The sequence below is a fragment of the Rana temporaria genome, chromosome 4 (genome assembly GCF_905171775.1).
Source record: "Rana temporaria chromosome 4, aRanTem1.1, whole genome shotgun sequence".
NCBI lineage: Eukaryota > Metazoa > Chordata > Amphibia > Anura > Ranidae > Rana > Rana temporaria.
In genome coordinates, this window is record NC_053492.1 from 171,139,601 (window position 1) to 171,716,316 (window position 576,716).

Here is a 576,716-nt window from a genome sequence, read left to right on the forward strand (position 1 = left end):
CGAGCCAAGTTTCCTCATTGACTAACGAGGAAATAGAGAACATGTTCTCTATTTGGCCCGACGAGATCCTCGTCGGTTTCCTCGGCCAAAAGTGTACACACGACCGGGTTTCTCGGCAGAATACGGCTCCGATCGAGTTTCTGTCTGAATTCTGCCGAGAAACTCGGTCGTGTGTACGGGACCTAAGATTCTTTAGGAAGGTTGATATTGCACATTTGCTCATCTAAATATTACATGAAGTATTCTCAGATATGGAATATGGTGGGAATGATGAAAATAACCTGGGGTACTTTATGGAAACCCAAGATAAATGAGCGAGTCCAGTGGATCTATTATGATGGATACATGGTCCATAAATGAGGATAATGAAAAAATGGGGTGCTAATTCAAGAAGCAGCCCAATAAACAAATATGCATGAATTACTATCCTTAATTTGATAAACATATAAGTGCAAAAGAAAACAGAAGAAGGAAGGGAGACGGGAGAGCCAAGCAGACCATAGTGTAGGTTTATTCAGAACAGTGAATAAAAACAAGTATAAGTTGCACTCACAAGCATAAAGAAGTATGAGCGTGTCTTTGAGGAAGGAAGCAGGTCTTAGCCTCCCAAACGCATTTCCCAACAGCCCTAGCGAGTTGACAGGTGTCTCAGCAGTGTTAGCGAGGTCCCTTTGTAGTTGTCTCCAGTCATCTTCACAGTGGCTCCAGCAATCCTCATGGGGCCTTTCCATGGTGGCGCCAGAGGGAAAGTGATCGAGGCTTCTGTGATCCAGCCATCCATCTACACCGGTCCTTGTTGCTGATAACACAGAGACACACGCATTCGTCTTTACACTTGTGAGTGCAACTTCTACTTGGGTTTATTCACGGTTCCCAATAAACCTGGTCACTACACTATGGTCTGCTTGGCACCCTCCTCTCTTTTTTTCTTCTGTTTGCAGCTACTAGGGGCCAGATTCACGTAGAATCGCGGCGGCGTAACTTATCCTAGATAAGTTACACCGCCGCAATTTTTCATCGCAAGTGCCTGATTCACCAAGCACTTGCGATGAAAACTACGTCCGCGGCCTCCATTGTAAGGCGGGCCAATTTAAATGGCCGTGTGCCATTTTGAACCTCAATTCTAGTTTTCATACACTGTTTAAGCTTTATTTTCTGGTAAAATCACACCAGCCAATCATGGGCGTGTGCCATTAAAATTAGGCGCGCGCCCGCCCCGGACCTACCGCGCATACTCCGTGTCTGAACTCCCGCCGTGCTTTGCGCGCTGTGACGTCATTTATTGGAACGGCGACGCACGTAGCGTACTTCCGTATTCCCTGACGGCTTACGCAAACGACGTTGATTTTTAAATTTCGACGCGGGAACGACGGCCATACTTTAGACAGCAATACACAAAAAAAAAGTGTAACTTTGCGACGGGAAACTTGACTAGCGGCGACGTAGCGAACGCGACAAACCGTTGTGGATCCGCTGTAACTCCTAATTTGCATACCCGACGCTGGTTTACGACGCAAACTCCCCCCAGCGCCGGCCGCGGTACTGCATCCTAAGATCCGACAGTGTAAAACAATTACACATGTCGGATCTTAGGGATATCTATGCGTAACTGATTCTATGAATCAGTCGCATAGATAGAAACAGGGATACGACAGCGTATCAGCAGATACGCCTGCGTATCCCTTTTGTGAATCTGGCCCTAGGTTCCCAGCCTGATGAAGGAGGCAGCCAGGCCTGTACAGTAGTTAGTCACTCATTAATTAGTAGTTTCCCACAGCCTCCAGATTATAGTTTTTGAGAGACTGTCATTTGTTTCATTGTTTGATTATATTACCCACACTGGATAGACAATTTGTTTATGGTTGACCAATATAAGCTAACTTTTTAGAAGTTACATTTGTATCTATCCAAGTGTCATTTTGTTTCTGTCTATGGTCTTGCTACTTTCCCTGCTGGATATAATTTATATTTTGCTCCTTCTTTAAAGGGGTTGTAAAGGTTTTTTGTTTTTTTTTCTAAATAGGTTCCTTTAAGCTAGTGCATTGTTGGTTCATTTACCTTTTCCTTTGATTTCCCTTCTAAATGTTTTTTTTCTTTGTCTGAATTTTTCACTTCCTGTTCCTCCTCAGTAAGCTTTCGAAAAAACCTCAAGGAATGGGATTATATGGGCAACACACAAAGAACTTCAAAATATATAAAAAATATATCGATTTATTACAAAAAATATAAATGTTACACAATACAAAAATATCAAAATATCATATAGATACACAATATACAAATCATAAATGATGTAAATACTGTCCAGCATACGGTACCATCACCAAGATTTGGGAGGTAAGTTGTAGCAGAAAGCCAACGCGTTTCGAATGCTAAGCATTCTTCATCAAGGCATGTGCAAGTATTACATCTAAAGTAGATCAAGATATGATATAAATATTAAACATACATATAATACAATAATATACTATCTACATTAAGTAGAAAAACAGCATATATTGGTGAAAGAACTCATACATTGCTGAAAACCCTTTAGCAAGATGGCCGCGGCGGAACTTCTGGTTGCGGAAATGACATCAGCAGATAGCGGGTCAATGATAGTCGTGCGACACGTCGCATTTGGATGACATAGCCAAACACGAGGACTAGGTATACTGCGCATCAATGTGTTTGAAAGTCGCCGCAATCAACACGGCGACCGAGGGGAGGAACTCACCAGCTGGAACGAGGAGAGGTAAGTACTTAAGGAACACCAAGGGGGATGTTTGGCGGTATTCCCTCTCCACATATTGGAGAGTCTGGAGACAATTTACTCCCAAGGAGAATTTATCTGGGGGCTAGCCAGGAATCGCTTCCATCAACTGTCTTGGAGACATGAGACTTAGTCTCAAAACATTTGTGGTAAGTTTTCAAAATCTGCTTTGAATTTCTTTCCTAGCGGATTGATGCTTTACAATAGTTTTTATTTGAGAGTTTTTTAGCTTTTTAGAAGTATATTACATGTGTTTTAGAAGCTTATTACAAGTGTTTTACAGCTTCAGGCATTTTTAATTGGCCAATAGAAGGCACTGGGGGGGGAGGAGGTGGAGGAGATTAAGGGTGGAGAGCTTCTGTTCAAGCAGGAAACGTGAGAGAAAACGCTCGTAAGATGCTCCAGTCACAGATTTTCAGGCGTTTCTATTGAAGTCTATGGGGCTAAAAATGCTTGTAACCTGCAAAAAGAAGCTCATGTACTTTTTTGAGCAACAGGTGTTTTAGTCCAGGTGGCAGAACGCTAAGATGTGAACAGGGGCCATTGCAATGAATGGGATTTGGTTTGTTGAGCATTTAAGAGCTACAAGCCTCAAGCAGAAAATCACTCAGGTGTGAACGGGCCTAAGAAAAACAAGCAAAGCAAAATACCTGTGTGAGAAGGTCCTAATAACAAAACACCCATTACTGGACACATACTGCACACTAGGGGGCTGGGGCAAGTGAATAGGTTTGGGTTTGTTGTCCTGGAATTACAGGGAGTGCAGAATTATTAGGCAAATGAGTATTTTGACCACATCATCCTCTTTATGCATGTTGTCTTACTCCAAGCTGTATAGGCTCGAAAGCCTACTACCAATTAAGCATATTAGGTGATGTGCATCTCTGTAATGAGAAGGAGTGTGGTCTAATGACATCAACACTCTATATCAGGTGTGCATAATTATTAGTCAACTTCCTTTCCTTTGTCAAAATGGGTCAAAAGAAGGACTTGACAGGCTCAGAAAAGTCAAAAATAGTGAGATATCTTGCAGAGGGATGCAGCACTCTTAAAATTGCAAAGCTTCTGAAGCGTGATCATCGAACAATCAAGCGTTTCATTCAAAATAGTCAACAGGGTCGCAAGAAGCGTGTGGAAAAACCAAGGCGCAAAATAACGGCCCATGAACTGAGAAAAGTCAAGCGTGCAGCTGCCAAGATGCCACTTGCCACCAGTTTGGCCATATTTCAGAGCTGCAACATCACTGGAGTGCCCAAAAGCACAAGGTGTGCAATACTCGAGACATGGCCAAGGTACGAAAGGCTGAAAGACGACCACCACTGAACAAGACACACAAGCTGAAACGTCAAGACTGGGCCAAGAAATATCTCAAGACTGATTTTTCTAAGGTTTTATGGACTGATGAAATGAGAGTGAGTCTTGATGGGCCAGATGGATGGGCCCGTGGCTGGATTGGTAAAGGGCAGAGAGCTTCAGTCCGACTCAGACGCCAGCAAGGTGAAGGTGGAGTACTGGTTTGGGCTGGTATCATCAAAGATGAGCTTGTGGGGCCTTTTCGGGTTGAGGATGGAGTCAAGCTCAACTCCCAGTCCTACTGCCAGTTTCTGGAAGACACCTTCTTCAAGCAGTGGTACAGGAAGAAGTCTGCATCCTTCAAGAAAAACATGATTTTCATGCAGGACAATGCTCCATCACACGCGTCCAAGTACTCCACAGTGTGGCTGGCAAGAAAGGGTATAAAAGAAGAAAAACTAATGACATGGCCTCCTTGTTCACCTGATCTGAACCCCATTGAGAACCTGTGGTCCATCATCAAATGTGAGATTTACAAGGAGGGAAAACAGTACACCACTCTGAACAGTGTCTGGGAGGCTGTGGTTGCTGCTGCACGCAATGTTGATGGTGAACAGATCAAAACACTGACAGAATCCATGGATGGCAGGCTTTTGAGTGTCCATGCAAAGAAAGGTGGCTATATTGGTCACTGATTTGTTTTTGTTTTGTTTTTGAATGTCAGAAATGTATATTTGTGAATGTTGAGATGTTATATTGGTTTCACTGGTAAAAATAAATAATTGAAATGGGAATATATTTTTTTTTTGTTAAGTTGCCTAATAATTATGCACAGTAATAGTCACCTGCACACACAGATATCCCCCTAAAATAGCTAAAACTAAAAACAAACTAAAAACTACTTCCAAAAATATTCAGCTTTGATATTAATGAGTTTTTTGGGTTCATTGAGAACATGGTTGTTGTTCAATAATAAAATGAATCCTCAAAAATACAACTTGCCTAATAATCCTGCACTCCCTGTATTGTACGAGTCAGAAAAAATTACTGTAACTATTTGTCCTTTCTCACATAGCTGTTTTGTTTTATAACAGTCTCCTTTCTCTATGCATTTTTTAAATCTCTGCTTACAGCACATATGCTTAATTCATGTAAAAAAAAAATTGTAATGTAAATAATCATATAACATACAACTGGGGGTCAGACCCACAATTAAAGGGGTTGTAAAGGAAAAATGTTTTTTTCATAATAAGCATCCTTTACCTGCAGACATTCCTCTTTTCACTTCCTCATTGGTAGTTTTTGCTCTGAAGTTGGTCTATTTCTTCTCTGTTCTGTTCACTTCCTGCTTGTCTGATTTTACTGACCACCGTGACGGGAGGGTTTACTGTGGTGGTCAGTAACGTGCTCACCCCCTCCTGGGAACTACATCTGTGTGGCAGGATGCTGTCTATGTGTTAGAGACTTCAAGGAGGTGTGAATTACTGGGCGTGCCGCAATTCATACTGGGAAATGTAGTTCTTACATGAACGAACAATGCAAACCAGAAAGTGAATGAGAGAACAGAAACTAGAACGCCGGAGGTGATATAGATGAAGGAATTTAATAGGGATTTACTCATTTTTTAACAGAATCATTACACTATTCTGTCTGTCTACCTTGCAGACATTAATTTTAGGCAAAAATTTTTTCCCTTTACAACTCCTTTAAGAAATTGGATAAGTGTAAACAATGAATGCAATTTATGGGAGTGTACAGTACTTATGTATGTATTTGTTGGGGGGGGGGGGTATTTTTAAATTGAAGCTCCCATTTGGAAATACTTTGCTAATTCCTTTTTTTTTTATGCTATGTGTGATTGGCCAAAACATTTAGCCAATTTGAACTAACCCTAAATTATGCCAATAATCCAAAACATAGAATTTTTGAAATACAGATATGCAAAAGGTTACGACAAGATTAATATATGTCAGTAGCATATCCTGTCTGCAAAACAAGTCTTAATAAATCTTCTTTATAAACTGATAAGCACTCTATTGTTTACAAAAGTTCTCACAGCAAATTACAAAAAAAAAAAAAGGAGAGAGAGATTTCCTAATCACTTGGAGCTGTATTACAACATGTACTTGACAGTGAAATGCAACTACTATTTTAAGAACATCTACTGTCAGGGCACTGTCTGCAACAGAGGTGCTCGAAGACCTGGCACCCTGCCAGTACTTTTCAGGCTGCAGGAATGGGCGCAGGGGCATAACGGGTGCACAAGGCCACGCACAGATGCGCATTCCTGCACACATGCGCACTGGCGCAAAGATACGTGCCGGAACGTACATGTGCACTGGCACACAGTTACGCATGCCCCCAGCCTACAGTAGTTTGGTGCCAAACTGTTTTTATAAGAAAACCAGTCAGTCTCTGTAGTTGCTGGTTGATCTTTGGCTCTCCAGTGTGTTTGTTCCTGTGTTTCATTGCCTCTGTGGATTCCTGTTACCGACTCGGCCTACCTCGGACCTGTCTTCTGCCTGCCTTCTGGCCTGACCCCACCTTGTCTAATGGATCATCGCTTTGCTCTCCTGTGTATGACCCCAGCTAACCCCCTGACTACACGTAGTTTGATCCCTACCTGGCACCTGACCTTGGCTACTAACTGACTTCTCTCCTGTTCTCTGCTCTACTGAAGACCTGCTGCTTCCATGGGCACCTCCTGCCTGCAGAACACCATTCCAGTGCATCAACTGTATACTGGGCATTCCTCTGACAAGCATCCTAGTCAGATTATCACTGCAAGCATTCCAGCAGGCAACCCATGCTACTTCGGGGCTGACTCCTTCTGTTTCACCTTCAGGGGAGTCTGGAACTTAGCCACACGGGAAGCCCTTTCTCCATTTGCCTCCAGTACCAGGGACGTGATACCTACGAAGGCTGGCCATAGGTGGTTCAAATCATGTTCGAACCATGAATGGGCAGGCTGAATGTACCCAATTTGATTGATCAATCAACTTGGGTACAACCAGCCTGTTGGATCTTACATGCGATTATTGCTAGTGGCTATTATAGCCACTAGCAATAATCACTGTGTTCTCTCGGCGAGGATGGCTTCCCCCTCCCCCCGCCGGAACAACACAATGGCTCTGCTGGAGGGATACCCCCATCAAAACTGGCTGTGTTGACGGTGGAATTTAACGATTTTCTTTCCTGCAACCACAGGTTAGAGGAAAAATCGCTCTGTCTATGGCCGGCTCAAGTCTACAAATACTTTCTAAACACAACAAACAAATTGACCTATGGTCATGGATTTTCACTGTAACTGTTAGGGCTCAAGCACATGGCTGTAGATTATTTACCTTTATCTAAGGAATATCTTGTTGGCAGAGGCTAGAAGCAAGATACTGGAGGTTGTGCTTCTGTTTAACAAAGCGTTTTAGTCCTTATTCAGGAAAACAGTTATAAAATATATTCTAGGTGGTACAGGACTCCGGTTATTACTCATAAATATATCCCTAATTCTACACCCTTATGCTGGCGATGTGAATCTGAACGTGGTACACTTTTGCATATATGGTGGGAATGTAATCTCATTCAACCTTTCTGGAAAGAAGTCCATAGTCTAATTTCCTATATTACGACTTTTACCCCTGAATTCACGGTGGCTCAATATTTATTACACCATAGTTCCTGGTCAAAATCTACTTACAAACGTTCTCTCTTGTCACATCTTATTAATGCCGCTAAACTCTGTATCCCCATTCTTTGGAAAAAGTGTACTCCTCCTTTGATATCTGATTGGTTGAAAAAAATTGGGCATATTGCTGACATGGAAAATCTAATCTATCAATCAAAAGATTCTCCCACTAGTTTTTATGATACTTGGGCCTGTTGGTTGAATCTTAAAGATAGTGAAAAATTTCTTTGATTATCTGGTGCTTCTCCATAAAAATTTTCTGACTTTTATTGTCTTACGAATTCTATTTTTATTGTCTCATACTGATGCTTGATTTCAATTAGTCTTTTCATCCATATCCCTATACTTCCCTCGCACCTCCTCCCCCTCCATGTTCTTTACTTTTTTCTCCCCTTTGCCTTCTCAGGCTGCATATCTATATGTTGAGTGATATTTTGGTTTATTGATTATATAATATCTATGAATCTTATTGCAATCGTTATCTTCTGTTATGCAATATGAATCTATTGTATCAAATTACATTTCTGTCTTTGATAATACAATAAAATATTTGAAACAACAAAGCGTTTAGATACAAAAACATACAGATCCATATATTTTTTCCACTTACTAGCTCAAGTCTACATTAGTACACGATACATAAGCATATGCATTTTCAAGTGTTTAAATGCGTATGCACATAAATTATTGACTGTGGATGCATTTTTATCTTCATGGATCTTTATGTAGTGCAATATTACTGATGTAAATGCAGCACAGGTTCATAGAATTACAATATGGCTTTATGTACAACACTGTATAAGGGCCATACAGTGTGCAGAATCTGTGTAACACAGACTAAATAAACTCAGGTTAGTTTCTGACTAAAAGGGTGTACAGCACTTGTGGTTTTTAGTGTTCTGTCAGAACTCTGCCTTTTCGCTATGCAGCAGGCTCCCACAGCAGATAAAGCAAGAGAGAGCTTTATATGTGATCTATTTTATATATCAGTCAGCTTACATATATCAAAGTCTGTGCACACCTTAGGCCCCGTACACACGATCGAGTTTCTCTGCAGAATTCAGCCAGAAACTCGATCGGAGCTGAATTCTGCCGAGAAACCCGGCCGTGTGTACACTTTTTGCCGAGGAAGCCGACGAGGATCTCGGCGAGGAAATAGAGAACATGTTCTCTATTTCCTCGTTGTTCAATGGGAAATTTCGGCTCGCCGAGATCCTCGGCGGCTTCACAAGGAACTCGACGAGCAAAACGATGTGTTTTGCCCGTTGAGTTCCTCGGACGTGTGTACGAGGCCTAAGACCAATAACAAGGTCTGACTACCAGGTAAGATGTAGACCTAGGAGTGGAGGCTCACTCGAAACTCCTACTACAGTACAAACCTGAAGACCCTCACCATTTGTAGGTGAGAAACCTGGATGACGTATATTTATTATCCTTGGACATACCAGGCAATGCTTTAAAATATTCATACTGTACACATATAGGGCAATAGTTATATTTTAATAATTTCCAGACAGCATTTGTATGACTCTCACATATTACATACGAGTTCCTGGAGGAAACTCATGAAAATACAAAGAGAAGATATAAACTACATGCAGTTACTGTCCCAAATACAATTTTAAAAACAACATCTAGAGTAGCAAGGCAAGAATGCTAACCACTTTGCCTCAATGCAAAACACAAGCCTGGCGAAAAAGGATTTTCATAAATGAAAACTCCCGGAAAACAATGCAATCTAGTTATGTAACATGAACTGAGTCTTTATCCATATCTGACCCGTATCTTTTTAATACGCTCTTTGGCAGAGTACTGCTTTTTAGTGTTTTTGGCCTATACCAGGAGATTGTGCCTCTCTCAGACACCAACATGCTTCCCCGTGCAATAAAAAACAATCTAGCCATTGCTCTCAATGTAATTCAATCCAACAATGCCTTTTAATCTAGTCTGTTCTTCTGTAGCTCACAAAAATTCCAGGTGCACATACCTTCATAATAAGTATAGTGGTGTTCTCTTTTATAGACCTGCTAGTTCCCACTCTAATAATGTTGCAGAAGGAAATGCATTTCCACCTCCTTAAGTAATTAAGTGGGAATGTGAAAAGCGCACAAACCATACATAGAAGTGTCATAATTTATGGCACCAGACTAGACCACAACCAGACAACACATTCTGGGAAGCAATTGCCATTCAAGAATGAAAAAAAGGAGAGAAATATTTTAAACCTAAAGATGCTAAGAACACAGACAACATATCCAGACCACCTCAAAGTAGAATATAAAAATCCCCATAGCATAATGGGTTATTTATATAAGGGCAAGAATTTTTTTGATTTAAACATATTACTTACATAAAACAATAACAGAAGATGGTACAACAGCTCACAATAATATGCAGATTAGATAATACAATTTTTAAGATCTTTTGCATGTAAAACGTGAAGCTTTTTCCATTTTTTGTTTTAGATAGAGTATGAGAAAATCGAATACTGTCCGTGATACTTTTTTTATTTGCACTAACATATAATTTTTCATGGACGAGCTTTTGGGGTGTGTCCCCCTTCTTCAAGGTCCAAGCAGTACTCAATGCACTAATACGACTACAATCACGTCAAGATAGAGTATGGAATGTATGGAATGATTAGTCTGTAGGCTCAATGGAGAGGATGGCCCGGATTCACGTAGCACTTACGCCGACGTATCTCGAGATACGCCACGTAAGTGTAAATGTGCACTGTCGTATCTGTGCGCCGTGCCCACAGAACTAGATACGCCTGAAAATAGGCTTCCTACGACCGACGTAAGTTTCCTATGCCGTCGTATCGTGGGCGCATATTTACGCTGGCCGCAAGGGGCGCTCCCATTGATTTACGATTCGAATATGCAAATGAGTGAGATACGCCGATTCACGAACGTACTTGCGCCCGGCGCATTAATATACGCGGTTTACGTAAGACTTATGTCCGGCGTATAGTTATTCCCCATCTATGAGGCGCAACTCATGCAAAGGTATGGACCAGGGAACAGCCGTCGTATTTTACGTCGTTTACGTAGTAGTACGTGAATATGGCTGGGCGTAGGTTACGTCACATCGTAGGCAGTGATTCAACGCATCTTAGGGAGTATTTTCGACGTGATTCTGAGCATGCGCACTGGGATGCGTTCACGGGACGGCGCATGCGCCGTTCGTTCGGCCCTTCATTTGCATGGGGTCACGCTTCATTTAAATGGATCACGCCCACTTCCACCTACTTTGAATTAGGCTGGCTTACGCCTACGAATTTACGTTACGCCGGCGCAACGTTGGGAGCATTTGCTTTGTGAATTCCATGCTTGCCTCTCTGCGTTGCGTCAGCGTAGCGTAAAAGAGATACGCTATGGCGGCATATATATGCGCCGATGTATGTGAATCCGGGCCAATGTCTCTCATTTTCTGTCCCAGCACTGGTGGTTACGGAGACAGTGGAGATAAAAAAAGTAATACAACATATTTTTAAAGCGGTTTTAAGCCCAAAAGCAAACATTTTTTATATTGCAGCTTATCAATTCTTAAGATGAGATGGCTGCAATTCATTTTCTCTTTGCTTTATTTCCCCCTGGTGATGTGGCCAGTAAGTCTGTTTTAAAACAGGACAAGCTCTCCTGCAAATGTAGCAGTTAGAGGGTTGAGTCAAACCATTTACCACTGACAGGGGTGCTTGCAATGGTCAGCTTTTATTCATTCATGTAAAACCTTTTTATCCCAAAAGGAAAGAAACTTTTTCTGTGACTGCTTATAAAGTGTGAGCTGGAATTTTGCTTCAATTTGTTGTTCTTTGCTTTTTAATACTAAAATAAATCAGTGAGACTGGTTATTGCTTCATATCTGATGGCATTTAAGTGGCAACGGTCTTGATGTTTGTAGTGTAGCCTTCTTTGTGGGAGTTGTGACAAATGACCCTAACCAAACAGGTTATTGCGCTAAACCTGTAGGTAAATAAGAGAATTGAACCACCAATTAATTTTGAGGGTAATGATGAACACTGTGTTCCAGATATAGGGAAAAACAAAGTAATAAACAAAAAGAGTGCACAAAATCTCTAACCATGAAAACAAAACAGTAAAGTGAGGCAAATAATATAAACATCAAAATATAAAACCACCAACATGGTGGAAAAATAAACCATATTCAGTATAAATCAAACAATGATATACTGAAATAGAAATTAAAGACCTCAGACATAGAGCTTCTTAAACACCATGGGGTAGATTCAGCTAGGGCAAGGAACTGCTACGGCGGCGCAGCGTACCGTTTTTACGCTACGCCACCGTAAATTACTGGAGCTACGCTTCATTCACGAAGCATTTGCTCCGTAATTTGCGGCGGCGTTTCGTAAAGGGGGCCGGCGTAAGCGCGCGTAATTTAAATGATCCCATAGGGGGCGTGGATCATTTAAATTAGGCGCATTCCCGCGCCGAACGTACTGCGCATGCTCCGTCGGGAAAATTTCCCGACGTGCATTGCGGTAAATGACGTCGCAACGACGTCATTTGCTTCGACGTGAACGTAAATGGCGTCCAGCGCCATTCACGATCCACTTACGCAAATGACTTACCATTGGCTGCGCCTCCTAATAGCAGGAGCAGCCTTACGACGAAAGCGAATGCAGCCTAAGATACGACGGCATAAGAGCCTTATGCCAGTCGTATCTTAGGATACAGTCGGCATATCGAGCTTTCTGAATACAGAAAGTTGATACGCCGGCGCTACTGCTCACAACATTCCATTAAAACTGCCCTACTAAAACTCACCAACGACCTACTAACTGCTAAAGCCAGAAACCAGTACTCTATACTCATACTCTTGGACCTTTCTGCTGCCTTCGACACAGTTGACCACCCACTCCTCCTCAACAAACTCCACTCCTTTGGATTCTGCTCTTTCCTGGTTTTCCTCCTACCTATCTCAGCGCACATTCAGTGTCACTTACAACTCGCTCTCCTCTGCTCTGTTTCCTCTTTCTATTGGAGTACCTCTTGCCTGGGCCAGTTGATGACCTCTCATGGCTTCCAATATCACCTCTAAGCTGACGACACCCAGATCTATCTCTCCACTCCCCAACTCACCCCCTCAATCTCTTCATGTATCACAAACTTAATGAGCGACATATCAGTTTCTAAAACTGAACTTGTATCATTTCCTTTTCCCTGATCCCCTCCCCATGACTTTACCGTTGAGATCAATGGCACAACCATTGGTTCCTCCACACATGCCTGGGTGTTAAGTGTTGGGTGGAATCCTAGACTCTGACCTCTCCTATAGCCCCCACATCCAATTACTAGTCACATCTTTCCACTTTAATCTCCGCAACATTTACAAAATGTGCCCCTCCCTGACTAATGACATCACAAAACAACTTATTCTCTCCTTGGTTATTTCCCACCTTGACTACTGCAACTCTCTCCTCACTGGCCTACCTTTACACAGTCTATCCCCCCTTCAGTCTGTTATAAATGCTGCTGCTAGATCAATACACCTTACTAACCGATCTGTGACTGCTGCTCTTCTCTGCCAATCACTTTACTGGCTTCCCCTACCCGATCGTAAAAAAAAAATTCATAGTACTGACCACAACATACAAGGCCATTCACAACATCGCTTCCAGCTACATCACCAACTTGCAGATATCGTCCAAATTGTCCTCTCTTCTCTTTCCAAGACCTCCTGCTCTCTAGCTCCCTTGTTAACTCCTTTCCCGCTCACCTCCAAGACTTCTCCAGAGCCTCTCCCATCATCTGAAACTCCCTGCCTCAGTATGTCTGGTCAGCCCCTACCCTGTCAGCCATTAGGCAATCCCTGAAGACTTACCGTATTTTCCGGCGTATAAGACGACCCCCTAATTTTCCAGGAAAAATTTTGGTTTTGGGATATACTCTCCATATAAGACTACCCCCTTCCTACTAGTCTTTCTGGAAGCTGAGGGGTAGCCGGAACCACTGACAGAAACAGGCTTTTTCAAATCTCACTGTGCCATTACATTACATGCCTCACTGTGCCATTACATTACATGCCCCCACTGTGCCATCACTTGCCCTCACTGTGCCTGAACTTGCCCCTCACTGTGCCATCACTTGCCCTCACTGTGCCTGAACTTGCCCCTCACTGTGCCTGAACTTGCCCCTCACTGTGCCTGAACTTGCCCCTCACTGTGCCTATACTTGCCCCCCCACTGTGCCTGAACTTGCCCCCCACTGTGCAAACAGTGCAATCACTCACATTTTTTTTTAAACGACTACCAGGCCGTGACAGTCTCCGTGCTGCGAGCGTCAATGATTTGAAAGCCGCGCCTTCTCCTCAGACTGTTCTGTGATAGGCGGAACACAAATTTTCCCAGCAGCGCCTCTGTTCTGTGTTCCGCCTATCACGGACGTCTTCTCAACTCGTTCGAGGATGAGAAGGCATCTGTGATAGGAGGAACACAGAACAGAGGCGCTGCTGGGAAGATTTGTGTTCCGCCTATCACAGGACACTCTGAGAAGAAGGAGCGTCTTTTAAATCACTGACGCTCGCAGCACGGAGACCGTCCCCGGCGTATAAGACGACCCCCGACTTTGGATGCATTTTTTTTGCATCCAGAAAGTCGTCTTATACACCGGAAAATACGTTACTTATTCAGAGAAGCTTACCCCACCTCCACCTAAGACCTGTACCATAGTCACCTCCATCATGTCATCCCCCACAGCTAATGCCTTTTGTACTACCTCACTTTAGAATGTAAGCTCCATGAGCAGGGCCCTCTTATTCCTTCTGTATTGTAATTGTACTACTCCCCTCTACATTGTTGGTGCTATATAAATCTTGTATAATAATAATTTGAATTCCTTTACCAGATAACCAGGATCTTCAGATTATAAAAGACCAATAGCGCAAGATACAGAAAATTTGAAGTACTTCCAGGGTATGGTAACAACCTCTTCACCCACCAAGTCCTCTGCTGGCTGCTTGGAAAGTGCAATTCTCTGCAGTAAGATTCAGAGGAAAATACAAAGGACCATAGCATAATATTGCCATCAGCTGTAATGACTGTCAGCCGGCTCTCTGCTCTGTTGTCCCCCATAATTATTCTGTATAAAATGTAAAAGTACTACAGCGCTACTATATTAAATACAAACGGAAAAAAACAACAAAAATAACCAAATGATATAGCTGCATACATATAAGGTGTACTAAACCAATAAAGAAGTGAATAAAAAAGTAATAATGTGCTAAATATCAACCCTTGCTGCTATACAGTGACCAACGTGTAAAGAGATGCAATGGTACCAAATATCACCCAAATATCAAAGAGGTACCAAAAGATTAAAGCAGTGAAAAATGTATTTGTCACTGCTTTAATCTTTTGGTACCTCTTTGATATTTGGGTGATATTTGGTACCTTTGCATCTCTTTACACGTTGGTCACTGTATAGCAGCAAGGGTTGATATTTAGCGCATTATTACTTTTTTATTCACAGCTTTTATTCTGTAACATTGTTTTGAATGAAGTCACTGCAAAGTATCTACTGTGCCAATTGGAAAATGTTCAAATGATGTCTGTTGCCATAATAATTGTGTATAGAATGTTTGCATTCCTATCAAAAGTCCCAAGGATATTAGAGCAGCCAATACTGACTCAGAAAACATTAATAATCCGGCTCCCTTCACACATGTGCAGTGTAGTACCACATGCATTTTATAATAATATGCATTACCACAATGTACAGATGTGGAGTTGACTTTAAATGAATGCCAACTGTTGAAGGTTCAATATTTTATCCTGCTTTTTTGATAGCCAGGAATTTTCAGCGTATTATTCACAGTGCCATGCAGTGATGCAGTGGTGTAAAGTGACCTGATTAGACTCAAGTCAAATTGCTTTGTCTTTGAATTATACAAATGGCCTCACGAAAGCGAGGTAAGTAGGTATTTCAGGCTTTCAATCTTTTTTTTTTTACAGTGTTCTTACAGTGTTCTCACAGGCCCAGATTCTCGTAGATGGGCGTAATACAGCGGCGGCATAACATAACTCATTTACGTTACGCCGCTGCAAGTTTTACGGGCAAGTGCTTGATTCACAAAGCACTTGCCTGTAAAGTTGCGGCGGCGTATCGTAAATCCTCCGGCGCAAGCCCGCCTAATTCAAATGATCCAGGTAGGGGGCGTGGATCATTTAAATTAGGCGCGTACCCGCACCGATCGTACTGCGCATGCGCCATCCCTAAAATTTCCCGACGTGCATTGCGCTAAATGACGTCGCAAGGACGTCATTGGTTTCGACGTTAACGTAAATGGCGTCCAGCGCCATTCACGGATGACTTACGCAAACAACGTAAATTTTTAAATTTCGACGCGGGAACGACGGCCATACTTAACATTGACTGCGCCTCATATACCCAGGGGCAACTTTACGCGTCGCAAATCTAACGTAAACGTCGTAACTTCACTGCGTCGACCATGCGTACGTTCGGGAATTCGCGTATTTTGCTAATTTGCATACTCGACCGGGAAAACGACGAGCGGCGAAAAAAAAATAGCATTTAAGATCTGACAGCGTAAGAGCCTTACGCCTGTCAGATATAATGGATATCTATGCGTAACTGATTCTAAGAATCAGTCGCATAGATATGACGGCCCAGATTAGGACTTACGACGGCGCAAATGGCGTTGCGCCGTCGTAAGCTCTTTGAGAATCTGGGCCACAGTGTTTAAGCAATAATATGCGCTTCTACCTAATAGGATAGGAAACCTGAATTGATGTCTACATAAAGGAAACGTTTCCTAAGAAAAATATGTTGGCTGCTATTGCTGACCCCCTTGTGAAAATGCGGACTGGTTGGTTGCCAAATCAGAGGGCCAGATTACAACCAGTCACTGGCAGTTTCTGAAGGAAAAGTCAGCAATGAGGGGTTGATTTACTAAAACTGGAGTGTACAAAGCTGACGCAGCTGTGCATGGTAGCCAATCAGCTTCTAACATCAGCTTATTAAATTAAGCTTTGAAGTCATCAAATGCAAATACCTGTTTGACAACAAAGGACCCCCGACACATATCTTGCTGGTGGTAGTGTAAGTATTTTCATATTCAAGGAGCTTGAATAAGGGACAGCAGATGATGAGTCTTTAAATGCAGATCACCAAATTGGCAAAGAAGCTTAAAGGGGTTGTATAGTGAGAAGGTTTTGTATCACTTGGTGCTAGGCAGTGGCAGCTGGTGGTATATTTTTTATATGGTTGGGTGACAGGCACCTCCCAGGCACCCCCCCCCCCCCCCACAATGAGTCGAGTCGGTCCTCAGCCCCGCACATACCCGATCTAGGTCACAGGCAGCGCTTCCTTTTTCTGGTTCTTCACAGCAGCTTCCCCTGTGTCTCCTCCCTCTTCCTCCTCGGCGGCCAATAGGATCGCTTTTCCTCTCAGCCAATTAGGTAACGGGTCTCATGACCTGCTTTCTGATTGACCAGGAGGAGAATCAGGAAGACAATAGAGAATATTCCTGTGCATTCTATGCATTAATATAAAAAGCCTTATGTGTGCAACAGACCCCCTCAGCCCCCCTAATACTTACCTCATTGGCTGAGAGACAGCAGCAGTGCCATTGGCTCCCGCTGCTGTCAATAAAAGTCAGTTAGTCAATCAGGAGAGCAAGGGGGCAGGGCCGAGTCATGGCTGTCTGAATGGACACAGGGAGCTGTGACTTGGTTTGGGTGCCCCATAGCAAGCTGCTTGTTGTGGGGGCACTCGGCAGGAGGGAGAGGCCAGGATCACAGAAGAGGAGGATCCGGGCTGCTCTGTGCAAATCCTCTGCACAGAGCAGGTACGTATAACATGTTTGATATTTTAAAAGAAAACAAAAACAAGACTTTACTATCACTTTAAGCTCACTGTGCAGTTATTGTGCCAAAGCAGAAGTTGCAAGAAAGTTTTGATAACATAAGTTCCCCATCTTACCACCTCCAGGCTTTAACAGCTGTCATTTCTAACAGCCCATCTTAAATTTAGGTCCTATAGCTTGTACTACTCAGGCATTTCTTAGGACCCTCTGTTATGAATATGTAGATCTGCCCACCATGCCCAGTGGTATCCCTCTAGTTATGTTGATGATCCCTTTATTCAGATCAGCATTGGTAGGCTAAGACCCCTTTCACATTGAGGCGTTTTTCATGCAGTACAGCGCTAAACATAGCGCTGCTATACCGCATGAAAAAATCATGCCCTGCAGGCTTTAATGTGAAAGCCCGAAGGCTTTCACACTGAAGCGGTGCGGTAGCAGGACCGCTCCAAAAGTCCTGCTAGCCGCATCTTTGGAGCGGTATAGGAGCGGGGTGTTTACCGCTCCTATACCGTGCCTTCCCATTGAAATCAATGGGAAGCCGCGGTAATATTAACCCTTTTCCGGCCGCTAGCGGGGGTTAAAACCTCACCGCTAGCGCCCGAATATCGCAGTAAATACGACGGTATAGCGGCGCTAAAAATAGCGCGGCTATACCGTCACCGCACCTCCGTTGCCCAATGTGAAAGCAGCCTTAGAGAGAGCACAGCATAGGGTTGGTGGGAAAAGTATTGTTCGCTTGGCCAATGTCATATGGTACATACTTGGCTTTTCCTAATAGAACAGAATAGTGTACAAAACTCATTGAACTGAATGAGGATCGTTGAGTCTGGATCATACCAGCATGGGCTATGGCAGACCTTTTCACAGATTTCTATGCACATTTGAGCAGAAACAAAAATGCAAAAACAAAAATGGTTACAAAATGATACGTTCTTCCTGTTATGCCAACACCAAAATTATGTTTTGGTCGATTAGGTTGAATCTGTACACAAATTGAATAAAGAATATTATTTGCAAAATATTAAAGCCTGTACTGTTAAATTGCCCATTTGTAAATACTAGAGCACAGGGTACTTGTTTGAATGCTTGTTTTATTTGCTTATTACTGGAATCGGAGTGAAATAGGAACATGTAATAGGATAGTGCGTTTTTACACTTTGTTGTTACAGACATCTCATATCACAGGGACCACCGCTATACCACAGCTCAAAGTATATTAGGACATCTGCTATGCATAGTTGTATAAAAGGGGCACTTACCACCATTTCTATGTTTGTTTCATCTCTTTGCTTAGAGCTTTGCCTCTAAATATTTCTCATGTGACACAATACACACCCGATATTAAGGGGGTCCATATGTGCCTTGCTTTATTGAAGCAGGGCCTCTAGATACAAGGAAGCATTGAACCTCTCCCATGTGACAATGAGCGCTCATGTATTAGGGGTATCATACACCTGAGTAAGCTTCAACATTATCAAACAAGTGAGCTTTCTCAGGGTGGACTTCTGCCGTGGGAAAATGGCAGGGGAGCACAGATCATTAACTATATCTTGCTCGCATAGGATGGCTTTTAACCACTTAAGGACCGGACCAATATGCTGCTAAATGACCCAAGAGGTTTTACAATTCGGCACTGCGTCGCTTTAACAGACAATTGCGCGGTCGTGCGACGTGGCTCCCAAACAAAATTGGCGTCCTTTTTTCCCCACAAATAGAGCTTTCTTTTGGTGGTATTTGATCACCTCTGCGTTTTTTTATTTTTTTATTTTTTGCGCTATAAACAAAAATAGAGCAAAAATTTTGAAAAAAATTCAATATTTTTTACTTTTTGCTATAATAAATATCCCCCAAAAACATATATAAAAATTTTGTTTTCCTCAGTTTAGGCCGATACGTATTCTTCTACCTATTTTTGGTAAAAAAAATCGCAATAAGCGTTTATCGATTGGTTTGCGCAAAATTTATAGCGTTTACAAAATAGGGGATAGTTTTATTTATTTTATTTTTTTTACTACTAATGGCGGCGATCAGCGATTTTTTTCGTGACTGCGACATTATGGCGGACACATCGGACAATTTTGACACATTTTTGGGACAATTGTCATTTTCACAGCAAAAAATGCATTTAAATTGCATTGTTTATTGTGAAAATGACAGTTGCAGTTTGGGAGTTAACCACAGGGGGGCGCCGTAGGAGTTATGCTTCACCTAGTGTGTGTTTACAACTGTAGGGGGGTGTGGCTGTAGGTCTGACGTCATCGATCGAGTCTCCCTATAAAAGGGATCACTCGATCAATGCAGCCGCCACAGTGAAGCACGGGGAAGCCGTGTTTACATACGGCTCTCCCCGTTCTTCAGCTCCGTTGATCGATCGCGAGGGAGCGACTAGAAACAAATAGCCGCGCCCTCGTCCCGGTTTGCTCCTGAAGCCACGGGAAACGCTGCATGTACGGGGGGGGGGGGTCCCGATCGGACCCCCGACCCACGTCTAGGCAGGGACGTACAGGTACCCCAATGTGCCTGTCCGTGCCATTCTGCCGACGTATATGTACATGCGGCGGTCCGGAAGTGGTTAATGTGACTATTGCTGTGTGCAGGCAGCCTATATTATGGGGGCACAGCAGCTGTATGAACACAGCCACAGGTCTTAATATTACAGGCATATGGGTGCAGGTGTACGGCCCCCCAAATACAGACAGTGTGCATTCAGAGCCACTCGCCCACACCTGCACACTTATCAAATGAAGTAATGTGGCTGTGTTCATACATCCACTACATCCCTATACAGGTGGGAGACGGATGGGGAGAAACCCTCCCCTCCTCCGGTGTCACATTTGACACCTTTCAGGGGGAGGGGGGTGCAGATACCTGTATAATACAGGTATTTGCACCACTTCCGGGTATTGACTCCTGTGGGAGTCACGCCCCTTCACGTCCCCCCCCCCCCCCCCGCTGTCTTCTGGGAAACACACACACTGGGCCAGATCCAGAGAGCAAGTACGCCGGCGTATCTACTGATACGCCGGCGTACTTTCAAATTTACCGTGTCGTATCTTTAGTTTGAATCCTCAAACCAAGATACGACGACATTTGGGTAAGATCCGACAGGCGTACGGCTTCATACGCCTTTCGGATCTTAGATGCAATACTTCGGCGCCCGCCGGGTGGAGTTGGCGTAGCTTTCCGCGTCGGGTATGCAAATTTGCGATTTACGACGATCCACGAACGTACGCGCGGCCGTCGCATTTTCTAACGTCATCTGTAGTCGGCTTTTTCCGGCGTATAGTTAAAGCTGGTATTTTGCGGCGTATAGATAGACTTGCCATGTTAAGTATGGCCGTCGTTCCTGCGTCGAAATTTGAAATTTTTTTTTTTGCGTAAGTCGTCCGTGAATAGGGATGGACGTAACTCACGTCTAAGTTCAAAAAATGACGTTGTTGCGACGTCATTTTGCGCAAATCACGGCAGGAAATTTCTGGACGACGCATGCGCAGTTTAATCGGCGCGGGGATGCGCTTCATTTAAATGAAACCCGCCCAATTTGAAATCCGCCGCCAGAAATACACTACGCCGCTGTAACATACGGCACGAACTCGCTGAGGATTCGAATATACGCCAGGTAAGGTACGGCGGCGTAGTGTATCTCTGATACGCTGTGCCGATCGAAATGTATGTGGATCTGGCCCACTGTTCCCAGGAGAGACCAGTGACAGCGCACCGCGCTACTCGCGCATGCGCAGTAGGGAACTGGGCAGTGAAGCTGCAAGGCCTCACTTCCTGATTCCCTCACCGAGGCTAGAGGCGGCAGCAGCATCCAAGAGATGAGCGATTGCTCGTCCTCATCTGCCGGTATCGCGGGCGCGCTGGACAGGTAAGAGTCCATGTTTTAAAAGTCAGCAGCTGCAGTACTTTTAGGTGGACCTCCGCTTTTAATTGAACGATCTGAAGGTGGCTGATTGGCTACCATGCAAAGCTGCACCAGATTTTGCACTCTCCAGCTGTCAGAGAAAGCTCAGTCATTGTGCTGGGAGCGCAATTTCAGCACACAACCTCGGACCGCCATGGATGCATACTGTATGTGTGGTCGCTGACTGTTAATCAGTTCTCACCTGGCCTGGCACTAGGATTGCCACCTCATCCCTTTAAAGCCCAAACACATATGAATTACACAGGTTTTGAGGCTAATGTAAAGCACATAAGGCACCAAGCTAGTTTAAAGCGGTAGTAAACCCACACAATAAAAAAAAGGAAAATAAAATCCTTGAAAGGCAAAGGCATAATGAGCTAGTATGCAGCACATACTAGCTCATTATGAAATACTTACCTCAGAAAGATGCCCCTGTATCGGAGCCTGGTCCACGCCGAGGGAGCTGATATCTTGCCCTTGGCGTATCTTCCTATCTGTGAGTGTCCGGAGGCGCGATGACTTCACTCCTGCAAAAAAAAAGAAACTGTCACCAGTCAGTGTCGCTGATAGCCGCCATACCTGTTATTTGACGACGCTGTACTGCACTGGTGACAGTATGTAAAAAAACAAAAACAAAACAAATCATTTTTTTTTACATTTCTTCATTTTGCAAAAACATATGAAAAAAAAAAATTACAACTTCAAAAAACTCTTGATGCTTTTACTAAATACCTTGGACTGTCTGCTTTCCAAAAAGGGATCATTTGGGGAATATCTGTACTGTCCTGACATTTTAGGGCCTCAAGAAAGGAGAGGCTCTCAGGACATCAGAACTGATAACATTTCAGACATATACCATCGTTTGTAGACTCTATAACTTTAAGGCCGGGTACACACGGACAAACATGTATGGTGAAAGCGGTCCGTCGGACCGTTTTCACCATACATGTCTGCCAGAGGGCTTCTGTACGATGGTTGTACACACCATCGTACAGAAGTCCGCGCGTAAACAATACGCGGGGCGTGTCCGCGGTGTCGCCGCGTCGATGACGCGGTGTCGCCGCGACAATGACGCGGCGACGTGCGCGGCCCGCCTTTAAAATGCTTCCACGCATGCGTCGAAGTCATTCGACGCATGCGAGGGACGGCGGGCGCCTGGACATGTACGGTAGGTCTGTACTGACGACCGTACATGTCCGAGCGGGCTGAATTCCAGCGGACTGTTTTAAAACAAGTCCAGGAATATTTGTCTGCTGGGAAAAGGCCCGGCGGGCAAATGTTTGCTGGAATTCGGCCCGCTCGCGCCCACACACGACCAAACATGTCTGCTGAAACTGGCCTGCGGGCCAGTTTCAGCAGACATGTTTGCTCGTGAGTATGGGGCCTAAAACATCCTATTTGGGTTATTCTCACCAAAGAAAGATAGCAGAATAAACAATCACAGAAGACTGCAGGACCATTCACAAGGCACAGCGCGGCTCATGCATGCGCAGCAGGTAGCCAGTTTCCCTTAGTTCAGATGCTGGCGCCTGGACCTAAAACCCAGTGAAGAATCAGCTCAGGTGAGAACGGAACTTTGGCTCTTATGTATCATCTCTTGTCCACAGGGGGTGGAGCTTTGGCTCTCCTGTATCATCTCTTGTCCACAGGGGGCGGAGCTTTTATTTTTCCTGTATCATCTCTACTTCACAGGGGGCGGAGCTTTGGCTCTCCTGTATCATCTCTTGTCCACAGGGGGTGGAGCTTTGGCTCTCCTGTATCATCTCTTGTCCACAGGGGGCGGAGCTTTTATTTTTCCTGTATCATCTCTACTTCACAGGGGGCGGAGCTTTGGCTCTCCTGTATCATCTCTTGTCCACAGGGGGCGGAGCTTTGGCTCTCCTGTATCATCTCTTGGCCACAGGGGGCAGAGCTTTGGCTCTCCTGTACCATCTCTTGTCCACAGGGGGCAGAGCTTTAGATCTCCTGTAACATCTCTTGTCCACAGGGGGCAGAGCTTTAGATCTCCTGTAACATCTCTTGTCCACAGGGGGTGGAGCTTTAGATCTACTGTAACATCTCTGTCCACAGGGGGCAGAGCTTTGGTTCTCCTGTATCATCTCTTGTCCACAGGGGCGGAGCTTTGGCTTTCCTGTATCATCTCTTATCCAGAGGGGGCGGAGCTTTGGCTCTCCTGTATCATCTCTTCTCCATAGGGGGCGGAGCTTTAGATCTCCTGTATTATCTCTTGTCCACAGGGGGCAGAGCTTTGGCTCTCCTGTATCATCTCTTGTCCACAGGGGGCGGAGCTTTAGATCTCCTGTAACATCTCTTGTCCACAGGAGGCAGAGCTTTGGTTCTCCTGTAACATCTCTGTCCACATGGGCAGAGCTTTTATTTTTCCTGTATAATCTCTTGTCCACAGGGGGCAGAGCTTTGGCTCTCCTGTATCATCTCTCCTCCACAGGGGGCAGAGCTTTGGCTCTCCTGTACCATCTCTTGTCCACGGGGGGCGGAGCTTTAGATCTCCTGTAACATCTCTTGTCCACAGGGGGCAGAGCTTTGGCTCTCCTTTATCATCTCTTGTCCACAGGTGCAGAACTTTTATCTTTCCTGTATCATCTCTCCTTCACAGGGGGTGGAGCTTTTATCTTTCCTGTATCATCTATCCTTCACAGGGGGAGGAGCTTTGGTTCTTCTGTATCATCTCTTGTCCACTGGGGCGGAGCTTTTATTTTCCTGTATCATTTCTCCTTCACAGGGGGCGAAGCTTTGGCGCTCATTCATCATCTCTCCTTCACAGGGGGCGGAACTTTGGTTCTCCTGTATCATCTCTTGTCCACAGGCGGTGGAGCTTTGGCTCTCTAGTATTATCTCTTGTCCACAGGGGTGAAGCCTTTATTTTTCCTGTATCATCTCTCCTTCACAGGGGGCGGAGTTTTGGTTCTCCTGTATCATCTCTTGTCCACAGGGGGCGGAGCTTTGGCTTTCCTGTATCATCTCTTGTGCACAGGGGGCGGAGCTTTGGTTCTCCTGTATCATCTCTTGTCCACAGGGGGCGGAGCTTTGGCTTTCCTGTATCATCTCTTGTGCACAGGGAGCAGAGCTTTGGTTCTCCTGTATCATCTCTTGTCCACAGGGGGCGGAGCTTTTATTTTTTCTGTATCATCTCCCCCCTCACAGGGGCGGAAATTTGGCTCTCCTGTATCATCTCTTGTCTACAGGGGGCGGAGCTTTGGCTCTCCTGTATCATCTTTTGTCCACAGGGGGTGGAGCTTTGGCTATCCTGTATCATCTCTTGTCCACAAGGGGTGGAGCTTTGGCTCTCCTGTATCATCTCTTGTCCACAGGGGGCGGAGTTTTGGCTCTCCTGTATCATCTCTCCTTCACAGGGGGCGGAGCTTTGGTTCTTCTGTATCATCTCTTGTCCACTGGGGCGAAGCTTTTATTTTCCTGTATCATTTCTCCTTAACAGGGGGCGGAGCTTTGGCGCTCCTTCATCATCTCTCCTTCACAGGGGGCGGAGTTTTGGTTCTCCTGTATCATCTCTTGTCCACATGGGGTGGAGCTTTGGCTCTCCTGTATCATCTTTTGTCCACAGGGGGTGGAGCTTTGGCTCTCCTGTATCATCGCTTGTCCACAGGGGGTGGAGCTTTGGCTCTCCTGTATCATCTTTTGTCCACAGGGGGCGGAGCTTTGGCTCTCCTGTATCATCTCTCCTTCACAGGGAGCGGAGTTTTGGTTCTCCTGTACCATCTCTTGTCCAAAGGGGTGGAGCTTTGGCTCTCCTGTATCATCTCTTGTCCACAGGGGGCGGAGCTTTGGTTATCCTGTATCATCTCTTGTCCACATGGGCGGAGCTTTTATTTTTTCTGTATCATCTCCCCCCTCACAGGGGCGGAAATTTGGCTCTCCTGTATCATCTCTTGTCCACAGGGGGCGGAGCTTTGGCTCTCCTGTGTCATCTTTTGTCCACAGGGGGCGGAGCTTTGGCTCTCCTGTGTCATCTCTTGTCCACAAGGGGTGGAGCTTTGGCTCTCCTGTATCATCTCTCCTTCACAGGGGGCGGAGCTTTGGCTTTCCTGTATCATCTCTCCTTCACAGGGGGCAGAGCTTTGGCTCGCCTGTATCATCTCTCCTTCACAGGGGGCGGAGCTTTGGTTCTTCTGTATCATCTCTTGTCCACTGGGGCGGAGCTTTTATTTTCCTGTATCATTTCTCCTTCACAGGGGGCGGGGCTTTGGCGCTCCTTCACCATCTCTCCTTCACAGGGGACGGAGTTTTGTTTCTCCTGTATCATCTCTTGTCCACAGGGGGTGGAGCTTTGGCTCTCTAGTATTATCTCTTGTCCACAGGGGGCGGAGCTTTTATTTTTCCTGTATCATCTCTCCTTCACAGGGGGCGGAGTTTTGGTTCTCCTGTATCATCTCTTGTCCACAGGGGCGGAGCTTTTGCTTTCCTGTGTTATCTCTCGTTCACGGGGGCGGAGCTTTGGCTCTCCTTCATCGCCTCTCCTTTACAGGGGGCGGAGCTTTGGTTCTCCTTTTCCATCGCTCCTCCACAGGGGGCGGAGATTTGGTTCTCCTTTTCCATCGCTCCTCCACAGGGGGCGGAGATTTGGTTCTCCTGTATGATCTCTCGTTTACGGGGGCGGAACTTCGGCTCCCTGTATCGCCTCTCGTACAGAAGAGCCCTGGCTCTCCTGAAGTAGCTCTTATTCACGAGGGCGGGGCCTCTGCTCTCCTGTATTATCGCTCCTCCACTGGGGCGGGGCCTCGGCTCTCCTGTATTATCGCTCCTCCAGTAGAGCTCTCCGGTATCATCGCTCGTCTAAAAGGGGCGTGTACTCGGCTGTCCTGTATCCTCTCTCGCCCACACTGGGCGGGGCCTTCGGCTGCAGCAGCTTGTGTTATTTGGCCCAGCCGCTGATCCAATGGCGTGCCGGGGGCGTGTCATCGCCTTGAGCAGGCAGAGCTCGGGAGGCCCGTTGCATTGCCTCTGATAGGTTTCATGCTGGCAGGGATTTACTGGAGTAGCTGCACACGTCGAGCGACCTGCTGTCCATAACCCCCCATTTCAGCGATACATAAGGTAACAGAAGCCGTCCTGTGTCCCCGGAGTGCTGCGTGCTAGTCCTGTGTTTTGCTGGTCTGGGTGATGAGGAGGAGAGAGGAGGGCATCAATAAAAGAAAAGTTCCAGCTGAGCAGTGCTCCTCTCCTGGCACAGCCTGGCACCCCGCTCCTCAGGATGGGATGGGGGGGGGTGGGGAGGGGGTGTCCTGTGTGGGAAACTTTGAGTGAATGTATGGGCTCTCCTTCTTCTGTGCTCTGCCTCAGTGACACCCCCTCCCCATCCTCCCAGGGTACAGGGGACATTCCTGGTGGGGTTGTCACCTCTCTGTGTCCCAGAGCTTGGATATGTCTGCTGGGTGCCATGGTGCTGGGTGCCAGGGTGCTGGGAGCTGCCTGTGTGCTGTACTAGGAGGCTGCCTCCATCATACCCTAGCATTCCAGGAAGGCTCTCCTCCATCTGCTATATCCGTACATCTTTCTCCAGCCTGGATCACCGATTGTGTGTATGTGTGATCCCTACCAAATCATACTGGCATGGGGATTTCACTGCCCTGGGAAGTCCCATCACTGCCCAGCAGGGTGATCTGATCACAGCTGGACCCCCTGGGGACAACGTGTCAGGTCATCATTAGTCCTGATTGTTTGTAAACAGTGGGTGGTAAGTGTCTGCCAAGGGTCCCCTTTATCCAGGACATGGTGTAGGTAGTAGTGTTTAGTTACATTTAACCAGATGTGTTGAAGATGTTTTACCACTCATCCAAGCTGCTTCCTGAGCTCCACTTGGATGAGTGCGAGATGTCTTCAACTTTATGGAAAAAGCCCAGATGAATGTTACTACTGTTTATACCAAGACTGAACCCTTTAATGTTAAAGATGCTTTGCCACTTATCCAAGTAGCTTCCTCAGATCGGTTTGGATGATTTTGAAACGTTATCAGTTTGTAGAAAAAGACCAGTTGAATGTGACTACTATACCAAGACTTGGATGAGTGCGAGATGTCTTCAACTTTATGGAAAAAGCCCAGATAATTGTTACTACTGTTTATACCAAGACTTGAACCTTTTAATGTTAAAGATGCTTTGCCGCTTATCCAAGTATCTTCCTCGGGTTGGCTTGGATGAGTTTGAAACTTTATCAGTTTGCAGAAAAAGCCCAGTTTAATATTCATACTGTTTATACCAAGACTTGAACCTTCAATATTTCAGATGCTGCTTATCTAAGTAGCTTCCTCAGGTCAGCTTGGATGAGTGTGAAACGTCTTGGGTTTACAGAAAAAGCCCAGTTGAATGTTACGAAATATTAAAAGACAATGTTAAAGATGGTTTGCCACTTATCCAAGTAGCTTCCTCAGGTCGGTTTGGATGATTTTGAAACGTTATCAGTTTGTAGAAAAAGACAAGTTGAATGTGACTACTATACCAAGACTTGGATGAATGAGAACCTTCAGAGATAATGTTGAAGATGTTTAGCAGCCCACCCAAGTTCTAATGAGTATCATGAACCTTCTTTAACATTTATAGCCACCTGATACCCTAACCACCCTAATATAGGAGTTTGTCAACACAGATGGATGGGGTATGCTCTAGTCTAGGCACTTATTTGAACTGACCAGTTGAAACTTTTAAGGTTCTCATTTATCCCAAGACATGGCATACCAACTACTGGATAAATGAAAACCTTTAAAGATATTGTTGAAGATGTTTAGCAACTCATCCAAGTAGCTTCCTACGTTCTAACAAATATCAGGAACTTTCGCCAACATTTATAGCCACCTAGTGCTCTAGCCACATTAATCTAATCACCATGGAATTTGTCATGTTGAGGTATGTTCTAGGCACTTATTTGAACTGACCAGTTAAAACTTTGAAGGTTCTACTTTTATCCATAGACTTGGCATACCAACTATTGGATAAAGGAGAACCTTCAAAGATCATGTTCAATATGTTTTGCAGCTTATCTAAGCATCTTCCTAAGTTCTAACAAGTATCAGGAACCTTCGCCAACATTTAAAGCCACCTAGTACTCTAGCCACATTAATCTAATCACCATGGAATTTGTCGTGTTGGGGTATGTTCTAGGCACTCACTTGAACTGACCAGTTAAAACTTTGGAGGTTCTCCTTTAGCCATAGACTTGGCATACCAACTATTGTATAAAGATGAACCTTCAAACACAAGATTGAAGACATTTCACTCATCATTCAAGTAGCTGTCTCAGCTCCACTGAACGAAACGTCTATAACTTTACGGAAAAAGCTCAGTTGCATGTGACTACTATACCAAGACTTGGATGAATAAGAACCATTAAAAATAATATTGAAGCTATTTAGCAGCTAATCCAAGTAACTTCCAAAGTTCTAATGAGTATTAGGAACTTTTTAAAACATTTATAGGTACCTGGTAACCTAGCCATCTTAATCTAATCACCATTGAATTTGTCAAGACAGATGTTGGGGTAGGTTCTAGGCACGTCAAATAATAATAATTTGAAGTGACCAGTTGAAACTTTGAAGGTTCTCATTTATCCCAAGACTTGGCATAGCAACAAATGGATAAAGGAGAACCTGCAAAGACAACATTGAAGACATTTCACCACTCATCCAAGTAGCTGTCTCAGCTCTTCTTGGATGAGCAGAACGTCTTCAACTTAAGGAAAAAGCCCAGTTGTATGTGACCACTGTTTATACCAAGACTTGGATAGGTGAGAACCTTCAAAGACAATGTTGAAGATTGAGTGACTAATGCTGGCCATACACTGTACGAAAAATCGTACGAACGAACTTTTGAAAAACGAAAGTTCGGTCGTGAGCGCAAACGATAGTGCCATCATGTAATGACCGATAAATCGTTCAGTGGACATTAATAAAAAAAAAGTGCAGAAAGTTCGGACGGGAAACACATTAACCTTCCGATTTGTCGTTCGTTCGGCAGAAAATTTCCAAACTTGTCCTTCGTTTTTTCGGCTCAAAAACGTCCAGACGATTATCGATTTTGTGCCCATTAACTGGTCGAAAAACGAACGAACTGTCTGAACGACCGATCTTTCATATAGTGTATGGCCAGCATAAGTTCTGAGTGCTGCACAAACTGTTGGCGCTATATAAATCCTGTATAATAATAATATCAGTAACCATTCCCAACATTTACACATCTACATGGGTAACCTAGCCATCCTAATCCAATCACTGTGGAATTTGCCAGGACAGATGCCTGGATAAATTCCTAAATCTCATTTGAACTCAGGGATCTACTTGGAAGAGTGGTGAACTTCTTCAACATCACAGAACAAGTCCAGATAAATGGGACTAAACATTACTAGTTCTAGAGGGTGCTAAGCTGTCACATCACATTGTCCATTGCAATTTGCTAGCTATTGTATCTGCTTGCAATGCTATACATTAGATAACACAGTAGCCAGAGTGACGTTTGTAGCCATTTCCCTGTCAATAGTTGCAATTAACCTCTGAAGGGATGTGTGGGAAAACAAACAGAGAAGTTTTCCTTTGCGATGAGCAGAAATGTGTTCCCTGAGGCAGACCCAGGGAAGAGAGTGAAGGAAGCCTCTTGTGCATGCAGCACGTAGTGTCTGGCACACAGCTCTCGCAGATGTCACTCAGGTGAAGCCATAGCTCCTCCTAGAACAAAACCCCAAAGAATCCGAAGCCTCCAGCTATCTGGAAAGACTGCAAATGTCTGGATCCAGGGGGCACGTTGGAGAAATTCAGGCATGCTGCTGCCATTTCACTCTGAATCATCCCAAGCTGCTTTTTTTTTTTCCCCAGAAAAGTTTTGCAAAACTTTATCATCACAAGTCTTTTAATGATAGAAAGAAACATTCTGTAAAAAAAAGTTACTATTTTACTGTAAGATCTGCATGCAGTCAGCTGTAGAAGCACTATTGTCTGGGATTGCTCACCAACCTCACTGCCGATTGTCCCTTCCAAAACTGAAATGCCTGGTCAATCCATGGATAAAATACTTTTAAATGTCTGCACAGAGATTTATTATTATTATTATTGACACGCCATTGTTATTTGGATTGCTGATTTTGCAAGCTGTGACCTGTAGTTCCACAACAGCTGGAATACTAAGGCTGCATTCACACCTGAGCGTTTTGTCGCCTGAAGCATGAACGCTAGAGGGGAAAAAATACATTATTCTCAATGGAGATGGTTCACATCTCCACTCCAAAACGCCTGAAGACGAACGCCTGAAGCTCAAACAAGTTTGCGCGAATTGGACGGATTTGGGCGTTTTAGAACGTTTGTATTCCCATAGAAAGTAATGGAAACGCTCGATTCAAGCGTCTAGCGCGACAACAAGCGTTTCTACGGGCGTTTTGTCGCTTTAATCTGTTCTGTGAAATAGAACATTTCACCCAGGCAGAAGATAAAAAAATCTACAAACATAGCAACAAGTGATGAAAGAGATGATCATTTTTCCTATTGGCTAAAATAAAAAACGTCGAAGTTCAAAAACGTCGGACAACGCTGTATGCAAACGCGCGAATACGTGTGAATACGCGCGACAAAACGTCGGGAAAAAACGTCCAAAAACGCTACGCTCAGGTGCAGGGGCGGACTGACAGCTCATGGGGCCCCCGGGCAAAAGGAGATCATGGGGCCCCCTGTGTCTCTGCCCATGTGTCCCTGCCCACGTTCAAGCTGCATCCACACAAATCCTACCTACATATTGCACTGCCCATATTGCATGCATTCAAAGAATTTCTGGATGCTATGTTCCAAATAAATGTTTATTATAGGAATTAAAGAAAAATAAAATGTACATTAAAGTGCAACAATGGTACATTTTCGAAATGAAGGTTTTCATAAATTAGCACAATATTCCCGCATAGCTTTCCAATCGGCTCTTCATTGGTTAGATTGATAGCAGCGCAGCCATTGGCTCTCACTGCTGTCAATCAAATTAATGTTGTTGCACGCCAGGGGGTGGGGCTGAGTCATACACTTATCGGGTATGGCCGCCAAGTGCATCACACAGGAGTGCGCCTGCAAGGTAACCCACTCGGGAGAGAGCTTCCCAGAGGGGGTTAGCTCTTGCGGGGAGAAACCGTAAGAGCCTCCGTGGGACCCCAGAAGATGCAGATCGGGGCCACATTGTGCAAAACAAACTGCACAGTGGAGGTAAGTATAACATGTTTGTTATTAAAAAAAAACTGAACCCATACAACCCCTTTAACTATGAATTATGGCCCTAGAATTGCTCTCACTCTGATGTTCTGGTGGATACTATACATGTATCCATTATTGTTTACATACATATGCTCATCCTACATAACCCTTTTTATATAGAGTGTGTGAAGGGATTATGGGTGTGTTTTACATTTTTTTTAAATAATTGTATTTACTTTAAATCATTTTCACTGACTACCAATGTAAAGAACATTCTTCCCACTGATCACCAATGTAAGGAGCATTCTTCTCACTGATCACAAATGTAAGGGACATTCTTCCCACTGATCACCAATGTAAGGAACATTCTTCCCACTGATCACCAATGTGAGGAGCATTCTTCTCACTGATCACAAATGTAAGGGACATTCTTCCCACTGATCACCAATGTAAGGAACATTCTTCCCACTGATCACCAATGTAAGGAACATTCTTCCCACTCATCACCAATGTAAGGGACATTCTTCCCACTGATCACCAATGTAAGGGACATTCTTCCTACTCATCACCAATGTAAGGGACATTCTTCCCACTGATCACCAATGTAAGGGACATTCTTCCTACTGATCACCAATGTAAGGGACATTCTTCCCACTGATCACCAATGTAAGGAACATTCTTCCCACTCATCACCAATGTAAGGAGCATTCTTCCCACTGATCACCAATGTAAGGAGCATTCTTCTCACTGATCACCAATATAAGGAGTATTCTTCCCACTGATCACCAATGTAAGGAACATTCTTCCCACTGATCACCAATGTAAAGAACATTCTTCCCACTGATCACCAATGTAAGGGACATTCTTCCCACTGATCACCAATGTAAGGAACATTCTTCCCACTGATCACCAATGTAAGGAACATTCTTCCCACTCATCACCAATGTAAGGGACATTCTTCCCACTCATCACCAATGTAAGGGACATTCTTCCCACTGATCACCAATGTAAAGAACATTCTTCCCACTGATCACCAATGTAAGGAACATTCTTCCCACTGATCACCAATGTAAGGGACATTCTTTCCACTGATCACCAATGTAAGGGACATTCTTCCCACTGATCACCAATGTAAGGGACATTCTTCCCACTGATCACCAATGTAAGGGACATTCTTCTCACTGATCACCAATGTAAGGGACATTCTTCTCACTGATCACCAATGTAAGGGACATTATTCTCACTGATCACCAATGTAAGGGACATTATTCTCACTGATCACCAATGTAAGGGACATTATTCTCACTGATCACCAATGTAAGGGACATTCTTCTCACTGATCACCAATGTAAGGGACATTCTTCCCACTGATCACCAATGTGAGGAACATTCTTCTCACTGATCAACAATGTAAGGAACATTCTTCTCACTGATCACCAATGTAAGGAATATATATAGGGAATAACACTCACTTAGGCTGGATTCACACCTACAGTATGCATTTTTAGTGCTTTTTGCATTTTGCAGATTTGCACTACAGAACGTGTTCCATAGGAAACCATGTTAAATGGACTGTTGTGCAAATCTACAAAATGCAAAAAGCACAAAAAATGCCATAGATGTGAATCAGGCCTTAGTGCAGGTTCACACTGACAGCGGGAATGAAATTGTGTGAGACAGTTCAGCTAAACTCGCACGATTTCATACCCGCATGTCAGTGTGAATTTGGCGGGTGATTTCAGAGACGTCTGTGCGGATTCCATACACAGATGTCTATGGAAATTGCACCAAGAAGTCGCCAAAGGTTATACAGAAACTACTTTTGGGAATCGGTGCTGCGCCAGAAATGGGGCATCGCACCGATTCGGGTAGTGCTATTACCATGCGATTTGACATGTCAAATCGCATGGTATATTGCTTCAATGTAAATCAGGTCTAAGTGCTATTCCCTATATATATAACACTGATATCTATACACTGAGTGGCATTCAGTGTACCAGATATCAGTGTGCAGGGGCGGACTGACCATTCGGTCAGTTGGGCACTGCCTGAGGGCCCCGTGGTGGGAGGGCCCGGGCCGGCTCAGTCCGAAACCTGGAGGTGCCCGGAGCAGTGGCAGCTTATCATACACAATAAAAAAAAAAAACGAGTCTGTACCCCTGAGAAAGCAGTGTCTTGAACCATTAAATCCTGCTAGCTAGGATGATGTGGCTGTTGTATGAGAGGCTCGGGAGGGATGAGCTGGCCGGGATGGATGGCTCATCATGTGCACTAGTGAATAGCACCCGACCTGCTACCTGGTAAATAAGCACAGACACAGCACAGGGAAAGAAGGTAAAGTAACAATCAGCATGGCTCTTATAACACAGATGAGACACAGACAGTGCTTTCATTATGACACTGACCTGCTTCTGCACAGGCAGGTCTGTGTGGATGCCATGCCTGTGTCTGTGCAATTCACTGATTTCACTCTGCCTCCGAGTCCAGCAGCTCCTTCACAGACAGTCCTCCGCGGCAGTGACTTACGGCCCCGCCCCCTCAGCTGAATTCCACAGGGGGAGAGGTGGCCGGAGCGCCTGTCACAGTGACTGTAAATCCCTGCACGGCTCCATCCATCTCCAGCTCACACCTCACATACAACAGCGCAGCCACATCAACCTAGCTAGAGGGATCCAAGGCACTGCTTTCTCTGGGTTTTTTTCATTGTGTACTGTAGAAGCTGACGCTGCTGCAGGCACCTCCATGGGCGGACTGAGCCAGCCCGGGCCCCCCCCACCACGGGCCCTCGGGCAGTGCCCGACGGACCGAATGGTCAGTCCGCCCCTGCTCAGGTGTGAATGCAGCCTAAGAACCATCCTGGATTAGGGTTTTATTAGGATACATAGAAGCAGTATGTTTGTATGTGATACCTTGTGCTTATAAACAAAGTATTATGTAAGTAAACATAAATTACTTTATATATTAAACAAAAACACTTTCTCAGACTGTTGTCCATAGCAGATTTTCCCTTGCTTTCTTCCAGTCTAGTATTAAGAATAAATCGAAAAATTAGTTGGGCAACACAGACATAGGGGTTGATTTACTAAAGGCAATTATGCGCTTTACAAAGTGCAGTTTGCAACTGCAATTGCTCCAGAGCATTGTAAATGAGGTAAAGCTTCATTTGGCAAAGAATTGCCAATCACATGCAAGGAAAAAAAATGCATTTTGCGTGCATGTGATTGGATGATGGAAGTCAGTAGAGCGTCTGCTCGTTTACTAACCTCTGGAGCAACTACCCTTGCAGTGTGCAACTTGCCAAGTGCACATTCTATTTGCCTTTCCTGAACCAACCCCATAGTTTTAGCATAAGAAGCCCTTTCACACTGAGGTGCTGTAAAAACGCCTTTAGCGCTATTACCGCGTTTCTTAGGGCGCTAGCGGTAAAATTAACGCATCGCTGCAGGCGTTTTAACAGAGTTTTTTTAAGCGTTATTGAAGCATGGGCAATTTCAGTCCTGCTGTTGTAGATGCTCTTTTTTTTGCTTTCATGTTTCCATTTTTGGGAGATCATGTGACTTTTCTACAGCTCAGAGCAGATTATAGGCTCTATTCAGGCGTTTTTACAGCGCTTTCAATTCATTTCAATGGAGAGGTGTGTTTTTGGAGCGTTTTTTTTTTTAGCGCCCAAAAGCTGCTCCAAAGATGCTGCTTGCAGGACTTTTCTTAATGCCCCGCCAGCCCAACACCTCAGTGTGAAAGGGTCCATTGAGAGCGTTTTAATAGCGCTATTTTTAACGCTAAAACGATGTAAAAACGTTCCAGTGTTAAAGGGGTCTTAGAAACGTTGACACATGGACTACTGTGATTACTTTTAAGTTGGCTGATTCAAAGGGGAAGTACAATACTATGTTTTTTATTGGTGTATATAAAATCCAATATTGGGGTTCATTTACTAAAACTGGAGAGTGGAACATCTGGTGCAGCTGTGCATGGCAGCCAATCAGCTTCTAACCTCAGCTTGTTCATTTAGGGCCTATAGGTGCTCAACCTGTGGCCCTCCAGCTGTTGCAGAACCACAAGTCCCATGAGGCATTACAAGGCTAAGGCCTCGTTCACATGACCGAGTTACTCGTTGGGCGAAACACATCGTTTTGCTCGTCGAGTTCCTTGTTAGGCTGTCGAGGAACTCGACAAGCCAATTTTCTCCACTCCCGTAGAGGAAATAGAGAACTTGCTCTCTTTTTGGCTCATCGAGTTTCTCGACAGTTTCCTCGACGAAAATGTACAGACGACCGGTTTCCTCGGCAAAAAATATCTCCCAGCAAGTTTCTTGCTGGTTTTTGCAGAGAGACTCGGTCGTGTGTACGAGGCCTGACAGTTACAAGCCTGAATCCCAACTAGAGAGGCATGATGGGACTTGTAGTTCTGCAACAGCTGGAGGGCCACAGGTTGAGCACCCATGATTGAGGCCATGACAAAATAAACTGAAAGCTGATTGGTGTCTATGTAGAGCTGCGATCGATGTTGCACTCTACAGTTTTAGTAAATCAGCCCCAGTGTATGTTATCCATAAATAAAATGTGTATACATACATTATATGACATAATACTCTACTAAACAGTAAGTTTGTAAATCAGGCCTCCTTATTGTGTATGTGTAAGTTATCTTTGTGCAGATTCACACTTTTAGCATATTAATAACTGGTGGTAAATGCATTGCGGGATCTTCCTCTAGAGACAGGAGTTATGTGAGCAGAGAACGTAGTTAAAGAGGTGGAAATAGGAGACGATAGGTACACAACGGTGGTCCGCCACCTAGAGGCTGGAATGTAGGGAAAATGGCGTATTTGTATGCTACCTTTTGATGTGTCTGACAAACAGGCTCACAGTTACTTGAAATTACAGAGTCACTAATAATCAAATGGTGTAGAGCAAGCCTATAAGTGTTTGCTTTTTCCATCTCATGCGGCTTAAGGCACTTCCGATAGTAGCAAAACATCCTGTTTGTATGTCATTTGTCACTATGATTTTGTTTTATTATATACTGTACACATTTTTATATCGCTTTAGGCAAATATTTTCAGTTGCACGCTTTTGAAGTGTGTTTTGTCTATAGTAAGCTCATTTGTGCCTTAGCTCAATTCATTTGTTTGCAGCTGTATAATGCCTTGTCTGTACAGTGTCATGCAATCGTTGTACATTTTGTTACCTGTTTTTAGAGAATCTGTTTATTTGGTTTGAGCGGTTCGTTCATAGTTTATAAATTATTGTAGCTGGTAGGTGTTCGGAAACCTGCCATCTTACAGACAGTATTTGTTACAGTATTTGTTACAGTATTTAGAGCTATGTTTATGTTGGTATGCTGGAGTCTATGCCAATAGTCATAATTAGGGTTGTCCCGATACCAGTATCGGTATCGGGACTGATACAGAGTATTTGCGGGAGTACTTGTACTCCCGCAAATACCCCCGATGCCTAAATAGAATACTTGCCCCCGCTGCCGCCGACGTCGTATATCGCAAAGCCTTATATATAATATATTGCGCTGAATATTAACTAAGATAATGTGAAAACCCCAAAATATACGTGATTCAATATATACACAGATCCACAAACAAATATATTGAATCACGTATATTTTGGGGTTTTCACATTATCTTAGTTAATATTCAGCGCAATATATTATATATAATTTTTTGCACCATTTGTTTGACTTACATCACTTTATTGCTGCGTTTATTATTTGGTTATTTTGTTAATGACATTTTTTTAAATATTTAATTAGCGCTGTAGTATCAATTTTACAGTATATCGCAAAGCCGCCGCCGCGTTGATCACCGCGCTGGGAACATTAGAGTCAGCTTTCGTTTGAATAGCTGTTTTCCCCGCCGCGCATAGACACTCCCCCTTGCTCGGGATTGGACGGATCTGTCCAATCGCGAGAAAGGGGGAGTGTCTCTATACACAGTGCGGCAGGGAAAACAGCTTATTCAAACGAAAGCTGACTGTAATGTTCCCCGCGCGGTGATTAACGCAGCGGCGGCATTATTTAGGTACGGGGGACATGGCTGCATGTGGGGGGACATGGCTGGATATGTGGGGGACATGGCTGCGTATATGGGGGACATGGCTGCAATATGTTTGGGGACATGACTGCATATGTTTGGGGACATGGCTGCATATGTTTGGGACATGGCTGCATATGTTTGGGGACATGGCTGCATATGTGGGGGACATGGCTGCATATGTTTGGGGACATGGCTGCATATGTTTGGGGACATGGCTGCATATGTTTGGGGACATGGCTGCATATGTTTGGGGACATGACTGCATATGTTTGGGGACATGGCTGCATATGTTTGGGGACATGGCTGCATATGTTTGGGCACATGGCTGCATATGTGGGGGGACATGGCTGCATATGTGGGGGGACATGGCTGCATATGTTTGGGGACATGGCTGCATATGTTTGGGGACATGGCTGCATATGTTTGGGGACATGACTGCATATGTTTGGGGACATGGCTGCATATGTTTGGGGACATGGCTGCATATGTTTGGGGACATGGCTGCATATGTTTGGGGACATGGCTGCATATGTTTGGGGACATGACTGCATATGTTTGGGGACATGGCTGCATATGTTTGGGGACATGGCTGCATATGTTTGGGCACATGGCTGCATATGTTTGGGGACATGGCTGCATATGTGGGGGGACATGTCTGCATATGTGGGGGGACATGGCTGCATATGTGGGGGGACATTTAAAAAAAAAGTATCGGTATTCGGTATCGGCAAGTACATAAAAAAAAGTATCGGTACTTGTACTCGGTCCTAAAAAAGTGGTATCGGGACAACCCCAGTCATAATTCATATTTAGACAACCTGGTATGAACAAACCAAAAAAGATGACATTTTTTTAATTGGTTACCTTTAGCACATTGCTTGCCATCTTAGTACTATTCAGGATAAACTTATGTGCAACTGCTATAGAAATGTGGCAATCATGCGTTTTGTATAAACTGTGAGTAGCAGTGAAGTGATGAAGAGCTGCATGCTGAACCCATTTACACTGTTGTGGTTTAATGCATGCGTTGTAATGTGCTAAAACATCAAACTTTCCTATAATAAAAATAGTGTATGTTCCCATCTCAGTGCTGCATGTTCGTTTTGTATGCAGTTTAGTGAAGTAGAAGGCTCAAAGAAGTCAATGTGCGCACATCACAATGCATTTTAATGCATCACAACAACATATATTAACAAGCTTTGGTCAACAGCTGTTAACCCTGCCCCCTCTAAGTTCTAAATTAAAATAAAAAAACAAAAATTGAAAAAGCATGTACAAAGAAAATGCACTTGCCTAACGCTACAAAAAAGTTGCATCTCTATGCACATGCATAAATCTAAATAGGCCCACAAAGTGCAATTTCACTAAGCAGTATTTACAGTATATTGGTTCTGATAGCCTCATACAACCCACTCTGAGTGATTACCAATTATCTTAAATCGGGCAAATACACTTAATGAACTTGCTGTATAATTTAGGAGATCAAGCAACATGCATATTAAAGCGAAATTCCACCCAAAAATTGAATTTCCGCTCTTTGGAACCCTCCCCCCTCCCGTGTCACATTTGGCACCTTTCAGGGGGGAGCAAATACCTGTGTAATACAGGTATTTTACTCCCACTTTCGTGCATAGATACATCTTTGCCACTTCCGGTGCCTTCTCTGTCCCCCTGCTGTCTTCTGGGAGACACACAAGTCCCAAAAGACAGCAGGGACCAGTAGGGAACCAGGAAGTGAAGCTGCAAGGCTTCACTTCCTGATTCCCTTACCGAAGATGGCGGTGGCAGCACCTGAGATCTGAGCGAGAGATCGGGTGAGGACATTGCAGGTGCCCAGGACTGGTAAGTGTCCTTATTTTAAAAGTCAGCAGCTGCAGTATTTGTAGCTGCTGACTTAAAAAAAAAAAAAAAATAGGCGGAACTCCGCTTTAACAAGGAACTGCAGTCTGCTCACATAATTTGGACTTAAAACAGCTTTGCCATTATGAAGCTTCCCGCCAACCACTTTGCATATTATTTTATATATATTGTTATTCGGTATTTGCCAAATATGCTGCAGAAAGCTCCCTCCACCAAGTTTGGCTGCAGCCATTTTAACTGTGGGCAGCTGAAGCAGCTGCCTGTTCACTTCTTGGATTTGCCTTCCTGGCAAACTCTCAGGAGATATAGAGAGAGAGAGCCGTGCATGATGTCATAAGCCTGGGCTAATGACCAGACAAACAGGAAGTGGGCTGTATAAGGTACTTACTGGCAGAAAATTTTTTTTTTTACTATCCAACGTTAAAACAAAGGCAGAGGATTTAATAGATGGAAAGTTGAAAAAAATACTGAAGCTTTGCTTTAATGTGGGCCTTTTAGTAACTTTACAAGTGTGCATGGATAAATTCCAGACATGTCTCAATATACACCAATTCATTGAAAGTCTGTCTTTGAGCTCAAATCCTGTGACCTTCCCTAGGTTGAGTTGTCATTGGTCTGCTGAAGACAGAAGGAAGCATTTCCTTAGTCTCCTCTCCCCCGGTGATCAGACTGCAACACTTTAAAGCCTCGTACACACGACCGAGTTTCTCGGCAAAAACCAGCAAGAAACTTGCTGGGAGATATTTTTGTGCCGAGGAAACCGGTCGTGTGTACATTTTCATTGAGGAAACTGTCGAGAAACTCGACGAGCCAAAAAGAGAGCAAGTTCTCTATTTCCTCGACGGGAATGGAGAAACGTGCCTTGTCGAGTTCCTCGACAGCCTGACAAGGAACTCGACGAGGAAAACGATGTGTTTCGCCCGTCGAGTTCCTCGGTCGTGTGTACGAGGCTTTACGTGACAGTTCACACTTGTGCAATGCGAGACATCGCATGAGATTCGCACTGCATTGCTGTGCAGATCACAGGCAATGTCTGTGTGTTACAAATTCAGCCATACAAACTGTATGGCTGAAATCGCATCGCTTGTGCACCAAAATGGGGCAGGACCCTTTTTTTGGTCCGCACTGGAATCGAATCGACTGGGTGTTCACATCTATGCGATCCAATTCCTGCACCATTTTACAATTCGCACTGCAATCTGCGAACCGATCTGGGGGTGGTTCACCCTAAAAAACAAGTTTCTACCATGAAATTCAGCATACTAGCGCAAGCTACAGTATGCCTTTATTTTTATTTTTTTGGGCTGTACTCACAGTTTAATCCCGTAGTTAAGTTTTAGACTCCTCGCGGGGAATGGGCGTTCCTATGCAGAGGGAACATGATTGACGGCCAGCTATGGCGCGTCACGCTTCCCGAAAATAGCCGGAGTAGGACTCGGCTCTTCACGGCGCTATACGGCGCCTGCGCACAGACTAGGAGCTGACTGCGCAGGCGCCGTGAAGAGCCAAGTCCTATTTCGGCTATTTTCGGGAAGCGTGACGCGCCATAGCCGGCCGTCAATCATGTTCCCCTCTGCCTAGGAGTCTGAAACATAACTAAGGGATTAAACTGTGAGTACGGCGCAAAAAAAAAAAGGCATACTGTAGCTCGCGCTAGTATGCTGGATGGCATGGAATTTTTTTTTTTTTTTTTTTTTTTTAGGGTGAACCCCCGCTTTAACTTTGTATTGACACCCGCAGCAGTTTTCAGAGGGCAGTGTGAACCACCGGCGATTCAGGTGCGATGCAGGAACCTGCGCTGGTTCCCGCATTACACAAGTGTGAGCCCAACTTTGTAGCAAGTAAAAAGGTGAAATTCTGCAGATTTGTGTCACACATCTGTGAACACAGCCATGGGTCAGGGTTTACATACCTGTGTCATTTCTTTGGCAGCATCTTATCTCAGTCTGTATTATACCTGAGAGAAAATAACTTGGTTCATGAAAGCATTTTTTTTTGGGGGGGGACAGTGACTGTGATCTTTGGGGGAAGCAATTAATACCTGGAAGCGTTACACGTGCACAATACTTCACATGAAGATTTATGTGATGCTACATCAACATTCCTTCCAGTTTGTTAGGCCCCTTTCAGACGGACGGCTGTTTTGCCGCAGTTAAAAGCACTACAAATGTTTTGTGAAATTCAAGGCTCCAGGCACTGCGATTAGCTGCATTTGCACATTGCGATTACATGCGTTTACGTGCGTTTAAACGCGGCTGCGTTTAGCTGCGGTATTCATTTCCATAGCAACCATTTGTTTCTTTTTTTTTGTTTGGGTCCCTTGAATTCTAAAACGCTGCTATCCGCAGTTGACAAAAAAGACTGCGATTACCTGCGGTTATGTGCATATAGCTGCGCTACATCGCACCTGGACGCATTCAATTCTATTTTTTCTATTCGCACCAAACCGCATGTAGCGTAATCGCACACAAACGCTGTGTGTGAATGGGGCCATAGGAAAACATTGTGTGCTTTTAGCTGCGGTAGAAAAATAGAAAATCCGCAGCTAAAAGCACCGTTCTATCCGTCCGTCTGAAAGGGGCCTTAAACTACCATAAAATTCGTAGCTGTGGAAAAGTTTGATTTTAAAGAACAGAGAAGTGTGCAAACGCATTACCAAGTTGCCTTGTTCGGACCAACCAAATTGAAGGGATATCGATGAAATTGATGGTTTCTGTTGGTTTTCCTATAATTGCTGCTGGCATTGTGTAGTAATGAGTTTATGTGTAGATTATGTTATCAATATATGTAGTTTATTTTTACCATCTTTGATTAAATTTATATCTGAAAATCCAGCAATGCTCATTTGAGTTTGTTTTTGGGACTGATGCTGTTAATCGTATGTATTCCTTCTTCACGTGCTTAGTTTACAAAATAATTCTCAATTTTTTGGTCCTGACAGCAGTTTATTGAATGGCTTTTTATTTTGCTTTGGGTTTGTTGTTTTCAGGACAATGAATGACTTCCTCTGTTATTATTGGATGTGTATGACTGTTGTTTAGACTGGTAGTGCTCAACACTGGTCATCAAGTTCAGTTCATGGCTATATTTATGCCGATATGGGGTAGGGACATGGCTTTTTTAACCGCTTGAGCTCCGGAAAGGTTTTACCCCCGCCCTGACCAGGCCATTTTTTGCAATATGGCAATGCGTTACTTTAACTAACAATTGTGACCGTGCGACATTATATCCAAATGAAATTGATGTCCTTTTTTCCCCACACATTATTATTATTATTATTTCAGCTTTCCTTATAAAGCATCATCAATTTACACAGCGCTTTACATATACATTGTACATTCACATCAGTCCCTGCCCTCAAGGAGCTTACAATCTAAGGTTCCCAACTCACAAATAAAGCTTTCTTTTGGTGGTATTTGTTCACCTCTCTGGTTTTTATTTTTTGGGCTATAAACAAAAAAAGACCGACAATTTTGAAAAGAAAACAATATTTTTTACTTTCTGCTATAAATCATACCCAATAAAAAAATTTAAAAAATCTAATTTCTCCATCAGTTTTTTTTTTTTAAATCCAACAAAAGTTTTATTTAGCTTGCAGAGGTACAAGGCATACAAAATCCCCTCGACATATCGGGGACATAAACAAATAGAAATAAAAAACAGAGAGAAAATAACATGTACAGACATAGCAACCCCATTCTGGAGGTAAATCCCCCCCCCCCACCAACACTCCGGACAGCGCTCTCGTGGCGTCCAATCCCATTCCATGTCTCACCCAACATTAATACCCAGCAACCTATCCATCACCAAGTCCACCGGGGCTAGACCCAGTACATCCAGCCACTTTGCCCATAACTTCTCAAACTTGTGGGCGTTACCCCTCTGTTGATAGACCAGTTTCTCCATCCTCATCGTTGTTCCGATATTGGCAATCCATTCAGCATGGGTCGGGGGAGCATCAGCTCTCCAATGAACCATGATGAGCTTCCTCGCCTGGAACAGCACCCTGTGTATCGCTTGCCTGTCCGCCTCTTCCCATTCGTACTCCTCCAGAGCCCCCAAGAGACATGCCCTCGGGTCCTGTGGAAGAGTCACGCCAAATGCTGAGTTGACGGTACTCACAACTCCTGCCCAATAAGTGTGGAGTTTGGGACATCTCCATAGCATATGAATCAAATCTCCATGGTCTCTTTTCTCCATCAGTTTAGGCCAATATGTATTTTGCCTTTGGTAAAAAATACCAATAAACGTATAATGATTGGTTTGTACAAAAGTTATAGCGTCTACAAACTATGGGATATGATTAGGGATTTTTTTTTAATATATGTTTTTTACTGGTAATCGCGACGATTGGTAATGTTTAGCGGAACTGTGACATTGCGGCAGACAAATCTAACACTAAGTGACTCTTTTTGGGGAGCAGTAAAACCAATACAGTAATCAGTGCTGTAAAAAAGTGGACTGTCACTGTACTAATGACACTGGTAGGGAAGGGGTTAACATCAGGGGCAATAAAAGGGTTAAATGTGTCCCTAGGGGATGCTTGCAACCTGTGTGGGATGTGCTTTGACTAAAGAAAAACAGAAATCTGTGTTTTCCCCTCTGGCAGAACAACGGTCAATGACTGTGAGCGCTGACCAGTGTGTTCTGGTGGGGGAGGGGGGGGCAGACCCCCTGTCAGAACACAATAGCTCAGCATTGCGTAGTTAGTACAGCAAGTTCCTTGTTTTTTTTTTTTTTTTCATTCAACCCAATGGGTTGAACGACAAAAAATTGCCTGTGTGTACCAGCTTTACATAGTGCACAGCCTATTTCTCTTTAGTAAATCGACCCCAAGGTGTCATTGGGACAAAAAGAAGGGGGAATCTCCCCAGTTGGGACACAGACCGTGCAACGAAAAAATCATCTACAGGTATAATCAAATGCTAATCTTTCACTGCCTAAAAATTCGATATTTTTATTGCTGTTTTGTTACTGTTGGATAGATTTCCCCTCGTTCTGTTCCAGTGACAAGAATTCGAAGAATAAGTGAAATTATAATAGAGACACAAGCAGAAGTAGAAACCTAAAGGTGGATTTAACCCTCCTCCATTGTATCCCAAACTAAAATATAAACTGTAAAAAGTATTGAAGTTGGGCATTAAAAGAAACTGCATATGAAGGCTGGCATTGCTGATCATTACTTCTGAAAATGCTAGTTGCCTAACTGTCAAAATTGGCCTTTCTCAACTAGGGCTCCTCCAGAAGATGGTAGGGGTTTCTTGAGAATTAGCTATTTATTATGTAAAATCAGTAACCACTGGTGATCTTCTTAGCCATCTATAAAGGGGTATTCTTCCTGATGACCCCCAATGTAAGAAGCATTCTTCCCTCTGACCACCAATGTAAAGGGACCCCCCTTCCAATGATCAATAATGAATGGTGGTCCTTATCCTACTGCCAACCAATGTAAGGGGACACCTCTCCCAATGATCACCAATGAAAAGTGGTTCTTCTCCCACAGACTACACTAATGAAAATTGATCTTTCTTTCAAAGACTACTAATGTAAGGGGAAACCTCTCCCAATGACCACCAATGAAAAGTGGTTCTTCTCCCACAGACCCCACCAATGAAAAGTAATCTTTCTCTCAAAGACTTCTAATGTAAGGGGACACCTCTCCCAATGATCACCAATGAAAAGTGGTTCTTCTCCCACAGACCACTCCAATGAAAAGTGGTCTTTCTCTCAAAGACTACTAATGTAAGGGGGCACCTCTACCAATGATCACCAATGAAAAGTGGTTCTTCTCCCACAGACCCCACCAATGAAAAGTGGTCATTCGATCAAAGACTACTAATGTAAGGGGACACCTCTCCCAATTATCACCAATGAAAAGTGGTTCTTCTCCCACAGACCACACCAATGAAAAGTGGTCTTTCTTTCAAAGACTTCTAATGTAAGGGGACACCTCTCCCAATGATCACCAATGAAAAGGTGTTCTTCTCCCACAGACCACACCAATAAAAAGTGGTCTTTCTCTCAAAGACTACTAATGTAAGGGTCACCTCCACCAATGATCACCAATGGCAAGCGATCCTTCTCCCACTGGCCATCAATGAAAGGCCGACCCCTCTGCTAGTGATTACCAATGAAAAATGGTTCTTTTCTCAAAGACTTCCAATGTAAGGGGAGCACTTGCCCCAATGATTACCAATGAAAAGTGTTCCTTTTCCCACTGAACACTAATGCAAATGGGGCATTTTTCCACACACCACCAATGCAAGGGAACACTACAATTTTTACTATCGGCATTTCCTTTCTGGCTATTATTAATATTATTTGTTTTGTGATATTTTACTTGAAATTAATTGAGTTGATTTGCCACATTCTTTATTGTTTTATTTATTTTTATATCCCAACTTGCTGTTCATGTGGTATTATGGTAATTAGCAGCAGGGGAAAGTTTTTTTCATCGGTTCCTCCATGTCTCAAAAGGTTGAGAAAGGCTGTGTTAATCAGTGGTTTTAGTATTTTTGCTGACCTAAGACAAGAACACAGATATGGATTTTGAACCTCACACTGATTCATGATCTACATATTTGTGTGTTTTTGACTCAGAGTATTGAAACCACTGGATAAGTATGGAAGCCAGGCAAACAGAAGGATAATGGCAATATAAAATCAGGAATCTGCCATTCTTATAAGGCCAGCTCCATTGCTGTGTCCTTTTTTTGATGACAGCTGTCAAATGTGGGATTGCCCCCCATTATCGGGGGATATCCTTTAATATTCTGCCACGTCTTGTGGACAGGAAGTGAAGGAAAATGTCATTGATGGGAGTTTTATTAAGGCATTTATTCATTCAGGCTCAGAATATATAGTGTTTTTAGATCTCAGTGTTCACCAACTAACGTCAGAACAATGCATGATTTGTTTTCTGGCTCTTATATGCTATTGTATAGCCAAGAATGTCTAAATCATTAATATTATTTAGAATCCATCTCTCTGCATTTGTTTTTCTGCATTTTCTCCCATGATGTCCTCATTTGACTTTGACTCTCTGATTAGAGCTCATCTGTGTATTATCAGAATGTTAACGTTTCCATAAAGAGACACATTGCGATACACCCAAACACTACAAACAAAAAAACAGTTCATTTTGTTGCCATTTGTCATGTACCCTGTGGATACTTGCTGCTTTGTTTGCAGGGGGATACATTGTAAGGACAACACATGTATCCTCCAATTTAAAGTGGAAGTCCATGCTAAAACTAAAATCCCTACATCTATAGACACCCACGATCTAACACTAACCTCTCTAGCCCTGTAAAGAAAAAATTTGAAAACATACCTTTTCTGAAGCCGATCCAACCTGATCTCCAGCCGCGGAAGCTCTGCAGAGGACACAGCTGACAACGGCTGTGAAATGAATGGAAAGTGATGTCACCCACAGAGTTACTATGGACCTTCTGCTTTCGGATGTGTCCTCTGCACAGATGAAAGCTTAGCGTGGGATGGAGTCGGATCAGCTTCAGAAAAGGTATGTATACTGATTTCTTCTTTACAGGGCTAGATAGGTTAGTGTTTGATCGTGGGTGTCTATAGATTAGTTTTAGCATTGACTTCCACTTTAAGGCAAGGAGGCTAATAGATTAGCAGTTCTGGGGTCTTGACCAAGGATGCTAAAGCTAGCCATACACCAGTAGAGTTTAGCAAATTTTGTTTTGGGAATGTTTGTTTGACTTCCTACTGTTTAATGGGGTGAAGCCAAATGATGTTTTCATTCCCAAAAACATCATACACATGCAATATTGTAATAAAACCAGTTTGATGCGTCTGGGATTCCATTCAAATAGCAGGTCTGGACAAAATTTTAGGGCTTTCGAATGAAATTAGTTGACTCAATGACAAGAAAGAACGTTATGATAAATACAGGTACGTGAAATAATAGATTTTATTGTTCATGTACCTGTATTGACTTTAGGGATGTGACATCATAAGAAAGGGTGCAGGTACTCATTGCCTGACATATGTTTGTTAATGTTCCAAAAAAAAGATTTTTCATATTTTCTGCATGAACGTTTGAAGTAAAAACCTAACCATTGGAGTTTGCATCTTCTGTTAAATTAACATTTTGTTTTATCTGTTCATTAAGTGGGAAAAAGCTACTTGTTGATCCTGATAATTGAATTTGTGTTGCCTTGTGAACTCTAGATCTACAGAACATCTCCCACTATTTTATCGTGGAGAGGGAAGGTTCCCTGTAGTACTATCCTAGGGTAAGGTTGCCACCTGTCCAGGATTCACTGGGACAGTTCGGGTTTTGAATCATGTATCCGGGTTTCAGCCTGCCTGAAACCTGGACACATTATTCAGACTGGGCTGTGGGCTAGTCACACACAAATCTGTTGCTGCCCGGGAGCTGCAGCATCTGTCTGGGGGCAGGTTTGCATACCTCTCAACTTTTTGATACCTATTAGCAAAAGTATGCAGGCATAGGACACGCCCCATGCCATGCCGTGTCGCACCCCCTTAAAGGAGAATTACACAGAAAAATGATTGGTTAAATCCACACATGCTTTTTTTTTACCACTACTATTTAGTTATATTGGTTATTCAAATTTACAAATGCAGCAATTTACAAATTGTATGAAAGGTTTAGCACTTGGAAACACTTTTTGAAAGATAAAAAGTGCATTTTATATACAACTATATGGATCAGACCAAAATGAGGGACAGAGGGACTTTTTCCAAGTTCAGGGACAGTCCTTCAAAATCAGGGACAGTTGGGAGCTATGAGTTCGGCATCACTGGGGGGCGGGACAAGGATATCAGCAAGAGTAGTTTGGCACACCCACTGTTTGCCGTGGCGCACTACTTCTCTCATTGGGGCACCTAAAAGTGTCCTGGGTCTTTTATAATCCTGTATTGCATACTACAGAAAAAAAATGTTCCCGGTGCCGCTAAAGTGTTCGGGTTTGGCTTGGAGAAAAGGTGGCAACCCTATCCTAGGGTGACAATGCTGCTCCTCCATAAATATAGTATGATGAGTCAGCATTGTCATGCTAGGACAGAAAGTGTGTTACTGCTTGGGTTGTCACATGGATTAGTAAGCCACAATATATTCAATTTTTGCTCTTTTGTTATTCTAATATATGGCAATCAATTTTATGAAGAAATAAGCATATGTGTTATACCCACAGCAAATAATCAGAAATCCTCTTATAGCTCTTTTTGTTTCATGTACTCTGAGCTTTTTATCACTTGGTCAATGCAGCTCAAATAGTACTACCTACAAAATAGTCTGTATTACCTAGTATAACTATACTGCCCTAGGCACACCTGACTGATCATACTGGATTTGATTTACTACAACTGGAGAGTGCAAAATCTGATGCAGCTCTGCATACAAACCAATCAGCTTCCATTTTTTCCCCAAAGCTTAAAGCAGAGTTCCACCCTAAAAATTTACTTTTTATTAACAGCTTGCCTTTAATGTAAAAAAAAAAAAAATGTTTACTCACTTCTAGCTGGCTGTTACTAGGCAAATTTTGTAATCTGCCTAGTTCCTGGTCCCAGGTGGTTCAACTTCCTGTCCTAAGACCCCATTGCCTCCTGGGAAATGATGACATTCTGGGCATTACTGTGCCTAAAAATCGCCCAGCATGCACCTCTCCCTGAAAACCAGGAAGAAAAAGGAACTGGGCTTCACATGCCCACACATATGATGCATACGGCCACAGCATAAGCTGGAGGATATAAGGCAAGTGTTTGCAATGATTTCTGGAACGATTGGGGAGCTATTAATATGTTTTAGGGACTATTTAACGTGATTAATTTTAGCTTGCAAAAAAAAAAAAAATTATGCCCGTAACCCCGCTTTAATTGAACAAGCTGAAGTTAGAGGCTGATTGGCTACCATGCAGAGCTGCACCATATTTCACACTCTCCAGTTTTGGTAAATAAACCCCACTCTTTTCTTCATTCTCCACCTCTTGCATTGTGCAGTAAATGCAGTGAAGATTAATGTTAGAATATGCAATTGTAAGCAAACTAGGCTCATATTTATCGATGTCCGCCTTTTCCCTGTTTTTTAGTATGTTTTTTTTAACGTCAGTTGTAGCATGTTGACACCTTTGCATTATGCATTGCAGTGAAATTTTGATACTATAATACACATTTTTCATCTGCGATGCGCTTTTGTTTTCACCAATGAGAATTGACGTCCTCAGTGACATCATTGTTGTGAACTTTAAAAGGATGTACAGTATGTGCTTTTCCAGGTGCGGCCTTAGGCTTCATGTACACACATCATACTTTGCTCATCTGCCACGGGAAAGAGCAAAACGCAGCAAAAAGTTTTGCTGTGGTTTGCATTTTCTGGCAGCCGGCGGTCAAAACGTTCCTATCCTGAACACGATTCTTCCACATTCTGGAGAGGGAGGTTGAGGGAGATCGCAGCTTCCCTAACTGCAGTAGCTCCTAAAACTCTGCTAAAAGCCTATGTGTACATTGACACATACTCTTTTATGGAGTTGATTTTAGGAGCTTTGGCAAAAAAATGCCAAAGGATCCTAAACTTAAAGTGGAGGTTCACGCTAAAACAATTATATAACATTACATCAAGCATACTTGCGACATGGTATTTTTTTTTTTTCGCCGTACGTACCGTTATATTCTTATTTTCCCCCCGGGTTCTGATTCCCGAAGGACTGGGCGTTCCTATTCAGGAGGTAGATGATTGACGTCTGGTGAAAAACTTCCCAAGGCCCATAAGGCGCGTCACCAGTTTTCCGTAAATATCCGTCCTGCGAGTCGGCTCTATATTGCGCCTGCGCAGTTAGCTCTACACGGCGCAGGTGCCGTATAGAGTCGACTCGCAGGTCGTCTATTTACGGAAAACTGGTGACGTGCCTTGGGAAGTTTTTCGCCAGACGTCAATCATCTACCTGTTGTGAAGGAACGCCCAGTCCCATGGGAATCAGGACCCGGAAGACGGGGGGGAAATAACAATATGACCGTATGTACGGCGAAAAAAAAAAAAATACCAGTTCATGTCGCAAGTATGCTGGATGTAATGTTATATAATTGTTTTAGGCTGAACCTAAATTTAGCAGCTGTAAAGTTCATGGAACCTTAGACCTCTATGGGCCACACAGCGCATGTAAATGCTCAGAACAATGGACACACCTCATTTTTCAAAATGCAATCCAACACATTGTATAGATGTGAATGGTCTCTTTGGATAACACGTGTTCATATGACACATCCATTTTGCGCTCTGATGATAAAACGTGAAGGTGTGAACAAGGCATTCTGTCTACTTTCTACTGTATCTCATCTAACTGTATATATTGTCATCAATTTACTTGTATTATATTTTCATTTATTTTGCACATGAAATACAAGTTGAGTTTTCTCATTGTATTTACACTTCATCTTTGTGTATTTTTTCTTACAGAAATAGTTAACACTCACAGTTTTCTTTTTCTTATATCTACCATATCTACTGTTCAATGAACTGGCACTATTTTTCTAGCAGTTATATTATTTAATATAATATGTTGCTTAGTGTAAATCAGCTGTAATGTGGAGATTATCAGGCAGAAGTTCCCCTCTGAACTTGACAGAAATACCCTACAGGTACACATTCCATACTAGGAAAAATATTTTAAGCTGAGTTTATACTTTTTAATTCCCTTGAATGTACAGACAGTACATTACACTAAGTACAAAATGTTAAATTTATACTGCAGTCAAAATTGAAATATAACGCTTGGGGTGCCTACAGGGGAACAGCCTGTCTGTGTAACGCGTGAGTTTTTCAAGTTGCTCCAGGAGGCCATAAGAAAGTTGAGCAGGGATTTTACTCATTCCCTGACCTCCCAGTTGAAGCCTACAATACCGCTGGAGGGGCCAGTTCACACGCCATGGAAAATGTCACACTGCATGTTAAGTTGACAGGTGGCACGGCCTGTCAGACTTCCCATTAAAGCCAATAGGCTGGGCTGCAACTGGGAGCCAATGGCTTGGCTTGCGGTTGCAGTTCATTAGTCCAATGGTAAATTGGCAGCAAAAAAACAAATAATAAAAATGGCCTTATCAATAGTCTAGTGATTCTGCAATATATACTCTAAAGCCCTGTACACTGTCTGATGGACCGTTTTCGAAGCTGACTGATGGTCAGTCGTGCCTACACATCATCGGTTAAAAAACGATCGTGTCAGAACGCGGTGACGTAAAACACAACGACGTGCTGAAAAAAACGAAGTTCAATGCTTCCAAGCATGTGTCGACTTGATTCTGAGCATGCGTGGATTTTTAACCGATGGACGTGCCTACAAACAGTAGGTTATGCCGCGTACACACCATCACTTTATGTGATGAAAGAAAACAAATTTTTTTGTGAAGTAAAAAAAACGACGTTTTTGAAACTTCATTTTCAAAAACGAAGTTGCCTTCACATCATCGTTTTTTCAAAATGCTCTAGCAAAGCAAGGTTACGTTCAGCACTCTTTTTCCCCACACACGGTCAATTTAAACGTCGTTTTTTTTTCATCACATTTTCCAAATGCTACAAGGATGACAAAACATATACTTGCATTACAGAGGTGCCCCAAAGAAATTGAAAAATACTTTATGTAATGAAATTATAAGGACCATAATGAAAGTGAGAGTAGCTTTTCCCCCCAGAGTTCTCATTCCAGAAAGAATCTTTCTGCTGCTTCTAGGTTATCACAAAGTGTTTCTTCAACAGCAGCATCTTCGAGTACCAGAGCCTCCCAAATATATACAATCCCTTGATTGTGTATTCGACACATGAAAATCAGAACATTCATCAAGCTCTTCATAGAGCAATATATGCTTCTGGATCAGCATTGTCTATTTCAGAAAATGCATATTGGTAGGAGGATTTTTTACATTATTATACGGGAAAGGGGGTGGTTACCTTTTCTCACGTATAGTTGAAATGTTGTTAACATATACAGTCCATGTTATTCTATTTGTAATAAAAAAATGTTATTAAGCAAGTTTAGTTTGATTACTGAATTAAGCTGTACTTTTATTTTAACCATGATGCTTTTATATATACTCTATTTCACATTCTATTGCAACAAAATGACTTTCAATTTGTAAAACTGCTCCACACTGATTTTTTATTTAATTTTTTTTTTCCAAAATTAAAATTTTGTCTGCAAAAAGCAGGGAGAAATGTTTTTTGTTTTTTTTCACCAGTGCTTCACAATTTTCAGACATTTTAAATCTTTAGCCTTTTTCACAGAGGCAGTCTGCACAAAAGGGGTCTAAATGGAAACCATAGTAAAGATCAGAAATGTTTTCAAGAGGAACTGATTAGAGGCTCCATGTAATTCAGGCAGATGGAAACGAATGCCTGTCTGTTTAAAACTGCTCACCCCTGAGTTTGTCTAGGGCCAAAAAACAAAAAAATAGTCTGTGTCTTAAATGTGACATATCTAAGGTTGTCTTATGTAAACAGGTGCAAGTCTCCGTTTGCATCCAGCTGCCCATAGATCTAATATGGGCCCAGAATGCTCCAATTTAAAAAAAAGGCTAAACACTGAATGGACAAGAATGTCACAAAAGTGACATATGCCCCATTCAGCTCTGATTCAGCAGGGGATTTTTTCATGGATTAATATATAAAACATTTATATTATTATTACATCACTATTTATTTATATAACAGCAATATAAATAGTAACATTCAAAATGCCTTTTATAGGAAACTGATACAGTTATTAAAAGACAATCCAGACTTGAACAGTTATTGTGGGCTGTTCTCCAGAGAGCTTACAATATCAATATAAAGAATATTATGCTAGAGAGCTATTTATATAGTAGAATAAGGACAGACACATCTCACTGTTCTCTACCCAAGGGAGCACTTGTCAACTTTATGGCTAAATGTGGAAACACACATGAGGGTCTGAAATAAATGTTTGCACATACATGTCATTATTACCTGGGTCGTTCATTAAATTACCTTATAATGTTTATTTGGCAATTACTTACTAAGCCAATTAGAGTTCTTTAAAGTGATTGTAAAGTCTCATTTTTTTTTCTATAAAAATAATAAACATATTATACTTACTTCCTCTGTGTAGTGGTTTTGCACAGAGCAGCCTGAATCCTCCTCTTCGCAGGCCCCTCTTCAGCTCTCCTGGCCCTCCCTCCTGTTGAGTGCCCCCACAGCAAGCAGCTTGCTCTAAGGGCGCACCTGAGCCAAGCTGCAGCTCCGTGTGTCCATTCAGACACGGAGCCTCGGTTCGGCGCCACCTCCTCTCTCCTGACTGGCTAACTAACTTTGATTGACAGCAGCGGGAGCCAATGGTGCCGCTACTGTGTCTCAGCCAATCAGGAGGGAGAGTATTGAATGGCCGAGGCACACATGGACATCGCTGGATAGAGATAGGGCTCAGGTAAGTATTAAGCCCCATACACACTATCAGTTTTCCTGCAGGTTTTCTCTTCAGGTTTACCAAAACCATGTAGTGCAAGGGCCTGCCTGATTGCATACAAATTGAAACTCTTGAGGTTTGACCTCATATTAGATGGTTTTGGTAAATCTGAAAAGAAAACCTGCAGGAAAACTGATGTGTGTGTATGGGGCTTAAGAGGGTTTCTGGGGCTGCAAACAGAAGGCGTTTTATCTTAATGCATTAAGATAAAAAACAAATGCCTTTAAAACTACTTTAACTTAGGATAGATTCCTATTTAAATGTGAGCTGGCTTAAAAATATAAAAAATTCAAATGCCTGGTCGAAGTACAAGGCGTAGTGGTTGTGGAAAATGCAGTAATTTAATACAACCATATTTTACGTTTCATCTATCTAAACAATAGATGATGAATTCTGATTGGTTGCTCTTATTGATAAGTATAATTATGTTGGAAAATACATACCTGTTTTTTCCCCCCCCAAGTGTCACAATGCATGTGATACTTTACTACATGATGTTAGTTACATGCCTTCAAAAAAAAGTTGTGAAGAGATAAATACAGGGTTGGCTTTGATGATCAAAATGCTTGTAGCCTGGCTGCCATGCTGATCCAATAGCTTTCATACTTTTAGTATAGAATCAGGGGTTTTGACTTTTGTCTGCGTTTCTGCTTTGTGCTCAATGACTAAGTGTGGACATAGACGGGTATTTTTTTTTTTTTGGCTGAATAAAAAACATATAAACCAGGTGTATGGAGGATTCCCCCCTGCTGCGACATTGTATTCTGACAGAGGACCTTGATACCTTGACCCGCTGTATGAACATTTTATGAATTTGTCTGACTGCATATTGAGAAGTATATAATTCCGGTCTCTTGTTATCAGTCACGCAGGAGGCTTTGACATTTCTACATTCATTTGAATAATCATGCCATCTCAGCTTCATTATTTCTGAAAAATATTATTCAACTGCATATAAGGTCATTGGTCTGTGTGTTCTCCAAAAACACCAGATGACGTGTAGTGTGGGAGCTCAGTCAGCAAGATCAACAATAAGATAATGAACACGTGTGGGCTGCTTCACTCCGTTTTAAGTGAAGGCCGCAGTCATTGTTTTAATGTCTAGTACTGTATTTCTATTTTTGCTGGTGCTGTTATTTTCTGCTTGGATGACTGTGGGTTTTGGTCTTGTGATTTCTAAATTTGCCCAAAAAAAAATGCTAGTTTTATCTGCTTTTGCTGTGAATTATGTTGCATTTTACATGAATATATAGAGAAAATTGAGTACTGTCCGTGATACTTTTTTTATTTGCACTAACATACAATTTTTAGCACAAGCTTTCGGGGGGTTTCCCCTTCTTCAAGGTCCAAGCAGTACTGATCTTCAATTTGATTTTCTTTGTCACAATTGTACTAATACAGCTTCAATCACATCAGACATGAATATATAAGAAGACAACTGGTTACTGGTTATAACATTTAATGCCCCCATCAATTGTATTTCCTTTTTAAATGGCACCATATTTTTACATTACTGCAAAAGTTATGGCTTTCCACAATACAGTGGACCTGGGTTTAAGAGTAACTTGGTTTAAGAGCGTTTTGATTTGCGAGCAACTTTTAAAAAAAAAAATCTGACTTGGTTTGCGAGTGTTGACTCGCAAGACGAGCAGAATTCAAGCTAAATAGGCCTGCAGTACCTAATTTGGCCTGAGGTACGGGGGCGCAGAAGCCGAGCAGAGCCAAAAATAGGCCTGCAGTACCTCATTTGGCCTGAGGTATGGGGGTGCAGGAGCCGAGAAAAGCCGAACATTGGCCTGCAATACCTAATTTGGCCTGAGGTATGGGGGTGCAGGAAACGAGCTGAAAGTATCCTTGGCCCCCCATCTCTGGCCGCATTCGGTATTGCATTCCATTGAAGTCAATGCGGAACAAATTATTTTCGTTTCCATTGACTTCAATGGGAAAACTCACTTTGATATGTGAGTACTTTGGATTACGAGCATACTCCTGGAACAGATTATGCTCGTAATCCGAGGTTCAACTGTAAGTGTTTACATAGATAAATATATTTCCCATTTTCTTAAATATCAAATGTTAGACAAAAGAGTAGTTTGATTGTGCAACAACACTGCAGAAAATCATAAAAAATGTGCAAGGCCATCTGATGAAATTGCAGTTCGAGTGCAGAAAGTGATCTGAAAGCTTTAAAAAAAAAAGTTACATATAGGCCCAGTCCCAAATATTATTATGGAGGGGGGGGTGACATCAACCCTGTGTAAGCTCCAACACAGAGCTTACACAGAATTAGAAATGCAAAGCAACAGAATGACAATGGAGTATGGGGAACGTAGGTATAAGTGGTTTGGGCTTTCAAACGACTTTGTCATTTTTGCCTTAAAAATGGACACATGAAAGAGCCTCTACTAAAGAAGATTTAAAAAAAAGAGATTCTTTTTTTTAAAACCCCTCTTTTATAGTGTCTTCAGGGGTGAGAACATGGCGAAGGGACAATTGTGAGTGTTCTATGTCAGACAGTACCATAGGGAGCAGTGGTGGCTGGTGTGTTTTTTTTTGTGGGGGGGGGGGGGCAAACAACAACCACCCACCCTCAAGTGTCACCCACCCTGACGCTGTTTGCCAGGTGGTCCAGGACTTACCCCATCGTGGCGGGCAGACAGCATGGTGCAGCCGCTTGGCTCCGAGTCCTCTCCTCCATGGCGGCTTCCAGCTCCTTGCCTCCTCCTCCTAGGCGTCCAATAGGATCAGGGCCATTAATAAAGCAAGGGCACTCCTGGGCACCGCCCAGGGCCCCCAGGTACATGGGGGGCCCCACAATAATCTTGCATTACATCATACTTGACAACTGTCCCGGATTTGCTGTGACAGTCATGCTTTTTACAAAACTGTCCCGATAGGGTCGTGTCCCAGGAAACATCCCAGAACCTATACTGTGCCCTCCTGATCCCAGTATTGTGCCCTCCTAACCCCCCCTGTACTGTTCCCCTTGTGTTGACTAGTCTTTGATTTGTAGAATGTTTTCCTTTTGTAAAATCGATTTTATTGAAAGTACTAATGAATATGTTTAATTCGGGGCAAGCTGGTAGGGGCCCCAGTGCATTACTTTGCCCATGATGCTATAAAGACGGCCCTGAATAGGATCGCCTGTCCTTTCAGTCAATCGGGTGACCGGTGTCGAAACCCACTTCCTGATTGTCTGGGAGGAGGATCAGTGTTACAACAGCGAATATTTTTTCGCTGTTGCAACACACCTGGCTGGGCTGAGAGCGCACTTTCTGAGACCTGAGCCCACCCTATATTGAAGCCTATTAGAGCCTCTGGCTCTAATCGATGCTTCAAAGAAACAGCCCCTCCCCAATGGAATTCATGCGCTGATGTTCTTTTCTTTAATCTGTATGTAGCTTTAGACCCCATTCACACCTGAGCGACAGCCGCGTTCGGCGGTAGCGGCGTATTTTGCCGCGGGTGTGAAACTTTCACATTTTTTTTTCTCAAAGTCTTCCCATTGCTGTCAATGGGAAAACGCCACTGTCGCCTGAAAAAAAGGGTCCGGGACTTTTTTTCAGGCGACAGGCGTTCGCCGTCTATGAGATGTGAACCATCTCCATAGACAGCAATGGGAATTCTCCCCTCTAGCGGCAGAAGCGTCCGGCGTCGGGCGTTTTGTCGCTCAGGTGTGAATGCAGCCTTAGTGTCTGTAGATGTACAAGCCACTATATTAATAAAAAACACTTTGTTTCCAGTACTCTGGTGTTCTAGAACCACTGGCTATTAGAACATGTGAGTATTCAGACCAAAATTCTCTCTGTAAGCTTCATGCTGTCTTTCATGTACAGAGAAAAATGCCGTTACATGGAATCATGTAACATTAGATTCGAGACCCACCCAGAAGCAAATGTGGGACTTTGGGAATATTGTGCATTTGTTGCTCACAGCTCAGGCTAGGATACATTTTGTGATTTTTTTTAAAACTATAACATTTGATTTTCTTGGATAGCATAAGAAGTTGGTTTGTAATTCAAGCTACAACTATAAGTTTATCCAATGCCACTCTTGTGTCCTGTAGTGACAAAGGGGATGGTGGGAGAAGCCACTAAATACATTGGAAAACCAGGACACTCACAGACATGTTAGTTTCTGAGAGGCCATAATGTGGCAATTTCTCTTCGTTAGAATGGTGTTTGGTGGTGCGGGCAGCGGAAACATTCAAATCAAGCTTTAAATAAAATGTTATAACTTTGCAAACAAGCAGGCTTTTTATTGCACAAGAGACATACTATATATCTTCCAAAATAAAGGATTCTTACCTGCCTGTTTCCAATCTTCTTGACCATGTACACTGAGCTGCACTTTTGTAGCTCAGTGTACATTTTCAGCAAATGTCAGGATGAATTCCTGAAAGTTGTATCATTCTGGCATGGACAATCAAGATGCCTGAAGGTCCCAAACTCAAGGGAAGACCGGCCAAAGATGTGACGCCAGTAAGGGAGTTGTCACACCAGTGGAGAGGAGGTAAGCAGAGTTCAGATTTATAAAAGTTTAGAGTCAAAAGAGCAGTATGAACTTCGAAAAAACACTTATACTCTCCTAGTTGGATACAGCATCAATCCGAAGCTGCATCTGTCCATCACTGGCTCTGCAGTGAGAACTTAGCGATCAAACATTGTTGATCAATCAGTTCTCCGTCTCCACTCTGAGTAGAGAGCCGTGACTGTCGGTCACTGGCTCTCTGCTCTGCTCCTCCAGTGCTCACTTTAACGCTGGGCTGTGGAGGGGGTGGGAGGGGTTGGCTCAGGTTCCCAGGGGATTGCTGAGAGGCTGAGCCAGGTGCCAGTCCAGGCATCTGGGTGGATCTTTCTCAAGCCTGGACTGGCTGAGTGACATCAGCTGACAGTGGACTTTAGCTCGCAGTCGACAGAAAACAGGACACAGGAGTGCAGAACAAACTTCACTTCTGTGACCTACAGCAGTGTTTCCCAACTCCAGTCATCAATGCACACCAACAGGTCATGTTTTCAGGATTTCTCTCAGATGAAACGGCTGTGGTAATTACTAAGGCAGTGAAACTGATCAAATCACCTGTGCAAAATAACGGAAAGCCTGAAAACATGACCTGTTGGTGTGCCTTGAGGACTGGAGTTGGGAAACACTGGCCTAAAGGAGAAGTATAGCCCAAAAAACTTTGGCTATACATCTCCTATGAAGCGGTAGTAAACCGCCATGTTTTTTTTAAACCTGCAAGGTAAAGTTCTAATGTGCTAGTATGCATTGCACACTAGCAGATTATCTGAAACTTATCTTAAAACGAAGCCCTCCAGCGACGATCTGTCACCACTGACAGGGCTTTCATCTTCACTCGGTCTTCCTTCCGGGTTGTTGTCCTCTGGCTGTCTGATTGACCTTGCCGGGATGACGTCACTCCCGCACATGTGCACAAGAACCGCTATTCATTGCTTAGGACTCTGAAGGAACGGCACAGGCAATGCTGTTCCTTCATAGCGCATTTGCCGATGAAGTCACCGCCCCACTCGCAAGTAAATATCTCCTAAACAGTGCAAGTTTAGGAGATATTTACTGTACCTATGGGTAAGACTTATTATAGGCTTACCTATAGGTAGATAGCAACAATGGAAGTTTACTCCCACTTTAAGTATTTACTCAATTGTTAGCAGGGAGACCTTTTATTCAGAGATTGCTTTCAGTAACAGAGTCGCTTATTTAAGAGAGTGAGCTTTTACTTAAATGTGTTATGGAAGTCACACTAACACATTTAAGTGTGCCAAAAAGCTGATAGTTCAAAAACCCTAGAAGAATACGAAAGAAAAATTTATATCTTCCTGTCTATAATATCATTGTGAATAAATATCCCTAGGGATTATATATCAGCAATATTTTTGCAGCTGTATCCTAAGTGAATGAATAACACTACTTACACATAGAAGTTAGTGATCATGGTGATTCCATTTAGAAATAAAAAGAAGACAAATGTTTACAGATCGCATGCACTAACATTCCTGGACCAACATCTGTATACAACAATGGCTGAGCTCCTACACATCCAAACTCCACCCTGGTTTTGGCTTAAAGTAAAGCTGCAGACATATTTTGGTACATAAGCTTTAAAAAATAAGCTCACACTGACTTCTTTAGTTGCAGCCGCTGTTGAGCAATTCAATGTCAAATTTTAAAGTAGAAGCAGAACGTGTTTCTTCATCCCCTCCTCCTGTGCACTAGTTCTTTGTTTCCATTAGAAAATAGAAGGATGGCAGGGGGGACCTGATAGTCAGAGAGAAACTAAACATAAACCTTACTAATTTGAGGTTAAATTACACCATAGTGCCTACAGCTACAGAGGTCAGGGTTGTATTTTTTAAAAGCTCATTTACTACTTGTTAACAATGTGTAAATATTAGAATGTCCACAGACTTGCCAGAGTTATACTCCAAATAGAAATAAGTAAATGAAATAAACGCTAACTTAATACAATTTAGTTTGATAAACTCCCTGCATTATAAACAATTACCAAAGTTTTTTTAAATATAATGTTTACCCCTTTTTATTTAATCTTTTGGATCCCAGTGCTGCAGATCTCCTGCGGCCACTTCCTGTTTAGATGCATGTACACCCAACGATGGATGTATGGCATTTCTCAGGGAGGGGTTCCAACTATAGCAACAAGGGGGTCCGGCCTCTGCGTTGTGTCTATTCAAGGTTAATGTGACAGGTTGACAAAGCAGGAAGATTTTCACCCTATAAAAGAAAGTGCTTGAAAAAATGGGCTTTCATGGTAGGATCACCAGATGTTCATTTAATTGACAAGGCAGGAAGATTTTCACCCTATAAAAGAAAGTGCTTGAAAAATGGGCTTTCATGGTAGGATCTTCAGATTTGAACAGATCAAAAATATTATTTGAAATTACATTAACATGTTAAAGCTGTGATATTTTAGATTTAACATAAGTGGGTGGTTTTTCCCAATGACCCCTACATAACTGTTGTGTTTTGTACTGATGTAGGGGTTGACAGGAGGAACCAATCAGGGTAGCAGGAGACACAGGACATTGGTAGTCCTGAAGAAACTCCAACTGGAGATTCCTTTTCAGCAGCATAGGTGTAGATAATGGGCTAGATTCAGCATTGATTTACGCTGGCGTATCTATATCTATAGATAAGCCACGTAAATTCAAAGCTGCTGCCGGCGTATCTTCTTTCTGTATTCAGAAAGCAAGATACGCCGAAATTAGCCTAAGATCCGACTGGCGTAAGTCTCTTACACCGTCGTATCTCAGGGTGCATATTTACGCTGGCCGATAGGTGTCGCTTCCGTCGTTTTCGGCGTAGAATATGCAAATGACCTAGATACGCCGATTCACAAACGTACGTGCGCCCGGCGGAATTTTTTTACGTCATTTGCATAAGGCTTTTCCGGCGTAACGTTGCTCCTGCTTCTATGAGGCGTACACAATGTTAAGTATGGACGTCGTTCCCGCGTTGAATTTTTAATTTTTTACGTCGTTTGCGTAAGTCGTTCGCGAAAAGGGCTGGACGTAATTTACGTTCACGTCGAAACCAATACGTCCTTGCGGCGTACTTTGGAGCAATGCACACTGATTTATGTACACGGACGTTCGTAAAAAACGTCAAATCACGTCGGGTCACCACCCATTTACATAAAACACGCCCCCCTCATACTCATTGGAATTAGGCGCGCTTACGCCGGCCCCATTTACGCTACGCCGCCGTAACTTAGGAGGCAAGTGCTTTGTGAATACAGCACTTGCCTCTCTGATTTACGGCGGCGTAGCGTAAATACGATACGCTACGCCGCCGTAACAATGCGCCCGGCTACCTGAATCTAGCCCAAAATAAGCATCTTTACAGGGGCAGCATTTATAGGCAGTTTAATTTAGACGACATTACCTTCACCTTTGCCTATTACAACATGCATTTTTAACCAGAACCTTGCTTACAAGAAACCATTTTTTGTTTTGTTAGTATAAATTCTGTAAAGATCAATAAACGTGATATATGGACTTTTATCCACAACAGTGGTCTCCGAACTGCGGCCCAGGGGCCAGATGCGGCCCTTTGCTTGCTTTTATCTGGCTCTTGGGGCACTATCTCGTCCACTGATATCAACAATGGGGCACAAGTCTTCCCAATGAGACCAACAATGGGGCACAATTCCTCCCAATAACACTGACGGAAGTCACTTTGGATGGGGGCTTTGTGTAACCCAGCTCAACAATGGAGCACAAATAAGGCCAATGACACAGAAGATGGGCACACTTATGCCAACTGAAACAAATGATGGGGCGTTATTTTTCCCACCAACGTCAGGACCTTTTCTATTGCCAATGGACACAGTCCGGCCCCCCTAAAGTCTAAAGGACAGTAAACTGGCCCTTTGTTTGGAGACCCCTGATTTAAAGGTTTGGAGACCCCTGATCTAGAAAATAAAATGTAATTGACTGTTACTTTAGAACTGAACAAGTTTAGTAGCTTATGTGAATCAACTATATCTGGCTTGAAATATTTTTCCAGCACAACTCATTCTTTTCATTTATTCAGTTTGAAGCCTAACTACAGCCAAAACACCCTTTTTCATTTTGGATAGAGAAAGGGAGATAAAACCTCTGTCTGATTTTTTTTTTATTGCTGTCTGTATCCATATTGAGGAGATCTGTCGGTCAGATTTTAAATCCCGTCTGTCTCATAGAGGCGATTTCTCTTCTTTTTTTGTTTTTATTTGACACCTGTACACCTTTGACATCCTGGAAAGGATGTGAGTGGAAATCTTTCTCTTGGGGACACAGACAACAATAAAATTCTGAGGAATTAAATAAAAGCACACAACCGGTTCTGGAGTTCCAAAACATTTATTTCATCATAGAGATCCAAAGTACACAAGTCAATGTGTTTCTTCTGAAAAAGTACTAGCGGCTGAAATCCTTTCACAAACAGACTTTTTACTTCAGCAAACGCATTATTTATTATGTCACCCCAGTCCATTTTTATCAGTGCAAAAATTGTAAGCCTTTATGAATATGGTGTGCTTATAGCCCCCAAAGCACATTGAATTTGGTACTTTCGATCTCTGTGTTGGAATATACGTTTTTAAATTATAGAACCATTGCAGGGGGCTTTTATTCAGCCACTTCATCTGGTCTCTATCTGAGGTGCCCCGATAAACCATCCTGTGCTTGAAAGCTGCTTAACCTGAGCTGTTGCATTCCTAAAATGAAAAAATCTCCATTCTGTATCCTGAGCTACACGTAATCCTGAATTCAGTATCCTATTCACATTTCAGCAATAAAATTATTTAAGAGGTTCTAACCTTACCTTTTTCGATCAAAAAAAGTGTGGGCTAGAGTTAACTCATGAAAGACACTACAACTTATTTCTCTTCAAGAGTTCCCAAACCAAAATGAGTTATGAAATTAAATTAGGTTGCATTAAACAAGTTGGGCCTTTGAAGACACTGCAGCTGATTTCTCTTCAGTTAGTAATCCAAAATGGCTATTGACAGTAAAATAGCATTTTGCTAAACTATACAATAAATGTTAAAAATGGGTAACTTTGAACAGAGGCATAAAAAACAGCTTATGCATTTCTGAGAAACTTAGCGAGATACAATACTGTTATACCTGAAGAGTTCCACATGTACTGGCACTTTAAGGCTGGCTCCACCCAGCAGTGATGACAAGGGTCAAGGGGCATAGTAGCCATCTTAGAGAGAGCACATGTAGGAAGCAGAGATATCTATTGTCCTGAGATGCATGTTCCAGTGTACAGCCTGTACTGAATAAACATCCATTGTTCCAGACCAGAGTCTTGTGTCCCTCACAACACAGAGGATATAACAAATACTTTGCCCTTTTTTATGGTGTTGATTTACTAAAACTGGAGAGTGCAAAATCTAGTGTACCACTGTAAAGAAACCAATCCGTTTCTAAGTTTTTTCTGCCAAAGCTTAATTGAACAAGCTAAAGTTAGAAGCTGATTGGCTACCATGCACAGCTGCACCAGATTTTGCACTCTCCAGTTTGAGGCCGGGTTCACACTGGTACGACACGACAGTCGTACTACTTTGGATCTGACTTTGCCCTGCGACATGAAGTCTGACATGCGTCCGACTTCAATGAACAGGGATCCGAGTTTGATCCCCGACAACACCAGGCTCTGTATCTGGTATGAATCTTTAGGGGGAACTCCACGCCAAATAAAAAAACAAAAAACGACATGAGTTCCCCCTCCAAGAGCATACCAGGCCCTTTCGGTTTGGTGTGGATTTTAAGGGGAACCCCCTATGCCAAAAAACGGCATGGGGTCCCCCCAAAATCCATACCAGACCCTTATCCGAGCACGCAGCCCGGCTGGTCAGGAAAAGGGGTGGGGATGAGCAAGCGCCCCCCCTTTCTGAACCATACCAGGCCTCATGCTCTCAACATGGGGGGTGGGTGCTTTGGGGCAGGGGGCGCCCACCACCCCAAAGCACCTTGTCCCCATGTTGATCCGACTTCAGTGATATTCAATGTGCTGAAGTAGGATCAAAGTCGGACCAAAGTAGTACAGGGAGCATTTTCAGTCTGACCGACTTGTGTCAGACCAGTTAGGATGGCTTTCACACGTCATGCGACATGAGCGCCCAATGTCGGAGCGTTTGTCGTACCAGTGTGAACCCAGCCTCAGTAAATCAAGCCCATTGTGTTAATTATGGTGAACCTGTGCTTTGCCCATGTCTTATACTTGTAGAATTTTCTTAGAAAGTTGTCATTTTCAGAATTTTTCGAGTTAAAATGGACAATTCAACAATTTATTTCAACCAGAGTGAACAAAAAAATCAAAGGACAAAGACGGAAATTTATTGTATTATCTAATGAGAATGAACACATTTCTAACCACTGAATTTGCTTCTGGCCATGAAAAATCTAGTTGTATACATATGCACTTGTCATAGCTAATATGGAATTAGAATGATCATTCTTTGAAAATCAAGACATTGACATGGTACTCAAATGGAAGCATGCTTGAAATTGATTGAATCCATGAAGGCACCATCCAATGGTTTGACAACCAAGATTTTACAGGTGTAAGGCCAGCATTATTTACCTCTCCTTTGCTCTCCTGATTGGTTTCCTGCAGAAAATAATGAAAAGAAGCTTTGTCTAAGCACCAATTCAGTCCTATTCATTGCTTATGTGCTGGGGCGATGACTCTCCACTTTCCTTTGATCTTTATTTGTTTGGAAAAGTGACTTTTTGAGTATGGCAAAGGCTGATGTGAGCAGATTCTATACTGTATCCACATATGAATTTTCGGTTTCATCTGTCGTTCATTTGTGAAGGACTTCAGAGTTAACAAAAATGTGTGGTTTGAGAGGGGGCTGGCAGCAAGCCCTTAGCGTTTATAGAACTGTTTACCATTGTGTGCTGATAACACATTGTAAACTTAATAACTTCCCACAAGGGTTACGGCGGCATCTGAGTCTGTTAAATGTCTTTATATGGTAGGCAGGAAATGGCTTAGTAGTTCAAACTATGTGACCAGCTGATGAGGACCAGTGTAGTTCAGCCAACGATCTGTGAGCTCTTTCACAGCAGTAAGTTCAAGCCAACCTTGTAAAACTTTGTTACCTTGTAGTTAGCAAAACGCTGTCATTATTTGTTTAAAGTTACCTGTAAAGACCCAGTTTGCGCTTTTATGTTCATATCAGCTGTTTAGGATAATAATTAGGTTTACTCATGAACATTGCAGGTTATAAAGACATCATTTAAAAAGTATTTAGAATATTATTTTAAGGCATCAGTGTGCATGTAAATGTATTTTTTTTAAAGATGTTTTGCGAAGAAAAAAATTGTTAATGTATGTATTTGAGATGAATGTGTATTTAAGAAGTAATTAACTATTATCAATATCCATTTTTAGTTATCTTTTGATTTTACCTTTCTTTTTATTAAAAGTTGGTTTATAGGAAAACAGCTAAATGTAAAGTTTAACCACTCCAGCTCTCGTACTCTCGTTTCTCCATTTCTAATGACATTGTTTTTTTTTGGGGGGGGGGGGGAAGACCTAGGCTTTCTTTTGTCAATATTGTTTTGCAAAAATAGTTTCATTTACATTTTTGGAGTTTATACATTATATTTTATGGAATTTATTAAAAAGAAATGTAAAAATGTCTTATTTGTGTAGTTTTACTGTAAATATAAATATAAATTGTATTCTATAATTTGTCCCATTTAAGATCAAAATTATGTTTCTGGTACAACGTATGGCAGTATTATTTGCAAATGAAAAAACAAATTTTTCCAATTTTGAACACTTTTTTGCTATTCTCCGCTGGAAAAAGTAAAAAAATGCATATTTTTTTTAAAAAAATAGTGTAAAAAAAAAACAAGACAAATAAAAGCTAGGAGGAAAAGAGGAGGAAGGAGTTAATTAGTTCAGACAGTAAGTTATTAAATAGGAATACATTTTATTTAAAAAAAATTAACAGTTTTTTTAAGCAATATAATATACAGATTTGATACATGTGAAACAATGCATTATTATGTTGTTGTTTTTTTCAAGTACATTTAATAATAAATGGTCAATGAAGGAGCAGCACATTGATTGGGTCATCACTCTGCTCTCTACAGTCAGTACCCTCCTACTTATAGTATCTTGTAGTGCAATGGCTTACTGGGAGTTTATAAAAAGATAGAATCGGCTAATTTTAGCTAAAATATATTTAATGATTTAAAAAAAATGAAAAATAACTGGTCTCTGTTTCTTAATGTATATTTTCCTACAGTTTTGTTTAAATTGCAGTGTTTATATAGCTTTTAAAAGTGTACAGTACTGTCATTTATCCTATGAAAGTCCATTTTAAAGATTGGATTTTTTAAAGATTGGATTTTTTTACTTACACAATTTAGCCTTACTGTGATCTTTTCTTCTTCTAATGTACATAACCTTTCACACTTTATTGCGTAAGCATGCATGTTTATTTGCTGTGTAGATACCCCCACTGCCACAGTAATCTCAGGTGAACTAAGGTGAATAACTGAGAAATGTCAGCTCTCCTGATTACTTTGCTGGAGATGTTCATTTATATCTGAAGGGGACCATCACCTCCCAGTCTGGCCAAAATCCTCAGCATTTACTGACTAACGCACACACAGTACATGCATGTAGATTTAGGTAGACTCTTTGGAACCTAAAATGGCAGTTGGCAGGTATTATTCATTAAGTTAAAAAAGGTCTGGCACCAGTAACAAAATAAAACTATAACTAAAGGTCTCAGCCTGAAACTCTTATGTGGCCAGCTTTCATATCACAGGCTCCCTCGTCAGTGGTGGTGAGTAAACTGGATTAAACAATGCAGTGAATAGGCAGAGCATAGAGGTTATGCACATACATGCTGTAACATGGTGCTATTGTTTCCTTTTCGAAGACTAATGCCGCTTACACACGATCAGACATTCCGACATCAAAACCGTGGATTTTTTTTCCGACAGATTGTTTGCTCAAACTTGTCTTGCGAACACACGGTAACACAAATGTTGTCAGAAATTCCGAACGTCAAGAATGCGGTCACGTACAACACTATGACGAGCTGAGAAAAATTAAGTTCAGTGATTCCAAGCATGCGTCAAATTAATTCTAAACATGCGTAAGGATTTTTGTGGGTCAGAATTGGCTACAGACGATTGGAATTTCCGACAAGAACTTTTGTTGTCGGAAAAATTGAGAACCAGCTCTCAAACATTTGTTGTCGGAAATTCAGCAAATGTCCGATGGAGCATACACACGGTCGGATTTTCTGACAACAAGCTCACATCGAACATTTATTGTCGGAAATTCTGACCATGTGTACGCGGCATAAGTGTTGTCACTGTAGGACAGGAAGTGCCTTGGTGGCCTGATACTGGCAGTATCTCCAGGTGCAAAAAAAAAAATTGAAGGCGAAATATTATGTTACTTACACAACCCCCTCCCAAGGAGCATGCCTATGGAAGCCTGGGCTTACAGGAAGTAAGGTTGATGCAGAATGATATTCAACCTGGAGTACCCAAATTGAATCATAGAGAGGTTAGTCTGCGATAGTCCGCACAGGAGAGTTAATGCTCCTGCTGCTGGACTCCTGACTTTTTCTTAGCTAATTCAGAAAAGTTGGGTTGGGTAATAAATCATGGGAGATTACTGGGGGATAAAATAGAAATCAGGGGGTTGGAAGTTTTTGACTACTTATCCATATATTGCTAATGTGTATACAGAGCTAAGTTAGTGCCTTCATTAACAGTTTGCTTTGTCTATGTTGAGATTATTGTTAAAGATTTTTTCTACTTAATAGTCTTGGAAAGCAAAATTTCCACAGCCTAGACCCGCATCACGTGTATGACTTTTGGTAGTTGGATCTGGATATATTTTTCAGCATTGATAGTGCATTGATTTGCACTGATAACAAGCCGGAAGGTCTCTCTCCTTGATCGTCTAGAGTATGCAGGGCCCATGGTTGCCAAAAATAATATTTTGATTCGTCTAACCACAGAACAGTTTTCCACTTTGCAACAGACCATTTTAAATGAGCTTTGGCCCAGAGAAGATGGTGTAATTTTTGGATCATGTTCCGACTTTGCAAGACAGAGCTTTACCCTGCATTTTTGGGTGGTATGGTGAACTGTGTTCAGATAGTGATTTTTGGAAACATTCCTGTGCCTATGCAATGATGTCAATCACAGAATCATGCCTGTTCTCATTGCAGTGTTATTTGAGGGCCAGAAGATCATGGGCATCCAGTATTGCATTTTGCCCTTGTCCCTTGCACACACAGCTTTTTTCTAGATTCTCAAAATCCTTTGATAGTAATATGTAGTGTAGATGATGATGATGATATACTTAAGTTATTGACAGATTATTGACAGATTGGTGAACAGATTGTTATTGATAGATTGGTGAACCACTGCCTATCTTTTCTTCTATGACACTCTGGCTCTCTAAGATGCTCTTTTCATACCCAATCATGGTACTGATTTGGTGCCAATTAAACTAATTAGCTCTAACTTTTTTAGAATTGGGATTGTAGATATGCATTCATTTGTTGTTGCCCACGTAACACACATGTGCAGCGGCAAAAGAGCTTAAATGCATATGCATCCCTGGGCGCACTCTCAACACAGAGACCAAGCTGTCCAAGACAGTTCTTGATCTAATGATCTGGCAGGACCAGCTTGTGATCATGTGCCCATTGTGACAGCCACATCATCGCCAGCCAGAACTTTTTAAAGGGTTGCTGGGGTGGGTGTGAAGGGGTTAATGACTGGCTGGGAAGTTTTTACCTATAGACAGTTATGTCCAGATACTTAGGGCAATTGGTAAATATAATCTGCATCAAACAGATGTGTATTTTCAGAATTTTAGGTAAATAAATATTGATTCCTATAACTGTTTTTGTACAGAGGAAGGTGAAGCCAAGGCCACTTGAAGAATGGACAGTTGTGGCCTGAATTCCTATTAGAGATATTTCCCTTCACTTTCTGCCAGGAAATCTCTCCAGGGGGAAAAAGATTGCAACAATGGATGCTGAGGTTGGTACACCATGAACCGGCTGTTTCTTTGTGTTTCTACAGCCGCCAGGTGATGTGTACAGGCAGCCCATTCATGTCTTCGAGGACGCAGCTGATGCACGGATACAGACACTAAAGTGACAGGTGCGCTGGTGTGGGTGAACAGCCCTAGCGCAGGGAGAGTCTGTGTAGCCAGTGCATACTCAGGCCGGGTTCACATATATGCAAATTGGGCGCGGGTTGCCCCGCATTCAATTCGCATGACAAGCGAGTGTGACTGGCTCTCAATAAAGCCAGTTCACACAGGTCCAGGGTGGCTGCGGTTCAGATTACAGAAGCATCATGTGCATCTTTGGGTGCGGTTCAGGTGCGAATTTAGGCAAAACTGAATCGCACCTAAACTGGTGAACAGGCAAGCACCGGACCCCAGGCACGAACCTGCGCACACACATATGTGAATTCAGCCTAATAACTTTAAGGCTGGGTTCACACTGATACTACACAACATTCATATGACTTTCATCCTTCTTTGCTCTGCGACATCTGTCCTACATTGGTCCTACATCCATCCGACTTGAATGAACAGGATACTACTTTGGTCCGACTTTGTGATAGTCTGACTTGTCCTTTGACCAATCAAAACAATCCCAGTGTGAGATTAATTCTCTTTACTGCTGCTATAATCACATGTCGGATGTCCAAATTCGGATGGTAAGGACAAGGATCCAACTTTGATCCGACTTCAATGATATTCAGTGGTCTGAAGTAGAATCAAAGTCGGACCAAAGTAGTACAGGGAGCATTTTCAAAGTCGGACCGACTTGTGTCAGACCAGTTAAGATGGCTCTCATAGGGAAACATTGATTTTCACACGTCATGCGACATGAGATCCTAATGTCGGAGCAATTGTAGGACAAGTGTGAACCCAGCCTCATAGGCTGCCTGCATGCAGCACCTGCCAGCTAAATGTGCATTAAAAAAATGGCCTGCTTATGGTGTGTGGACCTCAGCACCTATGTGAACAAGGCTTAAGGACGTGTTGGTTTTATTTGTTTACACAATGTATACAATTGCACATCTCCCAACATTAAAGTAATGAAGATGTTAATATATTATTGGGCCAGCTGGTCAAATGAAATCACCAAACAAAATGCAGGAAGTTCACTCATCTCTATTTCCTAATTGTCTTAATTATTAACACATTTGGCTGGAATGTGTTAGATTGGCACCATACAGTCTGTTTAGCATAGTCTTCCTGTATGTGTGATGCAGTCTTTACATGTAAATGTCCACACTCCACATTTTATTGCAATGGCTAAATTTCTGCCACGTTGATTGTGTGTATAGTTAATAAAGTTTCTGTAAATCTTCCCAGCACGATGATATGCTGCCTCCTGACTTTTCATTAGCTACGTGGAAGTTATGAATCTGTCGTTTAGTTGAGAGAGAAAAAAAATTGCAACATGTTGGAGTCCTGCCATGACTAGCTCCAGATGGTCAGATGATTTTTGGTATACTTTAAAGGCTTCAAATAATAAAAAAAAATGCTTATCATTTTATTGCACATTTTTTTTCAGAACTTTAACATAAAAAAACATTTCTTTAGTAACTTGGTGTCATTTTCAATTGTCATGAGGCAGGTCATAAAATGTAACCCTAAAGTGTTTCTAAAGGAAGAAGGTTTATTATCTTAATGCATTCTATTCTATTAAAAAAACCTATGTGCAGCAGCCCCCCTCAGCCCCCTAATACTTACCAAAGCCCCATCTCTATGCAGCGATGTTGCACAAGAGACTCGGCTGTCCGGGACTCTCCCTCCTGATTGGCACAGCAGGTGCCACTGGCTCCCATTGCTGTCAATAAAAGTCAGTGAGCCAACGAGGAGATTGATGGGGCGGGTAGCCTTGGCTCCGTGTCTGAATGAACACACAGAGCAATTGCTTGGCTCGGGTGCCCCCATAGCAAGCTGCTATGGGGGCACCCGAGTGGGGGCGAGGAGTAGGGGCGAGGGACCCGAGAAGAGAAGGATCTGAGCTGTTTGATATTTTTTTTCCAATGATTTATTTAGATAAACGGAAATACAGAAACCTCAACATCCGTGTACATACAGTGGCCACCAAGTCCTCCATTGCATAATTTAGATGTTTGTTAATTTTAAACAAAAAAAATTAAATAAACAAGATTTTTATTATCACTTTAAAGTTTTCGCTAGACCCATCTTATAAAAAAAACTATTAATAAATGTTGTATTACATGCTGTTCATACTCATTCAGTCACTATGAGTTTTGTTTCCTGTATTCTGCAAACAAAAAAAAAAAGGTTGATCCTGCTGCTCTCTATCTCTAACTTCTGTTCATTTCCCCAATTTAGCTAGGGATTTTGCAGCTGTAGTGGCATCTGTGCATATGCCCAGTATGTCTGAAACCAACATGCTTCTGATGTGAAAATCCAGAGATTTTAGCTGCCCCACCTCTGCACTGCCTCCTGGCGTGGTGGCCATCTGTAAGCCCAGGGGCCCCATAGTCTTCTATTGCCCGAGGGCCCCATGAGTTGTCAGCCCACCCCTGTATAGAGTCACACATGTGGGTGTATACACAATGGTAAATGACAGCCCACCCCCTCCCTCCTCCTCCATGCTCACTAACCAGCTAAACACAATGAGGGAGGAATATAACCTGTAGATTAATGAAGGTGTCACCTGTCTCTTATTCTAAGATACAGGCTGGAGGGGAATGACACAGCATGTGACTGGCAGAAATTCACCCACACTATATTATTGCCAAAAAGTAATACAGATTTGATTTCAAATATATATTTGTATGACAATTTAAAACAGTTTATTGATATTATTTTTTATTTTTACTCTGTATTCCAATGGGTGTTTTTTTTTTTTTTAGTTTTGAACATGTGACCAGCAGCAGAGGACTAGAAGCTCCTCTTGCTTATGTTTTAATTAAAATAATTACAGTGCCATCATCCGCATACAGAAACAGAAGGGACAATGTAAATTAAACAGTGTGTGTTTAGTATCACTTGACAGGTGAGTAATTGCAGTGGGTGGCTAAAACATTTTTTTAAAATCAGACCTTTTTGTGTGATGTAAACATCTCCATCTCAATTAATACCAATATCATATTTTTTATTTTATGACATACCCCATCGATAGAATTGGCTTATGAAAATGACTGGTAATGCAGCTCAGCTCAACTACAGAGAACAGATAAAGCTGATCAATAGCCTTTTTTTTCTTTTAGGCCTCGTACACACGACCGAGAATCTCGTCGTAAAAGAAACGTTGTTTTCCTCGACGAGATTCTTGTCAAGCTTTCTTTGCATACATACACACTGTCAAGACAAAATCTCATCAGTTCTCAAACGTGGTGACGACACGTACGACGGCACTATAAAGGGAAATAAAGGGCTGCTTTTACTTATCTCATGTTACTGCGTGTTAAGTAAAAGTTTGGTGAGAGACGATTCGCGCTTTTCAGTCTGTTACAGCGTGACGAATGTGCTATCTCCATTACGAACGCTACTTTTACCGAAGGTGCGCTCCCGTCTCATACTTTATTCTGAGCATGCGCGCATTTCTAAGCATACACACGAACGTGTTTCTTGTCGTAAACCAGCCCGACGAGAAACACGATGAGGAAATTGGCCTTAGGCCTCGTACACACGACCGAGTTAGTCGTCGGGCGTAACACATAATTTTCCTCATCGAGTTCCATGTTAGGCTTGTCGAGGAACTCGACAAGCTTGCTTTGCGTACACACAGTCAAGACAAAATCTCCTCGTTCTCAAACGAGGTGACTACAACACATAGGACGGCAGGGGAAGTTTGATTCCACTTGCACAACTCTTGGGGCTGCTTTTGCTAATCTCATGTGTTTGCGTGTTAAGTAAAAGTTTGGTAAGAGACTATTTGCACTTTTCAGTCTGTTACAGCTTTAAAAATGTGTTCTCTCCATTACAAATGCTACTTTTACTCCCGTCTCATACTTTATTATGAGCAAGCGCGGGTTCCTTAGCATACACACACTCGAGTTTCTCGTCGGAAACCAGCCCGACGAGGAACTCGACGAGCCAATTTAAATCCCGTCGAGGAAAAAGAGAACTTGCTTTTTTTTTGGCTCGACGAGTTCCTTGACAGTTTCCTTGATGAAAAATGTACACACGACCAGTTTCCTTCGGCAAAAAAACTCTCCCACCAAGTTTCTTGATGGATTCTGCCGAGGAAACTGGTCATGTGTACGAGGCCTCAGTCTTGGATAGATAGAATGTGGAATTAAATCAATCTTTTGGCTATGTGTCCTTTTTGAAGATTTTTCTTCACTTCCTGCCCTAGAAAGCAAAAAAAATTCAGAGGGAATCCCCTCCGTGACAGTTGCTGTTGGGGCAGATGCTTCTATTGAAAGATTTCCCCTCATCTTCTGTTCTAGTGACAATAAAAAAAAATTGGTATTTCAATCGTTTTCTGTCTCAATGGAAATGGCCAACTAGACAAATAGAGTACAAGTCCATGGGGCATATATAGCAAATTAAACTTGACAGGCATGCTAACTTTTACACACTTATCCAAAAACTTTTTGGCTATAGATATACTTAAACATTGATTGGCACATTCTTCATATATACATTCCTCTACAAAATAAGATTTTTGTTTTCTTTTTATCTGACAGTTCTGGGCTGTTGCAAGGCCTCTACTTTTGTGAAGATCTAACCCCTGTCTAATATATTCCAGAATACTTGGGTGGATATCCTGACATATCATACATGTGGGGAGAATTAAGGAATGTAATTCATACCTTATGCCACTGAAGTCAATATGAAGCCAATTTCACATGGTCTATACAAGGCACTATTGGTAGTTAAAGTTACTTCACAATTTAGGCATGTCGGCAACTTGTACCTTGCAATGTAATATCACTCCTTTATACCCTTAGTACTGATATAGGGCCCAGATTGCTCTGATCATAAAAGAGATCTGCTCATGACAAGTAAGGTAAACTTTAGATTTTAGGTCTTTAAAGATAATATAGACATAATAACATACTGCCACATTTACAATTTTCTGATAACAGTTGGGACAGCTATGGGGTACCTACAACCACTGTAAATCATCTTAAAACTGCCGTTGGTTAAACAATGAACATTTCATGTTATATATTTTTAGAGAATTCTCCATTGTCCTCCTTGGTCAGATGTAAGTTGGATTTTACAGTTTTCTTCCAGTCTGAAGATTGTTTGGTTGTGGCAAAGTTACAATGATCCTGTAGTGATCTGATTTTTGCGGTTGCAATCTAAAGGCCAGCATAAGGCAGAAAACCAAAACTTGCCTACTTGCCTCATATTGCATATTTATCTCAAGTTTTTTACAACTGATAATAGTTAAGTATTTTTTTTCTTTAACCTCCCTGGCGGTATGATTATTTCAGATTTTAGGTGCTACAAGCGGTACCATTATTTTTCATGGAAATTTGGTGTTCTATATTGTAGGCCTGCAATTCTTAGGAATAACTCACTTAAATCTGTCCAAACAAGAGTCTAGTAGACATCCCGGGTATAATAAAATTTGAAACACAAAATCATAAATTATAATATAATAAATATATATAAATAATTATAACAAATAATGTAATAATAATAATAATAAAAAAAAGTTTTACTTCTAATTTTTTGATGAAGAATTTCCCCACAAATCGCTATCGCTCAATTCTGCAAGTGATTCTAATTTATTATCGCTGTTTTTTATCTGGTCTAAAACCACTTTTGACATAAAGGGACACTTTTTGGTTGCTATGGACAATCTCCAGGCAGAAAGAACAGTTTTTATTATATAAAAGTGCATGTAGGACACTGGTCAGACCACTAGGGACAAAGGGGGTGTGTTTTTTTATACAGTACTGTAATGTACTGTGTTAATTTACTTTTTTTAATTTGGGGCCGAACTCCGCCCCCGTGCGTCGTAACGTCGCAGGGAACAGAGCTCGGCGGCACTGTGATTCGAGCGAGGAGGACACAGCTCGATTCACACAGCGGGGAGGCATCGCAGGATCCAGGGACAAGGTAAGTAACTATGCCTGTGGACACTGGCTCGGGGTTACCGCTTTTGGTCCTGAAATTCCCCTCCGACCCAGATTCGGGAATACTGCGCAGGGGGTTAAAATGTACACTTCTGGTGTATCTAAATCAATTAGATTAGTAGTAAACTGTGTTTTTTTTTTTCAAACATAAGAGACCAGGGTTAGCTTTTATTGCAGAATTAAAATCAATAAGTGTGCTATGTTGCTTTTGGCTGTTCCCCTTTGCCCTGGTAAAAGGCTCAGTGCAATGTTGGTTAATGACTTTGGTTTGAACTTTATATAAAATGATCATCATTAATGTTGTCAGTAATAAATGGTATCGATTTTTGCTGTGCCATGTAATTAAGAATTATTGAGCACAGCGAGAAATTTTAGCATCCCATCTGCTTTATGAATGAGAAGCAATAATTTCTGATTTATACCAGAATATAGCTGACACATATCCTATTCCGATTTGGGTACATGATGTGAGAACAGCTGCTTACTAAATTTAATGAAAATAAAAATTTTAATTTATGAGTAGTAATGATAGCTGACCATTATATTACATTTTAGTACACCACAACCCTAAATAAATGTAATCAAAATGCTAAATCATTACCACCTAGAATCCTAAAAAAATCATTAATTTGTATTTACTTTTAATTTTTAAGAACGTCTGTATACACAATCACATTTCGAATGAAATGCAAAGTCTGTTAGGATTATACAGTATATGAGGCGTGACAATTTAATTCCCGGAATGGACTGTAAAAAAAAAAAAAAAGTTTGCTTACCTATAAACTAGCGGTTGTTGTCACCTTCAAAGTAGTCCCGGGGAAAGGGAATAGCCACTCCAGGTGGGAACCCAGACAAACATCCACCGCTGCAGGCAATGCACTTAGCAAAGCAGGAACAAAAATTGTCTCTGGACAGCCACACTCTGAACAAATTGTAGCCTTTATTGAAAAAAGGACAGCACTACAAGTCACAGCAAAGTAAAATAAAACCCAACTACTGACGCTTTTCGCACTGAAACTAGTGCTTAATCATAGCTATGACTAAGCACTAGTTTCAGTGCGAAACACGTCAGCAGTTGGGTTTTATTTCAATTTGCTGTGACTTGTGGTGCTGTTCTTCTTTCAATAAAGGCTACAATTTGTTCAGAGTGCGGCTGTCCAGAGACAATTTTTGTTCCTGCTTTTCAAAGTAGTCCCCTTGTGAAGCAATACTGCTTTTTTCTAGATGATTGTGCCACAGCCGGAAGAATTCCTGTTATTTTTTTTTCCAGAATGATGTGTGATATCTTTGTCACGGCGTCCTAGATGTCCAGAATGTCATCAAATCTGTGTCCTTTGTAAGGCATTTTTTATTTTTGGAAACTGCCATAAGTTGCAGGGTTCAAAGTCAGGGGAATAAGGTGGTTGGCCAAATTTCGAGATGGATTTCTGGGCCAGGAACTCGCAAACACTTAACGCATCTGGTGCAGATCACATTGTCATAATGGAGAATCCACTTGTCAGGGCAGATTTCCATTCTTTTCCTCTGAACAGATTCCCGTAATCCTTTCAGAATTTCAATTTTGGGCGAGGTAAATTCTTTGTTTTCTACTGCATGCTTTGGAGTTTTATTTACGGATCATACTGGAAATGCCATGTTTCATCAGCGATAAAAACCCTATCAAACACCTCTGCATTCTTCAAAAGAACGGATGAAATTTGAAGATGACATTCTTTCTGATCTTCTGTCAAGATTTGAGGCACCATTGTTGTGGAAATCTTTCTAACGCCCATATCCTCCAGTTATGCCATTCAAAAACACTTGATTTCTTCATTGAATGTTCCCTATAAGTCTGTCATAACAAAGCTAAAGATTCACTCACACTTTTGTCAATTTTTGTGCAAAATTTGATCTTAATATGTTGCTCCAGTCCTGTCACTCATTTTCCACCAACAGCGCAACACACACACGCGTGTTATTTTCTCTGCTACTTCATAAAGTCAACTGGTCTGCGACCCAGACGAGTGCAGGTTAGAACATGTCAGAACACGCTTGAGTGCGAATGGCTATGTGACTCCCTAGAATACTGTGCGGGCATTCAGGGAATTCAATTGTCTTACCTCGTATATAAACATTTATGACCAAAAAATTATTTAATCCTAAATTAGTAACAGAATTGTTTCACAAACAGTGAACTAGATGGACATTTTTTTTTTTTTTTTACTAGGAGTCTGTAAAGCATTGCACCCACGATCAGCAGGTCGAGTTGTAATGCAAGGCTCTTGCAGACTGTCAGTGTAAGCTGTCTGCTCGTATAAACAGGCAGTTACACACTGACAAGGAGCTCTAATTAATTACCTAAAGCGATAAACAGCGGCCCGTAGTTTGTTAAGAACTACAAGCCAACAGCCACAAAGGCTATATTTGCCCACCTATCCGTGTTTTTTTAAAATTGTGACAGAGAGTGGGAAAAGAAGATCCCCTGCTTGCTGTCACAGGGGATGGGGGGTGCGGGAGTGGCTGCATCTGTAACATGGTACATTTTGCACCTTGAATATGGGTATAATATGTAACATGTTATGAAAGGGGAACTTATCCTTTAAAGAACAAATCAACATAGCATTATAGTCAGACTTAAAAAAACATATATGTTAAGGTAGAATGCCTATGCTTGTAAGACTGTGAAACATTTTTTTTAATACCTATTGATCCTGTCTGTAGAACTATTAGATAATCTCTTCTTTTTATGGAGAGACAGTGCTTTTCCTTCTGCATGGAAATTACTGCAGTGTTTTCACCTTTGATGCTGTTGTAGCTACTAAGATGTTGGCCCATTGATATCCTTTTTAATGAATAGTCTTGTTTAGCTCTTTCGATAGACAAAGGTGATTGTAGCTGTATTAGTGCACTTGCGACAGAAACAGTTGAGTTGTGTGACAGCAAATTACAGTTCTGAAAGTCCTGCACAATCCCTGGCAACTCCTCTTTAGTGCTGACTAGCAGAGTACAAGAGAAATCCACCTTCCCAAAAAAATTACATACATTTTAAGACATTTACCTTGCCAGCTTGCATCAAAATGGCCTGTTTTTTACTTAAAAAAATAGCAATGTCCTAGAACAGTGATGGGAGTGCACATGCATCAATTCCAGGGCCTCTCACCTCAGAAATATTCCTAATATGTACTGCAGAGAGAGGAGCCTCGGAGAGCGAAGCACCAACTGTAGCATAGAGCCCTTCTCTGCCTGGGGCACTAGGGAGGAATGGCCAATCCTCTGCGGAGGTCTCTATACAAACTGTGGTGAAAGAGAGGCAAGAAAGGACCGCCGGGGGGAATTGGAGACAGAAAAGGTAAAGGGGGGGCTGGATGAGAGGAGTGCGGGAGACACCAACTGAACAGAACAAGGGCTGAAAAATGAACTGTCAGAGGTGAGCACAGGGACCAATGGGAAGTTCTGTAGCAGGAGGAGGAGGACAGGGAGACGTTGCCCGGGGAGTCAGACCATGACAACTGAAATATGTGCTGGGGAGAGCAAAATGGAGTTCTATTGAAGAGTGCAATATAGCAAGAGTGTGCTCAGAGACTGGAGAGTGCTTATTGACTGTCCTACCACAGAGTGCTCAGAGATTGGAGTGCAGTACAGAGTGCTCAGAGATTGCATAGCGCAGTACAGCGTGCATAGAGATTGGAGAGTGAAGTATAGAGTGCTCAGAGATTGGAGAATGCAGTATAGAGTGCTTAGAGATGAGAGAGTGCAATATAGAGTGTGCAAAGACTGGAGAGTGCTCAGACAATGGAGAGTGCAGTAAAGAGTGCTCAGAGATTGGAGAGTGCATTATAGAGTGCTCAGAGATTAGAGAGTGCAGTACAGAGTGCTCAGAGATTGGAGAGTGCATTATAGAGTGCTCAGAGATTGGAGAGTGCAGTACAGAGTGCTCAGAGATTGGAGAGTGCAGTATAGAGTGTTCAGAGACTGGAGAGTGCAGTACAGAGTGCTCAGAGACTGGAGAGTGCAGTATAGAGTGCTCAGAGACTGGATAGTGCAGTATAGAGTGCTCAAAAACTGGAGAGTGCAGTACAGAGTGCTCAGAGATTGAAGAGTGCAGAACTGAGTGCTCAGAGATTGGAAAGTGCAGTACAGAGTGCTCAGAGATTGGAGAGTGCAGTATAGAGTGCTCAAAAACTGGAGAGTGCAGTGCAGAGTGCTCAGAGTTTGAAGAGTGCAGTACTGAGTGCTCAGAGATTGGAAAGTGCAGTACAGAGTGCTGAGAGATTGGAGAGTGCATTATAGAGTGCTCAGAGATTGAAGAGTGCAGTATAGAGACTCAGAGACTGGAGAGTGCAGTACAGAGTGCACACTGCTGCCTCTGGAGGATGGGGATTACTGGGGGCTCAGAGCGAGGTGCACAGGTTAGAGGGGAGGGGGCGCTGCACCTGCCGGGGAGGGACTCCTAGAGGGACAATTACTGTAGCGGACCATGTGTGATCTCCTCGTGGGGATCGGACATATGGTGGGGTGAGCGGAGTTCTGTCCTCATCTCCTCCCCCTCATCTGGGTGCAGTCACATAACCTCTTACATGCCACTCTATACACCTGTTGGCACTTGAGTTTGTTTTTATCTACAGACACCCCTTAACTGTATAGGAAGTTTTTTTGGTAAAGGTGAGCTAACCCTTTAAAATCACAGCATGCAGCTCTGCACGATATGACATTTTTAGTTAAACATTTTTTTGTTTTTATCTTCAATGACTTATTTTCTATTTCCCAGTTAAGTGAGGAACTGGTACTGTAGCCCTGGCCTCACAGTGCATCCTGGGTACCGTAAACACCGGAAATATTACTGAATAATTAGAGAGTATTTTTCATGCTTACTATGTAATCTGTCATGTTCTTTTTGTCTATTTTTCTTTTAGTTTTTTTGTATGAGATGTTTTATATGATCATTTCAGGTTTGAATGATCAAATAAATTTATCTATAACAATAAATACAATTTTGATTCTATTTGTGTGATTGTTGCCTAAAAAGTCCCAATCAAGGGGGGTTCACTTTTTTCCCACAATGCATCCTAGGACCACTACATCACCATTCCCCTCCCTCTGATGATGTGCACAGTGACATATGCCAGGAGGCAGATTGATCTACCATTAGTTAAAATGGCTGTCATGAAAAGAATGTAGAGAAAAAAAAAATATGGTAGGAAATGAAAAATAAAGTATTTAAAGAATAAAACTCCTGCAGTTATATATAAGTAACTGTTTAAAGATATCCATTACTAAACATTCTAAAGGTGCTTTTGTTGTAATTTTATAATTGTGAGGTTCCTCTTCAAGCTGTCTGTAAAACTGGCCATACAGTAGTATAATTTTGTTTTAAAATGTTAATTTTAAGAATGCTTGTATGATTTTCTGATGGTTAATGGGCTCAAATTGATGTTCATTTTTGACCGCAGTGACAAATGACAAAATTCAAACAAGCAGGATAAATCCTGCTCGTTTACCAGTAAATGTGGTTTACGTTCAGGAAATTCTATTCACTCCAAAATCGCATGCTACAAAAAAAAGTACCTTTCAACAACATTTGTCAGGTCATTGAATGTACTGATGAAAAATTTCATACGAATGTTCGTACGGACAATTGAAAATCAACTAGTGTATGGCTAGCCAAAGGGTGGCATTCTGAGTAGCACTGTAATGCCACATCCACACGATCGGACATTCCGACAACAAAACCATGAATTTTCTCCTGACGGAATGTTGGCTCAAACTTGTGTTGCATACACACGGTCACACAAATGTTTTCGGAAATTCCAAAGGTCAATAACGTGGTCACGTACAACACTACGATGAGCCTAGAAAAATTAAGTTCATCGGAATTGCACACACGGACAGTCGGAATTTCCAACAAGAACTTTTGTTGTCGAAAAAATTGAGAACCAGCTCTCCGACAGCAAATGTCTGATGAAGCATACACACGGTCAGAATATCCGACCAAAAGCTCACATCGAACATTTTTTGTCGGAAATTCCAATCATGTGTACGCGGCATTAGAGAACTTCTTCTACTGACCCCTAATACATTTATTTTAGAAGGGGTTCACTGAGAACTGAAAATTATTTCAAGAGTTTCTTAGAAATGGCCACATTAGACAGCCATGTAGACAGCAGTCATATACAGGTGCTAACATAACAAACAATAAGGCAGATTTAGCTATATTTGCAAATTACTTTGTTTCACATAGAAAATTCGAATTTCCCTTAATTAATCAAAAAGCTTGCATTTATCAAAACTATGTAGAGCAACATTTTCTTTTTGATATTCCTAGTAATCTTATCCTGGGATTGTTCAATTTCCTGGCTGCTTAGTATGTTATTTGTTGCAAGGGAGATGCCTTTGTTGCTATGTTTAGTTGTAGCCAAGGCCAGATGTTCTAAATACACCAGACACAACTGCATATTTTAACTCCTATGGTGGTGGAGAGCTTAGCCTGCACTGCTGGGCAAACGCAACACAGGCCCCTCTGATGTCAAACTGAGTTAGATACAATAAAATAATTCTCGGAACAGAGGAAAGGGGACCAAAAATGTGTGTCTGGTGGAGGGGCAGAGTTCAGATGAAGTTTAAGTATTTACAGTAATTAGAAAAAATATGCAGGCTTGGTGGCCCAAACAGTTCAAATCCCCTGTTATGTTTCCAATGTCTCCCCTTTTCAAATTAATTAGAGTTATTTTAAAAGGTTAGAGCTAACGGCTTTCTTTTTTCTGATAAACAACATTACAGGTAAGGTTGGGAAGGAAACACCAAAGTTTGGAGAGGAATTTACTTTCACTGTTGGAGGCTCAGGGGAACTATGTGCAGTATAAAGTGGAAATCATTAGTCATGCCAAGCGATAGGCATCCATCCATATTTGTAGCACTAATTGTTTAAAAAAGGAGCCAGATTAGCGTGTTAAAGTAGGATTAAACCCTCCTATTCAAATGAATATTTTTTTTGTATATGCATGCTCTCATACAGTACATGGAGTCATTCATTATAAACCTACCTTCATTTTTCTCCTGCCTACTCTGTTTATGTGCACCTATATATATATATATATTGTCATGATAAGTGGCATTAAGGCTACAGTTCCTGGCTTTCACATGCATCTGGTAAAGTGCGCATGCATGCAGTGGAGGAGAATGATGACTGCGCTCCAACTCTTCCGGTGCCAGTGAGCCAAGTGGCACATTGGATTATAGTTTCTTGAGGGAACAAGCACCCTTGGGGACACCACAGCTCCTGTTAACAGACTAGTATAAGCCAGCTACTGGAAGAGGGAATAGGACTTCTGGAAGGGAAGAGAAAATATAGAGTTATGCCACGTACACAAGATCGGCTTTTGCCCGGCCAAATCACATCGGAATTCCAGCGGGGAAAAAATAGAACATGTTCTATATGTAAACTCCGATGGAATTCATCGGAATTTTCGATGAAAAAACTCAGATGGGGCTAGACATGATCAGAAAATCCGATGGAAAAAGTCTATCTGACTTTTTTCATTGGAAATTCCGATCGTGTGTACGGGGCATAACTTCTGAGAACCCCACTGAAAGTTTGCAGAATTTACCCTTCCATCTCCAATGTTTGTTGGCATTGTTTGCAGGCCCCTGGCTCCATGTCTGGGGTACTTGTCTGCGCATTGTCCCTTTTCGGGACAAAGTGCTACAATTATGTAATACCTTCGTGAGCAAAAGATACCCAAAGCAACCCCAAATCACAGTACTCTCTATGCTGCCGGGATCTTACAAACAAATTGATAAAAGTCTGACTAAACACTTCCTGTCAGCCAGAGCCTATATCTTTGGCTGCCTGGCTTGTGAAATGAACAGTATTGAATATCTGAAAAGCATGATTGAGGACAAAACTACATCTCATAACCTAACGTGGATGGTTGGGACCTATTTCTGTTATTCTTCCAATTTTGCTTCCTTTATTTCTACCACAGTTTAAAGACACAGTTACTTCTGGGATCCTTTTATAATGATCTGCCCCATTTTACTACTCTTTACTGGCCACCCCCCCCCCCTCCTTTTTTTTCTTCTCTCCTTCATATTTTGAGACTCTCCTCTCCTTGGGTTGTCCCATTTTGGGGTCCACCCTTTAGGGATATCATAACCCTTTTGCATCTCAATCTTTTGAATACGCTGTAAATGAGAGTAAACATAAATAGGTACGGTATTTGTATTTGAGGAGATGTAGACCAAGAATATTTTGTAAAAGTAACTGACACTATGCAGCTCCAAACTTTTAGGTGTTGGCCTTTCACCAATCTCTTGTACTGTCATTGTATTTAGTATAGTATACAAATTGATTTACAATAGGACACTGTTGAAGCACATATAAGTGTCAGAACCTCTGCAGTTCAGAAACTAGTTTATGTGTAGGCAAAAATATATTTGAAATTTAAATGACACTATGCCAATAGGCTGTAGTCAGGTTTGTTTTGTGTTAGAAATGTTAAACCACTGGCAGCTTTGTCATTGTCTTTATCATTCCAACAATGATGATGATTATTTGGAAGATTTTAGGCAGTATAGAAATAAATACGGTGAAATTTGTTTTTCTCTAAAATCAGCGCTGTTATTTTGTTTTTGTGTTTTCACAAAAGCTTATGCAGCAGGCAACAAGCTAAATTTGTGAGTCTACATTTGTAAGCATTATCATCAGTATTGTTATCTTCATATAGGTATAAATAGTTTCCCGCTCCACTTGGTTTTTGTCACAGTTCTATAGTTGCATATGTTTCTAAATATAAATATCAAATATAAATTGTGACATACTTATAATCCATGTCTCCCTTTGTTCACAGAAATAATAGTCATAAAAGGGTTGACATATTTTTCCAGCACTGACCACATAACTAATAGCCTAGGTAATTGGTCATATGATACAACTAAAACAGAAAAATGGGAAAAGCTATATCTATCACCTGCAACACAAAAGCCACTATTGCCTGTCTGCAATCCACATCTGCCTAACCACAAAATACAAGGCCATCCACAACATCGCCACCAGCTATATCACCAACCTCATCTGCAGATATTGCCAAAATTGTCCTCTCTGCTCCTCCCAAGATCTCTGGCACTCTAGCTCCTTTGTTACCTCCTGCCATGCTCGCTTTGAGGGCTTCAGTAGAGCCTCTCCCATGCTCTGGAACTCCCTGCCCCAGTATGTAGCATCAGCCCCTACCCTGTCCAACTTTAGGCAAGCCCTGAAAACTCACTTATTCAGGATAGCCTACCCCACCTCCATCAGATCATCTCCCACAGCTATCAAAGTAGCAAGGTCAGTGCAATTTCAGGTGCTACTTGAGAGACATCTGTGTGGCTTCATGCATAGATGTCTATTGAAGTTGCACCTGAAATCTGCAACAATAGTGCAGGAACTACTTTTGCAAATCGGTGCGGCACCGCAAAATCGGTGTCACACCGATTGGAGCAGTGCCATTGCCTCCAATAGCTTGCGACTTGTCATGCGATTTGAGCTCTTAAATCGCATGACAAATTGCTCCAATGTGAACCTAGGCTATATGACGTTTGGCTTTCATTTGTTATTGTATGGAAGGAAAGAAAATAGCATACTCCTATGGCCTGCCAAAACATCCTCTGCCGATCACTATATAGTACTGAACAGCATTGAACTGCCAATCACTATATAGTTACTGAATAGTATTGAACTTAGTTGCTATACCCATGTATAGAGCCTTATTAATATCAGCTAGTATATACGGATACACAATATGCCACTCCAACCGTACATGTTTGATGTAAGGGCAGCTGAAAGGATATTTATTGCCCTTTATTTAGAAGCCAAGTTGTAAATTAGGCTTACTAGCCATTTAAACCTGATTTCTTTGTTGGTGCCGGACTACAGTGTTAACACTTGTGTTATTAGATGATTCAGCTGAAGAATTAACAGAGGCCACTTGCAGGGTGATAAAACATAACCCTTAGGTCTTTGTCTGCTCTGTCACCCTACTGTGCCTTCATGTGGAACCAGTCAAGTGCAGAAGAACGGTGTCACATGAAAGCGCTAACATCAGTGTGTGTTAATTACATGACTCTTAGCCGTAAATCAACAAAAGAGGAAGGGAAATACTTGTGGAAATTAGCTGCTAGCAGTTCCATAGTCTGCTTAGTTTTCGAAGATTAATTGTGGAACAGATTCTTTAATTTTTGCATTGGGTTTCATCGGGAACATAAAGCTTTCCTCGAGCTTCAGAACTGCCAATAACTTGCTGCTATAATGTGTGTAGAGCCAGATGCTTCTGTGTCATCTTTATGTGCCTAAGTTATAGATTACTGCTAAGGTTTATTGTGATACTGGAATTTAGGGCTGCCAGGGGTAAAGCCTCTGAGAAGTTTATGATAACTGAACAAAGGGTTATTCATTCGTCTTTCCAATAAAAAGGATTTTCTCCAATTATATTAAATAACTGTTTGTTGTAGAAGGCATCCCAGTGCCACTTTTTTTTTTAACAGTAAATGTTTTTAATATCTGAGATTAAACCTATTAATCAAATAATGTGTAAATAGGAAAAACAGTAGCGCTAAATAGTGATACACAATATAACACCAACTGTAAGCGATGACAATATTGATGTATAACGTGAATATTAAAAATATCACCCAGTGACACGTGACAAGTTAATAGTCCATAAACAAAACAAATGTTGAAGTGAAGATATTGAATGCAAAAAATCCAAATTATGAATCTTCTTATATCTTAAATCTTCCATCACACCAACATGTATGTGACACCACTCCCTCTGAAACCGCACTCACCAGCTTATATTGTCTCCCACTTTCGTGTTTGGCTCAAGCCTCGTACACACGACCGAGTTACTCGTCGGGCAAAACACATCGTTTTCCTCGTCGAGTTCCTTGTTAGGCTTGTCAAGGAACTCGACAAGCTTTCTTTGCGTACACACTGTCAAGACAAAATCTCCTTGTTCTCAAACGCGGTGACATACAACACATACAACGGCAGGGGAAGTTCGATTCCACTGGCTAAACTTTTGGGGCTGGTTTTGCTAATCTCATGTGTTTGCGTGTTAAGTAAAAGTTTGTTAAGAGACGATTTGCACTTTTCAGTCTGTTACAGCTTGAAAAATGTGTTATCTCCATTACAAATGCTACTTTTACTCATACTTTATTCTGAGCAAGCGCGGGTTTCTTAGCATACACACGCTCGGGTTTCTCGTCGGAAACCAGCCCGACCAGGAACTCGACGAGCCAATTTGAGACTCCCGTTGAGGAAATAGAGAACTTGCTCTCTTTTTGGCTCGGCGAGTTTCTCAACAGTTTCCTCAACGAAAATGTACACACGACCGGTTTCCTCGGCAAAAAAATATCTCCCAGCAAGTTTCTTGATGGATTCTGCCGAGGAAACCGGTCGTGTGTACGAGGCCTCAGATGCTTTTCAAACCACACCTGGGTTAAAACGATCTTCCGCTATTCAACCGTGCTTCAAAATAGGATCTCTCCACATGTGAAATTAAAAAAGTTCTCCAATAGCGTGATATCGTTTCAACCACTTCAAACAGCCAGTAATTAAAAACCACAGCAAAGCTTATAATGTTGACTCAGCGGTGCACTGCAGTCACGGCGGACTTAAAGTGTGCGCTCGATGTAACCTCTCACCCACTCCAAAGCTCCGGATTGTGGTGTCAGTATCCTGCTCTCAGCTCAGGCGTCACATGTCAGTATAGATGATTGCCGTATAGCCACTCCCCGACATGTTTCGTCACATTGACTTCCTCATGGGATTGGCTATACGGTCAATCATTCCCTTTATACTCTCCCACAAAAGGATCACATGGGTCCCGAAATTGCGCCTGCGCACACCACATGTCCCCGTGCCTGCAAAGCCCCAGCCATCACAGACAGTCATATACAGTTCCAGGAGATATGATATTATGTAAAGGACCACAGGTTCATAGAATATTAATGTTTTTATGTAAAATCTTTAACACATTTTGCTGGCATAGATTTTGTATTCTGTCAGAAAGAAAACCCCTAATCTCTACAGAATATTGTATTTCAGTGTTAGCAGGCCCGTCGCGACAACACAAGCAAACCAAGCAATTGCTTGGGGCCCCTAGCTGGCCTTGGGCCCCTAGCTGGCTTGGGGCCCCAAGCAGAGACCTTGCCGCACTTCCTATAAATGCTGCATGAGCGCTCTATAGAGAGCCTCTGGTGGCTGCAGCACTGCTGCCTCTCTCGTCACTTCCCCTTCCTGTAGCGTAGCCAAGCTCCTCTTCCTTCCTCCTATCAGTCCGACTGGGTACTACGCGGTACAGAAGATTCAGTTTCCTGTTCCCGGTCGGACTGACAGGAAGTGCACACTGAGTGCTCACTTCCTGTGAGTCTGTCCGGGAACAGGAAACTGGATCTCCTGCCGCGCGGTACGGTAGGGAGGGGGGGGTTTAAAAAGAACATTGGGAGGGGGGTGTAAAAAGAACATGGGGGGGAGTAAAAAAAACATGGGGGGGAGTGAAAAGAACATAGGGAGAGGGGAGGGGAGTAAGAAGGACACAGGGAGGGGGAGGGGGGAGTAAGAAGGACACAGGGAGGGACGCTTTGGGTGCGGGGGGGGTTGGGGGGACCTCCATGTCCATTTTGCTTGAAGCCCCCAAATTCCTTCAAACAGACCTGAGTGTTAGTACATTATTACATATAATAAAAGGTCTCACTTACAGGGGTTGATTTACAAAAGGCAAATAGGCTATTCATTTTGCCAGTGAATTTACCCCAGAGCCTTAAACAGGGGCAGGGAGGAGGCCTTAAAAGAGAACTTCCCCTTTTTGGTGGTGCTCCGCTTTAATAAATATTATGAAATTCTCATGACTTCTATCTGTGAATTATGTGCAAGCAAAATGCTGTTTTTTTTATTCCACTTGCACCACAATGACTAAGCTTTAGGACAAATTCCCTTGCAAAGTGCAACTTGCCTTGTAAGGTGAACAGCCTATGCACCTTTATGAAATCAACCCCATAGTCTCTGGTGGCCTTGCCAAGCATAAAGAGAAAAAAAAAACTCCAGTGTTAGCACAGTATTACATGAATAACATTGGACCTCATGCGTAGGGTTTGATTTACTGAAGGCAAATAAACTGTTTACTTTGCAAGGGAAGTTGCACGTTGCAAGGGAATTTTCCACAGAGCTTAGTGAATGTGGTAAAGCTCCGATGACTTCCATCATCCAATCATGTGCAAGCAAAAATATATTTATTTTTATCGTCCTTGCACATAATTAGTTATTCTTTGCAAAGTGAAGCTTAAAGCGGGGGTTCACCCTGTTAAAAAAAAATAATGTTTTTTTTTATTAGACCATTACATTCGGCATCATAGCGCGAGCTACGGTATGCCGGTCTTACATTTTTTATCCCCGTACTCACTGTGCTATGGCTCATTGAAGATTCCGGGGAATGGGCGTTCCTATGGTGAGAGAAGGTGATTGACGGCCGGCCCTGGCACGTCACGCTTCTCCGGAAATAGCCGAAATAGGCTTGGCTATTCACGGCGCCTGCGCATAGCCTGTGCGCAGGCGCCGTGAAGAACCGAGACCTACTCCGGCTGTCTTCGGGGAGCGTGACGTGCCAGAGCCGGCCGTCAATCATCCTCCCTCTCCATAGGCACGCCCATTCCCCACGGGAGTCGGATTCTTCAATGAGCGATAGCACAGTGAGTACGGGGATTAAAAATTTAAGACCGGCATACCGTAGCTCGCGCTACGATGCTGAATGTAATGGTCTAATGATGTGAAGGAGGGTGAACCACCGCTTTAACCACATTCACTAATCTGTAAAAAAAAAAAATTCCTTGCAAAGTGAACAGTCTTTTTGCCTTTAGTAAATCAATCCCACAGTCTCTGGTGGTCTAAGCAGAATGTTCATGATTTTTTTTATTGAAGCATAACTGTTGGGTGTCAGGATACCTTAACCATTGCATTACCATAATCTGGGGTTCCAAGAACCATACCATACCTGGTGTTCTTAACCCCTCCCACACTAGGATCTTTGCTGTTATTTTTACAGAAACAGAGTCATGTGACTTGGGGCATCAGACCTACCTAGCTTGTATTACCGTCCAACTGGCCGCACTATAATTAGGCTTCTTGCACTAGTAAAACAAAAAAAAACTTTTTTTTTCTATTGTTTATGGGACAATGCATAAAACTGCATAAAGATCCATAATGCAGTGATGCATTCAGAGTCATAAAATAAAATGCAGTAGTTTACATACTGTACATACTTATATATACGCAAATACATATAGGCATATGCATGTAAATTGAGACGCTAGAAGCTAGGAGAGGATAAAGAAGAACGCTATGTATATATACATACATTTACACGCCTGTATGGGTGTATACGCAAGGTCTTTAGAGAACATAAGTCAGCCTCTTCCCGCCAGATCCTGCATATAAACATCAGTAAATTATTATGTCCTTGTGCAAGAGGCCTTTTACTGATCAGTGTCTGGAAGTGCTTGGCGTGTCTCTGTATCTCCTAAAAAACACTCCCTTTTGGCAACCAAGTACAAGAATATTTGGTTCTATTACCTTTTGTTTTTACTAAAGGTACCCATACAAGATAGCTGCAATTCTGGAGCTTTTAGGGCATGATTTGAGAATGTGTGGCACACAAGTGATTACGCTATACAAAATGTATAGAAACTGCACTGCATCTGAGTACCACAAACCAAAAATGCTATATAATAATTTTTTGGAAATTAAAAGGAAACTCCTCCATCCATTAATATCACCATGCTTTATTTTGCTGAGAAATCATTTTGAAAAACATCCCCTAGCATTTCTGGCAGTGCTCACCTTGAGTAAGGGCAGATGATTGCTGTAGAATTTACTTCCTGGAATCCTTCTGCCCTTGGTTCAGGCATGGGCTGAGCTGAGAACCCTCCCTCCCCTCCTGAAGACTCCTGGGATGTATGACATCATTTGCCTAAGCATGGAAGGGAAGCCACTGCGGGACTGGGTGTTCCTGTTTTGATTGACAGTCTTCCGAAAGGCTTCCGACGGTCGCATCCATCGCATCACGATTTTCCGAAAGTAGCCGAACGTCTGTGCCCAGGCGCAGTATAGAGCTGCACCGACGTTCGGCTTCTTTCGGCTACTCGTGACGCGATGGATGCGACCGTCGGAAGCCTGTCGGAAGACTGTCAATCAAAATAGGAACGCCCAGTCCCGAAGACCATACCCGGAAGCGGCGGAGAAGATCGCTCTCTAAAACGGTAAGTACAGCTTCGATTTTAAAACAACTAGCCGATTCCCCTAGACAAAATGAGCATCAAGGGTAAACATTTTTTTATGGGTGAACTCCCGCTTTAAAGTTAGGGTGCATGTTATACGCCTGTGCATGTTATACGCTGATAAATACGGTAACTATGAGATCGTTTGCTATCTATTTACAAATAATAGCAGCATAATGCTTAGAATTAGTCCATGTTGATTGCGAGAGTGAATTTCCACTTTAATGTACCATTCTGCAGGTTATTTATTAATAGCGCAGAGATAAATCAGCATGGTGGTTCACAGCCTATGCATGTCAGGTGAACAAACCTCCCAAAAAATATTTTAAGTGGCATTCACCTCTAAATGAATAAAAATCTTTGCACCAGCATTGTTTAGGGAAACATGAGTTATTAATGTATATTTTCTGTAGGTTTGGCCAAGTAAACACAAAACAAAAGTTTCTATTTAGCAATTTTGTAATTGGAAAAAGATGACAATATCAAATTTTTTAATTAAAAGGAGCAAACAATATTCGATGAGAGCAGCAGGGCCACTAAAATTCAAATTTGTGTCATAAGAGCATTGAGAGAATTCAGCTTTTAGGGAACAAGATGCTCCTTCATGGGGGGGGGGGGGGGGGGGGGTGAAAAAACATATAAAAGGGAAATCAAATAAAATAAATTAAAACAATTCAGACAGCTTAGGCCCTCTTGTCTGACATTTGTGCCCGTTCAGGATCTCCAGTAATATATCTGTTATCTATTAATGTAAAGACATAGGCCCGGATTCACAAAGCACTTACGCCGACGTATCTCGAGATACGCCGCGTAAGTGTAACTATGCGCTGTTGTATCTGTGCACCGTGCCCACAGAACTAGATACGCCTGAAAATAGGCTTCCTACGACCGACGTAACTTTCCTACGCCGGCGTATCGTAGGCGCATATTTACGCTGGGCGTATTTGCCGCTCCCATTGATTTTCTATGCACATATACAAATGAGGTAGATACGCCGATTCACGAACGTAGTTGCGGCAGGCGCATAATATACGCGGTTTGCGTAAGTCGTACGTCCGGCTAAAGTTAAGCCCCATATATGAGGCGCAAGCAGGGGTCAAGTCCTTGGGAAAAAAGTGTGGGAACTCCCACCCAAGATCCACTCCCCCACCAAAAAAAAAATGATATGCTCATATGCATAATTACTAAACCGCATGTTTTTTTTTCGATCCACTGTACCTTAGTAATCCTTTATGTTACTGTCCGGTTCCTGTATATGGATTCATCGGATAGTGTGCGGGTATTCCATCACTTCCTTGATGCCGCAATGTCTCCTGGGAGCTTTTGTCATTGTTCCCAGGAGACATTGCGGAGGTCTGCTGCGAGTTATCGCAGGATCTAGAAAGAAGCAAGTTCTTTCTAAATCTCGCAATAGCTCGCGGCAGACCTCGGACCTCAATAATTTGCTCAGGTGGCTCGGCTGCTCTAGTCCTGCAAAGGGAACTGAGTTCCTGCTGTGAAAAAAAGTGCAGGAACTCCGTTCCCACGCGTTCCCGCAGGACTTGAGCCCTGGGCGCAAGTCATGCTAAGGTATGGACTAGGGAACACAGCCGTCGTATTTTACGTTGTTTAGGTAGTACGTGAATAGGGCTGGGCGTAGGTTCTATTCACGTCGTAGGCAGTGATCCGTCGTATCTTAGGGAGTAATTTCCACGTGATTCTGAGCATGCGCACAGGGATACGTCCACGGGACAGCGCATGCGCCGTTCATTTTAAGTACTTCTATGACGCTTGGCCCATCATTTGCATGGGGTCATGCCTCATTAGCATGGCTCACGCCCACTTCCACCTACGCTGGTTTACGCCGCGGAAACCCAGCGTAGATTTGGGGGCGAGTGCTTTGTGAATACTGTGCTTGCCTCTGTGCGCTGCGTCGGCGTAGCGTATATTAGATACGCTACGCCGGCATAAATATGCGCCGAGGTCTGTGAATCCGGGCCAATATGCTTATTATTCTAGATCAACAGCTTCCATAATAGCACAACCTGCATATTTGAATGTACTGTATATCTATGGATCCCAAGCAAGCACGAGTGAAAGCTGAAGGCCATTTATTATCTAATATGGAATTTTTATATGATGTGGCATTATACTATGTGGTCATTGCCATCATTTAAAGTGGAAAAAAGTCTAACTATACCTATTCTTAAATCACTCATACCCATCCTGCCTCCCCTGTATAAAAGAGATCTGTGTACTCATTTTAGTCCACTCTGTTCATTGGCTCCTACAGCTCTAGATCCCCTGTGTAAGGGAGCACTCGACAATGGCTGTCACTCATAGGCTCCCATGGCCCTGCCGTTGTCGGTGCTCTCTCCTCTCCCCTGCAGCAGCTGCTCACTTTCCAATGGGAAACTGGAAATCAAGATCACATGACTGGAACAGAATAAAAATAGGTAGGTACACAAATCTTTTTCATATAGGTTTGGCAGAAGTGTGGAGTGGGGGTGGGGGGTATTCATAAATAGCTATAGCTGTTAGGCAATTCTTCCACTTAAAATTTTCTTCTACATTATTTGTATCGCTGTCTTTATCAATGTTGGGAATGAGGTTTAGAGGTAAAGAAGGTGATGGAAAATCTGCACAGTGGCAATAGAGTGTGCAGAATTGTTTTGAACTTTTTGAGGTTCTTTTAGGTGTATTCCTGTGCCAGTGCGGGATATTCCCCTTATTTCTCGTCCTGCTGTTACAAAGACATGAGTTTTCAGAAATCCCCAATGGGGTCATAGACACCGATAACAGCCTGGCAGGAATTTCCACTCTTTCAACTCTTTATAAAACAGATTAAAGCAGGGTTCCGGGCATTATTTTTTTTTATTTTATTTTTTGCAAGCTAAAATGAATCACATTAAATAGACCTTAAAGCGGTTCTCCACCCTAAAGTGGAGTCCCGCTGATCGGAACCCTCCCCCCTCCGGTGTCACATTTGACACCTTTCAGGGGGGAGGGGGGTGCAGATACCTGTCTAAAGACAGGTATTTGCACCCACTTCCGGCCCGGCATTCACGGGCAAAAGACGGGCATTCCGTCACATCCCGTCGCCCCCCCCGTTGTGTGCTGGGAACACTCGGCTCCCAGCACACAGCGGGAGCCAATCGGCGGGCGCGGCGCGACTCGCGCATGCGCCGTAGGGAACCGGGCAGTGAAGCCGCAGCGCTTCACTTCCTGGTTCCCTCAGCGTGGATGGCGGGGGGAGCAGCAGAGAGACGAGCGATCGCTCGTCCTCTGCTGCGATCGGTGCTGGATTCCAGGACAGGTAAGTGTCCTAATATTGAAAGTCAGCAGCTGCAGTATTTGTAGCTGCTGGCTTTTAATATTGTTTTCCCATGGCACATCCGCTTTAAACATCGTTCCAGAAATCATTGCAAACACTTGCCTTATATCCTCCAGCTGTGGCCGTATCCATCATATGTGTGGGCATGTGAGGCCCAGTTCCTTTTTCTTCCTGGATTTCAGGGAGAGGTGCATGCTGGGCGATTTTTAGGCACAGTAATGCCCAGAGACAATGGGGTTTTAGGACAGGAAGTTGAACCATCTAGGACCAGGAACTAGGCAGATTACAAAATGTGCCTTTTTTTTTACATTTAAAGGCAAGCTGTTAATAGAAAGTTCATTTTTAGGGTGGAACTCTGCTTTAAGTTTTGTCTGGAGTTTATTTTGTCTTTAGGGGTCTGTAGAACCCCTTTTTTGTTTGTTTTGTTTATTTTGACTATGTTACTTAAAGCACACCTTGCATGAAAAAAATGACATTATAACAATTTTATGTACATAGCCCCCTTTCTAGGGATATAGCCTTATCTTCTTAGCATCACTGTAGATATGAATGCTCTCACTTCCCATGCCCTGCACAGAGCAGGGTTTCCTCATACAATCAAAGTGAAGGGAGCCTGTCAGGATTTTCTACATACTGTTCAGCGGGGAGCCTCTGCTGTTTATAGGTAGTGCTGGGGGATATAAATCATCACTTTGCACGCTGCTAAGACTGATGAGTAACAAACATGTCCTCGTTTACACTTGTGTTTGGGGTCAAGTAAAAACACATGGCTGATCCTTGTTTTTACTACGCCCCAACCACTCCCTCAAGCTGCTCACATATGCTGCAGCCACGATGCTCTGCATCACAATGTGGCAAAAATGTATCCACACTGTTGTGCTTGGCAGCTGAATTGGTCTGCGTCAAAGCTGCATGCATTGCAGTGGTGCAGGTTTTTAGGGGTTAAAACAGGCAACGGGGAGACAACAAAAAGCCTCCTTCTGAGGGCACCACTAGTATAAACAAACCCTAACAATGGTAGGGAAAGTCTATTTGTAAAGGAAACCCATACTGAAAGAAATAAGAAAGCTGCCATCTCCTTCTTAAAATGTTAAGTTCCTGGCTGTCATGGTGACTGAATGGCTTTGATACTTTGAGTCACTCATGCAGAACAAGCAAGCATATCAAGACTTCCAACTTCACTTGCTAAATGCTAATTTTGACTGAAAGATCAGAATGACTACCAGACAGATAGGATTTTCAGAAGGAAGTTAGCACTGGCAGTGTCTATATTTCTCTAAGCTAAGGTCTCCTTTAAATCCACAGTTCACAAGTCAAGGCTATGTATAATTTCAGTTTAGGCATCCAGATGCTATAAAAATAAATGTGATTCCTATATGAGGAACAGGACATATTCAGACGGAAGCCACAAAGGCCTCAGGAATGCCTAGGCATTTCTCTGGACTCTGTGGCGCTAAACATTTTAGAAGCTCAGTAGTTGCTGCTCTCTTGCTGAAAACACTTGATAGTAGGGACCCGGGTAAGGCAGCCTCCTGTATAGTGGATGCCCAGGTAAGGCAGCCTCCTGTATAGTGGATGCCCAGGTAAGGCAGCCTCCTGTATAGTGGATGCCCAGGTAAGGCAGCCTCCTGTATAGTGGATGCCCAGGTAAGGCAGACTCCCGTATAGTGGATGCCCAGGTAAGGCAGCCTACTGTATAGTGGATGCTCAGGTAAGGCAGCCTCCTGTATAGTGGATGCCCAGGTAAGGCAGCCTCCTGTATAGTGGATGCCCAGGTAAGGCAGCCTCCTGTATAGTGGATGTCCAGGTAAGGAAGCCTCCTGTATAGTGGATGCCCAAGTAAGGCGGCCTCCTGTATAGTGGATGCTCAGGTAAGGCAGCCTCCTGTATAGTGGATGCTCAGGTAAGGCAGCCTCCTGTATAGTGGATGCCCAGGTAAGGCAGCCTCCTGTATAGTGGATGCTCAGGTAAGGCAGCCTCCTGTATAGTGGATGCCCAGGTAAGGCAGCCTCCTGTATAGTGGATGCTCAGGTAAGGCAGCCTCCTGTATAGTGGATACTCAGGTAAGGCAGCCTCCTGTATAGTGGATTCTCAGGTAAGGCAGCCTCCTGTATAGTGGATACTCAGGTAAGGCAGCCTCCTGTATAGTGGATGCTCAGGTAAGGCAGCCCTTGATTAGTGGGGTCCAGGTAAGGCAACTCCTGGTTAGTGGCGGCCCAAGTCAGGCAGCCCCTAATTAGTGGGGGTTCAAGTCAGGCAGCCCCTAATTAGTGGGGGGTTCAAATCAGGCAGCCCCTAATTAGTGGGGGGGTTCAAGTCAGGCAGTCCCTAATTAGTGGAGGCCCGTGTCAGGCAGCTTCTGATTAATGAAGGTCCAAGTCAGGCAGCCCCTAATTAGTGGAGGCCCGTGTCAGGCAGCTTCTGATTAATGAAGGTCCAAGTCAGGCAGCCCCTGATTAGTAGGGGCCCGGTTAAAGCAGCCCCTTGTTACTGGCCAATACTGACCTGCCAATTGGTCTACTGCCAGGCAGATGTGTGCTGCATCAGATAGGCAGCTTAACTGTTTATTTGTTAAAATGACCACTGCCGACCAATATCAGGCTGTAAACTGCATGCCTTGTATATAAAGATGGAAAGCCCTTTAAAACAAAATTGATATTCATGATGAGTTTTGATCTATGAGTTCAACTTTAAAGAAACCTGGGAAAGGTGGGGGAGGGTTGGGGGCTGTCATTACTGAGCTGTCTTTCTGAAAATGTCATGCTGACCCTCACAGTCCCAGAACAAATATATCTTGTTTTCTGATTTCCTGATCTGCATTCTTGTCCTGGGTCACTGACTCATAAATCATTATGGGATTCTGTATCTTTGCAGGGGCCCTTTTCAGAGACACTGTCACCTTGCACATGCAGGACAAGGTGACAGTATCACTGGCAAGGCTGGATCTAGCTTGTCTGATCTAAGGGTGCAGGAAAAAAAGGCAGGGGCATACAGTCAACACACTGTTGTTTTATCCTCTTCAGCTATCTATCCCTTTTTTTTCTGTATTTCCAGCTTCAATTACTGACATCGGCTGTCTGTAAAGGGTTTCCTATACACTTTTGGTGATTCTGTACCATGAGTAATGACCAGGAAATAATGCCTGGCATTACTACTGGGTAGTGCAGAGGCAGTGTGGGAGTGAACAAAGAATGTTAGTTCTCTATGGGTCTGCAACAAAATGTGCATGCATTAGGACAGCATTTCTCAACCCTTTTTTTAAGTCACAGCACCCTATAAAAATATGCAAAATCTCGAGATACCCCAGTTCTGGACTGTGTTTATTGGGTGTAAAGCAGATTCCACCCATCACTTCAGAGTTGTTCCCTTCACATCCATTACATCATAGACACCTCCTTCAAATCTGAGTTGCCCCTTCCCATTGGAGTCTCTGCCATCACAATGAAGTTCCCCCATTATAACAGACTCCCCCATCTCAACAAAGTGTCTCCTCCATCTCAGCAATGTGTCTTCCCATTACAACACAGTCTCCCCATCGTAACAGAACACCCTTTTTACAACAGAGCCCTCCCATCACAACCGATTGTCCCCTGGGGGGGCACCACTGAAATATGGGTGGGCAATGCCCATCATAGCACCCCCTTAGATCCAGCCCTGGTCCCTGAAAAGGGCCCCTCCAACCCTCATGTACTCACATATCTTTGCTAGCTCAAACTTCCTTACTCCTCTACAGCTGGTGAGAATACCTGGCAACTTCAGGCATGGAGGAGCACGCGACCTGTTCCCCTGTGATGGTTCCTAGGCCTAGAAGCCAGTTGCTAGCCCCAAGCACTACACAGGACAGGGGGAGTAATGTTACCACTGCCTTGGATGTAGAGTCAGTCTTTGTACCAGCTGCCGGGAGCAAGGAGCTGCGAGGGAATCCAGTTAAGGTAAAATTAAAAGGTTGGGGGTGTACTTTCTAGATACGTAGTCACCTCACACCCATGTGCAGATAAAATTTGTGAACAAGAGTTTGCTTTTGCACATGATTGGATTGCCAAGTAATTGACAAGTAACTGAGACTGTTTACACATTAAATGTGTGTGTGTGTGTATATATATATGCATTATCAGTACCAAGCATCAAATGGTTATTTAAAGTAGAAATATAACCTCACATACAAAAATAAATGCTACAGCACCTAATTTTAGGTGCATCTTAGTCTTCCAGCAAAGAATTGTTGATCCTGCCAGTGAAGTCCAGCTTCCCATGATGGTGTGGCAACGATGCACCACTGCTACTGAATTCAGAGCAGAGTAGCCACTCTAATGTACGCTGTGCCTGATTGCACTACAGTGGGATGAAAAAATGTTACATTGTCACTACTGATTCACAAGCCAGTAGCATGTCATTCAGCAGTTGGCCACACCTATTCCGGGCCACTGCTTTTTAGAATGACAGCACTGCTTCTGCTGCTGAAACCCTCCCACCGTGAGCTGCAGTGTCTGGGAGGGAGAGCATGTGAGACAGAAATGAAAGAAGATTTGGCTGACTCAAGTGGGATAAAGGTTGTTTTTTTACTAAATTATTTCTATGGTCACAACATTTTCACTTTAATTTTATGACATCAGCATTGTAATAATACAAACAGTTATATTTGACATTCTAATATAAGGTTACTTGAAAAATCTCCTTTCATATTGCGAGTGCTGCCTGCCTACAGGTAATCTCTTTCCACAATTTTCTGGATTCCCTGCATGCTTTACATGCTCTCCTCTGCCGTTTATTTCTAATTTTTAAAGGACTACATTTCCCATATTACCTTGCTACCTGCAAGCAGTGATTCCTGTGCTAACTCCTCATTTTAGCACCGCTGTAGTCCAGAAGGCAGGCTCTTACATGTGTGACACAGCAGTGAGTATGGTGAATTTGTGTCACAGAATTCCAGGAGGTATGTGTGTGGTGATTTTGTGTCACAGAATTCCAGGAAGTATGTGTGTGGTGATTTTGTGTCACAGAATTCCAGGAAGTATGTGTGTGGTGTTTTTTTACAAAGTAAGTTTACAAACTTCAAGATGGTTTAGAGTAATAGGAGTAAGTAATTGAAATACAATGTGGTCATAAATATATGATTTGACATTTCAACCATAGATTCACTTTAAAGTGGCACTAAACTGCAGAATTTTTATTTTTGGGATCCCCTGTCAGTCTAAGGCCCCATACTCACGACCAAACATGTTTGCTGAAACTGGCCCGCGGACCAGTTTCAGCATACATGTTTGGTCGTGTGTAGTTACGAGCGTACAGAATTTCACCGTACATTTGCCCGCCGGGCCGTTTTCCAGCAGACATTTATTTCCAAACTTGTTTTAAAACCGTCCGCTCAAATCCTGTCCGAACGTACATGTTTGGTGGTGAGTACACAAAACCAACGTACAAAAACCCCGCGCATGCTCAGACTAAATGAGGCCACGGGAGCGCTCGTTCAGGTAAAACTCACGTTTCTTTGGGATATGGCACATTCGTCAATAGAAAGATTAATTCTAGCAATAGAACACTGAAGCAAAACACACAATAACCAATGCTTGATGCCGTCGTTTTATTCATTCTTCTCTTGCTATAACTAATCAGTTATTTAGCTCATGTTATTTCAACTGAGTTGTTCCATACTGAAAAGTGACATTTGTTAGCTGTGATGTAGTAAGATTTTTGCAAACTTTTATTGGCCCGACGTATCATATTTTTAGTGGTCCTCCACATTTCAAATTTTTTGCTTTTAATGTTTAATGGTTATCTTTCCCACTTTCTTTAGGTGTTTATAGTTATGTCACCATTTAGAATATTTTAATAGGAAATATTTTTGATTTAGCTTTTGTTTGTATATTTAACATGATTTTGTTGAAGGTTGTTTAAATTGTCTACCATGTTGGCACACCAAATGACCCCCCCCCCCCCCCCCACATGAGTTAGTGAATATTTTAGATTAATCATTTTATTTGTTTGTAATGTTTGATGCCTAAAATAATACCCACAGTATTACAAACAATAGGCACGTTTTTCAAATCAACAAAAAGGCTTTTATTTGAGCAAATTATAAAAAGGATCAAAAACAGAATGGCAGCACTTGAACAGCTAGCAACATACATGCAAACTTGCATTTGAAACATGGTGAAGGATAAACTAGCCAACCTCAGGAAGCACACTAAATAAAATCTGAAGCAGCAGCACATAACCAAAGGAACCCAAGCTGTGGTAGTCCAAACAAGATGCCATTTGTGGGGGATCAAATGGAAGGCAGGGCATCAACGTCTCCTCTTCCTTGCAACCTTCCTTCCAGGCTGCCTTCCAGCGGGTCTTCCCTGGGCCCTTGCAGGTGGGGATGATGTGGCAGCAGGAGAATGGTGTTCAGCAAGCCGGGCCGGGTCACATAGCCCAGTGTCTGGGGTCAGCAGCTCCCTCTGCATCCACCAAAGGGCCTGGTTGATCACGCCCTTTGCCAGTTGCCTCTGCTCCTCCGTGCCTTGATTCAGGTCATGTGCCACGGAGGCACTGTAGGCCTCAGTGGGGTTGAGGGGGGCCCTCATGATGGCACTCGCCTCCCTAATCATTTGGAGGCTGGCTTCCTCCACTGCCCCCAATTTCTTCTTACGGCCTGGTGGCCTAATATAAAGGGGAGGAGCCTGGCTGGTGGTGCTTGTCCTGGGGAGCTGCTGAACGCCACTGGGCCCGGCCTCCTCCTGGCTGCCACTGACCCCTTCGGCCTGGCTGTCAGTGAGGAGAGGATCTGCCACCTCCTGGCTGGTCTCTTCTTCCTGTGTAAAAAAAAGGGACATGTTGTAATATATTTAGGAATATACTCACTCACATTTTCATGCTTGAATCTTATTTTTTGCCTTGAATTTAAACTTGAAAACAGACTCACCCTCTGACCCCTGCAGTTGTCATCCCTGACACCTATTTGTTTGCCCACGATTTTAGATTTTTACTTCCCAGCTTGTATTTTATTAACCAATATCAAGTCAAGAATCAAACAATAATTAATATTATTACATAAATAGTTATGAAACTACTATACCTCATCATCGTAGAGGCGCAGATCTGCCTCTCTGTCAGCCAGGCCCTCTTCATCTGACTCTGCAGGGCTGTGGTGATCTTGGGAAGTCCCGCTGGGAGGTAGCGTGGAGGAAAGGTTGGGATTCAGACTCGACATTGATGGCCTGCCTTCCAGTTGATCCCGCAAAAATGACATCTGGTTGTAATACCACAGCTTGGGTTCCTTTGGTGGTCTTGCTGCTGCTCCAGATCTTAGCTGTTTTTGGTGAGCTTTGTACGCTCTCCTATATGTGCCCCTGAGGTTGGCAAGTTTATCCTTCACCATGTTGGCACTGCATTCTGGCACCCATGTCCTCATGTATGCTGCTAGCTGTTCAAGTGCTGCCGCTCGTACGTCCTTATTGTGGTAATGGTCCTGCTTTGAATCCCACAGGATGGGCATTTCCCGAAATTTATCCAGCAAATGCTGGATAATGTCTTGGCTCTGCAGGAGATCCATTGTGAAATAAATTTTTTTTTTTTTTTATTCTAGATTGAAAAAATGAAAAGAAACCAAAAACACAATTAAAAAAAGCCTCAGCATTTACATTGATAGAATATGTTGTTAAAAAAGTAGTACCTATATAGAAATACAAACACAGTGTCTCTTGTTTAGAAAATGCTGGCCAGCTCTGCCCCATTGGTTGGTTTTAGCTAACATTTTTTTTTAACATGCCGCCCCTTTGGTTACATTGCAGGAAATAATATAAATCTACAACCATACACAATTATTACAAATGACAGCATTCATCAAGGCACTATTGCATGTGTAGATATCCTGCCCCTCAGCATTGATTACATGAAAGAAACTTCCTAATGACCTCTGTCCAACCAACACAGAACAATACTTGGCCTGATCTGAATACACCCTACATAATTACTAATGAGTCACAGCATTTTTGATCTCTCTATTTTGTGATGTCTACAAAAGCATTTGGGTACGAAAATCACATTCTGGTATCCAAGAGACATAATAGCTTAATAAAACTGTGCAACCAACAGACCAAACCCCCATCCCATTGCTCTACATTTTAGAGCCCGCTGCTGATCCCATGTTTAAATTTCTTACCTGCCTCTCTCACAATCCTCGTTTCTTCCGCTCGCTGAATTAACACGTAACCTACGTAATCACGTCAAGCGCCTTTTATACACTCCGCGTATGTATGAAACGCCGCCCTCGTCACCTTTGCCATGCCCCTAATCAATTGAAAAAGTAAATATGGCGTTAACTGTGTAGGTTCTGGAATCGCGCGAATATTCTCCGCGTAACCTACGTCAATACGTTGTTGGCATTCGCGACACTCCGCATATGCAATAATCCCCGCCCTCATCTCCGCCCCTGACGGGACATTTCCTCGTTTCCACGCCCCTAATCTCTGTGGGAAGGAAAGATGGCGATGTCACACGAGCGGGCACGGAGCTCTCATGGCGCAAGTGAAGGGACAGAGGCTGGACCGTCCCGATCCAGGCCTAAAAGATATAAAGCCACTAATATGGCGTTCGAAGAAATGGTGGAGTTGGTTTACATCATGAGGAGGAAGGATTATGATGGTGAATGTGGGCCCTACAAAACACCGAACCGTAGGAAGTCACACATAATGGACAAGGTGGCAAGGAGAATGAGGAGAATGTTTGGTGTCACCAGGTCAAAGGAGCAACTACGGAAGCGTTGGTCCGATTTAAAATTGAGGGAGCCACATCACATGAAGAAGATCCTCAAAATTCTGCGTAAAAGTAAGTCCATATTATTTAAGGGGGGGGGGAATGTCTGCAATAATGTGTTGACATGTATTTTTTCACATCTGCCTCCTTGGCCTGCTTTTACTTTTGAACATGTGTAGATACTGTATTGTGTTTATGTCAAATAACAACCTTAAACAAATTTGGTGAAATAGTAAACACGCGTAATATGACATTGTTTCGCAAAAATGTGACGTTACTCCAGGAACAACACACCTGGACATGGCTGACTGGCCCCAAACTTGGTTTTCCAACATTGTTGACTAGCAAAATCACAGAAATTAAATTGAGTGAATGTGACAGGCAAACAAGATTCATTCTCCAAAATGCAAATAAAGCTGATGTTTTAACATCTTGAAATGCAAAGCACCTGTGTCTCAATAATCAAAGTATATTTATTTGGAGGGTCGACGAGAATTAATGTTTTGGGGGGACATCCATTTGTGTCACTTCTTTGCAAAAAAGGGGCAGCATCAGAGCTTGGCCTAGAACTACGCCAAAAATGGAGGATTGCTGAAAGAAAAAACAACCAAAAATCATCATAAATGTATCGTCTATGCAATGTGTGCGATTTATGATATCCAATATCAGTGTGCTGATGAGTATACCTTTTGTTTTTTATTATTTCTTATAGGGGAAAGAAGACGCCAGCAATTGGAGGAGGCAGAGAGGGCCAGACACCCGGAAAATCAAACACCTCCACATGTTGAGCAGGAGGAGGCTGGGGAAGGAAGAGAGGAGGATGTGGAAGGAGAAGAGGATGTGGAAGGAGAAGAGGATGTGGAAGGAGAAGAGGATGTGGAAGGAGAAGAGGATGTGGAAGGAGAAGAGGATGTGGAAGGAGAAGAGGAAGGAAGAAAGGAGGAAGGAAGAGAGGAGGAAGAAGTTATTTTGGACTTAGAATTTATATCAGATGAAGGGCAAGTGGCGGAAGAACAATTTGGCGAATTGCAAGAAGGTGGATTGATGGATGAAGGAGGAGTCGAAGATGATGGGGAGGTGGTGGAAGAAGGAGGAGTGATAGAAGATGATGGGGAGGTGGTGGAAGAAGGAGGAGTGATAGAAGATGAAGAAATTGGGGATGTGGAAATTATCAGGCCATCAGGTCAGTGTCACCCCTATATTAATAGGGCCAAACATATGCAGATAGGCTGGAAATTATTTACATATTTTGAATGCCAATTTGTTTCTTTTTAGGGGATCAAGATGGAGTAGCACATTTTTCACGTGCAAGTGCTTCTATCATTATACAGCAACTAATGGAGTGCAGCACGGAAATGGACATTATGCAGGAAAGGATGCTAGTCATGGAGCAGAATGTGCGAAATGTCATTTCAGAGTGTAGCACGGAAATGGAGAACATGCGACAAAGGATGCTAGTCATCAACCAAAATTACAAAAATATCATGGACATGATGGGCCGTGTCAAAGACTGAACCACAGAAGCCCATCCCCCGCCCATCCCCCGCCCACAAAACCCTTTTTAATTTTTGTACTTTATAATACGCCAAAATTTCTAAATGCACACACAGTGTGCCAATATGTGCTATCTGCCATCACAGACTATCTATTGTCTGTGCTTTGTGGGTACAAACCCCTCCTCGATCCTCAAGTAGTTGAGAGGAAGGGTTTGCTCCCACAAAACACAGACATTGATCACCCATGATGTCAGATAGCACATGTGGCCATTTGTCTGTTTAACCAATGACATTTGGCGAGTTTTCACTGAATGTGTGCATTTAGAAATTTTGGCGTGTTCCAGTGTGAAAGCACACCATCCATATGACTGACTGCTGTTCTTTTTTTAAATTTTTGTTTGGTGTTGATCTTTTTTGGTTTGTAAATGTTTCCAGTTTCAGATCACAAAACGAACAATAAATCTCACCTAAAGAAAGAAGTTAACTAATTTTAGAAAAAAACAAAAAAATTTTTGTGTTGTGTTAAAATCTTGTTTAAAAAATTAGACACAAACAAATGACAAGCCCAAAAATTCTTGCGTATAGTTTCAGTGAAATTATTGTTACATTGTGTTTCGATCATTATTATTGATAATCACTGTCAATAAAGACCAAAAAATAAATAATTAAAAGCCAATATTTTGTCTCAAGAATTTGCAGGAAATGTGTTCTGCCTAAAAATACACATTTCTTGTTAAAAAATGACTAAAATAAAAAAAAAAAATGAGACATCAAAAGCAGAAAAAAGAGTGGCTTCTTATTTATAGACTGAATACCCAGTTTGTAGATGAGTGAATAATGTGCAAATGTGGTTAGTTAATACATCTGAGTAAGTAAATCTGGCACTAGAAGTGCACTATTTTTGGAGATAACCTGGAAGACAGAAAAATAGAGAAAAAGCAGTAATGACAAACAACTGTATAAAGTCCAATGGTCTAATTATTTATTAGTTGTGAGAATATTCCTTTCTTTTGGGGGCCGAATTAGAAAGAAATATGATCTGGCATAGCAATGGCCCCCCGACCCATGAAGTACTCAACATATTTGTCGCGTACCTCACGAGCAGATTGGGGGGCCAAGCCAGCGCGACCAGTGTCCAGGCCAGGAATGTTCTCTGAGGGTAGTCCTGCCTCAGAGCCCATGGGGGCTAGGTACGTCTGGGAGTGCCTGCGTAGAAAATTGTGCAAAATGCAGCAGGCAAATATAACGGTGTTCAATTTATATTCCGCCAAATGTATCGATGTCAGGAACAGGCGGAACCGGTTGCTGAGGATCCCAAAGGCATTCTCGACTACCCTCCGAGCCCTGGACAACCGAAAATTAAACACACTCCTCTCTGAGGTGAGGGTCCTCTGGGGAAAAGGCCGCATTAGGTGAGGTCCAAGGCCAAAAGCCTCGTCCGCTAGGAACACAAACGGAAGTCCTTCCACATTATCTTCATCTGGTGGCAATGCCAGACCACCAGTTTGGAGACGATCATAGAAATCAGTCCGTGCGAACACTCCCCCATCTGACATCCGGCCGTTCTTCCCCACGTCCACATAGAGAAACTCATACTGTGCCGACACCACCGCCATCAACACTATACTATGATAACCCTTGTAATTATAATAGTAGGACCCCGAGTGGGGTGGGGGCACAATGCGGACGTGTTTCCCATCTATTGCTCCACCGCAGTTAGGAAAATCCCACCGCTCGGCAAATTGGGAAGCCACAGACTGCCATTCCTGTGGTGTGGAGGGTAGCTGTGGGGACAAACAAAAAAAGAGATTTAGTACTTTGGCACATAAACATTGCAAACATAATCCTACAAGCATCCTTGTGCAACTTTACAATTTTTAAATAGCATTTGCAAATTTTGAAGGGAGAATTTCGGGGCACAAATATATAGGGCCACTTAATTAATAACAGACTCCACAGCCCTCTGATGGGGACAAAAACACTTTGAAGGGGGGGTGGGGGGTGTTTAAACTGTTTTTAGAAAACCAAAAAAATTAAAATAAAGTGGCATGGTGGGGGTTGGCCCGAAGATAGCATGCTGGACAGGTTAATATTGGGTAAGATCAAAATATGCAGGTAGGCCAAAATAAAAAGAACATGTAAAAGCTGATATCAACATGCATAGTGAGAAAAGGGAACGTTAGTTAAACACACAGCATATCTGGGAAATAAAATAAAAAGTTAGTTTGCCACATTATTAAAGACACATTGTGAGGTTAAAATGAGGAAACTTACCTTCATATACTCCTCGTGCATAACTTTAATGATGGCAGCACACGTGTCCGGTATGATGACCCCAAGCGCCTGCGGAGAGATGCCTGTCGAGAACTTGAGGTCCTGCAGGCTCCTCCCAGTCGCCAGGTACCGCAACGTGGCAATAAGCCTCTGCTCGGCCGTGATGGCTTGGCGCATCACAGTGTCCTGCCTCGTGATATAGGGGGACAGAAGATCCAGCAGACTGTTGAATACGGGGTCCGTCATGCGGAGAAAATTCCTATAGTCATTAGGATTATTCTCCTGGATTTCCCTAAGCAGAGGCATATGTGAGAACTGGTCACGCTGGCGCAACCAATTCTTGGTCCAGAAACGCCTCCGCCCCCTGTTTCTGGCCAAAGTACTGGAATAATGAACATATCCAGCAGCCATCCCATAAACAGCACCAACTCGCGAAAATTGACGCTGCTGCTCCATCATGGCTTCAAACCGGCCGGCTGGTCAGTCAAGAACACACTCCAACAGAAAGCACAATCAAATCCAGCGGTACCTGCAAAGAACGCACGACACACAGATACGAACGCACAGTACGAATCTGCTAAGCAGAACGAACTGCACGCCTGTACCCGAATGCCAACTACGTACCCACAAGCACACGCACTGAACGAGAAAATACTACCTGCTAAAGCCTGGAGACCGAGAAGCGCGAATCAGCTCTAACCAAACCTTCACTAACACGAGCAAAGCCGTAACTAGCAAAAGCGGAACAGAGGGCGTCGCCATTGACTTTGGCCTTTCCCTTTATAGTGACGTCAAACGTGGATTACGTGCACGCGTTCAGGTCCGCAGGGAAATATCGTCCGCTGGTGTGTACAAGCCAGCGGGCCAAATGAAAAAACAGCCTTGTACGCCGGAAACAGCCCGTCGGACATTTCGAACGGACATGTTTGCTCGTGAGTACTCGGCCTAAGCCGCAATGTGCTAGTATGCACAGCATACTAGCACATTATGACACACTTACCTGCACATAGAGCCCTCCAATGCAGTGCTGTCGTGGCTCCCCTGGCGCTTCTATCTTCACCCGGTCTTCCTTCCATCTGAATGGCCTGGGCCGCAGTGACATTACTACCGCACATAGCTGCCAGAGCTCTGGCCTTGGCATGGTGCTCTGCATTCAACGGCATTCTATGTGCTCTGATTTTAGAGCGTCACTGCTCATGTGCGGGTGATGTCATCGGCTATTGTCAATGTGAATATCTCCTAAACAGTGCATGTTTAGGAGATATTCATTGTACCTACAGGTACTGTAAGCCTAATTATAAGTTCACCTGTAGGTACAAGTTAAAATAGGGACTTTACTCTGGGCCATCTTAATAGCATCATTGGCCCTTGGGCAAAGCCCTGGGGTCCCTATTAGCTTGCCCCAATTTACACACCTACTTTTAAGAAATAAAGATAAATACCATATTTTCCGGCGTATAAGACGACTTTTTGGATGCAAAAAAATGCATCCAAAGTCGGGGGTCGTCTTATACGCCGGTGACAGTCTCCGTCTGCTGCGGGCATCCATGATTTGAAAGCCGCGCCTTCTTCTCAGACTGTCCTGTGATAGGCGGATCACAAATTTTCCCAGCAGCACCTCTTTTCTGTGTTCCTCCTATCACGGATGCCTTCTCATCCTCGGACGAGAGGACGTCCGTGATAGGCGGAACACAGAACAGAGGCGCTGCTGGGAAAATTTGTGTTCCGCCTATCACAGGACAGTCTGAGGGGAAGGCGCAGCTTTCAAATCATGGACGCTTGCAGCAGACGGAGACTGTCATCGGCCTGGAAGCCAGAAGCTGCAAAACGTGAGTGATGGCACAGTGGGGGGGAAAGTGTTGGCACAGTGGGGGCAAGTGATGGCACTGTGGGGGCAAGTGATGGCATAGTGGGGGCATGTAATGTAATGGCACAGTGGGGCATGTTATGTAATGGCACAGTGGGGCATGTAATGTAATGGCACAGTGAGGCATGTAATGTAATGGCACAGTGAGATTTGAAAAAAGCCTGTTTCTGTCAGCGGTTGTTTCTGTCAGCGGTTGTTCTGGCTACCCCTCAGCTTCCAGAAAGACTAGAAGGAAGGGGGTAGTCTTATATGGCGAGTATATCCCAAAGCCAACATTTTTCCTGGAAAATTAAGGGGTCGTCTTATACGCCCAGTCGTCTTATACGCTGGCAAATACGGTAGTTGATAGAATTAAACATATATTCATTAGTACTTTCAATAAAATCATTTTTACAAAAGGAAAACAGTCCATAAATCAAAGACTAGTCAACACAAAGGGCACAGTACAGGAGGGAATGCAGAGGGGCACAGTACAGGGGGGTCAGGAGGGCACAATACTGGGATCAGGAGGGCACAGTATAGATTCTGGGATGCTTCCCGGGGACACGACCATATCGGGACAGTTTAGTAAAAAGGGTGACTGTCCCAGCAAATCCGAAACAGTTGGCAAGCAAGTTAATTGTGGGGCCCCTGGGCAATGCCCAGGAGTGCCCTTGCATTAAGATGGCCCTGACTTTACTACCACCGTAGTGAGGACTTAAATAGACTGTTGTATAAGATCCTTTAATTGTACTTTAATATTGCTCTGCCCTCCTATATGTTTTGTATGCATGCATCTATAATGCATGCATATAACTAGTGTTAGCATGTTGTATTATCTATGACATGTTTGTAGTAAATATTACAATCTGTGTGGATAAAGTCTAGTCTGTATAATAGTCAGTGGTTGTACAAATCCTGTCACGCATGTTACAGAAGTTATTCTGCACATTCCTTCATTCCATTTCACCTAAACTAACTTGTGTGTGCCTGGGGCAGGAGAAGAGTCCCACTTCTCCCTGGAATCCATTCCTTTCCTCCTCCCTCTGTCACATCACCACCATCTGTGGAAGAGACGCAATGAACTTTGCCATTATTTCCGAACTTAATGTTCCATATATCTTATTAAAATGAATTCTTAGTGGCCTGTGCTAGCCTCATAGGTCACCTATTTTTAAAAGGCTTACAAAAAACGAATTCATACTACAGCATCGAAAAACAAAGTGATGTGATCATGCATTTTATTTAGATACATACCATATTTTTACATGTCCCCAATGCTTTTATCACTTGAATTCCTTGCATGGTTCCCTATCTACAACTGTTTGATTCTGGTATTATATGAGCATGGCTAAACATGAGAAAAAGTCCCCCCCCCCCCTATATTTATGATGTGAGCTGCAATGTGCATATCGTGCAGCCTCAGTCAGTTGGGAACAAATTACTACACATTTAAAGTCGAGTTATCTTCACTGATCCTTGATTTTAATCAAGAATCTCAAATTTGTAAAATTGTGTATGTGGCACTGTAACTGGATATGTGGTGTTTTCTTTAACAATATGTGAGTTCTCTGTGTCATCCAGCTCTCTCTTGCTGTTTTTCAGACAAGTATGACATGCCAGAGATGAACATATTTGGCTGGTATAAATGGGGGAGTCATATAAGCAGATTTCAGGATATGCAGATTGTCAAATAAACAATATATTCTCTTTGAAAAGGCCTGTTTTGAGATCCAGAGAAAACAGCTGGCTTTGTAAAACATGGGGCCAAAGAATGGAACATGGGACTGTAAATCCCTCTTAAAATCTGCATGTGTTAAATATCTTATCGATTCCTTTTCACCTTTAAAGTGATTGTATATCCTATTATTTTTAAATAACAAACATGTCATACTTACCTGCTTGGTGCAATGCTTTTACACAGAGCAGCCCAGCATTTAACCCTTGGGTGGTTCAGTGGCTATGCAGTTGGCTAAAAGATAGATACCAGAGTGTGGTTGTAAACGGGATTCTTTCGGGAACAGAGACCAGTCACTAGTGGTGTACCACAGGGCTCTCTACTTTGTAAGTGACATAACTAAAGTTTTGTTGGGCAACTAAAGGTTTGTTGGGCAACGTAAAGTAATATACCTTGGATTACGAGCATAATTAATTCCAGAAGCATGCTTGTAATCCAAAGCACTCGTATATCAAAGCGAGTTTCCCCATAGGAAATAATGCACACTCAGATTATTATTATTATACAGGATTTATATAGCGCCAACAGTTTGCTCAGCGCTTTACAACAACGGGGAAATAATTTGTTTCACAGCCACTGCTGGTCTATGCAGTTCTGTATGTGGCCAGAGGTGCAGGGGTGGCGGTGTATGCAGTACTGCATGTGGCTATAGGTGCGGGCGAGCTGGTGATGCTTGGAGACACTCGGGAACAAAGTGTTTCCGAGTGTCTCCGAGTTCTCCATGAAGCACTGGGAGCCACCAGCACCCCCGCACCTATGGCCAAATACTGAAATGCACACACCAGCGGCTTGAATCCTGCTAGTCTTGCGAGACAACGCTTGCGAATCTAATCAGAACTTTAAAAAAATTGCTTGTATTGTGAAACAATTTTAAACAGCGTTACTCACAATCTGAGGTTCCACTGTCTTTTTGCTGATGACACAAAGGTGTGTAATAGGGTTGATATCCTGTCGGTAACACGGAACATGATTTGGCATTGCTGGAAGAGTGGCCAAAGCAGTGAAAACTGCAATGTAAAATAATGCACCTAGGGAAAAAGAATCCCTTGAGAGAGTACAACATTGGGGGTACGGTGTTAGCCATCACTACAGAGGAAAAATATTTGGGGGGGTGCTTATTTCAGATGATTGCACAATGAGCAAACACTGTGACCAGGCAGTGGGGAAAGTGAATAGGATTCTAGGTTGCATCACCAGAGGGATCAGCAGCAGAAGGAAGGAGGTCCCGATTCCCCTATATCAAGGATATGCAATTAGCAGACCTCAAGCTGTTGCAAAACTACAAGTCCCATCATGCCTCCACCTCTGGGTGTCATGCTTGTGGCTGTCAAGCCTCGTACACACGTCCGAGGAACTCGACGGGCGAAACACATAGTTTTGCTCGTCGAGTTCCTTGTGAAGCCGCCGAGGATCTCGGCGAGCCAAATTTTCCCATTCCCGTCGAGGAAAAAAAGACGTGCTTTCTTTTTGGCCCGACGAGATCCTTGACGGTTTCCTCGTCGAAAAGTGTACACACGACCGGTTTCCTCGGCAAAAAAAAAAACCCAGCAAGCTTCTTGCTGGTTTTTGCAGAGAAACTCGGTCGTGTGTACGAGGCCTCAGAGTCTTGCTATGCGTCATGGGACTTGTAGTTCTGCAACAGCTAGAGGTCCGCTAATTGCATATCCTTGCGCTCTATATGGATCTTTAGTGAGACCTCAAGTTATGACTTCAGACGAGCTCTGGTGTGTTGCGATGAAATGCAGCATGTCTGCAGTTTTACACAACACACTACAACGCACCTCAAGGCTGCATTGTAGTTTGCACGGGGCACATAGGAAACTGTTTCTGTGCAAATCAATGCAGCTCAACTCAACTTTTGTGAACAAAATCCTATAGCGTTGCTTGTTATGTGCGGGCCATTTTGTCTTTTTACGCATCGTTTTATGAGGGTGGTCCCTTCACCTGGCATGACTGTGTGTATATATATATATATATATATATATATATATATATATATACATTTGTTATATATCAAAAGTCAGCGAGCTCCTTGTGCGGTTTTGTTCTTGACTTACACCCACAGGATTTTCATGATGAAGCATAAATGGCAGAGACCTTGAGCCAAGTACTGTACCATTACAATGAGTGAACATCTGCAGCAAGTTCAAAGCTTTCTAGGGACATGTTTGTTTTCATAGACTTTTCTCCACCAGGATACATTCTCTATTTATGTATTGCTCAGCACTCCCGTGTAGCGCCATGTGAGATGCAACAATTCTACAGCAGAGTATATATGTTAGAAGGCATTGTTTATTTAGTCATTTGATAAAAATGGAGACATCATGACATCACGGCACTTATGTTTCTGAGGTCTAAATATAATACTGAGAATTGCACATCTGCAGTTTGTATTAGATGTATTATATATTTAACAGAACCTTTGTCTGCATGCGGTACAAAACATTCTGCTCCTCAGGTTACACAATCACAGACACCACTCCACCCCACAACCTCACATTATCACTCCCTTTAAGTTTTATTTGGCCCGACCAATATTAGGCCACGTATGAGGAGAAAGGAGCTCCTACAGTCAAACTATGTCTTAAACTGGACCTTCTAGCAGCATTAAAATTGTGCAGGAAGACATTCCTTACTTGTCAAAGTATACAGCAATGGTATCGTCTCTTAAAAAAAAAGCTGTGTATTTTATCATTGAAAAGTAGTCTACAAGGCAGATGCCGACCCTGAATGCTTGACCAAAGATGGCTCCGTGCTTCTGGAGAGAAAAGCAGATTAAGGCGTTGTCAAGTCGAGTATTCTAAGCTGGCCATACACACAGGCCTCATACACACGGCCGAGTTTCTCTGCAAAAACCAGCAAGAAACTTGCTGGGAGATATTTTTTTGCCGAGGAAACCGGTCATGTGTACATTTTCGTCGAGGAAACTGTCGAGAAACTCGACGAGCCAAAAAGAGAGCATGTTCTCTATTTCCTTGAGGGGAATGGAGAAACTTGGCTTGTCGAGTTTCTCGACGGCTTCACAAGGAACTCGACGAGGAAAACGATGTGTTTCGCCCATCGAGTTTCTCCGTCGTGTGTACGAGGCCTCAGTGGAGTAAGCGTTAGGCAGGGCATGCACTGACTGAAATTCGGCTGGTCGGGTTGCGACTGGCCAAATTGCGATCAGTGTGTGGACTCCCAATGCTTGAAAGAAGTCAGCTGTTTAATAGACTACCGTTGAAAAGACATGTTGGAACATTTACCTCACAGTAGATGTTGCTGTTAGAATACAGCGGTTGATTTACTAAAACTTACTAATTGGTTACTCTGCATAGTAACCAATCAGCTTCCAGTTTTTTTTTTTTTGTCAAAGTTTAATTCACCAAGCTGAAGTTAGAAGCTGATTGACTACCATGCAAAGCTGCACCAGATTTTGCACTCTCCAGTTTTTGTAATCAACCCCACAGCTTTAGAGCCGGTTCACACAGGGGCGGCACGACTTCGGGGGCGACTCGGCCAGGCGACCTGAAGACGACTTCTAAGGCGATTTGCAAAATGACTTCTGTATAGAAGTCAATGCAAATCGACCCGAGTCGCCCCTGAAGTAGTACAAGAACCTTTTTCTAAGTCGGGGGCGACTTGCATCGCTCCTATTAGAACGGTTCTATTCACTAGAATGGGACGCGACTTGTCAGGCGGCTGTGTCGCCTAACGAGTCGCCCCAGTGTGAACCGGCTCTTAGGGGATCCCTCTATTCACCTTGTTTGTGTGGATGGAGATGTGCGTCAACGGGCTAAACAAAAACAAAAAATAAATAAAAAGACTGTATGGACAGCTTTACACTTTACGTGTGCATTCCAGTGGAGAATTCTATTGCATGAAGACCTCAGCTACCCATGTTAGGTGGTCCTCCTATGACCATTTCTTTTATCTGTATACAATCAGAATTCTGGCACTGCAAATCCAGATCGTATAGATTTAGTCCTCTGTGTCATTGGCCAAATGTCTAGAACTGGTCATCTAAGTCTAAATTGGAGTCCTTTTCTGTCAGGAATGGATGGCTTTAGTTGCTCCTTAGGTCCCTTTTTATGCAATGAATGTCTCTAATTTTGAGGTGCCCATTATAAAATATACAGTATTTCTACAACAATAGGGACTTTAACAACATTGTATATGTGACATAATGTTTACAGTGAAGGTCAGCACTGTAGGACATCCTATACACTGCCGTGTATGTAGTCCTTGCAGTTCCCATATCAATATGCAGTTTATCTTTCTTACCTTTCTTATCTTACCAATCCTAAAGTATTCTTTGATTAGAATTTTAATGTAATCAGGGAAGTACACAAACTGCTTAGTTTGATGCTATTTCTGTTTAGTCCCCTGATTGCACTGAAGATGCATGTGTCTGTTTCATAAGTGCATACATCTCGTATGAGTATGAGCCCCCTGCCAATGTTCATAATATGGCAAATACCACTCACATGCAGTCAAAGCTTAAAATTGTCTTCCAGCCACTGACCATACACCTCGGTTATTTTGGTTTCCAGCCCAGACCAACATAACAGTGTGTGCTGTTGCAAATGCATCCTGCATGGCACATTGCCATTCTAAACAGAATGAGTCCAAGATATTTCCTTAAAAAATATGATCTACTATTCATGTGCTTTAAAGTATATCTGCCCAGAAAAATGTCTGGTGCTGTTCAGAATTGGGACAACAGTCATACTTATATGTGATTGTGCTGGATTTTTAAAATTTGCATACAGTCTTTGATTTGTTTACTGCTTTAAAAAAATGAACCAATGTGGGTTATTTACGAAAGGCAATTTCACTTTGCACTACAAGTGCACTGCAAGTACACTTGAAAATGCACTAAAAGTGCACTTTCAAGTTGCAGTTGCTGTAGATCCGAGGGGGACATGCAAGGAAAATAAAAAACAGCATTTTAGCTTGCATATGATTGGATGATAAAATCAGCAGAGCTTCCCCTCATTTCAGATCTTCCCCTCATTTCAGATCTTCCCCTCAGGTCTACAGCAACTGTACTTCCAAGTGCACTTGTAGTGCAAAGTGGATTTGCCTGTCGTAAATAACACCCAATGTGTCTTATTTATATAATCGTTCCATTCATTTTTTAACCATCTTAAGATTTTAAACTTAATAGGTAGGTTCTAAAAAACATATCTTGTACAAAAGTTTTTAGAATACATCTCTTATATCTTTCCGCTAGATATCCTCCAGCACAGAAATGAGGCAGGGGCTCTATCTGACTTTCTGCAGAGTCTGACATACACTGTGAGAAGCTTGCAGTGTGCAGTGAAATCAGAATACGCAGTTTTAATACAGGAGAGGGGCCTGTACATCTGTGCAAAACTGAAGGTAAGGCTTGTGTTCTTTTCTGCTTCACTGAATTTTTATTGTTATTTAAAGACATTAAGGCCCCTTTCACACTGACAAGTTTTTTAGGCGGTTTAGCACTAAAAATAGCGCCTGAAAAACACCTGCCCCAGCATTCTCAATGTGAAAGCCTGAGGGCTTTCACACTGAGGCGATGCGTTGGCAGGAGAGAAAAAAATCTCCTGCAAGCAGCACCTTTGGAGCGGTGAGAGGAGCGGTGTGTAGAACGCTCCTTCATCGCTCCTTCCCATTGAAACCAATGGGACACCGCGGTAATACCGCCGGCAATGCGCCTCTGAAGAGGCGCATTGCCGGCAGTATTGACCCTTTTTCAGGCACATGCGGGGGTTAATACCGCACTGCTTGCAGCCGAATTCCGACGGTATAGCGCCGATGTTTTTAGCGGCGCTATACCACCACCGCACGTTCTGCCCCAGTGTGAAAGGGGCCTTAGAAAACAAGAGAACAAAGATTTAACAAAACGTCCAATTCCACATACGCATGACATAGAATGTATGGAAGATTGCCAAAAAGAAAGTACAGTTTACCTACTGACAGTGCAACTGAAAAGGCCAAACATAAAACTGTTAATCAAGTGTACATGTATGTATATCAATCAATGTACTGAACCATATCTAACCATATCTGAACCATATCTAATGCCGCATACAGATGACCATTTTTCATGACAAGAAAAATGCAATTTTTTTAATTGACCGTGAAAAACGGCCATGTGTAGGCTCCAGAGCATTTTTCTCGACGAGAAAAATGGGCGTTAAAAATTTAGAACCTGCTCTATTTTTTCTCGTCGTTTTTCACGTTGTTCTACTTCACGTTGTGAAAAACGATCATGTGTAGGCTTTAACGAGGGGGAAAAATGCGCATGCTCAGAAGCAAGTTATGAGACGGGAGTGCGCGTTCTGGTAAAACTAGCGTTCGTAATGGAGATAACACATTCCTTACGCTGTAACAGACTGAAAAGCATGAAGACTGAAAAGCGCGAATCGTCTCTCACCAAACTTTTACTAACACCGGTAACACGAAATCAGCAAAAGCAGCCCAAAGGGTGGCGCCATTCGAATGGAACTTCCCCTTTATAGTGCCGTCGTACGTGTTGTCATATGTGTTGTACGTCACCGCGCTTTGCTTGAGCATTTTCTTTCACGATCCTGTGTATGCAAGGCAGGTTTGAGAGGAATCACGTCGAGAAAAACATATTTTTTTCCATGACATGAAAAATGGTCGTGTGTACGCGGCATAAGAGTTAGACCTATGTGAGATTTCCTTAGAAGCTGATTTGAGAATAAGCCATGAAGGTTTGTGCTTTTCTTCGGAATGGAAGGTTTGACCCATTGGTGGAAGTTGGCTGTGGAGAGAATTAATTTGTAGCACCTCATTGTTGGTCACCCTCCTGGCGTTATATAAGTGTGGCTCGCGGTTACATTTCAGTACCATTAGGGGTAACCACGAGCCACACTCGGGATTGCATTGCAGAATCCTGGTACAAGTTACTTACATTGTCACCAGGATCCTGCGTTGTCGCCCCCACTGTGTCCTCCGCCGGATCCTCCGCCTGATGCTCTGTGTGCTAAGCTTCGGTCCCTGCGAGCGTTGTAACACATGGGGGCGGAGCCCGACAGCAAATTCAAAAAGTAGAATATTACTGTATCAAATCATTTGACCTCCCCTTTGGCCCTAATGCTTTGTCTAGTGCCCTGCCTGCACTTTAATAGTATATATATATACTGTTCTTTCTGCCTGGATACTTGAGATTTCCCATGGCAACCAAAAAGTGTCCCTTAATGTCAAAAGTGGTTTTAGACAGCTAGGAAAAAGCGATAGTAAATTAGAACACTTGCAGAATTGAGTGATAGTGATTTGTGTGGAAATTCATTTTATTATTATTATATTATTTTTTCATAATTGTTTATTTATTATATTATAATTTATGATTTTGTGTTTCAAACTTTATCATACCCGGGATGTCTACTAGACTCTTGTTTGGACATATTTTAGTGTGTTATTACTAAGAATTACAGGCCTACAATTTAAAACGCCAAATTTTTATGCAAAACAATTGTCCCGCTTTGAAATTAAAAAATCTGACCTATTCATACCACCAGGGAGGCTACACTAGCAATCCAGGAACTAGCCAGCATTGGGACTGGCAGCTCAGGAATAAAGCCACTAAAGGTCAGAATCAGGTTATAAACATTGGTCCAGACAAGCAGCAGTTTCAGATTGTAGGTCACAAGCCAAAGGTCAAAACCAGAAAGCATATTTTAGTTACTGTCATGTCTGATGAATCAGTCTCAGTTGCGGCCCCTATGGAACTTGTTATCAGTAAGTATGGAGAAATGTTAAATATTGTGCTAAGAGCTGGTTCACACTGGGGCGACCTGGGACTTCAAGTCACCCCAAGTTGCCCCAAGTCGCGTGGTCGAGAAAATGAATGTAAGTGAATAAGAGTCGTCTTTATGTACACTACTGAAGTCGCTCCGACTTCAGAAAAGGTTCCTGTACTACTTCAATCTGACTTCTAGGCAACTTGTAGGCAACTTGTACCCATTGATTTCAATGGAATTCACCTCAAAAGTCGGATCACTGTCTTAACTGAAGCAAAAATACAGGAAGATAACATACATTTCTCAGGCAAACCCCTCCCTCCCAGAGAGCTGATTGTTGTTTGATTGGCCACTGGAAAGCCTCCTGTCCTGGAGGCGACTTGAAGTTGCCTTGTACTGTCCTGGAGGCAACTTGAAGTTGCCTTGTAAGTAGAGTTGAGCGGACACCTGGATGTTCGGGTTCGGACCTGAACCCGGACTTTGAAAAAAAAGTTCGGGTTAGGGACCGAACCCGAACCCGGACTTTGACCCGAACCCGAACCCCATTGAAGTCAATGGGGACCCTGACTTTTGACTACAAAAATGTCTCTAAAAAACTAAGGGAAAGGGCTGGAGGGCTAAAAATGGCAGCAAAATGTCGGGAAGAGCATGGCTCTGGAAATAAATGTGGATAGGGAAATAACTTAAAATAACATAAAAAAAATAAAATAAAAAATATAATGATTTTTGACCTTTGAGGACGAGGTCCATACAGTTTTGTTCAAAATTAAACACAGTATATCACAGGTGCACAGGTGGTGTGGCAGGTGTAGTGCTGTTGAAATACTCAGTCACCTATAGAGTGCTGACTGCCACCATAGAAAAAATATTTCAGCAAACTATCCCTGACTATGTACTTGACAGAAACACAGTATATCACAGGTGCACAGGTGGTGTGGCAGGTGTACTGCTGTTGAAATATTCAGAGTCACCTATAGCTTGCAAACTGCCCCTATAGTTGAACAAAATTCCTAAACTATATGAAGCACAGCAGATGTCACAGGAATAGAGTGCTTTTTGATATTTCTGGAGCAACATACACCTAAAACTGTCCCTATGATTCAGCAACCTTTCCCTCACATAAGTGAAGCAGTGACAACGAGCCAGATGCCATAAGATGATGCAGATATCAAAGAAATAAAGTGTGCTTCTTGATATTTCTGGAGCAGTATAACAGCATAGACCTAACACTTTCCCTGAGCAGATTCAGCAACCTTTCCCTCATATAAGTGAAATACAGTGAAAACGAGCCAGTTACACCTAAGACTTTCCCTATGCAGCAGATTCCAGCAGCCTTTCCCTATCTAGAGTGAAGCAGAGTGACGATCTGTGCTGTGTGCCTCTATCTAATATAGAGGCACGTCACATGATGGGTCACATGCTGCACTGGCCAATCACAGCCATGCCATAAGTAGGCATGACTGTGATCAGTTCCCAGTCACAGTAGTAACACGAATGGCGATTGGCTGCCGTGCAGCGCGCCAAAACATACCCGAACTCCGAACCCGAACCCGGACTTTTTCCAACTATTCGGGTTCGGGTCCGGGTTCGGGAAAAACCCAAAGTCCGTACCGAACCCGAACTTTACAGTTCGGGTTCGCTCAACCCTACTTGTAAGTTGTCTGATGATTCATACTCAAGTCGTGTCCAAGTTGCCTCTCAAAGTTGTACTAGAAGTCGTGTTGCCTCTGTGTGAACGAGCTCTAAGAGTAAAGAGTGTTTTCAATGAACACATATTATGAGGATATTATTGCAGTGTTTACCTGAAACATATGTTTGATGTGGTTTTCACAACCTTACATGTATGTTTCACTTTCCCATCCATATTTTTGTTATTGTATCAAATATAGAGAATTGTAAAATAACCATTAGATGAAGCTCTGTAACAAATTGCAATTGCTGTTTCTCTTTGTTCAACAACTGTTAGATATCAACTACATAGGGTGGGTGTTGTTTTCAGTAAGTTGGCAGACACATAGGGGTTGATTTGCTAAAGGCAAATAGGCTGCTCACTTTGTAAGAGAATTTTTTCTTAGCTTAGTGAATGAAGTGAAGTTCTGATAATTTCCATCATCCAATCATGTGCAAGCACTATTGCTGTTTTTTTTTAATTATTATTCCTTGAGCATGATTGGGTATTCTTTGCTTGTGAATTTGCACCACATTCATCAACCACTTGCTGACTGTACTATAGCTGAATGATGGCCCCAGTTCTGGGAAAGCGTCTATTGACGTCCTCCCATAACCGCGTCCGCTGCAATGCGCATACAGCACACTTCGGACACAGCTGATCACAGATCGAGGAAAAGGGCCAATCACGGTGGCCCCTTACCACGTGATCAGTTGTGTCCAATCACAGCAGATCACAATGTAAACACAATTGCCAGTTATCGGTATTCCCTTCCTCATGCTGTCACAGTGTGAGGAGATGAGAGGCGGTAACCGGCAAGTATGAAAGGGTGCATCTACACTGATAATCAGGCCACTGATTAACATTGTCCTGGTTATCAGTGCAGATCCAACAGTGCCCAAGAGTTCTGTCAATCAGTGCCCATCAGTGCTGCCACTCAGTGCCCATCAGTGCTGCCTATTAGTGCCTCTTATCAGTGCCCATTAGTGCCCTCTATCAGTGCCCATCAGCACTGCCTATCAGTGCACTTCAGTGATGCCTATTAATGCCCATCAGCTCCGCATATCAGTGCAGCCTCATCAGTGCCCACCAGTGCCGCCTCATCAGTGCTGCCTATCAGTGCTGCCTATCAGTGCCCGTCAGTGCTACTTTATCAGCGCACATCAGTGAAAGAGAAAAATTACCTGTTTGCAAAATTTTATAACAGAAATTTTTGGTCTTTTTTTGTTTGTTTATCAAAAAAATTTAAAACCCAGTGGTGATTAAATACCACAAAAAGAAAACTCTATTTATAATTATTTAAAATATTTCATATGGTTACAGTGTTGCATAACTGCATAATTGTCATTCAAAGTGTGACTGCGCTGAAAGCTGAAAATTGGCCTGGGCAGGAAGGGGGTAAACGTGGCATGTAGGCAAGTGGTTAAGCGAAATAAAAATTCTCTTGTTAAGGAAACAACCTATTTACCCTTAGTAAATCCACCCCATAGACTTACATTGTTAGAAGGAGCAGTAAAGCACAACCATCCTGTGGCCTTTTAGCATAGGATCGAGTCATTATAAATCATTCAGTCTAGCTTTGTCAACATGCATAATTTAATGTAGCCCTGGTCATTTTTGAAATTGGTGAGTGTACTGCTTTTTTACTTCTATATTCAGATATCTTATCTTTAATTATGTTTACTGAATAAAATCAATTCTTTCTTCCCCTTCCAAGTACTTTCTTAACCCTGATTCAGCCCAGACCTTCTTTTTAGTAGTGGGGAATGGTTAGTATTTATGTAAGGAATTTATTGTTGTCTTTGTTACCGTTGGGGAGATTTGCCCCCATTCCTATGTGGTCACGAAAAAAGGAAGTAAAAATAACCCCCCCCCCCCCATTGGTGACATATAGTAGAGTTGGTAAGGCCTCGTACACATGACCGAACATGTCTGCTGAAACTGGTCCGCAGACCAGTTTCAGCGGACATGTTCGGTCGTCTGTACGTCCGACCGGACAATTTTCCGGTGGATCGGTCAGGTTTCCAGCGGACAAATGTTTCTTAGCATGCTAAGAAACATGTCCGCTCGAAGCCTTTCCGTCGGACATGTTCGTTCGTCTGTACGACTTACCGGACATGTCCGCTCGGCCGAAAGCCCTCGCATGCGTCGAAGTGATTCGACGCATGCGTGGAAGCATTGACCTTCCAGGGTCGCGCACGTCGCCGCGTCATCGTTGCGGTGACGGCGCGGCCACGTCACCGCGCTGTCTGTCCGCGCGGATTTCGGTTTGATGGTGTGTACAACCATCAGACCGAAATCTCCGAGCGGACATGTCCGATGAAAACGGCGGACCGTTTTCATCGGACTGTCCGCTCGTCTGTACGGGGCCTAAGTGTTCTATTGCCTCTCTGTGAGCTTTTTTTAGGAGATTTTGTAGGAAATTCTCCTTGCTTTCACAGGAACAGGAAGACAGAGCGACAGAGCTCCATCGGACATTTGCTGTTTGAGAGCTGGTTCTCTCTTTTTCCGACAAAAGTTCTTGTTGGAAATTCTGATCGTGTGTATCCAATTCCAATGCACAAAAATCCACACATGCTCGAAATCAAGCAGAAGAACCACACTGCCTATTGAACTTAATTTTTCTCGGCTCGTCGTACGTGTTGTACGTCACTGCGTCACAAGTTTGAGCCAACATTCAGTCGGAAAAAAAATCCACGGTTTTGTTGTCGGAATTTCCGATTGTGTGCATGCAGCATTAGATGTAATTTTTAAATTCCTGGAGTTTGGCTTTAAAAATTATCTTAAAGTGGAGTTCCACCCAAAAGTGGAACCTCCGCTTATTTGCCCCCCCCCTCCGGTGCCACATTTGGCACCATTCAGGTGGGAACGGGGACCTGTATTTGACAGGTCCCCGCCCCCACTTCTGGGAGACGGCGCTGTCTTTCAGAAGTTCGGCCCCCTCCTCCTTCCTCTGCCCCTGGGCCAATTAGAAAGCGCAGCGCGCTTCTACCATGCGTAGAAGGGAACCGGCTGTGAAGCTGAAAGGCTTCACTGCCAGTTTCCCTTAGTAGAGATGGTGGCTGCAGCACCCGACGGCTGATCCGAAAATCGTCTGGGGTACCGATATTGCTAGACCCCTGGACAGGTAAGTGTCCATATATTAAAAGTCAGTGGCTACAGTATTTGTTTGTATTTGCTGACTTTTAATATTTTTTTCCCCCAGGTGAAACACCTCTTTAAACTGAAAATTAGTGAAAAGGGATTGCTGCGCTGAAACAAAACATACCTTGTTTAGTTAAAATCTGTGTCCTCATTCACCAAAACAGTTTCTTCTGCTCTCTATACTATAGGTCCACAGGAATCAATGTTGATGTGGTAATTGCAGCGACCTACATAGCATTCCCCTTAGTCAGGTGTCTGTGGTTCAGGAGTTGCATCATTTTCTGGCTTAATTTATTTTATGTAACAGTCTGAGGCATAAATAATTGCGGCATCATTCCAGAGATCTGAAAAAATATGTAAATTAATTGGCTTAATAAAATGATCATCATTGATATGTTTTGTGCTTTCTATATTGAACATTCATTTTATGAAAGTAGATTTGTATATATTAAGGATTGCTGCCAACATTTAACTGAACTGGCAAAACTCAGAACATTAAATACAATTTTACTTTAGGAAGATCACGGTGAAGCTTTTACATATCCATGAGGAGAACTGGCTTAGGGCTCATGCACACCGCATCTCAAATGAGCTCAAAGAAAGGGCTCCTACAGGCTTTTGAGCTTACTATGAGCTCTTATTTTTCTGCCTGGAAACTCCCCTCCATGTTAGCCAATGTGTCCATGCACACTATTAGGTAGATTCAGTAAGAGTTAGGCTGGCTTATCAGTAGATAAGCCGACCTAACTCAGAATCTACGCCGACTTATGTTTAAGCGTATGCTCAAACAGAGATACGCTTAAACATATCTAAGATACGATGGCTTGCGCCGTCCTATCTTAGATTGCAATATTTTGGATGGCCGCTAGGTGGCGCTTCCATTGCGGTCGGCGTAGAATATGTAAATGAGGAGATACGCCGATTCACGAACGTACGCCCGGCCGACGCAGTACTTTTACGCCGTTTACGTAAGAGATAGGTCGCGTAAAGTTAGAGCCAGGCCCTATTGGAATAGTAATGTTAAGTATGGCCGCCGTTCCCGCGTCAAAATTCAAATTTTTTACGTTGTTTGCATAAGTCGTCCTTGAATCGGGATTTACGTTGTTTACGTCCACGTCAAAATCAATAGGCCCGTGCGGCGTACTTAGCCGCAATGCACACTGGGAGATGTAGGCGCCCGGCGCATGCGCAGTTAATAGAAAACGTGAAAAACGTAAGGTCAAGCACAATTAGCATACAACACGCCCCCCTAACACACATTTGAATTAGGCGCCCTTACGCCCGCCGATTTAGGCTACGCCGCCGTAACTTAGCAGGTAAGTAAATTGTGAATCATGTAATTGCCTTAAGCTACGCCGCCGCAAAGTTGCGGCCATGTACTTGAATCTAGCTATCTGGCTTTTTCTGGAGTATACAGGCATATGCTCTTGCAGGCAGAATACAATCCCACCAAATGCTGAAAAGACGTCTAAAAGCCCAAAAACGTGCAAAAAATCGTGAAAAAGCTCAAAGATGCACAAAAAAAAAAAAGATAAAATAAGCTGAGGGGAGGGTTTGTAAAAAAAAAAAAGGCTTATGCTCAATTAAGCTCAAAGAAGCTCGATGAAGCTTGAAGAAGCTTAACCTCCCTGGCGGTATGATTCTTTCAGAAAAAACATGCTGAAAGCGGTACCATTATTTGCAAGGAAATTTGGCGTTTTATATTGTAGGCCTGTAATTTTTAGAAATAACTCACTTAAATCTGACCAAACAAGATTCTAATAGGCATCCCGGGTATGACATTTCGCTACACAAATCGCTATCACACAATTCTGCAAGTGATTATAATTTATTATCGCTGTTTTCTAGCTGATCTAAAACTATTTTTGACATAAAGGGACACTTTTGGTTGCTATGGACAATCTACAGTTTGCAGGCAGAAAGAACAGTTTTTATTATATAAAATGACACGTAGGGCACTGGGCAGACCACTAGGGACAAGGGGTGTGTGTTTTTTTTACATACAGTACTGTACAGTACTGTAATCTATAAGATTACAGTATACTGTATGTAATGTGTTTGTTTACTTTTTTGAATTTGGCGCCGTTCTCCGTCCCCGTGCGTTGTAACGTCGCAGGGAACGGAGATCGGCGGCACAGGAGGACGCTGTGTGAATCGAGCGAGGTCCCGCTCGCTCACACAGCGCGGTGGCATCGCTGGATCCAGGGACAAGGTAAGTAAACACTCCCTGTACATCCAGCGAGGCAAGCCCGAGTCTGACTCGGGGTTACCGATTTTAGCCCAGAAATCTCACCCCGAGTCAGACTCGGGAACACCGCCCAGGAGGTTAATAAAAGCACACAAAGGAGAACAAAAAAGTACAAGCTTCTTCAAGCTTTTAGCCACAGAAATAAAAGCTCAAATGCCTGTAAAAGCAGCTTTTTTAATTTCTTTTTTTTTGAGCTGCAGTGTGCATTAGAGCAGAGCATGGTGTTATATTTCTTGAATTAAGTTATGCTATGGTTAAAGGCCAACTCTGTGAATTAAGAAAAAAACTGTGACATACCCTATCCCCCACTCCAGTCAGTTCTTATGCTTCCCCATTCTCCCCAAAGTTCCAGTTTGTGGGTGGCCCCTCAACTTCCTCATTAACAATGCAGGGCCATTACCCCCTATTGTATGTGTTGGGGGCAAGCGTGCTGGAAGTGCCTTAGAGAGGAGGCTGTGGGGAACCGGTTGCACTGCTGGGTACAGCCCACTAGAGCCCGCTAGAGCGTAGAATAGGGTACATATTTTCTCCTTTTTCTCGGCACCCCTACACATGTAAGCATTTAACGCTTGCAGTGATGGGGGGGAAGGGGACAACTGCAAAGGTAGATATTGTTTTCTGATTCTTGGACTTGGGTTTTATAAATAAAAGGTAGTTTATGGCCAGTTTGATCAGTGCTAAGGGCCAGGGCCATTGCAAGGTCAGAGATATCATTGATAAAACCTTTAAACTTGGGCCTTTACCTGGACCTCTACTGTAGTACATTCCATGTAGGCAGCAGTGATGATGTCAACTAGTTGTGACTGAATCCACAAAGCTGAATGTGGCAGCCCTTCCAGATTTCACTGGAGTGCTTAGAAAATTAAAAGAAGCCTCTGCTTGTTTGTCCCTGGAAACGATTGGGTTTGCCATTATCCAATTATTGCATTTCTTTAATTTTGTGCGAAGATTCACAAGGTGCACACAGCTTAGGAAGCTTACGGACAGGTATGGCAATTTTTGTACTGACTTTCTGTGAATACATAAGCTGAGTATACAGGCTGGAGATTTCATTGAAGCTTCAAACAGCTGTCTTGTGCTATTGAGGTAGCATTTTTGCAGTGACATGTTAAAGCATAACCCGCACATTGCTAGGGCAAATAATATTTATGTAAAATATGCTGTGGAATTCTTGGCATTTATTATAAAGTACATTACATGTGTGCAGGGCAGGACTTAGGGTGGTGGGGGCCCCTGGGCTTGAGTCACTTTCGGGCCCTACCTTCTATACATTACTTTAAATAGAACAAAATGATACATGCACAAGCTATCTATGAGGCCTCGTACACACGACCGAGTTACTCATCAGGCAAAACACATAGTTTTCCTCGTCGAGTTCCTTGTTAGGCTTGTCGAGGAACTTGACAAGCTTGCTTTGCGTACACACGTAACAAACAAAATCTCCTTGTTCTCTAAAGAGGTGATGTACAACACATACAATGGCAGGTGAAGTTCGATTCCACTTGCACAACTCTTGGGGCTGCTTTTGCTAATCTTATGTGTTTGCGTGTTAAATAAAAATTTGGTAAGAGACGATTTGCACTTTTCAGTCTGTTACAGCTTTAAAAATGTGTTATCTCCATTACAAATGCTACTTTTACTCCCGTCTCATACTTTAATCTGAGCAAGCGCGGGTTTCTTAGCATACACACGCTCGAGTTTCTCGTCGTAAACCAGCCCGACGAGGAACTTGACGAGCCAATTTGAGACTCCCATCGAGGAAAAAGAGAACATGCTCTCTTTTTGGCTCGTCGAGTTCCTCGACAGTTTCCTCGATGAAAAACGTACACACGACCAGTTTCCTCAGCAAAAAAGCTCTCCCACCAAGTTTCTTGATGGATTCTGCCGAGGAAACTGGTCGTGTGTACGAGGCCTTAGAGCTACACAATTCTGGATAAACTGAGAATAAAAATAGAGATCACGATTCTGAACAAACAACTAAACAAAATTACATAATTTATGTTAATTGCTGAAGTCTATTAAAAATGTCACCACAAAGAGCCTGGCAAGGAAAGAGCTTCCGCTGTACCTGTCAGATGGAGAGGGATCATATAATTCCGCTGTACAAGCTTTCACGTCTGTCCATCGGTAGCCGTTGTCCCGAAGGACATGATGTATACTGCGCATGGGCACAGAAAAGCACTGACACAAGTCAGAGTGCAATGTATTCAAAGGGCAAAACCAGCAATTGGAGCCAAAGTAACATGCCACATCCAGCAAAAGGACAGACACCGGGCATAATATTGCAAAAATAGCTTCACAAGGGTAATAATAAAAGAAAGACTGTTTGTCTACTTGGACGGAGGACAAAAATTATGAATGTCCCTAGAACAGGTAAAAATGCTAGACCAATCAACACATTTTAAATGAAAAATTAAATGACTGGCATATTATTGAAAAAAATTAAAAGTAAACAGGCGGGGCTCCAAATAATCTAAAAAATAAATAAGTCATGTGAAGTAAAAATATATTAAATTAAACATAGTCACTATCAGACTATGACAGTGACCACTGTGACTAGGATGGGAAGGAGATCAGGTGTGACAAGGGTACATAGCATAGACCATATCCCCAAAAAAACAAGGAGTGACAGTGGTGAAGGAGACATTGCATTGAACCCACCATGCAAACTTCTGTGAATAAAACATAAGTGATACAGATCTGTAATACGTGTACATGTATGTAAATGGAGGTTAAGACAAGTAAATATAACATATCTTCCTATCTATTTACTAATACGAGCAGCAAAAGTTTTAAAAATAGTGTTGATTGATTGATTGAGAAAGTTACCGTATTTATCGGCTTATACCGCGCACTTTTTTCCCCTTAAAATCAGGGGAAAATCGTGGGTGCGCAATATTCGCCGATACCCGCTTCCCGCGCTGTGTTTGAACGTTGCCGCCGACATATAACGAGCGCAGTACACTCGGCCAGTCTCGGCTTCCCTCGCGGTCACGCCCTGTGCCGCCTCCTAGCCTTTATGCGAGAGGAGCCGAGCGTGCCGGAGTGTACTGCGCTCGATATATGTCAGCGGCGGCGTTCAAACACAGCACGGGAAGCGGGGATCGACTCAAAAACAGCGTGGGAGAAGCGGGGAGGACACCACCGAGGGCGCAGGCGGACGCCGGACCGGACAAGGCCGCTGAATGACGCCGGGCAAGACACGGACGAGGGGCATTCAAACTGTAAGTATTTTATTTTTTTCCTGAAATCTCCCTTCCAGGTTGGGGGTGCGCGCTATACTCCGGGGCGCGCTATACGAAGATAAATAGGTTTAGGTAAGCAAAAATAGGTTTTTGGAAAAAAATTTCATGTAAATATATTGGAGGGGAAAAGGTAGGCACAATTTTGGCCCAGAGATGGGCTTTAAACTGCAAAATAAAGGCCAAGAAATATTAGGGCTCTAGTTGCAAGAAAACTAAAACAATCATTCGAGTTTTTGATTTAATAGGAGAATTCAACATGTATTCTAAGTCATGTATTCTCTACAGCCATGTAAGAGTAATCAATTCTCATTCTTTGTTAGTTATTTGAATTTTTTAAATTTGTCTTTCACTGCTGTAACTCTCTTCAGGCCTTCCTTGTTGAATTATTGTGTGTCCATTTCATGGATGGTCTCTCCCAGACCAGTATTGTTTTACAACAGCTGTAATTGATAGTCGTGGGATTTATTAAGGAGGCGTAGACAACAATAAAAGTCACAAACGCACGGAAAGCCTAATTACTGGAAAACAAAAATGAATATACGAAACACTGTCAGAAGGATTTAATAAAAATGTCAAAGCTGGGAATCATCAGGGTTGCCAATATCACAATTCAATAAACATTGAAGATAAACATCATTATTCTGAGTTTCTAATGGAAAATATGGGGACATGTACTGAATATACACACAAATTGTGAATGTGGTTTACAAAATAACATTTTATTATGTTTGCTCTTAAAAACATAATGATCTCTTTAGCTACCAATTGTGGAAAACATTATACTACAAAGTGTCTTGCATAAGACAAAACACAGCTTGCATTGAACTGTCAATCTGCGGTATTGTGGTATGTATTATGAAACACAAATTCACCTTGTCTGCCCAATATTTAAATTCGTTTTCTGCTAAATGAGTTATGAAATAACTCTATTATAAATGTGTTGTACAGATGGAAAACAGATAAGTATTTCTTCATATGAGAAAAGAAAAAGGTTTATGCAGCTGACTTGTTCAACCCCAATTCCCAAAAAGTTTGGACACTGTGTAAAATCTACAGTGTATAAAAACAGAATGCAATGATTTGCCAATCTCATAAACCCACATTTATTCACAATAGAAAATAAGAAATATATCAAATGTTTAAACTCAGAAAATATAAAGTTTTAAGAAAATAATAAGGTCATTTTGAAATTGATGGCAACACATCTCAAAAAAGTTGGGACAGGGCAACAAAAAAACTGGCAAAGTAAGTGGTACATTAACCTCCCTGGCGGTATGATTCTTTCCGAAAAAACATGCTGAAAGCGGTACCATTATTTATTTGCAAGGAAATTTGGCGTTTTATATTGTAGGTCTGTAATTTTTAGAAATAACTCACTTAAATCTGACCAAACAAGATTCTAATAGGCATCCCGGGTATGACATTTTTTTAAAAACAAAATTATAAATTATAATATAATAAATAATATAAATAATTATAACAAATAATAATATAATTATAATAAAAATTATTCAATAATGTAATCAAATTAAAATCACTGAAATTTGCTCAGTTGCAGAATTGTCGCTGTCATTATTTTTTTTTTTTATGACGAATTTCCCCACAAATCGCTATCGCACAATTCTGCAAGTGATTATAATTTATTATCGCTGTTTTTTAGCTGATCTAAAACTATTTTTGACATAAAGGGACACTTTTGGTTGCTATGGACAATCTACAGTTTGCAGGGAGAAAGAAACGTTTTTATTATATAAAATGACATGCATGACACAGGACAGACCACTAGGGACAGGGGGGGGTGTGTTTTTTTTACATACAGTACTGTAATCTATAAGATTACAGTATACTGTATGTAAGGTGTTTGTTTACGTTTTTGAATTTGGCGCCGTTCTCCGTCCCCGTGCGTCGTAACGTCGCAGGGAACGGAGATCGGCGTCACACGGAGGCACTATGTGAATCGAGCGAGGTCCCGCTCGCTCACACAGCGCGGTGGCATCGCTGGATCCAGGGACAAGGTAAGTAAAAAGTGCCTGTGGATCTAGCGAGGCAAGCCCGAGACTGACTCGGGGTTACCGATCGTAGCAGGAAAATCTAACCCCGAGTCAGTCTCGGGAACACCGCCAGGAAGGTTAATTGGTAACAGATCAGTAACATCTTTTGGTATAACAAGAGCATCTTAGGCCCGGTTCACACTGCTGCAACATTGGATCCAACTTGTGAGACCCCAAGTGACATAACATGTCAAATTATTATTATTATTATTTAGGTACTTATATAGCGCCGTCAATTTATGCAGCGCTTTACATATACATTATACATTCACATCGGTCCCTACCCTCAAGAGCTTACAATCTAAGGTCCCTAACTCACATTCATATACTAGGGTCAATTTTAGACAGAAGCCAATTAACCTACCAGCATGTCTTTGGAGTCACTGTTTCCCTATGAGAACCGTCTGATTTTTACACAAGTCGCTCTGGCTGTAGAAAAGGTCCCGGTATTACTTTGGTCTGACTTGGGTGCGATTTCAGCCCTTGTACAGGCTCCTAAATAACATTCAAGTCGAATCAAGTTGGAAGGAAGTCGCAGGACAAAGTCCAACTTTTGTCTTTGCAGTAGTGTGAACTGAGCTTTAGAGAGTCAGCATAGCCGTGCGTACAGAGTGTGCCAGGTGTGACTGGGCACACCCTAATCACCCTGTGCTGGGCAGGTTCCCCCTGCTGCTTGGCTACAGAGAAAGGGACTGGGAAATCTCTCTCCTTAGTCCCTTTCTCTGTCTCAAAAGTGAAACATCAGGAGTCTGTTTAGACTGCTGATATTTCACCAAAGCCCCCCAATGGGGCTACTAATATATATATATATATTAGTAAAAACAAAAAACAATATTGTAAAAAAATTATTGTAAAAAAGTAATATAGAAAATATATAAAAAATAAACTACTGACACCAACCTCTGCCCTACTGACATCGTCCAGTGCTCTACCGACACTGTCCATTGCCCTATATATACAGTATATGCACACACACATGTGTGTTTGTGCATGGGGTGCACACCCTAATGCAATAGGTTGTGCACACCTATGAGAGCCAGTGTCTCAAAAGTGAAAATTGGCAGAGGTTCACCAATCTTTGAAGAGCTATGTCTAAAAATTGTCGAACAATTTCAGAATAATGTTTCTCAACATAAAATAGAAAATACTGTAAACATATCATCATCTATACAGTAGTACATAATATCACCAAAAGATTCAGAGAATCTGGATAAATCTTGAAAGGAACAAGGACAAAACACAATATTGGATGATCTTTGCACCATTGGGCAGCACTGCATTAAAAACAGGCATAATTGTGTGGTGGACATCACTGCATGGGCTCTGGGATATTTCCTAAAATCACTGTCTATGAACACAGTTCACTGTGCCATCCAAAAATACAAGATATAAAGCTCTATCATGCAAAGCTGCTGTCTTCTCTGGGCCAAAGCTCATTTAAAATGGCCTGTTGCAAAGTGGAAAACTGTTCTATGGTCAGATAAATCAAAGTGTTACCTTTTATTGGGCAACCATTGACACTGCATCCTCTGGACTAAAAAGGGGAGGGATCTTCTGGCTTGCTATCAGCGCTCAGTTCAAAAGCCTGTATCTCTGATGGTATGGGGGTGTATTAGTGCATATGGAATGGACAGCTTTCACATCTGGAAAAGGTACCATCAATGCCGAAAGATATATCCAGGTTTTAAAGCAGCATATGCTCCCATCCAGATGATGTCATTTTCAGGAAAGCTCTTGCATATTTTAGCAGGACAATGCTAAATTGCATACTGCATTTATGAAAATAGCATGGCTTTAGTCTGCCTGCAGTACAGACAATTCACCAATTGAAAATATTTGGCGCATGTTGAAATAAAAAAATAGAAGACCCAGGAATGCCCAGTGGTTAGAATCCTTTATCAGACAAGAATGGGACAACATTCCTCTCCCAAAACTCCAGCAACTCGTCTCCACAGTTCCCAGACATATACAGAGTGTTGGTAAAAAAAGGGGATGCTACATTGTGGTAAACATGTCCCTTTCCTAACTTTTTTGAGATGTGTTGCTACCATCAATTTCAAAATTACTTTTTCCTAAAATGGTACGTTTTCTCAGTTTAAACATTTGATATATTTTTTATTTTCTATTGTAAATAAATATGGGTTTGTGAGGTTAGCAAATCATTGCATTCTGTTTTTATGTAGATTTTACGCAGTGTGCCAACTCTTTAGGAATTTGGGTTGTACTATTGGTTGATCATTTAAGCTATGGCAAACCTTCTTAAAGAGGGGGTTCACCCTAATAAAACAATTTTTTTCTAGCATTAAATTAGGCATAGTAGCGCGAGCTACAGTATGCCTGTATTTATTTTTTTAGCCCCGTACTCACTGTGCAAGGCATACTGTAGCTTGCGCTACTATGCCTAATTTAATGCTAAAATGTTGGTAATGAGGGTGAACCACCGCTTTAAGGTACAGCTGTATGAGACCACCCCCACCCTAGACCCCCTCCTAGTCTTTGGCTGGGTACACACAGGCCGAATATCGTCCGATAATGACTGGTTCAACATAAACCAGCCGACATTAGATCAGTGTGTACAGTTGTCTTTCTGACAGTACGACCCACTTTTAGCAAAGAGAAACCAGCATCAGTGTGTTCTGGTGGGGGGCATTTTTAATGCATTTTTCAAAGTGTGTAAATGCACATTTTTCTTATACATGAACATGTGGTTTTATTGCATTTTCATGTGTCATATATTTGTTATGTTAACTAATAAAAAAACGATTTAGCCTTATTGCCAGAGGCTAAAAATGTATACAAAATACAACATAAGTGCATTTTCATGCATTACCATTGGCTTCTATGGGCCTCAAAACACATCTACAGTAAGCAAACAAAAAAATGAAACTCAGCTATTTAAAACAAATGCACTGTAGTGCACATATGCGAATAGGCTCTACCCATAACATGGCTTTTAATGATTTAAGTGTTTACCACAGCCCAACATGAGCATTAAAATGCAAATATGTGAAGAGAGCCTTGGCACTGGTACATCTGTTATATTCAGTAGTATCTCTGTCCTAGACTCTTTTTAGATTTTCTAGCCTGCACAGTACCATTTAAGACAGCTTATCTGCAGTTTTATTTTTTATTTTTTGCATCAATGCTTGTTTTTTTTTGCTACACATGTAGTTTACTTTTTTGTATTTAGGAGTTTGATGAAAGAGGCAACACAGTTATGACTTTCTCTATTCCTACAGAACCTTGTTCACGTTGCTTTTAGTTTAACATGTTGCATGATCAGGATTTTGCTTTTTAGCTGTCCGAATTTGTAGCGTACAAAAAACGTTTTTAAGAAAGGTCTGCAAAAATGTAACAATTTATCTAATCTAATAAAAATGTTTTTTTGTTGGTTCCACTGAGAGGTATTACTTACTGAAACCAATGTGTGTTGTTTGAGTTCAGAGCGATAATCAGCATTTTGTGGTGTAGTGAAAAGGCTGCATACTATATATTCACTGTGGAAATACTCCTTACAATTTGCATGTCTTATCACTCTATACCAAAAGAGGCAATCAGAACCGTCTCAGTGAATCTGAATGGGGATGGATAGATATGTCCCATACCGAGATGAAGATACTATCAAAATGAATGCAAAGCCCACTGTATAAGGAGGCAGACAATAGGGAGCTTGATATGCAGGTGCATAAGAGGTGATGGCATTTGTAACAATGGCTTGTGGGTAAGCTGAGGAGGAAGTAGATAACGTGATTTATTCAGAACTACAAAGGGCAGAGGAATGCATATCAAGTGCCCAGCTAAACCACTTTTCTTTATTGCCTGCCTGCGAAAACAGAGTGATTTGTGGCATATGGGTATAGCTGTCAGAGTTGCATCTTTCAAATCAGTGTCTTGACTACTTGAAAGCTCGGGTTTATGTATTAAGTGTATCTTTTTTTATTTACTTTTGGATTGAGTAGAGAATGGTCAAAACCACTGTGGTTATTTTTTTACCATCTGTGTCCAATCGAAGATTATTGTTCTTTCCCTTCCTGTCCTTGAGACGTAACAGGAAGTGAAAGAGAACATCTCTAAAGTGAGGGGAAATTCCCTTGTAGATAGGGCTTACTCATGCTTACCATGCAGTTGAACCTTGGTTATACAATTTTCTTGGAGTTGTACAAAATGTGACCACCTGTCTTGTTTTGGGCAGTACCACTGCCAAACATGACCCATTTAAGTAACCCGGCGGCTGCGCTGGACTGGTGCAGGATTTTAAGGGTAAAACGGCTGCTGAGGAGGCAACTCATCACCTCCCAGTTGCCTTTCAGTCACCCTCTGTAAAGCGATTTCCCACAAATCATTTTCAGAGAGGTAGCAAGGACTGCCCAAGGGGGAAGATTTACCCATACCTCCTGCTCTGGTGACAGCTATGACATTTTTGACTGCCCATTACACTAATTCCCAACAGGGACACAGATAGAAAGCAGATTCTGATAGGGGTTCCAACCCTCCCCTTTGCTTTTTAAAACAATGAAAAAAAAGTAATGACTTTAGACACTCTTTAAGAAATTTTAAGGATAACATGAGCTATAGATAGTGGTTATCTATAGGTGTGAACAGGGATGGACTGGCCATAGGGACTACAGGGAGTTTCCCGGTGGGCCGATGGCTCAGTGGGCCGTTTTTTTAAATGGAGACTCTCTTAGACCCCCTGTCTCTTAGTCCCCCCCTCTGTCTCTCAGTCCCCCCTCTGTCTCTCAGTCCCTGTGTCTCTCAGTCCCCCCCTCTTTTAGCCCCCTCCTCTGTCTCTCAGCCCCCTCTATCTCTCAGCTCCCCCTCTGTCTCTCAGCTCCCCCCCTCTGTCTCTCAGCTCCCTCTTCTGTATCATTCACTCCCTGACTCTAATGCCCCATACAGACGGTCGTTTTTTGTGATGAAAAAAAAATGACGTTTGAAGTGATGAAAAAAAACGACATTTTTGAAACTTCATTTTCAAAAACGATGGAGCATACACACCATCGTTTTGAAAAATGATGAACAAAGTGACGGCACTCTAAAGGGGAAGTTCTATTCGCCTTGAGGCTGCTTTTAGCTGGTTACTTGTTAGTAAAAGATGATTCGTGCTTTTTTGTCTGTTAAAGCGTGATGAATGTGCTTACTCCATTATGAATGGTAGTTTTACCTCCCGTCTCAAAACTTGCTTCTGGGCATGTGCGGGTTTAAAAACGTCGTTTTGCCCACACACTATCATTTTCATTGACACAAAAAATGACATTTTGAAAAACGACACAAAAAATTCGAGCATGTTCGAATTTTTTTTTGGTCATTTTTCTGAAGACATAAAACGACATTTTCCCCACACACTATCATTTTAAATGACGTTTTCAAAAACGTCATTTTTTTTCATCACAAAAAACGATCGTCTGTATGGGGCATTAGGCTGCTTTCTCACTGGGGCGGGCATTGTCGGTAAAACACTGCTAGTTTTAGCCGCACTATTCGGCGCCTAGCAGGCGCTTTTAACCACCACTAGCAGCCGAATTCAAGGTTAAATGCGCCCATGTAGCGCTGCTGTCAAAGTGCTTTGCAGGTGCTTCAGCTGCGGTGGCCATTAATTTCAATGGGCAGGAGCAGTTTGTACACCGCTCCTCCACCGCCCCAAAGATGCTGCTTGGAGGACTTTTTTTTAACACCCAGGCAGCGCCCCAGTGTGAAAGCACTCAGGCTTTCACACTGGGACTGCAGCGGAGGCGTTTTTCAGTCGCTTTACAGGCGCTATTTTTAGCCCAAAAGCTCCTAAAAAACGCTTCAGTGTGAAAGGGGTCCTACACTCACCCCTCTCTTTTACACTCACTCTCTTTTTCTTACACTTACCTCCCTCAACCCTCCCTCTCTCTCATCCTCTCATGATATACAATAATAGATGTAGGGGCCTTTTGGTGGGCGTGATTTTTGGGGGGGGTGGGGGACAGCATTTTATTGAATTAATGTGGGCCAGTCTGGATAAAGTCCAGGGCCAAATTTTTGTCCCAGTCCAGCCCTGGGTGTGAATGCAGCATTTCCAAAAACAGAAGTCTTCCTGAAGGGTGGCCGGACACAGCTAGTTTCTTGCAATGCTACCAAGTTGAGCAGACTTGAGCATTGCTCAGAAGCGCTGAGCTTAGGGGTCAACTCCTCTGTGATAATTAGCAGCTGCCGGCAGCAGAAATGCTGGTTATCACAGAGAAAATTTACAGTATGTATAAATATTTCTGATTGTTGAGCAATCATTCTCTTCTCATGGAAAACACTCGTGAAGCAATGTAGTTAGTGAAAACATTGTTGTGTTGGTATATTACAACAGTATATACTTAGATAATTCCTCAGTATGGCTCATGAATATAGAAAGTCATAAACTTTTTTTTATGTGGACAACGGCTATACTTTAATGTGATACTTTTCCCCAAATGAGTATAGTTCACAAAGTTGACGGAAGACATGGAGCAATGGAAAAAGGATATGCAGGGCTTTTGGACCTAATTATACTTGCATTTTTTAAATCTGGAAACATTATGATAGTTACATTAGCAGGAAGGCATGCAGCACATGAAAGATGCATTATCTACCTACACAAAGATTTTTTACAAGTTATTCCACCTTTCTAAATGTCAGTTTAAATAAATGACAATTCTAAATGAGATATGCTGGTTTATATAAAAGTCGGGGCTGCAGCAAAATGAGCTCTAGTTGGTCAGTGTATTTTAGATACCGAATTCAAGGTCATGGAAGTGGTTGACCTTGTGGGTTCTGGAAACAGTCCATTGGGTGGAGAGCATAGGAGGAAATAGGAGAGAGGAGACAAAGTCGCCAGAGGGATTTCTTCTGTGTGGCAGTCTGACTGTCATAAAGAGCTGCCAGAACTCCAACAAGAGTTGCCTTACACAAATGTATTTATAGGAATACTTAGTTATAAGGCCTTTTAACGCACATGTTGCACTTTTGCTTTTACTGTATACATCATCTATGAAGCTGAGTGCAACTCATTCTGGCCTTACACATATCAATTATCAGGCAGTTTTTAGTTGCAAAACAGAATGGACTAACAACGCTTTCTATTACTTCACAGTTTCAGTAGAAAATCGAGTTGTTAAGTTGTTTGGTCATGATTATTATATCCATTTTTATTGTTTATCTTTATTAACCACTTTATACACACCTCAATACCGGGCCTATTCTGGCACTTCTCTCCTCCATGTACAAATCATCATTCTTTTGCTAGAAAATTACGCGGAACCCCCTAACATTATATATGTTTTTTTAGCAGACACCCTAGGGAATAAAATGGCGGTCATTGCAACGTTTTATCTTGCACGGTATTTGCGCAATAATTTTTCAAACGCCTTTTTTGGGGAAAAAAATTGTTTCATGAATTAAAAAAATAACAAAACAGTAAAGTGAGCCCAATTTTTTTGTAAAATATGAAAGACTATGTTACACCGAGTAAATAAATACCTAACATGTCACGCTTTAAAATTGCACACACTCATGGAATGGCGCCAAACTTCGGTACTTAAAAATCTCCATAGGCAACGCTTTGAAATTTTTTACAGGCTACCAGTTTAGATTTACAGAGGAGATCTAGTGCAAGAATTGTTGCTGGCACTCTAACGCACGCGGCGATACCTCACATATGTGGTTTAAACAGCATTTACATATGTTGGCGGGACAAACGTGTGTGTTCGCTTCTGCGCGCGAGCTGCCGGGGACAGGGGCGTTTTAATTTTTTTTTTTACTTATTTTTTTACACTTTTTTTTTTTGTATCACTTTTATTCTTATTACAAGGAATGTAAACATCCCTTGTAATAGGACAAGTGTGTGACAGGTCCTCTCTATGGGGAAATGCAGGGTCAATAAGACCCCACATCTCTCCTCCAGGCTGGAAAGCATGAGATCGGTGAAAAAAAATTCACCGATCTCATGATAAGTGTTGCTCACTAGCCGCAATCGTGGCTTTGTTTACTTACGGGTACCCGGGCATGACATCATCACATCGCGCCCGGGCCTCTGACGGTCATAGAGATGACTGGTGACCCCTCCCGCCGCCTATAAGAACGATCAAGCGGCGGAATGAATGATGCCTCTAGCTGCAGGCATCATTCAGATATTCCCTCGCAAAGCCCAGGACGTCATATGACGTCCACCCAGGATGGGAGATCCCATCTGTGGACGTCATATGACGATGGGTCGGTATTGAAGTGGTTAACTATTATAAAAAAAATCAAATGACCGAAAAACCCTTGGTTTCTTCCAGCAAGTTTCCCTAGAGAATGTCTATACTTGTTTTTTTCCAATTACATGTAGGTATTTCTAGCACTTTGTACTGACAGGATCACTGACAGTTGTACTGACAGGGCTTTGTGTAAAGAGTCAAAGCAGCAAAAGCACATATGCAAAATGAAGGAAAAACATTCTGGACAGCCGCACTCCAAAAATAAATTGCTTTTATTTTAAAATCAAATAAAACACAAAAAGCATGCCACAGCAAGCGGGGTAAAAAGCTGACGTGTTTCACACCAAACTTTAGTGCTTATTCATAGCTATGTAAGCTAAGATGTTAAAATAAAAGCAATTTATTTTTGGAGTGCAGCTGTCCAGAAAGTTTTTCCTTCATTTTTCATCATTCCATGTATTGCCAGCACCCTTGGCTTTGGATCAGGTGAGGAGACTTTCTGATTAGTATCCTAGAGCGGTGATTTCTCTTTAGCAAAAACACATACCTGTAATAAGAAGTGGCACTATCCTTTACTTTTCTGGTGGCCCAAACCTTGAAACATAGCCACGATGCTGCTCCCTGGCTGTATTTGACAGGTAAACTGAAAGTTTTTTACCTTAATGCAAGCAATGCATTAAGGTAAAAAAAGGTTTTAGGTTTAATTACACTTTAAACCTTAAAGCTACAAGAATTCAGCTACTTTCTAAAATGTGACAGATTACTATGGGTTATCTCCAGCATGGTGCATGCCACCAGCTCGTGGTCTGATTTCTAGAATTTACAATTTACATTTGTACTGAGCAACGGGAGAATAGATAACGCTATACTTCCAGGGCTTTGACACGTCAACTTTCGGTCTCAGCTCCTGCGGCAGTTGTATGCAGCTACTCTGCCCACCCTTCCCCTATTCCTGCCCAATCACAGAGCGCTTTGTTCTATATGAACTACTTCCCATTCAGCATCTCTCCTGCCAGAGCGCTGGGAGTATAGTGAGAGCTGTACTCCTAGCTCCTTGTTGGGCTTAACTCATGGTTAGTCAGCACATTTTAGAAAGTGACTGAATTCCTGGAGTTCAGCTTAAAGGACATATTTTGTTTTTTTTACATGCATGATGTTCCATATTTAGTTGTATTAAAAGTAGAGATTTGTTAATTATTACTTCATTGACTCTACATAACTTTGTAACAACTGTTGAGGTAAGATATCAGACACATATATGTTACCCTGATGAGATTGTACCCACCAGGCTCTCTAATTTACTTTCACAATATTATCCATTTTGCTTCAGAGGTTGTGGCCAATGGTCGAATAATGAACCAAGGAATTTAAATCAGAATTTACAACATGATCTATTCAGTAACCCAGACCAATGCACTCAAATCCTTCGATAGTGTTGTATTTCTCAAAACTGATCTTGACCTATAAAAATTTACTAATTGATAAATCTCAAATAGCTGCCCTAGTAAACTGGATTTGGCCAATTACATTTTCCCACTTTGTGGAGTTTAGTACATCTTTAGACCTAAAATCATTTCTATAATTTGTAACTTTTTCATCTATAAAGCCAAAAATGTAAATAAACAGTTGAACATAAAGGATATCAGACACATAGCAAGTGCTTTTCTTTCAGAGAGTCAGCTGACTCATAGGCTTACAATGTGAGAAAGAGTAGTAAAGCACAACCATTGTAAAGCACTGTAAAGCAGGATGCAGAACTTGCATGGCGTGATGAACAATTATGGCAGGAGTATACATATGTATAGATAAAAACAAACAAGAATCCAATTTTCTGATGTTGAAATATCTCAACCATTCTAAAAAGTTTACCGTATCGTCTGTATTAGACGGCTACCTCCAGAGCAAAAGCAGTATACATATGTAATAATGAACTATACATAGAAACCTGATTTTTGAAACAGTAACACAGATTGGTAAGATTATTTACATGCAAGATATTCAGTGTCACATCTATATCAACTATATCAAAATCATTGAAAAGACTGTACCTTCCCTGTAAGGACATGAGTTTCAGGCTCCTTTTACACCTAAGCGTTCTGGATCGCAGGCGGAATCGCCACAATTCTGCTCATGATTCCAGAATCATGGCAAAACGCTGAATGTGTTTGCGATGCCATTATTTCTTAATGCCACCCCAAAGGCTGGATCGATTTTGCCGGTTGTCAAACGACAAATCACGCTACAGATGTGGCAAAAATTGTGACCTCAAATGCTCCTGGCTCTGTGCAAAGATTTGGTACATAAGCTTTTTTTGGAGCGGAGGGAGGCCCATTCAAATGAATGGCGCCGCTCCAAAAAAAAAAAAAATGGCCTAAAAACAAAAAAAAAAAGCTAAACAAAATGAGCGGCTGCAGCTTTCGCTGTGGATCGCTCAGGTGTAAATGGAGCCTTAATTGATCAACATAGACCAGGATGGTCTGGTTTCCAGGATAGTACAACATTTTGCTTATTTGGCAACACAATATAAATGTGTTTAAGTTGTTTGTTTGCATGTTACTAATGTAATGCATTAACCACAAAGACACCTGAGGATTCCTTTGAATCAAATACTTGCAATGTCATGATATCCTGGCTGTGAGGTAGGCAAAATAATCACCAGGCAGACAAACCCTGACATCAAGGTTAAGCAAAGCAAGTACAATACAGTATAGACAGCTATAATCATCCCTGGATACAATTTTCGAGGACATTTTGCTTTTGGTTAAACTACATCTAGATGTCATTGGACATAAATCATCATTGAAAGCCCAATTCCAGAAAACCTTAAAAACCTCCCTTGCAGTGGGGTCACGTCTGCATGGCAAGGGCTCATTTAGTCTAGGGGAAGAACTTTTACTTACCTGATCCTCCGCTCCTACAGCAGATCACACTCCCTCATACTCCAGTGGTGGACTGTCCCTCAATGTCTTCATGTCCAGTGCAGTTATGAAAACTGCATCAGTCATGACATCAGAGGACCTTAGACCGCTGGAATATAGCGGAGAAGGGGCTGTGGGGATCGGTCTAGCAGTGCAGAGGTTCCTGAAAGAGCAAGGGATTAGGTCAGTAAATCTGCTTTTCCAAATGCCCTAGATAGAAACAAGCAGTTAACTCTATAGTTCAGCTTTAAATAACCAGGATATGTTTTTACGGATCTAAATTATTATATGAATGTAATGTGGAGAACAATAGTAGCTTTCATTAATGTTTCCCAATGAGATACTTTATAGTGGAAAAAAAATGAAAACAAGTAGCCATAGAGCTTGTTTTCATTATCTAGCTATAGTTCATACACGGACAGGTCTTCTCCTATATTTTAAAAAAATTTCTATAACTGGCTAAATGTCTTCAAGTTTGTCCATTTATAATCATTATGGTTACTTCACTCCAAATGTTTAGTTATCTTCATATGAATAAGTTGCTTATCCCCAAATTATGCATTGAAGGTCACGTCAGTTCAGATCCATTGAACAGTCAGGCTTCATTCACACTTGAGCATTTTGTAGCTTGTAGCTTAAAAACGCTCAACAAGCAAAAACCTATTGTTTTCAATAGCCATTGTTCACATCTGAGCATCCTGTGCTTGTAGCAAAATGCCTGTTGCTCTAAAAAGTACACGAGCTAGTCAGAATCAAGCATTTTTTCCCCCACAGACTTCAATGGAAATGCCTGAAAAGCGTGACATGAGCTTTTTTGGAGCATTTTTTTCAAGCATTTTGTTGCATGTTTGTGGCACAAAACAGCAGCTCTTCTCCTCTTTTCAGGCACACTCCCTGTCTTTTAGTTGAAACATGCTGAAAAAAATACCTGTCAAAAGGTGAAAAAATGTGTAATTCTGCTCTAAAACATGCTCAAAACCGCTTGAAAAAACGCTAGACAATTTGACATTTAGGTGTGTGTGTATGTAGTCTGAATTTTCATAAACGCTGAATTTTATAGTACTCGTTTCTAAAATAACATTTATATTGGATACATTTAAGTACCTAACAAACTTAGGCCAGTATGCATGGTGTGGTATGACAAAGTACAATGGTCACCAGAAAAGTGAGAGGCTGTCATTATGACTTCTTATTAGAGAATGTGAAGACGGCTTTGTAGATGGTGTTCAGGGTTTCCCATCCTAGGTGAGTATGGCACTGTTGGCAGTGCCACCCCCTGGACGGGGGGCTTTCAAGTGTTTTCCTGCTAAGGACAAGGACGGAGATTCTGGTCCTCTGTGTGTAGGGAGTTGCCTAAACATAAATGGTCTTGTTCTTGCCACTTTTAATAGTAAAAGACTACTACTTAATTTGTAAATGTACTTCAAATTCATGTAATTGAAAAGCAGCATTCCAGTAAAAAGAAATTCTTCGGATTAACAAAAGGTAGTTGTGTGGGCTCAATAACCCCTTTTGCATATTGGGGATGACCTCTGCAAAGGGAATGACAAGGGGAAGGGTTTGACAAATGCTAATGACAAATCAAGGGTGCTGATTTGGCTGAGATCTGTGAAGAAGCAGAAGAAGAAGAGGAGGAGAACCTGGGTTTAGATCCAAAAAGGCCATCAGAAAGAGAAAGATAGATTGTCATTTGGGATCCAACCTGGAGAGACACTCGTGGAGCCTGTAGGCCAGTAGGGTCTTTTGAGAAACATGAACATTTAGCCCATTACAGGAATTATTCTTATTGAAGAGCCCTGAAATGTGTATATATAATGTTTCTTGTCCTGTATCTCAGAGCCAAAAAGAATCGCCAAATCTCACATCATTCAAGCTTTGACATTCCTAATTCACATTCAGAATACGTTTACAATGTATTTCATTGTTTCAGGGCAGGTAGGAATGCAAATGTTGACAGGTCCACAGCGTAGCAATTCCCATCACTGCAGGTTGCCCCAGTATTTAACATCATATGAATACAGGAACACGACCAGTCACACGACATTGAGCCCAAGTAACACTATGTTTCAGCCATTTGCATGTTCTTGTTTTTCTTTTTCTAAATCATGCAAATGCTAAGCACATAGCAGTTGTATCAGATAGCAATGAATTATGTGCTTACAATGGTCAATTGATTTGCTGCATGCTTCGAAATATTTTCATGCCAATGTTACTTCCGCTGTGAACAGATGTAGAACTGTGTAAAATCCACATGTGAGGAAAGCTTTTCCAAACACAAAGACACAATGTCTATGTTTAACCATTTCATCCCTAAGAATTCATATTGCACTACCAGGCTTCTACAGCATTCTCTCTACTTCTATAAAGATTTCTTTTACTGTTTGCTGTATTATTTCAGTTTCTAATTTCATTTAAAAAAAAAATCCACGTGCATCTATATTTTCACCATCATACAGTATACGTTTATTACAATCAACCTCATTATAAGTATAGCTACAATCAACCTCATTAATAAATGCCCTAAACATGCAAATTCTCTTGCTCACAGCAACCTATGAGAATATATTTTTTATGATTTCAGTGCAGTATGAGAAAAGCAAAGCGAGGCAGACTGTAACTGGTATCTTTCTGAATGGGAAAGGAAAGAACTTAGGGCCAGATTCACAGACATTTACCCTGGCGCAGCGCATCAGAGATACGCTACGCCGCCGTATCTTACCTGGCGTAATTTCGAATCCAGGAAGATTTCGCGCCGTAAGTTGCGGCGGCGTAGTGTACTTCTCGGCGCGTATTTCAAATTGGGCGGGTAGGGGGCGTGATTCATTTAAATGAAGCGCGTCCCTGCGCCGATTGAAATGCGCATTCTCCGTTTCTAAATTTCCCACCGTGCTTTGCGCGAAATGACGTCGCACCAACGCCATTTTTTGAATGTAGACATGAGTTACGTCCTTTCCTATTCACGGACGACTTACGAAAAAAAAAAAATCGAAATGTAATGCTTTAACATGGCAAGTCTATCCATACGCCACAAAATAGCAGCTTTAACTATACGCCGGGAAAAGCCGACTAGCGACGACGTAAGAGAATTCGACGGCCGCGCGTACCTTCGTGGATCGCCGGGAAAAGCTAATTAGCATACCCCACGCAGAAAATTACGCGAACTCCACCCAGCGGGCGCCAAAGTATTGCACCTACGATCCGAAGGCGTACGAAGCCGTACGCCTGTCGGATCGAAGCCAGAAGCCGTCATATCTTGGTTTGAGGATTCAAACTAAAGATACGACGCGGCAAATTTGAAAGTACGCCGGTGTATCAGTAAATACGCCGGCGTAGTTCTTCTGTGAATCTGGCCCTTAGTTCTGTTATAGCTCGTAGATGTCATATCCAAAATAAAATTGAGGACTGAATAGATAACTTTAGTATTACTATTACTATTTAATATTACTATTTAGTTACTGGCCATACACAGTTAGATTTTCATTCCAACATTGGTTGGAAATTCTAAAGAACATTTTTTCTTGCCATCATTAAGTCAACTCATTTCATTATTCATTTTATTTTTTTTGTAGGTTGATAACACATAGCTATAGATGTGTTTTGCAGTGTCTAGTTTTGTTTTACTCTTACATAAAGTTAGCAAATAATAATACTGTGGAGCTGACTTGTTTTTTTGGGGATACTAGTTCCAGTGATTTAGCAATATCAATGTATTCAGTACCAGAGTGTGGCCACCCACATCTTGACAGTCAGGATGTGGTTAGTTTTGTCTCAGCTGCTGCTTGGAAGCGGTCATCTATGCCAGACTCTGACTGTATTTAATATTCAGTTGGATTACCAAAATGGAAAGTATTTTGCTTTCTATGTATTTTTTTTCTTCTGTTGTATAACTCCTATGTAAGCTTCACTTTAATTCATCTAAGTATCTTAATTGGTCATACTTCTGCATAGGGATATATCATTTCATATAGCATTTTAACATGCTTTTTAATTGCTTCTAATAACCTTGATCATGGATCTGAAGGCTTTAGTAGATCTAGGGGTGTATATACTTTACCATGGTATAGGTTAGTGATGAAATTATGAAAACCCCAAAAAACTATTTTATATTAGCCTATGGGTCACAAATGGCATAAAAACCTGACGGGTTATATAACCTTCCCTTTACTCTATACAAAATGAACAAAAAGTTATAGTTCTACTTTAATAAATATCCCCCTAACCTTAGCCTGTGATAGGACTTTGAAAGAAGTCTTTCCTATCTCTGTCAGCAGGCTCCCTGTCACCACACAAGCATGCTGAACCTTCCAAAGGCTGAGTTCTACTGTACAGAAGATTACAAGACTGATAGCAAGACTCTGTAGATTTTGGGCCTACTCCCATTTTACTGGATGAAAATGTATTTAAAGCAGAACAGTCTTTCATTCTTATCTGGCTAGTTCACACCGATATGCTGCAGAACAATGCCGTTTTTACAATTTAAGACATGCTGTGCTTCTGCAAGTATATACATGTTAAGCAGGCCCCTTAAGATCAATGGCTATTAATATCAGTAAGTTATAGATATATAAATAAATAATAGAGGATAGAATATAGCACCTAGTAAGCGGGTTTATAGTTCCAGAAAATTTATGTTGAAATTTGCTAAATTTTATGGGACCCATATTGCCCTGCTTGACCTTTCAACTGTGAATAAGAATGCCCACTAATGGTAAGTTTGTGATGTGCCAGCCCCTCAACTATCAAAGGCTGGGTTCCCTGCAACCATTTGTCAGTTGGTTTAGTTAGAGCTGACAGTCTGTGTAGGGAGAGTAAACCTGGCCATACATATTCCGTAACGTTAAACAAAAAAGAAAATCCCCCGATTCCCCCATCTGCACATTTGAGGTGGAGGAGGGAATCATTCCCCTTTTGCTATTGTGTTCTGACGACAGGAGACTTCCCCACCATCAGAATATACTGATCAGTGCTGTAGCCATTAGCCAGCGGTGCTGGTCGTGCGGGGAAAATCCGACAGGGTGGTTATACAGAAGTCAATCAGTAGATAGACTACTGTACAACCTCCCTGCCCATACATGGATCGAAGTTCAGCCAATTCAATATGGCCGGCTTAATTAACAAACAAAAATTGGGATGTTGCTTAGGCTGAATGCATTCGGGCGTACTAAAAATAATCCCATTCATACTAAACCTTTCTGCCAGGAGCTTGCAGAAAAATCCAGCATAAAAAATGATTGTTCCTTGCTTTCTGCATCTCCCAACCCACAACATTCTCCTGCTGTATCCTCTGCAACATCTGTGGCCTCTAGTGAAAGGGAGAGAGATCTCATTAGGAGTTTCAGAGGCCCATGCCAGGAGGGGAAGAGGGATGTGGGGCCATGATGAGGTGGCTGCCATATGACAGCACGTGTGTGATTGACTACTTAAACTCACGTGTTCCCCCACATACACACGAATATTGAAGGTTTCAGTGGAACTGCAGAAACTGTTTGGGTTTTGTATTTTGTACAAACTAATAATATTATTAGCTATACATGTGAACGTTTGCATACTGTGACAAGCAATTGTATTAATTTGTTTTCAACCATTACAAGCTAGTTTAAAGTAATACTGCCATCTTGACCATGTAGGGCAAAATGCTGAAGTGTCTTTGCAAAATAACCCCTCTGACCCCCCCCCCCTTATATTTAGTTTGTCTGTACTCCTTTACTGCTATTTCCTTTATCACAGTTTGTATTAAATTCAGCAGTATCAGTGACCAGGTGGGTGGTGACATGATCCCCTTGATCATGTGACAGTGCTCAAGCCTAGCGAATCATTTGCTATTCTGAAGCTTTGTTACAGAGGAGCTGGTCACCTGCACCCAGTACTCCAGAGTGCTTAGTTGTGTCAAAGGCTGTAAAAGTGGAACCATCGTGAGGAAAAAAATAAATTCAGTATGGCCGGCCTAAGATTTGATTAGGCTGCATGCATTCAGTCGTAGTAAAATAATTCCATTTACGCTGAACCTTTCTGCCAGGAGCTTGCAGCATAACAAAATGATTTGTTTTATGCGTATTAGCACATATTAAAGCGTGTATTAACACCTGTTAATGTGTGTAAGGCGTGTGTGCATAACTTCATTCTATTGGCTACAATATTTACTCTGAAATTACGTGCGTATGCGCAAATATATGCACGTATATGCATAAGGTATGCCAGTACACTTGTCTGTGAATGTAGGGTGGGGGCATTTTTTTTTAATGCCTCTAAACACTGCTCTAATATATGAATCTAAATGCCACAATGTGCATGGACACTGGCTAATACAGAGCTGTATTCAGAGGTATGAAAACAAAACAAAGAAAGAGAAATACTTTGAAAAGTGTCATTTTTCTGTCCATTTGCATGAGGCCTAATTGTTGAAGGTTTTTAAAGAGGTATCTTCAAATATGGTTCCAGTAATCAAAAAAAAAAATGGATGCCTGCAATGAATATGGTCTATGGGTGGAAAGTAAGATGGTGATTTGGGCAATAGATCCCATCGACCTCCCCATTGTCCTTCAATGTAAAAATGTAGCTACAAGTACTTTTGAGTCACAGACCCGAAACAAGCATGCTGGAAATGAGTGTCAGAATTCCTTGTCTTAATATTTTTTCCAGGTCATTACATAACTCAATCAAGCAATAAAGCCAGCCAAAGAACTGGCATTTTTATTAGGAGGATCTTGTGTGAGCTGGCTGCAAGTCTATTGCCATAGCAAAGAACATGCTAAAACCAATGTTAAGGGGGCACCCTTATACATATTGTCGGGATCCTTTTAGAGCAGGGGTCTCAAACTGACGGCCCTCTATCTGTTGCGAAACTACAAGTCCCATCATGCCTGTGTGAGTCATACTTGTAACAGTCAGCCTTGCAATGCCTCATGGGACTTGTAGTTTTGCAATAGCTGGAGGACCACCAGTTTGAGACCCCTGTTCGAGAGCCTGAGGTGGCTTTGTAACATCAGCCAACAGTGGACTTTAGCCTGCTGTCGGCTGACTCTGAGTCACAGGAGAGCAAAAGTAAGTGCACTCCTGTGACCCACTAGAGAAGCATGGCCAAAAAAGCTATTGACCATACTTCTCTTTTAAGGCCACTGATAATGTATTGGATAGGAGGGCTTCTGTGTATAGGAAAGCACAGCCCAGGCATTTTTACCTAATTTAAATATCCTTAGGTTCTTATGTTCTTTGTATCATGTGTAAAATATGCAATAAAATAGGTAGAAAATGGACTGAAAACTGTCCATCCAAAGTAATCATTGTTGGGAGTTTGATGTGTGCGTAACTGGCTCTGTTTGCTACACGTTTCTCATTTGCTACAGCATCCAATTGCAGAGAATATGCTTTGAAAGCATGAGCATTTTCCATCTGTTCTTCTGTATTTGTTTTCCATTACTCTCGCTGCTCAGTAATTTTTCTCTTCCTATTGTTTGTGACACATTGTGATGGACATAAGGATACTGAACGATATCATTCTTCATAACACAATAGAATGTCATATTAGCTGAAATGCCACTGGACTTCATATAATTGGGTTAGATGTCTAATCCAAGTTTTACAAGCAGAATGGACCTCTTGTAATCATGGGTTATATTCTTGATGAAACACATATAAAAGCAGACCACTGAGAGATAATTTTTCCTTACCTCCCAACTTTCTGAGATAACAAAATTAACATGTAATAGCACAACGTATGTAGAAAAAGGACACACCCTTGCCACATCCCCTGTTATGCAAGGCATAAAAGAATGAATAAAACAAATACATTTATAAGATTTTTTTCCCCACTATAATTTAAAGTGGCCTTGAAAAATAAAATATGCAGTAATTAGGTGGTTGGAAGTTTAGTGTAGTATACAGTAACTCTTTTGGTAGTTAAGGATTACATTTTGTTGCAGTGGTTTATACATTGCATACACTCAAAAAAAAGAGGGACAACGCATGAGGAAAAATGGACAAAGGGATTTGGTCACGGAAGAGGGACAGCCCCTTTAAAGCAGGGAGAGTTGGAAACTATGATTTTCTGACATGCTGTCTTCTGTTCTAAACTGGGCTTTAAAACATATTCAAGAAAAGGCATTCAACCATAAAAAAAATTTTCTCCGACACAGAAATTATCAGATCTTCCAACATGTATAGACCTAAATTAGGGTATATGTTGACAGACTTTGGCTGTTGATGTCCAATGACATCAGTTTAAGATGCTTCAGAGATTATTCTGATTTTATTGACTGGTGTATTTGGCCTGTCGTTGGTCTCTTTCTGAGTTACATTTTACCTGCATTAAATGTGGGTTTTGCATTCCCATTGAATGGTATGGGAATGTAAAACCTATCTGGTACAAACAAAAGCCCGTCAACACAGGCCCTAAAAGCTTAGCTAATCTTGCACAGTGCTAGCTTCTTTTTTTGAATTCTCCATTCATTCTGACTGAGGTTTCCACCTTATGTAAGTGACTGTTTTTTACTGTATGCCCTGTCAAATTATTAAATAATACAATCACAATCAGTAAAATAAAAGCCAAAAAGGTAAATTAAAATATATCTTAAATCAAATATGTTGGAAAGAAAGTATATAAACGTGTCTCTTATGTGTTTGCACATTGGGACTTATTTTTCGGCAGCCCCAAAAAATTAAAAGCTCTGGCATAGATTTATTTTTGCCCCCTCTTTCACCTCTCCTGTTAGTAATAACACCAATGAAGAAAAGATGATCCAAGAGGCACTGGGCCTTTTAAGTGAGTTCACACAAAGAGGGCAAAAACATTTGAAGAACTCACTGGCTTAGATTAGGTTGCTTACAACAGGCAGGGTTACCCTCCAGTAGATACCCCAGCAGGTTATCTGAAAAAAGCATGCACGATTGGGAGAAGCGCCAGGCCAAAGGATAAAAGAGTCCAAATTCATTTATTCGTTTTTACTAAAAAAACATCCAATGGGTTTCGGTGGTCAGAGAATCTCCCTCTTCATCAGGACTTCCATTAAAATAAGACCCTTGGATGGACTTAAAATAGAGCTTTCCTGTGGAAATCTGTGCAGGGAAGCAAATTTCGAGATCCGAAGAGTTACTGGCCAACAGTATCTGCATGAGCATAGCCACTAAATCTCCTGATCCAGCAATTTTCTTCCCTGCACAGATTCACACAGGGAAGTTCTAATTTAAGCCCATTCAAGGGTCTCATTTAACTTAACCCTGACCCCCAAAATGCATTGGCCGTTTTTGTACATACAAACTAATACATTTATTTTGACTCTTTTACCCTTTGACCTGGCACTTATCCCATTAGTGCATGTTTATTTCTGTTAGTAATAACAAGACCACCTGATAAAGTGATTAGCCAGTAGAGAAATGGGAATGGGATAGGCAGAACTGGTGACTGCATGAATTGGTTAATTTTTTATTATATTAATCCTGGGTTTTCAGGTGAATTTGACAGAGAAGTAGACCAAGCTTCCAGGCACTACCCACACTACAGTTTCACTGGCACATCCATGTTTTACATTGCCATTGATTCATTTCAACGTGAACCTGAATTTTGCACACACAAGAAAAGTTTCAGACTTTAAGTGACCAGCCCTGTGCTCCCCACTGTTCCAATTCATTGCCATGCTGTCCAAGATGTGAAACCTACACAGGAATATGAAGGCCCCCACCAATATGACTAGTGATTTACCACATAGGTATCGAGTTCTGCATTGTATAAAGGCAGGGCAAGTCAAGTGTTCTTTCATACATATCTGGAAGTAGTTGGTATTTTAGTAGAAAAAATACTGATTCTGGCTGCTTAAATACTACTATATAGTGAATCTGTGACTTTGCCCAATAGGGGATACAAAGCATAATAAGGGTATTTGTTACAAACAACCATATTTTTTCTTACTGTATTCAAATCAGTACAAGGGTACATAGATCAAAAACATTGTTGACAGTGTATGGGTGGGATTAATCCCCTGTCAAGTTATATTTTGCTGTCTCTATCTGAATAGGGAGGTTGACCTTCACTTCCTCCCCCAGAGACACAATAAGAAAGTAGAGGAAATCTCTAAAAAAATGTATTTGCCTCTTAGATAGTTGTCCAGTTAAAACATTTCCTCTGTATTCCTGTTCTGGTGACAGCTGTAAAATTTTGGATTTTCTATTACTCTGTAACAGAGACAATGGTAATCAAGAAAAACAGAGAGGAAAAATCTACCTAGTGGGGGTACAGACACCAGCATACATTTTATGGAGGTTTCAAACATTTTCACTCTTTTCAAAACTAAAAAAAAAATTAATTTTGACTACACATACACATTATAGGTAGATTTAGACATACACCTAAATTTCCTTTTCTTCTGAAACCCAATCTGCATTCAGATCACACTCCAGAGGCTACTGACAGCTGGTGAGGTAGTGATGCAATGCCTCCTCATCGCCTGATTTAATCCCATTTTTTCCCTCCAATGTACATTGCATGTGGTTGAAGGACGTTTGCTACCCTTTCCCATTTACTTGAATGTGTAGTGTTCGTGGGCTTGCCGCCCACCAACCGATACATGTTGCGTAAACTTTGCCCCTGGAGCGAATCGAAGCATCACACCCATGGATTGTAGTCACCCCCGCCTTCTATCTATTGCTGCTTCAGAGGGGGGGGGTGAAGCCCCCCAACTGAATGTCTAAAGAAAGCCTAAGAAATTGTTATTTTTTTTATTTTTTAGAGTAAACACTACAATAAAGCAGGTATTACATTTCAGTTTTATTTTTCCTTCTTCCTTACAAGCTTGTTGGTACAGCAGATGTTTTTAATAACTGGTAAACAGTTATAAGCTGTATTTACTGCATTTTAAATTAAAGCCGTACTTTGTATAATCCTTCCATAACATCTACATTTTATTCTTGTCTAATTCAAGGATACATAAATTAATCAAGAATAAATAAATCCTAGTTCACCCTAATTAGATTTATAGATGGTCGATATGTTTCCTGTGCAGTTTTCCTAAATGATAAGTAATAAATATAATTTAATAATGAATGAGCACCATCAGATTACATACAGCGAGAATCTCCCATTTACACAGCGGCCTCTGTAATAGGAAGTCCCGTCTCCTGGGCCGGCATTGGACCAGTGTTCTGTCAATCATAAAAGCCGTTTCAGGAGGTGAGACTTTGTATTAAAAAGTCAGCCGAATGAACAGGAGATTCTCACTGTATGTAATCTGATGGCGCTCATCCCGCCCCCTCCCTGGGATGGACATTGATCAGGCTGCATTCATGGCAATGGGGAGGCTTCAGATGGGCATTAATCAAGCTGCTCTGGAGGGGCAATTGTAAGGCTACAGATGGGCATTAATTAAGATGCATTGATGGGCAATAGTGAGGGTACAGATGGGCATTGATCAAGCTGCATTGATGGGCAATTGTGAGGCTGTTGATGGGCATTGATCAAGCTGCATTGATGGGCAATGGTGAAGCTGTAGATGGGCATTGATCAATCTGCATGGATGGGCAATTTTGAGGCTGCAGATGGGCATTGATCTGGCTGCATTGATGGGCACTGACCCTTATTTTGCTTCAAAGTTCTTTATTCAAAATTTAAGTTTTTTACCTGAAACTTCCCTCTTAAAATGAAGGTGCGTGTTATACGCCTGTGCTTGTTATATGCCGATAAATAGTATATTTTAATTGTTTATTTTTATCAATGTACAACATGCCAAGTGAGCGAACAGAAGAAAAATCTAAATCAAATCAATACTGTATTTGGTGTGACTACCCTTTGGCTTCAAACCAGCATTACATTCTTACAATTGCTCACTTTGTACAAAGTCAGTGATTTTGTAGGATTAGAGTCAGGTGTATGATTAATCAATAGTACCAAGCACGTAGTAATGATAATCAAGTTGAAAAACCATAATTAACAAACATCTGTGTACAATAACGAGTCTCTGCAGGCAACTGTGAAGCATGGTTGATGTTCCTTGCAAGTTGGGGTTACATTTCGATAACAGAATCAATGGTATTCTCAATGCTGAGAAATACAGGCAGATATTTATCCATCATGCTTTAAGATCAGGGAGGTGTGTAATTGACCCCAGATGTATTCTGCAGCAGGACAGTGACCCCAAACATACAGCCAATGTCATTAAGAAATATCTTCAGCATAAAGAAGAACAAGGAGACCTGCAAGTGATGGTTTGGCCCCCCACAGAGCATTGATCTTAACATCATTGAATCTGTATAGAATTACATGAAGAGACAGAAGGATTTGAGGCAGCCTACATCCACAGAAGATTTTGGTTAGTTCTCCAAGATGCTGGCATGGAAATGTTCCCCAATGGGGTTTTTAGGCAGCAAGAATTTGGACAATTGCAAAGATATATATTAAAAGAGTTAGTGGAAACATTATTTGTGACTGGAGTTCCACCCAATTTGTTAAAAAGAGATCCCTGTAGTCTCCCGGCCACTGAGCCTCCCAGAACGCGGCGCCGCCAAGCCACATGTGGCTTGCAAGGAGTCATGCTGAGGAGAAAGGCATCCCAGGGGGCTTGCACGAAGTGATGATCGGCATCGAGGGCATTAGTATAGAATGCATTATCAATGCTTCCTTATAAAATTATACAAGAGTGTGCCCTAAAGTTTATATATATTGGTATATTATAGTATGGTGGTTATTACTAATTAATTAGTTATATTGATATCTCCAAGATGCTTGCAACAACCTACCTGCTGAGTTCCTTTAAAAACTGTGCACAAGTGTACCTAGAAGTATTGATGTTGTTTAGAAGTCAAAGGGTGGTCGCACCAAATTTTGATTTGATTTAGATTTCTCTTCTGTTCATTGAGGCTTCGTACACACGACCGAGAAACTCAACAGAATCCATCAAGAAACTTGGTGGCAGAGCTTTTTTGCCGAGGAAACCGGTCGTGTGTACATTTTTCATCGAGGAAACTGTCGAGGAACTCGACGAGGAAAAAAGAGAACAAGTTCTCTTTTTCCTCAACGGGAGTCTCAATTTCCTCGTCGTGTTCCTCGTCAGGCTGGTTTTCGATGAGAAACACGATGGTGTGTATGCTAAGAAACCCGCGCATGCTCAGAATAAAGTATGAGACGGGAGTAAAAGTAGCATTTGTAATGGAGATAACACATTTTTCACGCTGTAACAGACTGAAAAGTGCAAATCGTCTCTTAACAAACTTTTACTTAACACGCAGTAACATGAGATTAGCAAAAGCAGCCCCAAGGGTTGTGCCAGTGGAATCGAACTTCCCCTGCCATTGTATGTGTTGTACGTCACCGCGTTTGAGAACGAGGAGATTTTGTCTTGACAGTGTGTACGCAAAGAAAGCTTGTCAAGTTCCTCGACAAGCCTAACAAGGAACTTGTCGAGGAAAACGATGTGTCTTTTCCGACGAGTTTCTCGGTCGTGTGTACGAGGCCTAACAGTATCTCACAAAAGTGAGTACACCCCTCACATGTTTGTAAATATTTTATTATATCGTTTCATGTGACAACACTGAAGAAATTACACTTTGCTACAATGTAAAGTGAGGAGTGTACAGCTTGTATAACAGTGTAAATTTGCTGTCCCCTCAAAATAACTCAACACACAGCCATTAATGTCTAAACTGCTGGCAACAAAAGTGAGTACAAATGGAATAGAAAGGGGTAAATTCTGCGCTAATAGTACAAAAAAATATTGATAAAATATATGAAGTGAGAAAAGCTGCAACACAAAAAACATGTGGTAATCATGTAATAAAGTGGATAAAGATGTTATAGTTGCGCTAAATAAACCTGACTAAGTGTATGAATAAAAATATTGAGAATACCTATAAGTAAAGCAGAACACAATGTACCACTAGTGACAAATTACTCTGTTAATATAGGTAAAATTCACCATACATATGTGCAAAACTGCAGAGATAAATGTGAAATATATAAATACATCAAAAATAGCTGGGAAAAAATTGACTTATATCTCAAACAAGTTTGGAGAACCATAATAAGTGTCCGTGTTTAAAACAAACAGAAAGTGTCCAAAAGAAGAGGAAAATAAGTGACCAAAGGTAAAAGGACAAAATCTTCTATGTCCAAAGAGGAATAGTTCAATTCCACACGAATGGCAAATTAGGAGTGCAAGAACAGGAAGTGAGACTGCTGTACACCACCACCACACAGAATTCTTCCTCAGGTGTCACACAAAATAATAAGGGGGACCCTTACCAGATATGCTGGACCTCAGATGGCAAGGTCATATGCGCTTGTGCAGATATTAACCTCTTCAAGGGTTAGAATGGTGAACCGGAATGTCCAAACCACCGAGCTCCTAGGGGTCTCCTCCTCTGGAGTTAGCAATGGGGGTCCCGTAGTGTCGCTCTCTCCAAAAAGTTAAAAAGTACGAACGCCCGTGCTTCTGGGGTCATGTGGGAGCATGGTAACGTTGATACGCAGCACCGCCCTACGGCGTTTCGACGTTACCACGCTCCCACGTGACCCCGGAAGCACGGGCGTTCATACTTTTTAACTTTTTGCCAGCTTTTTTAAACTTTTACTGTTCACTGCTTTTTGCCTCACTGTAATGTTTTGTGAGCTGTAAAATAAACGACCTATATTTTAAAAGAGGTAACACACATTGCTGCTCTTTATTTCATTAACCTCTACGGTCTGTGGATTTGTAAATTTAGAGAGCGACACTACGGGACCCCCATTGTACTCACTTTTTTTTGCCAGCGGTTTAGACATTAATGGCTTTGTGTTGAGGGGACAGCCAATTTACACTGTTATACAAGCTGTACACTCACTACTTTACATTGTAGCAAAATGTAATTTCTTCAGTGTTGTCACATGAAAAGATATCATAAAATATTTGCAAAAACGTGAGGGGTGTACTCACTTTTGTGAGGTACTGTACTTTCCATTTTGTTAATTGATAAAATAAATTAAGAACATTTCTATTTCTGAAAGCATTCTTACTTAAAGCGGAGGTCCACCCGATTTTGTTTTTTAAATACTGCAGCTGCTGACTTTTAAAAAATGGACACTTACCTGTCCAGGGCGCCCGCGATGTCGGCAGCTGAGGCAGAGCAATCGCTTGTCTCTCGGCTGCCCTCGCCGCCATCCTCGGTGAGGGAATCAGGAAGTGAAGCGTTGCGGCTTCACTGCCCGGTTCCCTACTGCGCAATGCACGAGCGGAGCGCCCCGTCCTCACTGGTCCCCGCTCTCTCCTGGTAACAGTGTGTTTCCCAGAAGACAGCGAGGGGGGACAGAAAGTGGCGTGACTCCCATGGGAATCTATGCCAGGAAGTGGGTGCAAATACCGGTCTTAGACAAGTATCTGCACCCCCCTGAAAGGTGCCAAATGTGAGGGGGGAGGGTTCCGAAAAGCGGAAGTTCAATTTTTGAGTGGAACTCTGCATTAACAGCATGTTTTCACACCTGCCGAAAACTTTTGCACAGTAGTGTATGTCTTCATGTTTATGGCCAACCACAGATCAGATTGCTGGACATGTGAGGGAGTGACTGTTGATATTTATACAGATGCATGCTCTGTTCATAATAATGTAAACTACAGTGAATATTATACACAATATAAGGTAAAGGAAGTATATATTCTATTTTGCTAAATATTTGTAAAAGCAGATGATACATTATATATCCGAACTTTACTACTTCTCTAAAATTAGACTCATCAAAAGAATCAAAAGCAGCAAAAGCAGCATTTGCTTCTCCTTTGACTCCCACCCACATTGCAGCAAGAAGATCTGCCCGCAGCTACTAACAACATCCTAATACATATGTTTCAATACCTAAGTGTAATTTACAAACAGTTTATGCACAGTGTGTGCGCAATGTTTAGGAGACGCAGCTGTGGACAGGATGGATTAGTTCATCTGTAAATCGGAGAATCCATCCTGTTCAAGCCTTCACTGCTGTCCCCAAATGCATTGAACATACAGTATTTGATTTTCACTATGACAAAGCTGCAATCCATCCATCATTTTCCCTTGCAATGCCTAGAATGGAACGTGTCATTCACTCTGCTGCAGAGACAAAGCGACACTTTCCAGACTATTCCTTGCTAGATCAAGCAGCTGTGTACATTCTTCTTAGTTTGGGTCATGTCTCGGAATAGTTTCCTGCAAGAGCAGGCATTGCTACCTTGCTAGCCATGGCTCAGCCTTGTCTTTCATCCCAACAGGCCTGGCATTGAATTTTCATTTCATAAACATTTATTCTTATTGCTTTTAACAACTGTTCCTCCTCTGTGGTCAATGTATAACAGGCTGGGTTGATAGAATGGACTTGATGTACTTTAGTGCCATTAGCCATACCTATCTCATACCCTGACACATGATTAGAGGTACTCACTTTGCATTCAGTGTTTATGGAATGCAAGGGCACTCCTAGGCACTGCCCAGGGGCCCCATGTACATGGGGGCCCCACAATAATCTTGCATTACATCATAAGCAGTCATGCTTTTTACTAATCTGTCCCGATATGGTCGTGTCCCGTGAAGGGAACCTATACTGTGCCCTCCTGATCCCAGTATTGTGCCCTCCTGACCCTCCCCCTGTACTGTGCCCTTCTGTGTTGTGCCCTTTGTGTTGACTAGTCTTTGATTTATGGAATGTTTTCCTTTTGTAAAAACGATTTTATTGAAAGTACTAATGAATATATGTTTAATTCTATCAACTATTTATAATTTATTTCTTGAAAGTAGGTGTGTAAATTGGGGCAGGCTGGTGGGGCCCCAGTGCATTACTTTGCCCAGGGCCCCATAATACTATTAAGATGGCTCTGTTTATGGCCACAAAAATTTGAAAATACAGTGTTGACGAAGAATATTTATTGTATCATGTTATCAACCAGTATCCTGTATCAATCAACTGTTACCATTTTTTTTTAAAGAGACACTGAACAAAAAAAAAACAAATTGTAAAATACACCTACCAGCCACTTTATCGGGTACACCTTGCTAGTACCGGGTTGGTCCCCCTTTTGCCTTCAGAACTCTCTTAAATTGGATGTAAACCCACTCTCATCCTTTCTAAACTACTGCCATAGTGCTGATCTATAAGGATAGACATGCCTCCTGCATGTGTCCTTAACTGTCAAATGTCTCCCCTCTGTCTGTTATAAGAACTGAAAAACTGCAGATTCTGTGGGTGGATCTGTTGTCTGGAGCATGGTGGGTGGAGTCGTAATGTCAGTAAACTTCCTGCCCACCTCTACACTCCCCTTGTCAACATACATTTTCTCCTGTGTATTCCTTACACTAAATTCTGCTATCATCACTAACATCCAGTCAAAATCCAGAAAATTAACCACATGACTTCAGAAAAGGAGTAGGGGTGGGAATTAAAAAATAATGCCTGTCTCAGGCTAATGCATGAGATATGTAAATAACCTGTCACTCACAGCAAGGGGGAAGAACAGACTTTTTTAGTGAGGCTGTGCAAAATATATCCTCACTTTCCTGTTCTTAGCTGGCAGGAGTGACACCCGGTGTGGTCTTCCACTGCTGTAGCCCATCTGCATCAAGGTTTCATGTGTTGTGCATTCAGAGATGGTATTCTGCATACATTGGTTGTAATGAGAGGTTATTTGAGTTACTGTTGCCCTTCAATCATCGCAAACCAGTCTGCTCATTCTCCTCTGACCTCTGACATCAACAAGGGATTTTCCTCCACACAGCTGCCACTCACTGGATATTTTCTCTTTTTCGGACCATTCTCTGTAAAGTCCCGTAAATACACGGGCAGAATGTCAGGAGACATTTGCCAGTACAAAAAATACCAGCCGACATTCTGTCCGTGCGTATGTCGGTCGCTTCTGTCGGACGTGCATGCTGGAAAACCAGCAGCCGACCAACTCCTGATCAGTTCTCTCAGCCAAATGGGGGCGGGGGGGACAGTAGACTAACCTTGCATGGTTAGTACAGCAGCTTTTGGGTTGCAAGAAAAAAAAATAGGCCCAGATTCACATAGAACTGCGGCGGCGATACGTTACACCGCCGCAAGTTTTCATCGCAAGTGCCTGATTCACCAAGCACTTGCATGAAAACTTACGCCGGCGGCCTCCGGCGTAAGCCCGCGTAATTCAAAGGGGCGTGTGCCATTTAAAATAGGCGCGCTCCCGCGCCGGACCTACTGCGCATGCTCCGTTTTGAAATTCCTGTCGTGCTTTGCGCGAAGTGACGTCATTTTTTCGAACGCCGACATGCGTAGCGTACTTTCGTATTCCCGGACGTCTTACGCAAGAACAAAAAATTGTTAAATTTCGTCGCGGGAACGACGCCCTTACTTTATACAGCACATACGTGGGCTGTGTAAAGTTAGGGCAGCTAAAACGACGACTAACTTTGCGACGGGAAACTAGACTAGCAGCGACGTAACGAACGCGAAAAACCATTGTGGATTGCCGTAACTACTAATTTGCATACCCGACGCTGGTTTACGACGCAAACTCCCCCCAGCGGCGGCCGAGGTATTGCATCCTAAGATCCGACAGTGTAATTCAATTACACCTGTCGGATCTTAGGGCTAACTATGCGTAACTGATTCTATGAATCAGTCGCATAGTTAGGAAGACCCTAAAACAGAGATACAACGGCGTATCAGGAGATACGCCGTCATATCTCTTTTGTGAATCTGGCCCATAGTGTACATTAGCAGTTTTTAAAATACTCAGACCAGCCCGACTGGCACCAACAACCATGCCACGTTCAAAATCATGTAAATCCCCTTTCTTCCCCATTCTGATGCTCGGTTTGAACTTCAGCAAGTCATCTTCACCACATCGAGATGCATAAATGCATTGAGTTGCTGCCATGTAATTGGCTGATTAGCAATTTGTGTTACTAAGCAATTAAACAGTTGTAGCTAATAAAGTGGCCGTTGAGCGTACATTTAAGGTCTCTTTCACACCATCAGCTGGCAAAGATCAGCCTGTCTGTTTTTCAGGCAGATCTGAGCGGGCCACCCATCGACTTGTATGAGCAGGCGGATGTTAGTGGAGATGTGTCATCCGATCCGACAGCTGAAAACAGATGGATGGCGGTACGTTCGCTATCTGTCCCGCAGAACGGATCGGACATGCTCAGAAAGGCCCATCCCTGCATAGTGATGCCCTGCTGAGCTAGCGGAGTCCACTGAGCGCCCCGTGTGAAAGGAGCCTAAAGCAGAACTTCAAGAATCGCAGCCCTTTAAATATTTGCTGGTTTAGAAGGTGTTACGTCCAACCAGGTGTATGAAACCTTGTGGACTTCTCTCTTTTGTTTACTTTTTACATTTTCACCTGTCACTATACTCCCAGTGCTCTTCTACACACCCACTGATGTATGTAGGATGAATTTTACAGCCATTCTGTGCCATTCTTTGGTCCATTGTTTTTTTTCTCAGTGTCCCTTTAGGTCAGACAAGTGAAAGCTACGTTTCAGCTGAATGATTTGTGTCACTGCACACTGTTTTATTATATTTAGCTGTGTGAATTGCTGGTTCTTCACCAAAAAAAGTAGAACACCGGCCAAAACGTTATTCCTATTTTTGGACTGAGTGGGAGAGGACCTCTTTCAGATTTGTCCCCGTTCGGGGGGAGTCACCCTCACTCTTTTTTATCGCATGTCTTAAACACGGATATATGGGCAGATATATGGGAAACATTGCTGTTGCAAGGTACCATTGGAATTGTTTGGAGTACTCTGGTTTTGTAAACACAGCCGTTATTATAATGTAAGAAAAAGAATCTGTAACTGTTATATATTAGCGTGTATTTATTATTCTTCTCTTCTGATATTTTTAGGAAGGCAGCTGAGAGAAAGTTCTCCATGAATGTACGTCACAATGATGATGACCGACCAAATCCCAGTGGAACTGCCACCCTTACTGAATGGCGACGTAGCCATGATGCCACATATCGTAAATGGAGATGGGTCACAGCAGGTTAGTAAAGTTGGTTTCAGTTTACCTATATTCAACATTGCTTGAAGAGGGAAGTCAACATATGACAGCAAAAACAGTCATTTGTTCTATGTGCTCACCAAAAGGATTACAATATTAAAGTGCATGTCAGGGGAAAAAAACATATGTAGTACATTTGTGCAATACATAAATGTTTTCTCAAGTTTTATCCCTCTAAAGACCCTGCCACTACTGAAAAGTATCAATTAATCAGCCTGAAATGCACTCCTAATGGCCCGTACACACAACCCGGACGAAAAATACCGCTTTTGACGCAATTGTACGATAATCTGATCATTTATACAAAGCGTTCGAAAGCAGATCACGCCAATTCATTCGATATTATTTGATCGGACAAGCACAAAAATTTTCCTTGTTTGATACCAGATCGTACTATTTTTGTTTAGCCTGTACAGTTGTCGCCCGAAAATACAATACAAATACATTACAACACATGACATCACTTTCGATATTTTTTTCTGTCGTACGACAATTTTCGTGACTTTAGTAACCTTTTCAATTTCTACTTGCGACTATTAAGCGAAAAAAGTCAGACGATTTTTGGATTGCGTGTACAGGCCATAAGTCTTGTTGTGGGTTGTCCGCACAGCATTTTGGTAGACTTAGTAGTATCAGCCCTCACCGTTTTCTTTTGCTAAATTATCCTATCGCCACAAAATAAAGGCTAATCATTCTGTAGCCCAAAGATAAGAACTGAGAGGGTTATGTATGCTCCTTGGGATAACACAGGACTTAAAGTGATTGTAAAGGTTCGAATATATATTTTTTAAATAACAAACATGTCATACTTACCTCCACTGTGCAGCTCGTTTTGCACAGAGTGGCCCCGAACTGAATTTTCTGGGGTCCCTTGGCGGCTCCTCCCCTCTTCTGATAACCCCCTTTGGGTAGCGCTCTCCCAAGGGGGTTACCTTGCGGGTGCGCTCCTGAGTCCTGTATTTGGCTTCCATAGTGGCCGAGTACAGGACTTGGTGCCGCCCCCGGCCCTCGTATCATTGGAGTTGATTGACAGCACTGTGAGCCAATGGCTGCACTGCTATTAATCTATCCAATGAAGAACCAAGAAGACTGAGCAAAGGAAGAGCACATTCACAACGCAGAACTTTCATGCTCAGGCTCAGGTAAGTAAAACGGGACGGGTTTAGGGGCTGGCGTGCTGGTAATCGTAAGATGTTTTTTCACCTTAATGCATAGAATGCATTAAGGTGAAAAGACATGAACCTTTACAACCCCTTTAAGCACTTGGCACAGGACAGCTCTGAATTTCTGACTTTGTCAACAGATATTTTGTTGCACTTGTAGAACAGATATAAAAACACTTTCAATGGTATATATGAGGCCTCGTACATACGTCCGAGAAACTCGACGGGCGAAACACATCGAGTTCCTCGTCGAGTTCCTTGTTAGGCTTGTCGAGGAACTCGACAAGCTTGCTTTGCGTACACACAGTCAAGCCAAAATATCCTCGTTCTCAAACGCGGTGACATACAACACATACAACGGCAGGGGAAGTTCGATTCCACTGCCTAAACTCTTGAGGCTTCTTTTGCTAATTTCATGTGTTTGCGTGTTAAATTAAAAAGTTTGGTAAGAGACGATTTGCACTTTTCAGTCTGTTACAGCTTTAAAAATGTGTTATCTCCATTATAAATGCTACTTTTACTCCCGTCTCATACTTTAATCTGAGCAAGCGTGGGTTTCTTAGCATACAGACATCTGAGTTTCTTGTTGAAAACCAGCCCGTCGAGATCTTTGACGAGCCAAATCAGACTCCCGTCGAGAAAATAGAGAACTTGCTCTCTTTTTGGCTCGTCGAGTTTCTCAAGAATTTCCTCAACGAAAATGTACACACGACCGGTTTCCTCGGCAAAAAAATATCTCCCAGCAAGGTTCTTGCTGGTTTTTGCCGAGAAACTCGGTCGTGTGTACGAGGCCTGACAGACCAAACAGGAGCAAAAAAGAGAGTTTAATTTTTAGGGTTTACATTCACTTTAAGGGCTCATTCACATTGGCGCAGTGCCCCATACAGCCCATAGAGCTTTTTGGGGTAACGTGGATCTATGTGCAGGCAGTCTATATAGGTGAATGTGGACTCGCCCATACTGCCAAGTTTGACAATGACACAAGCAGGGGCGGACTGACAACTCATGGGGCCCCCGGGCAATAGAAGATTATGGGGCCCCCGGGCTTACAGATGGCCACCACGCCAGGAGACAGTGCAGAGGCAGGGCAGCTAAAATCTCGGGATTTTCACATCAAAAGCATGTCGGTTTCGGACATATCAGGGACAGATCTAAAAAAAACATAGATTTTTACATACTGTCCCTGGTTTTGCTGAGCCTGGCAACCCTGATGGGGCCCCCTAGTGGCATGGGGCCCTCGGGCAGTGCCCGAGTGACTCAATGGTCAGTCCGCCCCTGGACACAAGGATGGGTGCATGGCCCCAGACACACTCTGTGTTGGTGGTGTTGTTCCTGTCAAATTGGCTGAAGGAGGAGGCCATACAGCTGTCACATCTCCATTCTCTTATGTAGACTGTCTGAACCCAGTTCTATGCTACTCGAAAAAGATAAATGATTCTTCATGCTGTGCAGGACTTCGCACCTGTTTGAATGAACCCTAACTTTTTTGGATAAAAATACATTAAAAACAGCAAGTTTATTGGGGATCAATGCCAGCCAAAACTTTTGCAATGAGTGCAGAAAGCTCAGAATCTGCTGTGTGAGATTTTCTTTAACTTCATATGCAGATGACACCCTATCTTGGGAAAGGCGGGCAGGACCCCGCCAAAAATATCAACCACAATAAACCCTTTGTTTAATACATTTCCTGCTGTTCTGCATTTGTTTTGATTATTTCTGTGAAACTTTTTTTTTTTTTTTAATAAGCACATTGGATAAGAATATCCTGTGAGTGCACTTGATTTTTGCTCCTGGTGACACCTTGACACACAGGGACAAGAATGGGAAATCTCTCCCAAATGGTCTCAGATAGCAAGAAAACCTGACAGATGTTGTAAACCATCTCCCACTCTTTGACAAAAATATGTTTTTACTGTTGTTTGTATCACCATTAAGAAGATTACCCATTGTGAACTATGCTAGTGAGAGACAATATCCTCAACAGTTCCCCAACCAAGGTCCAAGAACTGGGCTTTACATTTCCAATTTATGATAAGTACAGCAACACCGAAAACACACACACACAACAAACTTCCCATTCCTTAGAAGGAGTTTTCAAAAAAGTGACTAAAAAAATTGTTATGTATAGAAAAACATCTCTGTATAACAGTCAGACTCCTAATGCCTTGTACACACGATCGGTCCATCCGATGAGAACGGTCTGATGAAGCTCACTGATGATCAGTCGTGCCTACACACCATAGGTTAAAAAAACGATCGTGTCAGAACACAGTGACGTAAGACACAACGACCTTCTGAAAAAAACGAAGTTCAATGCTTCCAAGCATGCGTCGACTTGATTCTGAGCATGCATGGATTTTTAACCGATGGTTGTGCCTACGAACGATCGTTTTTTTTCTATCGGTTAAATTTAAAACAAGATTGCTTTTTTTTTAACCTATGGATAAATAACCGATGGGGCCCACACACGATCGGTTTGGTCCGATGAAAGCGGTCCATCAGACCGTTCTCAATCGGTTTGACCGATCGCGTGTACGCGGCATAAGAGTGCTTGTCAATCTTTCAATAATCCTAGAATTAAAAATTCAGGCTTAGGCCAGCTTCAAACCTATATATTACAGTAAAATGCAAATGAACTGTAGAACACCATTCACATGTTAGTGCAATGCAGTACCATTTATAGTAAAAGGCACCCCAACACACAAAGGAACGCACTTCTGAAACACCTATGTTGAAGCGCACCACACAGATGTATGCTTCTGAAGCATTAAAGTGGAGCTCCACGCTAAAGTGGAACTCCCGCTGATCGGAACCCTCCGGTGTCACATTTGACACCTTTCAGGGGAGGGGGATGCAGATACCTGTCTAAAGACAGGTATTTGCACCCACTTCCGGCCACACAGTCTCGGGCAGACTGCGGGCAGGACGTCACCTCCCCCCCCCCCCCCCCCCCCGTTGTGTACTGGGAACACTCGGCTCCCAGAGCACAGCAGGAGCCAGTCAGCAGGCGAAGCGCGGCTCGCGCATGCGCCGTAGGGAACCGGGCAGTAATGCCGGAGCGATTCACTTCCTGGTTCCCTCTTCCTGGTTCCTCTGCTGCGGACGGCCCTGGGCTCCAGGACAGGTAAGTGTCCTAATATTAAAAATCAGCAGCTGTAGTATTTGTAGCTGCTGGCTTTTAATCGTTTTTTTTTTCAGCGGAGCTCCGCTTTAAGGAAAAAAAACTTCTATTGCTATGTTGTGTAGGCTGTATACGTATAGACCAGCTTTTGGTGCTGATATGCGATTGTTTATGAACAATTTTTTTTAGACTTCTTCTACCCTACTTATGTTAACAATTCAGTGCATCTTGCTGAATATTCATTTCTTTATTTATTCTGGATTCTGCAAAATTTTCCATTTAGGAAAATGTGGGATTTTTTTTTTCTTTTGTTAAATCGCTCTTTAGTTCATTTTTCTCCTAGCCACAATATTAAATCATAACTTTATGGTTGTTTGATCCCATACTGTTAATAATGTGAAGGTATTCATTTAAATGGTTTAAGTTGTAAACTACATCTTGCAATGGTCATCATTTTATAATGTGATCTTTCTTTTCCTCTTGGAGTTTCTCTCCCCTCATTTTGTACATGGGTTAAATACAGTATGAAATATAAAAGCCTTTCATAGGATCGTATAATTTATAACAGATGTCATAGAGGACTCTATCATTTAGAAAGAGCTATTGGAAGATGCTGCAGATCAGAGACTGAAGAGAGTACAGCGTTTAGCATGCGTGTGTTTACTTTGGCTCTCCAGCTTCAATGGAGATATATCACTTATATTTTACTTTTTATGTATTTTTCTTTCTGGAGTCCTTAGCAATTTTATGATTTAAATATGTCATTTTGGTATGCTTGTGGAAATGTATTTTTTTGTCTAGAAAAGTAGAACTTCTAAAGAAATGCAGGCTGATGTCTTAAAGGGGTTGTAAAGGTTTGTTTTTTATTTTCTAAATAGGTTCCTTTAAGCTAGTGCATTGTTGGTTCACTTACTTTTTCCTTCGATTTCCCTTCTAAAGCCCCATACACACCATCAGATTATCTGCAGATTTTTGTCTTCAGATTTACCAAAACCATGTAGTACAAGGGCCTGCCTGATTGCATACAAATTGAAACTCTTAAGGTTTGACCTCCTATTAGATGGTTTTGGTAAATCTGCAGAAAAAAATCTGCAGATAATCTGATGGTGTGTATGGGGCTTAAATGTTTCTGCATAGCTACAGCCTAGGGTGGCAGGAATGCCAGGGGCAGCTAATCACCATCCACACATCATGCTGTGGTCTGTCAATAGCACATTGCAGTGTGTAATAAAATATTTCAGTCTGCCACCCTGCCCACCAGCACAACCAGGCTGAGCCCTCATAGTTTCTGCCCCACGCGGTTTTTACTTGTTGTCGTACTATGTGTTACTACAATGTTTTCCCACTTTTCCCACCCTAGTTCCATACACCTAAAATCAAACTGCTAACAGAGTAGGGTAATATAGCAGGGCTATATTTCTGGTTAGCCTAAATAGGCAGTGGCCTGAGCTGGCAGTGTTGTCAGGGTGGTGCACAGCGTATTTTCCAGATTGCCACCCTACCTGCCTCAATATTCTGGCCGAGGTCTGTTGTTTTTGACCTTTTTTCCCAGCTTGAACATGTCCATATTTGTGATAGTGTACTGTGCACTTACAGTTCACTCACTCCAGTTCTGCTTTCTGAATAGGGTCACAATTTGCCCAACTCTCTGTAATGACACAGAATAGTCTCTTTTAGCCTCTCTGCCTCTAAAATCACCATGCCTTGCCTGGCTATGATGTCTAATCTTGCTAGTATGGCACTAGGTTAGGAAAACAGTAACACAAGACACTTTGCCCGGGGAGGCCTGGTCCTGACCTTATAGCCTAAGTGGACTTAAAGTAGAACTATAGGCAACACATTTATTTATTTTTTCTTTTTGTATAGAATAAGGTAGGGCTATAACCCCTGTAAGGTTTATTTTTGTCCTCTTTGTCCCATTGGAAAGATTTACCTTAACTTCCTGTGCCATAGCCAAAACAGAAAGTGAGAGGAAATCTCTGCAAATTAAGGAAATATCTTTTGGGCCCTCCAGGTCACCAGAACTACTGTCCCCTTTGGAAGATTTCCCCTCTATTTCTTTTCTGGAGACAACCCAAAATTTGTGATTTTCTTTGACTTTCAGTCATAATGGTAAACAGGAAAAATAGAGAGGGTGAATCTCCCTAACGGGGACACATACAGAAATAGAAAGACCGTTCTAACCCCTTTACCCTCTATCCAAAACTAAAGCTTAGTACATACTGCTAGTTATTTTTGTTCAATCCAAAAAAAACTCACAGCTCAGGTTGGAGCCGATGTACTAACAATCAGATTTTAGTACAACAATCTCTCTTGTTGTGCTATTGTTTTCTGACAGGGGGATAGCCCCTACGCCAGAATACTCCAGTCAGCACTGTCAGCCATTGGCTGAGAGCGCTGATCAGAAGCCGGTTGGCAAACCTTTTTCCGTCATGCCCCTTTGACAGAAGGCAGCTTCTGTCAGACTGGCTGCAGTACACACAGACCGAATGTCGGGCAGTTTCTATTGAGTTATCTGACATTCAGTCTGTGTATGAGGGCCTTTTTAAAAACAAAGCAAAAACATTTTGCCTTTTAGTTATACTTTAAATAAAAAAATCTGAAAATTAGCACAATGGATGATATCCTCCTTCAATGTGATGTGTTCCTTGTGCTGCTGGGTCCTGGTTTAGCAGAAATCATCCTTCTCTTAGGCCTTGTACACACGACCAGACATGTCCGATGAAAACGGTCCGCGGATCGTTTTCATCGGACATGTCTGCTGGGAGGTTTTGGTCTGATGTGTGTACACACCATCAGACCAAATTCCCCCGCAGACAGAAAACGCGGTGACGTGCCGGCGACGTGGCGGCGATGATGACGTGGCGACGTGCGCGAACCAGGAAGTTCAATGCTTCCACGCATTCGTCGAATCACTTCGACGCATGCAGGAGATTTCGGTCCGATGGTTAGGTGTACTAACCATCGGGCATGTCCGATGGACAGGTTTCCACCGGACAAGTTTCTTAGCATGCTAAGAAACTTTTGTCCGCTGGAAACCTGTCCGCTCAGCCTGAAAACTGTCCGCTAGGCCCTACACACGGTCAGACATGTCCGCGGAAACTGGTCCACGGACCAGTTTCAGCGGACATGTTCGGTCGTGTGTACGAGGCCTTATACTGCACGTCATAATCTTATACTGGTGTGAAGGGGGTTATTAGAGCTAAGGGAGCATTGACAGGCACTCATCAAGAGTACCCCGACTCTGCCCCCCTTTCCACCAAACTCTTCCATTCATAGAAGCCAATACAGCTTCTATGAATGAAACGTGATCTATGAACTGATGAAGGGCGGATGATTGAAAGGTATTTTGTTATGCATTTATTAAGCTCATATAACAAAATCCTGGTTTATTTAAAGCGGATGTGCCATGGGAACAAAATATTAAAAGTCAGCAGCTACAAATACTGCAGCTGCTGACTTTTAATATTAGGACACTTACCTGTCCTGGAGTCCAGCGCCGATCGCAGCAGAGCACGAGCGATCGCTCGTCACTCTGCTGCTCCCCCCGCCATCCACGCTGAGGGAACCAGGAAGTGAAGCGCTGCGGCTTCACTGCCCGGTTCCCTACGGCGCATGCGCGAGTCGCGCTGCGCCCGCCGATTGGCTCACACGCTGTGTGCTGGGAGCCGAGTGTTCCCAGCACACAACGGGCGACAGACGGGATGTGACGGAATGCCCGTCTTTCGCCCGTATCGTGTGGCCGGAAGTGGGTGCAAATACCTGTCTTTAGACAGGTGTCTGCACCCCCCTCCCCCCTGAAAGGTGTCAAATGTGACACCGGAGGGGGGGAGGGTTCCGATCAGCGGGACTCCACTTTAGGGTGGAGGACCGCTTTAACAGACTAAAAGAAAACAAGTTACAAAAGTTCATTGTTAGATTTAGATTAAAATTTTGATTGCCTACATTTATGATAGACTCATTTTTTTTGTTCTAGGCTATCAGTATTATGAAAATTTGGTAATGGTGCTACAATTTTAGAGCGTTGCTCCTAAAGCCGCGTACACACGACCGAGGAACTCGACGGGCGAAACACATCGTTTTGCTCGTCGAGTTCCTTGTTAGGCTGTCGAGGATCTCGGCGAGCCAAATTTCTCCATTGCCGTAGAGGAAAAAGAAGACATGCTCTCTTTTTGGCTCGACGAGATCCTTGACAGTTTCCTCATCGAAAAGTGTACACACGACCGGTTTCCTCAGCAAAAAAAAACAAAACAGCAAGTTTCTTGCTGGTTTTTGCCGAGAAACTCGGTCGTGTGTACGAGGCCTTAGGGTTATTTTACTGTTATTTTACTTTGGGGCACATAACAATTTTTGGACCTTATGTCATGGCTGATTTATAGTCCCAGTCAGCCTTTGCGAAACTGCATCTCCCATCGTGCCATCCTTATAACATAAAATTCCCAGCAGTGGTAACTTCCCAACCCAAGAAGTAGGATATCTTTATACTGCAACAACAATAAAAAAAAAAAAGGAAAAAAAAAAGAGTAAAATATGACTGGGGATCAATGCAATTGAAGACAGCGGCTGAAAAGGTCTGACAGCAGCTACTTGAAGAATTCACAATGTACACTATTTGGTATTAATTGCTAGAATGGAAAAAAGAATTGACTCAAGTGAAGTTTACATGAAATGAGATTTCGGAGGAAAATACATTTAAAGATAGAACCCCATAGATCACAGTACTAGGGAGTTGTGCTGGGCAGTCATCTAATCATTGAAGTGCTGGATGGTGACAGTCTGAGTGAGTTTGCTTTGATGAATGTTCAAATGTCTCACTGCGAGAGCTATTTCCTCCCGACCTAAGAAGTATTTATATTGGAAGTATAAAATGAAATTGTCTGTCTCTAAATCATCTGTTTCTTATCCAAGAAATAAAAAATACTCAATAGGTTGAGGAATGAGAATACGCACACACATATATATTTCATTGTAATAAGAAGTCTACATTATGTAATGCATAGGTCATTTTCATGCCAATAAATCATTCAATGACACATGAAGGTAAAGAAGAAACATCCATTAAGATTCAGGCATCTGGAGTTTCCACTTTTAAGGGAGATATTGAGAGTTTTTGTAAGCAGAAATATGCAGGCTATGAATTATAAAATAAATGCACTCCAGAGGGAGGCTCCCGTTCACACCTGAGCATTTTGTTGAAATCTCTAAAACAATAGACCTCCAAAATCGCATAGCTTTCAGTTGTGCATGTTCACGCCTCAGCGTAGTGTTGTTTGTAGCTTGTACCTCGAAAAAGAACATGAGCTTCTTCTGAGTTTCAAGCAATATTGGCCCCAATGGACTTTAATGGGGAAAGCAATGCAAAAACACATGTATCGCACATTTTGTTCCCTAGTAACTAACTGTCCATTGACTAAAAATAAAAATGCTCAAGCTAAAATGCTCAAAAAACCTGTACAAACAATAAAAGCCCCTGTAAACATGACCAATCTGCAATATACATTGTTGTTGGCCACAACAGTTGTCCATAGTATCCAGCCATATCTCTAGTTATATCAGATAGGTGTCAGTTGAGTGAACTGCTTTAAGGGGTTGTAAAGGTAAAACATTTTTTTCCTAAATAGCTTCCTTTACCTTAGTGCAGTCCTCCTTCATCATCCTTCCATTTCGCTTTTAAATGTCCTTATTTCTTCTGAGAAATCCTCACTTCCTGTTCTTCTGTCTGTAACTACACACAGTAATGCAAGGCTTTCTCCCTGGTGTGGAGTGTCGTGCTCACCCCTCCCTTGGGCTACAGGAGAGTCAAGACGCCCATTAACACACAGCTCCTTTCTCTATCTGCAACATACAGAGTGTCCTGGCTCTCCTTTATTCCAAGGGAGGGGACGAGCACGACACTCCACACCAGGCATTTTCGGCAACTGAGTGGTGTCAGCCCTCTCATTTGTCTATTGCTAAACTACCAAACCACTCACGCATTCAGATTATTACAACATAAATGCTAATCATTCTGTAGTCCAAGATGAGAACTAGGAGGGCTGCTTGAGATATCACATAGTGTGCAGAGGATGCAGGAAAGCTCTGACAAGATCAATTGTTTTTTTTTGCACTTATCAAACAGCTATAATACCAAAATGCTCATGGTTAGGCATAAACACTCATTGATGCTTTAGGCCGCGTACACATGGTCGGTCCAAACCGATGAGAATGGTCCACTGAAGTGGCCTGATGGTCTGATGTGCGTACACACCATCAGTTCAAAAACCGATCGGGTCAGAACGCGGTGACGTAAAACACAACGACGTGCTGAAAAAAATGAAGTTCAATGCTTCCAAGCATGCGTCGACTTGATTCTGAGCATGCGCGGGTTTTGAACCGATGCTTTTGTGTACTAACCATCAGTTTGGACCTATCGGGCAGTGGTCCATCGGTTCGATTTAAAAGCAAGTTCTAAAATTTTTGACCGAAGGACAACGGACCAATAGGCCGTACACACGGTCGGTTTGGACCGATGAAAATGGACTTCAGGCCGTTTTCATCGGTTTGGACCGACCGTGTGTACGCGGCCTAATACATTTTTTTAAATTAAGTGTTTTTTTTGTTTTTTTTTATTCATTAAAAAAAATGGTGATGAAACCACCAGCAAGACCATTCAAAGTGACTTTTATTCCACAAAGTGCAAGTAATTCTTTAGGTCGAATACTTTTATCAGGCTTCTTCAATGGCGTGTTTTTTAACGCAAAACTGTGCCTGGCTGTACCTGATAGCATAGGTCACTTGAAAAAGACTTGTTGTCCTTTATATCTGTTTTTACACTTCTATAAGCAGTTAGAGGCTGAGGCTTGACCTTACCAGCAATATAACCTTTGTGAAGAAGGAACTGTTCCTGGCTCTGGGCACCAACTACTAACGAGCACTGGGTTTGTTTTACAATTGCTGCTAATAACCTGTCTAGATTGACTACACAATAGTGCGATTTAGCATTTACAAGTGTCAAAAGAGCTGGAGAATTATTCATCAGTTTGTATAAAAGTTAATTTGTGGTGTGATGCAATATTGCTAATTGAAATTATTATTAAATGATTTTCTTACGGGATTTAATTTATGGAAAAAAGTGCAATATTAAAAAAAAAAAAAAAAAACTGACAGCGGTCACCTTGTGGATGTTATTTGAAGTGGCAGATGTGCTTTTTTGCCTGAGTTTGCAGAGCTCTGTTAACAGTCTTGCCAAGAAAGTTAAAGAGACGTGTACTGTCCCCCTCAGCGTATTATAGAGACAAAACTTCACCGCTGGTGCTGTTGACCTACAAAGTCTGATGCTTTCAGTGGAAATTATTTTATTTTATAAATGTACTAGTCCCAGTGCTCTCAGTAATCAGCACTCCATAACAGAACTGGTCTGATTTATTCCTCACCCTTTCTGCATGTTCAGTACATGGCTGTCAAATTTTGACACGTGGCTGTGTCCTTGCAGCAGCTGTGCATCTGCATTCACCTTCATAGGCTGTAAATAGGTCAGGTGCAAGTGTCCATCTGAACAAAGTTTAAAGCTGGGCATAGTTAGTTTTCTTCAACCTCTTTGCACCTCTTAGCGGGTGGTCCTCAATGCAGAGAGGCCGCATATATGCGCTCCTGGTGCGGTTACCGCCGGGCAACGGAAAGCTCCCGATCTCTACATGTGATCAGGAGCTTTACGATAATGTAACCACTGTCAGCCAATCACTGCAGTCCCATGATCAGAAACCCTGCCCTGCCTCCTGGCATCAGAAACTTCTTAAAGGGCCAGGAGGCACCCGTGCTCGGGGGACTAATTCAGCCAGCGGCTGAACAAAAAAAAAAAACGCCAGCATGTCAGTTTGACAGAAATTTGAAATTCAGTCGGTCCCTGCTGAATCAACCAAATTTTGATCTGTCTGTGCCCAGATTTAGTAGATTTGGATGTGCATCTAAATCTCCCATTCCTCTGAAGTATGATCCATGTTCAGATCACACTTCAGAGGCTACTGACAAGCAGTAAGGAAGCGATGTGACGGCTCCTCGTGGTCTGTTTTAACTTTATTTTTGCTGACAAACACACCACATGCGCATGTAGTGCACGCTTTTGCGGGCGTTTACAGTGCTTACACATTTGCCTGAGTGTGTCACGTTCAGTCGTTTTGCCACCCACCAATCGCTACATGTCAGGTAGACTGGAGGCTCAAAGCAAAGCACAATTGTCTGCTTAAGGGTGGAAAGCAGTTGGCGGGTGCAAAAAAGCAGCACATTATGAGTTCTTTGTAAACGTTATAAAGTTTTTTTATTGACATTCTTACACTAATTAAAGTAGAATTCCAGCTCCCCCTTCTAACACCTATACTAACTAACCTTTGTGAAAAAGATGTATATACTACTTATTTTCAGCCCGCTATGGTCTAATCATGTGACCACCATGTGTCAGCCAGCGGCGGCTGCAGGGCAAAGGAGAGAACGCCAGACAACGGCTGTGAAAGACAAGAATTAAGACGTTACCTATAGGCTTCCATGGTGCAGCGCAGTTTCTCCTCTTCTCTGCAGCCTCCGCTGGCTGACACAAGGGAGCCCAATGTCAGAAGCAGAGCAAGTTGAAAATAGTTAGTATTGGTCAGGGGTAGGCAACTTTTGAGAGATGGAGATCTACCTGGACAACATTGAAGAGATCAAAGATTACTGGGGTGCAGCACCCCCCCCTTTGTTTTAATACATTTTCAAGCAAGCCCCTCAATAAAAAGCAAACATGGCATGACCTCCTACAGAGGTCAGTAGGATGTAGGTAATGTACATGGGTCAGTAGGATGCAGGGCTGTGTACAGAGGTCAGTAGGGTGTAAGGCTGTGTGCAGAGGTCAGTAGTAGGTAGAGCAGTGTACAGAGGTCAGTAGGATGTTGGGCAGTGTACAGAGGTCAGTAGGATGTTGGGCAGTGTACAGAGGTCAGTAGTAAGTAGAGCAGTGTACAGAGGTCAGTAGGATGTAGGGCAGTGTACAGAGGTCAGTAGTAGGTAGGGCAGTGTACAGAGGTCAGTGGGCTGTAGGGCAGCATACCAGGGTCAGTACGATGTAAGTCAGTGTACAGAGGTTAGTGGCCCTATATGTCAGTGTACAGAGGGGATTAGTGTGTAGGACTGGAGTTAGGAGGGCAGTACTGGGAGGTCAGTAGGGCACTGTACAGGGGGAGATAGACAGCTAGGGTGCAAAGAGGGCATGGCACTGGGGGATCAGGAGGGTATGATATTGGGGTGATCAGGAGGGTATAGTATTGGGGAAAATCTGGAGGGCTGGGGTGTCAGGAGGGCATGGTGCTGGGGTTAGGAGTTCATGGTATTGGGGGGACAGAAGTAAATGGTACTGAGGAGTTATTAAGAAAGCATGGTGCTTGGGCATCAGGAGGGCATGGTGCTGGGGTATTAGGAGAAGTTTTTTAATGCCGAGTATCACAAAAAGGTACAGTGGCAAACCTACATGTTCTAGAGCTGATCCCTGCCGGCAATCCTCTCTCACCTTCCCACCTGGTATCACCCACAAGCCCCTTGGATCTGGGAGGAGGGCCGGTGGGGATAAGCACAGAAGAGCAACAGCTTAGGCATGTTCAGAGAAGAGCCTGAATTTGCCTGAGTGATTCCAGAGGCTTTCCCTGCCCTGCAGCTGTACGGGGCTGGGTTGCCTCTGTAGCATAGGATTAGATCTTGGGTGGGAGGAGGGTGCATTTTTAAGACTAGTTAAACGCCTGAATTCTACATTAAGGAAAGTAGTACAATGCAGTACATTATTGCTGTGTTCTTCCAAACAGAAGAAAGTATTTAGTAGTAGTTACTAGTTAGTCACATTATACTGGACATTATAAATGTTATTCCTTTGATTTAAAGCCTTTGTGACACCAAGGATGCAATTATAAAACTACTACAGGGGGGTTTGACAATTTTCACATTTTTCAAAATGTTCTTGGACAATAGCATCTGCCTTTCCATGGTAATTGGATAAAGGTGTCAGGGCAACCTGTTTGGCTATAAATGCTGGAGTATTTTCATGACACTAATGCCGCGTACACACGATCATTTTTCAGCATGAAAAAAAACATTGTTTTCAGCATGTCCAAAAAACTAAGTTTTCCCAACTGCATCATTAAAACGACGTTGCATACACACCATCGTTTTAAAAAAATGATCTAGCAAAGCGCGGTGACGTACAACAAGTACGACGGCACTATAAAGGGGAAGTTCCATTCGCCTTTGGGCTGCTTTAGCTGATTCCGTGTTAGTAAAAGACGATTCACGCTTTTCTGTCTGTTACAGCGTGATGGATGTGCTTACTCCATTACGAACGGTAGTTTTACCAGAACGAGCGCTCCCATCTCATAACTTGCTTCTGAGCATGGGCAGGTTTTTTTTACGTCGTTTTAGCCCACACACGATCATTTTTTACAACCCGAAAAACGACATTAAAAAATGCAGCATGTTCGAATTTTTTTTTTTGTCGTTTTTCAGAAACTGACAAATTATGTGTAGCCCACACAGATCATTTTAAATTACGTTTTTGAAAAACAACGTTTTTTTCATGCCGAAAAATGATCGTGTGTACGCGGCATTAAAACCGTAGAAGTAGCTTGGACAACCACTTCTTCAACATTGATTTTGACTAACTACTACTAGATATCATGATCTGATATATACCACACCATTGTCCACTTCAGCTTATTGCTAAAGCATATCTGTATTTTGTTTGACAGAAAAGTGATTCATGCTTTGTTAGAAAAGTACTAGGGCTATAACTCCAATGTTTCTTGTCATCGCATTATCAAATGAAACAATTACCTACAGTAATCTAGGTGCTAGAGATGAGATCAGCAATCTGGTTAATGCATCTCCAGAAGATATCAACAAGACTTTAACTTCCATGACTTGGGACGATGATATCAAGAATGTTTTTTCTTTTGACAAATGATTCATATGGCTTATTTTATACTTCTTTATTCTGCATTATAAAGACTGTTCTAGCAACTTCTAGCATATCATAACCAAGTAAAAGAGGTAGGACTCATTTTTTTAAAGCTGACATAGTATATCTACTGTATATCTGTTCAGCATTAAAACACTAATGCCCCGTACACACGATGGTTTTCCAGACAGGGAATCAGCCCAAGCTTGTCTTGCGTACACACGGTCACACTAAATTCCGACAGTAAAAAACGCGGTGACGTACAACACTACGACGAGCCGAGGAAAATTAAGTTCAATGCTTCTAAGCATGTGTCGAGTTGATTCTGAGCATGCACGTTTTTTTGCGCGTTGAAATTGCATACAGACGAACGGTTTTCCCGCTAGGATTTTTTCCTGATGGGAAAAAAGAGATCCTGCTCCCGATTTTTTCTGGCAGTTTTCCTGTGGGAAAAAGTCAGATGGAGTATACACACGGTTGGGATTCCAGACGAAAAGCTCTCACCTGAGTTTTTCCGACGGGAAAACCGGTCGTGTGTACGGGGCATTAGACTCAAAAATAAGATAAGAATGAAAAAAGTTAGTTCCCTACTATGCATCTTTGATGTCTTACTAAGACTCTGTAGAAAGCATTCATCACCTATACTTTGGCATCAGGATATAACTGTTACATCATTGCATCCTTTTAGTTACTAATATTATAGAAAACACTCTGGACAAAGTATTTTCTATTTACACATTTTTCAGATTGCTTGGATCACCCTGTCACTTCCAGTGGAAAATCTTGTCCCTAGATTTCTGTTTTTTTTACTGGGGTTAAGAAAAGTAATTTAGACAAGTACATCTTATAATGTCTATTATTTTTAATTTTAGTCCCAGTTTGTACAGATTGATCGTGTTTTTACAGTTTTGAATGTACAGTGCATTCATAAGATATTCAGACCCGCTTTAAATTTTTTATATTGCAGTCTGATACTATAGTTGTTTAAATATTTTTCTTTGTCATGTATCTACACATAGTACCCTATAATGACAAAGTGAAAACAGAATTTTAGAAATGTTTGCAAAAGTATGAAAAATTTTAAACTGAAATATCACATTGGCATAAGTATTCAGACCCTTTTGCGACAACACTTGAAATTTAGCTTGGGTGCTTCCCATTTCTCTTCGTTGCTGAGATGTCTCTACACCTGGTTTGGAGTCCACTTGTGGTAAATTACATAAATTGGTTAGACATTATTTGGAAAGGCACATGCCTCTTTATAAAAGTCTTCATAGCTGACAATGCATATTGTATCAGAGCAAAAGGCATGTAATCTAAGGAATTGTCTGCAGAGCTCAGAGAAAAGATTATTGCAAGGCACAGATCTGGAGAAGGTTACAAAAAATTTCTGCTGCGCTAAAATTTCTCAAGAGAACAGTGGCCTCCATAATCCTCAAATGCAAGAAGTTTGGCACACCCAGGACTCTTCCAAGAGCTGGTCGCCCAGCCAAACTGAGCAATTGGGGGAGAAGGAGCTTAGTAAACACATGAAAGCCTGCTTGGAGTTTGCAAAAAAGTACCCGAAGGACTCTCAGGCTGTGAGGAACACGATTCTCTGGTCTGATGAAACCAAGATTGAACTATTTGAACTCAATTCTAAATGTTATGTCTGCAAGAAACCAGACATCACCTGCCCCCTACCATCCCATCAGTGAAGCATGGTAGTGGCAGCAGCATGCTGTGGGGGTGTTTTTCAGAAGCAGAGGCTGGGAGACTGGTCAGCAATGGGGAAAGCTGAATTGAGCAAAGTGCAGAGATAACCTCAATGAAAACCTGTTCCACAGTCCTTAGGACCTCAGACTGGGCAGAAGGTTCAGCTTCCAACATGACAACGATCCTAAGCATACAGCCAAGAAAACACAAGAGTGGCTTGGAGACATGTCTGTGAATATCCTAGAGTGGCCCAGCCGGGAACCCTGACTTAAACCCTATTGAACATCTCTGGAGAGACCTGAAAATGACTGTCCACTGATGGCTTCCAATTAACTTGACTGATCTTGAGAGATTTTGCATAGAAGAATGGCAGAAAATCACCAATCCAGTATAAAGCTTGTCATGTCATACCTAAAAAGACTTGAGGCTGTAATTGCTGACAATGGTGCTTCAACAAAGTACTGAGTAAAGGTCTGAATACTTAAGTACATGTGATAGAAAACAAAGAAAAAAAACATTTAGAAGGTAAATCGAAGGAAAAGGTTAGTGAACTAACAATACACTAGCTTAAAGGAACCTATTTAGAAAATAAAAAACAAACCTTTACAACCCCTTTAACCTCTGTTTGGTCTGCAATTGCCATGGTGCTGCACATGTGTTCAGCTATGACGCCAGCCATTTGTTGACTTCACAGCTTGTTGAGAACCAATATGAGCACACTAGTATCACAGTTATTATTCACAGCATGCCATAACTTTAAATGTAACTGCTTTGAGAAACACTTAAAGCAGAGTTCCACTCAAAAGTGAAAGTTCTGCTTGTTTGCTTCCTCCCCCATTACGGTGGCACATTTGGCACCTTTTGGGGGGGGGAGTAGAGAACGAGTACCTGTTTTTGACAGGTTACTGTCCCCACTCCTGGGAGACCTGGCTGCAATGAGATGCGACGAGGTCCCCCGGAAGTTCGGCCTCCTTCCTCCGCCACTGGGCCAGTTAGAAAGCGCAGCACGCTTTGTGAATATGCAGTAAGGAACCAGCTGTGAAGTCGAAAGACTTTACTGCTGGTTTGCCTTACCACAAATGGCAGCGGCACCACCTGAGAGCCGATCGGAAAATCTGCTGGGGTGATGAAATTGCGGGATCCCTGGACAGGTAAGCGTCCTAATTTTAAAAGTCACAGCCACAGTATTTGTAGCTGCTGACTTAGATTTTTTTAATTTGGTGAGTCAATTTAAGTTATTCAAAGCAGAACTAAACCCATCGATTTAACGGTTTAAAAAAGCAGTTACATTCCATTCCCAGCATGCACACTAACTGTCACATTTGCTTGTGTTCTCAACTAAACTGCTTACCATCAAATGGCTGGTGTCATATCTGATCACATGTGTGGCATTATGGCAGTGTAAGATCAATCAGAGGCTAAGATGGCAGCCTGCCTATTCAAGTGACCCTGTTTATAGGAGTCATACCTTTGGCTATTTTAGAAAGAATACTGATCATTGTGAAAGATTGGTTTACTCTGCCTGTTACAGTGGTCTTTATTTGGACATATCAAAAGAATACAGGTAAAACTCTAGCATGAAGGGCAACAAAATAGCAGCAGTACACCCATGAGGTCAGTCTTGCTTTCCCTTCCTGTCAGCATGTTCAGAGGCCCCATTGCCATTTCCTCTCCCAATATAACTGATGCTTTGCTTAGCAGACTGGCAATAAAGCCATCATCAAATGCTTACACTTGATGCACTTAAAAGTACATCATATGATGTATTGAATATGTACAGTAATATGTCTTTTTTATATATATGCCTGGCTATATGTTTCTTGGTTTGGTGTTCAAGTATATTTGATATGCTTCACTTTTACAGCGTTAACGTGGATTGGAAATAGATGTTTCCTGACTTTCTGGCAATGTCTGAGTTTTTTTCCAGCTGGCTAATGTATTAAGGAGAACAGTTCAGTATAATGGAGACATGTATGATGTGACTAGGATCCATTGCTATGGTGATTGGGAATACTTTGCGGTGAACTAAAACAAGCATGATCATAACTTTGTCTTTCCCTGCAAGCATTTCTTGGATCTGCCACCAGTTATCTATATGAACTCTGTAAAAACTCACAACTATCCTTTAAACCATATATTTTCTGAATCTGAGGACCCTATACAATTAAAAGAGAATATCCGTAGTTTTGTATGCCCTATAAGGCCCCATACACACGGGAGGATTTATCCGCGGATACGGTCCAGCGGACCGTTTCCACGGATAAATCCTCTCGAGGATTTCCGCGGATTTCTATGCGATGGAGTGTACACACCATCGCATTGAAATCCGCGCCGAAATCTTCTGGCGATGACGTGTCGCGCCGTCGCCGCGATTATGACGCGGTGACGTGCGCGACGCTGTCATATAAGGAATTCCATGCATGCGTCGAATCATTACGATGCATGCGGGGGATCCCTTCGGACGGATGGATCCAGTGAGTCTATACAGACCAGCGGATCCATCCGTTGGGATGGATTCCAGCAGATACATTTGTTTGGCATGTCAGCAAATATTCGATCTGCTGGAATCCATCCCAGGGGATAAATATCCGCGGAAACAGATCCGCTGGAGTGTACACACCATAGGATCTATCCGCTGAAACCCATTTGCTGGGATTTTTTAGCGGATGGATTCTATCGTGTGTATGAGGCCTTATACTTTTTTCTATAACAATACAGTAAAATTCCTAGTGAATGAAAGATAGAACTACGCCAAGATGGTAAACATCTCACTACATGTAGACTTCAAATTTTGCACCATTGCAAAACCATAAAAATATAAAATATAAAAAATTTGATAGCGAGGCCTAAATTAAAAATTTTACTGGATCACCTATTTAGCTTAAATGAAAGTCTTTGTGCAAATAAACCAGCCTATACAAATGACCATGTGGTTGACATCATCCCTTGTAAATTTATAATGCGAAAACCTCTAGGTTTGGGATTATGTAGGCAACGAAAAAAATATATTCAAAAATTATAAAAAATATATTTTAATACATATAGGTAGAAAAAGTACAAAAATTACATCGCAATACAAAACAATATAGTGAAAAAAAACATTGATTGCAGACATATAAGTAACTACTTATATGTCTGCAATCAATGTTTTTTTCACTATATTGTTTTGTATTGCAATGTAATTTTTGTACTTTTTCTACCTATATGTATTAAAATATATTTTTTATAATTTTTGAATATATTTTTTTCGTTGCCTACATAATCCCAACCCTAGAGGTTTTCGCATTATGAAAGTCTTTGTGTAGACAAAACTATGTTTTAGATGGAGTAGGGAAGGCATAAAGATTTATCAAGTTATTTTTTGCTGTCTGTGGCCTGCTTGGAAATTTCCCTTTACTTCCTGTCCTCAAGATGCATCGAGAAATAAGAAGAAATGTCCCCAATATTAGGTGAATTCCCATCTTAGACAGTCGGCAGAACAAACTTATTGGATAATATACCCCAACCTCTTGTTCTGGTGACAACCCAAAGATTTTGAATTTCCAACCTTTTCTTTCGAGACTTTGGGCAAATAGAAAGGGGACAGATAGAGCAGAAAAAACATTCTCACAGTTTTGGATACTGTGAGAAAGGTTTACTTTTGCTCTATGTGTCCCCTGCTTTGTATAGTACAATGTTTTGATTTTTGGATTCAACATATATATTTAAAATTTCTGTACATACTGTAGATTTTAACAAAAATAAAATGATGCTTTTACATTTTTGTTAAAATCTACAGCATGTACTGAAATGTAAAATATATATGTGGAAGCCAAAAATCAAAACATTGTAATATACAAAGCAGCCAAATTGCAATTACTGTAGACACAAATCAGCAACAATCCTAACCAAAAAATCCCTATTAATTTACAACAATGCCATGAAAAACTCTTAAGTACTATCAATAAAATCATAGCTTTTTCAGTGGGGAAATAAAATTCCTTCTAAGGAATTAATGTAGGCAAATTACCTAAAGAGTCATATGCTGGGTACTAAAAAGACATGTATAAAAAAGTGTTAGAGATCCACAAAATGCAACAAAAAATCCATATGGTATAATAAAAATGCATAAAAACTGCTGCACACACAGGCTGAATTTCAATAGAAATAGATACTGCCTCTGTACTGCCCTTCAGTCTTCTTTCAAATTTCACTGGGCTGATAAACAACTGGATTACAGTATTTGCAAATCTATACTCAGCTAATTATTTGCTTACTATCAGTCAAAGTTAAAAACGCAACTAATGGCCTGGACTGTGCATTGGGGAGAATTTCATACTGCAGTAAGTTACTACCTGCTCATTGCTCACCTCCCTTTACTACCTCTGATGGGTAATCCATTTTTACAACCTGGACTTGATTCTCCAGCTACCTTTTTTTTTGGTGGCCTGCACATGGTTTCACTTCTGCCTTCTCACTAATTTAGATCAGGATATATGGCATACATTTTCATACAATGATCAGCCCCATGGAGACCCAAGAGGATCTGGCCATCAAAAAAGGAGAAATTAAATGACAATCTTATATGGATACCTATAGATAGGGTTGGCTGGACTTTGAAGAGGGAAGCCTGTCGTAAGGACATTTGTCCCATCTATAATGAGCTTGCACTGATGGCTTCCTCTCTATGTCCCTCTCTCCACCAGTCACATAGGAGCTCGGAAATTTAAGGAACACTCTGCAGACAAAGAATGCCTGAGTGTGGTTGGATTTTGTCTTTTTAAACAAGTCTTCCTAAGTCTTTGTAAGCTTCCCACTGACTGTTTATTACAGCTGTAGTATTGTTTTTGAGCATCTTACTTGGCACTAACAAATTGTTCCCAACATTCATCACTAGCTTCCAATTCATACCCATTTTGGCAGTTCCATGTAGCATGTTACAAAGAACTGAGGACAGTAAGAACATTGCAGCCGATAATTCCTGGGAATGGTTTGAATGACAGTAATGATACACCGATTATTTGTTATTGGGAACGCCCATCACATAAATCTTACTTTCTGAGAAAATACATATTAATTTTTCCGCCAACAAGAAAAGAGAACTCGGTCGTGCAGCAGTTCACTAATGAGAATGTAATTGGGGTTTGTGCCTGTTTTCTTTTACTCTTTTACTATTTCCTTACCCTTCCTTTTGCATTTTGTAGTGTTTTGTGCGGACAACTGGACTAAATAGGGGAAGTTAGTGTATGAAGTCATGAGTTCCCCAGTAGAGACACCAGATGTTATATTGTTCTGAACCGCTTTTATCTTATTTTGACAGGTCATTCTAGTTCAGGTTAACCCAGGAGAAACCTTCACAATACGAGCGGAAGACGGAACACTGCAGTGCATTCAAGGTAAGGAAAACTGACGTCTGTGTTAGGCTGGAGCTGCAAAGCTTTTCTCACACTAGCCCGTTCATATGTGACACTGAAACCTCTAAATCCCTCACTGTGGTTTCTGGGGCCTGGGAGCTCAGCCTTTCAAAGTGAAACATTCAGTTGGTTTATGTTTCTTCCACTTACAATGAATAAATAAATGGGTTTATTTAGGTACAAAATTCAGTAGTCCTGATGTTGCATGTGTTCCAGCCCACTGTGTCTGACAAGGGTATGCAAGGCCATCCAGTAAATTCAGTTATATGTGCCCTTAGTCATCTAACCAGACTATATTTAATCAGACCGTTTATAATGCCAGAAATCATACAGTTCCATCCCAGCTCTGAGGCTGCATCAAATTGCATAATCTTAAAGCAGAATTTTTATAAATGGAATTTTTTCCTGCTTGCTATCATTGATTTTCTGGGGCAGCCACTTGTCTGTGGGAACAGTTGTACCATTTTAAAATACAAAATAAAAAACACTTTTTAGTCCCTTTTTTTAATAAATAATATAGTAAGCTTAGTAGCATTCTACAACCCTCTGACAGGTTGATGGGCTTAAAGTGACACTAAACTCTGGTTTATAAAAGAAAATCTTTTAAAATATGTATTCTTAATTTAGAAAAGTACCTTCTATTGCTGCCTGCCTCCTCCAAATTCCATTTTTTTTTCTTTTCTATTTTGACCTGACTTCCTACTGGGGGAGGTGGCTATGTTTGTTCTCCATGGTCCCTTTGTATGTAGGACTGTGGCCAAACGCTCTTAAAGTGGATGTAAACCCCATTTTTTTTTTAATTAAAGGGGGTTCACCCAAAAATCTATTTTTAACATTACATTTAGCCGAGTTGTCCTAATGACAATCGGCTGTTTTTTTTTTTTTTTTCCGTACATACCTTATTTTACCGCCGCTTCCGGGTATGTCTTCTCCGGGACTGGGCGTTCCTATCTGATTGACAGACTTCCGACCGTCGCATACTACGCGTCACGAGTTGCCGAAAGAAGCCGAACGTCGGTGCGGCTCTATACGGCGCCTGCGCACCGACGTTCGGCTTCTTTCGGCAACTCGTGACGCGTAGTATGCGACGGTCGGAAGCCTGTCAATCAGATAGGAACGCCCAGTCCCGCAGAAGACATACCCGGAAGTGGCGGTGAAAATAATGTATGTACGGGAAAAAATAAAATAAAAAACAGCCGATTGTCATTAGGACAACTTGGCTGATTGTAATGTTAAAAATTGATTTTTTGGGTGAACCTCCACTTTAAGGTTTTTACCTTGTACAGTATAGGATTTCATGTCATCTGTGCCCAGTCTTGCCACAAAGCGTTAATCCAGCTCTGAGCAATCCTTTAATATTTTTTAAAACTGACACACAGAGAAATATGAGTCAGTTCTTCCCCTCTGCTGTAAGTGACAGGTGATTTACATATCTCACGCACAAGCCTGAGAGAGGTATTCTTCAGATCCCCTCCTCCTTTCTTTTCCATTAATCCCAGGATTGGCTGTTCCACACCTCAACATGATTGGGCATGCTGAAGTCATGTGGTGACTTTTCTGGGATTTGACTGGATGTTAGTGATCTTAGTAGAAGTTCTGTGTAAGAAATACACAGGAGGAAATGCATGTAGACAAGGGAGTGTATAGGTGGGCGGGGAGTCTACTGACATCACAACTCCACCCACCAAGCTCCGGACAACAGACCCACCCACAGAATCTGCAGTTTTTCAGGGCTCATAGAAGACAGAGGGGAGACATTTGACAGGTGGCATGTATATCCTTATAGATAACAATTATGGCTGTAGTTTAGAAAGGATGAGAGTCGGTTTACATCAACTTTAAGGTAATTAGGGAGAGAAGTGTCCAAATACACACACACCAAGTGGAAAAAAAGAAAGAAAGGGGGTAGGGGTGTGATAAAAATGGGTTAGAATAACTAGTTTTAGTACAGAAGAGGAGCCTGTACAATGTTGCAAGGCAAAAAATAAGGCTGGGGTTCAGCTTAAAATAGTACATTTATTTGTACAGAGTTATATATCTGAGTGACAGTTTTGCAAGAAAGGGAATAGAAGGAATTTGGACCAGGAGGAGGTGGGATGGGAAAAGTGGTAGATGTGTTACTCCTTGTAAGAACTAATATGTTCATATATTTGCTAATGTTCAAGATTAAGAGAGCATAAATGCACAAATATTAAGATCACAAACGGCGCTAATGGTGACAGTTCTAGTGTAGATGCACAAGGCACCACGTCTACACTCCAATGTTGCGTGAAGGAAATCAGTGAGGTACAGGCAAAAAAGTTCCAAATAGAAGTGTGGTCCACTTTAAGAAAGGACAGATAGTAAGCACCTTCCACCCGAACTCCTCTAGAGACACCACGTGGGACACAATGAGCCCCCTCTGGGGTACACACTCACCAGAAAGTAAATAATACAGGGCGATGTATGCGTAACTCCAAACTGATAATCAGCCTTCAAGCAGGGTAATCAAACACATCTGTATAGGAGCTCCAAATTAAACCAGAAAAAAAGACAGAGAAAGTGCCATAGCATAATTCCGTTTTTAATGGATCAAAAATAGTAGCCCACAGAAGCAAAAACCCCTTCAACCATTGAACGTACAATAAAAGTATTTAAAAAGCGCATAATCACCAAATCCTGGATAATAGGTAAAGCATCGCACTGGTCCTGGTTCAGTCTCACAGAGACTGTCAACTTCCGGTTCCAGACGAGGCACTGGTGGAGCGCAAACGTCACTTCCTGAGCGTCGTGAGAAGCCACGCCCTGACGCGTTTCGTCATAGGACTTCGACAGAGGGCGTATTTTTTTAAACGGCTGCTCCCATTACCGTAATATTCAGATTGCTCTTTAACTTGCGGAAATCTGTTATTAGATTTTGCAATAGTTTTTTCCGTGTTGGCGCAGGGAGGTGTATTGTAGGCCTTCAATTACACTTTTTTCTTTTATTCTTCTTATATTTGCTAATGTACACAGAAATAATATATATATTAAAAATCTTCTTTGCATTGTAGAATGCCCCTGCTAAATGTCTTCCATGGTCAATTTTCCCCTTCTCATTATCTTGCACCCCATAGGTCACATATTGGAACATTTCAGGAAATATACATTATGTCACATTTGTTTTACATACCCTCAGTCCGAAGTGTGCATGGGCAATTTGAAGCTTTGTAGGAAGTCAAAAAGTTCAAAGTGCTGCAATAATATCCATTCCAGATGTGTTTGAATCAGGGAAAATCTTTTTTTTATGTATTTTTATGAGGAAAGTTCAATATGTTTTCAATTCTTTGTATGAATCATTGGCCTTTCTTACAAATGAAATAGACGGTCAGAGTCTAAGACAATTTTGTCTGGAGTTTATTATTATTGTTGTTATTGCTCTTATACTTCTATTGTGAGAAGTGACGATTTAATAATGAGGCGAACCTCCTCAATATAAACTTCTGAGGACCCCACGCAGTTCTGTCACAAGATAATTAATCACTTCCTGTGCTACACGTGGATGTGTGTTATTGGAACGTGTGCGTGCATGTAAAGGGTACAGTAACTGGCTATCAAAATATCATTACTCCTGGGTAAATTCTATTGAGTAAAGCTCAAAAACTGAAAGCTATTGTCCTAAAAGTTTATATAGGGTTATATTACTAATGTATGAGATGAATTTGAGGAAGGAGGAGTATATGTTCTATATGTACATGTGTATGTTTTGTTTCCATCATGGTTTTCTATCATCGTTCGATTTAACGTTCGATTCGTAGACATACTGTAGAATACATAGGATTCCTGTGCAAAGAAACTCTGCTTTGGAGTTAATCAGTGTTATGCCATTTACATACCTAGTAATTTTTGTTTTCCAAGAGTAATGATTTGCGCTAGGTGGGTGTGCAGAGTCCTTCAGGAATAGACTATGTAACTGAGCAAAACACTGAGATAGTCTGAGTCAGCCCAAAAAATGCATAGACTTGTTGCAGGGCTGTGATCTTATAAGCAGCGGAACTTAGGCCGCGTACACACGATCGGTCCATCCGATGAGAATGGTCCGAAGGACCGTTGTCATCGGTTAACCGATGAACCTGACTGATGGCCTGTCGCGCCTACGGTTAAAAAAACGATCGTGTCAGAACGCGGTGACGTAAAACACGACGTGCTGAAAAAAACAAAGTTCAATGCTTCCAAGCATGCGTCGACTTGATTCTGAGCATGCGCGTGTTTTTAATCAATGCTTTTGCATACTAACGATCAGTTTTGACCTATCGGTTAGGCGTCCATCAGTTAAATTTTAAAGCAAGTTCTCTTTTTTTTGACCGAAGGTTAAAGAACCTATGGGGCCTACACACGATCGGTTTGGACTGATGAAAACGGTCCTTCAGACCGTTCTCCTCTGGTGATCCTATCGTGTGCACGCAGCCTAACTTTCCAAAAAGAAATATGACGTACTAAAGTTCTGGCTCTAAGTTGTTTTCAGGTGTTAAAGTTCCCCCTGGCAGGTGATAATGGCTTATCCGAGGTGTAGGGTCTAAGAAACTGTTAGTTTTCACCATAGCTGCTGAAGGTAGGGATCGGCAGACCCTAGTGGTCATGATTTATTTCACTGCAAACTGACTCAGAATTGCCTCACTAAGGATATAGCTGCGGAGATTGTTTAGGGCTGCAGATGAGTAGTTGCGTCAAGGCAGGCAAAAGTGTAGTCAGGTCCAACCAAAGGGTTAGTCAGGCAGCAAATTAGAGTGGTCAGGTTGATCTATGTCGGCAACCATCGGGCAGTCTCACAGGAAAGCATTCTAGTTCTTTGCATCAGGATAGCTGGTGTTAAGACACGACACTAGTGACTGTGGAAGGGTCTGCACTGCTGCGCTCTGATGAAGATGCCCTTGTAGCCTCGAAACGCTTCAGACGGCAGTGACACACCTCTATCCCCCCTGGAGTGCAGTTCGAGGGGTATCTACCACATCATTGTTGACAAGCCTACTATGTCAATTCTCTTGTGAGTAGTTTTTTATTACCATTTTATTTTATTAAATCTGTCAACGGTAACACACTAGGCTGGTGCGCCTTTCTTTCTTTGCTTTTGTCGTTTTCTACTAGGACATTCCCCGTCCATGAAGGGCAGCAAGGCCACTGTTACTGTTTTTGACACTGTTGGTGTGTTCCATGGGGAATATTGAATAACTGTTGGACAATCCACCCGTGCGCAGGAGTTTGATTGCTTTCTGTTTATCACTTGCAGCTTCTGCCCTAGGACCCCCAAGCCTGCCACCTTTCCCATACACTTCCATGCAGGGAGACAGTGGGTCATCTGGAGAAAAAAGTAGTGGGACCTACAGAGCGACCAGGAAAGAAAGAAAGAGTTCAGGCTCCTAGGTGGCGTGACTGTGGCAGTCTGGGTGGGACTGTCACTTAGTCGGCATCCAGGCCGTGCTCTGCTATTTAGTGATGCCTGGTCCAGCTAAAAGGTGACATCACTTTCCATGCTGTAGCTGGTGACAATGTGCAAGCCAAAGGATCTTTAACAGTGCTGTGAGAATACTTACCTGTCTTCACACATCCTTCTGTCACTAACCAGATGAGCAAAGTGTCACTTTCTTGCTAAAGAAAATGGGGCAGAATGTTATTAGGCAGCGAGATTGTTATAGTGGTGTCTCACTCAGTCTGCAAGCCAATAAGTGAATGACTTGTGGTAGCAAGTATTTCATTATGTTTCCCTGTCTGTTGTTGCCAGCCACAGGATCAGCTAAAGAGCAAAGGTGAAGTGCAGTAACCCATAGCAATTGGATCTCACTTTATTCACACTTTTAAAGGGTCTGGTGAAGATAGATAGGTAAGTGCGGCAGGGAATTTGTTGGTTTAAGGCAGTCATAGACATGGTTGTTGCGAAGTCTATGCATATGACTTCCTTAAGGGCTCATTCACATGGGCTCATAGAGCCATACACCATGAAAATCTAGCATATCTCTGCACCCACCCAAGAGTGACAGGTTGTCACATACCTGGTAGTAGAGCCTGATATGCAGAGGAAGGCCGCTCTTACAGGAGGCACAAGAGTGGCATGAGTGCCTGGCAGGATCGCCGGTGGAGGCGCTGGCTTGGAACTTCTGATGCCACCATGGATCACCAACAAGTAGGGACACCAGGAACAGCAGGTAGGCTGAAGACTGGAGCAGGCTGGTAATAGAGCACCACAGACAGGAACATGGACACAGCAGTTACCTAAGTGGGGGTTCTGTAGGCTAGGAACACAGGCATACACAAGCGGGCAGATCAGAAACAGATGCAGAGGCTGGAGCAAAGTCAAGGTACAGGCTGGGTCGTTAGGAGACGGGCAGCGAGGTTACCAGAGGAATAGGCAGAAGCAGCGTCAGAGACAAGCTGGGGTCAGATGCAGATGGATAGCAGGATTAGTCAGGAACAAGCCAAATTAGCAACTGCAACAGGTTGCAGGAATCACAGGGAACACTGTAGATCAGACAGCATTGATCTTGGGTACTGGCCCTGTTTAAATAGTCCATTTGGCACCAATAACTGTCACAAGGTGCACGCGTGTGCTCTAGCGTGTGCATGCGCACATCTTTTTGCATCCCGAACTCCATTGGCGTGCGTGTGCATTGGCAAACGTGCCCGAGCCTGTGCAGCTTTCTTCATTGGGATGTGGAGCACAGGGATTCTTTTGCAGCCGTCATCTTGGTTACTGGCATGCCCTTCCTGACACAGGTGTACCATCTGTACAAATCAATGTCCTGCTTCGGCTGTATGCAGATAACTGCACATCCGAGCATTTGCATTTTACATTTTACAGTTGTGGAGGTGCACTATTGGATGCACACAGTTTGAGTCTGGGGAAACCCATCTGTCCCTGTATGAAAATTAAAGCTTTAATGTGAGGTTACCAGCATACAGCTGCAGCCTTTCAGTGATTTATACAGGTCACTTCTTTTTTTATAGTGTATGGCTCTCTGCGCCCAAATGAATCGGCCTTTACACTGTTGCAGATACACTGATCTGCTTCTGCTCAGGGATAGGGGAGGACTAAGCCTGACCCTGACTGAGACACATCTTCGTCATTTGTGACTCACATTCTTCATTTTCACTGCAGATCACAGTAGGAAGGTTTCAGCAACAGAGGCGGTGCTGTCAATCCAGAAAGCAATAGGCGGGGCTTGATGAAAAGGCACTGATTGACAAGCTGCAAGCTTGTGAATCAGGCACAGCCTATATGAGAGTGGCAACTCTGAAGTCAAGAGCAGTGCAGCATTGTTGCCACGCCATTACAGGAAGCTCCATTTGTTGGACTTCACTAGCAGGATCAACTGCTAATTGTAAGACTGTGCAGGATGACTAATTGGGATTTATTAAGGCAGGTGAATTTGCTTACATTTTGCTGTCCCTTCCCTCATCATCATCATGCTATTAGCATTTTAAATAAACCTTTTCTGTTTTCAGTTCATACATATTTTCCAGCCTGCTTCTATAAGAATTGCAGGCAGATCATGGCTGGGGGGCTGCATAGATCCCTAAAAACAGCAGTGAGTGAAAGTGATGGGCCAGGAACAGTTAGGCTGGGGTTGAAAATGCTAGATGCCGCTGGATGTCCTCCAGCCAGGAAATGAGGTGGGCTTTATCTGACTTATCTGTTGTAGCCTACAGTGTACAGTGAAATGAGAGAAGCAATTTCAGATCAAGAGAGGAGCTTGTACAACTGCGCAAGACTGAAAGTAGGTTGGAGTTCAGGTTTAAGTGCTCTAGCATACACTATTTTATGGGAGGCCATAGTTCTACTTTAATCATATTAATTGTCACAAAAGATTCCAGTTGAAATTATTTATTACGTTTGTTACAGCCCCTTCAAACTTTAACAATATGTTTGGTTACTGTTATTAGCAAGGCTTTTATAGTAGCCAACGTACATTTTAGATTTAGTGAAACTTAAATGTTTGAGGTTTCAAACATGTGGGAGTTCAGACTCATAGTCTTCCCTATTTTCCAGGCTTTGAGCTCTGTATACTTGTGAAAACCAAAAGTACTGGACTGTGCTGCTTGTCGACTGCTCCAGACAGTTATGAATGTGACCTGGCAAGCAGCAGGGTTTCCTGCTGACGTGGCTTCCCACAACAGGAGCAGAACAGAGCTGCTTCAGTGTACTGCAGAGGAGACGGTTAAACGATGAATCACCAGCACAGCTATGAGAAAAAAAAATGGAATCAGGCTCACGCTAATGATCATAAGTTTATAACAAAGAAATTGCATTTCTTAGTTAGAAAAGATGGGACAAATGAACAGAGTTTAGGTATGCAAAACTGTCTAAGTTGTTGCATAGATTATAAATATTTTATGCTTCCAGGCCCAGAATCAAAGATGCATGCTAGGATCAAGAATCAAACTGGTATGCTGGGACCAAGAGTCAAACTCATATGCTAGGATCAAGAATCAGACTCTTATACTAGATCAAGAATCAAACTCTTATTATACTAGGACCCAGGATCAAACCAGTCATACCAGGACCAAGAAGCTAGGAACAAGAATCAAACTCATATGCTAGGAACAAGAATCAAACTCATATGCTAGGACCAAGAATCAAACTGGTATGCTGGGACCAAGAGTCAAACTCATATCCTAGGACCAAGAATCAAACTCATATGCTAAGACCAAGAATCAAACTCTTATACTAGGACCAAGAATCAAACTCTTATTATACTAGGACCCAGGATCAAACCAGTCATACCAGGACCAAGAAGCTAGGAACAAGAATCAAACTCATATGCTAGGAACAAGAATCAAACTCATATGCTAGGACCAAGAATCAAACTGGTATGCTGGGACCAAGAGTCAAACTCATATGCTAGGACCAAGAATCAAACTCATATGCTAGGACCAAGAATCAAACTCTTATACTAGGACCAAGAATCAAACTCTTATTATACTAGGACCCAGGATCAAACCCTTATACTAGGACCAAGAAGAAAACTCATATGCTAGGAACAAGAAGCAAACTCATATGCTAGGACCAAGAATCAAACTGGTATGCTGGTGGGACCAAGAGTCAAACTCATATGCTAGGACCAAGAATCAAACTCATATGCTAGGACCAAGAATCAAACTGGTATGCTGGGACCAAGAGTCAAACTCATATGCTAGGACCAAGAATCAAACTCATATGCTGGGACCAAGAATCAAACTCTTATACTAGGACCAAGAATCAAACTCTTATTATACTAGGACCCAGGATCAAACCCTTATACTAGGACCAAGAAGAAAACTCATATGCTAGGAACAAGAATCAAACTCATATGCTAGGACCAAGAGTCAAACTCTTATTATACTAAGACCACAAATCAAACTCATATGCTAAGACCAAGAATCAAACCCATATGCTAGGACCAAGAATCAAACTCATATGCTAGGACCAAGAATCAAACTCATATGCTAGGATCAAGAATCAAACTTGTTTGCTAGGACCAAGAATCAAACTTCTATTATATTAGGACCAAGAATCAAGCTCTTATACTAGAACCAAGAATCAAACTCATATGCTAGGTCCAAGATTCAAAATCTTATTATACTAGGATTAGGAATCAAACTCTTATACTAGGATTAGGAATCAAACTCATATGCTAGGACCACGAATCAAACTCACATGCTAGGACTAAGAATTAAACCTGTATGCTAGGACCAAGAATCAAACTTGTATTTACCAGTGATTTTTTTGAAAGGGTCACCCTGGTTCTGTTCCTAGTGCCATGAGGTTTTCCTACTTCCTCTGTGTTCTGTATTGAGTTATTTGGACAGTTCATCATAAAGAATCATACTCCGTGTAAAGGTTGTAATTAGTGTTGGAGCTGGGAATTCAGGTGAAAACATCTTACTGTTGAGGATCTAAGCTAAATAAATATTTGTGCTGGGTTAATGAGACAGAGTTGAAGCTAGATGACTGGCGCAGCAAACCGGCAACTAGAATTTGTAGAATAAGAAATCACCAATCGATGGCTCCTCCATATTTAAGGAAACATTTTCTTTTTTTTTTTCATGTTTTCTGTGACTCTTTGTGGAACTTTTCTTTTACTTCCTGTTACAGGGGACACATTTGGATTATGAATCACCCCAGTCAATAAAAAATTGACAGAGGATCTAACACTTCCCTACTCTGTCTAAAACTAAAGTATGTCCAGAGATACCTTTTAATGCGTTCTTTTTTCATCCTAGTGGGATTACATCAACAATAATAAGTTTAAGAGGCAGGTCCATGCATTTGGAAAAAATTACACCTTACAACTATCTCTTTTTGAATTTACAGTGGATCCAAGTCTGTGTGGCTCCATAGGATACTGGGAGCAAAAGGATACACCCTGAAACAGGAAACCTGGGGTAGTGGTCATGACACCAGCTTAAACTGAAACACAGACAAGGATTAAAAGATAAAGAAGCGATATAGTGATATAACCAGCTGCGGAAAGTGCTTAAAAAGGGAGGGTTTAATTTCACTTATTTATAAGAAAACTCCAGCAGCACAATTCCAGCCCTACTGAATTCTGTGCTACATAAACAAATTGCCCAGCAGTCATTTTTACACATTATTTTGTTCTAGTTTTCTTGGGTGTGAATAGGCTTTATTTATTTAGTTGAGTATGAGACCTCGGTTGCATTCATGTGTTTGATGTTGCTTTTGTTTGTTTGACCTATGACATACAGGTCAGAGCTCCCTTCCTAGTCTACACGGGCCACAATTCTGCAAGCAGTATTTACATCCTTGTGGCTTTCCACTGTCTGCTAATGTCTCCTTCATAGCTGCCCTCCTGCTGTAAGCCTAGCAGACTGCGGTGACATCACTAATGACCTTCTATCTATGAGTCACCATGGAACTCTGTGTTCCATTCAGTCACTTTGCAATTATGTGCACTCAATAAGATTCAGCCTAGTAGGAGAATTCTGGGTGCCGCTCATAAATCCATATTTGTTTCATAGTGATCCTGAAAGGATCTGTCAGTGAATCAGCTTGGTAATATTTAGGTTTGTAGTCACAGGAAAGCAAATTTTAGTTTGCTTTAGTCATTGGCTGTCTTCTGTGACAAGTACAGAAATGAATTTGGGGATAAGAGATGAAAATGCAGGCCATAGACATGACAGCAAGTACAAAATAAATAAAAGACACATCAAATGGAAAGCAGCACGAGTGAGAAATGTGTGAAAAGAGAAACGTTCAACTGTCAAAGCAAACTGTGCCTGGTAATGCACAAGGAAAGACGATATAAGAAGAAGAAATGGCGATGGAACAGATTATATTAAGCAAAGGGAGTGCAGTGCAGGAGTAGATAGTAAACAGAGAAGGAATTAAAAGCAGTAGGACAATGATGGGTATTGAGTTGAAAAATGTGGATAACATTACAGTGAGAGGTAAGGGAATGTCTATAGCAAAGACACTGGGAGCAGATGAGAAAATGATACATATATACTAATGATACATATGATACATGTATACTAAGAAAGGGAGGTGAAATAAGAAAATGAAACTAGTGATGTATGAATGGGAGGGTTAGTAGAAAACATTGCAGTATATAGAGTGTTGGGTATCTAGAAAAAACAAAATGCTGCTTGGCCAACTAGATGGGATGTCAAGTAGTGTACTTTTAAACTATAGCTGGATAAGATGATGCCTAATGACCTGGTGGATCAATTGGTAGTGTTTGAGAGAGTCTCATTGAGGGTTGCAGGCTGAAGAGAAATGAGAATAGATTTAAAGTGTATGTCCAGTCAAAACCTTATGATTTTCTTTGGATCGAGTTAGGGAATAATTAGAATCCATGTCAGCTTTATACTGCTATTTGGGGCTTCATTAAGCCCCTTTTTACAAGGAAATACCAATCGGGTCCACCTGTCAGTTTTTCAGACAGACCCAATTGGAATTGGGAATCCATTGCTCTCTATGGAATTGGAATCCATTGCTCTCTATGGAGCGGCGGATGTAAACGAACATGTGTCCTTTGACACCGCTGACATCTTACCCCGTTCCTGTATGCTGAAAACAGACATTCCCCATTCATCTGGTGGATCAGATCGGATGACAGTTGAATGGAGTCCATTTCCATCCAACAGCCCATAGAAGAGAGCAGGCTGTGTCCGCTCTGCATGATCGGAGTGGGCATGGACCTTTCACCCGCCTGCTCAGCAGGGATCAGTGGAGAGATCCCCTGCTGAGTACGCGGATCTGCCGGTGGACTCCACCAGTGTGAAATGGGCCTTAGAGACATTTCCACTTTCAGGCACTCACTTCGGCCTCATGCACATGGGTGGTTTGAGGCTTCTGACGTAAATTGTAGGTGAGTAATGAATGGTTGTATGTTGGCTGTATTGAGGTATACTTTGCGTAAGTTTGCGCATTGTCATAAATCCTGCAACGAATAGCTGCCACATTCTGGGTTTACCCCAATACATGAGTTTACACAAACACAGTGGGGTTGATTTACTAAAGTTGGAGAATGCAAAATCATGCTGTGCGTTCTAAATGGTCCTTGCTGTCTTCTGGGATCTGTGTGTCTCCCAGAGGACAGCGGGGGGGCAGAGGATGGGGGACATGGCAAAAAGGTGCCAAATGTGACAACGGAGGGGGGTGGGGGTATCCGGAGGGGGGAGGAATCCAGACAGCGGAAGTTCCATTTTTGGGTGGAACTCTGCTTTTAATAGTCAGCTTTGACATTTCAATAAAGTTCTAGGGATAAAAAAAGCCGGCTCATTGGCACTATGTTCCCCAACGCACACCACCAACTGTGCATTTAGTGCAGTTTGCCAACCTGAACAAGACCTAAGGCCTCGATCACACTGGCATACCTATTCATACACCTGTGCAAAGGGCTGTATTTGGGCAGGTTGCACAAGGTGTTTGTGCATCCACATGTAGACAGTCCCATTCATGTCTTTTGGGGATGCAGGGACACAATAGCTGGTCCCATTTTGACGGCCGCACAGTTGTATATCCTTGAATGCAGACAGTGTGTCTTTGGGGACACCCTTCCCCACAGCTGTGAAATTAGGACCAATGGTTGTGCCCATGAAGTTGTTGCATCCCAAAAAACATGAGCGGGCCTGCCTGCATGTGGATACACGGAACACCTGAGCACCCCATGAGGGCAAAGATGGCCCTTCATACAGGTGTACGAATAGGTATGCATAGCTCCCAACTGTCCCTGATTTCGAGGGACTGTCCCTGATTTGGAGTAATGTCCCTCTGTCCCTCATTCCTCCTCATTTGTCCCTCATTTTTGTCTGATCCATATACTTGTATAAAAAATTCACCTTTTATCTATCAAAAAGTGTTTCCCAGTGCTAAACCTTTCATCCAATTTCTAAATGGCTGCATTTTTAAATTCCAAAAGCCAATATAATGGAATAGTAGTGGTAAAAAAAGCACTTGTGGGTTTAATCAATGTTTTTTTGTACAATTCTCCTTTAAGGGGGCGTGGCAAGGGTGTGTGTCCTATGCCTGCATACTTTTGCTGATAGGTGTCCCTCATTCCCATCTAAAAAATTCGGGGGTATGGGTATGCCAGTGGGAATGAGGCCTAAAGATAGCCTAGCTAGAGTCTAGGTGGGATCTCTACTTGTAAAAAATAAAGGGTGGAATTATACCCTTTCATTTTTGTTTTAATCATTTGATTTTAAATGTTGTAGCTCAAATTTAATCTTAAACAATGTTTCATATACTGATGAAAGAAGGAGAGGGTTGAATAATTCAGAGTTGATATAAATGTTTGTATTTCACAGACTGTTGGAAGTTTGCAACCTTGGTCACTCAGTAGGTCTCCCCATAGCAAAATGGCTTTTATCACCAGAATTGTTGTTTCCTTATTCAAAGCTATTTGACCTTGCTAGGAATGCAGGAGCCTGAATGAGAGTGTGAAATAGAGATGGAGCTTCTCCTAAAGGCATTCCTTTTATCCTTTAAGCCTGAACCTTAAAAGACCTTTCTAACAGACCCATTCATTTTTTAGCTTGGCTAACCTAGTTTATAAAAATGTGCTAAAAACTGTACTTTTTGTTGTGTATTTAATCCTGCGATGATCGTATTCACATGAGGTTTTTGTAATACATACCTTTGTAGATCTGTTTTTATAGTTGAAAATTATTATTGTTATACAGGATTTATATAGCGCCAGCAGCAATGCTTTACAACGTGAAAATGTAAATGTGTTAGCCTACCTGAGCTACAAAACCTTTAACAAATATTTTGGATAAATTAGGATAATAATTTAAAATGATTACATATTGTTTGCTATATATGCAGTGTAGCTTTTTACTTTCTAAGGCCTCATACACACGGACATTAAAAAAAATGGGCTGTAAAGCTAGTAAGGCTTCATTTCCACTGACGTTTTTACAGCCACTTTTCTGAGCGTTTTTTACAGCTTAAAAACGCCTGTCCATGTTATTCTATAGCATCATGCCCACATAGGCGTTTTTGAGCTTCAAATAGCATAGGCCGTTTTTGAGCTGTAAAAAAAACGCAGGACCAGGGCGTTCTGAAGCTCCAGAGTAGAGCTGTAAAAACGCCAGACGTTAAAAAACGCTCAAAAACGCGCGAAAACAAAATAAACATGGACAGGCGTTTTTAAGCTGCAAAAAAGGCTAACACAAGTGGCTGTAGAAACGCCAGTGGAAATGAAGCCTAACAACACAATTTTTTTTGCGTTTTGACTTGGCGTCAATGCCCGTTAAACGTTGTTTGTAAGCGCTATCGCTAAGGTGTGTTTTTTCAAAAAAAATATCCCTCTGCTATTTTCTACTCCCACAATGCCAAGGACAAGTATAAAACAACGTGCAATATCACATAATAAACATTTTACAGCTTAAAAACATTGACGCTAAAAAACGTTAAAGGGGTTGTAAAGGTACAATTTTTTTTCCCTAAATAGCTTCCTTTACCTTAGTGCAGTCCTCCTTCACTTACCTCATCCTTCCATTTTGCTTCTAAATGTCCTTATTTCTTCTGAGAAATCCTCACTTCCTGTTCTTCTGTCTGTAACTCCACACAGTAATGCGAGGCTTTCTCCTTGGTGTGGAGTGTTGTGCTCCCCCTTCCTTGGACTTCAGGAGAGTCAGGACGCTCTTTACGTGGCAGATAGAGAAAGGAGCTGTGTGTTAGTGGGCGTCCTGACTCTCCTGTTGTCCAAGGGAGGGGGCGAGCACGACACTCCACACCAGGGAGAAAGCCTTGCATTACTGTGTGAAGTTACAGACAGAAGAACAGGAAGTGAGGATTTCTCACAAGAAATAAGGACATTTAAAAGCAAAATCGAAAGGATGAGGTAAGTGAAGGAAGACTGCACTAAGGTAAAGGAAGCTATTTAGGGGGGAAAAATTGTACCTTTACAACCCCTTTAATTCAAGTTTTTGAGCTTTTTTCAGCATCAGAGTCAAAACAGCTCTGGAGCATCAGAACGCGCTGGGCCTTGTTTTTTTTTTGGAGCTTAAAAACGACCATGCATGTTACAGCTCAAAAACGCCATGGTGTGTATGAACCTATTGAATAACATGGAGTGGCTTCTTAAAGCGGAGCTCCACCCTAAAGTGGAACTTCCGCTCATTGGAACCCTCCCCCCCCTCCGGTGCCACATTTGACACCTTTCAGGGGGGAGGGGGTGCAGATACCTGTCTAAAGTCAGGTATTTGCACCCACTTCCGGCCACACAGTCTGCGGCAGGACGTCAGATCCCGTCCCCATGTTGTGTTCTGGGAAACACATGGCTCCCAGAACACAGCGGGGACCATTGAGCACGGCACACAAGACTCGCGCATGCGCCGTAGGGAACCGGGCAGTGAAACCGCAATGCTTCACTTCCTGATTCCCTCACCGAGGATGGCGGTGGGGGCAGCAGAGTGACGAGCGATCGCTCATCCTCTGCTGTCGACGGCGCTGGACTCCAGGACAAACAGCAAAAAAAGCGAAAAAAAGCCGCTGTTAAAACATCCGTGTGTATGAGGCCTAAGACATAAACATTTTTTCCTGATGTACAGTGTTGCTTTTGTAGAATGCAATTTTTGTGTTTTCCAAATCCACTTAGAGCCGGTTCACACTAGGAGCGCAGAGGTTCAAACCTGCGTATTCCTGTGTGATTCCCGCGTGGTGCGCTTTGACAACACATTCATTTGAATAAACTGTAAAAGGCACCAGAACGCACACAGAGTAATGCCTGTACCATGTGTTTGGGGTGCTATTGAGGATGCATTGGCACTCATTTGCAGGTGCGATCACCTGTGGTGCGGGAAACAAATACGTATGCACTATTTGCACACCACGTTCTGACTTGAACTGGCCATAAAAACATATGTTAAAGCAAAATAAGATATAAAAATAAAAAATCTCCGGAATGCATGCATATTTCTCCATGTTTTGAAGCTCTTTTAGACCACAATCTCTGGGTTCAGTGCGCAATTCTGCACATTTGCATGCATTTGTAAAGCCTTTGCTGTGTTTTTGTGTCACATTTGCCCTTGGTATAATGCTGGTATACCCTCCCTTATATTTATCACTACTACGCAATTAGATGATTCTTGTGCACAGTGTTAAAATGAGCTTTTCTATTCCTTAAGCATGTGCACACAGAGCCACTCATAGGGGGTTTCAGGCAGGCATTCCTTGTGTACTGGGCTCAGGGCCCCATAGGGTCAGCAAGGGGTGCCTGTGACGGGGATCGTACGGGCGTTCAGCAATTTTCTGCTATTTCGAATTGCGGGCAGATGTGAACGGAGCCTCAGGGACTTTTTTAAATGCAAAACAATGCTTTTTTTGCTTTTTTTTGGTTCAATAGACTTCAATGGAGAAACTGCAGAAAAGCATGTACAGTAAAACCTTGGTTTGAGAGCATAATTCGTTCCAGAAACATGCTTGTAATCCAAAGCACTTGTATATCAAAGCATTTTTTTACAGGGTATAAAAGAGAGGCACCTCTAAGTGTAGCAATAAGTTGCTAAATGTTGTACCTTCATTAAATGTAACCGTATTCAGAGGCGTACTAAGCATGGGGCGGAGGGGGCGGGCCGCACCGGGTGCCACACACTGGGGGGGTGTCAGGCCAACGCAACCCCTCCGCGAATGAAGAGGACTACTTAGCGTGCGGCATGATGATGGCGCGTCGCACGGTAACAGGGAGGCAGCGCTAGCGGCAGTCTATGGTAAGACACAGCTGAAGCGTGGCTTTTCAGGGGGGGGGTGTGACTCGTGCGAGCCGTACCCATACCCGGGACCGCAATTATCCCCTTCTCTGTGGCAGCGCAGCGCCCGCGGCTCTGATAGATACGGCTGTGACTGTCTGACACTGACAGTCACACCGCCGAGGAGCGTGAAGCTGCAGCCGCCTCCCCCTGTGCTGTGCTGCCTGTGTGTGTAGACAGTGTAACACGCGGCGCGCTGATGATCATCTGTCTGACGGCATTATGGGTCTGAAGGCAAGGGGGGTGTGTGCACTATTGTAAGGGGGGGTGTGTTCTGTATATGAGGGGGGGTGTGCTGTACATGAGGGGGGGTTCTGTATTGTGGGTGGTGGAATCCTGTATTGTAGGGGGGTGGTATCTGTATAGGGGGGGTTCTGTATTCTGGGGGGGTTCTGTATTGTGGGGGGGGGGTGTGTTCTGTATTGTAGGGGGTGGTATCTGTATAGGGGGGTTCTGTATTCTGGGGGGGGTGTTCTGTATTGTAGGGGGTGGTTCTGTATATGAGGGGTATTCTGTATTCTGGGGTGGTTCTGTATTGTGGGGGGGGGGGTGTTCTGTATTGTAGGGGGTGGTTTCTGTATATGAGAGGGGTTCTGTATTCTGGGGGGTTCTGTATTGTGGGGGGGGGGGTGTTGTGTATTGTAGGGGGTGGTATCTGTATGGGGGGGGTCTGTATATGAGGGGGGTTCTGTATTCTGGGGGCTTCTGTATTGTGTGGGGGGAGTTCTGTATTGTAGGGGGGTGGTATCTGTATAGGGGGGGTTCTGTATTCTGGGGGGGGTTCTGTATTCTGGGGGGGGGGTGTTCTGTATTGTAGGCGGGTGGTATCTGTATAGGGGGGGTTCTGTATTGTGGGGGGGGGTTCTGTATTGTAGGGGGTGGTTCTGTATATGAGGGGGGATTCTGTATTCTGAGGGGGTTCTGTATTCTGTAAGGGGTCCAGAGGTGCAGGATGCTGTGCAATGTAAAGGGGTCCAGAGGTGCAGGGTGCTGTGTAATGTAAAGGGGTCAAGAGGTGCAGTGTAATGTAAAGGGGTCCAGAGGTGCAGGGTGGTGTGTAATGTAAGGGGTCCAGAGATGCAGGGTGCTGTGTAATGTAAGGGCTCCAGAGGTGCAGGATGCTGTGTAATGTAAAGGGGTCCAGAGGTGCAGGGTGCTGTGTAATGTAAAGGGGTCAAGAGGTGCAGTGTAATGTAAAGGGGTTCAGAGATGCAGGGTGCTGTGTAATGTAAAGGGGTCCAGAAGTGCAGTGTAATGTAAAGGGGTCCAGAGGTGCAGGGTGCTGTGTAATGTAAGGGGTCCAGAGATTCAGGGTGCTGTGTAATGTAAAGGGGCCCAGAGGTGCAGGGTGCTGTGTAATGTAAGGGGTCCAGAGATGCAGGGTGCTGTGTAATTTAAAGGGGTCCAGAGATGCAGGGTGCTGTGTAATGTAAAGGGGTCCAGAGGTGCAGGGTGCTGTGTAATGTAAAGGGGTCCAGAGGTGCAGGGTGCTGTGTAATGTAAAGGGGTCCAGAGGTGCAGGGTGCTGTGTAATGTAAAGGGGTCCAGAGGTGCAGGGTGCTGTTTAATGTAAAGAGGTGCAGGGTGCTGTGTAATGTAAGGGGTCCAGAGATGCAGGGTGCTGTGTAATGTAAAGGGGTCCAGAGGTGCAGGGTGCTGTGTAATGTAAAGGGGTCCAGAGGTGCAGGGTGCTGTGTAATGTAAGGGGTCCAGTGATGCAGAGTGCTGTGTAATGTAAAGGGGTCCAGAGGTGCAGGGTGCTGTGTAATGTAAAGGGGTCCAGAAGTGCTGTGTAATGTAAAGGGGTCCAGAGGTGATGTGTAATGTAAAGGGGTCCAGAGGTGCTGTGTAATGTAAAGGGGTCCAGAGATGCAGGGTGCTGTGTAATGTAAAGGGGTCCAGAGATGCAGGGTGCTGTGTAATGTAAAGGGATCCAGAGGTGCAGGGTGGTGTGTAATGTAAAGGGGTCCAGAGGTGCAGGGTGCTGTTTAATGTAAAGAGGTGCAGGGTGCTGTGTAATGCAAGGGGTCCAGAGATGCAGGGTGCTGTGTAATGTAAAGGGGTCCAGAGATACAGGGTGCTGTGTAATGTAAAGGGGTCCAGAGGTGCAGGGTGCTGTGTAATGTAAAGGGGTCCAGAGGTGCAGGGTGCTGTGTAATGTAAAGGGGTCCAGAGGTGCAGGGTGCTGTGTAATGTAAGGGGTCTAGTGATGCAGGGTGCTGTGTAATGTAAAGGGGTCCAGAGGTGCAGGGTGCTGTGTAATGTAAAGGGGTCCAGAAGTGCTGTGTAATGTAAAGGGGTCCAGAGGTGCAGGGTGCTGTGTAATGTAAGGGGTCCAGAGATGCAGGGTGCTGTGTAATGTAAAGGGGTCCAGAGGTGCAGGGTGCTGTGTAATGTAAAGGGGTCCAGAGGTGCAGGGTGCTGTGTAATGTAAGGGGTCCAGTGATGCAGAGTGCTGTGTAATGTAAAGGGGTCCAGAGGTGCAGGGTGCTGTGTAATGTAAAGGGGTCCAGAAGTGCTGTGTAATGTAAAGGGGTCCAGAGGTGATGTGTAATGTAAAGGGGTCCAGAGGTGCTGTGTAATGTAAAGGGGTCCAGAGATGCAGGGTGCTGTGTAATGTAAAGGGGTCCAGAGATGCAGGGTGCTGTGTAATGTAAAGGGATCCAGAGGTGCAGGGTGGTGTGTAATGTAAAGGGGTCCAGAGGTGCAGGGTGCTGTTTAATGTAAAGAGGTGCAGGGTGCTGTGTAATGCAAGGGGTCCAGAGATGCAGGGTGCTGTGTAATGTAAAGGGGTCCAGAGATACAGGGTGCTGTGTAATGTAAAGGGGTCCAGAGGTGCAGGGTGCTGTGTAATGTAAAGGGGTCCAGAGGTGCAGGGTGCTGTGTAATGTAAAGGGGTCCAGAGGTGCAGGGTGCTGTGTAATGTAAGGGGTCTAGTGATGCAGGGTGCTGTGTAATGTAAAGGGGTCCAGAGGTGCAGGGTGCTGTGTAATGTAAAGGGGTCCAGAAGTGCTGTGTAATGTAAAGGGGTCCAGAGGTGCAGGGTGCTGTGTAATGTAAGGGGTCCAGAGATGCAGGGTGCTGTGTAATGTAAAGGGGTCCAGAGGTGCAGGGTGCTGTGTAATGTAAAGGGGTCCAGAGGTGCAGGGTGCTGTGTAATGTAAGGGGTCCAGTGATGCAGAGTGCTGTGTAATGTAAAGGGGTCCAGAGGTGCAGGGTGCTGTGTAATGTAAAGGGGTCCAGAAGTGCTGTGTAATGTAAAGGGGTCCAGAGGTGATGTGTAATGTAAAGGGGTCCAGAGGTGCTGTGTAATGTAAAGGGGTCCAGAGATGCAGGGTGCTGTGTAATGTAAAGGGGTCCAGAGATGCAGGGTGCTGTGTAATGTAAAGGGATCCAGAGGTGCAGGGTGGTGTGTAATGTAAAGGGGTCCAGAGGTGCAGGGTGCTGTTTAATGTAAAGAGGTGCAGGGTGCTGTGTAATGCAAGGGGTCCAGAGATGCAGGGTGCTGTGTAATGTAAAGGGGTCCAGAGATACAGGGTGCTGTGTAATGTAAAGGGGTCCAGAGGTGCAGGGTGCTGTGTAATGTAAAGGGGTCCAGAGGTGCAGGGTGCTGTGTAATGTAAAGGGGTCCAGAGGTGCAGGGTGCTGTGTAATGTAAGGGGTCTAGTGATGCAGGGTGCTGTGTAATGTAAAGGGGTCCAGAGGTGCAGGGTGCTGTGTAATGTAAAGGGGTCCAGAAGTGCTGTGTAATGTAAAGGGGTCCAGAGGTGCAGGGTGCTGTGTAATGTAAGGGGTCCAGAGATGCAGGGTGCTGTGTAATGTAAAGGGGTCCACAAGTGCAGTGTAATGTAAAGGGGTCCAGAGTGCTGTAAAATGTAAAGGGGTCCCGTGGTGCAGTTGTGGAGAGGGGGTACACAGTAGTGACAAAGAGATATTGAAGGATGCAGGGGGCACAGTGGGGTGTTTTTACATTTTACCGGGGGGGGGGGTGCCAGATATTGGATCCGCCCCGGGTGCCAAATGTTCTAGGTACGCCCCTGACCGTATTGCTACACTTAGAGGCGCCTCTCTTCTTTTTTATACTCAGTTGTGACTTGACACTACCTGTATATCAAGACATCGCTTGTATATCAAGGCAAAATGTATTAAAACATTTTACTTGTCTTGCAAAACGCTCTCAAACCAAGTTACCCTTAAACCAAGGTTTTACTGTAGTCTGTTTTTACCGTATGTTTACAGCGATTTTTCTGCGATTTGCGTTTGGTGTTTTTAAATCTGACCAGCATCAAAAATAAAAATAAAACACAAAAAACATAAATCACAGTAAAAAAACATGGAAAGCACAGCAAAAGCAACATGCATAGATGTAAATCGAGCCTTATGCCGCGTACACATGACGGGCGTGTGTATGCTCCAGAGCATTTTTCTCGATGAGAAAAATTTCGGATTTTTTTTAGAACCTGCTCTATTTTTTCTCGTCGTTTTTCACTTCGTTATTTTTCATGTCGTGAAAAATGGTTGTGTGTGCGCTTTTACAAGGGGGAAAAAACGCTCATGCTCAGAAGCAAGTTATGAGACAGGAGCACTTGTTCTGGTAAAACTAGAGTTCGTAATTGAGATAGCACATTCGTCACGCTGTAACAGACTGAAAAGCGCGAAGACTGAAAAGCGCGAATCGTCTCTCACCAAAATTTTACTGACACACGATAACACAAAATTAGCAAAAGCAGCCCAAAAGGTGGCGCCATTCGAATGGAACTTCCCCTTTATAGTGCCGTCGTACGTGTTGTACGTCGCCGCGCTTTGCTCGAGCATTTTTTTTCACAAACGTCTGTATGCAAGGCAGGCTTGAGAGGAATCACAACAAATCACATCGAGAAAAATTACGTTTTTTTTATATGACATGAATAACGGCCGTGTGTACGTGGCATAAGGCCTGATTCACACTTGCAGATTTGCACTACAGAACATGTTCCATAGGAAACCATGTTAGATGGACTGTAGTGCAAATCTTTCAAATGAAAAAAGCACAGAAAATTCCTAACAGAATGCCTGCCTTGATGTTATAGTTCATGTTTATTTACTATACCAATATACTAGGTATCCCATTTTTGGTTCCTAAAGTATATAAAGTTTTCTTACTACTCAAAGAACACTAAATATGCAGTACTGTTATATTGATGTGCTCTTATTTTTAAGTTCAGTTGTGTTTTTGGCACTGCGTTGTCTTATTAGCAATGAGCATTATGTTAAATTTAATTAACAGCATATCAGCAGCCAAGAAGTAAAGGATCTGGGTTTCTTGTCTTTTTTTTTTTTCATATTGGAATGTCCTGTTTACAATTTCCCATCTTAAGAATTTTCATTTGCCCGTTGCCTCAGTATTATGCATCATTGTGGTTCTTTGTTATTCAAACAACACATTTTTCTGTATTTAGACAATTGGTGTTAACATTGCTAATTCTTAGGCTTCTTTAAAGCGGGAGTTCACCCGAAATTTTTTTTTTAACATTAGATTGAGGCTAATTGTGGGAAGCACAATCGAGTGTTTTTTTTTTAAATCAATGCAGTACATACCTTTTTAGAGATAGATGTTCTCCGCGGCCTCCCGGGTATGATCTTCGGGACTGGGCGTTCCTATTTGATTGACCGCCTTCCGACCATCGCATATAGCGCATCACGAGTTTGCCCGAAAGAAGCCAAACGTCGGTGCGGCTCTATACGGCGCCTGCGCACCGACGTTTGGCTACTTTCGGCAACTCGTGACGCGCTGTATGCGACGGTCGGAAAGCTGTCAATCAAATAGGAACGCCCAGTCCCGCAGCCCATACCCGGAAGCTGCGGAGAACATCTATGTCTAAAAAGGTAAGTACTGCATTGATTTAAAAAAAAAACACCCGATTGTGCTTCCCACAATTAGTCTCATTCTAATGTTTAACACTTGCATCTGGGGGGGGCAGTACAAACAGGCGGTTGATCTTTGTTTTTACCCCACCCCAAACCATCACCTACAAGGTGACATTATGCTGCTCTGATTGATACACATTGCAGCAGCTGAAATGCTTTGCATCTCAGTGCAACAATTTTAAGGCCGGAATCACACTAGTGCGGTGCGAATTTCAGCTCTCTTATCTCTGCAGAGAGAGAAGAGAAGTGTTCAGCAGATTAGCAAAGTTTTAGATGCGAATTTGGAGACCTGGGAGAAGTTACGGGTGAGAGGAGAGTGGGGGAGAAGTGTATTGAGCTGAAAGAGAGAAATTCCTGAAGAGAACTGAACACATCTGCGAATCAGCTGCGTACCCATAGAAGATAATGGGCCTGAATTCGCACCTGAGCCGCACCGCAATGCCTAAAAGACGCACACGGTTTGGCGGCAATGCGCAGTGCGAATGCATCGCACATATGTGAACCAGCCTCATTGAAAACAATGTATTTTAAAATGTTCTGCGAATTGGATGCGGTTTAAGCCGCACTCAATTCAAATAGGTGTGAACCTGGCCTAAAGCTTCAAGTTTGACAGGCAGTTGTTTACTTCCTGTCTCTGTGAGAATTGTTAAATGTCTTCTTTTAAGAGGATCTCTGTTTGAAATGTTTAATATACACTACAGTATGTGGATATAATTATCCTAGTGTAACTAATCTTACCCACACGCATAATTGTTTTTTAAAAGTTCTTTGTTTATAGTTTTTTATATATATGTATATATGTTGCAGCCTTATTAGCACATTTATATGCTTTGATAATTTTTAGTATCTCAGTGTAGTGATTGTATTTTACATTGTATGTCTCTCATCTCATTGAGACCTCAGCAAAGCAGTTCATGGATTTGATCTAGGCCATATCATTTATCAATTTTGTACAGGTAAATGCAGGTCATAGCGAGGAAAGCCAGACAAAAATATTGTCACAATTGTACTCCCCTGCTATGTGTCTGCACATTAGCCAACAATGCCAGCAAGTCAATTTCTCCTCTTCAAATTAAGGTCACCACTGTAGCAGAATGTACCCTTTGCCAAGCTGTTTTTGCCTGTTATTTCAAAAGATTTAAAACATTTCTTGGCTTTGCAGTTTTCTTTAATCTTCTTTATGAAACTGCTTTTTTGTTAGGATTTAAAAGATACAAAAATGCACTAAGGACTAAAGGATGCAGTAAGGACAGTACTAAAGTATTTCTCACGGTGTACACATATCACAATGTGCAAGGTGGCATAGAGTAAATCTCCAAGCGGGAAGAACAGCATGTTGTTTAGAGACATAGGAAAATGCCCATAATTAACCAGGCAGATGGAATTGGGGTTGATTTACTTAAGGGAAATAGTCTGTGCACTTGCAATTCACTGTAAGGCCCCTTCACACAGGCTTTCCGATCGGGTCTGCCTGGCGAATCTGATTGTAGCCTCTTATGGAGCAGTGGATGTCAGCGGTGACATGTCAGCTGACACCTGCTGCTATCTGATCCGATCTTGTCCCTGAAATCCAGACGGATGGTGACCCTATTTTCCATCCGTCTGGTGGATCTTAACGGATCAAATCGGACAGGCAGTCCATTTTCTTCCGATCTCCTCGTAGAGGAGAGCAGGGGTCTGACAGGTCCATCTCTGCACAGCGAGTGGAGACAGACCTGTCATCCGCCTGCTTTGTGGGGATCAGCGGATCGATCCCCCACTGAGCAAAGCATTCCCTTTAGATCTAGAGCAACTGCACTTGCAGTGCACAGACAATTTGCCTTATATAAATCAACTGGGTGTAGAGAACTGGGTTTTTAAGGTCAATATGGCGTATCTTTAACCTTGTTAAACTTTTCAAGGGTATCATATAAATGTGCAGTCTGGTTCTCCATGAGTTTTGTTTTCCATTTGAGGGTTATCAAGCATTCAGCTGCACTACGTATACAGTATAAGAAAATAGTTTTTTTTTTTTTTTTATTTGGTGTGTTTACAAAAATTTGGTGATGGTAAACCCAGAATTACATTTTTCAAAATGAAGGGATCCATGTATTAAAGTTACAATGGTCCAAGGAGTGGACAAATTCCCCAAAAATTGTAATGATAGTACAGTGCCAATAGATATGTAATGCTACCCCCGCAGGTTATTGTTGCATAATCTGCCTCTCAACCCCAATAACAGTCTCAGCCCCCTCTGGCACACCTGGCAATAGTGTAAGTGCAAGGACCAAAGATAAACACACATGTTATGATAAAACACAGAACTGCTTTACTGCAATATTTCTGTGTGAAATTAACAGACAGTAATGGTATATATATTCAAGTAATCAACTGGAGAGCCATAACTAAGAGTATGTGTGTGCGGACCCATATGGCACTAGTAACTTCAGACCATTTGAAGAAGGAAGAGGCTTTGTATCTTCAGCTAGCCACTCTCATTGATGCACTTAAACTCCTGAATAGCAGGGCCAAACAATACAACTGGCCCGGATGATCAAGTAAAGAATGCAGGATCTTCCTCATCAAGGTGAAAGGGAAATGGCGTCTGTACAGTGTCTCTGTATCTGAATGGCCTTGTGTCCTGCGGCACTACAGGTGTCAGCAAGGTGACTAGGAGCAATGATGTCTGCATACAGTGTCCTTACAACTCTATCTGTGTGCAGTGTCCTTGTTTCCTGCACATGGGAAAAAGCCCTCTCACCCAATCCTCACACTTTCACATATGCATATGCAGATGTAGGTGCATCTGCATATGCACCCGAGATCCCCCTCTCTCGAACTGGATATCCCAATTGGCTGTGAATGCCTGAAATCACACGGTGGACTGACCTGGGAGGCAGACCCTCTCCCCTAGGTCCAATCTCTTGTCCTGCCTCATGTAGTCTGAAATCCCTCCGATCAGCAAGATGGAATCTTTGGATTATTTTCCTTCAGAGCATGCTAGCTCTTGTAGTTCAATACAGTTCAATTTGAAGGTGAAACTTGAGTCCTGGGACTACAATTCCCTGTATGGTTTGCTCCCTGGTGGTAAACACTCTGCTGGCCAGATGTGATGACACAGAGTCTTAGCTGGCACTAGACCCCTCTTTTCGAGAGGGGTCTGACAAATATAGTCACTCTAATTGAGTCAGATGGGAGTATTGTAGTGCGTTTGTTATCATCTGAGCGTAATAGCAGATCTGCAATTAGCCATTGTAAATTCAAATTTCTCTTAAGCCCCATACACACTATCAGTTTTCCTGCTGGTTTTCTCTTCAGGTTTACCAAAACCATGTAGTACAATGACCTGCCTGATTGCATTCAAACTGAAACGCTTAAGGTTTGACCTCATATTAGATGGTTTTGGTAAACCTGAAGAGAAAACCATAAGGAAAACTGATAGTGTGTATGGGGCTTAACAGTTCTGCAAAAAAAATGCAGGTTTCTAATACTAATGTCAATTACCATTAATGGCCGAACAGAAATAAGGCTTTAAGCTGGGCACATGCTGTGAAGTTTTTGTTGTTGTTGTAACCACAGAGCTGAATGAGAAAAAAACAAAAAACTCAGATTCCACACAAGGGATGCGGATGTAGAGATCTCCCACACTGTGCTATTGTATTCTGACAGCAGGGACTCCCCCTATCAGAATACACTGATAGACTACAACAGCTGATCGAATGTTGGTTTTCCAGCAGGATCATTCAACAGAACCCTGTCTGTTGAACAGAGAAGTCTATACACAGATCAATCTTTCCTGCTAACCTGGCTGAATTTTGATTGGTGTCTACTGAGCTTTAGACATCCAGGATGAGGACATTTGCAAGGTCAGGCTGTCCAGAATCTTCGGGTTGAAAAGAGATGATGTTATGAAGGAAAAGTTTGACTTGAGGGGAAATTTATGTTTTTAATTTTGCCAAAGGTCTCTAATAAATCACATAGTGTGCAGAATGGTAGAGGGGTGCATATCAATGTCACTGTTCCACAACATGGAGTTTGGATGGACAGGGGCAATACATAACATATCCACTTCAGGCCATCAGTTATAAGCATGTAGAGTGGACCAAAGAGCCAATGCTTGTAAGTGGGTAGCTTGGTAGTATTTAAATAGGTTTGTAAAAACAAGGCCTCCTTGGTGGCAAGAGGTATAAAGGACCTTGCTGAATATCTTATTGGGTTTGTAAGCCTATGTGAAGTTCAGAAAGTCTGTTTGTTATTTTTAGATATGGGATATTTAAGTGTATTGGTCTTCCAAGAGAACGGATAGTACTGTGAATGCGCGAGGCCCCGCTCCTCTCTCCTATTAGTCCGGCGGCCAGGGGAGGAGGAGGAGGAAGCCCCGCGGTGATGTCACGGCTGTGTCATGGCCACGGCTGGACTCCAGGAAGTGGGAAAGGATACCTGTCTTTGACAGGTATCCTGTCCCCCCTCCCCCCGAAAAGTGCCAATTGTGGCACCGGAGGGTGGGGGGGGGGATGAACGGAAGTTATACTTTAGCACAAAATTTGGTAGTATTTGCATTTTTCTTAAGTGTGGTGGACACTGCTATTCCCTGACCCCTAAGAACCGATTTGTGCGCTTTCCAAAGTGCACCAATTGATATTTCCAGAGAGAAAATACCGCTCCCTTATTCTTATCACATCTCTCTGCATCCATCATAGGAAACCCATTCTTGCTAGACTTCTAAGGCTCTCAGGTGAATAGTATTTTGGCTCTGTGACATTGCATGCACAGCTGCACCATTTATATTTTCTGTATTTCACCATCAAAAACTATTGTACTTTTTGATGGTGAAATACAACATTTTGGCTTTTTCATAATGGGCATCACCGACACCCTACTTGGACAGTCTAGAGGCTGATGGTCCTGATGTTGCTGGGTTCTTGCTGCACCTTGAAGAGTCCAGAGAAAGCATTGTCTTTTGACTTCATCTGTAGTCTTCTCACTTAGTTCAAGATACTTATTTTGTTAATGCTGTTGTGATGTGGTGCTTCTACACCTAAAAAAAATCTATAGGAGATTTCCATTCTACCCTCTTTAGTATCATCCATGACCTATTTGTCCTGTCCAAGATATTTAAAGAGCTAATTCTATTCAACTCTGGTGTTGTCACACTCAGTAAGAAACGGTCAATAAACAAATATTGCTGTCATTGTGGACTGACCTCTTTGCCCCAAAAAAATGTCAACACTTTACTCACCTCTCTGGCTTAATTTTCCAGATTCAGGAAAAATTCCAGGTTCATGAAGGTTTTGCACTCACTTGCAACACTTCATTTACCTCACAGCTTACCCTTTAGGGAATTGCAGTCAGAGGAACTTTGTTTTCTACATACCACTCAAAACTTTTGTTTCTGAGTTTTGGCAAAGCTGTTTGGTAACCAGTTTGAAGCAAGCCACGAAATAGCAAGTGTAAGCAGTTCTGCCAGTGGTTGATGTGTATTCAAGAAAGTTTTAGTAAAAGCTTACTTGGACAGAGCTGCATTATCCATTCTATTTTATGGAAACACGTGGTAGTAGGCTGCAAAAGTCATTATCCGGTAGCGTTGTTAATATTACCTTAGAGGACAGACCTAGAATGTTTTTAAGATGAACTGTTCTTGGAGCTAAAAAGGAATGTCTTTGAAGTTATACACACACAAACATAGGGGCCATTGGTTTTCTGAAAGCAACTACTACCCAGATCTGAACCAGTTAACTTGCTCTTGACATTGGCTGATAAATCAGACATTACAGTACATCGGATTTCTGGTCTGAATTTCTGCAGTCTAAACTAACATACGTACTTCCTTCATAGTTAAATACAACAGCCTAATCCAAGCATTGGCTTGATATTTTAAAACAGTGTAACGTGTGGTATAAAAGCTAAAAAGTGCATACACATCTCTTCGCAGATGATAATGTAAAAATTCCAGGCAAATATTTTAGCTAACATAAAGCACCCTTAAAAAAATATTTTGTATTCACTCGTGTGTGTGTGTGTTGTGTAAAATTTTAGACAGCAGCTACAGTATTTGTTAAGCTTCGTGCACATGCATTGTTGGACAGTGGGAGAAGTGTCACCTCACACTGGTGGAAAGTGGGAGAAGTGCCCCTTTGCACTGGTGAGCAGTGGGAGAAGGGCCCCCCTTACATTGATGGTCAGTGGGAAAAATGCCACTTTACACTGGTGGTCAATGTGAGATGTTTTGGCTTCCTAAGTCCCAGGCCAAGAGCAATCTCTTGCTTCAGTCCTGCTTTATTTATACCACCTGCTGGTGGTCACTAGTGGTTGCCTTTCATATTTTTACAATATATATATATACTGTATTTATATATATATATATATATATATATATATATATATATATATATATATATATATTTATATATATATATATATATATATATATATATATATATACATATAGATTTAGATATAGATATATATAGCTATATATATATATATATATATATATATATATATATATATATATATATATATATCTTTATATCTATATATATATCTATATATAGGTATACACACAATATTTTGTTTGTTCTCGGTCCAAAAACAGAGCACGCAGCCAAAGGTGCTTGCCAAAGGTGCCTCAAGGGGTGAAGCAAAACACATTGAGGTCATGGTCTGGTTGAAGTCTGGGCTGAGGCTGCTATTTACTCCACCTCACACAAACAGGTATGCTTTTTGATGTGCGGCTTAAAGAGGAAGTAAACCCTGCAAAGTAAAAGCATAATGGGCTAGTATGCATCACATACTAGCCCATTGTGTGCCACTTACCTGCAGAAGAAGCCCACGATGTCAACGATGTCCCCTCTCTTCCTTCCGGGGCCGTGGACTCCGGCTCTGCTATTGGCCTGTGCGCGGGAGCCGACAGTCACGGCACAGGCACTATAGAAACGGCTTAAGGGACCTATTTAGAAAATAAAAAACAAACCTTTACAACCCCTTTAAGAACTCTTTCTAGAGAGTTTACTTATTGTAAAAAAAAGTTTTTCTACATCTCTGGGAATAGTGATGTTTAGACAAGGAATCTATGAGTCAGATTTGATTTATGGACAAAGCTGATCACATGAATTGGTATGTGTACTTCCTTCCCTGTCACTGCATAATTCTACCTAGGCTCACAATACTATCCCTAGCATGTACTGTATGCATTTCCATGGAAAGAAATCTAATAAACAAGGATGGAAAAGATCATGTGCTCCAAATATGTTCTTGATAAACCTAATAAAAACGAAGGGATTTCAAATTTTGGAAGTCGTTGTTTTTAAGTGGCATCAGGAACTGAGTTTTGTCTGGAGTTTGTTTAGTGAAGAAACCTTGAAAACTGACTCCAAAGATGGAACCCAAAACATCTGCCTGGCAGCAGTAACTAGCACAGAGGGGGATGGATCCTTACCCAAATGTTCATTGGGCACCCTTCTTTTTCTCCTAAATTTTCTTTAGTCACATCTATCTGATATAGCTTTACAGTCATGCAGTAAGTCGATTTGTGCGTATGAAATTATAGGCGTATTTTGTTTGTCTTTTGATTTGCACAATCTTTCTGTTTTTTCTTTTTTTTTCTTTTTCGTGTTTGCATCTCTTTTCATCAAGGAGTAATATTTATTTAAACAAGCGAATGGTCTCCAAAACATCTGCAGGGCAGCAGTGAACTGATGGGATAAAATGTATCACTGCCATTGCTTGTTTATTGGGGAACCTCCCATAATTGTAAACTAGGTGCTTTTTTGTTTTACGCTGTGCCTGAAGAACACGATCGTTTCTGTCACTGGCAGATGTGCACGCCACAGCTGTGCAGGAAAAGCCTATGTTTATCAGCAGAAAAGGAAAAAAAATATTAACTGTAGTCTGTCTGGTAAAGGCAACACTCAACCCAGATTTTTAAGCCGTAACGAAATGGGAGCTTTTTGTGGCATATCTTGCACATCCTAAAGATTATTACACTATAAGGAATAGTTTATGGACCTTTGGCAGCATTAAATAGGCCTTTCTCAACTTTGTTACTCAAAATAATTTTTAAGACTTGGGAAATCCCTGCCAAAAATAATTATATTATTATTATTTTAGGTACTTATGTAGCGCTATCAATTTATGCAGCGCTTTACATATACATTGTACATTCACATCGGTCCCTACCGTCAAGGAGCTTACAATCTAAGGTCCCTAACTTGCATTCATATACTAGCGCCAATGTTAGACAGAAGCCAATACACCTACCAGCATGTTTTTGGAGTGTGGGAGGAAACCGGAGTACCTGGAGGAAACCCACGCAGGCACAGGGAGAACATGCAAACTCCAGGCAGGTAGTGTCGTGGTTGGGATTCAAACCAGCAACCCTTTTTACTGCTAGGCAAGAGTGCTACCCACAATACCACTGTGCCGCCCCACACCACTGTGCTGCCCCATTATACCTCCCTTTCACACTGTGCCGCACATAGTGTCGGCAGTAAAACGCCGCTATTTTACTATCGGATTTGCGGCGCATTTCGGCCGCTAGCGGGGCACTTTTAACCTCCCGCTAGTGTCCGAGAAAGGGTTAAAACCGCCCGCAATGCGCCGCTACGGACCTTTTGTGACGCCCTGCCAGCACACCGCTCCAGTGTGAAAGCCTGCAGGCTTTCACACTGGAGTGAATAGAGCAGCTGTTTAAGGGCGGATATCAGGCACTATTTTTAACGTTATCACGTCTGCAAAACGCCCTCAGTGTGAAAGGGGTCTTAAAGTGTTACTAAACCCAGGACCCTTCATTCAATATATGTGGTCTCCCACAGTAACCCGTGTCTGGTTAAAGTTTGTAGAAGGAGTTTTCATTCTATTCTGACTGCCCTATGAGGCTGCAGGACACCACCCTTCAAGTGTTACTAAACCCAGGACCCTGCATTTAAGTGTTACTAAACCCAGGACCCTGCATTTAAGTGTTACTAAACCCAGGACCCTGCATTTAAGTGTTACTAAACCCAGGACCCTGCATTTAAGTGTTACTAAACCCAGGACCCTGCATTTAAGTGTTACTATACCCAGGACCCTGCATTTAAGTGTTACTAAACCCAGGACCCTGCATTTAAGTGTTACTAAACCCAGGACCCTGCATTTAAGTGTTACTAAACCCAGGACCCTGCATTTAAGTGTTACTATACCCAGGACCCTGCATTTAAGTGTTACTAAACCCAGGACCCTGCATTTAAGTGTTACTAAACCCAGGACCCCGAATTCGCTATATCTGTATCCCACATTAACCCGTATTTTTTTAAAGTTTGTAGGAGTAGTTTTAATTCTATTATGTCTGTCCTATGAGGCAGCAGGGCCCCTGACCCCCTGTCTGGACAGTGCTGATTGGCCCTGTGCTGATCACATGCACCCTCCCAAGAAAAACTCAATAGCAATACACACCAAACTGAGCATGTGAAGAGTGACTAAAAAGGCTCTGTCTTACCAGGAGATGGTTAGGGGGCTGTAGAAGAAGCGGAGGATCAGAGAAGACAGGATCAAACAGCCTTTTACACAATGTTGAGGATTAACCCCTTAGGCCGCGTACACACGGACGATCCATCCGATGAGAATGGTCCGACGGACCGTTTTCATCGGTTCACCGCTGAAGCAGACCGATGGTCTGATGTGCGTACACACCATCAGTTCAAAAACCGTTCGGGTCAGAACGCGGTGACGTAAAACACACGACGTGCTGAACAAAACGAAGTTCAATGCTTCCAAGCATGCGTCGACTTGATTCTGAGTCAGTCAGACTTTTCCATCGGAAATTCCGATCGTGTGTACAAGGCATCAAATGTTGTTGCCCGATATAACATTGACATTACGCATTTGCTCCAGTTGCAGCGTAGGCTGTGATCAATGTAGATAAATAGATCAATATAGATAAACACAACTATGCACAGCTAAAGCACTGAAATTCCAGATGAATAAAGAGCCATTGGTGATGCCTTGGGATAACAGAGAAGCTACAAGTCACATTTCAGTAAATGCTTTCAGTCTGTGCCAGCACAAGAATAAGAGACATTCATTGAATACTTACCATGGTGCTTTCACCTTTGGTTTGCCTTCTCCTACAGGAAGCTGGCGGTAATCTACAAAAATTTCACAGCTTTCTGCCAGCAAATACTCAGGCTGACTGTCATAGTAGGATGATTTATAGAGGTCAGAAAAGGGGGACTGTGTCAATAAAAGGATGTTACAACTTGTTCTGCTTTGCTTATAATAATATGTAAAGGTCCTATAAAACTTTATTGTCTTGATGTGATTTAAAAAAAAAAAAAAAAGGCTTTTTTCCCCCTTATTGTGATTTGTCATAACTTGGCCTTTTCATTGAATAGAAGCCTTGGTCACCAACGGGTAGTAAACTTCCACCAATCACGTCAATGTTCTGTTCTGCACTGAGTAACAGTTACATCTGATTGGTTGCTATGGATCATGGGGGTTTTACACTTTCCATATTAAAACGTTTTCAGGGTTAGTGCTATATTCCCTTTGCGTAACTGCCAAATATATGTTACATCATTCCAGTTTCTGGTGTACTTTATTACTTACACATGTTGTACTCATAAATGTGTAGTATTTGAAAAGGGCCCTTCAAGTTCCAAACCAGTAAAATGATCAGTTTGATTGCAGGACCACAGCTCGGTATAACCAATCTCCTGTGGACGATTCAACCCATTGGCCCAGATTCAGGTAGCCTTGCGCTTTTTTTACGTAGGCGCAGGGCACCGTTTTTGCCCTGCGTCCATGCAAATTTTCTGCGCTACCCGCGATTCACGGAGCATTAGCTCCGTAAATTGCGTGGGCACTCCAGCAAAATGCCCGGCGTAAGCGCGCGCAATTTAAATGATCCCGTAGGGGGCGGGAATCATTTAAATTAGGCGCGTTCCCACGCCGAGCGTTGGGCGCATGCTCCGTCGGGAAACTTTCCCGACGTGCATTGAGGTAAATGACGTCGCAAGGACGTCATTTGCTTCAAAGTGAACGTGAATGGTGTCCAGGCTTCAGTCGGCGTAACGAGCTCTCTGAATCAGGAGAAGTCGTTACGCCTGCGTAAGTAAGCAATTGCGCTGCGTAACTATGGTTACGCAGACGCAATTGCTTCTTGAATCTGGGCCATTGTGTCATGCATCACCATGCTTTGCGTGATAACGTCATACTACTGGATTCATTAAAAAGTCATAAAGTGTTATGCCCCCTACACACAATCACTTTTCGGCATGAAAGAAAATGACATTTTTCATCATGAAAAAAAAACCAAAGTTTTTCCAACTTGCCCACACACCATCGTTTTTGAAAAATGATGAACAAAGCGTGGTGACGTACAACACGTACGACGGAGCTCTAAAGGGGAAGTTCTATTCGCCTTTGGGCTGCTTTTAGCTGGTTACTTGTTAGTAAAAGACGATTTGCGCTTTTTAGTCTGTTACAGCGTGATGAATGTGCTTACTCCATTATAAACGGTAGTTTTACCAGAACGAGCGCTCCCGTCTCATAATTTGCATCTGGGCATGCGCAGGTTTAAAACGTCGTTTTAGCCCACACACGATCATTTTTTACAACTCAAAAAACAACATTTTCAAAAATGACATAAAAAATTTAAGCATGTTCGAATTTTTTTTTTGTCGTTTTTCAGAAGACGGAAAACGATATGAAGCCCACACACCATCATTTTAAATGTCGTTTTTAAAAATGTCATTTTATTTCATGCCGAAAAATGACCGCGTGTACGCGGCATAAGTGTAGTCTTAACCACTTTAAGAGCGGGCCTATTTTTCAGACTTAGAAAAAAATGTGATCACAATATACGCGCCCCAATGACTCACACCGCTGCGCTTAGGACTAAATACAATGGGAAGCTTCACAGCTGCTGTTTTAAAAGGTGAAATGTGACAAAGTATATATAACGTGTTCAAATAATGAAATGAAACATAAATTATATATAAACAGCGCTAATGTGTGTATGACCCACACAGTGAAGTTACAAAAAGCAACAAAATGTGATAAATAATAAATATAAACAAATGAGCAAAACCCGTGATTGAAAGTGTTCATAAGCAAAAATAGTTCATAAAAAAGCAACAAGGAAAAAACTTTTTCTCTCTCTCAAATGTGAAATCTTCAAAGTAATTTTTTCAAAGAATTCTTCCACCACACCCGGTGTGCAAAGTGATTCCTCCACCAATAAAATTGGCCACTCACCAGAACGATTTGCCTGACACTCTCGTGTTTCGGCACAATAGCATGTAATGATTGTTCAAACCATTAAGCGAGCTTCCATTCCCAACCGTGTGATAAATAAGATCCTCATAAATAATGAAGAAAGCATATAATAGTGTGATAACATAAAACCAGTTTTAATGACACACCACATAAAAAAATCTGCAAATAATGCACTCACAAAAGGCCAAAGTAAAACTTGTGAATCAAAACAAAGCAGAACTTCCTCAATATTGTATGGCTGATGAACTACGGTCACGGCGGACCCAAGAAAACAACCAGGTATCTCTCACCACTCGATCCGCGCTGTGTTGGTAACCCACAAAACTGGCGTGAAGCAAAAAACAATCGCTGGTCACTAGCGAAATAAGCCACTGCGATGGCCTCTCACGTTTGGTTTGGATGGTCAAAAGTCAAACTGTAGCCACGCCCCCGACATGTTTCGTCATGTAATTGACTTTTTCAGACTTGCTTATAAGTTAAAATCATTTTTTTTTTGCTAAAAAATTACTTAGAACCCCCAAACATTATGTATTTTTTCTAACACCCTAGAGAATAAAATGGCGGTTGTTGCGATCGTGGTGATACCTCACATGTGTGGTTTGAATACCGTTTTCAATTTGCAGGCACTAATCACATATACGTTCGCATCTGCACGCGAGCTCCGTGGGGCGGGGCGCGTTAAAAAAATATAATTTTTTTCTTATTTATTATACTTTTTATTTTTTATAGGGCTATGGAAATTAAATATTAATTCATCGATTAATCTACTCACCTCTCCGCCGGCTTCTGGGCCTTCAGGGAGTTCTGTCCGAGATCCGGTGACGTCACGGTCACCGGCGGGGCCTGCCGTGTCCATCTGAAGGGCTCCTTTGCTGTGCCTTCATATCTGCATGCCGGCAGGACCTCACTATCTGCCACACACAAGGGCTGTTACACTTCCCTCTATCACTTCCCTCTATCAACCTGGGATTCTACAACCATCCACTGGGAGTTGTGATAGTTCCCTTCACAGGACATCTACATGCCAACGGACTGATGTTAACCTCTCCTCATCTGGATTCAGCAGTGGCATCGTTGTACGCATTTTTATACCAGTATCATACTTAGCTACATGTTTTTATGACTGCTGTTGGTACCGTTTGGTATTACTCGCATCATTTTTACAGTTTATGTAGCTACATCGATTTTATCTCCAGTGCAATATTTATTTGGTTACCTACTTGAAGACTATAAAAGTTTTAATGCTATTCCCATCGAGCGCTGCCTTTGTGTGTTTTTTGTATTCTGCTATCCATTTTTCCAGTGGTTGGTAGCTGCATTGGCAAGGTGGAGATCAGCTAAAAGTAGTTGGATCTGTATGTGCGTTATAATTAATCGAAATTAGTCGATTAAAGAAAAAAAACGATTAATCGAACACAAACATTTTGATCAGTAACAGCCCTAATTTTTTACACTGTACTTTAAAAAAAAAATGGTGTCAATTTTATTCATATTACAAGGAATGAAATCATCCCTTGTAATAGAAAAAAAGCATGACAGGGCCTCTTAAATATGAGATATGGGGTCAAAAAGACCTCAGATCTCATATTTACACTAAGGCCTCGTACACACCACCCAACATGTCTGATGAAAACAGTCCGTGGACCGTTTTCATCGGACATGTCCGCTCTGAGATTTTGGTCTGATGGTTGTACACACCATCAAACCAAAATCCCCGCGGACAGACATTGCGGTGACGTGGCGGTGACGTTGACGCCACCACGTCCGCAAACCAGGAAGTTCAATGCTTCCACGCATGCGTCGAATCCATTCGGCGCATGCGGGAGATTTCTGTCCGCTGGTTAGGTGTACTAACCAGCGGACATGTCGGACGGATGGGTTTCCAGCAGATAAGTTTTAAAGCATGCTTTAAAACTTTTGTCTGCTGGAAACCTGTCTGCTAGGCTGTACACACGGTCGGATCTGTCCGCTGAAACTGGTCTGCGGACCAGTTTCAGCAGACATGTTCGGTCGTGTGTACAAGGCCTCAGATGCAATAATAAAAAAAAAAAAAAAAATTAAAAGTAATTTCGCGCAATGCACGGCGGGAAAATTCGAGACGGAGCATGCGCAGTACGAACGGCGCGGGAACGCGCCTAATTTAAATGATCCACGCCCCCTACATGGATCATTTGAATTAGGCGGGCTTGCGTCGGTGGACTTTACGCTACGCCGCCGCAAGTTTACAGGCAAGTGCTTTGTGAATCAAGCACTTGCCCGTAAAACTTGCGGCGGTGTAACGTAAAGGAGATACGTTACGTCGCCGCAGTTATACGAGAATCTGGCCCTATATATATATATAAAAAAATGTTTGGGGTTTAATACCACTTGAAACAAATGGCTTCCATGATTACTTTTACTAAAGGTGAAAATGCTAATACAAGCTTGTCCCTTGCTGTTTGGAAAATGCTGTTAGTGCACTGGCAAGACATTCAGGTGAATGCCATCCTTCAGACACAATGTCTGTCTGTGGTTTGGCCGGTAACCCTGAATTCCTGAGATTGTGTTGTCTTTGCTACTCTTCGACCTTGAAAGATTGGCATGTTAATACCCAGTCTGTCCTCAGGTTTCCTCTTGTAAGCTAAGTATAATGTTTAATATGTAGAATTTCTTTCATTTTTTTTTTCAAGAAACATATAATGGATTCCAGGTTCTTCGTACTCTGATGCCGCGTACACACGATAATTTTTCGGCATTAAAAAAACGATGTTTTTCGGCATGTAGAAAAACAATGTTTTTTCCAGCTTCGTCATTAAAACGACGTTGCCCCACACACTATCGTTTTAAAAAAATGCTCTAGCAAAGCGTGGTGACGTACAACATGTACGACGGCACTATAAAGGGGAAATTCCATGCGGATGACGCCACCCTTGGGGCTGCTTTAGCTGATTCCGTGTTAGTAAAAGACGATTTGCGCTTTTCTGTCTGTTACAGCGTGATGAATGTGCTTACTCCATTATGAACGGTAGTTTTACCAAAACGAGCGCTCCCGTCTCATAACTTGCTTCTGAGCATGCGCAGGTTTTTAACGTCGTTTTAGCCCACACACGATCATTTTTTACAACCCTGAAAAACGACATCGTTTAAAACGTCATTTAAAAATGCAGCATGTTCGAATTTTTTTTTTGTCGTTTTTCAGAACCTGAAAAACAATGTGATTGCACCTCGTGAGGTATTTCCACGAACATCAGAGTGAGAGCAATAATTCTAGCACCAGAGCTCACATTTAAAGTGGAGTTCCACCCAAAAATGGAACTTCCACTTTTTGGAATCCCCCCCCCTCCGGTGTTACATTTGGCACCTTTCAGGGAGGAGGAGGGAGCAGATACCTGTCTAATACAGGGATTTGCGCCCACTTCCTGGCATAGATCACTGCAGTGATTGCAGAGACATACGCCACTTCCTGTGCCTACACTGTCCTCCCCTGCTGTCTTCTGGGAAACACACAGGTCCCAGAAGACAGCAGGTACCAGTGAGGACATTTAGCGTGACTCGCGCATGCACAGTAGGGAACCAGGAAGTGAAGCCGCAAGGCTTCACTTCCTGATTCCCTCACCGAGGATGGCGGCGGGGGCAGCCGAGAGCCGAGCGATTGATCGGCTTCGGCTGCCGACATTGCGGGCACCCTGGACAGGTAAGTGTCCATATATTAAAAGTCAGCAGCTGCAGTATTTGTAGCTGCTGGCTTTTAATATTTTTTTAAGGCGGGCCTCCGCTTTAACTGTAAACTGCTAACCTGTAAAGGATTTTAAAGCATAGCCTGTAGAGGTTTCTAGGTACCATAGTTTGTTGTCATTTCACAGACATGAACATTTTTAATTAACATGCTTGGTATCTATTTACTCAGTGCAACTTACTCTTTTATAATTCGTCAAAAACCGGGGTTTATTTTGTGTGCACGAAAATGCATTTAAGTGTATTTTAAGCTGAAAACTTACGTTTGATAAACGGCTATGCAAATATCTTGTGACATAAAAAAACTGTAGCAACGGCCATTTTATTCTCCATGACCTCTGCTTTCAGAAAATATACCAAAATTTGGTCAACCCAATAAACCTTAATGCACAAAAACACGCTGCTGATGTGCAGCCCCCTGGAAGTGTTGGAGCTGCATTTGAGGGCCTCAATTATTTTCAAGTTGACCAACACAAGTCTAACCCTTCCCTACTACCCCCCCCCCCCCCCCATTTTCAGACACCGGTCCAGGGATTTAAAAAACGGGTGCCTTACCGTGGGGGATTGCGGGATTCGGTACAGCGGGAACGGGGGTGGGGGGGCCAGGGGGTTGGGTTAGGGATTCCAGCACAATCTATTATATCATTTTGTTGTGTGGTGCTGTGGTGTACCCCATAAGAACATACAATCCTCTGTGCAACAAACACTTGTTTACCTCTTGACATACTGTTGTATATTTGTAACAAAATGTAAGAGTTAGGCCTCCTGTACACTGCTGCTGGTTGACAGACGTTATTTTCAACTGTTCCTGAACTCTCCTCTATGTTATCTTATCAGTACATGTACACAGGGTCGTTTATAGTAATTTCTAGGCAGTTGAGTTTGGAGGCTTTTTTTGGAACGCCAAAAAAGGCATTTCAAGCGCTAAACGCAGTTAAACACGATAACTCGTGTTTAGCCGCGTTTCGTTTACAGGCATTTTCCTTTTTTTAAATGCTTCTAAACGTGACAAAACGCAGCTAAACATGGCAAAGCGGACGTTTTAAACGTGGGTTACTATCTGTCAAGTTAAATCATTCAGGAGAGGTTGTAAAAACGTCCCGTGTACATGAAGCCTTATTGTAAAGCTGAATAAAAAATTTGCCTAGTTGCACATCTTTGCAGTTATTTGCAGACATGTTTTTGCAGGCACTGCCCATTCATTTGAATAAGCTGCTGTACCTGCAGGAAACACGGGGTAAAAAAATCCCCAACCCTTTTTTTTTTTTACAAACAACGTGGTGTTTTTATAGAGAAGAGTGAAGGCAACGTACAATATATGCAGTGGCACAATCATAACATGGTATATGGATATACAGGAATGGAGTCATACAGTAAACAGAAAAGAGCAGTGTTCTAAGTACACTATCACAACAATGCAGGGATTAGGCAAGTAAGTGCACGGATCTAACCAATATGAATGCGGAGCCCAACATCTGGAGGGCACGTAGGCCCAGCTGAACGCGAGGGGGAGACACAAAATAAACATATCATAGAAAGCATCAGTTAATTATTCCATTACAGGTAGCAGCGTTACCCAACCAGTCGTCCCACTTCTTGCCATACTTTGCTGGGCATCCCCTGTGGACGTATATTTCTTTTTTGTAAGGCAGGACCTGGATGATTGCCACAATCCATTACTGAATTGACGGGGGCATAACCCAAAGCCACTTTCTCGCTATGAGTAGTCTAGCAATAAAAAGCGATTCCTGGAGGAATAGTTTATGAAATTTATCTGAATTTGGGTCTGGGAATATCCCCAGTAAACATTGTTTAGGGCATAATGTCAGGGGAGATCCCATCTCATCATGTATGAACCTGACAATCTGGGTCCAGTAGTCCTGAATCACTGGGCATTACCACAACAAATGAAAGAAAGTGCTGGAAGGGCTGCTGCACCTGGGGCACAGGGGACTACAATTAGGTTTTTATTTGGCAAGCCTGGTCAGGGTCAAGTATGATCGATGCAAGATATAAAGCTAAGTGAGACGGTCAGACAACTTGGTGGACACCTTTTTACAGGCATCAAGTGTGTCTTCCCATTTGTCATCCTCCAGTCCGCCCACATCCCCAGACCACCGATCCTTCACTCTGTAAGCCAGAGATGCCGCAGTAGGGCGAAGAAGGGAATAATAAAACACTGATATGAGTTTGCGGGAGTCTCATCCCTTTATAATACATAGGGTATCCAATTGTTCCAAATTGGGGGGGGCATCATGGAATTGCGTCTGGAGAGCGTGGCGGAGCTGGAGGTAACGAAAATGCATGGAATTAGGGACAGCGAACTCATCCTTAAATTGTTGAAATGATTTCAGGACAGTACCATGGTAAGCATCTGACAAGTATTTCACCCCCTGATTGAGCCAGAGGACATGATCTGGTACAGTTGACAATTCAGGTAAACAAGGATTATCCCATAGAGGTGTGTGAAAATGTGTAGATGGCACCTTCAGTCTACGCGTCACCACATTCCAAATCCTACAATGGTTGTATAGCAGACCCTTGCAGGTGCCTCGTTCCCATTTGTGTGTAAAGTCTTTAAGGAGAATCTGGAATGGGTGGGTGAGTCCCGGGGAGCAAGGAGAGCAAATTAGTGCTAAGTAACGGTCTTTGTCATGTTTATCCAGGTAAAAAAAATGGGAGAGCTGTGCCGCAAAATAATAGAGATTAAAGTCAGGCAAAGCAGCACCCCCCAGGTTAGTGGGATTCATCTGCGTTTGCCAGGACAGTTTATGCCGAGCTGTTCCCCAAACAAATGAGTTAAGGATGGCTTCAATAGATTTAAAAATTCTAAGGGGTAAATAAATTGGAGCGTGCCAAAGAACGTAGTGGAACTGGGGAAGGAGAACCATTTTGATTAGGTTCACACGACCCATCACGCCTAGGGGTAATTTGGACCACGTCTGAGTTTTGGCTTTCAAGTTTTCTATCAGAGGTTTTATGTTCAGTTTGACAAAGTCCTCTGGGGAGCGGGTAATCATGATACCAAGATACCTCTTGGAGCTGACTCTAAGGAGCGGGGAGGAAGCTTGAAGTAAGGAAGGGACCCCGATATCTATGGGGAGGATTTGGGATTTATCCCAATTAATTGTTAGGCCGGAACATGTACCAAAGTTTTGGATGGTCTCAAGGGCTGTCTGTAGAGATGGACCCGTATCGGCTAAGTATAGTAGCATGTCATCCGCATAAAGACTAATTTTCTCCTCCAAAATTCCACATTTTAATGAAAGAGGCGAGGGGTTCTACTGCAAGAGCATATAGTAGGGGGGACAGAGGACAGCCCTGGCGTCTCCCCCTCGAAAGGGGAAAAGGGTCAGATATCCGTCCATTCACCAAGATTCTGGCGCAAGGGTTCCGATACAGGAGACGGATCCACCTAAGAAAGCGGGGTCCGAATCCAAATTGTGTCAGGCATTCCCAGAGATACTCCCACTCGACTGATTCGAACGCCTTTGCGGCGTCAAGAGACACCACAGCTCTGGATCCCATCTGGTCATGCTCGGCCTGTAGGTTCATATGTAACTTCCGTAAATTATAAGCTGTGTTTTTGGCCGGCATGAACCCCGTCTGATCCGGGTGGACCAATGTAAGGATCACTCCGTTCAGACGTAGCGCCAATATTTTAATGTCAAGTTGGAGCAACGAGATTGGGCAATATGACTCGGGAAGTTCCAGGTCTTTACCAGACTTGGGGATAAGTATGATATAGGCTTCACATATAGATGGGGGCAGGGCTCCTGACTTAAATATGTGAGAAAACAGTCTAGGGTGTCAGCATAGGTTTTGTAGAATTCTAGGGGCAGACCGTCAGAACCAGGTGCTTTAGAGGTGTTGAGTAAGGACATCGCCTCCATTATTTCATCTTTGGTGATGGGGGCTCAAGTAAGTCCACCTGGGATTGTGTAAGTGTGGGTATGTCGATACCCCTCAATAGAGTGGCAATTTCCTCCCTAGTTTTATTGGTGGCGGAGGTGTAGAGAGATGCGAAGAACGAACGAAACTCCCCAGCCACCTCATCAGAGTCCGTCAGCAAACTCCCACTGGAAGTGCAGAGGGAGACCACCGTTGGAGGCTTATGATCCGAATGGGACAAGTAGGCCATAAGGCGTCCCGCCCGCTCTCTGCACTCTTATGACCTCTGTTTATTGTAAAAAATTTTCCTCTCTGCTCTTTCAAAGTGAAGACTGCTCACCACCCCCGCCTGAAGTTTTAATTGGTCTACCGCAGAAGGAGATGGGTCATTAGAAAATGCTCGCTCCGCAGCAATCAGAGATTGCTCTGCCTGCCAAACCACCCGAGACGAGGCCCTGCGGTACCTAGAAATGCGTTGAGACAGAAACATACGGGCATGAGACTTAAATGAGTCCCGAACCACCTTGTGCGGTGTCAATACCAACATATAGCACAAAATAAACCTGTATTAACACACTGGGGTGTCCGGCCTGGCAGCGCCCACTGCCTAAAACAGCGGCCGCAAACCTAAGACGACCAGACCAGGGAAACCATACTTGCGCAAAAAAATAAACAGTACAATTGAGTAAACTGAAGTCCGCGAAGACTGTCGTATCTAGTGGGATGATTAGTCGCTGCAGAGTGAGCAGCAGCACGAGGAGTGAGACTCCCGGGTAGATGTCTCCAGGATACCCAACACGGGGAACATAGCAGGATTTTAAAATGTGAGTCCACGTCCCAGGTGTCATAACAGGCTTGAACCTGCCAAAAGGGACATCATCGCAGGGCTAAGGCATAGGTATGTATGCGGGACTCATCAGGAAAGCAGGGGAAAAGGAGTAGACCGATAAAGAGGGGAAACAATGAAATCAACACCCCCAGAGTTCGGCAACGGACAGGGTGAACAAGACAGGTGGAAAGTCTCCAGGGGGGATAAGGGCACTTAGGCGAAGTACAAAATGCAGGGAGGGAAAGGGGCAGAAGGTTCAGTACCTGCAAAGGAGACAGTCCGGGGCTCCAAGGAGAGTTCAACTAGTAGAAGGTAACCGGAGCAGTCTCCATAGCGTAGGTCAGGTGCAAGCGACAGACAAATCCTAAGACGGGTCCACGAGCAGGAGCTGCTCTATTCTCCATCCAGGCAAAGACTGCCTCCGGTGTGTCAAAAAAGCGTGCCAGGTCCTCCCCAACCACACGGAGCCTGGCCGGGAAAAGCATGGCATAGGCGTAATGGCGGACCCTCAGCTGGCACTTAGCTTCAGTGAAGAAGGCTCTTTTTTTCTGAACCTCAGCCGAAAAATCTGGGAAAACACTGATTTCGCCGTCTTTGTAAGGGATATTGTCTTTCAATCTGGTAAGTCGGAGGACAGCGTCTCGATCGCGGAAATTGAGCTTCTTGGCAATAAATGTCCGGGGTGGTGCGCCTTGGGGGGAGGCTTGGCTGCCAGCCTGTGGGCCCGTTCTACCACGAAGGATGTAGAAAATTCTGCCCGGCCGAAGGAGGTGATTAATAAATTCTCCAGGAATGAAGGGGGGTCAGATCCTTCCTCACCCTCAGGCAGGCCGACAAAGCCCAGATTACACCTTCGGAGGCGATTCTCCATATCGTCTTGCTTGACCAAGACCATGGTGAGTTGATGTTGAAGGCGCTCAGTGGAAACCTGTAATGGTGGGACCTCATCCTCCTCGCGGCTGATGCGGGTCTCCGTGACCCTCTCCCGGAGTTTCTGCAGATCTTGACGGAGCAGGGAGACGTCTATTTTTACCTCCTCGATTTTGCCCATCAGGGTGCTCTTGCAGTCGCATATAGCCTCCAGTACCCTGGTATCCCGATCAGCTGGGGGAGAGGAGTCAGCGCCATTTTCTTCCTCGGCCTCCTTCTCCAGGTGCCGATATTTGGCCAGCTTTGCGGAGGCATCCGACTTCATTTTCGGTGGTGACATGTTACCCGCAGAGGTAGGGTACAAGGTAGCCCGATGGAAGGTGGCTAGTGGTCAGATTTAGCCCTAGGATAGGTATAAACGGATATATGGCAAGCGGAGCTCCCGTTCAGCACTCCTCACACCATGCCGGTCCAGGCCATGCCCCCCAACCCTTTTTTAAATCCGCAGCCACATGGAACCATATGGTTTTTGAGCACCATGCAGTTTCATACACCTGAAAATGCCCTCTGACTTCAGATTCGTGTGGGCGCTAAGAAGAATTAATGGCACCCCTGCTTGTCTGCTAAAGAACCGCTCATGGTGCTTGCAGGTCGGGAAACGCATGTGATTAGCACATGTTCCCCAACCCGCATATGTGTAAACCTAGCCTTAAAAATAATCACTGTAAAATCGTAATAGTAGAATTTGAATGCTGATACATTTCATACAGGAAATACATGACAGATGTAATTAGCTGCATGATGTGCTTTCTACCTGCTATTGCATTTATTTGTGTATCTAGCTATGATATTTCTGTGGTCAAAAGTGACATATTATATGGCCATGCATAGACACATGATTCACAGTGTAAATTAAGTAGAGTAATACTGTCTGATTGGCAAAAACCTGCTAATTGTTACACACAGCTGTGATATATTTTATGAGAACTGGAACAAAAAAAGCGCTGTTGCCAGTGGAATGAATTAAACTCCTTGAATCCTATGAAACCTGATTAATCTGCGTGTAGGCAGGTGCCTATGTTATTTTGTGTTCTGCTGCTTTAAGTTTTGGATAATGCATGGAGGGGGTTTATGTATTTTGTGTCATGGCTTCTCCTGCATGTGTGTCACTCCCCGTTCTTTACAGAGGAACTGGCCTTGTAGAGTGTGCATTGTGTCCGATTGTAGTGGTATCTCAAGCGGTTTATCAAGACCTGTCATGGGATGGAGTTTCCATACTTGCCCGAGTCTTTACTGCTGACTGTTGAAGCTGAGCAACAAGAGATCTATCACCAAGCAGTTTGGGAGTATTTGGGTGTTTCGCACCCACTGGACAGGTCAGTCATTTTACAAATTGGTCGAAAGCACCCCACTGCAGGTGTGTGGGTGAGTCTCCCAGACCCAGCATACGTGAATATGTGACTTGATTTACCTTTATTATTATTTTTTTACCACAACCTGTTTGTTGTATTAATAAAGGTTAGCGGATGTAAAACCATGCATGTAGACATACTTAAAAAGCGGGGTATGCCTGTATACTGTAAGCTTTTCTTTTATGTGTAGTTTTAACTTGTATGTCTTTACATTTATGAGTATATACTATAATTCTATTTATTTTTAATTTTTTACATAGTTAAAAACTGTATCAAAAGCACATGGGCGTATTTAGGTTAACTGTGGGTGGGGGTGGGGGAAGATGCCTATGTTATATTATCTTAACTTCTGTTTCCTACTTAGTGGCAGGGTCTCCATCTTAAAGCCCACTGTGGTACAGAACTTACCCAAGGACAGAGCCTGAGGTCATGCTATGCAAGACCTTATGAAGTGAAGTACAGCAGCTTCCCTGTATGCCCAAGGGCAGAATATAGTTAAAGGTGAAGAGTTAATATGCGAGACAAGCTTGTGGAGTAAAGTACTTGCTCAGTAAAGAAAGTAAGTCAAGGGCGCAGGATCAGAGTGTACAAAGATTTAATTAACAAAAAATAGCAAACTTACATAGAAAGAACCTGGAGTCCACCGTGAGAGCAGAGGAAAGAAGCTGAATCACTGTGGTTACACAGAGAGCCAGTGCTGACAGCTCTGGAGAGACAGAGACCACAAAGTGAATGGAAAAAAAGTGGCGTCCCGGCTGCCACTTGAGTACCTCACACCAGTACCGTTTAGAGTGGGATGGAAAGGGAGGACTGCTAGGCGTTTCTTTTACTTAAATCTCTATAACACCCGAATAGCTAGTCCTCTCCTTTTACAGTTGTCTTTGCTTGAAATGTCTGCTTTCTTGTTGGGTTCTGCCTGTCTACTGCCCATCTTGTTTCACAATTTATTGGTTTCCTTGCATGCTTTGCAGCTTCTCTTCTGCTGTTTAGTTTCAAGCTCTAAGGACTACATGCTCCATGGTACCTTGCTGCCAGCAAGCAGTGATTCTTGTACTGACTCCACCTTCTGAAACTCCTCCTCTCAGCAGTACCACTTTCACAGAAACCCTATCTGTGTGCAGTCCTCCCCTGAACATTTGGAACACTGGACTTTTTTCTATATACGGTAGTATATAGTGAGCGTACAGTACTTGCTTAGTAATACTTTATCAAAATGCTTCAGACTCCATGCACACTGGGCTTAAAAAATGGTCTGTTCTCTCGGGAGAAATGTTTGTTTTTCTTTTCTGTCTCTAAACGTTAACTTTAAAGGGGTTTTGAATCTTTATGTTTTTTCCCCTTAATGCATCCTATGCATCCTACACGCGATCACGGGACACCGGCGGACATCGAGTCCCGCGGGCACAATCACGGAGCTCGCGGCAGGGGGACGAGCGCCCACACGGTGGAAAATTTAAAGTGACGTATATTTACGACGATTTGCCTGTTCGTGCCATTCTGTCGACGTACAGTTGCAATAAAAAGTAATGTATGTGAACCCTTTGGAATGATATGGATTTCTGCACAAATTGGTCATAAAATGTGAAGTCACAACAATAGACAATCACAGTCTGCTTAAACTAATAACACACAAAGAATTAAATGTTACCATATTTTTATTGAACACACCATGTAAACATTCACAGTGCAGGTGGAAAATACTAAAGTATGTGAACCATTGGATTTAATAACTGGTTGAACCTCCTTTGGCAGAAATAATGTCAACCAAACGTATCCTGTAGTAATTCTTGACCATTCCTTTTTACAGAACTGTTTCAGTTCAGCAATATTCTTGGGATGTCTGGTGTGAATCGCTTTCTTGAGGTCATGCCACAGCATCTCAATCGGGTTGAGGTCAGGACTCTGACTGGGCCACTCCAGAAGGCGTATTTTCTTCTGTTTAAGCCATTCTGTTGTTAATTTACTTCTATGCTTTGGGTCGTTGTCCTGTTGCAACATCCATCTTCTAATGAGCTTCAGCTGGTGGACAGATGGCCTTAAGTTCTCCTGCAAAATGTCTTGATAAACTTGGGAATTCATTTTTCCTTCGATGATAGCAATCCGTCCAGGCCCTGACGCAGCAAAGCAGCCCCAAACCATGATGCCCCCACCACCATACTTCACAGTTGGGATGAGGTTTTGATGTTGGTGTGCTGTGCCTCTTTTTCCCCACACATAGTGTTGTGTGTTTCTTCCAAACAACTCAACTTTGGTTTTATCTGTCCACAGAATATTTTGCCAGTACTGCTGTGGAACATCCAGGTGCTCTTGTGCAAACTATAAATGTGCAGCAATGTTTTTTTTTGGACAGCAGTGGCTTCCTCTGTGGTATCCTCCCATGAAATCCATACTTGTTTAGTGTTTTACGTATCGTAGATTCGCTAACAGAGATGTTAGCGTATGCCAGAGACTTTTGTAAGTCTTTAGCTGACACTCTAGGATTCTTCTTCACCTCATTGAGCAGTCTGCACAATGCTCTTGCAGTCATCTTTACAGGACGGACACTTCTAGGGAGAGTAGCGGCAGTGCTGAACTTTCTCCATTTATAGACAATGGCCCGGATTCAGGAAACACTTACGCTGACGTATCTTGAGATACGCCGCGTAAGTGTACAGATGCGCCGTCGTATCTATGCGCTTGATTCTTAATAGAAGATACGCCTGAAATGTGGCTTCATCCGACCAACGTAAGTTTCCTACGCCGTCGTATCTTGGGCGCATATTTACGCTGGCCGCAAGGAGCGCTTCCATTGATTTACGCGTCGAATATGTAAATGACCTAGATACGCCGATTCACGAACGTACTTGCGCCCGTTGCAGTAATCTACGCCATTTAGGTAAGGCGTACGTCCGACGTAAAGTTATTCCACATATAGGAGGCGTATCCCATGCAAAGGTATTGACCACGTAACAGCCGTCGTATTTTACGTCGTTTACGTAGTACTACGTGAATAGGGCTGGGGGTAGGTTACGTTCAGTGATTCAACGTATCTTAGCTGTTCGTTCCGACGTGATTCGGCCCTTCATTTGCATGGGGTCACGCTTCATTTAAATGGATTACGCCCACTTCCTTCCTACTTTGAATTAGGCGGGCTTACGCCGGCCAATTTGGGAGCGAGTGCTTTGTGAATACTGTTCTTGCCTCTATGTTACATCGGCGTAGCGCATATGAGATGCGCTACGCCGGTATAAAGATGCACCGATCTACGTGAATCTGGCCCAATTTGTCTTACCGTGGACTGATGAACAGCAAGGCTTTTGGAGATATTTTATAACCCTTTCCAGCTTTATGCAAGTCAACAATTCTTAATCGTAGGTTAATCAAAGGTGAGAGCTCCTCATTCACATCAGGCAATGCTTCTTGTGAAAAGCAATCCCGGAACTTTTTTTTTATAGGGCAGCTGTAACCAACACCTCCAATCTCATCTCATTGATTGGACTCCAGTTGGCTGACACCTCACTCCAATTAGCTCTTGGAGATGTCATTATGCTAGGGGTTCACATACTTTTTCCACATGCACTGTGAATGTTTACATGGTGTGTTCAATAAAAATAGTAACATTTAATTCTTTGTGTGTTATTAGTTTAAGCAGACTGTGATTGTTTATTCTTGTGACTTAGATAAAGATCAGATCACATTTTATGACCAATTTGTGCAGAAATCCATATCATTCCAAAATGGTTCACATACTTTTTGTTGCAAATGTATATGTTCGTGACCCGGTTCTTAAGTGGTTAAGATGAGTTTTTCAGCTGTAAAAAACGTTAAAAATGCTGAAAATGCAGCTATTCTGCGTTTATTAGCATTTTTGAGCCAAAAGCTTTTGTGGCAGTATAGTTTTGCTAAGAATAGCTTAAAAAACCCAACAGCTTAAAAAAACGCTACTACAAAAACGCTGCAAAACTCATTCTACAGCTACAGCTTTCTACAGTTAATGCTACTGGTGTTTTTATTAGGTCCAGTGTGCATGAGGCCTAAGGCTCCTTTAACACAGGAATGGACAGCATCCAGATCACTTTACTTGTCCGTTCCCAGCTGTACTAGGGGGCAGTGTGGTGCACGATTTTTCTTTTTTGAGCAAACTTTATTTGAAGTGTACAAAACATACACACATGCGCTGCTTTACAGTGCCATGCGATTATGTACAGTGCTCTGCGATATAATGCATTGTACCGCAGCATGCTGTGGTGCAGCCCCGGGCTGCATTGCAGTGTAAGTGAAACACACGTGAAACTATTTAGCAACTCAATCTCAATGTGTGAATGAGCCCTAAGGGCCAGATCCACAGTGAGAGTACACCGGCGTATCTACTGATACGCCGGCGTACTTTCAAATTTCCCGCATCGTATCTTTAGTTTGAATCCTCAAACCAAGATACGACGGCATCTGGGTTTGATCCGACAGGCGTATGGCTTTGTACGCCTTCGGATCGTAGATGCAATACTTCAGCGTCCGCTGGGTGGAGTTTGTGTCGTTTTCCGCGTCGGGTATGCAAATTAACTATTTCCGACGATCCACGAACGTACGCGCGGCCGTCGCATTCTCTTACGTCGTCTCTAGTCGGCTTTTTTCCGGCGTATAGTTAAAGCTGCTTTTTTGCAGCGTATAGTGAGATTTGCCATGTTAAGTATGGCCGTCGTTCCCGCGTCGGAATTTTAATTTTTTCTTTTTTTTGCGTAAGTCGTCCGTGAATCGGGATGGACGTAAGTCACGTCTAAGTTTAAAAAATGACGTCCTTGCGACGTCATTTCGTGCAATGCACGGCGGGAAATTTCGAAACGGAGCATGCGCAGTTCATTCGGCGCGGGGACGCGTTTCATTTAAATGAAACACGCCCCCTAATCGCCGATTCTAATTCCGCCGCCAGAAATACACTACGCCGCAAAATCTTTGAGGATTCGAAAGAACGGCAGGTAAGGTACGGCGGCGTATCTTATCTCTGATACGCTGCGCCGATCTATTTGTATGTGGATCTGGCCCTAAATGTGGATGGACACATAGGCTAACATACAGGGGCGTTTAGAGGCAGAAAAATAAACCCCTCCAGACGCCCCTAACAGCAGCATTAAAACCGTCCAGTGTGCATGTGGCCTAAATGGTTGCAGCAGTGCGGGAGATCTCCAGCATTGAGATGCAGGAAAGCATGAAAAAAGTTGAAAATAATATTTTATAATTAAAAAAAAACAAAAGCATGGTAGCAAACTAAATGCCATCCAGTCAGGGTTTACATCTCCACTACTTTGACATGCAAATATTAGCACTGGAACATAGAAGAAGCCATGAACCTCCATGCGTTTTGTGTTTTGTAATTGACCTTGACTTTGTTGGGTCATATAGATTTTTTAAGTAGAGCCATATGTTTATGATGTCATGAGCGGCACAGACGTTCCAAGGGAAAAATGTGTTTGGCACAATGAGACTTTTAGATCTTTCAACATAATGAATGCTTGTGTAAAAAAAATGACTTGGTCAAAAATCCAATCATAATATAGCTTGTGCAATATAACATGTGTATATTGTACTGTTTTCTATGGGTGATGTACAGCAGGGTTCTTAAGATCAGACGGTGAACCAGTTTTCTACTCTGATTAATTTATGTAAAGATAATTATAGTACAGAACTGCTGAGACTTTTTTTAAACTAGTTGTTACCATAAGCTGATTTTCTTTTTTTTTATCTGGCAGTCAGTGCAGACATACCAAACAAACATTCCAACCATAAATAATGACCTTGTATAAGTGGCATGTAACTCGGCACATGCCAATGTTAGTAAAAGTCTACATTTTTGTATATATTTTTATAAGGGTCTGTATAGATTCTACAAAGATCCTAGGCAATTTCTACCAAACACGTACACAAAAACTATATTTTGAATATTTTGGAAATGATTGGGAACATGAGAATGGGAAGGGGCACAACGGGTATATAGAATGTGGAGTTTGGGATTTGAAGTCATTTTGTGCACCCTATTTTGACAGTTTGGGAAACTTTTAAAGGGATATTAAAGTCAAGTTTAAAAAAAAAAACGTGTTATACTTACCTGCTCAGTGCAATAGTTTTGCAAAGAGCAGCCCAATCCTCCTCTTCTTGGGTCCCCCGCTGGCGCTCCTGGCTACACCCTCCTTCCCAAGTGCCCCCAGAACAAACAGCTTGCTATGGGGGCTTCTGAGTCGCTGCTCTGTGTGTTTATTCAAACACAGAGCCACGGCTCAATGCCACCACCTATCTCTTCTCATTGGCTCACAGGCTGTAATTAACCGAGACTCTCGTGCACATCACTGGATCACAATGTGACTCAGTTGAGTATTTGGGGGGTTGCTGCACACAGAAGTTTTTTTTCCTTCATGCATAGAATGCATGAAGGTGAAAAACCTTGCACCCTTTGAACCACTTTAAAGTGGATGTAATCACTTTAAAGTGGATGTAACCACTTGAACCACTTTAAAGTGGATGTAAACCCGAATATTTTTTTATTTTTTTTGATGTCACAATGTACAGCATAAGATTTCCTATCATCTGTGCCCAGTCTTGCCACACAGAGTTAATCCAGCTCTGAGCAATCCTCTTTTATTGTTCAGTGAAATAAAACAGATTTACAGAGAAAAACCTTAGTCTGTTCCGCCCCCTTGCTGTGAGTGACAGGTTATTTACATATCTCATGCACTAGCCTGGAGACAGGCATTATTTTTTAATTCCCACCCCCACTCCTTTTCTGAAGTTATGTGGTTACTTTTCTGGATTTTGACTGGATGTTAGTGATCATAGCAGAATTTAGTGTAAGGAATACACAGGAAAAAATGCATGTTGACAAGGAGAGTGTAGAGGAGGGCGGGGAGTCTACTGACATCACGACTCCACCCACAGAGCTCCAGACAACAGATCCACCCACAGAATCTGCAGTTTTTCAGTTTTTATAACAGACAGAGGGGAGACATTTGACAGGTAAGGCTACATGCAGAAGGCATGTCTATCCTTATAGATCAGCACTATGGCAGTAGTTTAGAAAGGATGAGAGTGGGTTTACATCCACTTTAAGGTAATGCAGTTTATAATAATATGAAAATCAAAGCTCCCAAAAATACTATTAAACTGTTGTGCCACTATCCAGTTTGTACAAAGTTGATGACTTTAGCTTTATTTTTTTTTTAAGAAACAGCTTTCCTAAAGTTTTTATACCTGTTGTGGCTTCTATTTCCGCTGGTCAATTCAGGCTTTTTACCGCTGGATAAAAAAAAAATCCCACGCTCCATTTTGACAGCAGTTTGCCTATTAGGCACAAAAATACATATAATTTAACAGCTGAATTCACCCCCCTATAGACACTGAACCAGATTTACCAAACCTTCAATGTAGTGAAGCCATGCAGATTTGCCGATCACTACCTAGGAGTAGACAGAACAGTGGGAGAGCAAAGGAAATGTGAAGTATATGCTGCTGGGAGGCCAGGCTTTGAATTGAACCTGCCCTGTATGAGCAAAGCACATGTCCACTTTAAAGCGGAGGTTCACCCTCAAAATTAACTTTTTCGCTAACCTATCTGTAGCCTTAATAAAGGCTTGTAGCGTTGTCATTTTTTTTTAATGTGTACACTTACCTGTCTTCAGCCGCACTTCCGGGTCTTCTTCCTTGCGGGGAGTGGGCGTGTCACTCCTTTTCCCCAACGGGGAGCTCTGCGCAATGTCTCCTGGGAGTGAGTGTTGATCCTCCCAGGAGACGATTGACGTGCGGGTCAAGCGCGTCATCGCCTTCTGAAAATATCCGACGGGGACTCTGCTCTTTACGGCGCTATACGGCGCCTGCGCCTGCCGTGTAGAGCTGACTGCGCAGGCGCCGTAAAGTGCCGAGTCCCCCTCGGATATTTTCGGAAGGTGATGACGCGCTTTACCCGCACGTCAATCATCTCCTCGTCGTCTTAGGAACGCCTACTCCCCGGGGGAGCGAGAACCCGGAAGCCGGGTGAAAATGACAAAAAAACGTAGATACAGCCCGAAAAAACAAAAAAAAATCCAGCATACTGTTGATGTCAGCAGTATGCTGGATATAACAGTCTATAGATATTTTGGGGTGAACCCCCGCTTTAAGGGGTTGTAAAGGTTTATTTTTTATTTTTTTAAATAACAAACATGTTATACTTACCTCCACTGTGCAGTTTGTTTTGCACAGAGTGGCCCTGATCCGGCTGTTCTGGGGTCCCACGGAGGCTCTCGCGACTCCTCCCTGCAATAGCTAACCCTCTCTGGGAAGCTCCATCCCGAGGGGTTTACCTTGTAGGCGCACCCCTGTGTCATACAGTCGGCGTCCATAGACCGCATCATTGAATTTGATTGATGGAGGTTAGGAGACTGGCGAACAGAAAAATTGTAAGCCCATGTTTAAACCCTTCTCCACCCAACATGCCCAGTTTTTGTTTTTGCTAATGTCCTAAGAGTTTGTACACCTTGGGGTAGATTCACATAGACTTACAACGGGCGTATCAGTAGATACGCCGTCGTAAGTCCGAATCCCCGCTGTCGCAACTTTAAGCGTATGCTCAAACTGAGATACGCTTAAATGTTGCTAAGATACGACTGGCGTAAGTCTCCTACGCCGTCGTATCTTAACTGCATATTTACGCTGGCCGCTAGGGGCGTGTACGCTGATTCACGCCTAGAATATGTAAATCAGCTAGATACGCCGATTCACGAACGTACGCCCGGCTGTCGCAGTAAAGATACGCCGTTTACGTAAGAGGTTTTCAGGCGTAAAGAAAAACCACCAAAAACATGGCGCAGCCAATGTTAAGTATAGCCGTTGTTCCCGCGCCGAAATTTGAAAATTTTACGTCGTTTGCGTAACTCGTCCGTGAATGGGGCTGGCCATAATTTACGTTCACGTCGAAAGCATGATGATTTGCCGACGTCATTTGGAGCATGCACACTGGGATAGGTCCACGGACGGCGCATGCTCCTTTCATTAAAAACGTCAAATACGTGGGGTCACTAGTATTTTACATAGAACACGCCCCCAACCAGCCTATTTTGAATTAGGCGGGCTTACGCCGGCCCAGTTACACTGCACCGCCGTAAGTTTCAGCGCAAGTTCTTTGTGAATACAGGACTTGCTGCTCAAGCTTACGGTGACGTAGTGTATCTGAGATACGCTACGCCCGCCTAATTCTACCTGAATCTAGCCCAGTGGTTCTCAACCTGGGGGTCGGGACCCCCTCGGGGGTCAAATGATAATTTGCCAGGGGTCACCAAATCCTGGGCTATTCCTGAAGCCCGCACCACTTTCCCAGCATTTTTTGCGGCCACCCAGCAGGGCTGTCCCTGGAGCCTGCGGCTGCCAAGATGGGCTGTTCCTAGAGCCCGCGGCCGCCCACTCAGCCTCTTTGCAGGCGCCCATTCAGTTCACAGCATGGCCGGGGGCAGAGACTAGAGGTCAGCTGACTAGTGAGGAATGTGAAGTGGGATGGGCTGGAGGAGACCCCATCTTCTGATTTTGGCATAAGTGTCACTGCTGCGAGACGCCACAAAGTCAGAGACACAGTGAAGCCTGAGACACAGTGAATGTGATTATAGTTGCCATTAAAAGGACTCAGGGAGCGCTAAATGTCTGTGGTTTAGGCGCAAATTACTTGTCATGCCTTGGGTGCTGACAACCCACGCTACAAAAATAATTTTACTGTTAGGGGTCCCCACAACTTGGGAAATTTTATCAAGGGGTCACGGCACTAGAAGGTTGAGAACCACTGATCTAGCCCCTTTCCTTCATCTTTGTTCAAAAAGTCTAGCTTTTTTGATAGCCTTTGTTGCTATTATCTTTTTATAATTTCTTGTGGTTCCTAGATACAGTTGACTTACTGAGAGTCAGAGAGACTATTATTTGGATATGGTACACAATATAGATGTTTTTTCCTCTAACCTTTTTAAAAGTAGATGGGTGATTTCTAACATATACACCCGATATGAAGCTTTATCATTGGGATTTTGTGTCCTTTGACTTTAGGGAGTTTGACTAATTTCCGATAACAGAGAAATCAAATGCTGCCCACCAGATGTGCCAGGTGTTGCCAAGGGATGGAAAGCCACAAGAGCATTGCTGCCAGAAAAGACGGAAATAAACAGCTTCACTTTCATATGCCCTAGTTAATCTTGATTTTGCTTTCCACCCATTGTAAGACTACAACTCCCAACATTAACTTTGCAAGCCAGCTGGGACTTCCATGATCAAGCACAGCTGGAGAGTTTTGTTGCCAAAATCCGCTTTTCTAGGCTTTTCATGGGTGGGCTGCAAAATGTGTAATATTTACATGTTCATGGGCCGTGTCCTACTTGAAATATGATGTAATAAGTATAGCGTTGCCAGATTTCTGAAGGCAGCAAATGTACCCTAATGGTTTTGGATCCTCTCATTTACCTAGGTCTGATTTCAACCATAGGAGGCTTTCTACCAATTAGAAAAACATTAAATGTTAATTTTTTTGCTTGCTTTATTTCCCCCTATTTTGAGGATTCTTGGTTAATTCTCCATCATGTTACTATGTGACCTTATCCTGGTTTGAGATCTAGCATATATACAGTTGTAGCTTTTTACTATTTTAATGGATACAATATAGCGAAAGTGTGGCCATTTAGACTGCTAAAGGGGATATTCTGGCTCACTTTACTTTTATATCCACGGAACTAAAACACATGTCAATTATTGTCAGGATAAAGGCAGAAGTTTACTTCCATTCAAAGCTCAAAATAAAAGTTTGATTTCTGCAAAACTGTTTTGTTTGAATCCAAGAATGTTGACTAGCTAACAGTTATTAGTCAAGTGGGACTCTTGTTAATGATGCTATTCTGTGGGCCATCTTCTGGGGAGGTGTCTGTGTGTATTTTACAAAGGAAATGTTCATATGCCTGGGCCCCAGGTAACAACCTTAGGGGGATTTGAGTGTTTCTACACTTGACCTTTCCTGGTGAATTGCTGAAAAACTGTCCCCAGGGATGTCTGTATAATTCTTTTTACACCCCTTACCATTTGCACATGCATGCACAGTTGCCCAGGGTAAGTTTTTTTATTTTTTTGCCTTATGCCCTATACACACGATCGGAATTTCTGATGGGGTAAAATCCGATGGAAGTTTCCGTCTTAATTCCATTCAAGCTGTCTTGCATACACGCTGTCAGACCAAATTCTGACCGTCCAAAACGCAGTGACGTAAAACACTACGACGAGCCGAGAAAAATTAGGTTCAGTGCTTCTGAGCATGCGTCGAAATGATTCTGAGCATGCATGTTTTTTCTCTGTCGGAGTTCCACACAGACGGTCGGAACATGTTCTATTTCTAAACTCTGAGGGGAAAAAGTCTGATGGGGCCCACACACGGTCGGAATATCCGATGAAAAAATTCCATCTGACTTTTTTCATCGGAAATTACGATCATGTGTACAAGGCATGAGTGTTGAATGAATGAAAAAACTTATAAAGCGCGGCACATGCGAACTGAATCGCTTCTGGGCGCTAGTTGTTCATGTCTCATGACATCAAAAAAGCAGAGTCTTGATCTGTCTTCTGAAAGTCAGGTGGTTTTCCTCCAACCGAATGCTGGTTGGTAAAGCGTTCCATAGTCTAGGACCTTGAAAAGCAAACCTTCTTTCTCCTTTAGACTTGTATTTGGTTTTCGGTATCTTGACCAGATTTTGGTCGGTGGATCGCAGAACGCGATTCGAGTTGTGAGGTTCTATCTTGTCGTAAAGATATTTCGGAGCCTTCCCATGGATGCACTTATGTGTCAGGCAGAGTGCTTTAAATGCAATTCTGTGTTTTACTGGCAGCCAGTGAAGGGTTCTCAGCGAAGGTGAGATTGATTCCCATTTTTTTTTTTCCAGTCACCAGTCTGGCGGCCGTATTCTGAACGACTTGCAGACGGGAGATTTGGTACTTTGGGAGTCCGAGGTACAGGGTGTTAGCATAGTCCAGTCTGGAATTCACGATTGTTCCCACCACGACTGCTACGTCTTCTTTGGGGATAAATGGAATAAGTCTGCGTAGTAGGCGCAACAGATGGTGCGATCCGCTGACTACTGACCCTATTTGTGCATCCATTGTCATGAAGGTGTCAAAGATGACCCCAAGACTTTTGACTTTGGAGCTAGGGGTGATGATTTGGTCCAGAATGGGCGGGGGTGTCCAGGTTGTTGCCAGTTGGTTCTTTCGGCTGGCGTGAAACATAAGGAGTTCTGTTTTTGAACTGTTGAGTTTCAGATAACTCTTAGGCCCCGTACACACGACCGAGTTTCTCGGCAGAATTCAGCCAGAAACTCGGTCGGAGCTGAATTCTGCCGAGAAACCCGGCCGTGTGTACACTTTCGGCCGAGGAAGCCGACGAGGACCTCGGCGAGGAAATAGAGAACATGTTCTCTATTTCCTTGTTGTTCAATGGGAAATTTCAGCTCGCCGAGGTCCTCGGCGGCTTCACAAGGAACTCGACGGACAAAATGATGTGTTTTGCCCGTCGAGTTCCTCGGTCGTGTGTACGCGGCCATAGTCATCCAGTTTTCTATCAAAGAGAGACATTTCTCTAAACTGGGATGATGATCCTTTTTGTCGCAGATGCGAAAATACAGTTGCGTATCATCTGCATAAGAGTGATAGAGTAGTTCTTGGCTACTGATAATATCAAAAAGAGGGCGAAGATAGATGTTGAAAAGTGTTGTGTTGGCAAGCTGTGAGCAGTTTGATCTTGCATGAACTGGTGACCAAGTCATAATTATCTGTAGACCGACCTACCTAAAAAGTATAGACAAAATCTTTTGTTAATCTGAATAGAGTGGTGAGGGTTTATAACCATTTCAATACCGGGCACTTTTACCCCCTCCCTGCCCAGGCCAATTTTCAGCATTTAGCGATGTTGCACTTTGAATAACAATTGTGCGGTTATGCAACACTGTATTTTGTTTACACACCTAGGGCCAGATTCTTAAAAGGCTTACGACGGCGCAACGCCATTTGCACCGTCGTAAGTCCTAATCTGGCCCGGCGTATCTATGCGACTCGTTGTTTTCCCCGTCGTCTATGCAAATTAGCTATTTACGCCAATTCCTGAACGTACGCCCGGATGACGCAGTGAATTTACGACGTTTCCGTAAGCGTAAACTTGCCCCTGCTATATGAGGGGCAAGTTTACGAAGGTCCGTCGTATGCATGTTAAGTATGGCGTTGGGTCAGCGTCGTCTTTTTCCGTTGTTTACGTCGTTTTCGTAAGTCGTTCGCGAATACGACTTTACGTCAATGACGCTCACGTCGGCGTCATTGACGTTTTCCGTCGTGAGCTGGAGCATACGCACTGGGCTATTTTTATGCCCGGCGCATGCGCAGTTCGATCATCGCAGGGGCGCGCTTAATTTAAATACAAGCCGCCCCCTTTGAATTACGCGGCCTTACGCCGGGCCATTTACACTACGCCGCCGCAAATTACGGAGCAAGTGCTTGGAGAATACGGCACTTGCTCCAGTAATTTGCGGCGGCGTAGTGTAAATGGCTTACACTACGCAAACGCCGATTCTATGAGAATCTGGCCCCTAGAGCTTTCTTTTGGTGGTATTTACTCACCACTGTTTTTTATTTTTTGCTAAATAAAAGAAAAAAGACTGAATATTTTGGAAAAAATAATGCGTTTTTCTTCATTTCTGTTATAAAATTTTGCAAATAAATAATTATTCTTCATAAATTTAGGCCAAAATGTATTTCTTACATTTCTTTGGTAACAATAACCCAAATCAGTGTACTGTATATTATTTAGTCTACAGGACTATATGGTGTATATATATGAAAATAGACCAATTCTGATGTACTGATGGTCTCATTTCTTGAGGCCCAAAAATGTCAGGATAGTACAAATATCCCTCAAAATTACCCTTTTTGGAAGTAAAACAGTTCAAGGTATTTAGTAAGAGGTGTGGTGGGTTTTTTTGAAGTTGTAATTTTTTGTCAAAATTTTCTGGAAAATTTAAAAAAAATGTAATAAAAAGATTTGGCAGGAATTTTGTAAATTATGTTGTGCTTGTGTCCTATGCTTTTAGTGTGCTTTTAGTGAAAATATTGATTCTAACAACAGTTGAAGTGCATGCATGTAGATGGGAAATGACTGCAGGAGATCAACAGCACTGATATACAACTTGGGCCGAAAAAAAAAAAAAATATATATATATATATATTTTTTTGTGACAATTGTTTATGATACACAGAGCTTTAGATCCGGCTCACACAGGGGCGACTCGTCAGGCGACTTAGTCACCTGACAAGTCGCACTCCGTTCTGTACAATGAATCCGTTCTAATAGGAGCAACTCAAGTCACTCCGACTTAGAAAAAGGTTCCTCCACGACTTTGGGACGACTTCAGGGCGACTTGCATTGACTTCAATACAGAAGTCATTTTGCCAGTCGCCTCTGAAGTCGTGGGCAGATCACCTTGCCAAGTCGCTCGACAAGTCGTACTGCCCCAGTGTGAACCGACTCTTAGCAAAATAAGGGGTTGAATTGCCAGAGTCAAATACACTGTTCACATTGCTAGAGACATTGCACTTTGCCAGAGACTTTTTCCCCAGAGCTTAGTGAATGAAGTGAAGATCTGACTTCCATCTTCTATTTGCGTTCAAGCTAAAATGTTTTTTATTTTTTTTATTTTCTTGGATGTGATTGAGAATTCTTTGCAAAGCAACAGTTCACTGCATCCACTAAGCTCTGAGGATAATCCCCCTGTAAATTTCAACTTCCCTTACAAAGTAAACAGCCTATTTGCCTTTAGTAAATCAACCCTTTAAATGTGATTCAGCTATAGTTTACATCTACTGTAATTCAGCAACTGAGTTTCAGAAAAATATATCTTCCTCGACTGAAAAGAATCACCCGATATGCCAAATTTACAGTAAATTGTTCAGGTTGCCTATTTGAAAAAATAATAATAAAAATGGCATGGAGTGTTTGTAAATGGTGACAGTTATCTGCCCAAAAATGTGAATACATAGCTGTCTTTGCGCAGTTTTAGAATGATGCCAGTGCCTGGAGAAAAGGAGAAGAATGCACAATAAGAGCAAGTTGGAGACAAGGAGATTTGTGTCTGAATCCTGCCATGATGTGTGAATGCACACAGTCTGCTGCTTCTTTCTCTGCTCTAATAGGAATCCTGATGTTTGCTGAGTGGATGGCTGGACAAACTGTCCAAACAGAGCTGTGTTTGCCAACTGAGAACATATTGCAATCTCTGTGAGGCACACTATCATGCATTGAATGGATCCTCTTGTGCTCTTTACTCTGACTGGAGAAAGGGAAATACATTTTCTCTTGGTCTAAAAGCTTCCCTGTTAGTTATGTGTGAGAAGTTTAACTTGAGAAAGAAGCTCAGTGAAACGCAACAAAAGTAGGCAGTATGCACAATGCTTTACCAAGTCTAAGCGGGGCCTATCATCTGTCTTTCCTTTAGAAGGACAGTCTCTCTTGTGTGCTCAAGAGCCCTTTCCCTCTCTTCTTCTTATCAGGCAAATATATGGATGTCTGGATCTACGCTGTATGCAAGATTCACTCTCTGGATCCTAAATATATAATTGCACATACTGTAAAAACAGCTCAACAGCTCTGTCAGACAGGGAGCTGTGCAATTTTGTCGAATGTCGGCCCGGTTTCAACTATACCAGCTGATTCCAGCCGATATTCAGCCCGTATACCCGAGTTACTCTTTCACTAATACTAGCAGTTTTTATCATGACACTCTCTTGGTCCACTTCGTTTGTGTAGTGTGAGTGCTCTAAACTGTGCGCAGGAACATTTAAGCATACTGTGCCCAGGATCATATGGAAGAGCTGGTCCCGTGTACGGTTCCCCTGTGTTCTGGTACAGTTCCGTACGCCAGCTCAGAGTTGGTCTTGACTACCGCCAGTTTCCTAATATGGCAACTGTCAGTAATTGTATATGTAGCTACCATAGCAACAGGTTTTGTTTCAATAGTTTTTATTGATATATGAGATAGAAAGGAAGAATTACAGTCATATAAATATAAGATGGTCAAAAATGGTCAAAAATAATCACAAATATTACACATACAGAGTGTAACTAAATGACTGCTACAAAGAAAATTTAACTTAGAGCGAGATATCTCTAAAAAGGAATGAAGTGCAAAAAAGAAAAAAGGAAACAAAAAAAAGAACAATTGAAAAAAATAAAATAAAATTATATATATATATATATATATATATATATATATATATATATATATATATATATATATATATATATATATATATATATATATATATATATATATATATATATATAAAGGGGGGGTACACTATATGTAAGTAATAGAATATTGATCATAAACAGACAAATAATCTATCCAAAGTTATATCTTGTCATATCTCGTCAAAAGAACATTGTTTGAAAAAAAAGCTACAGGTTTTGAAAGGGGCAGTAGTAAGAGCTACCTGAATTGGCTGCACATGTTGGTAATTTTACCATCACTGGTGCAAATGCTTGCCTGAATTAGGCAGGTAGTTCTTAAGATTGAAATTCCAGTCAAATTTTTATGAAGCCTAAACCTACTCCCCCCCCCCCCCCATTCTAAGACTATTCTATCTATCCTGTAAAATAAAAGACGTCTAAACGTAACTATTAGGAAGTAGCTCCAGTCACATGATCGGGTTCTAGCGCCAAATTCAGTTTAGAGGAGGGACAACCGACAACAGATGCCCCATACATGGGCGTCCGCTGAAAATTTTTCAGGGGGGGGAGGGGGCACTTCGGCAGCGGCAATACACAGTCACATTTAACCCTGTGTTTAAACCCCCCCCTCTAGCGGCCGAATAAGATGGATGGTGTCAGTAGTTTTTTTATTTTATTTTTTTACAAATGTATTTATTTTTACATTTTTTTTAACAGTCTTGTTGGGGGGCTTTGGTGAAATATCAAGGGACTAAACCGACCCCTGATAGTCCCTTTCTATTTTTCAAAAGTGAGCTGAGTGTGAATTCTCCAGTTGCTTTCTTTGAGACATAATAAACATAGTAAATTGGAACAAATATACTCTCTGTGTACCAAACTTTTCCTGATTCCCTCAATCTCTATGACTGGTCCCCTGCAGCTTCTGTGGAAGTTGTGGCAGGCTGTGGTAGCACTCCATCATCCTCATTGTACCATACAGGATTAATGTTCCTGTATGGTATGCAATGATGCTGAGGCTTTGGGTTGAGGAGGAGAGCAGTGTGGCTGGCTGGAACATGTAAACATAGAAGTACGAAAGGTAATTTCCCCCCAGCAGTGCAAAGGTGGACTTTTTCCATTCCTGGAGGTGGGCTGTATTCTGTATGTCTCTTTATACTCATGACAATGTCAGGAATATTCTGGGACTTTTCAGGTTCTACAGAGAAAGTATTCCACATTATTAAAAATAATAACTTTTAATAAGATATTGTGTGTGTGTGTGTGTGTGTGTGTGTGTGTGTGGAATGCATCTATGTGGAGCCTGAAAAGTGCAGTCCACTCTGACTTCCAGAGGGGGGGGGGCAATTGACCCCCCTTGCCCTATGGAGCGGACGCCCATGGCCCCATAAGTAAGTCTATGGGTGACGTCATCGCCCAGGCTCTGCAGCTGTTGTCCGATGCCTTTCCTCTGCACTCAAGACAACTCTGGGATGTGATCATGTGACAGCTTCAGAAGATGTCCAGGAGGCTATCGTCTGTTAACCTATTGGTTCTGTAGGCCTAATGGCCAGGGTTCCAGCATAAGATAAGACAGTGGGTCTGGCACAAGCGATAGCAGAGGCAAATGCTGCAATAAACACACACAAGAGAGCTAACAGAATGTGCTGCATTATCCAGAATTGGTGTCTCCAAGAATATGTCTCATTTGGGGGTCACTAAGTAGCCGGTCTCACTGTGCCTGGTAGGAAGAGCCCTTGTTGTACTATAGGCCATCATGTTCTTTTTCAGATATGTTTAGCTTCTGTAGAGCTAAATTTATGTTGCATGCTTTCTCCATGTATTTGCCATTGTGAAGGCTCATGCTATTATGCGGGAAGTAAAGTTCAACTGTCAAGTTTGAATCCATAGCAATGCAGTGATATGTTGATACCTGTTTTTGTTTATCGGTGTTATTTCTATAGGAATATTGTCCCAGTGTCTATACCTAGAACTGAATATCTAAGTTGTTTTTGTTGGATTAGAGTGAGGAATGCAAATTGGTAGGCAGTGTAATTTTTTTATTTATTTGTTGCTGGCTAGCTGGTAAATGTGTTGGAAAATACATATTTTTTTGTTTGCTGTGCGCATAGTCCTTTCATGTGCACCTTGCTGTAAAAGCTTGTTATAAATTAGAGCAGTAAAAAATGTTGTTGCAAGTGCATCTTATAACCCTAGTTTCAAAAAAGCTGTGTAAAAGTTACATAAAAACGGAATGCAATGATTTGCCAATCTCATAAACCTATCTTTTATGCACAATAGAAAGTAGAAAACACATCACATGTTTAAGTTGAGAAAATGTAAAATTTTAAGAAAAAAATGAGGTCATTTCACAGATTGCTAAACCTCTGCCCATCTTTACTTTTCTAACTCTCTATGATGCTCTTTTTATACCCATTAATGTTAGTAACATGTTGTCAATTAAGCTACTCTTCTTTATTAGCACCACTTGTTGCACTGTCCCAACTTTTTTGAGACGTTTTGCGGTCATCAAGTTCAAAGCTATTCCATTTTTTTCTTAAAATTACACATTCCCCCAATTCATGGGTTCATGAGATTTGCAAATCATTTCATTCTGTTTCCTTGTAGATTTTTGACAGCGTCCAAACTTTTTTGGAATTGGGGTTGTGCTTTGGGGACATCAGATCGGAGGCCATCTCCCTGGATGTCCCTGCCTCTCGCTTTTTGGCCAGAGTATTACTTCTCCTGTTGCATGCTCCATAGTGTAAAGGGAAGTCCAACAGGGACAGGGAGGCCCAGCTATAATGGTAACAACATGTGGCATAGGCCTCGTACACACGGCCGAGGAACTCGACGTGCCAAACACATCGAGTTCCTCGGCCAGTTCAGCCCTGAAGCCGCCGAGGAGCTCGGTGGGCCGAGAGCTCCCATAGAACAACGAGAAAATAGAGAACATGTTCTCTATTTTCTCGACGAGTTCCTCGGCGGCTCCATCGGGCCGAAAGTGTACACAGGACAGAGTTTCTCGGCAGAATCCGGCTCTGACCGAGTTTCTCGCCGAATTCTGCCGAGATACTCTGTCGTGTGTACGAGGCCTCAGTTTTAGACCTTGAATGCCGCTGAAATCCAAGACAATTGTAAAAATGAGTGCCTATATAAATTAGAAAATTTGCTCCTTTTTCAACTTTTTTGATATTCATCTGCTGGGTTGTTGCTGGCTTTTTTTTTTTAAGTTTGCATCACTGTTTATATCTAGCTTAATTAGTCGATTTGCATTCGTTATAGGGATGTGGAGAACTCCTGTTATATTCAATGGGCAATTTGTTCATTGGAGATGATTAGGACATCCATTCACAGGCAAATATATTTGACAACATCACATTGAAAGAGATATAAACTCTAGACAACCTGTGCAGCAGATGTGGGTAAAGGAAGACAGGCAAATGTTTGCCTGTATTTACTGAGTGTCCGTTCACACCAGAATGCAGTGTGGGAAACCAGAGTTCCATGAGCAATTCCCATGCCAAATTTCAAATGCACTGGGTGTTTGATCTGCTGCAGGTATCAATACCTGATTGCATGGTATCATAGTGCCATGCGATGCCACCCGGTTGCAGTGAGTTTTTTAAAGTAGTACATACACTACTTTTGATGCAATCTGGTGCAATTTATATGAATGGGCAGAAAATCGCATCACACTGAATCCTGAATGTAAATAAAATGCCATGGTAATCTTGATTAGCTCCTGTGGTTTTGAGCAATGACTTCCTGACATCCTAAACCTTGAAACTCTAACTCATTTCAGCTGCTGCAGGGGGAGCGACAGAGGATTGGTTCCATCAAATGCTGCTGCCCCTCCTGTCTTGGTTCCCTTTCCTTCTGCTGCCTGGGCCCCCCTGTGTGCCCCCCCTCTCAGCATGGCTGCCGCACTCCCCTCCTCTTCCTTCCCCCTTCAGTTCATTCATAACTGAAGCACAGTATACTGTGTTTACTATGCTTCAGTTTGTGAATGAACTGTGAGACTGTCTGCAGAGCTCTCTCTTCCTGTTCATTCATTTTGTGCAGCTGAGGTTGCAGAGATGGACATTAAAGACACAGTTCTCAATCTCCTTTCTCTGTCTCACCAAAGCCCCCAACAGGGCTGTTAAAAATATATAATAAAACATAGAATTGTTAACGATAATAAACACTAACATAAATTTTTTTACCAATTCCATCTGCTGCTTTACTGACACCATCCTCTGCCTTAATTACACCATCCACTGCTTTACTGACAAGGTCCACTGTTCTACTGATTGACACCGTCCACTGCTTTACTGACTGACACAGTTCACTGCCCTAATGACACCAACTTTTGCCCTACTGACACCCTCCACTGCTCTGACACCCTCCACTGCCCTACTGACACCAACCTCTGCCCTACGGACACTGTCCTACCGACAAGCCCCCAGCCCCCCAATATTCACCTAAGCCCCATCTTGATCCACCGACTCGGCTCTTCCTCCTCATTAGCTGAGCCATTGGCTCCTGCTGCTGTAAATCACAGATAGTGAGCCAATGAAGACAAAAAGGGGCAGGGCTGAGTCGTGGCTCTCTGTGAATGGACACACAGAGCAGTTGCTCAGGAGCGAGCCTGCTCATGTGCCCCCAAAACAAGTGGCTTGCTCTGGGGCACTCAGAAGGAGGGAGGGGCCAGGAGCACCGGCAGAGGACCCAAGAAGTGAAGTGGAGTATTGGGGCTCCTAAGTTTGTTGTTTGTAATTTAAAAAAAAAAAGATCCTTTAATATTTAAAACCACAATTCTGTGATCTTCGCTATTTCTGCTTTAAAGCATTTGGAATGCACAAGAAGGCTTTAAAGGTCTGTACAAATCATGACTGAGGACTTGTTCATCCATGCAATGTATTTCTTGCTTAGTAAAGCTTCTGAGAATGGCATTGGCTAATCAGTCTTAAATACTTGTCTTGTATGAATTGTATATATTTCCCAACTGTCTGGAATATTTTGTTCCAAAATATATTGCATCATTGTGATTTTCTTAGAGATTGTTATAGACAATCTTAGTCCTCATTCACATAGGCACTGGCAAACTTGCATTTATATGTGTTTAGAGGACATTTCTAAAAACCTATACAGTAAATGTAATGATTTTTTAATGTTGCTAGTCATACTGATTGTTTATCTGTGTTGTGGTACAGTCAGTTTAGAAAGTAGAATTCTGTGTGTCCAGGATCTGATTAGACACTCTATTTGCGGCTAAACGTATTTAATTGTGAATAAACACAGCTAAACCTGCTTTAAAGCAAAAACATCTCAACTCTAGAAAGAAGTGATCTGGGAAGCATAAAAGTTGTTTATACTTCCCAGGTGATTTCTCCTGCACTTACAAAAGCTAAACACAGGAGTGCCAGTGTGAATGAGGCCTAGGGTCCATTGTAACTGTGGTGTCTAGCCCCTTTGTGTGTAAACCTAGGCCCGGATTCACAAAGCACTTACGCCGACGTATCTCGAGATACGCCACGTAAGTGCAAATATGCGTCATCGTATCTGTGCGCTGTGCCCACAAAACTAGATACGCCTGAAAATAGGCTTTATCCGACCAACGTAACTTTCCTACGCCAAGTGGCGCTCTTATTGATTTCCTATTCAAATATGGTAATGAGGGACATACGTCGATTCACGAACATACTTGCGCTCGGCGTATAATATATGCGATTTGCGTAAGTCGTACGTCCGGCGTAAAGTTATTCCCCATATAGGAGGCATGCAAAGGTATGGACCAGAAAACACAGCAGTCGTATTTTACGTTGTTTACGTAGTACAGGCATACCCCACTTTTACGTACACAATGGGGTTTATTTACTAAAGCTGGAAAGTGCAAAATCAGGCTGACTTCTGCATAGAAACCAATGAGCTTCCAGGTTTTATTACCAAAGCTTAATTGAACAAGCTGGGGTTTGAAGCTCATTGTTTTTTTATGCAGAAGTGAGCCTGATTTTGCAATTTCCAGCTTTAGTAAATAAACCCCATTGTGTACTTAAAAGTGGGGTATGCCTGTACATGAATATGACTAGGCGTAGGTTACGTTCACATCGTAGGCAGTGATTCGACGTATCTTAGGCAGTTGTTTCGACGTGATTCTGAGCATGCGCACTGGGATGCCGCTACGGGACTGCGCATGCGCCGTTCATTTTAAGTACTTCTATGGCGCTTGACCCATCATTTGCATGGGGTCACGCCTCATTAGCATGGCTCACGCCCACTTCCACCTACGCTGGCTTACGCCGAGGAAACCCAGCGTAGATTTGACAGCGAGTGGGAGCAAGTGCTTTGTGAATACTGTGCTTGCCTCTCTGCACTGCGTCGGCGTAGCGTATATTCGATACGCTACGCCGGCATAAATATGCGCCGATGTATGTGAATCCGGGCCCTAGTGTTTTAGTGCACATGGAGGCATAGGTGCAATGTCAAGTCAAAGTCTATGACAGACTGAAATACACTGTGGGTGGATGGGCTGAACCCTGTACGGAGTGATACTTGCGTTTATGGCCTCATGGGTTCAGGCATGCATGCTTGTAATGCAGAACATCTGCCTTACAGACATTCATCCCTGAATGCATTGTTTGGCTGCAGCATATTTTAGCCTGTTAGGCCCCGTACACACGATAGAATCCATCCGCTGAAAAATCTCAGCGGATCGGTTTCAGCGGATAGATTCTATGGTGTGTACATTCCTGCGGATATTTATCCCCGGAAATTTCCCAATTCCAGCAGATAAAAATTTGTAGACATGTCTACAAATCTATCCGCTTGAATTGGCTCCCGCGGATCGATCCGGTGGTCTGTACAGACTCACCGGATCGATCCGTCCGAAGGGATCCCCTGCATGCGTCGTAATGATTCGACGCATGCGTGGAATTCCTTTTATGACAGCGTCGAGCACGTCGCCGCGTCATCATCGCGGCGACAGCGCGACACGTCACCGCGAGGGGATTTCGGCGCGGATTTCGATCCGATGGTAAGTACACTCCATCGGATCCAAATCCGTGGAAATCCTCTCGTGTGTACTAGGCCTTATAGACATTGACAGGCTGCATGCAGTGGGGTGAACGCTGCACTTTCGAGAGCACATTGTGCAAAGGGCCAACGTCTCTACAGCGTCTTTGTGTACTTATTTTAGCTGAACTAAGGATGAATGTTGCTTTTATAACATCACATTTTATTTAATATATGTTCAGCATATATTTATATCCCATGTTTGTGTTAAAGCGTTCTTATATAATGTTAATGCTTTTTTTTTCTTAGGTCCTGCAGAAGTTCCAATGATGTCTCCAAATGGGTCCATTCCTCCAATCCATGTGCCTCCTGGTTACATCTCACAGGTACACACACCCACCAATAGTAATAATGTTAAACTTCATTAGACATTGCACTGAAGTGATTCTTGGCATTGGAATCCAGTACTGTAATTTATTAGCATGTGTTGTCTTTAAAGCTAAACACTCTAGACCAGACATCACTAAATGACTGACTGCCGCCCGGATCTGGACCGAGTCGCTGTTCCATCCAGACCGGCCTTGGCCCCACCCAATTAGAAGCTGGCTCAGCCGCCGTCACTGCTGTCATTCGCATCGAGCTGACATCTGAGACAGGACAGCTCCAGATGGAGGGCAGGAGCTGCCAAGTTAGCTTTTTAAGTTAACCAGCAGGTGATTGGTTGCTAGCAACCAATCACAAACTGGTTATCAGGAAAAGTTGTGCAGCTCCTGCCCTTCATCCGGAACTGTCCTGCCTCCGATGTCAGCTCTAGACTGATATGCCTCCTGATTTCAGCCCTGTGGAGGTAGGACATGGAAGAGATCTATGTCACTGCTGTAAGGGATTTGGGGGAAGCCAAGGGTGATGTGAAGAGGGGGGGGGGGGGGGGGGGGGGGCAAGGACAGGAATCTGCATAAGGGGGTTTATATACTGTAAAGGCGGGGGAGCTGAGTACAGGAAAGTAAAGGGGGAGGGGTGAGGAAAAGAATGTGAAGGAGTGAGGGCGATATAAAGGAGGGGGGGTTGACGACAGGAATGTGAAGGAGGGTGATATATAGGGGGTCTGAAGACAGCAATGTGAGGGAAGAGGAGGGTGATATAAGGGTGGAGGGGGCTGGGGACAGGAATGTAGTAAAGGGTGAGGGGGGGGGCAGTGAGGCCAGGAATGTGGAGGAGGAGGGGGCTGATATAAAAAGGGGAGTTGAGGATAGTAATGCACAGGGGGTTGAGGACAGGAATGTGGAGGAGGAGGTTGCTGATATAAAAAGCGGGGTTGAGGATAGGAATGTACAGGGGGTTGAGGACAGGAATGTGGAGGAGGAGGGGGCTGATATAAAAAGCGGGGTTGAGGATAGGAATGTACAGGGGGTTGAGGACAGGAATGTGGAGGAGGAGGGGGCTGATATAAAAAGGGGGGTTGAGGATAGGAATGTACAGGGGGATGAGGACAGGAATGTGGAGGAGGAGGGGGCTGATATAAATAGGGGGGTGGAGGATAGGAATGTACAGGGGGATGAGGACAGGAATGTTGAGGAGGAGTGGGCTGATATAAAAAGGGGGGTTGAGGATAGGAATGTACAGGGGGATGAGGACATGAATGTGGAGGAAGAGAGGGGTGATATAAATAGGGGGGTTGAGGACAGGAATGTGGAGGAGGAGGGGCTGATATAAAAAGGGGGGTTGAGGACAGGAATGTGGAGGAGGAAGGGCTGATATAAAAAGGGGGGTTGAGGATAGGAATGTACAGGGGGGTGAGGACAGGAATGTGGAGGAGACTGAAATAAAGGTGGCACTGCTATAAATGGGGGGACTGTGATGTAGTGATGGAGAGGGGTGATCTAGATGTAACTGTGATTTGAAGGGGAACTGTAATATAAAGGGGGGGGGGTTATGATGGGGGGACTGAGAACACTTGTAATAACAGGATTGTGATGTAAAGAAGGCTAGGTTTACATCGTTGCTACCTGTGTTCTGCATGTAGGCAGCCTATTCATTTCAATGGGCTTTCTTACATGCAGGAAGGCAGAAAAAGAAGTCCCTGACCCTTTTTCAAATTGCGCTGCACCAAGCTAGTTTGGCGTTCGCAAAAACATGCGCCGTTTGCCGATGCTCTGAGGTACCATTAAGAATCAAACATGCATTTTGGACCTCTGCTAGAAGAAAGTTTTAGTGACTGGAACTCTGGGAATTTTAATTCAATAACCCTGCTCTAGACAAGCAGCTAAATATATGGTTGAATTGCATACCAATTTGTTCAGTAAGTCCTGAGACAGCAGGCAGCACAGCGAGAATGGTAACCTCACTTTCATGCAGCTATGCAATGTAGCTCAATGGTCACTCCATTTCCATTTCCCATTATTAGACAGAGGCTGAAGTATCTGTCTCTTCTCTCTTTTTGTCAGCATGTCCTTGCTCAGTATATGTGCATGTAGCAGAGTCTGACTGGTTTCGATTAATGACCCTCTTTCTTCCTGTGTGAGTGCTAAGTAAGGATTTCAGAACAGACTGAAGTATGAAAAAATATAAATTTAAAGCATATCTAAACCCAAGGACAATATTTTTACATATTACACCAAAGCAGTGCTTAAATGCGGTGGTTCCATCAGTTTTCTTTTTTTTGCCATTGTTGATCCTGCCAGTACTTCCTGTCCTACTGTGATAACGTTCACTCACTGTTCTTCATCTATGGAGGAGCAGCTTTGTCACTATAGGCCAGTGGTTCTCAACCTGACTAGTGCCGTGACCCCTTGATAAAATTTCCCAAGTTGTGGGGACCCCTAACGGTAAAATGATTTTCCTATCAATGGGTTGTCAGCACCAAAGGTAAGAAAGTAATTTGCGCCCCTAACCCACGGACATTTAGCGCTCCCTGAGTCCCTTCCACTCGTACAATATTAAAACCCCTTATAGTACATTTTAGGATGTACCATTCTTTCTCTTTGTTCTCCTTTCTTTCCCTTTTATATCTCTCTATCCTAATTTCTTGTTTGTTATCCCCACCCCTCTCTAGACGTCTTTCTTGTTCTTTCTGTTATTCTTTATCGCCCTTTTTCTTTGTTCCTCCCCCTCTTTTCCTCTCCCTTCCATGTATTCTCTATTTTTATTCCTTCTCTTACTCCCTGGTGGGGAGTATGGGATCAGTGGCAATGCTGGTGGGGAGTTGGGATCAATGGCAGTGCTGGCTCTGACTTTGGTTTCTCGTAGCAGTGACACCTATGCTGAAATCAGCAGAGAGGGTCTCCTCCAGCTCCTCCCACTTCACATTCCTCACCAGTCAGCTGACCTCTAGTCCCTGCCCCCCAGCTATGCCGTGAACTGAATGGGCGGCTATGAAGACGCTGAGTGGGCGGCCGCAGGCTTCAGGAACAGCCCAGGTTTTGGGGACCCCTGGCAAATCCTCATTTGACCCCCCAAGGGGGTCCCAACCCCAGGTTGAGAACCACTGCTCTAGGCAAAGAATTGTGTTTGGAATATAGAAGAACTCAACCGTTCCTCTTATCCTCTTATCGGTGTTCTATATTTCATAGAGGTTAACTGGGAACAATGATAATTGCCAACAGTCAGCAGAGACAGAGAGCACAGAACATTATCACTTAATTTCGGGCAGGATCAACAAAACACTTTCAATAGCATATTGAACAGACCAAAGGAAGCAAATAAGAGAAGTTCAATGTTAGGATTTATATACTGTACATTTTGATGGTTTGTAAAAGAATGCATAACTGTATTTTTACATCTGCCTGGAATTCTACTTAGGCTAATAATTACAAGCAATACTTTTGAGTGTCAGTTGTGATTATTAGGCTATTTCTGAACTGTTTGATGTGAAATTGTGTGCCTCAGACAGGAGGAGGTATTCATACCTCCACAGGGAGCTTCTCTGAAGCCTCGTACACACGACCAAGGAACTCAACAGGCGAAACACATCGTTTTCCTCGTCGAGTTCCTTGTTAGGCTGTCGAGGAACTCGACAAGGCAAGTTTCTCCATTCCCGTCAAGGAAATAGAGAACTTGCTCTCTTTTTGGCTCGTCGAGTTTCTCGACAGTTTCCTCGACGAAAATGTACACACGCCCGGTTTCCTCGGCAAAAAAATATCTCCCAGCAAGTTTCTTGCTGGTTTTTGCCGAGAAACTCGGTCGTGTGTACGAGGCTTGAGGCCCCGTACACACGACCGAGTTTCTCGGCAGAATTCAGCCAGAAACTCGATGGGGGACGTATTCTGCCGAGAAAAACGGTCGTGTGTACACTTTTCGCCAAGGAAACCGACGAGGATCTCGTTGGGCCAAAAAGAGAACATGTTCTCTATTTCCTTGTTAGTCAATGGGAAAAGTTGGCTCGCCGAGATCCTCGGCGGCTTCACAAGGAACTCGATGAGCAAAACGATGTATTTTGCCCGTCGAGTTTCTCGGACGTGTGTACGGGGCCTGACTGTCGGCAGATCTCTTTGGGAGTGGATCTCAATCTTCAATCTGCAAATAAGGCTGAAGGATCTAAAGTACGGTGTGCCCTTGTCAGCACTGGAAGAAGCTTGTTCAAGCAAGGGCAAGCAGATACCTACCCACTGTCATTATCGGGGGGAGTATCTGTTGGTCTATGGTCATCTGATGGTTACATGTGATGACTGGTGTGGAACGGCTCTGGTAGACTTGTTGGCCATGACTATGTTTCCTATTATCAGCCTGACATTGCTGTGGGTGGCTAGGTGTTTGCATTATGCCTTGTACACATGGTCGGACTTTTGACAGTGCAAAAGTCCGCCGTGTGTCCGTCGGAAAGAAAGAGCTTCTCTATCTAATGTCTGTCGGACTTCCGAAAAAAAGGCAGATGGAGGCTACACACGGCCGAACTTTCCTAGAAAAAAAGCCAGTCAAACTTTTTATCTTGGAAAATCCGGCCATGTGTACGAGGCATAAGCGACACGAAACAACACCTCCTCTGCAGGTGGGAAGTTAGAACACAGTAACAGATAAATCTATTATCGCTGTTTCAAGTTGTAGTGGATCTGACAGAACAAGTGTCAGTATGTAATTCCTTTTCTGTTATGATGGCACCTTAAAGCATGCTTGAATATTTTCAGTAAAATTAGATCAACAGTTAAGTAAGTAAAATGTCTTTACTCCCGCCAAACAAATTACCTAACTTGCATACCTGGGCCATAACTGTCTGTAGTCATAGTACCTAATAGTGGCCTTTTTTAATTTTAAAAGGAAAACTATATATGGTATAGCCCTATATAATATATATTCAAACTCTATGTTTAAACAAAAACATTACATAAATGGCTAACAATCAGGGATTTATGTATAAAAAAAATTATCAATTTGCATAGCAATTCACCCATTAAAAATACATATACGTTCGCACATGTATCAGGCGAGAGATTATTTTTGATTGCTTGCCATAGGTTACTGCAGCTATCCTTGGTTATTACATCTTGCTTATCTTTACCAAATACATTTTTATTTTTCTTTGTGTGAATATGTCCTGATTATTTTTCTTCTATAGGTTATAGAAGACAGCACAGGAGTTCGACGTGTAGTGGTTACACCACAATCCCCGGATTGTTACCCTCCCAGCTATCCATCCGCCATCTCTCCATCTCATCATTTACCTCCATACCTCGCACATCATCCGCATTTCCTACACAATTCACATAATCCGTTTTATCCGCCAGTCACGGGGCATGGGGATATACCTCCCCAGTTCTATCCGCATCATCTTCCCCACACAATCTATGGAGAGCAAGGTAAATGGCTTCTTTTTAAATTGAATTCTGTCATGAAAATATATGTATAGGAAAAACGTTCTATTAACAAAAGTGGCCAAAGGGTTGAAATGTTCATTTGACAGATTAAAAATAATAATAATAATAATAATAATAATAATAATAATAATAATTCAACCTTGTAACTTTTTAAGTTGACCTATAACAAAGCTTTACAAGTCTGTATGAATGCATTTCTGATGAGTCAATATACCAATATACCAATATACCCAGCCTGATGAAGGTAGTGATTTCTCAGGCTGGGTCTACACTTATGCGAATTGGAGGAGGATTTCCTTGCATCCAATTTGCATGACAGGAGAGTGTCACCGGCTGTTTATGGAGCCGGTTCACACATCTCCGTGGTGGCCATGGAGCACACTACAGAAGGGTCCTGTGTGTCTTTGGCTCTGTTTCAGGTCTGAATTCAGACAAAAATTGGACCTAATTCAGACCTTAAATGGTGAACAGGGATGCACCGGACCCCCTGCTGTGCCCCGCACCACACATAATGTTAACCCAGCCTTAAAGTGGTTCTAAGATAAAATACTTTTTACCTTAATGCATTCCCTGCCTTACAGTAAAAATGTTTTACAACTTGGTGTGCCCCACCCCCCCACCTCCATGGTGTGCACAGCTGCATCTCTTCTCTTTTTTCTCCCTCTGCTGATACAGCCATTGGCTCCTGCTGTTGTCAATCAAATAATGTGAGGCAGGAGTGGGGTGGGTGGGGCCAAGCCATGCTTTGTGTTTATGGATGCACAAACCCGGCTTGTGATCGAGCCCCAATAGGTTTGCTATGGGGGCAGATTTAGAAAAGGAGGAGCAGACAGCGCCAGCGTGGGACCCCAGAAGAGGAGGTTTTGAGCATGTCTGTCAAAAACCATGAGTAAGTATAACATGTTTATTGTTTTCGTTTAAGAAAAAAATACTTTTGAAATGCTTTAAATCACTGTAATCTGTAATGCCATCAGACGGTTTCCAAGTCACTCAGGATTTGTCATAGGTGATGGAAGGGACATTATTACTTCCTGTGCGTGCTAGCCCGTCTTACAGATTACTGCTGATAAGAACCATCTGCGTGATTGCAGCCTGTATGCTGGATATTGGGGGTCAGTGTAGCTAGTGTGAACAGATGTGACAAGAGCAGAGAACTCAACTGTCATTGCTGTAGCATCTGCATGCACAGCATTGATCTGGGCAGCTAAGACTAAGTTAGTCCATTGATTCCCTGGAAACCACTAGCACATTTGCAGCAAATAATAAACTGGCAACTGCAAAAGCTGTTCAGTGGAGCATAGCATAATAAGATAGATATAGGGGAAGAGAGGCAGGACAAAGCAAGCAGCAAGTCCAAGGCACTTGCCAAAAGCTGATGACAATCAACTATAAATTGCAAATAAATAAAACATAAAAAAATCAGTAATAAAGAGTTGACTAGAGATCAATGAGAAGATTTAAATGGATCCGGGATACCTCCCTAAGGTCCTGCCAAATCAGCTGCTGACATAGCCTTTGCATGTAATCACACTGGAACAAATAATATTAAATATCCAGATCACTTCTAGTTCATTCACATATTCAGTCAAGCCTTGATAAAGAGGGTGTTTTGGGACCCCCAAAATTTGTTGGATATTCTTTGGAATAAAGTTGTATCTGGACCTCTTACCAGTAGTGTGGCACTCAATTTTCTATTTTTCTCACTTACATAATTAAAACAGCCATACACAATAATTCCAGTTCCAGTCTTACCTTCCAGATCTGTACCTGTCGCAATAACCTTTCAATTAAAAAAAAAAATCAGGGAGTGTTCTACATTACACTTATGCCACGTACACACGATTGGTTCGTCTGATGAAAACGGTTCGATGGACCGTTTTCATCAGACGAACCGATCGTGTGTGGGCCCCATCATTTTTTTTCCCATCGGTGAAAAAACGTAGAACCTGTCTGATGGTTAAAAAACCGATAGAAAAAAACGATCGTTTGTGGGCAAGTCCATCGGTTAAAAATCCACGCATGCTCAGAATCAAGTCGACGCATGCTCGGAAGCATTGAACTTTGTTTTTCTCAGCACGTTGTTGTGTTTTACGTCACCGCGTTCTGACACAAACGGATTTTTAACTGATGGTGTGTAGGCAAGACTGATGAAAGTCAGCTTCATCGTATATCTGATGAAAAAATCCATCGGTCCGTTTTCATCGGATGAACCGATCGTGTGTGTAAGTGGCATTAGTGTCTTCTTTGTTGCACTTGTTGATTGTTATCCATATCTGATATAACTTTTCTTTTCCTTGTATTCAGAAATCATACCACTGTTTGGGATGTCCAGTTATATCACACGAGAAGACCAGTACTGCAAGCCTCAACATAAAAAGCTCAAACAGATCGACAGACAAAACCGTTTGAACAGCCCTCCATCTAATTTGTACAAAAACCATATAGGGAACTGTACGACTGTATACAATGGCAATGGCAAAGCTCACAATGGGGCCAGTTGCGGAAGTGTAAACAGTGTCACAGGACTTAAAAAAACTGACCGCAGAGCAAGAAGCAGTCCAAAGTCAAATGAGCAAGAAACACAACAAGGTTTGTATGGTTATCTCATTTATTCCTTTCAAAAATGCTTTGTTTTACAACTTTTAGATAGAAGGCATACACTTTTATTTATTAATACAGGTGACAATACATGAACGCAGTAACCTTAGCAAACTATCAGGCATCTTATTTTGTTACTGCAGTATATAGGCATATGACTGGTGGATTTGGATTATTGTTCATACTACATCGGTTTTTGCTTTTTTGCATTGGCAGTGTGGTCTATAGATGTGGGCTTTTCAGACACACCAGAATTCTGCCAATGTCTAGTTGAGCATGGAACAGGTCAAGGAGAAGCAGGGGTGGCAGTTAGGTTTTTATAAATCTACAAATTGGAGCACCTGAAAGCTAGGTTCACACTTTTTGCGTAAATCGCACCTGTCCCGACACCCGCAACCAACCCCAGCCACAACATGCTGCTCTTTTACAGATGCTCAGGGCTGCCATTCATTCTTAATTGTACCCTGTGAATCTAAACGCACAGTGGGGGTTATTTTTACGAAAGGCAAATCCACTTTGCACTACAAGTGAAAAGTGCACATGAAATTGCACTGAAAGTACACTTGGAACTGCAGTCGTTGTAGATCTGAGGGGGACATGCAAGGAAAATAAAAAACAGCATTTTAGCTTGCACACGATTGGATGATAAAATCAGCAGCGCTTCCCCTCATTTCAGATCCACCCCTCAGATTTTTAGCGATTGCACTTCCAAGTGCACTTTCAGTGCACTTTTAAGTGCACTTTGCACTTGTAGTGCAAAATGATTTTGCTTTTTTGTAAATAACCCCCAGTGTGTGTTTGCAGGTGCAGGGGCCTTTTTCCGGCATTACCAGCAGGTACAGTAGCCCATTCAAGTGAATAGGCTGCTGTGTCTGTGCAAACTGAGGCTGCATCAAACTTATTGGTGTGAATCAAGCCAAAGTGCATTCCTACTTTTGATTATTTTAGTGGGTTAATTCACCCACAGGCTGTTCATTCAACAATTGAAGGCAACAGAGCTATGATTATACTATCCAGTCAGATAAATATAAAGCAATACATGTACATATAAATAATGTCAATACATCTGCACACTGTAACTCATCTTTAATAACAAATCCAAAGGTATGCAGTGTTATAAGGGCTCATTCACAAGGCCATATTTAAGGTGTTTGGACATACAGAGTAAATTATGGCTGCTGTGGCACATACGAGAGCCACATCTACAGCATATTTTTGTCCATGTGCATACATTACGAAAATGCTGTCTGCAGCTATATACACAATAAATCCAGCACTTTTATGCTTAAAAGCATAGGGGGATATTTTTCGAAATTTAATATTTGAAATGTGAATGTAAGTGCGAGTGCCGACATTTATGTGTGTGTGGCTGCATACAGGGTTTTGTGTGTCTCTGGGCAAAAATGCACTGCGGTTGTGGTTTAGCCTTAATAACTCCAGACTTGTCTAAACAAGTTCAGATGAGGTGATTAGCAGTTATTAAACTTAATGACATTCAATGCACTGGCCAATACACCTTTGATTCTAACGCAATGTTTGTTGTGTTGCCTATGTTCTTAGTATGCTTAAAGGGGTTGTAAAGACAAAAATATTTTCCTCTTAAATTAAAGTCTGACAGTAGCTGATAAAGTAAAAAGTAATGTTTTGCATTATAACTAGTTTGATACCTGTTGAAATCGAGCTGTTTTATTCACCTCCGTCACTCCTGAATCATTATTCTCACTGACTTCCTGGTTTGCTGTGCGCATTCATTCTTGCTACATCACGGCCTAATGAGAACTACAGTTCCCATTAGGCTTAGCCTCCATGCCTGTGAGGGATAAGCGAGCATCTTCACACAGGGCTGTAGTCATATGGAGGGGGTGATCACATTCTGCTTTCCACCATGCAAAACGGCTCAGATGCTGGTGGAAAGCAAGAAAAGGAGAGACAGGAAATGGCATTTTCAAACCTGGATTACTGTATTTTGGAGGTCAAAAGGAAAAATGAGGTAAGTGATATTTAAATGCTCTAGCTTACAGCAATCAATTGATCTAATAAAAAACAAACCTTTAGTGTTCCTTTAAAGTATAACTAAAGGCAAAACTTTTTTTTGTTTTAGATAGAGTGGAGAGGGATTAGAACATTTGTCTGTTTTGATAGCTCTCTGTGCCCCCATTAAAGTGATTCATCCTCTCTATGTGTCCTGTTTACCATTATCATTAAAAGGGAAATATTCCAATCGGGACACTAGTTCTAGTGATCTGGGTGTTCCCAAGGAATTCCCCTTTTGCAGGGATTTCCTCCCACTTCCTGTTTAGTTATGAGAAAGGAAGTGATAGGACATTTCTGCAATGGCACACAGATAGTGAAAAAAAATCTGAGAGGGGTTATAACCCTTCCTTACGCTATCCAAAAAAGTTTTGCCTATAGTTCTACTTTAAAGGATCCTTGGTCTTCTGAAATTAGTAAGGCCTCATGCACACGTCATGAACACTGGTACAGATGCAATTAGGGTATCATTACCAATTAATGGCACCAGGCAGGTTTAACCACTTAGTAACCGCCCTATAGACAATATACGTCTACAGGGCGGGTGGTTAACTCTAGGAGGGCGTCAATGTACGTCCTCCCAGAGTCCGTCTCCCGCGCGTCCCCTGGGACGCGCACACGGGAACATCCGTGACCGCCGGGTCCAGAGGACCCGGCCGATCACGAATCGCGGTAAACGGCCGCTGATAGCGGCCGTTTACCATGTGATCGCTCCGTCCAATGACGGAGCGATCACATGTAAACAAACCGGCGTCTTTTGATGACGCCGGTTCCTCCCTCCTCTCTCTGTACCGAGCGGTACAGTGTGAGAGGGGGGAGCGCGGGTGTCAGCAGCGCTGTGGATGGATCTGTGACTATTGCAGTCACAGATCCATCCATCCCTGCTCAGCCATCCCTGAAACCCCCTGCAATACCCCCCCTTACAATACTCTGCAATACTCTGCATACCCCCTACAATACTCTGCATACCCCCTACAATACTCTGCAATACTCTGCATACCCCCTACAATACTCTGCAATACTCTGCATACCCCCTACAATACTCTGCAATACTCTGCATACCCCCTACAATACTCTGCAATACTCTGCATACCCCCTACAATACTCTGCAATACTGTGCAATACACTCTGCAATACCCCCCCCTACAATACTCTGCATACCCCCGGCAATACTCTGCATACCCCCCTGCGCAATACTCTGCATACCCCCCTGCGCAATACTCTGCATACCCCCCCTGCGCAATACTCTGCATACCCCCCCTGCGCAATACTCTGCATACCCCCCTGCGCAATACTCTGCATACCCCCCCCTACGAAATACTCTGCATACCCCCCACCTGCGAAATACTCTGCATACCCCCCACCTGCGAAATACTCTGCATACCCCCCCTGCGCAATACTCTGCATACCTCCCCTTCGCAATACTCTGCATACCCCCCTGCGCAATACTCTGCATACCACCCCCTGCGCAATACTCTGCATACCACCCCCTGCGCAATACTCTGCATACCACCCCCTGCGCAATACTCTGCATACCACCCCCTGCGCAATACTCTGCATACCACCCCCTGCGCAATACTCTGCATACCACCCCCTGCGCAATACTCTGCATACCACCCCCTGCGCAATACTCTGCATACCACCCCCTGCGCAATACTCTGCATACCCCCCTGCGCAATACTCTGCATTACTCCCCGGCAATACTCTGCATTACTCCCCGGCAATACTCTGCATTACTCCCCGGCAATACTCTGCATTACTCCCCGGCAATACTCTGCATTACTCCCCGGCAATACTCTGCATTACTCCCCGGCAATACTTTGCATTACTCCCCGGCAATACTCTGCATTGCTCCCCGGCAATACTCTGCATTGCTCCCGGCAATACTCTGCATTGCTCCCCGGCAATACTCTGCAATACCCCTGCACAATTACTCTGCGCAATTACTCTGCAATACCCCCGCACCAATACTCTGCAATACCCCCGCACCAATACTCTGCAATACCCCCGCACCAATACTCTGCAATACCCCCGCACCAATACTCTGCAATACCCCCGCACCAATACTCTGCAATACCCCCCGCACCAATACTCTGCAATACCCCCGCACCAATACTCTGCAATACCCCAACACCAATACTCTGCAATACCCCCGCACCAATACTCTGCAATACCCCCGCACCAATACTCTGCAATACCCCCGCACCAATACTCTGCAATACCCCCGCACCAATACTCTGCAATACCCCCGCACCAATACTCTGCAATACCCCCACACCAATACTCTGCAATACCCCCGCACCAATACTCTGCAATACCCCCGCACCAATACTCTGCAATACCCCAACACCAATACTCTGCAATACCCCAACACCAATACTCTGCAATACCCCAACACCAATACTCTGCAATACCCCGGCTAATACTCTGCAGTACCCAGAAAATACTCTGGGAAAAAAATGCGTTTTAACCACTTCCCGCCCGCCGGCCGTCATGACGTCCTTGACTTTGTGCAGGGATATCTAAATGATGCCTGCAGCTACAGACATCATTCAGATATCATTTTTTTCAGCCGGCGATTCCCTACACCGTAAGAACAATCATGTCGGCTGTTCCGCCTCTTGATCGTTCTTACGGGAGGCGAAAGGGGACGTCTCCCCTCCCTTCTCCCTCTGGTGCCTCTTCTGACTCACCGCTACGATCGAAACCAGGTTCGTTTTTTTTTTTTTTTTTTTTTTTCAGGCTTCCCAGCCTAGAGGTGAGATGTGGGGTCTTATTGACCCCACATCTCACTGTAAAGAGGACCTGTCATGCTATATTCCTATTACAAGGGATGTTTACATTCCTTGTAATAGGAATAAAAGTGATCAAAACATTTATTTTTGGGGAAAAACGTATCAAACTAAAATAAATAAAGTGAAATGAACAATAAAAATATATATTTTTTTTAAAGCGCCCCTGTTCCTGCGTGCTCGTATACAGAAGCGACCGCACACGTAAGTCCCGCCCACATATGAAAACGGTGTTCAAACCACACATGTGAGGTATCGCTGCGAACGTTGGAGCAAGAGCAATACTTTTGGTCCTAGAGCTCTTCTCCAACTAAAAAGATGTAACCAGTAAAAATATTTAAAGCGTCGCCTATGGGGATTTTTAAGTAGCGAAGTTTGGCGCCATTCCACAAGCGTGTGCAATATTGAAGGGTGACATGTTGGGTATCTATTGACTCGGCGTAACTTCATCTTTCATATTATGCAAAAACATTGGGCTAACTTTAATGTTTTTTTTTTTTTAAAAGCACAAAACCGTTTTATTTCCAAAAAACGCATTCGAACAATTGCTGCGAAAATAACGTGCGCGATAAAAAGTTGCAACGACCGCCATTGTATTCTCTAGGGTTTTTGCTAAAAAAGCATATATAATGTTTTGGGGTTCTATGCAATTTTCTAGCAAATAAATGATGATTTTTCCATGTAGGAGAGAAATGTCACGCCTGATGGTGCTCCCTGCATGTCGGGCCTCTGTATGTGGCCACGCTGTGTAAAAGTCTCACACATTTGGTATCGGCATACTCGGGAGGAATAGCAGAATGTGTTTTGGGGTGTAATTAGTGTTATGCATATGCTGTGTGTGAGAAATAACCGGCGAATATGAACATTTTGTGGGAAAAAAAAAAAAAAAAAAAATCTTGATTTTGCAAAGAATTGTGGGAAAAAATTACAACTTCTAAAAACTCACCATGCCTCTTTCTAAATACCTTGGAATGTCTTCTTTCCAAAAAGGGGTCATTTGGGGGGTATTTGTACTTTTCTGGCATGTTAGGGTCTCAAGAAATGAGAGAGGCTGTCAGTACATCGGGTGTGATCAAATTGATCAATTTTCAGTAATTGGTACCATAGCTTGTAGACCCTATAACTTTCACCCAGACTAAATAATATCCCAATTTTTATTTATTTTTTACCAAAGATATGTAGCAGTATACATTTTAGGCCAAATTTATGAAGAAAAATTAATTTTTTGCAAAATTTTATAATAGAAATGAAAAAAAAATCATTTTTTTACAAAGTTTTCGTTCTTTTTTCATTATTAGCGGAAAAAATAAAAACCGCAGAGGTGATCAAATACCACCAAAAGAAAGCTCTATTTGTGGGAAAAAAAGGACAAAAATTTCATTTGGTTACAGTGTTGTATGACTGAGTTATTGTCATTCAAAATGTGAGAGCACCGAAAGCTGAAAATTGGTCTGGTTATTAAGGGTGTTTAAGTGCCCAGTTGTCAAGTGGTTAAGTGCATTTGCATCCATTCAGTTACATTCGACTTTGCAAAACCAACACTAAACGGACCGTGAATGCAAATTGTTTGAGCTTGTAAAAGCTCCTGAATGTCTAGTATACAAATGTACATAAAAGCCTGTAGGATATGTTTGGGAATGTTCACTTTGTGACCCTGAACAGTCAGTTCCTGACACTAGTATGCATGAGGCCAAAGGAACCTCCCCATAAACAATGCAAATATTGAGAAACATATTCTATATACACTTTATGTATGAAGCCTCGTACACACGACCAAGAAACTCGACGGGCGAAACACATCGTTTTGCTCGTCGAGTTCCTTGTTAGGCTGTCGAGGATCTCGGCGAGCCAAATTTCCCCATTCCCGTCGACGAAAAAGAAGTCATGCTCTCTTTTTGGCTCGACGAGATCCTCGACAGTTTCCTCGTCGAAAAATGTACACACGACCGGTTTCCTCGGCAAAAAAAAAACCCCAGCAAGTTTCTTGCTGGTTTTTGCCGAGAAACTCGGTCGTGTGTACGAGGCCTAAGTGATTTTTGTAGGGTACAAGCATTATCAAGACTTTGTATAGGCTGTATGCGTTACAGCTCAAGGATTACCTACTTAATCAATTTCTCTCACTACAGTTTAGATGTTGGTACTGATATTGTCCATAGCTAGACAGATGGGGGGGGGGGGATTTACTAATACTGAGGTACTCAGAATCTTCTAACTTCAGCTTGTTCAATCAAGTTTTGCTTTAATTTGGTAGCCCAGTAGTAGGAAGTAGGAAAATGACAGCTGAAATCTGATTGACTGCTCTGGGCAACACTTTGAAAGCTTACAGAGGGATGGCACGTGAGTCTCCAACATTATTATTATAGTCAGTCTGTGCCCTGAAGCACCAAGTTACTCCTACATTATTTTTGGCCTTGTGTATATATTTGTTTACCTATCCATGATGGCAGTCATATCATCGTGTAGGTGTGGTGCCTGTACATACATGCAAATGATTTTAATTCCCTTTAAATCCAGCCTGTATGTTAGTTCTAGTCTGATCATCTCTTGCCGGCATTTCTTGGCAAGCACCTGAATGTGCATGTTGTTGCATGCAAAAATACATTCTTATACTTGACTTACTTGAAAAGGGAAATTTAAAAATATGTATGTATCACATAAAACGTAGATTGATACCATTGGTTGCTCTATATTTGTTTAAAAAATGGTCAGCTGCACTTGTACACGGTATAAAACAGCCAGGCTGAGTAGATATGTGTTGCTCCATCAGCCTGTGTACAGTTTTTTTTCTGTAGATGGAGCGGAGCCAGAATAATTTAGGAAGATTATAACTTTGTCTTTGCTTGGTGTAAGTGATTGTACAGGAAGGGAATGGACTCTTTGACCTGGTATTCATGCCCTGGAAAAAATGTACATGGCATTCTTTTTCCTGTTTAATAGTGTAATAATTGTGCTAAAAATATAGAACATTTGTTGTGTATACCTGAAAAAGAGAGGGAGGAAAAAAGCCTATTTGAGGGCTGTCTTTCTTTCCCAAATGCTTACTTTGCCAACGATGCGTCTGTAACAATGAATTCTCATTGTTAATTGCTGATTTTTATATAGGTTATGAGTCTAATTTTTCAGCCAGCTTAGTTCACTTATAAAGGGGTTGATTTCATAGTTCATATATCAGCTGTTTTTTCAGCATTGGTGTTAATACTATACTCATTAAACCCTAGGCTTATTTTTTAAAGTACTCGGTAATGTCAAACAGTGTAACTTTTTTCTTAATATCTGTATCCAAAAATCATACACAACTCTTGCTCACTTCTCCTGGTCCCAGGTCCTCAGTTCAGGTTGCCCTGAATTTTCACAAACCTTTCTGTGAGCCCCCTTACATGCACAGTACAGCGGAGACACTTCAGTCTCCACCCGCTGTCATTGAGCTGCTAGGGAAAGGAGCATGGGAGCGGCTTGCCCCCGATGCCATGAGCTTTTCTGGACATAAGGAGACTCCTCTACAGGGGCAGCCGGGAGTACAAAGGTGGCTCCATGGGTCCCTGTGATGCCTCGTACACACGGCCGAGTTTCTCCGCAAAAACCAGCAAGAAACTTGCTGGGAGATATTTTTTTGCCGAGGAAACCGGACGCGTGTACATTTTCGTTGAGGAAACTGTCGAGAAAACAATGTGTTTCGCCCGTCGAGTTCCTCGGTCGTGTGTACGAGGCCTGAGAGGATGAAGGCAGTAACTTTTGCATTTAGAGGCAAAAAAAATACACTTTCAGGAGAGAAGCGTTTTGGCAGAAAAAATGCTAGACGTGCCTAAATGTGTGTAGACGCACATGAACACTAAAATACATTGATATTCAGACCAATGGAAAAAAGAATGCCCAAGCGATTGATGTGAATGCGTTTGCAAAATAGAACTGTAGGCTGTGTGCATGAGGACTTAGGGTTTAGTAACACTTTTAAGTGTATTTATAGCTATAGTATAGCTTAATATAGTGTACTATTTTCCCTACTATTTGGGATGGAATGGGGAAAGGTTATAATCTTTTCCCACTCGATTCAATACTAGAAACAATTGTCTATGGATACTTAGATCTGGGGGGGGGGGGGGGGGGGGTGATCAGTACCGAATTAAATTCTGTGAAGGCCCCTAGACCAGGGATCCTCAAACTACAGCCCTCCAGCTGTTGCGGAACTACACATCCAATGAGGCATTGTAAAACTCTGACATTCACAGACATGACTAGGCATTATGGGAATTGTAGTTCCTGAACAACTGGAGGGCCATAGTTTGAAGACCCATGCCCTAGACAGTCGAAACCTTACCCCCCCACCCCACTGCAGGTTTCTTTAGGTTTCTCGTGCATACGCTCTGGGGGGATAACAAGGAACTAAGTAGTGTGACCTTCACTACTGTAAATTACTGGAGATGTCCTTCTCTACTGTAAATTACTGGAGATGTCCTTCTCTACTGTAAATTACTGGAGATGTCCTTCTCTACTGTAAATTACTGGAGATGACCTTCTCTACTGTAGGTTGCACCAACATTTTTACAGACTAACAGCTAAAAGAAGTTGAGCTTTTTAGAGGCATACTGTAATGCAGGGCTCGACAAAATCCGGGCGCCTGGTCGCAATTGCGACAAGAAATTTTGACCTGGCGCCCACGCCCGCCTAGAAGGCCGCAAAGCAGCGGCCTCATTTACCGGCTGTCGCGGGCCCGCCGCAATCGCACGGCAGGGGAGGTGGGGGCACACGGAGGCACAGGATCCTGTGTCTCTGTGCGCCCCTACCTCCACCGCTGCGCGATCGCGGCGGGCCCGCGACCACCGGTAATTTAGGCTGCAGCTTTGCAGCCTTGTGAAGGCCCAAGCTTCCTTCTGTGACCTGGCGCCATCTGGTGGTGGCCGTTGGCATTACAAGTAAAACAGCAGTTCTAATGTGTGTTTTTTTTACTGTTTTCATCTCCTTCCCTCTAATTAGAACCCCAAAACATTATGTATATTTTTTTATTCTAACATCCTAGAGAATAAAATGACGATCGTTGCAATACTTTCTGTAACACGGTATTTGCGCAGCGATCTTACAAGCACACTTTTTGGGGAAAAAAATACACTTTTTTTTATTAAAAAATAAGACAACAGTAAAGTTATCCCAATTTTTTTTTTTTTATATTGTGAAAGATAATGTTACGCCGAGTAAATTGATACCCAACATGTCACGCTTCAAAACTGCGTCCACTTGTGGAATGCCGACAAACTTTTACCCTTTAAAATCTCCACAGCCGATGTTTAAAAAATTCTACAAGTTGCATGTTTTGAGTTACAGAGGAGGTCTAGAGCTGGAATTATTGCTATCGTTCTAACGATACTCACGTATGTGTTCGCTTCTGCGCGCAAGTTTGGCGGGACGGGGCACGTTTTCTGGCTCCTAACTTTTTTAGCTGGCTCCTAGATTCCAAGCAAATTTGTCAAACCCTGCTGTAATGTGAATCTGATGTCCATGTTTATGTACTTTAAATTGTTATTAGGTACCATACATTATTTTGCATGCTAGCACATTATTTTACTTTGCAGGGAGATTGTTTTTTTCTACCACTTTAAGAAATTGTTGATATTTACCCGCTAATTGCTGGTTTACAGCAGCGTGCACTGCTGCTAATGTGTGATGTAACGGTAGCAGACTGTAAACAGCGCATTGCACGCTATCCTTTTTTTTCCCGTCAGAACAAAGTAACATTATCTTCAGTTGTATTTGCTGCAGTATGGTGCTAAGTGCATGATTTAATTGCATTATGATGTGCTGAAAAAACATACTGCATAATGGTTGCAGCACAGTGGTGTCAACTGCCATGGTAAAACCAGGTTTTTTGCCTTGTTTATATAGTACATTGGGAGTGCATTGGGCCAGGTTGCCTAACACATGTTACATGAACAAGCTCAGTCTGAAGGTATCTATTATTTTTGTTTTTTATCTTTTCAGTGACAGCTTTTAGGTGAAAAAAAAGCATTGCAAATGTGACAAACCTGAGAATGTGTCAGTCATTTGACAATTGTTTTCTTAGGAGACCCCCGACAAGCAGCTCAGTAAGTCATTTCTAGAGGCCACAATGATTTGTTAGCAGCAGTACAGAGTCTGTGAGCGGCAGAGAAGATCACACACCTGTGCAGTTGTTACAGTAGATGCCTTTGTTCCTTTTTGATGGGTATTTTGTTCATGGGGTCTGGAATTTCACTGCATGGGACAAAGACTTTCATTCTTAATGGGCATTAAAGTATCTGTACTGTCGACTAACAGCAATAAATTATTTCACTGACTCGGAGTCACATTACACTAAAATAAAGCATTGACGGTCTTGCTATAGCAACTCTTTTTATGAGATGCTCCTTTCATTTACTCTTTTACAGTGTTAGTATGTAGAATGTGATTCAGTGTAGTAAATCAATATGTATCCACGTTAATTGTTACTTTGCACCCAGATGCACCACAAAGGATAAAAAAATGTGTCCTTTCCTGTTTTATCTACTCAATTACAACAATAGCTTAATGTACTAAAAATGTTTGCTTTTCACATTTCAATCTCAGATGTCAAAATAGGTTTTTAAATGGCAATAAATATAGCCAAGGTCTAAAGAGGTTGTAAAGACTAAGTAAAAAAAAGTGTAGTAAATATAATTCTAGAATTGGTGCCCCGTGGGTAAAGGATATACAATTAAACTGCCCCTTGAAAGTGAACGAGCCACCAATAGAGTGTTATACAAAATAAAAAGTAAGCTCTAGGTATATAGGTGAATATACAGTATATATCATGAACATAAAAACATATAAACATATAAAACTGCTAAAAAAATCTGGAATAATGAACATACAGCATGCTAAAAGTCTGTTTGTGATAGTGTACCCAACACCAAAAAAAACAACAAAATGCTTTTAAATGAAGCTTCCAGTTCTTCCCCACGAGTGCTCAATGGGAAGGTGGCAACTCACCACAGGTGTTTGACCACTTTTTAGGATAGGTCAAATTACGCATTTGGAATACCAAGTTGATTCCTTACTGCCAATACCACTCCGCTCCAAAGGCCCTTCAGGATGAAGCTAGGACATAAAAAATGATCAGTCCCAGCAGGAGCACTGGTCTAGAGTTCTGCTATAAGTGTCTATGTTACTTAACCTCCCCCCTATCCTCACACTCTCTAGCAGTACATACCTTTCCTCAGTAAAAGTATGGATTCGCCTTTGACCTACACTCCTGATCCCTTGCGTTAGCACTTAGTGCCTCTTTGTTGGCCTGGTGCTGTCACATGGGACTGCGGAAGGAGCCCATAAACCAATGTGCGCTCTAACAAGTCTGGAACTTACCTGTGTCTTTCTTTTCCATGTCCCAATAACCATATGTAGTGGTTAAAGGTAAAGCTGGCCATAGATGGATAAAAATTCATCCCCATTTGTGTGGTAGAGGAATCCGTTCAGTTTATTTATTCAGCCTGTTATCTATGGTGAGGGTGTAGTATGTACTACTGGAGAGGGGGAAGCTACATGTGCCTTCCTATTTTGCCTTGCCTGGAAGTAAACCCATTGATTTAACAATTTAAAGTGTAAGTAAACCCTCCTATCATTTTCAGCCAAGGAAGCTGCCATCTTTGACTATGTTTAATAAACAACTGCCAAGTTGCTGCACATGTGATCAGTTATGACACCAGCCATTGGATGGTTTGACAGTTTGGTTGAGAGCACCACCAATGGGAGTGTTACATTTCCGGCACGTGCCGGAAATTAAACTGTTTTATGGATGGGTTTACTTCCACTTTAATAAAACTGTCAAGCCCTGTACACACGCTCGGTTTTCAAGGCGGTAAAAATTCTGCCGTAAAAACCGAGGGGAAAGCCGAGAACCCGGCAGGAAAACTGCCATGGAGCTTTGGCCGGGAATCCCGGCCATGTTTATGCTCCATGGGCACTGCCTCACAGTGTTTCCCCTAGAGTATTAGTAAATCTGGTAGCAAAAAAGCCGCCGGGAATCCCGACGGGAAAATAGAAAGCAGGTTCTCTATTTTCCAGTTGGGATTCCCGGCTGTTTTCCCCGAGACGCTGGAGGGATGAAAACACATTGCCCTCTATGGAGATGGTTCACATCTCCACGCCGAACGCCAAACGCTGTACGCCTGCCGCCTGAAAAAAAGTCCCGGACTTTTTTTTCCAGGCGGCTTTCGGCGTTCGGCATAGGAGATGTGAACCATCTCCATAGAGGGGGTGACGCTGCATTCACAATCGCGGCGTTTTGTCGCCGCAAATCGCGGTACAAAACACCACAATTTGTCGCCGCAATTCGCGGGACAAAACGCCGCGATTTTGTACGTCTAGGTGTGAATGCAGCCTAAACAAAGGCCAAGATGGCAGCTTCCATGGCTGAAAATAATAGGAGGGTTTACTTCCTCTTTACCTACAGTGGAGAAAAGTCAGGGTTAGGACCTGGCTGTGGTATTTGACTGAAGTTAACACATCTCAAAAGTGGCTTAGCAGAATTACAAATCCTTTTGGCATATCATTTTTGAAAACCTAAAAAGGTATTCCCATGTCATCTAAAAAGAGATTTGAATAATCAATCATGTTTTTGGCTGCTGTGTTTTATAACATGTCATAGCTATGTAGGGCAAAATTATAAAAAAATCTCTTCTTCCATGATACTAAAGAAAATTATTTGACTTTACTACCACTTTAACGTGGAGGCAGAAAAAAAAGCTCAAATTCCTGTAAAAGCAAAATTTTTGAGCTCAAGTGTGCATGAAGCCTTAGATGCAAGGATATTTTTAAAAGGTTTAAGTGACCATAACAAGCCTGTGCTGCCAGGTGGTCATTTGGTTGATGAAAATATTTTCGGCATTGTTTTTGTCAGTGGCATTTTTTCAGTGACGAAAACTAAACAAAAGTAAATTCCAATTTTCGTCAACAAACTAAAATGGAAAGATAATGTGAGGGAGGGACGTCTACCCACCTGAACTTCCACCTTCCTTGGTGCTCCGCCTCTCTGTTAAAGCCCCAGACCCCCAAGTCATATTGGCTGAGAAACTCTCTGCTGCCTGAAGCCTCGTACACACGGCCGAGGAACTCGACGTGCCAAACACATCGAGTTCCTCGGCCAGTTCAGCCCTGAAGCCGCCGAGGAGCTCGGCGGGACGAGAGCTCCCATAGAACAACGAGGAAATAGAGAACATGTTCTCTATTTCCTCGCCGAGCTCCTCGTCGGCTTCCTCGGCCGAAAGTGTACACACGGCCAGTTTCCTCGGCAGAATTCAGCCAGAAACTCGGTCGGAAGCTGAATTCTGCCGAGGAAACTGGTCGTGTGTACGAGGCCTGAGTTCTGGAACAATGACCTGCAAATCACATGATCAGTGTTTTCCCTCCAATCTAGGTAGCAGTGCTTCTGTAAAATAAAAGCCTCCCAAGGCCGTCCAGTTCTCTGCCCTGTGCACTCCCTCACTCCCATATACTTCCCAATCCCTACTACATGTTGTTCGATTTTTACCCCAGGAGTATATAATGAGTTTGAAAATTATAGAGTAAATAATGTTTTAAAATTAAAACTAAACCCATTCGATTTTAGTTGACTAAAGTGTACTGGAGATTTTAGCAGACCTAGTCCCGGTTCACAGTTATGCGATGTGGGAAACACACAAGATTGGCTGCATTTCCCCGCATCGCACTCTAAGCAATCGCGCGGCGTCCACGCGATCTGCTGCAGGTGTCAATGTTATCTTAACGACCGCCCGAAACAGATTGCAAAACGCAGTGCGATTGCGGGAATTCAGGTGCAGGTGAAAAAAAGGATCCTGCACCATTTAGGTGTGGATGCAATCCGATTTCAGCCATACAAATTATATAGTTGAAACCGCACAGACATCGCATGTGATGTGAACAGGAGTGCAGTAATATTCCTGTGTGAATCACATGCGGTGTCTGCATAGGTGTGCACAGCCCATTGCATTAGGGTGTGCACCCCAAAGCCCAAACACATATCTGTGTGTATATATACTGACGGTGTCATTAGAGCAATGGATGGTGTCAGTAGGGCAGAAAATGGTGTCAGTAGGGTAGTGGATTGTGTCAGTAATTTTTATTTTTATTATTGTAATCTGTATTATTTTTTACAATTTTGCTTTTTTTGTTTACAATTTTTTTAGGTGCCCCATTAGGGGGTTTTGGTGAAATATCAGGGGTCAAAACAGGAGGAATGTGTGGCACATGGGGTGATTAGGGTGTGCCCAGGAACACCTGGCACACCCTGTGCGCACGCCTATGGGTGTCTGCATCGCACCAGTGTAAACTAAGGCTAAATTACGACTAAAACAATTCAGATGAATAAAATTTGACTAAAATAATAATGCTATTTTAGTCAAAAGACTGACTAAAACTAAATAGAAATTTGACGCCAAAATTAACACTGGTGATGCCAGAATGGTGCAGTGGTTGCATGCAACTCAGTGTTACTATTACGTTAACCTCTTTACGACCACACTATAACCAAATGTTTGCACATTGCTAGAGGGCGTTATATGACGTCCTCCGGTAATTGTGCCTCTTGGGCGCCCCCTGTGGCCCATACTGTGTCCTTTGGGCACACCTGATAACAGATCAGGGTAAAGAGCCAATCACAGCAGCTCTTTACCATGTGACTAGATGGGTCCAATCACAGCTGATCACTGTGTAAACAGGATTTGCCGGTTATCAGTGATTCTCTCCTCACGCTGACAGCGTGTGAGGAGAGGAGAGCCAATAAGCGTCAATCCACACAGGGGACATCTACACTGACAATCAGGGCACTGATCATCAATGCAGCCCCAACAGTGCCCACCAGTGCCCACCTATTAGTGCTGCATCATCAGTGCTGCCTATCAGTGCCCTTCAGTGCCTCCTTAGTCTCTCCTCATCGGCGCACATCTGTGAAAAAGAAAAACTACTTATTTACTAAATTTTAGAACAGAAACAAAACCGTTTTCCGTTTGTTTAGCAAAAAATGTAAAATAAATCCAATGGTGATTAGATCCTACCAAAAGAAAGCTCTATCTGTCAAAAAATGTCATTTGGGTACAGTGCTGCATGACCACACAATTGTCATTCAAAGTGCGACAGCACTGGAAAGCTGAATATTTGCCTGGACAGGAAGGGGTTGAAAGCGCCCAGTAGGCACGTGGTTAAACAGCTAAACTTTATACGCTAATAGTAGCGATAATATGCAAAATGCAGTAACCAATAGCAACCAGTCAAGTTCAAGTTTGCAATTCTACAATCATAAGATGAGCAATAATTGGTTACTTTAGTCCAGAGCATAAATATAACTTTTTTGCTTCACAGCCAAGGTATGGTTGCCAAGTGAGGGGCACGGTAGAAGTTGTTCCACTTATTATAGCAATTTGCTTTATAATTATATCAGACAAGTACAGCACAGTGTCTCCTCCATTGGTGGCAGGCAGTCTCCAGCTGTGTGGTCAATGATGTGTCTGTTCCTGTCATTTTCTCCGGGGTTAAGGGACAGACTGTGGCATGATGAAAGGAGGCTGTGAGGTGACTGGTGAGAGCACAGTGCTGGCATTGTGTGCACACTATATATTTTTTCATCCCTGCACGTTTGTGAAATGTAACACATTTTTAGCACATTCTGTACCCAGCACGGGTTAATAGGGTTAGAAAATGGATGTGAGAGGACACACGATGCAATATTTGAAGACATTTGGTAAGCTAACAACGCTGAACTCTGTTTGGCAGACTTGTTTTTAGTTATTTCATTGCCACTTGAGCTGCCAAGGGTGGTGCCGTGGGAGTCCCATACATAACTGGTGAACAATATCACCCTTAGACACCACAAACCTGGATGAAGGAAACATAAATAAACAAACAAACACCAGCAGACCCAAATCCAGCCATTCCACCTACGGAGATGAAATATAGCCCTATCTGTAACGCATTCATGCTTTTTGGCTGTCTATTTTAGCATACTTAGTTGATTTTTCCTTGTGTCAGAAAGCATTGATAGCCAGATGCATATACACTACTCGTAACATAGGGCCAGATTCACAAAAGGGATACGACGGCGTATCTCCTGATACGCCGTTGTATCTCTCAGAGTATCTATGCGACTGATTCATAGAACCAGTTACGCATAGATAGCCCTAAGATCCGACAGGTGTAATTGTTTTACACTGTCGGATCTTAGGATGCAGTACTGCGGCCGCCGCTGGGGGGAGTTCGCGTCGTAAACCAGCGTCGGGTATGCAAATTAGGAGTTACGGCGATCCACGACGGATTTTCGCATTCGCTACGTAGCCGCTAGTCTAGTTTCCCGTCGCAAAGTTAGTCGTCGTTTTGGGTGCCCTAACTTTAGTCAGAAAACGTATTGCTGTCTAAAGTATGGCCGTCGTTCCCGCGTCGAAATTTAAAAATGAACGTCGTTTGCGTAAGCCGTACGGGAATACGGAGTTACGCTACGCGCGTCGCCGTTCGAAAAAATGATGTCACAGCGCGCAAAGCACGACGGGAATTGCGAAACTGAGCCTGCGCAGTAGGTCCGGCGCGGTAGCGTGCCTAATTTAAATGGCACACGCCCATTTGAATTGGCCCATCTTGCGCCGGAGGCCGCCGGCGTAGTTTTCATCGCAAGTGCTTGGTGAATCAGGCACTTGCGATGAAAACTTGCGGCAGTGTAACGTATCTACGATACATTACGCCGCCGCTCACCTACGTGAATCTGGCCCATAATTCATAAAGTTTTTCTTGCAATCTTTGATTGCCAAGTATCAGTGGTAACCAGTCTCCACAGTTAAAGTCCCTCTTTTTTCTTTACCTAAAATGAAAAAAACAAGTTTATACTTACCTGCTCTGTGCAGGGATATTGTACAGAGAGGCCCCTTTCCGCCTCTTCTGGGGTCCTCCACCGTCGCTGTTCGCTCCTCCTCTCCTGAGTGTGCCTCTAAGCTGTGTGCTTTTGAGGCACAAATGCAGGCTTGTTACCGAGCTGGGCTGTGTGCGTCCATAGACACACACACAGAATGGCTCAAACACCCCCCGCCCCACTCCCTCCTACTGGATTTAATTGACAGCATTAGGAGCAAATGGACATAAACCTGTTCTGTTAGAGCAGGGAGAGAGACCAGTGCGGCTATAGATGTATAGATGGGTACAGTGCTGGATCGATGTAGGATGCAGGTAAGTATTTAAAGGGGGAAACAGATAGTGAAAAGTACTTTTTAAAGCCAGCCATAGACGGTTCGAATCTCGGCTGGTTCAGCAGACCTAAGCTGAGATTCAAACCATGTATGGGCAGACTGATTGTACCCAAGTGGATCGATCAATCCACTTGGGTATAACCGGTCTTTCGGATTTTACATGCAATTATAGCCGCTAGCAGTAATCACTATGGTGTTTATTTACTAAAGGCAAATCCATTTTGCACTAGAAGTTTACTGCAAGTGCACTTGGAAGTGCAGTCGCTGTAGATCTAAGGGGAAGATCTAAAATGAGGGGAAGCTCTGCTGATTTTATCATCCAATCATGTGCAAGCTAAAATGCTGTTTTTTATTTTCCTTGCATGTCTCCTTCAGATCTACTTGTACTGCAAAGTGGATTTGCATTTAGTAAGTAAACCCCTATGTTCTCAACCTGCCCCCCTACCGGCAGAACACAATGGTCGCAGGAAAGAAAATCACTCCGTCTATGGCCAGCTTTGCTTAATGCAGGAAATTTAGAACCACTTTAAATATGTTAATTCAGGGGAAGGCAATCTCGGCACTCCAAGTCCCATGAGTCATTGACAGCCACAGGCATGGCTGGCATAGGTCATGTACATTGAGCCTATAATGGTGCTCCTCATATGAGTGAATCGGTAGCCAATTCAAGTGGGTGGCAGGATCAATGTGTTGGTCAATTTCCGTGCTGTATTAACATACCCTAATAAGGACTTTGCTGTGTTTATTCTCCATGCTGGGAAATCTCTGTTATTTGCTTATTCTGTTGATAAATGCTCAGCTTTTTACCTTGACTGTTGTCCCAAAAATGCAGGTTTCAGTAAACATTTTTTATCTTAGTTGCTAACTATCTCCTTTTTCTCGGCCCAATAGTGAATCCCTAAGGCCCCATGCACACGAGACGCTGCTAAACTCGAGTTCAGAGGCATTTGGGCATTTTTTTCAACTGCCCCTGAACACATTTAATGTTATCCTATGTGTCCATGCACACGATCACGTTTTTTGGCGTTTCAAAGCAGTTGGGTTTAGGGCCGTTTTTCCAAACCCAAAATTTTGGGTTCAGAAGCTTTCAGCTTTTGCTTTTAGACGCAAATCGCGGCAAAACGCCGCTAAACGCGGCAAAACGCGGCAAAAATGGGGAGCTTGGGGAGGGTCTACAGTGTTTGGAGATAGACGCTGACAGCCGCAAATCGCGGTAAAACGCCGCAAATCGCGGCAAAACGCCGCGCAATTCGTGGCAAAAACGGGCGTTTTAAATGCCGGTTTTTGCCTTTGAAAAGCTGAGATTAGAGGCGTTTGTAATAGCGTCTCGTGTGCATGGGGCCTAAGTATAGATAGTATTGACATATTCAACACATTTGTAATGCAAAAATCAAAAACTACAATTAATATTATGGAATTTGTAAAAGCTTTTTTTTTTTTTATTAAATGGCTTATAATGTATATCTTTCATGAGCACTGAATGCTATAGTGTGAAAATTGACATTGAATTGTGTGACCTTTCACAGTCAAACAGGCGATGCAAGCATACACCAACCACCTAGTTGTAGGCTGAGAATGCTTTTTATCTAATAAGGAGCTGTTTATGCTCCTAATAATTCCTATGAATATATATACAGTGTATTAAAGGTGACAGCTAAAGGTCAATACAGAAAGAATATGGAGCTTCCACAGATAGGATTTAAAGGGTTAAATCACTTTTACCTCAAAATTGCCTATGCAGGTAAGGGGGGCAGCTTTGACCAAAGCTAAATAATGCCCTTTCTATAGGTGTAGGCCTGGGATATGCAATTAGCAGACCTCCAGCTGTTGCAAAACTGCAAGTTCCATCATGCCTCTGCCTCTGGGTGTCATGTTTGTGTCTGTCAGAGTCTTGCTATGCCTCATGGGAGTTGTAGTTCTGCAACAGCTGGAGGTTCGCTAATTGCATATCCCTGGTGTAGGCCATGGGTGCTCAACCTGTGGCCTTCCATGGGTGCTCAACCTGTGGCCTTCCAGCTGTTGCAGAACTACAAGTCCCATGAGGCTCTGCAAAGCTGATAGTTACAAGCATCACTTCCAAAGGTAGAGGCATGATGGGAATTGTAGTTCAGCAACAGCTGGAGGGTCACAGGTTGAGCACCCATGGTGAAGGCCATAATTCAAACCTCTCACATGCGCTCATCCTCCCCTTTTTACATTAGCTCTGACCTCTGCGATTCTGTGACAGAGAAGATAGTGGACTGCACATGTACTTTCATGTGTAAATAGAATATGTATTTTTTAAACTAAGTGTGTTTCTCCAATCTGAATAAGGAAAGGAGAGGTCTGCACTCAGCATGACATCCAAAATAGTATTCCTTTATTAAATACACGTACAGAGCTGTAAAAAAAAGCCCAATCTGCCTTCAAAGTCCGACCCAGTGGTTTTCTCTTTCTTTTGTTCAAATGATTTATACGGATGTGGCTGAGGAGTGACAACATTTTAACTTCTTTTCAGCTGCCGACAGTGATCATTGTATTCTGACGGCTGGGAAACCTCTGTGTTGATGGGGGAATCAAGCTATTTTCTTTTTTTCAATCCATGGTTGAAGGAAAGAAAATTGCATAATTTATGGCCCGCCTAAGGCCGTTTAGGCCCCTTTCACACTACCGCAACTTCAAAGTCGTGTGATTTTACCGCAGTTTCGTGGATGCGATTTTGACACGATTTACAGGGAACGCCTGTGTAAACTTGAGGTATATGTACCTCAACTCGCATGAAAGTCGGACCAAAGTAGTACAGGGAGTAGGTTGAAGTTGGCACGACTTAAAGTCGCACATATATGATTAGTCATCATCGGAGATCATGGGGAACGACTTGTCAAGTGACTTTGCAGCCCCAAGTCGCAGGACAAGTCGCACTAAAGTTAAAGGGGCCTTAGGCTGAAGCGTGTTTGTTTTTTCTGCAGGGCTGTGTTTTTAGCCTTATGTAATTTATAAAATGTATGATTTTTTTATATTGAAATCTTCCATGATAATCTATTACTACTGCGCCAATATTAAAGGTGGAGCAAAAATAAATTCAATCTACAGCTTTCTCATCAGAGCCAACTTAAACAACAGGGCCCCCATCAGAGTCTCCCTTACATCACAGTTCCCATCAGAGTCCTTCTTTATATCAGAGTCAACATAACAGTCCCCCTTACAGAAAACAAGTCAGGGCTGACAACACTCAGTCCTCAAAAGAAGCTGTTGTCAGTCCAGAACAGGACTTAGGAATTGAGTGCATTACTGACAGATGAACAGATATTTGTCTGTACTTGCAGCCCCTCTAATACGTACTTGAGCCCGATCGCGATCCAGCGATGTGCATGAGAGCAGCGGTTCTTGCAGGTCTCATTGGAGACACAGCAGCAGGAGCCCTTAGTATCATTGTAGGTTATGCCTTCACTCAGTAGTTCCTTCAGTGATTCCAACTCTAGAAGCAAGGTAATTTAACATTAATAGAAGAAATGTAAACTTTTACGTTCATTTTTTTTTCTGTTTTAAGCAACTTCTTTGAATTGTTCGTTCCACATTTTTGTCTATACACAAGCACATTCCTATTTGTTCCTTGGAGACAATGGTTTTTGTGTCTGTTCTAAGCTTGCATAATATACTTGCTGTTAGTGAGCAATAGTTCCCAATAGCTGTTCCCAGATGAAATGTTAAAGTTTTCTTTCCATAGAAATAGTATTTTAAAGAGGTTTTCCTGAACCCCATTAATGTACATATCAAGGAACAGCAAATGCTAGCTGTATGATATAGATGCCAGGAAGTTATTGGGAATAAAGATCATTCCTTAGAGGCCTGAATAAGTTTGTCAACACTCAGAATTTTTAATATTATCCTGAGTAATGATGCAATGTTAAAGGCATTCATTAGCCAGATGTGTGGAATCAAGTCATGGTAAATCTTGGACAAGGACACGCCAGTGTTAAGAACATATAGTTATTATTCCGTTTTATTTGGCTGGAACAGCACTACTTACAGTATGGTTTTCTGCAGAAAATTGAATAAAAAAGCTTTTAGAAATGCACATTTCATTATGCCATTCAAAGAATCCAAAATAAAACTCTTTCTGAGCTTATGTACACTGATGTCTGAGAAGTTCCCTGGCTCCACATCATTATTAAACTTCCTACAATAATACTTGAAGTCTACGTATAGCCGCCATCAGGGGGCAACAGGCATTACACCTGTAAGGGGCCCGACTGGGTCCCCTCCCGTTTTTTTTTATATATATATTTTTTTGCATTACACCTGTAAGGAGCCCGACTGGCACCCCTCCCATTTTTTTTTTTTTGCATTACACCTGTAAGGGGCCTGATGGCCCCCCTCCCGTTTTTTAAATTTTTTATTATGTATTTATTTATTTTTTGCATTACACCTGTAAGGGGCCCGATCGTCCTCAGGGCCCCTTACAGGCCCGGCCGGCCCCCCTCACGTTTTTTTTCTTTTTTCTGCATTACACCTGTAAGGGGGCCCAATGGTCGTCCTCATGCCCCCCCCTCACTTATCATCTCACGTCAGGAGAGAGGAGAGAAGAGATTACACTTGTTTTTTTTTTTCGTCAGCCCCCCCCCCAGTTCTCTGCTCCAGGGGTGCCCTCTCTAAAGCTGTGTAAGGGGTCCCAAAATGTGTGATGGCTGCCCTGGCCTACGTATAGATTGTAGGGAGATGCTGTGTGCAGTCCATTTCTTCCAGAGTGTCAAGTGACAAAAAGGCAAGCGCCAATGCTGGGGTGTAGGTGAGCTGGGCTTCTTTGCAGCAGCTGATTTGTTTACCTGTGCTAAGCTGCTTGTTATCTTTAATTGCTTCATTGGGCAGAAAGCACCAAAAAACCTCCCTCCCTGGTGCTGCCCTGCTTTAATATGTTTCATAGGTGAATTTAACCACCCAAGGACCGGAAAATTTGCCCCGTAATGACCAGGTCATTTTTTGCGATACGGCACTGCGTCACTTTAACTGACAGTTGCACAGTCGTGCAACGTGGCACCCAAACAAAATGTACGTCCTTTATTCCACACAAATAGAGCTTTCTTTTGGTGGTATTTGTTTACCTCTGCGGTTTTTATCTTTTGCGCTATAAACAAAAAAAGAGCGACAATTTTAAAAATAACCCAATATTTTTTACTTTTTGCTATAATAAATATCCCAAAAAAAATAACAAAAAAAACCCCCGATAATCTCTTCATCAGTTTAGGCCAATATGTATTCTTCTACATAATTGTGGTAAAAAAAAAATGGTTTTGCACAAAAGTTAGATCATCTACAAAATAGGGGATATTTTTATGGCATTTTTAATATTTTTTTTTTTTTTACTAGTAATGGCGGTGATTAGCAGATTTTAGCAGGACTGCGACATTGCGGTGGACAGATCGGACACTTTTGACACTTTTTTTGGGACCATTGAAATTTATACAGCAATCAGAGGTAAAAATAGCCTCTGATTGACAGGGAAGTGGTTAATGCTAGGAGGCATTCCAGGGTTTAAGTGCTCCCTAGGGAGGTGTTTCTTACTGTTTCTTACTGTGGGGGCAGTGTACTGACAGGGAGTAGAGAGAGATTGCTGTTTCTGATCACTAGGAACAGCAGATCTCTCTCTTCTCTTCTGCCAGAACGGGTATCGCGGTGCGGGTATGTGTGCCCCCATACCCCTTAAAGTGGCTGCGTAGAACGGCGGCGGCTGGTCGGCAAGTAGTTAAGGTGATTGTAAAGTCAAATTTTTTTCCTATAAAAATAACAAACATGTTATACTTACCTGCTCTGTTGCAGTGGATTTGCACAGGGCAGCCCAAATCCTCCTCTTCTTGGGTCCCTCTTCTGTGATCCTGGCCCCTCCCTCCTGTTCAGTGCCCCCACAGCATGTAGCTTGCTATGGGGGCACCCGAGCCGAGTCACAGCTCTGTGTGTTCATTCAGACACAGAGCTTTGACCCAGCCCTGCCCCCTCTCTTCACTGATTGGCTAGCTGACATTAATTGACAGCAGCAGGAGCCAATGGCGCCTCTGCTGTGTCTTAGCCAATCAGGAAGGATAATCTCGGCTGGCTGAGACACTCGTGGAAATCGCTGGACAGAGAAGGACCTCAGGTAAGTGTTAGGGGGGCTGCTGCATTATGATAAAAAACCTTCTGCCTTTACAACCCCTTTGAGTAGCTTGATCATGCTACTGAAACTACCTCTGATTACTAAGGGCCCGTTCACACCTGGGCATAGCATAAGTGCGCAAAAAAACACACTAAAATGTGCAACATACTTACAGTGCCATTATTTTTTAATGGCACCCTAAACACTGGTATTAGTTGCGTGTTTTGCCATGTGTTTTCTTTGCAAAAATGCGCAATGTGAAATGAGTTTGACCCATGTCCGAGATTTGGTATGTGAGCTTCTTTAGCTATTTTTTTGGAACAGGGGGAGGCCTATTCAAATGAATAGTGCAGCTTCAAAAACACTGTTTAACTCATTTTATTTTTCAACGTAAACGCACCCATCCATCCATGTCTCAATGCTTTATTTTGTCGAGAAATCACTTTCAACCCCCCCCCCCCCCCAATATCATGTCCATCTGCGGCCATCTTGAGTAAGGGCAAATGATTCATGTAGCACTTCCTAGATCCACCTGCCCCTAACTTCGGAACGCAGGCAGAAAGGTATGCTTAGCTGAGAAAGCCCTTCTCCAGATGAAAACAAAAATGCCCCTTGAAGACTCCTGAGATGTATGACATCATTTTGGCATACCAGAAACCAGGAAGTAAATGAAGAAATGTAAAACGTTTAACATAAATAAACATAATATACCTTCCTATCTATTTACTAATACTAGCAGCATAAGGATTACAATAGTTAATGTTGATTGAGAGATATGGGCTATTGTAGTCTCTCAGCACCAAATATATTGTTTCTTTGAAATTTAATTAGTTAGCCCTTACAGTGTATACCAAGCCAAAAACTTTTTAATTTTGGATATAGTGAAGGGGTCAGTTTTTTTTTTTTTTTACCGCTATCCGGGGCTTCATTAGTGAGATTTTCCCTAATTTCCTGTACTTCTGACCACATTTTAACAGGCAGGAAGTGAGGGAAAATCTCTCAACCGGGAATCTATGTACAAAGTATTAATTGTGTCTGTGGGGCAGAAGTGAGGGTAAATATCTCCAATGAAGCCTTGGATAGCAGTCGAAATCTGAGAGATTCCAACCCTTACCCACTCTATCCAAGGTCTTGGCTGGACATACACTTTAGGATGATTTGTAGGATTTTGTGAAGTCAGTAAGTAAAAACAAGTCCAATGTCCTGTGTGGTGTATCTTCACTTATCAGGCAGTTTATAATCTAAATTTATACAGTGATTTACCTTTACACAATTACTATGTTACTCAGGCCTCGTACACACGACCGAGTTTCTCGGCAAAAACCAGCAAGAAACTTGCTGGGAGATATTTTTTTGCAGAGGAAACCGGTCGTGTGTACATTTTCGTCAAGGAAACTGTCGAGAAACTCAACGAGCCAAAAAGAGAGCAAGTTCTCTATTTCCTTGACGGGGATGGAGAAAATTGGCTTGTCGAGTTTCTCAACGGCTTCACAAGGAACTCGACAAGGAAAACGATGTGTTTCGCCCATCGAGTTCCTCGGTCGTGTGTACGAGGCTTCAGATAAGACTTGCTCTCTTTTTCTGCTTTCTTATGACTATCCCTGTATTTTCAGGTATTGATTTGGGCTTAATTGAGTTGCTCTGTGAATGTTGTTGTTGGATGGGCACATATTAGCTTTAGCTTCAGATGTGCTGGCTACACTTGATTTCTAATCCCCTTGTGGAGGCTGCCATTTGTGGATGCACATTGCTATAATCTTTTTATATGGACTATAAACTGAAAGACCTATAAATAAATGGTTGTTTCTATTATTTCATATGGGGAAATTCGCTTTGATATACAAGTGCTTTGGATTACAAGCATGTTTCCAGAACAAATTATGCTTGCAATCCAAGGTTTTACTGTATATCCGATGAATGAAGAACACAATGCTGTCATTCATCTACCTTCTCCCCCATTTACAGAACATGGTGCATTCTATGATAACAATGCAAGGAAGAGGACCTCTCATCACTGTAAGAAACATTTCTGCAAGGACCAATAGATACAAACTCAACATTTCCTAGTTATGGAACTTTAAAGATGCCAAAAATTGTACCAAATTGGTACCTTTAAAGTTCCATAACTAGAAAAAACAGTGTTTGTATCTATTGATCCCAGGGATGTTGGTGACTATCTACACAATTGTGGCATTAGATATATACAGGTTTTACACTAAGAAGCAATCAGCAGGATGTGGGATACACCTCATTAGATGTATGTAATGTTACTAAACCTATATCTTAGAAAAAATAATGTAACTAGACCCCTTTCACACTGATGAGTTTTTCAGGCCTTTTTGCGCTAAAAACAGGGCTCAAGTCCTGCGGGAACACGTGGGAATGGAGTTCCTGCACTTTTTTCACAGCAGGAACTCAGTTCCCTTTGCAGGACTAGAGCAGCCGAGAGCAGCCGAGTCGTCCGAGCCAATCCTTCACTAAGCGGCGATGCCCAGCTCGAGTCACTGTCAGGGGCAGGCGAACCTTAGTAATCCTTTATGTTACTGGCCGCTTCCTGTATATGGATTCATTGGGTAGAGGAAGTGACAGAATACCCGCTCACTACCCGATGAATCCATATACAGGAAGCGGCCAGTAACATAAAAGATTACTAAGGTACAGTGGATCGAAAAAAAAAAACATGCGCTTTAGTAATTATGCATATGGCTAAAAATAGCGCCTAAATACCACCTGAAAAATTGTTGCCCTGCAGTCTCAGTGTGAAAGCCTGAGTTCTTTCACACTGAGGCAATGCACTGGCGGGACCACTCCAAAAGTCCTGCTAGCAGCATCTTTGGAGCGGTGAGAGGAGCGGTGTGTTTACAGCTCCTCCACTGCTCCTTCCCATTGAAAACAATGGGACACCACGGCTATACCGCCGGCAATGCGCCTCTGCAGGGGCGCATTGCCGGCGGTATTAACCCTTTTACGGCCGCTAGCTAGTATAGCGCATCTAAAAATAGCGGCGCTATACCGCCACCGCACCTCCCCCCCAGTGTGAAAGGGGCCTTAGGCTTTAACATTGGCCCACTGATTTGTGACCCTGCGCTGTCATAGGGTATACCCTAAATTAACTTCATTGTGGAGGCAGAGACCCGCAGACTGCCACTGATGGCAAGCAAAGTCAGTACAAGGGAGTCGGTATAAAAATCTCTGATCCTGAGGCCTAGTACACACGACCGAGAAACTCGACGGGCGAAACACATCGAGTTTCTCGTCGAGTTCCTTGTTAGGCTTGTCGAGGAACTCGACAAGCTTGCTTTGCGCATACATAGTCAATCCAAAATCTCCTCGTTCTCAAACGCGGTGACTACAACACATACAACCGCAGGGGAAGTTTGATTCCACTGGCTAAACTCTTGGGGCTGCTTTTACTAATTTCATGTGTTTGCGTGTTAAATAAAAGTTTGGTAAGAGACGATTTGCACTTTTCAGTCTGTTACAGCTTTAAAAATGTGTTATCTCCATTACAAATGCTACTTTTACTCCCGTCTCATACTTTAATCTGAGCAAGCGCGGGTTTCTTAGCATACAGACGTCCGAGTTTCTCATTGAAAACCAGCCCGTCGAGGATCTCGACGAGCCAAATCAGACTCCTGTCGAGGAAATAGAGAACTTACTCTCTTTTTGGCTTGACGAGGTTCTCAACGAAAATGTACACACGACCGGTTTCCTCGGCAAAAAAATATCTCCCAGCAAGGTTCTTGCTGGTTTTTGCAGAGAAACTCGGTCGTGTGTACGAGGCCTCACATGAGTGAAAGGGCATCCTATCTAGCATTTATAATATACATATTTTGACAGCAATCAAAAACAGACTTATATTTGTAATTCATTCCAATTAAAAATATCACAATAAAATACATCATCCAGTTCAAGAAGAAGATGTTCCTACAACCAGCCCAGTCATATCCTAACTGACGGGTACATTCCGGTTTATACACATCTTGTGATATATCTCGGTATAAGGGGTGCTCTAGATCATTACAGCCTGTGCTGCTGCTAGCAAAGTTTGTCATGCCCTTCTAGATTTGAGACTGGAAATTTACCACCTGTCAATGCAAACTGTTTACACTGCTTTTCATATAAAACAAGTGTCTAAAAATCAGTTCTGGCAGCAAGAGTGAAGCAAAGTTTTTCAAAGTTCTGGATTCTCAGGGTGCAGCGCTAGTTGCAGTTATTAGAGAGGATTAAGAAGCACAGCTGGCGGGCAGATGGAATGCTTGGTATTCAAAGCAGAAAGCAGTCAGAAACTAGAATTTGTAGAAAAAAAATAAAATAACTTGACTGCCTTTATACAATTATTTTATTTACTATTTATAACCTCGTCATTTCACCAAGTCTACTCAGACTCTCTAGGGCTCTTCAGACTTATTTTATTTGGTAGAAATCACCTTTTTACAGCCATAAGCCAAGACTTGTTTTGTGTTTCTTGGCTGCTGCAATATGTCATACATTTTTTGTCCACAATGAATAGTTTCCAGATCAGTATAAAACAGTATTACCAGACACTTTGACCCTTCTTGATATTCGAACGTCAGTACAGGAAGATAGAACCCAGGCATAAGACGTACATTAGACAAATTTGTTTTTCAAATTGTGTGAGATGATGCTCTCTTTTATAGCGGTGATTGAGTTGTAAGAGTTCCCAGACACCAGAAAAGAAAGTAGGCAAATTATAATAAATGATCATACCTCCAGTTTAGTTGGCCTCATTTATCATTTGTTCAGACCTGTCATGTTAGACATATGGGCACTGTCATAGTTTATTTCAATAGATAGTTCACAGATCATCATGCTCATCCTGTGGCTTTACTGAATGAAGCCTCGTACACACGACCGAGTTTCTCGGAAAAAAACAGCAGTTTTTTTTTTTTTTGCCGAGGAAACCGGTCGTGTGTACACTTTTCGATGAGGAAACTGTCGAGGATCTCGTCGAGCCGAAAAGAGAGCATGTCTTCTTATTCCTCGACGGGAATGGAGAAATTTGTCTCGCCGAGATCCTCGACAGCCTAACAAGGAACTCGACGAGCAAAACGATGTGTTTCGCCCATCGAGTTCCTCGGTCGTATGTACAAGGCCTGAGAATGATAGTGCAATGCAGAAGAAAGAAGGATTTTTTTTTTACAAATACACTTTTGTTATTTTACAAAAGCCTGTAGGTTTTAGTAGATTAAAGTGTTACTAAATCCGCAACAGTAAAAAGCAGTGCATATGCAGTAATGCATACTTGTCATACTCCCTGTTATACTCCCTGTGGAACCTAAGGGGTTAACCTTCCGAATTGTGTAAAAGGCTGTTTAATCCTGTCTTTTATGATCCTCCTCTTCTTCCACAGTCTCCAATCCATTCTAGGAAGGGTGCATGTGATCAGCACATGGCCAATCAGCACTGTCTAGACCAGGGGTCCTCAAACTACAGCCGCAGGCCGGATCCGGCCCGCCAGTGTGATTTACCCAGCCTGCGGACTGCCCCTTTAATATCACAGCAATCCTTCACCCCTCTGCTACCTTTTTATCAAACAAGATGAGAAACACGACATGTCTGGACAAAAGGCGGGTCTTTTGAGTTAAGCAGCAATTAAACACCTGCCTTTCAATAGCAAAGTCCCGCCCTTTTTCTGGAACTGCCATGCTTTGCGTCTTGTGTGATTGAGGTAGCAGAGAGACGGAGTGCTGGGATGTTATAGAAGGGGTGGCAGTGTAATATCAATGGGGGGATCTGTGATAGGGGGGAGATCTGTGATGAGGAAGTCTGTGATGGGGGGGGGTCTGTTATGTGGGGCTATGTGAGGAGAGGAGTTTGTGTTGGGTGGGCTTTGTGATGGGGGGGTCTGCTATGGGGGGGGACCTGATATGGGGGCTTTTTGATGGGGGGAATCTGTGATGGAGAGGAGTCTGTTATGGGGGATCTGTTATGGGGGTATGTGATGGGGGGTCTGTTATTCTGGGCTTTGTGATGGAGAGGAGTTTGTGTTGGGGGGCTTTATGATGAAGAGGATTTTTATGGGGGCTTTTTGATGGAGAGGAGTTTGTGGTGGGAGGTCTGTTATTGGGGGCTTTGTGATATAGAGGAGTTTATTTTGGGGGGCTTTGTGATGGGGGTCAGTTATTGGGGGCTTTGTGATGGTGAGAAGTTTGTGTTGGGGGGGCTTTGTGATGGGGGGCCTAATATGGGAGAAATCTTTTTTATTCCATCATTATTTTTTCCATATTCACCTCGTACAGCAAGGTATTCCATTGTGCATCATCCCATACCACAAACAATAGATAATTATTGTACGGCCTTCTTCCTCCACATGTATTGGATGCCCCCTTGTCTTTTGTGCAGTCCTTGATATAAAACTTTTTTGTATACTGACCTTGGAATTTGGTATAAATATTAAGTGTGCTCTAAGGAGTCTTTTTTTCCAAACTGAACAAACACAGCTTGACCAGCATTTTATTGTAAAAAAAGATTGTCCATCCCTCTTATTATCTTTGAATATTCTTCAAAGCTTTATTCGTCTTACAGTGTGATGCCTTAAACTGTACCCTGTATTTTTTCAAGATTCTGTCTCAAGAGTGCATTTTACAGCAGTCAGTACTATATTAAAATGAGGTTTAGATACCTAATATCTTCAGTACTGTGACTGGCTGTGGCTGAGCCACTAGATTTAATACTCTTAAGGGTTAATTTACCAAACGCAAAAAAAATTAAATTTTGCAAGGGGAATTGCAGTTTGCAAGGGAAATTTTGCTTGCACACGATTGGATGATGGAAGTCAGGAGAGCTTTACCTCATTCTCTAAGCTCTGGGGGAAATGTATTTTTCAAAGTGTAATTTCCATTAACCTCTTCCCGCCTGCACGGCGGGTTTTTACGGCCACAATGTGGCTCTGAATTGCCGAGAGGCCGTCTATATACGGCCTCCAGGCCACTGGGGGGCGCGCGAGCGCCACCGGCGGTGCGCGCGCACGCCCGCCGCGTCAGTCAGGTGCCAATGCACGTGCCTGGTGGCCGCGATGTCCACCAGGCACCCGCGATTGGCGGTTACGGAGACAGGGACGTGTAGCTCTGTGTGTAAACACATAGCTCCACGTCCTATCAGGGAGAGGAGACTGATGGTGTGTCCCTTGTATATAGGGACAACCATCGGTCACCTCCCCCAGTCACCCCCTCCCCCCACAGTAAGAATCACTAATTAGGGAATACATTAACCCCTTCCTCGCCCCCTAGTGCTAACCCCTTCCCTGCCAGTCACATTTATACAGTAATCAGTGCATATTTATATCATTGTTCGCTGTATAAATGTGAATGGTCCCAAAAATGTGTCAAAAGTGTCCGATGTGTCCGCCGCAATATCGCAGTCCTGACAAAAATCGCAGATTGCCGCCATTACTAGTAAAAAAAAAAATAATAATAAAAAAATTTCATAATTCTATCCCCTATTTTGTAGACGCTATAAAGTTTGCGCAAACCAATCACTATACGCTTATTGCGATTTTTATTTTTACCAAAAATATGTAGAAGAATACGTATCTGACTAAACTGAGAATATTTTTTTTTTGGATATTTATTATAGCAAAAAGTAAAAAATTGTGTTTTTTTTTAAATTGTCGTTTTGCTCGTCGAGTTCCTTGTTAGGCTGTCGAGGAACTCAACGTGCCAATTTTCTCCATTCCAATCGAGGAAAAAGAGAACATGCTCTCTTTTTGGATCGTCGAGTTCCTCGATAGTTTCCTCATCGAAAAATGTACACACGACCGGTTTCCTCGGCAAAAAAAAAACCCAGCAAGTTTCTTGCTGGTTTTTGCCGAGAAACTCGGTCGTGTGTACGAGGCTTAATGTGAAGTTATGCCATTTACCTATCAGGCCAGGAGCTGGTTGAGAACATTTTACATAGTTGTAAATTAGGAAGCAATCGTGACTGTGGAAAGATATTTATTGTCAAATATATTTTTCATTAAGGTCAATAACTGGAAAGGGATTTGAAAAAACATTGCTCCACAAACATTCTGAAAACTCTAGAAAATGTTTTGTATTTGTCAGACTGCATGAAGCCTGGACTTTAGAGAATCTGCACGTTGCTTCTGTGTTTGGGGAGCGTTTGTATGACTCCTGCTGTTGCGATATCAGGAGCCTCTACATATTCACAGCCAACATATGGAAGCATCTAATGTGCATAAGCTGTGATGTAATTGCTGAAGCTGTGTGATATTATCGCCATACCACAAAGGCATGCTTGTCGCTCTACTCTATTTTAGATATAGCACATGTGGTGCTTTGCTGCATACTGTATGTTCTATTTCCTCAAGAAGTATAAGAAAGGGCCTCACCACTCCTTTTTTTATTGCTGTTTTTTTTATTATGTACGGCAGTTGAATTGTGAGATTTTCAATTGGTCAAAATGTTGAACACAGCCCTATCTCATTGTTTCTTTTACTTATTTTTACATTATGAGACTGGTACCCACTTGTTTAAAGTGTTCACTTCAGATTGTGGGATATACCAGAAGGAGTTTATTATAACATGGCATACAAGTATCCTGTTAATGTCAAAACATTTAGTTAAACACTTGTGAGTCTTTATAGCAGTCTTTATTGCCATATCTACTTATATGACTTGGATACTCTATAGAGAGATCTCCCTGCCATAATTCTCGAGTATTACTGTCAATATGGGCATTTTGGGTGTTCCAACCTACCTTTTCGTGCACTGAGGCCTCGTACACACGACCGAGGAACTCGTCGGAAAAGACACATCGTTTTCCTCGACGAGTTCCTTGTTAGGCTTGTCGAGGAACTCGACAAGCTTGCTTTGCGTACACACGGTCAAGACAAATTCTCCTTGTTCTCCCTCGTGGTGACGTACAACACATACAATGGCAGGGGAAGTTCGATTGCACTGGCACAACCCTTGGGGCTGCTTTTGCTAATCTCATGTTACTGCGTGTTAAGTAAAAGTTTGGTAAGAGACGATTTGCACTTTTCAGTCTGTTACAGCGTGAAAAATGTGTTATCTCCATTACAAACGCTACTTTTACCGAAGGAGCGCACCCGTCTCATACTTTATTCTGAGCATGCGCGGGTTTCTTAGCATACACACGATTGTGTTTCTCGTCGAAAATCAGCCCGACGAGGAACACGACGAGGAAATTGAGACTCCTGATGAGGAAAAAGAGAACTGGTTCCCTTTTTTCCTCTTCGAGTTCCTCGACAGTTTCCTAGATGAAAAACGTACACACGACCGTTTTCCTCGGCAAAAAAACTCTCCCACCAAGTTTCTTGATGGATTCTATCGAGGAAAACGGTCGTGTGTACGAGGCCTGACACCTTCGTCATTTAAAATAAATCAAATACAGGAGTGAAAAGACCTCAGATTGACTACAGCAGGTGCAAAGACCCAGAAATTGAAGCACAAAATATCTCACCAGCAGTGTCCCTGAGAACTTTAGAAAGATGTAGGTGGTTTAAATCTCCAATATCAATCAAAAAAATAAATATCTGTTTTGCTTGAAATGGCCATTTAAAGGTACATTTCGGTCATAACAAATTGCACTTAAACACTTGAACATTGTCTACTAGGTGAGTAACATTTTGGCATTAAAGTGGTGAAGCTTACTTTTTTAAGGACCTGGAATATGATCTTGAGAAAATATCAGCCATTGTGTTGAATGATTTCAGCAACAACATCTCTGAGCTGACCAAGGAGCTTGTGCAATACACAGAATTGTATAAAAAGGGTCTGTAGCTTCTTTTTGTAAACAGTCTGAAAAGGTTGCATAATCTTGATGCAGTGGTATTATAAAAAACTGAGTGAATTTTTTTTTTTTTAGTGGTTCCAACTTGGGTTAAATTGTTAAATTAGTTGGTGCATTGCTTGATTTTATTTGTTCTTCAAACTTAACCTTTACAGTAAATCAGTCCACTCATTAAGACATCGTTATCAGCTGTGTTGGATGATACTCTTGTCAGACCATAGGTGCAGAATCTTTGTGCCAACCTGGTCTTAAAACAGAGAACCCCAAGAGTGATGGGCCGGTGACCCTAGTGACTCCTCTACTACTTTGCTGTGAGCTGAAACCAGGAACAGAATGTCCACACTGTGGCGGCAAGGTGTGAATAACAGAGAGTCTGGACTGAGGTTGAGGCAGTAAAGAGTGTAGTTGGTATACAGGCAGTTGTGGAGGCAGGCAGCAAGCAAGAGAGTAGTGGATTTACAGGCAGAGGAAAGTGGCAGACAATAAAGTAACAAAAACAAGTAGAGCAAGTGACAGGGTGCAAGAGACACCAGCAGAGTCTGGCAATTTGGGTCAGCAACAGGCAAAGCAGGAGCAAAAGAATCCCAGTCACAGGGTAACTTTCACATCACTGGCAGCCATGAGGGAAGGAGCTTAAATACCCTTGTGGCCTGTAATATACTCTAATACGCATGCCACCATCCTTGATCTGGTGCATGTGAGAAGCGCTGCAGGTGGACAGAACAGGCCTTGCCCCTGCATGTAGAGACATGGATTATATTGGTACTATAAATCAGTGATGACTAGATAACCCTATTTATGGGCAGCTGCTTGCTTTCCTTTGTAGCACAAAGCCAGATGCAGACCTTTGCTTGCTTTTATCCATCCCTTGGGGCACTATTTTCATCCACTGACACTAACAATGGGACATGTTTCCCCCCCACTGACACTAATGAAGGGGCAAAATTCCTCCAAATGACACCAACAATGAGGCAGAATTCCTCCCAATGACACCAAAGATGGGGCACAATTCCTCTGAATGATACAAACAATGAGGCCCAATGACACCAATGATGAAGTGCATTTCCTCCTAATTATACCAACAATCGGGCACAATTCCGCCCACTGACACTGACGATGGGATGGTACTCCTCCCACAGATACCAAAGTTGGGGAATTATTTATTTCCACAGTCTGTCCCCCGTAAACTGGTCCTTTATTAGAAAGACCCCTGATTTAGAGTGATGGATGACCTATTGGTCGTAGTAGTACTGCAAGTTGGTAGTAGTGCTGCAAACTGTAGCTTGAATTCCTCTGCTAGATTTACATGATAGTGTGACTTGGGTACCTAGGTTTTGTTCAACTATTTAAATGCTAACATTTTAGTTATGTAGACTGTCATTGGGAATTAACAATAAAAAATGCTGCAGGCATGAAATGTAGATACCTAGAGTAGTCTGCACATAACAGAAGCAGCCTCTCAGACCTTTATATCATGATGGAGCCTCCATCGTGGCACATTCTGATAGGACCCAAGTTTGGTGGTCCCTTCTTGCCTCATATGTACCCCAGTTTGCAAGGCTGCCAATCATAGCGATGGGACAATGAGCGGTTGGGGTTATCTGTAAGTGCCAACACTACCCAGAAATCTTTAGAAAGCTGGGCAGTTCTGGCAGAAAAAGCTCCTTTATTTCTGGGTAATAACAGAGCTTGCATAAAAGCCACCCCCCATATTGGCTCATCACTATGATGGGTGGCCTCATCAGTCAGTACAAATACAAAGGAACGGCAGGCAAGCTTCAACACTGTCAGGAAGTGTCTGAGCCTTGCCTGTCAGAATAGCCCAGCATTTGCTATAAGTTGATAGGTGTACTATGTATTGCTATTGTACATGATATTATTAATTTATCTGACATGATGACTTGTAGGTTTTAATATTTTTTTAGAAATGTCAATCAGTTGTGAGGGTGTGGGGTATCATAAATAAACTATCTATCTTGAGCCTAATACACAAAGCTGAGCTAAGGAAGGAATGCAGGAAACATGTGGGCAGATGAACTGTTGAGCTGATTATAGAAGACTTGTTGGCAGGTCCTTGAGAAGTGGGTCACAATGTTTATGGGGATGTAGACATCATCCTTGCACAGCCATTAGATAAAGTCCTGTTACTCTGGTTACAGAAGTGCACACAAAACAGTCTTCTTGATTATCCAGTCTCCAAACGTATCTTTTAGTCAATTTTTATTTTTTATTTTAGCAAATACATTTATAGGAAAGTATTAAATAACCAAAAATCATCCAAATATATATTGCAGTATTTTATTAGGATAACACAATAGGGTTGATTTACTAAAACCAGAGAGTGCAAAATGTGGTGCAGCTCTGCATAGAAAACCAATCTGCTTCCAGTTTTCCTTTTGGCAATGCTTAATTGAACAAGCTGAAGTTGATTGTCTACAATGTACAGTTGCACCAGATTTTGCACTCTCCAGTTTTAGCAAATGCCTAAAGCTGGCCATAGATGGGTAGAATTGTTAATGAAAATTCTTGGATGAACTCTATGGTAATCCCAAGGTAATAATGTTAGCCACCCAGAGTACATCTTTAACTATGGATAGTATGACTTTTTTTTGCATTTTCCACCCTTGTGGACTGAGCAATGAGAGATTACTACCATTGTCTGTCCGATCTCTAAGGCCCCGTACACACAACCGAACATGTCCGCTGAAACTGGTCCGACGGACCAGTTTCAGCAGACATGTTCGGTCGTGTGTACAACCGACCGGACAATTGTCTGGGGAATCTTACAGTTTCCAGCGGACAAATGTTTCTTAGCATGCTAAGAAACATGTCCGCTGGAAGCCTGTCCGTCGGACATGTTCGGTCGTCTGTACAGACTCACCGGACATGTCCGATCAGCCGAAAGCCCTCGCATGCATCAAAGTGATTAGACGCATGCGTGGAAGCATTGACCTTCCAGGGCCGCGCACGTCGCCGCATCATCGTCGCGGCGACGGCGCGGCTACGTCACCACGTATAGTGTCCACGCGGATTTCTGTCTGATGGTGTGTACAACCATCAGAAAGAAATCCGGCAGCGGACGCAGCGGACATGTCCACTGAAAACGGTCCGACAGATCCGCTGGTGTGTACGAGGCCTTAGCGTCCAAACAAGGAATTCACGTAAGCGTTAAACTCTTGGTATGAAGTAAGAGTTGGATTGCAGGGATCCTCTGCTGATGTCACTTCATAGGAATGGAGAGTTGCTGTAGATACAGTAAATAATCAGTCCAGCCAGCAGCTAAATGTGCAGTTGGCACTCAACATTTGAATGAAGATAAACTACTGATAAAAACACATGTGCTTTTGACATCTCAGATAGTAATTGCTAGACTCATTTGACTCTAAAGTAAGCAACCATTAATCCTGGATCACTAGGTAACCACAATGTAATACAAAGGGGTCTATTTATAATTCAAGTGTTTTTTTTTTTTGGTTTTATAATTTTTTTATCTTACAAACTGGCTTTATATATCTGAGTTCTTTTTTTTTAATTCTGCAATCCTTTTCATTTATATTCCAACGCTTTATATTTAACTGACATTTGCTGAGTTATAGGTGGATAAATAACAGATTTACAATAAACTTTGAAAATTTAACACACAACTATAGCAGTGGCATTTGTAATTCTTGTAATGAAAGACTTTTTCTCTGCAAGAATTGTCTGGGTTTTGTTCTAGTTTGACAATCTTTTTCAGCTTTCTCCAAGTTCTGTTTCCAATTTTTAAAAGCTACTTTTCATTTTTCTAGCTTGTTGGCTTGTATATAAAAATCGACAAAGCAAGGTGTTTCAAAAGTGGTCCAGTTCATAAATATGCCTCAGAAATGAAAGGCAGAAGTTGAATTATATTTTACCCTTCAAAAACAACAATTCACTTAGGAACTACTATAGAGTATAAATCCTTAAAGAGTTTATTTTATAAAAATTAAAAACATGCCTATACTTGCCAGCTCTGTGCAATAGTTTTGCACAGAGCCGCCCCGAACCTCTTCTTCTGGGGTCCCCCACCAGTGCTTCAAGCCCATCCTCTTCATCAGGTGACGGAAAGCCACTTTCTCTGGGGGCACCTGATACCAGAGTTGTGTGACCCTCAACTGGCATACAATCTAAAGTTCCCTCTTTCTCTCTCTCTGTGTATATATATATATATATATATATATATATAAAGCAAGGTGCAAAAAATGGGGCCTATATTGCACTTCCGGCGCCAGGGAACAATGTATCAACTATTCCCAAGTAAAAGTGAATTGGTGTATACTAATCCAGAAAAGTAAAGGAGATACCAATAAATAAAAGTGGTATTAACCTGCCTGGCGGTATTCCCGAGTCTGACTCGGGGTTAGATTTTCCTGCTGCTAGCGGTAACCCCGAGTCAGACTCGGGCTTGCCTCGCTGGATGCACAGGGAGTGTTTACTTACCTTGTCCCTGGATCCAGCGATGCCACCGCGCTGTGTGAGCGAGCGGGACCTCGCTCGATTCACACAGCGTCCTCCTGTGCCACCGATCTCCGTTCCCTGCGACGTTACGACGCACGGGGACGGAGAACGGCGCCAAATTCAAAAAAGTAAACAAACACTTTACATACAGTATACTGTAATCTTATAGATTACAGTACTGTATGTAAAAAAAAACACACCCCCATTGTCCCTAGTGGTCTGTCCTGTGTCATGCATGTCATTTTATATAATAAAAACGTTTCTTTCTCCCTGCAAACTGTAGATTGTCCATAGCAACCAAAAGTGTCCCTTTATGTCAAAAATAGTTTTAGATCAGCTAAAAAACAGCGATAATAAATTATAATCACTTGCAGAATTGTGCGATAGCGATTTGTGGGGAAATTCGTCATAAAAAAAAAAAAAGAATGACAGCGACAATTCTGCAACTGAGCAATTTTCAGTGATTTTGATTTGATTACATTATTGAATAATTTTTATTATAATTATATTATTATTTGTTATAATTATTTATTATATTATAATTTTGTTTTAAAAAAAATGTCATACTTGGGATGCCTATTAGAATCTTGTTTGGTCAGATTTAAGTGAGTTATTCCTAAAAATTACAGGCCTACAATATAAAACGCCAAATTTCCTTGCAAATAATGGTACCGCTTTCAGCATGTTTTTTTCTGAAAGAATCATACCACCAGGGAGGTTAACCTATGAGCAGCTATTTAAAATAAATGGAAAAGACCATTTAAAAGAATAAAACAAAGTATCAATATATTCTGTGAACAAACGTTCAAATGATAAAACAGCGCTGGGAGCTGGTGAATTCCAGCTCAATATAAAAGTATAAATAAGGGAAAAAATAAAATAAATAGTGATGTGATAGGTGATCTAAAAAAGGGTATTAGTGCACCCTACACCAATTAAAAGATACACCCTCTGTCGAAGTCGGAAGTGACGAAACGCATCAGGACGTGGCTACAACGGCGCTACAAGGAAGACAATTTGCGTTCCACTGACTACCAGCCAAACTAGGATTATCATACCAGCCTCACAGCATGCGCGCGGCTCCTGTGTGTGGAGGACGGCGGTGACAGCGGTGAACCTTTTTGTATACATGTTCATTTACAAGTGTTATACTGTACGGGCATTATTAGTGGGTCTGTTCCTGACTTATCTGGGGGTTACATTTTAAAGCAATATCACACTATATATTGTTTTGTTTGTTTTATATGTGCCTCTGCTGAGAATAATCCTGACAGTATCTGAAAGAATATTGGATGGTGTGATTGAAAAAACATTTGTTTTTTCTGTGGTAAGCCTGCACCCCGTAAGGGGGAGTAACCCACTTCTCTTGTGGTGTATCTTTTAATTGGTGTAGGGTGCACTAATACCCTTTTTTAGATCACCTATCACATCACTATTTATGTTTTCCCTTATTTATACCTTTATATTGAGCTGGAATTCACCAGCTCCCAGTGCTGTTTTATCATTTGAACGTTTGTTCACAGAATATATTGATACTTTGTTTTATATATATATATATATATATATAAATATACTATGCGTTTAAACTCAGCTTTGTTTTTTACATCTCAGCTATATCTACATAAATAAGAACCATTGCGTGTAGGTTTTGGCACAGTGGGTTGGGCACAAGTATGTATAAACAAGCATGTCTGGAATTTCAATGGTTCAGACTAGTAAAAGTAAAGTGAATTAGTACAGTGCAGTATTAATTTTCAGACATATAACTTTATGAGATAAGTATGCAGAGACACTGCAGATATTTCAGGCCACTTTAGCAATCAAGGAGAAGACTTTGCGACAAACTACAGAACTGTGGTCAGCATGCCCTACTGATATATTTGTAACTGAACTATTGGTAAATATAACAAACATGGACGCATCAAAGCCCACAGACAGTCTCTGCGCTCTCCACTCTTTTCATATCGTACATCAGCCTTGCTTACGTCAATGAAGTGCTTAGGGTCGGTCAGGGCACAATTTGGGAAGAGGTAATTTTCTTATGCTGTGTGATCATTGTCTTGGCTCTTGTGTTTTGAACTCCTACAACTGCTCTCATTCCTTTGCATCTGGCTTACAGTCAGTCTGAGTGCTGTACATGTGGCAAAAAAAGTTTAGAAAAAATTGAAAAGATAGTTCATTTTGTAGACTGACTGATGCAGGAAGGAGATGTTGCATCACATAAAAAAAAAAACTATTACATCATTTCAAATAAATAACCTTTATACTTATTTACTGTGCCTATTTTTATTGCAAAAATTGAAGTGAATCCTCAGCTGTTTCATTGTAAAAGTTTCCGTACAAAAATCTGTCTGTAAAGAAGAAGCTTGGAAAGTTTGATACAAAATAGTTTAAAGGGAAGAATAATGTATTACATTTCCTTCTCTGACTGTAGAACATCATTAGGTCTATTACATTTTTTTAAATGTACAAAGGGTGCAAATTAATACTTCTCTGCTTTCTATTGTCTAACATTTCATAGAAAAAGAAAACCAATACACATAGTGACGTTAATCATGTGATTGTTATTATGAGGTTTAATATTGTTATAATTCAGAAATGATGTGCTTCTTTTAGGCTGCCTAATACAACGTATTCTATTGTGAAAGAGTAGATTACTGTTTATGAAAGTATTCTTTTTCTGCACACATAGAAATCTATTGTAGATTTGATATATTTATGCGTGGGGTGAAAATGAACCTCTAAGTAACTCTGTCCCAATAATTGAGTTTTTGTTTGAATTTTAAATATGGAAGAAAGCTTTTAATTCCAGACCATTTCATTTATTTGTAAACTGCTCTTCTGCCAAATGCCCCCTCTGCCCCCCCTCCCCAAATTTTGACCACCAGCCACAACTATAATAGACCACATGTACCATGATTTTGACTTGATTTTGTCACTATTGAATCCCAGCTTTTCAGTAAACTTGGTTTCTGTCAGTCACTGGCATGGGCACAATGATCACAACAGGCACATGTAAGATGGCTTTTAAGTCCTGATCATTTCATTTATGTATAAACTGCTCCTCTGCCAAATGCCCCCTCTGCCCCCCTCCCCAAATTTTGACCACCAGCCACAACTAGAATAGACCACGTGTACCATGATTTCAACTTGATTTTGTCACTATTGAATGCCAGCTTTTCAGTAAACTTGGTTTCTGTGAGTCACTGGCATGGGCACAATGATCACAACAGGCACATGCAGGATGGCGTTTTAAGTCCAGATCATTTCATTTATTTATAAATTGCTCCTCTGCCAAATGCTCCCTCTTACCTCCCTCCCCACATTTTGACCACCAGCCTTGACCACCAGCCTTGACCACCAGACTTGATTTTGTCACTACTGAATCCCAGCTTTTCAGTAAACTTGGTTTCTGTGAGTCACTGGCATGGGCACAATGATCACAACAGGCACATGCAGTGCTGAAACTCATCTGCTTACTGGCAGCTTGTAGAGTGTTAGTGGTCTGTTAAGAATGCTTTGACACTTTGTGATTTAATATTGATCATGGCTGTGCCTGGTTAAACCCTTCAGACATTTTTTTTTCTCTCCCCTTCAGCTTCTTAAAGGAAGTCCCTATGTACTATGAAGCTGTTCTCTCTCCAGTCCTGCGGCTGGGGATTTCCAAATGTATGGTAGATTGAATGGCATTTCTTTTTGCAGTCAGGTCTGGATTTATCGGTTAAATCCTGCATACTGTATGCTTCTGTCTTGGAGTATCAGGCTGGTTTTAGCGTTATCACTTTTCTTTCTTTCTTTAATTACATACAGTATATACTACATTCTTTCTGTAGACAGTCAACAGTATATAGACACAAAGATCTATGGTCATAGGTTGAGGCACAATAAATATAGACGGGTCTGTGATTGTGTTTGTGTGGTAAATGGTATTGTGATGTGTAACATTAAAGTGCCAGGTAAGGAGGAGTTCGTAAGGGGGGGAGAGCATTTTCTGGTGTTATGCTATGAGAGGCATCAGTACAGAGGACTAAAAACTGTTTTGGATTTTTTCTGCAAAGATTTCAGAGATTTTAGTTGTTACAGGTAATTATATAGCACCAGCACGGTATGCAGTACCAGTGGCGGACTGACCATTCGGGAACTCGGGCACTGCCCGAGGGCCCCATGCCACTAGCGGGCCCCATCAGAGTTGCCAGCCTCAGTTAAACCAGGGACAGTATGTAAAAATCATTTATTTTTTTTAATCCCAAGATTATAGCTGCCCCACCTCTCCAGTACCTTTTCAGTGTGTGTGTGTGTGTACTGTGTATATGTGTGTCTGTGTGTGTATACTGTGTATGTATACTGTATGTGTGTGTGTGTGTATTCTATGTGTGTGTGTATTCTATGTGTGTATACTGTGTATGTATGTGTGTATTCTATGTGTGTATACTGTATGTGTGTGTGTATACTGTGTGGTCCCATAATCTATTGCCTGGGAGCTCCATAATCTCCTATTGCCCGGAGGCCCCATGAGTTGTCAGTCCGCCCCTGTGCAGTACTTTAAAGCGGTGGTTCACCCTAAATAACAAGTTTCTACCATTAAATCCAGCATACTAGCGTCAGCTAAAGTATGCCTTTATTTAAATTTTTTTGGCGCCGTACTCACAGTTTAATCCCGTAGTGAAGTTTCAGACTCCCCGCGTGGAATGGGCGTTCCTATGCAGAGGGAAGATGATTGACGGCCGGCTATGGCGCGTCACGCTTCCCCAAAATAGCCAGAGTAGGTCTCGGCTCTTCACGGCGCTATACGGCGCCTGCGCACAGACTAGGAGCTGACTGGGCATGCGCCGTGAAGAGCCAAGTCCTATTTCGGCTATTTTCGGAAAGCGTGACGCGCCATAGCCGGCCGTCAATCATCTTCCCTCTGCATAGGAACGCCCATTCCCCGCGGGGAGTCTGAGACTTCACTACGGGATTAAACTGTGAGTACGGCACCAAAAAATAAAATAAAGGCATACTGTAGCTCGCGCTAGTATGCTTGATGGTTTTAGGGTGAACCCCCGCTTTAAATACACATCAGTCCCTGACAACTTACAGTGTAACCCACACAGGGAGGGCATGCAAACTCCATGCAGGTAATGTCCTGACCAGAATTTAAGCCAAGGACCATGCAGAAGTTCTGATCAGTAAGCCACTGTGCTGAGATCTCCATTATCTTTACCTTTACATTTTAGTAATTTGACGCTGATATACAGTAACTGAATGCACTTACTGTGATAAGGTTCACACACACACACAGTTTAAACACTTTTATCTGGGACTGTGTCCCAAAGATTCAAAACGAAATTGGTATTTTGCAGTTTTGTGAGATGGACATATTCCAATACACCCACTTGTGTTTGTTTCGCAGCCAGGCAATTATTTGCCTTGAAAATCTACTTATCAGTCGGTTTTGTAACCCATCAAGTTTGGAAATCAGCTGAAGCTCACAGATTTATTTTCTGATTGGTTTCTTTTTTACGTATACTGTATACTGTTCTTTTGAATGACACAATATATTAACAAGAATTATAGTTCCATCTAGTGGTCAACTTCTAGTATGTACCAAAGTTTTAAAAAGGAGCCGTCTCCACAACTAGCACAGTATTGCCTCCTTAAAATGGTAAAGAAAAATGAAGATGGATGGGACAATGCTGTTAGACTGTGATGTAATTGTAGTATTTCTGTAATTAATGGTAAACCAACACAGACATCTCTTGTGTCCTAGTTTATAGGCGCCCTTAACATGTGCGTACATTTTTGTAGGGCCTTGTTTTATTTGCGGCCTGTATGTTTTATGTGTTCTTGATATTTGAAAAATTAAAGCTAGCCTTTAGGCAGACCACTAAATAAATAGTTTAAATACTCATATACTGCATAAACTGTGTTATCTGCTAAAGGACTTGTAGTTGTGCCAGACAACACAGCTAGGAGGCTGTTAGCATTAAGGCCCCTTTCACACTGGGGCGGGTGACGCGGTGGTGGTATAGTGCCGCTAAAAATTCTGTCGTAATTGCCGCGGGATTCGGCCGCTAGCAGTGCGGTATTAACCCCCGCTAGCGGCCGATTACCGCGGTTTCCCATTGCTTTAAATGGGAAGGAGCGGTGAAGGAGCGGTATACATACCTCTCCTCTCACCACTCCAAAGATGCTGCTTGCAGGAGATTTTTTTCTCTCCTGCCAGCGCATCGCCTCAGTGTGAAAGCCCTCGGGCTTTCACATTGAGAATGCTGTGCAGGAGTTTTTCAGGCGGTATAGCAGCGCTATTTTTAGCGCTGTACCGCCTGAAAAACTCCTCAGTGTGAAAGGGGTCTTAGGTATACAGTGGTCTCCTCCCCTGCAGATCAGATTATTAAGGAATAGTAACACACTGATAAACTCGCTCTTCTCTCCCCTGCAGTCAATATGAACCTGTCAGGACACACAGCACAGCCTGGATAACTAATGGTCTTAGTGCTGCTCAGCAAAGGATGGCTAGAGGCTGATGTCATGCTTATGGTAGTTCTATGTAGAATACATATAAGGCCCCTTTCACACTGGGGCGTTTTTCGAGTGTTATTCGAGCATTATTTGAGCGAAGCCTCATCTGCATTCCCAATGTGCTGGTTAAGTACCGCTAAGGCCTCGTACACACGACCGAGTTTCTCGGAAAAAAACAGCAAGAAACGTGCTGTTTTTTTTTTTTGCCGAGGAAACCGGTCGTGTGTACATTTTTCGAGGAGGAAACTGTCGAGGAACTCGACGAGCCAAAAAGAGAGCATGTTCGCTTTTTCCTCAACGGGAATGGAGAAAATTGGCTTCTCGAGTTCCTCGACAGCCTAACAAGGAACTCGACGAGCAAAACGATGTGTTTCGCCCGTCGAGTTCCTCGGTCGTGTGAATGAGGCTTCAGACCCTAAAGTTTTAGGGCGTTTTTGCAGTGCCTCAGTGTGAAAGGGTAAGGCGTGTTTACAGCGCTTTCAATTAATTTCAATGGAGAGGGGCGTTTTTGGAGCGTTTTTTTTTCCAGCGCCCAAAAGCTGCTCCAAAGATGCTGCTTGCAGGACTTTTCTCAACGCCCCGCCAGTGCAACGCCTCAGTGTGAAAGGGCAAGACGTTTTTACAGCACTTTAAATTCATTTCAATGGAGAGGGGTGTTTTTGGAGCGTTTTTTACAGCGCCCAAAAGCTGCTCCAAAGATGCTGCTTGCAAGACTCAGTGTGAAAGGGTTAATTGAGATGCATGGAGAGCGTTTTATGAGCATTTTAATAGCACTATTTTTAACGCTAAAACGCTGTAAAAACGCTTCAGTGTGAAAGGGGTCTAAAGGAATGTTGTTTTTTTATGGCTGCTTTTGTCCATGTGAACATTCACCTTATCTATTTTTAAACAGGAGCAGAAGGCATATTTCAATGGGGAAATATTCTAATGCTGACAATTATCTAAGGGAGAGAGATTTTCTCTCACTTCCTGTTGTGTCCTGGCTGCTTTAGATACACGTTTAATATTTCTAGATATCTACACATAGTTCAGCTTGAATTTAGATCTCATGCCAAGGATTGTGTTTGAGTATCTGCTAGGCCTCGTACACACGACCGAGTTTCTCTGCAAAAACCAGCAAGAAACTTGCTGGGAGATATTTTTTTGCCGAGGAAACCGGTCGTGTGTACATTTTCGTCGGGGAAACTGTCGAGAAACTCGACGAGCCAAAAATAAAGCATGTTCTCTATTTCCTTGACGTGAATGGAGAAAATTGGCTTGCCGAGTTTCAAGACGGCTTCACAAGGAACTCGACGAGGAACTCGATGTGTTTGGCTTTTAAAACCAGCACCTCAACTTCCCTTTATGGTGAAGTTCCGCTTTAAATACCAATCCACACTCACAAAGGGGGTTAGTTACTAAAACTGGAAAGTGTAAAATCTGGTGCAGCTCTGCATAGAAACCAATCAGCTTCCATTTTTTTTGTCAAGGCTTAATTGAACTAGTTAGAAGCTGATTGGCTGCCATCCACAGCTGCACCAGATTTGGAGTGCTCCAGCTTTAGTAAATCCCCCCAAAGTCTTCTCCAGCCAAGCAAGACCAGCCTCTGATGGACAAATTTGTCTATCAGTGGTGACAAAGCAACATGAGGGTGACAAAGATGCTCAGAATTCAGAAGTGGTGTGATAGCATTGTCACCCCATCATGGGAAGTTGGCAGAATTATTGGGTATGCAATAGTGAGATTACAGTTTATTATTATTATTATTATTATTATTATCATACAGGATTTATATAGCGCCAACAGTTTGCGCAGCGCTTAACAAAATGAAGGCAGACATTACAGTTACATTACAATTTGGTACAAGAGGAATCAGAGAGCCCTGCTCATTTAATGTTTCACAACATATTTTTCGATTGTAAGCTCTGATGCCGCGTACACACGATAGGTTAAACCGATGAGAATGGTCTAATGGACCGTTTTCATCGGTCAAAGCCGATCGTGTGTTGGCGCCATCGGTTATTTAACCATCGGTTAAAAAAAAGCAAACTTGCTTTAAATTTAACCATTGGTTAAAAATCCACGCATGCTCAAAATCAAGTCTACGTATGCTTGGAAGCATTGAACTTGTTTTTTTTCAGCACGTCGTTGTGTTTTACGTCACCGCATTCTGACACGATCGTTTTTTTAACCGATGGTGTGTAGGCGCGACGGACCATCAGTCAGCTTCATCGGTTAACCGATGAAAACGGTCCATCGGTCCGTTCTCATCGGATGGACTGATCGTGTGTACGCGGCATAAGGAGCAGGGCCTTCTGATTCCTCCTGTATTGATTTGTATTGTAACTGTACTGTTTTCCCTAATAAAGTGCTGCGTAAACTGTTGGCGCTATATAAATCATGTATTATTTGATATGTTGGCTCTAGTTCCCTACTTTATCTCCATCCTTCACACTTGTTTCAGGTCACCTTTTACAGTCACCATTGGCCAATACACTTTCTTTACCTTGCCCTGTAGGTCTAAACATGAGTGATCTCCCGAATACTGAAGCCTCGTACACACAACCGAGGAACTCGATGGGCGAAACACATCGTTTTCCTCGTCGAGTTCCTTGTTAGGCTGTCGAGAAACTCGACAAGGCAAGTTTCTCCATTCCCGTCGAGGAAATAGAGAACTTGCTCTCTTTTTGGCTCGTCGAGTTTCTCGACAGTTTCCTTGACAAAAATGTACACACGACCGGTTTCCTCGGCAAAAAAATATCTCCCAGCAAGTTTCTTGCTGTTTTTTGCCGAGAAACTCGGTCGTGTGTACGAGGCTTTACTGTCCTGCTCCACTCTATGGTGATTTGTAGAATACTAAGGGATGTTTTACTTCTTAGCAGAGGGAAAAAATCCGGCCAACTGATTTTGAAAGACTTTTTGGCATATGGGATTGTTTGTGGATAAGTAATTGAGAAAAGGTTTGGTGCATGGAAAATATTAGCAGGCTGAAACCCAAACATGCTATATTCTTGTGTTTGTTAGAGAAAAAAAAAAAAAAAGATAAAAGCGAAACCATCACAATTATGGGGTTAAAGCTATTATTTTCTCCCCACTCGAAAGAAAATAATTTACAACAGTTTCCTGTAAAACACCCTACCCAGATGCAAGAAGGCCTCACAGTACTGTGACATCAATATTGTGGATATCTCACAGTGGGAAATATCAGAACGCTGAAAGTTACTTTTTTTTACATGTGACCTATGTTTGTTACAATGTAAAATGTATCACTGTTCTACACAAGACCAGATGATCAGGTATGAAAGTCATAGTCCTATCTCTCTATGTTAGATTCAATGCAATGCTGTATCCTGCCTAGGCCAACAAGGCCCAGGCCTAGGGCAGCACTTTGCAGGGGTGCAGCACGGACAGTGTCTCCGCTGGCTTGCGCTACACTGTTAGGCAAATTAGTTTAGCGCCCTCATAAATCGGCCGCACTGCTTCCAGTATGTGGGCGGTTGGCTTTCTGCAACTGTGGGGGGGGGGGGGGGGGGTTGCTTCAAATTTTTTACCATCCTTGTCCCATTGCAGAGATTTCCCTTCACTTCCTGTCCCATAGCCAAACAGGAAGTGAGAGGAAATCTATGCAAATTAAGGGAATCCATTGCCCCCCAGGCCATCAGAACTAAAAATTTCAGGATGGGTCTTAAACCGCAAGGGGTGTGGCCTTGACAGGAAGGGGTGGGTCATATTTAAATTAGGGGGTGCACAAGTTTAGTCAGGCCTAGGGCAGCACAAAACCTTAATACATCCCTGAGTTACAGCTGCTGCATCTGCTATTACTACAACTACTAATTATTATTATTATTATTACTAATTGCTAATAATAATATAGTATTAACAAAAGAAACAACTTAAACTTGCATATTTACATTTGTAAATACTGCTATTTAATACGCATTTTTCTAGTTTCATGCAAGTAAAAGCACAATAAAGTGAATAGAAACATTTAGAAATCTTGCCCATAGGATAAATTAAATCTCTTGTTTTAATTAGATACAGTACGAAACACATGTATCGTTTGCTTTTTGGCTAAGACAATTTCTGATCTGGAATGTAGGTTTTATTATTTGGTCTTGACTGACCCCTAATGGACAAGTAATATATTGCTTCTCACAAAATAAAGAAAATAATAATAATTTTTCAGCATTGAAATTCCTAGTTTTTACTTTTACTCATGTCTTACATACAGCTTTTATTTTTTTTATTTTTTTATGTATAATTATAATATATTATTTAAAAAAAAAAATTCATTTGTTTTACTTACTTAACCACTTCCATACCAGGTACTTACGCAGCTTCCCGCCCAAGCCAATTTTCAGCTTTCAGCACTGTTGCACTTTGAATGGCAATTGCGCGGTCATGCTACACTGTACCCAAACAAAATTGGCGTCCTTTTTTCCCCACAAATAGAGCTTTCTTTTGGTGGTATTCGATCACCTCTGCGATTTTTTTTTTTGCGCAACAACTAAAAAAAGGCTGAAAATTTGGAAAAAAAATTACGTTTTTATTTTTTTCTGTTAATTTTTTTGTAAATAAGTTTTCTCTTTCAATTACGGGCACTGATATGGCGGCACTAATGGGCACCGATGAGATGGCACTGATGGACATCGATGAGGTAGTACTGACGGGCACAGATGAGGTGGCACTGATTGGCGGCGCTGGTATGCGACACTGATGGGCACACATAGGCGGCACTGATGGGCACACATAGGCGGCACTGATGGGCACACATAGGCGGCACTGATGGGCACACATAGGCGGCACTGATGGGCACTCATGGGCGGCACTGGGCACTCATAGGCAGCACAGATGGGCACTCATGGGCGGCACTGATGGATACTTATGGGTGGCACAGATGGGCACTGATAGGTGGGCACTGGGCATGGATGGGCACTGTGGGGTGGCACTGATGGACACTGGGGTGGCACTGATGGACACTGGGGTGGCGCTGATGGACACTGGGGTGGCGCTGATGGACACTGGGGTGGCAGCACTGATTTTTGCCAGGTTGCCAGTCAGTGCCCATTTGTGGGCACTGACCGGCATCTTTTTTCTTTATGCTTTTTTTTTTTTTTTTTTTTTTCAGACTTTTTTTTTTTTTTCTGGCATTTTTTTTTTTTTGCCCACCCTGGTGCTCCAGGGTGGGCATCCCTGGTGGTCCAGTGTGGCGATCCGAGGGGGGGCTGCGCTGATAAACAATCAGCACTAACCCCCCCTGTCAGGAGAGCCGCCGATCGGCTATCCTCTACTCGCGTCTGTCAGACGCGAGTGAGGAAGAGCCATCGACGGCTCTTCCTGTTTACATCGTGATCAGCCGTGGTTGGACACGGCTGATCACGTGGTAAAGAGTCTCCGCCGGAGGCTCTTTACCGAGATCCGAGATGCAGGGTGTCAGACTGACACCCCGCATCACCGATCGCCGCGATGCGCGCTCCCCACGGGCGCGCGCGGCATGAAATCCTGCAGGACGTTCTAGAACGTCCTGTCAGGATTTCATAACCACTTCCCGGACGTAAATCGGCCATAGGCCGGGCGGGAAGTGGTTAAACTAGCTAAAATTATGATATGTAATTCTGTTCAGGACATTTTCTAATTTAAACACTTCTGGCAGACAGCACAGTTCTGCTTGACCTACTTTCCTTCAGGCTAGGTTCACACTGCTGCGAATTAAAAATCGCGGTAAAATCGTAGTAAAGTAGTACAGGAACTACTTTTTGAAATCGGTGCAGCGCCGCAGATGCAGCGTCACACTGATTAGGACAGTGCCATTGCCGACAATTGCCGTCAAATGCCGCCGATTTGAGATGCGATTTGACATGTCAAATCGCATCTCAAATCGTTCCAAATCGTACCCAGTGTGAACCAGGGCTCACTGCTTGAAAGCAACACAGCTTGGCTGGGGCTGTATTTGAATAGTAAATATACAGCAACTCACTGATGAGGACATAGCTGTGCTCTATCCACCAGTCCCCAAGCTCCAATTGTTAAATTCATAACCCTGTGCATTATAAGGAAGTCCGATTTGCTCATGGTGTTGGCCTTTCCTCTTCCAGTAATGTATATGGGAGTACAGAGGCTAGTACAAAACAGAATAAGGAACTGTTTTAAAACACAGATTGTATTTGGATGTACAGACATTTTAAATGAATACATAATTGTATGAAATGTATTTTATGTCTGACTTGCTTTAAAGTGCATTTATTTTTTTAGTTTTAGATAAAGCAGGATATTGCTAAACTCTGCTGGGGGGATTTCTCTTAATTTCCTGTCCTGGAGAGACAACAGAAAATGAGAGTAAATTTCTCCAAAGTTAACAAAAGTGGAACTTTATTTAAAAAAATGCCAGCAGAAGGTATTTATTTGCAAAAAATATGGGGGAACTCATTAAGAGTGTCTTAGACACCCATACAAATTCCATCGGGCCACTACACCAAAATTGTCAGTGCTTGCCTGAATTAGACACAGGTAGGAAACGATTGCCAGAAAAGTGACTTTATTGCTTTGAATTACCCTGAATATGTATTTTCTGCAAACAGTCCCTATTATTTGCCTGTTAGCAAATACCTGTAGGCTGTACACATACAACTTAGTATACAATCTCAGCATACCTTGGTGCCTTGGAATTTACCCCCTGGTTCATGTGCAAAGAGTTATGTTGTCCCACGCCAGCCAATTAGGATGGACAAAGATGCAAAACCCAGAATAGGACTAGGTGATGAAGTTGTTAACAGTAACGAGGGAGCTTGTGGACTTTGATTCACTGGAGGGGAGATAAGCACTGCATATTTCAGTTCTACTTTAAAGCGGAGTTCCACCCATTTGGCATGTAATTTATTTTTTTGGGGGGGGGGAGGGGGTGGGTGCTTAGTTTTGAGTGGGACTTCCCATCCCACTTCCTGCTTCCGCCTACGGACCGCCTAGGCGACTCCTCCTTTCCCCCTAGGCAGCCCCACCCTCTCAGCAATCTTCTGGGACACATGCCAGGTCCCAGAAGATTGCTTGTCCACTGGGAGAGTGCAGCACAACTTGCGCATGCGCAGTGCACAGCGCAACTCATGCATGCACAGTGCGCGCCCGGCCATGAAGCCGCAAGCTGTCACGGCCGGGTGCCCACAGTTTCAATGGAGGCACGGAGGGGAGAAGGGAGAGAGGAGTGGGGCATCCCTGGACCATGGAACAGGTAATTGTTTGTTTATTAAAAGTCAGCAGCTAAACTTTTTGTAACTGCTGACTTTTAATAAACAAAAAAAGCCTGGAACTCCACTTTAAAGAGTTGTGGCCCTGCTGCAGTGTAACAGCTGGACAGGCAGTACGTCACTGAGCAGGCTAGTGCATCAGCTCTCCCCCCAGCCTTCCGCAGTGCTGCTTAATGGAGTCACCCGGGTTCAGACCACACCCCCATAGCAACACTACTGACCCCACTAACTATTTCCCTCCCTTCCTTCACTAAATACTTACCTGAGCTTATTAGCGACTCAGTGATGTGCCTGGCTACAGTATTTTCTCCCCTCTCTTACTCTTCTCACAGGGACTCAGGCAGCAATGATAGCCATTGGCTCCTGTCAGTCCAATCCTATAAGCAGAGAGAGGTGGGTGTGGCTGAGTTGCACTGTCTGTGTCAATAGACCTGATCGAGCCCACAGGTGTGTCACAATAGGAAGTGGCTTCCTATGGTGGCACACCAAGAAGAGGAGGAGCCAGGAGCACCGACGGGGGACCCCAGAAGAAAAGGATTGGGGCTACTCTGTGCAAAACCCTTACACAGAGCAGGTAAGTATAACATGTTTGTTATTTTAGGGGAAAAATTGAGTATTTACAATCACTTTAAGTATTTATGTTGTTCGTGCTTTCATTGTGTTACGTTCAAGGGTGTTAGGTTAACAGAATGTTTTTTTCGCTAATATTGGAATATTAATAATTCATGTTAAGACATGCTTTAAAACTTTCTTTAACTAGTTTTACCTAGTCCTTTGTAGAAAGCACCCAAATTTGTGAAACTTTCTTCAAAAAACATTAACATATTGCTAATACAAGTTTATTTATATAATTTGTATTTGGCTGCAGCAGCTGTTGCAATAGTAGTGGTATACATGATTAGAAATTGGCCATTTTTGGTGACCTGTGTACTTCTGTCTGTCTGGAATCATGAGATTTTTAGCAAAGAGGCATGATTAGATTGGCAGCTGCATATACTGTCACTTTAAGTCATCACTAATGTTTCATACCAAAAGAATAAGAAATACATGATACAACAACACAGGGATAACACAACTTGAATTGCAACTGGAAAAGGGCCACTTTTAGCGACTCACAGAGGGGTTGGTTTACTAAAACTGGAGAGTGCAAAATCTGGTACAGCCCTGCATGATAGCCAATCAGCTTCTAATTTAGCTTGTTCAATTAAGCTTTGACAAAAGACCCTGATAGCTTATTGTCTTTTATATGCAGGGCTGCAACAGATTTTGCACTCTCCAGTTTTAGTAAACCAACCCCTCTGTGAGTTACTAAAAGTGGCCCTTTTTCCAGTTGCAATTCAAGTTATGTTGTCCCTATGTTGTTGTATCATGTATTTCTTATTATTTTTTTATGAAACATTAGTGATGACTTAAAGTGACTCTAAATGTTCAATCATTTGTTGCGCTACCCCCGGAGGAGCCGCTGGTTATAGATTGGGATGGCGTGTTACCTCTATGTGCGTCTAGGGGTAGATAGATGAGAGCAGCAATAATGGAATGTCCAAGCAGCAGGTGTCTTTCTTGTGCTTTCATTCTTGCCCAACACGGCAAACAGTAAACTTGAGGTAGATAGGCAAAAGATAAATAAGGAGGAGAATTTGCAGATTCAGGCCTAACAACGACGGAAACAATCCTGCTTCCAGCGACACTCCAGCCGGGGTGGGTATAGTGTACCTGGACAGGCCTCTCACAACGACCTGGCAGCCAGAGTATCACTCGGAACCTTGAGAAGACACAAGTCTCTGCCACAGACTTGGTAGGAATGAAATTTAGAGTGGAACCTCTGCCACAGGCCCTTCTCTAGAATGTAGATAGTGAAGTAAATCTTACTTAGTAATATCGGTGCTTGAATCCCCCTCAGGTATATCTTGTTTTGGGTCACCGACTGACAGATGGCTGACATCCAACCTCTCAGTGTTCGGTCACCCTGATCCCTGATGAATTGTCGAGGCCCTGTTGGATCGCCAGCCTCTCTTGGCTCTCCTCAGGCTCACTCCTCACCGAACAGCTATCTCGCTTGGGATCTCTCCTCAGAACTTGGGGACCCAGTCGATCACTGGGGCCCCGCCATAGCTTCAGTTGTCCCAGGCCAATATGGTCCTGGAACCAAGAACACCGCATAGCACGTGCGCCCCGGCCTGGTAGGCCATATCGCCGGGGCCCGTGATGTGTGGTCACCCTGAAGGTGGGCGCCACACGTGGAACAAGAAACCCGCCTAATGGCGTCCGCTCAAGAAGTAACCTCCTCCAGCATGCCTCGCGAGGGAAAACCCCTCCTGATTGGCTGCTGGCAAGAGGCACTCCAGCCTGAACTCCACTGCCGCCACCTGCCGCCCCGGGGTGGAAAAGCACCTTAGGAACACAGAATGAACAGACAGTACAGCCCAGCTAGAACAGAGGCCTAATTTGAACAAATCACTTGGATGAGAGTTAACTAACTCTCTCATCCCCCTCTAAATTTAGAATAGCACCTGGACTGAAAGTACACAGGCGTACACATTGTTCTCCTAAAATATCAAACATTTCATACTTACCTGCTCTGTGTAATGTTTTTTCACCAAGCAGCCTCAATCTTCCTCTTCTGGGGTCCCCAGACAGTCCTCCTGGCTCCTCCTCTTCTCGGTGTGCCACCATAGGAAGCCACTTCCTAAGGTGGCACAACTGTAGGCTCGGTCCCAAGCCATGCTGTCTACGTCTATGACAGCCACTGGAGCCATTGACATTTTGTAAAACTTTGCTCTCCCTCTAGATTGTAAGTACTCACAAGCAGGGTCCTCCTTAGCCTCTTGTCTTAAATTGTATTGTAACTGTACTATCTCCATTGATTCTGTAATGTGCTGTGTAAATGGGTGCTGCTATGTAAATCCTGTATAATAATATACGCAACCTCATGAAATAGCATTTCATAACAACTTCTAGCATGTAATTTTGCATAATATGTGTGACCAGTGGTGGCGAGTGCTTAAAACTATTTGGCGGGTGCGCAAATAAACAGAAAAAATTCTGAAAAAAAAAAAACATCAATTGGAGCCACTGTGCCATCTAAGGCAGCCACTGTGCCCATCAATTGCAGCCACTGTCTCCATCAAATACAGCCACTGTGCCCATCAAATGCAGCCACTATGCCCATCAAATGCTACCACTGTGCCCATCAAATGCTGTCACTGTGCCCAGCAAATGCTGTCACAGTGCCATTGAACGCTGCCACTGTGCCCATTAAATGCTGCCACTGTGCCCTTAAAAGCTGCCACTGTGCCATCAAATGCTGCCACTGTGCCATCAAATTCTGCCACTGTGCCATCAAATGCTGCTACTGTGTCCCCTCCACCCACTCGCCGTCTGCCCGCCACTTATCCTGTCTCGGTAGGGCAGCGGGTGATGGCGGCAAGGTGTGTCCTCCATGCGTCTCCTCCCATCCTCTTCTTCCCTCAGGTGTGCAATCACAGCGCCTGACATTTCAGCCAATCAGGTGACGGGTAACAGACCGTAGCACCTGATTGGCATTGAGGTGGTTCTTTGTTAGAAAAGCGAATATTCATTTGCTTTTCTAACACACCTGGGTGGACTGCGAGCGCCAAGCATAGCTCGCAGGTCACCTTTTTTGACACCTATTAGAGCCTAATCGGGTGCTTCAAAAACACCCCTGCCGCTGTAAAAGGGGCTGGGCACCTGAATAGGGGGTGGCAGCGGCGGCCATGGATAGATTCATGCTATGCATGAATCTATGCTGAATGAATCTATGCTGAATGAATCTATGCTATGCATGAATCTATCTATTGGTCATAGAGGGGGTGGTCAGAGAGAGGGGGCAGCGCCCGTGCGCCCTTATAGAAACACCACCACTGTGTGTGACCGAACATAAAAACATCAAAGTCCAAAGTAAAGTTCTAATCAATGTGAAACCCATTTCTTTCAGGTTCTTGTTGCTGTCTGCATCCGCATTAGAGAGATTTCTCTTCATTTCCAATTCTGGTCACACACAAAGTATTGCTTTGGGCTGACCTTTTTCTTTCTTTTGAGATTTGTTGTAATAAATAGTATTGTAACCACAAAATACAGTGTACCATCAATAAGGGATTCCATGATGAATGACAAGGTTTCTTTCAAAAACCATACATAAACTGCGTTCTGTTCTGCCTGGACTAACAAGTCCTGGTTTAATAGCTTGTACTGGAATGGTGAGGGACTCCGTATTTTAGAGAGGATTTTTCTGTTTTATATTGTACATGTTCTATTGTATACCGACCTCCCCATGCCCACCCTGATAGCCATCTCTGTAGAAATGGCTTGGGGAGTGATACATTTTTCAATGTGCTGTTGAGGTGTAATAGAAGTTTCCTGCTTGTCTATTTTGTTCACAATGACGGAACATGGATTTCTGGATGCCAGCTCCTTGATGCAAAAGTGTTGTGTATTTATAGCATGAGAAACAGTGTTTTTAAATAGCTTACCTCTCTAGCAGTATATAACACCATGTATAGTAATTCAGAATGAATGTAATGTACAAGAATTGTGGCGTGGGTTACTGACTAAAACTCTTTTCTGTTGCAGAATATGAACCAGAAGTAAAGAAGTTACATGAGGTGCTTTCAGGAATTGAGAAGTTAACGGTAAGTCTTCCTAATCAATGTATATTTTGTTAACTAAATGTATTACTAAATGTATTCTCCTACTTGTACAATTATTTTATCAATTCAAAAAGTGAACCTCCGCTTTTCGGAACCCTCCCCCCCTCCGGTGTCACATTTGGCACCTTTCAGGGGGGAGGGGGTGCAGATACCTGTATAATAGACCCACGTAATTTTTATTTTTATCGGTACTGCGACCTTATGGCGGACACTTCGGACACTTTTGACACATTTTTGGGACCATTGGCATTTTTATAGCGATCAGTGCTATAATGCATTGATTACTATAAAAATGCCACTGGCCGGGAAGGGGTTAACACTAGGGGGCGGGGAAGGGGTTAATTATGTTCCCTAGGTGTGTTCTAACTGAAAGGGGGTGGGACTGACTAGGGGAAATGACAGATCGCTGTTCATACATTTTATGAACAGCGAACAGTCATTTCCCCCCCTGACAGGACCGGGAGCTGTGTGTTTACACACACAGCTTCCGGTTCTCGCTCTGTAACAAGCGATCGCGGGTGCCCGGCGGTGATCGTGACCGCCGGGTACGCGCGTTGGGACCAGGGCCGAGCGCGCGCCGGCTGCATAGCGAGATGATGTATAGCTACATGATCTCACGCAGCCGAGCCGACCTGCCGCCGTATAACTGCGGCGGCTGGTCGGCAAGTAAGTAACAAAGCTTAGCGTGCTTTGCACATGCACAGTGGGTAACCGGCTGTGAAGGTGCAAGGCTTCGCTGCTGGCTTCCCTTACCCAAAATGGCGGTGGCTGCACCTGAGAGCTGATTGAAAAATCGACTTAGGGTGAAGACACCCTTGGATTCGTGGACAGGTAAGTGTCCTAATATTAAATATCAGCAGCTACAGTATTTGTATTTTTTCTGACGGAGCCTGGAGCTCCTCTTTAAGTGCAGCCTTCCTCATCCAGGTTTGCGTGGAACTCTAGGGTTTCCTCAGAGGTTCTTAGGGGTTTCTTGAGTAATGAACAGTGGTGGACTGATGTTCCTTTTACACTGAACATCAACTAAGACCCCATACACACTATTAGATTTTCTGCAGATTTTTGTCTTCAGATTTACCAAAACCATATAATATGAGGTCAAACCTTAAAGCCTCACACAATCGGATTTCCATCGGACAAATCTGTGGAATTTTGTCCGAAGGGTGTTGGCCGTGAACTTGTTCTGTATACATCAACAAAGGCCTGGGGAATGCCCAGAAAAAAACAAGCTTACTTACCGACCAGCTCGCAGACAACCAATTAACCTGTCTAACAGTATGCGTTAAAAACAGGGGTTTTGTCCGCACGCATTTGCAAACGCATGCGTTAGCCACAGAGCCACGTCACCCTGTAATCTGTGGTCCTAACACTAAACTATGAGTGTCCCCACAATGGAGGCACATGCATTCTGATGGATAGATGAGGACAGGTGGACTAAAGGGGAGCCACCCCTCCTTAAAGGTACAGGAGGACACCAAACACCCAGCATTTAGCACAATGGCTGCAAAGGTGCTGGTGCGCTGCTGGACCAATACGCACACCACAGGTGAAACAGACTTGTCCACCGCCTTCATCTATAGATGGCCATCACAGTAAGCAGCATTGGAAGGCTGAAACAGATATCAACAAAGGCCTGGGGAATGCCCCGAAAAAAAACAAGCTTACTTACCGACCAGCTCGCAGACAACCAATTAACCTGTATGTAAAGTGCTTATAATACGCGCCCTTCCTTCAGATAAAACACTGCTCAGCGCACAGGAGGTAGCAATAAAGATATGTGATACCCAGGAGAAATGGACAAATGGATACAGATATAAGCAGCCGCTTAAAAAAGAAATAGTTCAAAAAGACAGTAAACGTGAATGAATGCAATTGACTCAAAAGTCCAAACAGTTCAATGTGTACTGTAGCAGCGCTAGGTAATCATAACGTGAGTTCTGACTATAGTACTATGAAAACATAGGTATCCAATAATCATAGTACTATAGTCAGAACTCACGTTATGATTACCTAGCGCTGCTACAGTACACATTGAACTGTTTGGACTTTTGAGTCAATTGCATTCATTCACGTTTACTGTCTTTTTGAACCAATTAACCTGTCTAACAGTATGCGTTAAAACAGGAGTTTTGTCCGCACACATTTGAAAATGCATGCGTGAGCCACGTCGCGGCACCCTGGAGTCTGTGGTCCTAACACTAAACTATGAGTGTTCCCACAATGGAGGCACATGCATTCTGATGGATAGATGAGGTATGTTCTGCATACAGATGGCAAAACTTTGTCAGCCAACAAATACTAAACTATGTGTTTTTTCAGCTCTTTAGCGCCACCCTTTGAGCATCTTCTGCTAATGTTGTCTTATGGTTAGCATTGCTCCCGACCATGCGTGTTTGTACTTTGCATTTTTTTGCGACGGACAATGACCCCAAACACACCTCCAGGCTGTGTAAGGGCTATTTGACCAAGAAGGAGAGTGATAGGGTGCTGCGCCAGGTGACTACCTCTTGAAGCTCATCAAGAGAATGCCAAGAGTGTGCCAAGCAGTAATCAAAGCAAAAGGTGGCTACTTTGAAGAAGCTAGAATATGAAATATATTTTCAGTTGTTTCACACTTTTTTGTTATGTAAAATTCCACATGTGTTAATTCATAGTTTTGATGCCTTCAGTGTGAATCTACAATTTTCATAGTCATGAAAATAAAGAAAACTCTTTGAATGAGAAGGTGTGTCCAAACTTTTGGTCTCTAATGTATGTTGTGAGATTTGTCACTAACACCTGGGCATTTTGAAATCACGGGCAGAATCGTGGCAAATCTGCCTGCGATTCAAAATGCCCAGGTGTAAATGCAGCCTCAGTGGGCATTTTTTAACTGACATCCAATGTAAAGGTCACTTCTACAGTGACCACTAATGTAAGATGGAACCTATGCACTGGCAGTCAATATGAGGGTCAGTCAATATACAGTCAGTGTAGGGAGGCACTACACTGATCACCAATGTAAACATGCACTTCTCCACTGATCACCAATATCAGGGTCACTTCTTCATTGATCACCAATGTAAGGAGGCACTCCTCCACTGACCTTCAATGTAAGGCCTTGTACACACGACCGAGGAACTCGTCGGAAAACACACTTCCTTCTCCTCGACGAGTTCCTTGTTAGACTTGTCGAGAAACTTGACAAGCTTTCTTTGCATACACACTGTCAAGACCAAATCTCTTCGTTCTCAAACGCGGTGACGTAGAACACATACAACGGCAGGGGAAGTTCGATTCCACTGGCACAACCCTTGGGGCTGCTTTTGCTAATCTCATGTTACTGCGTGTTAAGTAAAAGTTTGGTAAGAGACAAGTTGCACTTTTCAGACTGTTACAGCGTGACAAATGTGCTATCTCCATTACAAACGCTACTTTTACCGAAGGCACGCTCCCATCTCATACTTTATTCTGAGCATGCGCGGGTTTCTTAACATACACACGAACGTGTTTCTCGTTGAAAACCAGCCTGACGAGGAACACGACGAGGAAATTGAGACTCCCGTCGAGGAAAAAGAAAACTTGTTCTCTTTTTTCCTCGTCAAGTTCCTCGACAGTTTTCTCGATGAAAAGCATACACACGACAGTTTTCCTCGGCAAAAAAGCTCTGCCACCAAGTTTCTTGATGGATTCTGTCGAGGAAACCGGTCGTATGTACGAGGCCTAAGAGGAGATTCTCCAGTGATTTCCAATGCAAGGGGATACTTCTCTATTGACCACTAATGTTAGTGTCACTTCTCCGTGGCCTGCCAGTCTGAAGGCCCGTACACACGATCGGATATTCCGACAACAATTGTCCGACGGACGTGTTTTGTCGGACAATCCGACCGTCTGTATGCTCCATCGGACAATTGTTACAAAAAAAATGTAGTAGCGCTGAATAAAATGGAATGAAGGCCTTCAAAGGACAGAAGGCTATGTGAAAGAACAATGTCAATCAAAATAGTGTGGTACACATGAGTGAAGACAATTATTAATAGTCCAAGTGAAAATCAGGTTTGGAGCGTGACACCCCAATGTGAATCAGAAGAGTGAAGTCTGGCTCCAATATAGAAAATACGACTTGCTGACCCTTACCACAAAGAAAGATTCTAGCGGACCTAGTCAAGCTGAAATCACTGGGTATGCTGAAGTAGACCTTGTCTGTATATACAGTCCCTCCAGGGGTCACCAATCGATCAATGAAGCAACCAGAAAAGAAAAAAACTCATATAGTGTAAATCCGTGTATGATGAACACATAAGTGCATCCCCCAGTGACTGGCAACAGACAGTGTGAACATGAAAAAACCACCACCAGTACACACACTGACCCTTACCAGAGCCTATGATCCATCAGGATCAGTCAGAGCATAGGGGATATACACAGTAGGCAGCAGTGGAACGTCTCAGCCAATGGTGGAACGGGAGATGCGGCAGGTCCGATATGTGAGAGGAGGAAAGAAAACTCACATAGCGTAATATCGTAAAAATATTTAATAAAAAAAGGGTAGTAACACTTCCAATTGGATAAAAAATAACAGCAGAGTATGAGAAAAGCCGGCCGGCGTGTCAGAACGGATCCTCAGATTGCGGTGACGTCAGCACATCGCCTCCCAACGTTTCGTCTGCTCTAGACGTGGTCACGGGAATGACGTGGTTGTCGGAATCTCCTACATTGAGATAGTTGTTCACGGATCACATATCTCAACAGGGACTGAATTCCGCTTTGTCAGGAGAATATCTGCAATTTGATTGGTAAACAATAAGTATCATAACATTTACAAAATGTACAAAGTTTATTAAATCAAGAATCAAGGTAATATACATAAAAAGGGAGGGGGAAAAGAAAGCAACCCAAGTCCATCCAGATCACAAACGCCACCAGGGTTCCCCTGCGGCAACTAAGGGGGACGTGCCAACAATGGAAGTATATCTAAGTTGAATAGTGATAATTTGTAGGTGGATATATAAACTACACTCAGAGACAGATGAGTAAAGGGAGAAAAGGGGAAAAGGTACAGAGAAGGGGGAAGAAAAGGGAGAGGGGAAAAGGGAGGGATAAGGGGGGAAATAGAAAAGAATAAAGGAAATAAGGGGAATGGATAGAAAAGGAGAAGGGAAAAAAAGGCCACTTGACGAGCGCGCATTCGTGCGACTAGTTTGCGTGTGCGCTGTGCAGGAGATCTGACCTGGTGGCATGTGCTTGCGTCGCCGTGTTGGGGTATCCTTAAGCAGCTAGTCTGCTTGAGAGTGCCATGGATGTGGGTTCCAGGGTCTGTGCATTGCTAGCTGTCCACCAGTAAGTACTTTTCTTTTGCATACCATCACCATGCTTCGCTATGCGGAGCCAGGTCTGTTGTTCTGACCAATTTTCTGGTATCTTTCTACATTTTAGGATATACAAGCTGGGTCACTGTGTGGTTCTCTTCTGTTGACCACCACCCCTACTGATTTTCTTGCAGTACTAAGGCATCCCTGCTGGGTTTTGGTTGTCATGCATTGAGACCCTCTTCCCCCTCCCTGTACCCGCTCCTGTTTTGGGGGATCGGTTGGGGACTGATTTCCCAGTTTCCCCATATATGACAATGTTATTTACGTTGCAAATCAACCGTTTTTTTAAACCTCCCATATAAATGCTAAGAATTTGTAACTACAATTGATTTAATGGGCTATAAAAATAAAGAGTCTGGAAGTAATTGTTATGCAAGGTTTGGCTTTGCATGCAAACAGTATGTCAAAGCTAATTAAATTTTTGAGTAAATCTTTGTCTACGTTCGTTTCTGCTATGGAGATGAAGACTTCAGTTTAGCTGGCTTCTTATTAGGTGAGTTCCCTATTGCCTCTTTATTAATTATTCATGTTTTCATAATCACCACATTAATGTTCTTAAGATGAACAGCCAGCTCTTGACTGTGAAAGACCAAGGCTTTCCTATTATTCTATTTATATTTTCAATTCCGAATCAAGAGCCCAGAAAAAAGGCAGAATGTAATTTGCATGACTTTTAGATGGACTTAATCATCTTATGGCGCACTGTTTTTCAACGAAGGCATCTTTCTGGCATTTTGCAGCTTTTAGGAAAGTCTGCAATGGTCAAATACTCCCAGGAACTGGAGGGACGGTCAGCAGGGAGAGAGATACCACTTTACACTATAGTACTACTGGTTTAGCGTGAATGTGTTCCATTCAGATTGGCTCTGGAATATGTATGGTTCTGACAACTGCATTGTTTGAATCCCTTTTGATAAAAAAAATAGGTCTTTTTATACATTTTCAGTAGTTGGTCATTTACGTTGCAGTTAGATTCTGGCTAAACACCTTGCACTTGTGAACATTCATTTGGCTGTACCCACTTCTATTATTTTATTTCAATCACTGCATATTTTCGAATCAGTCTGCTATTGCTATTAATACAATTTGCGCCACATATTGTTCCAAAGGCATAACCTCCCAGTTAGGCCCTGTACACACGATAGAATCCATCCGCTGAAAAATACCAGCAAATGGGTTTCAGCGGATAGATCCTATGGTGTGTACACTCCAGCGGATCTGTTTCCGCGGATATTTCTCCCCTGGGATGGATTCCAGCAGATCGAATATTTGCTGACATGCCAAACAAATCCATCTGCTGGAATCCATCCCAACGGATGGATCCGCTGGTCTGTATAGACTCACCGGATCCATCCGTCCGAAGGGATCCCCCGCATGCGTCGTAATGATTCGACGCATGCATGGAATTCCTTATATGACAGCGTCGCGCACGTCGCCGCGCCATAATCGCGGCGACGGCGCGACACATCATCGCCAGAGGATTTCGGCGCAGATTTCAATGCGATGGTGAGTACACTCCATCACATTAAAATCTGCTGAAATCCTCGAGAGGATTTATCCGCGGAAACGGTCCGCTGGACCGTATCCGCGGATAAATCCTCCCGTGTGTATGGGGCCTAAGGCTAGTCTAAACCAAAGGATTCCTATTTGTAATAGCTCTAAAAATAAAAAGCATCTTTATGGTTGTTAAGCCAGAGTCTTTTCTACTTTCTCCATAAGTGTAGGGCAGTGCACAGACAGTTGGCATAATATGGCTTTTGTACATTTTATCAAATGGAAATGGAAGGAGCAGTTACTTTATTTTACCTTTTTTTCAGGTTTCTAACATTCAATCAAGAACAGCTTTAGTGACATGGTCCCCTGTCAATGGCTATCCAAATGGAGAGAAATCCAGTAATGGCCTCACATATTCTTGTAGTTACGAGGTTGCATTATCGGACAAAGGGAGAGATGCAAAGTACAAGATTATTTACAGGTAAAACCTTCCACTGCGAAACATATGTTAGGTAACCGTTATATTGGCGATGCCTTCTATCAATAAAGGTAGTAAAGAGCACATATCACATGCTGTGCATGCATTGAACTTCCCCTGCAGGTCATTAGCTGACAACTATAGTTTGTTTGCTGTGCATAGTGTTCATTTAAGACGTTGTAAAGTATACTTAAATGTCATTAAAGGCTGTGCGTTATATATCTGGCTTTAAATCTCATAAAAGTGTTATTTTTTGTACTTGTTATAAATGTGTTACATGTATTAGGAAAGTTTTCAAGTCCTGACTAGGCAGATGGATGAGCTTTACTCCCTTACTTTGTCTGTTATATTGATGATAATGTTAGAGTGTAGGGCAGACACCCATATTAGCTTCCACCTTTTTATTGCTTTCTTTTGATATGTAATTTGTTCTTGCAGTGGAGAAGAATTAGAATGTCATTTGAAAGACCTCAGGCCGGCAACAGATTACCATGTCAGGTGAGTTATAGGCTTCTGGCTTTGGGGCTAGAAAAACAAAACTCTGTGATATAAAGTGCAACATACTGTTAAATACCAATCTACACTACTGTAATAAAGAAAAGGGATCAAACCATGTTTCTGCAAATATCCAGGTGGCAAAACCCCTACAGCAGAGCTTGGGGTGCTGTCCCTAAAAAGAAGGAAAGAAAGGGTTGGGACTTTAAATGAGATGCGTGTTGATGCAAACAGTATGTATAAGTAAATAAATAAAGTAGTATAGCGTAATAACCAGGCTCAAACTTACCAACTAAATTGCAAGCCGAATTCAACTGTCTAACTTAGTATGTTAAAAGCAGAGAATTGGTTGCACACATTTGCAAATATATGGATAAGCCACAGGCCGCTTACAAGGCTCTCTGCATTCCTGTGGTCCTAACTAAACTTTTCTAGTTTCCTCAGTAGAGGCATACAAGTGCTAATGAGTAGATGGAGAGCAGGTGACTAGGGATGTGTGTCACCAGCCAGCCTCCATCTAAAATAGGTGTAGCAATAAAAAGGGGACCCTTTGAGAACAGAAAAACGGCAGCTGTCTTTGCTAGTCAACTTTTTGGCTGGTTTCAAAGTATTGCGAATTGTTCAGAGTCTCCACATTCAATTCGCAATAGCAGGAGATTTTGATTAGCTCTCTATGGAGCCGGTTCACATATCTATGCTGTGATTCTGGTGCATATTTGCACAGGAGCTCTGTGCGTATTTTGGTCAGTTTCAGGTTAGAATTCATCCCAAAATTCCGCCTGAAATCAGACCTGAAACGGTAAACGAGGACGCACCGGACTCCCGCTGTGAGCCGCATGCGAAGATAGTGTGAACCCAGCCTTAAAGTTGCAGGGGCCATGACTGTTATCCTGATCCCTAGTTCCAAGGCTAAGGCCCTGTACACACGGTCAGACCGAACCGATGAGAATGAACCGAAGTTCAGTTTCATCGGACCAAACCAACTGTGTGTATAGGCCATCGGTCTGTTTTCCTTCGGTCCAAAAGTTTAAAACATGCTTCAAAACCAACTGATGGACCGCTGCCCGATCGGACCAAACCAATGGTTAGTACAGAAAAGCATCGGTTCAAAACCCGCGCATGCTCAGAATCAAGTCGACACATGCTTGGAAGCATTGAACTTCGTTTTATTCAGCACGTCGTGTGTTTGACGTCACCGCGTTCTGACCCGATCGGATTTTGGACTGACGGTGTGTACACATATCAGGCCGTACGGCCACTTCAGAGGTGAACCGATGAAAACGGTCCGACGGACCAGTCACATCGGTTTAGTACGACTGTGTGTACAAGGCCTGAGTGGGTGGGTGATCTAAAGCAAGTATGTAGGATGCTGTGTCAGGCTTATATGACTTCACTGGCTTCATGCTTGGTCAAGGTCAACAACCCTTCAGGTAGTGAAGCCAGGTTTGGAAGTACAGCTCGAAAAAACACACTTTAAAAGCAGGTTAATAATGGCAGCCCCATATTTCTTTACAAACAAGTTAACTTTGTTTACAAAAATAGTGGTCAAGATCCCTTTGGAAGTAAATTCTTTGTACTTGGTATACCCCAGTATAATAACAGTTTCTAACCTCCTATTCTCAGAGGTTTCTTTTTTTTCTCCTTTTTTTTAAAAGAAAAGGGAGACTTAAACCATGGTCGTGAAACTGTTAAGCCCTGTACACACGATCAGAATTTCCGATGGAATAAGTCAGACTGACTTTTTCCATCAGAAATTCCGACCGTGTGTATGCACCATCGGATTTTTTCCATCGGAAATTCCGAGGAATTCCGTCGGAGTTTAGATAGAGAACATATTCTCTTTTAGTCCGATGGAATTCTGTCGGAATTCCGATGTGATTTTGGCCGGTCAAAAGTCCAACCGTGTGTACGGGGCTTTATACTCACCTCTAAGGCCGCTTACACACGGTCGATCCATCCCATGAGAATGGTCCGACGGACCATTTTCATCGGTTCACCGCTGAAGCAGACCGATGGTCTGATGTGCGTACACACCATCAGTTCAAAAACCGATCGGATCAGAACGTGGTGACGTAAAACACACGACGTCCTGAAAAAAACGAAGTTCAATGCTTCCAAGCATGCGTCGACTTGATTCTGGGCATGCGCGGGTTTTGAACCGATGCTTTTGTGTACTAACCATCAGTTTTGACCGATAATCAGCCGTCCATCGGTTCGATTTTAAAGCAAGTTCTCTACTTTTTGTCCGAAGGACAACAGATCGATGGGCCGTACACACGGTCGGTTTGGACCGATGAAACTGGACTTCAGGCCGTTTTCATCGGTTTGGACCAACCGTGTGTACGCGGCCTGACACTTTCGTAGTTTGGCCCAGCCTCTGTCCCTTGTGCTGGACAGCATGGTCTACATGTGGCAAAATGTCTAAATAAAATCACATGAAATATAAGCAAAAATAAATATATATAGTATTGTTATAAAAAAAAATTATATTTTTTTCAATGGTGGTTGCAAGCCACCCCAAATGGGATAAGTGACCCTTGTCTTAAATTAAAATTTAGAAGATCCTCCAGAGTAACGTAGAGTCTTTGATGGTCCTGATATTGGTTACTTGGAAACAGGTAAACTCCGCAGGTTTTTTTATTATGCTATTTCCTTATTGTCAAGACTAGGAACTTTATATTAAAGACATATGCTGGTTCACCTTAACTAGACATTTTGCTAACTGCTGCTGCGGTTGTTGCAGTTACTAGTACTAGGATCATATGCTTGATGTTTTTTCAATACGTGACATCTTGCATTTTTGGTGTTTACTTTTAATTCTTTCCTATGAAATGTTAATATTTGGTAAGTTTATATCTCATACTGTGTGTAATGTGTGTTTTCTTAGGGTATATACAACAAACAAATCATTAAAGGGATCCTGCTCAGAACCCATCACTTTCACCACTCACAGCTGTGCACCAGAATGTCCTTTCCCACCTAAGCTGTCTCACAGAACCAAAAGCTCCCTCACACTACAGTGGAAGGTAAGGTCAATTCACCTGCAGCTCTGTCATCTATGGAATCTATTTGACCACACTCTGTACTGTAATATTTATCTTTCTCCCAGCATGCCTCTTGCAAGTCTGGAGCAGATGCCAGATGCTTAACCTTTTTGTAATACATTCTGAGTACTTGCAAAGTGTGTGTGTATCTATATATATTTATATTATATACACACTGTAGACATAGATATAAAATGATTGCGAATTTGAGGATATTGAGGATTTTTTTTTTTTTTTTTTAAAGTGTTAAAGTGTAGCTGTTGATGGCGGATAATAAGATTTTACCTTTGGTGGGTTTAAAGCAGCTGAATGATAAGATGTTGTTGCAATTTATCTTTACTTTCTGCTTTGTTCTTACCCAATAAAAAGTTAGAATTTGGTACTTTTTTGTGTGTTGTAAAACTGTATGGCCCCGTACACACGGCCGAGGAACTCGACGTGCCAAACACATCGAGTTCCTCGGCCAGTTCAGTCCTGGAGCCGCCGAGGACCTCGGCGGGCCGAGTTCTCCCATAGAACAACGAGGAAATAGAGAACATGTTCTCTATTTCCTCGCCGAGGTCCTCGTCGGCTTCCTCGGCCGAAAGTGTACACACGGCCGGGTTTCTCGGCAGAATTCAGCCAGAAACTCGGTCGGAAGCTGAATTCTGCCGAGGAAACTGGTCGTGTGTACGGGGCCTATAGCTTATTTAGTTAAAGCAGTATTAAACCCAAAAGGAAACATTTATTATGTTGCAGCTTACCAATTCATAGATCCGATGGCTACATTAGTTTCAATTTTTAGGCTTTCTTTCCCTTTTTTCACCTGGTGATCTGGCCAGTAAGTCTGTTTTTTTTTTTAACAGAACACGCTATCCTGCAGATGTGCTGTATCAGTAAAGCCGGATCGGAATTTCCGATGAAAAAAGTCAGAGAGACTTTTTCCATAGGAAATTCCGACCGTGTGTATGCCCCATCAGAGAAATTCCATCAGAAATTCCGATGAATTCCATTGGAGTTTAAAGGGGTTGTAAAGGTTTGTTTTTTATTTTCTAAATAGGTTCCTTTAAGCTAGTGCATTGTTGGTTCACTTACCTTTTCCTTTCATTTCCCTTCTAAATGTTTTTTTTTCTTTGTTTTCTTTGTCTGAATTTCTCACTTCCTGTTCCTCCTTAGTAAGCTGTTCTAATCGACTTTCCACCGCTCAGATGATGGTGGAAAGCTTACTGAGGAAAAACAGGAAGTAAGAAATTCAAACAAAGAAAAAAACATTTAGAAGGGAAATCAAAGGAAAAGGTAAGTGAACCAACAATGCACTAGTTTAAAGGAACTTTAGAAAATAAAAGACGAACCTTTACAACCCCTTTAAATATAGAACATGTTCTATTTTACTCCGATGGAATTCCGTCGGAATTCCAATGTGCTTTTGGCCGGGCAAAAGCCAGATCGTGTGTACAAGGCATTAGAGTGTTAAGACAAACCATTGACCACTGGCAGGGGTGCTAATAATAATCAGGTTGTATTTTTTGCTGTAACTGCAGTGTGAGCTGGAGTTGGACTTCAATATGTTAGTGTGTCTAAATCTGCTAGTACATCTAAAACTCCCCCCAGACTGACAATGTTGCTTCCCAAAGGTGCCCCTGTGCTTCTTCGTCCAGTTGGGGCACTTTAATACAGTAAGTGGTCAGAACACCAGGTAAAAACAGAGGTGAAAAAGCTTAAAAAAAATAAGAAAACGAATGCAACCACCACATCTAAAGAATGGGTAAGCTGCAATATATAACATTTTTGGTTTTGGATTTAATACCACTTTTCACTTTAACAACATTTTTATTTTTGCCACACGTGCAATTTAATATATTGTTTTCTCTTGTTTCCATAGGCACCAATTGATAATGGCTCAAAAATCACCAGTTACCTCTTACAGTGGGATGAGGTTTGTATTTTATATTTTACTAAAGTTTCATTTTATGTTGCCATACATAGGTCAAAATTTGGCTGATTTACTGGGAATTGGCTGAATATTGTGGGGGCAGGGAGGTTGTATCGATAGCGTGACACAGCTGACAAAACACTGAGGAATTATGTGTTTTGTTCCATGTTTGATTTGGAATTTATAATAAATTATGTAGAGCAGGCATTTTCAAAGTCTGGCCCGCGGGCCAATTGAGTCCCGCGTTTCAGTTTAATGTGGCCCCCCTGGTAATTTGGATATATATATCTTTTGTGGCCCCCAGGACCACAACAGATATATACTGTATTTATCTATGCTGCCTCGGAGGGGACAGGGAGGGGGCATGACAAGCGCCGTCATATTACATACATGAGAATCTCCTGTTTACTCAGCGTCTGTATTAGGAAGTCCCATCTCCTGGGCTGCCATTGGATGACTTTTTTGTCTATCATAGGAGGCAGAACTTTGTATTAAAGAGGCCACTAAGTAAACAGGAGATTCTCCTGTATAAAATCTGTTGGCGCTCGTCCTCCCCCCTTCCCTGTCCCTTCCAAGGCTGCAGATGGGCATCCATCAGGCTGAACTGAGGGCAATGGTAAGGCTGCATTGATTGCAATTGTTAGGCTGCATTCATGGCATTTTTTTCCTGAAACTTCCCTCTAAAAGTGAAGGTGTGTGTTATACACCAATAAAAATACGGTATAGCCAAAAAACACGCCCAAGCTCATCCTTAGACTTGAGTGAGCCTGCGGGGATTTGTTGGGGGCCACAAAAGATATATATATATATATCTATCTCCAAATAACACGCCCAAGCTCATATCTTTATCACACACAGCCACAAAGGCAAGACAATTATTGTTGGGCAGTGTATTAGTGTATGGACGAACACACTTAGACCGAATTGTAATGGTTCTAAGAATGTCATGTAAAATGGTCGGCCCTCGCGCATGTTCACTTCATCAAATGTGGACCTCTTTGAAAAAAGTTTGGACACCCCTGATGTAGAGAGAACACTCTTCACAAAGCTGTCAGTACTGAAGTTTCTGATGTTAGTTTGTAGTGTTTCAGTGGACTTTAAAGTGTGATGTAAATTTGCTGTAACAAGAGAAGAACTTCCTGGTAGTAAAATTATTTTACATTCATGGCTCCTTTACACCTGTGCAGTCCGATACATTAACAAAAAACAAATAATTGAGCGCACTCCCAATGAATACCTATATGTAATAGATCCTGGGAATAAAAGGGGAGGGGGAAGGGGGGGGGGAGTAAAAAGTAATATAACCAGAGTTCAGATAAGAGTTTTAATGGATATGCTATAGTCCATATCAATTGTCCATAAACACTGTAGTGATAAAGCTTCACTTGATGGCAGCCAGCTGACAGATGAAGCAATCTGTAGTACAGCAAAAGAAACACAAAGCGGTGCCTTCTAAGCATAGCAATTAAGTAATTTATTTAAAAGTATAAAGGTGTACAAAAAACCTACTCACAAAGCAGGTGTATGATCAGGCATGGGTACATAAATGCTATCATCCGTGGGGATCCCGGTGGAGGCAGTTGTCATCCTCCCACGCCCGGAAGTGACGTCAGCAACGCAGCACACCGTGGAAACCAGCTCCCTTCTCTTTGGTTCCGAGAGCGTTCGGTCCCCGCCGCAGCTGCTGCTTGTGGCAAGGAAACAGCTATGATCCAAAACGAGTGACAACTGCCTCCACCGTGAAGGCGCCGCTTTGTGTTTCTTTTGCAGTCTGATACATTAACATATGCGCATAAACATAGGTTGTATTAATGCCAATGCACCCCAATGCATGTAGAATTAGATCCCTACTATTTTTTTCAAAGCAGTGTATGCTGATGCATGGTAGTGCATTACCTTACATCACTGTGCACTGCAATGCAGCTGAGTTAAAGGTGTGTTGGTTTAGTGCATTGGAGTGCCATTCAAGTGACAAAAAACTTGTCAGCTAGTTTTACAAGACCTTATAGTGCACTTATGCTCAGACAATGGACATTAAAGTATTTACATATAATTAAGCAGTAAATAAGTAAAAACACCCTCACTAACTTCTGTATCTGCATGCACCATAGTGAAGCTCAGCTTCAAAATTCACAAAAGAGGCACTGACATATCAACTGCTCGTCCTTTATTTTCCTTCCAGTGTAAACAAACGCCAGATACTAAGCTGTCACAAAGACTGAAATCAGACTTCAGAGTCTCTGTTGTGATTGTTGAGGATGAATTACTCCACAGTGCTCGCATCTACAGTGGTCAGGGAGGGCTTGTATTTAAGCACATACTCTGCTTGTTATGAATACTGTATTTATAAACTATAATATGCATAATCTGTTCATAGATGCCCTTTAACATCATAAGAGTGTAGGTTGAATCTTCCCACATATGAAAGGTGAGGGGTCCTGGAGGGGACTTGGGTCCCGACGTTCACTGGAGTATTTAGCCAGTGTAAAGTTTGTATACAACATTCATATACTCTGTACCACTAATCCCCATTTGCAGAGGTTTTGTGTCGTTTCCCTTTAATTACTTTTTTAATTGTAGAGTCCATGCCTATATTTATATCACAGTGGAGTTGATTTACTAAAACTGGAACGTGCGAAATTTGGTGCAGCTCTGCATAATAACCAATCGGCTTCCAGGGGTTTTTTTTTTTTGTGGTAAAGATTAAAGTGGTTGTAAACCCTCTCATATATCCAGTGAAGTGAATAGCCTCCGGTGATACACAGAGATTAAACAAATCCTCCTACATAAGTTTATATGCAGCCTTCTCTTTTGTACATCCCTTCAAAAGGACTGATTTTAGGTTAAATCTGGGGAACGCACCAATATAATTTTTTAAGGCTGATACCAATTTTTTAGCTACCTTTAAGAGCGATAGCCAATATCAGGTGCCGATATTCTGTAGATTTAAAGATACACACCCCTTTTACATTTTATTTATCACTTTTATTGCTGTCACAAGAAATCTAAACATCCATTCACAACACGGCATAGGAGCTGTGTTGTGAATGGAAAAGCTATATGCTGAGCTCTCCCTCCGACACAAATTTTATCTCATGTGTTGGGAAAATTTGTCAGAAGTGACATAAAAGAGGAACAAAGCACCAGAGAGAAGTAACATTTAAAGCTTTGGAGAAAGATAAGTAAACACTACAGATATATGTGCTTTGTTCAGATTTATGACTGTTGTTTACAAGCACTTTAATTGAACATTCTGAAGTTAGAAGCTGATTGGCTACAATGGACAGCGACACCAGATTTTGCAAACTCCAGTTTTCATAAATCAACCCTGGTGTATCCTAAGCCTTGTTATGTTGTATTTGTATATTAGTATCTATATTTAGATATTATTTCAGCTTTTGGTTATTCATATACTAAAACTATTGCTTGCTACGTGGTGTATGTTTGCTTTTTTCTGATCAAACTCATCTTCTTAGTCTTAAATAAATGAAAGTAAAAAAAAATGTCTATGCTGTAAAAAAGATCAAGAATTGGCCCCTAAGCCTCTCATCTGCTGAGCTCATTAGAGGGAAACAGGATGTAAACACAGAGACTGCACGACCAACCAGTGAATCAAGCAAGCATGAATGTAAGGCTGGGTCAGAGGAGAGCAATCAATAAGACTGCTCTTTCTGTTTTCTTTGCTTTGCATGGTGGGCCTTATTTTTACTCAGGAAATACTGCTTCACAGAGGACTTATAGGCTCACCACTTAGGGAATACATGTCAGTCACACATGCCGGACTCATTTTCCTTTGACTTTTTCAACTTCTTTTTATTAAATCCGAAATCTATTCAAATTAATAGGTAACTAGTTCTTTACAAAAACATGGCAGGAAGAAAATTGTCTCCTAAAAAAATACAGATAAATCGAACTCTTTGGATTGCAGTGGTCTTCATTATTCTCCCTCCGGTTGTGTTTCTAACATCTATGTTCATGGAACAGATCATGTCAATAGGAAAGGCATACTGTGGCGTGTCATAGAAAAACAGATAATTCAGTGTAAACGTGTTCAATATATTTAAATATATTACTGTTGATGTGCCTTACACAAATAATTGCTTGCAGCAGCCACTTTTTAGGTGTATATAATATACATAAATGTCAAGTTGGGAGTGCATGAAGTTGCATGGTTAATGATAGAGTAATAGTTTCCATTATGGTTGGCACCGGGGCCCCAAATAAGTAGAGTGTAGTTTAAAAATGCTTAAAGGGGTCATCCATTTTAGTAAATGTTTATAACTGTAAATATCACCTCCTGTGAAACCAAAAGAATAAAAACCTTGTGTGGTTATGTCCAAATAAACAGATCTTTTTAACCACTTCAGCCCTGGAAGATTTTACCCCCTTCCTGACCTCACTTTATACACATTTTGCACCACGTCGCTTTAACTGACAATTGTGCGGTTGAATTGATGTCCTTTTTTTCCCACAAATAGAGCTTTCTTTTGGAGATATTTGATCACCTCTGCGGTTTTTATTTTTTGAGCTATAAACAAAAATATAGAGCGACAATTTTGAAAAAAAAAAATAATTTTACTTTTTTCTATAATAAATATCCCCATTTTTTTTAAAAACAAATTTCTTTATCAGTTTAGGCCAATATATATTCTCCTACATATTTTTGGTAAAAAAAATTGCAATAAGCATATATTGATTGGTTTGCGCAAAAGTTATAGCATCTACAATCTATGGGAAAGGTTTATGTAATTTTTTTCTGCGATGTTTAGCGGTACTGCAACATTGCGACGGACAGATCGGACACTTTTGACACTTTTTTGGGACCATTGACAATTATACAGCAAACAGTGCTATAGAAATGCACTAATTACTGTGTAAATGTCACTGGCAAGGAAGGGGTTAACACTAGGGGCGATCAGGGGGGGTTAACTGTGTGTTCCCTCAGTGTGTTCTAACTGTGTGGGGATGGGAGTGACTAAAGCCTCGTACACACGACCGAGGAACTCGACGGGCGAAACACATCGTTTTCCTCGTCGAGTTCCTTGTTAGGCTGTCAAAGGAACTCGACAAGGCAAGTTTCTCCATTCCCGTCGAGGAAAAAGAAGACATGCTCTCTTTGTGGCTCGACGGGATCCTCGACAGTTTCCTCATCGAAAAATGTACACACGACCGGTTTTCTCGGCAAAAAAAAATCTGTCGTGGGTACGAGGCTTGAGAGAGCAGACATATCGTTTTTCCTACTCAGTAGGAACAAACAATGTTTTACACACACAAATCCCTGTGCTGGCGCTCGTGCACGTGATTGTGTGTGGCCGGCGACGATCATGTCCGTTGGCCATGCGTATCGGGTCCCCCGCCATGCAGCGAGCGCACATGCCTTCTGGTGGCCAAAAAAGGGAAGGACGTACCCATACAGGATTTTGCCCAGGGGAGACATTCTGCTGCATTCTGCATGAGTTCCATGTAAATGTAAGGAACTCTGTCTCATGAGCCTTGCCACTCTTAAGATCTTAAAGGGGCTGTAAAGGTTTTTTTTTTAATTTCTAAATAGTTTTTTTTAAGCTAGTGCATTGCGGGTTCACTTACCTTTTCCTTCGATTTCCCTTCTAAATGTTTTTTTTTCTTTGTTTTCTTTGTCTGAATTTCTCACTTCCTGTTCCTCCTCAGTAAGCTGTTCAGTAAGCTGTTCTGGCTGACTAACGACCAACCCGGATGATGGGGGCAAGCTTACTGAGGAGGAACAGGAAGTGAGAAATTCAGACAAAGAAAAAAAACATTTAGAAGGGAAATCGAAGGAAAATGTAAGTGAACCAACAATGGTACCAGCTTAAAGGAATCTATTTAGAAAATAAAAAACAAACCTTTACATCCCCTTTAAAGTGTCTCTAAACGCACATCATAAAAAATATCAGTCATGCTGTATTACATTCCCTCTATGGGATTTATTTTATGTATTCGGCAAAAAACTTGGTTGATCTTCTGCTCTCTATCTCCACCTTCTGTTCATGTCCCCAATTCATCTAGGGATTTTGCATCTGTGGTGGCAACTCTGCACATGCTCAGTTTTCAGTGAGCTTCTATGCTAAGTATTTCCTCCCTATCACATCTGAGCATCCCATGTAGAGTTAGTCACACATGTGGGCGTATACACAGTGGTAAATGACAGCCCACTCCCTCTCTCCTCCTCCATGCCCACTAACCAGCTAAACACAATGGGGGCAGGATCTTACATCTAGATTCATGGAGGCTTCACCTCCCTCTTATTCTAAAACAGGATGGAGGGCATGTGACTGGCAGAAAACCACCCACACCATGTTATTTCCACAAAATAATAAAGATTTGATTTCAAATACATATTTGTATGTCAATTTAAAACAGTTAATTGATACTATTTATTTATTTTTTAATCTACATCTCATAGGGGGTTTTGTTTTGTTTGTTTTTCATTTTAAACATGTGATCAGCAGCAGAGGACTAGAAGCTCCTCCTGCTTATGTTTCCCTGCAGAGTGCCTGGGAGAGAGCTTGGTCACGTGACAGATGTATGTCTATTAGGAAAAAGGTGCTTAGATGTTTTGTTTGTGTTTTGATTAAAATAATGACAGTGTCATCATCCACATACAGAAATAGAAGGGACAATGTAAATTAAACAGTGTGTGTTTAGTATCACTTTGTGAAAATGACTGTTCATTGAAAGGATTAGAACTGATTTCATAATGTATCAGTCTTCATAATGCACTGGTATTTCGTTGGTCAAATACCACAATAAGAAAGAACTAGGCACACATGTTTAAGAAGCCCAAAGGGTCTATGAGTAGTACCACAGTTTATACTGTGTCCTTACAATATTTAATGTTCTGCAACATGTTTTCACAAGCCATAAAAATACAGAGCAGTCTGTAGTGCCTATTTTAAAAGGCCGCATTAATCTATAAATTGCTACCATGAAAAAATATTACTTTTGCTAGTGTGTCACAATAAATATTGCTGGCCGTTTCACCTAGCTATAAAGTTGTTTTTGGCAGTTTTTCTACTTCTTTTTTGAATATCAGTACAATGAGTTATTTTTTATCATGTATAATTAATTTCTACCTTTGAAAAATGTCACTGCTAATTTGTATCACCATTTCATTATTTTCAGGGAATTAATGAGAAGAACTGTTTTGAAAGGTGGCATAATTTTTTTTTTTTTTGTCATTATGACATTTTTTGCCACTTAGTCTGCTTTGCAATAGTTTATACCTTCAACATAATACGTTTTCATTTCAATAAAACCTAAAAAAAGATTTAGCATGGAAACAGGATGCAATGTGACACATTAAACCCCATTATTTCTCCAGTTTTTGTTAATTAGCCCTGATCTGGGTATTTACTGTAAATATCAGGCAGAATAGTTGACTGGTCATTAAAACTTCAGCTATGCTGCTTTTTTCAGCTTATGTCTAGCTGTAACCATGATAAGGTAACTTACTCAGACTATATACAGAAAAGAATCTGCATGGGATAGATTTATTAATACGTTTTTTTCTCTTTAGGGTAAAAGAAACAGTGTGTTCAGAGAATGTTATACAGGAATCCAAAGGCACTGTAAGCTCACAAAACTGTGCCCCGCCATGGGGTACACATTTAGAGTGGCAGCACGCAATGATATTGGGAAAAGGTGAGTTCTGCTATTTAAATTAAGCAGATTGGTTGCTATGCGTTATTGTACTTTGCACAGCCTTATTAAAAATCTTAAATCTTCTTGTACATAACAGGACTGTCACAATGGCCTTTAATCAGTTTGCTATTGATTATGCACATGGTTTATTATGCATCTAATGTGTTGAATCACCTTCTATGTGTTGTTTTGTAGCGCCAACACCTTTACCTTTGTTTACCACCTAACAGGATTGCTGGGACAATTGTCAATGAAGCATGCTGCAGAATTCTGTTTGACTTTTTTCCCTCTGAATACTGACAGTGTTGAGTTTTTTTTTTCTTCAAAACATTATTGCATTGTATGCCTTTGAAAGGATCGTCATAGAATGGTGTAGATTGGGTAAAGTTTATCTGAAATCACATTTTTTCTTTTTTTTAATAGAGTATGGGGTTTAAAACCACAGTTTTATGCCTTCTATGTCTCTGTAGGGTGATTTTATGTTTACTTCCTCTTCGTTAGATCAGATGGACCGATCGTGTGTACAGGGCTTTAGTCTCTTTAGAGTCGGTTCACACTAGGGCGACACGACTTCCAGCGCGACTTTCAGAGGCGACTCCGACACGACTTGAGCATGAACCACAGGGCGATCTGGGGCGATTTACAACACGACTTGAAGTCGTCTCCAGGACAGGAGACTTTTCAGTGGCCAATCAAACAACAATCAGCTCTAGGGGAGGGAGGGGGAGGGAGAGGTTTGCCTGAGAAATGTATGTTATCTTCCTGGAAAGTCGCTTCAGTTAAGACAGTGATCAGACTTGGATCAGACTTGGAGGCGACTTCCATTGAAATCAATGGGTACAAATTGCCTACAAGTCGGATTGAAGTAGTACAGGAACTTCTTTTGAAGTCGGAGCGACTCGAGTCGTGTGTATTAACACCGCTCCCATTCACTTGCATTGTTTTTCTCGACAGCGCGACTTGGGACGACTTGAGGCGACTTCAAGTTGGATCCCAAGTCGCCCCAGTGTGAACCGGCTCTTAGGGTGATTTTATGTTTACTTCCTGTTCGTTAGACTCAAAAATAATTGAAGAGGATATCTTTGCAATGTGAGGGAAATGCCCACTTAGACAGTTGTCATGGGAACAAGTGTCCCCATTTGAACACAATGCTTCAGTTCTGTCCACTGTCTTCATTCTGGGAGTTGGAAACTGCCAAGCAGATCACGTAAGTCAGCAAAGTCTAGATCTAGGAGAGTGGTCTCAGGATCTGAAAATATTTCTTCAGATTTGGCGAAGACAGGGTTTTCCAAACATGGATTTCCTGGCACCTTTCTCAACCTCAAAGTGCCAGATCTGTTGTTTCAAGGTCTAATATACCATCTTGACTTACAGTTGCTGGCTTTGACAACCTGGCTATTGAAAGTCAGGTACTGAGAGACAGGGGGAGCACTGGACTCAGTGATTCCTTTGATGCTTCAAAAAGAAGCATCACTACATAGTTAAATCACACAAGGGACAATGTGCATGTAGCATTTGGCCCCATTATAATATATGCTGTAGTTGCTGAGCAGAATGGTTGGACAGCTTGCCCTTCTCCCCTTGCTTTATTCGGACCATGTTGCTAGCCAGGAAACAAATATATAATGATGGCTGATTGACAGAGCTTCTCTTTGATGGGAAACTTCAAATCTCAGGTTGCAATAAACTCCACTGACAAAGTCAAAATTGTTTGCACAACTTCCCTGAGGCATGTCCAGGCAACTGAAATGCAAAGGAGAAAGTTGCACAAACTATACTGCCCAAGTCAGCTCTGGCAGTTTGTCCTTGTCTGATATCCACCATTCCATGCACCCCTTTTGCGGTGCTGATGGGGAATCTGTTGTTTCTGCGAAGCTGTTACACAATTTGGTTAGCAGTATTGCAATCTGTTTTTATACCTGCTTGTTTCCAATAAATAATTTTTTTTTTCAAATAACACTCTATTATGATCCTTGTGTTACCAATAGTAACCCCAATTCTCCCCGAGTATCCTTTACCAGGGGTTACCTTTTGTACTTTCTCTTGCCGCTGGCCTTTCATTCTTTGGTTTGCAACTTTGTTATGCTTGTGTCTCCTCTGGTCACGCCAGTGTTGCACTGAGACCTGAACTTGGTGCTTTATGTCTTGCAAATAACGCCTTTTGAAAACATTTAGCAACTTTCTTTGCAGAGTCTTCAACAGCAACAAGTGTCCATTTTGTCCATTCGAAGGGTTTCAGAGTTGGTAGATTTGCTTTGTAAACCTCTGTTTTTAGTTTTACATAGGAACATGAATGGTTCTTTATCTGAATCTTTCTTTTTTGCCAAAGGAAGTCTCTACTTGTCATCTTAATGAGGTTATTATCATGCCTTGTTTTAATCCCTGCCCAACATACTCCTAACTGCATTGCTTGGACGTCATTAGGGCCATGCATGTTTACTTCTCTGCCACCATCTCATTTATTGAAACTGACTCCCTTTTTGCAGTCATGGAGGGTCTCAGGAGGGATCCTCAGCCACTCAAGATAGATTTGTCATAGCAAGTAGTTTTTCTTGTTCATACCATAATTATTTTTCTTTTGTAGGACACAGCACTCGCCCCTCTGATTGTTCTGTAAGGCACCCGTACACACAACCGAGTTTCTCGGCAGAATTCAGCCAGAAACTCGATCGGAGCCGTATTCTGCCGAGAAACCCGGCCGTGTGTACACTTTCGGCCGAGGAAACCGACGAGGATCTCGTCGGGCCAAATAGAGAACATGTTCTCTATTTCCTCGTTAGTCAACGGGGAAACTTGGCTCGGCGAGATCCTCGGCGGCTTCACAAGGAACTCGATGAGCAAAACAATGTGTTTTGCTCGTTGAGTTTCTCGGACGTGTGTACGGGGCCTGACATTTTGTTTTTGGTTTATGTGCTTCTTTGTGACTAACTGATAAGCCTCTAGCAGATTGAGCTTTTGGCTACCACTAGGGGCCACCCAAGGCTTTTCTTTTGTTTTTAATGCCTGGAGTTCTTAGGTTTGGATAGAGTGACAAGGGGTTAGCACCCCTGTTGAATTTTTATTGCTACATATGTTGCTGCTGGGGCAATTAATTTCTGTTTTCTTTCATTTCTTTATTTGTCTTTGTGACCATAATCACTGAGGCAGAAAGTGATGGGAAATCTTAGATATTTGAGATTTCTCCAGAACAAAAAGTGAAGGAAAATCCTCCAACTGGAGACACGACAACATGGAATTTCCGTAGAAGATCTCCTATCATTTCCTGTTTCTATCTTCAGGACAGAAAGTGAAGGGAAACCTTTACAAGAGGATCTAAACAGGGTTAAAAGCTGTAAAGTATTGACTTTGCATACACTTACTCACTTGAAGTCTAGGCAAAGATTAAAAAACCCACCACACAGAAGTTTATGTATTTATGAAAGATTTAGGTCATCTAATAGGCAGTTGCAGGGCCAAAAACGTATTGTTGGATCTGCCCTGTTTAACGGTTTTCCCTATCAGCTGCTGGACTGAATTGTTTGATTCCACCTGCAGCCTCTATTTTTTTATCTGGTCTGCTGTCCATAGAAAGTCATGTTATATAGGCAGTACTGTTGCTTTCCTACAAGAGAACACCAGTGTGTGCCCATGTAATTAGATAGCTGAAAGGTCTGCTGAGAAGACTAGTTCGGGAAACTGTTAGATCTGTTTGCCTGCTTGTAATATAGATTAGCATGTTTTATATTTCATATCCAGAAGTAAACTATTTAATGTGAAAAGACATTGCAATTGCAAATATGGGAATCAAGATTTTATCAAAAAACATGGTAGTCAATTATGATACACAGGAAAGCAAAAGGAGGAGAGAGAAGCGCCAAGCCAATCCTTTAAACACTTTAGGAATTTATTCAGTATATAAGTATAAAACAACACTAAAAACTTGCGTGAAAAATGTTGGAGCACTTTCAGAGTGCTAGAGCGGGTGGGAACTTCCACATGCAGTGTCACAGGAGCACAGGAGGGCTGCCGGACAGGCCCGGATTTACTCCCTTTGCCACCCCAAGGCCGGGTCCTTTAATCCCCCAACCGACAGGTGAAAAGAAAGAAATCCTAAAAAAATTAGAACTAATGTAATCATCACATCTAAGAATAGCTGCAATATAATAAATGCTTTGGGGTTTAAGCAGATTGTACAATCATATTGTGTGTGGTGATCATTAAACTATCCCCATATCTCATTGATAAAAAAAAAAGCCTTGCCACGTCCACTTACAGGACTACTATTTCGCATCTATCCTATCCCAACTAGCCCATTGGTTCAACCCTGACTCTAAAGTATTGTGGAAAGACTTAGAACATAGGCAGATTCCAAGGGGGAGTCTCAGGGATTTTTTGATGTCAGCCCCCCTCAACAGGTCCTTGAACAAAAGTTACGCACCCCCTATACTGGCGTCACTGAGGGCTTGGACCCACTTATGTACAGCACACGGTTGGGTAGGACCCACAGAGTCGCTCAAATTTCCTATAACTGCAATCCACAACCTAATCCCAGATATGAATCTTACTACCTGGAGAGAGAAGGGTATAATTAACTTAGAGGACATACTGATAGACTCCAATATGATGTCATTTGAAGCTTTGAAACAAAAATTCAGCCTCCCAGCTAATGAACAGTTCAAATATATCCAGGTATCCCAACTATTCAAGAAGAATCCCTTGACTCTCACCCACCTCCCGGTTAAGATAAACAGTTTTTTTCAACAGCCGACTATTAGACCCAAAGGTATAGCGGTTATATATAATGGTTTGCAGAAAATCCATTATGGGTGGGGGGGAGAAATCACAATAAGGAAGACGGAGCCTGGTAGTGAACACAAGTCTCACCGATGATGGCTCCTCCAATCTGCCTGGCAGAATAGAGCTGTGTGTCCCCCTCCTCCTCCCATTGCCATTGCCTGGAGTTGTTGTTTTTCTTTTCCCCGCGCTGCCCCTGCACCCACTGCCGCCCCGAGGCCTGGCCTCGGTGGCCTTGTCGGGAATCCGGCCCTTCCCGCCGGAAAGTCTCTATTGAGGGATCCAGGAGCACCATGTGTTAGCCGCAGCTGGAGCCTCGATAAGCCTCATGGAGCTGTTGGTGTCCCTGTGTGGGAGTGGTCCACAGCTGCAAACTGGGGAACCGCCCACACGCTGTCTGTCCAATCAGAATGCGTTTTCGAAGGCACGGCCTCGCCTTCTTCTCATCAGCTTTTGCTTTCCTTTAGTTCACAGTGATTGGGTTCCCAAGCCTGCACCTGAAGCAGCCTCGCTCCATTTACAGCCTTCATTTAGAGACTTTTTTAGAGACTATTTTTTAGGGGTTCATACCCCAGAACTTTCAATTCACTCACCATTTAATTTAAATGTTATACTTTAAACTTTTTCATAAGATGGTTTAGCGCTAAACATTATACCAATATTGTGTATGTGTTTCCTCCTAATGTAATTATGATACACAGTGCTTTCCCAAACTAAATGTCACTCAGGTAGGGTTTACATGCACTTTAAATAAACATTCCAGTATGCTAAATTTACTCTGTAAGCAAGAACATTTTTCCCTATATGAATTCTACGTAACAAATGCAGAAAAACAAGAAATTATTCATCTAGTAGAAGTTTATTTTTATATGTAAGTAAATATTGACATGCCAGTCAAGAACGTGTGTGCTCCTTTGACAGTTTTTTTGGGGAAAGGTGGATTTCCTTCTTCAAATGTTCATTTATACACCCTAAGCTTAAATCTGTGGTAACCAACATAATTAAATAAATTGTTTACACAGTATGGAACACTGCTATATAGTAGTAAACATCTTGCTCATTGACGTGTGTCTATTCACAGCGAGTACAGCCAAGAGATTGTGTACTACACATCAGGCAATATCCCTCAGACACCCTCCACACCTAAATTTATCAGAGCTGGAATTACGTGGATAACACTGCATTGGATGAGGCCAGAGGGATGTTTCCCAGAAGAAGTAATTTCATACACGTTGGAGATTCAGGAGGATACCGTATGTTCCCTGTTTTAATGTTTTCTGTGCTATTTACGCTAGAGAAGTGGGGAATTTTTCAAAGTCTTGCCTTAATAAATGCTGTTTTCTAATTAATTTGGCCATGCAGCGTAAAGATGTTGCATATTTCTGGTCTCCTAGAGTTGCATATTTGCACCTCATAGACATGAATGGGTAAAGGTGGCTGCATGCATCTATGCAGCGCTGTTTGTGCACAGTAACGCATGTGCACAGATGTCATGCTCCAAACAGAGAAACAGGGACTCAGGACATCTGTGCACACATGCTACTTTAAGGAAAAAAAGGATTACATAGATGCATGCAACTCTCTTACGCATTCCTGCCTATGGGTGGCCGTGCGCAGCCCCAGGACATCCCAAGCACCAGAAATATGCTGCGTCTTCATGCTGCATGGGCAAATGTGCTCGTATTCATGAAGTATTCATCTGTCTGGCTTACAAATAACATGTGACAAATCTAATATCAACTAGTGCCTCTGAGTACAGCTACCAGTGCCATAATAATATTTCATAATAGGGTGCAGGACATACCATAAGAAGCACCTTTTAAACATTTTTTTTGTTTACCACAAGCCTTTATTGTGTATGTATGGTGTATGATAGGGCATATCAAATAATAAAAAAAAGTCACAGTTAATGCAATTTTGCACAATGATGGTCTATTAGAGACTAGTCTTAAATTTACTCTGTACTAGGTGTGAAAGAATCTAATGCCCCTTTCACACTGGGGTCGCGGCCACTGTAAAGCGCTGCTGTTTAAGCGGTGCTTTTCAGCCGCTAGTGGTGTGCTTTTAACCCCAAAGAAGGGGTTAAAAACTCCCATTCCATGGGCAGGGCATTTTTGGAACGCTAAATACAGCGCTCCCAACCTGACCCAAAGATGCTGCTTGCAGAGCTTTTCAGGACGTCTGGCAAGCCCAAGTGAAATGTCACACTTGAATTAATGGGAGGTGGTTTTCAGGCGCTTAGCAGAGGCACGGTGGAAATTCAGGGGTGCCCTATATTTCAAAGTACTGGTTAGGGGTTTGTGGCTCTGGCAATGGAGTGAGGGGTGCAAGGAAAGCTATATGCAGGCACCTTATATTGACTACACAGTAGCATCTGCCTTTGCATCACTTCTAATATCCAAGGGCTCACTGGCATCTAGGGTTATATAATGTGTTTAGGTTAATCTACCCTGGAAACATAAGCTTGGCATGTTTTGTTTGGCATGTGTACACTGTTTTCCATTTTGTTGAAAAAGTGCTTAATTAGGCCCTTTAACAAACCTGTCCTGCTGTTTGCCAGCCTTCTTCAAGCCTGTTATTTCTTACCCCTGTTTGTCCTTTTTCACCCTTGCTATCTTCTGTCTGTCCTCTAGTGTCTTCTGTCTTACCATACATTGCCTGTTTTTTGTGCTCTCCGTTCACGTGTTTTACTGTTTGCAGCTTTCTGCAGATTTGGCGAGACTCAATAGATGCTGTTAGAGAGCAATCTTATACAGTCATAAGAAAATTTCCTAATATGACATTTTACATCCTTTGTTATGTTATGATTTTAGGACAGTGTATTTCAACCTGCATACACTGGAGAAGAATTAACATGTACTGTGAATAATCTCCAAAGAAGCACACAATACAAATTTCGGGTAAGCTTCATCTTCTATTGTTAGCCAGCAGAGGGTGATGTTCTGTATGTTTTCTTCTATACTGTAAATGTGCTAAGACTTTCATATGCAAACATTGCAGAATACATAATAGTAATTGTCATAATTATTAAGACAATTATGCATTTCTGTTTGCTTCCAGTGCAAGATAGAGACGTTGTGGGCAGTATGATTTAATAGTATCTTTGCACAGAAAGTATACAACTGTTACACAAACTAGTGCCAAAAGGAGGGTCATCTGTATAGTGGGAGTCATTCACACATGCCAAGGTAGCCTCCTTTTTGTATAAAGATCAGTATACACTCCTAAAACCATGCCAGATCTCAAGAATGTTACAAGGATTTGTGTTAGGAAAGACCAGCTTCAAGATTCTAAATTTTGATACATGAGATTTCAAGTGCAGCAGCTGCTTTGTTGACTTTAAAATGTATCTAAACCCAAGAACAAACATGTAATACATTGCTACCTAAGTGCCGCTTCACACAGGGGCAACCCGACTTACAGCGCGACTTTGCAAGGCGACTTCAGCGCGACTTGGAGCAACTTACAACGCGACTTAAAGTTGCCTCCAGGACAGGTGACTTTGGCTGTGGCCATCTTAGTCAATATTCCAATCGCACACCTTCCTGGAGAAACGGCCAATAAGTGCAAAAAATGGGTGCTGAAGCGATCACCAGCTGGGAACTGGAACAACAATCATACGTACATATTCGCCAGCACACCGTGGATCGTACAGAACGTCCAAAAATTGGCTGTGGCCGATCACAGAATAATCAGCTCTGTGGGAGGGAGGAGTTTGCCTGAGTAAACTATTTTCTTTTCCTGTAAAGTTGCTTCAGTTAAGAAAGTGATCTGACTTTGGAGGCAACTTCCATTGAAATCAATGGGTACAAGTTGCCTAGAAGTCGCCTTGAAGTAGTACAAGAAACTTTTCTGAAGTTGGAGCAACTTTAGTACTGTACATTAAGACGGCTCTCATTCACTTCAATAGAATTTCTCATGTCGCGCGACTTGGGGTGACACAAGTCGGAGCGCAAGTCTCTGTAGTGTGAACCGGCACTTATTGTCCTTAGATGTGGTCGCTGCATCAGTTTTTTTTTTTACTTCATTGCGTTAACAGCAAGTACAGAAACACACCTGTTGATTCTGCCAAAATTTAACCTCCTCTGCAAATGAAATGCATTTAAATCTCAAACATTGGGGTTGTTTAAGTAAAGGAAAAAAAATACTTTGCAAGAGCAGTTCTCAGTCTTAGTGGCAGTGGGGGACATCTGCAGCTGGGATCAGGGCTGAAGCCATCTAGGTATGTGTGTTTATTTTATTTTTTTAAAGCCACAACCTCTGCAATAGCTTAAAATATAGTAAGTTCACCGTTCCTAACCCATATTCATGTAAAATGTTACTGATGCAGCAGCCCCCCCCCCCCCCTCCTCTCCCTGGACCCCCTGTCCCCCCCCCCCCCCCCCAGCCACGTCATTCATTCACAGAGTTCTGTGAATGGGGGATCTACAACTACCATCATGTGGCTGACAGCTTGTAGGTCTCAATGGGCACTTTAGGCAGTTCATTGATGTTTCCTGTCATTCAGTAACTGCCTGCCCGTACGAGGCACCCACGATCTGCTGATTTATGGTTGTAAATATCTCTTACCTTACATGTATACTTGTGAATAGGCTGCAGCCTACTGCAATTCACCTAGGTTGAAGTGGATTCTTTTCCATGTAGTTGGGTTTGAGAGACACAGGGATCTAAATAGAAATCATATGTTTCCATGCACATGTGAATGATGACTCCTTCTAAGAATTATACATGCTCCACTGCTTTTCTTACCAATATGAAATGTGATCATTGTTACAAATGTAGGCACCATGCTTTATATGTTCAGTTTAAATTGGACTGAATAGTCCACCACTTTACCCACAAAATTGTAAAAACACTGGCCCAAATGTTGCCCTGGGAGCATATGGGAACAGAAAAGATGCATCTGTACTCGCTTATTAGGTTTGTTGCATAGCCTTGTGATCCAAAATATATTTTATCAAACTTGCTAGAAAATTACTGGTCTAAATTACATGTTCAGGCTTGTAATTCTGAAATATCACATATTCTTAAAAGCCTGTTTCTAAAACTTTAGCACAAATAGGCATATAAGGCAAGGCTTCAAAATCATACTATCACAGTGCATAAAAGGCAGTGTGTGTCTTCTTACATTATACCAGATTTCAATACATTGCTGTTTTGCATGCAATTAAGCCTTATAAAAAGGGCTTCTAGTTAAATGGCATTTATGTCAAGAAAAAGACAGAGATGTGGAAAATTTGTTGTGGGCTATATTCAAGATACAATAGTTTATTGCCGTTTGGTACATTGCATTAGGGCGACAGTTAAAGTGTCATTAAACTCATAAAACATGTCTCCCGCTGCTATCAATCTGCTCTGTGCGACCAGGAAGTAAGATCAGTGCTGCTGCAGATTAGGCACAGTGCTGGATTAATACAGGACTCGGGTAAGTATGTAGGAGGGTTGCTGGAAGCAAACAACTAGTGAAATTATTTTTACTTTAATGCAGGTAATGCATTAAGGTAAAAAAAAAAATTGTGACTTTAGAACAACTTTAAAATACACAAAGGATATAAATCTAATTTGGGTGTATCAGACATCTTCATGCATATTAAGAATAAAAACGCCCAAAAATAGTAAGCACCTAAAGAGTGTAAATATCTCTGAAGCTCAGTCCGTAAAATAGGTTCAGTGTAGTGAAAACAAGGGGAGCTAATCCACAAAGGGCTGCTGGTCCAAGGGTATAGAACAGCTCTGTTATGGCTGGGAACAAAATGAGAAGTGACTAGTGCCTCTAAGTGTAGTATGTTAAATGCATACGATAAAAGCAATAAATATATCTACTCACATGGTGTGCAATTGTAACAAGCATGTCAGGAAATTAAGGATGTCTGTGAGGGCATAAATCCACCTGAATGCCAGCCGCAATCTCAGCACGCTTTCCTCAGGCTTGTAGATGGGCGGGAGACAGCAGAAGAGCCGGAAGCTGTGGAAGAATGTGTGTTGGTTTGGCCTTCCACAGCTTGCTTCTCTTCTGCTGTCACCGGCCCATCTACCAGCTCCCCTTCCTGAGGACAGGGTGCTGAGATTGTGGGTGGATGTATGCCCTCACTGACATCCTCTATTTGCTGACATGCTTGTTACCATTGCACACCACGTGAGTGGATAATTGTATTGCTTTTATCATATGTATTTAAGATACTACACTTAGAGGCACTTGTCCCTTCTTCTTTTTATCCTTAGCTTAATAGATTTTACCTTGTAAATGTAGCAGTGGTGTCATCGCTGTGCTCTACATAGCCTGTGCAGAGAATTAGGCCTCGCTGGTAGCGAAAAACTACAGGAGGGGCCAGAGGTAGAACCAGTCACGTTGCACAGTGAGAGAGGGCAGCATAGGAATAGGAAGCTTCTTCACGTTTTACATTTTACACTGGATTACTACACAGATCTGGAAGAAAGACACAAAGCACACCAAGATTCTAGAAGGAATACACATGCCTATTTGGCCAATATTTGCTTATCCCAGAGTTTACCTTTAGGCCTCATGCACACTGGACGTTAAAATAACATTATGAAAACGCCAGTAGCTTTGCAGTGAGTTTTTCAACTTTTTTCAATGTTTTTTCAATAGTGTTTTTAGCGCTTTTCCGCGTTAGCGTTTTTAGTGTTTTTGTTGTTGAACAATTTTTTTTTCAATGGATTAAAAACGTTAAAAAATGCTGGTGAGTGACATTTTTAAGCGTTTATCTGTGTTTATCAACGTTTATCAGCGTTTATCAGCGCTAGAGCGTTTTTACAGCTGAAAAACGTCTCTCAGAACCCACTCGTTTTTTTTTTTTTTTTTTTACTGCTCAAAAACGTCACTGCCCAAAACTGCTGATAACAGCCTATGTGTGCATGGAAACATAGGATAACATGATGGAGAGTTTATTGACTGTAGAAAAAAACTTCTACTGCCAAAAGCACCTGCTGTAAAAATGTCCAAAAACGTCCAGTGTGCATGAGACCTCAAGTATGTGTATGACTACTAAAGTTCCTGAATTAATGAAAACTGTTTTACTTTATCTTTTGGACTGACATTTTAAAATTGTGTTTTATATATTCATCCCCTTGTCTTTGTTACAGCTTATTGCCTCCAATGTTGAAGGAAGTAGCAGTCCAAGTGAAGTATTGGTCTGCACAACAAGTCCAGATCGACCGGGGCCTCCTTCTCAACCTGTAGTAAAGGGCACTGTCACTGCGCATGGCTTTACTGTTCAGTGGGGTATGTACTGTATTTACTCAATTAAATAATACAATTTTCTGGGTATTGAATTCTGCTCTGATATATATATATATATATATATATATAAAAAGTATATTTAAAAGTTAAAAAGGTCAGCATACTTTTTTGTAATGTATTTACTCTAGAAATAGCTTTAATCTAACTATGTAACAAAAAGAATAGACCTTCACTGTGATAAAGATGGATATGGCATTTTAATAAATGTCTATTACTGCACAACATGTCTCTGGTGAATCGAATGAAATAGAGACTCATTGGTATTCAGACATGCATCGCTCTTATCATGCTCATAGATAAGACAAGCACAGTCATTTCTTTGTATATTGATATTCTGGTTTGGAGTTTTTCTTGAGTAATGCTATTCAAAATATGAAGCATTAAAATAAATATGCTTTAGGAAAAAAAGGTTTACATTCCAAGACATGCACAACTTGTGCTAAACTTTTGCAGTTACATAACTACCTAAGTAGATCCTGGAGTGTAATGCCACATACACATGATAGGTTAAACCGATGAGAATGGTCTGATGGACCGTTTTCATCGGTCAAAACCGATCGTGTGTGGGCGCCATCGGTTATTTAACCATCGGTTAAAAAAAAGCAAACTTGCTTTAAATTTAACCGATGGATTCCTAACCGATAGGTCAAAATAGATCGTTAGTAGGCACGACCATCGGTTAAAAATTCACGCATGCTCAGAATCAAGTCGACGCATGCTTGGAAGCATTGAACTTTTTTTTCAGCACGTCGTTGTGTTTTACGTCACAGCGTTCTGACACGATCGTTTTTTTAACCGATGGTGTGTAGGCGCGACGGACCATCAGTCAGCTTCATCGGTTAACTGATGAAAACGGTCCATTGGTCCGTTCTCATCGGATGGACTGATCATGTGTACGCGGCATAAGGGTCCATTTTCCTGCATTGGCCCAATTTCACAGCACATTTGTTGATAAAACCCTTTGTTGTTTTTTAAATGTTGGCTGCTTGTGCAGCAAAAATGTGGCGAATGTGAAAAAAGCATTGTGGGAATTCAATGGAAATCCATGGATTCACCAGTTAGTAATGCCAATATATCTTGAAAAGCTTTTTGAAAACAGTAAAATGTTTTGCTTTATAAGCCCAATGAGTATTAGAGAAACCAACATATAATATAAAAATGAAAACAACTACAGATCTTGGTGATTCATGTATTAAAAAATATCAATAGCAAATCCTGTATATCTGAATTGAATTATATTCCTACATAAAAATAGTGATTCTTGGCCAGTATAGACTACAGTACTGCTTGCATTTGCTGACACAATTTAGGACAGCATAAATAGATGGTGTCTGGAAATACAACCTGTAAATGCAATGGGCAGATCCATAAAACAACAAGCACACCCTAAGACTTCCTTTATCAAAATATTGTCATAATTGATCTTAGAACCATTCAGAAAAAATTACACTGCTTGCATGTTTCGGCTGTTCCCAAACCTTGCCTGAATCTACCATTCAGTCCTTCAAAAATAGAATTGTTTGTTGTAGTTTCCAGTATGCAATCTTATATAAAAATGCTAAACATCCCTCATATTCCAACTGGGAAGCAATCCACATATCCAAACCACGTGGCTGTATTTCAGCTTAAATGGTGACTCTTTGTTTCAAAGAATCGAAAACAAATCTGGTTTCAGACCAATGCCTTTTGAACCTGCTAGGCCACACAACTGCCACTAAATGAGAGACTCTCTGCCGATACTGTAATGTACACAACAGTGCTGGGGATCCTGGTTGGCATCATTGACTAAATATAGTTGATGTTGTTGTGCAAGATCCCTGGCTGCTTTGTTTACATTTTAACAGTGAGGATTCAAGCAGATAAAATGGCCAGTAGAGGAGAGTTTAGAAGTGTGTCGAACCCTCTACATGCTGGGTTTGGGAGGAACTCATGTTTGACCCAAACCTAAATGTCATCTCTAGAGCTGTATAACAAAGCCAAGATGCATTGTGTTGTGGAATCAAAAGAGTTATGGAGGGCAGGATTTCCATTTTAGTCTTGCTGCTGTTACTATTATCATGTTTCCTATTCCTATTTTCTGCCATTTTAAAAATGTACCTCATAAAGTTTTCTACCTTTTTTTTTTATTTACTTTTATTTGCTTAACAATGTGCTTCTTTCAGACGTTCCTGAGGACAATGGTGGCTCAGAAATACTGAAATACCTCTTGGAGATTTCTGAAGGGACGTTTGAAGGTGTGTTTTACTGCAGGGACTCCAATTATACTTCTAGTAACATTTTTCAGGTACAGGTAAATTGCATTTATCAAGAATAGACAAAGGACAAAGAAAAAAGCTTTATACACTGTTGAAATATAATCTGGTACTGTGCAAAGTATGTGATAGAGTATAGTCTACGATGTCTATAAACTACAGCTTTATTCTCTATTCTAAGTCAAGAGGATATTTTGCTTATATATAAGGCTTGACCATTGTTCTGACATCAGTGATGTTTTGAAATCTTGTGGTTTTTGTTTTCATCCAAAGCCACTAGAAAAGTAGTAAAGTGATTGTACTATACTTAAAAGGGTTATGCTAAGCAACTAAACTGTTTAAAGTGGTTGCGTGCATGACTTGCTCAGTATAGCAAGATGGAGATGTAACCATAATCTAGTAGAACGCTGTAGTAAACCAGGTTTACTGTTGTTTCTCTTCTTGTCTAGATAGAATATACATTTTTAGTCCTGAAAAAAACATGGCAGCAAGGCAAGAAGCACCAGATAAATGCCAGTATATGTAAACCTTCTGTTGATGGTTCTAAATAAAAGGTTGATGTAACCCTCCATTTGAGGCCATATTTTCACAAATTATTATTATATTATTATACACGATTTATATAGCACCTGTATGTAGGCACACAAGGATTGGCGCTCCAAAGCAGCACACATCTGCTACAATTACTATTTTTTTTTATTTTTTTTAAATTACGTTTTACTGATCCTAACCAGGTTTAGAGTAGAGCGACAACATGTAAATTAGATTTATTCTACTAATCATGGTAAAAAATGTATAGCTAAGCTATACTAGGAAAACCCACCATGGGGCACAGGCCTGCTGGTAAATCCATCCCTGCATTTAATAGTATTAATTGCACCAAACCACATTGAAAGAGTTTATTTCCAGAATGGTAGAAAGAAAAACAATGGGGTTTATTTACTAAAACTAGGGGAGTACAAAATCTGGTGCAGCTCTGCATGGTAGGCAATCAGCTTCTAACTTCAGCTTGTTCAATTAAGCTTTGACCTAAGAAAACTGGAAGCTGATTTGTTTCTATGCAGAACTGCACCTAAGCAAAATGACATGTCACATTCAATTTGAGAAGCAGGGGGGCTGCCGAACATGACATGTCACATTAAAGTTGAGAAGGGGGGGTGGCACTGCAAACAGTGACATATCACATTAAATATTACAGTTGAGAAGCTGGGGGAGGGGGTGTTCTGCTATCGGAACTGACATCTTACATTAAAGTGAGAAGCCGGGGGTGCTGACTTCTTACCTCTTCTCCCATGCAGCCAGCGAGTTGAGAAGCGGGGTGAGGGGCCGAAAATGACTTCTCACCAGGCGGGGCCTCTAGTAATTTGGGGGGCCCCCTGCAGCTTTGCGGGGCCCTAAGCGGCTTGCATAGTGAGCCTATAGGGTGGATCGTCCCTGACTACAAGTACCTGCAGCCTTTGTGGCTGATGGATTGAAGTTCTCAATGAACTACCAGGGCGCTGGTGAGTGCTCGAGTAGTTCATTTATTCTTCCTGTCATTCAGTAACTGCCTACCCGTACCGGAAATCAGCTACTCAGACAGTCTGCAAGAAATCTAAGCTCTGCTGAATGCAGGTGCAATTCTTAGGCCGAGTACTAACGAGCAAACATGTACGATGAAACCGGTCCGTCGGACCGTTTTCACCGTACATGCCTGCCAGAGGGCTTCTGTACGATGGTTGTACTAACCATCATACAGAAGTCCGCGCGTAAACATTACGCGGGGCGTGTCCGCGTCGTCGCCGCGATGATGACGCGGTGATGACGCGGCGACGTGGGCGGGCCTGCCATTTAAAGGCTTCCACGAATGCGTCGAAGTCATTCGACGCATGCGAGGGACGGCGGGCGCTCGGACATGTACGGTAGGTCTGTACTGACGACCGTACATGTCCGAGCGGGCAGGATTCCAGCGGACGGTTTTAAAACACGTCCAGGAATATTTGTCTGCTGGGAAAAGGCCCGGCGGGCAAATGTTTGCTGGAATTCGGCCCGCTCGCACCTACACACGACCGAACATGTATGCTGAAACTGGTCTGCGGACCAGTTTCAGCATACATGTTTGGTCGTGTGTACGGGGCCTTAGGGGCTCATAAAAAAATAAATGCACATTTTTTTTACCTCCAAAATTGATGTGCATTTTTTTTTTCTAAAGGTGAACTTATCATTTAATGATGAAGATTTAAACTCATAAAACCTGGTCTATAAATTGTTGCTTTGTGTGCAAATAATCGTATCACCGGTCTTTATATGGTCATCCATAAAAATAAATATATATTTGTAGGGTTCTTTTGTTTGCAAATTAAACTGTCAAGCATTACACATTATTGCAAATACCGCTACTGATTTAAAACTATATAAAATGCTTTAATGTAAAAATGTGCTGGCTTATCCAAGATCATTTTAGTTAAAGAGTTGCTTCATGGGCAATGTATATTCATTTTTACTCATTACTCTAAAAGCACATGAAAGGACAGGGTGATGTTAGGGAGCACTGCACAAACAGATGAGACACAGTATAGTCAGGATGGAATACTGAGTGATAGTCACTTCTACCAATTACACTGTTACTATTGCTAGTGCACCGCTAATGAATTCCTAGAAAAAGGTCATTAGACGTTAAAGTCTGTTCTCTATTGAGGTTTTACTTCAAGGAAAATAAAATTAAATGTAAACTGAAGGGAGAGAAAGATGTGCTCTATCACCTCCTTTATTAAACAGATATGTGGATGTCATTATCAAATATCATCTTACTGAATTTAATACAAGGACTGTCAGCTTGTATGGGTCTAGATATGCCTAGTTAGGGACCATTTAGCTACAAAAACATGCTGGTTAGTTTTAAGACATAAGTGGAGTTAGGACAAATGCTACATCAATCACCCTTCTGCCATCTTACTTTTAAATGACAAATTGGAAAATCTTGCGCTCAGAATAATAGCCCTCTTTTTACAATAGTCAAAATGATCCTTCACTGTGCCCTGTCCCTCATTAAATCTGTTTAAACAGCATTTCCAAGAAAAATAGAAATTCTTTGTCCACATCCCATCATTTTACAAAGCAGAATTAAAACGTGCAAGATCGATCCTTCCTAATGTGTCATCTTACCCACTGAATGTATGTCGCTTATACAGTATGTCTTACTATAATTTTTAGGGATGGGCCAAACACCCCCCGATTCGTTTTGCACCAGAACACCTTGAACAGGCAAAAAGTTCTAGCGAACATGCAAACCCTGTTAAAGTCTATGGGACACGAACATTAAAAATGTAAAAGTGCTAATTTTAAAGGCTTATATGCATGTTCTTGCCATAAAAAGTGTACGGGACATTGTTTTTTCAGGAGCAGTGATTTTAATAATGCTTAAAGTGAAACCATAAAAATGAAATATTCCTTTAAATATCAGGCATGGGGGGTCCCCTTTGTCTGTAAAGTGGCACATCTGTGTGATGTAAAGAACAGTGCTGCAGCAATATTGACATTTCTAAAGGAAAAAATGTAATTTAAACTTGCTCGCAGCTGTAATGTATTGCTGACTCCCATTAATATACAGGGTGGGCCATTTATATGGATACACCTTAATAAAATGGGAATGGTTGGTGATATTAACTTCCTGTTTGTGGCACATTAGTATATGTGAGGGGGGAAACTTTTTAAGATGGGTGGTGACCATGGCGGCCATTTTGAAGTCGGGCATTTTGAATCCAACTTTTGTTTTTTCAATAGGAAGAGGGTCATGTGATGAATCAAACTTATTGGGAATTTCACAAGAAAAACAATGGTGTGCTTGGTTTTAACGTAACTTTATTCTTTCATGAGTTATTTACAAGTTTCTGACCACTTATAAAATGTGTTCAATGTGCTCTCCAGTGACATGGGGCGAGTGCTACGCTGTGGGCTCTTGCTGAATGAAGCTAGGACAGCCACTGATGTTTGTTCATTAGACCCCTTTCACACTGGAAACGCCTATAGCGGAGCGTTAAAATAGCGGTAAAACACCGCTATTTTCCCGCAATTTTACTGTGTTTTTACTGTGATTTTACCGCGTTTTTACAGCATTTTCAATTCATTTCAATGGAGAGGGGTGTTTTTGGAGCGTTTTTAATAGCGCTATTTTTACCGCAAAAACGCACAAGTGTGAAAGTTCTCTTAGTGACAGATTTCATGCGTCCACATTTTGGCAAATCCAACTCTGAACCAGTTTCACAAAACTTAGCAAGCAGTTTGCTAACTGTAGCATGGGAGATGGGTGGTCTTGTAGGCTGTCTTGCATTAAAATCTTCTGCGTTCATCAGACATCAACACAATTTCTATCCGCTCCGCACGTGTTAACCTCGGCAACATGTCAATGGCTGTTAACAAAGAGAAACTTGTAAATAACTCATGAAAGAATAAAGTTACGTTAAAACCTAGCACACCATTGTTTTTCTTGTGAAATTCCCAATAAGTTTGATGTGACACATGACCCTCTTCCGATTGAAAAAACAAAGGTTGGTCATCACCCATCTTGAAAAGTTTCCCCCCTCGCATATACTAATGTGCCACAAACAGGAAGTTAATATCACCAACCATTCCCATTTTATTAGGGTGTATCCATATAAATGGCCCACCCTGTAGATGAAAATCTCTGAAAAAAATGGTGTAGGGTCCCCCCCCCCAGTCCACCTTCGGGTCTGGTATGGATTTTAAGGGGAAATCCACACCCATTTTTTTTTTAATTAGTGTGGGGTCCCCCAAAATCCATACCAGACCCTTATCCAAACATTCATCCTGGAGGTCAGAAAAAGGCGGGACGAGAGGGCACCCCCTCTTAAACTATACCAGGCCACATGCCCTCAACATGAGGGGGTGGGTGCTTTGGGGCAGGGGGGGGCTCTGCACCCCCCTGCCCCAAAGCACCTTGTCCCAATATTGATAGGGACAAGGGCCTCTTCCCTACAACCCTGGGCTGTGGTTGTCAGGGTCTGCGAGTGGGGTACTTATCAGAATCTGGAAGCCCCCTTTAACAAGGGGGCCCCCAGATCCTGCCCCCCCATGTGAATGGGTATCGGGTACATTGTGTCCCTACCCATTCACCAAAAAGTGCCAAAAAGTAAAAACCACAAGAGACAGTTTTTTGACAATTCCTTTATTAACCACTTCAAAGCCGCACGCCGTCATATGACGTCCAAAAAGGGGATCTCTTATCCCGGGTGGACGGCATATGACGTCCTGTACTTTGTGCTGGGATATCTGAATGATGCCTGCACCTAGAGGCATCATTCAGATATAATTTTCTTACGGCAGCGATCCTGTGCACCGTAAGAATGATCATAGTGGCGCCGCTTGATCATTCTTATAGGCGGCGGGAGGGGACATCCCCCCTCCTACCGCCATCCGGTGCTTCTCCGGGCTCTCCCGTGCCATCGGGGGCCCGGAGAGATGATCGTCGTCCGCCAGATGTGAAGCATAGAGATGACTGGTGACCAGATCTCATTCATTCCAGCCTGGAAGAGAGATGTGAATGAATGAATGAATGAATGAATGAATGAATGAAAAACTTATAAAGCGCGGCGCATGCGAACTGAATCGCTTCTGGGCGCTAGTTGTTCGTGTCTCATGTCATCAAAAGAGCAGAGTTTTGATTCGTCTTCTGAAAGTCAGGTGGTTTTCCTCCAACCGAATGCTGGTTGGTAAAGCGTTCCATAGTCTAGGACCCTGAAAAGCAAACCTTCTTTCTCCTTTGGACTTGTATTTGGTTTTTGGTACCCTGACCAGATTTTGGTCGGTGGATCGCAGAACGCGATTCGAATTGTGAGGTTCTATCTTGTCGCAAAGATATTGCGGAGCCTTCCCATGGATGCACTTATGTGTCAGGCAGAGTGCTTTAAATGCAATTCTGTCTTTTACTGGCAGCCAGTGAAGGGTTCTCAACGAAGGTGAGATTGATTCCCATTTTTTTTTCCCAGTCACAAGTCTGGCGGCCGTATTCTGTACGACTTGCAGACGAGAGATTTGGTACTTTGGGAGTCCGAGGTAAAGGGCATTTGCATAGTCCAGTCTGGAATTCACGATTGTTCCCACCACGACTGCTACGTCTTCTTTGGGGATAAATGGAATAAGTCTGCGTAGTAGGCGCAACAGATGGTGCGCTCCGCTGACTACTGACCCTATTTGTGCGTCCATTGTCATGAAGGTGTCGAAGATGACCCCGAGACTTTTGACTTTGGAGCTAGGGGTGATGATTTGGCCCAGAATGGGCGGGGGTGTCCAGGTTGTTGCCAGTTGACTCTTTCGGCTGGCGTGAAACATAAGGAGTTCTGTTTTTGAACTGTTGAGTTTAAGATAACTCTTAGTCATCCAGTTTTCTATCAAAGAGAGACATTTCTCTAAACTGAGATGATGATCCTTTTTGTTGCAGATGCGAAAATACAGTTGCGTATCGTCTGCATAAGAGTGATAGAGTAGTTCTTGGCTACTGATAATATCAAAGAGAGGGCGAAGATAGATGTTGAAAAGCACCGGTGACAGGGGGGATCCTTGGGGGACTCCACATGACACCGTGCGCTTTTCCGACGTGAAACAACCCAATTTAAATGTTTGTGATCGGTTTTCAAGAAAGGAAGAAAACCATGGTAAATCACCTTCTGCGACTTCTGCTACCTTGGCTAGTCGCATCAGTAACAGTTTGTGGTCTACCGTGTCAAAGGCTGCGCTTAGGTCCAGCAGAACCAGGAGACAAGATTCTCCTTCGTCTGCGGCCTCGAGGGCATCGTCCCATATTTTGAGTAAGGCCGTTTCTGTCCCGTGTCCGGGACGGAAGCCTGATTGTAATGGATCCAGTAGATTGTGGGTATCTAGATGCTGTTGCAGCTGTTGTACCACTACTTTCTCCATTATCTTGGAGAGAACATTAAGGCCTGTTATGGGACGGCGGTGAGTTGGGTCCTTGGGATCCAGGTTAGGTTTTTTCAAGATGGGCTGGATTGTGCCCTCTTTCAACAGGGATGGCACTGTGCCTTCCTTAAATGACTGGTTTATAAGCTGTGTGATGGGTGGTGCCAGGATGTCGGCACATTCCTTCAGCAGTTTGGTGGGGATGATATCATTGGGCGATGTGCTGTTCCGCAAAGCACCAATGATATTTTTTGTGGTATCGATGGAGATCGGTTCCAGAGTGAACTTTGTTGATTGTAGAGCGTTTCTGTGGGTGTTTTGTGGTTGATTGACGGTGGGGTTGAGGGGGGTATTGTTTTGCATGATGCTTTCCCGGATTCTTTCAATTTTGTTGATGAAGAAATCCGATAGTTCATTGCAGAACTCTTGGGTGTCTGAGTTGGGGACTTCAAGACATCCTGGGTTCATGGTCTGGGTGACCATCTTGAAGAGTTCGCGGGGGCGGTTTAGGGCGCTGTTAATCGCCAAAGAAAAATGATGTTTCTTGGCTTTGAAGATTTCTTTATGATATCGTGTTGTTATTGCCTTGTAGATGATGAGGTTATCCTCTGCAGGACTTCTTTTCCAGGCGGCTTCCGCCCTTCTGCGCTCTTGCTTCAGAAGCGACAGCTGGTTGTTGAACCAGCCGGACTTTCTTTTTCGAATGCAGGCTTTGCGTTTCGGTGCTACTAAATCGGCTGACTGTAGCAGGGCTGCGTTTATGGCGTCCAGTGTATCTGCGGCTGTTTGATGTGGATGGATTGTTTTGATTCTGTTTCCCAAGGTAGATTTGAAGAGTTCCGAATGGAGCTTCTTCTGAGATCTAGCCCAGTGTATTGTCACCGGCTTGGGTGCTTTTATCACTGGGGGAATTTTGGAGATTATGAAATTAATTGCATGGTGGTCTGTCCATGGCAATGGTTCATTTTCTAAAATGCTTATTTTCAGATTTTGTCTGAAAATTAGGTCGAGTGTGTGACCTGAAGCATGTGTTGGCCCGCATATAAGTTGCTGTAGCCCTAATCCCTCCAGGTGATCAATGCAGGCATCCGCAATGGGATCCTGTGCGGAGTTGGCCCACAGATTAAAGTCCCCGAGCAGCAAAAGGTGTTTGCTGTTAAGGGTATAAGTGGATATAAACTCCGTTAATGATGGCAAAAACTGCGATTTTGGCCCAGGTGGCCTATAGCAGAGGAGAATGTGAACAGTCTCCTGGGGGGAAGTTTGAAGTTGAAGAGTAAGGGTTTCCATGAATGGAAGAGGATTTTGAAGGGCTGGCTTAGTGATTGTAATGCGATTCTTGTGGATCACCGCCAGGCCTCCTCCTCTTTGCCCTATTCTGTTTTCCGTTATAATGCGATAGTTTTCTGGCACCAATTCTCCGAGAATGGTGTTGCAGTCGTCTGAGAGCCAGCTTTCTGTAATAAAGAGGCAGTCTAGATCGTTTTGTAGTAAGAAATCGTGGATTTCTAATCGGTGTTTTACTGCCGATCTTGTGTTGATCAAAGCACATGATATGTGCTCGAGCTGGGTTAAATAGTTAAAATTTTTGATGGTCGATCGTCGATCGAATCTCAAAAGTTGCTCTATTTTTAAGGCCTTTTTGGTGACGGCTGGTAATGCTGTTGCGAATTGTCTCAGACCCCGAATAGAGTGCGCAGAGTATCGCAGATTAGCCATTGTCGCCAGTCACATTGTCATCAGTCTTTCCTAATTGCGGCAGTGGGGTCTTATTGAAATATCTATGGAGATTTTTAAGTAACGAAGTTTGGCGCCATTCCATGAGTGTGCGCAATTTTAAAGCATAACATGTTAGGTATCTTTTTACTCGTCGTAACATCATCTTTCATATTTTACAAAAAAATTGGCCAACTTCACTGTTTTGTTATTTTTTAATTAATGAAACAATTTTTTTACAAAAAAAAAGGCGTTTGCAAAATGATTGCGCAAATACTGTGCAAGATAAAAAGTTGCAATGACCGCCATTTTATTCTTTTATTTTGCTAAAAAAACATATATAATGTTTGGGGGTTCTGAGTAATTTTCTAGCAAAAGAATGATGATTTGTACATGTAGGAGAGAAGTGCCAGAATAGGCCCGGTATGGAGGTGGGTTTTAAAGCCCTGTATTGAAGTGGTTAAAAAAGAAAAAGAAAAGTGCCCAGCGATTTAAATCCACAATCAATCACACCGCCTGACAGACCCGAAAAATAGAAAAAACAATAAAAACTCTGCTTCCATGGGAGGCCTTCCGGCGACTGCTGTCTTTTTTCGCTTTGACAACTCTTATATAGACAAGGGCGAGGCCACCAGCTGATGTAATTGGGTGACCCCGCCCCCTCTGACGTTACGTGAGGTCAGAGGCGGTGGGCGTCACTTGGTTACATCATTGGGTGACCCCGTCCTTGCCTATATAATGGCTGTAAAAGCCAAAAGACAGCAGTTTTTGGAAGGCCTCCCATGGAGGCGGAGCTTTTTAAAAAATATATATTTTTCAGGTCTGTCGGGTGGCGTGATTGAAGATGGATGCCGACAATAAAGAAATTGTCAAAAACTGTCTGTTGTGGTTTTTATTTTTTGTCATTTTTTTCTGGTGAATGGAGTATGGGTATCTAATGTACCCGATGCCCATTCACATAGGGGAGGATCTGGGGGCCCCTTTGTTAAAGGGTGCACTTACTGCTGGGTGTGCCCTCCTTCAGATTCTGAGCTATTCATTTCTATTTTGTCACTGCCTCTGCAATGTCCATCTCCTACTCTTCTGGATACAGGGTGTTTATTCTTTGCCCATTGGGTGGGCACTGATGATGTTACATTATTGGCAGTTTTGGCAGAAGAAACTTGTAAAGTGCCTTTGACCCTAGCTGTTGGCAATTCCATTTTTTTAGGGGGTTTATTCTAATTTTAAGGAATGAGGAAGAAAATGTGTGTGTGTGTGTGTGTGTGTGTGAGAGAGACAAGACTCTGATAGAAGCAGCCATACCATAACTCATAGAGAGAGTGTATTGCTTCCTGGGCAGTGGCTCCAGTTGCATTTAAAGTGCATCCAAACATAAACAAACTAAATGTAAGATATTGCAGCTTAACAGTCATATAGTGGCTGCATTAGCCTTCTTTTTCTTATTTCTGTTTATTCTCACCTGGTGGTCTTGCTAATAAGATGCACTGAAAATATCCTGCCAATACATCTATGGAAGAAGAGCATTTTCACCCTAGGCTGCTTGCCCTTAAGGTGCCTTGAAAAAGTATTCAAACCCCTTGAAATTTTTCACATCTTGTCATGTTACAATCAAAAACTAAAAAAATAGGATTTTATGTGATAGACCAACACAAAATGACACATAATTGTGAAGTGGAAGGAAAATTATAAATGGTTTTCATTTTTTTTTTTGCAAATAAATATGTGAAAATTGTGGGGTGTATTTGTATTCAGCCCCCCTTAGTCAATACTTTGTCAAAACCAACTTTCACTACATGTACAGCTGTTAGGGCGAGATTCACAGAGGAAATACGCCGGAGTATCTACTGATACTCCGGCGTATTTTCAAATTTGCCGCGTCGTATTTTTTTTTGTAATTCACAAAAAAGATACGACGGCTTTTGGCTAAGATCCGACAGGCGTACGGCTTCGTACGCCTTCGGATCCTAGGTGTAATTTTCCGCCGGCCGCTGGGTGGAGTTTGCGTCGTTTTCCAGCGTCGGGTATGCAAATTAGCTGATTACGGCGATCCACGAAGATACGCGCGTTCGTCGCAATCTCTTAAGTCGTCGCTAGTCGTTTTTCCCGTCGCAAACTTAGGCCTGCTTTTTCATGGCTTACATTTAGAACAGCCATGTTAAAGTATGGCCGTCGTTCCCGCGTAAAATTTCAATTTTTTTTTTTGCGTAAGACGTCCGGGAATACGAAACGACGTAATGCACGTCGCCGTTCAAAAAATACGTCGGGCGCCGTAATTTCGCGCAAAGCACGTCGGAAAATTTTCACACGGAGCATGCGCAGAACGTTCGGCGCGGGAACGCGCCTAATTTAAATGGTACACGCCCCATTTGAATTAGGCGGGCTTGCGCCGAACGGCTTTACGTTACACCGCCGTAAGTTTACACGCAAGTGCTTGGTGAATCAGGCACTTGCACTGAAAACTTGTGGTGGTGTAACGTAAAGACGATACGTTACGCTGCCGCAGATATATGTGAATCTGGCCCTAAGTCTTTTTGGGTATGTCTCTGCCAGATTTGCACATCAAGAGAGTGACAATTTTGACAATTTGTCTTTGCAAAATATTACATAGTTACATAGTAGGTAAGATTGAAAAAGACACAAGTCCATCAAGTCCAACCTATGTGTGTGATTATATGTCAGAAATACATTGTATAACCCTGTATGTTGCGGTCGTTCATGTGCCTATCTAATCGTTTTTTTAAACTATTGATGCCCCCTGTTGAAACCACTGGCTGTGGAACGTAATTCCACATCCTTGCCGCTCTTACAGTAAAGAACCCTCTACGCAGTTTAAGGTTAAACCTCTTTTTCGTCTAATTTTAGTGAGTTGCCACGTGTCTTATTAAACTCCCCTCCGCAAAAAAAGTTTTATCCCTATTGTGTGGTCACCAGTAAGGTATTTGTAAATTGAAATGATATCCCCTCTCAAGCGTCTCTTCTCCAGAGAGAATAAGTTCAGCGCTCGCAACCTTTCCTCATAACTAATATCCTCCAGACCCTTTTATTAGCTTTGTTGCCCTTCTTTGTACTCGCTCCATTTCCAGGACATTCTTCCTGAGGAATGGTGCCCAGAACTGGACAGCATACTCTAGGTGTGGCTGGACCAGAGTCTTGTAGAGTGGGAGAATTATAGCGTTATTTCTTGAGTTAATCCCCTTTTTAATGCATGCCAATATTCTGTTTGCTTTGTTAGGCTCAGCAATGGCATGCTTTGCTGCTATCATCTACTAGGACCCCCAGGTCCTTTTCCATTCTAGATTCTCCTAAAGGTTCACCCCCTAGTGAGTAGATTGCATTCATATTTTTGCCAACCACCCTATGGTCCATGCCAACGGACATTACTTTGTACAGTAAACATTTATGGGGAACTGTGTCAAATGCTTTTTCAAAATCCAGATACACCATGTCTACGGGCCTTCCTTTATCTAGATGGCAGGTCACCACCTCATAGAAAGTTAATAGATTGGTTTGGCAGGAACGATTCTTCATGAATCCATACTGATTACTGCTAATGATACAGTTTTCATTACTAAAATCTTGTATATAGTTCATCTCATCCATATCATCCCCTCCAAGAGCTTGCATACTATTGATGTTAGGCTAACTGGTCTGTAATTCCCAGGGATGTATTTTCACCCTTTTTTAACGATTGGTGTTACTTTGTTTTTTTCTTTAATCAGCTGGTACCATTGCAGTCAGTAGATTGTGAGTAAAAATTTGGAACAATGGTCTGGCAATTATTTGACTGAGTTCCCTAAGTACCCTCGGGTGCAAGCCATCTGGTCCCGGTGATTTATTAATGTCTTTTTCTAATTCTGTCCTCTGTTAGCCATGAGGGTGCTTCCTGTGATGTGTCATGAGGACAAACACTGCAGTTTTGGTTACTGAAGCCCCCCGATTCCCTTGTGAAGACTTAGGAGAAAAAATAAATTCAATACCTTCGCCATCTCCCCATCTCCCCATCCTTTGTAACCAGATGTCCTTCCTCATTTTTATTTCAAATAACAATTTTATTTATACAGTTTTTTGACAGAGAAACACGGTATTACATGGTTACTTAAACGGGAAGGCATCAGCCTTCGCAGACAACACAAGCTGTTACACTATCACTCTGATGATCAACCTTCCTCATTCTTTATGGGGCCAATATGGTCTGTCCTCCCTTTTTTACTTTTAAATACTTAAAGAATTTCTTGGGATTTTTTTTGCTCTCCTCCTCTATGTGTCTTTTGTGTTTCATTGTAGCTGCCCTAATTGCACCCTTACATATCTTGTTGCATTCTTTGTAAAGTCTGAATGCTGATGATGATCCCTCAGCCTTGTATTTTTTGAAGGCCTTCTCCTTTGCTTTTATATGCATGTTTACATTGGAGTTAAACCATCCAGGACTTTTGTTCGCTCTTTTAAATTTATTTCCCAATGGGATGCACTGGCTAATGCCCTTATTTAATATGCTCTTAAAGCAAACCCATCTCTCCTCCGTGTTCTTTGTTTCTAAGATTTTATCCCAATTTACATCTTCTAGCAAGGTTCGTAGTTTAGGGAAATTGGCTCTTTTGAAATTCAGTGTCTTTGTATTCCCCTTATGTTTCCTATTTGTGTGATTTTTGGAATTGTGCAAACTTCAAGGAACAGAAAGGTAAGTATAACAATCGATTTTAAAAATAAAAAAAATATTCTTCAGTATAAAAGCCTAAACACAAAATAATAAGTCAGTTTACATCTGCCTGCCCATATGCCTATAGAGGTGCATGGAGCTTCCAATCAGGTCCACTTGAAAAACTGACAGGTGGACCTGGGCAGAAAGTCTATATCAAAAGGGGCTCAAGGCACACACATTGGATAATAGCAGCTTTCCAACTTTATAGGTCCTAGATTTCAGGAGCAGTGGCATGTGCTTCAAATTAAATTAGCAAATAGCAACGCGCAATTCTGGGAAAACCCACAAAGGGCCTGTGGCAGAGTTAGCATCCCCATTTTACTTTAATACACAAGTGATTTCAGTTTTTCTGGTACCCAATCTGCATCAACAGTCTTGAAGTAGACACCTTAGTTATGTATGCTGAGAGCAAATGTCATTGCAAAAATCTCATTAACAAAATAATCCTGAAGATGTCTTTTTTTTTTTTTTTATATATATATATTGCCTATATTTTGAACTATGCTAGAACAGTGCAGTATAACACTGTAGTACAATTCAAGTATTGACGTTTGGGAAAAAAATCTTTGAATATGAACTAAAAACTTAGGTACTTGTAATCCACGTGTCCTTCCATACTCTCTACAGCAAAGCTTTGTGTTTTGAAGTGTAATCTATATAGTGAAAGTAGAAGTGAAATATCTGTGCTCAGGTGAATCTATGTATATATTCGCTGATGACACTATGGGGGATATTTACAAAAGGCAAATCCACTTTGCACTACAAGTTCCAACTACAAGTTCCAACTTGTAGTTTACACTTGTAGTGAAAAGTGGATTTGCCTTTCGTAAATAACTCTCATTGCCTAGATACTTGGCACTATAGATATAGGCATATGACAAGTTTAGGACTCACAAACTCAAAACCAAAATTATAAAAATAAATAGCAATGAAAAATAGTACTATGAATCACCAAGATCTTACTCCCAATGCCTGCCATCCAAGTACTAACCAGGCCCAACCCTGCTTAGCTTCCAAGATCAGAGATCAGGCACATTTAAGGTGGTGAGGCCTCTCCAATGTCTATTGGTAACAGCAATCAAAATGCTTTACATAAACTGTGAAATTGTGGTTATAAACAACATTGATTAACAAAGTGCTTACAGTGAGGGAAACAAGTATTTGATCCCCTACTGATTTTGTAAGTTTGCCCTCTGAAAAAAAATGATCAGTCTATAATTTTAATGGTAGGTTTATTTGCATTTTAATGAGTGAAATAAGTATTTGACCCCTTCTCAAAACATGACTTGGTACTTGGTGGCAAATCCCTTGTTGGCAATCAGAGGTCAGATGTTTCTTGTAGTTGGCCACCATGTTCGCACACATCTCAGGAGGAATTTTGTCCCACTCCTCTTTGCAGATCCTCTCCAAGTCATTAAGGTTTCGAGGACCAGCAATTATTATAGAGGCATATACAGCTGAAAATATACTAGGACAAATTATAAAGAATCCCACAAACCACGATGATGGAAATCTGATGAGCTCCTCATGATCAAACAATTGCAAAGTCTCCCAGGTGCCATTAATCACATACAAGGCTTACCAAATAATGCAACCTTCAATATAAGAAAAGTCACATGCGCATAGTGAAATTTCCTCAGGGAAAAGGTACTCCCTCCAGCCTCCACTCATCCAGAAATGTTGCTGTCATTTGACACCATATACATCCACAACTTGCAGGTAACCGCTGATCCACTGTAAATAAGCTCAGCAGGACCAATGCACATATAATAAAAGAGACACTCCACAAAGGAATTTTGTTAAATCTAAACACTTACAAACAACCAGATGTAACACAGCACATCACATGGTATAGCAACATGGAATTCCAGCATCAAAGATGGCCGCCGTTCCTTCGCACATGTTTAGTAGTGTTGATGTTGTTGTTTATTACCACAATATCACAGTTTATGTAAAGCATTTTAATTACGGTACACATATTGCTCTTAACAATAGACATTGGGGGAAAGTCCTATGGCCACACCACCCTGAATGTGTCTGATCTTGGAAGCTCAGCAGAGTTGGGCCTAGTTAGTACTTGGATGGGAGACATTGGGTTATTTTTCATTTGGTTTTTAGTTTGGGAGTGCTGCACTTCTTATATACCTAATCTATGTGGTTACATTGCGATCAGAGTTGCACTCTGTTCTCTGTTCTTTTTAATGTCTGGTTATTGTAGTGATATTATGATAACAATATTATATTTTTACAGCATCGCAGTGGAAGGTGGCATATAGTGGTTCTGAAACAGAATATACCTGCAACGACTTGAAGCCAGGCACTTTATACAAGCTCCGTGTGTGCTCAATCAGCACAGGGGGACACAGTCAGGTAGGCTTATCTCTTACAGCATAATATATGTTCTGGTTATGTGTATAACCGAAGAAAGGCTTGGGTTTTTCATATCTGTGAATAGGGATTCCTTTTTTTTTTCATTAGGATATGTTCACCAAAAAAACCTAATATAAATAAATAAAAATATATATACAGTATATATATATATATGTGAATGTGGTGTTTGGTTTTGTATGAATTTGAGGTGCCAAAGTCCCAAACCTGTTATCAAAGTGTAGAGTCTTCTTATTGAAATTTAGAGATGAGATCATTATTGCCAAGGGAATGTGTGGCCACATTTTATTATGTAGCTTTATATAAACCTGTCATAACCTGGTACAGCTGCAACTCTACGCATGATGAAGACAATGCAGTAACAGCGGTTGCCTTCAACTTCATGTCATACATGAATAATAAATCCAAATAGTGATGCAGCTAAAATCATATAAAATCTTGAATTTTCCTGTAAAAGTCCTTACCTCCCCATGGCAACCTATTACTAAATGATGCTGTCCATCAGGACCAATAGGGAGTCCTCGAAGGAGGTAGACATTACAGGATTAAGCATGAACTTCACAGAAAACATGGCTATACAGTATACATAAAAAAAATAGTTTCTGTCTCTGGATTCACGGTTTGTTTTACATGCGATTTTCACTCTGCTTACCCCATTTTTCATATGCACAGATTCATTCACCCAGGTCCTCACAATTTACTTTAAAACTGAAATCCAGACAGATATAAAATACACAAATGCATGCCACTAGGTATCTATTTATAAATCAGTACAGTGGAACCTTGGATTACAAGCATAATCCGTTCCAGGAGAATGCTCGTAATCCAAAGTACTCGCATATCAAAGCGAGTTTACCTATTGAAGTCAGTGGAAACTAAAATAATTTGTTCCGCATCTACTTCAATGGCATGCAGGGGGGGCACCGGAGAGCCTTGGAAACGTCCGGAAAGGCAGAGGACAGTTCGGCTGACCTCGGCAAACCTCGGAAAAACTCAGTTCACGAGCCTTTCAGAGGTTTGCCAAGGTCAGCCGAACTGTTTCCGATTGGCGCCGTTCGGCTCCTGCACACCACTTTGGCCTGAGTCCTGCTCGTTTTGCGAGACAACACAGAGTAAGGATTTTAGGAACTACAGTGCTCATATTACGAAACGCTTGTTAACTGCGTTACTGGCAATCCAAGGTTCCACTTTGTATTTTATTTAATGCAGCCAGTGTAACTTCCTGAATTTGATTCAGTATTAGCCTTTTTTTAATCCCATCTACTTCAAAACTCTAACTAGGTGAGGGAGGGTCATCATTTTGGAGACAGACCGATATGGTAAATGTAAATGTTCTGACAAGGAACAGGATAATAAGAGCAGCAAGCAGAGGGTTGACCTCATCAGTCTTTTGCTGCTCCCTTTGCCTCATTCACTCTATGCATTCCTGTTCAATTCACATTTGCTACAGTGATGTGTGATTTGAGACCCATCATTTTGAATGGGCTCAAATTGCCTCAAAGTCGTGTATGCACCAATTTTGGACCCGCACTGCAACCGAATCGCATGATACTTTTGTACTGTTATACCATGCGAACTGCTGCAGTCAAACACAATTTGTTTGCAACCTGAGTTTGGGGTTTAATTAAGATTGCACTCACATCTGCTACAGTATCAGCACCCAATCTAAGATACAGCCCTTTGTGCAGGAGCATGTGCGTTGGAAGTATTGCATTGCACATCTTCTACTGATCGCAGTGCAATTTAAATGCGGTGAAGGAAACACGCACAGATCATGGGGTTTCCTGCACCGCATTAGTGTGAACCTAGGCTTATTGTCCAGTTGGCAGGCTGGGGCGGAATGAAGACACCACTGTATTCTTTCTACAGTCTGTGGTGTGATCTGCCTGATTGTGCTGTGTGACAGGGTTGTATAAATCTCAGTATTAGATGGACAGAAAGGCAAATCCCTTGGCAGGTACAACTGCTTCAGTATATGTATATCATTCATATATTTAGCTGTTTGCCTGGAGTTCAGCTTTAAACTAAGCATTTTAAAAAAAAAACTCGGTCTAGCCGCAGTTAATCAGTGTTTAACTGTAGCTGTGATTGTTTCTGTGGTCTTTTCAATCACTGTATTATACAACCACAAAAGGCCAAAGCATGCTGTATGTAATAACTCATGTGCTGGTAAAATGTAAAATAAATCTACTCCTTCAGACTCTCCATGCTGCCTTTGAACCAAAAAGTTGATCAAGACTTCACATTACCAGGAACCATGCACGTCATTAGTTTAGCCAGGCAACCATTCCCTCACTGTTGTAAAACATGATAGCAATACATTTCTCCATTATGGTGAAATAGCATGGCAGCACCCTGAGAAAGATAAAAGGGTGACAGTGCAGTATGTGTTTTTCCCAGCAAATTTAGTGACTGGTTTGTCTAAATGATGTCTGTACCTGAACAATGTTTTTTTTTTTTTCATAGTGTTCTGAAAGTCAGCCTATTCGCACATTATGTGTAGCACCAGGTCCTTGTCAAGCACCAAGAGTGGTAGGCAAACCAAAGCACAAAGAAGTACATTTACAATGGGGTAAGTACCTGCAGGCCTTCTATGCTATGTTTATTATTTTCTGTGTTTGTACCCTCCAGAAAAGAACAGAAGCAGTTTGCATGATTATGGAGGGGGCAGTGTTTCCACTACCTGTCCTGCCTGTTGTGCAGTGTTTGCTAGCTTCAGCAAATGTAGTTTCCTTTAGAAAGGTGTGCGCCATGCTGAAGATAGATAGCTGATTCTGGCCTTTTTTAAGAAGTAATATAGTGACCAGATTTTCATATTAATGGGAGTGTAAGAGTTGGTAATAACTGTGCTTAACAAGGATAGGCCGGGCAAGGGAAACATTGCTTTGGTTACAACAGAAGTTCCTGCATTATTTTGGTTTTCTGATGTAGATGTTTGTGGGGGAAATTTTATACAATTTTCTCTAAAGCTTGTTATACGAATTCATCAATCTTTTAGAGAGAACTGGCCAAGGAATTTGTAATAAATGACTTTCCAGCAGTTTTTATAATAGTGCACCCTTATCCCTCAGGGATACGTATGTGCATGCATGTCTTCTCTTTGAAATGTCTTCATGTTGGGGCAAAATTGTCAGGTCAGTGTAAGGATGATAGGCCCCTATTGAGGCTGATCTATCTCTTTCCTAAGCTCAAGGATGGTAACAGACATTGTCTAGATGCTAAAGAAGTGTAAATCTGTCAGTAATCTACATATTTACTTTCCTTTCATGTAACTCGGCAGTGTATGCCTTTGCAGAGCAGCAGAGTTCAGGCAGGAAACAAGGTAATCTTAAAGCGGAGTTCCACCCACTTTTGAGATGGGTAGTCTTAAACGAAAGACCACCTCTCCACCCCTTGTTTTTGGATATTGAATTTCTTTTTTTTTTTTTTTACCTATAGCACCTTATTTTGGAAGTACACGTGTACTTCCGATTCAGCCATGCCGCATCCCGGGATGTTACATCTTCCTCATCAGCTAGCTCCCCCATTGTCTCCTGGGACAGAAGACAAGCTGGCCATTCACAAAGTGCCGTTGAACTCGCCCATGAGCAGACGGAAGCCGTCAGTGAAGCCGCAAGGCTCCACTGCCAGTTTCCCTTAGTTGGAATGGCGGCGCCTGCACCTGATCCGGTGACTTATTAAAAGTCAGCAGCTACAAACACTGTAGCTGCTAACTTAAAAAAAAAAATTGGGGGAGGAATACCGCTTTAACAGCTTGACAATCAACCAAACTATTCTGCTTCAACATGAAGACAATACAATTAAATAACCAAAAAAGCCCTGTAATAACAGTTCAAGTATGGAGATTATCACAAATGCACAGTGGTGACTGGTTCCCTTTAAGGCTCCAGCAGGTTTGCTTTGCTCTTCAGTTTAATAACTGGACAGGAAATTAATTAAAAGAAAATGAATTCTCACACAAAAAATGTATGTCCAGATTAGTTCCACTGCATTAGTCTTTACATATTGGAATCTTAGGGGCCTTTTAATGTGTTTACCCATTCTCCGGAGAAACAATTGTTATTGCGTATTAGCTTAATATCACTCATGCACACTATGGCCATTTAGGAAAAGACTGTAGACTTGTATCATGCTTTAACTAAAAATCCAGTTGTTGGTATACTAGTTCTTCAGTTAATAGCCATAGTCATATCAATAGTCATAATCCTAAAACGTAAAGTGGAAGTAATCCCTCCTATCATTTTTCAGCCAAAGAAGCTGCCATCTTGGCCTCTGTTTAATCTTTAACTGCCATGATGCTGCACATGTGATCAGTTACATGACTGACAAAGGGGTCCTGCATGGCTCCTAAACGTTGCACCACATGGTTTTGTCATGTGATCTTTCTTGAATAAAATAATTTTGGACGAAATTGATAATTCTTGGTGTGCTGGCAAATATCTACATATCAGTTATGACACCAGACATTGGATGGTTTGACAGTTTGGTTGAGAGTACAATTAATGTGACAGTTCTATTCCCGTCAAGTGCTGGAAATGTAACTGGTTTTTTTTAAACTGTTAAATCGATGGATTTACTTCTGCTTTAAAGAACAGACAAGGGCTCAATGTTGTAATGAGACTCCTATCCCAGTAGACCTTATTAAAATGATTTAAGCCTATTTAAAATAATACATGCCGTTTTTAAATTTTACATTCTGATTTATCCACTAACTTTCTCCCCCCAGACCCACCTGTGATGGGGTCAGAATGCCAGGTATCAGAGTACAGCTTAGAGCTCGATGTACCTGGAGGACATACCACTGAGGTCTACCATGGAAGTGATTTGGAATGTACTGTAAGCGATCTGCTTCCTGGAAGCACTTATCATTTCAGAGTACGAGCTCTGAATGACGGAGGAGTAAGTGATTCTGTTTTCTGCTTTATGCAAATTCACACGCCTCGCATCATTTCTTGTGTTTTCTCAGTGCTATCATTATACTCATTTGTTTATTTGAATGGTTAATAATGCTTTCACCCTGCATTTTCAAACATGGATTTTTTTATTTATTTAGAAATTCTGTATATCCATATCATTTGTGCAAATTAAAGCAGAACTTCAACTTCAAGCAGATATAAAAGACACAAATTATTGCAACACCGTGTTCAATAAAATATTATTAAATATTTTTGCTTTAAATGCAGTCAGGGCTAGTAGCTAAATTTGACTTGGTATCAAACTCATGCAGTCCCTGAGCAGCATCGCTCATACTGGGAGAGGGAGAGGCCGTTCAAGGAGCGAGTTGCAGAAATAGGAAGTGATAGCCTGGCTGACGCACACCTCGCCTGGCCCGAGTGGTTAGCAGGTAAAAGCAGCTTCAGCTCAATTTGTCCAGGTCACACCCCAAACATGTTTCAACCCACCTTCAGGGCTTAATCATGGAGATGAGAGTCTGTCGGTGGCAGGGGAATAAGTACCATTATCAGCCGCCTAAATAATGATGTAGGTAAACCACTCAACAAATGTAAAGTGAAAAAATTAACTTGCTTAGTTTTAACCCCTTATATAACACAATATTTCTCTTAAACGTTTGTGCATTGGTTATTATTGTTGGGTATGAAAGATTTTTTTGTGAACCTTGGACCTTCTTTTTAAATTTTTGATTTCGTTTTACGATTGGGATTTACCACACAGGTCTGTGATCATGGCACAATCTCCATCCTCGCCACCTAAGCTTTTCTCCTGGCTTTTAAAGCCAGCCATATAGGGTTTAAATCCTGGCCGGTTCAGCAGGGCCCAGCCAAGATTCAAACCATGTATAGGCAGGCTGATTACACTTAAGTTGATCGATCGATCAACTTTGGTACAACCAGTCTGTCTGATTTTTCAAGCAATTCTTGCTAGCAGCTATAGCTGCAAACAATAATCGCTGTGTGTTCTCCCAGCTGGTATGGTTCTCCCCCGCCCCTCTGCTGGGAGAACACAATATCTTCGCGGGAGGGATTCCCCCATCAACACAGCCAGGGACTTGATTTTCTTTCCTTCGACCTGTGGTTGCGGGAAAGAAACACACCGTCTATGGGCGGTTTAAGAAATGTTTTTATTCAGCTTTTTTTGTATTACAGATTTTTATAGTGAATGCCAATAACTAAGTACAATTATTTGTTTTGTTTAACCAGGGGAATAGGATCTCTTGTGGTAGTTTGTCATTTTTCTTCTTCTATTTTTTAATTTTTTGCATTTATTATGCAATACTTTTGTTTTCATTTTTTTAACTTATTGTTTATAATCCCCATTTAAGTTCCTGACTGTGGTTGCTTTTCAGAGGCTTGGACTTGGACACAGTGCACTTTTTACTCACCCACCCTTTAAAAAATTTTAAAGGTTTACCTACATTAATATTTAGGCGGCTGATGATGGGGCGAAACATGTTGGGGCCACCACCTACCAGATTGGACTTTACTGACACAGCACCCAAAATGTAGTGGCACAGCCACGTTTTTATTGGCATTTCCAAAAGTTACAAAATTACAGTTTTAAGTGCAAATTTCTGTATTCTCTCTTGAGTCACAGTGATAGTCTCTCTCCACAGCAGGTGGTCCCCCTCAGCCCACTCCAGTCCCACTGCTGGCTTGCCTTGCTCCCATACTGAAAACCCACACAAGAGACTCCGGATGCCCTGCTTGACTCCCTTGCACCATGACATCGCACGACATGGCTCAGGCACTACCTCCACCAGATGTGCCCCCCACTGGCCCCACCCAAACACACTGTAGCAGACACTCAGATGGTCTCGGCTGGCTACAGACTGGAATTGCGCATGCGCAGTTCTGAGTTGAGCATCACAGCCATATTTTTTACAGGCAACCTTTTCCTGTCACTGGCATTTACTGGCAGAAGGAAAGTGCCAATTTTTTACTGCCTGCCGGTAAAAATACCAACGGTTGGCAACACTGGTTGGGGGTGTGGTATGGATGATTCGAGCTGAGGCTGCTTTTATCTGCTAACCATTCCTATTTCTGCAACATACGTGAGTGAGGACCCTTAAGCATTTATTGTGGGTCATATGTTAGGCTAGTATGCAATGCATACTAGCCCATTATGTGACACTTACCTGCAAACAAAGCCTGCGCTGTCCCCTGTACAGGCCGCGTCCATCTTCACCCCTCTTCCTTCTGTGGTCGCGGACTCCGGCTCTGTGACTGGCCGGAGCCACATGACCTCACTCCCGTGCATGCACGTGGAAGCCGGCAGTCACGGCACATGCTGGGGAAGAAACATCATGGAGGTCCATTTATTTACAGCGCATGGGCTTGATGACAATATGGGGGCACTACAAGTGAAATATCTCCTAAACTGCGCACGTTTAGGAGAAATTTCCACTATCTATAGGTAAGCCCTAATCTAGGCTTACCTATAGGTAAAGGTCAAACAAAACAGTTTACAACCACTTTAATAATTGTTATGGACACTAATGAACCCCCATGCAATTGTATTACCAATGATCTCAACTAGAGATGGCCCCGGGCGTGTGCAAAATTCCACATGACGGGTCCTGCCAGGAAGCTGACACTGCACACAGCTAATCACAGGCAGTGAGGCATTTCCCAATTTGTGCAGCTGTGAACCGGGAAATGTCTCACGGCCTGTATTTAGCCGTGTGCAGTGTCTCCTTCCTGGTGGGACCCGGCATGTGGGATTTCGAACATGCCTGAGCCCATCTCTAATCTCAACTAATAGTGGGGGTCTTGAGAAGGAAGAGGCTTTGAAAGTTAAGCTGGCCATACACTAGTAGATTTTCAAAAATATATAACATGCACTCAGACCAATGCCGACAGCTGCACCAACTAAGCCTGAACACAAGACTAAATTACCAATTGAAGAGAAACTAGTGCACTTATCCCTTTCAAAAACACATAAGTAAATACATAAATCACTCCTATAAAAAAAAGTGCATATATAGTTCAAGAAATAAACAGATGTAAATCAATCAACATGCCATTTAAATATACAGTATATAGCAAAGTGTAAAAAAGTATATGATATTCAATGAAACATTATGACACATATGGATTCAGCTATGTATTTGCCTGTGCCAAAAATGTATCATAATACAGTGTGATAAAGTTTTGGTATACATTAAACAGACAGTACTGGAAAAAGAAAATGTTGCTTTCATTTTTTTTTTTTTTTGTGTGCTCAGCTTATCATAAACCCTGACTTAGTGAATTCTTAACCACAGCTTTAATTAGTGAATGGAACTAACATATATTTTCTAAATTTCAGTATGGGCCTTATTCAAACGCTACAGAAGTCACGACTGCAGCAGGACCACCCGCACAGTGCAGGCCTCCAGTTCTGACATTCCTCTCTGACACATGTGTACACATAAGCTGGGAGGTAAGATGAGCGCCTGCTTTTCAAAAAAAATCAAGTGTCGTCAGAAATCTAGTCCCTTAGTGAAAAACTTTTCTTTCACTGATGAGAATTTAAATCATTGCTCTGATTAAATGTGTGCTCAGCTTATTTGTAGGCTGCTTAAAACAGCTGAAATATACAAAATCTACCTACCATTTAGCACAGTTTGAGATTGAAACCATGCTTGGTAATGGTTGTATAGTTTGTAAATCTAGGCACAATACTTTATCTTTTATTTCTCCCTAAAGCTGTGCTCAAGGCAGATATAAAAATGCACACAGTAATACAGTTTTGTGTTCCTTAGATTTATTTTTAAATGCAAGCAGCATAAATACCTTAATTTTGACATGGTATCGGCCCCTTGCAGATGGAGAAGCAGCACAAGGAGCCAATCAGTTGAGCTGCAGTGCAAGAAGCAAAATGACTGGAGGAGAGAGCAGAGTAATGCCGAGATAAGGTTACCAGTCTGCTGAATTTCCTTTCCCTCTTCAGTTCAGGCTGGGGACTAGACATGCAGTTTGTTTCGTTCTGTTCCGAAATAACATTCGGACAAACTTACATTTTTTGGAAATTCGGATGTATTCAAATTACAATACAATTTAAACGAATCCGAAATTATGAAAAACAAAATTCGGATGGAATTAGAATCAATTTAAATAGTTTTCAAATCAATTTAGAATACGTTTTGAATTCAAATAAGTTTTGAATTTGAATAGTTTTTAAATTTGAATTTGAATAGTTTTCAAATAGTTTTCAAATTCAAATAGTTTTTGAATCCAAATAGTTTTCCAATTCGGATTCAAATCGTTTTCGAATTTCCAAAGAGAATAAGATAGAATAGAAAATAGAGGAATACAATAGAGTAAAACAGAACAAAATAGAAAATAAAAGAATAGAAAAAAATAGACTATAATTAGACTAGAAAAGAATAGAATAAAAAAAAACAGTAGAATATAACCATTTCCCAAAATTCAAATAGAATCAATTTGAATAGAAAAGAATAGAATATAAAAAATTGAATAGTGTACAATGCATTTGAATTTGAATAGAAAATAATAGAATAGGATAGAAAATAATAAAATAGAAAATAAAATAATAGAAAAGAATAGATAATAATAAGAAGATGGTTATATTCTTTATATTTTGTTCCATTAATTTCTATTCTATTCCATTCTATCATTTTATTTTCTATTTTGTTTTGTTTTACTCTATTATATTATATTATTCTTTTATTTTCTGTTATATTCTTTTCTATTCGATTTATCGTTTTTTCTATTCTATTCCTTTATTTTCTAATTCATCTTATTCTCTTTGGAAATTGGAAAACTTTTTGTTGTTGGATTTTAAAAACTATTAGAATTTGAAAACTATTTGAATTTGAAAAATATGCAAAATGTATTTGAAAACTATTTGAATCAATTCAATTTCTGAAAATTCTAATAGATTAATAGGTAAAACAACTCCCATCTGTGCATTTCGATTGTGTGCTTAGTTGTTTGCCTGACATTTAGCTTCCACACACGAGGTGAAAATACAACCATATACAATACATGTCTGCAATACATTCACATTTCCCCATGTGTTTTCTCAGAAAAATATCTCCTAGAAATGTACTCTGCTCTTGGGCTCTGCTGTGGCTGACAACACACAACCTTTTTTTGGACTCTGCGGTGTCAGCCCTGCCCAATGTGTTTTTTGCTACTCAACCACTCCCAATTTCCGATCTCTAGCACTTACAGTAAAACAAAAATCATTTTGTAGTTTAAGATAATAACTAGGAGGGGTCTTTGAGATAATGCAGGAAGTATGCCAAGGACATATCAACAGGTATTATTTACCATTGTAAGACAGATATAACACAGTGAGGAGAAATGACTAAGGCTGCATTCACACCTCGGCGTATATACGCCTGAAGCGCGACGCTCGTGCCGCTGGAGGGGCGAATTTCCATTGCTGTCTATGAGAGTTCACATCTCATGCCGAATGCCGAAACGCCGTACGCCTGCCGCCTGAAAACAAGTCCCGGACCCTTTTTTTCAGGCGGCTTTCGGCATTCGGCATAGACCGCAATGGAAATAATTTGTGAAAGAAAAAAAAAAAAAAAGTTAAACAAATTGCGGCAAAATACACCGCGTACGCGGCGTTACAGTGTGAATGCAGCCTAAGAATGGAGCAGAAATAATCTGAAGTAGCTGTGCATGGCAACCAATCAGCTTCTAACTTTCATCTTCAAAGCTTAAAGTGGAACTAAATGCATGAATTCTTACTTCTGCTTTAATGGTCCAATGCTCGCAAAATCCCTCGCTGGCATCTTCTGCCCAGATTCTTCCAGGTATGGGTCTTTAGCTGTCTTGATTGGCAGGCATGGGATGATGCCATTCATCCCAGGATACAGGCACGATACAAACTGAACTGTGCATATGCAGCTCAGTGTACATTCCACTGGCGATTGCAAACAGGCATTTAAGTATATTTAATTGTAGAAACTACGCTGCATATCTCTTATGCAATAAAAAGCCTGCCTGCTTGTAATTTTTTTTATTATTATTAAACTATTTTTTTACTTTAGGCAGGCCATACACAGAGCTAATTTCTTTCCTGCAACCACAGGTTACCACGGGACAGTGTTGATGCGGCAATCCCTCATTCCGGGCTATTGTCTCCTCCCGGTGGGGAATGGGGCGGGGGAGAAGTGATAGCAGCAGTTATATAGCAGCAGCTAGCAATAATCAGAAGAGAATCCGGCAGGCTGGTTGTACCCAAGTTGATCGATCGATCAACTTGGTACATTCAGCCTGTCCATTAATGATTTGAATCTTGGCCGATTCAAACTGTGTATGGCTGGCCTTAGTTCTTCTTTAACTGAACAAGCTGAAGATAAAAGCTGACTGGTTACTATGCACAGCTGCTCCAGATTCTGTCTGCTCCAGTTTTAGAAAATCTCCCTCAATACTTCCAAAGTTATATTTACCAGGCATATCAAATAAGTCCATTGTTAGGGTTTATATACACTTTAGCATAACTACCCCCATTTGATCTGATTGCTTGTCCAGGTGCATCTTTTGGTAATAAAGGGAAAGGTTTTATGGTCACGGCCAGACCAACTTGGTATTAGCAACACACCCCTTAATGTAATAGATGAAAAGAGTGGGTTTTTGGGATTTTTAAGGTGCAAAATAAATTGGTGGTATCAACTCTAATGTTTAAAAGATTTTTTATTTTGAAAGGCAAAATAAAAAATTGATGTTAAAAAATAACAATTGGCAAGTACAGTTTAGCAAGATTTTACGAAAACAGCACTAAAAGGTAGACTTTCTAACTTGGTATGGAAGGCATGTACCTTTAAATTGGCAAGCATCCCCTGAAGAAGCCTGACATATGGGTGAAACGTGTTGGAAAGTCTACCTTTTAGTGCTTTTTCATAAAATCTTATTAAACTGTACTTGCCAATTGTTATGTTTAAACATAATTTTTTTATTTTGTCTTTTAAAATGAAAAATATTTTATACATTAAAGTGGGGTTTCGGGCATACATTTTTTTTTTGCAAGATAAAATTAATCACATTAAATAGTCCCTAAAACATATTAATAGCTCCGCAATCATTCCAGAAAATCATTGCAAACACTTGCCTTATATCCTCCAGCTTATGTTGTGGCCATATCCATCATATGCATGGGCATGTGAAGCCCAGTTCCTTTTTCTTCCTGGTTTTCAGGGAGAGGTGTATGCTGGGCGATTTTTAGGCACAGTAACGCCGAGAGACTCCTGGGAAATGATGACACTCAATGATGGCAATGGGGTCTTAGAACAGGGAGTTGAACCACCTAGGACCAGGAACTAGGCAGATTACGAAATCTGCTAAGTAACAGCCAGATAGAAGCGAATAAAAAAAAATGTTTGTTTTTTTTGTATTGTATTTTTTTTTTACGTTAAAGGCAAGCTTTTAATAGAAAGTTCATTTTTAGGGTGGAACTCTGCTTTAAAGTTGATACCACTTCAATTTATTTTGCACCTTAAAAATCCCAAAACCCTCTTTTCATCTATTATCTTTTGGTAATAATCAGTTTGTTTCAAGCAACTTGGTAGATTGCATGGTATATCAAATAAGTGGTTATATAAGAGGTTATATGATGGCCCCTATACATTGATAATGCAGTCATAGCATGTTGTAACAACTGTTCCTAAAGTGGAGCTCTGGTCTGTTATATTAAAATTAAATGTCAGCTGCTACAAATACTATAGCTGCTGACCTTAATTGTACAGAAACACCTACCAGCCCAGGGATCCAATTCTGACATCACCTGGGCCGGGTCCTCGTCAGTTTTTTAGTTCCCCGGCACCACCACCAAAGAACAAGGAGAAGCACATCAGGTGCAGGGTAGATCACATGTGCAGACCTCGGCTCACCACCGTGAAAGACAAATAAAACAAGAAATTGGTCGCACACTGGAAGTCCAACTTATCTTGATGTCATCTTTATTGTCAATAGGGTCAGACAGATACAGGCAATGGTAAAATGGCTTGTGAGAAGCCAGGTTTGACGTCCTGAAGTTTCACAGTCGGTTTTCCACTATGCACGCGCGAGATGTGTTTCAATTTCTCAATGGTCCCGCAGTCTCCTGGGACATATGACAGGTTGCAGGAGGGGAAAAGGGGCATAAACTCTGCTCTGAGCAGAAGTGGGAGTGGATAGCTGTCAGAAATGGGTACCCGCTCCCAGAAGAAACGGGAGGAGGAGGATGAGCGAAACTTCCCTTTTCATTTAACACAATAGTAATAATATTAGTAATAATAATAATAATGAGATTAGCTTAATGTTAATAATGTTTTCAGTCCTTTTTTTTTTAAAGGGATTGTTTCTAGAAGAAAAACAAAAAACTGCTACTAATATAACTTGGATGCCTGCACATACCTGCAGCACCTTCAAAAACTGAATGACAGGCCAAACTTCAACAAACCCGTGTCCTGTCGCAGGTTGCTGTGAAATCCCGTAGATTTCTATTGTTTCCATTCAGTAGTGTTTTTGTACATATAGGTGGTTCGTTACATCCTCTCTCTCTCTGCAGGTTGTTTGATAACAGCTGCAGTCATTAATGACATAAAATACCCACAATACTCCTGGTAGTTTGGTGATGTTTGATCTTGTGTCTAATGCCGAGTACACACGACCGTTTTTCAGGTTGTGTTTTTAAGGTTCTAGAAAAAAACAACGTTTTTTTCAACCCGATCATTAATACAGCCTTGCCTACACACAATCGTGAAAAAAAAATGCTCTAGCAAAGCGCGGTGACGTACAACACGTACGACGGAACTATAAAGGGGAAGTTCCATTCGGATTGGCGCCACCCTTTGGGCTGCTTTTGCTGATATTGTGTTGGTAAAAGACGATTTGCGCTTTTCTGTCTGTTACAGCGTGATGATTGTGCTTACTCTATTACGAACGGTAGTTTTACCAGAACGAGCGCTCCCGTCTAATAACTTGCTTCTGAGCATGCACGTTTTTTTCACCTCGTTAAAGCCCACACACGACCATTTTTTACAACCTTAAAAACGAAAAATAGAGCATGTTCGTGGCCATTTTTTAGATCGTGAAAAATGCTCTGGAGCCCACACACAATCGTTTTTAATCACATAAAAAAAACTTTTTTAGAACCCGAAAAACGGTCATGTGTACGCGGCATTAGGCCGGATTCACACTAGTGCAGTGCACATTTCAGCTCTCTTATCTCTGCAGAGAGATAAGAGAACTGTTCAGCAGATCATCTCCGTTTTAGATGCGAATTTGGAGACCTGGGAGAGGGGAGGGGGAGGGGGGAAGTGTATTGAGGTGAATGAGAGAAATCCTGAAGAGAAATTAACACATCTGTGAATCAGATGCGTGCCCATAGAAGATAATGGGCCTGAATTAGCACCTGAGCAGCACCGCAATGCCTAGAAAACGCACACGTTTTTTCGGCAATGCGCAGTGCGAATGCATCGTACATATGTGAACCAGCCTCATTGAAATCAATCTATTTTATAATTTTATGCTAATTGGATGTGGTTTAAGCCACAACCAATTAGCATAGGTGTGAACCCGGCCTTAAGGTTTCATAGGGGAGTTGAGAAGCTGTGTTTTGTTTCTTATGTGCATTATGAGAGATGATTTTCTTTTATACAGAAAATAAAGGAAATCAGTGATAAAGTTAAGGCACTGTAATATGCAATTCATCACTCAAAAGCCTTCTGTTTGGGTTGGAATGGTTGAACATCCAACATCTCTGAAACAATTAACTAAAGACTGAAGGGCAAGTGGGATGTGAATGCTTTTTAGCTCTAAGTAAGGCTGTCATGTGCAACACAGTAATGGCTAATTGCCTGCACTTGCCTTTGTTTAGTTATTGTGAGCTCAGTTTATATAATGTCAGTGAGGAACAAATAGTTATTTAATGCGTTTAATGCAACAGGCATATTTCCTGTTATCAGTGCGGAGGACAGAATTGAATTTTAGCTTCTTCACACTCTATTGAATTTTTATGGGATAATTAAAATACATTTTCTTTTGCAGAGTCCTGAGAGCAATGGTGCAGACATCTCTGGATACAGACTGCAGTGGGCAAAGGATGAGGATACCCTAGAATTAGTTTACAGTGGCTCTGATACCAATTTTAAGATGTCTGATTTATTACCAGCAACACAATACTGCTGTAGACTTCAGGTATGACACAGTTTCTGAAAAACACTGCCAATGGCTTAAGCCTCTTACACACGATCGGATTATCCAACGGGAATTGTGTGAGGACAGGCTGTTGTCGGAGAATCCGACCGTTTGTACACTCCATCGGACAATTGTTGTCAGATTTGCCTGTTTTTCTCTTCTCTTCTCTTCTTTCCTCTTCTCTTGTGTCCTCTACAAACCCAAACGTATTAATTTGTGTGAAAAATGTGATTGTATCATCTTATATGTGTTAAAATTCTGTTTGATACTGTTCCCTGTATTTTGTTATTTTGTATTACATTTCAGAGGTCTTTCCTGGATGAAAACAGAAAGGGAAAAAAAACTTACAGTATATACTTCAGTTAAAGTGCATATACATTCAGATGTACACATTAGACCCAGTGTAGGGTTCAAGATGCCTTTCATGTAGAGAAAGTCTAATGTGTTAATCTACAACTACTGTTCAGGTTTAAATATGCATTAATAACTTGACACATCTATATTGTCAATTTTGTGTAAAACCATTTTAAATGGTATCTTTTTGTTCAGCTTTGGTTAAGTTTATTTATTTATTTATTTTTTGTGCTGTCTGTGTCTCCATTTAGTAGATAAATTCTTTTGATTTGTCCTGGTGACCATTCTCATTGCATTTAAGCGAAGATCCCAGTCACCAAAACGGGAACAGGGGGGAATTGGGGGAATTTTCCATTGGGGACTGCTTGGTGGCAGCTGTCTAATGCCCTGTACACACGATCGGACCTTTGTTCGACCAAATTCACATCGGAATTCCATCGGAGTAAAATAGAACATGTTCTCTATGTAAACACAGATGGAATTAATCGGAATTTCCGATGGGATTACTCGGATGGGGCATACACACAGTCAGAATTTCCGATTGGAAAAAGTCAGTTGGACTTTTTCCATCGGAAATTCCGATCGTGTGTACGGGGCTTTAGACAGAATTTCCCTAATGCCGCGTACACACGGTCGTTTTTTGTGATGAAAAAAAACAACATTTTTAAAAACGTCATTTAAAATGACCGTGTGTGGGTAAAACGTTGTTTTATGTCTTCTGAAAAACTACAAAAAAAAAAATTCTAGCATGCTTCAATTTTTTATGTCGTTTTTCAAAACGCCGTTTTTTGTGTCATAAAAATTACCTTGTGTAGGCTAAAACGACAATTAAAACAACGTTTTTAAACCCACGCATGCTCAGAAGCAAGTAAAGACGGGAGCTTGAATGGAACAGAGTGCCGCCGTACGTGCTGAACGTAACCGCGATTTGCTAGAGCATTTTGAAAAAACGATGATGTGTAGGCAACGTCGTTTTTTAAAATGAAGTTTGAAAAACGTCGTTTTTTTTCATGCTAAAAAAATGACGTTTTTTTTTCATCACAAAAAACGACCTTGTGTACGCGGCATCACTTTGGATGGATTTCATTTCTCTTCCACTTGTGTCTTAGGGACAGAAATTGAAGGAAAAACTTGCCTGATGGGTCACAGGTGTAAAAAAAAAACATCATTCTGTTACCCATGTCTTGCAGTAGAAGCAGTCTAATGATTTGAATGCTCTAAGTTGACGAATTGTCCTTCGTTACTCTGGGTTACTGTACAGCGCTGCCCTTCGCGCTTCCTTATCTAATAAGCCTGTTGGGGCTTCAGCAGAGGATACAATGGTCCAATATGCTAATCTGTTTGTGATAACAAGATTAATTCAGCCAATTTTTATGGTAATGAGTACATACAAAATAGAATGAGTTTTCTAGCAAAGATGATAGCCGATGCCCCAGACCAATTTGGAACACAGGAAATAATTTCAGCGGCAGGCTAGAAAATGATGTAAGGTTTTCATTGCACTCAGTGATTTCAGCTGAGGATGAGCCTAGAGCTATGTGAAACCTATATTTACCTCTGAGTGCGTGTCCTTGAACCAGCTCTTGAAACTGTATTAACACCTTTCACTATAGCAACCGTATCGTAAATATACAGAAGAAACTGTCAATTAGAAAAACCTGATCAGGCCTGATAAAATGGGAGCATCAGTCAAGATAGCTGCAGATAGTCTACAGTACCACACTTTCTGAGAGATGGATTATTATTACATTGTGCTCGTTGTAAAACTGATGCACATCCTCTTTAATATTCCATGCTATTTTAACTGTACTATTGTTTTCTCTTACAATCTTTCAAATACTGTATATGTAATGTAGTGCAACCAAAAATTGAAAAAAATGGAAGCTACTTATTTACTAACACTAATTTGGATATAAAATAAACACGCAACGTTCAGGGGTTGGGCAGCAAGGGCAGTTCTCTGTTCAGATACTTTAAGTTATCAGTTTAATAGAGATGCTGTTTATTTTTTGGTAAAAGTCCATTAGAATGTCTTCTATTTAAATATCATCACCTTTTTTTGGTACTACTACTACTACTACTATTTAGTAGCAGGTCCTGAGATGATACCTAATCCAGCCAACTTTAGCCAATTCAGTTGACAATCCCATGTCCATGGACACCAGCAGACAACTCAGTGAATACTGATCCCTTGTCTGATTGCTGTTGACTCCCCCTAGTTAAACAGGAGCCAGAAGTGTTTGACCAAACATCCTCCTCGTTGGCCCATTCAATCAGAGCTTCTAAGTTCATGTCTTCCATCCAAAAAACAAGCATCCAGGAGGTCAAACCGTATCTGCGAATGTATCTGTTCTCTCAAATCTCCGGCCAACTTCAGGATCTCCCAAGTTGGTTAGCAGACTTTTCTGTGACAATTAAAAATAAGGCCCTGCGTGATTTCACTCCTGTTCATTGAAGGACACATTGGAGACATTTAGATCTTGACCATCGGGTTATAGCACCATCTTCAGAAGTAAGACGTAGGCAAAAAATAAAAAAAATAAAACACAATCAAGGGATGGCCTCCAATGGAGGCCAACCCCTCCCCTTCATCTACTAGACTCTTAATTTTGAGCTCCGTGTCAAGAAGTAAGGACCTAGGATCCTGCAGGGATTCTTAGTTCCCTTTCTTTTTTTTTTTTTAAAGTGTATTTTGTGCGTGTACTCGAGAGAGGAGCCAGACTGCAGGAGTTGGGAGTAGGCAGGCCTCCCCCAGAGGCAATCTGCCACCTTTCTCCATGCCCCGGGTGGCAATGGCAGGTGTGTGAGGGGGTCCTCCCACACAGCCCGCCCTACCTGCTCCGCTTTGAAGCCCAACGGGGCAGAGGGACTCCCTATAAGGGAGTGAGAGGATTAGCCCGCTCAACCAGCCCCGTTAGTCCTTCGCCTCTCTTTTTAGAGACCGCGTGGTCAAAGTGCGTGATGTTAACCCAATTTCGAGTGCGTGTAAGTGTGGTGGTTTTTGTGGGAGGGGGGTGGGCGTACTAAGCGCAGGCTTACCTCGCATAGCACACCCACCGGGAGCCGGACTGAGACCACCAAACTCAATTCACATGTAGCCGAGACCGGGATCCGAACCCCTAGCTGCAGAGGTGAATGGCTTGTCAGCGCAGTGCCAATCGCGTTGAGCCACCGCAGCTCCACAGTTCCCTTTCTTTTTGCAGGGAATTATTAAAAAAAAAAAATCTTTCAGTCTTAAAAACCTTCAATTAATTGCTGAGCTGGGTGAAAGGCTGGATAGTTTAGCACCTTGTGGTCCTCCCCAGCTCAATCAGCAAGCTCAGGAAGAATCATAGCTATATGCAGGTCTGGATGCATCAGTTCTCTTTTGGATTGGGGAAGCCATGATTTTTTTCGAGAGGAACCTCTTCCCTTTTGAAGTTGCTTGCGGCAACTGTAGTGAACCTGTTTCAGGGAGTCTAACGTGTAAAAAAAAAAAAAAACAGGTTGGTTTTTATCATAATATTTTTAGTAAGGAGTGTAATGCCCATTTAAAAGATGTTTTAAAAATATTCCAGACAAATACATCAAATAGTCATTTTCTTGGGGCTACACCAGATAGCAAATTGCAGACATATATTTATATTAACCTATATATTGTTTAAAAAGAAGATGATGTGGGTGTTGAGAAGTTTGTTGAGAAACGTACCTCTGTGAACAGGGGTCACCTCTGCTAACTTTTTATTTACTTTTACGCTGCCAAATACTTCCTAAGCTGTGAGCTGTTCAGTGTCTGTAACCTTTTTACAGACATGACTTACATCGGGATACCTTGTAAGGCTCAGAAGTGGCTCTAAAAGGCACCATATTACATTCAACTATTAACAGGCATATAAAAAGTAAATAAATATGTGCAGGGCTCTACTAAATTCTAAGTGCAAATATAATATTTATATCAACTTCTAAAAAACCTAAATTCTTATTGTGAAGTTAATATCTCAAAACATATGTGAAACCTTATAATATAATGTCTATATATATATATATATATATATATATATATATATATATATATATATATGTGCAAAGATTTACACAAAAGAATAGTTATTAAAGTGTCCAACCACCTTAGTAATAGGTGTAAAAAAAATATATGTGCACATATACTAAAGCTGCATCCAGTGCTTTTTCGAACTCATTAAAGGAGAAGTAGAGCCATAGCTTTTTTGGCCCTACTACTGTAGGTCATAAGAGTGCAATTTGTTCTTCCCTCCTGTGACACGTATGCAGCCGACAACAGACTAAAGTCCGCTGTTTGCTGATATCACTCAGCCAGTCCAGACTCTGGAGGATCCCAACTTTAATGTCTGACCAGCAGCTGGTTCAGCCTCTCAGTGTGCCTCTTTATGTTTTTGTTGTTAGTGGTTTCACAATAACGCTAGCTGCTTATTTTGTAATATCCATTTAAAAAGATTTTGTTTGAGGGAAGCGCAGGATAGTTAATATACTTTTTACGTTAACGGCATATGCCTTATATATTTTTTTCTGTACCCAGAGCTTTACACTGCTGCATTAAATTTAAATAAGAGATCATCAGGGTTACCATGGAAAGGGAATAGTACAACTTACAGGTAAAAAGATAAAGGCACCAAAATGTGCCTACTTGTTTTATGGGGAACTTGATCTCTAATTGATTGTGTCCCATGTAGAGTGGCAGTGTTGGTTTGTGAGGAAAGCTATCAGCAAACCACCAACATCTGTATCTTTGGAGCTCTCATATAAATATGTTATATGGAAGTCAGTGAAGGAATAAGCCTAACTGTCCATTTTGAACCTTTGCCGTACGATCTTTAAAAAACAGCTTAAGGCAGGATCCTTAAAGGAATTATAAAGCAGGGTTCAGATCTTTCAGTGGCCAGGATTGGTATAAACAATTAAGACAAGCTTGGAGTTGTGCTAAAAAATATTTCTTCAGCACATGAATTAATGCTTATAATAGCTTTATTGATATATTGCTCCTTTAACACACATTCCACTGAATTCCTATCCAATAAAATTAAAATTAAGCAAGCATCCTTTGTTTTTCTACTTTGGAGAATTTAGAAGCACATGCATCAACACACTACATCTTCCAGAATTTCACCCTACAACTTTGATAGGTCTTTATCTTATATGTGTGGTAGTCTGAAAGGGCACCCACTCACCTTGGTTTTTTTCCCTGGGGCTCTATGCCTCCAGCAGTTGACTTCCACCTTCTTCTCTGCCCCAGAGAGGTCACTGCATCCATAATTCTTTCTGCCACAGAGAGGTCCTTTTATGTGGGCCCTCCCCACTTTCCCCAGTGATTTGCCTTGATTTCCCACATCACATGCCCCAGAATTGTCCTCTTATCTTCCTTTCCAGTGTTTCATCTCTCTGTGTCATTTCCTCTGCCCAGTGGCTCTCCAGTCAGTGATTTTCCTGTACTCTGTGCCTATTCTTTGCTGTAGTCCCCCTCTGCACCCACTCTCTTGAAGAAAGACACAAGTCAGTGTAGTTCAACCTTCCCCCTTCCCTTTCTGTGTGTCCAGTGACCTTTCTCCTCATCTTCTGCTCTTGCTCTCCCATATATGGCCATCTCCCCTTCTGCACTTGATCTCTGGTCCCTGCTCACTGCAGCTACTCTACTTTTTGCATCAAGTCTCTAGTTTCCACTCTATTACTTTGTTCCACACCCCTGCCTCTACTTTTTCAGTTCCTGCTGTCATCACACAAAGACATAACATACATTTAGATTGTAATGTCATGTCTAGAGAAGCTGCCAAACATGGCAGGGGGTGTTGCCCAGTTATAGCTAAAACTTGTTACTCTGTCAGTTTGTAAGCAGGGGAATAAGCATTGCTGTATTATAGAGGGAAACACACTGCGTTGTATTGTAAATGAAGCATCTTTAATTGCCAGATAAGCAGCAGTGAAAAATTGTATTTACAAAAGTGCAGTAAACAGTTCTCTTGTTAGCATATAAGGCACAGATTCACAGTTCATTCACCAAAGATACAGAATTCAGCTCAGTAAACTGGCACTGTAGTTATTATTCCTCTCTAAAGGCACATCAATGGTATACAAGGCAGATTTTGATTACTTGCCATAGGCTGTTGTCCATAAGCAGGTTCCACAGCTGGGCTTTTTTATATGGAAGTTAAGAGAAAATGGTGGACACAATCTCAAGATAACTTGGTACCGATTAGAACAAGAGGCTTCTAAAAGATGGCTGCTGGAGACAATTTAGAGAACAGTTATAGCCTCAACAGGATTTCACAAAACAGCAGGAAAACACAAATACATTCTGAATATAATATGACATTTGTGCATGAGAAAATAAGTATGAAACAATTGTAGTCCCACTTCTCTTCTCAGCCAACAAGACTGTCCTGTCACAGTTAACTGTACATGAGGAGGCTACCTACAAGTTTCTGCAAATGATTGTCTAGTCTGGAACCATACTTTACAACAATGAAACCCAATTTATTGACTTGTTTTTAACCATCGAAAATGCAATTTGTGCACTTGTGAATCTATTTAGGACTAATTAACGTCTGCCCTTTTTGTTGCTTAGTTTAATACTTTAACTTTTTTCCTTGTAGGCTGTAAATTTATCTGGAGCTGGACCATTTAGCGAAACAGTGAGTTGCAGAACGCCAGCTTCCACCCCATGTGCAGTGCCTAACCTGTATGTGACAGAAGGTGCCCATCTAGAATCATGTACAATACGTTCTTCGGTATGCCTACTGCTCAGCTGGGATGAGCCGTGCTGCAATGGATCAGAAATAATTTCTTACCACATAGACTTGGGAGACAATAGCATCTCAGTAGGAAACATAACAAGTTACGTCATTGAGGATCTGCAGCCTGAAGAAACCTACCAGTAAGTAGTTTTTCATTTTTGCAAAGATAAGCACTTGAAAATATCAAGCGCACCAGAAGCACATAACACTGACTACAGATATTATTTATGATGCTCTGAGTAAACGTTTAATGAAAAATGAGTGTGGTTGATAAAGATATCAAACTGGACCATATTGATTTCTCTTCTATTCTAGGTTTGTATGTCTGATAAATATTGCTTAAAATAGAGAACATAAATTTAGAGTTATTCTGTTTTAATAGTGCAGGAGTATTTTTTATTTTTTGTTGCCTTGCAACATTTGTCCACTAGGGGCCCCAGTCTCCTCTGATTTGACATCAGGGAGATAAAAGTTTTATTCAGCTATCTAGAAAATGTAATTTTTTGTTTTATCACCCTATGCCTTTATGTTTATAGTTCCTGCTTTATCTACAATTGTGAATTCTGGATTTATAGTGGATTGCTGGCGTATCATAGCATATTGCAGTACTCATCAAATTCATGCTGTGATCCTCATTTATGTCAGTGACGTTGATTCAGTTACATCTGTTAAATACTGATACCTACTTCCATTATTTGAATTATCAATGTGGATTTTCAGTTGATCTCCTGGCAAAGTTCAGTATACAAAAGCTTATTGTGTGGTATGTTTTTATTAGATCCATCATATATACTGTATAGTGTAGATGTAGTCACATCTGGCCAAGTGATTGCATACAGGGTCGAATAAAAGTGGGATGCTCAGTCCAGAAGCTCTGTAGATTTATCACAATTTAAAGTGGACCTTGAATATATTAAATAGTAAGCAGATCAGATGTTCTATGTTCCCAATTGTTGCTGCCTTCTAGTTGCTGCATACTTGTTCTGGCTTACTGAAAATACTGATGCCAGAAGTGACAAAAAGCAAAACAGGCAACTAGAGTTTACAGGAGGTCAATAATGGCACCCTTCAAATTTTTCCAGTGGAAAACATTCACCAGCCCTTTCCTCTCTGCATGTTACCGATGCAATGCTATGTTAAGAGCTGTATAAACTGTCAGTGCTGTATGAACTGTACATAGCATCAGCTACATACAATGTACGATGCTGTATTCTGGCAGTGGGATGGGAAACCAAATTGAATCAGGCTGAGCGTGGTACAGCCATTCACAGGACGCTGTGTATTTTCTGAACGAATGCAAAACTTCCTCTGGTTAGGATGGAGATTGTAATGTCCACCTGCCAACTATCTGCTTCAGTCAATCAGAGAAAGCCTTATATTCATTCATAGAATACAAAGCTCTCAGTAAATCATAGAATACAAAGCTCTCTGTGAATGGCTGAGCAGCATTCAGCCTGACTTCATTTTGGTTTAGGTAGTGGGACATGAAGTCCATGTACTACTGCCAAAATACAGCAATGTATACTGTACATAGTACATAGTACCATTAAAATAACACACAATAAAAAAAATATGAAAAATAGCATTTACTTAAAGTGGATGTAAGCCCGATTTTTTTTTTTTTTGCTGTCACAATGTAGAGTATAAGATTTCCTATCATCTGTGCCCAGTCTTGCCACAAACAGTTAATCCAGCTCTGAGCAATCCAATTTTATTGTTCAGTGAGATAAAACGGACTTACAGAGAAAAACCTTACATATCTCATGCACTGGCCTGGAGACAGGCATTATTTTTTAATTCCCACCCCCACTTCTTTTCTGAAGTCATGTGGTTACTTTTCTGGATCTTGACTGGATGTTACTGATCATAGCAGAATTCAGTGTAAGTAATACACAGGACAAAATGCATGTTGACAAGGGGAGTGTAGAGGTGGGCGGGGAGTCTACTGACATCACAACTCCATCCACTGAGCTCCAGACAACAGATCCACCCACAGAATCTGCAGTTTTTCAGTTCTAATAACAGACAGAGGGGAGACATTTGACAGGTAAGGATACATGCAGGAGGCATCTATATCCTTATAGATCAGCACTATGGCAGTAGTTTAGAAAGGATGAGAGTGGGTTTACATCCACTTTAACTTCCAGCAGATGACAAGTTAGAGAAATAAAAAACTAAAATTCTGTCTCCGCGAGGGCCAAGCCTGCAGACATCACTGCAGGCACTGAGTTTCGGTGATCTCACTATTCTCTACCCCAGGGAGGGTGTCAACTGGTTAAGTATTGCAAAAAACTGATGACAGCTGTGCAGTAGCAAATTAATGGGAATCAGCTTAAACCCGAAAGAAAAGATTTCTTATATTACATATCCAAATGTAAATAATGGATAGGTCCTGTACAATATTTATGTTATTCTATGGGCACTGTCCCTAAATGTAGCTACGTCGCCGCTAGTCTAGTTTCCCGTCGCAAAGTTAGTCGTCGTTTTAGGTGCCCTAACTTTAGTCAGCAAGTGTATTGCTGTCTAAAGTATGGCCGTCGTTCCCGCGTCGAAATTTAAAAATCAACGTCGTTTGCGTAAGCCGTCCAGGAATACGGAATAACGCTATGCGCGTCGCCGTTCGAAAAAATGACGTCACGGCGCGCAATGCACGACGGGAGTTCGGAAACGGAGCATGCGCGGTAGGTCCGGCGCGGGAGCGCGCCTAATTTAAATGGCACACACCCATTTAAATTGGCCCGCCTTGTGCTGGAGGTCGCGGGCGTAGGTTTTCATCACAAGTGCTTGGTGAATCAGGCACTTGCGATGAAAAATTGCGGCGGTGTAACGTATCTACGATACGTTACGCCGCCGCTCTCCTATGTGAATCTGGCCTATTGTTTTACTATGGATAAGTTATCTGGAGTTTTTTTTTTTTTTTTATATACCAGTGAAATTCACTTTTTTATAAGCAAATATTTTTACTGAATGAAATTAATTAATTCAGTGTATATTGTTATGATTAGCTTTTATTGGCCACAGCTAATCACATTTTACAGATGGGCTGTGATTGGCCCTGTCTGTACCATGTGATCACTGTAACCAATCACAGCTAGCAACACAATTGTACACAATGAATGGCATGAATAAAAGCCATTCATTGTTTACAATTGTCACATGATCTGCTGTGGTTGGTCACAGTGATCACATGGCACCGACAGTGAGCCAGAAAACTGATCAGCCGTTGGCTGTGTCCAGTGGACACATCCGGTGATAGATCATGCCACAGTGGGGCATGCACAAGGCAAGTTCTGGGAGGACGTCATATGACGTCCACTGGAAAAGACAACGGTCTGTGGTTAAAATCTCATATATCTAACCCCCGTAAATAACTGGATTATGGCTTCTGTCTTTTGTATTTATTATATTGCAGCTTACCAATTCTTAGATGTGATGGCTGCATTCGTTTTAGGCTCTTTTTCCTTTATTTTTACCTGGTGATCCAGTCAATGTGTCTGCATTTTTCAACACAAAAGGCTCTGAGCCTTTGAGTGTTGAGACAAACCATTTACCACTGACAGGGGTTCTTATGGTCAGCTTTTATTTATTCATGTAAAATGATTATCTCATTCATATTCAAATCTGCTAGTACAACTGTTCACATTGGTGCGATTTGGAATGCAATTTGACAATGGTACTGTCCTATTTGGTGCGACACCGCATTTGTGAACCAGGGCTAAGTGTTTCTTAAAGCCAGGCGGTTGGAATGTTAAATAAAAATTGTTTTGAGGCATGTCTGTAATTTATTAAAAAAAAATTCTACACAATTAAACAATTGAATGAACAGGGGTTGTAGTTGTAGCCTGTAAAATGAACCTGCAGGGATATAAATATTGTAAATGCCATTGCTGAGACAAGCAGAGATCAGCTGAAGTTTGAAAGTGGTTGACCTGTCAGTTGCCTGATTTTACATGTTATCTCCAGTCATTTAAAGTGGAACTTCGCATTTGCTACAGTGTTTTGTTGTAGTGTTAGATCAATTGGAGCAAAGATAAAAATAAAACAGGTTTATATTGCTCTCCCCACTGTGGAGAGTAACACTTTCTATGTGTCCTTGTGATAATTGTCACTGTGACACAACATTAAAGGAAATTCATTTTAAACTTTTCACCAAAACAGGAGGTAAGGGGGAAATCTAAAGTTTTAGGTTTTTAAGAAGTAAGGGCCAGATTCACATAGAACTGCGGCGGCGTAACGTATCGTAGATACGTTACACCGCCGCAAGTTTTCATCGCAAGTGCCTGATTCACAAAGCACTTGCAATGAAAACTACGCCGGCGGCCTCCGGCGCAAGGCGGGCCAATTCAAATGGGCGTGTCCCATTTAAATTAGGCGCGCACCCGCGCCGGACCTACTGCACATGCTCCGTTTCCTAACTCCCGCCGCACTTTGCGCGCCGTGACGGAATTTTTTCGAACGGCGACGCGCGTAGCGTACTTCCGTATTCCCGGACGTGTTACGCAAACGACGTTAAATTTAAAATTTCGACGCGGGAACGACGGCCATACTTTAGACAGCAATACGATTGCTGACTAAAGTTAGGGCAGGTCAAACGACGACTAACTTTGCGACGGGAAACTAGACTAGAAGCGACGTAGCGAACGCGAAAATCTGTCGGGGATCCGCCGTAACTGCTAATTTGCATACCCGACGCTGGTTTACGACGCAAACTCCACCCAGCGGCGGCCGCGGTATTGCATCCTAAGATCCGACAGTGTAAAACAATTACACCTGTCGGATCTTATGGATATCTATGCGTAACTGATTCTATGAATCAGTCGCATAGATAGAAACAGAGATACGACGGCGTATCAGTAGAAACACCGTCGTATCTCTTTGGTGAATCTGGCCCTATATTCCCCTTACTGCAGGCTAAACCACAGCACACCAGTGTGAACACAGCCTATGTTAAAATATAAGCTCACCTTTGGGAATAGGTTACATGTTCTACCCATTATTAGGGGGGAACATGTAACATATTCCCACTAATGCAGCGATCCGCCGATCCCCTCTCTCCCTGTGACTGCAGTATGGGGAGAAGTTCCTTGTACTAGCTGTCCTTTAAGCCCAGCCGTGGGGTCACGGGCGCACGCCCGCTGCATGCTCTCGCGCCCCGGTCCGAAGCTCTGTGACCGTGACTGTGGGACTCGCGGACCCGATCGCCGCCGCTGTAGTCCCGCGATCGGTCCCCGGAGCTGAAGAACGGGGAGAGCCGTGTGTAAACATGGCTTCCCAGTTCTTCACTGTGGTGGCGTCATCGATCGTGTGATCCCTTTTATAGGGGGACACAATCGATGACGTCACACCTACAGCCACACCCCCCTACAGTTGTAAACACACTTGAGGTCACACATAACCCCATCAGCGCCCCCTGTGGTTAACTCCCAAACTGCAATTGTCATTTTCACAATAAACAATGCATTTTAAATGCATTTTTTGCTGTGAAAATGACAATGGTCCCAAAAATGAGTCCAAATTTTCCGAAGTGTCCACCATAATGTCGCAGTCACGTAAAAAATCGCTCATCGCCGCCATTAGTAGTAAAAAAAAAAATTCATAAAAATGCAATAAAACTATCCCCTATTTTGTAAACGCTATAAATGTTGCACAAACCAACCGATAAACGCTTATTGCGATTTTTTTTACCAAAAATAGGTAGAAGAATACGTATTGACCTAAACTGAGGGAAAAAATGTTTTTTATATATTTTTGGGGGATATTTATTATAGCAAAAATTGTTGCTCTATTTTTGTTTATAGCGCAAAAAATAAAAAAACGCAGAGGTGATCAAATACCACCAAAAGAAAGCTCTATTTGTGGGGAAAAAAGGATGCCAATTTTGTTTGGGAGCCACGTCGCACGACAACGCAATTGTCAGTTAAAGCGACGCAGTGCCGAATCGCAAAAAGGGGCAAGGTCCTTTAGCTGCATTTTGGTCCGGGTCTTAAGTGGTTAAAAGAGCGTGGATGTGCAGGGCTCTGCCCACATGATGATATGTGGTTGCATTTTTTTTTTACAGCTTTGCACTATTTATAGAAAAAAGAAAGCCGACGATTGCATTAAAAAGCTGACAAGATTTCTTTAGCCAATGATAAAAATTCTGCCCCCCAGCACTGCCCATCATTGAAAAATCTGACCCCTTCTTCTAAATAGCCACCCCTCACCTACATGAGCGTGCCTCGGCCACGCGAGACAACTGATCGTAAACTCAGCTGTTCTGCGGCTCCGTGCGGCGCATGCGCAGTTACACCCGGGCCATATTCGATAGGGGGGCACTTCTCGACAGAACACCAGCACCTACATTCAAAAGCTAAAAATGGCAATTAGTGCCAGCAAGTGAGGGAGCCTGTCTGTATAGACTGTTCCCTCACTGTGTATACTGCTATACCCCCCCACAGTGACTGGTGTCCCCCAACAACCAAAGCAAAAACGGATGAAAAACTGACTATTTGTCAGTTTACAACCGTTTTTTGTCTCATCCATTCTTTTTACTGATGAAAAATAGGGCTTTCATCCGTTCAAAAAAAAACAAAAAACGGTTATTGATGGAAGTGGATAAAAACGGATGAAGATAGATGACCACTAGTTGTCATTCGTTTTTCCATTGGAGTGCATTGATGTCTGTTTTTTTTCATTCGTCAACGGATGGATGAAAAATGGACAAACGATGCGTATGTGTGAAAGGGGCCTCAGGGACAGTATTTAATAGCTGCACAGCATTTTTTAACCCTATAGGGCTCCTTAAATGTATTTTTATTGAAAAGGTGAACTTAGCTTTTAACACAACTGGCATGAAAAAAAGTCTCTGAAGTTAATGTTACATTGTAATTTCATCTGTATTCTCACTTATCAGATGGGATAGTGAAGGAAAAGATTTCACCTCCTTATACACAGTTCTGTTACTCCTCATGCACCTTCACATTGGCAAAAACCTACCTCATTTGGATCCATGTGTTCCATTCTTAATTTAACCCTATGGAAACTCCAGCATGAAGTAGGATACCACATTAATTGTCATAAGACTTATTCAAGGTAAAACTAGGATATTAAGGGAGACCTCAAAGGTGGGGAACTCTAGACTTAATACTGGTAACCATAGTTTGCCGGATGTTTTTAACATCTTGTGCACTTGCATCAAAGTAGCAAACCACTGCCTGAGGATTCCTGTCCTAGTTGTAGGAAACAATTCTCCAACAAAATGATTAATGGGTTATTAAGGCCATTTTCATTAAAATAACAAATATGTAATAATTCCCTGCTCAGCACAATGGTTTTCTACATAGTGGTTCTGAACCTCCTATTCTCACGTTCCCTGGCACGGTCCACTTCTCCTTCGGCGTCAGCCCCCATAGATAGAAAGCACTTGCTATGGGGGCAGACATAAGGGCTCGCTCCTGATCTGGGCTCTGTGTGTCTATAGACACACATACTGCAGCTTGGCCTTAACCCCTGCTCCTTCCTTACTAGATTTGATTGATAGCTGCAGGAGCCAATGACTCCTGCTGCTGCCTCCATTGTCAGTGAGGAGAGAGAGAAAGCAGCGATGCTGCTCTTGAGCAAAGCGCTCTCATCAAGAGAGATCTCAGGTAAGTGTTTAGGGGGGCTGGGGAAAGGGGGGCTAAGAACCAGAAAATGCATTAAGCTATAAGACCTTAGCCTTTACAACCACTTAAACTGGAAAAGTATGTTTTATTGGAAAATGTTTGCAGTGTTCATTATTTACTAATAATGAGCTAAAATCAATTCTTGTTCCCAGTGACTATTAGACGAACAGAGTAACCTATACTGACAAGAACAAATTCAGGGGAGCTCAGTTAAGTGATGATTTCTAATCGGCTGTAGTAAGTTCTTAATCTTGACACTTACATGACGTATATATGAATACATATTAAATGGAATCTTAAAGCTCTCATTAATTCTTTTACATAGACCTATATGTACCTTTTGGAACAACCGTTTCTAGTACTGTATAGATATATATTTTGTGAACACAGTGTAGTGAATGACATCTGCAATGGGCAGTATACAGTATACTTGTAGCTGACATCATATATTGGTATGCTTGCTGTTGGTTGCTGGTTGTTACCTGGAGCAGCTTGTCTATGTGCCTTGTACACATTAGTAGACTGCACACAAAAGGATAAAAGTGGTCCAACATCTTTCTCCTATTCCAGGTGATAAAATACCAGACAAGTTAGTTGTAGTATTTTTTAACTGTGTGAGATAATAGAATATTGATCACTTAATTGGCTTGAAAAGCACAACTATATGCAGGGGCATTTTAAATTTTATCCACTTTCGTATTCCATATTCAAGAAATCGAATCATAACAAAGAAGCTTAGCAATCTGCAATCTCTATTTTATTTGACCTCATTTGCTGTCAGATGTAATTCTTAATAAGGGTCCAGATTAAATTAAAAAGCTTATGCCTGGGAGTCTGATTGTCTCCAGAATGAATGAAAAACCCTCTTTATTATTACCATAACGACTGCTGCCTTGATCACAAGACAATATAGGGAGATTACTATCGGGTTGAACAAGTATATGTCTGCTGCAATGTTGAATGATATGCCCCTTTCGGGCGTGAGCTCTACAGTATATTAAATCTCGGGCTCTGATATGTATGTGTATAGGCGCATTCAGTGAACTGAACCGTGACAACACAACATTTCGACTTAATTTCCTTGTTTTTGAATTATGTACACTCGATTACAGTATAGCTCCATGTTTGTAAATTCTGTATTGCCATAAAATATAGCTACAGTGGAGTTCAGGTTTAGAAGCCAGGCCTACTAGGCTTTAACGATTGAGATTTATTTGTCATAATGTAACTCCACCTTTCAATTCAAATTATTATTGCAAAGTGGGATAATTTTTATTTTATTATTATAATTTTTTACTCTTAATTACTCAGGTCAATTAAGGATCCATTGTACCCATTTTTAATTTACCCAGTTTTAATAGTACACATTATTTTTATTTTTTTAATACTAGGTAGTTGTGTTTAAGCCTAATCTGTTTGCAGCTTTAACTGTAACTGGTCATAGACTAACATGTATACAAAAAATGAATAATACCACTAAAGGATTTTCCCTGGTAAAGAATATATTTATTGAGAAAAGTAAAGCGGTCACAATTGCTTACCTTCTGCCTGGCCGCCTCTGTATGTTTAATTTTTTTTGATGGGGTAACCTGATTATTCATTAGATAATGGAAAGATTAAAATGCTGCATTATTCAGGATGCAATTTGTATTGCTTTATCGTCATAGGTATATATCTATCCTCCAATTATGCATATTTTCCTTGTATGCGAGTGCAGTTTCAATGCAGTTGAATATTATTTAGAGCAGTCATCTGAATTGCCCTGTCAATTCAAAATGTCTAAAGCCTCATACACACGATCGGACTTCCATCGGACAAATCCGTGGATTTTTGTCTGAAGACGGCAGAACATTTTCAGCCAACATACACCAAACAACGTGTTTTTTCAGCTTTTTGCCGCCACCCTTTGGGCAACTTCTGCTATTGTTTTATGAAGTTTAGCATGCGTGTTTGGATTTTAGTCTGACTAATTTATGTGCATACGATCGGATAATTTGTTGTTAGACAATTTGAGAGCATGCACAGCCAACATTTGTTGTTCGATGGAGCATACAGATGATCGGATTATGTGACAAAACACGTCCATCGGACAATTGTTGTCGGAATATCAGACCGTGTGTATAGGCCTTAAATAGCATAGGGTAAACTTTCACAAGTTTTATGGTTCTTTTTTGCTTGGGAGAGACAGTAATATTTTTTACATAATTGTTGTTGTTGCCTTAATGACACTAGGTATTATGTATTCTGTTTATTTTTATTGGCTAATTGTGTTTATTTTAATTTTGGATTTTCTTAAATTTTTGTTATAGCCACATTAAGTTGCTATATTCCCCATCACAATTCCGGGGTCGTGCTCCTTGTCCAATTTTGTTGGGAGATGTGTTGTATATTTTTGTAATGTGGCCTCTTATAGGGTTAGAGACTTTAAATGGTTATTTTACTAAATATGTTTTTTGACCAATAGGTGGCTCTGTTAAGGGGGTCTGAAGATTTAATCTGGTGTAATTTCAAATCAAGGCTTGGTGTTATGTCTAATAAGCCAGGCATAGAAAAAAAATAGGCTGTTTGAGTACAGCCCAATTTGGTGGCCGTTTCAAAGTGAGACTTGGTTTGTCAGGCATAGAGAGACAATGTATAGTGTGGTGATCTAACATGGCATCTGTGCCTGGGAAGTTGTCATCTATTACGAAACGCTTTGGGTGGAGACTTTTATGATGTCATCTCCTTTACCCAAAGTGACTCTGGAAGTGGTGTTTTCTTACTGGAATTAGTTGCTTTATACAGCACTGTTTTGTTTGCATTATTTTTAAGTGCGATTTTAGTGTTCTTAATAATCTTAGTCAGTTTTCACACCATGTGGTGCTACTAATTTCCTTTCTGATTCCACATACTTGCATGCATAAAGTAACAGCCAAAATGGACTCTGGGAGTCCTCTGGGACTCTGGGAGCCCTCTCTTCTGAGAAACTGAACTGGCAGAGAATGGTTGGAGACCTGGCTTGATAACGTGCATTATAATACTGCGCTTTAAATTAAGTCTCTATAATTTGAGAGTCATGCATATCTGGTAAGCATCTCTGTGTGCTCTTGGTGGAGGAGGCGATTGTGATGTGGGATGCACATAAGGAAGATGGGATTGAAACACTGAGAACCTTTTTTATGTGCTTTTTTATGGGGATTTTTGAACTTATTTTTTTATGCTGATTTGTATTTATTTTATTTAGTAGATATGTGCACTGTTTTCTCTGTGAAGCACAGCACATTGGTTATACAGTCGTATACAAAAGTTTAGGAACTCCTGACAATTTCCAAGATTGTCATTTATAAATATTTGGGTGTTTGGATCAGCAATTTCATTTTTTTCTATCAAATAACTGAAGGATATAGTAATATTTCAGTAGTGAAATGTGGTTTATTGGATTAACAGAAAATGTACATCAAAACAAAATTAGACAGGTGCATAAATTTGGGCATCCCAACAGAAAAATCACATCAATATTTAGTAGATCCTCCTTTAGCAGAAATAACAGCCTCTAGACACTTCCTATAGCCTGTAATGAGTGTCTGGATTCTGGATGAATGTATTTTGGACCATTCCTCCTTACAAAACATCTCCAGTTCAGTTAGGTTTGATGGTTGCCGAGCATGGACAGCCCGCTTCAAGTCACCCCACAGATGTTCAATGATATTCAGGTCTGGGGACTGGGATGTCCATTCCAGAACATTGTACTTGTTCCTCTGCATAAATGCCCGAGTAGATTTTGAGCCGTGTTTTGGGTCGTTGTCTTGTTGAAATATCCAGCCCCGCTGTAACTTCAACTTTGTGACTAATTCCTCAACATTATTCTCAAAAATCTGCTGATATTGAATGATCCATGGGACCCTCAACTTTAACCAGATTCTCAGTACCGGCACTGGACACACAGCCCCACAGCATGATGGAACCTCCACCAAATTTTACTGTTGGTATCCAGTGTTTTTATTGGAATGTGGTGTTCTTTTGCCGCCATGCAGAACGTCCCTTGTTATGACCAAATAACTCAATCTTTGTTTCATCAGTCCACAGCACCTCATTCCAAAATGAAGCTGGCTTGTCCAAATTTGCATTTGCATACCTCAAGCAACTCTGTTTGTGGCGTGTGTGCAGAAAAGGCTTCTTTCACATATCTCCCATACAGCTTCTCCCTGTGCAAAGTGCCCTGAATTGTTGAAGGATGCACAGTGACACCATCTACAGCAAGTTGATGTTGTAGGTCTTTGAAAGTGGCCCGTGGGCTGTTTTTGACCGTTCTCACCATCCTTCGCCTTCGCCTCTCCAATATTTTTTGTGGCCTGCCACTTCTGGTCTTAACAAGAACTGTTTCTGTGGTCTTCCATTTCCTCACTATTTCCCTCACAGTGGACACTGACAGCTTATATCTCTGCGATAACTTTTTGTAGCCTTCCCCTAAACCATAATGTAGAACAATCTTTGTTTTCAGGTCATTTGAGAGTTGTTTTGAGGAACCCGTGTTGCCACTCTTTAGAGGAGAGTCAAAGAGAACAACAACTTGCAATTGGCCACCTTAAATACCTTTTCTAATGATTGGATGCACCTTTCTATGAAGTTCAAGGCTTAATGTGCTCACCAAACCAATTATGTGTTCCAATTAATTAGTGCTAAGTAGTTACAGGTATTCAAATCAACCAAATGACAAAATTTATGCACCTGTCTAATTTCGTTTTGATGCATATTGCACATTTTCTGTTAATCCAATAAACCTCATTTCACTACTGAAATATTATTGTGTCCTTCAGTTATTTGATAGATCAAAATGAAAATGCTGATCCAAACACCCAAATATTTATAAATGACAATCATTGAAATTGTCAGGGGTTCCTAAACTTTTGCATACGACTGTATGTATTGTTTGCTGTGTTAAATATCTCACAGCTCACTATTTTCAAATATTTGTTTTTCCGCTAGCGTAGTTACTTATCGAAGAATTAAGTAAAATGACAGAATTAAACTTATAAAAATAGAATAAAGAATAAAAAAAGGTTTGGCTGGAGTTATACTTTAAAGGTTTGAAAAGGAGCAATCCATGAAACAAATGCTGTTTATACCAATGATTACAATGTCAATTTGTCAGAATGGTAGAAAAAAGGTGGATGTTAATCAGATGCATTTGTTACCCATTACAAAGTGATAACTGCATTGTGTAAAATGACAATAATAACAAAAATAATTATTGCAATAAAGTAAATGCACATTCAGAGACAGCTAAGAATATTTTGTCTCTGAAGTTGCTAATTATATTGTGTTAATAAATACCATTAATATCAAGGAAAAAGTCAGTGTCATTATTTTTTAAACCAAAAACCAGCATGCAATTTTCTTATATAACAGTGTGCAAGAACAAGTGCTTTGTATTGAATACACTGCTAAGTGGACAAAAAAAACAACCCAAAAAAAAACAATATGTTCTTGTTGGCCGTTGCAAATAACACATTTCTAAAAGGCTGATTGACTGTCCAATTACAGTCTTGCTGTTTTGTACCTTTTCAAAAATTGTTTTATTATGTAGTGTGAAGTGTATAATGAGAACATTTGTTTACACTGGGAGTGTGCTGCATTCTTAAAACAGAAATGTACCCATCTGATGCACAAAGCACCGCGAAACGAAAAAACACACTTTAAAAAAAAAAAGGCACCTGGTGACATTAGCATCAAGATATGGCGTGGAACCCTGTGTATGACAATGGAGCAGCAGATCACAGCAAAACAATGCTGGATTCGCTGGCCAGGTTATTTTGTGAATTCAACATTATACCGGTGAAAAAAGGTATGCAATAAAAGCTATAGGCAGTGGGAGGAGGGGGGGGGGGTATTGCATTGAGTACATAGATACTAGGGTTGTCCCGATACCACTTTTTTAGGACCGAGTACAAGTACCGATACTTTTTTTCAAGTAGTCGCCGATACCGAATACCGATACTTTTTTTAAATGTGTCCCCATATGCAGCCATGTCCCCCACATATGCAGCCATGTCCCTCTAGCCATGTCCCTCACATATGCAGCCATGTCCCTCTAGCCATGTCCCTCACATATGCAGCCATGTCCCTCTAGCCATGTCCCTCACATATGCAGCCATGTCCCTCTAGCCATGTCCCTCACATATGCAGCAATGTCCCTCTAGCCATGTCCCTCACATATGCAGCCATGTCCCTCACATATGCAGCCATGTCCCTCACATATGCAGCCATGTCCCTCTAGCCATGTCCCTCACATATGCAGCCATGTCCCTCTAGCCATGTCCCTCTAGCCATGTCCCTCACATATGCGCAGCAATGTCCCTCTAGCCATGTCCCTCACATATGCAGCAATGTCCCTCTAGCCATGTCCCTCACATATGCAGCCATGTCCCTCTAGCCATGTCCCTCACATATGCAGCCATGTCCCTCACATATGCAGCAATGTCCCTCTAGCCATGTCCCTCACATATGCAGCAATGTCCCTCTAGCCATGTCCCTTGATGTGGCGGTGCGATGCAGCGGCGGGGGGGAAAGGGGGGGGGAGTATTCTATTTAGGTATCGGGGGTATTTGCGCGAGTACGAGTACTCCCGCAAATACTCGGTATCGGTCCCGATACCGATACTGGTATCGGTATCTGGACAACCCTAATAGATACCATGTCAAGTCCTACAATTGTGTGCACCTGTGATATCGAGAAAAACTGTGGTACCCAAAAATCTCTTTAGGCAATTCTTTAACCAACTTAAAGCGGGGGTTCACCCGAAAAAAAAAATTAACATTAGATTGAGGCTAATTGTGGGAAGCACAATCGGGTGTTTTTTTTTAAATCAATGCAGTACATACCGTTTTAGAGATAGATGTTCTCCGCGGCTTCCGGGTATGGCCTGCGGGACTGGGCGTTCCTATTTGATTGACAGCCTTCCGACCGTCGCATACAGCGCGTCACGAGTTGCCGAAAGTAGCCAAACGTTGGTGCGCAGGCGCCGTATAGAGCCGCACCGACGTTCGACTTCTTTCGGCAACTCGTGACGCGCTGTATGCGACGGTCGGAAGGCTGTCTATCAAATAGGAATGCCCAGTCCTGCAGACCATACCCGGAAGCCGCGGAGAACATCTATCTCTAAAACGGTATGTACTGCATTGATTTTTAAAAAAACACCCGATTGTGCTTCCCACAATTAGCCTCAATCTAATGTTAAAAATTTGTTTTTCGGGCGAACCCCCGCTTTAAGGACCAGGCTTTTTTGCTAGAAAATTACTTAAAACCCCATACATTATATATATATATATATATATATATATATATATATATATATATATATATATATTTATATATATATATATATATATATATATATATATATATATATATATTCTAATACCCTAGAAATTAAAATGCCCGTCGTTGCAATACTTTCTGTCACACAGTATTTGCGCAGCGGTCCTACAAGCGCACTTGTTTTGAAAAAAATACACTTTTTTGAATGAAAAAATCAAGACAACAGTAAAGTTAGCCCAATTGTGAAAGATGATGTTACGCCGAATAAATTCACCCGCTTGTGGAATGCGACAAACTTTTATCCTTAAAAATCTCCATAGGGTCCGTTTAAAAAATTCTACAGGTTGCATGTCTTGAGTTACAGGGCTAGAAGTATTGCTCTCGCTCTAACGATCACAGTGATAGCTCACTTGTGTGGTTTAAACACCGTTTTCATATGCAGGCACTATTCACGTATGCGTTCGCTCCTGCACGTGAACTCGGCGGGATGGGGTGCGTTAAAAAAATGTATAATATTTTTTCCTATTTATTTTACTTTTTATTTTTACACTGTTTTTTAAAAAAAAAAATCACCTTTATTCCTATTACAAGGAATGTTTACATTCCTTGTAATAGAAAAAAAAAGTTTGACAAGACCACTTAAATATGAGATCTGGGGTCAAAAAGACCTCAGATCTCATATTTACACAAAAATGCAATAACAAAAATGTTTTGTTTGAAATGGAGCCGGGTGGGAGCCATATTCCCCTCACTCAGCGCCATGCCAAGCAGGGGACAGGGTCCGATCGTCTCCGCCGCTGCCAGCGGCTCTGGTAAGCGGCGGAGAGCACCGGAGCGCTGCGGGAGGGGGGGGGAATCGCTGCTGAGACCACTTTTATCTGAAAACGGACCGCCCGCTGGATACTAGCTAGCTGCTGCCATAGCAGCGATATTCCACTTTAAAGTGCCATAAGTGGTTAAAAGCCTTTACAGCTCATCAGTTTAGAGTTAACTGTAAGCTATGGTGCTAGAACTTTTGCTCTTACTTGCAAAGATGCCTCACATGTGTAGTGCAATCTCGGTTCACATACACGTGTTCTCCTGTGTGCGCGTTTGCATTTATGAGTGTGTGCAGGGCAAAAGGGGTTACATTTTTGTTTTGTTTTTTGTTTGTTTTTCATTACATTTTATTTTTTCTAACTTTTTATTTTATTTTATTGCTATCACAAGGGGTTAACAAACCCCCAGATACTGGGCAGGTGATAGGTACTGCTTATGGAGACATGGGGGGTCCTTGGCTGCCAGTAAGAGTAGAACAATCCCGGGAACCACATGGGGAGGAGGTCTCGTGATGGTGGGGAGTTGAACCATGCAGACCGCATTACCTTTACTTTATAGTGGGGAGACGGCTAAATGAGCACAAAACAAAAGGGCACATGAGTTGGACGTGCTACCTATATATAAAGAGCTGAACTGGATAAATAAAATGTCAGTGTTTCAGCCTGCTGATGAGTTTAACATCCGTGAACTCAATGGACATTTGTATTTTTTTTTTATCTTTTTAAAGCTAAACTTTAGGTAGATATTAAATAATTGCAGCTCGGTAATCATTATTACATAGTCCTAAGATAGTTCTAAGAGAGTCCTAACAACTTAAGTGGAGAGGAAGGAATCTCTTGCAGAAAAAAAACAGAGGGCAATCCCCAGGCTTCATGTATACACCAAAATGTATCTAATCCATGCTAAATTTGGCTTCATTGTTTTAGAGGGCACAGGTAAGTATGTCGTTTGACCATGATCCAATTAAATGTATGTTTAACATAGTCAAATGCCACCATAGGTTGCTTCCAGTGCTCTGTGATGGTTATTCTACCTGAAAAGCATATATAGAGAATTATTTATTTGCTTTTCTTTGGAACATCAGGAGGCAGTTTCTGGAATAGAGCCAGTTCTGGTGATTTATCGACATTTGCACCCATCACTGAGCGGATAAGATTAAAGATTTTGATCCAAAATCTAAATACTTTAGGACATTGCCATCAAACATGGTACATGGTTCCAGCTTGGCAGCAATGCCTAAAACAGGGTAGTAAGGTTGGATGCATTCTTGCAATTCTCATTGGAACTAGATACAATCTCAGCAAGGTTTTAAAATTAAATCCAACTAAAATTGCATTAATAAAGATTATGGAGAGATTGTTGGCAATTTTCTGCTACTCTGTGAATTAAAACAAAATATCCATATCTTTTTCCCATAGGAGCATGTAGGGAAGTTTGTGATTTAAGTCTGTCAGCAAGGCATAGAAAGTGGACAGATGTTGAAATAAATGTGGGGTGGTTTTGGATTTCCCCTATTTATTATAACTATGTATTATCGTGTCTATTCCTGTAGTTAGTTAGTCTATCAAAGCTCTGATAAAGTTAATGGTGATAATACAACAACAATGCCAACTTTAAAATAAACACACTGTTTAACCACTTGCCGACCCTACACCGTCATTATAATGTGGCAGGTCGGCACAATGCTGTGAACCGTCATAGCTGTACGTCGGTCCCTTTAAGTGGGATAGCAGGCGCCTGCTGCACTGTGGGGGCATCGATGCGTGTGGCCAGCAGTCACGATGACCGCCGGCCAGGTGCGATCGCGGGCACGAGACGCAGAACAGGGACGTGTGTGTGTGTAATACCACCAAAAGAAAGCTCTATTTGTGGGAAAAAAGGACGTCAATTTTGTTTGGGTACAACGCTGCACGATCACGCAGTGCCGTATCGCAATAAATTCCCTGGTCATTGAGCAACCAAATTTTCCGGGGCTGAAGTGGCTAAATAAGCAAAGATCTAATTTATTATAAAGAATGTAGAAATGCTAACATAAAAAGCTAAAAGAAGACTACAGAGCATATGAAGCAGAACATAGATGATACTTTACATAAGGGCATGCTCTATTCAGTATCTCAGCTGGGCTCAATGGGCAAGAGGCAAGAGAGCAAACCTAAGGCTGATCATTACTTTTAAAGCTCACTCAGACACCACCCACACAAACACCCTGTACAGCCCCTCAGGACTTTCACAGTGGATAGACAGCAGCGGCTCTTTCAGATCGCTTTGCAGGCGCAATTTTTAGCACTGTAGCGCCTGCAAAGGGCCCCAGTGTGAAAGGGGTCTAATAGTTAAAAAACTATTGATGCCCCCCACCCCCCGCTGAAACCACCGCCTGTGGAAGGGGAATTCCACATCCTTGCTGCTCTTACAGTAAAGAACCCTCTATGCAGTTTAAGGTTAAACATCTTTTCTTCTAATTTTAGTGAGTGGCGACGTGTTTTATTAAACTCCCTTCTGCGAAAAAGTTTTATCCCTATTGTGGGGTCACCAGTATGGTATTTGTAGATTGAAATCATATTCCCTCTCAAGCGTCTCTTCTTCAGAGAGAATAAGTTTAGTACTTGTAACCTTTCCTCATAACTCCAGACCCTTTAGCTTTGTTGCCCTTTTTTGTACTCGCTCCATTTCCAGTACCTCCATCATGAGGACTGGTGTACAGAACTTGACAGCATACTCCAGGTGAGGCCGGATCAAAGTCTTTTAGAGTGGGAAAATTATAGCTTTATCTCTGGAGTTAATCCCCTTTTTAATGCATGCCAATATTCTGTTTGCTTTGTTAGCTTTATTATTGCTGAGCCTATCATCTACTAGGACCCCTGGGTCCTTTTCCATCCTAGATTCCCCCCAGAGGTTCATCCCCTAGTGAGTAGATTCTGTTCATATTTTTTCCACCCAAAGGCATTATTTTACATTTCTCTACATTAAACCTCATTTCCCATGTAGTTGCCCACCCCAATAATTTTTTCAGATCATCTTTCAAGGTTTCCACATCCTGCAGAGAAGTTATTGCCCTGCTTAGCTTAATGTCCTCTGCAAATACAGAGATTGAACTGTTTACCCCATCCTCCAGCACAGAACCCTGGGGAACCCCACCTCCCACCCCTGACAATTCCGAGTATTCCACATTTATCACCTCCCTCTGAACTAGCCAGTTTTGAATCCATGTACTCACCCTATGGTCCATGCCAACGGACTTTGTACAGTAATCGTTTATGGGGAACTGTGTCAAATGCTTTTGCAAAATCCAGATACACCACGTCTAAGGGCCTTCCTTTAGCTAGATGGCAGCTCACCTCCTCATAGAAGGTTAATTGATTGGTTTGGCAAGAACGATTCTTCATGAGTCCATGCTGATTACTGCTAATGATACCGTTTTCATTACTAAAATCTTGTATATAGTCCCTTATCATCCCCTCCAAGAGCTTGCATACTATTGCTGTTAGGCTAACTGGTCATTAATTCCCAGGGATTTATTTTGGGCCTTTTTTAAATATTGGTGCTACATTGGCTTTTCTCCAATCAGCTGGTACCATTCCAGTCAGTAGACTGTCAATAAAAATCAGGAACAATGGTCTGGCAATTACTTGACTGAGCTCCCTAAGTACCCTCGGGTGCAAGCCATCTGGTCCTGGTGATTAATGTTAAGTGTCCCAAGTCTATTTCTATTTCTGCCCTCTGTTAGCCATGAGGGTGCTTCCTGTGGTGTGTCATGAGGACAAACACTGCAGTTTTGGTTACCTTCGCCATCTCCCCATCCTTTGTAACCAGATGTCCTTCCTCATTCTTTATGGGGCCAATATAGTCGGTCCTCCCTCACAGTCAACATTATTTGCTTATAATGGAATGTTTCAGAAGAAGGTATCTGCATTTCATAGCGGTAGTGTGCTAAGGTGTATAGTTTGTTGTCATTTAGAAAATGTCCTTTATTGGCCCAGCAATGAAATTGATGTGGTAAGAGTCCAGTTAGGAATTCTGGGTTGTGGAAAAAAGAAAGGCATCTCCAAGCTCTCTGTCTGTCCCAAACAGCTAGTGAATGTAGGATAAAAGATAGGGGGTGCAACCTATTGGGAAGCAACATCAAAGTTCCAATAGAATAAGGAGGGCATAAAGGAGCTTGAGCCTGAGACCCAATAAGGTATGAGTCTCTTCGCAGTCATATAGGCCAGTTGGGTTATTTATGCGGCTTGGAAGTATGAAAAAGATTGGGACATCCCAGTCCGCCTTGTATTTTTAGCATATATGGAATACGTTTATTTATCTAAAGGGCATTTGTGACCCCAGATAAAGGACATCATTTTGCAACCTATGAAGTTCCCGTCTGGGGACTGCTATAGGTAATGTCCTAAAGTAAAAAAAAAAACAGCCTAGGTAATAGTCATTTTAACAGAGTGAATGAGTGAATTCTTCCAAACCAGGATAGAGAGTAGTTAGATCACCATGTCAAAGCTTCCCAAGGATGTTTAAAAAGTGGTGGATATTTTTCACTATAAAGGGTCTCGATAGAGAAAGTCAGGTAGATTCTTAAGTATCGGAGAGCTTTAGGAGTCCATTGGAAGTCAAAATTAGTCCAAATGGTATCTATTGTAGATTGAGGTAAGTTAACATTTAGGGTCATTGTTTTAGTTGAGTTCAAAGTAAGGCTTTGAGCCCTGGTTTACACTGGTGCGTTTTGACACGTCAAATCGCATGTCAAATCTACGGCATTTGCCGGCAATTACCGGCCATGGCACCATCCCAATCAGTGCGACGCCGCATCTGCGGTGCTGCACTGATTTCAAAAAGTAATTTATGTACTACTTTTTGCGATTTTGGGAAGTCATTTACACGGGACTGACAAGCGGGACTGAAATCGTGCGAGTTCAGCTGAACTCACAGGGCTTCATTCCCGCAGCCTAGTGTGAACCTGGGCTGAAGCTGGGACAATTGTAATAGGTTTAACAAGTTGTACAATTTCATGTGTGGGGCAGAAATATACATGAGTACATCATCAGCAAATAGAGCATGTTTCTGCTCTTGCTGGCCACTAATGATTCCACAAATATCTGGATGGGAACGGATGGTGGGCTACTTTTATTTATTTTTTTGTAATCCTATCAATGTCTGGTGTTCTGTTTTAACTTGAATAACTACATATTTATACCTTTGTGAAATAATTTAGGTCATATTATATGCAGTTCTGTCTTTAGACATCCTGTTTCTCAGACAGACCTAAATCATGACACCTTATTGTACAATGTCACATAATTTCAGTAGAAATTACTGGTAGAATGTGCTATTGGCAACAGAGCTATTTTCTACAGACAACCATTCAAGAGCAAGAAAACAAGGTTTCTTGTTTCCTGAACAATAAAGTTATAGTTGACTTCTCTTATCACCCCCACACTTATTTCTCATTTCACTTCTCTTGATGATTTTGGCAACAGATATACAGTAGTATCTAGCGGTGGCTAGAAAAGATATCTTGGCTTCCCAGTAGGCGAAACATGATCACAGCTTCGAGATTTTCAGGATTGGCGCTATCCCTTTCCAAATCTTCTGTCCTTGGCCAACAAGCATCATTTTGGTAAACACAGCCTTGATCATATGTTGGGTAGCGCTGCAATGTATTTTGTTATTATTGTTTACATTGGTGTAAAACTCTATTTGAGTTCCAGCTTGCTATTAGGGGAAAGTTAGGATTTAGAGACATAGGGCGTTATTTACTAAAGGCAAATCCACTTTGCACTACAAGGGCACTAAAAATGCGCTTGGAAGTGCAGTTGCTGTAGATCTAAGGGGGACATGTAAGGAAAATGAAAAACAGCATTTTTGCTTGCAAATGATTGGATGATAAAAATCAGCGGGGCTTCCCCTCATTTCAGATCTTCCCCTCAGATCTACAGCAACTGCACTTTGGGGTGGAGTGGATTTGCCTTTAGTCAAGCAACCCCATAGTTGAGCAGACAATTTTTTATGTTCTGTGTGTTCTTGGTCATATGTTGTATAATCTGATAATTTTATGTATAGTTACGTTGCCCAATTAGGCTATTCTGTGTGTAACTGAGTTTGGCTAGTAATGTGTTTCAGGCACAGGAAACCTGTGATAAGAGGAATTCCGATATGGTCACTGAAAATGACCATTCAGTGAGGAGCAGGTTTTTTTTTAATAAGACTTAAAGCTCAACAATAAAAACACAATTCCTTTAAATTACATTCTTAGGGGATGCCTTGAACCTGCATGTATAGTGTCACACCTGTATGACGTACTAAAGTAAACACAACGGGGTAGATTCACGTAGATCTGCGTATCTTTGCGGCGGCGTAACGTATCCGATTTACGTTACGCCTCCGCAACTTAGGCGGGCAAGTGCTGTATTCTCAAAGCACTTGCTCCGTAAGTTGCGGCGGCATAGCGTAAATCGGCCAGCGTAAGCCCGCCTAATTCAAATGTGGGACTGGGGGGCGGGTTTTATGTTAATGTTCTGTGACCCGACATGATTGACGTTTTTCCCGAACGCCGCATGCGCCGTCCGTGGAATTTCCCAGTGTGCATTGCTCCTAATATGCCGCAAGGACGTCATTGGTTTCGACGTGAATGTAAATGACGTCCAGCCCCATTCACGGACGACTTACGCAAACGACGTAACTTTTTCAAATTTTGTCGCGGGAACGACGGCCATACTTAACATTGGTACGTCGCACTTACGCCACCATATAGCAGGGGTAACTATACGCCGGGAAAAGACTAGCGTAAATGGCGTAACTGTACTGCGTCGGCCGGGCGTACGTTCGTGAATTTGTGTATCTAGCTGATTTACATATTTTGACGCGTAAATCAGCGTACACGCCCCTAGCGGCCAGCGTAAATATGCAGTTACGATCCAACGGCGTAAGAGACTTACGCCTGTCGGATCTAAGGGAAAGCTATGCGTAACTGATTCTATGAATCAGGCGCATAGATACGACGGCACAACTCAGAGATACGACGGCGTATCTGGAGATACGCCATCGTATCTCCACTGAGAATCTGGCCCAACATTTTTAGTTTTGTTTTTAAACAAGGGTAAAGGAAGAGCAGCAAGTGTGTGTGTCCCCCTAAACCATACCAGGCCACATGCCCACTGGTAAATTACCTTGTCCCCTATACCTGACACAGTCCCTAAGGCCTTATTCACACGGATGATGATGCCCATATAGAGTGAACAGACTGCTTTAATCTAAAGACAGGTGTTCAGGTGCTGGTGAGCTGCCCTGAACGACAGTGTGCATTCAGGACCACTCACCTGCACACCTGTCACATTAGGACCAGTGGCTGTAACAATGCAGTCGCTGCATCCTAATAGACTTTAACCACTTGCTTACTGGGCACATAAACCCCCTTCGTTCCCAGGCGAAATCTCAGCGTCCGGCACTGCGTCGCTTTAACTGACAATTGCGCGGTCGTGCGACGTGGCTCCCAAACAAAATTGGCGTCCTTTTTTCCCCACAAATAGAGCTTTCTTTTGGTGGTATTTGATCACCTCTGCGGTTTTTATTTTTTGCGCTATAAACAAAAAAAGAGCAACAATTTAAAAAAAATATATATTTTTTTTACTTGTTGCTATAATAAATATCCCAATTTTTTTAAAAAAAACTTTTTTTTTCTCAGTTAAGGCCGATACGTATTTTTCAACGTATTTTTGTAAAAAAAAAAACAAATCGCAATAAGCGACTGGTTTGCGCAAAAGTTATAGCGCCTACAAAATGGGGAACAGAATTATGATTTTTTTTATTATTTTTTTTTTTTACTAGTAATGGCGGCGATCTGCGATTTTTATTGGGACTGGGATATTGCGGCGGACGTATCGGACACTTTTGACACAAATTTGGCGCCATTCACATTTATACGGCGATCGGTGCTATAAAAATGCACGAATTACTGTATAAATGTGACTGGCAGTGAAGGGGTTAACACTAGGGGGTGAGGAAGGGGTTAAATGTGTAGCCTGGGTGTGTTATAACTGTGTGGGGGGAGGGGGGTGACTGGGGGAGGGGACCGATGCTGTGTCTCTATGTACAAGAGACACAGATCGGTCTCCTCTCCTCTGACAGCACGTGGAGCTCCACGTCCCTGCTGTTACCGGCTCTGTTCCCGACGATCGCGTGTACCCGGCGGACATCGCGGCCGCCAGGTACACGCATCGGGTCTTCGGCGATGCGTCGGGACAGTTTTTACCCGCCGCGCGCCACCCAGTGGCGCGCGCGGGTAATGCACATAAAGGCCGTTTTTAAACGGCCACTTGGCACTTGAGAGCCGCGCTGCGGACGTATTTCGTCTATAGCGCGGATCTCAAGTGGTTAATAGGTTGCCTGCACACAGCACCTGAAGTTGAAATGCAGGAAAACAACGTTTGTTCATGCTATATGGCATCATTGTCCATGTGAACAAGGCCAAAGTGCCCTGCTATCCCATCTCACACTCCTTTTTATGTGGGTTGAGTAATTTCCCGTTTTTTTAACCCACTAGCCAGGACTGTCAGGGATGTCTTTATGTTGGCATGCTGTCAGAGAAACATGAGGAGGGAAAGTACCCATGGCATCATACTACTGCACTGAAGACACCTAGGAAAAAAAGATATGAAAATGGATTTAAAAATAAGTGTGGAGTGCTGGGGTGTATGGGGGGATGTTGGTACAAAAACTGAAGGTTTGTTTCAAAGAATAACTAAACCTAAGGACAAAAATATAATCTAATTCAGCTTAACAGTCCCTAGATGTTGGGGCTGCAATAGGTATCTTTTTTTAGACTAAAGCACATTGTGAGTGGCTGAAAGCAATTCAATCTTTGATTGTTTTGTAGACTACTAATCTTCCCATCCCCCATGTAAGGCAAACATCCTTTAAAGGGGTTGTAAAGGTACAATTTTTTTTTCCCTAAATAGCTTGCTTTACCTTAGTGCAGTCCTCCTTCACTTATCTCATCCTTCCATTTTGCTTTTAAATGTCCTTATTTCTTCTGAGAAATCCTCACTTCCTGTTCTTCTGTCTGTAACTCCACACAGTAATGCAAAGCTTTCTCCCTGGTGTGGAGTGTCATGCTCGCCCCCTCTCTTGGACTACAGGAGAGTCAGGACACCCACTAACACACAACTCCTTTCTCTATCTGCAACGTAGAGAGCGTCCCGACTCTTCTGTAGTCCAAGGGAGGGGGCGAGCACGACACTCCACACCAGGGAGAAAGCCTTGCATTACTGTGTGGAGTTACAGACAGAAGAACCGGAAGTGAGGATTTCTCAGAAGAAATAAGGACATTTAAAAGCAAAATGGAAGGATGAGGTAAGTGAAGTGAGGACTGCACTAAGGTAAAGGAAGCTTTTTAGGAAAAAAAATTGTACCTTTACAACCCTTTAAGGCTCAGGTAAAAACCATGGATCGCTTAAGGCCCCATACTCACGACCAAACATGTCTGCTGAAACTGGCCCGCAGGCCAGTTTCAGCAGACATGTTTGGTCGTGTGTGGGCGCGAGCGGGCCGAATTCCAGCAAACATTTGCCCGCCGGGCCTTTTCCCAGCAGACAAATATTCCTGGACTTGTTTTAAAACAGTCCGCTGGAATTCTGCCCGCTCGGACATGTACGGTCGTCAGTACAGACCTACCGTACATGTCCAGGCGCCCGCCGTCCCTCGCATGCGTCGAATGACTTCGACGCATGCGTGGAAGCATTTTAAAGGCGGGCCGCCCACGTCGCCGCGTCATTGTCGCGGCGACACCGCGTCATCGACGCGGCGACACCGCGGACACGCCCCGCGTATTGTTTACGCGCGGACTTCTGTACGATGGTGTGTACAACCATCGTACAGAAGCCCTCTGGCAGACATGTATGGTGAAAACGGTCCGACGGACCGCTTTCACCATACATGTTTGTCCGTGTGTACCCGGCCTAATAGATACAGTGTAGGAGTGATCTTTGCCACCCAGGGACAGGAAGTTTGTTATTCACAGGATTACCAGGTGGAAATAAAGTCAGAAAAAAATAAAAATAAATAAAAAGAATGAAGCCGCCACATCTAAGGACTGGTAAGCTGCAATATTACATTTTCGTTTTGGTGTTTGGATTAGCTTTAGAAACATCATCCTTCCTCACCACCCCTCCCCCCCTCCTCCAAACACAAATAATGCTTTATTTATTTAAATGTACTTAGCTTTTTTTTTTTACATTGTCTGGCCCACCCCCTTACACATTACTTGCTTAGGCAAATGATGTGCACTATGGGCCAGATCCTCAAAAGGGATACGCCGGCGTATCTACTGTTCCGCCTGCGTATCCCTGTTTCTATCTTTGGAACTGATCCACAGAATCAGTTTTCCATAGTTAGGCAGAAGATCCAACATGTGTAAGGGACTCACACTGTCGGATCTTAGGATGCAGTACCGCATCCGCCGCTGGGGGCATTTCTCGTCGAAATGCCGCTTCGGGTATGCAAATGAGCACTTACGGAGATCCACAAAGCTTTTATGCTTCGTTTTTTCTCGGTAAGTATTAGTTTGCAAACGCAAAATTAGGGCTGCTTTTACAAAGTGTAAACTGTTTACACCTTGTAAAAGTAGACCCTTCTTTCCCGCGACGCTGTTATTTTTTATTTTTTTCCCGCCGTATCTTTTTTTTTTCCCGACGCAACTTTTTTTACCCGGCGTGATTCACAAAACTCGGTGTAACGTAATTTCGCACAATGCACGTCGGGAAAATGACGTCGGGAGCATGCGCAGTACGTCCGGCGTGGGAGCGCGCCTAATTTAAATGGGACTCGCCCCATTAAATTAGGAACGCCTTGCGCCGGACGGATTTAAGTTACACCGCTGCAAATTTCCAGGTAAGTGCTTTGTGGATCGGGCACTAACTTAGGAAATTTGCGGCGGTGTAACTTAAATGGGAAAAGTTAAGTTACGCCGCCTGGCTGTGGATCTGGCCCTATGTTCCCTTTGCCTCCTAGGATACATGATCACGTCACATATCCCAGAAGGCATAGCATTTCATTCAGTAAAGGAGGGGGGGTCATGCCTAGTGGTCAGTCATCGAGAAGGACATCTGAACCTGGAGTAGTTGGCAGCCTTGCGATGACATCAAACCAAAACATGGTGGTGCGGGACCAAGCGTTACTAGAAGAGAAGAGGATCTCGGCTGGACAACACTGGATCCACTGGGTGGGTGAGTATCCAAAAATGTCAGACCAAACCAACAGGTAAGTAGGGTACTTAAAAAAAAATGTCCCTCATTAAAAAAATCCTTTATGCATATCATCCACACCAAAGTGTCCCTGTAAGAATAATATGTAATGTGCTTTTATGTAATACTCGTCAACGTAGCAGGACATTTGGTGTGAACAGCTCCTATTGATTAGCATTATTTTCTTTTGACCCATGGATTTTATTTTCCAGCATTAAAAAAACACAAGAAAATGCAGTCTGGTGTGCACAAGCCCTTAATCATCTGGGAATGATTATATCAATTCATTCTCATGTCACCCCATTGATGATTAATTCACTGGTGAGATATTTTTCTGGTCTAGGAGCACTGTCGAGACTGCAAATAGAATCCTCATTGTCATGTTTATGTTATTAGGTCAGGAATAGTATCCATCATTTATTTATGGCATTTCGTAGAGTTCAGAGGTTTTCAGGGTTTGAACAGTTAGTAGTTGGTCCATGGTAGTTTATGTTTGGAAGCAGCAGTGGGAAAAAGAGAAGAATGTTATTTTAATAATACTACTAAAATATGGTAAAATCTAGTTTATTTGAGCAATGTTTGAAGCCCTGGACTGCAAATGTGAGCATGGCTTAAATTGTATTGTTTCTCACTTGTACTTGAGTAATCCATTATTACATTTTCCCTGAAGACCCTGATGTGTAAGGCTGGGTTTACACTATTGCGAAGTGGATGTGAGTTTCTCCACATCCAATTCGCATAGCAGGAGATTGTGACCGGCTCACACATCTCCGGATCCGCTAGGGTGCGAATTGCACAGGAGTCCTGTGCATCTTTTGGTCTGTTTCAGCCCAAAACTCGGGGCTGAAATCGGACCTGAAGCGATGAATGGAGATGCACCGGACTACTGCTGTGAGCCGATGCGTTCTCTAGTCTTGCCCTTAAAGAAGTTGTCTCATGAGCAATGAAAATTAAAGGCTAGTCATGTGGAAAGACTCTTCATTGCTTCTCCAAATAAACGCTGAATGGTTGTGCAGTAAATCTGATCTCTATCTCTATGATGATTACTGCCTGTCAGCTCCTTCATTACACACTGTACCATGACTGGGTATTACTGACAGTCATAATTTCTTGTGCACCTAATAGCAGTGTGATCACCCTGTGCAAAGCGTACATTCCTTGGGGTGATATGAGGCCCTGAAAAACTGATGTGATGTATGGGTCAGCAGTGTAAGTAAGGTTACCACAGGTCAACAGAGGAGACTTGGTTGTGGGTAGTGGGTGCTGGGTGTTGTAAGGCACTCATGGAGCCCTCATGATGGGTACTGCCAGTCTGACGATCTTAAGTGGGTACTGGCAATGAAGCAGGTTTTCTGAAGCTGTTCCTGTCACCTCTGCCTGTTTGAGAGTGTTGTGGAGGGTCTTCATTGTTCACAGGGTGGTAATGGAGCTAGTGTCAGTTGTTCCTCTGGGAACTGCAGCCAGTTTGGGATGCTTATCTTCTCCACTTTCACATGGGTTCATGTACAGCAGGGTAAACTGAGTTACTAATATTCCCCCCTGCCCGTGCCCCCATCCATGACTTTTCCATCAAAATCAACAATGCATGTACTGCATTCCCTATCCACCCCCCCCCCCCCCGTTGTGCGTACACACCATCAGTTAAAAAAAAACGATCGTGTAAGAATGTGGTGACGTAAAACACAACGACGTGCTGAAAAAAATGAAGTTCAATGCTTCCAAGCATGCGTCGACTTGATTCTGAGCATGCGCAGGTTTTTAACCGATGGTTTTGCATACTAACGATCGGTTTTGACCTATCGGTTATCAATCCATCGGTTAAATTTTAAAGCAAGTTGCCATTTTTTTAACCTAAGGTTAAATAACCTATGGGGCCTACACACGGTTGGTTTGGACCGATGAAACCGGTCCTTCAGACCATTGTCCTCTGGTTAACCTATCGCGTGTGCGAGGCCTTAGTGACCACTAACATATCCTCTACACTTTTAAATAGCCAGAGAGGCCGTAGATTGATAGCCCTGTACCTGAAAGTGATGAGAGCTTTGCTCATCTGTCCATCTATTTACTGTTTAACCATCAGTCAGTTTGCGTTGCAAAAGTAGTACTGTAGCAGTGAAGGATTGAGTAATGACAAAGTTATTTCTAAATAAACATGCCCAAAGTGGAAATGTAAAAATTGTCCTGGTCCATAAGGGTTGTACAGATGTGAGAACTGAAGTGGTCATGATTGGTCGTGATTTGTAAAAAAGAACTCCATAGATATATGAAAAATACCATAATTTTAAAGCAAATTTTCTTATGACCTATGTTACAGATGGTAGGTAGGTGCAATTTGTAACCTTGTATGCAGAAGCACAAACTCAGCAGTCTGCCCTTAATAAATATATAGAGGTAACCCAATGAGTCTGAAAATGAAGATTTCATTACACAAGACTTACACATGTTTTCTAGTTCAAAATTTGTTAGTTAAAAATTTGTGAATCCTGGATGAATGTTGTGTGAATCCATGTAAATCTTCATTGGTCAGATTGCAGCAACATTAACGTTAACATCACTTACACCATACAGGGCCAAATTCCCAAAAACGTAGCCTAACTTAAATTTCAGCAGTTAAGTTACACTGACTTAAAATTTCTACCTAAGTGCCCGATCCACAAAGCACTTACCTAGAAATTACACGCCGTGTAACTTAAGTGCCTCCGTCGCAAGGCGGTTCTCCTCTCCGGGGGGCGTTTACAATTTAAATGAGGCGCGCTCCCGCGCCGGCCGTACTGCGCATGCGTGTGACGTAATTTTCCCGACGTGCAGTGCGCGAACGTAATTTACGCCGGGCTTTGTGAATTGCGACGGGACACTAAAGTTGCGCCGGGTGAAAAAAAATATACGCGCCGGGAAAACAAATAAAAATTTAAAAAAATGCCAGCGTCGCTCGGCATGCATTCCTGAGAGGGAGAACTCCATGCCAATTTTCAAAGAAAAAACCGGCATGGGTTTCCCCCCCCCAGGAGCATACCAGGCCCTTAGGTCTGGTATGGGTTGTAAGGAGACCCCCCCTACGCCGAAAAATCGACGTAGGGGGTCCCCCTACAATCCATACCAGACCCGTATCCAAAGCACGCTACCCGGCCGGTCAGGAAAGGGAGTGGGGACGAGCGAGCGCCCCCCTCCTGAGCCGTGCCAGGCCGCATGCCCTCAACATGGGGGGGTTGGGTGCTCTGGAGCAGGGGGGCGCACTGCGGGCCCCCCCACCCCAGAGCACCCTGTCCCCATGTTGATGAGGACAGGACCTCTTCCCGACAACCCTTGCCGTTGGTTGTCGGGGTCTGCGGGCGGGGGCTTATCGGAATCTGGGAGTCCCCTCAAATAAGGGGGCCCCCAGATACCGGCCCCCCACCCTAAGTGAATGGATATGGGGTACATCGTACCCCTACCCATTCACCTGGAGGCAAAAAGTTAAAGTTATTAAACACACAACACAAGGGTTTTTAAAATCATTTATTAGTCTGCTCCGGAGGCCCCCCCTGTCTTCTTTATTAGCTCTAATACCAGGGGGGGCTTCTTCCGCTCTCCGGGGGTCTTCTCCGCTCTCCGGGGGGGCTTCTTCTTCCGCTCTCCGGGGGGGGGGGTCTTCTCCGCTCTCCGGGGGTCTTCTTCTATCTTCGCCGCTCTCCGCTGTTGACTCGGCGCACCCCGGTTCTTCTGCAGCTGTCCGGTGCCTTCTTCTTCAGCGCTGGCTGCCTGCTATCTTCGTGTGTTAGCTCAATTACTAGCAGGCAGCCAGCGCGGTCTTCTGTGACGTCATGTTCTTCTTCTCCCTTCTTCCGATGTTGACACGTCACCTCTTCTCACTGCAATGATGGAAGCGCGCCTTGCATCCCATTTATATAGGCATCACCGTCCCATCATGCTCCGGTAGGTACCCACGTGGTGCGCCGAGTCAACAGCGGAGAGCGGCGAAGATAGAAGAAGACCCCCGGAGAGCGGAGAAGACCCCCCCGGAGAGCGGAAGAAGAAGCCCCCCCGGAGAGCGGAGAAGACCCCCCGAGAGCGGAAGAAGAAGCCCCCCCTGGTATTAGAGCTAATAAAGAAGACAGGGGGGCCTCCGGAGCAGACTAATAAATGATTTTAAAAACCCTTGTGTTGTGTGTTTAATAACTTTAACTTTTTGCCTCCAGGTGAATGGGTAGGGGTACGATGTACCCCATATCCATTCACTTAGGGTGGGGGGCCGGTATCTGGGGGCCCCCTTATTTGAGGGGACTCCCAGATTCCGATAAGCCCCCGCCCGCAGACCCCGACAACCAACGGCAAGGGTTGTCGGGAAGAGGTCCTGTCCTCATCAACATGGGGACAGGGTGCTCTGGGGTGGGGGGGCCCGCAGTGCGCCCCCCTGCCCCAGAGCACCCAATCCCCCCATGTTGAGGGCATGTGGCCTGGCACGGCTCAGGAGGGGGGGCGCTCGCTCGCCCCCACTCCCTTTCCTGACCGGCCGGGTAGCGTGCTTTGGATACGGGTCTGGTATGGATTGTAGGGGGACCCCCTACGTCGATTTTTCGGCGTAGGGGGGGTCTCCTTACAACCCATACCAGACCTAAGGGCCTGGTATGCTCCTGGGGGGGGAACCCATGCCGGTTTTGATTTTACAAATTGCCGTGGAGTTCTCCCTCGGGAATGCATACCAAATGCCATCGCTTGAATGGGCTTTTACATGGTGTGACTAACTTTCCACATTGTAAAACCAGCCCTAGTTTTGCGCAAGAAAATCGGAACTTACGCAGAAATCACAATGCTGAAATGCTTTGTGGATCTGCTTAAGTCCTCATTTGCATACTCAAAGCGGCATTTCAATGAGAAATGCCCCCAGCGGCGGATGCGGTACTGCATCCTAAGATCTGACCGTGTAAGTGTCTTACACATGTCAGATCTTCTGCCTAACTTTGGAAAAAGCCTTTTGAGGATCGTTTCCAAAGTTAGGCACAGAGATAAGCAGGCTGCGTATCTCTTTTGAGAATTTGGCCCACAGTTTTTATACTAAAGTATATCAGGCTGACTTGAAAAAAAAAAAAAGCAGAAGAATAGATTTCCATGTTTCCATTGTGCATTTTGGTTTGTGCCTTAACAGTACACAACTTACTGTATGTATACATACAGTATTTAAACAGTAATTTCCATGTACTGCATTTGTTAATACAGAAATATATTTTGGAAAATTTACCACATACAGAACAGAACTTGTATGACGTAAAATGGGCATTTGTTTGGTTATATGAGAAAATAAGAATTCCAGAGGGAAACAAGGGGCATTCCTGAGAAAGCTGCATATGTGGGAGACCTAATTTTACGTGTCAGCCTAGGAGCCCAGTAATAATATATGAACAGCAACATACAGGTAGTCACGTGTATAAAATATGTAAAGCAAACTTATGGGCTTTTTATTAATACCACATTTCAAGGAGCATTTCCCTGGAAAGTGCAGCTTGGCTGATACAAGACTGATTGGTTGCTATAGGTTACTGACAATTGTGGGTATTAATAAAAGCCATTTTAATCCTTGTATTTCCAATCTGTCTAAACCAAGAACTTATTTCTAAAATCAAGAAAAACATTCCACAAGTGAAATAGCTTTTGTATTGTAAATATTATTATTTTTATTTTTTTCAGATTATTTTGCTGTAAAAATGAATGGTTTACATGAAACGTTGTCTAAACAGTTTAAATCTTCAATATCCTAGGCCTGTAATGCTGTTTATGTGCTTCGTTAATTTACTATTTTATTTAGACATGATAGACGCAACAAGCTTTTTCCTGGTAAATTATTTTTACATTACAGAAACACCAGTACACAGTATTTCTACCCATTTACAGACTTTTAAGAGTCGGTTCACACTGGGGCGACTTGGGATCCGACTTGAGGTCGCCTCAAGTCGTCCCAAGTCGTGCTGTAGAGAAAAACAATGGAAGTGAATGGGAGCAGTGTTAATACACACTACTCAAGTCGCTCCGACTTCAGAAAATGTTCCTGTACTACTTCAATCCGACTTGTAGGCGATTTGTACCCATTGATTTCAATGGAAGTCGCCTCCAAGTCTGATCACTGTCTTAACGGAAGCGACTTTCCAGGAAGATAACATACATTTCTCAGGCAAACCTCTCCCTCCCCTAGAGCTGATTGTTGTTTGATTGGCCACTGGAAAGTCTCCTGTCCTGGAGACGACTTCAAGTCGTTTTGTAAATCGTCCCAGATCGCCCTGTGGTTCATGCTCAAGTCGTGTTGGAGTTGCCTCTGAAAGTCGCGCTGGAAGTCGTGTCTGCCCAGTGTGAACCGACTCTAAGGCCCCGTACACACGTCCGAGGAACTCGACGGCCAAAACTCATCGTTTTGCTCGTCGAGTTCTGTGTGAAGCCGCCGAGGATCTCGGCGAAACAATTTTCCTCATTGAACAATGAGGGAATAGAGAACATGTTCTCTATTTGGCTCGACGAGGAACTCGTCGGCTTCCTCGGCCGAAAGTGTACACACGCCCGGCTTTCTCGGCAGAATTCAGCTCCGACCGAGTTTCTGGCTGAATTCTGCCGAGAAGCTCAGTCGTGTGTACGGGGCCTCAGACTATAAAACTGAAATTGTCTTTAGTATAGCATCTTAGAGGGCTGAGTGATTCGGGAAAATGGCGCTCAACTTTTTTGATAGAGGGGACCGCAAGTGTTGCGCCTAACCTCACCATCACATAATGTCAAGTGTAAGTAATGCTACAAAAAATGGTCAGACTGCAGACATACTTTAGTAGATGTTCAGTCTGCGGACATGCTACAGACAAAGCTGGAGACTGGGCACATGCTGCAGGAGATTATCAGAAATGGGGGATGCAAGAAACTGCTAGAGACCACTGCCATTACAGTCTCATTACAGGTTCATGTAGTTTAAAGGCCTTCAAGAAAAAGTATTTTCATGGTTAGAATTTACACATACCAATATTTAGTTTACTCCAAAAAAAGTAAATGAGGTTGAAAAAAGACACAAGCCCATCAAGTCCAACCTATGTGTGTGATTATAAGGCCGCGTACACACGATCGGTCCATCCGATGAGAACGGTCTGATGGATTTTTCCATCGGTTAACCGATGAAGCTGACTGATGGTCAGTCGCGCCTATACATCATCAGTTAAAAAAAATGATTGTGTCAGAACGCGGACACGTAAACCACGTACGACTGCACTATAAGGGGGAAGTTCAAATCCAATGGCGCCAACCTTGGGGCTGCTTTAGCTGATTTAGTGTTAGTATAAGTTGTTTCGCGCTTTTCTGTCTGTTACCGCATGATGAATGTGCTATCTCCATAACGAACGCTAGTTTTACCAGAACGAGCGCTCCCGTCCCTTAATTTAGTCTGAGCATGCGTGGATTTTTAACCGATGGTCGTGCCTACTAACGATCGTTTTTTTTTCTATCGGTTAGGAATCCATCGGTTAAATTTAAAACAAGTTGGCTTTTTTTAACCGATGGTTAAATAACGATGGCACCCACACACGATCAGTTTGGACCGATGAAAACGGTCCATCAGACTGTTCTCATCGGTTTAACCGATCGTGTGTACGCGGCCTAAGTCAGTATCAGGCCCCGTACACACGACCAGTTTCCTCGGCAGAATTCAGCTTCCGACCGAGTTTCTGGCTGAATTCTGCCGAGAAACCCGGCCGTGTGTACACTTTCGGCCGAGGAAGCCGACGAGGAGCTCGGCGAGGAAATAGAGAACATGTTCTCTATTTCCTCGTTGTTCTATGGGAGCTCTCGCCCCGCCGAGCTCCTCGGCGGCTTCAGTGCTGAACTGGCCGAGGAACTCGATGTGTTTGGCACGTCGAGTTCCTCGGCCGTGTGTACGAGGCCTCAGATTGTAGTGGTTAATGAACCATGCCATGTGAAATACAGCTTGCTTACACATTATATATATATATATATATATATATATATATATATTTACAATTTTAGGAACTGATAAAAGTTGACTTCCCACACCTTACTTATTTAACCACTTTACAACTGCCGAACGTCAAATTACGTCCTTGACTTTGTGCGTTGATATCTGAATAATGCCTGCAGCTACATGCATCATTCAGATATCACTGTCTTCAGCCGGCGATTCTGTGCACAATAAGAATGATCAAAGCGGCAGTTCCGCCGTTTGATCGTTCTCCCCCTCCCGCTGCCATCCGGTGCTTCTCCGGGCTCTCCCGTGCCATCGGGGGCCCGGAGAGCGAATCGGCCAGTGCTAGCTGGGGAAGTATAGAGATGACTGGTGACCAGAGATGTGGGGTCTTATTGACCCCACATTTCTCCATAAAGAGGACCTGTCACACTGATTCCTATTACAAGGGATGTTTACATTCCTTGTAATAGGATTAAAAGTGATCAAAAAAAATAAAAATAAAGTGTAAAAAAAAATAATTAAGTAAAATAAAATGAAACATTTTTTTTTTAAACGCCCCTATCCCCGGTAGCTCGCGCGCAGAAGCAAACACGCATGCCAGTCCCGCCCACATATGTAAACGTTCAAACCCCACATGTTAGGTATTGTCACATGCGTTAGAGCGTTTGCAACAATTCTAGCACTAGACCTCCTCTGTAACTCGAAAATAGTAAACTGTAAAAAAAATTGAAGCGTCGCCTATGGAGATTTTTAAGTACCAAAGTTTGGCGCCATTCCATGAGTGTGCGCAATTTTAAAGCGTGACATGTTAGCTATTTACTCGGCGTAACATCATCTTTCACATTATACAAAAAAATTGATCTAACTAACTACTGTTTTGTTATTTTTTAATTCCAAAAAAAAGGTGTTTGAAAAATTATTGCGCAAATACGGTGCGAGAAAAAAAGTTGCAATGACCGCCATTTTATTCCCTAGGGTGTCGGCTAAAAAAAATATATAATGTTTGGGGGTTCTGATTAATTTTCTAGCAAATAAATTGTGATTTTTACATGAAGGCGAGAAGTGCCAAAATAGGCCCGGTTGTCAAGTGGTTAAACAGTTTCTGAATGTATGATTACGGTGGCTAGTTTCCATTCGGTTTCAAATGTTTTATTATGATTAACCTGGCATTAAAAAGCTGCTGTTTAAGATTTGGTGTATAAACCACATTCCTGCTTACTTTAGTGGCTTGTAATGAGAAAGCGTTTAACTTTGTATGCTCCTTGATGTGCTGTAAGCTTTTATTATTTAGACTACATTATAAGTCATGTAGAAAGAAGAGTCATGACCCTTTCCACTGACTGTCATTCTAAAGGAGACTGGGTTGTAAATCTTGTAACATTTATATAATTGAATTATCCAAATACGTGAAGACTCTATTGTGTTTATGAACATTTCTAGCAATTTTATGTATCTAGCAGCCATTTTTCCAAAGGGCCATGTAATACTTTCTCTCTTTAATTTACAATGCAGTTTTAGAATAAACTATAGTTATGCGGCATTTGTCAATTTATTTTTCTTTTGTCTTGCAGAATTCGGATCCAGGCAGTGAATGAGATTGGTGCTGGTCCTTTCAGTCATACAATCAGTGTAAAAACAAACCCACTTCCTCCCCTCCCTCCTCGGTTGGAGTGTGCTGCAGCTGGACCCCAGAGCCTCAAGCTGAAATGGGGAGAAAGCAGCTCAAAGTTACAAGCGTCCGATGATGTTATTTTCATTCTTCAAATTGAGGATAAAAATAAGAGGTATGCCCAAATTACTCCCTTTTAAGTAGTGGCTAATGTTTGTCTATAATCATTTAGTTTCATGTAATTTTCTTATTTGTAAACAGTAATTCAATGTTTAGAGTATAAAAGATTTGACTCTAACCCCTTTTCTAATAAATCCTCTTAAAATTCGTTTTTTCACAAGGCCATTTTTTTCCATTCCAAATCTTAAAATTAATACTGAGAATTATTGTGAGAAATATTTACTTTACAATTTTCCTACATAGTAAAGAGTACCTCTATACGTTCCAGAACTTGATATCAATTTGAACCAGCTATAGATTATGGAAAAGAACTGACACTGTGCCTAATAAAAGGAACGCCCCTAGATTTTTAAAGACAGCTCAATGGCCAACTAAATGTGCACACATGGCAGGCTGACAACATTGCTGCTAATTCCAAGGCGGTGGCTTGGTATTTTTAGAATGCAATAGAAAGTGCTGTTACTGGCAGGACCTTTCAGATAAGAAACTTTGGAACAGATTCACAAACTACACTTTGTTTAAAGTAAAATTGTGCTCTCCCACTTAATCCTAAATGCAGCAGTTTTCGCTTAGTTCTCTTGCAACATCCCACAAATACTTGTTGAGCCTGCCAGTAAATTCCCAGCTTCCTGTGATGGTGGGGCAACAATACTGCACTGCTCCTGAATTGCAACTCTTATGTAGGAAAAGGAAGTTAAATACAGTTTTTCATTTTATTTTATGTAGTTTGTGTATCACATAGTAACTAGATTCAGTACTTGTTTAGACTGTCATACAATAAGCTTTAGTTGTAATTTAACTAGTTGTAGACAATTGGCAAACAGTGCACAATGCTGGTGTATTGGAAAGAAAGCGGTGGCTCACTGTCAATCTACAGGTCCCACATCAGGGTTTAGAGTTCCTGCCTACTTCAGGGTGAAGCCAAGGCCATAGCAGTCCAGAAAACAGTGTCTTAGGCCCCATACATACGATAGAATCCATCCGCTGAAAAATCCCAGCGAATGGGTTTCAGCGGATAGATCCTATGGTGTGTACACTCCAGCGGATCTGTTTCCGCGGATATATCTCCCCTGGGATGGATTCCAGCAGATCGAATATTCGCTGACATGCTAAACAAATCCATCTGCTGGAATCCATCCCAACGGATGGATCCGCTGGTCTGTATAGACTCACCGGATCCATCCGTCCGAAGGGATCCCCCGCATGCATCGTAATGATTCGACGCATGCGTGGAATTCCTTATATGACAGCGTCGCACACGTCGCCGCGTCATAATCGCGGCGACGGCGCGACACGTCATCGACAGAGGATTTCGGCGCGGATTTCAATGCGATGGTGAGTACACTCCATCGCATGAGAAATCCGCTGAAATCCTCGAGAGGATTTATCCGCGGAAACGTTCCGCTGGAACGTATTCGCGGATAAATCCTCTCGCGTGTATGGGGCCTAAGTCTCCAGATAACCCATAGCATAGCAGACAGTGTTTTGGGGTGTAATTGTAAGTATTTTGTTCACTTTTTTTTATTTTCCAAAAAGCTGTAAATGTGAAAAAATTGAGGGTTCTCTCCCTCCTCACTGGGCAGATTAATAGCAGCCCAAACCATTGGTTCCAGCTGCTAACAAAAACAAACATGTCATACTTACCTCCACTGTGCATCTCGTTTTGCACAGAGTGGCCCCGATCCTGGTCTTCTGGGGTCCCTCAGAGGCTGTCTCAGCTCCTCCCCACATCAGCTAACCCCCTTCGTGGGAAGCTCTCTCCCAAGGGGGTTAGATTGTGGGCACGCTCCTGTGATACAGCCGGCGGCAGCGGGAGCCAATGGCTGCGCTGCTATCAATCAACCAATAAATGAGCCGAGAAGCCAGCACTTTCATGGCACAGGACTTTCAAGGGGTCAGGTTAGTAAATGGGAGGCTGGGGGGCCGCTAATCCGGATGCATAGAATGCATTAAGGTGAAAAAACACGTACCTTTACAACCCCTTTAAAGTGCATCTAAACCTGGAACTTTTGATAGAATTGTTTTTCGGATAGGTTGTTGGATGGGTTAGCACTCCTGTTAAGTTTGAAAATTCATTACTGTTTGTAACTACGTTTGGAAGATTATCCCCTCACTTACTGTTGTGTTACTGGGATAGGACACTTACGTTTAGGTATGGATAGTTTTGCATAGTTACATTGGTCCAGCTTGAACCAATGTAATTATGCAGGTGCTTTCCTGGCAGATCTCCCTGGAAGCTGAAAATCACTCTAGTAGGCACCGTTAATACAGTAATTACCGCTAGCTTCCGGCTCCCTGATTGGATAAGGTAGAGAGGCAGGGCAGTGATGCCTAAATCGCCACCTTGTCTAGTCAGAGAACACTTTCAATTGGTTGAGAGAATCAAAATTGTTCTCTAAATGGCACCGTTGTCAAGTGAGTGGCCTCCTGTGTTCACAAAGCAGTAGAGAAGCTGCTCTGCACTGGACCCAGAAGCTAGTGCTGATGACTGTAGTAGTGGTGACTTTAGGGGGGGTGAAAAGTTATGCACATTGACTTTTTCTGTTATTTTGTTCTATTTGTTGTTCGCTTTACAATTAAAAAAATAAATAAAAACCTTCAAAGTTGTGGGCAGTTGTAAATGAAATAATGCAAATCCCCAAACAATCCATGGGGATTCCAGGTTGTGAGGCAACAAAACATGAAAATGCCAAGGGGGTGAATACTTTTGCAAGGCACTGTAACGATTCAAAAATATTCATACCAAGTTCAGATTTACCTTTCTGTAGCAAAACAGAATGATAAATACCCTTTTTTTTTTTTTAGAAGAGTTTAAGAGTTACAGGTTGGAGTTGGGCTTTAACTTTGGCAGTCTTTTTCTTCATAATTAGTCAGATTGTGACAATTAGATCAGAATAGGATGGGTATGGTTGTCCTTTGACAAATAAGCATGAACAATTGATAAGGCATTCAGATTACTTGCTGTTATCTAATGTAATTATTCGCCAACATGGGTCCTCATGACCATACAGCATTCCCAGCACAAATTGACATACCATTGACTGATGTGTCTGAGTTGTTTTTTATTGATGGATAATTATCGCAAATTCAAGTTGTTCTTGGTAACATTGATATGCTGCGTGGAAAGAAGCTCAGTAGAAATGAGTTCTAATTACCCTTCAGTGGTCCTTATCATGAGCTTGTCATTAGCTCCAGGTAACATATTTAAATAAAAGTGTTAGACAAGATAACAGTCATTTTTGAATCCTTCGCTGAAAAATGTCCATTAGAACCTTTTGTATAATTGCTGTTCACTAGCAGTTTACAAATATGTTTCATTTTGTGTTGAAATACATTACCGCAGTTGTACGTGTACACATTTATTTTAAACATATTAACTTTGATGCACTGAATTTGAAATACTAGAAATTGTAAGAAAGTTATTGTTGGTGGTTATTATATTTAAAAGTTAATCTGTCATAATCTGAGGCAAGTATTTTGCAAGTTTCATTCCAGAATTAAAATGTTGTTAAATGTTACAATATGCTGATGTATGTTAAATATTATACAAGTATTTTAACACAAAATTCACAGTACATTGTGCTTCAACCTAAAATAACATGAAATGATTTGCCTATAATGTACTATGATGTACTGTCTTACTGGCCAATAGGAATGTGCATGAGGCAAAAATAAACCAGCAAGCTTTGACAATAACCCTTTGCCCATTGAGGAGAGTTGGTTGTATTTTCTTTAAAGCAGAACTACTACTTTCTATCAACATTGACTATTTTAAACCCTTAAGCTCTTAGCATTAGAAAATAGATATGAAAAGAATATCGTATTTACTTTTTTTACATTTCTTCACTTATTTCCTGGTTTCCAGGCCTGGGCAAATTATGTCATACATCCTAGGATTCTTCAGGGAGGGAGCATGGGTTTTCTAAGCTAAGCATATCCACCTGCCTGCATGTCTGAGCTAAGGGCAGATGGATCCTCCTTGTCACTAGGTCCTGCTGGCAGGTGTCAAGAGATCAGCTTGACTGTTAGAAAAGCGTTTATTCAAGCAAGCTCCTTTTGTAAGTAGGGCCATTGCTTTAATTATATTTTAATAAAACTTTTTTATGTGGTAATGCACTAGGTCGGTGCGCCATCCTTCTTTTTCTTTTGTTCTAATCCACAGCCAGACGACTGGCACAAAATGTGGAAGACCATGTTCAAATCCTCTCGTAATGTCCTGGCTCTTGAAAATTCTTTCAAAGTTGTTTCGCTTGTAGGCTAGCTAGGATCACAAAATGTCTACCATCGTACCCATTCACTTGCTTCCGAAGTTGCCCAGACTTGGGTGATATGAAACATATATGGTGGACCTGTTCTAAAGTCCGGAGGTTATGGATTAGGGTGTACACATTCGTCGATATGGGTCTCCACATGAATTTACGGAGAGACCCATGGGAGACACTTTTACATAAACCTATCACAGATGCTACCCGTCGGGAACGTACTCTAATTATTCATATTTTTATGGTGATGAAGCAAACTATAGCGCAGTCTTGGAAGACACCACTTCTTAGTTTGAATAGGTTAAGAACTTGGTTCAACAACAAAAGATTGACAGCGATCCTTGAGGACAAGTATGACAAATGCCAACGGTGTTACAGCCCTGGATAGACCACCTTCCGCCCTCTCAAATGACCTCCCGATTTTTAGATCTGTAAAGGTTCCATGTGGCACAGCTTAAAACAACACTGGGGTACCCTTCTCTTTTTCCCTCCCTCTTCCACTCTTTCTTTCATTCTCTTTTTTTTTTTTAAGCATGTCCTTATTGTTGAGCTCCTGTAGGGTCCAGATTAATAGGGTAGGCCATGGTCACCTAAATTATTATGTTTTTTTTTTTTTTTTTTTTGCCCAGGCCTCCCACTCATATGTTTAACTTGTGCTACTGAATCATGGAGACATTGGTGGTTTTGACTGCACGATATTGCCTCGGTAGCCTGGATGCTGTTTTTTTTTCTTTGGCATTTTTTTTATGCACATATGACCCTTATGACATAGATGCTCAACCTATTCTTACACATTGATGTTCTGTAAGTCCTGTTTTACCCATTTTCTGCTACAGTATTATCACTTGCATTTTGCATTTGGGGAGCAATTTTTGTGCAATGTACTGATATTTTCAGTGCACATTTAGTTTCTATACTGCTTTATTTCTTTTGTTATATTGGAAAAACTTTAATAAAATTTTTAGTAAAAGAAATGAAAAGCTAAAACCTGTAAAAATGGCAGTCTTTGACTCTCACTGTTACATAAAAAGTAATCACTTAGGGCTACATATTAGCAGGAAATGATTGGTGGGACAGTAATTCCTTGGAATGTTTTATGGTCAGTTGCACACAGACATAAGAATTTACAGATTTTTATATTTAGGGTCTTGTTGATAAAAAGATCCTAGTTAAAATGCTTTAAAAAGACCTTGTGTAAATGCAGGCAATAGAGCATAATACAAGCACAATTCTTCTTCATTGCCAGTATGGCAATATACTCTCATGTACACGCAGAGGCGCATAAATTAGTGCAGTCAAGCATAACATTTTCAGTTTTTATTTTACGGCTCTGTACTCATCGCTTTAATACTCATCTTTATAAGCTGTATATATGGTTCCAAAGACTACAATGCATCTATATACAGATCAATAAAGTGATGTTTTCTACTCCCATGTGTAAGAGGTCTAATTGTGGGTCTCAAAGAAAAATAAATGGGTGCAGTTTCCCACTGTAGATGGAGAAGTAGTAACTTCTGGATGCAATTGTTTGGTATCTGGTGTAGATCTTGTGTTAATTTCAAAAAGTTGTTCAACACATCATAAACAGCCCACAACTTTGGATGGACATTTCCTCAGGGGGATTGCTATCAATAGCAATTTCCCTGAGGAAGACACGCGATCCCTGTGTCGACACGCGTAGGGGTGGGGCAAGGACATTGTAGGCAGCGACAGCCTCACGAGGAGCGATGAGTTGCTGACAGAGGCTGTGCGGCTCTATCTGGTGTTAATAACAGACTGTATGTTAGAGATTGATGTGCTGGAAGCACCATAAGATTGTGAGTACCTCTATTGACTTTTTAATAAAATATGTAGTTTTAAACGTCATAAGCACTTTTTCATCTACATGTAGGGAGAAGACTGATCTAAGGATCAGCACAGGAGCCTGGAGATCCCTTTTTAATTAAGCCCAGGGGTGGCTCACCAGCGCTGATTGATCAAACTTAGTCACACTCTCTGAGGTGAGGATAATACCACTGGGGGTGGGAGCACGAGAGTGGTGGCACTTTGATTATATGTGGAGCACTATCGCACGGATTAACCAATATAAAGAAGTTCACAAAGGATATGCAGGACTTGTGTTTTATTAGGCACTGAAGCAGTGCACTGGAGGGCATTTACTTTGCATGTTTATTTTCACTTTATTTTAATTGGATGTAGAGACAGCGCGGCACTATTGTTTTGAATACATTTTGGCACATTCATATGGGATTGTGTCAGCAGCTGGATTTATATATTCATTTGTTTGTACATTGCAACAAGGCATAGTGAACACACAAGGAAACTCGCAAGGCTTTTACACTTATTACTGAAGGTATAACATTTTAGGATGGCTTGCTTGTTTTTTGTACTATATAAAAATATAATATAATATAAATTATATTTGATTAAATTACTAATGTGCTGTTTTGCTAAGCTAATTGATATAATTGCTGGTAATTATACCAACAACCAGATCTCTGTTTCTGCTCACTAATTAAATGACAATTCATTTAAGATAGCTTGTGTTGAATTTTGTAAGGAGTTTGAACATGGTATATGTTGATAGTGGGGTGTGATGCAAAACTGCATACAGCTCTGTGTAGAGCTAGGTAGTGCAATACATTTTTTTTTCTTTTACCATTTATTCAGACAATCCAATTTCACCTGATTGTATCAGTGCTGTGAATATTTAAACAAATATAAAACAATATGCTTTTGCGATCCAGCAGCAGACTGCATAGCCAGAATTGTATATAGCATATTACGCTATTCAAGCATTCTGCTATTAACCGTGTAAATCACATCAGTACAGCTGAGTTTTCAAGACCTCAGATGTATTCCCCAGAACAATTACACAATTTAAGGAAAAAAATATAAGGGTGACATTTTTATATTGCTTTGCCTAGGATGAGATGCATACATTATTACTTTACTTAAAATAAGCATATTTCAACCCTGTCTAATATTTAGCATTTTCACATGGTATACCCAGGGACATGTTTTTTTTTTTGAGGGGGGGTGGAATACCATATTACTACTCTCTATGGATTTGTACTTCTGTCAAATGACTACTGTGCATTGTGTGCTCCGTGTTGATAAGAATGCTGCAGATGCATTGGCATTAGCAGAAATTCATTTGAATTGGCATTCAGTTCATTTGTTACAAGTGAAACAGCTTGCTTTATCATAATGCACCACAAGGACAAAAAAATGAGCCTTATGGCCCTGTTTACACCTATGCATCATGATTAATGTTTATAATGCATCAATATGGATAAAACTTCCATTGTTTTCAAAGATCTGATTCATAAATATGCATTGGGTTGTATTGTTGTGATAGTTCAGGTATGTTTTCTAATCTGCTAATGTGCATCCAGAGGCTCTTTTCACACCTCCCTAGGGGCTGAGCACATAACATGTAATTACAAAACATGCAAAATACTTGGATTTTACAAAAGGTCCATGACTTATATCATTCTCCTGTCGTGCCAAGTGGCACAAATGAAAACAGATTTGTAAAATTTCTTTATAAAATGTCCTGTTTAATGCTTAACTTCAACTTTTAAAGAAAATAAATACCTTAACACCTGTTAACACTAAAATTGCAGCTTTGTTGTCATTGCTGTCCCATGCAAAATCTGTGTTCAGTCCGATAGCGGGTTGAATGATGCCCAACATATAACCTCAGTTTTTCTGGACCACAGCCATCATCCAATTTGTCAGGGTTGGTGCTCTCATATACCTGCTGTGTGACGTGTGATTGCTGCTTTACTCTGCCCACGGCATGCGGTTGGAGGTTATATGTGCTTTGCTTTGAACACAATTTTCCGGTCGGTAGAATAGTATTTTAAAAAGCCAAAACCCTGCTCAAGGAACAGGATTGATTGGGGTTAGGTGTTTGTTTTTTTTAGCTGAAATTAGGCATTAAGAAACAGGAGGAATGAGAGTATCTTAAATTTGGTTGAACTTGATGGACATGTGTTGTTTCTATCTGCCTTATTATGTAACTAAATGGCTTTACCAAGAGCAGTGTTTTATGATCCATGAGCATTATTTTCAGCAGTTAGCGGTTTTTCACATCTCTGCTGTCCATAGCAACCTATCAGCTTCCTGCTGTTTTCTTTTTTTTTTTCAAATTCTGAATCAAAGCCACCAAAAAGGGATAAGGACTTTTGTTTGTAATGGGCCCGGTGGTGCATGTGTTGACAAGAGATGTAAATGTATTGAAAGAGCGGAAGGGCAAGATGACACAAATTTCACATGAAACAAGTCACAAAATGATCTAATGCTTCCTATCTTTGTTTACTAATTGAACCACTTATTAAACCGCATTTAATGATGTTTTGGAATCTACACAGTATTGATTTATAAACAGTTTTCAACCTAATGTTCGGCATTCGTATAATATTAAAATAATGCCAGATTTTTTTTTCTGTGTGTAGTACAGAAGAAATAAAAAGATTGGCTTACCTTCTAGCAATCCTATTTTAAAGAGTGTTTCTTGTTCTGTAAATCTCAGGCAATGGTTGTTAAATGGCCATGGTTTCACACATGGGGGTCACCTCCACAGACACATATAATTACTTTTCTTTTGCTCTCCATCACTTCATTCAGCCACTAGGAATTAGGGAAAAGTCCCTTAATAAGCCACAAGTCATAGCTCACACAGGGTTATAGACTCCCCCCCAGCGGGACAGCACTGATTGAGCTGACACTGTCACATGTGAGTCACATCCCCAGAAGTCATGGAATGGGGCAAATGGGTGTTAAAGAGCAGGTTTGCTTTAAGATAAAAAAATAAAAATTTTGGCCCACTTCTATTCAGTTTCACTTTCCTATTGGGATCTAATTTACCAAACTTCAAAGCTGAGCTCTGCCAAATGCCATTTACTGTTCAATGAGCTTGCATCAATGACCTTCAAGGGCATTGAGATTGGACACGTGTGGTGATAGTTGGCAAGGCTTCTATGTAAAGTCAGGCTTCACTATAAAAACAAGGAAATCAGATTGGAGTTGTGATACGTTTTTTTCTGGCAAATATATAGCAGGTATCCAGGAATTGAAAACCTGAACTTTGGAAGCTGTGCACAAGACAAAGAACTGTTCGACAGTATGAGACAGTAGGCTCCATGCAGCTTTTCCACATTACAGACATGCCAAAGAAATCTTCATTGCCTTTGCAACAAGTCAACATATTCTTATATAATTTAGCAATACCATGAAGAATGGTAATCATATATGATTTAAATATATATATATGTATATTATTTTAAACATGCCTATGTGTGTATGGATTTTATCAATATCTTGGTACTAAACAATTCTTTTGTGGTATCATTAATTGGTGTTTAAATGCCTTTAAACCTGCTTGATACTGAATATAACATACTTACAAGGATAGATTGTTGGTATACATGTATATATACAGATCTCCACCTTCCGTTCTTACCCATTACATACAAATGTGCCAAAGTGGACATGGTCTCTTTAAATTACAGTACAGTCACATGTCGCGTCCAGTCTGGCAGCACGTAGGAGAAATGAAAATACTGAATTATTTGCATAAATGAACCTTGATATATGAAGTCAGTTTTTGGACTGAAACTTTGGCTTAAAGTTATAAACAATGTAGAGAGATTGATGTTGTTTTTCAACAAGGTGACACCATTATCTCACTGTTGGTCTAGGCGAGGCTGTTTAAACAGAGACATTTATTTCACGGTCTTGGAAAAATGGATGCAAATATTTTTTATTGTGGCTTTATTTATGCATATTAATCAGTAAACTGTTTGTGGAAAAGGGTCATAGTTGTTTAAACATAAGTTTTTCATGAGTCTAATGCCCCGTACACACTACCGGATTTCACGTTGGAAAAAAGTTGGATAGTTTTTCCGATGGAATTCCTCTCAAGCTTGTCTCTGAACTTTCGAGTGTTAAGAACACGGTGATGTACAACACTACGACGAGGCGAGAAAAAGAAGTTCAATGCTTCTGAGTATGTGTCGAATTGTTTCTGAGCATGCATGTTTTTTTTCTCGTCGGAATTCCGTTGGAATTTCCGTTGGGAAAATAGAGAACCTGCTCTCTATGTTTTTCCGACAGTTTTTCCATTGGAAAAAGTCAGATGGAGCATAAACATGGTTGGGATTCCCGACCAAAAGCTCTCATCAGACTTTTTCCAACGGGAAAACCGATCGTGTGTACGGGACATCAGTGGAATCCTGTACCAAGAAATATGGAAGCCACTTTTACACTCAGCTCATTTTAAGATTGTAGCTGCATAGCTGTCTATGGATATAGTACTTTCTGAGAAACTGACTTGGAGGAACCCCCTCTTTGGAAACTAGAGATGCCAATGTTTGGACCCAAGCAGCACTTAGATTCAGGGTCTTGAATATAACAATATTATTCATATATAATTTAAAATTATAAAGAAATGTAACCACCTTCATAAAGTGTTGTCCAATTAAAAAAATATATGGGTTCAACAGGTAGCCTGACTTTTGTTTAAAATATACATTTTTCTTTTAGACTGTACCATTACTCTGCATCTTTGTATACGTTCTCTTCACGTTGAAATCTGACTACCCGTTCATTTGCCATTTTGCCACTTGAGTGTCACAGTGGGTGCTTTTTAAAACAAAGGTGACATGTTAAGACGTCAAGAATGGCAGAAGTGTGAACGTTATGTATTTTGATAAGATCATGAAGCCTCTGACTCAAAGCCAGCTTCATCATGTAACATTAGTCTTTTATGGCTCTGCAAAATAATTATGTCCCTTTGTCGTATCCCTGATAAAACATTTCCTGTTATTTCTTCCAAGGTATGAATGTGTAATTATTCCTTAGTCTGTGTCTGAAATGAACACTGACAGCAGTAACTGTAAGGGAGAATATTTATCCAAAACTTTTGGGATGCATCAACATGGCAGTACCAAATAAAAGTCTTATGCCGCATACACACGATTGGAAATTCCGACAAGAAAACCGTGGATTTTTTTATGGCGGAATGCTGGCTCAAACTTGTATCAGATGGAGCCTATTCGCGGTCGGAATTTCCGTCCAAAAGCTCACAACTTTTCTTGTTGGAAATTCTGATTGTGTGTACGTGGCATTACTTTTAATTTTGTGGCTCAAACTTTTATATCTCTGACTGCTAATTGCCTAGTTCAGCTGCCCCTCTGAGCATTATTGCTGTAGGCAGTGCTATTGCCAATGTTGCTTCCTTGGAGTGGTTACCCTGAACCATGTTTTGCGTTGCATATGGAACATTGTCTTTCTGGAGTTGGCTTATGCACTCGCCATTGTATTTCTAGCATTAGATCTAAAAAAAAATCATGCTACCAAAACATTTTAATTCCTCTGTCAAGCGTGTTTGTACCCTATTACCCGGGTGCTTTGTACCCTACTATTCAACGGGCTGTTAATGTCATTCAGAAGGGTCTAAGTTGTTCTGTGCATGGTACAAAGCATACTTAGCATAATAATAAATACTGTATATAATATTCTAGTGTGAAGCCTTGGTAAAGCCCACTTGAAATCAGTCAGTGTCCAGAATAAATTGTCATTGAGAACATATTACTGTTTTATAAATATAAATTTATTAGCAAAATGACATTCGCCACATCAACTGTCTATCACTACCGGTATATAACTTTGTTTTTTCACTTTTTATCCATTTAAAGTTATGCAACTCTTTTCTTTGTATTTTCTTAGCTTGGATGTGAGCAAGCACTCTCAGTTCTATAATATATTGTAAGAAAAAAAGATGTATTTGCACAAAATACCCTGTGGACTATAAGTAGATATCAGCTTCTCTTGTCACAAGAAAATAAGTAGTGGGTGTAAACTTACTGCGACATTAATGCACATATCTTTAATCGGCTTTTATGTTAAATGTTCTGCAATTTTAGAACAGAACATGACTTAAGTGGTTTGTGAGAGGACACAGTTCTGTATCTTCTGATTGTTGACTACGCTTTTCTTTTTTTTTTTAACTCAAGTGTGAACATTACAGTAAATCGGAGTTCTACAAAAGCATTACATGTCGCCATGTAGACCGGTGTACAGAATTTGTTTTATCTAAGATTTATATTAAACTCATGCTAGGTTTATGCATGGTGTTAAGCAATGAAATAAACAATACAATACATCTATGGATTATTACATTAGTATGGCTTGTTATTGGATAATTATATATATATATACAGGGAGTGCAGAATTATTAGGCAAGTTGTATTTTTGAGGATTAATTTTATTATTGAACAACAACCATGTTCTCAATGAACCCAAAAAACTCATTAATATCAAAGCTGAATATTTTTGGAAGTAGTTTTTAGTTTGTTTTTAGTTTTAGCTATTTTAGGGGGATATCTGTGTGTGCAGGTGACTATTACTGTGCATAATTATTAGGCAACTTAACAAAAAAAAAAAAAATATACCCATTTCAATTATTTATTTTTACCAGTGAAACCAATATAACATCTCAACATTCACAAATATACATTTCTGACATTCAAAAACAAAACAAAAACAAATCAGTGACCAATATAGCCACCTTTCTTTGCAAGGACACTCAAAAGCCTGCCATCCATGGATTCTGTCAGTGTTTTGATCTGTTCACCACCAACATTGCGTGCAGCAGCAACCACAGCCTCCCAGACACTGTTCAGAGAGGTGTACTGTTTTCCCTCCTTGTAAATCTCACATTTGATGATGGACCACAGGTTCTCAATGGGGTTCAGATCAGGTGAACAAGGAGGCCATGTCATTAGTTTTTCTTCTTTTATACCCTTTCTTGCCAGCCACGCTGTGGAGTACTTGGACGTGTGTGATGGAGCATTGTCCTGCATGAAAATCATGTTTTTCTTGAAGGATGCAGACTTCTTCCTGTACCACTGCTTGAAGAAGGTGTCTTCCAGAAACTGGCAGTAGGACTGGGAGTTGAGCTCGACTCCATCCTCAACCCGAAAAGGCCCCACAAGCTCATCTTTGATGATACCAGCCCAAACCAGTACACCACATCCACCTTGCTGGCGTCTGAGTCGGACTGGAGCTCTCTGCCCTTTACCAATCCAGCCACGGGCCCATCCATCTGGCCCATCAAGACTCACTCTCATTTCATCAGTCCATAAAACCTTAGAAAAATCAGTCTTGAGATATTTCTTGGCCCAGTCTTAACGTTTCAGCTTGTGTGTCTTGTTCAGTGGTCGTCGTCTTTCAGCCTTTCTTACCTTGGCCATGTCTCTGGGTATTGCACACTTTGTGCTTTTGGGCACCCCAGTGATGTTGCAGCTCTGAAATATGGCCAAACTGGTGGCAAGTGGCATCTTGGCAGCTGCACGCTTGACTTTTCTCAGTTCATGGGCAGTTATTTTGCACCTTTGTCTTTCCACACGCTTCTTGCGACCCTGTTGACTATTTTGAATGAAACGCTTGATTGTTCGATGATCACGCTTCAGAAGCTTTGCAATTTTAAGAGTGCTGCATCCCTCTGCAAGATATCTCACTATTTTTGACTTTTCTGAGCCTGTCAAGTCCTTCTTTTGACCCATGTTGCCAAAGGAAAGGAAGTTGACTAATAATTATGCACACCTGATATAGGGTGTTGATGTCATTAGACCACACACCTTCTCATTACAGAGATGCACATCACCTAATATGCTTAATTGGTAGTAGGCTTTCGAGCCTATACAGCTTGGAGTAAGACAACATGCATAAAGAGGATGATGTGGTCAAAATACTCATTTGCCTAATAATTCTGCACTCCCTGTATATATATATATATATAGCTATTTGTTGTTTTTTTGCATATTTTTGTTGTAATACTAGGTAGCTTAGTCCATCACAACTTTTGTATACAGACAACCTTTCCCATTTGAGTGGGCATGGAGTTGTTTCCTCCCATGTGGGCGTTTTCAATGTGACTGTTAAAATGTGTTGGCACCTAATACCCATACATCCATGAAGAAGTCTAATAACAAAACATGTAGGGAAGATCTAAGTGCAGTCATCACATTGGGGTTGATTTACTAAAACTGGAGAGTACAAAATCTGGTGCAGCTCTGCATAGAAACCAATCAGTTTCCAGGTTTTATTGTCAAAGCTTAACTGAACAAACTGAATTTCAAAGCTGATTGGCTACCATGCACAGCTGCACCAGATTTTGCACTCTCCAGTTTTAGTAAATCAACCCCATTGTGTTGAACTGCTGGTGGTTTGTAAGATTCTTCTCCCTGCACCTCTATGCATCAGTTGAATCATTTTTTCTATATATGATTGTAAATAGTGCTTTTTGCACTATATCAATGTAAATGCTCATTAATAAATGCTTACTGTTGGCATTTTATTATTCAGAGCCTTTTCTTGTCCTTTTGGGTCGATGCTCTAAAAGTTTTCCACTGAGAAATATGTGATTTCTTGCAATCCTATTAATGATTAAGCTGCAAATCATGGATCCTAGTTTGGATACATTTAAAGTGATTGTAAGCCTTTGTTTTTTTAAATAACAAACATATCATACTTACCTCCACTGTGCCATTCATTTTGCACATAGTGGCCCCCACCCTCGTCTTCTGGGGTCCCTCAGCGGCTCTTGTGGCTCCTCCCTGAATTCTATAACCCCCTAGCGCTCTCCCGGGGGGTTACCTTGCGGGCACACTCCCGTGTCTATCATTCTGCGTCCGTAGATGCGGAATGTAGGACTCTGCCCCACCCCCTGGCGCCCGCATCATTGGATTTGATTGACAGCAGCGGGTGGCAATTGCTGCGCTCCTATCAATCTATCCAATCTGGAGCCGAGAACCCCTGGCAGAGGAAGAGCGCAGCTCTGCCGAGGGAAATTCCAGGCCTCAGGTGAGTAAACCGGGGGGGCTAGGGGGCCGGTCACTGGCAGAAGTTTTTTCACCTAAGGTGAAAAAAACACAAGGGCTTACAACCCCTTTAAGTTCAATTTTGACCTTCCTAGTACTAGGGATCAAAATCACACAGGGAGCTGCTTTCCAGATGTAGTAACACTGGATAGTGTGTCTTTATGCACAGATTTGGCATTGGATCACAGTTCAGTTTAATATGTGGACTTTATATACTATATGAATATTATTACATCTTTTTAAGGTAGCTGATTTTGATTTATATATTGTATTCTTTGGTGAGGGAGCAGTGTATATTTGTATTTATAGTAAAAAAAAAAAATAACAGAAGCTCACTCTCTGCTCTTTTTCTGTCTGCCTGGAGCTTAGCCTTAAAAGAGAAGTATGGGAACATAATAAAATAAATAATCATACTTGCGTAGATGGCTGCAGCACCAATCTCAGCTGTAGCTGTCCATTGCAGTCTCTCAAGCCCCGTACACACGGCCGAGGAACTCGACGTGCCAAACACATCGAGTTCCTCGGCCAGTTCAGCACTGAAGCCGCCGAAGAGCTCGGCGGGGCGAGAGCTCCCATAGAACAACGAGGAAATAGAGAACATGTTCTCTATTTCCTCGCCGAGCTCCTCGTCGGCTTCCTCGGCCGAAAGTGTACACACGGCCGGGTTTCTCGGCAGAATTCAGCCAGAAACTCGGTCGGAAGCTGAATTCTGCCGAGGAAACTGGTCGTGTGTACGGGGCCTCAGACCAAGAATTGAGTGACCAAACAGCACCAATTGCTCAATTCTCGGTCCTCAGCCAGCAAAGAGCTGGTAACTGTCAATCACTGGCTCTCTGCTCTGCTGTTCAGCACTCACTTGAACGCTGAGCTATGGAGGGGGTGGGAGCGGCTGGCTAAGGCTCTCAGCAGCTCACTGATAGGTTGAGCCAGCTGTCGGTCCATCGTCCAGGCACCTAGGTTGGGATCCTTTCAGTGCCTGGACTGGCCGGCTGTAAATGGGTCACAGGAGTGTAGAAAGAACTGTACTCCTGTGACCCACAGGAGAAGTATAGCCATTAAAGCTTTGGCCATACTTCTCTTAAAGCATCAAGATGTATGAAGTTTTAAGGCCTGAACTATGCCCATAAGATTCCATAAAGTATCAGTGACTTCAGTATGCTCATGATTAATATCCATTTACCATACTGATATTCTTGGTCCAGTTTCTAGGGCAGCAAAAAGTCTCAGGTTTCCCTGATATTTGTGACTAAATTCAGAAGAAATTAGAAGTCGAAAGACTCACTAGAATTCAAGATACAATTTAAGAGACATACATCTCTCCTTTCTCTTCCTACAGTTACCATTAAGCAGATAATGTAGCTGGCTTCCTCCATGAGCACATTCAAACATTAGTTTTTACTAAAATATTTGCTTGATCCTTAAGCCAATGTTGTGTCTAAATACAGCCCAGATCAAACCATATCCATTAACTAATCTTTATAACAACACAGTATTCACTAATAACATGTATAAGAACAGTTTAGATATTACTGGCAGCCTTTCAGGGGTTTTAATGACTTGGCTTGTTCTAGCAGCGGCTACTAGTATCTCACAAACCCCTCTTTTTCTGGTAAGTAACATTTACGGTTCTGAAAGCTGTACAATGAGATAATGGACAGCAGAGAATACAAACAAATCAATAGGTTATTTGATGCTCCAAGGAAAAAAGCGTTGCCTAATTTTACCATCTAAGATGTATATTTCCCCATGCAGATATATAAACATGAATTACCCTTTTGCCGCTAGGTCTGTAGGTTGTACGGACCTAACGGCGAGGGGGGGGGGGTATTGCACACAATCCAGTGGCTGCAGCCTTCGGGATTGTTTGTGAAACTGACAGGCAACCTCCCGCCTGTCAGGTAAGAGCTTTTGCGTGTCGCGCCGCCACCCGATCGCTCTCACACAACCCCGATACCGACGCTGCATTGCAAAACATTCAGTCACATACAGGGGAGACATGCAGGGTCTTTTATGGATGTATTTCTCAATAAAGAGTACCTGTTTTTTTTTAAAAGGGCAGTAAAAAGAGGTGGTTGAGCCTCGATTATATTCCCCCTCCCGCCCCCCTTTTCCGATTGGCCACCGAACATGCAACTGAAGGGGTCTGTACACATGCCACAGCAAATTTAAAAAGTCTTGTTAAGTTTACAGGCAATGTGGCCTGTCAAACTTACCCATTCAAATCAGTAGGACCGAGCTGCAACTGCGAATCATTGGCTGTCTATTGGCAGTCAGCACACTACAAGAGAACATAGTGAGAAATGTGATGACCTAACCAGTGTGCTGATTATTATCTTTTATTGTCCAGTCAGCAAGCAGGAAATGTATCCAGGTCCTGCTCATATAGCTGTATCTGCAGTGAAAGCTCCAAGCTATACTGTGTTGTCCTAAGCCTCGTGCACACGATCAAACTTTTTATCGAAGGGCGTTGTCCGTGAATTTGTTCTGCATACACACGGCAGAACATTTTCAGCCAACAAAAAACCAAACCACGTGTTTTTTCAGCTCTTTACTGCCACCCTTTGGGCAACTTCTGCTATTGTTGTCTGATGTTTAGCATTGGTTCCGAGCATGCGTGTTTGTACTTTGCATTTTAGTCCCACGGACTTGTGTACACACGATCGGATAGTCCGACATAACAGATTTATTGTCAGACAGTTGGTGAGCATGAACAGCCAACATTTGTTGTTGTTAATACTGCCAATAATTGATGGAGCATATACACGGTCGGATTATCCGATACAACGCGTCTATCAGACAATTATTGTTGTAAAATCCAATCATGTGCACATAATTATTATAAATCTTCTTATGGCAAAACACCTGTGCTGGTTGCTTTTTTTCAATCTGTGATAGATAACATTTTTAGCTTTTGGTCACTAGCTTCTCCACCTGTACACATATCCAAGCATGTATATTTATGGAGCATTTTGCAGTTCTCTGAAAAGCGTTTACCCTGAGGGCAGCCAGTTTGTGCTTGTATATCTGACTGCTCTCTAATGTCTATGGGTACAATTACATTTTTATTTCTAGATTAATGTAAATACTGCTGAAATCGAACTGCTATGGCAAGCCATACTTTTTCCTTTCTTGGGTCTTTCAGTAAAATTACGATAGCTAGTTATAAACTTTGTGTGAATATCCATGTAAATAGCCTAGTGTCCTAAATTGCCTTGCCTTTCTCATTTGTGTTGGAAAGGATGATAGTTTACAAAGGCTCAAGCATCCAGTGTATTGCTAATCTAGCAAGGGATAAAATGCCAGGCTCGTTCCAAAACCGTCAGGATTTCCTAAGCAAAGGCTATTGTCTTGGATTGCACTGTTTTAATTCCACTAGCTTGTCTAGTTCTTGCTACTGTTTCTAACATTTTCTAAAGGATTTATCTATGCATTAAGTAAAAGAAATACAAACTTGTCTTTTTTTTTATCCACTGTAGCTTTTCTTTTAATCCAATTCTGCACTTTTAGTTAGATCATAAAAACAAGTTTCTATAGACTATGGCAACAAATCTGATGTTGTGTAATCATCTTCAGTGTGTAGCATGTACAGATTCGGCAGGATCCTGCATTCAAGTGTGTATGACTGGCAAATGCCCAGGAAGGAGAGACTTGTGGATGATTTGGTGTACCCAGTAAAGCACTGCATAATATGTACAATGTACTGGAGTAAAGCTGACTATACTCTAGTACAGAGGTATTAAATTCAAATTCCCAGAGGTTCAGTCACTAAAATTTTCTTCCAGCAGAGGTCCAAAACGCATATTTGATTCTTAATGGTACCTCGGAGCATCGGCAAACGCTGCACTTTTTTGTTAGCGCCAAACCAGTTTGATGCAGCGCAATTTTAAAAAAAAAAGAGTCAGCGACTTCTTTTTCTGCGTTCCTGCATGTAAGACAACCCTTTGAAATGAATAGGTTGCTTCACGCAGAACACAGGTAGCCATGATTGTAAACCTAGCCTGAGATCCTTCACATCCCAATCCCAATATTAACAACAGTGTTCTCAGTCCCCCCTGCACATCACAGCCTCTCTTCACTTCACAGTTCCATCCTCTTTACATAAAAATCACCCCTTCACATCACAGTCCCCCCCCCCTTCACAGAAGTGTCTTCAACCCCCCTTCACATCTTTCCCTATTAATATTACCTCCCCTTCACATTCCTGTCCTCTGTCCCCTGTTGTCACACCCACCACCCGCTTCACATTCCTATCCTCATCCCCCCCTTTTATTTCACCCCCCTCCAGTCCTGTTTGTACCCCCCTGTACATTCCTATTCTTATCTCCCTCCACCCCCCCCCCCCTTACATTCCTGTCCTCAGCCCCTCTGCCACCCTGATTTTACCCTCCGCTTCCTTCACATTACTGTCCTCAGCCCCCCTTTCATATCACCCTGCTTCACATTTCTGTCATCACCCCCCCCCTCCTTCACAGTCCTGTCCTCACCTGCCCCTCCATTCACATTATTGTCCTCACCCCCCCCCCCCCCTTTATATCACCCCCCTCCTCCTTCAGATTCCTGTCCTCTGCCCCTCTTTATATTGTCATCCACCTCCGCATTCCTGTCCTCACTCTCTTTACAGTCCTGTCCTTACCCCCCTGTACATTCCTATAGTTATCCCCTTTTCATTTCACTCCTTTCACATTCTTGGCCTCCCCCTCTCTCCCTCCTTTACATTCCTGTCCTCAGCCCCCCCGCCATCCTTATATCACCCTCCTCCTCCTTCACATTCCTGTCCTTCTCGCCCCCCTTTACATTCTTGTCCCTAGTTCCACCACATTTATATCAACCCCCTCCTCCAGATCACTGTCCTTGGCCCCGTTCACCTCACACTGAGCAAAAGAGCTGTCTTCCACATGGCGGGGGCGTGGCCAGTCCAGATGGAACAGTGATTTAAGCCAGATCAGGACCGCGATCCGCCATTTAGTGATGTCTGCTCTAGTAGATGCTTGTTTGAAATTTTATTTTCAGAATGTTTGATTTTCCTTTTGTTTTTGTTTACATTTTTTGATTATATTTTTGCATTCTTTATTTACAAGTTTACATATACAAAGGGAACAACATAACAGAAATCATCTGAAACGGTTGGCCAATAGAACAATTTTATACATGGTATTTTGAAGTGTTAGCATAAATTGTTATGATAAGCAAGGAGACCGCAAAAAGCAGTAGACATTAGGCCGTCAAATAAGAATGTATGTGAGGCTGAACAGAAATGAAAGTATGGTACTGAACTTGAGTCATAATAATAGACCGTACAATTGGGGAAAGGGGGAGAGGGCTAAGGGTCTATCTCTGTAAGGGGAGACCTCACATAACCATTGTGGGTACCATCTTTTAGTTTTTAGGGAGACCCACAGCCTCTAGTTTGTAGTTAGAGAAGACAAGTATGTACCCAAGCCTATGAAAGAAGGAGGGGGGAGAAGTAGGGGAGGGGGTAAGGTACAGTTGGAGGCGACCCACAACAGCCTAGTCCTCTGGGGAGGCCTTGTCCATATTCACCATATGAATGTTGCGGAGACGTTCAAGGACTTTGTTGACAAATGCTCTTGCTTCCTGTGATAACAGCTCAGTTAGACTGCCAGTAATTGTTTGAATTGATCAGTGCATGTAAATTCAATCAAGTAGAACCCCATATTGCGTAATCTAATGTGCAGATCTTTTATTGAACTTGTAAGACCTTCTATCTCCCTGATATCCTCAACCCTTTTGTTTGATTTTCTAATCGCTGGTGGAGTCAAAACGTTTTCAACCACAGTGATGGGAAAATTCAAAGGGGCAGGATGGACAACAGAGTATATGGATTTTGTTCAGGAAAGTACATCTAAACCAAATTTGAATTTTAAAAGCAAATTTAATTTAAGTTCTTTTCAAATGACATTTGTCAAGCTGTCAAATGTATTGAGCAGTTTTGTATCAATCTTCATTCGAAAATCTACAGGTGACTATGGGCCAGATTCACGTAGCTTGGGCGCAGCGTAACGTAACCCGTTTACGTTACACCGCCACAAGTTTTCCGATTAAGTGCCCGATCCACAAAGCACTTACCTGGAAATTTGCGGCGGTGTATCGTAAACACGTTCGGCGCAAGGCGGCCCAATTCAAATGGGGCAGGTACCATTTAAATTAGGCGCGCTCCCGCGCCGGACGTACTGCGCATGCTCCCGTCGCAAATTTCCCGACGTGCTTTGCGCGAAATTACGACGCGCTGACGTTTTGAGAATCGCAACGTCAACAAAGCACTTACGCCGGGAAAAAGATTTTTTTTAAAAAAAGTTAAAAAGTGACGCGGGAACGACGGGCATACTTTAACATGGTGGAGTAATTTTCCATGTTAAAGGTGCACTATCTTTGCAACGGAAATCTAACACTTGCGACGACGTAACGACGGGAAAAATCTTCGTGGATCGCCGTAACTCCAAATTTACATACCCGACGCTGGTTTACGACGCAAACTCCCCCCAGCGGCGGCCGCGGTATTGCATCCTAAGATCCGACAGTGTAAGTCCATTACACCTGTCGGATCTTCTGGCTATCTATGCGTAACTGATTCTATGAATCAGTCGCATAGATACTCTGAGAGATACGACGGAGTATCTGAGATACGACGGAGTATCTGAGATACGACGGAGTATCTGAGATACGACGGAGTATCTGAGATACGACGGAGTATCTGAGATACTCCGTCGTATCTCCTTTGTGAATCTGGCCCTATATACCCAACTTGAAAAAGATACATTTTCATAGGGGAAACACAGTTGCAAAGTGGTTAGCACTTCCACCTGGCAGCACTGGGGGTCACCAGTTGGAATCTCAACCACAGCACAACCTGCCTGGAGTTTGCATGTTCTCCCTGTGCCTGCATGGGTTTCCTCCCACACTCCAAAGACATGCTGGTAGGTAATTGAAGCCTGTCTAAATTGGTCCTAGTATATAAATGTGAGTTAGGGACCTTAGATTGTAAGCTCCTATAGGGCAGAGACTGGTGTGAATGTACATGTATATATTCAAAGTGCTGTGTACATTTTCTGCGCTATATACGGTGCCTTGCAAAAGTATTCACCCCCTTGGAATTTTTCATGTTTTGTTGCCTCACAACCTGGAATTAACATGGATTGTTTGAGGATTTGCATAATTTAATTTACAGAACATGCCCAGAACTTTTGAAGTTTTTTTTTATTATTGTGAAGTAAACAACTAATAGGACAAAATAACATATGTGCATAACTCTTCACTCCCCCCCCCCCCCTAAAGTCAATACTTTGTAGAGCCACCTTTTACGGCTATCACAGCTCCAAGTTGCTTTGGATAAACCTCTATGAGCTTGCCACATCTTACCACTGGGATTTTTGCCCATTTCTCCCTGCAAAACTGCTCCAGCTCCTTCAAATTGGATGGTTTGCACTTGTGAACAACAATCTTTAAGTCTGAACACAGATTTTCTATTGGATTGAAGTCTGGGCTTTGACTAGGCCATTTCAACACATTTACATGTTTCCCCTTAAACCACTGAAGTGTTGCTTTAGCAGTGTGTTTGGGGTCAATGTCCTGCTGGAAGGTGAACCTCCGTCCTAGCCTCAAATCACACACAGAGGGGTACAGGTTTTTCTCAAAAATATCCCTGTATTTAGCACCATCCATATTTCCCTCAACTCTGACCAGTTTCCCAGTCCCGACTGCTGAAAAACATTCCCACAGCATGATTCTGCCACCACCATGTTTCACTGTGATGGTGTTCTTTGGGTGATGTGATATGTTAGGTTTGCGCCAGACATAGCGTTATCTTTGATGGCCAAAAAGTAACATTTTAGTCTCATCAGACCAGAGCACCTTCCTCCATACATTTTGGAAGTCTCCCACGTGTCTTTTTCACAAACTCAAAACGTGCCATTTTTTTGGCTGAAAGTAATGGTTTTCTTCTGGCCACTCTACCATAAAGCCCAACTCTATGGAGCATACAGCTTATTGTCGTCCTATGTACAGATACACCAGTCTCTGCTATGGAACTCTGCAGCTCCTCCTTAGGTTTCTGTGCTGCCTCTCTGATTAATGCCCTCCTTGCCCGGTCTGTGAGTTTTGGTGTGCGGCCGTCTCTTGGCAGGTTTGCTGTTGTGCCATGTTCTTTCCATTTGGTTATGATAAATTTGATGGTGCTCCTAAAGATCATCAAAGATTTTGATATTTTTTTATAACCAAACCCTGACTTGTACTTCTCAACAACATTGTCCCTTACTTGTTCCTTGGTCTTCATTGCAGTGTTTAGTTAGTAGTGCCTCTTGCTTAGGTGTTGCAGCCTCTTGGGCCTTTCAAAAAGGTGTGTATATGTAATGACAGATTATGTGACACTTAGATTGCACACAGGTGGAGATCATTTCATTAATTTTGTGAAGGTAATTGGTTGCACTAGCTGAATATTTTTTTTGAATCATTGACTTTGAATCATACCCCTTCCTAGGAGTAGATTTCCTCTCACTTTCTGTTGTCTCCCTCCATTTTGTAAGTAGGAGTTGTACGTAAGTCGGATGTATGTAACTCGGGGACTGCCTGTACATTTAACATATTTTATGCATGTTGCTTACCTGTAAAAGCCCTGTGGAGACTTTTAAAAACCATCTTGGATCTAATGTCAGCAGTCCCAGCAGATTTAAAGATGTCACTAAAATGACACTCTATTGTATTCCCCTTTGCGCCTCCCCTGGAAGCTACTCTTCATTAAAGGGAAGTTTCAAGTGAATAAGTAATAATTTATCAAAAGGAAAAAGCTCGTTTTTGTAATTTTACCTACAATTTTTTTAAGTTGGTGACAGGGTCTCTTTTTAAGCCTTTATTTTTTTTTGATGCAAGTCTTATACTACATACTTCTGTTCCCTTCTTCCACCTTCATATAGAATTACCGACACTTTTCTGGTACATTTTAAAAGGTAAATGAGAAATACTAGGCCATGTTTAGGGCTGCAGATTTGAACATGCTATATATGAATTCTTTTTTTGTTCAGGATATGTGAGCCCATAAAACTACAGCTTCAGAATATCATATCTTCTCCAGATTTCATTTGTTTTCTATAGCTTGTAGTATAACACCATTAACTATTATTAAATTAAATGTGTTTTATATTTGCAGGTTTCTTCCCATCTACAGAGGTCCAAGCCACACATATAAGGTGCAGAGACTGACTGAATTCACATGCTATAACTTCAGGATTCAAGCTGTTAATGATGCTGGAGAAGGGCCATTTTCTGACATCTATACATTCTGCACAACCAAGTCTGTCCCACCAAACATTAAAGGTTAGCAAGCCGGCAAATTACTGCAACTGAAGCATCTTGTTTTGACAGTTTTTCTGCCTATTATATATCTTTTGACGTTCAACTGTTAGATCAGAGTTATACTGTTGTTATAGGGCCTTGAGCAGTAGGAATTCAAAAGTCATTATCTGTTGGACCGTTTATTCCTATAGAAAGGTCATCCATGAATAATTATCACAACTGTTCTGTAGGAATGAATTGGGCCTGTTGTGTGCATGTGTGGAAGAAGCATAGCCTAGATGAGAGAATTTTGGTGAAGAGGCTATGCTTCTCCCCCCGCAGGCTTCACAGCAAAGATCTCTGAGAAGGTAGGTAAACGTGAAGATTACTCCAGGTAAAAGTGGAGATTAGGTAAAAGTGGAGATTACTCTGCAATGATCCCTTTCCATCCACTCTCCTCCTTCTGACATATTGCCTTGGTTATTTTTAGTGTTTGGCATCTTTTGTCATTCTGATTGGTCTGCCCAGGATTAAAAGAAGCTTGCGAGCAGTAGTCAAAGGCAAAAAGTCAAAGGGAATTTTCATTTTGCAAGGGAATTTTCCCATAGCTTATGCATGAGATAAAGCTTTGCTTATTTCCCTCATCCATTCATGTACAATTACATGGTTGGGTATACTGTACTTTGCAAAGGGAATTTTCACCACAGACACCGAGCTAAAGTGAAAATGTATTTGCAAAGTGTACAGGCTATTTGCTTATAGTAAATCAACTCAAGTATATCTCTTCCACAGAAAACCCTTTCTGCTTAACAGCATTTTTTAATTAATTACAATTCCACTCTGATTGTGGAAAATAGCTGGAAGAGTGGATCAGCTCAATATTGAACCCTACAGACTAAGACTGGCATCCCCATACTTTTGGCGATATAATGTGTGTGTATATATACCGTGTTTCCCCCCAAATAAAGACCTACCCCAAAAATAAGCCCTAGCGTTATTTTCCATGAGGGCAGAAATATAAGCCATACCCGAAAATAAGCCCTAGTTCAGGGTGCTTGTGTACTCCTATAGTCCTCTCTGTTACAGTGGTGTGCAGTGTACTGTGTGTGTGTCTCTGTGGTCTGGTGGTGTCAGGTACCTTTGGTACAGAGCAGCGCTCAGCTGATCTCCCCGCTGGTCTCCTCCTCTGCTCCCAGCTGTTGGCGGGGGATCTCGGCCCCTTCACTATGTAGAGCTTTGGTGGGTCACAGAAGGTACGGTAGTCTCAATGTAGAGTCTCTGCAATCATTTTTCTCAGAACATCAATCAACATGTCATACTATATGCCTACCCATACACCTGTCTTCACAAGGTAATTACTTAAAATCAGTCTTCACGTGATGCATACAATTGAAGCCCTGAAACGCAAAAGATTTTTTTTCCTTCACATGCCCGGCGTGCTCTCTTCTGAGCTCTCACTGCAGGGGGGGGGGCAGGTTTCCTCTATGATGGCTGAGAGGGATGAAGGAGAGCAGCTGAGGTATTTGGTGCCGTTGGATTGCAGGGGCACACACATTGTATATTGTGTACTTCTGTAAAGAAGATGATTTGGGCATTTTACAAACATTTCAAACTGGGGATTCCTGACAGGCAGGGAGGGAGAAAAGACAGCACATAATATGGTAAGACCTACCCCGCAAATAAGCCCTACTGGGTCTTTTGTTGCCAAAATTAATATAAGACCCAGGCTTATTTTCAGGGAAACACAGTAGTGGGGAAAATAATTATTTGATCCCCTGCAGCTTTTGTAAGTTTGCCAACTTATAAAGAAATGAAGGGTCTAAAATGTTTATCATAGATGTTTTTAAATGATAGAGACAGAATATCAACCAAAAATCCAGAAAAGGTGACCCTTTTTCATTTCCCCCATGATCTGTTGGAGTGTGGTTCGAGGGCAATCTACTACAGCATATGTCGATTAAGCCTATACTGTGATTCTTTCTACCACCATTGTGAGTAGGTTTTTTATATATTTTATTTCATAAAATTTGGTTAACGGTAACACACTAGGCTGGTGCGCATTTTCTTTTCTTTTCTAATTCAATCAGTGCCCCTGAATACTAAAGCAGCACTACTGTCATTACTTATTATGACTAGTTTTCATATGATGATGGCATATGAGAAAAGATGAATGACAGATGGTGATAAAAAAAAGTCCAGAGGGACACAGGTGGTGACCCTAATGTGGTATTGTAGATGTGCACCTCACACGAAAATCCTCCAAAACGTGCGTCACACTCCCCTTAGGGGTTATTACTCACCAGAAGGCAAAACACATCAAGCCTTGATATGTTTCAAATGGTCGCCATCCACATCATGGAGGGTGTCAAAGCTGTACCAGATCTCCCATGGATACGAGTTTGCTTAACAGACTTCTGGAAGAGTTGGTCTTGGTTCCCTCCAGTTTTGTTATCTAAGAACTGAGTTACTGAAGTCCTGTCCCAGCTCTTAGGCACCTCTCTGCCCCTGTCCTCGCTCTGTGTCTGTGTGGCAGCTCACTGACTGTCCCCCTTTCCTTGTCACCACACTTCTAATCTGGCAGCAACAAGCATCACACGATCCTGTCCTGGATCCTCAGAGGATCATCGGTGTAACATCATCTTTCACATTATACAAAAAAATTGTGCTAACTTTTTTTTTTTTTCTATTTTTTTAATGCATGAAAAATAGCTGCGCAAATACCGTGCGATGGTCAGTTGCAACAATCACCATCTTCTCTAGAGTCTCTTCTAAAAAAAACATATATTGTGTTTGGGGGTTCTGTGTAATTTTCTAGCAAACAAATGATGATTTTCACTTGTAGTAGAGAAATATCAGAATTGGCCTGGGTGGCAAGTGGTTAATGTGAGATCTGGAGTCAAAAAGACCTCAGATCTGACAATTACAGTTGAGCCCTGGTTCACATTGATGCGATTTTACATTTCAAATCACATGCCAAATCGGCGGCAATTGGCGGCAATGACACTGTCCTAATCTGCACAGCACAGATTCCCAAAAGTAGTTTCTGTACTACTTTTGTGATTTGGGGGTGCAATTTCCATTGACATCTGTGCAGCAACTCGCCCAGATGTCTCTGAAATCGCCCCCGAAGTCAGGACTGACATGCGGGAATAAAATCGTACAAGTTCAGCTGAACTCGCACAATTTCATTACCACATTCCCGCAGTCAGAGTGACGTCGCTTCCATCATCCAACCTCGTTGAGTCGAGTGGGGGCCATCATTCCCTCACTCGACTTACAGCCTCTGAGGGAAAAGTGTCGGATTGTCTCCGCCTCTACCGATGGCTCTGGTAAGCGGCGCAGATGACCGGAACGCGTGGGAGGGGAGTGGAAATCCGCTTCTATTTTAGAGGACCACCCGCCATTTCAGAAAATACCGGTATTCTACATCAAAGTACCGACGTCCAGCTACGGCGGTTTGTGGTAAGTGGTTAAAGTGTATTGTAATTTTACTGTCTACCCTCAAGTTGTAAAATGCTGTGTAAACTGTCAGTGCTATATAAATCCTGTATAATAATAATTATCTTGCATGGAGCTCCAGACCAAGGGTGATTGATGGTTATTTTGTATTTCTTCCATTTGCAAAAAATTTCGCCAACAATTGTCTCCTTCTCACCAAGCTTCTTGCTGATGGTCTTGTAGCCCATTCCAGCCTTGTGCAGGTCTATAATATTGTCCCTTATGTCCTTTGACAGCTCTGTAGTCTTGCTCATGATGGTAAGGTTTGGATGGAAGAAAGATTCTGTTAACAGGTGTATTTTATACGCGTTGTCGTTAAAAGCATCTTCTTAAATTAACAGGACTAATCTGTGAGCACCTACTGTAGCCAGTCTGTGGGAGCCAGAATTATTGTTGGTTGGTAGAGGATCAAATACTTATTTTACTCACTAAACTGCAACTCAATTTATAACATTTGTATCATGTGTTTTTCTGGATTTTTGGTTGATCTTCTGTCTCTATCATTTAAAATATACCTATGATAAAAATGATAGACCCTTCATTTCTTTGTAAGTGGCCAAACGTACAAAATATGCAGGGGTTTAAATAATTATTTTCCCCACTATATATAAAACTAAAGCTGGACATTAGGCAAATAAAAAAGCACATTTAAATTAAAAATATTTAAATGTATCTTTTATTAGAACTGGCATAAACAATTGAGCCTGTGCTAATAATCACCAGTAATAGCCATGTAATCCTGTGCCCAGCAGCACTAATACTGCAGGAAGGGACATCATGCTGAGCCAGTCAGGGCTCTTTTTTAGTGCATTGCTTTTAGTCAACAGTTGGAACATGTTCACAGGAGGAGAGATCGGAATGATGATTTTATCAGTGTGCTACTGCTACTTCCTTGTCCAATTACAGACTGAGAGCAGTTCAGTAACCAAACTCTATTGCTTTACTTACCACTACTATGTGACATCAGAAATCACAACTGCAAAGCCTTTACTTTGTAAAATAGCTCACATCTATGTATTTCAACTCTATTATCTGTTTCTCTGAGTTTGATTTAAGAATGTTCATGATGAGGGTGTACAAGGTAGCTGACTCTAAGTACACACATACATGACTAATAATTGTATTGTTATGCATCTTGTATATCTATATATAAACTACTATCATCCAATCCATTTGCTTCAATTATTAGATAGACAGATTCATACTGCTATCTTAACAGCAAAGTCATTTCACCCAGTATCATATCCATAATTATTATTATTCATTTGGACAGATGCACTTTCAATAACAGACCTTTTTTTTGCATATCCCTTTTTATGCTTCTCCAGTCACTCTCACATGCAAAACCTGTCATCCCCCCATCCCCAATGTCCACCCACATAGAGTGTGAAATAGTAAATGTGTACTAGTAATTGAATAAATTGCTGCTATTACATAATCACACAGGGGTGCATAAATATACTGTGCAGAGCTTAAGATAAGACATACATAAAGGTAAAAAAAGACAATGCTATTGACTTTTGATAATGATGCTGTGTAAACGATGTTCTTGTAATTACAAAAAACAGGGCCTCCCATGTCATTGGTTTGGCTGGATTTGTGTTCATGACAGCCTATTATAAAGTTAAATGTATTTTCTCATAACATTAATAATCTTTTCAAGTTCAGAAACAATGATATCATAAAGCTGAACTCAATGAACTAAAATGTTGACTTAAATATATTTTTCCTTAGACACAAAGGCCCAGATTCTCAAAGGAGATACGACGGCGTATCTCTGAGTCTGAGCCGTCGTATCTATGCGCCTGATTCTTAGAATCAGTTACGCATAGATTTCTATTAGATCCGACCGGCGTAAGTCTCTTACGCCGTCGGATCTTAACTGCATATTTACGCTGGCCGCTAGGGCCGTGTACGCTGATTTACGCCTAGAAATATGTAAATCAGCTAGGTACGCAAATTCACGAACGTACGCCAGGCCGACGCGGTACAGATACGCCGTTTACGTTAGGCTTTTCCCGGCGTAAAGTTACCCCTGCTATATGAGGTGTACAATGTTAAATATGAACGTCGTTCCCGCGACGAATTTTTTAAAATTTTAAGTCGTTCGCGAATAGGGCTGGGCGTCATTTACGTTCAAGTCGAAAGCATTGGCTTCTTGCGGGTTAATTTGGAGCATGCGCACTGGGATACATTTACGGACGGCGCCGTTCGTAAAAAGCGTCATTTACGTGGGGTCACATCAAATTTAAATAACACACGCCCACATCTACCACATTTGAATTAGGCAGGCTTACGCCGGCCTATTTACGCTACGCTACGCCGCCGCAACTATCTTTTGAGAATACGGCACTTGCCTGTAAAAGTTGCGGAGGCGTAACGTAAATAGTATACGTTACGCCCGCACAAAGATACGCGCATCTACGTGAATCCGGGCCATAGGATTTTAAATCTGGTTGAGCACCAAAAGCCTTTACAAACTCAGATAATATATTCTGAAAATAGCAGTGATATAATCAATTATTTGTAGAGAGCAGAACTGTGGGAGGGATCCAGTAGACCCACCCACAAAAGACTTTCTGCAGAATTCTACCGGAGGGGGGCAGATAAAAGACCGGTCACCCTGCAGAAAAGGGAGCAGAAGTGACAGGTCCTTATTATAGGAAGCTTCTGCACAGAAGCAAAGTTTCACAGTGCATTACCACACAGATCTGAAATGAATACACGAAGGAAAACCAACATTTCAGTACAATGTACACGCTTCTTATTTTCAGGCAATAATTGCTTAACTCAGAGTTTAAAGTAGTTGTAACCCCCCCCCCCCCCCTCAGGAAATTACACCTATAGGTAAGCCAAGATTAAAGCTTACCTGTAGGTGTTTGCAATATCTCCTAAACCTACACAGTTTAGGAGATATTTGCCAATAGGTATACACCGTTGTCTACGGCGCATTGCGCGCTGTAGTCAACGGCGCAGGTGCAGTGAGATTCCCCATTGAAAAAAACAGCAATGCCGTATTTGCCAGCTCCCGCGCGCATGCGCGGAGTGACGTCTTTGCCGCTCCCGCCAATCACAGCACCAGTGCGGCCATACCCGGAAAGTAGCCTTCTGGGTATCTGTGAAGAGATGTCTGCGGCCGGAGGGGGAGACGAGGACGGCTTCAGGGGCTCCGATCTAAGGTAAGTAATGCATAATGAGCTAGTATGCTAGTCATACTAGCTCATTATGGCTTTGTCTTGCAGGTGTTTATAAAAAAAATTCTGGGTTTACAACCACTTTAACGTTAAGTATTGGGAGCTCCCCTTCACTTTTTTTTCAATTATGAACCCTTTTACGCCGACGTCACTCAAATATGCGTATTTGCATATGTCCCTTTGCGCTGGCCGTGTGGCATGCTCCCAGCACAGTGACTGGGTCTCACCATGAGACCCAAGCCTCCCTGCTAACAAACGGGGGAACCAAAACTCCCAATTCTGGGACACCTGATCGCTGTGATAGCCTCTTATTGACTATCACAGTGAGCAGCCACTTTCTATGTGAATGGAGGAGAGAGATACATTGTATCTCTCTCTGTCCTTGCACAGAAAAAAAGTGTTTAAAAAAATATTTTAATAATCATAATAAAAAAAAAACCTAGATTAAGGTTTTGGTCTAGGCCAGTGCCAGGGTTAGTTTGGGTCAAGGTCAGTATTTTTTTGGGGGACAGAAAACCTGACCTAAGGTTCTAACCCATGTCTGCATGATCCAAAACAAATGCACTTTACGTTAAGCACTCAGGTTATTATCACAAACATTAAATTCACTTGCCAAGAGAATATCTGTTAGGAATCATTTCTAAATTAATTTTTAGGTATGTAAAGGGAGACCTTCAGGATTTATCTGTGGAAGGGACAGTGGAAGATAAGTGTATTATGTTATTTACTTTTACCTGTGTCCTATCCATGATCCAGCTCTGCTGAAACTGTGATTGGGTTGCGGTGGTACTGTTAGCTCAGTACTACACTTATCCATATGCTCTCTGCTTCCAATCCCTGCTATTTTATGAATGGAATTAATCTGTGCAATGAAACCCGGCTCATAGACTTTTTATTATGCTAAAACTCTCTGTTTAATATGTTATCATCTAGCGGCAGATATCTATGAAATACAACTGAATTGTCTAATGAAATTAATGCCAGTTCTTTTTTCAAGGTGCAGTGGAATAGAGTTTATGTTTTTGTAGTTGGCTTACATGTATAGGAGGAATAAATAAAAAAGCAGTAATACAAAATACACTAGCTCCAGAAACTGACTCTTGTCAAAGGTTGTCAAAGTTCATGATCTGTTTAGTATAGCTAAGGCTAGAGAAGCCTGTAACTTTAAGAAGCCTACAAGATATAACTTTCATATATAGAATATATTGGCATGGTTACTTTGTTTTTTCTCTGCTAACGTATTTCTAGTTTAATAATAATGCCTTTCCCTTGTTAAAAAAAAATCTGCATTTTTCAGCTCCCAGGGTGACACAGTTAGAAGGAAACACATGTGAAATTACATGGGAGACTGTTTCACCTATGAGAGGAGATCCTATTGCATATATCTTACAAGTGCAAGTTGGTCGGGAGTCAGAATATAAACAGGTAAGAGGAAAAAAATTACACCAACAGACACAAGTGCTCTGCTAGACAACTGGCTTACGATGTTTTGTTGCTCAATTATCTAACAATTTCAAGCAGATCATATTGAAAAAAGTGCAAAGTCCTACTTTGTAAATTACATATGTTTAGGTAAACCCTCACACTTAATAGTTGTTGGTAAACCTAAAGCCCCGTACACACGGTCGGACCTTTGTCCGACCAAAATCACATCGCAATTCCGACGGAATTAAATAGTTAAAGAGAACATGTTCTCTATCTAAACTCAGATGGAATTTCTCAGAGTTTCTGATGGAAATAATCCAATGGGGCATACACAGGGTCGGAATTTCCGATGGAAAAAGTTTGTCTGACTTTTTCCATCGGAAATTCCAAAAGTGTGTACGGGGCATAAGAGATTGTAAAAGGATTGTACAATGCAGTTCTAACATGTGTGGTCAACTTTAAGAAAACAGGACTAGAATGGTTCTTATTGCTGTTTATTACTGCAGCTCAGTTCCTACCTATTTCCATTTATTTACACAACTGGTTTTACTCCATAATAATAACCAGACGTCAATTACCAATCATTCCTAATTAGCCACAAAATACATTTCCAAGACTCTTGGAGGGATGATAATTGCATTGTACATCATTTTGCTTGCAAAAGGGCTCATAAGTCAGACTATGCAGTTTTAAATTCATACATTAGACTGTATAGTTCCTAGTAACGCAATAACACATCAATGCGATTCCCTAAAGAATTGTAGTATACAATTTTATTTCGAGATAAAATACCTTAAACTTTACCTGCTGATAGATAACATTATTATAGTGTTTCTTAATTGAAACCAGTGGACAAGACACTCTTTCTTCATAATAAAATCATATTCATGGTATTAAATTATGTATGTCATTAGAAATGGATGCAAAAACTATTTTTCTCTGAGCTTATTTGTGTCTGCTAGCTTAATCTCTGGCGCTAATACAGATGATTTGTTATTCATCCACTGTATTTATAAGAAAAAAAAAATCTGGGACAGATATCCATTCAGTATGCTACAACACTCCAACTGCTATCGTAATCAAAGCGACCTTGTTACTTGTGAGCAATATGGTTCAAGAGAATTGGTGGGTGTGAGTGAATTCTGTAACAAGCTTTTTTGTTTTTTTTTATAAAGATGAATATATTTTAGAAGTGTGATTTTAACACCTGTTACCTATGTTCATATTCACAGCCTCTGTCTTATATAAGAGAAAACTGTGGACAGGCTATGGACATTGAAATATTTATGTATTCTTAACAAGCAGTATATTAGCTTCAAAAAAGCCCTAACTGACTCCTGAAAATAATGTGAAATCATTCATCCCCAAACTTCTGAGAAAATACAAATTTTTAACGGCTCAGCTCATTCTGCTCCCAATCCAAGCAGCAACATCCAGTTTTCTACACTCTAATGTAAATATAGTGCCGGTGCTCAGGCAGTAAGGAGAGGGTATAGTGTTGAGATCCCACAGGATGAATTGCTCCACGGTTTCTTTAGTTACAGAGGTCCCTATCTCCATAACCTGTGAGGCCTCGTACACACGACAGAGTTTCTCGGCAGAATTCACCGAGAAACTCGGTCAAAACCCGGATTCTGCCGAGAAACTCTGTCGTCTGTACAGTTTTGGCTCGATGGAGCCGCCGAGGAACTCGACGAGAAAATAGAGAACATGTTCTCTATTTTCTCGTTGTCCTCGTTCTTCTATGAGAGAAGCCGGCCCGCCGAGCTCCTCGGCGGCTTCATCCCAAAACTCGACGAGGAACTTGACGTGCCAAGCACGTCGAGTTCCTCTGTCATGTGTACGGGGCCTCACAGTTGTACTAAAGCGGAGCTCCATCCAAAAAGGGAAGTTCTGCTTTACGCACTCCTCACCCCCAAATATTCTACATTTTGCATGTTATTTTTTTTGAGGGGGGGTGGCAAGTACCAATTTTTGACAGGTACCTGCTCCCACTTCTGCTCTGGCAGTCTAGGTGGTTTGCGCAAAAGTTCTCCACTCCCCCTTCTTGAAATCTTCTTAGACACATCACAGGTCCCAAAAGATTGACGATTTGCGCATGCGCAGTGCCCACACTTGCAATGCAGGTGCTGTGATGCAAGGAAGAGGAGCGAGGGTTTAGGCGGCTGCATCGCTGGACTGTGGGACAGGTGAGTGTGTGTTACTTTTTGTAGCTGCTGACCTAATAAACACAAAAATTATTGGAACTCTGCTCATAGTCATATTTATTTGTTTATGCATACTACAGGTTACATTTTAAGCCAATTGGGGGTCAGTAACATTCCATCATGAGCTGAAAAAAAAAAGATGGTACAGAAAGAGAATTTAAATATCCAATGCTAGAACTGGCCTTCAATGTCAAATTTAAAAATAGACTTAAACCTTATTTTGTTTAATGAACACTGGGCGGTGTCTACCGTTCCTTTTTTTTTGCTATTTCTATAACCTCCCCATTTCCTCCCCATTTCCACTATAAATTCAAATAATAATAATAATTGCTTTACCCTCACCCTTAAAAAACGTATTATTGGTGTAATTTTGTCAATAGAGGCATAACTGCCTCCGTGTAATCTATTTTAAGTTACTAGGTTGTTAACACTATTGTTTTGCCACTTTGGTCCTAGGTTTAACTCACCCTATAGCAACATTCTGCCCCTTGTTTGTGTGGGCTTCCCCTAAATCAGGGGTCTCCAAATTTTCTAAACAAAGGGCCAGTTTACTATTCTTCAGACTTTAGAGGGGCGAGACTGTGGCCAGTGGGAGTAGAAAATGCTCTGGTGTTGATAACAATGCCCCATTGGATTGGTGTCCATGAGAGGAATAATGCCCCATTGTTGGTGTCAATGGCAGGAATTCTGCTCCATTGTTAATGTTCTTTTATCCACCATCCAAATAGTTATTGACAGGTTTCCACCCAAACTGGCAATATTGTGTTGTTTGTTAGTTTGCTTAACCAATGGGGCATTTTATTGTGCTTTGCATTTCTATACAACACTGTGGTGAGTATTCTTAGTGTACATTATATGATTTTCTAAACGTATATTTTTATATAAAAAGACAAGACAAAATAACACAAATATCATTCAATATAACAAATATCTGTAAACATGGGTTTCTTGTATCAGTTTAAAAAATTTAAGCCAGCTTAATTATTGTACACTGTTTGACAAAGCCTGCTGACCTTTCTAAATACAGCAGACATCTCATAGATGGGCATTCTAAGAGGACAAAGCAATTGGCCAGATTGAATGATGCATGCACTTGAATTGTAAAGGTAGAATAATGTACACACGAACGGTTCATCCGATGAAAACGGACCGATGGATTTTTTCATCAGATATCCGATGAAGCTGACTTTCATCAGTCTTGCCTACACACCATCAGTTAAAAATCTGATCGTGTCCAACGCGGTGACGTAAAACACAGCGACGTGCAGAGAAAAATGAAGTTCAATGCTTCCGAGCATGCGTTGACTTGATTCTGAGCATGCATGGATTTTTGACCGATGGATTTCCCCATAGACAATCTATCTATCGGTTTTTTAACCATCAGAAAATTTTAAAACAGGTTCTATTTTTTTTCACCGATGGAAAAAAAAACGATGGGGCCCACACACGATCGGTTCGTCCGATGAAAACGGTCCATCGGACCGTTTTCATCAGACGAACCGATCGTGTGTACAGGGCATTAGTGGTATATGTGAGTTGCATAATCATGAATCCCTGTTTCAAAGAAGATATGCATTTAAAGTACAAAGCTTTCCAAATTCATAATCTTTCTTTAGTTTGGGAATAAGTGCCCCAACATTAACCATCAACACAGCTATTCTATTCTGATGTTTTCAATAAGGAATCCATTTGATAACCAATGAAAACTATATGGTAGTTTATTATTTAATGCATTTTCTCATAACTGAAAGATTGACTTCCAAAATGTCTAAATGAACCCACATTACAAACAAATATGGAGAAAAGTCCCAGCCAGTACCCTAGTAGCAACATATGGAGGAGAGACACAATTCTGCCCTTTCACCCTCTGTAGATCAAATAATATGAGTCCAAGAGTTTAAAGTTTGCCATTTTATGGAGAGAAAAAAACCTCTCTATTCCACTTTAGATAGATGAACTCAGTCCAAGGTTTGCATCTTCCCAGTAAAAACATTTCACAAACCACAATTCTTGCCTTTTCTTTAAAGGTCAGATTTGGTACCATCTTAAATTAAATATCAATATAAGCCCTAAAAATGTAAAACCTATTTAGGAAGGCAAATACAGGTTACTTGAAAATGTGCTTCTTGTGTACACATATACCCATTTTAATTATTATGAGCTATTTATATTCTGTGCCCATTTCTGACCAGAAGTACCCATTTCACAACACAAAAATGTACAATAAAACAAAACAATATTTTTTTATATTTCAATGTTTTTATTAAAGAAAAAGACGTCCAAAAAAAACAGAAATAGCCAGTATACATAGACCAATATTCAAGTAGCTACAATAACAAAGACATAGATACAAAAAATATCAAACAAAAACACAAGGAACTTCGTATGGTCTTTGAATACCAGAGAATAAACAAAAGTCCCAGGAAATTCTCAGGTAAACCTGTTGAAATTCTCAGGTAAACCTGTTGAGGATATAAAGTCCCTCAGATAAAATCAAGAAGTAGAAAACGTAGATTCAATCTAACAAAAAGCAGTTCTATTCAACAGTCAGGATCATAATCTTGTGCAAGAACATACAGGAACCTGAGTATAGTCATAAGATCAAACGGAAGGGGGGGTGAAGGATCAAGGGGAAATAAGACATAACAGGGAATCTTTATACCAATTCCTGAGAACCTTAAAGCTAAACAAAGTTCCCAAACAACCCAGTATATATTGGATTCAAATAACTTAAAATAAAGATGGGGGGGGGGAGAGAGAGAAAGAAAGAGAGAGAGAGAGAGAGAGAGAGAGAGAGAGAGAGACACAATATTTTTCTAAACAATCAACTACACAGTATATACATGTAAAGAAAACATAAAAAGTGATGACATTTTGCATAAGGGATAACCAACGATCATGTGTGCTGCAAAATTAGGAGTATTAAAACTAAAACTGAAGCAAAATATGTGAATTATGATCAATTGAGCTGCGGGGTAGGTAAATTGCTGGGTAATTTCAGTATTCTCCTATCACATGAAGCGTATCTTCAGCATGACATGGAATTGTAGAAATGACATGAAAGATATGTCATTTACATTTGATTATATTACAAGATGTGTGAAAAGTGGACATTCATCCTGAGCTCTATATATTTTATTTCATATACCAAGTGACTGTTTTCATTGGTAAAAGAAAATATGTTAAGAAAAGCAGAAATGTCATACCAAGCACAGATCTAATCATGAGTAATCACTGATCATTTTGCTGAATTTCCCACTCTGACATATAACATTAGCTCTAAATAGATGTATGAACTTGTTTAACTTGAGGGCATACAAAACATTTGTGGTCTTGTTTACCGGTCTAACAGTAAACTGTGCATTCTGTATATTCTTAAACAGACTAGGACTGGCCACGTTGCAATTTTTATGAAATTACAGAAAAGCTGGGATATCTGAAAATATCTTGGTTGATATGACTCTTCGTAGAGTGCTATGACCCTAGTTTATATCACTGTAAAGTGAATTGCAGTCTATACATTGTTTTGAAGTCAAACTGCCATTAACCTCTTTTTAGGTGGCAATATAAAATCATGTTGCAACTCATGGACCCCTGCCGAACATCCACATTTTTTAAAATTGTCTGTATGACATAAAAAGAATATTTAACTTTTTGTATGCAAAACATGTTAATGGTTTTACTATACAGTACATGTTTATTTTTTTTAAAACTTTGTTTATTTGTTTATATTTTTTAGATTAATGCAGATTCAACCTTTTCATAGAAGACATTGACTTTTCAACTTTTCTTTTAAGTGTATTTTGTGCATGTACTCGAGAGAGGAGCTGAACTGCAGGAGTTGGGAGTAGGCAGGCCTCCCCCAGAGGCAATCTGCCACCTTTCTCCATGCCCCGGGTGGCAATGGCGGGTGTGTGGGGGGTCCTCCCACACAGCCCGCCCTACCTGCTCCGCTTTGAAGCCCAATGGGGCAGAGGGACTCCCTACAAGGGAGTGAGAGGATCTAGCCCGCTCAACCAGCCCCGTTAGTCCTTCGCCTCTCTTTTTAGAGACCGCGTGGTCAAAGTGCGTGCATGTTAACCCAATTTCGAGTGTGTGTAAGTGTGGTGGTTTTTGTGGGAGGGGGGTGGGCGACTAGGCGCAGGCTTACCTCGCATAGCACACCCACCGGGAGCCGGGCTGAGACCACCAAACTCAATTCACATGTAGCCGAGACCGGGATGCGAACCCCTGGCTGCAGAGGTGAATGGCTTGTCAGTGCAGTGCCAATCGCGTTGAGCCACCGCAGCTCCGACTTTTCAACTTTTCAACGGAGGAACTATAACAACAAGTGCTCCAGGGTATTCACCGTGGACCGCACTGGGCCATATCGTAGAAACACAGTAAACAGTATAAATACCTATCAGTTGTAGTACATTCAACCTGACCACACTCACACACACACACCCAAGCAACTGCCCTGGCCATCACACCCACCCACCCCCACACCCGGATTCATGGCCATGAATAAGCACTAATCTTGTGCGAAACGTCGGCTGTTCCCCTGTTCCTGTTTTATGATTCGGTGATGTATTTGCTGTTTATCTGAATAAAAGACAACCTGCACGTTTTTTTTGGAGTGCGGCTATCCATCTTTCATCTACTTATCATGCTTGCCCAGTGCACTGCCAGCACCCTTGGAATCCTGTTTTAAACATGTGACCATATAGTAGACCCACCTAGAGCGGTGACTCTCTTTCTTGTATTCGTTTTGGATTTTGCACCCCAACCACCCCCCAGCCATCCAGCAACCACCAGAACAACCCTTAAGGGTAGGAAGGGCTGGGCCCACAGTGTCCTCTAGATCACTGATGCAGCGCTCCGTTTCTGAGACCCGGTCCCGCACTTTATGCATATCCTGGTTCATTATTGTAATGTCCAGCTTAAGCTCCTCCACTTTCCCCATAATATATGAGTGGTTTACCTTAATGATTTTGATCCTCACTAGGAGACGCAGGGGCAGGCATCGCTGGCGTGGTGGAGGTCCCAGGAGAGGGTGGGAGAGATGACTTAGGGTCCTCAGCAAAGAGCTCTGGCGTAGATGCAAGAGAGCGTCTTGGCCGGAGCGCGTGGTGATGTGGTGATGTTCATCCTGACCGCGGGCTGCTTCTTGGGCTTTCCCATACATCAAATTCCTCAGAAAAGTATCCCAGGGGCTTCCCCGAGGGAACTATAAGGTTTGTAGCCAGTTTAGAGGGGCAGGAGAGCAGGATGGCACAGGATTGTTCAGAGGGATCTCGGAGCTGCTAGGAAAGACGTCTGCTCACATGCTGCTCCAGGCCACGCCCCCTCATACAGTACATGGTTACAAGAAAATGTATACACATATTCTATACATACCTGTATATAGAAAAATGTGTTAATTGTGTAAATTGATTGACTAAATCCAAAAATGAATACATTTTTTGGCAGATTTTAACTCCTTCCCGTCACTGCCTCCTGACCCTTTAAGAGCTTCTAGTTGCCAGGAAGCAGAGTTGGCATGTGACGGCTGTGATTGGCTGTCACAGCAGTCATGTGATCAGAAAGCTTCCAATCGCAAGTATGCATTGAGAGCTTTCTGATCCCCGCTGGCAACTGTGCTGGAAGCGTGCAGGGCAACGGTTGTCTCTTTGGGAGAGATGGGGGCTTTTGATGTAAGGTAAGTAATTCATAATGAGCTAGTATGCTATGCATACTAGCTCATTATGCCTTTGTCTTGCAGGGTTTTTTTTTTTTTTACTAGGGTTTACAACCACTTTAAATCAGTCCCAAGCCAAGTCAATTTTCTGGTCACCCTCACTCATTTGTTTCAGCTTTAAACTAGCAATAACAAACATCTAGCATAGTAACTTGGCTGCTGCTACTTCCTTTTACATTTTAGTCTCAAGAATACCAAATATTCTGAGGAGGGCAGCAAGATCCCTGGTCATTCCCTATTCCAACGGAAGACTCTGGTTGTCCACTAAGTGATCAAGCTCCTGAGCGCAGGAGACTGTGTGTTTTGTAAATATTTTTCTGCACCATCTCTATAATCAGAAAGTGTGAGACTTGTGAAAAAATGGCCCTGATCCCGGTGATAGATAATCATTTGGAGTCTCTTATTGCAAGTTTAAATTTCATTGGGAGCATAGTCTAATAAAACATTTTCTCAAACCTGTTCAAGTTACTTGAAATGGCTACTGTCAAACAGATTTTTAAATGTAGTGTTTGTGTGCTGTCAAGGCATATTCAGCCATAACCATAATTGGTCATAATCAAATCGAAATATTTTTTATTTCTAGGTATATAAAGGAGAAGATACATCATTTCAAATCTCAGGCCTTCAAATAAATATGGATTACAGATTTCGGGTTTGTGTATGTCGTCGATGTGCAGATACCACCCAGGAACTCTGTGGATCTTATAGTCCATCTGCATCTTTCATTATGAGACGGAGTGATCTCATGCTACCGGAGGACATAACTCACCTTGAACATGCAAAATTCAAGAGCATGATGCCTACTGATGAACAGTTTGCAATCCTCTTTGTTCTAGGCTTTGCCACCTTGTCAGTTTTGTTTGCCTTTATACTTCAGTACTTCTTTATGAAGTAGACAATAAAGACAAATCTGAAGTGTAAACTTAACTAATGCTACGCATTATAATTCAGACATTTATTCAGATATTTGTTTTAAAGAAATACCAATCATTTTGAGTTCTACATTTTGTATTCATGTTTTTACTGTTTCATTTACATTCTCAGTGTTTTGATGCACCTTTTTGAAATGCAAACCCAGGAAATAGCTGAAATTTGTTTCTGCTAAATAGATATATTACAGTATAGTATAATTTTCTTGATGATAACTTTTGTGCAAATTAAGTTTTAGTTTTCAAGTGTTGTCCTTCAAAAATTACCAAAAACTTTAACACTATTGTAAAATAATGTATTATGTATCAACTACACTACAGTATATCTGATTCTGCTGAGATTGATATTTTTTTACTTTTTTTTATTTAAATTCATGAGCATTCAATTGAAGTTCTTTAAATTGAACAAATCATCTTTAGGTGGAGCTATACTTTAAACGTAACAGTTCTTCATTAAATCAGCCCCTATACAGTGCCTTGAAAAAGTATTCATATCCCTTGACATTTTCCAAATTTTATCATGTTACAACCAAAAATGTAAATGTATTCTATTGGGGATTGTATGTGATATACCAACACAAAGTGGCACTGTGAAGTGGAAGCAAAATGATAAATGGTTAATTACAAATTAATATGTGAAAAATGTGGCGTGCATTTGTATTCAGCCTCCCTGAGTCGATACTTTGTGGAACCACCTTTCGCTGCAGTTACAGCTGCAAATCTTTTGGGGATGTCTCTTCCAGCTTTGCACATCTAGAGGGTGACATTTTTGCCCATTCTTCTTTGCAAAATAGTTCAAGCTCTGTCAGATTGGATGGAGAGGGTCTGTGAACAGCAATTTTCAAGTCTTGCGACAGATTCTCAGTTGGATTTATGTCTGGACTTTGACTAGGCAATTTTAAGCTCCACTATGGACATACGCTTTGTCATTTGAGATTTTCAGATCATATTCTCCATCCACATGTGGAATCTACCAAGACATTTGTTCAATCCAGTTTAATAAAAATGTGTAACTGGCTGTATGTTTAGGGTCGTTGCCCTGCTGGAAGGTGAACCTCTGCCCCAACCGCAAGTCTTTTTCAGATTCTAACACGTTCTAACAGGTTTTCTTCTAAGATTGCCCTGTATTTGGCTCCATCCATCTTCCCATCAACTCTGATCAGCTTCCCTGTCCATGCTGAAGAAAAGCATCCCCACAACATGATGCTGCCACCACCATGTTTCACAGTGGGGATGGTGTGTTCAGGGTGATGTGCAATGTTAGTTTTTCGCCACACATAGCGTCTTGCTATTAGGCCAAAATGTTGGTCTCATCTGACCAGAGAACCTTCATCCACATGTTTGCTGTGTCCCCCACATCGCTTCTCGCAAACTGCAAGCGGGACTTCTTATGGCTTTCTTTCAACAATGGCTTTCTTTTTGCCACTCTTCTATAAAGGCCAGATTTGTGGCGTGCACCACTAATAGGTATCCTGTGGACAGATTCTCCCACCTGAGCTGTGGATCTCTTCATCTCCTCCAGAGTTACCATGGGCCTCTTGGCTGATCAATGCTCTCCTTGCCCAGCCTGTCACTTTAGGTGGATGGCCATGTCTTGGTAGGTTTGCAGCCATACTCTTTCCATTTTTGGATGATGGATTAAAAAGTGCTCTGTGAAAGGTTCAAAGCTTGAGATATTTTTTTAATAACCTAACCCTGACCGGTCTGGGGTGTTCCTTGGCCTTCACAATGCTGTTTGTTCACTAATGTTCTCTAACAAACCTCTGAGGGCTTCACAGAACAGCTGTATTTATATTGAGATTAGATTACACACAAGTGGACTTCATTTACTAAGTAGGTGACTTCTAAAGGCAATTGATTCCACTAGATTTTAGTTAGGGGTATCAGAGTAAAGGGGGCTTAATACAAAAGGACGCTACACTTTTCACATATTTATTTGTAAAAGAAATTGAAAAACATTTATCATTTTCCTTCCACTTCACAATTATGTGCCACTTTGTGTTGGTCTATCACATCAAATCCCAATAAAATACATTTACGTTTTTGGTTGTAACATGACAAAATGTGGACAATTTCAAGGGGTTTAAATACTTTTTCAAGGCACTGTAAAAGGACTAACCCATAACAAGTTAGAGCTAAGTCCTAGATATATGTTTTTGGCTTGAAATCTTGTAAGCTTGTCCCCCTCTGCCCAGTTTTTTTATTTACCAGTGCAACATTATTAAAAACATAGTTTCTGCTGTAGGGAATTTCTTAAACCCATGCTCCAACATTGCCAAGTGTTCAGGACTGGAAAGGAGACAAGTTCAAAAGATTCTTGGACAAAGGTATATATGATGTTGCTTTACCATTTGTATTGACAACATCGACGTGTGTTTTAGTTGAAGTCTGTTTTAAATTAAGGTATTCGTTTACTTAAACAGGCATTTGGAGACATGGACACTTGCACACTTAATAAAAAAAAACAGTACAATTACACATTTTGCTAATTTAACAATCAAACCTAGTAGCTTGTTTTCGTAATCAATATATTCAGTTGTATATACATATATACAATGGCCCGGATTCACAAAGCACTTACGCCGACGTATCTCGAGATACGCCGCGTAAGTGTAAGTATGCGCCGTCGTATCTGTGCGCCGTGCCCATGAACTGAGATACGCCTAAAAATAGGCTTCCTACGACCGACGTAACTTGCCTACGCCGTCGTATCGTGGGCGCATATTTACGCTGGGCGCATTTGCCGCTCCCATTGATTTTCTATGCAGATATGCAAATGAGGGAGATACGCCGATTCACAAACGTACTTGTGCCCGGCGCATAATATACGCGGTTTGCGTATGTCCAGCGTAAAGTTATTACCCATATAGGAAGCGCAACTCATGCAAAGGTATGGACCAGGGAACACAACCCGTCGTATCTTTTGTCGTTTATGTTGTATGTGAATATGACTAGGCGTAGGTTACGTTCACGTCGTAGGCAGTGATTCGACGTATCTTAGGCAGTTGTTTCGACGTGATTCTGAGCATGCGCACTGGGATGTGCCCACGGAACGGCAAATGCGCCGTTCATTTTAAGTACTTCTATGGCGCTTGGCCCATCATTTGCATGGGGTCACGCCTCATTAGCATGGCTCACGCCCACTTCCACCTACGCTGGCTTACGCCGAGGAAACCCAGCATATCTTTAAGAGCGAGTGGGAGCAAGTGCTTTGTGAATCCAGTGCTTGCCTCTGTGCGCTGCACCGGCGTAGCGTAAAAGAGATACGCTACAGCGGCATAAATATGCGCCGATGTATGTGAATCCGAGCCATTGTATGAACGCTCTTATTTTACTAATTTGTTTATACTACAATAAAGATAACCAGAAACTAGAATATATCACACATCTTTGAAGTAACATATTTAGAATATGGCAGTATTATAGAATTTATTTAATCTATTAAATAGTCACCAAATATAATAGTTTGATCTTTTAGATCTAAATTCCTCAATCAGAAATTTCAAAATAGAAAATCCTTCTTTGCATTTAGCTAGCATGTGCCAGCAACATACAATTGCACAAGGCACCTTCTGCTTATGCCAACCTTATATTCCAGGGCTCTTGCCACAGTAGGCCAGGGCTTTCCACATAGTTTTGCTTAATTCCTTAAAATGATTACAGTATAGCAAACATGGATAATGCTAGCAATAGATAGGAACAGAATTGCGACACATAAGGAACCATAGTAGAAGACCACTTTGAGGCTTAATTCAACTCCCCTTAATTTGTAGCATACATGTGTTGTAGTTTATGCAGGTTAATTAGTAGGTAACATAGAGATAATTCGTTTCATAGCTTGGGCTCAATTGTCCCTGTCTGTAGCCCTTTAATTATGTAGCCCATAACTTGGGCTCCAAAGGTTCTTTTTTTCAGCCAGGTACCCATCGTAATTATAAAGTTAAATAGAAAAATATTATGTATAATAAGGCATTTTATATCCAAACTACAAAGTATTCAGCACATACTTTGTGTATCAAAAATAGGCCCGTTCTTACTAATGTAGCAACTCAATGCCAAAGGGAATTGTGCAATAGTTAAATATTCCATGGTATGTAGCTGTAGAAATGTATGCTGATGGTCTGTGTAAGCTAAATTACATACATTTTTATTTTATTCTTCAAGAGGTATTCTGGTTTAGAGTAAAAAATGGAAAACCACATCAGTTGGTGTTCAGTGCCTAACAGTTGGGTCCGCCATTTCAGGCCTGCTGTGATCAGTTAGCTGCAGCACCAACTAATCATGGAGCCTCCTGGCTTTCTTTGGCTCTCAGAGAAAAAAAGGCAGCCGCTGCTGCAATTACTTATTGACCTAATTATTTCTCATTGGTTTGGATCTTAACATCCGATGGCAGCACCAATAATAAATTCCTCCAAGTAACTATCATTCCTGTTTTCTGTTCGCTCTGAATGATACTGTATACAGTATGAATTATAAAAATATTTTATGGAGCCAGTTTTTCAGTATCGATGTGCCTTATCAATACAAGAAATTTTAGAGTCCAGCTAATACATAATATAGAAAATTAGCATTCATTAATAACCAATATATACATTTGGCACTTATCATTTTCATTCCTAGCATCCCATTTTTCTTAAGTGTACAAATAAATGTTTACTGCCTAGTATGCACATTTTTCTTCCAACCATAACCTAATCAGTTAAATTATTCATTTTACATTTAAGTGAAAAAGTGCCTCAGGGAAACATTTCAGCTGAAGGTGCAACTCATTTCTAAAAGGGTGCAACAGACACACACCATATACCCAGCTTTTATATAAATCTATATTTTGTATATTTTTGCTGCTTTACTTTGCATTGTGATAGAATCTAATGTTTGACATTCTTTGAGATATTTTGTTATATTTCTCTACATAATATATCAGCTTGTAACTCCCATAACCAAAGCAATGGGGAACCCAACAATATTTTTGTTGTAGGTTTATTTCTACATTATATCACGTTATGTACTTTGAAATGCCAACTACAGTGCAATCTTTATTTATTGTAAAAATTAAATATGTACTAATATTTGTAGCATGTTAAATTTTCAGTTTTGTAAGTTAGATCATTTTTTACCCAGCAGCATTTTAAGTGTTATCTGTGTCTTAGACTTTTTTTTTTTTGTTATGTTATGTCTAAAGAAAAAAATCAAATCAGCGCTTAAAAAGCCAAAAACATCCGTGATTGAAACGTTTACATGTAACCAAATGTTCTAATCATCTCTCTTGAGGAAAGTGTTATGATCCACTAATCATGCTGTGTGCCTATACTGATGTAGCAAATGTTAGAAATATGCTGTAATATAAATGTAAACACTACATTAACATAGCTCTGCAAACTAATATTACTGCCAATGTTACGGCAAATTACATTTTTTGATTACATTTTTTTTATTTAAATGTATTTTTATGCATTTTTTCTGTATTTTGAGAGTATAATCTTCACCATTGTTAATAAAAAAGATTGTTTTGTATGTTAGTTAAAAAAAAAAATGTAAAAAAGGAAGCTCTGTCCCTTAGATTTAAGTAAAACTAAAAATTTAATTTTCCAGATGATTCCTAAGTAGTGCTGCTACCCTCAATGACAAAATCCAATATATCAATATTTTTAATCACATTAGAAAACAAACAATATTGTATTATTTGGTTTTCTGGAAAAATATTTTAAAAACAACTTCTTACAGTCTTATTCAAAGCAGCATTATTACGTGTTTACTGCTTAGAAAAGAGGCAAAACAAGATGGACATTTATATTACTAAATGAAAGTTAAATGTTTTTTTTTTTTTTTTTAAATATATGGCAATTTTATTTGATGGCAATATACATACCACTTTACCAGCATCAACCTTGTCTGATAAATATGATACATTTGATAGCCATTGGGGTACAGCTGGAACATTTCATTTCAGAACAAAATTGTTAATAACAAGCCATAATTGCACCTTATTTTTTATTTTTTTTATAAAATACATAATAAATATATGGGGAGGGTGTAAGACATTAGGTACTTTAAACACATATTATTTTCAAAATATATTATGTAGTAGTGCTGCTTTGAATGTTACATAACTTTTACTATATGATCATTATAAATGCTCAGTTAAGAAACAGTTGTGGTTACATTATTCCACCTTTATAAAAAGCCACTATATGATCATGATATATATATTACAAAATTTAACCAAATTGGCCAGTTTTAGAAAATTTTTGTTATGCAATTAAATATTATTTTATATAATATCTGTGTCCAATTAAAATAATGAAAGTAACAAACTATATTTTTATACTTTTTCACAGATCAGTTTTTATCATAGTTGCATGAAAAAAGCCACAACACAAGTGGAATGCCATGATACTTTTGGCTTATGATATGGCATCTGTCATAATGTTAAGAATATTTTTTTGTGCTAATTTTGAGTAATTCTGTTCCACATTACCTACAGTTAGGCCTAGTACACACGAGAGGATTTATCCGCGGATACGGTCCAACGGACCGTTTCCGCGGATAAATTCTCTCAAGGATTTCCGCGGATTTGGATCCGATGGAGTGTACTCACCATAGGATCGAAATCCGCGCCGAAATCCCATTGCGATGACGTGTCGCTCTGTCGCCGCGATGATGTCGCGGCGACGTGCGCAACGCGGTCATATAAGGAATTCCACGAATGCGTCGAATCATTACGACGCATGCGGGGGATCCATTCGGACGGATTGATCCGGTGAGTCTGTACAGACCAGCGGATCAATCCGTTGGGATGGATTCAAGCGGATAGATTTGAAAGCATGTCTTCAAATTTTTATCCGCTTGAAATCCATCCCAGGGGATAAAAATCCGCGGAAACAGATCCGCTGGGTTGTACACACCAGCGGATCTATCCGCTGGAACTGATCCGCAGATCAATTCCAGCGGATAGATCCTCTCGTGTGTACGGGGCCTAAGTTATGCCCTGTACACACGATAGGTTAGTCTGATGAAAACGGTCTGATGGATTTTTCCATCAGTTATCCTATGAAGCTGACTGATGATCAGTCGTGCCTACACACCATCAGTTAAAAAAACGAGTCAGAACGCGTTGACGTAAAACACAACGACGTGCTGAAAAAAATGAAGTTCAATGCTTCCAAGCATGCGTCGATTCTGAGCATGCGTGGATTTTTAACCGCTGGACGTACCCACAGACGATCGTTTTTTTCTATAGGTTTTTCTATAGGTTTTCAGATAATTTAAAAACAAGTTCCTATTTTTTTAACCTATCGTGTGTACGCAGCATTAGAATACTCTGTAGTATGACCCACACTAAATAAAAGCCCATCATGGGTGATTGTCACCTCATGTTTTCTGAAATACAGAGGCAAGCACTGGCCTGTTCTCTGTTGAAGTTTATACCTTTTCCCACTAATATTTTTGCTAGAACACCAAGAACTGCTTTCAGACACAGGTAATAGGTAATTAATTTGCCAGCCACTTGAACTGTGGCTCACTACTATAATTTGGTACAGATTATTATTAATAGAGTTTTACATTTTCTTGTCACTTCAAAATTAACTTTATGACTTGGTCTGAAAGATATCCTCGCACAACTGTCTAACTTTAATTACAAAAAATTATTTTACCTCACTTTGGCAAACATTCCAAACATTTCATAAGAAAGTCACATTTTTTTCTGGTATTGTAAATTTAAGACTACTTTGTATGCATTGTATTAGAGCCGTCATATCTACTTTAATGTATAGATTTTGCAAAACAATACAGTTGCTGCGGTATGTAAAACTTAACTGTATTTCTAGTGTATATGTAATATATTTAAGCCCAATAAATGTTTTACTTCTTATGTAGAGTGTTGATGATTTAATTCAGTATGATGTTTTTCCTATTAATGCTCATAAATAAATCCCTCCTAATATTTTCTTATTTTAAGATATTGGAGAAGGCGTGTGTGTTCAAATGATCCTGAGATTCATAACAGTGGTAGTATTAGTATTAGTGGGGCCATCCATGAAAGATCTCCAGCGATGGCCTGACCAATAATAGGTACCCTGGTCTTCTCTGGGAATTGGGCTTGGTGCTAACAGTCCACTATAAAAATGTGTTAGAAGACCTCTGCAATCTTCAATACCAGAACCGCCCACATGGGCACAAGATTAATTTAGAGTTCTGTGAATGAATGAACTACAACTACCATCAGCATTTGCAGCAGATGGCTTGTAATTCTCAATGAACTATGAGGACCCTAGTGAGAGCTCTCGTAGTTCACTGATCTTCCTGGACCTCAATAACTGCTTCTTGCCTGTAATGGAGGTACGGGCAGACCACTCTATTAATAGTCTACAGGAGCCTAAAAAAATTGTGCATTCATTTATTTTTAAGGTCAACTTAGGCCCAGATTCGCAAAGGGCTTACGACGGCACAGCGCCATGTACGCCATCGTAAGTCCTAATCTGTGCCGTCGTATCTATGCGACTGTTTTTTAGAATCAGTTACGCATAGATGTAGATGGAAGAGACTAAACGGGTAGGACTTTAAATGAGGGGCAAGACATAGGGCCAATCGCTTCCATCCCCGATATTTTGAACAATATGAGATAGGGTGGGACTTTAATTGAGGCATGCACCCCAGGAGAACAACAATAACAATGGAATTTGGACAGGAAAATGATCCAGCAGAACCGAGCACATAACATGAAAGCATTGCATGACAACAATAAACAGTCAGTAATTTAATAGTATAAAAATTATATATACAGTAGATACAATAGTAGCATGGTAGATCTGTTACATTAATCAAAGAAAATTGCATACATTCCAACAATGCTAGCAATAGATAGGAACAGAATTGCGACACATAAGGAACCATAGTAGAAGACCACTTTGAGGCTTAATTCAACTCCCCTTAATTTGTAGCATACATGTGTTGTAGTTTATGCAGGTTAATTAGTAGGTAACATAGAGATAATTCGTTTCATAGCTTGGGCTCAATTGTCCCTGTCTGTAGCCCTTTAATTATGTAGCCCATAACTTGGGCTCCAAAGGTTCTTTTTTTCAGCCAGGTACCCATCGTAATTATAAAGTTAAATAGAAAAATATTATGTATAATAAGGCATTTTATATCCAAACTACAAAGTATTCAGCACATACTTTGTGTATCAAAAATAGGCCCGTTCTTACTAATGTAGCAACTCAATGCCAAAGGGAATTGTGCAATAGTTAAATATTCCATGGTATGTAGCTGTAGAAATGTATGCTGATGGTCTGTGTAAGCTAAATTACATACATTTTTATTTTATTCTTCAAGAGGTATTCTGGTTTAGAGTAAAAAATGGAAAACCACATCAGTTGGTGTTCAGTGCCTAACAGTTGGGTCCGCCATTTCAGGCCTGCTGTGATCAGTTAGCTGCAGCACCAACTAATCATGGAGCCTCCTGGCTTTCTTTGGCTCTCAGAGAAAAAAAGGCAGCCGCTGCTGCAATTACTTATTGACCTAATTATTTCTCATTGGTTTGGATCTTAACATCCGATGGCAGCACCAATAATAAATTCCTCCAAGTAACTATCATTCCTGTTTTCTGTTCGCTCTGAATGATACTGTATACAGTATGAATTATAAAAATATTTTATGGAGCCAGTTTTTCAGTATCGATGTGCCTTATCAATACAAGAAATTTTAGAGTCCAGCTAATACATAATATAGAAAATTAGCATTCATTAATAACCAATATATACATTTGGCACTTATCATTTTCATTCCTAGCATCCCATTTTTCTTAAGTGTACAAATAAATGTTTACTGCCTAGTATGCACATTTTTCTTCCAACCATAACCTAATCAGTTAAATTATTCATTTTACATTTAAGTGAAAAAGTGCCTCAGGGAAACATTTCAGCTGAAGGTGCAACTCATTTCTAAAAGGGTGCAACAGACACACACCATATACCCAGCTTTTATATAAATCTATATTTTGTATATTTTTGCTGCTTTACTTTGCATTGTGATAGAATCTAATGTTTGACATTCTTTGAGATATTTTGTTATATTTCTCTACATAATATATCAGCTTGTAACTCCCATAACCAAAGCAATGGGGAACCCAACAATATTTTTGTTGTAGGTTTATTTCTACATTATATCACGTTATGTACTTTGAAATGCCAACTACAGTGCAATCTTTATTTATTGTAAAAATTAAATATGTACTAATATTTGTAGCATGTTAAATTTTCAGTTTTGTAAGTTAGATCATTTTTTACCCAGCAGCATTTTAAGTGTTATCTGTGTCTTAGACTTTTTTTTTTTTGTTATGTTATGTCTAAAGAAAAAAATCAAATCAGCGCTTAAAAAGCCAAAAACATCCGTGATTGAAACGTTTACATGTAACCAAATGTTCTAATCATCTCTCTTGAGGAAAGTGTTATGATCCACTAATCATGCTGTGTGCCTATACTGATGTAGCAAATGTTAGAAATATGCTGTAATATAAATGTAAACACTACATTAACATAGCTCTGCAAACTAATATTACTGCCAATGTTACGGCAAATTACATTTTTTGATTACATTTTTTTTATTTAAATGTATTTTTATGCATTTTTTCTGTATTTTGAGAGTATAATCTTCACCATTGTTAATAAAAAAGATTGTTTTGTATGTTAGTTAAAAAAAAAAATGTAAAAAAGGAAGCTCTGTCCCTTAGATTTAAGTAAAACTAAAAATTTAATTTTCCAGATGATTCCTAAGTAGTGCTGCTACCCTCAATGACAAAATCCAATATATCAATATTTTTAATCACATTAGAAAACAAACAATATTGTATTATTTGGTTTTCTGGAAAAATATTTTAAAAACAACTTCTTACAGTCTTATTCAAAGCAGCATTATTACGTGTTTACTGCTTAGAAAAGAGGCAAAACAAGATGGACATTTATATTACTAAATGAAAGTTAAATGTTTTTTTTTTTTTTTTTAAATATATGGCAATTTTATTTGATGGCAATATACATACCACTTTACCAGCATCAACCTTGTCTGATAAATATGATACATTTGATAGCCATTGGGGTACAGCTGGAACATTTCATTTCAGAACAAAATTGTTAATAACAAGCCATAATTGCACCTTATTTTTTATTTTTTTTATAAAATACATAATAAATATATGGGGAGGGTGTAAGACATTAGGTACTTTAAACACATATTATTTTCAAAATATATTATGTAGTAGTGCTGCTTTGAATGTTACATAACTTTTACTATATGATCATTATAAATGCTCAGTTAAGAAACAGTTGTGGTTACATTATTCCACCTTTATAAAAAGCCACTATATGATCATGATATATATATTACAAAATTTAACCAAATTGGCCAGTTTTAGAAAATTTTTGTTATGCAATTAAATATTATTTTATATAATATCTGTGTCCAATTAAAATAATGAAAGTAACAAACTATATTTTTATACTTTTTCACAGATCAGTTTTTATCATAGTTGCATGAAAAAAGCCACAACACAAGTGGAATGCCATGATACTTTTGGCTTATGATATGGCATCTGTCATAATGTTAAGAATATTTTTTTGTGCTAATTTTGAGTAATTCTGTTCCACATTACCTACAGTTAGGCCTAGTACACACGAGAGGATTTATCCGCGGATACGGTCCAACGGACCGTTTCCGCGGATAAATTCTCTCAAGGATTTCCGCGGATTTGGATCCGATGGAGTGTACTCACCATAGGATCGAAATCCGCGCCGAAATCCCATTGCGATGACGTGTCGCTCTGTCGCCGCGATGATGTCGCGGCGACGTGCGCAACGCGGTCATATAAGGAATTCCACGAATGCGTCGAATCATTACGACGCATGCGGGGGATCCATTCGGACGGATTGATCCGGTGAGTCTGTACAGACCAGCGGATCAATCCGTTGGGATGGATTCAAGCGGATAGATTTGAAAGCATGTCTTCAAATTTTTATCCGCTTGAAATCCATCCCAGGGGATAAAAATCCGCGGAAACAGATCCGCTGGGTTGTACACACCAGCGGATCTATCCGCTGGAACTGATCCGCAGATCAATTCCAGCGGATAGATCCTCTCGTGTGTACGGGGCCTAAGTTATGCCCTGTACACACGATAGGTTAGTCTGATGAAAACGGTCTGATGGATTTTTCCATCAGTTATCCTATGAAGCTGACTGATGATCAGTCGTGCCTACACACCATCAGTTAAAAAAACGAGTCAGAACGCGTTGACGTAAAACACAACGACGTGCTGAAAAAAATGAAGTTCAATGCTTCCAAGCATGCGTCGATTCTGAGCATGCGTGGATTTTTAACCGCTGGACGTACCCACAGACGATCGTTTTTTTCTATAGGTTTTTCTATAGGTTTTCAGATAATTTAAAAACAAGTTCCTATTTTTTTAACCTATCGTGTGTACGCAGCATTAGAATACTCTGTAGTATGACCCACACTAAATAAAAGCCCATCATGGGTGATTGTCACCTCATGTTTTCTGAAATACAGAGGCAAGCACTGGCCTGTTCTCTGTTGAAGTTTATACCTTTTCCCACTAATATTTTTGCTAGAACACCAAGAACTGCTTTCAGACACAGGTAATAGGTAATTAATTTGCCAGCCACTTGAACTGTGGCTCACTACTATAATTTGGTACAGATTATTATTAATAGAGTTTTACATTTTCTTGTCACTTCAAAATTAACTTTATGACTTGGTCTGAAAGATATCCTCGCACAACTGTCTAACTTTAATTACAAAAAATTATTTTACCTCACTTTGGCAAACATTCCAAACATTTCATAAGAAAGTCACATTTTTTTCTGGTATTGTAAATTTAAGACTACTTTGTATGCATTGTATTAGAGCCGTCATATCTACTTTAATGTATAGATTTTGCAAAACAATACAGTTGCTGCGGTATGTAAAACTTAACTGTATTTCTAGTGTATATGTAATATATTTAAGCCCAATAAATGTTTTACTTCTTATGTAGAGTGTTGATGATTTAATTCAGTATGATGTTTTTCCTATTAATGCTCATAAATAAATCCCTCCTAATATTTTCTTATTTTAAGATATTGGAGAAGGCGTGTGTGTTCAAATGATCCTGAGATTCATAACAGTGGTAGTATTAGTATTAGTGGGGCCATCCATGAAAGATCTCCAGCGATGGCCTGACCAATAATAGGTACCCTGGTCTTCTCTGGGAATTGGGCTTGGTGCTAACAGTCCACTATAAAAATGTGTTAGAAGACCTCTGCAATCTTCAATACCAGAACCGCCCACATGGGCACAAGATTAATTTAGAGTTCTGTGAATGAATGAACTACAACTACCATCAGCATTTGCAGCAGATGGCTTGTAATTCTCAATGAACTATGAGGACCCTAGTGAGAGCTCTCGTAGTTCACTGATCTTCCTGGACCTCAATAACTGCTTCTTGCCTGTAATGGAGGTACGGGCAGACCACTCTATTAATAGTCTACAGGAGCCTAAAAAAATTGTGCATTCATTTATTTTTAAGGTCAACTTAGGCCCAGATTCGCAAAGGGCTTACGACGGCACAGCGCCATGTACGCCATCGTAAGTCCTAATCTGTGCCGTCGTATCTATGCGACTGTTTTTTAGAATCAGTTACGCATAGATGTAGATGGAAGAGACTAAACGGGTAGGACTTTAAATGAGGGGCAAGACATAGGGCCAATCGCTTCCATCCCCGATATTTTGAACAATATGAGATAGGGTGGGACTTTAATTGAGGCATGCACCCCAGGAGAACAACAATAACAATGGAATTTGGACAGGAAAATGATCCAGCAGAACCGAGCACATAACATGAAAGCATTGCATGACAACAATAAACAGTCAGTAATTTAATAGTATAAAAATTATATATACAGTAGATACAATAGTAGCATGGTAGATCTGTTACATTAATCAAAGAAAATTGCATACATTCCAACAATTCATGGTAACAATAGTCAAAATAAATATAATGGGTTCATGCTGGAAACAATATCAAGGGAAGCCAAATCATTGGAAAGTGTTTCCATGGTAAGTAAATATTGGTACGTTGGTACACTCCACTGGTGTAAAGGGGAATGATGGGTAATATATGTCATATGCAAACCAGGGAGGCCTTTAGTGGCTCCTAGCAGTATGTATTTAATACATAATGCGGACATTAAATAAAATCAGAATTGTTGGGATAACTCCATAGTAGTAGTGACCATGATCGATCAAATAATCAACGTGTATAATAATAATTAGTACATTAGCAAAAGTCACGGGGGGGGGGCATCTGGTGGCTCCTCCATAAAAGTGACAACCATAGTTGAAAAGTATATAAAATACAGTCGATATATGTAAAAAATTGGTACAGGTACAATGGCAACGAATGAGAAGGGGGGGCATCTATTGGCTCAACGCGTTTCGTGGCTAATGCCACTCTTCAGGAGCAGGGTATGAGGTAGATGTCTGTAAATATTAAAAACAGTATGATTTGAGGTAAGAGTATAAATAGTAAATCCAGTTGTGGAGAGAAGGGGAAAGGATTACAGTAGTAACTAATCCCCAAAGTACTTACGGGTGTGTCAAAAACCAGGGGTACAGACTAGGAGGGCAGAAGAGTAGCCGGGAAGGTAACAGCCCACGGGAGCTGAGGTGGGCCAACCCCACCAAAACGATGGAAACGATCCAGTGAAGGGCTAGATGTCCAAAAAGGCAGCCTCATGGATGCATGGAGGTTAGTGCATCTCACATAAATAAAATGATCTGTAAAAATAGGAGCTAATAATAGCTATTATCGTGGACATTATAACACCAAAAAATGAGAATTAAAATAATTGTGAAAAGTTGTCTTAGGGTATAGGCCAAGGGGTAAACGAATACATGGATTGTAACCAAGAAGTGTACATAAAGTGCATTGTGTCCCAATTGTGGTGACAACCGTAATAAGGGAGCTGTAAATGGACCCCAAATAATGGGGTAGTATGCCAAGAACAGATACCGATACAGACAAGGGGACATAGTGTGAGGGAGGGGTAGGTGGTAGGTAGAGTAGGGTAAAAAAATATATTTGTATACCTGAAGGTGAGTAAGGTAAGTGCCAAGAGACAGTCAAGACCACGAAGCAACCGCCATAATGAGAACTAGTGTACTGGAGGGAGTATAAATACTCACTAGGGTGGGGGATGGCTCACCATCGTAAGGCCTTTCGTCATCATCATGTAGTCCCTCTTAAAATTATTACTAGACCTGAATAGGCATGACATTTGCTTCCCACTGCCGACCACCTAGGCTGAATCTTAAACTTATGCCCATATGAGGATACTGTACGTTGTTGAGAAAAATCTATAGAGCATTATGTAAGAGCTGATGATGCAGAAGTTGCAAAGCAGTTTCAGTGTACCTTCTGTGGGACTTTTTTTGGTTTAGTAACAATATTGTGAAGGAAAACAGCTCTAACAGGGATATGTTGGCAGTGGGGGTGGCAAGACAGTGTTATAAGTAGGCTATAAAAGCAAATCTTTATTTGCAATATCCACAAATATGAATCCCATAGGTCAGTCTGCATACTTCATTAGCTGTCCTTAGACAATAGGCTTATAGGGTGGGGGAGTGTTCAGACAAGCACTCGTTGGAATGCTGCAGAGTGCAAGGCAGAGCGAGCAGGGGGCAATAGTGGGGAACACTAGTAATCAGGATATATTTTCTTAGCTATATGATTGATTGCACTGACAATCAGGAACCAACCAGAGTATGATCACTATGACAGCTTTGCCATGTTTTTTTAAATCTTCTTCCAGTGGCATTCACTTTGATTATATACATTGATGTATTCTTTTTATATATAGATTGGAATTACCAGTGGAGAAAATACCTGTTCTGTATTATACTTGATGTGATATGACATACTTGAATATTTGCACCTACTGTATAATTGTGCTTATATGCTTAATACAACTTTATTGAAAAATCATTGTGTGGTGTGCTTACACTGTATATACACCACCTATACTTTCTTGGTTTCTGTTTCCAGACTATGTATATTGAAGTATTTACATATTCTGAACAAGCAGCAAAAATGCTTATGCTTCTTCATTCATGTTTATAGCTGCATTATCGAGAACATTTGAACAGAAACGTGAAATCACAGCTCCTTTTCTCTTTACTCTGTATGAGGAGCAGAATATTTAAAGCCGGAAAGCCCTCTAATGTAACAGCAGTGCAGTAAACTGTTAGGGCTCATGCGCATTGGTGGTTTAGCTTGTACAGCGTAAAAAATTGCATTTTCCAGTACAACGGAGGCACAGATGCAGCGTATAGCCGGCTACCAGCAGCCTGTTAAAATCAGCTGCACACTGTTCAAGGCCATACTTGTGTTTACGGCCATATACATTTAGGGAGGTATGCTGTATGTAAGAGTCAAACTGCCCTTGTGCATGAGCACTTAAAAACCAACTGAAACCTGACTTTAGATTCTCTATTGTGAGCTTTGAGGATCTATGTGAATGAAATACTTCACAATACCTGCAGCTAGAGAGGTCACTGGTGAACTTTAAGGATTTTTCTTTATACCTCTTTTGCAACTCTTTTAATGTTCTTCCCTCTGATATATACATTCTGAACATCTTTTTTTTTCAACATCTCTTTTTATTGTTTTCATTACTAGAGCCACATAAAATATGCCACACACTTTTTTTGTTTACAAAAGTTTATTGAAAATTTCAATGAAAAAATAGCAATACATGGTCAGTCATAAAAGTTGACAAAGACATATGTCAATACAAAGTTATTGAATGGGTTGTGGAGACATATGTGGGGTACATTGCATGTTGTGACATTAAGAAATAATGGGAGAATTAGTTGCTCAGTAAAACATGGGTAAAGAAAGCACATTGAATAATATACAGAGTAAGGTTAATTGTGTGGTGGGATATTCCAACATGACCATTTTGTGTTGTATACCTGAATGCTGTCGTTAAGTGTGTGAAAAATTCTTTCAGAGAGTTTGATCGTTTCCATTCTTTCAAGAAGCTGTGGCCAGGAGATATTACTGGATCTCCAATTGAGTGCAATCATCCACTGAATTGAGCTACATAATGAGTGAAATAGTCTGGTGGAATGGATGGGGACCTCTGGGATCTTGGCATATAATATACAAATTTGAGGAGTGGGGGTAACTGTATGAAAATTGGTGGAAAAATTGCGCTAAACATAAATAATGTGAAACCTGTAGCGGCCAGCACCAACAAAAAACACGAAAGGTGAGAAAGAAAAAGTGCAGCGCTAAATATTGAGTGAAGGGATTCAAACAATACGGTAAGTAGTACAATTCGATGAAACAATTCAAATAGAATTGGACCCAGGAGACACTCACCATATGATATGGTGAGTGAAAAAAAGGAAAAAAAAAAAAAAAAATAACTGAAACAATGTAATAGTGTGGAAAGCCACTAGGAGGTGGTGTTCCTGTAGGAAATGTGTGCAACACACTAAAGTGGGTGATGTGACACCTGTAGGTGATAACAAATGGGGTGAACCAATCACAAAGTCCAAGCAAAAAATGTATATATATGGCAATCCGATATCGGACTGATGTGTACAGTCTTTGAGAGATGGAATTGGTCGGAAATTCTTATGAAGGAAAAACAAAACGGCCACTCAAAAAGAACTGATGTAGGATTGTCCTCTCTGTTATGCCGATCAGACGATCAGTGTAGATGGTGAAAACCACAGCAACGATTCACAGTGATATCCAAAAAGATAAATAAATGGATACTCTTACCAGAATATGTGGACATACACGTCAGCGACGGTATGTCGATCAGGCATGCACGAACTCCTAGGCAAAGATGGTGTTGATGGGAAACGTTCCAATATGTCAAACTTTAATCCCCGGGAGTCGGTAGAATTCAAGCGGCAGAAAACAAATCTTGCAGGAGCCCCAGTTGAAGAGCTCTTTTGCTCGAAACATGTCGGGTACATAGCCCATACGCTACCTGCTCTAGACGCCATTTTTTAAATACGTGATCACTTGTACTTGTCCTTGACCCGGCTTGTACTATTTTTTATCTACCAATTTTTATATGTTTTGTATCCAGTTTTCTGTTTTATTTGCTTGCCTTCCATGCCTAAATAAAAGGCTTTTTTTAAGGATTTACCGCACCATGTGAGTCACTTTTTTCTTTACATGATTCCGTGACGGCTTCGCTCACTGCATATTTATGCTTGTGAACTTCTCCTGCAAGATTTGTTTGTGAATCTCTCCTGCAAGATTTGTTTTCTGCCGCTTGGATTCTACCGACTCCCGGGGATTAAAGTTTGACATATTGGAACGTTTCCCATCAACACCATCTTTGCCTAGGAGTTCGTGCATGCCTGATCGACATACCGTCGCTGACGTGTATGTCCACATATTCTGGTAAGAGTATCCATTTATTTATCTTTTTGGATATCACTGTGAATCGTTGCGTGTGGCCGGTGTCAATCGTGACCACCGGCCACGTGCATCGGGTTCCCCGCCGTGTAGTGGGCACGTGACCTCTGGTGGCCGAAAGGGTCAGGTGACGTCTGAGCAGTATCTGACTGCCTGTGCCGTTAAAGGTAAATTCACTAGGCCGCAAAAAAAGTAGAAGGCCAAGTAGATGGCCACTTGGATGACTAAGCTGAGCATAACCCCAAACAGATAATGTGTAAGCATAGTAGACCTGTCCATAAAGATGGCACTTGTGATAGGTAGGCGTTTGCCACTGGCCACAGGCTGGTGCTTCTGGATGCCTCGTGGAGGCATCTGACTGAATTTGCGGTAAATACTGACGGGTTTCCGGAGGCCTGTAAGGACAGAAAATGCTTGACACAGGTATAGCCTAATGGTATTGTGAGAAAGAGCCAGCTGTGTGTGGCAATATGATATACAGGCTAGGACGTGTCTAATGTCACCTGTCGCTATTCCGGGGATGAGGCTAAAAACCTGCAGTAAGTGTTCCAAGCATTGCGATAGGCCTTCAGTGTGTTGCGTGCCAAGGAGTAGTTATTGAGCTGGGTTGCATTGGCAAGGTGTGACTTCAGTCCATTGTCAGCAATGACAAGGGTGGGACAGGAGTAGACATTTGGTTAGCTCTAGGTTCCTGCTGGAAAAATAAAATAAAATTGAAACGAGACAACACATCTGCTGCAATATTGCATTTGCCTGGAACATGTTCGCAGTGGACATTAAACTGGTGATGGAGTGACAACTGCACCAGCCTGCGCAGGAAGGATATGGGGGAGGGATTTGGATGGATCTGCCTTATTGATGATGTCGGCTGTGGCAAATAAAACAGAAAACTGGATACAAAACATATAAAAATTGGTAGATAAAAAATAGTACAAGCCGGGTCAAGGACAAGTACAAGTGATCACGTATTTAAAAAATGGCGTCTAGAGCAGGTAGCGTATGGGCTATGTACCCGACATGTTTCGAGCAAAAGAGCTCTTCAACTGGGGCTCCTGCAAGATTTGTTTTCTGCCGCTTGAATTCTACCGACTCCCGGGGATTAAAGTTTGACATATTGGAACGTTTCCCATCAACACCATCTTTGCCTAGGAGTTCGTGCATGCCTGATCGACATACCGTCGCTGACGTGTATGTCCACATATTCTGGTAAGAGTATCCATTTATTTATCTTTTTGGATATCACTGTGAATCGTTGCTGTGGTTTTCACCATCTACACTGATCGTCTGATCGGCATAACAGAGAGGACAATCCTACATCAGTTCTTTTTGAGTGGCCGTTTTGTTTTTCCTTCATAAGAATTTCCGACCAATTCCATCTCTCAAAGACTGTACACATCAGTCCGATATCGGATTGCCATATATATACATTTTTTGCTTGGACTTTGTGATTGGTTCACCCCATTTGTTATCACCTACAGGTGTCACATCACCCACTTTAGTGTGTTGCACACATTTCCTACAGGAACACCACCTCCTAGTGGCTTTCCACACTATTACATTGTTTCAGTTATTTTTTTTTTTTCCTTTTTTTCACTCACCATATCATATGGTGAGTGTCTCCGGGGTAACTGTATGGCCTGAGGAAAATATGCCACACACTTTACAGTGGGAGAAGAGTAAATACCAACAAAAGACATATTAATTTGATCCATATGGAACCAACAGTGATATTACATTTACCTACTCTCTGTTGCGCTCTAATGACTTTAACCACTTCAGCCCCGTAAGATTTTACACCCCTTCCTGACCAGAGCACTTTTTACAATTTGGCACTGCATCGGTTTAACTGACGATTGCGTCACACATCACACATCGTGTGATGTTGTACCCAAACAAAATTTGTGTCCTTTTTTTTCCCCACAAATAGATTTTCTTTTGGTGGTATTTGATTACCTCTGTGGTTTAAATTTTTTGCGTTATAAACAAAAAAAATAGAGACAATTTTGAAAAAAAAAACTATATTTTTTGCTATAATAAATACCCCCAAAATTCTTTAAAAAAAATGAATTTCTTTATCAGTTTAGGCAAATATATATTCTTCTACAAATTTTTGGTAAAAAAAACACAATAGGCGTACATTGGTTTGCGCAAAAATTCTAACATCTACAAACTATGGGTAAGATTTATGGCATTTTTATTATTTATTTATGACTAGTAATGGCGGTGATCTGCAATTTTTAGCGGTACTGCTACATTGCGAGAGACAGATCGAACACTTTTTACACTTTTTTGTGACCATTGACAATTATACAGCGATCAGTGATATAAAAATACACCAATTTATTGTGTAAATGTCACTGGCAGGGAAGGGGTTAACACTAGGGGGCGATCAAGGGGTTAACTGTGTGTTCCCTTAGTGTGTTTTAACTTGTGGGGATGGAAGTGACTAGAAGAGGAGACATATAATTTTTCTACTTAGTAGGAACAAACAATATGTTTCATCTTCCTTGACAGCACAGGGATTTGTGTTTACACACACAAATCCCCATGATGGCGCTCGTGCACACGATCGCGTGTGGCCGGTGTCAATCGTGACCACCGGCCACGTGCATCGGGTTCCCCGCCGTGTAGTGGGCACGTGACCTCTGGTGGCCGAAAGGGTCAGGTGACGTCTGAGCAGTATCTGACTGCCTGTGCCGTTAAAGGTAAATTCACTAGGCCGCAAAAAAAGTAGAAGGCCAAGTAGATGGCCACTTGGATGACTAAGCTGAGCATAACCCCAAACAGATAATGTGTAAGCATAGTAGACCTGTCCATAAAGATGGCACTTGTGATAGGTAGGCGTTTGCCACTGGCCACAGGCTGGTGCTTCTGGATGCCTCGTGGAGGCATCTGACTGAATTTGCGGTAAATACTGACGGGTTTCCGGAGGCCTGTAAGGACAGAAAATGCTTGACACAGGTATAGCCTAATGGTATTGTGAGAAAGAGCCAGCTGTGTGTGGCAATATGATATACAGGCTAGGACGTGTCTAATGTCACCTGTCGCTATTCCGGGGATGAGGCTAAAAACCTGCAGTAAGTGTTCCAAGCATTGCGATAGGCCTTCAGTGTGTTGCGTGCCAAGGAGTAGTTATTGAGCTGGGTTGCATTGGCAAGGTGTGACTTCAGTCCATTGTCAGCAATGACAAGGGTGGGACAGGAGTAGACATTTGGTTAGCTCTAGGTTCCTGCTGGAAAAATAAAATAAAATTGAAACGAGACAACACATCTGCTGCAATATTGCATTTGCCTGGAACATGTTCGCAGTGGACATTAAACTGGTGATGGAGTGACAACTGCACCAGCCTGCGCAGGAAGGATATGGGGGAGGGATTTGGATGGATCTGCCTTATTGATGATGTCGGCTGTGGCTTTATTGTCTGTCTGTAGTGAAGACCACTGTTTGTTCTGTCCAGGTGTGGCCCCAGACCTGGGCAGCTGCCATGATGAGATACAGCTCGAACAGTGATGAGGACTAAGTGAAACCAGGAATTAAGAGCATTTCTGGGGGCCATAGTTTGGCGAACCAGTGGCGGACAAAAATTGCTGCAAAGCCCGTAGAGGCTACGGCTATCGTGACCACCTGAGGTGACTGAGCTGACGCTGATGGGATAAACATCGAAATGTTGTTCCAGTTGGTGTGCACTAGTGTGAGAAAAATCAAGAACTCTGAGATGAAGGACCGCCCCTGATGAAAAATCCTCATGGCGAAATTGAGCATGCCTAAACAAGGATTGCAGCTACCTTCTGGTACACCCTTGTGTACCAGAAGGATGACCATCCTGATACAGGCTAGTTTGTTGGGAGGCAGGCTGGCTTGCATGGCATGTGTGTCCAGAGTGATGCCTAGGAAGATGATAGTGTGCCAGGCCTTCCACTTTATGCTCGGCTATGGGCACGTTGAGGTTGTTAAACACTATTCTTAACCTGTCTAGGTCTACCGGGGGTGTGCCTGGTTATTCGATTAGCAGATAATCATTGAGGTAGTGGGTGACAATCTGACAGTGGGCCTGGTATGAGATAATCCATGTGAGGGACTGAGCAAAAACATCGAACAGCCACGGGCTGCTCTTGGACCCGAAGATCAACTTGGTGGCAAAGTAATAAGAATCCCTCCATTTAATGCCGTGCTGCTGCCAGAGGGATGGCTCAATAGGCAGGAGTTTAAACGCATCCGAGATGTCTGCTTTGAACAGCCAGGCACCGGGACCTCATCTCAATGATGGCCTGGATGGCCAAATCAACTGAAGAATATTTGAGGGAAAATTCCTCAGAAGGAATCAGGGAGTTCAGGCTCGGGGTGTGAGAGGAATGAGCCGCAGACAAATCGTACACTAAGCAGAGTTTATTGGAGAACTTGCCCTTGACAAGCCCAATAGGGCTGACTCTCCAGGCTGGAAAAGGTGACTGTGGGAAGGGTCTGATATGGAAGCCTCTGTCTAGTTCTGTCTGTAGCAGCGAGTCTATGGCCTGTTCATTGGTAGCCGCTGGCTGGAGGTTCTTGCATTCGTGAGTAGAGAGGGGTAGAGTGATGAGGCCGGTGTGGAACCCCTCTGTGAAGCTGTGAACCAGAAATATGGCTAGTTAAGGGGTGGGGTGTGTGGAGAGGTAGAACCCCAACCAATTGACATCTCTCCAGCCTAGTCAAAACTTGTTCAGCTGTTTCAGTTGACAGGTGGCCTTCAGGTGTGCTTTATGGCATGCTGTGCAAACATGACACTGATTATGCGGGCATCCGCTATAGTTAGTTGTTGCATATGTGCCCCGTGCCCCATCCTAGTTTGTCCAGCTGCCGCAGTTGAGTGGGGGCTGGCAAGCCTTGACTAGTGCGGGAGGTGGAAGGGGGGTAGAAGGGGTGCCTTGTGGCTGCAATAGAGCACCAGTTCGCCACATGGGTAGCGGACTGACAGTACAGAGCGGGTAGTGGAGACCTGCAAAGTGGCGACAAAATAGCCTGGCTCCTGCCTTGGCCGAAAATGACCGATGATGGTCATAAAAAGCATGCCCTCCGTACTTGTCACCTAAGTCCGTGACCCTGTGGAGATATAAGTCCAGCTCTTCCCTCCTACTCAAGGTGGCTGAGCAAACAACATCCCTAAACATCCCAAATGCCAGAACAAATTCAGTGACCGCTAGTTTACGGTTGGACCTGGGGTCTTTTCGACTTGACGACCACTGATATGTCCCCAATCTATTATCAACCAAGTCGTGCACTGAAATAAGAAGGTATACTAGATTGACATCCTTGCCCTCCAAGATGTCCTTCCTGAGGCCGGCTGAGACAAGGTGAGCAGGGAGGACAGTAGGTGTGGACTCTGGCGCATCTGCAGGAGGGGATGCTAGCCCCGGAACCGTGACTGGGTCAGGGAGGATCGTGGGAGGGCACACCTCCAGAGCTGTCACTCTGGTCTGCACATCAGAAACTATTGCAGATAGGGAGGAGACCGTGGAGTGCAGCTGGGAGTTGGCCCCAGGGATGGACTGCAGGGATGCCTGTTGGGCGCTGGGCCCTGCAGTGGCTGGTGGTGGGAAGAGGAGCTTGAAGAGCTCTGCCTTCCTGGCTGTAGCAGGGTAGGGAATGGCCTTGCGCCTGTGCTCAGCTGTGAGCTTCAGGGATAGTCCATGCTCTGAGGAACTGCACACAGCTGCTCTCTGAGCCCATGGGGGGTGACAGAGGAGCGGGTGTGAAGTCATCACTGCCGGCATGCGACATGGCTCCAACTATAATACAATAAGGGGGTGCATGTGTTAAGAAGTGGTGTAGCAGTATGATAGTAAGTAGAGTGGGATACAGAAACTCAGATGAGAGGAAGAGGAGAAGTACAGACCTGTAGACCAGAGCCCCAGGGCAATCTGGGGCAAACAGCTGAAGTCTGGTACGGCCTGTGTAGGAATGCTGCAGTCTGTTGACGGTGACGTATGCTCGGCATTATAATGTTTGCACTGTCAGCAAACTTAATGTTTTAGCTACCTTGTCTGCGTAGGTGAAGGGTCGTCCTTTGAAAAGCAGAGTGTAATGCAGAAACACATGTGACAGTAACTAACGCTTGATGAGCATGTCAAATTCTGTATGTAAAGTAAACGTATAGTGAAAGGGGTGCTGCAGAATAATGTGACAAAAGAACCCGTGAACTACACACCTGACTGGCACCCTAGTAGCCACCCAAGTAGCGAGGTCCGGGTACGGATCGAGACTTGGTTGACCAGCAAACCTGTGGCGAGGGTGACATAAGTGTAACATGTATATTCATTTTACCTGAACGAACTGTCCCACCCCTGTCATGTGACTGGCCCTGGTGGAGATGCAAACCCTATGTTCCTCTTCTTTTCTTTTTACCTGGGGAGATAACGTCCAACCTGGTGCAGGATGGAACCTGAACTCGACTGACCTAAGGGAGAAATGACAATTATGAGTGGCTTGCATGCCACTGGGGATGAATGGCCAACTGAGTGCTACTAAATGTTGTGTGGCTGATTGTGTGCCACTGGACTGTGTTTGCAATGATTGCAAGAAGATATGCATGTATGCGTGCTTGCACTTGGTGCGTGCAGAGAGATATTTTGTGCTACTGAAGACGTGGTTGCCAGGTTACAAGTGTCTCGATGGTTTGCAAGTGTGAGTGCTGCAGGAGACGTTACAGAGACTGCAAGTGTCTGTGCTACAGAAGATGTAGTCGAAATGGGTTACGAATGTCTGGGTTGCTGGAGATGTGGTTGCAGGTTTGCAAGTGTCTCAATGATTTGCAAGTGTCAGCTGCAGGAAACATGGTTACAGAGACTGCAAATGTCTGTGCTGCAGCAGTAGATGTGGTTGCAATGGGTTACAAGTGTCTGGGTTACTAGAGACGTGGTTGCATATTTCAAGTGTCTCAATGATTTGCAAGTGTCTGTGCTACAGGAGATGTGGTTACATAGACTGAAAGTGCCTGTGCTGCAGGGGACGTGGTTGCAATGTTACCAGTGTCAGGGATTCTGAAAACTTTGTTGTGACCGCTTCAAGTGTCTGTGCTGCGGTAGACGTGGACGCAATTAGTGTCTGTGCTGTAGGAGAGTTGGTTGCGGCCATTTACAAGTGTCTAAGTAGCAAAAGGGGGCCGTTGACAGGTGAAGAAAGAAAAGATAGGAGAATTTTGAATGTGACAAACTAAACTGTAACCCTAAGCGCCTAAGGCTGTGCCCTTATGGTGTGAGAAAATGAATTAGAAACTAATCGCAGTACCGCGGGGCGGCTAGACTCAAATCAGGCTGTAATGGATATGAAAAAGGGACCTGATACAAATCGGTTGTAGGGTAGGATGTGCAACTAGAATTGTTTGTAAAGTGTAAGCGACATGAATCATGTCGCTGATGCGACTGGATTAGAATTGGACTACGATGAACAAATGGATCCGATATGAATCGGTTGTGGGGTAGAATGATAGTTCGGCTACTTTCACACTGAGGCGCTTCTAAACTGCCAGTAAAAACACTGAGCGCTTTTGAAGAGCTTTTCAGGCGCTTTTGAAGAGCTTTCTATTCATTTCAATGGAGGGGGGAGATTTTCACAGCCCTGCCAGCACACTGCCCCAGTGTGAAAGCATTCATTGATTTTAATGAAAATAGATCTTCTGAGTTTTTTAGGCGCTGTTTTTGGCATGAAAGCGCCTGAAAAGCACCTTGATGTGAAAGTGGCTTTAGGGTAGATGCCTAAACAGGGTAAATGAGATAGGCCGATACGAAATGGTAGGTAGGGTAAAACACACAATCTGAAGTGAATCAGTGTGCAAAGCGTCCGATACATAACTCTTGTGCCGCTAGTGCGACTAGGTTACAATCGGACTGTATTAGGTGTGCAACGTATCCGGTATGAACAGGGAGAAGCGTGATGTAGCGCGGTGCATGACGCATCTGAAGACAAGTTTGGTTTCGGTAAGTAGAAGGGATAAGGACAGCATTCATATGATTTGTAAGTTCCGCTGCAGGAAATGAACATACGACATGGGTGACATAACGAAAGGCAACAAATTGATATGACATGTAAACATAGTAACGAATCCTATCTGTGATAGTAAGCAGTGCAACTAGGTTTGAATTGTACTGTAGGGGGTGTGCATCGTATCCAGTATAATTCAGAAGTGTGGTGCAGCACCGTGCATGACGGAAACAACGTTGGTTTAGGCAAGTAGATGGGAAAAGAACCGCATTCAAACAATTCGTAAGTTCTGCTGCGGGAACTGAACATACGACACAGGGGATACAATGGATGGCAATGATTTTCAACATGACACAAATACATAGTAATGAATCCTACCTGAGACAGTGAGCAAGACTTTATTGAAAACCACTAATAAAGCAACCGCAACACACTGTATTTGAGAACAACAGACTCATGAGCACAAAGTCACCTGAAGAGTCGGCCTGGTGATGTAACGAATCGCGCACTGGAACCGCCAAGGACTATGGGCGAGTGGGCTGCTTAAACACCCTCCGTGCTCCTCCCATAAATTCAGGCCATCATACTGCCTTCTTATATATACCATATTTATCGGCGTATAACACGCGCCGGCGTATAACACGCACCCTAATTTTAAGAGGGAAGTTTAAGGAAAAAAACTTTCCACAGCCCTTTTACATTCCAAAGCCTCCCCATGCACATTACACATTCCAAAGCCCCCCCATGAACATTACACAGACTAAAGCCCCCCCTGCACATTACAGACCAAAGCCCCCCCTGTACATTACACAGACCAAAGCCCCCCCCCGCACATTGCACAGATCCCCGCACATTATTACACAGCAATTTTCCCCCTGCACAGTACACAGCTCCTTTACATTGCACAGCCCCCTTGCACTCCCAGGAGACCCCCCAGCGTGACCTTTAACAAAATATGCCCAGCAGTGTGTATGATAAAAATATACCCATTAGTGATCACTGGTTAACATGCCCACATACCTTGAATGCAGGAGGTAACTAAAACACCGAAGGGGCGGAAGCTGCATGATATGGAGAACCAGGACCCGGGAACCGCGAGCAGAAGGGGGGCGGAGCGTGCAGGTGACTTCACGCTCCTATTTGAAAGGAGAGCCAGGACCAGGTGTCTGGCCGAACACCGGGAACTGCGAGCAGCAGGGGGTGGGGTGCGCACATGACCTCACACCCCTACTTGCAAGGAGAGACTGTACCCTGGAACTGTGAGCAGCAGAGGGCTCGGCGCACTTGACGTCACGCCCCTAGTAGCGGCCCATCAGTGTGAGTCTTCCCTGTGGTGAGGAGCAGGGGGCGGCGCACTCATGCATGCAGCATCACAGGTTGCTAGAGAAACCTGTGATGCCAGCAAACCGACGCTTGCTAATGCATGACACCACCGCCCGATCCCCACCCACCCCGTTTGTAAAAAAGAAAGTGATATTGGCGTATAACACGCACCCACGGTTTCCCCCTGATTTTAAGGGGAAAAAAGTGTGTGTTATACGCCGATAAATACGGTATGTGTATATATATATATATATATATATATATATATATATATATATATATACTGTATTCAAATACAGTATATATATATATATATATACATACCGTATTTATCGGCGTATATAGGTGCATCTCATAAAATTTGAATATCATCAAAAAGTTAATTTATTTCAGTAATTCAATTCAAGAAGTGAAACTCGTATATTTTATATAGATGTATTACACCAGTGTTTCTCAACTCCAGTCCTCAAGGCACCCCAACAGGTCATGTTTTCAGGCTTTCCATTATTTTTCACAGGTGATTTGATCAGTTTTACTGCCCTAGTAATTACCACAGCCATTTCATCTGAGGGAAAACCTGAAAACATGACCTGTTGGGGCGCCTTGAGGACTGGAGTTGAGAAACCCTGTATTACACACAGAGTGGAATATATCCTCCAGCATTTATTTATTTTAATTTTGTTGATTATGGCTTACAACTAGTAAAATCCCAAAAGTAGCTCAGAAAATTTGAATATTACATGAGACCAATAAAAAAAAAAAAAATACAGAAATGTTGGCTTACTGAAAATCATGTCCATGTACAGTATAGTATGCACTCAATACTTGGTCGGGGATCCTTTTGCATGAATTACTGCATCAATGTATCGTGGCATGGAGGCGATCAGCCTGTGGCACTGCTGAGGTGTTATGGAAGCCCAGGTTGCTTTGATAGCGGCCTTCAGCTCATCTGCATTGCTGGGTCTGGTGTCTCTCATCTTCTACTTGACAATACACCACAGATTCTCTATGGGGTTTAGGTCTGGCGAGTTTGCTGACCAATCAAGCACAGTGATACCATGATCATTAAACCAGGTATTGGTACTTTTGGTTGTGTGGGTAGGTACCAATCCTGCTGGAAAATTAAATCAGCATCTCCATAAAGCTGGTCAGCAAAGGGAAGCATGAAGTGCTCTAGAATTTCCTGGTAGATGGCTGCGCTGACTTTGGACTTGATAAAACACAGTGGGCAAACACCAGCAGATGACACGGCTCCCCAAATCTTCACAGACTGTGGAAAATGTTGCATTTTTTTGGGAAATCAAGGTCTCAGAGGAGAGGGAGAGAATATGAATCTCTCCTATAGAGCTGAAAACTGGGATAATTTAGCTTGGTCCCACAACACCCCTTGGAGTATATCAACACAATGTTATCCTAATCACCCAGTTTAAACTTCAGTCCAATTCTGAGAAAATCTCCCTCGTCATGCAACAGGTCCCTTTGTCCTTATGTTTTCAATGTCCCAAACTCTTACCAGATTTTCTGACCCATGAAAAAAACAAAATGGGCCAGTAAAGTATGATTTCCACAATGTCCTCTTCTCTTCCCAGTCCAAAAGTGCTTCTATGTAGATAATTAAAAGAGGACGATATCAAGACAAGATGGGTGTATTATACTTGTTGTATGTAAAATATATAAAATAATATTTTAATAATGTGTAACTTAATTAAAGTGACTGGAGTTTGGCTTTAAACTGATCTCTTTTACATATACTGTATATCTAATAATAAAAAAAAATTGAAACTGCTAAAATTCTTCTGTAAACCCTTGAAGGTTTATTAGAATAGCACATCATTAAACATTTTCCCCATATATGATGTTTAAACGACTTTTATATGTCAAGACTTTGAAAAGGTCACAAATTTCTGTATTATTTCACATCTTCACACAAACTTACAAGTTATTGTGAGCTCTGCTATGGCGTATTGAGTTGAATTAACTTCTGAATACATTTCCGTGGCTTGGTGGTATATTTTACAAATGTCCACTGTGGGTTATAGTGATCATCTGTGGAAATGAAGGGATGACATTATCTTCCTGGAAATGGAAACCAGTTGTATTTCATTTTATGACATTAGTGAAAATTAATATATAATAACTGCCTGCATGAATAGAAATAGAAGCTACTGTTGCAAATTTAAAGTGGTTGCAAAGCCTCTCATATACCCAGTGAAGTGACTGACCTCAGGTAATACAAAGAGATGAAACAGATCCTCCTACACAGATTTTACTTAATCCTTCTCCATCCGTTAGTATCACAGAGTAGGGAGCAGAGCGCTGCAATTACACTGTGCAAGAGCTGATTGGAGGAAAGGCACCCCCCCCTCCACACAACAAACAGTAACGAAGGAAGGATACAGAGTTCTGAATAGACAAGCTGTGTGCTGAGCTCCCTCCCCCGTCACAAATTTATCTTGTGCGTCTGGAAAACTTCTCAGAAGTGAGACATGCTGATAACAGAGGAACAAAGCACCAGAGAGAAACAGCACTCAGAGATTTTGGGAGAGATAAGTAAGCACTACAGATATACAGTATATGGTTTGTTCAGATTTCAAGACTGAGGTTTACAATAGGTATAATTATTACATTTTTAATAATGGCTACAATTTTTGTTATGCTTAATGTTCAAACAAAAGGTTGTTTTATCTATAAGCTGGCTTTTCCTTCTGTTAGCATATACAGTATCTTTACAGGTAGCCTTACATGGACCATGCACTCATGTGGACACAGGATTCAAATAAGTCTGCACTGCTATACAGAAACTGATTTAAATAGCACTAAAAAAAAAGTTGGACACTTTTTTTTACAATACTGTTCGCCCAGCTTTTGCAGAACTGCACTGTGTCAATCACAAGGTTAGTCAAGCCAAAGTTTTGCTGGAATGGATGAACGTGTAAAGATTTCCTAAAGCGGTAAAAAATAAAAAAAAATAAACCCCTGCAATTCAGTGAAATAATGTGCAAGTATGCATTGCATACTAGCGCATTATGAAATACTTACCTTAGAACGAAGCCCTCCAGCGGCACACTGACACCACTGACAGGACTGACATCTTTCCCTGGTCTTCCTTCTGGGTTTGTGGGCTCTGGCTGTATGAGTGGCCAGGGCCGTAATGACATCACTCCCAAGCATATGCGTAGGAATCCTCGACTCATGCGCGGTATGCCAGAACTTCAGAGCGCATTTGCCAGTGACATCACCAGCTACATCCAGTGTGAATATCCCCCAAGCAGCGCAAGTTTAGGAGATATTCACTATTATAGGCTTACCTATAGGTACAAGTTAAAAAAAAAAGTTTACTACTGCTTTAAAGTTGCTGACATCTTTCTGGAAATGTTCCCTGACATGTTGAATCACTGGCAGTGTGGTTGATTTACTAAAGGCAAATAGGCTGTTCACTTTGCAAAATGAATTTTCACTTTGCAAGAGAATTTTTCCATAACTTGTGGTGAAAATGTACCGTACTTTAAATTTACTTGTCTGATTGCATGATGTTGGGTACATTAGTTCAGGAGCAGCAATGCTAGAGCAGAATGCTTTCTCCAGCTGCCAGAAAAATGACTGGTTCAGTAAGAAAAACAGTAGGGCCCAGATTCACGTAGAGCGGCGTATCTTTGAGCGGGTGTAGCACAGCTCATATGCGCTACGCCGACGTAACATAGAGAGGCAAGTACAGTATTCACAAAGCACTTGCTCCCTAAGTTACGGCGGCGTAGCGTAAATGGGCCGGCGTAAGCCCGCCTAATTCAAAGTAGGCTGGTAGTGGGCGTGTTGTATTAAAATGAATCGTGACCCCATGTAAATGAAGCGCCGAACGAACAGCGCATGCGCGCGCATGCGCGCGCATGCTCATAATCACGTCGAATTTATGCCCTAAGATACGACGGTTCAATGGCAATGACGTGAACGTAACCTACGCCCAGCCCCATTCACGTACGACTTACGTAAACAATGAAAAATCCGACGGCTGTTCCGTCCACCATACCTTTGCATTGGCTGCGCCACCTATAGAGGTGTTTTATCTTTACGCCGGACGTAAGCCTTACGTAAACGGCGTAGCTTACTGCGACCGGCGCAAGTACGTTTGTGAATCGGCGTATCTCGCTCATTTACATATTCGACGCGTAAATCAATGGAAGCGCCCCTAGCGGCCAGCATAAATATGCACCCAAGATACGACGGCGTAGGAAGCCAAAATTCAGGCGTATCTTGTACTGTGAATCAGGCGCATAGATACGACGGCGCATCCGTGGACTTACGCGGCGTATCATTAGATACGTCGGCGTAAGTCTTTGTGAATCCGGGCCTAGGTGTATAGGCTCAAGAAGAAAGATACTGATGGAAAAATAACTAAATTATTAGGAGATCAGAATTTTGTTTACCGGGCACATGGATTCAATGATCCATTGCAGGTCAGATTGACAGATTACAGGATGGGAGTGTACATATTCACCAGCACCTCAAGGATCTACAATCACCATCCAAAGGTTTTTATTGAAGCGAGATCACATCATAGAGCAGCGTTTCAGAATTGTGCAGGATCCCTTCGTCAGGCATGTTTCCAGGATCCAGCCGGTAATCGCTACAGCACCCACAAATGATGAGCCTTGTTTTCAAGGAACGTATGCAATAGGAATATAGACAACATTACAGAATGGGGCTGGGGAGGACCCAGAAGTCCTGGTGCATATTGGTACAAATGGCAAAATGAAAAGAAAATGGGGCACCTTAAAGAACAATTTTAAGAAATTAGGTACCAACCCCAAATTGGAAATTTAGACAAAAAAAAGTCTTGCTGGATCCCTTCAGCCTGGCCCCTTTTGCAGGTATGACTATGTTAAATATTAAAAAATAAATGTCTATACTGTTTAAAATAAAATAAAAAAAATGCCAAGTTTGTAGAGACTGATCTGCTGACAGCCTTAGCCCCAGCTCACACTGCAAAGTCAGAGTCGCAACCGATTTGAACGGTTCCATTGCTGACAATAGGGCACGACGTGTCATGCAATTCGGAACTGTCAAATTTCAAGTCGCACCCTATTGTTGGCAATTGAACTGTTCCACCTTGAGGTGCTGCGCCATTTGGAAAAAAAAGTTCCTGCCCTTTTTTTTTTCAATTTCAGGTTCACCTTGCATAAACAGACATTTGTGGCACAGATGTCAGCCAAGTAACACCTGAAATCACACTGACTTGCTACTTTGAAATCGTGCTACTTCAAGTAAAGTAGCACAATTTCAAAGTAGCATCAATGTGAACCAACATTTTAAAACAGGTAAACCGATGGGTTTTGTTTTGCTTTATGATTTACTGCTCGGGCTCTGGGCTTCAGCAAAATAGCAGCCTCTGGCAAGAAGAAACAGGAGCAATGCTAGGGGCAATTTACAGCACACATTTTTTTAGCAGCATTATTATTTATGTGAAATGTATGTTCCTTGCTAAACATGGGTGTAGCATCAGGGGTTTCAGGGGTCACAGTGGCATCCCTGCACCTAGCTCCAGGGGGCCCATGCAGCCTCCCTGTCATATTATCATATCCTTTACAAAGTCCAGCTCCGATCTGCCCTAGGGCCCCACAGCCATGCTCCAGTACTGGGCTTCCACTTTGCCTTCCACAGTCCACACACCTTCATTCTCATTGGCTGGGGAGAAACTGTGAGCCATTTCCTGAATGGAGAGGTGCACAGGGTGAGAACAGCCCAGGATGGGGAAGTGTCTGTGCTGTGTGCTGGCAAATGGAATGGTAACCAAGCTCAGCAAGGCAAGAGGAGGGTGCCGTTCTGTAGCCACAATGAGAACGCTGTCAGTGGTGAGGTAAGACACCGCTCAGTGTCTCCTAGTCACCAGCTGGAATTCTCTGTCCCCCCAACCCGGAGATGTCGTCTTACACCACTTCCCTGACAACTGTAGAAAAGACACAACCCTCCCCAACACCTGCCAACACTGACAGAGAAACCTTCAGAAATTGCTAAAACAAATCCCCTTACACCTCCTGAGGGGCTACAGGCTCCAGATTTTGTTTCACATGGCTTTTCCCCACCAGATCTAAGTTGTGCTCCCCCAAAAGCCCCCTGACCAATTCCTCCGCCCTGGAGGCTATGCCCGGCTGCTGAACTCCTTTTCCATTACAGCACCCTAAACTGCTCCTCAGGCCTCGTACACACGACAGAGATTCTCGGCAGAATTCGCCGAGAAACTCGGTCAAAACCCGGATTCTGCCGAGAATCTCTGTCGTCTGTACAGTTTTGGCTCGATGGAGCCGCCGAGGAGCTCGACGAGAAAATAGAGAACATGTTCTCTATTTTCTCGTTGGCCGCGTTGTTCTATAGGAGAAGGCGGCCCGCCGAGCTCTTCGGCGGCTTCATCCCAAAACGAGACGAGGAACTCGACGTGCCAAGCACGTCGAGTTTCTCTGTCGTGTGTACGAGGCCTTACAGGTCAGAACGGCAACATAAGAGCCAGATACACCTTGTCAAGATTGTGGCTGACAGACTGTGTGTAAGGGAATGTGATTTCAGCAATGTGTAGTGTGGGGGGGGGGGGGAGCTGTATACAGTGATGGGATGGGAAAGGATCTCTGCCAGGTGACCTGCCAGGGATCCCTGTCCTCTGATTCTCCAGCAGGGATCCTCTGATCCTCTGTCCTCTGATATAAGAAGGAACTCTGGGGACTCAAAACTCTTAAGCCACTTTGAGTATCTTGGCGTGCGGTGGATGTATATGCATGCACATTAAAAGCCGCGGGTGGTATTGGGGGGGGGGGGTGCAGGTCAATGTTTGCATCGGGCCCACAAGCATCAAGCTACGCCTCTATTGCTAAAGAACAATATTTTTTATTAAGTTGTTATGGATTAAGTTTCTCTTTAAAAGACCTCCAAGATAGTATTTTTTTAAATACAGTCTGTGCCGTTAACCACATCATAATGGCAGTGGAAGCAAAATGAGTTGAACAATGGCTGAGAAATGGTGTATGAAGAAGAGGATTAGACTGACTTTGCAGACAGCTATCTGCTCTACAGCAGGGACTGGACCCAAATGGGAAGAGTGCAGTTCTGTTGGAGAAGAAACTGGTTAGTGGGATGGAGGAAGGGGAAAATGTATTTATACAAGTGCTCAAACACAATTAAAAGGCATGTATACAAATGCTAGAAGTCTGGCAAATAAAATGGATGGGCTGGAACTTTTGTCATTTTAGAGAGGCTTTTGACTTTATTGGGATAACAGAAACCTTTATGGACTGCTCCCAGCATTGGGCTGTGAACACCCAAGGATACACGCTCTTTAGGAGGGAAAGGGATTGGCATATAAGTGACACAAATTGTAAAGTAATTATGGGAGTATGTTACAGACTGCCCAACATTAAGGAGGAGGTTTAGAAGAGGAATTTCATTTCACAGATGCAATCACCTGGCAAACAGGGTCATCTTATTATTATATGGGGACTTCAGTTTTTCAGACATTGGTTAGACAACTGGTACTGCACACTCAACTAAGGCTTTCCAGTTCTGAACACTCCACGGGATAGTTTTATGGATCCAATGGTAGATGCCCTAACTGCTAGATCTGGTTGTTTATATTAATACAGAGCTTATTTCAGATGTGCAAATTGGCAATAGTGACTACTGTGTAATTCTGTTTGACATAACTTATAAGAAACGGGTACATGTGGGGTACTACTAGTAGTAACATTTTTTTTTTTTAAAAAGCCAACAACTCCCACTGTTTGTTTTGTGATACTAATTGGGACCAAAAGTTCCTAACAAAGAACACAAAGGAGAAATAGAAGTGTTTCAAGGGTACGTTAAAGCAGTGTTTCTCAACTCCAGTCCTCAAGGCGCCCCAACAAGTCATGTTTTCAGGATTCTCCTCAGATGAAACGGCTGTGGTAATTACTAAGGCAGTGAAACTGATCAAATCACCTGTGCAAAATAATGGAAAGCCTGAAAACATGACCTGTTGGGGCGCCTTGAGGACTGGAGTTGAGAAACACTGCGTTATACAATAGCATTCGCCATTCCTTTCCGTTAAGTAACAAAAAAGAGAAAAAAGTTAAACCTTTGTGGCTTAATTCTAGTCTTAAAAAAGCAAATAAAGGAGAAAAATTGCCCTTCAAAAAGAAAAAAATGGAAGGAACAGATCCAGAATTTAATTGTTACTGGGAATGTAATAAAAAATGCAAGAGTGCAATTAGAGCAGCTAAAATAAATTATGAGAAGGACATTACATGGAAAGTAAAGTCTGAAAAAGTGCTACAAATATATCAACAGTAAAAAAGATAGGAACAAGTACTTTTCTCTTCAGTTTATAAACAAGAACAAGGTGGATATATTAGAAGGAATAATAATCATAGTACAAAGGGGTGGGAAGTACCCGTGTAGTCCAGAGTCCAAAACAGCTAAATATAAATAAATTACCAGGGACGGATGGACTACAGGGAGTTTAGCATGGTGATAACTAAGCCAATCATCTTGATTTTTAAAGTCCTTAACAATAGGAACAGAATCAACCAACTGGTGTAGCACAACTTTTAGTGTAGCGCCAGTCTTATGGGCGGACAGGGGCAGGTAGGGTCCAGGAGGCAAATCGGTCTGGCACCCCCATAAAACAGCCGCACTGCTGTCTATGATATAGGTATGATAATACTGCAGTGGTGTCACGCAGGGGGTGCAGGCCACACTTGGGTGACATCCACTGGAGAGGGGACACCCGCCCGCTGGGGCCGCATGTCCTAACCACTGGTTGTGGTGTGTGTCAGCAGTGCTGAGGGGGCTGCCCGCATGCAGACAAGATGGGCTAGAAGGAATCTGATTAGCCAGCGCTGTCCATGTGACGGTGCTGACCAATCAGAATGCCTCTTCTGCTGAGAGTTACAGCTGTAGGTGATGCGGCAAAGTTTTTAAATCCCTGGACTTGTGAAGTGGCGTCCTGATAGCGGGGGATCGCAGGACACTGTAACAGGGGGACTAGGGGGAATGGGGAGGTTGTCCAATGAACTTACACTTTAATGTCATGCTGAGATCCCATGACAGAAGGGGAGGGGAGGGGAGGGCTGTGCTGTATACACAGTGGATGATCCTCACTGCTCATTACCTGGGACCCCCTCCATCAGTCCTTCTCATCTGACATTGACACACCGCTGACATGGATATCAGGGAGTTCCTATCTGTCCTCCCATAGGAGAAGAATGTAGGATACCTGGCTCAGGGATTTGCTGCCATACTACACGGACTCTCCTCTGCCTACCAGTAATATTACCCTGTGACTGACCCCTCTCTCCTTGATCTTCCAAGATGTCTTCCAGCCTGTGGTGACCTGTTGGGATCTTCCAGGACTGGGAGTGATGGGAAAGTCATGATCCTATCTCCTCCATCATCCTGGGGAAGAGTATAGGCAGGGCTTAGCACACATCCATTCTTCCCCACACCGACCATAACAGCGGATATAGCTCCTATTAAACAATCTTACACACACTGACACACAGGAACACATAGGTTGGAATGGATGAACCTGTGTCCTTTTCCAATCTTCTCTACCATGCAATAATGTGCAATAAAGTATTTTTGCTTGCACATTATTGGATGATGGAAGTCAGCAAAGCTTCACTAACTAATTCACTAAGCTAAAAGTATCTTCTCCAAAGATTTGTGAATTTTAGCATGGCAGTGATTGGATGATGGTAGTAGAACTTCACATCATTCACTAAACTCTGGGGATAATTTCTGTGCAAAGTGCAAATATTCATCAACTTAGTACCTTGCATGATCCCTCTCTTTTAATGCCCTCCAACAGATTGGATGGTGGATTCCTCTACAAATATCCACAGCCGTTCGAACAAGGCAACTGTTAAAGATAAAAAAGGAAAGACAAACTAAAAATATTGGGCCAGATCCACAAAGAAGTTACGTCGGCGTATCTATTGATACGCCCCGTAACTTCTAGGATGCCCCGTCCTATCTTTGTTTTGTATCCACAAAACAAGATACGACTGAATGGGGGCTAGATCCGACTGACGTACGTCTTAGTACGCATATTTACGCTGGCTGCTAGGTGGCGCTTCCATTGATTTCCGTGTAGAGTATGCAAATTAGCTATATATGCCGATTCTCAGAACGTACGTCCGGCCGGCGCATTTTTTTACGTCGTTTACGTAAGGCTTTTTTCGGCGTAACGTTACCCCTGGGTCTGTGAGGCGTACGCAATGTTAAGTATGAACGTCGGGCCAGCGTCGAATTTTTCGTCGTGTACGTCGTTTGCATAAAACTTTTGTGAATAGGGCTTTGCGTAAATTACGTTCACGTCGAAAGCATTGACTATTTGCAACGTGATTTCGAGCATGCGCACTGGGATACCCCCACGGACGGCGCATGCGCCGTTAAAAAAAACGTCATTTACGTGGGGTCAAGTTGAATTAACATAAAACGTGTTTTGTCATTTGAATTCCGCGCCCTTACGCCGACACATTTACGCTACGCCGCCGTAACTTTAGACGCAAGTGCTTTGTGAATACAGCACTTGCCTCTCAAAATAGCGGCGCTGTAGCGTACCTAGGATACGCTACGCCTGCTTAAAATTACGCCGATCTATGTGGATCTGGTCCTTTGTGTTTTGTAGCTATTCCTGTATGCTGGTCTGTGAGTAACATAATATATAGACAACCCTAAAATTAGGGAGGTAGATATATGTATACATTTCCTGTCATAAAGTTCTTATTATACCTATAATATGACAATTTAATATATCTTGATTGGCCAACACAAAATATTTGTAACATTCTGCAAATTTTGTCAAATCTTTACACCTTTACAACAGAGTATTGTTATAGTATTATTAAAAACATGACAGCTTCCTTACCAAAAAAAGCACTCACCCTTATTTGTTTTGCATAGTTACATAGTTAGGTTGAAAAAATACACTAGTCCATCTAGTTCAACCAATAAAAAAAATAAAAAATAAAAAAACACACACACATGCACAAATAGAAAACCTCAAAATACACTATCCTATACCTACATTTGATCCAGAGGAAGGCAAAAAAAACAATAATACATGATCCAATTTGCTCCAGTGGGAGAAATAATTCCTTCCTGATCCCCAAGAGGAAATCGGATTTTCCCTGGAGTTTTTGAGTAGATATATTACTTGTCTCTAACAGACAACATATAATTAATGATATTGCAATCAATTAATTGGAAAAGTTCCAGTATATTGCACCATATAGAGAAAGAGGTATACTGGAGTGAAAATGTACTATTATGAATGCATTTTGTGAATAAACAGTTTTGTCGTGCTGAATAATAATCATGTTCCTCTCCATGAAAATTCAATTATAACCCTGTGCATGTGTCTAAAATTCCTCTGACATATTAGTATATGGTGCGTACGAATATGTTGCCATGGTAATATGCATATATAATAGGTGACAATATTCCACTGACTCTCACTATACATGATACATTGAGAAAATAGAAAGTGACTGGTCACAGGTCAGGTTGGGTCACTCAGCTGCTAATTTTTGAATAAATCATAAGCACCACATATCAGAGACTAGTATGTCTTCTCAGAGAAGCATTTAGGGAGGCTTATTTAGTGCCCAGCCAGGGGGCTGTAAAAGCAGGCAGTTCATCTGTGGTTTTATAGCCCCCCAACCACTCACCTAATGACTTTACACATGCCACAGCCACAATACTTTGCTTCTTGGGAGTGGAAAAAATGAACATTTTTGTTGCAATTTTTAGGCAGTAGAGTTGCTAAACATGACCTACCATAATTATTGGGGCCGCACTGCTAATCAATTGACCACTATGGATTACTTTTCAAAAGGACGACCGCAGATGAGAACGGGCCCTGAAGGCATGTTCTTGGATTATTAGCAAGCAAGATATTTTCAACAAAATAAGTGTAATTTGTCTAGAGCAGGGGTCTCAAACTCAAATTACCTGAGGGCCACAAGACAAGTTTTCATATGCCATGGGGGGCCGCATGCAAACTTTCAAAACTTCAAAAACAACAGTACTGGTGTCAGCGAACACATTATTAACCCCCAGCACTGGTGTCAGCGAGCGCATTATTACCACCAGCACTGGTGTAAGTCAGGGTTTGACAAATTTGCTTGGAATCTAGGATCCAGCTAAAAAAGTTAGGAGCCAGAAAACGCACCCCGTCCCGACGAGCTTGCGCGCAGAAGCGAACACATACGTGAGCAGCGCCCGCATATGTAAACGGTGTTTAAACCACACATGTGAGGTATCGCCGCCATTGGTAGAGTGAGAGCAATAATTCTAGCTCCTCTGTAACTTAAAATATGCAACCTGTAGATTTTTTTAAACGTCGCCTATGAAGATTTTAAAGGGTAAAAAAGTTTGTCGGCATTCCACAAGCGGACACAATTTTGAAGCGTGACATGTTGGGTATGAATTTACTCGGCGTAACATTATCTTTCATAATATTAAAAAAAATGGGGATAACTTTACTGTTGTCTTATTTTTTAATTAAAAAAAGTGTAATTTTTTCCCAAAAAAGTGCGCTTGTAAGACCGCTGCGCAAATACAGCGTAACAGAAAGTATTGCAACAATCTATATTTTATTCTCTAGGGTGTTAGGATAAAAAATATATATAATGTTTGGGGGTTCTAATTAGAGGGAAGAAGATGGCAGTGAAAATAGTGTAAAATGACATTAGAATTGCTGTTTAACTTGTAATGCTTAACTTGTAATACCAACGGCCACCACCAGATGGCGCCAGCTCACATCTGGTGGTAATAACTTGTAATACCAACGGCTCACCACCAGATGGCGCCAGCTTCCACCCTGCCTGCGGGCCATTTATAACTGGACCGCGGGCCAGAGACCACTGGTCTAGAGTGAGCTTCTACAAAACATGATTTTTTGTGTTGGATTATTTTGTAATACATTAGTATTGGATTTGATTGGAGATTTTGACCTTAAACATTAAGAGGTCAACAGTGCCTAAACATGGGACAAACCCAACAGTCACCAGGTCACACCGCAGCAAGAGCATTGAGGAAACTGAGATGAATTCTTATTTGCTACAACTCATATCATTCTGCTGGCAAATGCCAAAACTTCTGTCGTAGTAAAGGTTCTGAAGTTTGACAGCCAATGGAGTAAGGCTTAGCACTATCACCTTAGAAACATTTAAAACCAGGTCATGTTCACTTTGAGGCACAAGTGTTTTAAAGCAAACCAATTAATTGGCGCTCACACTATCTCCAGTTGAGACTACTGGGTTATATAATGGGCAGATATAATAATCTAGTCTAGCAAATGACCATAATAAAATAAAAACCTGAAATAAAAAAACAGATGAGGTAATAAAAACATAGCATGCCTGTTTTAAAAAAAAACTTGAGTTTTGTGGATTTACAAAAATCTTGAATCTTGAATATCTTCAGATGTGATAAGTCTATAGAAATATTTACTAATAAAACCTAGTAGTATCACCACCAAATATTACACAATACCAGTGGCTTCCAATTTACAAGGTATAGGGGCATCAACTACAGCCCCTGATTTCACCAAATGGCTACTTATTATATTAAATAAAGTATATGTATTGCCATGGAGGACTGTCACATGCTGGAGGTTTGGTTGGAGACTAGAGACATTCTGCAGTGAGATACTGAGACTATTTTACATGGGACAAGTAGAGACTACTGATATTACTGCTTTACAAATCAGTGGTTCTACTCTAACTGCAGAATGTCGTCCAAGGGTTGCATGATGAGTACGAAGGGCTGCATGTGCCAAAGGGCCACATGTACTACACCATAGCAAGCTAATTGGCTTACAGTTCCATGAAGCAAATGCAACAGCCCCTAAGTACTAAGTTAAAGGGGTTGTAAAGGTACAATTTCTTTCCTAAATAGCTTCCTTTACCTTAGTGCAGTCCTCCTTCACTTACCTCATCCTTTGATTTTGCTTTTAAATGCCCTTCATTCTTCTGAGAAATCCTCACTTCCTGTTCTTCTGTCTGTAAGGCCAGGTACTCACGAGCAAACATGTACGGTGAAAGCGGTCCGTCGGACCGTTTTCACCGTACATGCCTGCCAGAGGGCTTCTGTACGATGGTTGTACTAACCATCGTACAGAAGTCTGCGCGTAAACACTACGCGGGGCGTGTCCGCGTCGTCGCCGCGGCGATGACGCGGCGACGTGGGCGGGCCTGCCATTTAAAGGCTTCCACGCATGCGTCGAAGTCATTCGACGCATGCGAGGGACAGCGGGCGCTCGGACATGTACGGTAGGTCTGTACTGACGACCGTACATGTCCAAGCGGGCAGGATTCCAGCAGACGGTTTTAAAACACGTCCAGGAATATTTGCCCGCTGGGAAAAGGCCCGGCGGGCAAATGTTTGCTGGAATTCGGCCCGCTCGCGCCTACACACGACCCGCGGACCAGTTTCAGCATACATGTTTGGTCGTGTGTACGGGGCCTAACTCCACATAGTAATGCAAGGCTTTCTCCCTGGTGTGGAGTGTCGTGCTCTCCCCCTCCCTTGGACTACTGGAGAGTCAGAACGCCCACTAACACACAGCTCCTTTCTCTATCTGCAACGTAGAGAGCATCCTGACTCTCCTGTAGTCCAAGGGAGGGGGTGAGCACGGCACTCCACACCAGGGAGAAAGCCTTGCATTGCTGTGTGGAGTTACAGACAGAAGAACAGAAAGTGAGGATTTCTCAGAAGAAATAAGGACATTTTGTGCGCATGCACCGGAGCTCTAAGATGGCCGCGTAAGCCAGGAGCTCCACATCACCCCGGACCACCGCCGCACTTAGTTCCGTAAAGGGGGGTGCGGGACTCCGGGGACCCTCATGCACATACCTGGATGTCTGCCCCGCTTACCTGCCGCCATCTAGGGCTGCAGCTCAAAATGGCGGTGAGGGGAGGGTGTACCAAGATGGCCGCCATCACCTCAGCACCTCAGCCACACTGAGGGGACACCAGAAAGGAGGCAAGTCATTGCCACAGCCACACTCTCCTACTCCCAGGTGACACAGGGGGTACACCAACCCCCCCTGGCCCCCTCACCGGCCTCCACGGAATCCCTGCTGGGCCGCACCCATTTGCTGTGAAGTTCACCTTGAACGGCAAGACGCATTCCTTCTCAAACCTGCCAGACGGCGAGAAGATCTTCCTCAATCTCAAGCTCATTTCGCAGGAGGCCCCCATGAACTACTCCAATGCGTCCACTGGCTCCTCTAAGCGACCTCCCCCTACAACCCCGGTCTCTCTGGTTTGGAACAAGAGCATGCCCAAAATATCGAAGGACGGCAGACCTACATAAGACACCGATTAAATCTCCCAGTGAGAAGATTCACCTGTTGACCGAGCTGGTCCTAGTGGCCCTTTGACTTTCCCTCCTCAAAGCTGGTTACAGGGCTGTCCCCTTATCCCCTATCTTCTCCTGTTCTCCTGCTAGTTGATGCCAAATTTAGAAGTCTAGCCTCTGAGTGGACTCTCTCTCAAGTAAGATTCGTCTGCCGTGTTTTCTCAGTTTTAAATTTTTTATGACTGTTCTATATTTGAAGGTTTCACTGTACTTTAAACTTTCACAGGGGCCCTGGGGACCCGGGTTCCCGCATAGCCCCTGGGATGAGTTATTTCAGGTTGGGCCTAGTTCTTTATGTTTATTTTTCCTCAGCAGTCGGGGTCTGGGGTGACCCACTTGTGCCTCTCCCATAGTTGCAGTTTTTTTTGCACCTGTGGGATGGGTTGTCGGTCCCCATATCGGGGGGACCGACCATTTTTGGTAGGAGTTTGGCAGACCTGTTTTATGCCAAACCCAATAGGTCTTCCTGGAAGACACTTTGTCCTCATTTGTTTTTTCTTCTTTCTCTAATTGCTCTCTTTTTTTCAGCTGATCTGCCGGGGAGGAGTCGGGACCGAAACCTGCACCGATTTGTATCTCATCAGGCCCACACACCCAATCGGGACCATAAGAGTTGGCAGGAGGTAGGTGATGGTATCTATGACAGCATTCCACCTCTGTGTCCCCATGGCTAGTCTGCAGCCCCCAGGGTCTAATTCAAGGATAGCCACACATAATGTCCAGGATTTGAACTCCCCTCAGAAAAGAACAAAAGCTTTTGATCACTATCATTCCCTCAGACTGGACATTGTTATGCTCCAGGAGACCCATTTCCCAATGCGATACAGCCCTAATTTCCTACATGCTAAATACCCAACATTTTTCGTTGCAAACGCGGAGAACAAAACTAAACTGTGTTTTCAAAATGTAGCAATTTCTCTATGGCAGCAGTCCACAGAGATCCGGCGGGCAGATTTATACTGGTCAAGGGCACCGTGGAGGGCACCTTGTATTCCAAAGTGTCATACTACTCCCCCAACGCAGGTCAGACGCAATTCTTTCAATCTCTCTTCAAAACCCTTGCCCCCCTCTTGGAAGGCAGAGTCATCCTAGGTGGGGACTCGAATGTGGCCTTTGACCAAGGCCTAGACAGATCCAGACTTCCTGGAGCCCGATTAACCCATCCAACTAGAGCTAGTCTTAAACTTGCTAAACTTCTCCATTTGCATGGCCTGGTTGACATCTGGAGGGAACTGAATCCTTCTAAAAGGGACTATACCCACTATTCCTGCCCCCACCAGACATATACTAGGATAGACCATGTCCTAGTCTCCCTTAGTCTTATCCAATCTGCCCTGACCTCGTCTATCCAAGACACGGCCTGGTCTGACCACTCCCTAGTGTCCCTTACCATGCTCAACCTCCTCACATGACAATCAGGTAAGCACTGGAGACTAAACGAATCTCTTCTCAGTGATCTCATAAATGTTAAGGAAATAACTGACTCCCTAAAGGAATACTTTGCTTTGAACGATAAAGACAATATCTCCCCAGAGACCATATGGGCCGCCCACAAAGCGACGGTGAGAGGCAAACTAATTAGTATGGCTACCCGGTTAAAAAGGGAGCGACATCAGGACATTGTGAAACTGGAGAAGGCCTTTCAGTCCCTGAAGACCAAACACAAACGATGCCCCACTAAGACTTCAATGGAACAGTTAGACGCTGCAAGGTTGGAGCTTAACCTAGCCCTCACAGCAAAAGGGGAGAAACACATACGTTGGAGTGGGGCAAAATTCTACTTGCAGAGGGATCACATGGGCGCTATGTTGGCCTCCAAACTATCTCCATGGTACCGTGCTCAAACCACCCCCTGGATTAGGATAGCGGGACAGCCCCCCACGGCCAACCCAAACAAAATATTTACAGCATTCCAGGACTTCTACTCCCAACTGTATAGCTCTCCCTATACAGACAAGGGTCTAGAAATTCTACAGGACCTTCCATTACCAACTCTATCCATCGACCATAAAAACTTGCTTGAGGCCCCCCTTTCGTCAGAAGAAATCTTGGAGGTTATAAAAGACCTCAATAAGGGAACAGCGCCAGGTCCCGACGGCCTTTTGGTGCCTTACTATAAGGCGTTTGCTGACACTTTAGCCCCATACATAGCAAACAATTTTAACACAAAATCCCAGGGTTCCCCCTTAGATCCCCACCTCAACACTGCCTATATAACTGTTATACCCAAACCGGACAAAAACTTAGAGGAAGGAATCTGGCTGGGACCAAGGCCCTAAACAGGAAGGAATGTTGCTCTCTCTTGACTTGCACAAAGCTTTTGACTCGGTGACCTGGCCTTACATTTATGCCCTCCTGGAGCGCTAGGTATTTGGCCAGCGCTTCATGGGGGTGATCCAAGCCCTCTAACTCCGCCCCAAAGGCTATGATACGCCTACAGGTACTCCACTCACAGCCCCTTAATATAGCCAGGGGAACTAGACAGGGCTGCCCCCTCTCCCCCTTAAGTTTTGCTATTGCAATTGAGTCCTTGGCGGTCTCAACACGCTCCAACCCAAATATCCAGGGAGTAACCTGTGGCCCGCAAACTCATAAATGTGGTTTGTTCGCTGACGACATTCTCTTGTTTCTCACCTCACTGACCACGACCCTCCCTAGTCTCTGCAAACTCCTAAACAATGTTTCCATCGTCTCAGGCCTCAAAGTAAATTATTCCAAATCTCAGGCCCTTAACGTCTCCCTCAGACCGGAAGTAGTCTTAGCGTTGCAAAACGAATTTCAGTTTGAGTGGAGAGAAGATTCCATTAGGTATCTGGGGATCAACCTCACAGCTAAAATTGAGCATTTGTATCCATCCAATTTCCCACCCATGTACCGAAAGCTTGCTTCTGACCTTACAAACTGGGGCTTTGTCATGGCTGGGGAGGATTAATTCGGTAAAAATGACTCTCCTTCCCAGACTACTATATCTATTTCTATCCCTCCCCATAAACATTAGAAGGGACCACTTAAAATCCTTTCAAAGCAAGGTTACCAAATTTGTCTGGGGGGGATCGGGCCACAGACTTCCCCAAAAAACTATTTTTTAAACTAGGACTCGGGGTGGGTTGGGACTTCCTTGCCTCCTTTGGTACTTCCAGGCAGCTAGAATAGCGCAATTGTGCACTGTCTAAAAGCCTGATTGGGTTAACATTGAGAGACAGGCTGTCCCAACGAATAACTTAGACTATCTTCTGTGGACACCCTCCAGGGACCGCCCCCCAATGTTATCTCCAAACCTTTCACAAACCTTGTCTCTATGGGACAAGTTGCGATCTGTACCTTCCCTGACCTCAGAAAGTAGACCCCTGGCACCTTTTTTTTCACAACCCAGACTTTCCGCCGGGCCAAGACATCAAGTCCTTTCGATGGTGGCAAGACAAGGGGCTGTATCGCATCGGGCACTTCTTCACCCCTTCTGGCCTGGTTACCCAGAAATTCTGTGTTCAGATCCTAGACATGCCGACCACGGAGCACTACAGATTTGAACAGATACAACACTTCCTCTGCAGGCTATGGAAGGGGAAACCTACCCTCCCAAATTTACTCCTTACGAAATGTGGTGCGGACAGGCTATGGCTCAGAGGGGTGGAATCTCCATCATTTATCAATCACTTGCCCTCGCGTCCTCAAAATCCTTGTATATGCTGGCATGGGAAACTGACCTCCAAATTAATTGGGACCTCGAGAGGTGGCAGTCTTCATTTTTCAGAACTTTCCAGGGGGTAAGAAACATCTCCTTGGTCAAATCTGGAGTCAATGTCTTGACCAGATGGTACATCACCCCCTCAAATTTGGCTTCCTTTTTCCCTACAGCGAATCCTCTCTGTTTCTGCGCATGTCAGCTCACGGGCACCATGGCCCACACTTGATGGGAGTGCCCTAGACTTAGGTCATTCTGGAGCAGAATGTTTACCCTGATCCAAAAGGTAACTTCTCCCCAGTTCCAGAGAACCCCAGCTACAGCTGAACTCTAACCTCCCTAGAATTCCCAAAGCAAGCCACAAACTAATACATGTTATGCTGCTAGGGGCCAAGATGACCATAGTGAAGGTGTGGAAACAACCTCTCCCTCCCTCTTGGCAGCTAAATGCAAGATCTCCTGGATCATGTCTCAAGAGAGACTAGCCAGCATATTAACTGACACAGTCCCAAAGTTTGAAGCCGTCTGGGAACCTTGGTCCCTACATGTGGGGGTTCCGCTTCGCCCAGGATTTCAGTCCCAATCGTAAACTGCTAGGGACGGACACTTGGCATTTTCCCGGTAAGATCAGCTCTCTCCTTTTGTTTCTCTCTCTACGATACTCTTCTTTCACCTGCCTCTTTTAATTATCTCTCCTTTTTGGTACTTTCTGACTCCTTACGGAATGCTTCCAGGCTTATATCTAGATTGTTTGTATGACAGATAGCGTGTTCCTCTGAGTGCACTGTAGCAATGTTAATACTGGTCTTCCGTCCTCATGGTCAATAGCTACCTTCATGATCGGGGGGGAACCCCCCGGTCACAGTTTGTGCCCAATAGGGGTGCCTGGGGTTTTCTCCCCATGATCCTCCCCATGATCCTGTACCAACGTCTGAACAGCAGGAAGAGGTATCTAGAGTGAAAGTACTGGTCAGTGGTCAATGTATCTGTACTGATTGGACTAAAGGCTTGTAAATTGCCTTTACATATTGTGGTCTTATGTCTGGAAGGAATGTACCAATTGTTTATTTTCTTTTGGTTTTAAAAAATCAATAAAAATCTTTGAACGTAAAAATAAGGACATTTAAAAGCAAAATCGAAGGATGAGGTAAGTGAAGGAGGACTGCACTAAGGTAAAGGAAGCTATTTAGGGGGAAAAAAATTGTACCTTTACAACCCCTTTAAGCTTGTTAAATTCTGCCAAGTAGTGCCTACTCCTGAAACGAAATATTGTTCCACACATAACATTTTGGTGAATACATAACAGTATCTGCATGTGAACAGCATGGCCGGTAAAACATTGAGAAAACATGTATTGTTTTAGAGTCTTTATTTTCCTCTCTCTTGCCACACTACATCAAAAGTCTATACTGTAATGAAAAATTAGACATCTAGTCTCTGGACATTTAAACCACAGCATGAAACAGTACAATGCGTTACAGACAGTTCATAGCAGCACAAGTAAGTTATAGCTTATTAAACACTCTGCAAATGTACCAAAACGTCATCAGGGAAACTTAGTTTTTTTAAGCACTCCTATGAGAAACCAATACAAAAAATAATATTTTGTTGAGAAGAAAAAATAACTACTCTAGAGTATGGTCATAATGGGGTTCAATGGGTACATTAGATCAGTCTCAATTACCATCACATACCAACAGCAACCTGAGATAATTCTTGGTTCCATTATGTGCAAACAATAAATACACAATGCATTACGTGGCTCCTACAATGTGTTTGTTGGCATATTATGACTTCAGTGTTGTCCACGTAGCCCAAGTATTCTTTGTCATGTGCTGACATTAGACTCTGTCCAGGCAGGAGAACTCTCATCATTTGTGGTGTAAGGTGCTTTACGGGAGATCTTCTTTAGTTTGAATAGTCTGCAAGCAGCCACGCGGTATTTTTTTGACATAATGTTATATAAAATTGGGTTGATGGCAGCACTCAGGTAGAAAAGCACAAAGGAAACCAAGTTACAGTATTGACTTATCAGAGCAATTTCCAAGGATCCGGCTTCAAAAGACTTGGAAAACAAGTAGCGAGCCACGTGGAAGGGCAACCAACACAGGATGAAGGCAAATACCACGACAGCTGGAAAAAGAACACAAAAAATATATAAAATATACAAACTGTGTATAAAATAACACCTCCTGCACTTGGTGTAAAATTAATAAGTAACCAATTGTACGAAACAATAAAAATGAATGGAAATTAAATGATAAGCAATGGGTTACAAATAGAAAATGAATACTAATAACTGAAAAACTTCTCAGAAAATAAGAGACGCTGCACAGGATAAATGACACAAAAAAAAAATCATAAAGCATATAAATGCGCTTTGCCTTTAAATCATATTCTGTAATGTATAACAAGTAAATATACATGACACATGTGTTAACACCATATAGTAATATAAGTTTGGAAAATACTGTGCCTTAACTTACAAGATTGATAGTTTTATGATCTGTTCTACAAAAAATGTTATTTACCTTTTGCAGTGCAATTGTGGCCTGCAATATGTGGGGAGGACAAAAAGGGTCTTGCTGGTATGAATAGGGGAACATCTTGTGAACATTAGGAAAGGGTTCTGCAAGCATAGCTTTTCAAAACATTTCACTAAGAAACATAATAAAGCTCCTTCCTGTTTAAAAGTAATTGGAATTAAGGTGTTTTCACCTCATTGGAGGGGCAGTAATGCCGTTCGGGAATTTCCAGGCGGAAAACTCACTGGATTTAAAAGCTCAAAACCCATTGTCCTCAGAGGGTCAATATTGAATGGGACATCAATTGTTTTATTAGTAACAGCTAGTTTATTTGGCTTTTGGTTATGGTTGTCCCATTAGTCCCTTACTAAATTATTTATATATATATATATATTGTACATTATATATTGTATATATATATATTGTACATTAAACAATTTTCATTCTTTCATGTTTTAGATTTTTTTGGTATTATAATTTCTTTATTGTTATTATTTAGGAGGGTTTAATATGATTAATTATTATTTTGTCAATTCATACTTGTACCTCTAGATAGTGCTGCTACTTCCATAATATATTATTTATTTTTTAGTTTATTTTCTTACCACAGTATTATTATTTTTATGCAGAAAATATAAATTGATTGTGTCGGTGTTTGAGTGGTTTCATACATTTATGATTTGTTTGTTTTAAAAATTTGGCTAATCCGATCCTATTATATTATTATGTCAGACCGCTGACACCATTATTCCCGGTAATATGGCGACTGACATGTTGTTGGAAGATTGTATGTGGAGAGGTGGCAGTGCCCTCTAGTGTCTTAGCATGTTGAGCCTATATGTTCAGCTAGCACCACATCGCCACTACCTCTCTTGCCCCAGTGACGACATCCATTTGGACGAAACGTGTAGGATGGAGCTTCAGCGGTAGCACTATCACGCCTGCCAGGGTGCTCGATGCTGTGTACATGCTCATGTTGCTTCTCTTATTTGTGAGTGGATAACCTTTTTTCTAATAAATCCAGTTTTTAATACTACACAGTTAGCGCTCCTCTTCCACTTTACATGTGATTATTTGGATTCATCCATTTTTGTGAGTACATTGCCTTTCTTTTGATGTGTGATGACAGCTTGGGATTATGTGTGGCTGTCTGGTAGGCTAGCTGATCCTGGGTTGAGCCGAGCTGCTTCTCATCCATCTATCCATTTGAAGGCTTTCTCCATTAAGCGGACCTTTCTATAGAGCTCTCAGAATCTGGTAAGAGGCTTTAATATCCCTCTTGGTGGCACACATTCTGGTGATCACTGGCAGCACAATACATTTTGATGTTTTTGATGCACACGTAGAGCACCTTGTTTTTCTCAGCACTTCTATTGGAACATATTTTTTTCACCTTTTATGAACTTTATGAATTATGGGACTGTTTATTTATTTAATTATTTATATGTTTTTCCATCAAAACACTGATTTATGTATATCTACATAGTTACATAGTAACCTATAGTTACATAGTAGGTGAGGTTTAAAAAAAGACACAAGTCCATCACGTGCAACCTATGTGTGTGATTATATGTTAGTATTACCTTGTACTGTATATTCCTGTATGTTGTGGTCATATAGGTGCTTATCTAATAGCTTGTTGAAACCATTGATGCCCCCCGCTGAGACCACCGCCTGTGGAAGGGAATTCCACATCCTTGCTGCTCTTAGACCGCGTACACACGGTCGGTCCAAACAGATGAAAACGGACTGAAGGACCTTTTTATCGGTCCAAACCGATCGTGTGTGGGCCCCATCGGTCAGTTATCCTTCGATCAAACATTTTAGAACTTGCTTTAAAATTGAACCGATGGACGCCTAACCGATAGGTCAAAACCGATGGTTAGTATGCAAAAGCATCAGTTAAAAACCCGCGCATGCTCAGAATCAAGTCGACGCATGCTTGGAAGCATTGAACTTAATTTTTCTCTACACGACGTTGTGTTTTACGTCACAGCGTTGGACTCGATCGGTTTTTTAACTGATGGTGTGTAGGCACATCAGACCATCAGTCAGCTTCCTTTGGACCGTCGGATGGACCGACCGCGTGTACGCAGCCTTACAGTAACTAATCCTCTATGCAGTCAAAGGTTAAACCTCTACTTGAATTTACTTATTTTTATATCAGCATATGAATTATGGTATGAATTGTTTATGCACTTTATTAGACAGTGCAACACACACTTTTTTAGATATTTATTTTTTATTGCTATGTGAGATAACAGGAGTGCTGCTGTTGGGATCACTTTTATTTAACTTAACAAACATGTCCTTGAATTAGAGCATGATATTACTTTTTGTTATGATATGACAGTTGTCTGGCACTATTTAACCACTTCAGCCCCGGACCATTTTGCTGGTCAATGACCGGGCCACTTTTTGCGATTCGGCACTGCGTCACTTTAACTGACAATTGTGTGGTCGTGCAACGTGGCTCCCAAACAAAATTGGCGCCCTTTTTTCCCACAAATAGAGATTTCTTTTGGTGGTATTTGATCACTTCTGCGGTTTTTATTTTTTGCTCTATAAACAAAAATAAAGCGAAATCTTGCTGTAATAAATATCCCCCAAAAATATATATAAAAAAATGTTTTCCTTAGTTTAGGCCGATACGTATTCTTCTACATATTTTTCGTAAAAAAAACCGCAATAAGCGTTTATTGATTGGTTTGAGCAAAAGTTATAGCAACTACAAAATAGGGGATAGTTTTATGGGATTTTTATTAATATTTTATTTTTACTAGTAATGGCGGCGATCTGCGCATTTTTATCGGTACTGCGACATTATAGCGGACACTTCGGACGCTTTTGACACATTTTTGGGACCATTGGCATTTTGATAGCGATCAGTGCTATAAAAATGCCTTGATTACTGTAAAAATGTCACTGGCAGGGAAGGGGTTAACACTAGGGGGCGATCAAGGGGTTAATTATGTTCCCTCATTGTGTTCTAACTGAAGGGGGGTGGGTCTGATTAGGGGAAATGACAGAATGCTGTTCATACATTGTATGAACATGCGATCAGTCATTTCTCCCCCTGACAGGACCGGGAGCTGTGTGTTTACACACACAGCTCCCGGTTCTCGCTCTGTAACAAGCGATCGTGGGTGCCCAGGGGTGAGCAGGGTGCGCGTGCGCACGCCCCTAGTGGCTGAAATGCAAAATCACGTAATATTACCTGATTTTGCGCAGCCGAGCCGACCTGCTGCCGTAAAACTGCAGCGGCTTGTCTGCAACTGGTTAAAGCAGAACTTCACTCTCTCAATCAGATATGACTATTTTAATCCTCATGCTGCTACCATTAGTAAATAAATAGGAAAGTATATAATATCATATTTGCTTGTTTTAAACTTGTGTAGCGCCCCCTTGCTTTCAGTGTGGGCGCTACACTGGAGTTGGTGGGGGAATGGGAGAGTTGTTTTGCTCCCATTCATGATTTATTACATTTTGGGCTGCTGTCATTCCAGAACTGTCCTGTAGGTCAGTCTGCGCTCCAGGGATGCGATCCCATCCCTGGGCGACAATTGGCGCTAGAGGGGTTCTGGCAGAGCCACTTTTCCCTCGCGGAGCATGCTGGGGGAGAGTATATCTGTGGCGGACGCCATTTTTGTTGGTTCTTTGCGGGTTCCTGGTTCCGGGTGCGGCACCCACCTTCAGGGTGTGCGCACATCGCGGGCCCCACCACTATGGCCTACCTGGCCTGGGGTCGCGTGCTACGTGGAGTTATAGACTCTGGGCCCTCCTGGCCTGGAGTGACTGATGCTACTAAGGGGCCCCAGTGACTTACTGGGTCCCCCGTCTACTGAGGAGATCCCAGGCTGTATGCCATTCGGTGGGGGATTGGCTTGAGTAGAACCCGGAGGCAGGTTCTCCAAGAGGGTTTGAACGAACTATCAGGGATCTGGTGACCGGGACACTTCCACTGTCAACCGGTGACCCTCACTTAATCTACTGGGAGGATTTGATCGATCCATTCAGTTGGTCATGTTGGGCCGAAAATAAAGCATTCAGAAAAACCTTTATTTGATGACTGGACATTCGCTTACTAATCTACTCATCAACTTCACCCCTAGACAACGGTAAGAGGTAACTTAATACGCCGATCCCAAAACAACCAGCGGCTCCTGCGGGGGTAGCGCTACACTTGCTTTTCACATTTCTTCAGCTAGTTCCTGCTTTCCACGCCCAGGCAAATTATATCATACAACCCAGGAGTCTTCAGGAGAGGTTTTCTCAGCTAAGCACACCCTCCTTTGTGCATGCCTTAGCTAAGGGCAAATGGATTCCAGGAAGTAAATGCTACACAAATCATCTGCCCTTGCTCAAGATGGCCATAGCTAGAAATGCTAGAGGCTGTTTTCCAAAATGATTTTTCAGCAAAATAAAGCATGGAGACATGAATAGATGGTGAAGTTTGCTTTGAATATTAAAAATTAATTAAATATTTTTATGGTTTGTGGAGCTCAAATGCAGTGTAGTTTCACTTTAAGTATATAGTTCGGTAGGTGGCTTAAGACTTGTAGGAATCACAAATATGGCCCTCCCTAGAAGTGAGTGTTGAAATGAGTACCTGGGGCCCACTAGAGGAGATTAAAGTGATGGACCACCCATAAGCAGTGAGCCTAGCGTCTCATATCGGAGGCTGGCTGTGACATTGTTTAACAGGTGAGTCTGTTTTCTTGTTAACAAGGTAAAATAAGGACAGTTTGAGGAATGCATTTCTCTATCACAATCATTTAATTTGCTTTTAAAGCGGAGGTCACGCGAAAAAAAAAATATTAAAAGACAGCAGCTACAAATACTGCATACTTTTAATAAATGGACACTTACCTGTCCAGCGCGCCTGCAATGTCGGCAGCAGAAGACAAGCAATCGATGAGGGAATCAGGAAGAGATTCACTGCCCGGTTCCCTACTGCGCATGCGCGAGTAGCGCAGCACTTTCCCAGTGGACCCCACTGTCTCCTGGGACCAGTGCAGTGGGGGGGGGGGGGTGGAGTGACTCTCGTGGGAGTCATTCCTGGAAGTGGTTCCAAATACCTGTATTTTTGGGTGGAACTCCGCTTTAAGTAACATAGCAGCTGAACATACCTGTAACCAATTATGACTTCTTACAAAAGAATTCCAAAACTGTATAGTTTATTGCATGATCACAACATAAGAAGAGTGCAACGTTTCAGAGTCACACAGGACCCCTTCGTCAGGCATTACATGCCTGACGAAGGGGTCCTGTGTGACCCTGAAATGTTGTACTCTTCTTATGTTGTGGTCATGCAGTAAACTGTTGAAACAGCCGCTCCGTGCGCCTGTTTCTTCCTGTAATGCTTTCCACTACATTACAGCGACCATTCCATTACAGTGACCGCGCGATGATGTCATTCAGGTTATACACAGACAGCATTCTATTATTGTCAGCCGTAGCTCGGCCACGCTACTAATACTGCTGCTATCGCTCCCCATGCTGCAACAACGCTCCAGCCTGCAACTACTACTTTAGTGCTGTTTACATCTACTGCAACAGAGAGCCATTGCTGGGGACAACCTTTGAGGCCTTCCTTGCGGACACCATTCACTACGGTTTCCCTACTTTCTACTCTGAAGCCCTGCAAATGGATAAGTAGCTATTGTGATACTTGTAGTGCTATAGGAAGTTCTGCTGCATATGTTCCATCTAAAACAATTGCTGTTATTTATAATGTCTTGTGCCTATCAACATACTACTTGTTTAACAGGTGAGTCTGGTTTCTTGTTAACAAGATAAAATAAGGACAGTTTGAGGAATGCATTTCTCTATCACAATCATTTCATTTGCTTTTAAAGCGGAGGTCACGCGAAAAAATATATATTAAAAGACAGCAGCTACAAATACTGCATACTTTTAATAAATGGACACTTACCTGTCCAGCGCGCCCACAATGTCGGCAGCAGAAGACGAGCAATCAATTGTCTTTCTGCTGCCACCGCTGCCATCCTCGGTGAGGGAATCAGGAAGTGATTCACTGCCGGGTTCCCTAATGCGCATGCGTGAGTAGCGCGGCACTTTCCCAGTGGACCCCACTGTCTCCTGGGACCCACTAAAAAAATCATTAGTACTCTGCGAGACAGCACAGCGCCTAATGATATTATCCCCACCAAACTGCTAAAAGAACGTGCCGATATTGTGGCAGAGGCGATCACGTACCTCATAAACCAGTCATTAAAGGAAGGCATGGTGCCAACCTTGCTGAAATAAGGCATAATTAAACCAATTCTAAAAAAAAACACCCTTGACCCCAAAGACCCAAACAATCGTCGACCCATAACAGGCCTAAATGTCTTCTCCAAGGTTATGGAGAAAGACGTTGTACTGTGATAGATCTGGATAAAATTCCTATTTGATAAGTTGAGCTTATTCTTTTATTAGAACCACTAAATGTTTCTCGGTTTATATTTCTTTAATTTCGGTTTATATTTCCACACTTTTTATATATGCATATGTATGTATGAGAATGATCAATACTGCTTATTTTCCTTGATAAGTTCTATCAGCATTGAAAATACAAGGGAAAGCTGTTTTGTTCAGAAGCCTCTACATTTTCTTCTTCTGTTTTCCAAATCAAGAAGCAGCTCCATCCCCCTCACTCACTCCATGTCCCCCCTTCTACTGCCATTCCTCCTTGTGATGTACTCCAAAAGAGCAGAAAATAACTTTTGAGAGGAAGTTCTACCATCCCCCTCATCCTGTCTTCCCCTCACCCAGAGGACTTATTGAATCTTGTAACAAAAGGAATTCTATGTAAAATGGCAAATGAGTCTGAAAAAAAGACACAAGGGGACTTTATGTCACATGACAAGAAGGGTATGTGCAACTAGTCTGGAATGAACTTGTGAAGAGAAACCACCCTTCTATATGAACTGGCCAATGAGGGTTCCCTGCTAAGCACAGGGGTGTGTAATAAGGGGGCTGGGATGAATGAATTATATGGGTTGACCAATGAGAATGCATTCTGTGATCGTGTGCTGATAATAAAGGCAACTGCCCAGACGGCAGCCATTCTCTCTGCTGTTGAAACGTTGGAAGGTGAGCATGTGGTCTGTTTTCTCCATAGATTGCACTGTTTCACCATAGTAATTTGAATCAAACGGTAGAAATGGGTAACCCTGAGATTGTATCAGGAAATCAATTAATTAATGAGTCTCAGTACAACATCAGTACAACAGCTACAACAGCATTTAGACATCCACAAATTACTCGATCCATTCCAATCGGGTTTCCGTCCTGGTCACGGAACTAAAAACAGCACTTCTCAAAATATGGGGTGATGCTCTCGAAGCAGCAGACAAAGGAGAATCTTGACTTCTGATACTGTTGGACCTAAGCGCAGCATTTGATACTGTAGACCACAAATTATTGCTGACTCGCCTAGCTGAAGTAGCTAGAGTCGCTGTCTCGGATTTACCCTGGTTCTCCTCCTTCTTGGAAAACCGATCTCAAATAGTGAAACGCTATACAATGTATGTCTATATTTATCTTGTTTATGATAAACTTCAATAAAAATCTATTGTTGAAAAAAAAAAATAGTGAAACTGGGTCCTTTCACTTCTGAAAAACGCACAGTGTCATGTGGAGTCCCTCAGGGACCCCCCTTGTCGCCCGTACTATTCAAAATCTATCTCTGCCCTCTTATTGAAATCATCAGTAACCAGAAGTTACTCTACGACTCCTACGAGGATGACACGCAACTATATTTTCGCATCTGCAACAATAAGGATCATTATCTCGGACTAGAGAAATGCCTTACTTTGATAGAAAATTGGATGACGGAGAGTTACCTTAAACTCAATGGCTCAAAAACAGAACTTCTCCTGTTTCACGCCAACCGAAAGAGACTTCCCGCACCAATATGGACACCACCGCCTATTCTTGGACAAACCATCACCCCTAGCACCAAAGTCAAAAGTCTCGGAGTCATTTTTGACACCCACATGACAATGGATGCACAAATAGGATCAGTAGTCAGCGGATCCCACCATCTGCTGCGCCTGCTACGTAGACTCATTCCCTTTATCCCGAAAGAAGACATAGCAGTCGTGGTGGGTACAATTATCAACTCCAGGCTCGACTATGCAAATGCCCTCTACCTGGGACTCCCAAAATACCAAATCACTCGTCTGCAAGTCGTTCAAAATACGGCCGCTCGACTCGTGACTGGGAAAAAAACACGGGAATCAATCTCACCTTCACTGAGATCACTTCATTGGTTGCCAGTAAAAGACAGAATCACTTTTAAGGCACTCTGTCTGACACATAAATGTGTTCAAAGAAATGCCCCCCCAATATCTATGCGAAAAATTTAAATGTCACAACCCCAATCGCGTTCTGCGATCCACCAACCAAAATCTACTCCAGATACCCAAAGTCAGATACAAGTCCAAAGGAGAACGAAGATTTGGAATCCAAGGATCTAGACTATGGAACGCTCTACCAACCAGCACCTGGTTGGAGGTGAATCACCTGGCCTTCAGAAAAAAACTCAAAACCCATCTTTTCTGAAGGCAAAAGTACAGTAGGGAAAGGATACTAAGCGCCCAGAGGCGATTCAGTTTGCATGTGTTGCGCTATATAAGTTTCTCACTCACTCACTCACTTGGGATATACTGTTGTGCTAAGGACTGTTTGTTAAGGAATATCTTAAAGGGACATCTACCCCCAAATTACCTGAGCTATATTTGCCTCTCATATGCAACTATTATTACTAGGGATGTCCCGATACTGATACTAGTATCGGTATCGGTACCAATACCGAGCATTTCTCGAGTACTTGTACTCGGGGGAAATGCTCCGATGCTTCACCCGGTACCTGGGCAGTCAGGTGGTGGGGGGAGTTACAAGTCTTCTCCGTGCTGTCTTCTCCCCCCATGCTGTCTTCTCCCTCTCCATGCCACTCTCCCCCTTGCTGTCTTCTCCCCCTCCGTGCCACTCTCCGCCTGCTGTCTTCTCCCCCTCCGTGCCGCTCTCCTCCCATGCTGTCTTCTCCCCCTCCGTGCCGCTCTCCTCCCATGCTGTCTTCTCCCCCTCCGTGCCGCTCTCCCCCTGCTGTCTTCTCCCCCCTGCCGCTCTCCCCCGTGTTGTCTTCTCCCCCCCGTGCCGCTCTCCCCCCATGCTGTCTTCTCCCCCTCCGTGCCCCTCTCCCCCGTGCTGTCTTGTCCCCCTATGTGCCGCTCTCCCCCCGTGCTGTCTTCTCCCCCTGTGCCACTCTCCCCCATGCTGTCTTCTCCCCCTCCGTGCTGCTCTCCCCTGTGCTGTCTTCTCCCTCCCCGTGCCGCTCTCCCCGTGCTGTCTTCTCCCCCTCCGTGCCGCTATCCCCCTGTGCTGTCTTCTCCCCCTCCGTGCCGCTCTCCCCTGTGCTGTCTTGTACCCTTCCGTGCCGCTCTCCCATGTGCCGTCTTCTCCCCCCACCGTGCCGCTCTCCCCCTTGAATTTGTCAGGATGGAGAGCGAAGGTGGGAGCCTCTAAACCCGGCTCCTACAGAGTCAGTGATTAGTGAGTCCATTTACGTAACTGAGCATAACATAAGCATCGTAACCTGTGTTTGCGATGCTTCAGTTTATGAATAGAGAGAAGCTTCTCTCCATTCATTTTAGCTGATGCTGCAGAGAAAGGGACTGGGGAATCTGTGTCCTTAGTCCCTTTCTCTGTCTTAAAGGGGAGATGTCAGAGGTCTGTTAAGACCCCTGATATCTCACCAAAGCCCCGCCAGCAATAAATAATTTAAAAAATAAAATGTAAAATAAAATGTAATATAATAATAATAAAAAAAACACACTGACAATCCACTAACCCCTCCCCCCTCTAACAAAAAAAACCACTGTAAAAAAATAGTAAAAAAAAAAAAATACCGCCACTGTCACATGACATTTAAAAAAAAATATTAGTATTCGGTATCCGCGAGTACTTGAAAAAAAGTATCAATACTTGTACTCGGTCTCAAAAAAGTGGTATCGGGACAACACTAAATATTACCTGAGCTATATTACCTCTCATACGAAACTACTAGTTGTCACTACAACTCCTATTTACTACGTGCTTGACATAAGTGCTAATCGCAGAAAAAAATATGAAATGAAGGTATTTCATTGATGATTTTGGTTTGGTAAAAAAGCAATCATACATTATATAGAGAACATTTGTGCCATTGGTTAAATGCTGCCTGTGAATTCTGCCAAGTCAGCAAGTGGCCACACTATTCAAACAGGCTGGGTCTAAAGAGGTATGTCACTGCATATATTGGCATTTGAAACAGGATAGGCATTCTGCTCGTCACCCTGTGCCTGTGTTATGGGCCAGGATGGACATCCCTATAAATACTCACGTCAACTGCATAGATGTGAACAGAGGATCAGAGCTGTTAGAGATGTGTCTGTCATGGGAACTGAGGTAGAGACATGTGGACAAGCACAGTTCTTCCCCTCATTTAACCTGGTGTATGGGCTTTTCACACTTGATAATATTATGCATTCAATATACAGGCGGACCCCTACTTACAAACACCTGACTTAGAAATGACTTCTACTTACAAACGGAGGGAGACAACAGGAAGTGAGAGGAAATCTACCCCTAGGAAGGGAAATTCTCTCCTATAAGAGTTAATATGGGAAAAAGGTGTCTCCTCTTCACTGATGCTTTATCACCAATCCTCGTTTCCCTAATAACCCAAAATTTTCAAAATCCAATTGTCATTGGGACAGAAAGTGAGGTGAAATCTTCTGAACAGAGGCACAGACCGCAAAACAAATGTTACAGGGGTGATAACCCTTCCCTATGCTATCCAAAAAGCTTAAAAATATATTCTTTGCCTGGAGCTACACTTGTACCTGTTCCAAATTACAAACAGATTCAACTTAAGAACAAACCTACAGTCCCTGTCTTGTTCGTAACTCGGGGACCGCCTTATACTACTGATCTCAATCCACAGAAGTGTTGGCTCACTGTCAACTACATTTGCACATTGGCTTTTGGGAATTCACAGTGCTCCCTGTTTGTCCACGTGTCTCTACCTCAGCTCCCATGCCAGACATCTCTAACAGCTCTGATCCTCAGTTCACATCTATGCAGTTGATGTGAATATTTATAGGGATGTCCATCCTGTCCCTTAAACCCATTACTTATTCCTAATATTTAGCAACAACATTATACCATATGGTTATGTCTCTTTATAGATTACCATTGCATTCACCCCTGAAGAGTTGGTACACCCCAACGAAATGCGTTGGACTTACATAGATACATGATGTCCATACAGATAATTTTAGGTTTTTTATATCCTTTTACTCTACATTTTCCAACACCATCATGCCCTTCCAGTGGCACATGTTGTGCAGGACTTGTCTTTACCCCATGATATGCCAAATACCATGGCATCAATATGTATATGTGTTTTTTACCATGCCCTGCATTTATGCGATTTTGTGTATGCATTTCTCTGTCACTCAGTATGTTGTACATGATCTCACAAGGTATAATAAAATGTTCTTTGCTAAGACTGCTTTTTGGTATACATCTCTCATTCAAAGTCCCCAAAAAACTCCCCCCTTTTTGTCAGAACCTATATAAGCAATACTGTGTTTTATATCCCACATTCTTACTCTATATAGTGAGTGGCCTCATTCAAAGTCCCGCCGACCAAACTTTCTCTCTTTCTGTTCAAATATGGGATAGAAGCCAATTACTTATGGTGCCTTGGACCACATCATTCTCTTAGGCTATCTGGCCTGGCCACCCGCGATTGCTCCACAGATAGGCAGAATGGGGATCTGCCAATGTAAGCAAAGCAGATCCTCATTCTGTCAGGGGAGAGGATATAAATTTTGTTTGGGCACAATGTCGCAGGACCGCGCAATTGTTAGTTAAAATGACGCAGTGTCGTATAGCAAAAAATTACTTGGTCATTAAGGGGGTAAATCCTTCCGGGCTAAAGTGGTTAAAGGTTTTGATACTGTGAAGTTGGATCTTGTTCTACAATCTGAACATGTTTGCAGTATCATCGGGTCAGCTTAAAGGTTATGGTACTGTGAAGCTGTACTTTTTGTGGATCCAAGGAGTCTGTAAGTGATCTGCTACTGATATCTGAGACCCCTAACCCTCTCTCCTATTATCTTCTTTTAAGTTCTACATTAAAGCTTTAAAAAGATCAAAAGTGACTGGCGCCAAATTTCTGTTCAAAACTCCCCATTATAACCATGGACTTGGACCTGGGGTAAATGCTAGCTCACCCTCTGTGTCTGGGGTTGAGATCTTGCCATCAGTAGATTCAGGGGGTGCTACACCCCTGCTGTTGATTCAATTAACTGCAGGACCAACCCAGCCATGCCTTCTTCCTTTCCATTTAAACTGGGCACATTTCCATTGGAATTGCTTGCACAAGAGTTCGTTTTCCTAGATCCAGATGCTGTTTTTTGCTCCCGTCACTACCAATAGGTATCCTACCTGTCCTAGGCTCCTCCTACTTTTGAGTGTTTACCATCTGTTGCACTAGGTTTAATCATTTGCTGCACTGTTATTATTCTTCGCTTTCTTACAAATTACGCTTAAAGGGGTTATAAACTTACCTAAACCCCGAATTTCAGTGGGAACTATCCCGCGTTGCTCTCCCCACAATTTCTCGGCTTTTCATTGGATAGATTGATAGCAGCGCAGCCATTGGCTCCAGCTGCAATCAATGATATCCAATGATGCGGCTGCCAGGGGGTGTGGCCGAGTCATTCACTCGGAGTCTATGGACGCCAAGTGTATGACACAGGAGCGCTCCCTCAAGGTAACCCCCTCGGGAGAGAGCTTCCCAGATGGGATTATCTAATGAGGGGAGGAGCCGCGAGAGCCGCCGAGGGACCTCAGAAGAGGGCGATTTTGGCCACTGTGTACAAAATGAACTGCACAGTGGAGGTAAGTATGATATGTTTGTTATTACAAAAAAATGAGAACCTTTAATATCACTTTAATTGTCACACAAAGTCCAGGGTCTGAGCTCCCCTTTGTTAGGTATACCCCTGGTCCCTTCAATTCCAGCCAGTGCAAGTGACAGTATATTATTTGTACACCTAGCTCTGGGGCAGCGTACATTAAGCACATCAATGAAGCAACTACATGGAACTTCATAAAGAACTATGTGTTGTTTTCTATACCACTGCTCTAGGCAGGAAGTTATATGAGAAGTTAAGAAAAACCTGCACTGAGAATATATGAAAGCTTTGTTTCATTTCCAGGGTTTCTAGAGGTAAAGGTGACAGATGAACTAGCTCACTTATAGCTTCATAAAGTACAAATAGTATTCATTCCTGAGTTCTTTGGATCTCTCAAGATATGGTTGCTCAACAAATACCTGATCTTATTTACCAATCTCATCTAACTGGAGAATTTCCTAATTCCAAAAATGTCATAATTGGCAGACAGCTAAAATTGTAGCCATCCACAAGAAAGGTATTGAGGAAGAAGCTGGCAGCTGATCAGTGCGTTTAAAATCTTTTTTAGTTCAATGTTTCTAAATGCAAAATAATCTATAAATGTGAGAAACAGAGCTGCTGCACTCCTGTCCAGTAATTATTATACATATACAACATTGATTAATAAGGCAATACAATATTGCAATATGATAAAAAAAAAACATATATCGTAAACAAATAAAAATGAAAAAAGTGTCTTTGTGTGTCTTTAATAACTACTCCTTCTTGTACTGGGCGTTTAACAGTCTCGCCAACTGTGCAGACAAAAAATACTGTAGTGGTCCCTTTAACCACTTCAGCACCGGAAGAAGTTACCCTCTTCCTGACTGGGCCATTTTTTGCGATACACCACTGCGTCACTTTAACTGACAGTTGCACTTTCCTGCGACGCTGTATCCAATCAAAATTAATGTCCTCTTTTTCCCACAAGTAGAGCTTACTTTTGGTGGTATTTGATCACCTCTGCGATTTTTATTTTTTGCGTTATAAACAAAAGAAGAGCAACAATTTCGAAAAAAATAATCAAAATTAAAATTTTTCGCTATAATAAATATTCCCAAAATAAAAAATAAATAAATACATTTCTTCAGTTTAGCCCAATATGTATTCTTCTACATATTTTTGGTAAAAAAATTGCAATAAGCGTATATTGATTGGTTTGCGCAAAAGTTAAAGGCCCGGATTCAGGTAACACTTATGCTGACGTATCTTGAGATACGCCGCGTAAGTGCACAGAAGCGCCGTCGTATCTATGCGCCTGACTCTTAATGCAAGATACGCATGAAATGTGGCTTCATCCGACCGACGTAAGTTTCCTACGCCGTCGTATCTTGGGCGCATACTTACGCTGGTCACAAGGGGGGCTTCCATTGATTTACGCGTCGAATATGTAAATAACCCAGATACGCCGATTCACGAACGTACTTGCGCCTGTCGCAGTAATCTACGCCGTTTACGTAAGGCGTACGTCCGGCGTAAAGTTATTCCACATATAGGAGGCGCATCCCATGCAAAGGTATGGTCCATGTAACAGCAGTCGTATTTTACGTCGTTTACGTAGTACTACGTGAATAGGGCTGGGCGTTGGTTACGTTCAGTGATTCGACATATCTTAGGCGTTCGTTCCGACGTGATTCTGATCATGCGCACTGGGAAGCGCCCACGGGATGGCGCATGTGCCGTTCGTTCGGCCATTCATTTGCATGGGGTCACGGTTCATTTACATGTATCACGCCCACTTCCACCTAATTTGAATTAGGCCGGCTTACGCCTACGATTTTACATTACGCCGGCGCAACATAGGGAGCGAATGCTTTGTGAATACTGTTCTTGCCTTTCTGTGTTACGTCGGCGTAGCGCATATGAGATGCGCTACGCCGGCATAAAGATACACTCAGGTATCTGAATCCCGGCCATAGTGTCTACAAAATAAGGAATAGATTTATGGCGTTTTCTTTCTTTATTTTTTTACTAGAAATGGCTGTGATCTGTGATTTTTATCGGGGCTGCAACATTGCGGTGGACAGATTGGAGACTTTTGACACTTTTTTGGGACCACTGACATTTATACAGCGATCAGAGCTAAATATAGCCACTGATTACTGTATAAATATCACAGGCAGGGAGGGGGTTAACGCTAGGGGGCGATTAATGGGTTAAGTGTGTTCTAACTGTGGGGGGATGGGAATGACTGCGTGAGGAGACCGATTGTTGTTCCTAAGCATTAGGAACAACGATATCTGTCTCCTCACCCCTGACAGAGCGGGGATTTGTGTGTTTACACGTATTGGGCACGTCACTAGGTATGTGATCCCGCGCACAGTCGCGGCCCTGCAGCAGTATATGTGCGGTGGGCAGTCTTGAAGCGGTTAAAGCTAACTTCACACATATATTCACTCACATGTATAAGTGCACTTTAACTTTGAAACAAAGATGTTGAGCACTGTTAAAACAGAGTTTGCAGGGTTACCAGCAATTATTACAGAAAGGCCACTTGATGATGTCACACAGGCCCCGCTGGCTTCAGCACTGTTTTTCACATATACAAATGTATATTGGTGTTAGCGTAGTAGTTATTTATAGGGCACTTATAGTTAGGGTGCAGCTGTGCAAGATTAAATAGGGTTTGTTCATAAATTCAAAAACATAATGCATTGAGGGAAAAGTAATCATAGGGCCAGATTCTCGTAGAATGGCGTATCGATGCGGCGGCGTAACGTATCCGATTTACGTTACGCCGCCGCAAGTTTTTCAGGCAAGTGCTTTATTCACAAAGCACTTGCCTGTAAAGTTGTGGCGGCGTAGCGTAAATCACCCGGCGGAATTCAAATTTTGCGGGTAGGGGGCGTGTATCATTTAAATGAAGCGCATCCCCGCGCCGAACGAACTGCACTTGCGCCATCCCTAAAATATCCCAGTGTGCATTGCTCCAAATGACGTCGCAAGGACATCATTGGTTTCGATGTGAACATAAATGACGTCCAGCCCCATTCACGGACGACTTACGCAAACGACGTAACTTTAAATTTTTGACGCGGGAACGACGGCCATACTTAACATTGGCTGCACCTCATATAGCAGGGGCAACTTTACGCCGGGAAAAAGCCTTACGTAAACATCGTAACTTTTCTGCGTCGGCCGCGCGTACGTTCGGGAATTCGCGTATATCGCTAATTTGCATACTCGATGCGGAAATCGATGGAAGCGCCACTTAGCGGGCAAAAAAAAAATTGCAGTTACGATCCGACGGCGTAAGAGACTTACGCCTGTCGGATCTAATGGATGTCTATGCGTAACTGATTCTAAGAATCAGTCGCATAGATACGACGGCCCAGATTAGGACTTACGACGGCGTACATGGCGCTGCGCCGTCGTAAGTCCTTTGAGAATCTGGGCCATAGAGTACAATATAGGTGACACAGTGTTGACCAGAGCTACAGAGGAAAACGATTTGGGGGTGCTCATTTCAGATGATTGCAAAATGAGCAAATAACCTGGACATTTTAAACTAAGCTATATAAGTGCTATGTTATGCCACTTATCACCTTTGTCTGTCTTTGTTTTTTACTTATTCTGTCAGTACAATAAAGCAAATAATCACATCATTATATAAATATGGTGTAAAAAGTGGGTCAGGGCAGAGAAGGCACAGAAAAGTCTGGGTCTTAACAAACTCTTTTCTAATTACTAACAGTGTACCTGCAGGGCTTCCCAATGCCTGAAAGGGTGCTTGTGTGTAATGGTTTATTTTTTATAACCAAATACTTCCTCCTGCTTGGTGCTATGCTGGAGCTCTTTGTATATTTTAAATCACTCTGAGTTGATGAAAATCATACTGAGATGATGAATATATTCCCCCTAAAGGAAACAATCGGATCTGTGGGATTGTATTGGGAATAAACATAAATGTGCTAGATTAGGATTTATACTCATCAAGCATTCATTTTACTTTTAGCAATTTACATGTGAAGAAAATATCTCCAATAATATTCCTATTTAAAAAAAAATTAAGGTAAATATGATATACAATGGGGTAAGGATCTCGCACCAACGAAAAATATAAAAACTATGTCAAAAAAGCTGCTCCCCTGAAAATTTAAAAAAGAATAGACATGTGGAAGAAAATTGGATAGGGGGCGCTAATATTTAATTTGTGAAAATCCAAGTTCACACTATACAATTACAATAAAGTGCCTGTGCATAATGTGCAAAAAATGTAAATTTAAGCCATAAAGAACAATCACAGAATAAATGTGTTGTATTGCAAAGCTTATCTATAAATAAAAATAAATTTAAAGTGCATGTGCAATGAATAAGAATGATTAAAGTGAATGAATCACACAATTTAAACCATAAAAATATACAAAAAATATTCCGTGAGCTAAATAAATTAGATTGCAAATGTCCATATGTTCCCTGATCGACACTGCATGTGTGATGATTGTGAGATATAAGATAAACAGGATGTCCACCTTCACCACTTTTATCACCCGATAGTGCATAAAAAGATGGCCCCTTACCGCATGTAGTTGACCTTTTTAACTAAAAAGAGGTCAAATAAAGCTTAGTTGTCACCTTGGACAAAAACGTGGATAGTCTGAGATTCCTGTTGGTCCGCTGGTTAGGGCATCATATGAATAAAAACAGAGAGATGCCACCATAGCATAATAACGTTTTATTATAGAATAAAAACATACACAGTGGGGAAAATGAAGGCTTACTTGAAAAGTGGCCACATCCCGGCACTGAGGCTTTGGGCTAGTAGGTCAGAATGTCAGTCCTGAAAACCGATCAGGTGAGGAGCGATGTCCGCGCCGGTGGGAACTACAGCGTGCGTGTCAACTCGCAAAGGCTGAGAACCAGCTGGACAGGAAGCTGTGCGTGGTTTGCAATACAACACATTTATTCTGTGATTGTTCTTTATGGCTTAAATTTACATTTTTTGCACATTATGCACAGGCACTTTATTGCAATTGTATAGTGTGAACTTGGATTTTCACAAATTAACTATTAGCGCCCCCTATCCAATTTTCTTCCAAATATGATATACAGTTGAACCCCGGATTACGAGCATAGTCCATTTCAGGAGTATGCTCGTAATCCAAAGTACTCGAATATCAAATCGAGTTTTCCCATTGAAGTCAATAGAAACTAAAATAATTTTTTCCACATTGACTTCAATGGGATGCAATACCGAATGCGGCCAGAGGTGGGGTGTGCCAGAGAGCGCCGAAAACGCCTGAAAAGGCCAGAGGACACTTGGGCTTGTTTCCTGCGCCCCCGTACCTCAGGCCAAATGAGGTACTGCAGGCCAATGTTTGGCTTTTCTCGGCTCCTGTGCCCCCGTACCTAAGGCCAAATGAGGTACTACAGGCCTATTTTCGGCTCTGCTCGGCTTATGCACCCCATACCTCAGGCCAAACGAGGTACTGCAGGCCTATTTAGCTTGAATTATGATTGTCTTGAGAGTCAACACTCGCAAACCGAGTCGGAATTTAAAAAAAAAGTTGCTTGCAAATCAAAGCGCTCTCAAACCAAGTTAATCTTAAACCGAGGTTCCACTGTACTTTCCTGTCTATTTACTAATGCTAGTAGCATAAGAATTGAAAATTGTCAATGTTGAATGGGAGAGTGAATTTCCGTTATAATTTAGGGGTTGCACTCTCTTACAAGTTACAGAGCACATCTTAAATGGGAAGCAGATGAAACTTGGTTTTAGCCCCAAAAAAGTGCTCTTGGGAAGCAAAGTAACTGAGCAAGCCAGAAAACAGGTTTGATTTTCAGTGAAACCCATTGATGAATCCTGTAGTATGTAGAATGTAGTCAATCCTGGCCATTTTTATCGTTAATACACCTTGTCGCATGCAATAGAACATGATGAAACCATCAGATATTTTTCCCGAACTTTTTTCACACAAATAGAGCTTTTTTTGTGGTATTTGATCACCACTGGGTAATTATTTTTTTTTTCTAAATAAACTGAAAAAGACAGAAAAAATATTGAATTTCTGCTATAAAACATATCCAGTAAAATCCAATTTCTTTATAAGTTTAGGCCAAAATGTATTCTGCTACATGTCTTTGGTAAAATAAAAAAAATCCCAATACGTATATATTAATTGGTTTGTGTGAAAGTTAGAGCATCTACAAACTATGTAGGGCCGAATCAACTAATCGATTAATTGACAACTAATCGATTATGAAAACAGTTGTCAACTATTTTTATAATCGATTAATCGGCCAGTTGATTAGTTGGCCTGCATATAGTATGCATTATTTGTTTACATATCAGGAAATACAGTGCAGCACACATACAGCTCAGTACACCATCCATACATGTCACTAAGTGCCTGAGAATTTGGGAATGTGAAAGTGTGAGGAGCAATGTCTCATGGGACATGTAGTCCTGGGCAGAAAGTGAGTGGTTCTAAAGGCAGAAGTATTTTTACCTTGCTATAGCGGGCGCTCTATACTATACTTTGCAGCTTGCTATTGAGGCACTCTGAAGGCAGGAGGAGCCAGAAGCAGTGAGGGACCCCAGAAGTGGAGGATCTGGGCTGCTCTGTGCAAAACCATTACACAGAGCAGGTGAGTATAACAAGTATGTTTAAAAAAAAATTATCACTTTAAAGACTCTGTGCAGGGAAGATTAGCATCTGAACCCAGAGAAATGGAGGTAATAGAAGGCATTACAATTACTGTAGTTGGTTATTTATATTTACCACTGCATATGGATATTTAAGAATAAATTGCCCTTTTTTTTTTTTTACATATTAACTAAATTGTACACCACACTTTTTTTTAAGATTTTCCGATTAGTCGATTAATCAAAACAATAATCGGCCAACTAATCGATTATGAAGCCCTAAAACTATGGTTTATATATTTCAAAATTTATCGACCCTGATGTATTAACGGCCTATGTCATTTCTTGAGGCCCTTTAAAATGCCAGGACAGTACAAATACCCCCCCCCCTCCCAAATTATACCTTTTTTTTAGAAAGTAGGTAGTCCAAGGTATTTAGTAAGAGGGACGGGGAGTTTATTAAAGTTGTAATTTTTGTCTAATATTTTTTGAAAAGTTAAGAAATTCAATAATTGTTTTTTTTTTTTTTTTACTTACTGTCACCAGTGCAATACAGTGTCATCATATGACTAGTGTGGTTGTAATCAGGGATACTGACTAGTGACAGTATGTAAAAAAAAAATGTGCCTTATGTGAAGTCACACATGGGCTGTAGGATGAGTGAGGCTCCTAGAGACACGAAGCAATCTATGGTTAGATAATGAGGTGCAGCCTGCAGTGGGTTGGCCCAGTAGGTCCCTTATAGCCCTGGTCTCTGCACACGCTATGTACAGCACAGTGATGATGTCACCACTGTTTCTGCAAGGATTTTAAAATGACCTTCACTATGGAGGTGTGTTTTTTATCCTTTGGTGTTACAATGTGACTTGTTGCTCAGTGGCAATCATTTGTATACTGGATACCGGCCCGTGGTATTTTATCACAAGCGAGTTTTACTATTATAATTTATGGTCCAACAGTTCTGGCAAGAGGTGCCTGTCAACTGTTGCCATTTGGTGGTGGATTCCATTATTTTCTGTTCACACATATTGCACCTTTGAGGGAATGTGGTCTTTCGGACATATCGTCAAGGAATTCATTTTCACACAAATTGACTGTCTTTGCACTTGATTAGATGAATTTTCGTTTTTTCCGGAGTTTATTGGGTCTATATGTGCCAAATATATATTCATTCCTATTTGCACATTATATATGTATAATTTGAAAGTTTGCACTTTTTTTGTGGTTTACACTTTGTTATTTGTTCAATGGCACTTTTTATTGATTTAATTTTCTTTTTTAAATTTATGTTTTTAACTGGTATCACAGTTTTATAAGTGGCTGCTTATTGTGGAGATATTGATGACCTAGTGCAGACTTTTACACTTATTGCTATATAATGTTTTTATTATTTGAGGTTTCATACACCCTAAATTCTATCATTTTATATTTTGTATATTCTATATATTTTTATCAATGATACAGTTTTAACCACTTGCTTACTGGGCAAATACACCCCCTTCCTGCCCAGGTGAAATTTTAGCTTCCGGCACTGCGTCACTTTAACTGACAATTGTGCAACATGGCTCCCAAACAAAATTGACGTCCTTTTTTCCCCACAAATAGAGCTTTCTTTTGGTGGTATTTGATCACCTCTGCGGTTTTTATTTTTTGTGCTATAAACAAAAAAAAGCAACAATTTTGAAAAAAACACAATATTTTTAACTTTTTGCTATAATAAATATTCCAATTTAAAAAAAAAATTTCCTCAGTTTAGGCCAATACATATTCTTCTACATATTTTTGGTAAAAAATAGAAACGCAATAAGCATATAGTGATTGGTTTGCACAAAAATTATAGCACCTACAAAATAGGTGACAGAATTATGTTTTTTTTTTTATTATATTTTTTTACTGGTAATGGCGGTGATCTGCGACTTTTATTGGGACTGCGACATTATGGCGGACACATTGGACACTTTTGACAAGTTATTGGGACCATTTACATTTATACAGCGATCAGTGCTATAAATATACACTGATTACTGTATAATTGTGACTGGCAGGGAAGGGGTTAACACTAGGGGGGCGAGGAAGGGGTTAAATGTGTTCCCTACTAGTGATTCTAACTGTGGGGGAAGGGGACTGACTGGGGGAGGTGACCGATGATGTGTCCCTATGTACAAGGCACACAGCATTGGTCTTCTCTCCCTGACAGGACATGGATCTGTGTGTTTACTGTGTGATATTAGGTAAATCTTGTCCATATGATTTTTCTGTTTCTTTTTCACTCAAATTCATTAACTGTTCCTCATAATTATTGCCAGCTGGGGGTCCACAGTACCCACATTGTGTACCTGCCCACATTCCTGTAATTGCATGCTATCCAACATTTGTTGGCGGAAATCCGACAACAATTGTCCGATGAAGCATACACACTGTTGGGTTTTCCGACAACAGCTTGCCATTACACAATTCCCACTGGATAATCCAATTGTGTGTACAAAGCTTTGGACAGGAAGCTTCAACAGAGGCTGTAGCAGGGTCAGCAGGCTGAAAGAAGAATTTAAAGGAAAGACATGAAAAATAATAGCTAATCAGGAACAAGTGCATGGTAAGGAAATATTGATTTTTTTAAATGTTTTAGATAACATTAATGCATCCAACACTTTTATGCAAATGCTAACAATATACAACTCATATTTCTCCTTTTTGTTCAATTAAATATACAAATAAAAGCACTTTGTAATATCTGTCCATTAGGTGTAAAAAAATTAAAATAATAATAATGGTGTCATAAATTTAGGGGTATCCTGTGAACACTTCCTGTGTTATATGCAGAAAAATTAGTTACTATCTTGTGGAGGTGAGGAGAATGGGGAGGGGGGGATTCAGTAATTTAAGAACAGACATTTAGATTTAGATTTAGATTTAGAACATAAATTCTTGCAATTTCGGTTCAAATAAAGAAATGTGTTGTCATTCCACAAGAGAAAATTAGGCGCTGAGCGCATTCCTGGCAGATCAACAGATATAACATGGGGAAACATGTATGTATTTCAGAGATGTACTGTATATGTTTTTTTATTCTGCCCTGACATACTCTTTAATACTTTTTGAATTGTCTCTGTCACCACTGTGGGGTTTGTTTACATTTGATATACTCAGAGCTGCCGCTTTACTCCAGCTCCTGTAGATCATTAAAGTGATGGGCAGCTTCCAAGCAGAGCCTGTCACTTATACACAGTCATTTGAAAAATATACATCCAATGGAAATTGTTGACTTATATTTTTATTAATGTTTTCAAGCAAGTATCCCATAAAGTTTGCTTCCATGAAAGAGAACAAATAACATTTAGACAAAAGTGAACATCTCCTAAATGAAGGCCTCTTGAGCCCCTTAGGGAAAGATAGCCTTGACTGATGGGGGCATGGCCAGGTACAGAATAAGGCGGCTCCAAGGATTGGTTGCTAGATGGAATGGGCTGGTCCTGAGCTCTGAAAAAGTATTGCCCCAGGGAATTCTGGGTCTTTTAAGGAACATGGCTGGAAGAGCTGCCCACCCTCCCGCCTCTTTTTTCTATGGTATGTCACAGCTTGCTGCGGTTTCTTGACCTTGCCAGCATAAAATAAGTGTAATGGGCTATGCCCTTGATGGAAATCGGAAGTAAGCATCATGTGCAGCACTTATGGTAAGGACAGGCCCCCTCCCCCTTTTAGAATTGTGTGCTCACAGTACAACTGTGACTGGCACTGGTTAAAAAGTGTTCACATGTTATGTTTGGATTTAATAAAGCTGTGGCCTTGCCCTTTCCAAACTAATGGTTGTAAGTGTGTTTATTTAACGGGGTGGAAGGGCAAGGGGGAAGGTTTTTTCTATACATCTATGTTACAGTTAATTGTACCTGAGCTCATTGCGCCTCAGCAGTCAAGTAAGGAAAGGGTACATTGCATAGTGGTCAGCTGCAACTCTTGTTCTTATAAATTTGCACCCAATTATCAGTTCAGACATCATAATACCTAAAGCACCCTTCTTACAGCATTAACAAGATGTGAACCAAAACATAACAAGGCCTAGCAAGCCTATACCTATAATAATAATTGTATAGGTGCTCCTATCCTCAGAAAAGTGCAATTAAGGCGACAATGAAAAATCAATATTCACTAGAATAGAGTGGGATTGAGTCCTACAGAAAAGAGAGATGTTAGAGAAAGAGAGAAAAAAAAAGTGTCTCCTGATAGATAGAATAGATAGAAGAAATATTGGGGCCTGTCCACTCCCAGTTCTCAAGGGAAATGTACTAAATCCAGGGGTCCATTGTTTTATGGAATTCAGTAAGATTATTATGGAGGGTGCATGTGAATTTATTATTCACCATAATCCAGTTAAATTTATAGTTGACATTTTCTACTGTATGTGCACCACAGTCATTTTCGAACAATGCGTTATTGCGATTCTTGCTGCCAAAAGCATATATAATATTACCTAGTTATGGCCATTTTGGAATATCTGCATCTAGTTCCTGAAACAAAGCTATCTCTGGGGCCCTATGAAGATTGAGATGCAGATGGCTGAATATTTGCTACCCTAGTTGGTACTAGTTACCAGCATAAATGGGTTTTTCTAATGAGATTCTATCAAAACAGTGTTAATGGAGATTTTATACAAGTTGTTTGTAATGTCCTGCCAATTCGACAAGTCAAAGGAAATTTGTAGATCCCGCTCCCACAGTTTCATGTAGAAGAGCTTGCACTTGAGATCATTTAAAAGGATATAAACAGTAGAGATACATCCTTTGGACCAATCCCTCAATCTCCAGGACAGCTCAAACAATGTCACTGTAGCAGAGTCTGGTAGTAGGCAAAGTTTGCTTCATAAAAAAGATACAATCTGATTGTATCTAAATAGTTCAAAGGGGGCACCATATGTATGGTGTCTTAAAAATAGGCTAGGAATTTTTGGATTATCTGAGACTTCTTTCAGCATCAAACAGTCAGCTCCTGGGTTAAATTTGGTGAGAAGACCACTTCTGGATAAAATAACAATTGTTTGAAATTTACAACGTTAGTAGACAATTTTTCTTACAGTGGAATGATTGATTTCAAATCATTTGGTGATCAATTTAAATCCCTTGCTAGATTTAGGCCCCGTACACACGACCGAACATGTCTGCTGAAACTGGTCCGCAGACCAGTTTCAGCGGACATGTTCGGTCGTCTGTACGTCCGACCGGACAATTTTCCGGCGGATCGGACAGGTTTCCAGCGGACAAATGTTTCTTAGCATGCTAAGAAACATGTCCGCTGGAAGCCTGTCCGTCGGACATGTTCAGTCGTCTGTACAGACTCACCGGACATGTGCGCTCGGCCGAAAGCCCTCGCATGCGTCAAAGTGATTCGACGCATGCGTGGAAGCATTGACCTTCCAGGGCTGCGCACGTTGCTGCGTCATCGCCTCGGCGACGGCACGGCCACGTCACCGCGTATCGTGTCTGCGCGGATTTCTGTTTGATGGTGTGTACAACCATCAGACAGAAATCTCCGGGCGGACATGTCCGATGAAAACGGACCGTCCGTCCGTGTGTACGAGGCCTTATAGGCATCCACAGCATCTCTGTGGGCCTTTAGGCCTCGTACACACGACGGGACATGTCCGATGAAAACGGTCCGCGGACCGTTTTCATCGGACATGTACGCTGGCGGATTTTGGTCTGATGGCTGTACACACGACGATGACGCGGCGACGTGCGCGACCCTGGAATGTCAATGCTTCCACGCATGCGTCAAATCACTTCGACGCATGCAAGGGCTTTCGGCCGAGCGGACATGTCCGGTGAGTCGTACAGACGACCGAACATGTCCGACGGACAGGCTTCCAGTGAACATGTTTCATAGCATGCTATGAAACATTTGTCCGCTGAAAACCTGTCCGCTAGGCCGGGAATCCGGTCCGGTCGGCCGTACACATGATTGAACATGTCTGCTGAAACTGGTCCGCAGACCAGTTTCAGCAGACATGTTAGGTCGTGTGTACGAGGCCTTAGAGAGGTCTAATGATATTGGCATTATGACAGCACAACTGTCAATAGCAAAGAGAACACCAGACCCTAGATGTCTAACGTTTAAATAAAACAGATTCTCCCAGCGTGTTCCCTGAGGAGGTTCCAATCATTGGCGTTTAATTTGAAATACAAGATTTTAATTCCATAGATTTAAAGTTGTGGTAAATATGCTTTTTCCATATGACAGATCTGAATTTTTGTTAATTTAGATCATTAAACTAAATACGCCATGCCAATTTTATGTGAAAACCAAGGGCCAGATCCACAGCCAGCGGGCGCAACTTAAATATTCCGATTTAAGTTACACCGCCGCAAAATTTCTACCTAAGTGCCCGATCCACAAAGCACTTACCTTGAAATTTGCAGCGGTGTAACTTAAATCCGTCCGGCGCAAGGCGGGCCCAATCTAATGGGGCGAGTCCCATTTAAATTAGGCGCGCTCCCGCGCCGGACGTACTGCCTATGCTCCCGACGTGATTTTCCCGGCGTGCTTTGCGTTACGTTACGTTGCACCGAGTTTTGTGAATCGCGATGGGTAAAAAAGAGATGCGGCGGGAAAAAAAAATGTAAAAAGAAATTTGACAGCGACGGTGGAAAGACAGGTATAATTTTACATGGTGTACTAACTTTACACTTTGTAAAAGCAGCCCTATCTTTGCGACGGAAAACTAACACTTACGGAGACTTAACGAAGGGAAAAACCTTTGTGGATCTCCGTAAGTGCTAATTTGCATACCCGACGCGGAATTTCGATGAGAAATGCCCCCAGCGGCGGCCGCGGTACTGCATCCTAAGATCCGACAGTGTAAAACTATTACACCTGCCGAATCTTAGGAATATCTATGCGTAACTGATTCTATGAATCAGCCGCATAAATAGAAACAGGGATACGACGGCGTATCAGCAGATACGCCTGCGTATCCCTTTTGTGGATCTGGCCCCAAGTTCCCAAAAGGTGGGACTTTAATGGACCATGAACACAAAAATTGTAGTAAAATTACAAATTTATTATAGCAAAAATATTAGTACACAATGCAAAAGATGATGCGATAAAAACAACAAACACATGGTGGAGTAGACAACGAAAAACAAACAACTGGGAAAACCCAAGTCCACTATCAAGGAGACAGTGGAAGTCCAACACGTTTCAACTAATGAGTTAGAAGTCGTCTTCAGGGATAATGGGCTGAAGTTTTCCAGAGGTGTACAATAAATCACATGTATTGCATGCATCAGCCATATGAGATCATAGCTCAAAGAGTGAAGCCAAGACAGGATGGAGATGGAACGTGTCCAAGACTACCCCCCGCCTCTGGATATGCCCTCCCAAAAGGGGGCCAGAGAAGCGATATATCTCAGAGGTTTGGGACTAATCACCAAGTCCAGAGATTGGTTCTACAGGGGGTGATTGTCCATAAAAAAAACAGATCCATATAAAAATGGGCATAGAGTTGATCCATGGCCACACCAGTAGAATGGCCATATAGTGATGCAGTAAAAGAATGCTCATAAGCAATTCTATAAGAATTGTCTGAACACAGACAGCCGGGCCTTCAGTGTGTGGTTTGCACGGCTCCCAGGTGAAGCTGAAGTCTTAAAGTCCCACCTTTGAGGAACTTAGTTTTCCTGCTATGTATTAGGGATGTGGACCTGAATCAGTCTTATCCATTTAGTTTACAACTTTTATGACAATTTTATGTGACATTTGTTTAAAGAGAAATTTCATTCTCTCAATTAACATTGACTATTGTTAATCCTTATGCTGCTAGCATTACTAAATAAACAGGACAGTTGTTTTTTTTTTTTTTTACATTTCTTTGACATTTCTGAAGTAAATTCCTGGTTTCCAAGCCTAGGCAGTCTTCGGGAGGGGAGGATGGATTTTTTCTGTTAAGCATACCTGCCTGCATAACTCAGCTAACAGCAAGACAATGATACATGAATCATCTGCTCGTTCTCAAGATGGCTATGATCGGACATGCTAGGAGGTGTTTTTCACAGTGATTTTTCAGCAAAATAAATCATGGAGACATGAATGGATGGGTGAGATTGCTTTGAATATAAAAAATGAATTTAATAGTGTTTTTGGTCCTCAGATGCAGTGTAATTCCACTTTTAATATATTAACTTTATTTGTAGGCACCAATTGAATCAACATCTAATGAATGCCTGTTGCATAGTCAAAAATGTCCATGTAGTATACTTACTTTTTCAAATTACTCTAATAGCCCCTATCTCTCCCATTGTGTGTAGCTGGTGCTTGTAGAGGAGTGGAGTGTGCAATGACAACTAATATCTTCTACAAAACTAATACTGAGAAAAAACATGTAATGAGAGAAATACAGGTATGGAACACTTATCTTAATGCAAAAAATAAAAATAAAAAAAGACCTAGAGACAGGCATGTAATTAAGGTTTTCATAAGGATGTCAGCAATGGCAAATTCTGTGTAGCCTTAAAAAAAAAGTCTCTTTTAAATACCCATAATATAAAAATAACAATGGAAGTGCTGCTGACAACTACACCGCAAATGCCAAATCCACATCCCATTTGATGAGTAGGGGAAAGCATCAGCTGTGGAGCCCTATGGGATGTTGGCACATGTGTCTTTTATGGCATCTATGTAAGCTATCCTTCATTTTGATAATCCATGATGCTGCCAGTGGCTGTCCTGGGTAGTTGGACTGTAAACAATCCCAGGTGCATTACTCAGATTACAGTGACGGCTCAAGATAATAAGTGCCAGTTGTATAAATATTAGGCCTTAGAAGCAGAGCATGAACATTTTACAATTACTGTACAGTCAATTCTATTTGAAGGAGAAACTATACCCCATTTTGTTTCAACTAAACCTGTGTTTTGAGCATGAAGGGCAAAAAAAAAAAAAAAAAAAGGTTTACTTTAATGAAGGCCAGCTATGGTACTTATATGGTACTTACCATACCTTCATTCCTCCACTGCTGTGTTTGCTGTCTGTGCCCCTGCTTGGAGCTTACACAAGATTAGGGATTCTACCCACTACGTGACAGAGTTGTTGTGAACGGGATTACAAAGGGAAGATATCAAGACATATTCAGTCATTATGCTGACTGTATGTTAAAATCCATTTAATGATTTTATAATAGATTACATTTTGTTTTCTTATTTCCCTAGTGTTCAGATTAAATAAAAGTGGACCTTGCACTAAAAAGCAAGGTCCACTTACTACATCAGGTCTGCCACCTCCATGCCAAATTTCCAAATCTCAGCTGTAAATAAAAAAAAAAAAAAACTACTGATAAATGCTAGTAAATAAAGTTACCCTAAAGTGTTACTAAACCCACAACAGTAATCGGTCTGCATTTGCAGTAAAGTATGCTTGTTATATTCACTCTGGAACCTCTCTGGAAGGGGTTAATCCTCTGCATTATGTAAAAAGAATGTGTAGCACCAACCCCATAGGGCTTCCTGAGTGTGGACTTCATAGGCCTCCCTATGGTTACCTACAGCTGGTTGCCACTAATTCCCACTTAGTTGCTGAGGGTCCCCACCTTGGCGATGAGGGTCCCCCTTTGTTGCTGAGGGTTTTCCACTTGGTTACTAGAGGTTCCTGCTTGGTTGCTAGGAATTCCCACTTGGTTGCTAGGGGATTCCCACTTGCCCCACCCTTACTCCTGCTAGCTCATTACTTGTTGGTATTTATTTGAAACTTGGATGGGAGAAAGGATGAGTGGGATACTCCAACTGGAACTATTCATAATAGATAAGGACAACTCTCTCTGACCTCACCAAATTATCTGTGGAAGCAGACATACTGCTTTTGACCAAACAGCCACATGTATGGAAGTCTTCTTTCTCTCACTAGCAGCAGACTTGATGCACTAAATTATCTTCAGGACGCTAAGGGGGCGGTCCTCACTCGACAGGCCCCAAAGACACAGATCTCTACTCACAGTAGGCAGAATTAGATCCTTCCTGGTGTATCCCTTGCAATCAGCTCTGCAGGACCTCTGGGTTCAGCTTCTCTCTCTCTCTCTCTATGCCCCTGGGTCGACCAGCGGGGCCACACAACTGCCTCCGTGGAGGAGAGGGCAGCCGCCCCTCTCCCCCCTGGGCTCTGTTTCCCGGCTCAACTTACCCTGAGCACATGTACTCTGGCCTTATATACAGTATCCCACAATGCAACGCAGAACTTTCCTTCTGGCAATTTCCAGGGCTCTAACAAAGCCTGTGCACTCACTTGTCAGGTCCCCTCCCACTGTCCAATATGCCTCCCTATTGGACCAGAGGGGGACAGTCAGAACAAGCTGAGCTGCACCTGAATACAACGAGCAGGCCTAACCAATAGATCCTGCTCCCTGGTAGGCAGAGAGCACCAGACTACCTTCCTGGTAAGCAAAAGGATAAAAAATAATAATACTCTCTTCTAGCACCTACCTGTAAAGCACCTGAAAAGTGCAATAAAATCTAAGTATTCAAAGTGAGCAGCCTGCTAATACCTTGTATTATGAGAATAAAGCTAGCGATGCATGGCTCAAGTTCTTTTGTTCAGTCCTACCACCTGAATGAGAGAAATCAATTGGTTCCCCCATGTACAGGCATACCCACTTTTAAGTACACACTAGGGTTTATTTACTAAAGCTGAAAAGTGCAAAATCAGGCTCACTTCTGCATAGAAACTAATGAGCTTCCAACCCCAGCTTTTTTCAATTAAGCTTTGGTAATAAAACCTGGAAGCTCATTGGTTTCTATGAAGAAGTGAGCCTGATTTTGTACTTTCCAGCTTTAGTAAATAAACCCAATTGTGTACTTAAAAGTGGGGTATGACTGTACACTAAACAGCGTTAATGGAGGAATCTGCACCTGCCGACTATTGTGTTCAGATATCTGCGGCACCTGAATGCTCAACAGTGACTACATCTGATTGGGTGCAATAACAGTTTGGACAACAGTTTTCCAATCAGTTCTACTTCTACTCAATTTACCCCTGAAGCTCTTTTTCTCATGGACTATGTTTTGGGGGCTACAATGTCAGAACAACATGATCACAGAGTGCTTCATTCCCTAATACAGCGTATTTTGCTTCTTTTTTGTATACGTGTGTTTATTATTCTGGGATGGATACATATACAGGTCATTCTCAAAAAATTAGCATATTGTGATAAAGTTCATTATTTTCTGTAATGTACTGATAAACATTAGACTTTCATATATTTTAGATTCATTACACACAACTGAAGTAGTTCAAGCCTTTTTATTGTTTTAATATTGATGATTTTGGCATACAGCTCATGAAAACCCCAAATTCCTATCTCAAAAAATTAGCATATTTCATCCGACCAATAAAAGAAAAGTGTTTTTAATATAAAAAAAAGTCAACCTTCAAATAATTATGTTCAGTTATGCACTCAATACTTGGTCGGGAATCCTTTTGCAGAAATGACTGCTTCAATGCGGCGTGGCATGGAGGCAATCAGCCTGTGGCACTGCTGAGGTGTTATGGAGGCCCAGGATGCTTCGGTAGCGGCCTTAAGCTCATCCAGAGTGTTGGGTCTTGCGTCTCTCAACTTTCTCTTCCCAATATCCCACAGATTCTCTATGGGGTTCAGGTCAGGAGAGTTGGCAGGCCAATTGAGCACAGTAATACCATGGTCAGTAAACCATTTACCAGTGGTTTTGGCACTGTGAGCAGGTGCCAGGTCGTGCTGAAAAATGAAATCTTCATCTCCATAAAGCTTTTCAGCAGATGGAAGCATGAAGTGCTCCAAAATCTCCTGATAGCTAGCTGCATTCACCCTGCCCTTGATAAAACACAGAACACCAGCAGCTGACATGGCACCCCAGACCATCACTGACTGTGGGTACTTGACACTGGACTTCAGGCATTTTGGCATTTCCCTCTCCCCAGTCTTCCTCCAGACTCTGGCACCTTGATTACCGAATGACATGCAAAATTTGCTTTCATCCGAAAAAAGTACTTTGGACCACTGAGCAACAGTCCAGTGTTGCTTCTCTGTAGCCCAGGTCAGGCGCTTCTGCCGCTGTTTCTGGTTCAAAAGTGGCTTGACCTGGGGAATGCGGCACCTGTAGCCCATTTCCTGTACACGGTGGCTCTGGATGTTTCTACTCCAGACTCAGTCCACTGCTTCAGCAGGTCCCCCAGGGTCTGGAATCGGTCCTTCTCCACAATCTTCCTCAGGGTCCGGTCACCTCTTCTCGTTGTGCAGCGTTTCTGCCACACTTTTTCCTTCCCACAGACTTCCCACTGAGGTGCCTTGATACAGCACTCTGGGAACAGCCTATTCGTTCAGAAATTTCTTTCTGTGTCTTACCCTCTTGCTTGAGGGTGTCAATGATGGCCTTCTGGACAGCAGTCAGGTCGGCAGTCTTACCCATGATTGCGGTTTGGAGTAGTGAACCAGGCTGGGAGTTTTTAAAAGCCTCAGGAATCTTTTGCAGGTGTTTAGAGTTAATTAGTTGATTCAGATGATTAGGTTAAGAGCTCGTTTAGAGAACCTTTTCATGATATGCTAATTTTTTGAGATAGGAATTTTGGGTTTTCATGAGCTGTATGCCAAAATCATCAATATTAAAACAATAAAAAGGCTTGAACTACTTCAGTTGTGTGTAATGAATCTAAAATATATGAAAGTCTAATGTTTATCAGTACATTACAGAAAATAATGAACTTTATCACAATATGTTAATTTTTTGAGAATGACCTGTATGTGCCTGCCATTGGTGACCCGCGATAACTGTTTAATAAAGCTTTATTCTTTAAAGAACAGTTTTCCACTTGGTTAATTTTTAAAAGAACTTTTCATGCCGGATGGTGCTTTCAGGGTCACCTAAAGTTTGATTTTTGTCATGTGGGAATCAGGCAACATTCTGTCTATAGCTAGCTTAACTGTATCTTCCTTACTACATATGGTTCTTTTTGTGTTATTCACATAAAATTGCTGATTTATGTATAAAGAGCAGGATTCTGATTTGGAAAACTTGAGAGCTAGGAATGCTTATTAATAAGGAACACAAATCCCTGTATGTGTCCTCTTGTACACCAATAAAGGGAGCACAATTTTGTTTTAATACTTTGTGCTTTTTAACAAATCTATTCTATATAAAGTACGTGTACGTGCTCCAGAGCGGGTGGATGCAATGTAGAAATAATCTTTATGTTTAAACCTTATACTGCCCTTGCAGCGTAGTATTCAACAATTGGAAATGTGAATCTTTGCTTCTTCCTGTCCCCAGCATAGCGGTGTATACAATATCACTGCTCTGTTCTTGGACTGTAGAGATAATTATTTCAAATGGGTGCTTACACAGTTATGTATTACACTGACTGAAGACTGATAGACACAGTGAAGCTGTTCATTATCTAATAAGTGTGTCTAAACACTAATTTCCTAATAGTCATTCATGCCATCATTACTTCTTAGAAATGATTTGCTGCTACTAGCTATTCTTGTTGCTGGAGCTGCTGTAATGTACTTAAATGGAGAAGGCTGCATGTTTTCCTGAGTGTTTTGTATACAGTAACCAAGTACTGCACGCTTTCATATGAAAGCATCATTTATAAACAGGCACTCTGCCAGCTCAACACACACACACAAACTATGGCTGGCCATACATTGTTTGAATTTCGATCATATGGCTAACCTTACTTTTAAAGGGAAAATGTCATGAAGGAATCATAGACACTGTCATTGTTGAAAATGCTGGTTGCCTGGCTGTTGTGCTGACCATTTCGACTGATTTGAGGTCAATATCGTGAAGGCACTAGATCACAAAGCCTGACAGACATTAGGATATTCATAAGGTGGTCAGAAATGGTAGCTCCCATTATATCATTACATCTCCTAATACATCAAAAGAAAACCTGTCATGAGAGTTAAACATATACCACCACTGCTGACCTGCAATGCTCGTTGCCTGGATGTTGTACCAGTGCTTTCATTTCAGTTATTCTCATGCCTCGTACACACCATCGGTTTTACCGGCGGTCAAAAGACTGACAGGAAAACCGAGGGGAAAACCGATAACCGGCTCGGTCACTTTTCCCCTGTACACAGGGCCGATTTTCCCGACAGGAAAGCTGCCAGGAGAGCTTTGGTTAGGAAAACCGGCCGCATGTATGCTCCCTCGCAGCGTTTCCCAAAAAAAACGCCACGATTCGCTAGGGGAAAAAATAAAACAAGTTCTAATTTTTTTCACCGCAGTTTTCCTGTCGGGAAAACTGCTATGAAGCATACACACGGATGGTTTACCCGACCAAAAGAAAACATGGCAGTTTTCCCAACGGGAAAACCGATGGTGTGTAAGAGGCATAACTCACTGACATAGAAGAAGTAGGGACTTCTCCATTTTCTTGTTTATTTTCCTGCCAGTCCCTGCTCATTGACCGTATTATTTAGGCCAAACACAGCCAAAAAACATAGTTCTCTTGAGAATGCAAAAACATATAATAGGAAGTTTTAGCCTCCAGTGTGACGTGGACAGATTATAAGGCTGATTAATTATAATTAGAGAAAAGAGAACAAGTGATGGGGAGTTGTTTCCAACAGCAGCCAATCAGAAATGCAGCTTATTACATAGCAACATAGTTGGTTAGTTTGACTAAAGACACCAGTCTATCCAGTTCAACCCGTGTGTGTGTGTGTGTTCATGTAAAAAAAAAAAAAAAAAAAATCATAACCCATATTCCTGTATATTGTACTCGCTAAGATACCCATCTAAGAGTTTTTCGCAACTATCAATAATTCCCCCTGACACCACCGATTGTGGAAGTGAGTTCCACATCCTTACTGCCCTGACAGTGGAAAACCCCCTACGCAGTTTAAAGCGGTGGTTCACCCTCAGTGACACGATTTTACCATCGAGACAGGCATTGTAGCGCGAGCTACAGTATGCCTGTCCCGATTTTTTTACCCCCGTACTCACTGTGTACTCGTACATTATAGATTTCGGCTCCCGCGGGGAATGGGCGTGCCTATGGAGAGGGAGGATGATTGACGGCCGGCCCTGGCACGTCACTCTCCCCGAAGACAGCCGGAGTAGGTCTCGGCTCTTCACGGCGCCTGCGCACAGGCTATGCGCAGGCGCCGTGAAGAGCCAAGCCTATTTCGGCTATTTCCGGAGAAGCGTGACGCGCCAGAGCCGGCCGTCAATCATCCTCCGTCTCCATAGGCACGCCCATTCCCCGAGGGGAGTCGGTATCTTCGATGTACGAGTACACGGTGAGTACGGGGATAAAAAAATCGGGACAGGCATACTGTAGCTCGCGCTACAATGCCTGATTTTATGGTAGAAGAAAAAAAAAATTTTTTTGGGGTTTATAGGGTGAACCCCCGCTTTAAGATTAAACCACTTCTCCTCCAATTTCATTGAGTGACCACGTGTCTTTTTACACTCCTTGAAACTGAATAGTTTGTTCCCTATGCTACAATCACTGTTGAGGTATTTGTACATCACTATCATATCTCCTCCCAAGCGTCTGTTTTCCAGGGAGAATAAGTGTAATGACCATAACTGGACAGCATACTCCAGATGTGGCCGAACTACAGTTTTATAAAGTGGCAGGACTATAGTATTATCTCTTTTTAATGCATGCTAATATTATGCTAGCTTTGCTTCCTGCAGTTTGGCATTGCATGCCGTTGCTGAGTCTGTCATCTACCAGGACCCCACCAGATCTTTCTCCATCCTGGATTCCCCCAGAGTTTCTCCCCCCTAGTGAGTAACTTGCATTCATATTCTTAGCCCCCCATTACTTCACTAAAATAAAAGGTAAAATATTTTATCGGTCGTTATGGGTTATAACTCCAGTTTTCATGAATTAACCCCTAAGTATGTCCTGTGTAATAAGATGAAAGCTTACTGGATGGTGGTGAACCCAATTACTTGTTACCGTGCACCCCCTGAAAAACATTTAGTAATCCGTTTTCTGCATATTACTTATTTAATCCTATCACATTCTGATGTGAGATGATTAGTAAACAGGCAAGGTATATGCTCACGCATACAATCCATGTACGAGAAGGGCAATTATTGCTATTTGTATAATTTAAAAACATATAATGCACCACCTGTGTCAATGAAAGTACAGGTATAAACAATCACCACTAATAATAATAATTATAATAAAAATAATACATATCTAATCATATAGAGTAAGCCGTGTCAGCGCGATTTAAAGATGCATTTTATGATTAGTATTTTTCCTATTTTATTTAATATGTTATCATTAACGTTTAAGGGGAAAAAATCTTATGCCATTTTATTTATATATTATATTCAGGATAAGACAATTTAAAGTGCATTTTATATTGATAGTGATTTATTTATTTTATTTATTTAATAAAAAGTGGAAACTGCAATGCCAGTAGCAATTTACAGCAGCCCAATACAGGTTTGTTTATTCTTGTAACACAGATCTGTTACATAGTTACATTAACATCTCTTAGCTCTTGTCACCTATTGCACATCATCAATCTGCACTACTTTTTTACATTCTATTCTAATGTGTTTACTTTATACAAAGGTATCAAGGGCAATAATGTGCTCTAACCCATGCAAACAAGTGTTAAAAGTCCAGTGTATTTGGACAGTTTGAGGTTGTTGTATGATTTGTTGGTGTAGTTTATTGCTCATCATTGCTGATTGCAAGTACCTGTAATTACTTGCCTTACTTGTTTAGCTGGGTACCTTTTGTTCTTATTTTATTAATGGTAATATACATTTAAATATACAGTGGGTAATTTAAAAAGAGGAAGGAAACATTCTTGTTGCCCATAGCAACCAAAACAGATCATTGCATCTCTTGTCTAAGGTTCTCTGAAAAATACACATGGAATCTTGGTTGCCATGGGTAACAAGAACATTTTTTTTCTTTCTCCTGCCTTTGTGAATCTCCAGCAGTAAGTTTTGCATAGAGTCCTACTTTCAGAGCATGTTAAATTTACCGGTCAGTGCAAAAAATAAAATAACTAGCACTCAATTCACTTACCTAGCATTTTTACAGTCTGCCTGTTATTCTTGTCCCTGTGGGAGGCACATGGTCCTATAGTGTCCCGCTTCCTCCTCCACAGTTTTCTTCCAATAAGACTGTAGAGAACAGTGAGGCAGAAGACTGGTAAGAAGAAGAAGACACTGGATGTCCAGACCATGATAGTAAGTAGACCAGACTTCACAGCATACTCTGTAGCTTTACATTCATTTGTCTCAAAGGGATTGGTACCATTCTCATGTTCAACCCCAACCAAAACAAAGATGGGTCCGGCACTGACAAAAGACACTGCCCAGAGCACAAAGATTACCAGCCTTACTCTGCCCTTGGTGATTACCACCTTGGCCTTCAGAGGAAAACAGATGGCAAAATATCTCTCCACACTAAGGGCAGTGATATTGAGGATTGTGGAGTAAGTGCAACTTTCACTGATAAATTGGAAGAGCTTACACAAGAGGCTCCCAAAATTCCAGGGTCGGTACTGCCATAGTCTGTACAGGTCAAGTGGCATGCACACAAAGATGAGCAGGTCTGAAAAAGCCATACTAGACAGATAGAGATTGGTTGTAGTCCTCATATCTTTGTACTTGTACACCACCAACATAGTCATGATATTCCCAAATATCCCGATGATGAACAGGAATACACAGGTAACAGTTATCCCTGTGAGGACTGGCACTGGGAAAAGATACCCTGGATCTTCGGGCCAGGAGTGGTTGTAGTAGTAATAATCCATGGTCCTGTTCTCTGGGGTGTAGGTCTTATTGCCGGTGGACCATACCTGGCTGTGTATATGATATTGAGACAGTCTTGCCTCCATGGCTGTCAATGATATTGACACATCTATGGCATGTCTTCATTTCTACTGTACTGGTGTACAAACTTTAAGTAAAGCTGTAGAAACAAGTATAAGCAAAGTGCAAGCTTGCAGTGGCAACAGGTCCACAGCACATTTTCCCCACAGATGTAAAGTTCCATTTCATAAATCCATGTTGTCTATGACTGCAGATTGCCCCCAGTATTAAGTCCATGTCCATATTTAAATTTGAGGCAGATTTTGGGTACTAAATGAGTACTTAAAGTTGAGGCATCCACTTGATTGAAAGTCTGCAGCAAGGAGGAATAGTATTCCTGTGGCATGCTGAAAGGAATGGTAATATAGATAGTACTGGTACTCCCACTCCAGTGAGTCCCAGGCAGGACAGCTGAGTGTCTGTGGACAGTTCACATCCTTGCAGAGTGCACTGTGTCTCCAGAGCTTGCCTGGTGGAGGGAAGCTGATGAAAGGAGTTTAGCAGCACGCCCATTCTTCCTCCCCTGCTCTATATCTCATTCTTATTCTTGCTGTCAGAATACAGATCCACAGACACACACAGCCTGTTCACATGCCATGCAAAGTCTATGAGACAGCGAACACTGAGCAATTTGATGTTGTTCAATTTATTGCAAATGTTGTCAAATCAGAAGGAAATAGTAAAACAGAGACCTGTCTCAGGTCTTCTAAAATCTATTAACTTTAATGCTTTAGTTACTCGGAATGTATGCAGTTGTAGTAACAGAGTGCAGCAAATTGTTACATGGCTATCCCCCAAACACTTGCCCCGGTATTTTATCATTTATTGGTACTCATATGAAACTGCAGCTAATGAAGCAATCTGTCTTTCACTGTCATTCATTCACATGGTGGCAGCTGTACAATTTGAACTGGGAGCTAATGTTTTCTGATAATAAAGCTGATAAAAGTGAACACCACTCTCTGCACCCAGCGGCAGCTGCTTCGTGTAATATTTATAATCTAAACCAAGAGACAATTTGGAGAAGCCAAATGCAGAACACAATTGTCAACAGATTCACAGTGTGCGATTGTAAACAACGCTATGTCCCCCATGATGAAGTAGATTACGACGCACAACAGGCAACCTTATCTATACTGATATACATTATTTACACCCGCGATATGTTGAAAAGTATTTTGTTTTCTCATGATCATCGGTGCAAGATAACAATGATATAAAAAATGTATCTCAATAGCTGCTGTAATTTGACTGACTTGTTTAAAAAAGAAAAAAACTGAGCAAGAAGAAGAGTTCCATGTAGTGGAAGCCAAACTGATCAAAAGATTCAAAGATATAGGCAACTGAATTCATATCAAATTTTGACTTTTAATGTTGAAGCGGATCACAGCCCCAGTGATTTCTGCCTTCTTATTCGTCAGCAAGTTCAGCCTGAATTACCCAAAAGATTTTGACAGATTTTTATTTATTTTTTACGACAAGACCCATGAACCATATGTTAATATTTGCTTGGAGATAAGCATTAAGAAAACTATTTAGTTCTAATACAGAAAATAAATGATTTTTATACAGGTAAAAATTGTAACAAAATTAAAATATGAAAATCTATAAAATGTGTTTTTATTTCTGTTTTGACTTGATATAGTTTTAAAAGAGATAGTGTTACGGTAGATAAAAAGTGCACAATTGTTACTCTAAAGTTAAAGCGGAGGCCCAACCTAAAAAAAAAAATTACATAAAAATGCTCCAAAAAAAGTAACATTTTAAAAAAAATGTTACTTACCAGAAATGGCGGTTGCTAGGTAGATCTTCCTAATCTGCCTCTTCCTAGTCTGCGGCTGGTCTTCATTCTTGTCCTCCTTGTGTTGTCTTCTGGGGAATGGTGCATGCTGTCTTCTGGGAACTGTGTGTGTCCCAGAGAACACCTACCCATTCATAAAGCGCTACAGTGAAGCCGCAAGGCTCCACTGCATGTTTCCCTTAGTGAGGATGGCGGTGCCGGGACCTGCCATGATCAAGGGATCGACCTCAGGGGGCTGAAATCACAGACGCCTGGGACAGGTAAGTGTCCTTACTAAAAAGTCAGCAGCTCCAGGAGAGTATCCTGAAGGAGTTTCAGACCTTCTATTCGACGCTGTACAGTACCACGCTTCCTCCGGGTATGACTCCTGGCGAGATGGCGCCTCTCCTGGACCCCCTGGCTCTGGGGTGGCTCTCGGATGAGGAGAGGTCCCATCTGGTCAGGCCCATCACTGCAGAGGAAGTACATGCTATTATTAACTCATTGGCACCTGGGAAGTCCCCGGGTCCTGATGGTCTACCCGTCAAATTTTATCGGGCTCATGCGGATCTCCTGGCTCCCCTGCTGGCTGATCTGTATACCCAATGTCTGCGCTCCCACCCTCCATGGCAGACGCGCATCTTATTCTAATCCTTAAGCCCGATAAAGATCCCAAACAGTGCGCCTCTTACAGGCCCATAGCACTTCTCAACACTGATTTCAAAATGTTATCAAAATTAATCACCGTTAGGCTCAACCCATTACTGCCCTCTATTATAGACTCGGACTAGACGGGATTCATGGTCAATAAATCCACGGATATTAACCTCCGCAGACTATTCACCAACTTGCATGCCATACACGACAATGTGGGCACTAGAACGATTGCCTCCTTCGACATTGAAAAGGCATTCGATTCGATCGAGTGGCCATTTCTCTGGGAAACTCTGCGGAGGATGGGATTTCCGTTGGTTTTTATTACCTGGCTGCAAACTCTATACAAATCCCCGAGGGTGGCTATCAGACTGGGGGGTGACGTCCCTCCCCCCTTTCCACTTTCCAGGGGTACCAGGCAGGGCTGCCCTCTCTCTCCGGCATTATTCGCAATTGCTATGGAACCGGTGGCAGAGGCACATAAGAGGACTAAAATTAGCGTGGCTGGAGGAGAGGGTAGCTCTGTACGCAGACAACCTCATGCTATTTCTGAACGACGCAGACCCCTCCCTTAAAGGAGCTTTGCAAGTATTGACTGACTTCTCTAAAATAACAGGTTTACGGGTGAACTAGGCAAAATCCCAACTGCTAGCTATAGACCCTGAGGCCAAAAGACTAGCCCCGCCAGGTATCCAACTGAAATGGGTGGACGAAATGGTGTACTTTGGGGTGCGCGTCTCGAGGGATGCGACCAGCTTTATACCCCTTAACCTAGAGCCGGTGGTCCAAGGAGTCAAGGCCAAACTAAAAGCCTGGGAGAACCTTCCTGTGTCCTTATTAGGCCGCATTAACTTAATTAAAATGAAAATCATACCTAAATTTACCTACCTATTCCGTAACTCCCCACAGTGGATACCTTGCTCATTTTTTACGAAATTGAACCGACTCTTCTCCTCCTTCCTCTGGGGCCCAAATCCCCCTAGATTTAAATTATCCACACTGATGCATCCGGTGTCGCAGGGGGGTTTGGCATTTCTGGACTGCCGGAAATATTTTCTGCCAGCCCAGCTGGTCACGGCAGTTTGGCGGCTGGTGCCGGATGCGTCCAACCCAGCGTCGGTTCTGGAGGCGGCGGTGGTCCGTTCTGTAGAGGCCCTGACACATTTACCCCTTTGTGGTCCCAAGGCTCCATATGATTTGACCACCCCCATGCACACGACTCTGAAGGCTTGGGGGGCGGGATTGGGAATTGAGAAGTTCCCACGGAATGCAGTCTCCCCACATGCCCCCCTGTGGGGGGCGGGATTGGGAATTGAGAACGCGTCTGTAACCAACACCTCCAATCTCATCTCATTGATTGGACTCCAGTTGGCTGACACCTCACTCCAATTAGCTCTTGGAGATGTCATTAGTCTTGGGGTTCACATACTTTTTCCACCTGCACTGTGAATGTTTACATGGTGTGTTCAATAACAACGTGGTAACATTTAATTATTTGTGTATTATTAGTTTAAGCAGACTGTGATTGTCTTGTTGTGACTTAGATGAAGATCAGATCACATTTTATGACCAATTTGTGCAGATATCATTCCAAATAGGTTCACATACTTTTTATTGCAACTGTATTTATAAAATGAGAAATACCTTTTGACAACCATAAAAATATATATATATACGGCTTTTAGGGTCAGTGGACTAGAAAATAAATATGAAATTGTACCCCTCTACCCCTCCAGTATCTCACCCCCACACCCGGCATTTACGGCACCCTCCCTCCTCCAGCATCAGCCACAATCTTATCTCGACCCCCCTGCTCCAAAAAACCACCCTCCCCTTCTCATGTGCTCTCTGGAACGCCCGCTCTGTCTGCAATAAGCTCACTTCTGTCCATGACCATTTTGTCTCCCACTCCCTTAACCTTGCAATCACAGAAACATGGCTTCAAGAGTCAGATTCTGCCTCTTTCCCATGGAGGCCTCCACTGGACTTACTCACCCAGACCCAGTGGACAGAAAGGAGGCGGAGTTGTTTTTTTCTATCCCCACTGAGCACCTTTTAAGTCCTACCTAATCCTCCTTTTGCATCCTTCTCTTCTTTTGAGACACATTGTATTAATCTGTTTTCTCCCATTTCTCTAAGGATTGCAGTGATCTATCGGCCTCCTGGACCAGTGGCACGCTTCCTTGATGACTTCTCTGCCTGGCTACCCTACTTTCTCTCCTCTACAATACCCACTATTGTCCTTGGTGATTTCAACATCCCCACAGCCCAGCTGCATCCCAACTTTTCAACAACCTCACCCTTTGACCTTACACAATGGACACAGTCCCCCACTCACTCTGATGGTAATACCCTCAACCTTGTTTTCTCCCATCTTTGCACCCCCTACAACCTCACCCCCTTTTCTCTCTCTGACCACAACCTCATCACTTTCAAAATGTGCTTATCTCCAACCACCTGTCCCACCAAGCAGAAAAAAAATTATCGCAGAAACCTTTGCCTCTTTATTCCTTCTTTGTTTTACTCTGCAACTGACCACCTCCATGACAAAATCACACCCCTGTCTTGCCCAAACCTGGCCACCTCTATCTACAACACTTTACTTTCATCCTCACTGGACTCTCTTGCTCCTCTCACTACTGTTACCCGTTTATTACATTTAAGATTTAATATCTCAAAGATATGATGTGGGTTAAATGAGAGTTCTTTGACCAGGAGTGAAAATTTTAACACAATAATAACATTTATTGGTGAGTAGTTGAAAGTCTATCTAATACACAAATCTATCTATAGTCTACACCAAGGAAGAAAATATTAGGTTAAAATAAAAGAATTACATGAAGTAATACAGAGTATATTCCTTAAAACATTAATCTACAAACATATTTAGTTACAAGTAAAAGGCAGACCTTTGCCATATTTACCCTTTGCACCAAGGTTCCATTCTGATGGCTGCTCTCCCATAAAGTGTGTGTTTCCCTAACATCTAGTCTGTGTATATCATTACAGGCTGATGCCTCATTGGTTGGCATAGCATGGCTCTGATTGATGGGCTTCCCTTTTCCTGGTTAAGGACTGGCTACATCTCCAGTTCCTATACTTTGCATAAGTCAACCCCCTTTAATGAAAATCCTTGTAACTATTCTGAGCAGGAGATTACCTTGAATTAACTGTACTTACTGTATATTATAAATAAATAAATAAATACATAATACTAATTATAATAATAAATAATAATAATGTATACATAAAAATGTTAATAGCATTGTATCATCATGTATATTTCACAGTTGGAATTATATAATATTTGAATTATAAATTTTGTTTAATTTGTATGTCTAATTTAACAGATAAATATCTAGCTAAGGGTGCAATCTGATTATTGTATTAGCAAACAAAATAAATATTGAAACATAGGGAGTTTAATATCAAAGATATATTTCTTTAATATTGTTCTCTTCGACCAAAGTGGCAACACAAATTAATTAACAAGGTTTGATGGTATCCAATCTCTAAAAAAAAAGTTAATTTATATAGTACAGCATATGCTAATTGAAAGAAAAGCAAGTCTTTCAAAGGTACATTTTATATATACACAGTATATATATATATATATATATATATATATATATATATATATATATATATATATATATATATATGTGTGTGTATAGCATGTAGTGCAGAGTGCAGCAGTATTGAGCAGCGAAGCAACAAAGCTTCTCAGGAAGTATGTCTGTCAACGTTCTCATTTATCCAGGTCATGGATGGTATAGATAATCGTATTTAGTCAGGTTCCAGGGACATAACTATAATTCATGGTGTCCCATAAAATTTAGATGGAAACCCCTAGCAACCTCTCTGTGTGACACCTGGCAATGCTGATTGAGAAAATAGTGTTGATTTTCACATTAATATGCCTAAATCAAGGACAGGAAGTAGAAGAGATGTTTATATAGTTATTAGTACTTCCGATAGAAGTTGCCAAAAAGATCCGTGAATTAACTTTTAATTTAATCAGAAGCCAATCAGAATTTTCCAGCATCTAATGATCTTTGTATGACTTAATCATCAATAAAAAGCATGGTTTAATCGTCAATAAAAAGAGATATAAAGTATTCCTATGCACCTTAAGGCCCCGTACACACGAGAGGATCCATCCGCTGAAAAATCTCAGCGGATCGGTTTCAGCGGATAGATCCCCTGGTGTGTACGTTCCAGCGGATATTTATCCGCGGATATTTCCGATTTCCAGCAGATAAAAATTTGTAGACATGCTAACAAATCTATCTGCTGGAATCGGCTCCAGCGGATCGATCCGGTGGTCTGTACAGACTCACCGGATCGATCCGTCCGAACCCATCCCTCGCATGCGTCGTAATGATTCGACGCATGCGTGGATATCCTTATATGACAGCGTCGCGCACGTCGCCGCGTCATCATCGCGGCGACGGCGCGACACGTCACCGCAATGGGAATTCGGCGCGGATTTCGATCCGATGGTGTGTACACTCCATCGGATCAAAATCCTCAGAGGATTTATCCGCGGATACGGTCCGGCGGACCGTATCCGCAGGTCAATCCTATCGTGTGTACCAGGCCTAAGGCTTCATGCAACACAGCCAAAAAGAGGGTGAACAGGGTGCAAGGAGCATAAATAACCAGAGAAGCATAGGTGCAGGATACAGCCTCTTAAATTGAATGGCTGTACGAGGGTGTACAACCCTGCACACAGACAGGTCGTATGCGCATGCATGATTTTACCCAAACATCAGCATAAACTCTTATATATCAGTACGCGCAATGCACGTCGGGAAAATCGCGTCGGGAGCATGCGCAGTACGTCCGGCGCGGGAGCGCGCCTAATTTAAATGGGACTCGCCCCATTAGATTGTGCACGCCTTGCGCCAGCCGGATTTCAGTTACAGTAAAATTTCTAGGTAAGTGCTTTGTGGATCGGGCACTTAGGTAGAAATTTTCCGGCGGTGTAACTTAAATCCGCTGGCTGTGGATCTGGCCCTAAATCTCCAGTACATTTTAGTTGACTAAAATGTCCTACGTTTTAGTCGACTAAAATCTCCAGTACATTTTAGTCAAAAAATTTGTCTAAAATCTAATTGGTGTAATTAAATTGTAATGCATTAGTGAACATTTCTCTACAAGTTCCAAACTCATTGGGCCAGATTCATCAATAGATACGCCGGCGGATCTCCTGATCCGCCGTCGTATCTGTGAGACCCGACGGTCGGATCTGTGAGATCCCACGGTCGGATCTATGCGACTGATTCATAAGAATCAGTTCCGCATAGATCTCCCTTAGATCCGACTGGTGTAAGTCACTTACACCAGTCGAATCTTAGGCTGTAATCTCCCGCCGGCCGCTAGGTGTCGTCGCTATTTTTTACCCGTCGCATATGCAAATGAGGAAAACCGCCGATTCACGTCCGTACGCCCGCCCGTCGCTCGTTTTCTACGTCGTTTGCGTTTGGCTTTTTCCGGCGGATAGCTACCCCTGCTTCTATGAGGGGTAGCTAATGTTAAGTATGGCCGACGTTCCCGCGCCGAGTTTTAAATTTTTTACGTCGTTTGCGTAACGCGAACCGTAATACCGATGGCTGCAATCGACGTACCCGCCGCAAACAATGACGTCCTAGCGACGTCATTTGGAGCATGCGCACTGGGCTTTTTCGCGGCGGCGCATGCTCAGTTAAATCGGCGTGGGAAAGCGCCTGATTTAAATTGTACACTCCCCCTAGCCGCGGAATTTGCATTCCGCCGGGGGGAGTTACGATCCAACGGTGCAGTTTGCGAGGTAAGTGCTTTATGAATCATGCACTTGCCTCGCTAAATTGCACTGGCGGATCGTAAACCAGGTAGATCTAGCGGATCTAAAGATCCGCTGATCTACATGAATCCGGCCCAGTATATACTGCTGGAGTGAAAAATCTCATATGTTATTATTTATGGTATTGATGTATGAACATGCACTACAGACCAGTGTTCATTTTGAAGTCAAATTTCAATTTAGTTTTAGACTTTTGACTAAAATGGCATTTTAGTTTTAGTCCCATTTCAGTCTTTTGACTAAAATGCCATTTTAGTTTTAGTCGTATTTTAGTCTCAATTGTTTAAGTTTTAGTTGTAAAATAGTATTTATTTCGTGTTTTAGTCGTTTTAGTTGACAAAATGAACACTGGCTAACACCATGCACGCTGAACCTCTACTTGCTTCCATGTGCATGAAGCCTTATGCCTGGTACACACAATGAGATTATCCGATGAATGATCGTCCATTTTTTTTCTTGCATGCTAATCGCTTGTTGAAAATTAAGAGGTTACTAAAGTTTGCTATAGAGGGTACCCAAGCCGAGTCAGAGCTCCATGTATCCATTCAGACACTGAGGCCCCGGCCCAGCCTGGCCCTGCCCCCTTTCTCCAGCGATGTCTGAGGGGATCGTGGACATCGCTGGAGAGAGAAGGAGCTTAGGTAGGTAATTGGGGGGTGCTGGAGGGAGGGGGGGGGCTGCTACACACAGAAGTTTTTTATCTTAATGCATAGAATGCATTAAGATAAAAAACCTTCTGCCTTTACTCCTTTAAGTGCATGTGTTCTAAAATGTTTACGACATTTCCTTGCTGATCCAATCAGCTTTTTAAACTCTAATTAAGGACTGAAACAACTTCTTGAATAAGCAGTGAAATGTTTTCAAGATTATAGAACATGTCGAGCTGGATGTGACTAACTACTACTAGCTTCCCAAGAAGTAATGTAATTCCCATGAAATAATAGAATTGGTCCCGATTCCAAAATGTTTTTTCTTTTATCTGTTTGTGCCAACAGTGATAGTAGTTTGTGTAGTCTGATTTATTCTTTTGTTCCACTACATGTAAAATAAATGGATCATGCAGCGGCGTAAAAAGAGAACAGACATGATTGTTATTTCTTACTGACATTTCCCTTTCCAATTAAACTTGAATTTATCACAGAATAGAGTTTGGAAGATGGGACTTTCCGGTTTCAATCATTTTCATTGAAAAATCTATAACGCCTACAAAAGGTAAGTCTAAAAATTATATGCATGAAAGAACCAAATACAATGGCAATGATTGGTTGGAGCAGTGGTTGGAAACAAGTGAAAAATTGGTTACGACAATCCTTGAAAGTATAAATGAAAGTACTAAGGTGTAACGGCTATTAACCGCTTGCCGACCAGCTGCCGCAGTTTTACGGCGGCAGGTCGGCTCTGCTGGGCGAGATCACGTAATATTACATCATCTCGCCGAGCAGCCAATAGCTCGCTTCTGACGCCGACGCGCGTGCCCGGCGGGCGCGATCACCGCCGGGCACCCGCGATCGCTCGTTACAGCTCCCGGTCCTGTCAGGGGGAAAAATGCCTGACCGTCTGTTCATACAATGTATGAATAGCGATCAGTCAGTCCACTCCCCCCCCCTTCAGTTAGAACACACCCAGGGAACATACTTAACCCCTTCCTCGCCCACTAGTGTTAACCCCTTCCCTGCCAGTGGCATTTTTATAGTAATCAATGCATTTTTATAGCACTGATTGCTATAAAAATGCCAATGGTCCCAAAAATGTGTCAAAAGTGTCCGAAGTGTCCGCATTAATGTCGCAGTACCGATAAAAATCACTGATCGCCGCCATTACTAGTAAAAAAAAAATATTAATATAAATGCCATAAAACTATCCCCTTTTGTAAACGCTATAACTTTTGCGCAAACCAATCAATAAACGCTTATTGCAATTTGTTTTACAAAAAATATGTAGAAGAATACGTATCGGCCTAAACTGAGGAAAAAAATAGTTGTTTTATATATTTTTGGGGGATATTTATTACAGCAAAAAGTAAAAAATATTAATTTTTTTCAAAATTGTCACTCTATTTTTGTTTATAGCGCAAAAACTAAAAACCACAGAGGAAATCAAATACCACCAAAAGAAAGCTCTATTTGTGGGGAAAAAAGGACGCAAATTTTGTTTGGGAGCCACGTACAATTGTCAGTTAAAGCGACGCAGTGCCGAACCGCAAAAAGTGGCCTGGTCTTTGACCAGCAATATGGTCCGGGGCTGAAGTGGGTAAAAAGAAGACATGTCTCGATAGAAACTGTTGGGTAGACACGTTACCTCTTAGATCAAACAGTTCATGAATCTTCTGAGTTTAGAGACACTAAAGTAAATATTATGTCCTAACAAATTTAAAACGTAAATTGTAATTGTTTACAGCAAGTATATGTAGCACTACCCCCGAAGGAGCTGCTGGTTTGATTTGGGTGGCGCGTTACATCTGTCTTCTCGCCGTCTAGGGTACTGGATGAGAGCTGTAATAAAGTCAATGTCTTTTCTGTGCTTTTATTACCCAGTCGGGTAAAAACAATAGAAATAGGAGTAGGTGGAGGGATAGAAGAAATGGAAATGGCGGATTCAGGGTTAATTGATGCGGAAACAGTCCTGTTTCCAATGACAAACTTCTTCGCCACTCTAGCCAGAATGGGTACAGTGCACCTGGATAGGCCTCTCTCTCGAGCCTAGCAGCCAGAGTATCACTCGGAAACTTTAGGGTGAAGTCTCTGCCACAGACCCTCCCAAAGGTGGAGACAATCTCGGTCCTAAATCCCTCTCAACAGGATTCAGCACCCGGATCTCCTTCGAACAGCTTCAGTTGCAACAGGTACTGACAGGCGACCAATGTCCAGCCTCTCAGGTACAAAGTGTCCTTTTGATGAGCAGATAGGCCTCTCCTGCGACACCTGCCTTATGCGCAGTGTCCCCCAGACAGGTTCTCCATCGAAAAGCTTCCTCCACTTTGGACAGACAGCACAGGACCACTTGTAAATTTGTAGACTCAGTCTGCTTACTGCTTATTGACTACGAGGTAGATCAATGCTCCGGACAGCAACACACACACACACACCCCGGGGCAGGAGGGCCACACACGGGGGTGGTGGGACGACTGCCCAGGTGGAAGGCGTAGGGCGGCAACTACCACAACCAATGGCGTCTGCACCTTAAATACCCCTCCCCAGCATGCACAGCGAGGCGATCAAACCTCCTGAATTGGCTGCCGCCACCTACCGTCTGGGGTTGACTGAGGTCCCTAGACAGCAGCATAAGTGCCCAGGCGCCCAGTACAACCAGGGCTGGATCAAAGTCCTTAAATTTAGCCAAATTAACCTGGTCAGAGTCGATTAACTCTCTGACCCTCTTCTAAATTTACAATAGCACCTGCCATAAAAGTAGCAAGGCACTACGTATATAATGTGTACATTTATGTGATCTAAATAATATAGAGGATAAATAGAGAGAGAGAGGAAAGAAGAAGAGAGATGGAATGTGGGGAAGGGGCATGAGGGAAATAGGCGGTACATGCACAGAGAATCGCAGGTGTGATTGGTCAAATAATCCAGATCTTGTGAAATGTACAGGTATTCATTATTCATTTATTAGGCAGAGCCTCTAAAATGGTCTTTCCTGATAGGCATGCCCAACAGTGGGTAAATTATTTGGGAAATCCCACCAGATGTGTTAAGGTGCATGCAACTGGAAACAATTCAGGATATGGGAACAGAAAGAAAATTCAATCTCAGTAGTAGTTCCAACAATCTAAAACTAGATTCAACAGTGAATAATTTAGGGGGCATTTGGATATATAAACATAAACCTACTTCTTTTTTCTTCTGCATAAATATGAAGGTAGGGGGCTAAACAAACATAGGTAGCGGCAATAGTATCTGTGAAATGTGATTGATCCTTAAGGCCCATACACCCGTTCAGACTTTTTGACAAGTGTCCGACGGACCTGTTTGATCAGACAATCCGACCGTGTGTACGCTCCATCGGACAAACTTGTTGTGTTTTTCATCAGACAAATGTTCGCTGTGCAAACAGACAAACTTTCCAGCAACAAATGTCCAATGTAAAAACATGCATGCTCAGAACCAATGCTAAAGATCAGACAACAATAGCTGAAGTTGCCCACAGGGTGTCAGTAAATAGCTGAAAAAACATGTGATTTGCTGAAAGTTGGCTGAAAAAGTCCTGTCATGTGTATGCATACCAAGTTCAAGGCCAACGCCCATTCGTAGCAAAACCCACGGAAAAGTCAGATGGAAGTCTGATCATGGTTATGAGGCTTAACAAATACTTTGGAAGGGATTAAACATAAAGGATGGACCTTATGGTTGAGAAGGGGCAATACAAATTGTGTACGGTCTAAGCAGAAAACACTTCAGTCATTGAGATGTGTTAAAATTATATTAAACCTTAATTTTCCAAGGTGCACAGTTAATTTAGGGAAGGGGTGCTCATCCGTTTGAAGAGCGTGGCCCACTTAAGTGATTTGGAAACTGGTCGCTGGCCACAAAGAAATGAAATGGTGCTGAATTTTCGTTTTTTTTTTTTTTTTTAATTTATAGCATAATGAAGATTTTAAACAATTCAGATCATTATTTTCTGTGGGACCAATCCCTGTTGGATTTTTTTTTTATTAACCAGATCACCATTAATCCCACTCTCACGCCTCAGTTGTGACCAGCCAATACAGCTCTGAAGCAGTGTTACAGCTTTCTCTATATCAGGGTCTTTTAAACTATCCCTTGAATTGAAAAGGAAAAACCATGGGCAATCTAAACAAAAAACAACAGACCAGGGAAGCACATGCTCTAGTAATGCAATAAACTTCTATATTAAGCAAAGATAAAATGACACATATTGCACTTACATGTTCACAGAATGACACACAACTGTGAGAATCCACCTTCAGAACCCCTGTATGGATGCCACTAGATGTAATCCACTTGGCTAAAGGCTCCTCTCCCTGTGTCTGTGTGTTAGGAAAGAAAAAGAATGGGGAGCAGGCCACAGGTTGGGCATACCTACTTTAAAATTGTTTATTTTCGTCAGCTCTGCCTGGTTCCCAGGTCGCTGTCTCCCACCACCTATTTGTGGCTATCTCCTTAGCTAGCAGCTGCTAAGGAGACAACTATGCGTATGCGCTCCTAACCAGTGCTGTATGTGCCCTTGCTCCCTCTTCCCAACACTTTGACTGATGGCAAAATGAGCATCCACTGCCATCAGTACCCATCTCCTCTGCAACCTGCAGGTAAGTGTTTGGAGATAGGGGAGCACAAAATGGCACTGTTGTGTTTTTATACCTTAATGCAAGAATGCATTATGGTAAAAAAAAACTCATAGCATTTAGTACCAATTCATTCCATCCAGCAATAAAGGTTTGATGTGACTCAAGTTGGAGTAATGTAGTAGGTTACTCAAAAAGGTTATTGAGGGTGGTGATATACAATTACCAAAGTATCTGGTACAGTCCCAATTTTTGAATAGTTGTAATCAGGATTGGCATTAATATTAGGCTCAAGACTGACCCCAAAAAAACGTATTGCTGGTGTTTTTTTTTGGACAATCTGGGCTGTGTAGTAATAATCTGTCAGGTCGCCTCTACACCAACTCAGTGATGATGAGACTTTTATGAAATGTGATGCTAGACTGTCACTTTAACTGTTTATAATAAGAAGCCGTTAGGAGGGGTGGGCTCCCTCCAGGCTCATTTGCCTGCTGCCTATCCATTATAATGTGTGAAATGTGAATAATACTGCGCTAACCAAATGGTGAAAGGTGGAAAGCTGCTATATACAAATGTGACAAAGATTGGTGAACAAGGTAAATGGAAAATGTAGAGCTAAAAAGCTGAGTAAGCAATATTCAAATAATTAAATGTTGCTATACACATGACGGTAGGTCACAAAGTGTGAAAACATAACATATATAAATATAACTCATATATGGAAGATTATGGAAAATGTTCAAATGAATGAACCAATCCATGTAGTGAACAGATTGGGCCAGATTCACATAGAATCCGTGGCGGCGTAGCGTAAACCATTTACACTAGGCTTCCGCAACTTACTGGAGCAAGTGCCGTATTCTCAAAGCACTTGCTCCGTAATTTGCGGCGGCGTAGTGTAAATGGCTCGGCGTAAGGCCGCGCAATTCAAAGGGGGCGGCTTGTATTTAAATTAAGCGCGCCCCCGCGCCAATCGAACTGCGCATGCGCCGGCCGAAAAAAAAGCCCAGTGCGCATGCTCCAACTCACGTCGGAAAACGTCAATGAAGCCGACGTGAGCGTCATTTCTGAAAACCCCTATTCGCGAACGGCTTAGGAAAACGACGTAAAAAATTCAAATTTCGTCGCGGGAATGATGGCCATACTTAACATTGGCTGCGCCTCATAGAAGCAGGGGTAACTATACGCGGGGAAAACCCTTACCTAAACGGCGTAAAGTGACTGCGTCGGGCCCGCGTACGTTCGTGAATTGCGTATTTTGCTGATTTACATATTCTCGCCGTAAATCAGCGAGAATGCCCCCAGCGGCCATTTCAAAATTGCAGTTAAGATCCGACGGTGTATCACAGTTACACCTGTTGGATCTTAGGCATATCTATGCGTAACTGATTCTATGAATCAGTCGCATAGATACGACCGACGCAACTCTGAGATACGATGTGAACAGTCTATGTGAATCTGGCCCACAAAGTCCAGTATAAAATAGTTGTTGCTCAGAAGTGAAGCACAGTGCTATAGTGAACACGAGGAAACATTGAGGTGTTGTATCTTCAATAAAAATAATGGGGTATGTACTCTTACCAGAGATGGGGGACTCAAATGTCGATGACAACGAGTCAATCGAGTAGAGAGAGCCAAGACGGGGCAGTCTTCCACAACAATCATGGGAAACCAAGGCATTTACAGGAGCAGCTTCCAGGGGTCTTGTAGGTGACCCCAAGGTTGAGAAACCAAGTTGAAACAGCCCCTGTATATCCCTGTATGTTGTGGTTATTCAGGTGCTTATCTAATAGTTTTTTTAAACTATCAATGCCCCCCGCTGAAACCACCCGCTGTGGAAGGGAATTTCACATTCTTGCTGCTCAAGTTTAGTGAGTGGCCACGTGTCGTAATAAACTGCCTTCCGCAAAAAAAAAAAAACGATTGTGGGGTCAAGAGTCTTGTTGAGTGGGAGAATTATCGCTTTATCCCTGGAGTTAATCCCCTTTTTAATGCATGCCAATATTCTGTTTGCTTTGTTAGCAGCAGCTTGGCATTGCATGCTATTGCTGAGAATATCATCTACTAGAAACCCAGGTCCTTTTCTATCCTAGATTCTCCCAAAGGTTCATTCCTTCGTGAGTAGATTACATTCATATTTATGCCACCCAAATGCATTATTTTGCCATGTAGTTGCCCACCTCATTCATTTGTTCAGATCTTCTTGCAAGGTTTCCACATCCTGCTGAGAAGTTATTGCCCTGCTTAGCTTAGTTTTGTCCGCAAATATAGAGATTGAGCTGTTTACCCCATCCTTCAGGTCGTTTATGAATAAATTAAACAGGATTGGCCTAGGACAGAACCCTGGAGGACCCCACTTTCTACCCCTAACCATTCCAAGTACTCCCCATTTATCACCACCCTCTGAACTCACCCTTTTAGCCAGTTTTTAATACATGTACTCACCCTATGGTCCATGACAACAGACATTACTTTGTACAGTTAACGTTTATGGGGAACTGTGTCAAATGCTTTTGCAAAATCCAGATACACCACGTCTACGGGCCTTCCTTTATCTAGATGGCAGCTCACCTCCTTTAGAGAAGGCTAATAGATTGAATCCATACTGATTACTGCTAATGATACCGTTGTTATTACTAAAATCTTATATATAGTCTATTATAATCCCCTCCAAGAGCTTGCATACTATTGATGTTAGGCTAACTGGTCTGTAATATCCAGGGATGTATTTTGGCCCTTTTTAAATATTGGTGCTACATTGGCTTTTCTCCAATCAGCGGGTATCATTCCAGTAAGTAGACTGTCAGTAAAAATTAGGAACAATGGTCTGGCAATTACTTGACTGAGTTGCGTATGTACCCTATGTTACTGAATACCTGTTCATATTTTGTCCATATACATGTTCTTTGAAATCCTTGCAGAAACTGGGAAGCTCCACGTGCTGCCAACAATACTATTGAAGACTATTACTGTGCAGTAACAATATTGGGGGTTTATGTTCAAAATAATTTCTGTGCAAAATGTCAGTTATGCATATAGGCCCTGTACAGGACACTGAGAATGGGTCCTGGAAAGCAGGTACATTTCCCTGATATTTGAGTTGTGGTTCCTTTAAGGGGGACAGTTTTGTAGTCATCGCTGGGTACTCGGTGTTCTCACGCATGCAGGGTGAAGTGTTTTGGGTAAAGGGTTCTGGGGGATTTTGACTAGAGAGAGGACTGATTTCCAGCACGCTCTGGTTTGATAAGTCCATATTAGGCATCAGAAGTTTAAGAAGGTTAAGAAGTTCAAAAAGATTTGGGTGGGAAGAACCTCCAAACCCTAACTACAAAGACTATGGTACTGAAAATGTTAAGCCCCAGGCAAGGGGGGCTTGAAAGACAACAGGAAGGAATCGGCACCAGTGTCAGTGAAGCAGTGTGGAGGAGTTTGCGAGCTGTGAGCAAGGTCTGTGAACCCCTGCGGCCTCTTCAGCACCCTGAAACAAGGAAAAACCCTACCCCAGTGTGAGACCGAGATATCAGTGGTGGGGTTGTCATGGAGTTCCTTTTCGCTAGAACTGTTGTGACGGATGTGTAGGTGGGACAGAACAAAAGCAGAGAGTAGGAGTACACACAAGGCTTTAATTGAATGGGCTCACTGCTGAACAGCATACATTTTGGCAGACAAAGGGTTAAGTCAGTAACACAGGGCTGGGTGAACAGTAGGGATGGCAGAGTTCTGACAGGTAAAGGGTTAATTCGCAACAGGACTGGCGCATGGCAGGGATGGCAGATTTCTGTTAGGCAAAGGGTTAATACACACAGAATTGGGCACACAATGGGGATGACAGAGTTCTGGCAGGCAAAGAGTTAATTTGCAACAGGCCTAGGCACATAATGGGGATGACAGAGTTCTGGCAGGAAAACGGTTCATTCGCAATAGGACTGGCACACGGCAGGGATGGCAGAGTTTTGGCAGGTAAAGGGTTAATTCACGCCCAGGACTGGGCAGAGAACAGAGATGACAGAGCATGAATAAACAGTTCATTGGGTAGCAATGGGTACAGCACAGGTAAACAGTTCTCGGGTAGCTATATGGCACAGAAAGGTGGAGATGATCCTCAGGGCAGTAGCAAGTTGTCCAAGTATGAAATGAGAGAGTGGGTAACCGCTCAAAGAGAACCAGGTAATCTGATTCCTGTGGTCCGAGCCAAGGGTGCAGGCAGTGCAATCAAAATGCAGGTTAGGATGAAGGAAAAAAGCTGGGACAGCCGCACTCCAAAAAAACTCCTCCTTTAATTAAAAATCACAAAATACATGCCACAGCAAAAAACAGCACAACAAAAGAAAAGCTGACGTTTCGCACTATGCCTTAGTGCTTCTTCATAGCTATGAATGTCCATGGAAAAGCTGCTACCTAAGTCAGGAGTAGGGTTTTTTAGCAAGTGCTTCGATGTTTAACCACTTCAGCTCCTGAAGGTTTACCCCCCTTCATGACCAGGCAATTTTTTGCGATACGACACTGCGTTACTTTTATTGACAATTGCACGGTCATGCGATGCTGTAGTTAAATATTTTTTTTTTCTAACTCTACGTTTTTTATTATACATGTCCATGGAAAAGCTGCTACCTAAGTCAGGAGTAGGGTTTTTTAGCAAGTGCTTCGATGTTTAACCACTTCAGCTCCTGAAGGTTTACCCCCCTTCATGACCAGGCAATTTTTTGCGATACGACACTGCGTTACTTTTATTGACAATTGCACGGTCATGCGATGCTGTAGTTAAATATTTTTTTTTTCTAACTCTACGTTTTTTATTATTTGCGCTATAAACAAAAAGAGACTGAAAATGTTGTGGGTAGAGCTCCAAAGGAAAGAAGCAAAGGGGAAAATAATAATGGGAGTATGCTATAGGCCCCTAACCTGAGGGAGGAGGGGGGAGAAAGTTTTCCTATCACAATTTGGATTAGCAGCAAGGATGGGAAGTGTTATCATAATGGGGAATTTTAATTATCCAGACATAGACTGGGTGGAGGGAACCACGCATTCATCTAAGGCTCGCCAGTTCCTAAATGTCTCGCAGGACAATTTTATGGGTCAGAAGGTAAACGCACCAACTAGAAATAAAGCGTTACTGAACCTACTGATTACCAACAATACAGACCTGATCACGGATGTGGAAATACGGGGCAATTCAGGTAACAGCGATCACAGGTCAATTGGCTTCAGTATAAATCACACAAATAGGAAACATAAGGGGAAGACGCTGAATTTCAAAAGAGCCAACTTCCCTAAACTACAAACCTTGCTAGAAGGCATAAAATGGGATAAAATCTTAGGAACAAGGGACAAGGAGGAGAGATGGCTTTGCTTTAAGAGCATATTAAATAAGGGCATTTGCCAATGCATACCATTGGGTATTAAATTGAAAAGAGTGAACAAAAGTCCTGGATGGCTTTACTCCAATGTAAAAATTGGCGTGGCTGTGCAGCAACCATGAACGTGTGACGTATTAAGGCCGATCAAGGAAGCAGAGATCCAGGAAGGAACAGCCGGGAGGTGGTGAGCGATCAGTTGACACCTTGGGTCTGCTGTGACCAATATACTCGGTTTTCGGTTCATCTCTGAACGAGTGTTTGCTGTGCAGTGTATTGCTCTATTTTTTTAGATTCATGTGAGTGCTATATTTGAAGATTTAAGTGTGTTATTAAACTGATTTTACAGTATCACGCTATTTTGAGCACTTCTTTTATTAACATGCGGAGCTTTCTGGCAGTGAATTGGTTGGAACTGGAATTATCTGCTATACCTACCAGTGAGGTATTTTTGTACATGTTTACACACCGAACACGAGAGTGTAAGGCAATTTGAGTTGGTGAGTTTTGCATCTGACGGGAGAGGATTCACTGACACCGGGTGATGTGGAAGATTGGAAGTTATTATCATTATTTTTTCACAAACCTACTTGATGTGTTTTATGGACTTATATTCAATTAATATTTAAACACATTTATATATATTTTTTGAAATTTGTGCACATATTCACTTTTGTCACATGGTGATGTTTATGGACATTAGCATTATTTTTGAAAACCTGTGAAAACGGATATTTCATCTTACATTGTTTACATCGCTGCTTATATTTTATTACACAAATTTTTGGGTTTTAGAATATGTTTTTCACAGTAGCTGCTTCACTCTTTTGCCAATTTGATTATCACTAGTTGTTCATAAGCGCAGTGGTGGGAACACAGAAAGGGCGGATTTATCTTTGTTACCATTATTTACATGTACAAGCAAAGAAGAAGGCCTTCAAAAAATACAAGGTTGAGGGATCATCATCAGTATTCAGACTTTATAAAGAATGCAACAAGAAATGTAAGGGTGCAATTAGGGCGGCGAAAATAGAACATGAAGGGCACATAGCGGAGGAGAGGAAAAAAATCCCAAGACATTCTTTAAGTATGTAAACAGTAAAAAAGGGAGGACAGACCATATTGGCCCCAATAAAGAATGAGGAAGGATATCTGGTTACAAAGGATGGGGAGATGGAGAAGGTATTGAATTTATTCTTCTCCTCAGCTTTCAAAGGGAATCGGGGGCTTCAGTAACCAAAACTGCAGTGTTTATCCCCATGACACATCACAGGAAGCACCTCCATGGTTAACAGAGGACAGAATTAAAATTAGACTTTAAACTTAACATTAATAAATCACCAGGACCAGATGGCTTGCTCCCGAGGATACTTAGGGAACTCAGTCAAGTAGTTGCCAGACCATTGTGCCTAATTTTTACTGACAGTCTACTGACTGGAATGGTACCGGCTGATTGGAGAAATGCCAATGTAGCACCAATATTTAAAAAGGGCCCAAAATACATCCCTGGGAATTACAGACCAGTTAGCCTAACATCAATAGTATGTAAGCTCTTGGAGGGGATGATAAGTGTCTATATACAAGATTTTAGTAATGAAAACTGTATCATTAGCAGTAATCAGTAGGGATTCATAAATAATTGTTCTTGCCAAACCAATCTATTAACCTTCTATGAGGAGGTAAGTTATCATCTAGATCAGGGCTATGCAATTAGCGGACCTCCAGCTGTTGCAAAACTACAAGTCCCATCATGCCTCTGCCTCTGGGTGTCTTGCTTATGGCTGTCAGAGTCTTGCTATGCCTAATGGGACTTGTAGTTCTGCAACAGCTGGATGTCCACTAATTGCATATCCCTGATCTAGATAAAAGAAGGCCCGTAGACATGGTGTATCTGGGTTTTGCAAAAGCATTTGACACAGTTCCCCATAAACGTTTGCTGTACAAAATAAGGTCCGTTGGCATGGACCATAGGGTGAGTACATGGATTGAAAACTGGCTACAAGGGTGAGTTCAGAGGGTGGTGATAAATGGTGAATACACAG

At 42.0% G+C, this 576,716-nt stretch overlaps 2 protein-coding genes across 3 annotated transcripts; one reads left to right on the plus strand and one right to left on the minus strand.

Moving 5' to 3' along the window:
• The first annotated feature begins 26,406 nt into the window (after positions 1 to 26,406).
• FNDC3B (fibronectin type III domain containing 3B) lies at positions 26,407 to 469,531 on the plus strand. Of its 2 annotated transcripts, XM_040349376.1 has the most exons (27): positions 26,407 to 26,553; positions 115,573 to 115,721; positions 161,351 to 161,490; positions 183,732 to 183,807; positions 253,400 to 253,476; positions 258,639 to 258,879; positions 261,202 to 261,486; positions 318,194 to 318,252; positions 325,439 to 325,596; positions 326,032 to 326,091; positions 328,976 to 329,114; positions 330,994 to 331,047; positions 338,579 to 338,703; positions 344,558 to 344,729; positions 346,290 to 346,376; positions 350,581 to 350,719; positions 352,900 to 352,971; positions 368,571 to 368,689; positions 371,174 to 371,279; positions 373,434 to 373,606; positions 376,973 to 377,086; positions 383,653 to 383,802; positions 390,759 to 391,039; positions 427,375 to 427,587; positions 451,907 to 452,073; positions 460,021 to 460,148; positions 468,658 to 469,531. In XM_040349376.1, exons 3-27 carry the CDS (start codon positions 161,380 to 161,382, stop codon positions 468,967 to 468,969), a joined length of 3,618 nt encoding a protein of 1,205 aa, XP_040205310.1. In that variant the 5' UTR covers positions 26,407 to 26,553; positions 115,573 to 115,721; positions 161,351 to 161,379; the 3' UTR covers positions 468,970 to 469,531. The 2 variants fall into 2 exon arrangements, with proteins under 2 accessions (XP_040205310.1, XP_040205311.1); XM_040349377.1 differs by lacking the exon at positions 115,573 to 115,721.
• Positions 469,532 to 517,196: 47,665 nt separating this feature from the next.
• Positions 517,197 to 556,233, minus strand: GHSR (growth hormone secretagogue receptor). Its single transcript, XM_040349378.1, has 2 exons — positions 555,000 to 556,233; positions 517,197 to 517,977 (listed from the first exon to the last, which is right to left on the minus strand). Exons 1-2 carry the CDS (start codon positions 555,817 to 555,819, stop codon positions 517,673 to 517,675), a joined length of 1,125 nt encoding a protein of 374 aa, XP_040205312.1. The 5' UTR covers positions 555,820 to 556,233; the 3' UTR covers positions 517,197 to 517,672.
• Between the last annotated feature and the right edge of the window lie 20,483 nt (positions 556,234 to 576,716).

What these genes read in the sequence shown, in the direction of transcription:
- FNDC3B (XM_040349376.1), top strand. Translation starts at nt 161,380, where the DNA reads ATGTACGTCACAATGATGATGACCGACCAAATCCCAGTGGAACTGCCA. An exon ending in TGGAGATTCAGGAGGATACC is followed by an intron (nt 344,730 to 346,289) that starts GTATGTTCCCTG and finishes TTATGATTTTAG; the next exon opens with GACAGTGTATTTCAACCTGC. An exon ending in TGGCTTTACTGTTCAGTGGG is followed by an intron (nt 350,720 to 352,899) that starts GTATGTACTGTA and finishes TGCTTCTTTCAG; the next exon opens with ACGTTCCTGAGGACAATGGT.
- GHSR (XM_040349378.1), bottom strand. Translation starts at nt 555,819, where the DNA reads ATGGAGGCAAGACTGTCTCAATATCATATACACAGCCAGGTATGGTCC. An exon ending in GCAGACTGTAAAAATGCTAG is followed by an intron (nt 517,978 to 554,999) that starts GTAAGTGAATTG and finishes TTCTTTTTCCAG; the next exon opens with CTGTCGTGGTATTTGCCTTC.